Source organism: Pimephales promelas, chromosome 7 (genome assembly GCF_988280905.1).
Source record: "Pimephales promelas chromosome 7, fPimPro1.hap1.1, whole genome shotgun sequence".
Taxonomy (NCBI): Eukaryota; Metazoa; Chordata; class Actinopteri; order Cypriniformes; family Leuciscidae; genus Pimephales; species Pimephales promelas.
The window spans coordinates 6,545,249-6,977,643 of record NC_142775.1 but is presented as its reverse complement, the minus strand read 5'-3'; the positions used below and the strand labels follow the sequence as shown (position 1 = coordinate 6,977,643).

The window sequence follows — 432,395 nt, the reverse complement described above, 5'->3', positions numbered from 1 at the left end:
AGCAGGCAGAAGGAGAACGGAAGAGTGGTCCGAATTGCTGAAGAGTGGTCGGATTTGCCAATGGGTGGCCAGGGGGGAGTGATTTGTAGCCATCCCGGAAAGGGGAGTAGCAATGATCCAAAACCCAATCTCCTCGAGTGTTGAAGTTTGTGTTGGTGCTATTTTCTTGAAGTTAGCTTTGTTAAAGTCCCCAGACACAATGAACGCAGCCTCAGGGTGTGTGGCTTCCTGCACGCTTATTCCCTCATACAGCTCCTTTAGTGCCCGGTCTGTGTCGGCTTGTGGGGGAATATACACCGCTGTGAATTCCCTTGGTAGCCAGAATGGTCGACACAGAAGAATGAGAAATTCATCATAAAACTTACACCTTTGCCTCTGCTTTTACCTGAGAGGTATTTAACCTGGTCTGTTCGATACACAGAGAACCCCGCAGTTTCGATGGCTGAATCTGGAATCTCAGCAGACATCCAAGTTTCTGTAAGGCAGATAATGCAGCAGTTCCTCGTCTCCCGTTGGAAAGAGATCCGCGCTCTCAGCTCACAGAGTTTGTTGTCTAGAGAGTGAACTTTTGCAAGTAGAATACTGGGAAGCAGAGGTCGATTTACACTGCGTCTTACTCGAACGAGAACGCCGGCTCTTCTTCCCCTTCTCCGGCTGCGTTTCCACGGCCGGGCTGCCCAGACAAAGGGCTGTAAAATCCGGCACGAAATCGATCCAATGGCGGAGTTCGATTCGTGGTGAAGGTTTCAAGCGTGTTCCGTCTTTCCCATGGCAAAGTGATGTTTAAGTAAATGCAACAAATTTAATCTTATGTATTAACTGGTTTCATCTGACTCCATAAAATGAAAAGGTTTTATCAATGATATCTGTGCATCATTTAATAAGTTAATGCTTGTTAACTTATTCCTTTTAACTCTATTGAAAATAAAGTCAAAGTCTGTTAGAATAGCCAAATAGAACAATTTATTATGTCAGGTAAATGTATTATTACAATTCCACAAGATAATCAATGCAAACCATCAAATGTTTCAAAGAACTACCCAACATATTACATGAGCTGAGGCTAGAAGACACAACATCATGGGCTGATCTGAATACAGAAAGGCAGCCCCGAACTCTTGTTACATCTCCCTTTATAATCAGACCTCACCTGATATGTTAATCACCAGGTTACAATGGAAAGTTACCGAATCTCCCCCAACATGCTTATTGGGCGCAGACCATTTGCTTGGTTGTAAATTGCATTCAGACAAAAAGGGCCAGACATGTGAAGTCAAAGACACATGACCCAGGTATCAAAACTGTGAAGTTTGAAGAGCTATGAACTATAGTTCTGTAGCGGCGCGTCGATGCTTCGACGTCAAAATTGCGTCGACGTCAAATTTTTGCGTCGACGCTTCTTTATTTATTTATTTTTTGCATGTTGCCGGCGGTACAGCTTGCCACACACACGTGGGAGACCGAAACATTGCGGAATAGAGGATGAAGACAACTAGAAGTGAATGTGCTATCCATTAAATGAATCACACACAGTAAACAAACCCTTAAAAAAAAAAAAAAAACGTAGCAATTTAGACGCGCAAACTGGGTGCCGGTGTGGTGAGACATACAAGCTCGGGCAGATTCTGCTTGAAGTCGTTCATCCCGGACGCGGCACCGCACGCGCTGTTACAAAAAAGGCGTACACAGCCACAGTCTTCCTGGTCTTGCGCACCCAACGCGTCATTTTTGCCATTTTAATAACACGGTTTTGGCGATTGTAGAGTTATACTGATGGTGTTTAAATGCATAACATTAGACTAACGTTAGCCAGCTTATAGTATCTCAGTATGCTAGTATTTATTTGAGATACATTGTTTTTTTTTATTAATTGAGCAGCAGAAAAATATTCTTTATATTAGTCGTCCAATTAGTCATTAGATTAGTCGACTAATCGATAAAATAATCGCCCAACTAATCGTTTAGTTAATAATCGTTTACCCCAGCCCTAATGAACTATGAAGAGCACTTTTCTTGCTGCTTAAAAATATTTTCAGTAATACATTTCCATTTTTAATTAAATAAGTGTGTATATCATTAACTATATATATATATATATATATATATATATATAGTTAATAAGTCTGCGATATCCGACTCTGGCTCAAATGGCACCAAAATATCTTTCAGGCCCTTGCAGTAGCATGGAAAGTGAAACATTGTTTAGCTCCATATTACACATTCTGAATAAAAGCAGAAGCAGGCTTATTGATGAACATGCAGAGATGCTTCTGTTCCTTAAAAAGGACCTGCCACTTACTTTTGAAAAATAATCCTAATTGACTGACTGCCTTCTTCAAAAACAAAGTGTAAAAATGCTGTAATTAACATCCTTAGTTTATATTTCTTAACTCTAATGAACACTCTTCCTACAGTTATAGTGTTGCTCACCCAGATTTAACAGTACACTTTTTTTGTGTAGATTGGGAAAAATGCAGTGTAGAAGGTGACTGCTGTCTTTATGAGAAATGAAATGTATTTCCATCAGCATTTTCAGTGCTTGTTTTTCGACATACTATAAATTGACCAGAATTTCCCCATCTTACTCTTACAGTCATGAGATCCTGAGGTTATGATGAAACAAATCTTAACAAGTCTGTGTTTTCACTTTAGATTATTTCAGTGTATTTTCCTAGACTTCAGATGTATGTAGATTAACAGTCGCATGTGTACATACTTTGCCGGTAGTTTCAAGTATATAGTAAGACATTCTTAAAGGGTTAGTTCACCCAAAAATGAAAATTCTGTCAGTATTTACTCACCCTCATGTTGTTCCAACCCCGTAAGACCTTCGTTCATCTTCGGAACACAAATTAAAATATTTAAGATATTAAGATCGCTCCTGCATTACTAGTCCATAGGCTTCTTGAGGGAATGACCATTGCTGGCATCGAAAAGTCATCAAAGACATCGTTAAAATAGTCCAAGTGACTACAGTGGCTCAATTTTAACTTTATCAAACGACGAGAATACTTTTTGTGCGCAAAAACAAACAAAAATAACAAAAATAATTTATTTCAACTATTCACTTCCTTCTCCATGGGCCTGTAGTCAGTTAACGTAGTGTGATTGCGTAGAGCTACGTCACACGTAGGCTCACTATTGGCCGACGCTGGTCACGTGTGTGATGCATGCAACGTACAATAACAAAAGCTTACGCTATTAAACTAGTAACCTGACTCGAAGCAGAGGGAGAAATAAACGAATAGTTGAAATAAAGTCATTATTTTTGTTGTTTTTGCGCACAAAAAGTGTTCTCGTCGTTTGATAAACTTAAGATTTGAGCCCCTGTAGTCACTTAGACTATTTTAACGATGTCCTTTAATGACTTTTCGAGGCCAGCAAGTCAATCCCTCAAGAAGCCTATGGACTGTATGCAGGAGCGATCTTAATATCTTAAATATCTTAATTTGTTTTCCGAAGATGAACGAAGGTCTTACAGGGTTGGAACAACATGAGGGTGAGTAAATACTGACAGAATTTTCATTTTTGGGTGAACTAACCCTTTAAACAGACTGTCCTTCTGTAGCTGTCATCCATGCTGAGCATGAGTCAAAATTTTACTTCCTTGTCACATGAAAGATGAGAAAAAATGTCTCGGTTATGTATGTAACCCTCGTTCCCTGAGTAGGGAACGGAGACGTTACGTTGGATGACGGAGAATGGGGGTTTCGCCTAGAAAGCCAATCCTCTTCGAGTATTAAAAAACGAGCCAATGGCAAGGAAATGCCATAGGTCTGGGGAATTTGCATAGTGTATCCCCGCCTCACCTTGTGAGTATAAAAGGAGGAAGTGGACGCAACCTTCGCTGAGGAGCCGAGACTGAACTCAGGCGTCTACCCAGTGGTACAACGGAAGTGGCAGGGAGACGTAACGTCTCCATTCCCGACTCAGGGAACGAGGGTTACATATGTAACCGAGACGTTCCCTTTCGTAGTCACTCCACGATAATCACGCCACCTTCACAGCTGTCTTCCAGTGCCCTGTGAAAGTCTGATCCCCTGTCGTGAAACTATTACGGACGAGGAGTCCTACTTAACACAGGAATACCAAGGTACACTGTGGAGCATATCTCAGAGGAAATATGCCACAGTACGCCTACCCATAGGGACGACTTAAGAATACACATATGGCCCAAGGGGACTTCATATGGAGGAACACTGGAGCCACCAACCTGTAGGGTGGCTAGAATTTTAACTCCAGGGGTGGCAAGGTGGCTTGCTGAGAGAAGACACATGCTCAGAGAGGCTTACAGTGGAGAATACACATGTGGAGGTTACTAGCAGGAACCATGCACATGGAGGCACCTAGCCGACGCCCAGGCAACAGACACTGGCGCCAGCATCAACAGTGCTGGAGGACTCAGGGCTTCAACAGAAGGCTCAGCTGAGGAAAAAAAATTCGCACTTATCCAGTCCGAGGAGTGGAATGGCGAGCAAGCGAAGACACCTGAGCGGGTCCAGTACTGGCCGGATGAGCGAGTACAAGAGAGGACACAGGCTCCACTTGGAGATTATAGAATCTAGCGAATGTGTTAGGTGTCGCCCAGCCTGCAGCTCTGCAGATGTCTGCTAGCGAGGCGCCATGCGCTAGAGCCCAAGAGGAAGCCACACTCCAGGTGGAGTGGGCTGTCACACCAAGGGGGCACGGTCGACCTTGCTGCTGGTAAGCCAAAGCAATGGTGTCCACTATCCAGTGAGACAACCTCTGCTTTGAGAGAGCCCTTCCCTTCGGGCTCCCACCATAACAGACAAAGAGCTGGTCTGAGGTCCCGAAACACCGCGTTCTGTCTACGTAAGCCCAGAGGGCACGTACTGGACAGAGCAGTGCCAAGGATGGGTCTGCCTCCTCCAGGGGCAGTGCTTGCAGGTTCACCACCTGATCCCGGAAGGGAGTGGTAGGAACCTTGGGCATATATCCAGGCCGGGGCCTCAGAATCACGTGAGAGTAGGCCGGCCCGAACTCCAGGCACGCTTCGTCAACGGAGAATGCGTGCAGGTCCCCTACCCTCTTGATGGAGGCCAGTGCAACCAGGAGCACTGTCTTCATCGACAGAAACTTAATCTCGACTGATTGCAGAGGCTCGAAGGGAGGCCTCTGCAGGGCACTTAAAACCACTGAGAGGTCCCAAGAGGGTACAGTACGAGAGGAGGGCGAAGAGGATTCAGTCTCCTTGCTCCCCTCAGGAACCTGATGATCAGGTCGTGCTTCCCCAAGGACTGACCTTCATGATATGCGGCAATGGCAGCCACATAGACCTTTAGGGTGGAGGGCGACAGCCTTCGCTCCAACCCCTCTTGCAGGAAGGAAAGCACGACACTGATCGAGCATCTCCGGGGGTCTTCTCCGCGAGAAGAGCACCAGTTAACGAAGAGGTCCCACTTCAACGCATAGACGTGTCTATTGGACGACGCTCTAGCGGAAGTGATGTAGCCGCCACTGCAGGTGGCAAGGTACTCAAACCTGCCTCGTCCCGTCCAGGAGCCACACGTGTAGCCTCCACAGATCGGGACGAGGTTGCCACAGGGTCGGGGTTCGCTCGTCTCGTAGAGGTGAGTGTCACAGTAGTAAACTCAGATTGTGTGGCTTGTGGAGTGAAGAAGTTCTCTTGGCTCCGAAGTGAAAATATACTGCGGTTACATCCGCTTCCTCCTTTTATACTCACGAGGTGAGGCGGGGATATGCTATGCAAATTTCCTTGCCATTGGTTCGTTTTTTAATACTCGAAGAGGATTGGCTTTCTAGGCGAAACCCCTATCCTCCTTCATCTGATGTAACTCAGAGCGACTACGAAAGCAGGGGCGAAAATTTCATCAAAATGTTGGGGGGGGGACAATAAACATAACAATTCTCAAGAGCAAATTTTGAAGGGGACACCAATAATACAGGCAAAAAAATACAGAGGAAAGCCTATTATTAGTGTAGCATGGAGACCATTTCATTATACTTCTTAAAATTTATTTCTGGTTTAAGCCAGCGGCGAATCTGTTTACATACTCTCCTCACGCAGCCCAGCGATTTCATTTCATTCATTGACTCATTCTTTAACTATATTAAATGATATAAACCAACTAAATCACAGTGAAAGCGTTACAATCTAAATGCACAGCGCACCCGGACTTTCTCATCAGTGTATGGCCAGCAATATTGTAATGTTTAATGACATGAAGATAATGTCTGTTCTAAGTTATTATTGTACTGTACAATTAAATACAATCGTTCCTGAGTCTGCAGTCTGAAAACTTTACCTCAGAGCATCCGTTTACTGAATGAATTGAGAATCTCTCCTGAAAAATCCAATAACACCAGCAATTGTCATTCAAGCAGCTGATTTCTGTAAATGAATGCAAAACTAAATGCATATTGCAGCATAGGGCGAAGTCAGGATCCGTCAGCACCGATTTGAGACAAAAATAATTTAAATTGTATATAAAACTATGTAAATGGCGCTCTGCGGCGCAGCAGGGTTTTGAACACGGTCCTGAGCCGTTGCTGGGCGCCGCGGACAGACGCCGAACGGCGCCGCCGGTGTGTGTACACTCATAGAGAATAATGTGTTCGAATTTTAAAGACGTGTACCTGCGCGACGCAACGCTTCTCGTCCGGTGTGCGACCCCCTTTACTGGAGTTCCACAACTAACTTACTCAAAAACTATGTTTTTTTCTCCCGCCACCGGAATGTGTGTGTCTGAGGTAAAAGGGACCGAGGCGGTGGACCAACGCACTGTGAGGCAAGGCCTAAATGTTTAGAATGCTTTTTTCGTTATTGCCCCGTTTGCATTTGTGTTATTTTATTTCTTAATTATTTTAAGAATATATCATTACATTATTTACAATACACATATTTTAATGTTTTTTTTTTTTTGGGGGGGGGGGGCAACCCTCAGATAGGGGGGGTCCTGACCCCCCCCCCCAGCCCCCCCCCCGCGATTTCCAACCTATGTACGAAAGGGAACTCCTGCTTAACTCAATCTCTGAGTTTAACAACTATAGCTATTGGCCTTATGAAGGCAAATAGAATTAACTGATGCCATTTTTTGGTTTCCTTTGTAATTATAGATTTATTTTAAAGCTTCTGTCTTTATTTATTGGCAAGTAGTATGTTATTTTATTTGAGAAAGATACGATCATAAGCGCGATATATCGGGAGACACATGGAGTGGGCCAGACATGATTTTGACAACTTCATTAAGTTTTGTTTTGTAGAAAGCCTTCCTTTAAAGTAAATTTCATTTAGTATGACTTGTATCTTAATTTTAATCAATGCTTCGTTTTGAATTGTTTTGTTTAAAATTTCAAGCTTTCTACATATAGATATTTTTTTTCATATCTGTCAGGCAAGTAGCTTCAGTTATACGCTGAGTTTCGGTTCATTGTCAGGGTCAGCTGACACTGACACAGAAAAAGCTAGTTTATTAATAAACAATTAAAATGCCTTCTTGCTTTATTTGACATACTCATAATCATTACTTTTGCCGGTTCTTTGTGACAGCTTCAGTGTGACATGGCAGCGTCACCCTCTGGTTACGTGAACCACCACATCAGCACCGAAAACAGCGTTTTTTTTATTGTTTTTTTTTTAGTTTTTGTTTTTTAGAAAATAATCTAAAAGACAATAATCGCACCACCAATTCGATATTCTAATTAAATCAACTAGTCGAATATTTGAAAATTGAGACTTGTCCCTAATATTCTCAATATGGCGCCCCCTTGAGGAAACCCATGTGAAATAATGCTGCCTGCATGTGCTTCATTCCTAATTTCCACTTTTAAAATCGTTATTACAAGCTCATCACATTCAACTGATTTGTTGTTGGAAATAACAGGAATCATGGAGGACACCAGGTTTATTCTTGCTATTTTTGGAAAAATCCAAAATGATATTTAATGTCCCCTTCACTCCCTGCTGAAAACCAGCCTAGGCTGGTTGGTTAGTCTTAGCCGGTTTAAGTTGGAAGTAGCTGATTTAAACTTGTCTTCAGCCTAGACCAGCTTGGCTAGGAAAAAAATTAAAAAAAAAGCAAAACCCCTCTAAAACCAGCCAGGGAGACCTAAACTGGTTGTCTGGTTTTAGCTGTTTTTCCAGCAGGGCTGACAGTGACAACTGACAATATGAACATCCACTATGCTATCTAGATAGTCAAGATAGCTTGTCAAGGATTCTGGAATTTCAGTCAAATATGGGCTATTTTCGCTCTACAATACGCTTTAAATGATTATTCGTAAATATGCATTACTTTAATAACATAACAAGGCGATATACGTCGCCGTTACAAAAAAAACTAATAAAAAATAGCAGTCACAGTAGTAATCCGCCTCCGCCATATTTAAAGTTCATGGCCTGACCAACCAGGGAGCTCCCGGTGACAATACGACTTGAGACGTCGTTCGTGTCCAAAAGTAGTATTTACGATCATTTCGATAGCACGCGAAGGCAGCATAAAAAACGCTATACATAGCCTATGTGTCATGGGAATATACAGTATGTGGTTTTAATAATATTTTTTACAAAAACATTTTTAAACATAAAAATTCTAAAGAGATGAAAAACAACAAAGACCTGCTCGGTTGCCACATAATAAGATTGTCAATGAATGTAGCTATTAGGCTAAAGATGATTGCCACGATATAAATGTAGCATATCATAAAAGCAGTCCATCTAAATGTTTCAACAAGTAAATCCAAGGGAGATAATCCCATATCGTCAGTTAATTTTCGTTTTCCCCAAAGTAAGCTAATTGTCTCAATAACTGTGACTGGACAAATACTAAAAGCGAGTGTGGTAAAGGACTTCCTTTATTCTATCAGTGGTTTCGTTTCAGGGGAATAAGTGCACTGTGTAACAGGCTTTCGACACAAGTTTTTTGTGCTGCTTTACAGCTGAAGATCCAGACAGTTTTTGTGTCAGGTACATCGGAATAAAGGTGTAAAAATGAGACACGAATTAATTTTGTTTGCGGTTTTCATTGCTGCAACAGGTAAAGTACTATACTCTTTTACATTATAACTTGCTTTGAAAGGAAATGTTAAATTACACTGTGTGTCCACCATTAATTAAACACTGTGATTTAGCCTAATTAGTACCTTCAAAAATAACATACTGAACTGCAGGAACTTGAAAAAATACTAACCTACAGCCTAATTTAATTAAAATGTAACTTTTATGATTAGGTTATTTCTATTCATGAGAGTGATTTTTTTGTAAATAAAAATGATAGAGACGAAGAGATTTTTTATTTGACATACTTTCGGAAACTAGATTTGATTTCCATGCATGGCTTGAATACAACGCTATGAAGTATTAATGTTGTATAACGCATCAGAACATTATAAAGATTAGCAAGAAATATTACAATGTTTAGATTTTTTAATTTAGGATGATGGTTTTCTTCCCTTAATATTTAAAATGGACTGAATGTTACTGGGGTGATACCCTTTCAAAAATACACCTTTGTACTTACAAGAGTGCATAGTACCATAAAGGTGCATATTTGTACCAAAAGTGAACATGTTTTGTAAATTAGAACCTTTTTAAAGGGGAGGGGGTTTTAAGGTTGATTGGGACACATTTCCTCAGTCATCTCAATGGCAAAAAGTGTCCCAATCAACTTGAATTCCCCCCTATCGTCCCAGTGACCGCGTTTGTGCCATTTTTTTTCTGAGAGTGAACCCAAGTACACATTTTTGTCAACTATTAAACAAACTTTGCCTGAGGCAAAGAAAGTGTCAGTTATTTTGTCAGCACTTTCTGTTATGCGGCGAATCTAAGGTTCACACATCACATGAAATTGGCTGAAGTGAATTATCACATTTCCCTATTGGGAAATTTTAAAGTGTGTACTTGAGCGCGCACACTTGTTGGGAGGAAGTGAATGTATGTAAACACCATGTGCAAAACAGATGGAGGCTCTCTGTTGCGTATTTTTCTTCTGAAACCTCTTTCTTTCACCTCAGGTGAATATAGTTCAGCTTTTATGGTCAAACCGACCACAACAAACCACCACCCGAAGACAACAACCCACCACTCGAAGACCACAACCCACCACCCGAAGACAACAACCCACCAGCCGAAGACAACAACCCACCAGCCGAAGACAACAACCCACCACCCGAAGACAACAACCCAACACCCGAAGACAACAACCCAACACCCGAAGACCACAACCCATCACCCGAAGACAACAACCCAACACCCGAAGACAACAACCCAACACCCGAAGACCACAACCCAACACCCGAAGACCACAACCCAACACCCGAAGACCACAACCCATCACCCGAAGACAACAACCCACCACCCGAAGACCACAACCCGCCACCCGAAGACAACAACCCGCCAGCCGAAGACAACCCGCCACCCGAAGACAACAACCCGCCACCCGAAGACCACAACCCGCCACCCGAAGACAACAACCCACCAGCCGAAGACAACAACCCACCACCCGAAGACAACAACCCACCACCCGAAGACAACAACCCACCACCCGAAGACAACAACCCAACACCCGAAGACAACAACCCACCACCCGAAGACCACAACCCAACACCCGAAGACAACAACCCACCAGCCGAAGACAACAACCCACCAGCCGAAGACCACAACCCAACACCCGAAGACAACAACCCACCAGCCGAAGACAACAACCCACCAGCCGAAGACAACAACCCACCAGCCGAAGACAACAACCCACCAGCCGAAGACAACAACCCACCAGCCGAAGACAACAACCCACCAGCCGAAGACAACAACCCAACACCCGAAGACAACAACCCAACACCCAAAGACAACAACCCAACACCCGAAGACAACCGCCCCTCCAGCGCCAACACCACCCACCAACATGACAAAAGGGAATTATAATGTGACTGATAAAGATGGCAATATCTGTATTTTGGCTGACATGGGAATCGGGATCCGTGTGAACACCAGTGAGGTAAGATGCTTTCTGTTGAAATGATAGATCTACTGTACATCCAAATGCGATTCCAGCTTATTATATCTAAACCGCCTGTATCCTTCACACTGTCTACCTTGTCATTTCTCCATATTCCATGTAAATATTATCCATTGTTCTGAAACATTTCTGTCTTTCTAGGTTAATGGCACGTTCATTGTTCAGCCGAGGAAAACTTCTTCCGGTGGAGAATGTTTGGAGAAAACGGCTAAAATCATTCTCAGTTTTGATGAAGGCAAATTTATCCTAAATTTTAAAAATGTAAGTCTGTTTATGGATTTAAAAAAAAAACCCTATTCTAAACGATGTTGTCATGCATGATGAAATTTTATCAACAAAAGATTTCATATACCTTTAGAAGATTCTTTTACTACTGTAGTTAGTTTATATCAGGCTAGTGGACTTAAAATAACTGATGTATCTTTCAGTACAACCTGAGTTTGTGTGTTCTGAAAACAGACCTTTGAGGCACTTTAGGAGGAAGACTCTCACAAACAATGTGACCAATAAGCCACCAGGTGTTCTCAGCTGATTAATTATGATATGGTGACCAGTTATGTTAGTCAGGTGGTTTATTGATTGTTACAGGATTGTTGTTGTGATTTGAATACATTATGGTTCTTATTCTATTGTGTTTGTGTATTTTGGATAACATTCTAATTAACTTTTTCTTTGGACTTTCCAGGATGAAACAAAAAAAATGGTCTATGTCGAGTCAGTGGAGTTTGATTTGACCTATGCTTTCAAACGTGGAGGTAATTTTTTTTTTTCACTCATTGGCTCGTCAAAAATCTACTGAAAACAAAATTCTTGTTTGAAAATTATTTTAAAGTAATATAAAAAGCCTCAATAAAATACATAAACATAGTGAAGAAAACTTTCCCTGTGAAAAATTAATATGAATGCATTTCATTTTGAATTCAAAATCAATATGACTTTGCAAAAAAAAACCATGGACATTCGTTTTTATGTGTGAATACATTTTCCCAATTTCAAACATGAGTGGTAGTGGAAGAGTTTTCACTATAATTATGACTTTATCGTTACAATTTTGTTTGTATGTTTGAAATTGTTTTTTTTGTCAACAAAGCATTGGAAAAATACACAGGGATGAACAAGTCTCTTGAGCTGTTTTCTGCGGCTCCGGGTCACTCTTACTCCTGCAGTGCCGAGACCGTGTACATGGGGAAAGGTGTGAGTCTAGATCTGACCAATTACAGACTTCAGGCCTTCAACATCAAAAACAATGGATTTGGCACAAGTAAGTTTAGAGAAATGGCACTTCAATATCTTAAAGCACCCCATCCTTGTAGTCCTTAAAGAAACCTCTAATCAAGCTTTGTTGCTTTGGAATACTCTTGCCTTTCTTATGCACTGTATAACTTATGTCCTGGTCACAGTGATTTTACCAAGCAAGACATGTTCCTGAATCAACATATTCCTAACTCAAAATCACTATTCATAATCAGCATATTCCAGGTGAAGGTGAATAACACTGATGTAAAAGCACTGGTTGTAAGACTAAATGTGACATAAACTCAAATATGATTGGTTGATTGAAATATTGTTCCAGGATCAAAAAAGTTGTCCGTCTTAGTGAAATCACGTTCACCATTACGTCCTATACACTTCGTAAAGCTTGTTTACAAAGATTGGTGACCGGCCAGATGACTAAACAACCAGTGCTAAGAAAAAGTAGCCCACAAATTATAAAGTCCAAAGGCTACCTGACATATTATTAACTAATGTGGATTTTTTGTAAAGGGGTGGTTGATTAAGATTTCACTTTTCTAACTTTAGTTAGTGTGTAATGTTGCTGTTTGAGCATAAACAACAACTGCAAAGTTACAACGCTCAAAGTTCAAAGCAAATGAAAATAAAGGACAATGGTAGGGACATCACCAAGCCTAAAATTTACATAAACCCCGTCCCAGGAACATGCAGACCATGTTGAGAAGAATTGTGTAACGTTAGCACATTTGAGTTTGCTCAAGCTGTTGCATCCATCTTTTCCGTCTTTATCATGACTAAATATGCTAATCAATGAATTAATGACATAAATACGTCAACTAACCATTCAGAAACGTCCTGTGACTCCTGTTGCATTCGGCATGTTGTCACTTCTTCTTGAGTCTCTCCATCATTGTCTGACTCCATTTTAAACATAAAAGGCTGAACAGTTTCTGACAGTTTAGTGCTTGTTTGCGTGAGGTAATGTAGCTTCTAACACGCACGTTTTTTAAGCTCCGCCCTCTATGACGGGAGCAGCAGCTCATTTGCATTTAAAGGAAAACACACGAAAGTCACGTTTTTTCTGACCCTCAAAAGGGGACAACTTAAATGTGCTGTAAAAAATGATCTGTGGGGTTATTTAGCTAAAAACTTCACATACACTCTCTGGACACAACATAGACTTATTTTGCTGTTATACCCTTTAAATCATATGAGAATCTGCTACTTTTTTTAATAGCTTTTGGTTACACTTTATTTCGATAGTCACTTTAGACGTTCTAATTATAAGTAACTTTTCAACTACACATCAACTAACTCTCATTAGAGTATTAGTATATTATAGTCGACTGTTAGGTTATGGTTAGGTGCTAGGGTTCGGGTTAGGAGGATAAGTTTACTTGTAGTCGCCAAGTTATTTATAGTCAGTTGAATGTCTGTTGGGGGACCAACAAAATAAAGTGTTAGCAGATATTAAGCTGATAGTCTACTAATACTATAATGAGAGTTAGTTGACATGTAGTGGAAAAGTTACTTATAGTTAGTAAAATGTCTACAGTGGACTAGTGAAATAAAGTGTTACCTAGCTTTTATTATTTGACATGACAATTTTAAAAGTCATGCAAATTAAATGATTTGTAATACAACTGTAAATAAGCAATTGTGTCTGTAATTTTGGCCGCATTATGTATATTTGTATCTACTAAATTATTGCTGTTTTAAGACTGGAAAACATTACACAACTTTTGCCGAGATTTACAGTTTGGATGAGTCGACGCTAGTTGCCGAAATTCAGAGCCAATCTTCAGATTTGGATTGACAGATTTGGCAGAAAATTGCAACATGTAAAATGATCACAGACTTTTGTTTCTTTCAAGTTCACTGTGCCCTATTTGTGTTTGTCCAACAGCTGATCTATGCAAGGCTGATCAACCGGACTACCGTGTTCCCATCGCCGTGGGCATAATCCTCATCATTCTCATCGTCATTGTAGTCATTGCTTATCTTATCAGCAAAAAACGGAGAAGTAATGGGTACCAGTCACTATAGAGGCCTAAAAGTCCTGATTTATACCAGCGATTCTGGAGATTTAATCCTGTTATGTGCTTCTCAAGTGAATGTTACTCATATACCGATGATGAACGTGGATGGGGATCTGTCCAAACAATGTTTACTATTCAGAGATGGTATGTCACATCCTAACACAAGCTGCAATCATACAAACAAATGGCTAAACTAGTGCATGCCTTATTTAGCCTATTCTAATCCTGACATTACAGAAGGATGTGCAAAATGTACATTTGCTCCATCTTGTGTAAGTGTTCTGTTCTGTAGGTGCTCGTCTCATGCATTGCATTTTCTGTGATTGGCTGATCAGCCAACGTTAAATCTCATGAATATGTCCAAATTTGTTTTCAAACTGAAAGGCTGGATTAAAGGGAATTCAGTTGCTTGTGTTTATGTTGGGATATATAGGCTTTCACTGTGTTTTGTAATTAATAATAGAAAGGATTTTATTTCTGTTGTGCTTCTTTTTTGTTTTGACAAACTAAAGGGCTTTACTATTCTGTATTGTGATCAGAATGCACTGAATAATGCAAATAATGTGTAATTTGGATACATATAATACATAATTTGTCCTTAAAAATTATTATAAAATACAAATTATTAAAATTATTTGTCTTTCTCACTCTGCATTGCTTTAGGTGAGTTCTTGTAGTTTACTAGCTTTAAATTAATTTCATGTGGATTATCTTTTGTATATTAGTGCAAAAAAATGAAGATTTTTGTTCACTTGACTGCTAAGTCTGTGGTGTAGAAATGGAAGAGGAAGAGGGGGAAACACGAGCATTATTTTTGGCATGTGTGTTATGTGGCGGCGCAGATGCAAATTTGTGCAAAAGTATTTAGAACAGTTTTCTATTCATTTCACTGAAATGACTAAAAAGAATTAAAGCAACATCTAAAATCATCCTCTTTTGGATGATTGAATTTAAATTGATTAAAGGACAACTCCGGCGCAAAATGAACCTTTGGTCTAATTACACATTGTTACCTAGTCAGCCGTTATCTGAGATTTGTTTTCATGATTGCCGAATGTAAATTGTTTTATCTCTAAAAACAGTTTAGCCTATAACGCTAGTATAATGCTAGTATATAGGGCATAGAGTAATGACAAATAAAAATCGCTGGTTATTACCACTAAAAAGGCTCAAAATAGCCCCACAGTAACACGACAGCATAATAAGGGTCCCTACATTCAAAACGAAGCATTGAGAACTTTGTCAGTGTCCGTACAGTTTAATAAGAAGATGTTTTATACACACAGTCAACTTCGCGAATACAGGAAGAAGCCATCTTGGAAAAATAGTCTCTACCAGTCGATCTACGAACGCCTATCCAAGTGCGCTGGTGAGATGTGAATAAGGTGATAAGGTGAGCACGGACAGTAGGCTACGTGTACATATTGAAGAGAAGAAAACGGTTTGTGTTTGTGTTTCTTCCGGAAACAACGGACCATATGAGATTCTGCACAGTTCAGCGCACTTTGATCGGCGCTCGTAGATCGACTGGTAGAGACTATTTTTCAAAGATGGCTTCTTCCTGTATTCGCGAAGTTGACTGTGTGTATAAAATATCTTCTTATTAAACTGTACGGACACTGACAACGTTCTCAATGCTTCAGTTTGAATGTAGAGACCCTTATTATGCTGTCGTGTTTGTGTGGGGCTATTTTGAGCCTTGTTAGTGGTAATAGCAAGCGATTTTTATTTGTCATTACTCTATGCCCTATATACTAGCATTTTAATAGCGTTATAGGCTAAACTGTTTTTAGAGATAAAACTATTTACATTCGGCAATCATGAAAACAAATCTCAGATAACGGTTGACTAGGTAACAATGTGTAATTAGACTAAAGGTTCATTTTGCGCCGGAGTTGTCCTTTAATTCAGGTGTGTCTGATTATTGTTGCCATGACTGGTACACCTGAATTAATCAAATAGTTAATCAACTAACTAAATTAAGTAGCTTAATCCATTTGTATTATAGATTTTTTACAATTATCTAACAACAAAGTAGGTCATACCAGTGAGTTCAACTAGAAGCTTCAAAATCATGAGATAAATTAGAAAATGTCTGATAACTGAAAAGACACAGAGGATTTACTATGGGCCTTTTTTATTATTCAGGAATTGGAAGGAGAATGTCAAGTGATGTCATCAGTGTGATTTTTATTTTAAAATAAGAGATTTTTGTCAACACCGTGACACAATTTCCATAGATCACTACTTCTATTATAAATGTTATAAACCAATGCGCGCGACCGTCCACACCGCAATGACGTCATTTTTGAGACGCTCACTTCGCTCCATTCGCGCAAACGAGGCGTATTCGCGTATATGCCTCATTCGCGCCGCAGGAATTTTCTACGCGCGTAACGCATCTTTGCATTGACTTAACATTGAAATCATTAGCGCCTGATGCGCTATTCCTCACCCATGGGTTTTTAGAATATGTTTATTTCAAGTACAGGGCCTCGAATTAGACCTGTATTTTTGTCAATACTGTACCTCTCTGTTGGAAATGGGTAATTTGCGGCCTGCTGCCTTCCTTGCATGTGGGAGCTGTTTCTCAGGCTCACTCTCCGAAATCAAACCCTGATTTCCCCTTAGCCGTGGTCACCATGGTTGGCGCTAATAGTTGATAGCATAGATATCTATATAAAGGCTAGATATCTCGTCCACACTGCTGGCCAAAGAAGGTCGACGTCTGCACCTGGCGGCCATCTTGTCACAGGTAGCTCGCTCACTCGTAACATTGTGTTAATGGCACATGTACTATTTAAATAACCATAACTTGCTCAATTTTCTACCGATTTTCAAACGGTTTGGTTCGTTATGGTCAGGTCAGGTCGCATCGCGAAACCTGCTACTGGTACCATGTAACCCAGTACTACCTGTTTCATGGTCGAGTTTCCGGCGACTAATCCGGAACCCCCATGGCCCTGTATAGGGAATGAGGAGGGTCGGTGTACACCCTGGCAAGATTAAAAGTAAGACTTGCCTTCAAGGGCGGATGAACTCTTCGGAGTCAACGGCCATACACAAAATGGAGCTGGGATCCCATCAAGGCAATTGTACTGAGCATCGCTTTCTACTTTTGGCATTCCCCTGCACCCGGGCACTCTCGCAGACGTATTGGCTATGCCTTTCCTCTGATTATGTGAGCTCCGGGCGAGAGAAGCCCCTGACAAGTGATAGGACCACCCAGGGTAGCTTTAATGTCCTGGCGGCAAGTTCACAGTGACCAAACTTGAATCGTCGACACGCGCAGAGGAAACCTGCACCTGTAACTCACTCTTACAGAAAACAATACCCAGAACGAGGTAGTTACCGGTTATAAGTCTAAATGATGGTGAGAACATTCAGGCGCCAGGGACCTTGTTCTAGAGTGGGAGGGGTTCTCAAACCTCATGGAAGCTACCGCCCGCTGAAGCTGGGCAGCCCCCGGCCAATAAGGTGCTCCACTCACCAACAAACAATCAGATGAGGTGGTCTGATTAGTTTGAAACAATCACCTCAAACAACAAAACTACTATTTTCTACCTGGAACGTCCGAACGATGATGACCGGAATGCCCACTGACAACGACCTTGACCCTGAGACAACATGCGATAGGAAAACAGCTGTCATTGACACTGAACTTTCCAAGCGAAATGTACATATTGCTGCCCTGCAGGAAACCCGACTTGCGGGTGCATGTACCATCAAGGAGCGGAATTTTACTTTCTTCTGGTTTGGAAAGCCTGCTGATGAACCACGTCTCTATGGCACAGGTTTTGCTGTCAAAAATACCATAGTTAACAGCATACAGACACCAGTTGCTGTTAGTGACAGAATCTCAGTCATGAAGCTCAATACACGACAGGGCACCATCAAAATCATCTCTGCTTATGCTCCGACGCTGGCTGCTGAACCTACTGTCAAGGATCACTTCTATTACGACCTTGAGAGTGTTTTGGACCCCTCGTCCGACTCTGAACGTGTTGTGCTCTTAGGAGACTTAAATGCTCGAGTTGGAGATGACCATCAAGCCTGGCCTGACTGTATCGGGAAGTTTGGTGTCGGTCGAATGAACGAAAATGGTCAACGCTTATTAGAGCTCTGCTGTAGAAATAATCTGTGTATCACAAATACCATCTTTCCAGCGAAGAGACATCGTAAAATGACATGGTGTCACCCAAGATCAAATTCTTGGCATCAGCTGGACTTTATCATAGTAAAACAGAAGCAGAGAAAGGAGGTGCTCAACACACGCCCCTACCATAGTGCAGACTGTGACACAGACCATAGTCTAGTTGTGTCTACAATGCAGCTGCAGCCAAGGCCCTACTATCGCCAGGTTAAACATTCCAAGAAAATTAATGTAACAAAAACATGCATACCTGCTCTCAAAGAGGAGTACTGTAAGAAACTTGAGGATGGCCTGAAGTCCATAGATAAAGAATCTGACCCTGACTCATACTGGGACTCGCTGAGAAATACTGTGCATGACGCGGCGGTTAAGACTTTCGGAAGAAGAAAACGTCAAGATCCAGACTGGTACAAATCAGCAATTGCCACAATACAACCTGTGTTAGAGGAAAAGAGGAAAGCACTAGCTCGTTTGAAGTCAAGACCCACTCGTCAAGCTCAGGAAAACTATCGCGCAGCCAGATCAACTGCCCAGGCAACTGTCCGGAAGTGTGTTCAGGTATTCTGGAATTCCCTCTGCTCTAGAATAGAAGCTGCTAGAGACTCTGGAAATCTCAAGGAAATGTTTGCAGCCATCAAGACTGCAACAGGACCCACATCTCAAACCTGTAGTGTCTTAAAGAACAAAGACAGATCTACTATAGATGATCAGATGGAGAAGCTTAAAAGATGGATAGAGCACTACAACGAGCTATATGGAGCAGAGGGAAACGCTTGCCGTCAGACGCTCTTAAACCTCCCCCAATCTCAAATCCATAATCACCTTGATGATGAACCTGACATTGCTGAGGTGTTATCCACCATTGAAAGTATGAATAAAGGAAAGGCACCAGGTGCAGATGAGATACCAAGTGAGCTGCTACAAGCGGGTCTAATCCCATTAGCCAGTCATCTTCATCAACTCATTCTGAAATGATGGCATGCCAAACAAGTGCCACAAGATTTCAAAGATGCAACGATCACCACTCTTTATAAAAACAAAGGTGATCGTGGTGACTGTAACAATTATCGAGGTATTTCATTGCTGTCTGTCACTGGCAAAGTACTTGCTCGTATTCTACTGAAACGTTTGCAGGAAATCGCTGAAGATACATATCCAGAATCGCAGTGCGGGTTCCGACCACAGCGATCAACCACTGATATGATATTTGCTGTCCGACAACTACAAGAGAAGTCACGAGAGCAGTGGCAACCGCTTTACATGGCTTTTGTTGACCTAACAAAAGCTTTTGACTACGTGGACAGAAAATCTCTTTTCCAGGTCCTTGAGAAAGCTGGCTGTCCACCTACTCTACTCTTACTGATTCAGTCATTTCATGACGGTATGCTGGGTAGGGTGAAGTTTGACGGTGAGCTGTCTGGTACGTTTCCCATCAAACGAGGTGTAAAACAGGGCTGTGTATTAGCGCCTACACTGTTTGGTATTTACTTCTCATATGTAGTCAAAAGAGCATACGAAGACCTGGACAACAACACTGGTGTCTCTCTATTGTCACGAAACGATGGTGATTTCTTCCATCTGTCTCGTTTTAAAGCTAAAACAAAGACCCAGCAATTTGTTGTGCGTGAACTACTCTACGCTGATGATGCTGCTTTATGCGCGTCATCTCCAGATCAGCTTCAAATCCTGATAGATCGATTAGCCGAATCATGTGACAAATTCGGACTCACCATTAGCCTGAAAAAGACTGTTACAATGTCACATGCCCATGACTCTTATACATTTACAATCAATGAGACCCCACTTAAAGAAGTTGAAAATTTCATTTATTTGGGTTCTACAATAACTCGAAATGCAACACTTGATCTTGAATTGGGTACCAGAATTGGTAAAGCAGCTTCTACCTTCGGAAGACTCACTAAACGAGTTTGGCGGAATAAGTACCTGTCTGTCCGAACTAAAATCAGAATCTATAAAGCCTGTGTTCTGAGCATTCTCCTCTACGGAGCAGAAAGCTGGCCAACCTATCGCCCACAAGAAAGTAGACTCAGTGCTTTTCACACCAGAAACCTGCGGTTCATCATAGGAAAAACCTGGGAAGACAAGATGACAAACGAGGAACTCTTTAAGATAACTAATTCAGGACCTCTATCATCTAGGCTCAAATTTATTCGTCTTAGATGGGCAGGACATGTAAACAGAATGCCACCTTCCCGCATCCCTCATTCTATCCTCCATGGCGTTCTGGAAGAGGGAACTCGTCACATTGGAAGACCAAAGCTTCGCTTTAAAGATGTACTCAAGCGAGATCTTGTGGACTTTGGCATTCAACCTGAATCATGGACCGTAGCATCAAGGAATCGGGATCAGTGGAGGGCTCAACTTCACAAAGGAAGACAACTAGACCACGCCAACAACCTTCTAAAGTTGAGGGAAAGACGGATGAAGTTAACCAACATGGACTAATGTGAACTACCCAAGCATTGTCATTCTTGACAGACGCATGCCTACTACTACTACTGGTTTGTTATAAACGTTAGAGATGTAGTTATAACACAGCATACTTATGAATAATAAGTGTATAAATAAGTAATCATCCAGATAATTATAGCTACGTTAATAACGTTTGTAAGAAACCAAACCGTTTGTAAATACGTCAAGATTTCAACGAGATAAGAGTATTTGTGTTAGTGCTGACCACTCATCTTACATCAGCTTACCTGTGACAAGATGGCCGCCGGTGATGACGATAGAAACTCTGCCTTAAGACATCTAGCCTTTATATAGATATCTATGGTTGATAGGGCAGACATTCGAATGAGGGCACTTGATCTGCCTGAGGTTATATAGAGGCACCAAAGTGGCCGGAGCCACCCTGGATGGGTTTTGATAAATGCACTCATCCCTGACCTTGGGCGGTCGTGTCAGCTCTCGTTTGCCTGGATTAGCTCTGGAATTGGAGTTATCCAAGTACCGGTTGGAGCGATCAAAGGAACCATAGCTGATTTAATGAGCCATTCGTGTGCACTTAGACATGCATGGCTTAATCTTTGATACAATATGCTACTGGCAGGATCAAACAGGTAGCCCTGGGGACAGAGAACTTCCTACTCGCATATCTCGCTCCACTCGTGACATTTACTCATCTCACTTGCACAAAATCAGATATTCCTCAAAATAAATAAAAACAGTGAAAGCAAATATTCACAATGCATCTAAATGCAGAAACGTAATGCAAATAGCAGAAAGATCAACAAACTGCCCCTGATTAAAAAAAAAACACCAGCAAATTAAGAAAGCATCTCCATCTACAAGCAGTGTTGGGAGTAACGCATTACAAAAGTAATACATTACTGTAACATATTACTTTTTGCTGTAACACAGTAGTGTAAGGCATTACTAATCAATTTTCAGTAATATTTTACCCGTTACATGTTCAGTCAGGCTTGTATTACAGTTGTATTACAGTGTATTTTACTTCTTAAAGGCAACAGACTATGTGAAAGTTTTAAAGCAGTCTTTTTGTGCCAGTTCAGAGCGGTCGCGTCTGTAACATTGTTTTTTCCTCATAAATGCGAACACGAAAACTAAAATGCCAACCCCTCCTCATCCGATTTGCGCAGTGTAATTAACAGAATTACAAAAAATATATTTTGCCTCCTATTTTTTTTTGTCACGCATGAATGTGTGTCTTTTCCCTAATATTAAAAATAAAACATAGACTGATATTTGTCTAATGTCTGTCCTTTAAGGAAATAGCCTATATACGTTTCAATACATGAGAATTTTTATTTCAAGTTTTGACTGCAAATGTCATGTCCATAATGCTGGACTTCCCCAATTTTAAATAATTTATCCTCAACTACAGTAGTTTTGTGGTGTAGGTCTACGTATTTTATAATGTTAACTTCAAATAATACTAATAGCCTAATTTAAAGATAAGGCAGCATTGGATCTGGACGGTAAGGAGAATAACGCTGGAGTTGGAAGAGGTGTGTCGTGATTCTGTAGGTTCGTGGATCTGAGTCGTGTGGCGAATCGCGATTTCGGTTTCATTTTGCATATCGTTACAGCCCCAAAGTTAAGTACTACTTAGATATTTTGGTGAAAGTAACTCAAAAGTAATACATGAGAAATGTAACGCATTACAATTCTGAGACAGTAATATTGTAAGGTAATGAATTACTTTTAAATAACAGTAACAAGTAATACCTAATGTATTACAGTTTGGAAGTAACTTGCACAACACTGTCTACAAGTGTGTTGCATATCCAGATGGGTTTTTGAAAGTCTGAAACATAAAATCGTAGTTTTTCCAATCTGATTCAAACCATATTTGGAGGTGGTTTGAAACACGATTCCAAGCAGATTTTTACAGATGCGTTCCAAGCGTTTTGAGTTTTTGAATCAATAAACCAATTGTTTCGCAAAATGATTCACTATTTCAAAACGCCACACGTTGGAGACACCTGGTCAGAATGGTAAACTGCCAAAACATGCATTAAAAATAACTTTTGCAAAACCTATTGAATTGTTTTAATTTAAGGAGTAATCTATGACAAGAAGGCTAACATGTTCCCTTTAAGGCTAACATGTTAATTCTAAATAAAAAAATGAAATATTGATTTCATGGCGACTTTAATATACCGCAAGTGTAGCAGAAATGAATGTTGCTGATGTTTGGTAACTGACCGCATCATATTAATGAGAGTCTTGTCTTTTCTCACGAGGGTTAATTGTGGCGACTAGAGACTCTGGTTTATCTAGGCCGAGAGAGAACATAATGACCTTTTCTGTACCAATTAGTTACAGCGGATAATATGAGCTCTGTGACAATTTGTTTTCTAATGTATTTTTTGCAAAAGCTAAACAAATTTCTCGTATGTGACATTCAAAACAGCAGTCGATTCACTGCATTAGTTTCACACTTTGCTAAATGTCTACCATTCAGTTGTCTAATGGCTCAATCTTCAATGATGTCGTGCTGCGGGCGGCCCAGAAACCAAACCCCTGTAAACATGTTTGTGCTCTGAATGGAAAGTGGGTTGGCAACACAATAGCTGCCTGGATGACACACTGACCAATTCACCGCCTACATTTTGCATGACATCATGGTGTATTAGTTTGGCAAACTGGATTTGTTTGGACTGGCAATTTCTGTTTATGCAGATTTTTTCCAAAAATGCGTTCTGATGGATGCATAATATGTTGATGCCGCATCTGCAGTAGGTATCGGTATTATCTGAAGTAGGTTATTATTATTATTATTATTAGGACCATTGAGTTGTTTTTTGCATTTTGACCTTACTTTAATGACAAGTAAGATTCCAGCTTCACATTTAAAATGCTTTTTACAGTGTTTTTAATGTTATTTAAATCATCATACAGTTTTTTGTAAGTATAGAGTGTGTATTATATGGCACCGTGCTTGAGCTGTCAGGTGTGTGCTGGGATTGGTCATGTGTGCACTTCCTCTCTGAAACGCTCACACAGGAACTTATCAAATTCTAGTGAATTATTAACCTCAGGAGAGCTAGGAAGGTTTGAAAATCACATCGGATATGTCAGAAACCAGCCATGGCAGGTAGGTCTTCTCTGAATGATTGTTTTAGCAGGTCGAAAAATAATTTGAATGGAAAGACAAAGCCATTAGTGCAGTACAAGGCCACAAAGTGATAGAGACATGACTGTAAGTGATGTGCTGAGAGATTCAGTGAGCTGGGATGGGTTATTTGAGAGTCTACAGAACAGCATCTAGAAAACCTGAGCTAGTGTTCACTGAACATACGCCTTTGTTGAGTCTAATTATTCAACGTCCTTACAGGAAATGCCAATGGAAGAACCGATGCGGTCCAAAGCAGGTAAGAACACAAAAAAATGCATTAAGTGTCTTAAATGTGCATTAAATGAACTTAAATGTCTAGCATCTTAGAGGAAGAGTTTTTTATTGAATTCATATGGCCTAAGACAACTTCAAGGGCAACTTGCTTCATATTTGTTATATATATATATATATATATATATATTAGGGCTGTGCAAAAGTTAATTGCGATTAATCGCATCCAAAATAAAAGTCTGTTTTACATAATATATTTGAGTGTGCTGTATATAATTATTTTGTATATATAAATACCTATGCATGCATGTATATATTTAAGAATTATTTGCGCTTAAATTTTGTATATATATATATAAAAATACATAATCTATATTATATAAATATAAATATTTTTTATAGGAATAACACATTTTCTTAAACATATACATGCATGTGTGTGTATTTATATATACAAAATAATTATATACAGCACACACAAATATACTATGTAAACACAGACTTTTATTTTGGATGCGATTAATCGCAATTAACTTTTGCACAGCCCTAATATATATATATATATATATATATATATATTAGGGCTGGGAAACGATTAATTGCGATTAATCGCATCCAAAATAAAAGTTTGTGTTTACACAATATATGTGTGTGTAGTGTCTATAATTATTTTGTGTATGTAAATACACACATATGTATATATTTAAGACATATGTGTTGTTAATATATCAAATATTTATATTTATGTATAATACTAATTTTGTATAAATATGTATAATATACATGCAAATATTTATTAAATATATACATGCATGTGTATGTGTATTTATATATACAAAATAATTATACACACTACACACACATATATTATGTAAACACAAATTTTTATTTTGGATGCGATTAATCGCGATTTATCTAATTTACATATAAATATGTATTTTTATTGCATTAGATGTGTGATTAGTTCCCCTTGATGCCATTTAGACATTTTTACGTCTCCATACTATTACTATACTATTTTGGAGTGACTGTGTTTCTGTTTGAGTCTCATTTGGCATATTACTCTAACTTACCTAAAATGTTCTCTGGTTTAAAATATTTTTCCCTCATATATTGCCTGACTAAATTTATTGTGTTACTCTTGAATGGAGAGGTGCATTGACTTGATGCTTATAATTCAAATTACATGTCAAGGACTGCATTGATAATGTCTTTAGAAGTGAGATGTATGGTCTGATGAGTGCATCATGTTGCGTGTATGTGTGCGTGTGTGTTTACCCTGTGCTCAGCGGGCTGGATAACTCTGAGGAAACACAGAGGCCAGAGTTTTATCATCTCCATGGCAGAATATGGTGAGAGAGAGACTGGGGTTCTTCACTGTGCTGATGTTTAATATGCATCACACACAAAACTGAAGAACATACATCTCTGCACTGTACCTAAAACTTGCATGTCAGTGGTTGCTTCCAATTCTCTGGTTTACATTGGCATTGGTAATCAGATCTAGCTAGCATCACTTTTCCTCCCTCATCCCAAGGCGTCATATAACTGACGTCTTGGGACGTGTTTTGACCATACGTCAACATCCGCCTTTTTAGGGTACCCTTAAACGTCGGTTAGATGACGTTATCGGATCCTTAACCTACCCCGTCACCTAACCGACGTTAAAGGTAAAGCGTCAGTTGTATGACGGCCCGGGATCGTCATGTAACCGACGTTTAAGGGTACCCTAAAAAGGCGGATGTTGACGTATGGTCAAAAGACGTCCCAAGACGTCAGTTACATGACTTCTTGGGATGAGACTGTGTTATTTCCTCAACCAACTAAATCAAGAGATATTAAGCCTTGGGCTGAGTGCAATGCCTGATCAAAAATAAAATTAAATGAAATAAAACCACTTTTGTTACTAGTTGCTTGTCTACCTGTTTAGTGGAAGAATTCAACTGCAAACACACTAATTATTGTTATTATTATTTAATTTGACCATTTATTGTTTCAGCTATATCATGGGATATGCCCTATATAATTTAACATTTTACTTTAAAGCAAAGTATTGTAATTTACTATTTGTTAAAATAATGTGCATGCAAGGCTACATAAATGATCAAGCAGTGAAGTTTTTTTAGCCAGTGGGATCCCAGATAGCAAACTGACATTGAATCAACGTGGTAATATGACATCGAAACAACGTTGATCTGACATTGTTTTGCTCATCGAATTAACGTTGGACCAACGTCAGACACGTCATTCTTTCAAAACTAATGGAAAATCAACTTGAAATCAACGCGTTGTTTCAACGTTATGAAAGCAAACCAATTTTCGATTTTCATTTAGCTTTGAAGAATGCCGCGTCTGACGTTGGTTCAACGTTAATTCGATGAGCAAAATCAACGTTGTTTCAATGTCATGAGAGACGTCGTTTCCACGTTGATTCAATGTCAGTTTGCTGTCTGGGATCATAGCAAATTTAGTCATGAAAGCATACATGGATAGATACACACTTTAAAAATACACGTCAATAGAACGGTATGATACAGTATTATTTTACTATGTCATATAATTTGTGTGGATGTTCAATAGGCCAGGGTTATATATATCAATAGTTGTTCCCTTCTCTTAAATCAAATAGAGGGGGAAAAAAATAATGGCCATGATTTACTTTATTTTTTTTAAAAAAGGAATGAATTTTTCAAAAAACAAGGGAATAAATTATCATGTCCACGTTTTAGTAAAAAGAGGAAACAAATTATTATATTGTACGGCCAATTTACTTAAAGGTGACATTATTCCCCTTTTCACAATATAAATCTAATATTCAAAAAAATACAAATAAAATAAAATTAGGACCCTCTTGAAAATGAGATGTTACATCTCAAGGGGCTATCCTGTCAATAAATTCAAATATAAATATAAATCTATGGTGTCCCCAGAATACAGGATACAGGAAAGATGTGATGGTTCATATGCGCTCTCGGTCTCAGTACGGGTCGATCTGTCAGTGGTCAGCGTTTACTGGTAGACGGCACGGTCTATCACATCCCCATAACAGGATTACAGCGGACAGGAGTGTGACCTTCTGCCCTGAATGAAGTCAAGCCGCCTCAGTCAGTGTGTGTGAGGGGAGGTTAGAAAATAAGATTATCTTGTAAGACCTTCCTTCCCTCTGTCTATGCAGCCAACTCTAATTTCACTTACACACTCACCTGGCCAGTTCTGCCACGCTTCTCTAGAAACCAGCGCTGCAACTGCAAGTTATGCTGAGTATTCCTAGTGGATGTCTGGGTTTTGTGGTGGTGTTGTTGTGTGGGGGTGGCGTGTAATGTAAACCCATCAGACTCTGCGTGAGGTGTCTACGGCAGGTTTACCACACCGAGAGAGAGAGAGAGCGCCAGGCCGGTGTTATGTGGTTGCTAAGGTGTTGTTAGCGAGTGTTTTTAGTGCTCGGCAAGTGGTTGCTATGGCAGTGCTCAGTAATAAAGTTAAATAAAGAAATGCAATTCTGGCTTAAAGGGTTAGTTCACCCAAAAATGAAAATTAAGTCATTAATTACTCACCCCCATGCTGTTCCAACCCCGTAAGACCTTCGTTCATCTTCGGAACACAAATGAAGATATTTTTGATTTAATCTGAGGGCTGTATCACTCCTCCATTGGCTTCCTAAGGGACTGGCTCTTGACGGCCCATAAAGTCATTAAAGAAAAGGTTTAAATATTCCATGTGCCTACAGCGGCTCAATTATAAGTTTATCAAGCGACGAGACTACTTTTTGTGCGAAAAAAACATAAATAACGACTTTATTCCACTATTCCATTACTTCCTTATGGGCGCATGCGCGAGAACTGAGACGAGGACGTTCTCATTCGTCTACTTCTTGTTACCGGCTGCTCACCGCTTAGGAGTTTTACCGCCACCTACCGTATAAAATGAATGATGATCCATATATAAGGCGCTCCGGATTATAAGGAACACTGTCGTTTTTTGAGAAGATTTGCAAGATTGAGAAGGCTTTTAAGTGCACCTTATAGTGCGGAAAATACGCAAATTGAAAAGCGTATGTACAGCGCGCATCTTCCTCTGCTTGTAAACAGAAAGTTTTGCGCTTCCAGCTATATCAGCACATCATCTTATACGGTAGGGGGCGGTAAAACTCCTAAGCGGTGAGCAGCCGGTAACAAGAAGTAGACGAATGAGAACGTCCTCGTCTCAGTTCTCGCGCATGCGCCCATAAGGAAGTAGTGGAATAATGGAATAAAGTCGTTATTTATGTTTTTTTTCGCACAAAAAGTAGTCTCGTCGCTTGATAAACTTATAATTGAGCCGCTGTAGGCACATGGAATATTTAAACCTTTTCTTTAATGACTTTATGGGCCGTCAAGAGCCAGTCCCTTAAGCAGTCTATCTAGGACTGATCTAGCTCTCAGATTCAATCAAAAATATCTTTATTTGTGTTCCGAAGATTAACAAAGGTCTTACGGGGTTGGAACAGCATGGGGGTGAGTAATTAATGACTTAATTTTCATTTTTGGGTGAACTAACCCTTTAATCTTCATTTGAAATATATTTAAATAAAACTGAAAGTCCTAGCTCAAGTTATCCATGTAAAGCCTAAAATATGAAGTAATATTCAGATTTTTTTCTAAACAAAATTAATAGAAACTCTAAAAATAAGATTGCATTGTGTGTTTTGTTTTGTATTATATTATATTTGATGCATCAGGATTTTATCGCCCATATGATATAGGAGCTGATATATGGAACTGAACCAAAGCGTCCAATTTGGTGCAGATGCTGATATTTATATGGCCAAAAAATAAGATGAAATTCTGATAGCTTGTGATCTAAATCAATGAGATATTTCTAAATGTACCTAAAATGCATATAAAATATAAATGCAAATTGTAATGTAAAGGCAAAATGCAAATATAAATATTAGTTGTCTCTGTATCTCGTTGTGTCTTGATAAGATGATATTTAAATTAGGGATGCACGATATATCGGCCAGCATATCGGTATCGGCCGATATATGTTATCGTTATCGGCCTGGTAAGAAAATGTGGCCGATATATTAAAGCCGATAAATAATGTATTATTCCCTTCAGCTGAGACACTTGTTGAGCACTGTTTATGTTTTTGATTTTCTTGAAATATTATTGAAATCTCTTTCAAAAAAAATGAAAATATGGTTCGGTACAACATGTGCAGCGCAAATCTGTCATATCGGCTATACAACACTATAATGAGAACATCATTATAATTGTGCGCTTGGGACATGGATTTAATTGTAATACTTTTGTTTTTCTAATCAGGCTCTCAAAATTAGATATAAATTTGGATTCAAGTTTATCGGCCGATATATCGGTTTTCGGCTTTCAAATATAAAGAATTATCGGTTATCGTATCGGCCAAAATTTTCATATCGGTGCATCGCTAATTTAAATGCTTAGTTTTCAAATAAAAGTAACCGTTCCTCAGAAGCCTGATGTATCATATTGATACTCAGGTTAACACAATTAAAAAAATATGATCATATAATTTGTTACAGCCCTTAACATGGACTGAGTGTTCCCGGGGGCGGGGTTTATGTACATTTTGGGGTTGGTGACGTCACTAACCCGGGAGTTACGCCGTTTGTTGTATAGTCCTTTTCTTTAAAAGCAAATATCTTCCTTTGCTTTGAACTTTAAGCGTTGTAACTTTGATAATGTGGTTTATGCTCAAACAGCAACATTACACACTAACTAAAGTTAGAAAAGTGAAATCAAGTGTTACCACCCCTTTAATTTAGTCCTGTAGGTGCTTATGTTGAAATTTCTAACAAAATAAAAGTTATTTCAGTTACACTTTATTTCAAGGTGTTACAGTGTAATCATTCATTTCAGTAACACCGAGTAATAATAATGAACTACATGTACTTAGTATAAAATTAGGATTACGGTTTGGTTTAGGGTTGGTTGCATCATGTAATTATGCATAATTTAAAGTTATTACTATAGTAACTACATGTACACATGTTACCAGTTATTCTTCTATTCTGTATACCCCGTGTACTTGGGAGCTGGAGGGGACATTTTTACTAGGCCTTTTACTTTTACTCGATGACAGAAGGCATGAAGAAGATTGTGTTTACAACAGAAACGTTTTTTAATCCCGAGGTCTCAGAAATGTGTGTATCGATTATGATAGGCTTCAAAAGGGTTGATTGACTATTAGGGATGTGTATTGTGAATGTGATCTGTGTGTATGGGACTGGCACGTGCACTTGCAGAGAAGGAGAGACGGCTCTCTGTTAGCCTTCACTGTACTATTGTGCTTGCTTGTTGTTTTCACTCAGGTCCTGCTTCACTGGTCTCCTATCCCCATGAGAATATGAGCCATAGCAACACAGTCTCTGTTTATGACTGCAGAGACACTGTCATTACCTCGCGTCTTTCACTGGAACTAACACATTGTTCTATTTATAACTTTAAGCACGTTTTTGTTTGTTTTCTGTGTCCATTATGGTTTAAATGAATCTGTTTGGGGGAGCTTTATAAAAAATTAATAGGTTTTACCTTATAGTGTGTGACATTAAAATAATCACAAATCATCCCGTTACATGTGAACACATCATCCGTACATGTAAGTGCTCCTACATATCAAAACATTATGGGAGTTATTCGAGTCACGCGACTGACACACAATTCCCTCCCACCCATGTGCGCCTGTTTGTATTGTACAACTTACTGTCTTTCATATAAAGCTCTTTTATGAATAGATCCATCTGGCTAATGAATATTTAAAACAAGATCATATTACACATTACAACCTAATGAATAATTCATAGAGGCTGATTAGAATGATTTGGGCTTGTAGCAATGACAAACCCTCACATACATTTCAGCAACTTGTTAGGAAGGTCTATCAAATTGAGGTATGTTCTTTGTATGTTCATTTTTTAATGTATTTTTTAAGCTTTTTCATATTTATTACTCATAATTAAAAGATTTTAAGCTATAATCAATGTAATATCCTATATACTTTTGCAGAAGTTAAATTTGCTTGTTTTATGATCTTCATATCGGTGCTCTTTTGTACTGGATTAGAATGTTGTATCTGAGGGGACCGTTATATTTATGGTTATGTAACAAAGTTTTGCAAGACTAGACACCGTTAAGCCTGCAGTGTCATATTTGAGTGTATTTGAGTTTCTTCAGTCTTTGAAACTTGTTAAACTTGTGATGTTTAAATTTGAAATATAAGTATTGCTATAGTCTGTAATTTAATGATCTGTAGAATATATTAGTTGAACTGAGTTGTGGCTTTTCAATAAGAGTACTTGTCTCTCCATGTGTGGGGGGTGAGGTGTGTAGAGGCGAGAGACGGTGAAAGTTAATATGGAAAAGAGCAGATCAGATGATACCTATTGAACTCCACTACACTGACAGATGCTTCAGTGACTCAGAACACATTTGGGCAGCATTAATAAAGCATCCATGCTGTCTTACACACAGCAGAGACACGCCGCAAGTGACTTACACATTCTCAATACTGAAGGCTGCTGTCCGTTTGGTCAGACCTAAATCTTTTCTACACTGTTAAAAACAAAAATCTACGGAGCCCCTCTAGTCCCACTTTGGTAAAAAAAATTAATTATAACTATCTTGTGGCCTCAAGATAGTAACTCGTGGCCTCAAGATAGTAACTCGTGGCCTCAAGATAGTAACTCGTGGCCTCAAGATAGTAACTCGTGGCCACAAGATAGTAACTCGTGGCCTCAAGATAGTAACTCGTGGCCTCAAGATACTAACTCGTGGCCACAAGATAGTAACTCGTGGCCTCAAGATAGTAACTCGTGGCCTCAAGATACTAACTCGTGGCCACAAGATAGTAACTCGTGGCCTCAAGATAGTAACTCGTGGCCTCAAGATAGTAACTCGTGGCCTCAAGATAGTAACTCGTGGCCTCAAGATAGTAACTCGTGGCCACAAGATAGTAACTCGTGGCCTCAAGATAGTAACTCGTGGCCTCAAGATAGTAACTCGTGGCCTCAAGATAGTAACTCGTGGCCACAAGATAGTAACTTGTGGCCTCAAGATAGTAACTCGTGGCCTCAAGATAGTAACTTGTGGCCTCAAGATAGTAACTCGTGGCCTCAAGATAGTAACTCGTGGCCTCAAGATACTAACTCGTGGCCACAAGATAGTAACTCGTGGCCTCAAGATAGTAACTCGTGGCCTCAAGATAGTAACTCGTGGCCACAAGATAGTAACTCGTGGCCTCAAGATACTAACTCGTGGCCACAAGATAGTAACTTGTGGCCTCAAGATAGTAACTCGTGGCCTCAAGATAGTAACTCGTGGCCTCAAGATAGTAACTCGTGGCCACAAGATACTAACTCGTGGCCACAAGATACTAACTCGTGGCCACAAGATAGTAACTCGTGGCCTCAAGATAGTAACTCGTGGCCTCAAGATACTAACTCGTGGCCTCAAGATACTAACTCGTGGCCTCAAGATAGTAACTCGTGGCCTCAAGATACTAACTCGTGGCCTCAAGATAGTAACTCGTGGCCTCAAGATAGTAACTCGTGGCCACAAGATAGTAACTCGTGGCCTCAAGATAGTAACTCGTGGCCTCAAGATACTAACTCGTGGCCACAAGATAGTAACTCGTGGCCTCAAGATAGTAACTCGTGGCCTCAAGATAGTAACTCGTGGCCTCAAGATAGTAATTCGTGGCCACAAGATAGTAACTCGTGGCCTCAAGATAGTAACTCGTGGCCTCAAGATAGTAACTCGTGGCCACAAGATAGTAACTCGTGGCCACAAGATACTAACTCGTGGCCACAAGATAGTAACTCGTGGCCTCAAGATAGTAACTTGTGGCCTCAAGATAGTAACTCGTGGCCTCAAGATAGTAACTCGTGGCCACTAGATACTAACTCGTGGCCACAAGATACTAACTCGTGGCCACAAGATACTAACTCGTGGCCACAAGATAGTAACTCGTGGCCTCAAGATAGTAACTCGTGGCCTCAAGATAGTAACTCGTGGCCTCAAGATAGTAACTCGTGGCCTCAAGATAGTAACTCGTGGCCTCAAGATAGTAACTCGTGGCCTCAAGATAGTAACTCGTGGCCTCAAGATAGTAACTCGTGGCCACAAGATAGTAACTCGTGGCCACAAGATACTAACTCGTGGCCACAAGATAGTAACTCGTGGCCTCAAGATAGTAACTCGTGGCCTCAAGATAGAGTTAGTATCTCGTGGCCACGAGTTACTATCTTGAGGCCACAAGATAGTTATAATTAATTTTTTTTTTACCAAAGTGGGACTAGAGGGGCTCCGTAAAAATCTGTTAAATTTACGGTAAAAAAAAAAAACAGCAGCTGTGGTTGCCAGAAATTTACCGTAAAAAAAAAAAAAAATAATAATAATCCGTAAACACCATCATGGTAACAGACATGAATTTTTTAAAAATGCAATAAACATAAATTTTAACAACATTAAACGTAACATAAAAACCTAATGCACTGACACTGATTAGAAAAAACTCAGAAAAATATTAGTTTTATGACAAAAAAAAATCAAATGTGAAGTGTCATGCTGGGAATTGTGGGAATGTCAATTTATATATATATATATATATATATATATATTTTTTTTTTTTACTGTATATTGTACAATAATGTTCTTTTTCTCTTCCAAAAACTTTTGCTGATAATTGTTAAAATAGATAATTGTTTTAAAATTTTGTGCGCCTACGAGAAGTGCCATAACGCCCATTGTAGGCTACTGGCGATGTTGTGCTGGAAAGTGCGCGCTTCATTTCTTGCACGCGCACACGAACACATGTAACACGCGACGCGCGGTTATCTTTTCCGAGCTGCAGTTTATAAACAACACCGTTGGTCTAAATACCGGTATTTCACTTTCACTTTTTTGTCACAGAACACAGCCCTGGAAGTGGCCGGGATTAGCAAACAAGACACAGAAAGACCACTGATACACTGCTAGACAGACAGAGAGAGAGAACATCAACTTAACTTTACTGTTCTCTGCATCAAACTTGGAGAGAACACAAGTCTACCTGATTGCTGTTCCCACAATTCACTCTCTTTTCGTGAACAGAAGGATAGTTTAGAGTTTAATTTTCTCATCGATATTGTTGTAAACTTTGATTGACGTGCTTTGCCACGAGGGGGAGGCGGGGCCTTGTTGCGTATTGCGCGTGCACGTACACGTACGTGTACAGGCTGATCGGCTCTTTTTTTACAGTCTGTGCTCTGAGCGCAAGTATTTATCTGTCAGTCAGCAACAGTATCTGTCTGAGAATTAGAGCAAGCTGCTTTAAACTTGCTATATCTTACCAGTTATTTTGAAGCCATTAATAAAAGCATAATGTTTAGGGCATATATGTAGCCTATAGGCCTACTTTCACTGCAGGAGCTGGGTCTTCCGCTATTTTTATTTTTATTTTATTTTAAAATATATCAAAACAAACTCGATACTGCCCAGCACCAATCTTAATTAAACTATGTTTATCACTTAAAATAATATAAATGCATAAATCATATTTTTTTTTATAAAAAAAAAAACATATGCTATGTTGATAACGGGTTATTCACAATGAGAAATGTACTTCTTTCAGTTCAAAATTGAATTACAATTCTGCAGCCTGTTTACTACCTAAGTTCAGATGCATTTCAAATCAAGAAAATGTAATTTCTGATTTAAAAGGCATTTTCAATTTCACATGAATGGTGCACAACCACGGTATAATATTCATAGTATTATGTTCTGTTCTGTTTTCCTCGGGTGGTCTGGAAAATGTGTTTCCGTCAAAAAAATAAATAAATAAATAAATAAATAATAAATAAATAAAATAAAAGGACATCAGTCAAAATTCAGCTGCGCCCTCTACCTCTCCAGAAAATAGATGAGGGTGTGAAATATCCATCTCACACGGCACAGTCAAATCATCCATCGGTCTAATCTCTCGTGCTATTCATAATTCTGTGTGTGCAAGGCTCAGAGCCCCCACGGGCAGAACACCATTTACCTTCTCCACTTCAACGTGACCTCAAAATAAACGCTTCCCTCCCTCAGGAGTCTGTTCTGACTGGCAAAATTCATCACATTGATCTGATATATTAGACTCATAGAGCCATTATTTTATTTAAAAACTCTTATAGAGGTGAATATGAGATGCAAGCATGCAAAAGTAAAAGCATCTTCTGCGGTGTGTTTGTCACTGTAAAAAATAATCATGTAAAAAAAAAAAACGGTAAACTACTGGCAGCTGTGGTTTCCAGCATTATACCGTACCAATACAGTGTGTTACTTTTTTTGTTGTTTTATACTGTAGCTGACAATACGGTATTTAGTTGTTAAGTTTAAAAACAGTAACCGCGTATTTTTACGATATGATGCTGGCAACCACATCTGCCTGTAGTTTACCGTTTTTTTACAGGATTATTTTTTACAGTGCTCTTAGCCTTTTATTACAAATGAATGATGGTTGGGAGATTAGTGAGAATCATTATATCACTAGAAGACCATTTATTATTGACCATTACATTATTTTTGATGAAGTGTCATAATTAAACTTAACAGTAACCGTAATGTTGATATTGGCACATTAATTAAAAATAAGCATCTTAACACGAATTTGTCGTTGCTTTACCATTTAAAGTCAGTATTTCAGTACTCAAATCATCCCTCTGTTTTAAACTAAGCTGGAAATCAGTGTGTATTTGTGCCTCGTTTATCATCACCCTGTAGTGAGGACAGACAACGGTCCCAGGGGATTGCAGTCCCTGTCTGTGGTATCTCTCTCCGTACCTCTCTAGATTACGTTCAGGAAAGTAATCAGGAGGGAAAGTTTTGGACATCTTGACTCTAAATGATAAATGAGAGAGTGGTAGTCCCGAGCTACATGTCGGAGTTAATCTCTGTTAAATCCAATCACGGTGAGCTGATTGGGACTTCTTAGAGCGCAGAGATGGGAAAGTAGTATCTGAATCCATCAACTAGCAAAACACGCAGCTCTCTTGCATGGAAAATAATTGTAGACCTTTTTTTCTTTTACTTTTTTTTCTGGCTGGAGCGCTATGGTGACATTTTGTACTCTTGAGAATATTTGTGGGTTATTGAGTGTTTGTTGTTAAGAGGATGAGTCAAAGAGAGGTCATATTCTCCATGTAAGTACGTGCACTATTGTAATTGTGATGATCTTTTTAAACCGTCTTCCCTAATGGCAAACACAGGTTAAGAAGTGAACTAAAGCCTATTATGAACGTAGTTCTCATTCTTGATTTGTTTGTGGATGTGTGTGTTTTGATCCTGCCTGTCAGATCATTACCACTCTGTAACTGAGGACTCATGCCTAACAAAATTAGCTAACACTAATGGTGTACCACAAGGCTCGGGCTTAGGTCCGTTTCGTTTTCTGTAAACGCTATGTGAAATATTTTTAGGAAATAGAGCATTAACTTTCTTTCTAATGTAGAGGATATGTGATTGCAGCTCTAAATCTGGTATTTAATGCAATATATTGAGAGATATTCATTTTCTGGTATGGCTTTTATTTCTCAAACATCAAGTAAAAGATAAAAGCGTAGTTTTATGATTTTGTTGTTTTAAGAATCCTTTTGTGATTATCATAGCCATGTGTTGTCAAGGGTTCTCCAACCTGATGTGACCCCTTAGCTGGTTTAACTTAAGGAGACACATTTTAATTAGATTTACCAAGTGTTGACGTAGGACCATACTTCCAACATGTGTCTTCATGTACACTAACTGTGAAAAGTTTGGATGCATAAAACAATAGTAATGTTAACAAAAATGATCACATGAAGCATTTAAAAGGATAGTTTAGACAAATAATTCTGTTATCATGTATTCTTATACCCACATATTGTTCCGGAATCTGAATGATTTTCCCCCCACAAAATACAAGAGGAATGATGAGCAGGATGTTCTTGCTGTCAAGCTACAAAAATGACAAAAGAGCTTTGTGTGAGGAATGGAAAAATCAAATCTTCCCTTTGCTTTTCCTCAAATGCAATTTTCCTTTTGCACAATTATGAATATGTGTATATTCAAATTTGCCACGTTGGCACATGTTTTGCAAACTGATGTCAAACCTTGTGTGACACGTTTTGATGTGTGAGATTTTAGTATACTCTATGCGAGCGTTAATGAGAGCCCCTGAGTCCTGCAGCAGGGGAAGATTGTTGACTAGTGAATTTCAATCTTTCCATTTTATGGCTTCTGAAAAGTTGAAACATTACACACAATTTGTCATTTTTGTAGCCAATTCTCATTGTTTGAAAAATTCACCACCATCGGTACTGAAAAAAAACAAAACAATTTAAGTTACATGAAATGTTAGTTCAGGCAAGAATTAAAAAAAAAACTAAATAGTACTTTATTCAAGCGAGTAGAAATGAAAGTGTAAATATCAACTTAATAAAATTAAGTAAAAATTACTACACTTTTCTGATACTGGGGTTCCCATCATGCACTGGACCTTGAATAATTAATGAGGTTCATTTTTCACTGGTTTCCAGCTGTATTTACACTGTTCTATCATTGATTTTTGTCAGTATTTGTAACTTGCCATTTTGTGCCATTTCGAGTAATTTTTTGCTCAAAATGACACATTCGAACACAAAAACGACCCATCAAATGTTACCGCGAGTGTGTATTGTCTACCAAGTATTGAGGTCTTTGCATTCACATGATGCATAACGTCTGACATGATGTGATATAAATTACTTAGATGATCTAAATAAAGCACATACTATAAATGACTAATAAAATTCAATATTATTGTTTTAGTTAAATGTAATACAAAGGAAATTTCAACTTGGTCGATATTAATCAACCTTTTACTAGCCAAGTTAAAATTACTTATTTTCTGTAAAGTTTACTTTCAGAATTCCATATTCCAAGTAAATTTAACTTAAAGATTTCTAATTAAAGCTACTGATAAATATGTTTAGGTTTTTACTTGGCAAATCTTTGTAAATTTACTACATTTTCTGAGTGAAAAAAATTGCCTAGCTTTTTTCAAGTAAATCCTACTCCATTTTTTTTTCAGTGCATTTACCAAAAAGAACAGTGAACATTAAATGTGTAAACATGCTACATTTCTCCTTTTGTGTTCCATGGAGAAATAAAAATCGTACAGGGTTGGAATGACATGAGGGTGAATAAATGGTGACAGAATTGAAATATTGTGGTGCACTATTACATTTACATTCAGCATAAAGGTGCAGTAAAGTGAAATTTTGAAGGACAAAAAGTCCATTGTCTTTAATGAAGCAAGCTGTTGGTCAATGTGGCAAATTTGTGTGACCGACTTGAACTTGTTGTGAAATCTGCGTAAATTATAAGGCAAATTATATGAATTGCAATTAAAATGACTTGATTTTGACCATGAAAATTCACCAAGCAATGGTAAATGTAACTACATGGATAAAGAACTGTGTGAAGAAATGTAATTAAATCTATGGTTTGTATTACTGTTACTTGTAATGTTCAGGAGGTCTCTCTATGGACTGTATCCCTACAAGTCAAGCATGATCGGTTTAGAGTCACTGGCGGATCCATCTTCTGATTGGGACATCATGGAAACAATTGGGAAAGGAACCTATGGCAAGGTCTACAAAGTCATCAATAAGAAAGATGGAAGTCTAGCAGCAGTGAAAATTTTGGATCCCATTAATGTGAGTCACTTTGGGGCTTTCTGTGTCGTCTGTGTTCAGTATATTGCAATCATGTTCTCTTCATGATGTGAGCACATGGAAACTGTTACTTCCATCTGCTTTCCTCGGTCTTTTCTTCTGAGAGTCTTTAACCTTGACTAGACCCTATAGATTCAAAAGGGGGCAGTGTGGCATTACTATTCAGTAATGAATCTGAAAAAGTGTGCTGAAAATGTACTGTGAATATAAGTAACCTTTACCTGTGCTATCTACAGACAAATGAATTTATTTTAGGATCTAAGTCTCCATATTTACAATGATTTGAACATCAAACAAAAACAGAAGAAAAAAATCTTTAAAAAGGCATTTCTTCTCCTCTTGTCCTCTGGCTTGTCTCAGAATCCCAGTCACACTAACAGAGTAAGTAGATGTTCTTCCTAAATTTCCCCCACAGATGTATTTCTTATTATGATTTTTGGAAACCTAGCCAGGATGTTTTATTTGTATATGCCTAACCCTGATATTCCCCATGTTGTGTGATGTCATTAGTGCTGCTTGATCCCCCATAACCCCCTGGTGTACAGTGCATGCATGGCTGCCCTTACTGTGCCCATCGAACACCCTGCTGGTCATACAAGCACATGCACGAAAGCTCTTTTTTACACCTTTTTCATTGTTATTATCTATTCTGAAAAATTGTCTTTTGCATATGGTAGCTTTTTTGAATCAGCAGCAATTTCTAGCTTCAATTAAAGACAGATGTCCATGTCATAGAATCCCATAAGAACACCATGTCATTACACACAACAAATGCAAATTATATGGAACCCCCACAAACCAGGGCGTTGTCTTGCTTACTAACATATATGATTAATGTGGTTGTGCTAATGGTTGTGTCAGGATGTGGATGAGGAAATTGAAGCGGAGTACAACATCCTGCGCTCGCTGTCCAACCATCCCAATGTGGTGAAGTTCTTTGGCATGTTCTACAAAGCAGATGAGCTCTCTGGAGGGCAGCTTTGGCTTGTTTTGGAGGTACATTTCTTTTTCAGAGCTTGGTTTCCACAGGAAATAGTTTCTAGGGCCCTGTTTACACCTGGTATTAAGATGCGTTTTGGTCGATCGGATCACAAGTTGACGCAGGAGACACTTTCCCATTCACACCTGATGTTTTAATCTGTCTTTTGTCCACTTTCAACCACTTCTGTCGTGGTTTCATCGAGGGAAGGGTCTATTGGCGTTTTTTTTTTTTTAAATGTAGCTTTCGATCGAATGGACAAAATGGACTATGTGCACGTCAGCATATGCTAGTTCCGGCTGCGAAACCGATATGGGGTGTCTAGTTTCCGGTAGCCTGATGGACGACGTAGAGGATGTATGTTTCTCCAGATGTCTTGAACATTTGCCGAATATTACAGTGGATTATGTTCATCGACTGGCTAATGATTTTCCTCCAGCTGCCCAGAGCAAGAGAGAAGGGGTTTAAATATTACATTTCTCAGTATTTGCATCATTTTGAAGGGAACGTTAAGTCACAACAACATCCATGCTCAGACTGATCTCATGAAATTGCGTATGTATGACACGTATCACGTATTTTTGGCATGCTATCAACACGCATAATCTCTTTTCAGCGTGTTTATGAATACCGTCCCAGATAGCAAACTGACATTGAATCAACGTGGAAACGACGTCTCTCATGACATTGAAACAACGTTGATTTGCTCATCGAATTAACGTTGAACCAACGTCAGACGCGGCATTCTTCAAAGCTAAATGAAATCGAAAATTGGTTTGCTTTCATAACGTTAAAACAACGCGTTGATTTCAAGTTGATTTTCCGTTAGTTTTGAAAGAATGACGCATCTGACGTTGGTTCAACGTTAATTCGATGAGCAAAACAATGTCAGATCAACGTTGTTTCAATGTCATATTTCCACGTTGATTCAATGTCAGTTTGCTATCTGGGGTTGACCTAACGTTATTATTGTATAGGCTATATATATATATATATATATATATATATATAGCATATGACCTACCTCAACCCCAACCTACCCGTCACTCCTACCATCCTAGGAAAAAATAAATATCGCTCCCCAGATGTAGATCTACATTTTGTTTTGTTTGGCTCGGACATTTGACGGCGTGTACATACGCGGTACACGTGGAATCACTCGGACATTAATGTTGCCATGCTACGTGCTCAAGCTATGCGATTTGGTAACTGTTCTCTCTATACATTATAATATGCGAAATCATGCGTTAGAAAGTGCATTTTCCAGAACAGTTTGTGTTGGCCATTGTTTTGTTTATGATGTTCAGAGGCTATGTTGTTGACAACCACTATCGTCATATAGATCAGTGTTGACAACCACTATACATGTCATACAGGGAGTAAAGGTATCCGACGTTGGTTCGTTCGTTATCAAGTTAGGCTGTTTAACACATATTAGGCTGTTCACACATATTTCTAAACAGGTCTCCCTTTCAAAATAGGTTCTAAACCCAGGGGCTTCTCCTGGTTAAAGGGTATAATATAATAAATAATTAGTAGCCTAAAAACTTCCTTCTAGTTGTCATGGATACGCAACGCTCCACTCTGTGAAGCGACTGCTTGGGTGCGGTGACAAAATGTGAAATATCGTTTACTTTTCACAATGCATTAGCGCCTGGCTCCACCTAAATATGAGTGAAAACTGTGTTGGTTGACAATGAACAAACGAACATAGTTTTAGACAAATATATTTAGATAGCTAAGCTTTAGATAGCCGGTCCACTGATGTAGGATGTAAACAACGGCAACCGGAACCGAAGTACCCAACATCCGCCCTCAAGGCGGAAGTTAGCATTTTTCTCGTGCACATAGTCAATAGGGCTTGGGCGTTGTGACGTCATTACTGGCGTGGCGGCCATGTTGGCAGCAAGTCCAACGAGGAGAAGCAGCAGAGTTGGAATAAAGAAAAGAAAAAAGATGTTAAAATCCCTAAAAGGTTGTGGAATTTACCGGGATATGTTAAACAGGAAAGCCAGTGACCGGTATGTAGACTAAACCGGCACTTTTAACGGTTAAGAGTCGGCAAACAGTGGGAACACAGTAATCCGGACAGATAGTTAGTAACGTTAGCTGTCAACCAACCTCATTACCAACAGAACCAACAGAAATTAAAATTGTACACAAATTAAAGACATTTAATATAAAGTGGGATCAAATGTAGCCCATATTCTTTGTTCACTCATTTCCAAGTTATTGTTTTATTAGTGGGAATACAGTGGAAAGGTCTAAAATGGAATTTTTTTTTTTTTTACTTAAAATCATTTGTTAGCCTCCAAATCTCATTGTGCAGACAGACTGAATACAAAACCTATATAAAGCTATGGAGAAGGGTAAGATTTTGAACTGTTCCTGACAGATTAAAGCTCGCGACAGGATGGAAAAGCGCAGCACAGACATTACTTTAAATATTTTTTATTCTGTGTTCTACAAAAGAAAGTAATATGTTTGGAATGACATAAAACTGAACAAATTTAACTTTTGCATGCATGATATGTCACAGCCGGTTTTACAAATGCAATGCCAAGATGAATAAAAACACCGTGTGGTGTGTTTCGTTAGCCTATGAATCATAAAAAAAGTGCTGAAGTCTTATTAATTTAGCTTCTGTTGTTTGGTTGGCCTTTTCTCTATAACTGCATTAATCTATTTCGCTCTCTCTCTCTCTCCTTTTCCTCATTACTTCCCCTCTCTGTCTGGTGTTTCTCTCTGTTAGTTGTGTAATGGGGGTTCAGTAACGGAACTGATAAAGGGTTTGCTGATGAGGGGAAAACGTCTTGAGGAGCCCATCATCTCCTACATCCTGTGTGGAGCGCTTCTGGTGAGACACACACACAGACACACACACACTCTGAGGTACAGTAATCTTCTCACCCCAGCACAGGGAACGCTGCCTCAGCGCTCTGACCGTGCCAGAGTAGTTATTTTGGGTCGTGATAGTGAGGAGTCCAGCTGATCATTGGCAGTCTGGCCTTCAGGCTCAACTAACTGACTTCAACTGGCTAAAAGTTTCTCTGGCTTTTTTTCTTAGGGTCTCCAGCATCTTCACGACAACAGAATAATCCACCGTGACGTGAAGGGCAACAACATCCTCCTAACCACAGACGGCGGAGTCAAGCTGGTGGACTTTGGTAATGGCTACTTAAAGTTTTATATACATTTTGCTTTCCCTACTCCAACAATCTACACAGTGACCATGTTTGTCAATAACTGACTTTTACTGGTTGTTTAAACTGGTTGCTGAACCAGGTCAGCTGGTGATGAGTGCTGAAAAACATTTAAATGAGGCATTTAAACGATGCCCAATTGGCACTAAGGGGCCTAAAGTGTGCCAAGAAAACATCCTCCACACCATTACACCACCACCACCAGCCTGCACAGTGGTAACAAGGCATGATGGATCCATGTTCTCGTTCTGTTTACGCCAAATTCTGACTCTACCATCTGAATGTCTCAACAGAAATTGAGACTCATCAGACCAGGCAACATTTTTACAGTCTTCAACTGTCTAATTTTGGTTGTAGCCCATCCGCCTCAAGGTTGTGTGTGTCTTTGCTGCATACCTCGGTTGTAACGAGTGGTTATTTCAGTCAAAGTTGCTCTTCTATCAGCTTGAATCAGTCGGCCCATTCTCCTCTGACCTCTAGCATCAACAAGGCATTTTCGCCCACAGGACTGCCGCATACTGGATGTTTTTCCCTTTTCACACCATTCTTTGTAAACCCTAGAAATGGTTGTGTGTGAAAATCCCAGTAACTGAGCAGATTGTGAAATGCTCAGACCGGCAACCATGCCACGCTCAAAATTGCTTAAATCCCCTTTCTTTCCCATTCTGACATTCAGTTTGGAGTTCAGGAAATTGTCTTGACCAGGACACACACCCCTAAATGCATTGAAGCAACTGCCATGTGATTGGTTGATTAGATAATTGCATTAATGAGAAACTGAACAGGTTTTCCTAATAATCCTTTAGGTGAGTGTATTTTTCATATTTAATTTTTTGTATTGAAAGTATGGTAAATAAATACTGTTCAAATGTACCAGCGATCTCATTTAAAAATAAACACTTTTTGTTCAGATGTATTTCTAAGAATAAAATCATCTTATATTTGGAACAATACGGTATTGCTGACATAATCAAATGAACAGTATGCTAATGCTCTAGCATGAGTTGTCAGCAAATGAAATGCTGCTAAATGGAGGTGGAGCCGTTCTGCCGTCTCTGCGCTTATCAAACGCACCCTCACACATCATGTGAATAGGGTTAAATGGTATTTGACATAAGTGTGTGTGTGTTTTGGGGCCATTGATTCTCGTCCGCCTGAGGCGTGTTTGTCCCGTGTGGATGTGAGAAAGTAGTGGACCCCTGCCGGGAAGCAAAATGCCCTCATCACGTAATGCTGATGAATGCTAATGTCACGTCAGATTATTTGCCACCCCCTAAATGTCTGAATCCTTCGGAGAGTTATTTGGCACGACTTGATAAAATAATTGTACAGTTATTGCTTTGTATTATTATAGATGCTCACAAAAAAAAATACAAAAATAAGGGAAAATGAACCTCATGAAGGGAAAAAATAATTGTATGAAGGGAAACTTTAACCTTATAAAGTATGCTTCTGACACGTGTTGTCTCGGATCTCTTGCAGGTGTCTCCGCTCAGTTAACCAGTGCCCGTCTACGTCGAAACACATCAGTGGGAACTCCTTTCTGGATGGCTCCTGAGGTCTGTCCTGTTACGAAAAATACCACTTTAATTTCTGAATCTACAGTCAACATCCTTCTCTTTCTATGTTCCAGTACAAAACATTTGATTGTTAAAGGGATAGTTCACCCAGAAATAGAAACTTTATTTAAGTACATCAACCATAGTTTACAATCTGTATCTGGCTGTGACGAAACAAAGAAAATGTCATGTTATTCCAGCTTATTTTCATATTTTAAAGTGATCACACAAGGCTTCTGTATGTGTATGCACAATATAATTAAGTGAATACTGTACATTTGTATATAATGATGATATATTCAGCTTTACTCACATACATACCCACTTATACTCACTGTATGATGATATATAATGTATACAAAGTGAGAATGGGTCACAAAGTGTATTGTGAAAAGCGCTACACAAATAAATTTGCTGTTCTATATATATATATATATATATATATACTTTGTATATATATATATATATATATATATGAAGAGTTCAGATGCAAAAGCCTCTAAATGCCATTTGAAATTTTCTTCTTTAATGATGATTTTTATCAAACTTGTATATTTGAGTTCAGTAATTTCACTTAAATAACAATTAATAGGTAATTATCATTGCCATTTAAGTGAAATCACTGAACTTAAATATACAAGCTTGATAAAAATGATCATTCTAGAAGAAAATTTCAAATGGCACTTAGAGGCTTTTGCATCTGAACTCTTCATATATATATATATATATATATATATATATATTTCTTATACTTTTGTTTATAGTTTTATTTACTGTAACCATCTGGGTTTCTTTAACCTGTGACTAGATTCATGCAGCTTTGCTCAGAAATCTGCATTTTAATGCTGAGTGTGTTTTTGTGTATGTATTAGTGAGCTGTCACTGAGTTTGGTGTGTGTGTGTGGAGGGGTCGTGTGAAGGTTAATAGCTGAGCGCCGCTCTGTGAAAGTGAAAGAAAGAGAGGCGATGGGGCCAGTGGGGGAGGCCCCTCAGGGCCAATTAAAATACAGTCTAAATGAAACGCTCGGCAATATGCCGATTGGCTACAGTGTTTCTGACAAACTGATTTAATGCTGGAAAACAACATAAAGTGATTACTACAGTCCAATAATGATTAAACATCACAAATACTGGTTAACTGGAGCTGAAATAAAATTAGTATCATTTAGAAAATGGTTTGGCTAAATCCACATGGATATGCTGGGTAAATGCGCAGAAATGAAAGAGCTTATTTTACCATTTTGAACCGTATAATAACGGAACTGATTTGAGTCCCTCTAATAGACCATGGTCAGCGCACCATATTTAACATCTGACAGGAGTGAAAACAAGGCTGTGAGGGATAGAAGGACAGTGTGTTCAATGGATTGTACTCTTGTTACCAGTTCAGCAGTCTTTTCTGGTAAAAATAAATACCGTTTTGAGTTGTGGAAATACATGATTTTGGATTTTTCTAGTGTGCATACCATTGTAAAGAATGAAAGACTCTTCCTCTCTTACAGCCTCGTTTTCATCTGCATACAATTAAATTTGGCATCTGACTAAGGTCTATATGTAAAATAAATGTTAGAATTGGAGGCCTTTCATTTTTAAAATGTGCTGCTTAAAGGGTTAGTTCACTTTGAAATTAATTTTTGATATGTTTTAACTTACCTCAAGGGCATCCAAAATGTAGGTGTCTTTGTTTCCTCAGTATTTTCAATTTTGATATTTTTAGGTCAAACCGTTCTTGTCTGTTAGTCATATAATGGAGGTCTATGGTCACCACCTCAGGTCCAAGTCCAAATTAAACGTGATTTAATCACTCGTAAATGTATGCACACATTATTGGCCTAAGACACGAAACGAGCGGTTTGTGTGAGAAAACGAAACGTATTTAAATCGTTTTTACCTCTTGTAAGCACAGCCACGTCCAAGTGATCTGAGGGCAAGGGCGCTTCTGTCTGCTCATGTGCCGGAAACCCCGGAAGTGATCTCTCGCGCATGTACGTCACTCATTGTTTTCACAGATTGTGGGTAAGAAGGCTAATTAAAATGGTACTAATTTGCGCTTATCCAGGATGTTTAAACCGTCGTAAAAGAAAACAATTATGTATGCTCACGCAAACTCTTCTTCACTTCCGAAGAGATCACTTCCCGCTCTTTCCGCCGCTTCCACAGACCAAATCGCCCGCGCCCTCAGATCACTTGGACGTGTCTGTGGTTACAAGAGGTAAAAACAATGTAAATACTGTTCGTTTTCTCACACAAACCGCTCGATTCGTGTCTTAGACCATCAGTGTGTACTTACATTTACGAGTCATTAAATCATGTTTAATTTTTAAAAATTGAATTATTTTTAATAATGCTCTTTGAGGTGGTGACCATAGACCTCCATTATATGACTGACAGACAAGAACGGTTTGACCTAAAAATATCAAAATACTACTAAAAACTACTGCGGAAACAAAGACACCTACATCTTGGATGCCCTTGAGGTAAGCTAAAACATACCAACAATTAATTTTAAAGTAAACTACCTCTTTAATTATGTTTATTATAGGCATCAGATATTTCCAACCCGATATCACGGCAATTCGTACGAGGTGGCTAATGATTTTTGCTATACATTTTACGAGTTGTTCAATTCGTATGAATTTGTATGAATGACCTACCCCTGACCCTGCCCCTAAACCAACCCATCACTGGGGTTTAGTCAGGTCATACAAATTTCTTTGGGTATATAAAATATACACATATCCAACAATAGTTAACTTGACATGCATCAGAAGTAGAATATTAATGTTTTGAAAAGTAGGCTAGGTTTAGACAAATCGTACGAGTCAGGTTGTCCAAAATAGTAGGAATTAGCCATTTTGTACTCACTCGTACGAATTGGTCGTGAGATAACGTTGGATATTTCTGCTAATAATTCCTTTGGTTGGGTATGTAAAAATATACACAAATCAAACAATAGTTGACATGCAGCAGAAGTAGAATATAATGTATTGAAAAGTAGGCTATATGGATTTTGTGAGTTCATATTAAAGGGATACTCCACTTTTTTTTGGAAATAGGCTCATTTTACAACTCCCCCAGAGTTAAACAGTTGAGTTTTACCGTTTTCGAATCCATTCAGCTGGTTTTCTGATATTTAGAAGAATATCAGTAACCAGACAGTTTCTGGTCCCATTGACTTCCATAGCAGGAAAAAAATATACTATGGAAGTCAATGAGACCAGAAACTGTCTGGTTACTGATATTCTTCTAAATATCAGAAAATCGTCTGAATACATTCGAAAACGGTAAAACTCAACTGCTTAACTCTGGGGGAGTGGTAAAATGAGCCTATTTCCAAAAAAAGTAGAGTATCCCTTTAAGCTTGCCGACTTGTAATTAGTGTCCTGACAAATCTGAGCACAGTTGAGATGTCTTCTGAAACTCAAGAGGAGATCACTAGGGTCTGTGTCTCCATTTATTCTGAGAAATACAGTAACTGAGACATCAGTGCAGAGTGAACATAACGGTTTGTGTGTGTGATGGCTCTGTGTGCAGGTGATAGCGTGTGAACAGCAGTATGACTACTCGTATGATGCCCGCTGTGATGTGTGGTCTCTGGGCATCACTGCCATAGAGCTGGCAGACGGAGACCCGCCGCTGGCAGAGATGCACCCAGTCAAAGCCCTCTTCAAAATACCACGGTAAGAGACACCAGGGGGAGCTATACTCACACACAGCAGACGTGAGGGAGGAATAGATGGAAATGGAGATAGACAAAGTAGAAAATAGGAATAAGAGGGAATAGGAAGGCCAGCGTTTTTACGCACATTTACACTCTGACTGAGAGTGACGTCACTCATACCTCTTTCACAAGAGCGTTGATCCCAGAAAATGGCCATATAATTACTAGAGTGCCTTCTGTGTGAACACAAACACTCCCCGGGATTGATCCCCGATTAGTTCCGGAACGCTCCCTGTGTGAACAAAAGGCGAGATCAATGCTGTAAGGTGATGGCGCTCAAGATCGTTCGTTCAGCATAGTGAAACGGTACAAGATGCGCCAGTTCATGATTGAATCAGAACAAAATGCACGAACGTGGTTTCTAGAGAGAGAAATCGCAGATCATGAGAAAACTTACAACGATGTGGAGACATTACACGTCACATCCTGATGTTATACGTGTCTTTACGGGATGTGTGTAAACGTATGGACAGATTCCTGAAAATCACTGGCAGTATTTTCCTCCGTGAAAGCGGATTCGCTGTCAGCAGATTCCAGAAATTAAAACCAATTTAACACACTTAAATTAGGAGAGTAAACTCAAATTCAAAGAAACATGTTGGTTTTGTTTGAAACTGAAATATGAAATTTTGTATTTTTGCAAAAACGTCACATGTACGCAGTGTCTAGCTGAAATGAAGTAGTGGAAGTAAAACACCAGCAACTTGTCTTTTGCCCTCATGTCGTTTCTCTTAAATTATGATTATGTTATGTCCTCAAAACACTTACCATATAGTGTGTGATGTTTTGACATTTGCATTACATAATCAGCTTTATAAACGGCTTTTCTGACATAGTAAACTTTCGCGTTAGCTCACCTGGTACAGCATGGCATTTGTTATTCTCGATGAAACGGCTCACAGATTGGTGGAAGCAGCTGAAATGGTTTGGTTAGTAGATGTTTTTTTATTAAGCTGTCATGAAACAGAAGTTGCAATAGTCCTTATTGAGATGCATATTCAAGTGAAAGTAGGGCGGGACTTGATTTTGTCCATCACATTGCCGTGATCTCATGTGAGTGACAGGTTGACTTCAGTATATGTGTCGTCAGAGAAGAGATGTTGCAAGAGAGAGTAAGTTTAGACACTGCTATTTTCACATACTGTTTTTCGCCTACTATATAGTAGGGAACTACACAATTTTGGCTACAGCCTGGCTGTTTTTGGTACTGCCTCTTTAAGACTTTTATATGTAAATGTGACCTCTTGGCCAAGTTACTGAACACTGAATAGGTGTGGATGTGTGTGGTCATAGGTTCATGAGCTTGTGATGTTATTGACATGTGCTGTGAACATTTATTTCTGTGATTATTTTCCGTAAATGTCTTGACTGGACTGGAGCTTTGTATAGTGAATGTGTGAAAAATCCTGTTTTCCATGATATGAATTCTTAAAGGGGACATATCATGAAAATCTGACTTTTTTCGTGTTTAAGTGCTAGAATCTGGTCCCCGGTGTATCTAACACTCTAGAAAACACGAAAAGTGAAAACCCAGTAACTTTGTTTTGGTAAGTCTTTCTCTGCAAGCATGTCAAAAAAATGAACCAATCAGAAGTCTCTCTGATGTAGGAAGAGGTTCTTATTACAGTATAATATTTCCACCCCTTAATATGCACTTTTCCACCCTCAGCGCCGCCATTTGGTTTCTGTAAGTGTTAACAGCGTAACCAGTTCTAACGCAATGGCAAAAGTTCAAGCAAAGCATGTAAACTGTTCTGTCGTCGCTGAATAGAGGAGCACCGAATACAATTTGACCAAAAAACGTCACAGCTGTCTTATAAAGACCTCAGGGAACTGTGTCAACTTGTGTAAAAGTTAAACATGACGGTACAAGTCGATGAGATGAATCGATGCAACTCCACAACAACTAAATAAATGTACTCACCAACCATTCAGAAACATCCATGTCCAAGTCTAAAAGTTGCAAGTCTCTATAAGGCTGCACTCGTTATGGGATATTTCCAGACTGATCTCATGAAGTAGCGTGTGTATGACACGCCATTCGTATTTCCATTTTTGGCGTGCTATCAAGACGCATAATTGCTTTTCAGCGTGTTTATGAACGCCGTTGACTTAACGTTATATAAATATATGACTTACCTCAACCTCAACCCCGTCCCTAAACCTAACCGTCACTGGGGTTAAAGGGTTAGTTCACCCAAAAATGAAAATTAAGTCATTACTTACTCACCCCCATGCTGTACCAACCCTGTAAGACCTTCGTTCGTCTTCGGAACACAAATGAAGATATTTTTGATTAAATTTGAGAGCTGTCTCACTAATACATTGGCTGCCTAAGGGACTGCCTCTTGACGGCCCAGAAAGTCAATGAAGAAAATGTTTAAATATCCCAAGTGACTACCGTGGCTCAACTATATGTTTATCAAGCGACGCGAATACTTTTTGTGCGAAAAAACAAACAAAAATAACGAGTTTATTCGACTATTTCTTTTCTTCCTTGTAGGCCAGAAACGAGACTTCCTTAGATTTCCACGACGCATGCGCGAGAATTGCTATCTGAAGTAGTGTAAGCAGATCGCAATTAGAAAGAAAGAAAGAAAAGAAATAGTCCAATAAACTCGTTATTTTTGTTTGTTTTTTCGCACAAAAAGTATTCGCGTCGCTTGATAAACATATAGTTGAGCCACGGTAGTCACTTGGGATATTTAAACATTTTCTTCATTGACTTTCTGGGCCGTCAAGAGGCAGTCCCTTAGGCAGTCAATGTGGTAGTTATACAGCTCTCAAATTTAATCAAAAATATCTTCATTTGTGTTCCGAAGACGAACGAAGGTCTTACGGGGTTGGTACAGCATGGGGGTGAGTATTTAATGACTTAATTTTCATTTTTGGGTGAACTAACCCTTTAATGGCATTTATGACTGTTCCCTTACCATCCTAGGAAAGAAAAAGATATGACTTACCTCAACCCCATCCCTAAACCTAACCGTCACTGGGGTTAATGGCATTTATGACTGGAGATTTGACGGCGTGTACGGACACGCGGAATGACGCGGACGTTAATGGCGTAGACATACACGCAAACACGCGGATAGCTCAAAATGCGTAGAGATAACACGCCACTTGATCGAAAGTGGCGTGTATGTTTACGCAAAAGTCATGATGTCATGTTGGATATTTCAGAGATTTTGGATGAGTGAGATTCCCATATTTTGTTATTGTAGTGTATCATGTAAAGTATCAGCTGTCTTCTGAACGGGGGCGGAGCAGCAACTCATTTGCATTTAAAGAGACACTCACGAAAATGGCACGTTTTTGCTCTCACCCAAATCTGGGCAAATTCGACAAGCTATAATAAATGATCTGGGGGGTATTTTGAGCTAAAACTTCAGAAACATTCTAGGGACAGCAGAGATTTATATCACATCTTGTGAAAAGGGGCATAATATGTCACCTTTAAAGCGTGAACTGTCATTTTATTGCGTTGTTCCATTGAATAAACTGTGCTCTGTGGCTAAATCCCCGTTCACACTCATGTAGCTTGACTGTTATTGTCACAGAATTGGGACGTGTGTCAATATTCTGATTAATGATAAATGATGAGCTTTGATGACAATCTGACCTTCTGCCATCTCTGTGATCACACCATTATCACCCAGAATGCATTATGTCCTTTGATTGGATTTTTAATTTATGATTAGCCACCCCCCCCCTTCCCCATTGTCTTCTCGATGAGGCTGACACTCATGTTATCTGCCCTGCTCCAGGCCTGCAGGGGGTGGGCCGCTCTCTGTCGGGACACTGAGTGTCACGCATACCTTTATGACACTGACACACAGCTCAGTTTTACAGAGAAATAGAATACTAGCATATTGCTTACTGCTCATTATGGAGTATATCTTGTTTTTTAAAGGTCACACTTTATATTGGTGTACTATGTGCGAGCATCAAAATAAGTACAATGTGCTTATTGTTTTGATGTTGTATTGTAAAACTTTGTTGCTACTATTGAAGTAGTATACGGGTACGTTTAGGACAGGTTTGGTGGTATGGGTTGGTTTAAGGGTGGGTTTAAGGTGGTTTAAGAGTCAAAAGAGCCAAAACACACTGGCCAAAAAAAAATCTATTTTTTTGGGGGGGATTTTTATGTTTTGTTACCCATGCTATTTTTGTGACTACATGCTATACAAACAAGTTAAAATTCACACATTTAGTACAATCGAATAGCTGAAATAAATCAGGTTTCAGGTACAGAAATTGAATAATCAAGTTATTTTTGTTAGTCTTCTTTGTTAAAGGTACACTGTGTGATTTTTACCCCCATCTAGCGGTGAAAAGGTATATGACCATCCAGTGAATATTAGTTTCTGTTCCTCTCAATTCCGATTTCGTTTTAACTCCTACGGTGGCCAATGTAGTCCAAGATTAACATGGCTTCCAGTTCGACCTCGTCCATGAGTGTTGACTCAAACGTAAACGCGAAAGGCGAAGCTTGAATTAACGGGTATGTCCCTTTTTGGCTAATGTACTTTCAAGATGGAGGGGCAACATGGCGACCGGCATTAGAACCCCCTTCCCGTATGTATTTTCAATGGCATATTATACACTCACAAGAATACTTTATTACTTGAACGATGTAAATATACATTAATGAGCACATAACTAAGGGTATTTAGCTAAGGATAAACTAAAAGAGTTACACAGTGTAGCTTTAAATATAGATTGATCTTTATTGGATTTACTTTGAGACAATTTTCACTCATAAATTTCTAGTAAATTTCTCAAATAAATAGCAAGTAACACATTGAACTGAACATCAAATTTTGAATACAGAAATAGTATTTTCTTGTAAAACGTACTCCAATAGTTTTATTAACTTTGAAAAAAACATTTTTTTACACTGTACGAAGACATTCTTTTTAATTTTTCAATTCAGCATTTTTTTGTTATGCCTATAATATAATTTGTAATGGAAAAAGGTACTTTCAAGTGAAAGTGCACTGTTGAATCCCACTGAGAATTTAAAGATTTGTGTGTTTGTACCAGTTGTAGTGGCTGTGCCTTAATGCCGCTTGAGGTTTTCGATTATGAACGCTGGAAATGAGAAATGATAATGTTAGAATACTGTGCTTTTGCCTTTGCAGGCCCATTTGTCATATAGTTTATGCCTCGGTGCAATAATCATGTAGAGTATCTACACCTTCAGGACGTGCTTTAAAATGATGTGCTCCCTCTGCTTTTTCACCCAGCTGTCTCTCTCCCTCTATCTCTCGCCTCTACCTTTCTTTCTCTTTATTCTTTTCAAATGAAATTAGATATTTGGGCCTTGGTGCATAAATCAGATGCGTGGGACCTTTAGCGTGGCAGCGGGTGAATAAATCAGTGTTCGTGTGTGTACTGGGGCGTGAAATGATTCTGTTAACATGTCATCTGTCCGGGACGGCGTTCCCACTCTCAGACGGAGAGATTACGAGGGGGCGTGGAGCGATCAGAGCCTTTCAGTGCGAGATGTTTGACTCTTGATGAAGGCCATCAGATGGAATTGAATACTGTAGCTGCTCATACACAAGCCTGCACAATCTCCAACCTGAATATGATTTGAGCTCAAGCTGACGTGTTTTTCGCACTGACATACAAGGATTCCTGGGTTTTTAATTAAGGGTAATTCATTTATATTTACTGAAAATCTTCGAAGCCTGAGTTGGCTGTGGTGTAAAGTGGGATGCATTTAATCCACTGCACTTAAAGGATTAGTTCACTTTTGAAAAAACTTTTGCTGATAATTTACTCACCCCCATGTCATCCAAGATGTCCATATCCTTCTTTCCTCAGTCGAAAAGAAATTTAGGTTTTTGATGAAAACATTCCAGGATTTTTCTCCATATAATGGACTTCAATGGGAACCGGATGGTTCAGGTCCAAAAGATAGTGTTAATAACAGTTTCAGATGCAGCTTCAAATGTCTTTAAACGACACCAGATGATGAATAAGGGTCTTATCACGCGAAACGATCGGTTATTTCAAAGCTTATTCCAAAAATGTAACTTTTCTAAGGACAAATGCTAGCCTTTCTCCATTCTGTGAGGCGCGTTTGCAACGTCACGTAGTACGTAATTACGTTCAAAAGGTCACGGGCGACGTAGCCGAAAGTACAGAATCAGAGTGTTTACAAGTTGAACGCATAGGTTGAACGTGAAAACTAACTCAAACGCCGTTTACAAAAAAGGAATTAAAAGGTAAAACAACGATGTCGGACGATTTTGATTCTGTACTTCCGGCTACATCGCCCGTGACCTTTTGAACGTAATTACGTATTACGTGACGTTACAAACGCGCCTCACAGAATAGAGCAAGGCTAGCATTTGTCCTTAGAAAAGTTACATTTTTGGAATAAGCTTTGAAATAACCGATCGTTTCGCATGATAAGACCCTTATTCATCGTCTGGTGTCGTTTAAAGACATTTGAAGCTGCATCTGAAACTGTTATTAACACTGTCTTTTGGACCTTGAACCATCCGGTTCCCATTGAAGTCCATTATATGGAGAAAAATCCTGGAATGTTTTCATCAAAAACCTAAATTTCTTTTCGACTGAGGAAAGAAAGACATGGACATCTTGGATGACATGGGGGTGAGTAAATTATCAGCAAAAGTTTTTTCAAAAGTGAACTAATCCTTTAAAGGGTTAGTTCACCCAAAAATGAGAATGCTGTGAGTGATTACTCACCCTCATGTTGTTCCAACCTCGTAAGACTTTCGTTCATCTTCGGAACACAAATTAAGATATTTAAGATTAAATCTGAGAGCTGGATCACTCCTCCATAGGCTTATATGTAATTGAAACCTGCTGGCCCAGAAAGTTAGTAAAGACATTGTTAAAATAGTCCAAGTGACTACAGTGGCTCAACCTTATGCCTGGTTCAGATTACACGATTTTTTGTCTGTTACGATAGTCACTGTGTCAGATTACGCGAAACTAGGCGAAACTAGTAGCGAGTTACTTCCGGAAACGAACGTAAACAAACAATGGATGAAGCGGTAAGTGTTGTATTGGCTTTCCTGTGTTCAGAAAAAAGTAAAAAAAATAAAGAAAACCTGACAATGGACACGTTCCTGGATTGCTCGACGAGGACAGTATGGGCTGTCAATCCTCCAAAGAGAACTTGAGGTAAAATATTGTTTTCTTATAATATTTTTACTTTTAGTTTTAACGTTAGCACAATCGTCTCTCTTTTGTTTCGTCATTTTTGAAAGTTGTGTACGGAAAAGCTTCTGTGCTCCTATTGGTCAACCTCATACATGTGACGGAACCGTCATGGACGACCGTTAAAAAAAATTAAACATGCTAGTCTTTTTGTCGTGATATTCTGAAGCATCGCAGACGCGACGTAGGTTGTTGCCCACTATGACACACTATACGAGATGATACTATCGAATCTTGCGTCCCGACTCCTCTTGTCGTTTACGAATCCCCATGACACCCTACGTCAAACGCATTGTGCCAAAATCGGACTAAAATCGTGTAATCTGAACCAGGCATTACGTTTATCAAGCAGTGAGAATACTTTTTGTGTGCGCAAAAAAAAAAAAAAACGTAGGCTCACTATTGGCCAGCATCACACACAACCAGCTTCGGCCAATAGTTAGCCTATGTTCTGATGAAGAGATGCTGTACGACACCTAAAATTAACATTTTACACATATATTTTATGGCAGATACTTTCATCGAAAGTAAATTCCATTCCATTCAAGGTTTACATTTGATCAGTTCAAGCATTTCCTGCGAATCAAACCCATGACGTTAGCGTTGCTAACGCCATAATGTACTTTTTAATATACTGTACAGAAATGCTTCCTATTCAAAAGTAGACATTTATTCTGACAAGATACATTTTTGGGAAGCAACATTTTGTATATTCCCTGGCTGCTTTCTTTGACGTCACAGTTCAGGATAGTCACTAGTGAAGGGTTTGGTACTGTCAATCAGCCAATGAGTGTCGCCATGACAACATTTCCCTGCATTACCCATAGAAGTTTAGCATACTTGTAAAAAGAGTACTTGTTCCTGAAACTTATTTAGTTACTTAACATGCAGAACATACTTAAGTGTGAAATTACAACCCGGTCTCATCCCAAGACATCATATAACTGACGTTTTGGGACGTCTTTTGACCATACGTCAATATTCGCCTTTTTAGGGCCCCCTTAAACGTCGGTAGATGAGGTTATGGGATCCTAACTCTACCCCATAACTAAACCTAACCCTAAACCTAACCCGTCACCTAACTGACGTTAAAGGTAAAGCGTCAGTTGTATGACGGCCCGGGATCGCCATCTACCGACGTTTAAGGGGGCCCTAAAAAGGCGGATATTGACGTATGGTCAAAATACGCCCCAAGACGTCAGTTATATGACTTTTTGGGATGAGACTGTGTTAGAAATTAAGTGTTTTTGTCACTTGATTGCATGTTAACTGAAAATGTAATATAGTTTCAATTAATAAAAAATGCAATTACAGTAGATGAACAGTTTTGTGCTTCTTTGACCCAAGTAGGACTTGAGTACATCTTCAGATATAGTTTCATAATCACTATTGTCTTTGAAATATGAGTGAATGTTCTGACAAGCATTTTTTTCTACCGAAACTTCTGTCATACTGTATATCTGCAATTCGAAAATTGCAATTTGTAATGATGGAGTTGCAATCTAGTACATTTAAAAGATAGTAATTCTAAATGTAATTTTGAAAAACAAAGTTAAAATTTATAACATGTGCATTTAGTATGTTAGTCAGCAACACATTCAAAAAAGTGTACTTCTTTGATTATTAAAACAACGATTGAAACGATTTAATTCGACATTACAAAGTGCACTTTTTAAAGGTGTAGTTTTGAAAGCGGACTCTCTTTAAGTACATTTAAGTGACCTATTTCATTAACATATATTATCCGCAAGTACAGGGTATTTTTTTTTTTTTTGTTCATGATGTTACACCAGAACTTTCTAGGTGGGGTCTTTCTCACATGCTGACTATCACTATTATTGTCTTTTTCTTAAACTGTTCTTTCTCACTTTGTTCTCAGCGGTTTTGTTGTGTTTGTCTCTATATAGCTCCTTTATTCCTGATATGTCTTCAATCAAATGGTAGCATGAAACGTACAAAAGACAATATGCAGTACCACTCTTTAAGATTGTAAGTCTAGTTGTTTAGCTGGTGGCAGGACTTTGCCTTCATTTCCAATTGCCTACAAATAATTTTATCAGTATGACCAGGCCACTGGGAGGTTGAGAAATTGTGGAGTCTTTTGTATGTGGCAGATTAGTATTGACAAAATGTCTGCCATGCCATATATCATCAGAAACCGGTGCGGCCTCAGACCTTGTGTTGGAGTCATGTTTGTGTGTCAATTTGGTGCTTATTTTGCCTTCTGCAGTGACATTAGATAACTGTAAGTCAACAGTTATAGTACAAAAGGGTGTGTAGGCATGAGATATGTTTAACTTTATGCAAATGAAGAACGACTTTTGGGAGAAACAACCAATAGAATTGAATAGTTTTGGCGCCAAGATTGAGGATTTGCTATAAATTATGACATATTTCTGTGTTTTCACACGGTGGTATTCGTCACTCTGACTATGAGCCTGAATGATTTTGTGAACCTAGATTGGCGCTTGTGATTTCTCAGTGGATAAATAGCTGAGATGGCAATGCACACTCACTGTTTCTTGTCAATCTTTACTATTAAGCATTTTATGTGCTGATTCCATTTATTTTTAGTCTTTTCCCTTTAAAAATGTTAGCGACAAGAAAACTGAGATTTTTTTTGAGAACTAAAAGCTGAATACATATCACAAACTTGCAATTGCGAGTTTTAAAGTCCAATATTATATCTTGTTTTATCTTGCAATTTTGACTTTATAATTCGCCAAAAAAAGTGAGAATTGCGAGAAAGTCAGAATTGTATGGAAGCTTGTTTCCGCCACTGAATCAAAAAATAATAATAGTAATTGCGATTTTTTTTATCTCATAATTGCGAGATATGAAGTCACAATTGTGAGAAATAAAGTCGCAATTGCGAGAAAAAAAAGACGGAATTGCGACTTTTTATCCCACAATTCTGACATCTTTTCTCACAATTGTGAGATATAAACTCGCAATTGCAAGTTATCAGGCCAATTCTAAGGGTACTTCAGAGGCCAATTCAGAATACTTTATATCACGCAATTCTGACTTTATATCACGCAATTTTGACTTTATATCATGCATTTCTGACTTTATAACACACAATTGAGACTTTATATCAATCAATTCTGACTTTATATCTCGCAATTCTGACTTAATATCTCACAATTCTGACTTTATATCTCGCAATTCTGACTTAATATCTCTCAATTCTGACTTTATATCTCTCAATTCTGACTTAATATCTCTCAATTCTGACTTTATATCTCGCAATTCTGACTTTATATCTTACAATTTTGACTTAATATCTCGCAATTCTGACCTTATATCTCACAATTCTGAGTTAATATTTCGCAATTCTGACCTTATATCTCGCAATTCTGATTTTATATCTCATAATTCTGACTTAATATCTCGCAATTCTGACCTTATATCTCACAATTCTGACTTTATATCTCGCAATTCTGACTTTATATCTCACAATTCTGAGTTTATATCTCGCAATTCTGACTTTATATCTCGCAATTCTGACTTTATATCTCACAATTCTGACTTAATATCTCACAATTCTGACCTTATATCTCACAATTCTGACTTTATATCTCGCAATTCTGACTTAATATCTCACAATTCTGACTTTCTATCTTGCAATTCTGATTTTATATCTCACAATTCTGACTTAATATCTCACAATTCTGACCTTATATCTCACAGTTCTGAGTTTATATCTCGCAATTCTGACTTTATATCTCGCAATTCTGACTTTATATCTCACAATTCTGACTTAATATCTCACAATTCTGACCTTATATCTCACAATTCTGACTTTATATCTCGCAATTCTGACTTAATATCTCACAATTCTGACCTTATATCTCACAATTCTGACTTTCTATCTCACAATTCTGACCTTATATCTCACAATTCTGACTTAAAATCTCACAATTCTGACCTTATATCTCACAATTCTGAGTTTATATCTCGCAATTCTGACTTTATATCTCGCAATTCTGACTTAATATCTCACAATTCTGACTTAATATCTCACAATTCTGACTTTATATCTCGCAATTCTGACTTAATATCTCACAATTCTGACCTTATATCTCACAATTCTGACTTTCTATCTCGCAATTCTGATTTTATATCTCACAATTCTGACTTAATATCTCACAATTCTGACCTTATATCTCACAATTCTGACTTTATATCTCGCAATTCTGACTTTATATCTCACAATTCTGACTTTCTATCTCGCAATTCTGATTTTATATCTCACAATTCTGACTTAATATCTTACAATTCTGACCTTATATCTCACAATTCTGACTTTATATCTCGCAATTCTGACTTTATATCTCACAATTCTGAGTTTATATCTCACAATTCTGACTTAATATCTCACAATTCTGACCTTATATCTCACAATTCTGAGTTTATATCTCGCAATTCTGACTTAATATCTTGCAATTCTGACTTAATATCTCGCAATTCTGACCTTATATCTCGCAATTCTGACCTTATATCTCGCAATTCTTTTTTTATATCTCACAATTCTGACGTAATATCTCGCAATTCTGACTTTATATCTCGCAATTCTGAGAAATAAAGAATTTCGAGATGTAAACTCACAATTATGAAAAAAAGGTCATAATTGTGATCTAAAAAGTCGCAATTACCTTTTTTATTTTTTATTCAGTGGCAGAAACGAGCTTTCATACTTCTCTAATACACTCACCGGCCACTTTATTAGGTACACCTGCCCAACTGCTCGTTAACACTTAATTTCTAAGCAGCCAATCACATGGCGGCAACTCAGTGCATTTAGGCATGTAGACATGGTCAAGACTGCAGTTCAAACCGAGCATCAGTATGGGGAAGAAAGGTGATTTGAGTGACTTTGAACGTGGCATGATTGTTGGTGCCAGAAGGGCTGGTCTGAGTATTTCAGAAACTGCTAATCTACTGGGATTTTCACGCACAACCATCTCTAGGGTTTACAGAGAATGGTCCGAAAAAGAAAAAACATCCAGTGAGCGGCAGTTCTGTGGGCAGAAATGCCTTGTTGATGCCAGAGGTCAGAGGAGAATGGCCAGACTGGTTCGAGCTGATAGAAGGGCAACAGTGACTCAAATAACCACCCGTTACAACCAAGGTGGGCAGAAGAGCATCTCTGAACGCACAGTACGTCGAACTTTGAGGGAGATGGGCTACAGCAGCAGAAGACCACACCGGGTGCCACTCCTTTCAGCTAAGAACAGGAAACTGAGGCTACAATTTGCACAAGCTCATCGAAATTGGACAATAGAAGATTGGAAAAACGTTGCCTGGTCTGATGAGTCTCGATTTCTGCTGCGACATTCGGATGGTAGGGTCAGAATTTGGCGTCTACAACATGAAAGCATGGGTCCATCCTGCCTTGTATCAACGGTTCAGGCTGGTGGTGGTGGTGTCATGGTGTGGGGAATATTTTCTTGGCACTCTTTGGGCCCCTTGGTACCAATTGAGCATCGTTGCAACGCCACAGCCTACCTGAGTATTGTTGCTGACCATGTCCATCCCTTTATGACCACAATGTACCCAACTTCTGATGGCTACTTTCAGCAGGATAATGCGCCATGTCATAAAGCTGGAATCATCTCAGATTGGTTTCTTGAACATGACAATGAGTTCGCTGTAGTCAAATGGCCTCCACAGTCACCAGATCTCAATCCAATAGAGCATCTTTGGGATGTGGTGGAACGGGAGATTCGCATCATGGATGTGCAGCCGACAAATCTGCGGCAACTGTGTGATGCCATCATGTCGATATGGACCAAACTCCCTGAGGAATGCTTCCAGCACCTTGTTGAATCTATGCCACGAAGAATTGAGGCAGTTCTGAAGGCAAAAGGGGGTCCAACTCGTTACTAGCATTGGGTACCTAATAAAGTGGCCGGTGAGTGTAGGTTTACTCAGTTTTAGTTTTTTAGTTTTTTGGGGTTGAAATATGACCAAAACAGGATCCTGACAGGTTTTATGAGATTCACACTTATGTATATTAATATATCCCTCCCTCCCTCGGTTTTTGTCTAGCTTTTCATCTACAGCGTAACAAACTGATGTTGTGAGCAACATGGCTGACAGCGGGACTGTTTCCCAGTCAGTGTTTAGTGGCTCTGCGGCCAGATTAGAATAAACCGAGCGTGTTTACATCCTGTTTGCGTGTGCTCACAAACACCCAATGAGGGTGAACACCACGGCAGAATTTACCCAGCACAATAGGAGCGCCATCAGCGACGTTGCCTTGACTTTGTTATGTATAAGCAGCTCTCTACAGCACTGCAACATCAAGGCGAGCGTGTGGCTGCAGGCACGCATTATATTTTGCATTGAAGGAGTCGGTTATTTTCCTTTGATGATTTCTTCAGAGACGACGGCCTGTCTGAATATCTATCAAAGCACCCAGTGACTTAGAGCAGCCCAGAATGACAGATTACTGTGGAAAAAAGAAAAAGAAAAGAAAACTGCGTTTAACAGGGGTTGGTTTATATGCCTAATGCTTTGTTCTTGGTGATAGTTTCTGATGAAAGACAGAGAAGATGTGTTTTTAAGTATGGTGTGCCTGTCCTTCGACCTATACTGCTCGTTACGTCTGTTTGAGACTTCAGTCAAGCCACAATTAGATTAAGAGTCATTGAGATGGAAAAAAAAGAAGATCTTGAAGCATGTCACAGTTGTGTTTTAGTTTGTTTTCATTGGACTTGTCTGCTTGTCATCACATGTCATCTTCATTGTCACTATCAGTTCAGTTGATCATCGTAATCTCTGTTTGCATTTAAGTTCCGTCTGTTCAGTCAGTATTTGTCCGATCTACGTTGTGCATAGTGTGTGTTGCTGCCTGTCCTGCTATCATTTATATTATTACCATTAAACCTTCGTGTTGGAAATACATCCTCATCTTCGTCTGCCTTCCTGCAACCACAGGTGAGAAAGCTGAAGAAGAGGAAATATAAATGAAAAGATGAGAGCACCACATTCATATTTGCCTAAAAACAGGCCATCAAGCAATAAGACACTGCAGACAGGGATGAATTGTGAATTTAATCATATTTCTGTTCCTCTTCCTGTCCTTGTTGCAGAGCTTTTACTGGAAAATCAGTGTTGGCCCATTTATTTTGTTGTCATCTGTGTGGATTCTTACAAAATGGTATTACTTCAGATTCCTTAGAAGCTTCATTCATCAAGGTCAAAAGTAAAAGGAATTTCACCTGGTTCCTGGTCCGTAACCACCATAGATAGGGTTCTGTTGTGTCTTTAATGACTTTTCCATGATCTTTGGACAGGATTGTTTTGTCACATTAAATTCTGTCACATTAAATAAAAAAATAAAAAAAACTTACTTTTACTTATCAGCACTTATTACGGAAATAATACTGTAAGTACACACCTGGCTCGTTTGTTTCGAAACCTGGTGCATTTTCTCCCATAGTTTGGTTCATTTAGGCATATCGAGCTCGGATCTGCACCAAAACGTTCTCTCCAAGATTGCCTGAACAACGTGGTCTCGGCCCATGAAAACAAACTCTTTGGTTGAGGTGAGAACGCAATCCGACCCAACGGACCAAGCGGTATCAATTCATAATGGGAAATGCGTTTTTTCCCACAATGCAGCAGTATACAGTTCAGGCCAGAATTATTGGCACCCTTGGTAAATATGATCAAAGATGGCTGTAAAAATAAATCTGCATTGTTGATCCTTTTGATGTTTCGCATCATGAAATCAATAAATATGAGTAAAATATCTCTGAAGTAGGCTATATTCCCATTCATTTTTACATTTTTATCACATCAAGGGTGATGGACATAGAATATGAATGAAATATGAGGAAACACCGTTAATCATCCATCACAATGAGTAAAACCACAGAATATAGTTCTGCTGTGTGCATCAAAAGATTGTTGAGAAGATTCACACAATACCCCTTTTAAACTTGCGTCGGGCGCAAGAGTCGTTTATCCCGCCGGTAAAATAGCAACAGTGCCCAAGACCCGCCCACAAAGCTACTTGCGCTTCGCGATACTTGATACTTGCGTTTCAGATCGTTAAAATAGGGCCCTAAGTGTGCGCACTTCTGTTTCACAAGGGATTGAGTGAATGGATTTAGACGAATATACCATTTTAGTGTACAAATGTCTCCAATACGTTAAAGAACATCCTGAGGTTGAGACACATGCTGCCCTTAAAAATGACGTTTTCTTAGATGGCCTAAAACTGTCCCTGAGGCCTCAAAGCATCACAGCTACTCCGATCTGCTTGTGTGTTAATAAATGAGCCTGTGAGTGTGTGTGTGTGTGCTAATATATGGGCATGTGAAAGTGTGTGTATGAGTTAATAGATGGCTCTGTCTGAGTGTAGCTGACAGAGGGATTATTCGCTCTCATAACTCGGCCGCTCTGCGGACAGATGTTGCCTGCCAGACACTCGTTTGTCATCCCGCAGCAGGCCGACGCGTCCCTGGCCCACACTCTGTGTCTTAAAGACTTAAACACTTACAACTCCACCTCACTGATATACAGCAGCTCATCTGAGATACGACCCGCTCTACTGAAAAGCTGAAGACTCGCTTAACTGCTTCTCTGCAGCAAAAACTCAAAACTGAAGTGCTGATGGGTTGTGGGGTTCAATATACTTCAGTCATTATTGTCACTCAAACATATATGGAAAAAATGTCCAAATAAAAGGTTGGGTAGGGCTCATTATATACACAGGAAAGATCCCCAGAGTTGAATTAACTCTGCTCAAAGTACATGGTCCCACTCTAAAGAGTATTAAAGTAACTCTGAATCAGAGTTAAAGTTAATGAGATAATTAAGTGATTTATAAGATGATGATCAAGCATTAGTGATGAACACCTGCTGTTAACAAGAAGATTCCCTTAAAAAATAAAGAGAAACACAAGAACTAAAGTACAACTGACTTCCAGTCACAGCCTTAGATGAAATCAACTGAAGATAAAAGAAAATATTAAAGTCTGGTTTCACAGACAGGTCTTAGATTAAGCCTTAGTCAAATCAGGACATTTAAGTAACTTTTTTTAACCGTGGCTTAGAAAAAAACACATTACAGATCTACATCTCAAGGCAAAACAATGGCACTGACTTATTTTAAGACATGTCAGTGCAAGTTGCTTTCAGTTAAGACAGCTCAAACATACATTTTAGTCTGCACTGTAAAACAATATTTTCAAGATTTGTTATCACAACATATTTTCTTTTGTCAAATCAACTTTATAACAATTTATTTAGTTGAGGTAACTTATTATTTTGAGTTTCTGATGATTAAATTAATTTACTTCATTGTATTAACTCACTTTTTCCAGTTCAATCAACTTAAAATTTTAAGGCAACCCAGATTACTTACTTTTTTAAGTTAAACCAACAATATTTTTTTTTACAGTGTAGTAATCACAACATTTTTTCTTTTGTCATATCAACTTAAATAATTTATTTACTTCAGATAACATACAATTTTGACTTTCTGATGATTAAATCATTCTCCTTCATTGTATTAACTCACTTTTTCCAGTTCAATGAACTTAAACATTTTAAGGCAACCAGGTTACTTACTTTTTTTAAGTTAAACCAACAATATTTTTTTACAGTGTGGGACTAGACTTAAAGGGGAAATGAAGCGGTGAATCAAGTTTACATGATTAACAAGATGGATTTCCAATATAATCAACAATTATATAAGGAACATTACAAATGTAAACATTTAGAAGAAAAAAAGAAAAAACTTTGTATCTTTCGCCGCCAGGGCGCCGCCATTGTGCAGTTGACGTCACGGGGTTGGTTGGCTCAAGTTTAACAGGCTCTGGGCATTGAAAATCGCGACATCAAACTGTGTTTATACCAGTGTTTTGACCGCGAACGACTAATGTTAGGTACAGATATTAGACAAAAAGACGACGTCTCATGTTATATGTTGACAAACTGCACATAGAAACATTGTTCGCGATGTCTGCCGTCAGATATTCCCGTCTCGTCAATAACATGTAAGTTAGCACGTATTTGTTAAAGGGGAAATGAAACGTCCATATTTTCGCACTGGTAGTGCTAGTAACGTTAGCTACAGCCTACATATACTAGGAAAAAGTGTCTCCGCTCTGACATCCTTCAGGGAAAGCATCGCCGCTTCCACACGTCTACCTCCCGGCACAGCATGGTAAACGTACGCGCCGGTGATGCAGAATTGACCACGCAACACATGCTCAAGATCAACCTCTTGACAACAGATGGACTCTGACACGGAGGGCATCGCAGGACAACAGCCACACTGACACCTGGTAAGTTAGCGTTGCAAACCCGCTCTCCTCCCCAAACCACCACTGACTGTTCTACACAGCAATGTAACTTACGGGGATATCTGACGGTAGACATCGCGAACAATGTTTCTATGTGCAGTTTGTCAACATATAACATGAGACGTCGTCTTTTTGTCTAATATCTGTACCTAACATTAGTCGTTCGCGGTCAAAACACTGGTGTAAACACAGTTTGATGTCGTGATTTTCAATGCCCAGAGCCTGTTAAACTTGAGCCAACCAACCCTGTGACGTCAACTGCACAATGGCGGCGCCCTGGCAGCGAAAATACAAAGTTTTTTTCTTTTTTTCTTCTAAATGTTTACATTTGTAATGTTTCTTATATAATTGTTGATTATATTGGAAATCCGTCTTGTAAATCATGTAAACTTGATTCACCGCTTCATTTCCCCTTTAAGCCTTGTCTGTGATAGCAGCCTTAAATCTCTTAAGACATCAGCAGAGAATGATTAAACAACTCCACAAACAGCATTGCAGCTTCACTTATTACTAACCAGTTTTAAAATTAGAATTAACAAAAGTTTGATCACCATTATGGTGATCAGTGTTTCCTTTAGCGATCAGGTGACCTAGTTTTCAGCCTCATAAAATAGACTAGTTCACTAATCTTATCCATGACTAGAAGGTGTTATTTGTTATTAACAGACTATATCCACGTACAATACTAAAATACTAAAATAACTGAAACTAAATAAACTAAGACTAAAAACTAAAACTTGCATATTAAAACCTAATAAAAACAACATGATTATTAAAACGTGAAAGCTAAAAATTAAAAAAACTGAAAATATAAAATTAAAATCATAAACCTGATATTAAACATAAAAAAACTCTAATAGTCCATCAATGATACTAAGGCTGCCTCCTGAAGTTCTAAAGCAAACATTGTCAGAATAATAACACATAGCAACACTATGCTGCATTTATAACCTGAAATCTGCAATTAATCTATGAATTTCTGGGAGAATTTTGATTGTGACGGCATAAAGAAAAGCTGAAAGAACATATTGATTTTAGTGCAGGACTGTAGAGAGATAAAAGTATTTGATTTCTAGCCTTTTATAGAGAAGCAGTTCTGAATAGCTGTTCTTTGGCACAGATCTGTACCTGAATAACGTGTTTGTGTTTTCTGGTTTTCTTTGTGTAAAAAGATGAATGCGAACAGACATTTGTTCTGAACAAACACAGTTGTCCCTTTAGATTTGTAATTTATTTACCATCACTAAATGAGGTCAGACCAATACGTTTGCTTCTGTCTCATTCAAGCCTGTTGTGTCTTTGTGTGTTTTATCTGCAGAAACCCATCGCCTACCCTACGCCACCCTGAGCACTGGTGCAGGAGTTTTAGCCACTTCATTGCTCAGTGAGTACAACAGCTTTATCATTCTGTCCCTGTACTGAGGAAACTCTCACTCTGATGTGTTTTCTTACTAGCATTGGGTTTTATTTTTTCCTGCGTCAAGCCAACGCTATCTCACAAACAATTCGTATGTATTCGTACGAGTGATTAAAAGGTGGCTAATTCGTACGAATTCGTATGACCTCACTTGTACGAATTCGTACGATCTGTCTAAACCCATGTGATGGGTAGGTTTAGGGGCGGGGTCAGGGATTGGTCATACGTACGAATTCATACGTATGAATTCGTATGACCTCACTTGTACAAATTCCGATTTTTCTAAACCCATGGGTGGGTTTTTAGGTCATTCATACAAATTCATAGGAATTTGGTAACTCTGAGAAAACTCAGAGCGCTTACCTTGGCAAAAGAATAAAAGGGTGCCGTTAATTGTGGCCAATGTGTATTGGTGGAAAGCATTTGACAATGAGATTTTCCAGCATTTTCAATTGTTTACATTATTGAACGGTTACATTTTTGTGAATTGTTTGAATAAAAGTTCTCAATGCAGATTTAGTGCTGCTAGTGCTACCAGCAAATAGTACTATTCAACTGACAGAGCAAGAGACAAAAGACACGCATAACAAACCAGAACAAGATTAAAGGGTTAGTTCACCCAAAAATGAAAATTAAGTAATTAATTACTCACCCCCATGCTGTACCAACCCCGTAAGACCTTCGTTCGTCTTCGGAACACAAATGAAGATATTTTTGATTAAATTTGAGAGCTGTATAACTACCACATTGGCTCCTAAGGGACTGCCTCTTGACGGCCCAGAAAGTCAATGAAGAAAATGTTTAAATATCCCAAGTGACTACCGTGGCTCAACTATATGTTTATCAAGCGACGCGAATACTTTTTGTGCGAAAAAACAAACAAAAATAACGAGTTTATTCGACTATTTCTTTTCTTCCTTGTAGGCCAGAACAAGACTTCCTTAGATTTCCACGACGCATGCGCGAGATTTGCGATCTGCTCACACCAACTTACACCACTTCAGATCGCAATTCTCGCGCATGCGTGGTGGAAATCTATAAGGAAGTCTCGTTCTGGCCTACAAGGAAGAAAAGAAATAGTCGAATAAACTCGTTATTTTTGTTTGTTTTTTCGCACAAAAAGTATTCGCGTCGCTTGATAAACATATAGTTGAGCCACGGTAGTCACTTGGGATATTTAAACATTTTCTTGATTGACTTTTTGGGCCGTCAAGAGGCAGTCCCTTAGGAGCCAATGTGGTAGTTATACAGCTCTCAAATTTAATCAAAAATATCTTCATTTGTGTTCCGAAGACGAACGAAGGTCTTACGGGGTTGGTACAGCATGGGGGTGAGTAATTAATGACTTAATTTTCATTTTTGGGTGAACTAACCCTTTAACAAAGGGAATATAAAGGGAAGGAGGGGACAAATAATTAGCGAAACAAGAAGATGAATGAGCAAACAAGGAGGAGGAGCCAAGACATGCAAGACCAAAAGAACAACCAAACCAAGATCTGACACAAAACGAACAGAAAGACTAGACTAGTACTATCTTTATACACTCACCTAAAGGATTATTAGGAACACCATACTAATACTGTGTTTGACCCCCTTTCGCCTTCAGAACTGCCTTAATTCTACGTGGCATTGATTCAACAAGGTGCTGAAAGCATTCTTTAGAAATGTTGGCCCATATTGATAGGATAGCATCTTGCAGTTGATGGAGATTTGTGGGATGAACATCCAGGACACGAAGCTCCCGTTCCACCACATCCCAAAGATGCTTTATTGGGTTGAGATCTGGGGCCTCATTTATAAACGTTGCGTACGCACAAAAGAAGGCGTACGCCGCTCTCTACGCAATAGTTGGTATTTATAAAAAGCAAACTTGACGGTAAAATGTTCGGTCCTTCACGCCAGCTCTGACCCAGGCGTACGCACAAAAACGGGTGAAATGAGAAATGGCGACACCATCGGCAGGTGGAAAAACACGTGAAAGTGTGTGAAACTGTAGACGGTTGTGTAAAATAAATGGCAATACTGCCTCTCATAAATAAAACGAAGACTTCACAAAGAAAGTCTTACAATTAACAGCCTACACGAACACCCGTTTGATCGATCTGCAACAGAAATGCACATTAACACATATTTCCAAAAAAAAAAAAAAATGTTCTTCAATAATATTGGCATATATACAATTCATCCTCATAAATAAGATGGTAAACAGAACGAAATAATGTACAAAACTGATATTCTCGCCAATATGTCCGTCTAACGGAGCAGATTTAGCAATTAGATATCAGTCAGATAGATAATTATGGAGATATAGATAGATCGATAAATTGGTAGATGTAGGCCTATTATTTGTCCCCAGGGGAAAGTCGTTTTCATCGTAAAAATATCTTCTTCAGCTTTAGAATCATGGTATTCATGCATATGCCTTTAGTTTATTTTATTTTTGATAAAATAACGTATGACGTGACCATTCAGACCATTCCTCAACCATTCAGAAAGCTGCAAGAAATTATATTTGCGCTGAACTATTTCCAATTTAGATTAAAACCGATATCCGTAGCTTGTCAGATGCAGAATTAAATGGATTTAAATAAAATGCCCCATCACAATGCGTATAATGACGCACAGTGGCTGATCTCGCGCTGTTAGAAGATGTGGCGATTAAATGGAAGGATTCGGAATGAACGCATCATCTTCACAACAAAAGGTGTGGAAAAAATATTTTATTTATTCAAGAATTCCCTCATTGTGCAGTTTATTTCAGTTAGGACAGTCTTGATTTCGCTCAACTCCTTGGCCACCTCTCTGATTGAATTAATGACTAGACGGACTTTGATGTCCGACCATTTCTTTTTTATTTCGGCTACAGTCCGAGGTTGTGAGGACACAGTATTTACGGCGTCTGCAACCTTTTGCCACTCAAGTGCCTTTTTGGCATTAGTAATGCCCACACTGTGCCCTCCAAACAACATTTTTCTCCTCTTTTCCACCTTGCCAACGATAACTTCTACTTGACATTGAGTGAAGTTACGTTTTTTGTTAATTCCTCTCTGTGTTTAACATGATTTCGCAATTGATGAATATTAACTTGTGGGCGTTTCACGGACTATTTTTGGGCAACTATGGGCGTGACATGAAGCCGCAGAAGCTGCGCTACATTTAGAATTGATTGTGATTTATGAAGGGAAAAATGCGTAGGATGTGCGTGCGCACGGTTTTATACATCCGAATATTTCTGTGCGTACGCACGTCCTATGTTTCATCCGTACGCCACTTCTGACGCAAATCTTACGCAAAGTTTTATAAATGGGGCCCCTGGTGACTGTGGGGCCATTTTAGTACAGTGAACTCCTTGTCATGTTCAAGAAACCAATCTGAAATGATTCGAGCTTTGTGACCTGGTGCATTATCCTGCTGGAAGTAGCCATCAGAGGATGGGGACATGGTGGTCATAAAGGGATGGACATGGTCAAAAACAATGCTCAGGTAGGCAGTGGCATTTAAAGGATGCCCAATTGGCACTAAGGGGCCTAAAGTGTGCCAAGAAAACATCCCCCACACCATTACACCACCACCACCAGCCTGCACAGTGGTAACAAGGCATGATGGATCCATGTTCTCATTCTGTTTACGCCAAATTCTGACTCTACCATCGGAATGTCTCAACAGAAATCGAGACTCATCAGACCAGCCAACATTTTTCCAATCTTCAACTGTCCAATGTTGGTGAGCTCTTGCAAATTGTCTCCTCTTTTTCCTATTTGTAGTGGAGATGAGTGGTACCCGGTGGGGTCTTCTGCTGTTGTAGCCCATCCGCCTCAAGGTTGTGTGTGTTGTGGCTTCACAAATGCTTTGCTGCATACCTCGGTTGTAACGAGTGGTTATTTCAGTCAAAGTTGCTCTTCTATCAGCTTGAATCAGTCGGCCCATTCTCCTCTGACCTCTAGCATCAACAAGGCATTTTCGCACACAGGACTGCCACATACTGGATGCTTTTCCCTTTTCACACCATTCTTTGTAAACCCTAGAAATGGTTGTGGGTGAAAATCCCAGTAACTGAGCAGATTGTGAAACACTCAGACACCAACAACCATGCCACGCTCAAAATTGCTTAAATCACCTTTCTTTCCCATTCTGACATTCAGTTTGAAGTTCAGGAGATTGTCTTGACCAGGACCACACCCCTAAATGCATTGAAGCAACTGCCATGTGATTGTCTGATTAGATAATTGCATTCATGAGAAATTGATCAGGTTTTCCTAATAATCCTTTAGGTGAGTGTATGATCAAATTAGTGCTATCAAATGACTTGATATTTTTGAAATCGATTGCTTCATTCTGATATTCTAAATACATTTTTTTTTTTTGTGGTTCTTTACCTCTATTCTGTCTCTAGGCTCAGCTAATTTCACTCGACAAAGAAAATGCTGGGTATTTCTGCATGAGCAAAACATGCAGTGAGAAGTTCCCACAAGCGCTGCTCAGATATACGGCCTAATCCTGTCAAGAGAGACAGTAAATAAAAGAGGCCCCGCTCTGTGTGTATAAGAGCAATGATTATTATTTCATTATTGAGAATGAAAACATCAGAGAGAGGGATGTTGTTTGTACAGCAGGAGGGCTGTGAATGCTAATTGACTCATTTATTTGTGTTAGTTGTTCATTTGTCAGTGTGGCGGCTCTGCTGGCCGCTTCCTGATGAATTAAAAGCACAGACGGAGTCATATTCATAAAGTGTGTTTGTGCATGTATCTGTGTGCCGGTGGGATTTTATCCTGACTGCTCTTTAAGTGCTCATGAGTGTGTACAATTTGCCATACAAATGGATGGTTTGATGTGTGGTTAAAACTCAAGGTTGGATGTTCTTTCTGCACCGCAATGGTTGAGCCATTAACTATCACCATTGTGCCCTTGAGCAAGGCAAGGTTAGTGCAGGGAAACATCGCTTTAAAAGGTTTTGAAGGCTCAGTACTGTGGGCTAGTACACCTGTGGAAACTTAAAATGTTCTCCTGACATTCTCTCTTCATTTTCCTCTGCTTATTTTATATGCAAGGAGGGAAGGCATCAAGGATAACAACTTTGGGAATGGGAACTGCTGGTCTATATATAACTTAAAGGGTTAGTTCACCCAAAAATGAAAATTAAGTCATTAATTACTCACCCCCATGCTGTACCAACCCCGTAAGACCTTCGTTCATCTTCGGAACACAAATAAAGATATTTTTGATTGAATCTGAGGGCTGTATCACTCTTCCATAGACAGCCTGAGGGACTGCCTCTTGACGGCCCAGAAAGTCATTAAAAGAAAAGGTCTAAATATTCCATGTGCCTACAGTGGCTCAACTATAACTTTATCAAGCGACGAGACTACTTTTTGTGCGAAAAAAAAACCCGTAAATAACGACTTTATTCGACTTTCCATTACTTCCTTATGGGCGCATGCGCGAGAACTGAGACGAGACCGTTCTTCTTCGACTACTTTTTGTTACCGGCTGCTCACCGCTTAGGAGTTTTACCGCCCCCTACCGTATAAGATGACGTACTGATATAGCCGGAGGCGCAAAACGTTCTGTTTACAAGCAGTACGTCATCTTATACGGTAGGGGGCGGTAAAACTCCTAAGCGGTGAGCAGCCGGTAACAAAAAGTAGTCGAAGAAGAACGGTCTCGTCTCAGTTCTCGCGCATGCGCCCATGAAGAAGTAATGGAAAGTCGAATAAAGTCGTTATTTACGTTTTTTTTTCGCACAAAAAGTAGTCTCGTCGCTTGATAAAGTTATAGTTGAGCCACTGTAGGCACATGGAATATTTAAACCTTTTCTTTTAATGACTTTCTGGGCCGTCAAGAGGCAGTCCCTCAGGCTGTCTATGGAAGAGTGATACAGCCCTCAGATTCAATCAAAAATATCTTTATTTGTGTTCCGAAGATGAACGAAGGTCTTACGGGGTTGGTACAGCATGGGGGTGAGTAATTAATGACTTAATTTTCATTTTTGGGTGAACTAACCCTTTAAATCAGATTTTTACTTTTCACAATTCATTCAAAAACGGATGGGGGAAAAAAATAGGCCCATCCTGCTTTTTTTCCTTGTTTGATCAGCCATTTCTATGGGAAATGCATAAAAGTGAAGTCAACTGCAACTTTCATGCTGACTTTAAGATGAGAAAATAATAAATAAATAATGTTACTTTGAATATACTTCTATTATAATAGGTAATGAACTGGCTTTTAAAAAAATATATATTGTTGTCTGAGGTCAACTTATGACGTTTTCTTGGTTTTTACATTGGAAAAACATCAAAATAAAAAAGTAGGCTATTTTCTACCCTATAGTTTTGAGCCTAGTAAAATGCTCGGTTTTATGGGCGTCTCGCATTGAAGACTTGGAAGTAAACGCCCACTGTGAGTGGATAACAGTTTTGCATATTATAATGAGTTTATGCAGCGATACAATATTTATCGCTCTGTAGTTCGATCCGGTTTGTCATCACGAGGTAGGCATCTATGTTATTTAGATATGCGTGTAATGTGTGAATCGGTGGGCGGGGCTAAACCGGCCGTGTTGAAGTAGGCGTTGATCTTCTTCTGCGGGGGTGGTGTTTTATCCTCTTTGACATCATAGTTACCCACTTTGAAAAACGAGTCGTTTGCTGAGCCTGGTGTCAATAAAAGCTTTTATTGGACTAACAAGGACGTTTTCAGTTCTGAAACTTACAGGATATTTTTATAATATGATGACCTCTTAGACATCAAAAGATCAAGGATAATTTGATTTCTCAGTTCATCACCCCTTTAAAGTGAAACCAACTATTTAAATGTTGAGCAATTAAATAGAATCTAGGATCAGCAGAGGTTAATCAGCTTGTGCCATGTAGTAAATGATTGCCAACAGATTGCATGGAAAGGATACCAGAAGCTTGCATTGTGTTTTCTGAAATTTTATTGGAAACACCTCAGTAGACATTGTTCTTGTCTTGAGGAGTATTTAGTAAGCTGAATTGGCGTTAGTGTCCACAACATGCTCCAGAGTCATTATCAAAATTACTGATATTCACTTGTATGAATCTGTTTGTCTGATTATGATGTGATCATTAATTAAATACATGAAAAATACACATATACAGCACCCCCATTACTCAGCATTTGTGTTTGGCACAATAAATGTTCTTCAACCCAGATGAAGCTTTTTATAGACATCACACTAAAAACTGGTGTTATATATAAAAAACTGGTGTGAAATAATTATGCCGCATAAATCCTGTTAGTGTGTGTGTGTTTTGTGCTACAGTAAGTGTATGGGCACTTTGTGTTATCACAAGGTGCCGGCTGTTTGTTCTCCGCCTGTGTGTATAACCGCACACACACACTGTTGTTCTGTATGCGTGTGTGATTGTGCTGCTGAATGTCTTCTCCTCTGCTATCAGAGCCGCCTGCTGTTCAGACCCTCATGCCGTGTGTTAATGACAGACCCCCGGGCCCAATCTACAGCAGTTTCAGTCTAGAGTAAAGCAGGACACTGACATTTAGACCAACACTGAAAAATAAGGAAAACAAGGGAAAAAATCCAAACTGGACAGATTTGGAGAAAGGCATTATTTTATTTTATTTTATTTTATTTTATTTTATTTTATTTTATTTTATTTTATTTTATTTTATTTTATTTTATTTTATTTTATTTTATTTTATTTTATTTTATTTTATTTTATTTTATTTTATTTTATTTTATTTTATTTTATTTTATTTTATTTTATTGTAATACCGCAAACCCTTCTTTCTTTTTCGGACCTCAAAAGGAGATTTCTTTTTTTAAGTGCCCAGCTCGCGCTTGTATAACGGCAGTAAAAAGCAAGTTATTTTTTTTGGGGGGGGATTTCTTGTTGTTGTATTACATGTCACATTTTATCTTGATTTCTCACAACTTGTGTGTTTCTCTGGGAGTGAACTGCGGATCTAATAGAGTCTCATGAGCCAGCAGTCGCGGCAAGGTCAGGATTTTTGTTAAATTAAACATTACATTTATGTTTGTTTTTCACCAAACCCTATCATACACCCCAGAACACTTGATATAAAGTGGCACATGGGATCATTCTGTGATACTTTTGCATCTTTTTTTTTTTTTTTTTTTTTTTTTACAAAAAAGCTTGATGCTGGTCGCTATTCACTGCCGTTTTACTGTATGGACGAGCGGGGAAAAAAGCGGGAGATTTTTTTTAATTTACTTTTTTTGGTCCAAAAAAGAAAGAAGAGATATAGGTTGCATTAGAACAACACCAGAGTGAGTAAATAAATCATTTTAGGGTGAACTAAACCTTTAAAAAGTGCATACTACTTGTGTGCGAACTGAATGTATACTTGACTTTGTTAATTGCAATTAAATTAAAATGTATTATAGTTTAAATTTATATTAATTATACAATTAGCCAAACTTTAGAGTACTTCTGAGCAGGACTTAAGTAAATCTTTATATTGTCTTTGAAATATGGAGACTGTTTTGTAAAAAGTATTTAAAATAGATTAGCAAAAACTAAAATATACTTTAATATAATTTCCATTCAAACTTGTATGTATTTTTTAAATATGTTTGTAATGATAGAGGACATTTAAAATATACTAACTTTAACAAAAGTCATGTACACTTATGTAAGTGGCTTTTAATTTAATATCTTATTATTAAATTATCCTGTAAAAAACGGTAAACTACTGGCAGCTGTGGTTTCCAGCATCATACCGTAAAAATACGGTGTGCTACTGTTTTTGAAATTTACAGCTAAATACCGTATTGTCAGCTACAGTCTAAAACTTTAATTTAACAGCTATATGCCCTAACACAAAAACAGTAACACACCGTTTAGTTACGCTATGATGCTAGCAACCACAGCTTCCATACAGTTTACCGTTTTTTGCAGGATTATTTTTTTTTACAGTTTTTGAAAAATATCCTTTTACACACTATAAGTGCACATCCAATACAATTAAGAACACTTTTTTTCCACAAAGGTACAGCTACAAATGAAATAAATCCTGTTGAGAAGATCATAATGAAATAATAATGCCATAAGCCATGGTCGACGACAGGCCACTGTTCAGAACAACAGAGATGAGCCTGAAGACACATGATAAGAGTGTTTGCACTGAACGCTATGGTGACGCGAGAGCGAGACAGAGCGAGGCGGCCGGTCAGATGTTCAGTTCAGACCTCAGAGAGCTTTCTGTGAGGCGTATCAGAGACTGGAGCTCTATGAAGATGTACAGGTGACCTTGTGCCTTACCTTCCTGAAGGCCTTTACGGGATTTCACAGGATCTTTTACTGATTTTTATCGTTCATTTCTATGGAACGCTCCATGTTTGCTTGTTTCTCTGCTCTCTTTCACTCTGTTTGTCTTGACTCTGTTCACATATTATGTCTCGTCTGGTATCTGCAGGTGTTTGATCAAAGATTTCGAGACGCGTCCATCGGTGATGCATCTGCTGGAGCATCCGTTCATTAAACAGGCCCATGGGAAAGACACGTCTCTGAGGAATCAGCTGTCAGTCCTCATCCGCGAGCAACAAGACGTGGGCAGCAGGACCAGGACCACCAGGTACAGTGTTAGGGGACCTCTCAGCTCCTCTCTGAAACCAGATCGATGTGTTCATGAGCTGCAGAGAAACAGATTGCGGCACGTTTCAGAAAAAGGCAGAGCGTTAAACATCACCACTGGTTTTATAATAGCCTGCCAGTCATAGATTGTCATTTGGAAACGGTCTGAGGTGTTTTTCAGTCCTCTCAGGGTCAGAGCAAAGATCTGGCAGGCCTTGACCATTGTGAGGAGCTTGTCTTGCATTCATCACTGTCTTCTGTAGAAGCAGAGTGGATTTATCTCGTGTAAATATGAGACTTGCTGTTGTGACACTGTGGAAATGAATCAGAGTTTTTTATATCACTGTGTCATCTATCATCTGCGTCTCTTTCCAGCAGATGGCAGTGTTATCTGTGGAGGAACGAAACTCCTCAGGTTGATCCTGAGAGCAAGGAGTTCAGTCAAGTCAAACCGATATATCTCTGAAGCGTTTCCACTGGCTTCTTATACAAAATACTCATTTAGACGCCTCAAAACCTGCAGATGTTGTCGAGGGGAGTGTAGGCTTAAAAAATTTTGATTTTTTTTAAGCAGCCCTGCCAGTATTTGAGTTATATTAGCTCACATTCACCTTTAGATTTGTTTAAAAGTGTCCATTGCTGATTATCAAATGTAAGTATATAACAGTGTATACTGTATTCAAAAGCTTTCACAAGAAAAACAGCATGATTATAGATGAGGCCTATATATATTTGTTGTTTATTTGCTTTGGCAAAAAAAAAAAAAAAAAAAAAAATGACTGCATTGCAACCGTTCAAACGTTAATATTTTTAAGGGAAATCTCATGTTCACCATGGCAGCATTTATTTGATCAAAAATACAGTAAACACAGTAATTTTGTGATTTATGTAAGAAATAAGGTATCAGAGGCTGTGCTGTATCGTGAATAAGTAACGGCTGAAGGGCGTTGTTAGGCACGACCCGAAGCGGAGTAACCCCTTCAGCCGTTACTTATTCACGATACAGCACTTATTAGTGCAACTTTCAAGAAGTAAAATCACTAAAAGCCTTCCTTCCGGTAGAGAAAAATAGTCCCTGACCATGGACCACAGTTCCAATGTGTAATATGCATAAATGCTCAAATAAATACAACATAGGAACTGCAGTGTTGCGCAGTGATGCATAGAGCCGTTGGGTGAAGCGGTCATAGATAAAACACTAATATTGACCAATCAGTATCAAGGATTGGAACTAACCGTTCTATAATATAATTTAAATGAATTGTTTTCTATTTGAATCTGTAAAATATAATTTATTTGTCTGATGAAAGCTGAATTTTCAGTATCATTACTCTTATCATTACTTTTGATCAACTGAATTCATCCTTGCTAAATAAAAGTATTAATTACAGACAAAACGTTTGTACGCTCAGAAAAAAAAATCACTTGGACCAACTAATTTGTTACAGCCAATTTTTTTTTTCTCAAGTTATATTTATTTATTAGGTTTGGTTCAGACTTTAAATTTTGATTTAATAATAATCACAAATATTCCTTATCCCAAAAACAAAACCATTCACTCAAAGTAAAAATATTATAAAGATCATATATTATACTTAATCAATATATTTTCCCATAGACATATGCCAAAATTGTAATTAATGTTGCTCAATGATATAATATAATATAATATAATTAGGCTGTGCAAAAGTTAATTGCGATTAATCGCATCCAAAATAAAAGTCTGTTTTACATAATATATTTGAGTGTGCTGTATATAATTATTTTGTATATATAAATACCTATGCATGCATGCATATATTTAAGAATTATTTGCTCTTAAATTCTGTATATATATATAAATACATAATCTATATTATATAAATATAAATATTTTATATAGGAATAACACATTTTCTTAAACATATACATGTATGTGTGTGTATTTATATATACAAAATAATTATATACAGCACACACAAATATATATGTAAACACAGACTTTTATTTTGGATGCGATTAATCGCAATTAACTTTTGCACGGCCCTAAATATAATATAATATAATATACTTTTTTTTTTTTTGCTTTTTACAACTTAGTTTCACTTAGAATTTCCGCTTATAAAACAACAATTATTTTATAAATTTAGTTTATTAATTTTATTAAATTTTACTATTTCTTTGAAATAACTTAACATTTATCTTTGTGTCTTTTTAAAATATGCATCATCATTTCTCTTATGTCCATAAAAAACCTGCACATCAACTGTTTCTTTAAACACCATTTTTTTATGGTGATAGTTATTAACTTTTAATCTGTACAAAACAGATTTAAACCGGAAACCACAATTTTATATAAGGCCGGTATAAAAATGCACTTTAAATAAATGACACCATCATACATCTGTCTGAATCCCTACTAGAGTGTTATATTAGTACTCTTAACCCTCTAACTAGCCTATCTCTCTGATTCAGGGTTAAATGAGGACTCACTGACTCACCCTGATGAACTCAATGCGATAAAGAGGATTTTACAACATTCCTTCATTTCCACAGTAGTACTCTTGTTCTGGACGGTCTATAAAGACAGATTGAACTTGTTTTGAGAAAGTAGGGGTTAACTTGGTACGGTCTGTGATTGATAGTGAATAAACAGTCACTGGGTTGCCAGATTGCATCCCCTCGTTCCCCAGGCCGCGCATAATCTGCTAACCTGATAGTGACAGTGAGAGAGACGTAATGAGATTATGAGCTTGGCTGTGCTCTCTCTGTTTAGTCACTGATGGCAAATATCAGTGAAGTGATTACAGAGCGAGGGAACACTGATACACACACAGAAACAGCGCCACACACACTCAGTCTGCCTGTTTCTCGCACACATAATGCGCAGTGTATTGTGTCTGTACGCTGTCATGTCCCCGGGGCCCGATGGGTTTTAAGAGCTGTGAAAAGAGCAGCTGCTTCCACATGATCTAAAGGTCAGAAATACAATAGAGGGTCAAACCCTGATGAAGTGCGTTCATGACGCGCTGTAATAGCCTTTAAACCCCAGAGAATAGACATGCATAGATCCTGATACTGCAGACATTTTTAGTTTTTTTTTTTTTTTTTTTACTGTATTAAGAATTAGGGATTTGAACAAACCTCTAACACTAAGGGCCAGATTTAGTAAACAGGGCAAATTAGCATTTAATAAATAATAACACAAATACCAGTAAATTGACAAGAGCAAACCTTAGTAAATCACCTTGCATGATTCATTTAAACCCCATAAATTTAGCATCTGAAAGGGAAATTACTACAAACGCATATGCATATCTAATCAATAAAATCGTGGCAACAGATTACAGACAATATTATTAATTAAATTCAACAAATTAGAATTGAGTAATAATTAATTGAATTATTCCTTAAAAGTTAACCATTTCAAATGAGTAAAGTTTACACCAAACAATTGAACTAAAATATCTGAATAACAGACAGACGTCAAAGATTAATTAAGAACTCTTTATTTTATATTGCCAATATTGGAGACACCTGATGTTAACAAGCAGAATCAATAAAGGAGAAAACCATCATTATAAAACAAACCTAAAACAAACACCGATCACCATAATGGTGACTTAAATGTACATTTTTTTTTTTTTGGTATGTTTTACTCATTTTAAATGGTTAACCTTTACGGAACTAATTTGATTAATAATTACTCAATTCTATTATTAAATTGAATTAATAATATTGCTTGTAATTTGTTGCTACAATTTTTTAGATAAAGATAAACATTTATTTTATTTATTTTATATTAGGTTTAGATAAAATTAGATAAAGCGCATTCATTTTAGGATCCTGAATCCTGAAAAACAATGAATCACATTTTCAATATTGATAATAAGAAGAAAAAATTCTTGAGCAGCAAACATTAGAATGATTTCTGAAGGATTATGTTTTGCTAATGCTGAACATTCAGCTTGCATCACAGGAAAAAAAATACATTTTAAAATATATTAACAGATATTTTAGAGGGGGCCTATTATGCAAAAAATACTTTTATATTGTTTTTGAACATAAAAAATGCTCTTAAAATAAATGACACCACCATTTCAGTTCAGTTATGCATTTGGGGATTTATTAGACAAAGATACATCTGAATCCTACTACTAGAGTGTTATATTAGTACTCTTAACCCTCTAACTAGCCTATCTATTTGATTCAGGGTTAAATTACTCACTGTCCTGAATTAATCTAACCCTGATGAACTCAATGCGATAAAGAGGATTTAACAACATTCCTTCATTTGCACAGTACTCTTGTTCTAAATAATAACGTGTCCCCAGTGTGTATACACTAAAAAAATCTATCTACTCTGTATATTACTTTAGCCATTAATCTGACTCAGTGTCTCAAAATGAGCCATTCAGGCTCCGCCCACGACTGCCGACGGAATCTGCCTTATTAGCATAGCTCCTCCCCTTTAGTGAGCTCTATACACAGTCGGCCATATTTATCTCCTCGCCAGAGCATTAAACAGCAGCACTCAAGTAAGAAATGTATTCTTATTAAAGCTAGCTAAAGTTATTCAATGAAGAGCAGTGAGTGATTTTCAGTCTTTTTTGTTGTTTGGTTCATATTAAAGGCACATACAGCAGGTATTGGTATTGTAGGTATTGTACATTACCCTGCTTTCTTTTTAATACACAAATCTAATACACATGTGATGTCTTTCCCTGCTGTTTAAGTTCACGGAAATAACCGAATGTGTTTATGTGAACTTTGTGTTTTTGACATAATTGTGTGTGTATTTCACAGTTTATGCGCAATAATACATGAAAGGGAGCTACTCACAGGACAAGTCAACTGACAGGCAGCTTTATGTATGTGTGATTCGAATGTGTGCACTCAGAAAACCATTTATCAAAAGTTTAGACTGATATGGCTTTAAAACACATGCAAATATTATCTTTGAGGATGATGAAGAACTGTCGACTGCAATAGAGATGATAATCAAAACCATACAGTTGCTGTGTTAGTTAGCAGAGTATCTGAGGCACGAGCTGTAAAGGCTCCGCCTCTTCTGGGTGAGGGGGCGGGGTGCAGCAGCTCATTTGCATTTAAAGATACATGCATGAAAACTGCATGTTTTTTCTCGAAACTCAAAAATGTATAATAAATTATCTGTGGGATATTTTGAGCTGAAACTTAAGGCCTACATCTTGTAAAAACAGGCATAATAGGTCCCCTTTAAATTGTAAGAGTATTTCACAAAATTCCTGTTAAAGATAATGCAAATGTCAAACTTTTGAATGATAGTGTACATTGAAGGTTTCAAGTCCTGCAGGGTTTCGCTCCAGTTTGTCTCTACACCTGCCTAAATGTTCCTTATATTGCCTTGTAAGAGCTTGATTAGCTGGTTCAGGTGTGTTTAATTAATGTTGGAGCTAGAGATGCACCGATGTATCGGCCAACAATCGGTAACGGCCGATAAAAGCAATTATTTTCACATTGTTTGAAAACAGCCGAGGATCAGGGCCGATTATATCCCGTCAATCAAAAGGGTTCAGTAAAACATGACCGACTGCAACTCACACTGTGTGTATAGAAAATCTCTCGTGTTGAGTTAGTTAGGGCAAGTTAAGCCAGCCTCTCACCCAATTAATCACAAATAGCTCTGTGCTTTGATACTTCTTAAAAGTAACAAAGTGTCATATTTATCATGAAATTCAAACAATAAATGGCGTTTTGAAGCTGTTAAATGTGATGTGACAGCCTCAGTTCAAGCAGTGCAGAGTCTATTCTTCCACTTTTATACAAATTATATCTAGAAAAACATGCATGAATATCAGAAGGTAAGTTGAAAGTTACAGTACAACTTACCAAAATCTGTTTCAACCGTGGGAAGATGTAAATAAAACTTGCTTGTGAAGCTTGAAACTTGCTTGTGAACAATTTCACTTATTGTTGGAGCTTATTTTTGACCCGATCCCCTCATCCCTCTTCAAATCCTGTCAACAAATTCTCATTCCTCTTATCTCTATTATCATTAAAGGGATACTTCACTTTTTTTTGGAAATAGGCTTATTTTACAACTCCCCCAGAGTTAAACTGTTTTTACCGTTTTCGAATCCATTCAGCCGATTTTCTGATATTTAGAAGAATATGAGTAACCAGACAGTTTCTGGTCCCATTGACTTCCATAGTAGGAAATAATATATATACTATGGAAGTCAATGAGACCAGAAACCATCTGGTTACTGACATTCTTCTAAATATCTGAAAATTGGCTGAATACATTCGAAAATGGTAAAACCCAACTGTTTAACTCTGGGGGAGTGGTAAAATGAGCCTATTTCCAAAAAAAAGGGAGTATCCCTTTAACACTTCCCTCATGTCTGGATCCATTCCATCCCTGCTAAAACTTTCATCCATCACACCCCTCTTGAAAAAACCTGGCCTCAACCCTGCCAATTCAGACCCATCTCCAATCTCCTGTTACTCTCAAAAATTCTGGAACGCGCCGTCAACACACAACTCCACCAATATCTTCACTCTTCTCAACTGTATGAAACATTTCAATCCGGATTTCGTCCACAGCACAGCAAAGAAACAGCCCTGAAGTCTTGAAGTCACAAATGAACTCCTCATTGCTGCCGACTCTGGTTCCATATCCATCCTCTTTCTCCTCGACCTCTCCGCTGCATTTGACACAATAGATCACACTGTCCTCCTCCATCAACTTATATCTATTGGCATCTCTGGCACTGCACTTCTTTGACTTACCTCCTACTGTACCTCTCTGACGTCACCACTTTGTCTCTGTGAACAACTGCAACTCTAACACCTCCCCTGTCACACATGGTGTCCCCCAAGGTTCCGTGCTCGGCCCCCTCCTCTTCACCATCTACACGTTTCCCCTCGGTCAGATCATCCGCCACCATGGACTCCATTTTCATTGTTACGCCGACGATATCCACCAAATCCATCACCCCATCGCATAACGACACCCTGGCAACCTCCCAGAACAACTTAGAGTCCTGGCACTGAGTTTTGCATTTCCGTAGAATAAAATAAAAAAAATAACATTAATTGTTTATGATTGATTAGATCTTTGTTGTAACATTGCTGTATTGTCTTTTATAGGCATGAGCGGATCAACACGCGGAAAACCCTGATCATTGACATCTGTCCTGACGATGATCTGGTGAACCTGGAGGTTTTAGATGAGGTATTTAGAGGATCTAGCTGGAATTAAAGCAAAGGCTGTCGCTTTCTTAATCAGTCAACATGAAATCAAAATGTATCAACATCTTATTAGTTCCTGCCCTGCTGAAAAAAAACAATAGAAACCATTACAGAAATGGTAATGGTTTCCACTACAAAACCATTACAAACCATCAGCCATTATACCATTAAAACCATTACAAAATGGTGTCCATTACGTAGTGTGTGTTTGGGCCATATTCTATTAGGATGTATTGGTTTGTATAGGTTTCCATTACAAATTTGTATTGGTAACGATATATTTAATGGTTTCCATTACAGTTTGTATTGGTTCTGATTTGTAATGGTTTCCATTACAAACATGTATTGGTCATGATTTGAACATATTTAATGGTTTCCATTAAAAATTTGTATTGGTCATGATTTGAACATAATTAATGGTTTCCATTACAAATTTCTATTGGTCATGATTCGAACATATTTATTGGTTTCCATTACAAATCTGTATTGGTCATGATTTGAACATCATGAACATCGAATTTGTATTGGTCATGATTTGAACATATTTAATGGTTTCCATTACAAATTTGTATTGGTCATGATTTGAATATATTTAATGGTTAGGACAACCTATGTGTGTGGGTCAGGTTTTGACCTGATCACTCCCGACAAGAGCTGTTAAACCTGAAATCACATGGGACCAATGTTTTGACCAATGGCTATGACCAGTTTTTAAAATCTGTATCTAGCCTATTAATCATGTGTAGCCTACATTAAATCATTATTATCAAACCAAAGGAAACACTAAATTTATTGGAGTCCCAATGGTTCATAATGGTGTCCAGTAGATACCAACATGTAACCTATAATTTTCAAAGGTGTTCTATTGGTCATTAATGGTATCCAATAGAAAACATATACCACCAATAGAAGAAAGCAAATTACCAATAGAGACTTACTAGGACCATCACAGTTTCAATTAAAACCAATACAGAGAAAAAGACAAAACATGCCACCAATAGAAGAAAGCAAATTACCAATAGAGACCTACTAGGACCATTACAGTTTCCATTAAAACCAATAAATTTCCCTTTATAACCATTAAAACCATTAGGAATTCTGTAATGGTTTCTATTGTTTTTTTTTCAGCAGGGTGGACTTATTGAGCATGATCAGTGCATGCAATTTCAAAGAAGATTAAAAATGCCTGATATCATGAAAATAAAAATAGCTTCTTCCAAGTTCCAACATAAGTTCCTTCTGTTTCATATTTGATGTTAAAATGTAATGAAATACACACTAAAACTAAACTGTCTACTCAAATTATGTAGTATACCGGTACACAACAAAGAAACATTTCCAGCAGCATCTCTCTTTTATAGGAAACAATCATTACACATCTTCAGAAGCGGTATCAGGATCTGCAGATCTACACGTATGTTGGTGATATCCTCATAGCCCTTAACCCCTTCCAGAACCTGAGCATCTACTCTCCACAGGTGAGATGAGCAACATCAGGCTGTGTAATAGGGCACAATTAAAGGGACAGTTCACTTTAAAATAAATTTTTGGTATGTTTTGGCTCACCTCAAGGGCATCCAATAGTTTCAATTTTGATATTTTTAGGTCAAACCGTTCTTGCCTGTCAGTCATATAATGGAGGTCTATGGTCACCACCTCAAAGAGCATGCACAGAGAAGTCCAAATTAAACATGATTTAATGACTCATAAATGTAAGTACACATTGATGGCCTAAGACACGAAACGAGCGGTTTGTGTGAGAAAACGAACAGTATTTATATCGTTTTTACCCCTTGTTACCACAAAGCACCCGTGCCCTCATATCACTTGGACGTGGCTGTGATTACAAGAGGTAAAAACGATATAAATACTGTTCGTTTTCTCACACAAACCGCTCGTTTCGTGTCTTAGGCCATCGATGTGTACTTACATTTACGAGTCATTAAATCATGTTTAATTTGGACTTTTCTGTGCATGCTCTTTGAGGTGGTGACCATAGACCTCCATTATATGACTGACAGACAAGAACGGTTTGACCTAAACATATCAATTGTATACTGCAGAAACAAAGACACCTACATCTTGGATGCCCTTGAGGTAAGCTAAAACACACCAAAAATGAATTTCAAAGTGAACTATCCCTTTAATGTCTAATGCATACCATTTTTGATCAAAAACGTAATTCATGAGGCATCCACTTTAAGTTGGCTTTCTGAATCAAAGCTTCCTTGTAGAGAGAGTGAAGTAAGAGGTACAGTAGGTTCCTGTCTGAAAATGTATCTGTTCTCAGTTCTCAAAGCTCTATCATGGGATGAAACGCTCCACTAACCCCCCGCACATCTTTGCCACTGCTGACGCAGCCTATCAGAGCATGGTCACCCTCTCCAAAGACCAGGTGTGTCATTTAGATAGATCTTACATAGACATAGTTCACTATAGGAAGCTTGTTTCCGCCACTGAATAAAATATAACATTTTAAAATATAACTGCGACTTTACATCTGAGAAATAAAGAGTTTATATCTCACAATTTTGACTTTATAACATGCAATTGTGACTTTTTATCACACATTTGTGAGATAAAAAGTAATTTCTCACAAAGAATTATTAGAAAAAAGGTTGCAATTGTGACCTCAGAAAACCATTCATCAAACATTTAGACTGATATGGCTTTAAAACACATCCAAATATTATCTTTCATGATGATGAAGAACTGCAATGTCATTTAAATGTGTGACTGCAATAGAGATCTGAGGCACACGCTGTAAAGGCTCCACCTCTTCTGGGTGAGGGGGCGGGGCGCAGCAGCTCATTTGCATTTAAAGATACATGCATGGAAACGGCAAGTTTTTTCTTCCACTCAAAAATGTATAATAAATTATCTGTTGGATATTTCGAGCTGAAACTTCACATATGCATTCAGGGGACACCTGAGGCTGGTAGTAGGCCTATTTTGAGATAATAAAAAAAATAGTAAAAAATAGCTGGTAGTAGGCCTAATTTAGAGATAAGAAGTCAAAATTTAAATGTTTTATTCTGTGGCGGAATTCAAGCGTCTATTATATAGTTCACTGACACAATAGGCTGCTTTGTTTCATAATAGTCATGCGTAATTCACCTATGGTCTCTTTTATAACCGTTTTTTTACAGTAGTGTAATGTTGGCTAACAATGTAATTCAAAAAATGTGGGGTCAGTAAGATTTGATATGTTTAATACAATTTCAAGAACTGTTTTTTTTTTTTTTGAGAGAGATACTTTTATTCAGCAAGGATGTTTTTGAATATTTTTATTTCAAATAAATTTTGTTCTTTACAACTTTCTATTCATCATAGAATCCTAAAAAATCCATCACACATCAAACATATTTAGTGTTTTTTCATAAGATTACGTTTTCTTGAGTCGCAAATCATCATTAGAATGATTTCTGAAGGATAGTTTTACACTGAAGACTGAAGTAATGATGCTGAAAATCCAGCTATGATCACAGGAATAACTTACATTTTAAAATATATTAAATTTTAATATTATTTCAAGATATTACAGCATCCTTGGTGAGTACAAGAGACTTCTCTCAAAAACATTAACATTAAACCCCAAACTTTTGAATGGTAGCTAGTGTACAGTACATGCATCACAAAATTGGTTTTGTTTTTTTAACAAATACAAATATATATATATTAGGGCTGTGCAAAAATGAATTGCGATTAATCGCATCCAAAATAAAAGTCTGTGTTTACATAATATATTTGTGTGTGCTTTATGTAATTATTTTGTATATATAAATACACACACATGCATGTATATATTTAAGAAAATGTGTTATTCATATATAAAATATTTATATTTATATAATATAGATTATGTATTTATAAATATATACAGAATTTAAGCACAAATAATTCTTAAATATACATGCATGCATAGGTATTTATATATACAAAATAATTATATACAGCACACACAAATATATTATGTAAACAACACAGACTTTTATTTTGGATGCGATTAATCGCAATTAACTTTTGCACAGCCCTAATATATATATATATATATATATATATATATATATATATATATATATATATATATATATATATATATATATATATATTTACCACATCACAAGTGACTGTATTATAACATTATGTGCTGTAAATTAGATTTTGTTCAATTTTGGGGGAATAACAAACAAATCATCCTCTTATTGGTGTTGCTGGGTATGTTAATCTATGCATGTGTTAGCTCTGTACATTGTGTTTAAATGTTTTCATTGTTTTTGTCTGTGGAGTGTATAATCATTAGTGGAGAAAGTGGAGCTGGTAAAACGGAGAGCGCTCACCTCATCGTCCAACATCTCACATTTCTGGGCAAGGTACTCACAATATTGATACACTACCTAAATCAATTCATAAATACTCATATGCTTTAACAAACTTCAGTAACCAATCTTTCATGTCTGATTATGGGATTCTTGACGATTTTCCCTCTAGTGATGTAAACAATATGGCTGTAAAATTAGCATATGATAAATCTGCGTCAGGCTCTTCAAACATCATCTGTTGTTTTCTATTTCTAGGCTAATAATCGTACACTTCGCGAGAAGATTCTTCAGGTGAATCCCCTGGTGGAGGCGTTTGGTAATGCATGCACGGCCATTAATGATAACTCGAGCCGTTTCGGAAAGTACCTGGAGATGAAGTTTACACCCACAGGGGCGGTGATGGGTGCTAAGATCTCCGAATATCTTCTGGAAAAATCCAGGGTCATCAAACAGGCCACGTGAGAAACCACTTTACCTACAGATTTGGCCATCAGAACGTTAAAGTCAACATTGAACACTGTCACTGTTTGCAAACCTTTTTACTTCTGTAATGTGACATATTTCATAATATTAACAAGATAAACGTGTAGGGAAGGACCCATAGGGAATTGATGTGGTCTTTGATGGGTGACATCAACCAAAAAAATAAATAAATAAATAAAATAGAAAGACGTTTTTCTTTGGGATTTTAATGTGTGGGCCCGAATCATTCCCCATAAGAACGCTCATGTTGACTTTACACTTTTTTAACAATTCTTTCCCACATTTTTGCTTACATAAATTATTCTTCACGTCTTATATTTTCTTTTGCAGGGGCGAGAAAAACTTCCACATATTTTACTATATCTATGCTGGTCTTTACCACCAAGGCAACCTCAAGAAATATAGGCTACCCAGCAAAACTGCTCCCAGGTTCTAACAAACTCAGATGTGTAATTCTGAATCTAGTTAACACATCTACAATTAGGATCAGAGATTCATGTTACTTTTTTTTTGGTCTTTCAGATACATTGATTGTTTTAATGGTAAAGTAATGCAGGACATCATCTCTAGCAAACTGTACAAGGAGCAATTTGGTGACATTCAGGACTGTTTCCGTATCATTGGATTTACTGAGGAGGTACAGCTGAAATCCTGATTCATATTTCTTAATCATATGCAATAATTATTAGAGGGATTGTTCCCTAAAAACGAATGTCTGTCATGTCGTTCCAAACATGTATTCATTTCTTAATTCTGTGGAACATAAATTGAGTTTTTTTGTCCATAAAATGAAAGTCAATGGGGTCCAAATTTGTTTTAAATCCTAAGCTTCCTCAGAATATCTCCTTTTATGTTCCACAAAAGAAAGGTCATATGGGTTTGAAATGATATAAAGAAGGATTTTATTATTATTTTTTTATTAAACAATCCCTTTGAGAAACAATTTTGTCAGTCAGGATTTCTTCCATGTTTTTGGCAAATATTTTGGTAACACTTTACTTAAGATTGACATGACACCTTCATAATAATGACATGACACATGTTATGAATATGAATGAAGTTTTATGCATGTTTGTGACAACTGTCATTAAGTGTCATTCATTCAGTTGTGACATTTTTAATGCAAGTATGACATCTCTTTGTCTTGACAACTTGACATTACTAAGACAACACAGCCTGTCATAAACGTGACATAGCAGATTCATTATCAAACTTAAGAAACCACCTAGCTTTATTGGCTAACATTACATTAAACTGTCAGGTGGTTGGTTTTGACATTGGCTGTCATGAAGCCCTTATAACATTTTAATGACAAATTCAATTAGTACCGCTGTAGTTGAGGTCATGACACAGGTTGAATGGCCACTTATGTCATATAATAATTATGAAGGTGTCATGTCATTCTTATGCACACTCCTTCAAGTAAAGTGTTCCCAATATTTTCTATCTTGACATACAGGAAGTGAATTCTGTGTACAGAATTCTAGCAGCCATTTTAAATACAGGAAATATTGAGTTTACATCCGCCAGCTCCCAACATCAGAGCGACAAGAGTGAGGTGCCCAACTCCGAGGCCTTAGATGATGGTAAGTGCCTGATTATTTGCACGAATGTTAGTTTCTAGGTTTTCCACATTTGCCTCATGACATAAATCTCACAAATGTTGTCAGTAATAATTTGGCAGACAACAAGCAAGAGTTACAGTTGCATTCCTGACGTTCTTCTCTCTGTATGTGCTGTGGACAGCGGCCGCTCTGCTCAGTATCGGCTCTGAGGAGCTTCAGGAAGCTTTGACCTCCCACTGTGTGGTAACTCGAGGAGAAACCATCATTCGCACCAATACTGTGGACAAGGCCACTGATGTGAGAGACGCCATGTCTAAAGCCCTGTACGGACGTCTCTTCAGTTGGATTGTGAACCGCATTAATGCTCTGCTACAGCCTGACACTAACATCTGGTATGGCAAAATAGTATCACCATCATCATGGTTGCATCATTCAGTTCAATGTTAAAATATACCAAAGCCATTTTACAAAAGCCTTTAGTAATTTATTGACACAACTTAGACCAATTTGAAATTTCATGATGGTCTTAAAGGAACACTTTAGCCTATTCACCTTACCCCCCAGAGTTAGATAAGTCCATACATACCTTTTTCATCTCCGTGCGTGCTATAAGTCTGTTTGACGCACCCACCGCTAGCCTAGCTTAGCACAAAGACTGGATGTGAATGGTTGCAGCTTTCATACTAATCCAAATGAGTGAATATCCAAAATAACGCAAACGTTTTCCTATTTACATGTTGTGGTTTGTATAGTTACAGAGTGTGCAAATATCAAGGCCATAGGTTCCATGAGGCTGAAGCGGAGGGGCGGGACTTAAGCTCTCTATAGTTGTGATTTGCTATTGCTGTGATTTCATGTGAGTGACACATGAGTGGTCATTTAAGATGGCCACCAGCCAAACCAACATATATAACAACCTTTAACCTGCTGGTAGAAGAAAAGTCTTCCCACCCTGGTCAGCTGCTATTGAGCTCATTTTGTGGATTGGCGTTTATATCAAGTTAATTTAACGATAATTTAAAGGTCACTTCTAACCTTTCATCTCCTTGAATCTCTCCGTTACGGATGCGTTTACATGCGCAAGCATCGTCTCCAGCGATGACCTCCAGTCTAACCAGCTCAGAATATTAATATCCACAGCAAAAGAAGAAAAGAGCTATAAAAAATAGGGTTGTATAAATTTTTGATACAGAGTTACATTGGGAAAAAAAAATAATATGCAGATGATTAAAAAGACTTCAGAGAGAGTGGAAAAGCCGTTCATTGATCCGAGTGAATCCTGTCAGACTTGTCAGAGAAACTCACGTCTTCCACCTCGATACACACAATCCGAATCCTGCCATTTCCACTCCAATCAGCAGCGCGTTCAACATTATTGCCACTAATAACCTGTTAGCGGGAGCAGAAGGTGACCTCTGGTCGCTGTCTGAGGAGTTTGGAGGAGATCGCCATTGGCCGAATGTTCAGAGACTCTTTGTAAATTGAAATGACATGCTGAAGCAGACCTGTGTTTTTAAAGGTCTTTGTTTCTGTGTTTTCTTGGTTGACAGGTTGTGAAATATTTAGTTGTTTGGGTCATTAGCGTGGTTAAGGCCTTGATGTGTTGTGACGGTCAGCTAATGTTTGGCTCCGTGTGTCTCTGTTTGAAGTTCGGCTGAGAGTGGAATGAACGTGGGGATTTTGGACATCTTTGGTTTCGAAAACTTCAAGAAGAACTCATTCGAGCAGCTGTGCATCAACATCGCTAACGAACAGATCCAGTTCTACTTCAATCAACACATCTTTGCCCTGGAACAGGTAAGACTTTCTCTGTGCACAAACATATTTAAGGAGGTGAATGTTAGCTCAAGTTAATCCTAAACCCACCAATATTTATCCTGGAATACATCTTTATCAGTGTACATGGCAAAGAAAGAAAATGGTTTGAATATGTAATGATATTTTCTCCTCTGTGGAATCTCCGTGCCTCTAAAATCAATGTTTAGTCAAACAAGTAACCTGACAAATTTCTTATGACTTATGAATAAGACAAATCAGTCATGTCATATGTGGCCTCAAACGATTTTTATATTTTAATATATTTTAAAAAACTGTTAATTGGAAATAATATAAAGGGCTGTAAGTGCATTTGAATAGCTTTTTCTTAAAGTCCCCCTGTGGTAAAAAATCAAGCTTGTAATGTTGTTTATGCGTCTATGTGGTGTTTTTAATATGCTTTAAGACACACCATGTGTAAATTCACAAGTTGACACCATCGCTGAGTATTGTCTTCTTAAAACTGCAGTGAAACAAAGACAGTCTCAAAAACACAGTTTGAAATCGCTGGTGTTTCTGACGTCACAAACTACCTTGTAACCAATCAGATCAACGTGTGATCGGAGTGAGTGAGTTGAGGCGGGGCTCATTTACATGTTCATAGAACCGCGTATACTTAATGAGGCAAGGGTGTCGAGTTACATTCAAGCTATTTTAAGGCATGAAGACATTTTTTTCATTTTGGTGAACAAAGATGATTTTTATATGATCAAATTATTGACTACATGGGGACTTTAAAACACTTATGTCTGCTTTTAAAAAGTGCATTTTGCAATGTCGAATTTTGTCGAAACTTTCGAATGTTTTAATAAACATTTTTCATGACTTAATGAAGTACACTTGATGAGTTGACTAACAATTTTAAGTGTGTTAATTGGGTGTGTTATGCAATATAACGTTCATATTTAATCAATTTTCAATGTAATGCATCATTACAAATGTGAAATGAATGCATAAAACAAGTTTTAATAGAAATTGCATTAAAGTATATTTTAGTTTACCATAAATGCTTATCAGTTGCATTAAACATTACAGTTAGTTCACACTTATACTGTATATATATGCACAATTTAAGGGCACAAGTATTGTTTTGCTTTGTTTCACACACAATCTATGATAATGATGAATTCTGCATGTACAATCCTTTATGTTTTTAATTTCAGATTACATTTGTATATAAAAAAAATCCCCCAAAAATCAATTCCCTCCACTACATTGTTAATACGATGATCTTTTAACGTCTCTACACGTTCTTGTTGATGTTAAAGGGATACTCCACTTTTTTTGGAAATAGGCTCATTTTACAACTCCCTCAGAGTTAAACAGTTGGGTTTTACCGTTTTCGAATCCATTCAGCCGATTTTCTGATATCTAGAACAATATCTGTAACCAGACCGTTTCTGGTCTCATTGACTTCCATTGTAGGAAAAAAATATACTATGGAAGTCAATGAGACCAGAATATTCTTCTAAATATCAGAAAATCGTCTGAATACATTCGAAAACGGTAAAACCCAACTGTTCAACTCTGAGGGAGTGGTAAAATGAGCCTATTTCCAAAATAAGTGGAGTATCCCTTTAAGGTACGGAATACAGTACATTACATGTTTGTTATGAAATGTTTGTTCAGATCGAGTATCAGAGTGAGGGTGTTGATGCCAGTCTGGTGGAGTACGAGGACAACAGGCCCATTCTGGACATGTTTCTTCAGAAGCCCATGGGTTTACTGTCTCTGCTGGACGAGGAGAGCCGTTTCCCACAGGCCACTGACCAAACACTTGTTGGTAAGACTTTCTGATTAGTTTGTTCAAATATTTTTTTCATGTTTGAGATGATATGTCCGTGAGCTGACTATAAGTATTCCAGTTATTTTGATAACTGTTTTGTACCATGTTTTAATGACTGCTGAGTGTGTGTCAGTTTGATCAGATTCTCCACTCACCTTCAGTGTTTGTAATAAAGATAAGTTTCAGGATAACCTGAGAAACAAATACTTCTGGACACCCAAGCGTGTGGAGCTTTGCTTTGGGATCCAGCATTATGCAGGCAAGGTAAAGAGTTGGATTTCATAAAATCTCACTCACTTTTAGATGCTGTTTTACTAAAAGATGGAATAAAATGCATTAATAAGTTAAATCAAATTCATAGCTCTGTTAGGTTGATTTTAATAATTATCAATGCACCGCACAGCAGTTTTTAGATATATTATATATGTAAAACAATATAGATAATATAAGTGGGTTGCTGTAGCTTAAAGGGATACTCCACTTTTTTTGGAAATAGGCTCATTTTACAACTCCCCCAGAGTTAAACAGTTGAGTTTCACCGTTTTCGAATCCATTCAAACGATTTTCTGATATTTAGAAGAATATCAGTAACCAGACAGTTTCTGGTCTCATTGACTTCCATAGTAGTAAAAATATATATATACTATGGAAGTCAATGAGACCAGAAACTGTCTGGTTACAGATATTCTTCTACATGTCTGAAAATCGGCTGAATGGATTGGAAAACAGTAAAACTCAACTGTTTAACTCTGGGAGAGTTGTAAAATGAGCCTATTTCCAAAAATAAAGTGGAGTATCCCTTTAATCCGCAAGAAGAGATGCGTAACAGAACGAAAAATGAAACCATTAATAAACACAAAGAGCAAGAATTCAACACAATCCATACATTTTAACATAAGACACTGAACTAAGGAGGACGGAAGGCTTAAATACACAGAGGAAAGATCATCAACAGAACAGGGAACAGGTGTGGACAAACAATGAACACAGGCAAAACTGACTAGAAACTATACAAGACGTTTTTGAAGGAAGTCTGTTGTGTTCAACAATGCTGCATTTAGTCAAAAATACAGTAAAACTAGAAGAAAATATAATATGATTACAATTTATTACTAGTTTAATTTACTCTAGTGATGACAAAGCTGAATTTTCAGCATTATTACTCCAGTCTTCCATGTCACATGATCCTTCAAAAATCACTTCTAATACGCTGATTTCTTATTATCTATGTTGAAAACAGGTGTGCTGCTTCAAATTATTAGGGAAACATAATACATTTTTTGAGAATGCTTTTATAAATACAAAGTTCAAAAGAACAGCATTTTAAATGTAAATGTGTTGTAAAATTATACACTTCAATTTTAATTATACACATTAAAATATTAACTTCTTTAACAAATCTTTTCACGTGTAAAGATGTGCAGTGATTCTGTTTATTGAAATGATTGTGTTTCTCTGCCAGGTCTTGTATAATGTCAGTGGTTTCCTGGAGAAGAACCGTGACACTCTTCCCGCAGACATCGTGGTGGTTTTGAGAACGTCAGAGAACAAGCTTCTGCAGCAGCTGTTTTCCAGTCCTCTGACTAAAACAGGTACCAGAATCATTAGACATTCATCCGTGAGCTGTTCATGTCACGTCTGCCCTTCTCTCGCCTCTCTAACCAATCAGACTCGATTGTCAGGTCAAATACTACAGTATGGTGCCAAAAGAGCATCTTGGAGGTTTGAACAGGAAAAATTTAATTCCTTGTGATGCTTCACAGCCCATTTTCACCCTCCAGAGTTCATGGAGTCATGTCAGGGCCAATGGGTGATAGGCATTGGCCTACATTCAAATTCCTAATGGTGGATTGTAAAATGTTTCGATTTGTTGGTGTGGATGTTTGTTGTTAAACATAAAGCAGTCTTTTGAAAGTGATGATGTTCACACTCCAGCCCAGACACATGTTGTAAGAAGATTGATTCTCCTTGTCATTATGGCCCTGTTTACACCTGGTGTTAAGATGCGTTTTGGTCGATCGGATCACAAGTAGACGAGGGAGACGCATTCCCATTTACAACTGGTGTTGTAATTGTCCACTTTCAACCACTTCTGTCCTGATTTCTTCGTCTATTGGTGAGTAAATGTATGGGCTTTTTCAGATCTTTTAATCTAATGGACAAAAATAAGCTCACTCCGGAGATGACAGAAAAACACGCGGAGATCATCAGCTTTAGTTTCTGCTCTGACCAGCCGAACACTGTGAGTGTGTGTTCGAAATCAGGAATGGCGAGAGAACATTATGCTTGGTAAGTTTTTTATCTTCAAACCAAACTTTGGTCACCAACCGACAAAGCTTAAATCCCATCCGTCTAGAGTTCTTCCCATAACGTCACTCATTAGATCAGTAGACGGAGAGAAGACGATCTTTTGTGGCTGTTTAAACACATGAGCGTTTAGCAGTCCGGTCAAATGTATTTTCAACTCCCTCTGGAAGTGGTTGAAAGTGGACGAGCTCAAAGCGTTTTAGACCCCGTTTACACATGTATTTAGTGTCGTCCACTTGCAAACAAGTAAAGGCCTTACACAGGTCACATTATTGAGGATATGTACACACTAGTACATTTACGTTTTAACATGGTGTTATAAAATGAAAACGATCCACCACACTACCATCCACACTACCAGACTGAAAACGCATGTCACATGACCATTCATGAACACTGGGGATGTGCGTTCCATATAGAGCTTGTGCCGATTGAAATGAGATCGGTTGCTGATTGCTCTAATAGGCAGCTTCAGTATTATAAAATGCAGTTTAACTGGACAATAGCTGCTAATAGGGGTGTAACGGTACACAAAAATCACGGTTCGGTACGTACCTCGGTTTTAAAGTCACGGTTCGGTACGTTTTCGATACAGCAAAAAGAAAGAAATGCCAGAGAAATCTCCTATTTGTTTAAAGAAAAAATATTTTTAAATAAGTGTGAGTTTTCCTAGATCTTGAAACTTTCAGGTTTATAAATGGGGGTCATCTTTAAAGGATGAACAAATTAATGTTTTGGTCATCACACAAAAAAGGAACAAAAGTTTTCACTGGGGCTGTACCTTTTCAAAAGGTAAACTTTTGTCCATTTCATGAGCTTTTAGGTGTTAATATGTACATTTTGGGTGCTAATATGTACATTTTAAGTGTTAATATGTACATTTAAGTGTTAGTATGTACATTTTAGGTGCTAATATGTCCATTTCAGGAGGTAATATGTCAATTTCATGAGCTAATATGTCCATTTTAGGTGGTAACATGTACATTTGAGGTACTGATATGTACATTTTAAGTGTTAATATGTACATTTTAGGTGGTAATATGTCAATGTCATTAGCTAATATGTCCTTTTCAGGTGGTAATATGTCCATTTTAGGTGCTAATATGTACCACTAAGGTACCAATATGCAGCCTTTGGGTACAAAAGTGTACCTTTTGAAAAGGTACAGCCCCAGTGACAGCTTTTGTACCTTTTTTTTCTGAGAGTGCATTAAAAATAACATTTAAATATATATTTATTTATATAATATTTGAATTTTGAAGTGCTGGAAAAAGATGTGTGAAGTACTTGAAAGCATTTCACCATTCCAGCCAAACTGGTTCCAGTTAGTGTTACTATATTAAATCCGTGGTGAATGTTGCTGGTCTGTGGACGAAAGTATTACTAGTTCATTCACGGCACAATGTTTCTCCTGGTTTCCACGTCAGCGCTGTTTGATCTAACAGAGATCTACGGTTAATAACGGAGAAATGTGAACGCTTCTCACTAGATCTCGCAGCGATGTTATTACCTCAGTGGCGAATTCAAATGTTTTCTTTACCGGATCTCTTAGCGCGGTGTGGTAACAGTGTTGCTTGATTGAGATCGGCTCGCGAGATTGTTGCTGGTCCGAACTAATAAACGATCCATGAAGCACATAACGAGTAGCGCAGTTTCGTTCTGCTTTCATTACGCTTGCCATTTGATGTTGCGCAACGTTCTGTTGGCCGCGTCAGCACGAATTTTGCCGGCAGGAAAAATGGTCCAAGCAATCGTTCGGTTTGTAGCAGTTCCGCATCACAATCCGTACAGCGACGCTTCCGTAACATGAATCCGTACAGTGACCCTTTGAATCAAATGTACAATTAATCACTTCCAGGTCAACTAAAGTTATATATACCTTTGGAAAATGTGTGTTGTCATCTTTGATTTTCTTCACACATTGTCGAAGTCCACGCCCTTTGAAGACGACATTTTAGCGATAAGTACAATGACACCTGAGTGACATTTAAAAATGTAGGTGGGCAGGGATCTCGCATAGATACCGGTGAAGGAGGGAAGAGAGTCAGCAAATGAAATGAATGAAGTTTTGGTCATGTGGTAAATAGTATTGAAGTTAAACGTAATGGTTATTGGTGTTGAACATTTTTAACCTAAAATGTGTCTTATAAAGTTAATAAAATCCCATTTTAAACGGCAGTTTAAAAACTATGTTCACAAGGTCTTGGAAACGACCTGCGGTGACCGAACGCGCCATTTTCCGTAATGAACAATATTTTGCAGATCAGCGATAGCAGCTAAGGACTTTAAAGTCACCCAAAGAGTCAAATGTGAAGTAAATTGTGTCATAATGAAATCTAACTACTGCACGATGAGGCAGGGTGTCCATAAACGTTGTTTATCCCCGTTGTACGGTTTCATGTTACGCTCCCAACAATGACTGTACGGAATCTTGTGACGCGTAACATAGTTCCCCACCCAGCGCCGCCTCAGCAAATCGCCATTTATGAGCATTTCATAGGCCAAAAATAAACCAATCAAAGCTATAGAAACAAAGATAAGACCTTCCCCCAGTAAATGACGTATCAAAAGTTCATTGGTCTAATCCGTTAAGGGTTGCTCTGACGTTTTTACGTGCCCGGAAGCGAGTTTTCGTGTACGGATTGTGATGCGGAACTGCTATGCGTACTGAACCGGAAGCCTCGAACCGAAACGGTTCAATACGAATACATGTACCGTTACACCCCTAGCTGCTAAAAAGGACAACAAAGTCAGCAAACCTTGCAGTTCTGTCTCCATAATATTGTTTACGAGGCTGGTCTGTTATTGTCTTGGTCTGGTAACGTAATGGTCAAGAGGGTCTTGACGAATCAGAAAAGGATACGCAATGATCAAGAAGACCCAATCAGGGAGCAAAAGGGCCACACCTTCGTTTTCAAAAGTCTCTGTTTTGGTCCATCTACACTGAAACAGAGTTGCCAAAAGTCTCTGTTTTTGAGGGGATTCGAGCTTTGTGACATTTATCGTTGCATTATCCTGCTGAAAGTAGCCATCAGATATGGCGGCCATAAAGGGATGGACATGGTCAGAAACAATGCTCAGGTAGGCCGTGGCATTTGATCGATTCCCAATTGGCACTGAGGGACCTAAAGTGTGCCAAGAAAACATCCATCACACCATTACACCACCACCACCAGCCTGCACAGTGGTAACAAGGCATGATGGATCCATGTTCTCGTTCTGTTTACGCCAAATTCTGACTCCACCATCAGAATGTCTCAACAGAAATCGAGACTCATCCGACCAGGCAACATTTTTCCAGTCTTCAACTGTCCAATTTTGGTGAGCTCTTGCAAATTGTCGCCTCTTTTTCCTATTTGTAGTGGAGATGAGTGGTACCCGGTGGGGTCTTCTGCTGTTGTAGCCCATCCGCCTCAAGGTTGTGTGTGTTGTGGCTTCACAAATGCTTTGCTGCATACCTCGGTTGTAACGAGTGGTTATTTCAGTCAAAGTTGCTCTTCTATTTTCGGCCACAGGACTGCCGCATACTGGATGTTTTTTCCTTTTTGCTTTGTTAAAATATAATGTTGAACAGTACTTGATCTAATATAGATCAATTCTCTCTTTAAACATTGCTTTAAAATATAATATTTTACTATATTTAAAATACAACAGCACACCGATTTGTACCCTTTGGTGCCAATATTGAGTTTCAGCACCATTTTCAGAATGCCTGGTCTGATGTAGAGTATGATTGCGTAAATGTTCAAACTCAATTCATATACTCTCGCCACTTTGTGTGTGTGTGTGTCTCTCTCTCTCTTTATAAATACAAATCTCTCCCCCCATTATCTCTGGAGTGGCTGATCTCCAGGCAGAAGAATAGTGGGATAGACTGGAAGGATAGAGCTGTGGATGGATGTGTTTTCATTTCCTCTAAGCTGTCCGCTAGGCTCCCGCTGGTTCTCTGCTATCTACTGGAGTTTGGGATATTCCAGCGATAAGATTTTCAAATACCCAGAGGAAGAAAAGCAGCTATTTAGCCCTGTAAACTGCTTTTCCTCTGCTATCGTTCTTCCAGGCAGGTGCTTAATAAAGCCAAGAGTTGCTAGACGGTCACTAGACTTAGTGAGGTGTGAATAGGAGCATGCTGGGTAATTATAAGATGTGTATTTTCATACATCTCTGCAGTTAAGCCATTATGTAGCTGTCCGCTCCCTACGGCTACCTGTTAATGAGTGTGTATAGTGGAAAACTCAGGGATTTGAAAGACCGGAGTGTTTTTAAATTAATGTGTTGAGCTTAGGATAAAGAGTTGGTTAATTCGCTAAACGGATAGAATCATTTCATTTGTCAATTTTGAGGTGTGTGTGTGTGTAGAGAGAGAGATAAGTTAATGTTGCTTCCCATTTCACATCCCAGATCATCGATTTTTGAAAGAATATGAAAACATGTATGTGGTCGATTTACTATTTCCATGAATTTTTTAAGGTATGTTCATAGGGAGGCGTATTGCATTCACTTGAAGAAAAAAAATCTACTCTGTTTTTCTGAATTAACGAGTTATTTTTTCATGAGAAAAAAAATTGCTCTGTTTTTCTGAATTAATGAGTTAATTTTTCATGAGAAAAAAAATTGCTCTGTTTTTCTGAATTAATGAGTTAATTTTTCATGAGAAAAAAATTGCTCTGTTTTTCTGAATTAATGAGTTAATTTTTCATGAGAAAAAAAAAATATTTTGCTCTGTTTTCTGAATTAACGAGTTAATTGTTCATGGATTTTTTTTTTTTTTTTTGCTCTGTTTTTCTGAATTAACAAGTTCATTTTTCATGGAATTGTTTTTTTTGCTCTGTTTTTCTGAATGAACTCGTTAATTCAGAAAAACAGAGCAAAAATTTTTTTTCTCACGAAAAATTAACTCATTAATTCAGAAAAACAGAGCAATTTTTTTTTCATGAAAAATTAACTCATTAATTCAGAACTTGTTGAATTAACTTGTTAATTCAGAATAACAGAGTAGATTTTTTTTCTTCAAGTGAATGCAATACGCCTCTGTATGTTCATGATGTTTAAAGTTAAAAACATTTATTGAGCAATAATGAACATGATAATTACCATTGCCTAAATGTAAACCCACATGTTACTTCTATACAGCAAGAATGCATTAAATTGATCATTTAAATCTTGAATGGTAGTGTACACAACCCTTTAATATAAATTAGATGTATAAATATAAGAGCAATTCATTCACATGAGCGTAGATACACAGAAATACACTGATCTGAAGAACCTGTAAAAAAAAAAAAAGTTTGTTCCTATAAGAAATGGGTTTTTGATTAATCTAAAATGCTACAAAGAAAGACTGAACCTTTATTTTTAAAATATTATAGCCATAATCTTCCTTATACTTAAATAGCCTAATCATTTTAATCTGCTGGGTAAAATACCTGGTGGGTTTAATTTGCATATATTTTCATTGTTCTCTATATTTGCTGTTATCTCTAAACTCCTGGCAGACCCTCTGTTTGTCCTTGAAGTGCATGTGCTCATGAGTGCAGAGTGAGCTGGGGCCACTAGGGGTCAGGCTTGATGATTCAAACACGTCACTGTCTGTCACAGATCCCGTCTGTGCTGTTTTGATGTCAGTGGTGTTTTTATGTACAAGCTGTCAAATAAATTATATTTGTGAAAATGCTGTAGAGGCCCGTTTTATAATTATAATACTTTTACTTATAGTTTTCATTTCAATAATAGGCGATTTACAGATGGATAACCATATTCGTATTTTTTGGTTTACATTTTTATGATTGTAAACACTTTTTTGCATATGAATGGTTTTGATGCATCAATTTAGGTTAAACTTAAAGTCTGATTAAAAAAAAAAAAAACGACTTGCACATAATATAATATTACTGATTAAAAGTCAATTTAAAGGTGCAATACCTAAGATTTTTGCATTAAAATATACCAAAATCACAAGGCCAGTGTTATATATTTAGTTAAGATGATAACTTACAATATTCCAAACGTTTCAATCAATGTTTAAATCGAGAGAAAATTTAGATTTTAACCAAGGAAACGGGGCGTGTGAGCAGGGGTGAGCTGGGAGTCGCCAGTCAATCGCGTCATATCCGCTTACCTCGGTTTCTGCTCGTACTACGTGTAGTCCTGGACAAATGCGGTAGTTGTAGTTGTGCGTTAGCGTCTATCAAGCAACAAATGTAGGCTTGTTTCGCGCATTTGTTATGGAATGGAGCCCAATTATTCTTTTCATTTATTCTGGGAATGTGAACTGTTGGCTGTAAAGGGGGTCGCACACCGGACGAGAAGCGTCACGCCACGTTTAGGACAACTCCACAGTAACGTTATCGAACACCAGACGCACACTTTCTCATCAGTGTATGGCCAGCAATATTGTTATGTTTAATGACAGGAAATGAGGATAATGTCTGTTCTATGTTACTGTACAATTAAATACAATCGTTGCTGAGTTTGCATTCTGAAAACTTTACCTCAGAGCATCCGTTCACTGAATGAATTGAGAATCTCACCTGAAAAATCTAATAACACCAGCAATTGTCATTCAAGCAGCTGATTTCTGTAAATGGATGCAAAACTAAATGCATATTGAAGCATAGGGCGAAGTTAGGATCCATTAGCAACGTTTTGAGACAAAAATAAACCATGTAAATGGCGCTCTGTGGCGCAGCAGGTTTTTGAACACGGTCCTGAGGCGTTGCTGGGCGCCGCGGACAGATGCCGAATGGCGCCGCCGGTATGTGTACACTTATAGATAATAATGTGTTCGAATTTTAAATATGTGGCGCGACGCGGCGCTGAGCTTCTCGTCCGGTGTGCGACCCCCTTAACGTTAATTTTGTGAAACTGTAGCTGTGGTTGAATACTTACACGACATGAAAAGATGTGTCAAATGTACATGATTTTTTTATTTTTATAAAGTTACCATAAAGGAGGACCAGCCACGTCAACTCCTTGCAAGAGACCTGCCCCTTCAAACCCTCTCCACCATAGCTTCATCCAGTGACTCGGACAGTAACATCTGTGATAACTAATTTACTTTTAAACCTGACTTCTCTTACGGTTACTTCAGTTTACGGAAAAACAAGCATGTAAACGCAACATTTATAGAAATCGAACTTTACCTCATCCATGACAACTAATTTTCGATTCCCGTCTGACTGATTTATCCACGATGAAGTTGAAAACAACAGTTCCCATCATTCCGCGTTTCTCCACATCGTCATCAAGCAAAGCCGTTGTTGTCGTTTTGAATGTAGCGCCCTCTAGCGGCATCTAAATCTTGGGTATTGTAGCTTTAAGTGTGCTTAAACACTTTCATGACTATTCATGGCTACACTTCTTAAAGGAGTAGTTCACTTTAAAAAAAAAACTTTTGCTGATAATTTACTCACCCCCATGTCATCCAAGATGTCCACGTCTTTCTTTCTTCAGTCGAAAAGAAATTAAGGTTTTTGATGAAAACATTCCTCGATTTTCTCCATATAATGGAGTTCAATGGGAACCGAATGGTTCAAGGTCCAAAAGAGAGTTTCAGTGCAAACTACAAACTGTTCAAAGGGCTTTAAACGATTCCAGACGATGAATAAGTGTCTTATCAAGCGAAATGATCACTCATTTAATAAATAGATAACAAAGTTTAGTTTTATAAGCACAAATGCTCGCCTTGCTCTGTACTGTGACGTGCGTTCGTGACTCTCCTGTTCGAACTCGTTCATCAAAATGAACAAATCTTTTCCAGAGTCAACTCGTTCATTTTGTCCATTGAATGAACCAAATGACACGAAAAAAGATTCGTTCATTTTGATGAACGAGTTGAACATTTAAAATGTATGTACGGTATACTGTCCTTGTCCAGAAAGGTAATAAAGACATCATCAAAGTAGTCCATGTGACATCAGTGGGTTACTTAGAATGTTTTGAAGCATCGGAAATACATTTCGGTCCAAAAATAACAAAAAGTATGACTTTATTTAGCATTGTATTGTCTTCCGCTTCTGTTGTGGATCCGCGTTCAGTGACGTGTATCTGGTGCGTCCGTCTATTCGGGTTCAAATAAATATGGCTGGGCAAAAAAATGCAAATCTTCCTCAGTGTGGAAATCCTTAGACATGTTTGCAGAGATTGTTTTGTACAGCGTGCGTCTCCCTCAGACTGTAGCCGAAGCTCAACCGCACCAGATACACGTCAGCAGCGTCTTACATCACATGACGCTAGTAGGGGGCATTGGCTAAGTAAAAGTTTGTACCACTAACAAGGCTCAAAATAGCCCCACACTAACACAGTAACATAATGAAGCATATTAGTGGTATTAACTAGCGATTTCTTTTTGCTTATTAAATGCCCCCATTTACTAGCGTTATACGCTAAACAGTTTTTAGAGATAAAACTCTTTACATTCAAATATCATGAAAACAAATCTCAGAGAACGGTCGACTACTGTAGCAATACCAATGTTTTATTAGACCAAATGTTCATTTTGTGCCGGAGTTCTGATGCGGAGATCTGAACTCCTCTATTGACATTCGCCATTGAAATATGTTATACAAGGTTATGTATCTCTTCAAACCTCTGAAGCTGCAGAGTAAACCCTGGCATCCATCAGAAGGCCACGCTCTCGAGGTCTGGTTTGGGTCTGGGGTCAGCCTGCAGTCCACACATCTGCTGCTGTTTTCTTTGAGGAAATGGATTATATTTGCATGAACAAATCTCCCTAAAGCCAGAGCTCTTGTGTGGATTTGTAGGTTTGGGATGTTTGGCTTGGCCCTGTTCTGGAGAACTCCACGGGGCTTTTACTGCATGTGTGTGCTCCTCTGTGCGGTGGATTTGCATAGGACATCTGTGTGTTACAGGAGAGCCGTGTGGTGTTCTGGTTACTGTCAGCTTGAGGTGGCCGCTCTCGTGGTCTCCGGAGAGGAACTGCTGGTGTTTTTGCTGTATAGGAAATTGCAGAGTGCAGAATGTATTGTTGAGCAGTTTGTAGGCTACATATGGGGCGAATGAGTCGAGTCAGACTGGCGTATTGACATTTGCGAGCCTACAGTTCAACTCGGTGAGGTCTGAATGGGATTCGATTCGTGCAGTTGTATTTGAAAGGTCTTTTACATTTCTGTATGTTAGATTAGTTCCAGTGAAACGTATACAGGATGTTTTTTTCAGGTTCTTGTTGAGCTCTTTAAAGGGATAGTTCATTATAATTAAACTCACACAATCTTAACTTTATTAGCGTCATGTCATTCCAAACCCATATGACTTTGTTTCTTCCATGGAGAAGAAATCATAAGAGAATGTGATTGTCACGTATTATATGTTGTGTTTCCATCCAAAATACACTTATTTTGATAATCATGTACTCTGATTTTTCATTCACGTTTCCCTTTTTTGTTTGTTTCCTGTGGTTACCTTGGTGTCTATGTACACTCTTAGAAAAAATGGTTCTATTTAGAACCAGAAATAGTTCCATCCCCCGCTTCATATATGGAACTCCAAAATGGTTCTATATAGAACCCAGGGGAACCCTTTTTTTAAAGAGTGTATAGAACCTTTTAGGGGTTCCAAATACGTAGCGCTGATAGAACCTTTTAACCCCTTAACTGTCACCGTCCCGGGACACCTAAATTTACTTCACTATATTTCTATTAAATCCTAATCTAATTATGACAAATTATATATCGTTGGAAAGGTCTAAGACTTCTAAATAGATATTCTACCTCTGTTTTCTGTTATAAAAATTATGTAGGAAGAGTAATTGATGAATTTATGACAAGAGTGCACCTCAAAAAAATCTGCATCATAACAGGAGTTTTGACCTTTGTCACAAAAAGTCGATGCACCCAATTTTAATCATTGAAACTTCTGTTTTTATGCTAAAAGTTCATAATAAAACATATAATCTAGTATTTTTCAATAAAAAATACAAAATTATAGTATAATATTATCCTCTAAAAATGATAATATTTATATTTATAATCCTCTAAAATGTAATATTATTTTTTATCGCCTTTTTTATTATATCACATATTTTAGTAGTTATCATAAATTAGGTATCATTTGAAAGCTTATAAACTCAGAATTCATCATGTGAAAACTGTTTTATAATTGAACGTTGCGTTACCATAGAAACGGTACTTGTTTTATCAGGCTCCTCCCCTTTTGGGCGTCATTATATTTCATAATTTATGATCAAAACCTTTTCTAATCTTGACAAAATTGATATTGTCAGAAAGGTCAGAGTCTCAAGGTTCCAAATTTTGTTACAGAATTGATATTTGGACAGAAATGTATTAATTTGTTAAGGCAGAATGTATACAACTAAATTCAATGGAATTCAATGGCACCCGGTGGCTATTTTTGGTACTACGCCTAAACAAAATCTCATGGGAACTTCAATTTTTGTGATATCAACTTCAAATTTGGAACATAACTTGATTAGATTTATGGCTTTGATTTTATAGAAATTTTAGAGTAAAAAAATATTTTGTAAAATATATATTTTATATAAAGTAAAAAATATATAGTACAGTATATTTGATTTACTGTAAATTTAAACTTCCATAACTTTTTCATACTTTCGTTTTTTGAAGTGTTTTCACTTCAGCAATATTCTGCTGAGTGTTTTTTTTAAAACAAGACCAAACTTGGGTATATATTCCAAAGCATTCTTAAATTACAACCATTTAAGTTTGAATAGTGCATTTTAACCCCCATTCTCAAAAGGGGGGGGTGACAGCTAAGGGGTTAAGGTTCTATATAGAACCTTTTCTTCTAATTATGTTCTTATCTTGTTCCCTTTGTTCATCTGTGTCTTATTTACTTATTTATTAGGAACTACGGAAGTCAATGAGACCAGAAACTGTCTGGTTACTTATATTCTTCTAAATATCAGAAAATCGACTGAATACATACGAAAACGGTAAAACCCAACTGTTTAACTCTGGGGGAGTGGTAAAATGACCCTATTTCCAAAAAAAAAGTGCAGTATCCCTTTAAGAAGACAATACTCAGCAATGCTGTCGACTTATGAATTTACACATGGTTTGTCTTAAACCATATTAAAAACACCACATAGACATATAAACAGCATTAAAAGCTCAATTTTCACCACAGGGGGACTTTAAGGTCGATAAAGTTTTCGCCTAAGCGAGAAACGAAAAAAAAAAAAAAAAAAAATCAGTTAGTATATCAGGCACTTTATGTTCATTTCTTACTTTGTTGTATTCATATGATCCTCGATCAGAGATCCTTCTCGGTGTTGTACTCTCACAAATATTTCAATCTTTCAAATAGGTCTGCCACTCTTTCAACATTAGCTTGACCTCAGGGCAGCGCTGTGTTAGGCCGACAAAATCCCTTACTGCTTTTCCAACTGTGATATTGGGTCTTAGTCACACTAAACCGGCCCAGCAGACCATCTCCTGATTAAAGTGACCCGCGTAGAAGAACCCAAAGCCCTTTAAAGTGGACAGAACGAACGTGACTCTCAAAACGCCTCTGGTCAAGATGTGGGCAGGGCATCTCGGACCGGAACGATCACATTTTGCCTTTTACCCTGCTGAGCTTCAATAATATTTCATATTTATTTAAAAGAGAAGAGAGCGTCTGAATAAGAGATGAAGCACGAGGAAAAGCCAGGAGATACGAAGGCGCTTTCCTCAGCAGAAGGAGAGACTGCTGTCTGACAACTTTGATTGTCCCCTGTGCCGACAGCTTCACACACACGCGCTGGGATGAAAGGTGTCATACTGAAGCAGGGATTGCTTTATAATCCAGGGCACATTGACTATTCTGGTCAATAGAAAGGCAACACAAGTGGCAGCTTGGGCCGCTGTTTTCTGTGAGAATCTTGCTGGGCTTAATTTTCAAAGTGAATGCACAGGGCTTTCTTTCTCTTTTTTTCCCCTGTCTCTCATTCGGCAGCTTGTGTCAGAAGCACATGTGAGGAGAGATGCTGGGTGTCATCCTTTTTCACAAGCCGGTGAGTTAACAGACAGATTGACCTGATGGGAAGAGTGTACACACACACACATACGCACGCACACACACTATTTCCTTTCATTCATGTCCTTACCTCTCTTTTGGTTTCTGTGTTCTCTCTGTAGAAACGTACTCGTGTATTGAAAGCTTTTTTTTTCTCTTCATAAAGTAATAAATAAATTCCCCAAAGTTAATTTTGAATGTATTTTGTAAATCGACGTAAAACATTATTTTGCTAAATATATCTGGGAGACTCATTTATGAAATCCTATTGTTCAGTGTTGTAGTACTCGAGACTCGGACTCATCTCGGACTCGGTCTAGAGACCATATTTTAATGGTCTTGGTCTTGTCATGGACTCGTGTCCATTTGGACTCGGACATTTCGAACATTTTTTTTTTTAGGACTCGGAATTATTCCCGAGTCCACTCGAGTTCAATTAAAAATATTTTTAATGATTATTAATGTATGTTAATAAAATATTTCTTTAAATTGATTGACACGCCCAGTGATTGGTGATTTTCTAGTGCGCAACTGCGCATGACAAATTGTAATAAAATCACTTTTAACACCACCTACTATATGGCCTTTTTACCCTAAACTGATCATATTTTTTAAACTCATAAAATTCATTTAAAAAAAAAGGATTTCTCTATATAAGTAAATAAAAGTAAATTAGGTAGTCAACCCTCACTGGTCTCGGTCTCGACTCGGACTCGACCGTCTCTGGTCTCGGACTCGTCTCGGACTCGGACTCGACTCTCTATGGTCTCGGTGTCGACTCGGACTCGACTCTCTCTGGTCTCGGTGTCGACTCGGACTCGAGTCTCTCTGGTCTCGGTGTCGACTCGGACTCGACTCTCTCTGGTCTCGGTGTCGACTCGGACTCGACTCTCTCTGGTCTCGGTGTCGACTCGGACTCGACTCTCTCTGGTCTCGGTGTCGACTCGGACTCGACCGTCTCTGGTCTCGGACTCGTCTCGGACTCGGACTCGACCGTCTCTGGTCTCGGACTCGTCTCGGACTCGGACTCGACCGTCTCTGGTCTCGGACTCGACTCGGACTCGACTCTCTATGGACTCGGTCTTGACTCGGACTCGACTCTCTCTGGTCTCGGTGTCGACTCGGACTCGACTCTCTCTGGTCTCGGTGTCGACTCGGACTCGACTCTCTCTGGTCTCGGTGTCGACTCGGACTCGACTCTCTCTGGTCTCGGTGTCGACTCGGACTCGACCGGCTCTGGTCTCGGACTCGTCTCGGACTCAACCGTCTCTGGTCTCGGACTCGACTCGGACTCGACTCTCTATGGACTCGGTCTTGACTCGGACTCGACTCTCTCTGGTCTCGGTGTCGACTCGGACTCGACTCTCTCTGGTCTCGGTGTCGACTCGGACTCGACTCTCTCTGGTCTCGGTGTCGACTCGGACTCGACTCTCTCTGGTCTCGGTGTCGACTCGGACTCGACCGGCTCTGGTCTCGGACTCGTCTCGGACTCAACCGTCTCTGGTCTCGGACTCGACTCGGACTCGACTCTCTATGGACTCGGTCTTGACTCGGACTCGACTCTCTCTGGTCTCGGTGTCGACTCGGACTTGAGTGAGGTGGTCTCGACTACAACACTGCTATTGTTTGAGTGAATATTTACCACGACAATGGTATCGTTAAATGTAATTTTATCTGAATATCTGTGTCTGCATTCATCACTATTGCATTTTAATGGTTATATAGAATAAAAACAGCCTCACATTATATTAGGGTTGTTGTTTAATTAAAAAGTAACTAATCAATCACATAGTTTTATGTAAAAAAATGTACATACACACCAAACTTTAAAACGTTTAACCAAAAATATCTTTTCACATTAAATCTTCAAAATAATGTAGAAAAAGCATAAATACGTTTGTAAAAAATATGGACAAAGCGTCTGTGACGTCACCCATAGACTTTCTGAGGAATGGGTTTGAGGCTGTTTATTGGGGGTATGGGTGGCGCCATCTTGGAAAATCTTGGGAAATCCAAAATACAAATGTTCAGAAAGGATACAGTGTTGTGTCAGATCATGGCCGAGACGTCAAATTCACTCGGCGCAGCCCGTTATCAGCTGTCAATCAAAGTTAACCGCCCTTATTTGTCATACATTTTGTCATACATATTTGTCATACATTTGTCATACAGAAAAAAATTCACCCCCCTCACAGTTGTCAGGCTCTCGGAACTTATCCAAAAATACAATAAAAGTCCATGCGACCAAGCTGTAAACATATGAATTTATGCTGTGAAAACCAGCGCAGTCTCATCCCAAGACGTCATATAACTGATGGTCTTGTGACAATACGTCAACATCCGCCTTTTTAGGGTACCCTCAAACGTCAGTTAGATGACGTTATCGGATCCTAACCCTACCCCAGACCTAAACCTACCCCGTCACCTAACCGACGTTAAAAGTAAAGCGTTAGTTGTATCGTCATGTAACCGACGTTTAAGGGTACCCTAAAAAGGCGGATGTTGACGTATGGTCAAAAGACGTCCCAAGACGTCAGTTATATGACTTCTTGGGATGAGACTGTGTTATGAAAACGGACATTTTAACATGGGGTCTATGGACATTTGCTCCCTTTTGGGAGCTCCCTCTAGCGGATTTTAGATGTATTGCAGTTTTTCGCACTTCCGGGTAGGCTTCATTGTTTAGATTAGAATGTTGCCGCTTGGTTTAATGGCATCTTTATGCTAAAAGTAAAATGGATGAATGCTACTATTACTGAGAAGGACAACTCTACAATTTTATTTATTTTTATTTAATTGTGTAATTATAATTTATTAAATTTAAACACAATTAAATATTATTAAACTGTGTAATTATAGAGCGCAGTCTCATCCCAAGACGTCATTTAACTGACGTCTCGGGACGTCTTGTGACCATACGTCAACATCCGCCTTTTTAGGGTACCCTTAAACGTCGGTTAGATGACGTTAACGGATCCTAACCCTACCCCAGACCTAAACCTACCCCTAAACCTAACCGACGCCCGGGATCGTCAGGTAACCGACGTTTAAGGGTACCCTAAAAAGGCGGATGTTGACGTATGGTCAAAAGACGTCCCAAGACGTCAGTTATATGACTTCTTGGGATGAGACTGTGTTATACTTTACAGAAAAATCGAAAGCAAGGTCTAAAAACATGATTCACAAATCCATTGTAATATATGTCACATTTAGCTTTGTATTCCTTCGGATGAGACAATAAACTGAGGTCCTGATTCTCTGTGGTCATTAAAATCACAGGATGTCTTTCGAATAAACGAGTAGGGGTTTAAGCAGGCTTAAATCCTCTCCCAACGCCAATCACTGAAATCACAGAAAGGTGTTTATCATTTGAACTTGACCCGCTTAAGGCCAATTTATACTTCTGCGTAGGGTGCGCGCAGTAGGTACGGCGTAGCATACGCACAGACGCGTCCCATGCCGCGTACCCTTCGCCGTCGCCTGACGCGCACCTCTTCAAAAATGTAACTACACGTCGCGACAACGTGGACCGCAAGATCGGTGATTGGTTGGCTTGGTAGCATCGCATTTCCTCCTACGCATTTCCGCACGTAACTTCTCACGCATTTCCACCACTGTCTATAATTTCCACACGTACCATCTCCTCCGACGTCTTCTCTCATTTCTGCCTTTCAGTTTTAGTAATTTCACTAAAGTGAACTGTTTTTCCACCTCAATAAGCTCCAACTCCAACATGATCCACTCTCTTTCAGTCAATATTGCTTGTAGTAACCTAGCCGTGAGGAATCTAAACACAGTGGAACATTAAAACCCTCCGCCGCCAACTAGCGTTTCGGAGCAGTACTGCAGAGCAACCAAGACCTGAACGCAGAAGTATAAATGCTCACAACGGCGTCGCCTACGTGCGTTGCCAACGCCGTACACTACGGCGTACCCTCGACGCAGAAGTATAAATTGGCCTTTACTTCCCGCTCGACCACAATGCTATAAAAGCGGACTGAGCTTACATGTTCGGTGATGATGACCTTTAATCTCTTCGATAGCCTCTTTAGTCCCATTTTTGGGCATTTTGTTAGCAACTGCCTTTTTCAAGACACGTAACAGCTTAACAAAATCATGAGTGGGTAATACTGATGTATATATGTTACAGAATAAAATTGAGGTTGTGATCACCACAGACCTTATTTCAGCCATTTAACCAAAATCCCATTTAAAAAACCCATTGACTTCGGGGCGATGGAAACGGAAGTGCTAAAATGCAACTCGCTTCTGCGTTTTGGCCTACAAAGTGTCGTCACACTATTAGTGAGATGCTTGCGTTCACTTTTCTATTTTCTGTCCAGGTTTCTATTTCCATGTTCTTATTTCATGTTTTGTGGTGAGATTAGTAAGGTGTGCTGTTTGCATTTTTGCACAAAACATGAAAGGCTAGTCATGTTTTTCATTTCTAATGTGTGATTTGTTACAAGACACACAAATAGGAGTGATTCGACAAGAATTTACTCGGTTATCTATTCAAATTATAAGTATATGAATTGAAAGCTTGCTGTGACGGGGTTAAAATTATGTTGTGCTTCGGGGTTGAGTTGGGGGAAATAGTTTAGAAAACGACCGTTGAAAAGGGGGAGTTGGGAATTTACAATCAAATATTAGGTGGACGTGTCATGAACTGGTATGTGGGTGTCAAAAAAGTTAATTTGCATACACAGACACTGCTCCTTTCCACTGTGTGTGTGTGTGAGACACAGACACTATGTGTGTGTCAGTGTGCGTAGGTGCGTTTTAAGCTGACTTCAGGGTAGATCCCCTTCATCAGACCATGATGTGTGTGTGAAAAGCGTGAAAATGCACTTATGCATTGCATGCTTGTTCCACTTGCACTAATTCATTTTGACAAATGTCCTTTAATAATCTGCACTGAGAGATGAGAGAGAGGGAGGAGGAGAGCGTCTCAGACAGACAGACAGTACTAGGAAGAGAAAGAGAGAGTGGTTCGGAAAAATGACAGGCTGAGCGAAACAGACGTTCTTTCATTTGTGTTTAGCATGATGTCATGTGACCTGACAGACACTTTATCGCGGCAATTAGACCAGTGATACCTGAGACTCGCTCAATAATCCCAGTTATAGTGTCTCTTTTACCCCTCTTCCACCATCAAAAATAAATGATGCTGATGACTGTCTATTGTCACTTGACGGAATATAAGCATAGTTTTACCATTTAGATCATGTGTGATCAGGACCTATTAAGAATTCGGACTATTTTTTCGGGATGAGAAATTATATCACTTCAAAAATGTTATTGATCTTATTCATTCTAATTCATTCACATGTATGGTTTTTTTAAATAAAAAAGTTGTTCAGCAAGCTTGCATTCAGTATTGCGTCCATTCAGTTAAAATCTGATGGACAGAACCAAGTCCCCACACTCATTTTTTTTTCTTTTTTGATAATCTGTTTTACTTGGATGTTAGTCACAAGTCGCAAGAAAAGATCTGTCACTACTTCCGTTACGCTGTGACTTTAAAGGTTATTTTTGATCGTTGAGTTTGCCTGTATTTTGGTGCTACTTGTTGGGGTAGTTCACTTTGGAATTGATTTTTGGTGTGTTTTAGCTTACCTCAAGGGCATCCAAGATGTTGGTGTCTTTTCTTCCACAGTATTTTCAATTTTGATATTTTTAGGTCAAACCGTTCTTGTCCTTCAGTCATATAATGGAGGTCTATGGTCACCACCTCAAAGAGCATGCACAGAGAAGTCCAAATTAAACATGATTTAATGACTCGTAAATGTAAGTGCACATTGATGGCCTAAGACACGAAACGAGCGGTTATCAATGTGTATCAATGCAACGAGCACAGACAGAAGCGCCCTCGCCCTCAGATCACTTGGACGTGGCTGTGGTAACAAGGGGTAAAAACGATATAAATACTGTTCGTTTTCTCACACAAATCGCTTGTTTCGTGTCTTAGGCCATCAATGTGTACTTACATTTATGAGTCAATAAATCATGTTTAATCTGGACTTCTCTGTGCATGCTATTTGAGGTGGTGACCATAGACCTCAATTATATGACTGACAGACAACAACGGTTTGACCTAAAAATATCAAAATTGAAACTACTGCAGAAACAAAGACACCTACATCTTGGATGCCCTTGAGGTAAGCTAAAACATGTCAAAAATAAATTTCAAAGTGAAGTATTGCTTTAAATTATTTTATCATTGACTCATATGCTGTTCCAGATATACGCCTTTCTTTTTTCAGATGAACGCATATATACGTTTACGTTGAGCGAGAACTGCGTTTGATACTTGGCTAGGTTTTAAAAAGTTTAAAGTATTAGTATTTCTCTACACACAGCATTTTGCTTCATTGATCGATCAATTGGTGTGTATGGATTACCGTTGCGTTCATTTTGTGTGGTTTTTATAGCGTCCACTTTTGGGTTACTGTGCACTGGGATTATATGGACTCACAAAGATGGATTATTTTTCTGAAAATCATTTTTTTGTGTTCATCTGAAGAAAGAAATCAATACTGGTGAGATAATTCAGCGCAGTCTCATCCCAAGACGTCATATAACTGACGTATAATCATATAACCATACGTCAACATCTGCCTTTTTAGGGTACCCTTAAACGTCGGTTAGATGACGTTATCGGATTCTAACCCTACCCCAGACCTAAACCTAACCGACGTTAAAGGTAAAGCGTCAGTTGTATGACGGCCCGGGATCGTCATGTAACCGACGTTTAAGGGCGGATGTTGACGTATGGTCAAAAGACGTCCCAAGACGTCAGTTATATGACTACTTGGGATGAGACTGTGTTGGATAATTCTTATTTTTTGGGTGGAGTGTCTCTTTCACCATAAAAAGACAGTAAGCTGTTGCTTGTGTGAACAACTGGTGTACATTTAGCAGAAAGAGCGATCCGACTATTTAGCAGGTTTAATGTGTTTCATTTAGTTCTCATTCAACAGTGTCAGTACAGTCAGATCAATGATATTGCTGAATATTTAGCTGGAGTTTGTTTATTAAGCGTGCAGGGCAACCCCCCCTAGTAGATATTTACAATAATCCAGCCTTGAAGTCATAAACACTTGAACTAGCTTTTCTGCATTTGTCATTGAGAGCGTGTCATAATTTACATATATTTTAAAGAAACATGTGGCTTTACAGATGTTAGAAATGTGACATTCAAATGAAAGATTGGTCTGAAAGATTGAGCACACCCAGGCTTCTAATCCTAAAACGGCGACAAAGACTATTAGGGGCAGTTCTCACATTTCAACGCGTTTTGCCATTTCAATGCACTATTTTCTTTGTAAACCTGTGCTATACGGACATGTACGACCATTGCGTTTGCGTCTCGCCTCTTTTGCAGCATCTCACACATCTCAACCTTTAAAAATACACTGTAAAAAAAAATGTGTTCAATTTACAGTAAAATACCAGCAGCTGTGGTTGCCAGAAATTTACCGTATAAAATACTGTAGCAAGAATTTACAGGCTTAACTTAAAATTTATGGAAATAAACCGTATTTAATTTTCTGATACGACCATTTGAAGTGTTATTATCTGTTTTATACCATTGTAATATACTGACATCCATCAATCACAGCAGTAATAAGAGTTTCATATGAAACTCATCACATTTAGCTCTTTCACAAGAAACTTGATATTAATATATAGAAGCGGCACAGTCTCATTCACTCAAAAATTAAACACCATCATGGTAACACACATGAAATTTTAAAAAGGCAATAAACATTAATTTAACAACATTAAATTTCACATAAAACCCTAATGTACCTAACTGATTAGAAAAAGACTAAGAAACAAGTTATTTCAACAAAAATACATCAAGTGTGGAGTGTCACGCAGGGAATTGTGGGAATGTCAATTTACGTTTTTTTTCACTGTAAAATATACGATGAGTTGTTCATTTTCACTTTAAAAACTGTAAATTTAACAGTATTTTACAGTAAAATTACATGAAATTTACCATAAGATCTATCACAGTTATTTACCGTATATAGTAAGGAAAGGTTCCGTTAACCAATTAACAGTTTTTCACCGTAGCATTTTTACAGTCTTTTACTGTTAAAATCACAATCATTTTTTACAGTGTACATCTCTAGACCAAAACACCAAACAGCAAAACTGTGTTCTGTCTGCATCTAATTGCGTTTTTGGTCCAATGATTAGAATATCTGAAGAGTTCAGATGCAAAAGCCTCTAAATGCCATTTGAAATTTTCTTCTAAAATGACCATTTTTATCAAGCTTGTATATTTAAGTTCAGTAATTTCACTTAAATGACAATTAATAGGTAATCTTCATTGTCATTTAAGTGAAATTACTGAACTTAAATATACAAGCTTGATAAAAATGGTCATTTTAGAAGAAAATTTCAAATGGCACTTAGAGGCTTTTGCATCTGAACTCTTCATCTGTTTTTTTTTTTCAGAATGAAGTTATAGGATTACTAGTCATCCAATTCTTTATATCAACTAGGCTATGCATTCAGAATAAGTTGATTCAGCATCTTAATGCTATCACAAGTCGCTTTTGATATAATTGTCAATTATTTTAAGCAAATATCTAATGAATAAAACTGTATACCAATCAGTATTCATAAAATAAACTTATTTCAAATGAACAGGGAAAATAATGTTGGTGGAGATGTGCAGCATGAAACAATCGACTCTTGATTTGAGCCGGTTTTTCCTTTTGGAAATACCCGGGACGAGACCGAGCGCCGGATCCAGCGCCAGAACCCCGTCAGTGGAGAAGCGTTACGCCCGTTCCCAGTGCTGTGTCAGTGTTTTGACTACAGCAGAGACAACATTAACCAGCAGCCTACACTTGTAATCCCATTGGAGGGAGCGTGGGATTCCTGAGCTATGGTTAGATCTGAAACAACTCAATTAATCCTTGACAAATAGAGCAATTAAACATGATCTGCTCTGAACGCAGGGAACCATGCGTGCTTATTCACACGAGACGGTCATTACGAAACAAGTGTGGCGACGGGAAGAAAAACGATAATTGTTTTCTTGACTTATCGTTTGTTTGTTTCAGCCTGTGACCCTTTCTAATCTGTCATCTGCTGTATTACTGGGGCGCTTACTACAAGAACAACAGATGTTTCATTTCCCTAGATTCCTTCAGACTTCACACACACACACTAAAGCGCTGCAGCTAGAGTTGCGATCCGCTCGCTGTTTCTGCGGTGGGTATTTTTCTAAAGGTGTGTGGCACATCTGCGCTGCCATTGTTTATTCATGCGCCGGAGCCTTTGAAACGTGCTAAAATGCTTCCCACTCATTATAAAACTCCTGCCACCCATGGATTAGCACTTTGATGTCACCAATCCGGCTTCAAAGGCTCCTTCAGTACCATTAATCAGAGTCTCTGAAGACCCAGCCAGGGAAAACATTTGGACATCTTGTGCAGAAACTTTTGAAAAGCTCAGACGGTGCTGCATATGCAACAGTGGGGTTTCATATCCCAAAGACGTGTGTGTGTGTGCGTGTGTTTAAGAGGAAGCAGGAAGAGAGTGTATTAACCATAGCGAGAAAGAGGGATGATAGACAGTGATGCCTCACTCTGATCCTGAATACTTTCAGCACTTGGATATTAGACTGTGCGTAGGTCACAAGGTCAACACAGCTCCTTTGAGGCTGTCTGTTAAAAGTGCACTTAAAGGGAGTATGTTTTACGTTTATTTCTGTCATGACAACTCTCTGAGAGATTGGCATGGAAAATGTTATTTGTATCTGTTGATTATTGCTGCTGCAGAGCACGTAAGGACAGCTACTGTCAATTCTGCTGCTTCACTTATAACATACACTCACCTAAAGGATTATTAGGAGCACCTGTTCAATTTCTCATGAATGCAATTATCTAATCAACCAATCACATGGCAGTTGCTTCAATGCATTTAGGGGTGTGGTCCTGGTCAAGACAATCTCCTGAACTCCAAACTGAATGTCAGAATGGGAAAGAAAGGGGATTTAAGCAATTTTTAGCGTGGCATGGTTGCCGGTCTGAGTATTTTACAATCTGCTCAGTTACTGGGATTTTTATGCACAACCATTTCTAGGGTTTACAAAGAATGGTGTGAAAAGGGAAAAGCATCCAGTGTGCGGCAGTCCTGTGAGCGAAAATGCCTTGTTGATGCTAGAGGTCAGAGGAGAATGGGCCGACTGATTCAAGCTCATAGAAGAGCAACTTTGACTGAAATAACCACTCGTTACAACCGAGGTATGCAGCAAAGCATTTGTGAAGCCACAACACGCACAACCTTGAGGCTGATGGGCTACAACAGCAGAAGAACCCACCGGGTACCACTCATCTCCACCACAAATAGGAAAAAGAGGCTACAATTTGCAAGAGCTCACCAATATTGGACAGTTGAAGACTGGAAAAATGTTGCCTGGTCTGATGAGTATCAATTTCTGTTGAGACATTCAGATGGTAGAGTCAGAATTTGGCGTAAACAGAACGAGAACATGGATCCATCATGCCTTGTTACCACTGTGCAGGCTGGTGGTGGTGGTGTAATGGTGTGGGGGATGTTTTCTTGGCACACTTTAGGCCCCTTAGTGCCAATTGGGCATCATTTAAATGCTACGGCCTACCTGAGCATTGTTTCTGACCATGTCCATCCCTTTATGACCACCATGTCCCCATCCTCTGATGGCTACTTCCAGCAGGATAATGCACCATGTCACAAAGCCCGAATCATTTCAAAGTGGTTTCTTGAACATGACAATGAGTTCACTGTACTAAAATGGCCCCACAGTCACCAGATCTCAACCCAGTAGAGCATCTTTGGGATGTGGTGGAACGGGAGCTTCGTGCCCTGGATGTGCATCCCACAAATCTCCATCAACTGCAAGATGCTATCCTATCAATATGGGCCAACATTGCTAAAGAATGCTTTCAGCACCTTGTTGAATCAATGCCACCTAAAATTAAAGCAGTTCTGAAGGCGAAAGGAGGTCAAAAACAGTATTACTATGGTGTTCCTAATAATCCTTTAGGTGAGTGTACATTAAATAACCTTCATAGCAGATCTATACAGGTGGAGCTGGGGAAGGTGGGTTTCTGAAAGCGCCCTACAGGCTGCTAACAGCAAACAATGCCAAGTATTTGAATGCTGAGCAGAAAGCTCATTGGCTGCTGATCAATGTGATCACTAAGGGGTTGAGGAGTTATCAGGCTGCGCCATCTAGACTTTGTAACTTTGTATTTATTTCTTTTTTCACACTGACGCAGTTAAATTACTGGGTAAATGAAGGTTATTGTAGGTCTACAATGTGGTGGCACTTTGCCGGTCGAGAAAGGCAAAGACTCTTGTGTTGTTTTTTGAAGGCTGCAGCTTTATTAGAATGACCCATTATAATAATGGAAGTGTATGACTGTGTCATTTGTCATTTTATTAATATTATGTTATATTGTCAAGATGTTTTTATTACAAGAAGCTCAAATCCACATCGATATGATCAGTTTCTTTCTTATCTACTATTTTCTTGTTGCTGTTATTTTAGTAACACGACGTTAAACACGACGGCTTTCTTCTTCTATGAGGGGGTTTGGCGTCAGGGCATCTTTGTTTCCAGGCAAACCGTTAAAGAATGTCTGTTTAGTTTCATCATGTTTTGGTTTAGTTTTCCCTGCTCCCATTTTGCCTGTGATCATTGGTCATTAGTTTCTGATTAATCTCGCACCTGTTTCTGATCTGGTTAATTAACTCTCCCTGTACTTGTTTCCTTAGTTATTTTTCTGGTATTGTCTATGGTTTTAATGTGGTTGTATTAATGTGGTTGTGAGCACATTGTCGGGACCACAGCCATACAAGTTAAGGCCCCGATTTAGTTCAAGCGAAATCAAAGAACAAACTGGTGTGATGTCGTTTCAAACAAAATAAAGTTTGTTTTGTATTAGTTTCAGGAACTCGAAACAACTTGTCAAAGCGAACTTTCCGGAAAAGTTTGCTCTGGCTGCTAAACCGCTTCGAACTAGCATTGGTCAGTGGCGATTAATAGGTGTTCTCTGAAGCTCCGCCTTCTTTGATGACGAAAACAAAAAGCATGAACACACTAAGTGAGCTGCTTTATTGTAGAAAATGTTGTTGTAATTCCGAAAGATTATTCCATTGTAGTTCCATTTTTTGTTTTTGTTCTAAGGGATAGTTTTAGGGGTAGTAATTCCATTTTTTGTTTTGTTTTAAGGGATAGTTCACCCAAAAATGAAAATGATGTCAGTATTTACTCACCCTAATATTGTTCCAACTCCGTAAGACCTTTGTTCATCTTCGGAACACAAATTAAGATATTTTTGATCAAATCTGAGAGCTGGATCAGTCCTACATACTAGTCCATAGGCTTCTTGAGGGATTGAAACTTGCCGACCTCGAAAAGTTATTAAAGACATCGTTAAAATAGTCCAAGTGACTACAGCTCAACCTTAAGTTTATCAAGCGACGAGAACACTTTATGCACAAAAAAACAACAAAAGTAACGACTTTATTTCAACTATTCATTTCCTTCTCTCTGGGCCTCGAGTTTAATAGCGTATGATCTGTTGTTGTACGTCAACACGCATCACACACATGACCAGCGACGGTCAATAGTGAGCCTACGTTTGACGTAGCTCTACGCAATTACACTAGTTTAATTGACTAGAGGTCCGAGTTATTTTATTTTGTTATTGAGCGAAAGGCATTAGAAAGATGCCTTACTGGCATTACCAGTAAAAGGCATTACTGTTATTGAAAAATGTTGGTATTATTCACCAGTCATCAGGAGAAAAAAAATATGATTATGAAAGCAATAAATGCAGACACTTTGGTTGAGGGTAGAGCAATCTTGATCTAGATCGCAGTCTTTGTAGTCCGGTGTTCTGTCGCTTTTTGCTGCCTTGTCGAAAAATGCTACCGTAGCGCGAATTGATCACAGAATGCCGATTAAAGTCGTATGAAATACAATTATAATACAATTCCAAGTTATGAGTAGCTACTGTATACTGTAGACGACTATTTTTACTTTTAAAACGGTGTGAAAAGTAAAAATGATCATAAAATATTCATCTTTGACTTGTCAAAGTACACCTTTCCTCATAGTAACTGAAAATTTCAGTTATTCTTTTTCAGCTGGCTGGCCGTACAAATATTCATATGGTAGTAAGCATTTTTTAAAGGGAAATTATATATTATAACAGGAAAATGTACCTTTTGTAAAATGCGCATAACCGCTAAGTAGCAAATCTCGATGGGTAGCATGAATTGTCAGAACACCGGTCCTGATCTTCTCCAGGGTTTAAACATGCATTGGGTTGCGAGCCCAGAGCACAACACCACAATATTGTTTTATTCATTCATGCTTCAGATGGAAGATTGACGTGTCACTGATCTGTGTTTCCTCTTTGCTGAGCAGGAAACCTAGCCACATCCAGGGCAAGAGTGACAGCAGCGTCCAGATCTCTGCCTCCACAACTGAGCAGCGGGAGGAATAAGGTCTGAGATTACACTGTCTTCTGCACATTCAGATGTTCATCATAAAAGGATTCTGTTTTTTTTCTATACTTTTATTACACAACACATATTTTAGTTACTTTTCTAATTTTTGGCCAGTTTTATCTTTTCAATATTCTGCAGGTTTGTTGTTAAATCAAAGCTTAGTCATGATATTAGACTTTAATATATTGTTTTGTGTTAAAGATGTGTTAACATGTAAAATACCTTTGCATCAACTACACAATCTGAATGGATATATTACACCCAATGAGGCTTGTGATGTAATTATTTTGCTCCTGAACTTCTGAACTCTTGTTTTCATTGAAAAAGCCCCCTGTTCTTCACTGTTCTGAACTTTTGATCTATAACTATCCTTTCTCCTCTCAGTCTCCTAAATACCTGCTAAAGGTAAGAATTTCTTCATATCCATCTTCATATTTTCGGATGTAATTTCCACTACTTTATTTTCATTTTGTTTTGTTTTTCTTTGAGCCAATGTACGAAAATCTATCTAAACCTATAATTTTTTTTTTTTTTAATTTTAAATAATCCTGAGACTATGAATCAATGTTTTGAGAAGCAGCTCTAAAGCGTTCACATCCTATCCTTTTTAAGTCCACTTATAATGTTAATGAAGGTTTGAATAATCATAATATTTCTCTCTCTCTCTATCTCTTTTTAATTGTGAAGCTTTTAGTTCATTTCTCATGCTTTGAAAACATTTAAGGCTAACGTACACCTAAAATATTACAAAATTCACTTTTACATATATGCATTTTACATTTACACTTTTTGAATTACTCTTATGTTTCAGTATAGATTTTGGTCCAATCAAATGCTCTATGCAATCAGATTGTTTCTTCCCCAGATATATAGCAATAGAAACATATACTGTATGCTGCATTCATGCCTATATCATAACTACCATGATAACACGTGGATGTTCAACCCAATCTCACGACCAAGTCGTACGAATTCGACGAATGATTAAAAAGTGGCTAATTCGTAACAATTCATACGACCTCACTCGTACGAATTAATACGATTTTGCTAAATCGTACATATTTTACGAATTGGCCAATTCGTATGAATTCGTACGAATGACCTACCCCTTACCCCGCCCCTAAACCTAACCATCACGTGGGTTTAGACAAATCGTACGAATTAGTACGAGTGAGGTCGTACGAATTAGTACGAATTAGCCACTTTTTAATCATGCGTCGAATTCGTACGAATTGGTCGTGAGATAGTGTTGGGACGTTCTATCTGAAGCTGTTCACATCCTCGGTCTGGGAATTATGCGTTTCTATGACAAGAATAAACAGAGATGGTCTTATTAGTGGGAGATACAAGGGTCCGTGGGTCTACCATGTTAGGCCTGTCTCGATTAATTTATGAATTATCTGAGTGTGGATTTTTGATCTAATCCTAATTATTTTAGACCACAATAATTTTTATCACGTTTTATTCAAGTAAGGGAAATTTAGGCTGAAAGAGATGCCTTCAAATGTGCAATATATCCAGTTCTCCAGTCTCCAGTTTAAGGTTTTCCAGGTTATTATATTATATTATATTATATTATATTATATTATATTATATTATATTATATTATATTATATTATATTATATTATATTACTGCATTAAATAAAATAAATTATATATATTATAAATAATTATATATTGGGCCTGAAACAAAACAGGACTAAACAGAATTAAATTGGTAATCACAATACATTTTTTTTTACAATTAATCATCAGCACAAAATGAATGATTGTGACAGGCCTAGGTGAAGTTAGGTGGATTTTTGATCTAATCCTAATTATTTTCGACCACAATAATTTTTATCATGTTTTATTCAAGTAAGGGAAATTTAGGCTGAAAGAAATGCCGTCAAATACGTAATATCATGTCTCCAGTTTTAGGTTTTCCAGGTTATTATTATATTATATTATATTATATTATATTATATTATATTATATTATATTATATTATATTATATTATATTATATTATATTATATTATATTATATTATATTATATTATATTGTATTATATTATATTATATTATATTATATTATATTATATTATATTATATTATATTATATTACTGCATTAAAATGTATCATATGCACCATATTATTTATATTATTATATTCAAGTAATTCAATAATTATATATTGGGCCTGAAACAAAACAGGACTAAACCGAATTAAATTGGTAATCACAATTATTTTTTTTTTTACAATTAATCATCAGCACAAAATAAATGTTTGTGTCAGGCCTAGGTGAAGTTTGCATTTGTTTAGATCTTGGTCAGATGGAAGACTTCATAAAGCTGGATTTGGGCAGTCCAAACTTCAGTTCTGGGTTACTGTTCCCATGAAGGAACACCCTGGATAATTATATTTCCCTTTTTCTCTGTTCTGCGGGTAAGATTAAAACAGTCCTGCAGACTACCTGCTGTATCCGAGAAATATAATTAGACACCAGTGCACAGAACCCAATTATTTGGTTTCCGGGTAATATTGCAGATACTTTTAAACTGTTTCAGTCACAGATGAGAAAGCCCTGCATGTAGCAGAAGCGGGACAGATGTGTTATTAAAAAAAACTGGGTTAGTTCGATTGTCTCTCAGTCAGGGTTCATGTCCAACCCTTCAGTTTCTCAGACGTTTTTCATAAAGATCACACACACCTGCCTCCACGCACACTCAGATGAAATAGAATATTAAGACACACTTTGCTGGTATAGACCTGCTCTAAATTATGCATCACCTTGATAAATTCATGAGGTCTGTTGTAGAGACGGCTGTTATACACATCATATCTTGTCCTTGTTAGGAACAGTTGAAAGTGTGAAGTTCATTATCAAAGAACATCTTTGCAGTATTAAACCAATCGTGCTCAGGGATCGTTACTTGGATCAAGATGTTGGATTAACGTTGGAGTAACGTTATATGGCTGCTCCTCTTTTTAAGGAAACCTTATTTTAATTTGAAAGTGTTAACGAAAATTCATCCTAGTGCTGAAGTGGATGTTGTTCTATGTGACCAGTTCTGTGTACTTGTAAATTGGTGAGGCTAAGCTACAGTAAGTGTGTTTATGTGTGTTTAGGTGGACACAATGGAAATGATGCGTCACCCTGAGGAAACCACTAACATGCGGAGACAGACTGTGGCGTCTTATTTCAGGGTGAATCCTCTGCACATCACATTATGTTTTCTATGTTATCATTCTGTTTTAAAGGGATAGATCACCCAAAAGTTACAGTTCTGTCATCAATTACTCACCCTCATGTCGTTCCAAACCCGTAAGACTTTCATCCATGTTCGAGACACAAATGAAGATCTTTTTGATGAAGTCTAAGGCCGTGTGTCCACCAAAGCGTTTTTCCACGCGCCTGGCGTATGTTTTCAATTGTTTTCAATGGGAGCGCCGCGTTTTTTAAACGCCACGAGCGTACCGAGGCACTGAGCGTTTTTTTTTCACGCTGAAGCGCCGAGCGCCCAGCGTTTTTACTGGTCGCTGGGAGTTGAAAAATTTTCAACTTTGGATAAAACGCAGCGCTCATCACTGTCACTTTTTACCCAGCCGTCCAATCACAGTGGAGGAGGGGCGGGACTAATACCACACCGACCAACTGTCACAACATTCAACTGCTGCGGATATTCTGTATCATAGCAACGAAACGTCTCAACGGAAAAAAGGCTGCGCTACCAAAACGCTCTCAAACGCCCAAAGCACGGCATCTTCAGCAGAGCGTCTAGCGTTTTCAGCTGGCTAAAAACGCTTCGGTGGACACACGGCCTAAAGCCTTGTTCACACTACATGATTTTAAAACGTTGGGCTGAACTGTGTGGTTCACATTACTTGACTTGCTCTCTGTGAAATCAAAGTTGTTTAGCTGTTCACACAACACAACGTGATTGATCAACAACAGGAGGTAACGCACTACACGAGTTGACAACGCACTACATAGAGATACAACCACGATCGGATGATAAGAGCAAATCATTTGTCAGCTGTTTCAGTACTATGTTACGGTCTAAATCCTGAAAATAATCAAATAAATAACGAGTTTACAACAACTCTGTCACCCAACGATTCTATCTTGTCTACGAACCACGAAAAACCACGCAATAAAACGAACCAGAAATCAGTGTTGTTGTACTCGAGACTCGGACTCGTCTCAGACTCTATATTTTAATGGTCTTGGTCTTGTCATGGACTCGTGTGCATTTGGACTCGGAATTGACTCGTACTCGAACATTTTTTTTTTAGGACTCGGACTTATTCCCGAGTCCACTCGAGTTCAATTCAAAAATATTTTTAATGATTATTAATGTATGTTAATAAAATATTTCTTTAAATTGATTGACACGCCCAGCGATTGGTGATTTTCTAGTGCGCAACTGCGCATGACAAATTGCAATAAAATTACTTTCAACACCACCTACTATGTGGCCTTTTTACCCTAAACTGATCATATTTTTTCAACTCTGGTCTCGGCCTCGACTCGGACTCGACCGTCTCTGGTCTCGGACTCGACTCGGACTTGACTCTCTATGGAGTCGGTCTTGACTCGGACTCGACTCTCTCTGGTCTCGGTCTCGACTCGGACTCGAGTGAGGTGGTCTCGACTACAACACTGCCAGAAATGACGCAAAACAGCATGTGCGTCAATACCCAGCAAAAAAGAGAAGAACACAACACAAGAATATGGACATCAGACAGAAACTAGTGCTGAACACTGTGTTTGTGTAACCCCTACACCCGGGTCCTACTCGACCCGCTCCGAGCGGGCCTCGAACCCGCGTCTCCGGCGTGAGAGTTGGGCGCTCTAACAAGGAGGCTAAAGACTGCAGCAACTACTAGCTGGCCTCCGTTACATTTGCATGATGATTTGCTCTGAGAAAAAAATGCAAAAAAAGAAAAAATAAGATTTACCCGGTGACCTCAACCCATGCCTTGCTATGATTGGCTGTAGCTCATGACATCACTGAGGTTGAGTCGCGCGACGGCTCTGGATATCTAGCATGCTAGATATTTTTCTGGGCTCTGGGACGCGTCTGAGAGCATCTTCGATGCGTCGTTGGCTCTTTCATACTAACAGATTGGCAAGCGTTCATCGCCCCCTAATCCCCCGCGATTTGCACGCGATAACACCCTGACGTGTCAGCGAGCTCAACGATTTGCAAATCGGGCTTGAATCGGGCTTAAAATCCTGTAGTGTGAACTTGGCTTAAGAGATTTCTGTCCCTTGATTGACAGCTACGCAATTACAACTATAGGCTTTACTCACTTTACTTTGGCTCGGTTTGCTTTTCCACTGCTTCAAAGTGGGTGAGATTATAGACTGATCATCATAGTTGCGCCGTCTTTACTGCTGCTCATCGGCTACCAGCGAGAGAGATGTCTACACCTCGTCTACTGACCACGATACAGCCATTTCAACGCATTCTCGTCCTTTAACGTCATATAGAACGCCATATGCAAAAACGGCGCTATACTACGCACATGGCACCCGTTATTGTTAATATAACGCGCTGTGAGGGTTAAGTTTAGGTGTGGGGTAGGGTCTGCGTGTCATATTCACGCTAAAGGATTTATGACGTCTTGGGTTCGCGTGTTATATTAACGATAAAGGGTGCCATGTGCGTAGTATAGCGCCGTTTTTGCATATAGCGTTCTATGTGACGTTAAAGGATGAGAACGGGCTGGCCATTTCTTGCGTGCGATGTGTCGTTTAAAGCAAGTCGTTCAAAAAAGTTGCGAACAAATGATACTGCAGTGGCTTAAATTTAAATTTAAATCTAGCAATTTTAGTGTCTCGTGTCACAAATTTCAATGACACTGGTAGTGACGATTCTCTCTTACCAGTCAGTGGTCTGCAGTGTTTACACGTCACATTGTCGTGTCCGTACGACTCGCTTTGAACCTACAGTAGGTACTGTACTAGGGACTGTACACAGTGAGCCATAACTCAAAAGTATACTAAAACAAATCCATATGAATTGAGAGCTTTAGTCCACAATTTCTGAAGAGACACGATCACTTTATATGATAAACAGATTTAATTTAGGGTTAGGGTTAGGCTTTTATTCACATATAAACTCAACTTCATCAACTCACACATCAGTTGTGGTAAACTGAAGCTCAAGAACCAATGAGGTTCATTCTCATGTTACGCAGCTCGTTTGATCTTCAGCAAGAACCAATGAGATTTGTTCTCGCGCATCAAGTAGGTTCGCTTGAGCTTCTGTTAATGTTCGCTGATCAGTGTTAATATGTCAATAAGCCTAAATTCAATCTGTTTATCATTGCATAACTGTTCAATTCAGATGGGTTCGTTTTTATCTCTTTTATGAACTTTATGAAGTGGTAATTGCATTGCTGTCAACGGAGGAACAGAAATGAAAAAGTTTCAAAAAGGTCTTAAATTGTGTAACGAAGATAAACGAAAATATTACAGGTTTGGAACGACATGAGAATGAGTAATTAATGACATAATTTTTATTATTGGGTGGCAATACCAGAAATCTTAGTCCTTGTAGAGACATTTTTGGGCCCCATGAGGCTTCTAAATCATACTAAATCACAGAGTTTTCTGTGAGAGTTGTGTTTAGAGTCAGGGTTAGGGGATAGAATATACCATTTGTACTATATAAAAATCATTATGTCTAACACGAAAACCAAATGTGTGTATGTGTGTTTGTACACATCTTCTCTTTCAGTACTCTCTCATGGACCTGCTGTCTAAGATGGTGGTCGGCACACCTCATTTCGTCCGCTGTATCAAACCCAATGATGACCGCCAGGCTCTGCGATTCAATAAGGAGCGCGTGATGGTTCAGCTGCGTTACACCGGCATCCTAGAGACTGTCAACATCCGCCGGCAGGGTTATTCTCACCGGATACTCATCGAGGAGTTTGTTAACAGGTAGAAAACATTCACAGAGTAACATAACACTCACAGAATGAGTGTTGTGCTCGTCCCACGGGGCCTGAGAAACAAAGAAGATCACACAAAACAAGCTGCTAATGAGAGCGGGAGGAGAGAGATTAGGAATGACACAACACGGCTGACGATTCACAGGGAGAATACTGTTGAGTTTTGATGCACTTCATTAGCAGAGGTTACAAGATCTACTTAAAATGGGATTTTTGTTCATTTTGTGGTTCATTTAATTAGAGATGTTGCTTATATTTAGGGTTAGGGATCTGATTAAACTAACACAGTCTCATCCCAAAAAGTCATATAACTGACGTTTTGGGACGTATTTTGACCATACGTCAATATCCGCCTTTTTAGGACCCCCTTAAACGTCGGTAGATGGCGATCCCGGGCCGTCATACAACTGACGCTTTACCTTTAACGTCAGTTAGGTGACGGGTTAGGTTTAGGGTTAGGTTTAGGTCTGGGGTAGAGTTAGGATCCCATAACCTCATCTACCGACGTTTAAGGGGGCCCTAAAAAGGCAAATATTGACGTATGGTCAAAAGACGTCCCAAAACGTCAGTTATATGACGTCTTGGGATGAGACCGGGTTGATTAAACACCTAAAGGATAAGTTTCAAAACTTTAAAGTCCCCCTGTGGTAATAAATCCAGCTTTTAATGTTGTCTATGTGTCTATATGGGGTTTAATGTGTAAATTCATAAGTTAACACTATATTGCTGAGTATTTTCTTCTTAAAACTCCAGTGAACCAAAGACAGTCTCAAAAACATGGGTTAAAATCGCTGGTGTTTCTGACGTCACAAACTACCTTGTAACCAATCAGATCAACGTGCCGGATGGCTTTAGCATATCAATAACAACAAACTAGGTTATCCCGCTATAGTTTTATGTTGATATGAAAAATCGGGTAGATTTAGCAATATAGCGGGTGTATGATGTATATTACAATGTTATGATGAACTATATGCCTTTCTCCACTGACGTTCTTGAGTGGTTCAAAGCATTTCTGATGATCTGAGAACAGGAACATAGTTTGTATAACATTAGCAACACATAGCTGTTTAACACAGTCAAGCAAAAGGCTAATCATATTAATTATCGTTATGTGTCCGAGGTTGTGAAGAACGATACCATTGTGCAGAGTTTACCTCAGTAAGTTGAGAAAGCGAGTGGATCGCTGAGCTGCTGTGAGTGTGTGGAGGCGGAGCTAATTAGCATATTCATAGAACCACGTATACAGTGGGGCCAAAAAGTATTTAGTCAGCCAATGATTGTGCAAGTTCTCCTACTTAGAATGACGAGAGAGGTCTGTCATTTTCATCGTAGGTACACTTCAACTATGAGAGACAAAATGAGAAAAAAAAAATCCAGGAATTCACATTTTTAAAGAATTTATTTGTAAATCATGGTGGAAAATAAGTATTTGGTCAATAACAAAAGTTCAACTCAATACTTTGTAACATAACCTTTGTTGGCAATGACAGAGGTCAAACGTTTCCTGTTAAGTCTTCACCAGGTTTGCACACACTGTAGCTGGTATTTTGGCCCATTCCTCCATGCAGATCTCCTCTAGAGCAGTGATGTTTCGGGGCTGTCCCTCCACAAATTTTCTATGGGGTTGAGGTCTGGAGACTGGCTTGGCCTCTCCAGGACTTTGAAATGCTTTTTACGGAGCCACTCCTTCGATACCCGGGCGGTGTGTTTGGGATCATTGTCATGCTGGCAGATCCAGCCACGTTTCATCTTCAAGGCTCTCACTGATGGAAAGAGGTTTTGGCTTAAAATCTCACGATACATGGCCCCGTTCATTCTTCCCTTAACACTAGAAGTGCCAGAATTCCAAAACTACTAGAACGGCCACAAGCGGTCATTTTGACCGTTAGATTCAAAACAGTGTTGATGAATAATTTTCGTAATTATTTTTGTCAACCACATTTTTTCAAAGACGAAAACGAGACGATAACTAAATAAAAACAAGGTTTGAATGACAAAGACTATGACGAAAATGTTAGATAGTGACGATTTGCGACGCGGTCAAGGCTATAATAATAGGACTCGCAGAACTAGTGAACAGCCCATGCAGCAAAACAAACAGCGCAGGACAGGGCAGCGGAGCTCACCAGGATCATCCGACAAATAGAACATCTGGATCCGCCGTGTCTGATGATAGCAGCCGTCTCTTTTTGCTTGATGTGAACTCTGACTCTGAATCACTCTCTGATGAGGAGGAAATGTTAACTTGCACCCAGGAAACGTCGCTGTCACTCCACCTCCGATTGTTCCCCTGCATCCGAATTATAGATAACTGTAGTCCGGTTTTATTTGCTTATTTCTGATCAACAACTAATGTAGAAATTATTATATGGCAAACACTGCTACAGAGGTGACCGGACGGACCATTCTGTTGACAGTTGAGAGAGAACACGATCAACCGCGGGATATTTAACAAAAAAATACCGCAAAATTCAGTGCGGTCAATATGACCGTCTATGGCCGAAATAGGTAAATATGTTCATTTTTTTTGTTTTGCCTTACGTTTACGTAACTTAATTTATATGAAAAGCATTTTAAATGAAAATACAGACAATTTTAGGAAAAGTCAGGTACCAGCAGGATTTTATTTTTTTTTTCAACAAAGTTATTGTAGATATAAAATTCAAAACGGTCAAAATGACCGTTGTGGCCGTTCTAGTGTTAACACTGATCAGTTTTCCTGTCCCCTTTGCAGAAAAACAGCCCCAAAGTATGATGTTTCCACCCCCATGCTTCACAGTAGGTATGGTGTTCTTGGGATGCAACTCTGCATTCTTCTTCCTCCAAACATGACGAGTTGAGTTTTTACCAAAAAGTTCTATTTTGGTTTCATCTGACCACATGATATTCTCCCAATCCTCTTCTGGATCATCCATATGCTCTCTGGCAAACTTCAGACGGGCCTTGACATGTACTGGCTTAAGCAGCGGGACACATCTGGCACTGCAGGATTAGAGTCCCTCTCGGTGTAGTGTGTTACTTATGGTAGCCTTTGTTACTTTGGTCCCAGCTCACTGCAGGTCATTCATCAGGTCCCTCCGTGTAGTTCTGGGATTTTTGCTCACCATTCTCATGATCATTTTGACCCCACAGGATGAGATCTTGCGTGTAGCCCCAGATCGATGGAGATTATCAGTGGTCTTGTACTGTATGTCTTTTAAAATTTACAGACCTCTATCGTTATTCTAAGTAGGAGAAATTGCACAATCAGTGGCTGACTAAATACTTTTTGGCCCCACTTTACTAAATGAGGCAAGGGTGTACGTTACATGCAAGCTATTGTAAGGCATGAAGAAATTTTCGCACACACACACAAAAATGTTGAAATATGTAATTTTGGTGATCAAAGATGAGTTTTAAGGGATGAAATGATTTACTACAAAGAGAATCATCTTCAGAACACAAATTAAGATTTTTTTTTAATTGATTGAATTTTGATTGATTTTTTTAATTAACATTTTTTTAGAACACAAATTAAAGGGTTAGTTCACCCAAAAATGAAAATTCTGTCAGTATTTACTCACCCTCATGTTGTTTCAACCCCGTAAGACCTTCGTTCATCTTCGGAACACAAATTAAGATATTTAAGATATTAAGATCACTCCTGCATACAGTCCGTAGGCTTCTTGAGGGACTGGCTCTTGCTTTCCCCGAAAAGTCATTAAAGACATCGTTAAAATAGTCCAAGTGACTACAGGGGCTCAATCTTAAGTTTATCAAACGACGAGAACACTTTTGTGCGCAAAAAAACAACAAAAATAACGACTTTATTTCAACTATTCACTTCCTTCTCCATGAGCCTGTAAGTCAGTTAACGTAGTGTGATTGCGTAGAGCTACGTCACACGTAGGCTCACTATTGGCCGACGCTGGTCATGTGTGTGTGATGCGTGTGACGTACAATAACAGAAGCTTACGCTATTAAACTAGTAACCTGACTCGCGCAGAGGGAGAAATAAACGAATAGTTGAAATAAAGTCGTTATTTTTGTTGTTTTTTTGCGCACAAAAGTGTTCTCGTCGTTTGATAAACTTAAGATTGAGCCCCTGTAGTCACTTGGACTATTTTAATGATGTCTTTTATGACTTTTCGAGGACATCAAGAGCCAGTCCCTCAAGAAGCCTATGGACTGTACGCAGGAGCGATCTTAATATCTTAAATATCTTAATTTGTGTTCCGAAGATGAACGAAGGTCTTACGGGGTTGGAACAACATGAGGGTGAGTAAATACTGACAGAATTTTCATTTTTGGGTGAACTAACCCTTTAAGATGTTTCTAATTCTTTCATTTTGCATGTTTTACTATATATACTCCATGCTGATCAATAGATTAAATGTGAACAAAAGCCTTAAATTAAATCTGTTCATAAAGCAATAGTGTCTCCTCAGAAGTCTTGGAATAAACCACTAGGTTCATATGGATTATCATATCATCTTTATTAACTTTTTGAAGCTTGAAAATGTTGGTTGGATTTCCAAAGGATGGGCAAAAATGATGAAAGAATATTAAAAATGTCTTCATTCGTGTTCCAAAGATGAACGAAATTCTTATGGATTTGGCACGACATGAGGGTGAGTAAATGATGACAGAATTTCCATTTTTGATAAACTGTCCCTTTAGCCCTGAATAGTAAACTTTGGCATGAAACTTACTGTATGTGTGTGCTGTTACGTGACTGGACTTATGATTTTCACCTGAAGGATAATACAATCAATTAGAAATATTGAAGGAGAGACTCTAGAGTTCATAATATTATATACTCGGGATTCTTACTTAGGTCAAAAAGAAACCACTCAGAACCTTTCCTGCTAAATTTGACAGAGGTTATGTTAAAAACGGTGGTCTTAATTATTATGTTATCCTGCAAAAAAAAAACAAAAAAAAAAAACATTCTGACTCCGGGCTTCATCAGTTATGCAGTCAAAATGACATTATTCCGGGTGTTCCTGTTGGACTACAGGAATGTTATTAGATTTAATTAGCTGGAGATCTTGGGCTTCATAAAATGAAGGAAGAAAGACAGACAGACAGTTAAGAGAGATCAAAGCTCCATGAGCGCATATTGAATACACCACCTCCTCTAGTGCTCCCTAAAGCTCCTGGGAAACTCGCATCGCAGGTTTATTATCTATATATCTTCATAGTGCTGAAAGAAGACCGTAATCTTATCAATAATAGGTCGTTAAGCCTTTGAGAATACAAGTGATGCTAAATTAGACTCTGGTTGAGTAATTAGTGGTGAATTGGTACTTTGAAGGGGCGGAGTGAATCCGCTGAAAGTTTCTCAGCGCAGAGGAAATTCATGGTCCAAATGTACTTCTCCGAGGCTTAGGGAATCGCACTTCATTTTCCATAAACTTTTCGCTTTTTTGCGCTTTCTTTCAACCCATCCATCTCTTTCTCTCGTGGGCCTTGAGATGGTGGACATGTAGGTCATCTCTTTTACATAAACATCCCAGACAATTTCTCCACACTCAGAGGAGCCGCTCAAATGCAAGGCTTTTTTTTTTTTTTTTCCTGTCGTCCTTTTGATCACAGAAGTGTCCTGATTATCCGTATTTTCCCCAGACTTTCCCGGCCAAAAAGAAATACTCTTTGAACGGTCTGTTTGCATGTCCTTAGTCGTACAAAGTCTAGAGCTCTTCCTGTCTGATCCACGCTGACTTTGTAAAAATAACAGCTTCTATATGAAGAAATGGATTCAAATGGATCTCTTCTGGAAAACCTTCTCTGATGTCGTAAAGGAGAGCCTTTTTTTGTAATTTCTACAAGAGACATAACCGCTATCAGGAGCATGATTATGAAAGGGCACGGTTCAAGTGGAATCAAAGGCAGTTTTTTTTTTTCTTAAACACAAAGGCTGAAATCTTCCTCTTCAGAGTAAATAAATACCCAGGATCAACCGCAAGCTTCAGATGTTTCGATGAGACTCGTTTCTGAGATGCATGCCAGTGTATTTATAGGCAGGTGTATTTAGAAGTATAACTGAAGGCCCCCAGACAATAACAACAAAGCTACAAAAGCCCCATATTTATCATTTTATCAGAGAATCAGGTGACGCTTTACCTATCTTTTTTTATTTTTGTAGCAAAAAGATGATATCATAGTGAGATCTAGAAAGAGAGTCTCACCATGCGATTATCAGAGGTGTTATTTCTGTTCCACTTGTAGAACAGAATTGCAAAAAATATGAGTTGCTATGTTAAGTATGTGATACTTAATTTAGTGAATGGTGTCAAGTTAATTTTTAACAAAATAAACGATAAAATATTAAATAAATTGAGTTAAATGGGCAACGATTAATCACGATTAATCGCATTCAAAATAAAAGTTTGTAATTATTTTCTATATATAAATACTCACACATGCATGTATTTTCAAGAAATATTTGCCTGCTGTATATATTTATATATAATTTACATGTATGTGCGTATGTTTATTTACTCAAATTATTTATATACAATATACAAACATACAGTATGTAAACACAAACTTTTATTTTGCATGCGATTAATCGCGATTAATCTTTGCCCCAGCATTATTAAATATAGAATGTTGTTGGTTGGTATGATGCATGTTTAGGCAAAAGCGTGGAAACAAGTTAACATTTTTTTAGCTCTTCCTGTTACATCGTCCTGAAGTCAATCATTTTTTATTTATTTTTTTACTACAAAAACTACGTCATCACAGTCAGGTTAAACTCAACTATTTCAGGCATTTAACCAAAAAACGATTTAAAAAATGTTTTCACGTTATAATTTAAAAATACATACAATTTTATACAATACAATTTTATTTGTGTAGCACATTTAAAAACATCTGACGTTGACCAATTAAGTGCTTAAAGAGCCCCTATCAAAGCATTTGAAATGTTCCTATTTTTGTTTTGGGAGTTCCCAAAAACAGTTTAACGTGCCAGTGAAGCTAGATCAGAACCGGAGTAATATGTTCAAATTTACGTTTTCCTTTGAGGAGGCGTGCAGCTGCATTTTAGACTAATTGTAGACGAGGGATATGTTTCTGAGGACCTCCATAAAGAATTACAATAGTCCAATCTGGATGTTACAAAAGCATGCATAGCTATCTCAAAGTGTTTACCAGATAAAATTGGCTTCACCTTAGATAAGAAACGAAGATGAAAGAAGCAGGATTTTACCACAGCACTTCTGCTTTTCAAGGTTGATGTTGTTATCAATCCAGACCCCCAGATTACAGGTGGTACTGTAAGGTGATCACTGGGGCCAAACAGGATCATTTCCGTCTTGTTTTCATTCAGACTCAAAAAGTTACCAGTAAGCCATAGTTTCAGTTCATCTATACAGTCCAGTAGTAGTTTTAAGGCAGACTTGTCATCATGTTTTAGGGGCAAGTAAATTTGGGTATCATCGGCATACAGGTGAAAAGAAACCCCATGTTTAGTTAAAATAGAACCTAGAAGCAACATATACAGATTAAATAGATCTGGCCCAAGGATAGAACCCTGGGGAACGCCGGACCCAAGTTTCATTTTAGATGAGCACTGTTTCCCGATGCGAACAGAATAGCTTCTGTTTGACAAATATTAGCGAAACCATTCCAACACCATGCCCCTAAAACCTGTAGATGCTTCAAGACGAGAGATTCAAATATCATGGTCGATCAGGTCAAAAGCAGAGCTGAGGCCCAACGGGACCACAGCCACAGATTGCCCTGAGCAAAATGTCATTCATCACTCATAGAATTGTCGATTCTGTACTATGACGTGCTTTAAAACCAGACAATCTGACTATCAAAAGACTTGGGTTGGCTCAAAACCACTTTTTCTAAAAAAAAAAATTGAAATAAAGGGGAAATTTTAAAATTGGGCGATAGTTGCTTAGAATTGATGGGTTCAAACTAGGTTTTTTAAGTTTCTGCTTAAACTCATCTACTCACTCTGCTTTTACTCCCCTTATTTTTTTTATAAACGCAGTCTTGCAAATTATTGTAACCAAAGTTTACTTTCAGTGAAAATGTATGCTTTTTAAATAAAGAGTGAAAGAGTTGTTGGAAGCTACAGTACATGATGGTGACGTTGAAGTCGTGACCGTGGGTTGTTGTTGTTTTTTTATAGCCTACATTTAGCTGTTTACTTCTGGTGATTCTGTTTAGGCTTCTAAATGTTTATAAGCTGTGATCATTTATGAAGACTATCATGATGAACAAGAGATGTTAGAAACATGAACTTTTGGTCAAGGTTCTTATTAATAATCCAAAAGCCAATGGTAAAATCTTAGAGGGATTCATTCAGGGTGATGATAACTTTCAGGTTGGCTTACAAAATTGGCATCACTGCAGCACTCTATTCAATTGTATATAAGTAAAATATTAGATTAAAATGAAAAAAAGCAAGCAATTTTTAAATGACACATATAAACTCCCTGACCACATAAGTGCATGCATGTAGCCACAATGAGCAAAGTTTACTTAATAGTGTTCATACTTAATACTGCAACAGTTGACTGATTCTCCTAGTATTACCCACAGTAGACCTCCTTGGGTGCAGTGTGCTCTGGTTGTATGCTGCACATTTTGACAAATGTAGTATTAAAAGTTGGTGGAAATGTTTTATTTGGTGCGGACAGTGGACAGCACACATACTTCAGAAATAGTAATAGTATGGTATGATATTCTGAACATAGCCATTGTTTCCAAACTACCGCTTTCTGAAAGCAAACAGAGCAACATTCAAACCTTAAAACTTACTTACACATTAAATGTGTATAGAAGAAAGTATCAAAACAATTAACAGTACATACACCAGTTGCACTTACAATATGACGATCAGTCAATGTGAATAAAAGTTAGAGCTTGGGTTTGAGGTTTGTTTTTGTGCTTTTTTTGACTGGTGTAATCTGAGTCTGATCGTCTTGTTTTCTTGTAGGTATTACTATCTGGCCTTTCGTGCCCATCAGATGCCAGAAGGCAGTAAAGAGAACGCCATCATTATTCTGCACAAAGCCAAACTGGAACACTGGGTCCTGGGCAAGACTAAGGTAGAGTTTGTTATTTAAAAGTTACTACATTAATGACAAAGAATCAGCATGTATCACATTGAATTAAAAATAATTAATACTTATTTTACAGTGTATGACTGTAATTTCCCCTTTTATTATGCGCCTGACAGCTGTTTGAATGTCTGAGAATATATACCTAGAGCTGTGGGTCAGGCAGGAAAAGCTCTAGACATTGTCCAACTAACTAAACAAGCAGTATGTCTGACTTTGTGTCTCAGAGAAGGTTAAGTGACATGTCTACTATAGATATAAACTCACCTAAAGGATTATTAGGAACTCCTGTTCAATTTCTCATTAATGCAATTATCTAATCAACCAATCACTTGGCAGTTGTTTCAGTGCAGTTAGGGGTGTGGTCCTGGTCAAAACAATCTCCTGAACTCCAAACTTCCTATCGAGTTTAGGGTATGGGTACTCCAGGCTTTTTTGTGCGTCTTGATACACGTCCCCACCAAATTTCGTGCATGTAGGTTGAACGTGGACGAGGGGCTAATTTTTTCCAATTTTCTAGGTGGCGCTAGCGAGCCATTTTGCCACGCCCATACGCGAAACCCACAAAATATGACATTTTTCACCAGTCCTGACATGCGTGCCAAATTTGGTGAGTTTTTGAGCATGTTGCGGCCGCAAAAATGGCACTTACTTTGCAGAAAACAAAAAATCCTAACCGTTTCAATAGGGGCCTCGCACCATTAGTGCTCGGGCCCTAAAAAGAGGCTACAATTTGCAAGAACTGGAAGAGCTTTTTGAAGGCTGGAAAAATGTTGCCTGGTCTGATGAGTCTCGATTTCTGTTGAGACATTCAGATGGTGGAGTCAGAATTTGGCGTAAACAGAATGAGAACATGGATCCATCATGCCTTGTTACCACTGTGCAGGCTGGTGGTGGTGGTGTAATGGTGTGGGGGATGTTTTCTTGGCACACTTTAGGCCCCTTACTGCTAATTGGACATTGTTTAAATGTCACTGAAATGATGCTTGAATCATTTCAAATTGGTTTCTTGAACATGACAATGAGTTCACATGGATCTCAACCCAATAGAGCATCTTTGGGATGTGGTGGAACGGGAGCTTCGTGCCCTGGATGTTCATCCCACAAATCTCCATCAACTGCAAGATGCTATCCTATCAATATGGGCCAACATTGCTAAAGAATGCTTTCAGCACCTTGTTGAATCAATGCCACCTAGAATTAAAGCAGTTCTGAAGGCGAAAGGTGGTCAAAAACAGTATTAGTATGGTGTTCCTAATAATCCTTTAGGTGAGTGTATAATATATACTGTATATACTTTACTAGCACAGAAAACAAATCTAGCTTTCCGTTTTAGTGCATTGCTTGTCAGACCAATACTTCCAGGTCATGGTTTCTTTCCTCACATTTTTGTGTCTCTTTCATCCCGAACCCATTGATTGCGATTATATTCGGACAGACACATGAAGGTAGAGTGTTCATTGTGAGGTATAAGTATGCTTCCCTGCATCTGAATAGATGTGTGTATGTGTCTTTGCAGGTGTTTCTGAAGTACTATCACGTGGAGCAGCTCAATCTGATGTTGCGGGAAGTGATCGCTCGTGTTGTGTTGATTCAGGCCTACACCAAGGGCTGGCTGGGGGCTCGGCGGTACCGCAGAGAGAGAGAGAGACGAAACAACGGGGCAGTTATCATTCAGTCAGGTTCTTGTAACTCAAACTCATTACAAAATAACACTTCTGATGACAGATGTACGTATGTGCAGGGCTCAGCAGTAAGAAAACATTTGTTGCATTTTCAAGGACAATATAATTGCAATAAAAGTTGCATTTATAATGTAATAACTTGCTTTGAATTACATACACTACCTTTCAAAAGTTTGGGGTCGGTACAATATTTGTATGTTTTTCAAAGAAGTCACTTATGATTGTAACACAGAAGACTTGGGATGCATGTGCAGAGGATTTATTGGGCAAATACAAGGACAGGGTCGTTAGATATGTAAGGGTTCAATCCAGCGAGACAGTCCAACCAGGTATACAAAGTCCAAACAAAAGGCAAATAAAGAGGTAAACACAGGAGGGTAACACTTTATTTTGATAATCCACTTTAGACATTCAACTAACTCTAAGTAACTTTGCCGCTACATGTCAACTAACTATCATTAGAGTATTAGTAGACTGTCAGCTTAATATCTGCTAACACTTTATTTTGTTGGTCCCCGAACAGACATTCAACTGACTGTAAGTAACTTAGCAACTACAAGTCAACTTGTTCTCCTAACCTGAACCCTAACACCTAACCCTAACCTAACAGTCTACTGATAGTCTACTACAGCCTACTAATACTCTAATGACACTTAGTTGACATGTAGTTGAAAAGTTACTTATAGTTAGAAGAATGTCTAAAGTGACTATCGAAATAAAGTGTAACCCACCAGAGACTTATATTACATCATGTCAAAGGGGCATAATATGTCCCCTTTAATGCTGATTAAAAGTATTAATTTCTTTAAAAATCTTCGAACTTTTGAACAGTCGTGTTTATCATATTATGATAAATGAATGTTCAACGGTTCAAAATCATTACTATAAATATACTAAAATGTTACTAAAAATTACTTTTATGTAAACAGGCCCTTACGCGGCTTATGCACATTGCAAGTCGTGGAGAGACACTGGGAAGTTTTGATTTTAAGTCGGTAGCTGCACAATTCAGCACTCTAAAACAGTGTAAAAAGTAGGCTAAAATGACGCGAGACAATGTTATGGTTCATGGTAGTGGAAATAGCATGGAGACGAAGGAAGATATTGTAATGGTCTTTAATGACAAACACTCTACATGAACGCACCATACACAAACGATAACCGACCAGGAGTGAGGGAGAACACAGGGTTTAAATACACAAAGAACAGACTTGGGGAACACAAGGCACAGCTGGGGCAAATTAACTAAACACAGGTGAATGAACTGAACACAAACGAGCAGCGGGAAAACTGGAACACAGGACTAAACCAAAAAACACTATGCAGGGGGAAATACAGGACATACATGTAACATAACGCCCCCTCCAAAAAAAGCACGTCCTTGCGCCTATTTACATCAATAGGGGTGGGGCATCCTGGAGGCTGATGAGGGTGTGGCTTTCCCAGAACAGGAAGCCTCCAGGGCGGAGCAGGCTGTGCTGGTAGCCAGGGCGAATCAGGTAGCGCAGGGGGCCAGGGCGGAGCAGGTAACTCAGGGGGCCATGGTGGAGACGACCCCTCGAAAATTTTCTTGGGGAGAGTGACAAGCTCAGGAATTTGCTCTGGGACAGGCTCGGAGCTGGACGGGACCAGCGGAGAAGGCTCGGGACTGGACGGGACAAGCGGAGAAGGCTCTAGACTGGACGGGACAAGCGGAGAAGGCTCGGGACTGGACAGGACCAGCGGAGAAGGCTCGGGACTGGACGGGACCAGTGGAGAAGGCTTGGCAGGCGTGACGTGAAGCTCTGGCTCGACAGGCATGACGTGAAGCTCTGGCTCGACAGGCATGGCGTGACGCTCTGGCTCGGCAGGTGTGATGTGAAGCTCTGGCTCTGCAGGTGTGACGTGAAGCTCTGGCTCGGCAGGCGTGACGTGAAGCTCTGGCCCGGCAGGTGTGATGTGAAGCTCTGGATCAGCAGGCTTGACGTGAAGCTCTGGCTCGGCAGGCGTGACGTGAAGCTCTGGCCCGGCAGGTGAGATGTGAAGCTCTGGTCCGGCAGGTGTGATGTGAAGCTCTGGATCAGCAGGCTTGACGTGAAGCTCTGGCTCGGCAGGGCTGGACGAAACCAGCAGCGAAGGCTTGGCAGGGCTGGACGGGATCAGCGGCGAAGGTTCAGGACTGGACAGAACCAGCAGTGAGGATTCGAGTTTGACTGTCTCGGTGGGGCGAGACTCCGGCTGGACGGTCTCGGCGGGGCGAGACTCTGGGACGATGGCCCATTTGGCAGCACGTGGTGACATCAGCAGTGGATCGGCCACGAAGGAAATTAGTCCTGGACAGCCATAAACTGATCTGGTAGTTGGCTTGATGGTTGGCGTGACATGAACTGACTCTGGAATGGTGGCTTCCTCTTCGTGGGTGTCACAGAGCTAATAATAATAATAATAATTCGTTACATTTATATAGCGCTTTTCTGGACACTCAAAGCGCTTCACATAGAAGGGGGGGATCTCCTCAACCACCACCAATGTGCAGCATCCACCTGGATGATGCGACGGCAGCCATATTGCGCCAGAACGCTCACCACACACCAGCTTTCTGGTGGAGAGGAGACAGTGATGAAGCCAATTGGTGTATATGGGGATGATTAGGAGGCCATGATGGACAGAGGCTACTGGGCAAATTTGGCCAGGATGCCGGGGTTACACCCCTACTCTTACGAAAGACATCCTGGGATTTTTTATGACCACAGAGAGTCAGGACCTCGGTTTAACGTCTCATCCGAAGGACGGTGCTCTTTTTGACAGCATAGTGTCCCCATCACTTTGCTGGGGCGTTAGGACCCACACAGACCACAGGGTGAGCACCCCCTGCTGGCCACACTAACACCTCTACCAGCAGCAACCTGGCTTTCTCAGAAGGTCTCCCATCCAGGTACTAACCAGGCTCAGCCCTGCTTAGCTTTAATGGGCAACCAGTCTTGGGCTACAGGGTGATATGGCTGCTGGTTTCAATGGTGAATGGCGACCCATTATGCAAAAGCACCCACTCAATGAAAGCATCAAAGTTCTCTCGAGGTCCCACACCGGCCAGGTGTGCCTTCATCGCTGCATTGAGGCCAGAATGGAAGAAAACACTCAATGGCAGATCAGGCAAGGAGGTAAGGCACGCCAGGTCGAGATAAGCCACGGTGTGGGCCTGGAGAGAGAGCTGGCCTTGTTCCAACAGGATCAGCTGAACAGCAGGGTCTATCTTATATTCCTTTGGTCGGTTATTCTGTTACGGTTCGTAGTAGTGGAAATAGCATGGAGACGAAGGAAGATATAGTAATGGTCTTTAATGACAAACACTCAACATGAACGCACCATACACAAACGATAACCGATTAGGAGTGAGGGAGAACACAGGGTTTAAATAAACAAAGAACACATTAGGGGAACAAGGCACAGCTGGGGCACATTTACCAAACACAGGTGAAGGAACTGAACACAAACAAGGAGCGGGAAAACTAGAACACAGGACTAAACCAAATAACACCATGCAGGGGGAAATACAGGGCATACATGTAACAGTTAGAAGTCTAGTCATTTGTTTGTTCCAGTTCATCTGACAAGGAGTCATTTCATGGTGGCCAATTTAAATGTTACCAGCTAAATGAGACATACTGAGAGCGTATAATTATGTTCGCTTGAGTAAAAACAATAGGCTAATATTCAGATATTTTATGTGGGGTAGGGGGATTGGTTTGTTAAACTATGAATGTGAAACCATAGTAAAAACAATTGCCGTTGATTGACGCCAATCGGACGGTTTTTTTTTCGTCAATTTGAAAGTCAGGCTAATAAACATGTTGCATTCAATACGGCCTGATTATGACATTTTTTTAAGTTACATAGCCTGCCTCCAGGTTTCCTCAACTTGACTAATTAAGAGGCGATATTTGACCGGCATATCATCAAAATGTCCGTAAAACGAAATCTCTGCCGGTCACTTTGACCGGCACCATTTTTTTAGCGGAAACTCTGACGTCATCTCTTTCCTTCTGTCTCTGTTCAGCCTGGAGGGGTCACATGGCCCGCCAGAATCTGAAGCTGATAAAGAAAGAACGCGAGCAGGCTGCTGTGCAGATCCAGTCAGGTACATACCTCTTAGTGCTCTGTTCAAATATTGAATTGTCTGTTCAATACAATTCAATATTTCCTGGAGAATTTCTACTCTATACTTTTCTTTCTCTCAATTTCAGGGTAGTCTGATTTATTGGAATGAAAAGAAACACTCATTTGCATAGTGTTCCCCCATTTGCATAGTATTTCATAGAAATAATGAAAATCAAACTAGAAAAAACCTACAAAATAGATAAATGAAATTACACTGAACAAAATTATAAACAACACTTTTGTGTTTGCCCCTGTTTTTCATGTACATTTTCCATATACACAAAAGGCCTATTTCTCTCAAATATTGTTCACAAATCTGTCTAAATCTGTGTTAGTGAGCACTTCTCCTTTGCCGAGATAATCCATCCACCTCACGGGTGTGGCATATCAAGATGGCGATTAGACAGCATGATTATTGCACAGGTGTGCCTTAGGCTGCCTACAATAAAAGGCCACTCTAAAATGTGCAGTTTTACTGTATTGACTGTGCGAAGTTGCTGTATATTGGCAGGACCTGAAACGCGCTGTTGAATACGACGTTCCAGGGCCTCCCAAACACATTCATTCATGCTGACTCCAAATGTCCACCAGAGCTGTTGCCCGTGAATTGATTGTTCACTTCTCCACCATAACGTCGCCTTCACACTGGCAGTTGGAATCAGCTCCGTAATACGCAATACGCCCCCAACGGACGTCGTATTATACAGTGAAAAGCGTCAGAAGCGGGTAGAACAAAAATGGCGGAGAGATTAGAAAGGTTGTTTCTGTCAGTTCTATATGATCTCTCTGATGAGGGTTATAGAGATGTTAATATGAAGGCTGCTGCGTGAGGAAAGTTGCTCAGGAATTTGACATGTCAGATCGGCTAAAAAAATGTGTTATAGTGGTATAATGTCAATAGTTCAATGTCTGCCTACAATTTAATTGTATTAACTGCCCTAATAACATTAGAAAGTCATGAAAATAAAAAAAAATGACATGACAACTTATCGTCATAAAATCATTATTTATTTTATTAAACATTAAAGAATTCAAGTTTGTTTATCAGTACCATAGCAACGCTCAACTTCCGCTGGAATTGTCGGATAAGAACCGTCTGTAGCTTTTCGCAAGAGTTAAATTTTTTGAACTTATCCGGATTACCAACGGACACGATTTTCTTCGCACCCCACTCGGTCGGACCCGTTTCAGACCCATTCGCACGCGGTCTGCGAATATCCTTAGGAAATTAATGACTTCCGGTCGTTTCGCAGCTATTTCAACTGCCAGTGTGAAGGCGGCGTAAGCCGTTTCCAAAGGCGTTTCAGAGAATTTGGCAGTACATACAACCAGCCTCACAACCGCAGACCACGTGTAACCACACCATCCCAGGACATCCACATCCAGCTTCTTCACCTCCAATATGGTCTGAGACCAGCCACCCGGAAAGCTGCTGCAACAATCGTGTGCATAACCAAAGATTTTCTTCACAAACTGTCAGAAACCGTCTCAGGGAAGCTCATCTGCATGCTCGGGGTCTCGACCTGACTGCAGTTCGTCGTCATAACCGACTTGAGTGGGCAAATGCTCACATTCGATGGCGTCTGGCACTTTGAAGAGGTGTTTTCTCCACAGATGAATCCTGGTTTTCACTGTACAGGGCAGATTGTGTGGGTGAGCAGTTGGCTGATGTCAACATTGTGGATCGAGTGGCCCATGGTGTTGGTGGGGTTATGGTATGGGCAGGCGTATGTTATGGACAACGAACACAGGTGCATTTTATTGCGTTTTTATGGCATTTTGAATGCAGATACCGTGACGAGATCCTGAGGCCCATTGTGGTGCCATTCGGCCACAACCATCACCTCATGTTGCAGCATGATAATGCACAGCCCCATGTTCCAAGGATCTGTACACAATTCCTTGAAGCTGAAAACATTTCAGTTCTTGCATGGCCAGCATACTCACCGGACATGTCACCCATTGAGCATGTTTAGGATGCTCTGGATTGACGTATACGACAGCATAATCCAGATACTTCCAATACCCAGCAACTTCACATAGCCATTGAAGACCAACATTCCACAGGCCACAATCAACAACCTTTTATTTATTTTTTCTTTGTGGATTCCCACAATACAGTAAAACTGCACATTTAGAGTGGCTTTTTATTGTGGCCAGCCTAAGGCACACCTGAGCAATAATCATGCTGTCTAATCACCATCTTGATATGCCACACCAGTGAGGTGGATGGATTATCTCGGCAAAAGAGAAGTGCTCACTAACACAGATTTAGACAGATTTGTGAGCAATATTTGATAGAAATAGGCCTTTTGTGTACATAGAAATTTTTTTTAGATCTTTGAGTTCAGATGATGAAAAATGGGGGCAAAAACAAAGGTGTTTTTAGTGTACATTTTTTAGTCATTAAAATAGTCTTATTTTGAGACCCTTATATATCTATACTCATCATCTACACATTAAAACCACCTTTAACCATTAAACCATTAAAACTTGTGAAGTGGATAACATTGATTATATGATTACAGTTGCTCCTGTCAAGAGTGGGATATATTAGGCAGCGAAACAGTCAGTGTTGGAAGCAGTAAGAAAGGGCAAGAGAAAGATCTGAGGGCCTTTGACAAGGTTCATGGGTAGTTGACTGGGTCAGAGCATCTCCAAAACAGCAGGACTTGTTCTATACCTACCAAAAGTGGTGCAAGGAAGGAGAACCAGTGAACCATTGTCAGGGTCATGGGCGCCCAAGGCTCATTGGTCGTCAATGGGATGTGCTGCGGCTAATGTCTTGGCAAGATACCACAGGACACGTTCAGAAGTCTTGTTGTTTTAGCAGCACGAGGGAAGCCTATATGATTTTAGGCAGGTGGTTTTAATATTGTGGCTGATCACAGTATATATATATATGTCTGTATATTTGTCTATATTTGTAATCCAAGGTGATCTTTCAACACAAGACACAGGTGAATCATTTCTGAATCTGTCAAGTTAATAGAGATTTACAAAGAGGCTATTATTAATGGATGAGACAGTTTAAAAATTATTACTGTGAACACAGTGGATCTCTCTTTGTAAGTTCATAATAGATGCAACAAATGCAACAAAGATGCACAGCAACAAAAGCATGACCAGTTTAACAGTTTAATATAAGAGGGTGTAAAATGGTCATATCAAACTAAGCAGTGATTGATGTTGACTTAAAGCTACACTGTGTAACTCATTTAGTTTATGCTAAAAACACTTAGTTCTTTCATGCTCATTATGTATATTTACTTCGTTCAAGTAATAAAGTATTCTCGTGAGTGTATGCCATTGAAAATACATACGGGTAAGGGGTTCTAATGCCGGTCGCCATGTTGCCCCTCCATTTTGAAAGTACATTAGCCAAAAAAGGGACATACCCGTTAATTCAAGCTTCGCCTTTCGCGTTTACGTTTGAGTTAACACTCATGGACGAGGTCGAACTGGATGCCATGTTAATCGTGGACTACATTGGCCACAGTAGGAGTTAAAACGAAATCGGAATTGAGAGGAACAGAAACTAATATTCACTGGATGGTCATATATACCTTTTCACTGCTAGATGGGGGTAAAAATCACACAGTGTAGCTTTAAACTAAACTATTATTTAAAATGATTAAACATATATTTAAAATTATACAAAAAGAATGAAATGACCCCTTTGGGGCCAGTTATTTTATATATATATATACTTTTTTATACTGTTTTCAGCAAGGATTCTTTAAATTGATACAAAGCGACAGTAAAAACATTTATAATGTGGCAACAGATTTCTGTTTCAAATTAATACTGTTCCTTTAAACTGTCTATTTATCAAATAACTTAGTCAGTAAATGTGTTTTGAGCAACAAATCAACATTAGAATGATTTAATGTGACACTAAATACAGGCTAATAAAAATTCTAATCAATTATATTTCAACATATAGACAAATATTTTAAATTGTAGCGTTTCCCACAATATTTCTAGTCTTTCAAAAACATTTTAAAAATCAAAAAAATTAACTTTGGTGTTTGGAAAGAATAAGAGAGAAAAATAAATAGCAGCAGTAGTAATGTAAATACGTTCAGTGAATGAGACAAGAACTAAGACAGCTCCCTCTGTCTCAACTTGCTTTTTTTCCCCTCCAATCCCAATTTTCAGCATTTTCACAAAGTACCTTTTTTGATCTCAACAAACAATCCCATGAAACAGAGCTGCTAAATTAATAATGTGTGGAGCCAGCGTCTCTTTTGAAAGTTTGGGTCACAGCATTTGGTCCCCATGTTTCAGTAGAAAGCTGCATTTTGAGCTCTCTTTGCTTTCATCTGTTTCCCAGTGCAGGCGACAGAGAGAGAGAGAGAGAGAGAGATGGGGGGGGTGTTGGGGCTTCCCTGCCACTTCCTCCATCACATTCCCGGCCCATTACAGACTCTCACATACCAGAAACAAGATGGCTTTTTATACTGTCACCCTTTTCATCTGAAATGTAAATGAATTCTTCCTCGGTGTGGCCTGGCGGAGATCAAAGCGGGCGTATTAACCTTCTCGGGTGCGTTTCCATCGCCTCTCTCTCTCGTCTTCTGAGGCAGGGGTCCAGGGGGAGGAAGGAGAGGGAGGAGTGATGCTATTGTTCTCCTCTCCTCTTCTGGAGTACTTCAGTTCCCCCTTTTTGGCAGACGTCTCTCTCTCGCTCTGTGCTCACAGTATGTCCACTGGTGCAGGTGGCCCGGTGTACGGCACATGTTCAGAGCTGTGTAGAGGTGTGTGTATCCTCTTTGAGGTGGGCCGCATTAGCATTTCTAAAATAAACACTCGTCTTTCAAACGTTGGGGATCCATATGCAGAGAATATGCTGAGCACAGTAAGCTGAATAGGAAAAAAGGCTTTCAGTGGGGGAACGTTTTCTATATTCATAGGACATTCATCACTAAGGAGAAAACCTTAAACCTGTTAAATTAAAGAGCTGTTTTTTTTTTACATTTTTGACTAGCAAATGAACTACACACCTAAAATTGAGGTTTTAGGTCAAATTTAGAAATTTTGATGCTACCCTTTTTCAGTGTAGGGACGTTTTGTGACCATTCTGTTCTGAGATTCTTCTTGTACAACCCAAGCTGTATTTATTAAATTGCAAGATTAAAAATTGTATGGGTAACACTACTTAAAGCATTTGTATAATTCAGTATTCATAATGCACAAAATGCATTCTCTAAATAATTGTAACCTGTTAAAATAGCCTTGTTAAAGCCAAAATTAGTTGTTGGTCGTGTTTTTTTTATTGCATCATACTTTCTAAGGGTGTGCTAAATGAATATTTAAGTATTATAATGTATTACAACTGTGGTTATAATTATTGATGAGACCATACATTATAAGACATAATTAATGCATTAAAATACTAATGTATTATATAAAGGCTTTATAAAGTATTGGCATATGAAACCTGTTTATAATGCATTATAAGTGTATTTTAAGTCATTATAATACATTATAAGGGTATTTTAAGTCATTATAATGTATGAATAATAAGTAAAGCTTGTTTCTGCCATTGAATAAAAAATAAAAAAAGGTAATTGAGAGTTTTAAATTCAGAATTGTGATATAAACTTGCAATTCTGAGAACAATTCTTAGAATTGAATTTTATAACTCACAATTGCATGTTCATATCTAACAATTCGGTGAAAAAAAATGTCTCCTCTAGACTATATTCTATCTATCTCACAAATTATCGTAACAGCAGTTTTAATACATTAATACTTATCTATTTGTGGTAATAACTTGAACGATGAACACCATGTTATATCCACTTACGTTATAATGGAGTATAGCGGAAGTGGTTAGGAGAGGTTGTTCATACATGAGTGTTTCCAGTGAGGCCAATGTTAATTTCAGTTCAGTGTGATCTATTTTTAAGTTAACTGGTAACCCGTTTACATCTGAAACAATGCAATTTGCTTTTGTTGATATACAATAAAAGATTCAAAGCAATGATATCTTATGGCTGTTTAAAACAACACTTAAAGGGATAGTTTACACAAAAATAAAATCATTCACTCACCCTCAAGTTGCTCAAAATTTATTCCGTCTGTTGAACACAAAAGAAGATATTTTGAAGAATGTTGGTAACCAGACAGTTGATGGACCCTATTGACTTCCATAGTATGAAAAAAAACAAAATACTATGGAGGTCAATGTTGTCCCATCAGCACATGACTGACTGTACAGTATGAGATCACACGGTTGTGTTCACACCCTCTGCTCTGATTAAAACATACGTTTTGTGATTTTTTTTTAATTGGGCGTCTCGTTGAAAGTGGAATAAATGACTACTTTAGCATTTTAGAGCAGCTGCTTTCATCTGTTCTGAGATTTACACATTTGTGTGTGTTATAAAGTACTAATTACTCACTCGGAGCAGCTCATTGTGTTTTTTTATCCTAAACATGCACTTAGTGTATGATCAAAGGAATCAATTAATCTGAATGTACTGTATGTAACACAATCAAAATCAAAGCTGCTTGAATGCAAGTAATATACTGTCTCATTACATTTGATACAACCAAGCAGTTAGTCATACTAATTTAGAACTTTTTTTTTAATGAATGGGGTTTTCCAACATTATTGCTCAAACTTAGTAGTGATTTGAGCAAACCCACTACAGATTCCTTAAATATGTATGCTGTTATTTTTCTGAGTGATCGGACTTATGATTTTCCCCTACTGTATAAATAATAATACTAGAAAATTGGTTTCTGATATGATGTTGTTGTACTCATTGTTTGGCAATTATATGTGTTGCAGCATACAGAGGCTACAGAGTCAGGAAAGACTACAAACAGAGTCGACAAACAGGGTAAGTGAAGGCGTGTTCATTGTATTTGTTTCCTTTGTATGTTATCATAGTGTATTTTGGCATGTTTTTGTGTTTCGGTATCTGTTTGTTCTATAGAGTAGGTTCCCATAGATGCAAGCATTGTATTCATTGTATTCAGGTGGAAAGTGTAATAAAATATTCTACTCGAGTAAAAGTATGCATAAAAAACATGGATTTAATTTTTTGCTTAATTTGTTTTTGTTGTTGTTGGGGTTTGTGACACATACAAATCGGAATGGAAGCATTGTTTTCCACCACAGAATAAAAAATTAAAAAGGTAATTGTGACTTTTTATCTCACAATTCTGACTTTTGCGAGTTTACATCTCGCAATTCGGATAAAGTTGCAATTATGAGTTACAAAGTCAGAATTGGGTGATATAAAGTTGTATATGCGTGTTATGAAGTCAGATTTGCAAGATATGGACTCACAATTGTGAGAAAAGTTTATTTCTCACAATTCTGACTCACAAAGTCCAACTTTACATCAAGCAATTCTGACTTTATATTACGCAATTCTGACAATTCTGTGTGTGTGTTGTGGTTTGTGCAGTTTCGTTTTTTTCAGACATGACACAAAACATTGTATTGCCCACATGAGCACAACAGCTCAAGGTTGAGCACAAAGCATGTGCGCTAAACACTATGCCATAGCTTTTTTAACTTTAGCTTTTTTTATAGCTTTTTTAACTTTATTATCTCAGTTAAAATTAGATCTTTACGAAGCCCCCCTAGTCCCACTTTGAAAAAAAAAAATATTATAACTATCTTGTGGCCTCAAGATAGTAACTCATGGCCTCAAGATAGAGTTAATATATTGAGGCCACGAGTTAGTATCTTGAGGCCACGAGTTACTATCTTGAGGCCACGAGTTACTATCTTGAGGCCACGAGTTACTATCTTGAGGCCACGAGTTAGTATCTTGAGGCCACAAGTTAGTATCTTGAGACCACGAGTTACTATCTTGAGGCCACGAGTTAGTATCTTGAGGCCACAAGTTAGTATCTTGAGGACACAAGTTAGTATCTTGAGACCACGAGTTAGTATCTTGAGACCACGAGTTACTATCTTGAGGCCACGAGTTACTTTCTTGAGGCCACGAGTTACTATCTTGAGGCCATGAGTTAGTATCTTGAGGCCACGAGTTACTATCTTGAGGCCACGGGTTAATATCTTGAGGCCACAAGTTACTATCTTGAGGCCACGAGTCACTATCTTGAGGCCACGAGTAACTATCTTGAGGCCACGGGTTAATATCTTGAGGCCACAAGTTACTATCTTGAGGCCACGAGTCACTATCTTGAGGCCACGAGTCACTATCTTGAGGCCACGAGTTACTATCTTGAGGCCACGGGTTAATATCTTGAGGCCACGAGTTACTATCTTGAGGCCACGAGTCACTATCTTGAGGCCACGAGTTACTATCTTGAGGTCACGAGTTACTATCTTGAGGCCACGAGTTACTATCTTGAGGCCACGGGTTAATATTTTGAGGCCACAAGTTACTATCTTGAGGACACGAGTTAGTATCTTGAGGCCACGGGTTAATATCTTGAGACCACGAGTTACTATCTTGAGGCCACGAGTTAGTATCTTGAGGCCACAAGTTACTATCTTGAGGCCACGAGTCACTATCTTGAGGCCACGAGTTACTATCTTGAGGTCACGAGTTACTATCTTGAGGCCACGGGTTAATATTTTGAGGCCACAAGTTACTATCTTGAGGCCATGAGTTAGTATCTTGAGGCCACGAGTTACTATCTTGAGGCCACGGGTTAATATCTTGAGGCCACAAGTTACTATCTTGAGGCCACGAGTCACTATCTTGAGGCCACGAGTTACTATCTTGAGGTCACGAGTTACTATCTTGAGGCCACGAGTTACTATCTTGAGGCCACGGGTTAATATTTTGAGGCCACAAGTTACTATCTTGAGGCCATGAGTTAGTATCTTGAGGCCACGAGTTACTATCTTGAGGCCACGGGTTAATATCTTGAGGCCACAAGTTACTATCTTGAGGCCACGAGTCACTATCTTGAGGCCACGAGTTACTATCTTGAGGTCACGAGTTACTATCTTGAGGCCACGAGTTACTATCTTGAGGCCACGGGTTAATATTTTGAGGCCACAAGTTACTATCTTGAGGACACGAGTTAGTATCTTGAGGCCACGGGTTAATATCTTGAGGCCACGAGTTACTATCTTGAGGCCACAAGTCTTGAGGCCACGGGTTAATATCTTGAGGCCACGAGATAGTATCTTGGGGCCACGAGTTAGTATCTTGAGGCCACAGGTTACTATCTTGAGGCCACGAGATAGTATCTTGAGGCCACGAGTTACTATCTTGAGGCCACAGGTTACTATCTTGAGGCCACGAGACAGTATCTTGAGGCCACGAGTTACTATCTTGAGGCCACGAGTTACTATCTTGAGGCCACGAGTTACTATCTTGAGGCCACGAGTTACTATCTTGAGGCCACAGGTTACTATCTTGAGGCCATGAGTTAGTATCTTGAGGCCACGAGTTACTATCTTATCTTGAGGCCACGAGTTACTATCTTGAGGCCACGAGTTACTATCTTGAGGCCACGAGTTACTATCTTGAGGCCACAAGTCTTGAGGCCACGGGTTAATATCTTGAGGCCACGAGATAGTATCTTGGGGCCACGAGTTAGTATCTTGAGGCCACAGGTTACTATCTTGAGGCCACGAGACAGTATCTTGAGGCCACGAGTTACTATCTTGAGGCCACGAGTTACTATCTTGAGGCCACGAGTTACTATCTTGAGGCCACGAGTTACTATCTTGAGGCCACGAGTTACTATCTTGAGGCCACAGGTTACTATCTTGAGGCCATGAGTTAGTATCTTGAGGCCACGAGTTACTATCTTATCTTGAGGCCACGAGTCACTATCTTGAGGCCACGAGTTACTATCTTGAGGCCACAAGTCTTGAGGCCACGGGTTAATATCTTGAGGCCACGAGATAGTATCTTGAGGCCACGAGTTACTATCTTGAGGCCACGAGTTACTATCTTGAGGCCACAGGTTACTATCTTGAGGCCATGAGTTACTATCTTGAGGCCACGAGTTACTATCTTGAGGCCACGAGTTACTATCTTGAGGCCACGAGTTACTATCTTGAGGCCACGAGTTACTATCTTGAGGCCACGAGTTACTATCTTGAGGCCACAGGTTACTATCTTGAGGCCATGAGTTACTATCTTGAGGCCACGAGTTACTATCTTGAGGCCACGAGTTACTATCTTGAGGCCATGAGTTACTATCTTGAGGCCACGAGTTACTATCTTGAGGCCACGAGTTACTATCTTGAGGCCACGAGATGTTTATAATTATTTATTTTTTTTGCCAAAGTCGGACTAGGGGGGGGCTCCATAGATCTTTGAGTTGTGCACTATGTACAGCGCACAGATTTGTATACTTTTTAAGACCTGTGCAGCACAAAGATTTCTGACAATCATATCGTAATAATTAATTTAAAAAAAAATCCAAAGTTTTCATCCACCCTCCCAGTGTTTTGGGTGGGTGTGTATATGTTTGTGTGTGTGTGTATCCTCCAGCCAGTTGGCCTATCAGAGGGGATTCTCAATGCTTGTTTATATCAGAAGTCTCAGTGGTGAAACTTCAAACCTCACACTTTGCTATTCTGTTTCATCAGAGCTGGAGAGGAACGTTATAGATTTATTTTGACATCAACTGGGCCAATTTTCCCTTGTAAAGTTCATAAACCTACCTACATGCTCATTAGCTGGCAGCAATGTTATCACGCCGTTTGAGTACCAGCTGACGTCAGTGTGTGTCTGTGCATCATACATGTTCCAATGCGCATCAGAGTTATTGCAATAAATAGTTATGTCACAGATGGTGCCACGAAGAAACATGATGATGATGTCATTGATGTTGTGGCAGTCACATGTCTGAAACAACCGCACTGAACGCTGTTGGGCATGAGAGTTATCTGTACGTTTCATTCGAGCATCAACTTTATATCAGATGTTATGTCCTAAAAGTCCTCAGAGAGAACAAATATACACAAATAATTAATCTTAGAAGAATTAAAAAAATGTTTCAGGTAATGTTGAGATGTCTTACTTTTGATTGCAGGCTTTTTTATTTTATTTTGGCAAATTTCAGCACTTTATTAAGATCTCTTTTGAAACCCTAGAGGAGACATGTGAAATTTACATCTGGGTCTTTTCTCAAAAGAATTATCTCAGAAGTAGAAGAAAAGTCTTAATTTACTTCTTATGTCATTTCAAACCTGAATTTTATCTGCGGAAAACAAAAGATATGTTGAAGAAAGTTGGGATCCAAACAACATTGGACTTAATAAAATCATTAGACATCACCAGCAGTAAAAACTGTAATCTTTTGTATTTGTCTAGATAGTTTTTTTCATTTTGATGACATATTTGCATGTAGACCGATGCCGATCAAACACCGCGTCTGGCCGCGTCAAAGTTACCGTTGCAAATCCATTTGTCCTTCCGATGAGAAAAGTATTGCAAGTGCTTGTAATACATCATAAGTACATCACAATGAATGTACAATGTACAATAATAAGTACAATGAATGAGGAATTCTGATTGTTTTATGATTATTTTTGTCCTCAGACAATCCACACCTGAAAGAAGATCTTCCACCAATCTCATCTCAGACGAAAAGGTCAGATATGATCATTCCAGAATTTAAAGGAACAGCATTTTCTCACTCTCATGTATAATTTTCTTTCTTCCGTGGAACATAAAAAGAGACGTTTTGCCATTTTGCTACTTAAATAAGCACCATAAAGGTTTCCCCTGCTTCTATGGTGCTTCTTTTCCTTTTGCCCTTGGTCACTGGTTTACTCTTTTATTGTACGTAATAGTGCAGCATGACCGTCCTCAAAATATACAGGTTTGAAATCACATTTTTGAGCGAACCATTCCTGTAATTGCACGTCTGATACGGCTCATGTTAATATGAACTCTACCGTCACCTCACTGCACTGAATATTACACAGAGCAACCCTCAGATCAAACAGCGCGGTCCTTGAGACAAAAGAGACAGTTCCCTCATAGAGAATTCACTTCTCCACTGAGAGAGAGAGAGAGGAACCCAGGGAGGTAGAGAGAGAAGGAGTGAATCAAAAGGCTGGAAAAGCGTGGTAGAGAGTAAACGCTGACTTCTCCCTGAGGTGATTTGTCTTTTCGCTGCTCTCTCTACAGATGTTGGAGCCCCTTTTTTTTCCAGTAAAGACCTGAGGTTCTTTGCTAGGACTTTGATATCCTACTCGAATTCAATATGTGAAATAGTAGAGCCACTCTGTGACTTGGAGCACATCGCTGAGCTTTGAAGTCTGATCCAATTTTTGCTGCTCGCCATTTGATGTTGAAAGGATGAGATGAAGAAAACGTACAGTTTTTGCCAGTAACTCTGCTGAGCATATGTAAGATTAAAACAGCCCGCTCCTTTGGAGGGTGTACTTAGAAATGTTAAGCAGATTAATTCTTTCCTATAGCTCTTTTATTCAAAGATAAAATTAAATGTGTGTGGAAGTCTGCGAGGACGGCCTCCGTTATTTCCTGCATTACAATGAGCGTGACGAGAGAGAGAGAGAGAGAGCGAGCACTTGGGTACCAGTGCATTAGCACTTACTGTTGCAAAAACATTGTGTGTTAATGGATGCTCAAAACCAGCCTGCTCTTATTAAATCACTTCAATTCATTCACACAAAAGACGGCTGCTGTTTTATTCATTACGATGCGCTTGTTTGCATTTGTGCGCTTTGTTTCTTGATGTGTTTTGTGTTGACGTGGGTTTGTGTGTGTGCGTTTTCTTGTCAGGTTGTGTCTGACAGCTCCAGTGACGCGTCTGTGCTGAAGACAGACAAACTGAATGACAGCAGAGAGAGAGACCAGGGGAGATCGGCACTGAGCAAGCAAGGTGTGTCCGCACAAACACACAGACACACACACATTTGTGTGCCTGCAACATTCTTATAGTCCCAAATGCACACACGCACAAGCGCAGATTTACACTGACCAAAAAATATACAAATTATTCCACATTTATTACTCATTTTGTTCTAAACTGACTTTATTCCTTCCAAAAAAAATAAAATAAAATTTTTTTACACACTTTGAATACACAAAATAATCCCTTGTGAAAAAAAGTACAATAGTATTCTTTTAAAAAGAGTACTGAAGTATTATACTTATATATTTTCTGACTTGGTTGCAATTAAATGAAAATGTTTTATAGCTGAACACAATTAGAGTGCTTTTTGGAACTACTAGAGTAGGACTTAAAGGATTAGTTCACTTTTGAAAAAAACTTTTGCTGATAATTTACTCACCCCCATGTCATCCAAGATGTCCATGTCTTTCTTTCCTCAGTCGAAAAGAAATTAAGGTTTTTGATGAAAACATTCCAGGATTTTTCTCCATATAATGGACTTCAATGGGAACCAGGTCCAACCGAGGTCCAAACGACAGTTATAACAGTTACAGATGCAGCTTCAAATGTCTTTAAACGACACCAGACGATGAATAAGGGTCTTATCATGCGAAACGATCGGTTATTTCAAAGCTTATTCCAAAAATGTAACTTTTCTAAGGACAAATGCTAGCCTTTCTCCATTCTGTGAGGCACGTTTGCAACGTCACGTAATACGTAATTACGTTCAAAAGGTCACGGGCGACGTAGCCGGAAGTACAGAGTCAGAGTGTTTACAAGTTGAACGCATAGGTTGAACGTGAAAACTAACTCAAATAACACAGTCTCATCCCAAATCGTCATATAACTGACGTTTTGGGACGTATTTTGACCATACGTCAATATCCGCCTTTTTAGGGCCCCCTTAAACGTCGGTAGATGGCGATCCCGGGCCGTCATACAACTGACGCTTTACCTTTAACGTCAGTTAGGTGACGGGTTAGGTTTAGGGTTAAGTTTAGGTATGGGGTAGAGTTAGGATCCCATAACCTCATCTACCGACGTTTAAGGGGGCCCTAAAAAGGCGAATATTGACGTATGGTCAAAAGACGTCCCAAAACGTCAGTTATATGACGATTTGGGATGAGACCGGGTTGACTCAAACGCCGTTTACAAAAAAGGAATTAAAAGGTAAAACAACGATGTTGGACGATTTTGATTCTGTCGCCCGTGACCTTTTGAACGTAATTACGTATTACGTGACGTTGCAAACGCGCCTCACAATATATTACAAGGCTAGCATTTGTCCTTAGAAAAGTTACATTTTTGGAATAAGCTTTGAAATAACCGATCGTTTCGCATGATAAGACCCTTATTCATCGTTTGGTGTTGTTTAAAGACATTTGAAGCTGCATCTGAAACTGTTATTAACTGTCTTTTGGACCTCGGTTGGACCTGGTTCCCATTGAAGTCCATTATAAGGAGAAAAATCCTGGAATGTTTTCATCAAAAACCTTAATTTCTTTTCGACTGAGGAAAGAAAGACATGGACATCTTGGATGACATGGGGGTGAGTAAATTATCAGCAAAAGTTTTTTTCAAAAGTGAACTAATCCTTTAAGAAGTACAAGTGCACATTTAATACAATTGAACATACTTATTTTTCTGTATGGATAAAAGAGATTTGAGAGCAACAACAAAGAAGGCTTAAATTTCATGTTCATCACGCAAATCAATTGTATAGTGCACGAGTGAAATGGACTACTTTATGGTGCTTTCTGAAGCTTGACCTGAACAACCCGGTCTCATCCCAAGACGTCATATAACTGACGTTTTGGGACGTCTTTTGACCATATTCGCCTTTTTAGGGCCCCCTTAAACGTCGGTAGATGAGGTTATGGGATCCTAACTCTACCCCAGACCTAAACCTAACCCGTCACCTAACTGACGTTAAAGGTAACGCGTCAGTTGTATGACGGCCCGGGATCGCCATCTACCGACGTTTAAGGGGGCCCTAAAAAGGGGGATATTGACGTACGGTCAAAAAACGTCCCAAGACGTCAGTTATATGACTTTTTGGGATGAGACTGTGTTAAAGGGTTAGTTCACCCAAAAATGAAAATTAAGTCATTAATTACTCACCCCCATGCTGTACCAACCCCGTAAGACCTTCGTTCGTCTTCGGAACACAAATGAAGATATTTTTGATTGAATCTGAGAGCTGCTATGACTACCACATTGGCTCCTAAGGGACTGCCTCTTGACGGCCCAAAAAGTCAATGAAGAAAATGTTTAAATATCCCAAGTGACTACCGTGGCTCAACTATATGTTTATCAAGCGACGCGAATACTTTTTGTGCGAAAAAACAAACAAAAATAACGAGTTTATTCGACTATTTTTTTCTTCCTTGTAGGCCAGAACGAGACTTCCTTATAGATTTCCACGACGCATGCGCGAGATTTGCGATCTGCGTACACAGCTTACACTACTTCAGATCGCAATTCTCGCGCATGCGTCGTGGAAATCTATAAGGAAGTCTCGTTCTGGCCTACAAGGAAGAAAAAAATAGTCGAATAAACTCGTTATTTTTGTTTGTTTTTTCGCACAAAAAGTATTCGCGTCGCTTGATAAACATATAGTTGAGCCACGGTAGTCACTTGGGATATTTAAACATTTTCTTCATTGACTTTTTGGGCCGTCAAGAGGCAGTCCCTTAGGAGCCAATGTGGTAGTTATACAGCTCTCAAATTTAATCAAAAATATCTTCATTTGTGTTCCGAAGACGAACGAAGGTCTTACGGGGTTGGTACAGCATGGGGGTGAGTAATTAATGACTTAATTTTCATTTTTGGGTGAACTAACCCTTTAACCTGAACGAGCAGCACAAATGTTCTGCCAAGTATCTTCTTTTTTTGTTCCATGGTAGAAAGAAAGCCATAAATGTTTAGAGCCACATGAGAGTGCCTCTAGTACCCCTCTCTCTCTCTCTCTCTCTCTCTCTCTCTCTCTCTCTCTCTCTCTCTCTCTCTCTCTCTCTCTCTCTCTCTCTCTCTCTCTCTCTCTCTCTCTCTCTCTCTCATATTCATGTCCTGTCATATCAGCTTATGGTTTGGCTGAGCTTTCGGTTTCAGGCCAGGCAGTGGATGAGAGGTGTGTGTCTTTGTAAAGAGGTTTTTTTTTTTGGTAACAAAACACACCAATCACATCAAAAGACTCGCACACACCAGTGACTCTATTAAACACTCCCAGTTACAGTGACACAGAGACCAAAAACACACATATTTGCTGAACATATGTTTGCTTTGTGTTTTGCCCTGGGCTGTGAATTTCATTAATGAGAGCTGCCTGGGAGGTGTGTGTGCACGCGTGTGTGTGTATACACAGAGAGGGAAGGTGTGTCAATCAGGGGCGGCGCCGCTGGGATCAGTTGCCGGGGTCCATCATTAGAGTGATTACTGAGGAAGGTGTGTGCGGGGGTGGGATTGAGATTAGCTGTGTGTCCGCGGATTAGCGGATTAAGACAGATAATGTAACACACACTCCGCACTGCAGTGGCTTCGGATTACTGTCAGATCACCACAGCATGCCTGGGTTAGACAGCCGCGCTAACTCTGTGAGACTGAGAACAGGTGACCCCACTCATCCTGTCTGTCTGATCACACACACACACTAGAGATGACATACTCGTCATATTCACACACAGACTCGCAAACACTTCTGATTGTATGTGACTCAATCAGTCATTCTAATGAGTATTAATACAGTTTTGTATCTGGCAGCAAAACGAAAAGGGTTTCAAACAAGGAAATACAATTATAGTCAACTTGAAATGTCTTGAAACGTAATGGAATCAAAAACCACGATAAAGAGCAGTATTTAAGGATTTATTTGACTGAAAACAGAATGACTTCTGAGCAGTCAGTAATAAGTTTCATTGAATAATTGAAATTAACCATTTTACAAACCAATGCTAAAATGAATCCAAAAGCTACAATTAACAATCTAGTAACTACTATTAACTAAAAGAAATTCTTATTAACGAATTAGTAAGTAATAGCTCACAGATGAAAGTGTTACTAGATACTTCTGTGGGAATTACTAATTATTTGGACATTTTCTAAAAGTATACTAAAGTTCACCAAAAATCTCAAAAGTTTGCAAAAATCATGACTAGATCATGTAGTAACACTTGAGTAATTACTAGTTAGTTCCAATGATCTTCACTTTATAATACGAATCCAAATAATTAGTAAGTAATAGCTCACAGATGAAAGTGTTACTAGATACTTCTGTGGGAATTACTAATTATTTGGATCCGTATTATAAAGTGAAGATCATTGGAACTAACTAGTAATTACTCAAGTGTTACTACATGATCTAGTCATGATTTGTGCAAACGTTTGAGATTTTTGGTGAACTTTAGTATACTTTTAGAAAATGTTTTTTGTAACACTTGAGTAATTACTAGTTAGTTCCAATGATCTTCACTTTATAATACGAATCCAAATAATTAGTAACTCCCACAGAAGTATGTAGTAACACTTTCATCTGTGAGCTATTACTTAATAATTCGTTAATACGAATTTATTTTAGTTAATAGTAGTTAGATTGTTAATAAACTTTTTCAGTAGTTCTCTGGGAAGTATTAAAAAAATAGTAGTTATTGATTAGTTAATAGTGAACTACCACTTTCATCTGTGCGCTATTACTTACTAGTTCGTTAATCAGAGTTTCTTGTTAGTTAATAATAGTTACTAGATTGTTAATATTGTGTTACTCATTAGTTCTTGTGTAGTTATTCATTAACGAAGGAACCGTATTCTAAAGTGTTACCGATTATTGTCTCGGCCAAAAAATGGAGCGACAAATGAAGATTCAAAGGGAGCCTGTTAACTTGATCAATTAAGCAAACTCTGGTTTCAATCAAGTTTTTGTTTTCAATTTATAACAGCTTTTAGTGACAAGAGGATAGTGAATCGATCTCTCTCAAATGTAGCTTTGGAAAGTCTGATTCATTCTGCTTCAGTTGAGTTCTATAAATTAGGGAGTATTGTAGTTCCCTTTCGAGGGAACTCCACGCTGTGTCTGATGTCGACTCTTTGGGGAACGCTCATCGTGACAGTGTCTGAAGCATAGGCGGAAATCGCGGGGGGGTCGGTGGGGTCAGGACCCCCCCTATCTGAGTGTTGTCCCCCTCAAAAAAAACATTAAAATATGTGTATTGTAAATAATGTAATGATATATTCTTAAAATAATTAAGAAATAAAATAACACAAATGCAAACGGGGCAATATCAAAAAAAGCGTTCTAAACATTTTGAGACCCCCCTCCCTTGCCTCACAGTGCGTTGGTCCACCGCCTCAGTCCCTTTTACCTCAGACACACACATTCCGGTGGCGGGAGAGAAAAAGATAGTTTTTGAGTAAGTTAGTTGTGGAACTCCAGTAAAGGGGGGGTCGCACACCGGACGAGAAGCGTTACGTCGCGCAGCGCCACGTCTTTAAAATTCGAACACATTATTCTCTATGAGTGTACACACACCGGCGGCGCCGTTCGGCGTCTGTCCGCGGCGCCCAGCAACGGCTCAGGACCGTGTTCAAAACCCTGCTGCGCCACAGAGCGCCATTTACATAGTTTTATATACAATTGAAATTATTTTTGTCTCAAATCGGTGCTGACGGATCCTGACTTCGCCCTATGCTTCAATATGCATTTAGTTTTGCATTCATTTACAGAAATCAGCTGCTTGAATGACAATTGCTGGTGTTATTGGATTTTTCAGGTGAGATTCTCAATTCATTCAGTAAACGGATGCTCTGAGGTAAAGTTTTCAGACTGCAGACTCAGGAACGATTGTATTTAATTGTACAGTACAATAATAACTTAGAACAGACATTATCTTCATGTCATTAAACATTACAATATTGCTGGCCATACACTGCTGAGAAAGTCCGGGTGCGCTGTGCATTTAGATTTCAACGCTTTCACTGTGATTTAGTTGGTTTATATCATTTAATATAGTTAAATAATGAGTCAATGAATGAAATGAAATCGCTGCGTGAGGAGAGTATGTAAACAGATTCGCCGCTGGCTTAAACCAGAAAGAATTTTTAAGAAGTATAATGAAATGATCTCCATGCTACACTAATAATAGTAGTAAGGCTTTCCTCTGTATTTTTTTGCCTGTATTATTGATGTCCCCTTCAAAATTTGCTCTTGAGAATTGTTATGTTTATTGTCCCCCCCCCCCCAACATTTTGATGAAATGTTCGCCCCTGGTCTGAAGCACATGTGCAACTATTCCCATCCTGATGGCGAATGGCGGTGAGGCTCTGGTGCTGGAATGAGAAGTTCAGTCTCTCTTGTTGAAGGAGGCCATAGAGCGTATTCCTCCTCCTGAGAGGGAGTCCGGGTTCTAGAAGGTTGGAGGGAAGAGTCCCATCATAAATCAGTCAGTTAAACCTTATTCTGAAGAAATACAGGTTCAAAATATTTACGCGGCCACGTAGGGGTAGGGAGTCCCGATTCTTGTTGAGATCGAGGGGTAGGGCGAAGGGGTAGGCCTACATAGCCCTCGAAACAGAGATTTTTCAGAGGCAGACTCCAAATGGAGGGCTAAGAGAAAGTTCACAGAATGCATCGCAAAACACGGCGAAATGGCTTTGCAAACGGTTAAACATTTGAATTTAGCGCCAAATGACACCACCATGCACTTTATTGACTCTTATAATAACACTATAGTCTTTATAGTATTATAGTCACTATAGTATTTAAATTGAGAAATTGTATAATAAATTACCTTTCCGAATCAGAAAAGACATACATGTCGAGGAAGGAATGTTATAATCATCATGTTTCCTCAAAGTTAAAGGAGTAGTTCACTGTAAAAAAACTTTTGCTGATAATTTACTCACCCCCATGTCATCCAAGATGTCCATGTCTTTCTTTCTTCAGTCGAAAAGAAATTAAGGTTTTTGATGAAAACATTCCAGCATCTTTATCATATAATGCACTTCAGTGGGAACCAAACGGTTCAAGGTCCAAATGAGAGTGCAAACTGCAAACTGGCTTTAAACGATTCCAGATGATGAATAAGGGTCTTATCAAGCGAAACGATCGATCATTAAAAAAATATATATATTAAAGTTTACGTTTTATAAGCTCAAATGCTCGCCTTGTTCGAACTCGTTCATCAAAATGAACGAATCTTTTTCCGAGTCATTTGGTTCATTCAACGAACGAAACAAATGAATTGACTCAGAAAAAGATTTGTTCATTTTGATGAACGAGTTCGAACAGAAGAGTCACGAACGCGCATCACAGAACAGAGCAAGGCGAGCATTTGAGCTTATAAAACTAAAACTTTTTTATTTATTTTTTAAATCGTTTCACTTGATAAGACCCTTATTCATCATCTGGAACCGTTTAAAGTCCTTTGAACAGTTTGCAGTTTGCACTGAAACTCTCATTTAAACCTTGAACCGTTTGGTTCCCATTGAAGTCCATTATATGGAGAAAATCCTGGAATGTTTTCATCAAAAACCTTCATTTCTTTTCGACTGAAGAAAGAATGACATGGACATCTTGGATGACATGGGGGTGAGTAAATTATCAGCAAAAGTTTTTTTTTTTTAAAGTGAACTACGCCCTTAAGATCAGCTACGCTGATTAGTCGTTGTCATGGAGGAATCCTGTTAAAACTCCGTAACGGCAGAGCCATCGCCGACAACTGATGACGTATCGGGTTCATTAAGGGTTGCTCCATTTCGTAGGGGAAAACAAGGGGGAGGGCCAAGTGGTGAATTGGGATTGAGCCTAAATTCAAGTGCGATGATGTCACCCTAACTGAAAGTGTTAATTCGTTCAAAAGCCCACAATGACATAATTCTAAATAATATTATTGGATAGAGGGATAGAATAAGGGTTCACCCTAATTCACAAGTATCCACACACTTGGAGATTTCCAGCCTCGCCACTGCTAGTGCTACGGTAGTGTTCAAAGTGTTGATCAAATTTAGTTGATGACCAACGCTTTCCAGCTTCACACAGTCTGTCACCCGCTGTATTTACATTCATGTGGTGCAGGAGGATAAAGATCTCTCAGCATGACACTTTCTCGCTGTTTAAAGCAGTTTAAGTCAAATTACCTCACCTTGAATATGCAAAAAACAGAACTGCTGACTGGACTGCCCTGAGACACACACACACACGCACACACAGACTGTGGTTTTAGATCACAGTTTGATGCCTTCATCAGAGGAGCTGTTGGCTAAGCTAAAGACTTGATTCTCTCTGTGAGGAGAACACATGTAAGTGTGTGTGGATGCTGTGTGGATGTGTGTGTTGTGGAAGAGTGAGCAGGGCAGACTTTGATCGGAGGAGATCAGAGTGTGTGTGTGTGTGTGTGTGTGTGTGTCAGGGGAGACGGCAGTGCCAGATGTCTGGAGTTCTGCTCACTTCCTGCCTCTCATCCTACTGCTGTCGCCCTAGAGACACACACACACACACACACATTATCCCTGTCTAACCCCTCCTTATCAAATGTTCGGGAGGTCATGGCCAGTGTGTTTCTCTGAGACCCGAACACTCTTCTGCTGTCTTTATTGGACGTTAAGTGCTGCTGAGTCTCTGATCTGATCCCAGCTGTGTCACAATGTGGTGTGTGCTTCTGACTGGACAGAAAATCACCACCATTTCACAAGCTCTGTGATATGAACCCTACACTAATGATGTAGATTCGGTACACTTAACACAGTCTCATCCCAAAAAGTCATTTAACTGACGTCTTGGGACGTCTTTTGACCATACGTCAATATCCGCCTTTTTATCCCCCTTAAACGTCGGTAGATGGCGATCCCGGGCCGTCATACAACTGACGCTTTACCTTTAACGTCAGTTAGGTGACGGGTTAGGTTTAGGGGTAGGTTTAGTTATGGGGTAGAGTTAGGATCCCATAACCTCATCTACCGACGTTTAAGGGGGCCCTAAAAAGGCGAATATTGACGTATGGTCAAAAGACGTCCCAAAACGTCAGTTATATGACGTCTTGGGATGAGACCGGGTTGGTACACTACACACACTGGAGCCTATGCTGGATTATTCACATCTTAAATGGTTGACATTGCTGTCATTTATTCGCCCTCACGTCATTCCAAACCCGAAAGACTTGGTAACACTTTACAATAAGGTTCCATTAGTTAACATTAGTTAATGTATTAACTAACGTTAACTAATAATGAGCAATACATTTTTTATAGTGTTTATATTTGTTAAATTTGTTTATAAAAAACTGAATTCTTCATTGTTAGTTTATGTTAGTTAATGTCAATAAAACAATATTAACTTTTGATTTTAAGTTAAAATGAACAATAACTATGATAACTATGTAGTATTTCGACGAAATGTCATATGGCGTCACCTATATGACGCCAAAGGATGAGAATGTGTTTGTCGAACAGTTTTCAGTAGCTATTTCATGTGCTCTCTGCACTGTAAAATCTAACATTGTTCTTACTAAGATTTTTTTGTTAACTTTACTTAAAGTGCAATAATTTGTTGAACTTACTTAAAATTTCTTAGTAATCTGTACTGTTTGCATGTGTGCTTTTGTTACTCAGAAAAACCTTGTAAACATTACTTGACTGGTTTGAGTACCATTTTCAATTTGCTTTCGCTCATTTTCCAGTCATCTTGAGTGTTATTGTCAATACACCTAAATATTTTTGGGAGAACATCAAAATTCTTTAGTTGACTTGTTGATTTCCCTTTATCACCATTATTGTGATTGATGTTCTCTTTGGTTGGGCACTTGGAACTTAATTTATATTATTGTTATATAATTATTTATTATATAATAATTAATCATAATTATTTGATTTCAAAGGAAGTGAAGTAATTTATATATATATATATATACAAACACACATACTTAAATTAATTAATAAATTAAATATAACATAAATATATTTCATGTATAATAATGATCTTTTAACATTTTATTGCTAACGCTTATGGCATAAATCTTTAATTGGGTTGATATAATCCCTCTATATTTGTGACAATATTTTGGTTGAGTCGCACACAGACTTCAACATTCAGCATGCAAACCACAACAGTGGTAACATTTTAAAAAAATCATTTAATTAATTAGACATTACACTTTTATTTGCTGTCTCTTTTCAGTATAACCCCAATAACGATAGCAAATAAAATTGTAATAAAGCCAAAAATAGTAAAATAAAGCAATTAATTTATTCATGCCGCAATGCACTCTGGGAGTACACTTCCTCGGTTCACAGATACTGGAAAGTAAAAGATCAAGTATAGTATAGAAATTATTTTAGGTTACTGGAACTCACTTGTAAGTGTACACTACTAGGCATGCACTTGTTAGTACTACATATTATTCCTATTTCACTTTACTCAGTTTTTTTGAGTGCGATCGGTTTGCATGCTTTTTTCAAGTAAGGTGTACTAATTGGATTTTACAGTGTGTATGCGTGTTGATCAACGTTTGACGTGAATAAGAGCATAAATTAAATCTGTTCATCATAAAGTGACCAAAAGACTTCATTAAACCGCTCGATTCATATGGTTTTACTTTTTCAGTGTATTTTTGAACTTTTGAAGTCTCGTTGTTTTGGTGGAATGGACTTCCAATGGAGGAATGAAGTCTCTCAGGTTTCATTAAAATATCTTGATTTGTGTTTCAAAGCTGAACAAATGTCAAATGGATTTGGAAGAACATAAAGGTGAGTGAATGATGACAGAATTTTTAGAAGAAAAAACCCTTTATGGATAACGTTTATGGACAGCATTGTTTCCACTGCCACAGACAATCATTTTGATTCATCCCATAGTTTATAAAAAAGGACTGTAGATTTTTTTAAACACTAAAATGCATTACATTAGCCAAATATCACAAATCACAACCTTTATTTTTCAAGAGATAGACTGACATATTTGGAAAGAACTCGCTACATTATTGGATTCTGTAATATGTACTCAGTTATATACTGCATCTCGTCCTTTCCTGGTATCCTCAAGCAGAAAGCAAGGGATATTATCTGGGTTTACTTTTTTTGGTGGATAACAAGGTTGCTAAACGATTGTGCACCAGTGTCACACTAGTTTTAAGTGCCATAGTTTTGCATTTTAAACTTTTGTTGCTGCAAAAAAAGTGTGATTGTACTGAATGCACTTTTGTAGTGTACTTTAAATCCCTTTTTAAAGAAAAACTGTCCATAAGTGACCCTGGATCACAAAACCAGTCACACGGGTATATTTGTGGCAATAGCCAACAATACATTGTATGGGTCAAAATGATCAATTTTTCTTTTATGCCAAAAACCAAGATATTTTGTACATTTTGGGTCGAAATTTTGAGTTTCTCTGATCTTCTTGAAACTCTGGATTCTGATAGAGGGCCATGAGACTTAGACCTGAGTGCAAAAATGGAGGCTCTAGATATATATTAACCCGGTCACACCAAATGCGTCTCGCACGCAATGCGTTTATAGTGCAATTTATACGCGAAAATTAGTTTTTACGTGCATAGGAAATGCACCGTGTGTAATATACGTTTGGTTAGGATTATGGCAAGTCAAGAGGTTCAGAATTACACCATAAATTAATCGCGTTTACTGCCATAGTTATTAACATATAGTAAGGATAAGCATGATGTGTATTTTGCCTAATTGCAAGCTTGTTTCAGAAATGGTGACATTTTTTTTTTTCCATCATTATTGAACATCATTATAGGACAACGTGATCTCATGAGAATACGTATGTATGTGTACGTAAAGTGTCGTTCTATCATACGTATATATAATTACGTTTTATATGCGCAGAAACGTATAATACTGACGTATTTACAGTACTAAAACGTAAAATATTTACGTATTGACAGCACAAAAACGTAATTTATTTACGTATGAACAAATCCACCGACGTACACATTGTACGTATCACAATTTATGCATATTAATATCGTAGCATTATGTTTTGACTCTATTGCATCCCACTGTCGTATTAATGAAGTTTTCAGTCGCATTATTGATATAATACTCATAAATATTAACATTTTGCTCGTTTCGCCTGCATGGTGTTAAACAATACACTATAAAACCTTAAAAAAATACATTCTTTAACGTTACTCGTTCAACCATTTTGTAATAGTTTATTTACCTTGAGACACATAAAGCGTTTTCTCCTATAAAACACAACAAAAAATCACAAAAGACATCAATTTTAATAGTTTGATGTAATCCAAATCTTTAGAATCCATAGTTGTTTGCAAGAAACAACTCCTAATTCAGCGATTTCAGCCTCTTATCCAGTCGTGAATCGTGATCTCCATTCTCAGCAGCGACCGTAACGTTACAAGTCAAACCCCGCGCTGGTGATGAATTCAAATTCAAATATTGCGCCCATACGTCATCTTTTACGGCAGCGATATCAAACGTTCATTGGCTCTTCCCTGCTTCGTCACAGTTTGCGACATGAAGGACTGTAGACGGTTGGTTAGTTTAGTTCATTTGAATTTTGAAATGGAGAAGCGCGAACCAACCGAAGCCGGATTAACATTTTCATTAGTAATTTAATTTCTGCTCTGTACTTCATACAAAACTATTACAATACTGCCAGAGAGAAGACTGCGACTGCAACGCTTCATCATGTGAACGGCTTTTGGTATCGGTTTTGACATTTTCGCAATAAATAAATTATTGTGATTATACTTGTCTGTTAGTTATGTTTTTCTTCATAATTGTAGTTTTTTACGTAGTTTTAAGGAATTGTTATGGTAGGTTTAGGGGTAGGAGTAGGTGGCTCAAAATATATTTTAATGCTATATTGTTAATAAAACTGCCCTTTCCCAACACCTGTCTGTTACGTTTTATCCTTTTTTATATTAAGTATAAAATGGGTATGTTTAGGTTTGGGATTAGGGTTACGGGATTTTACATTTATCTATAAAATAGTAAAAAGGGAAATTATCCAGATATCTTTATGATATAGAATATACGTAAATAGTTTACGTTTTGTAGCTGTAAAAACGTAATAATGTTACGTTTAAATGTTGCAGATACGTCTATATTATACGTTTCAGCATCTATCCACACGTACTAAAAAGTACGTTTTCTATCTTTGCAAAAACGTAAAATAGCTACGTATTAACAATGAGACCAGGCTGTATAGGAGTATTAGGTTGAATGAGTTAGAATTAAATGTTGTATTAATCATTAGAAAATAGACATTAAGAAAATAAATTTAAGTACTTTTACTTTTAATACTTAAAGTACATTTAAAATCAGGTACTTTTTACTTTTTACTTAAGTATGGTTGTCATTGTGTTACTTCTACTTTTACTAAAGTAAATATTTATCTGGTTATTTGTACTTTTACTTAAGTACTGAGATTCAGTACTTCCTCCATCACTGACTATTAGGTTAGGTTTCGGGTTAGTATAATAAGTTGTCAGTAGAATGTCTGTTGGGCACCATCACTATATAAAGTGTTAGCATATATTAATCAGACAGTCTTGTAATACTCTACTAATACTCCAATTACTGCTAGCTGACATGCAGTTGCAAAGTTACACACAAAAGCCAACCTGCTCATTAGAAAATGTGCATCTACCTGCATTTTTGCCAACAAATTATTAATAAAAGAGCAGATTATCAATTAATAAAGACTTATTTTTGTGACACAAAACAATATGTTATGACCTCATAACACTTCTACTATAGTGCATGGTTTGTAAACTAATACATTTTGATGTTTGAATCACCAGCTTTATCAACGCATTCTCACCCCAAGGCGTCACCTTTGACCATGCTTCAATATTTGACGTTTTAGGCGCCCTTTAGCGTCACTTACATGACGCGATCCTATGGCGTCATCTAACTGACGCTAAAGGAAAGCGTCTGTTAGAGGACGCGGTTAGGTTTAGGTGTGGGGTGGGGGTAGGGTACACGCGATCCTAGGGCGTCATCTAACTGACGCTAAAGGGCGCCTAAAGCGTCAGATATTGAAGCATGTCCAAATGCTTCCCAAGGCGTCAGTTAGGTGACGCCTTGGGGGTGAGAATGGGCTGGCTTTATATGTATGGCTTCTCTGACATAGTAAAGTTGCTTGGTAGCTCACCTGAAACATGGGTCATGATAAAAGAGCTCAAAGACTTGAGAAAATGGCATGGTTGCTTCAGCAAATGCAGTTTTATTTCATGTTTGATTTTGTTAACACTATTGGTCAGATTTAGGGTAGGGTTTGTTCTATGTGGTACGCTATTTTCAAACGTAATAATACATTAACCTTAGAGCCACTCATCGACCATTTAATTTCTGAACCGCCCCGATACGTACAACAACCAACATAATCAAACATTGCTAGATTCAGATTCACACTCTTATGTTTCGGATAAAACTAAACTCGTCATACAAGTTTCAATAGAAATGTTATTAAAGGGATGCTCCAATTTTTTTGGGGAAATAGACTCAATTTACCACTCCCCCAGAGTTAAACAGTTGAGTTTTACCGTTTTCAAATCCATTCAGCTGATTTTCTGATGTTTAGAAGAATATCAGTAACCAGACAGTTTCTGGTCTCATTGACTTACATAGTATTGTATTTTTTCCTACTATGGAAGTCAATGAGACCAGAAACTGTCTGGTTACTGATATTCTACTAAATATAAAAAAATCGTCTGAATACATTCGAAAACGGTAAAACCCAACTTTTTAACTCTGATGGAGTGGTAAAATGAGCCTATTTGGGTTAAAAATGTAATGTAAAAATTTAACCCAACGGCTGGGTTAGTCCATATTTGACCCAAAGTTGGGTTAAAACAACCCAGCATTTTTTAGAGTGTATATATTCATTTACCACACTCTAAAAAATGCTGGGTTGTTTCAACGCAAATTGGGTCAAATTTGAACAAACCCAAATGCTCGGTTAAAAATGTAATAAAAAAAAAAAATAACAGTTAAAATTAAAAAGTTGAAGTTGGATTACAATTTGAAATGACATTTTTGACCCAACATTTGGGTTTGTCCATATTTGACCCACATTTGGGTTAAAACAACCCAGCATTGTTTAGAGTGCATGAATGCTTGTCAGTACATTCAGATGTAAATTTTAAACATATTTCAAAGACAGTTGAAGTTATTTTGAAATTACTATTGTACAAGCTAACTGAATTCAATATAAATAAAATGGAAACTATACAAAATTTGCATTTTTCTCTGTCTGATTTCAGTGTGTGAAATCATTACATTCAGATTAATTATTTTAAAGTACATATTAGTTCCATAATAAGTATTTTTTTAAAGGTATGCCAAATTAGACTTCTCATACTTGTTTTATGTTTGTTTCTTTTAAAGAACTAGTTGAAATAGTTTTCTGTCCTAATCGACAGCAAGTGAAGATTAGACAATGAGTTTGCATATTCCTTCAAAGTAGAGATCAAAAGTTAAGGCCACTCTCTTTTTCCAGCCCCTCAGCATCATACTTTACCTTTCTTGTTTTCTCACTACTGACATGTATGTTTACCAAAAGCATAATCTTTATAAAGCGGGTTAACATAAGGAGCTCAGCTTTCATAAACCATGAAGTCTGATCCTTTTTAGAAGAGGGAGCAACAGAAGAGAACTAACTTGCACTCATGGACATGTAAAGACAATGACGTGTTATTCCACATATATAAGTGTCCTTGAAAGGCATAAAGAAAAATCTAGAAAGAAACACTTTATGCTGCCGTCTCCAATTTATTTGCGTGTGGATGGCAGGCCTGCACATTGGCCTGAAGGGTTCTGGGGAGTGGGAGTGTTAGAATAGTCTGATCTGAGCTTTACTCAGTGTGTTGGCTGTAAAACACACCTCTGAACATGTCATTTGAATGCATCATCGAGTACAAGATCAAAAGTTTTTCAGGATTAGCACAAATGAGTAACAAAACAAATTACTGTGTGCACACTAACAGATAGTGTCATCCCTAGTTAGTGTGGCTTCACTCACTTTGGTGGATTAAGTTCAGGAAGTGCACATTTCCTTTAGGTAGTTTATCTCCAAATAAATGTAATCTTGGTTTGGGCTGAAGTCAAAATCTTCTCTTTGATTTGTTCTGAAACTGTTACATAAATAACTCTGATCTAGACGAAACCATGCCATCATATCAAAATAATGAGATTTTATAGTAGCTCTTGCAAATGTTTATATTATTTGCATATATATTACATGGTGTATTAGAAACTTTCACAATGAGGAATATTCCAGTAAACAGACTTCACAAACACTAAGGAACCAGGAGAAACGCTGTAGAAAACCAAAAACACATTAACAAGAACAAACTGAGGGTTTAAGTATATAGATCAGACAATTAGTTAATTAGTAAATTAACAGTGTACAGGTGAATGACATAACTAATTGAATAGATTGGGGAAAACTAGGTACTAGACCAGTAACACCTCATTGCAGTACATGAGATCCACGGGGAGGAGTCGGATCAAGATCCAAGGGGTGGAGATGCGTAGGATTAGGGTTGGGTTTAGGGATCGGGGCGGAGTTGGGTAGGTTTAGGTTTATGTAAGGTGGGAGGAGTTGGATCGTGGATTTCATGTTCTGCAGTGAGAACCATCTCCACAAGGCTAAACCAAAAACACAATGAAAACATAGAAGACAGGCCATACATGTTACAGTACGTCCCCTCCCAAAAAAGTGCCGTAAATATTCCAAATGAGGAGTGAGGGAAGGGGCTCTGGAGGAGGGCATGGAGCTGAGGAAAAACAAAACAAAAGTCCAGGGCAAAAACAAAAACAGTCTATGGAGAAGTGGATGGTGGGAGGAGTCAGTGAGGAGCCAGATGTTCAGCCAGAGACCAGCCAGGACGAGGCCTCAGGGCGGAGTCGAAGGCGGGAGGAGCCGTGGTGCCGACTTGATGGAAGGTACCCTGGGGATGACCGACAGACATGCAGCTGTCAAAGAGGGAGACACAGGTGGAGAGGACAGGTCAATAAGCCCACACAAAACTAGTGGCCCTGGAGACTGAGGTGTAGCCACAGCGACAAGTGTCCAAGGTAGAACTGGTGAATCAGAAGACAGAGGTTAAACCGGTGGGATCGAGGGCGGAGGCGGAGCCGGGGGCAAGACGGTACCGAAGGCGCAGGCTGGTCGACGACTGAACAAGACTGAGCCTGAGGGACCAGGAAACCCAGAGAAGCCACATGGCCGAGGGTTTACTTGTGGAGCCAAGGAAGGGTGGATCAAGGGCGGAGCCGATAACAGGCTGAAGATGAGCGATGGACACAGAGGCTGGAGGTAGAGACAGGGGATCTGCTGTGCTGGATGGAGCTGGTGGCCTGAAGACACTGGGCAGGTCTTCACAGCATGTGGGAGCTGCAGAGGGACTGAATGGCATCAGTGGAGGCTTATGGTTATGGGCAGGGCTCCACTCTATCCCACTGAACTCCACTAAATCTTCCTCCACGACGACTGATGTTGCGACTGACCAAGACAAGACCAAGACAGACCAAGTCGAAACCAAGTAGAGACCAAGACGAAACCAAGTCCAGACCAAGACCGAGACCAAGTCCAGACCAAGACTGAGACCAAGTCGAGACCAAGACCGAGACCAATTCGAGACCAAGAACGAGACCAAGTCCAGACCAAGACTGAGACCAAGTCGAGACCAAGATGAAACCAAGACCTGAGGGGAACAAAACAGACTAGTGATGTTGAAGCTAAGCAAAAACTTGTACGATTTTTTTTTTGCATTGCCTATCTCTGCCGATTTCAAAGTCTCCATATTAATCCATTCTGCAACTTTTAAATACATGATTATATGCCTTAAGTGCAGGATTATTTAAGTGCAGAAATTATAAGCTTAAGTGCAGTATCCGAAAGTTCCGAGAACCGAGACCAAGTCGAGACCAAGACGAGACCAAGTCGAAAGCAAGACCGAGAGCAAGACGAGACCAAGTCGAGACCAAGACCGAGACCAAGTCGAGACCAAGACAGAGATTAAGACGAGACCAAGACCGAGACCAAGTCGAAACTAAGACCGAGACCATGTCGAGACCAAGACCGAGACCAAGTTGAGACCAAGGCCGAGACCAAGTCGAGACCAAGTCAAGGCCAAGACAGAGACCAAGACGAGACCAAGACAGACACCAAGTTGAGATCAAGACCAAGACTGAGACCAAGTCGAGACCAAGACCAAGTCGAGACCAAGTCGAGGCCAAGACGAGACCAAGTCGAGACCAAGACCGAGACAAAGTGGAGACCGAGACCAAGTCGAGACCAAGACGAGACCAAGACCGAGACCAAGTCGAGACCTGAGGGGAACAAAACAGACTAATGTTGTTGAAGCTAAGAAAAAACTTGTAAGATTTTGTTTTGCATTGCCTGCCTATCTCTGCCGATTTCAAAGTCTCCATAATAATCCATTCTTCAACTTTTAAATACATAATTATATGCCTTAAGTGCAGGATTATTTAAGTGCAGAAATTACAAGCTTAAGTGCAGGATCCGAAAGTTGGTCGTTTTGTCGCTATGGTTACGCACACACACACACACACACACACACACACCGTTGGTGGTGTTTTTAAAGTCATCTGTTGGTTGTGCACTTACCCAAAATCTCCTGAATGAAGTTAAAACCCAGCATGTCACTGATATGTGTTTTGCAACATATTAGTACATCAAAAACTGTACATGATATGTGTTTTTTAAATCAAGTGATCAAAGTGCCCATTGCCACTGCGATCAGTGACGCGAATACAGTGTTTTCTCGTGTGGCTCGCGTACACCGCACTGTCTTCACTCGGACGCGCGCTTCAATCCGTTGCGCTTCAATCCGTCACTCGGACGCGCGCTTCAATCCAAGACCAAAGACTGTCAAGGTTGTGACAAGCCCGAGACCACGTACCTCACACATGCACGGAAAATTTCAGAAACTTTTCTGACTTTTGTGTTCAAACCAGAGTCGGACAAAGATGGAGAGACTCAGACTCAAGTGACAACATGTAGAATGCAACAGGACGTTTCTGAATGGTTTGTTGATGAATTCATGTAGCTGATGTGGAATTAACTATCTTCTAGTCATTGATTAGCATATTCTGTCAGGATAATCTTAATCGTGTTCCCGGAGCTGGGCTTTATGTAAATATTAGGGTTAGTGTGAAGAAGAAGCTCATTGTAGTCCCTTCAATCTGTTTGTTGTAGTCCTTAAAAAAGTGATTTCTGTAAAAGAAAATATCTGCATTTGCTTTGAACTTTGAGCATTGTAACTTTGCAGACGTTGTTTATCCTCAAAAACAGCAACATTACACATTAACTAAAGTTAGAAAAGTGAAATCATAATAAACCACCCCTTTAAATCTTTGAACATCTTCTAACATTGTTCCTGTAGATCATATCACTTGAACACGTCATGTCATGCCATTGTTGTCATCATCATTATTGGAGACCAGCCAGACAGTCTCTCTCTCTCTCTCTCTCTCTCTCTCTCTCTCTCTCTCTCTCTCTCTCTCTCTCTCTCTCTCTCTCTCTCTCTCTCTCTCTCTCATGTAACATCACTCCCCTCCTTCCTTCTAACTTGGCAAAACTACAAAATGTTCATAATCAGCCGGTTGGTGAATTGTCTGAATGTTTTTTCAGTCTTAAGATAGCTGTATAATGACTCATGTCCACCGCTCTTGATCAGGCCATCCTTAAAAATATTTTGGTTTGCAGTAACAGCAATTTTTTTTTAAAAAAGGGTCGGTAGGTAGGTCTATATTTTTTTTTCCAAGATTCAGTGTAAAAAAAAAAGGTACAATTTTGGAGATGGTGATCGTGAATTTAAAAAAAAAAAATGCATATTGTGACGTCACTGACTGGGTCTTCAAACTGTGCATCCACCGCTATGCAAAATACGACCAGTTACATTTTAGGCTCAAAATGTCACAAAATGTATAAAATATCTATTTGTTATGCATATATACATGAGATCAGCAAAAACAAGCACAAACACATGGTCAAACAAAGAATACAATTAAACAAAGATACAAATTAGCCTATATACACAGTGCTTTAATTTCAGGAAGGTCTAAAATTAGCTTTTCAGTCAAGTCTGTCGCTCTCTCTGAAAAGAAATTTAATTTAGCTAGTAATCAAATGTAAAATGACACTACATAGTTTATCATAGTTAGATTAATGCTTATTAAAGTTTAAGTTATTCATTCAAGAGCTGTGAGTGATTTTTATCTGCCTTTTGTTGTTTGATTCGCATTGGCTCAATCGTCACGTTTATTAGACTACTGCCCCTTTAAGACCGAATGCAGAACTCTACTGTAATAGATGACTGATGCACCATAATTTTCTACCAATTTACATCCAATTAAGACATAAACTGTGTTTAAATGAATCTCAGAGCAGGTCATTTTATATTTTATGTATATTTGATGGTTTAGATGCGCACATGAAGCCCAAAATGAGGCGATAGCCTACTTTTCTTGTCTCGTTTTAGTGCATTTCGGAGCGCGTGTCGCGCGTCGTGAACAACTTCTCTTGCGCAGACTTGTGTGCTTTTAGTAGCTCTTTTAATGATTGCACGCGTCCGCAGTTTAGCAACAGTAGCCTACAGACTGCATTTTACAACAATCACCGATCATGCTGATTCTGACGGTACGTTTGGGTTTTAGGAAGAAATGACAGCGCAGCGCTGTGAAGGGAAGGAAGTTGCGCTAGACACAATGCTTCTGTAATGGTTTCATCTCAAATATCTTCTTTTTATAATCTTTGAAAGCGGAAATCTAAAATACAATTAGAATAATATCCCAGATCTAAAGTGTAACCACGTTTTGTCCTCATTGTCACTCATTAAGCAGGGCTGTCGTGCTGTGCTCGCTGTGGCTCCGGGTGAGAGATCGCTCTCTCTTCTGGACTGCGAATAGCAAAATTGCATCACAGACAAATTGTTTAATATTTTTATTATAGAAATGGTTGATATTCAGCACCGTTGCCCACCGTTGATATTCAGCACCCGTTGCCGGGTACCAAGCGGGAACACTGAAACGAGCGAACGTACAAGCCATATAGTGACACGCTTAACGTTAAACCAATGGTGTAAACATAATCGGATGACTATGACGCCACGGGTTTTTATTTAAGAAAGAACGTAGCCTACGTTTGTTGGCTATGTAGACACAAGCAACTTTTACAATACTAACTAAAATATAATTAATATTATTTTATTGATTTTGAATTAGTCGTTTGAAGAGTAAAAAAAAAAAAATCGGTCGGTCTGAACGCAGGTTACAACCGGCAAGTCGGTCGGACTAAAAGGAAAAAAAAAAAAAAATTGGGTCGGCCCTAAATTGACAGGGTCGGTCGGGTTACGGCAAACAAGAATATTTTTAAGGGTGGCCTCAGGTATATAAATATTCAGTGCAGCCCGCCAATAGGGTAACAAGCAGCTATTCAACAAATAAACAGATATATTCAATTCTCATACACTGTTAAAGTCTTTATAAGAAATGCTCCAAATCTTGGCAGTGCAAAACACTTCGTTGCAGAACGATGCACTCCCATCCATGTAATTTGAGCACTTGAACTCACTGAGCCACAAAAAGTTTTTACTGTTTGGTTTGAAATATTGTGGCTCGTTTGTGAGATCCAACAGTTTGTTGAGTTTTTTTCTACAGCAGCTATTTATTAACGTGTCCATCTGTTCTGACAGATACGCAGGAGTGAGTAGCACAGCGTAATGAATAAGCAACAGACTTTAGAAAAAACACTGCTTTAATCTTACAAATAAACCTGTGGATTCTGCATATTAATGGGAACATTGCTCACAGCAGGGGATTCGTCCAAAGTGATTGTCTTGAAATTCATTGTTGAAGTGAATTTGCACATGAACTTGAATCAATAAAGATGTATTAAATGTTAAAGAAAAACATCTCAGAGAAGGTTAAAGCACAGTACGCTTTTAGCACTAGGGTATAACGGTTCTCAGTAAAAATCAAAGCATATCGTTCTCCAGTCACTCTTACTTTGTTCAATGCGAGTGCCGTATATGAGCAGTCGTTTATGTTGATAGCGCACGAGCACAGGTGGGACCTGAACAGCACACATTGCTATCTGTGTTTAAAATAATCTCATTTAAGCCTTGCCAATTTAAACATTCAGTCGGAAGAAGACGCGAAAGAGAACTTGCGTGCTGTGAAAAAATGTGTGTGAAGCACGCACACAGAAAGCCACGTCTCAGACAGCGTTCAAATGTTGAGATATCTTGTAAGTCTTGCGCTTGAATGGACAAATTCACACAAAAATTGTCAACATGCCCATTTTGGGGAGTATCAAAGCAAACATAGTATGTCTTAAGTGAACGTAAACAGACGAGAAAGAACATGTGTATCAGTGTCTTGGATCAGTCCATTATTCTTAAAGTGACAGCAGACTAATATTCCTGCTGTCCATGTTTTTAATGTTAATCAAGCAACAAAGGACAAGAAAAGCACTCACTGCTCTTGACTGAATAGTTTTTGGAACTTAAAGGGTTAGTTCACCCAAAAATGAAAATTCTGTCAGTATTTACTCACCCTCTATGTGTTTATTTGTTCTGCTGAACACAAAGATATATATGTGAAAGGATGTTTTAATCAAACAGATCTCATTCCCCATTGACTATCATAGTATTTCCTACTATGGTAGTCAATGGGGAATGAGATCTGTTTGATTAAAACATTCTTCCAAATATCTTCCTTTGTGTATAGCAGAACAAATAAACACATAAAGGTTTGGAATAACATGAGGATGAGTAAATACTGACAGAATTTTTGGGTGAACTAACCCTTTAACTAGGTGCCACGGTCGAGATGCGAGATGCAAGACTAGATGCAGCACTGAATAAAGCGGCCAATTTTTTCCAAATTGGGTGTCAAATTTCGTTTGAAATTTGAAATTTCGTTTCTCTCCCCCCACCCCACCCCACCCCCCTCCCCACTAGAAGGCAGACAAGTCATACTTCCTCCCTGACTCAAAAAAAGTCATGTTTCTATACAAAATCTTCGAGTTAGAGCGCATTGAATCGGTGCGATCAAAAGCGGAGCTAGTGCGAGTGAGCCATTTTATCAGAGCCTCTCCGCGATCGCGATCGAAGACTTTGTCTAATGCCACTTGTTATGTTAGACGAGGTCGAAGCATTCATATGACAGTTAGGGAGCAACGTGGAGGCAGGGTGAGGAGTCGCAATGACATTGATAGTAGTCCGAGCTGTGTACAGATCTGGCCACGCTGCTCGTATCATCTCACTCATGATCTGTGTCCTGCCGTGGCGAGTGATCTTTTGAACTAAACAGGTCTTGTCTACTTGTGTTTGTGTGTCATATGAATAATATATATGTGCCCCATACATGGAATCGGAGTGCCTACTGTATGTAGTAAATGGAAAATATTCATACCATTGTTTCTACCGTTTATTGGTAATGATTTACAGTTTGTTTACTACTTACTATAAACCTGAACATTGAGTATTGTGCAATATAGAAGGTGATGGACATTTTTGGGGGAAAGATGTGCTGCATTTTATCATTTAATTGTGACTTTTCATGAAAATTCTTTAATCCAAGATTGTGCCACCATTTGACGTCATAATATGCTAATTAGATGGTGAAATTTAATCCCTACATAAACTTTGGGTCATCCTTATTATTTCGCTAATTTACAGAAAGTCTCTATCATTTATCACTTTTAAACGTACAGTGTGCGATTTTTGGCCACCAGGGGTCACTCGTTTAAAATAATAACAAAAGACGTACTTTGATGACGTCGGGAAAGACAGCGTGTTGTCGCTGTCAATGACAACCAGCTCAGCTCATGACATCATCGTTTCACAAAATATACGGATATACGGCATCTCTCTGTAGATTTAACTTGTCAAGAAGCTTGAAATGCAACCCCAATGTTTACCTGTGTCACGCTTCTCCTGTCCCAAACCCTTCTCGGGTCATATTTTTCGGGTACGTTTGAGCTTTAGCTAATGAGCTGGCTGTAGCAGCAGAACGTGCAGGCAAAGCGTAATCGTGGTCCATAACTATAATACAAACGAATATAAATATTAATATTACGCTACTTCAATGAATGACCTATTTTAGAACATTTTTCATATATAGGGCGCACCGGATTATAAAGCACATAAGATACTGCAGTCTAACGTTTGACTGGGTTTGCGTTATTCATCCACTATGTGCTAAAGGCTAAAGGGAATGTCGAGTGTCCAGTGTTCCCCTTTGTGTTTGGCGGTTTCGCCGGGTTCCGCAAGGAAGTTAGAGAAAATAGAGGAGTCAAAGGTTATATGACGCCATAGACGGGCGACGAAACGGAAATAAAGAAACGTCCCGTGTCTCCGAATTAAACTATAAATTTCTCCGTATTTGAAATTTGGTGGAAACTGTCGGGATAATGTAAGTACACATCAACCCGGTCTCATCCCAAGACGTCATATAACTGACGTTTTGGGACGTCTTTTGACCATACGTCAATATTCGCCTTTTTAGGGCCCCCTTAAACGTCGGTAGATGAGGTTATGGGATCCTAACTCTACCCCATACCTAAACTTAACCCTAAACCTAACCTGTCACCTAACTGACGTTAAAGGTAAAGCGTCAGTTGTATGACGGCCCGGGATCGCCATCTACCGACGTTTAAGGGGGCCCTAAAAAGGCGGATATTGACGTATGGTCAAAAAACGTCCCAAAACGTCAGTTATATGACTTTTTGGGATGAGACTGTGTTATACACATCTAATAGAAATATATAACATAGATACAGTTATTTGTGCTATTTTTAATGCAGAAAAAATACATATTGTGGCTTTAAGATATAGCCTTTTGAAATTAAGATGTCAAAATCGAACATTTTAGGAAAAAAACTCTGACGCCTAAACTGTTAATAATAATGAATCTTTATACATTGCATATTACGCAGTGTTATTTACTACATATTTACATACTATTATTACTACAGTTAGATACACCTAAATAACAAATAAAAATATTTATTTGTGCTTGCTTGTAGTTTGATTTGTGGACAGTAGTCTTTTGGTTGCACATACCAAACGGTACCTAAACTGTGACAAAAAACAACGCGTTACACCCCTGACTAGCACACTGAGAATCATTTGAGAATCTCTTTTTAAACAGGGGCCTATTCTTATGTGTTATTGGAGAACTAGTCAACACCCCTAATACTAACGTAAGATTGTTCTGCTGATTTCATACGAGTGTAGCTTTTCTACTATAAACAAATAGTACTAGCAATATAGCATAACAAAACTGTAAATCGCTGTTTTGTTGCATTTTTTGCGCAAGCATTGGGAAGTCTGATTCATTATTCCATTGATACGTTTCTATTTCAGTAGTATAAATGATGATGTTGTTGAATCATAATCTGATAATTCTATCATTTAAAACATATTTCTCTTAGTAGTTAGCTTTGATTAGATGCTATCCAACTCTCGCTAAACACTGCTCTTCATTTCTCCACCTGTTTTCAGGAGGTGAGATTAGCCAGAGCACTGTGTCGTGGGAAAGTTTAGTTAACTTGGTGCCAACTTTTGAAATCCTCTTAATGTCAGTGAGAAACAGAGTAACTTTAACTGAGTTTAACAGGATGTACTTTCACACGGGACAGTAGCAGACTGAGACTTTAAAATGATACTTATACTGTCCCATCTATTAGCATATTAGCATCCATGGTATTATGGTTTAAGTCTTGGTGATGAGTTGCGTGGATTTCCCTTCATCCTCCTGAGGTGTGACTGTTTTGAGTTAAAGTCTCTTCTTCTTATCAAAGTCAGTTTTCCTGTTACCACAGACACTATAGGGATAGATTTGACTTGGATATAGATATATACAGTATATTGACACACACACAGTTTTTGCTGCTTAATATGATACTAACTAATATAGCATATTAAGCAGCAAAAACTGTTTTTCAACATTAATAATAATCATAAATGTTTCTTGAGTCACAAATCATCATATTAGAATGATTTCTGAAGGATCATGTGACACTGAAGACTGGAGTAATGATGCTGAAATCACAGGAATAAATTATATTTTAAAATAAATAAAAATAGAAAACAATTACTTTAAATTGTAACACTATTTCACAATATTTTTTTTGTCTAAATAAATGCAGGCTTGGAGAGCATAATAGTTAATATATATATATATATATATATATATATATATATATATATATATATATATATATATATATATATATATATATATAGGGCTGTACAAAAGTTAATTGCGATTAATCGCATCCAAAATAAAAGTCTGTGTTTACATAATATATTTGTGTGTGCTGTATATAATTATTTTGTATAAATACCTATGCATGCATTTATATATTTAAGAATTATTTGCGGTTAAATTCTGTATATATTTATAAATACATAATCTATATTATATAAATATAAATATTTTATATATGAATAACACATTTTCTTAAACATATACATGCATGTGTGTGTATTTATATATACAAAATAATTATATACAGCACACACAAATATATTATGTAAACAGAGACTTTTATTTTGGATGCGATTAATCGTAATTAACTTTTGCACAGCCCTAATATATATATATATATATATATATATATATATATATATAATCTTACCTCAAACTTTTGAATAGTGTGGGTTTGTAAAGTACAAATCTGAGAATATATACTTTTTGGGTTTATGTTTTTTTTTAATTTTAATAAAAATATAATTAAGTGTGTGATTTTCACTACATAATTACAAGACTGAGATTCATTTTAAGAGTTGTGTTTAAGATTATGGAATATACGGTTTGTACATTATAAAAATCATTGTGTATGGAAAGTCCCCATGAAACATGAAGCCCAATGTGTGTGTGTGTGCACGTGTGTGTTCTTTGTGAATTTAAGCACATGTGATTAGATTTTAACAAGCCTGTTTCAGTTCCAATCAACAGACGTTACTGATGTCAGAACAGTTCCAGATTGGCCTGGAAATTCTCCCGAGTGTCTCACTTTAGTTTTGTTCAGTAGCTTTGTTTGGGAGGGTTCAAGAATGCAGTCTGCATGCAATCTTAGAGGACAGACATGTATTAGTGCGTGTGTGTGTGTTGTTTCTCAGCATCTCTGTTCAGCTGTGTGTGTGTGTGTGTATGGTCTGGTCTGCACATGCTTCATTTAGACATCAAAGAGCACTGCTGATGATTTTGCCTTACAATCCAGCCCTTCTCCTCCATCTGTACAAACAAACCCCGACGGCTCGGCCCGGCCCGAGACGTGTCAGGTGATCACGCACGTGAGCGACGGGAATCAATACGCCTCCCGCGTTTATACGACTAAAAACCCTTTTAGCATCTCTTTTATGTAGTTTCTGAAGCTCGTTCTGATTTTCAAGGGATTTAGAGGTGCTTTTTAACAGACGGCCTGAGTCTTGTCAAATTAAAACCTCTCTCCGAGAAGAATTCTCAGCCTTTTTATCTATCAAATACAAACATTTACCAAATGCAAGGCAAAGGGTAATAAAACTCAACCCCTTAGTGGTTTATTTTATTGGAGGTTTTTTTTTTTTTTTTTTTTTTTCCACCCAACAGTCTATGAGACAAATCAATAAGTCCTGAATAAAGGATTATATTTGTGAAAATCTTCAGAAATTGATGTCCCTCCCAGCACAAACATGCACAATAAGAAACATAGAACGGCTTGTAATGGCGTTAATGGATGTGCGTGTGTGATCTAGTCATTGTTTCTTGCCATCCAGTGACGTTAAATATAATATATATATATATATATATATATATATATATATATATATAATATACTCGGCCCGGCCCGACAAGGTCTTTTCTTAATATTTAAAATAATTAAGTAAAGATAGATAGATAGATAGATAGATAGATAGATAGATAGATAGATAGATAGATAGATAGATAGATAGATAGATAGATAGATAGATAAACACCAATTAAACATATTTTCCAAGTTGCCAGCCATCGCTGTCCATTTAAATTTTTCAGGATATTATATATTCTAAAAATTCTAGACACTGTTTTACTGCTGTGGTGAATACACTTATCATAGAAATGTTTAAAAAAAATGAAAAGGGCTTTAGAATAAATGCTTCAGATAAATAAGGTTTTGGGCTGCAAATAATATCTTCACATTCATTTGAAATTGTACTGTGCTTTCCTGATATTCCTCTCAATTGAAATGTTGAATATGAGTCTACATATAGGCCTAAACCATAAAAAATATGATCAAATTTCCTACGAAAGTAACATTTTTGTACATCCTTTAACTTTTTTACTTCTAACACAGCCCATTCTCACCCCCAAGGCGTCACTTAACTGACGCCTTGGGAAGCATTTGGACATGCTTCAATATCTGACGCTTTAGGCGCCCTTTAGCGTCAGTTAGATGACGCCCTAGGATCGCGTGTACCCTACCCCCACCCCACACCTAAACCTAACCGCGTCCTCTAACTGACGCTTTCCTTTAGCGTCAGTTAGATGACGCCGTAAGATCGCGTCATGTAAGTGACGCTAAAGGGCGCCTAAAACGTCAAATATTGAAGCATGGTCAAAGGTGACGCCTTGGGGTGAGAATGCGTTGTCTAACAGTGAGAGTGGTTTCTTTAGATTCCACTTGTGACACCTGTTTGTTACTGTTGCCTCTTTCATTAAACTTTAACTTTAAGTCAAGATTCAAAATGGACTTTTCTAACTTCAATCAAACCAAATCATAAGATACATTTCAATTGGATCGCTAGTCATTCACATGGGCCATTGGTGCTGCTTGCAGCTGTTTTTTGGTTTTAATGATAGTATAGATGTAGATGATATAGAATAGATGATTGAATGTTTGCTTGCTTTGGTGTTGCCACCCCTCACATCCCTCGTGCCACCCCATTGCCCCCCTATAAATTATTTTCGAGATCCACCCCTGTTGGAAGACTCTTTTATCCAAATTTACTTACATTGCATTCAGTTCATCAGAGAATCAGACCAATGAACTTGGCATACCGCCTTTGTTGCTGTACAGGAATGATTTTTGGTGGCCATGAATGATTGATTGACAGTACCACGATCCGAATCGTGTGTGATGGTGGAGTACGAATTGACATTCAGTGCTTGTGTGCCTGACTATTCCCAATAATGTTATATTTATTGAGAAGAGGAGAGGTCCAAGCACCGAAACCTGAGGTACACCCGTGTCTGACTAGTTGGGTACAGTAAGTTTTGTTGAAGACTGTGCTGCAGATCTTGCTTTTAATATTTAAGTATTGTTCGGAAGATGACCTGAATCACACAGGAAGTAAAAATTATTCTCATCCAATATATTTTCTAATCTTTTCTTGACAAAACTATGACAAAATAACTGCTCACAAGTCTTACGTTTTTGTTTGCTTTTTCATGCGCCATGGGATTTCACTCTTTTTTTTTTTTTTTTTTGTCCTGGGTGTGATAGATGGATGATCAAATAGCTAATATATTGCACCATGGGTTTTTGTTGGTACAGACATATCAATATATCACAATTATCTGTCTCCTGATATTGCATGGATGGCCTTTCTCAGTGCAGTTAGAATCACTTCTAGATGCAAACCGTGCAAGAAATGGTCTCTTCCTTACATGAGTCAGCGTTAGCACAGTTACGTTAGCACAGACATCTGTTTCTAAGCTTGAATAACGTGACTCCCTGATTATTAGGACGTTTAGATAAACCCCATGCTTCATATCATTTTATATAAGATCTGGCCAGTTCAATAAACATTTCCGTGTAACGTTTTTCTGAGAAAAAAGGTTACATTTGATCCTGATTTTATGGAGTGTTGTCCCGTCTTTGTCTGGGGTGTGATTCTGTGCTCCAGAAGTGTGGTACACAGGCCCTAGGCGGGATGAAGAGCGTTTAGATGGCTTTTGACTGCTTGTGTGATGCTGGCCTATCAGAGGAAGAGCAGCAGCCCTGAGGGAGAGCTCTGGATCAAATGGTGCTGATTTCCCAGACAAAGGGGGAGGATCAGGCAGTAACCCACATGTGTGTGGTAGTGGGGCTTACATATCACTAATAGCTCAAGGTCAAACTACTTAAAGGCTGTGTTAGGAGAGTATCCAACTGAAAGGCATTGCTCTCTCTCTCTCTCTCTCTTTCAGTGGTTTAACTGCATTCACTTGACTTGCAAGTTCAACTGCATGTTATCACATTTCAGCTTATTACATAAAACTTCATTCAAAACCCTTTTTGCTTCTCTAGCACAAATGATTAAAGGGTTAGTTCAACCAGAAATGTTTATTCTGTCATGATTTACTCACCGTTCATTTTCGGACCACCAATGAAATCTGAGCGATTTCTGTCCCTCCATTGACAGCTACGCAACTACCGCTTTGAATAATCAAGTTCATAAAGAGATTGGAAAAATAGATCCATATGAATTCTGAAACACTTGATCGATATATATGCTGAACAGATTTAATTTAGTTCAAGCATGTTCGGTTGACGTGCAAGAACGTTTGTGTTACGAAGCAGCAGGAAAGGAGGAAGCCGGATCCAAAATCAAGTACAATTTAATTCAACAAAACAGGTAATCCAAAACAAATAGGTAATTCTCAGACACTCAGGACAGGGACAAGGCTACAAGCAACATAACATGTACAAGAACTCACAAAGACTGGACTGAAACACAGGGCTCAAATACAGGGACAAACGATCTAGATGGGATATCAAGGGGGTGTGGTCTAGATGGGATATCAAGGGGGTGTGGTCTAGATGGGATATCAAGGGGGTGTGGTCTAGATGGGATATCAAGGGGGCGTGGTTAATGGGAAACACCTGTGACAGACAGGGAACCACTAAACATGACAAGACAAACCCACACCGTGACAGTTTGAGCTTCAGAGAGAGGTTTGTTCTTCTGTTTATCTTCCCTGATCAATGTCATCATATAAGGTGATCATGTCTCTTCAGATAATTTGGAAAAAAACCGCTCAGTTTATAGGGATTCGTTTTACGATCTCTTTATGAACATTTTGATTATTCAAAGTTGTAGTTGCGTAGCTGTCAATGGAGGGACAAAAACCGCTCCGATTTCATTCAAAAGATCAAAGTCTTGCAGGTTTGGAACGATATAAAGTTTTATGACAGGATCTTCATTTTAAGGATGATAGAGGATATTCAACAACAAAAAGTGTGAATGACTTTATGAAGGATTTTATTTATTATGAATTGATTGGATTGTGAAAAGTGGACAGCTTGATAACAAAAATCATTTTTACTTCATCTTTTACTTATGCACTTTGATCAATTCATGCATTCCCTGGGAATCAAACCATAATCGTTCCCATTCCTTTACTGTTTGAGCGACAGTTCTGAGCGCGCAAATGCATTGTTCACAGTAAATAGGGTCAATTTTGATTTCATTTAAATTCTGATTTAGCTTACCTGTAATTATAGCTTATATTTGAATTATTAATGAATTATTTCAATATTAATAGATATTTGTATTAAAGGTGTTATATGTATTTTTTAGCGGCCTCCATCAGTGATGTTTCAGATTGCAACCAATTTTTACAAGAGCGCTCGTGCTCGAACACAAGAGCGAGCACTCCTGGTACACGGACACACTGAGGCCCCGTTTACACGATTTACACGAAAACGCCGTTTTTATCACAGAAAACGATTATTTCTAAAAACTCCGGCCAAAGTCGAGATTTCTGAAAACGCCGGTTATGTGTTGTCGTGTGAACTGGGAGAAACGGCGTTTTAGGTTCTCTCTTGTCGTTTCTGAGGATTCTGATTGGCTTGCATGGCTTTATCCTTAACCCCTACACTGCCGCCAATAGGTTTGGCATAGTTATGATGGTGTTCGACGGCGTATTTATGCGGGTGTGTAAACGATGTTATTTTTGAAAACGGAGAGGGGGAAAATATTCGTTTTGCTAAATACCCGGCTTTGTGTAAACGTGGCCTGAGACTTTCAACACACCGGAGAAAACTTCACACAACATGCTGGAAACTCATGTAAACTCCCACTGCAACGCTACAATAATAGGCTACTTTTATCAGCTTGACGTTGAACTAATGCTCCATGCTTGTACCATGATAACGTTACATTTGTGGTGTTATCTAGCATAAGGCATTTCACTAACTATTCGTGTATCTTTCACATTCAGCAATGTCAACATAGGTGAATGTATAATATCATAACGAAAACGGTTAGTGAACTAGACTGAACAATTTCAGTGTAACAGTAAGATTGTAGGAAGTAACATTACTGTACTGAACATGTCTGGAAATGTGTGTTATAAACATTATGATAGTAGTGGGATGAGTGACGTTAGACAGTCGATCTTGTACATAAAATAACAGTTACATCCTAAAGCACCTACTTTTTGTTATCCTGGAACAGTCTTTTGTGTTCATTTCAGGTCTCATAAATGTTGTAGTTTACCTCGCTATTTCATTACAGTTTACCATTACTTCAGCATATCTGAAAACGTGTAATTTATCAGAATAAAAATAGCGGAAGTCTCTCCATAATTCAAACGCTCTGCCGATGTTGATCCGTGTTTTCGTCCAAATTCGATCCAATTCGCGTTTGGCCTGACGAGTTTCAGCAGATACATTTTTGTTTTGTTTTTATATTTATTGTGGAGTTTGTGTTGGAGTGTGTGTTGTGCTGGAGGCAGGAGTGTTTTGGTGTTATCAGACTCATGTCGTCAGCTGCAGTGCCGTCGCATAAGCTGTATATAAAAGGAAAGAGACTTGGGAGTGTGTTGTGTTGGAGAGTCTCGGGAGCGCGCATGCACGTCACATCCGATGGATTACGCAGAAAATCCGACCCGGAGACTTCACATAGAAATAGGAATACTGGCCTTCAGAGGTAATAGCAAAACCCAACAAGTGGGTCATTTTAATGTGTGATTACAACCCCTCCACACACAGGCAATAAAAAAAGGATTCATTTTAGAAGAAAAGTTCCATATAGCACCTTTAATCAATTTTCCCAGTATTTTATTCCATATGGTTTTTGGGTGTGAATATTCTTCGGTGCGTTTAGCATATGGATGAAATTACTGAATTGCTGTCAGAACAAATTTGTTCATAAATTTTTTCTTAATTTTTTCATCCCTTATTTTTATTCTAAACAGTTATGCTCTCTCTGTTTGATCTCCGCTCATTGGGCAAAAATCGAGTTTCTGTCCAAACTGAATTTTGATTTACAATCATGAAATGACTTGCAGAGCAGTTCTGTTATAAGGGAAGGTTGCAGGTACTTGATGGGAAAAGTCAACTTTTGCAAAAAGAAAAATTGAATTTAAAGTTTAAAGCAGTAACATCATGTGACACTGAGTGCTCTTGACCCATTTGGAGAACTTGTGGACCAGAACTGTGCAGTCATTATAAGTGCATCAATGTACAGAAGCACACCACCCGCTCTTTAAACATTTCTGAAGCGGCAGAAAGTCAAATCTATGCAAAGCTGAATTACACCCAGCGAGAGAAAGGCTGAACTTCAGTGCTTTGAAGTGTTAGAAGGATAGAGATGTTCTTCGGTCTGTTCAAAGCCATCACGCCAGTCTGTTCCGGAGCGTTCTGCTGAACGAGTACATCACTGAACTCTGTTTTAGAGACGATTTACAGTGGATCTGGAAAGATGATGAGTAGAGAAGCTCTGCGTCGTCGAGATGAAACAGGCCCTGGTATTAAATATACATGCTGGCGTAGAAAGGTGTCCTGGATTTCTGCTCATTTTGTCATGTTTGTAGATCTGAAAGGTTACGAGTGAACATGAGGAAGCAAGACGCTCTCTCTTTCTCCTCTTCCTGACATGCTGTTTGATCTACGATAATTGTAATCCGATAGAGTTTTGGTTGGCACTCATGTTTGATTGTGAAAAGTACACACTGCATTTTTAAAACTACTTGAACTTTTATGTGATCACAGGATTTAACAGAAAAGCGGTTTACAAGTTTATACAAATATATTTGAACTGTTTCCACACTCTAAAAAATGCTGGGTTGTTTTAACCCAACTTTGGGTCAAATATGGACTAACCCAGCCGTTGGGTTAAATTTTTACATTACATTTTTAACCCAACATTTCGGGTTTGTCCATATTTGACCCAAAATTGGGTTAAAACAACCCAGCATTTTTTTGAGTGCATCATTGGTAATAATAAAAAATGTTTCTTGAGCAGCAAGTCAGGATACACGTTTAAAAATTGCTGGGTTGTTTTAACCCAACTTTGGGTCAAATATGGACAAACCCACCCATTGGGTTAAATTTTGTAACTACATTTTTAACCCAATGTTTGGGTTAGTCCATATTTGACCCAAAGTTGGGTTAAAACAACCCAGCATTTTTAGAGTGCAGTAGAATAATGTATCTGAAGAATCATGTGACTCTGCACTCTAAACAATGCTGGATTGTTTGAACCCAAATTTGGGTAAAATATGGACAAATTCAAATGTTGGGTTAAAAGTTCAATTTAAACTTCAATTTTCACTTTCAACTGTAATTTTTTAAATTGCATTTTAACTCAGCATTTTGGTTTGTCCATATTTTACCCAAATTTGGGTTCAAACAACCCAGCATTTTTTTAAATGTGTGAAAACGTCTCGGTTACGTATGTAACCCTCGTTCCCTGAGTAGGGAACGGAGACGTTACGTCAGAAGTGACGGAGATTGGGGGATTTCGCATAGAAAGCCAATCCTCTTCGAGTATTAAAACACGAGCCAATGGCATGCAATGCCTTGGGGCTGCGGAAATTTGCATAGCGTACTCCGCCCTACTCCGTGAGTATAAAAGGAGGAAGTGAACGCAACCGCAGTATGTCTTCGCTGAGGAGCCAAGACTGAACTCGGCCTCTACCCAGCGATACAGCAGAAGTGGCAGGGAGACGTAACGTCTCCGTTCCCTACTCAGGGAACGAGGGTTACATACGTAACCGAGACGTTCCCTTTCGTAGTCACTTCGAGTTACGTCAGAAGTGACGGAGATTGGGGGTCTGTGCCATCACGCCATCTTCAAGCTGTCTTCCAGTGCCCCGAGCTTTATCTCCTTTTTTTTTTTTTTTTTTTGGGGATCCGACTTTGACACAGGATTACCAAGGTACACTGGGAAACATGCTACCAGTTGCCTACCGAAGGGAGGACTTATGAACACATATGGCCACATAGGAACGCATATGGAACACTGGAGTACCAACCGCAGGTGGCTAATAATTTAAACTCCAGGGGTGGCAGATGGCTTGCCAAGGGAAGACACATGCTCAGAGAGGCTTACAGTGGATAATACACATGAGACGGTTACCATGGGGAACCGTGCGCATGGAGGCACCTAGCTAGTATCCAGAGCAACAGCAGTGGTGCCCGCATCGTCGGTGCTGGAGGACTCAAGACTACAATGGAAGAACTGAGGAAATATCGCACTTATCCAGTCCGGGGAGTGGAGTGGCGAGCAAGCGAAGACACCTGAGCGGATCCAGTACCGGCCGGAACGAGTACGAGAGAGGACACTGGCTCAATTCGCAGATTATAGAATCTGGCGAAGGTGTTGGGTGTCGCCCAGCCTGCAGCTCTGCAGATGTCTGTTAGCGAGGCGCCGTGCGCTAAAGCCCAAGAGGAGGCTACACTCCGAGTGGAATGGGCCGTCACACCAAGGGGGCACGGAAGGCCTTGCTGCTGGTAAGACAAAGCAATGGCATCCACTATCCAGTGGGACAGCCGTTGCTTTGAGAGAGCCCTTCCCTTCTGGCTCCCTCCATAACAGACAAAGAGCTGGTCTGAGGTCCTGAAACACTGCGTCCTGTCGACATAGGTGCGGAGAGCACGTACCGGACAGAGCAGTGCCAAGGCTGGGTCTGCCTCCTCCGGGGGCAGCGCTTGCAGGTTCACCACCTGGTCCCGGAAGGGAGTGGTGGGAACCTTGGGCACATATCCAGGCCGGGGTCTCAGGATCACGTGAGAGTAAGCCGGCCCGAACTCCAGGCACGCTTCGTCAACGGAGAATGCGTGCAGGTCCCCCACCCTCTTGATGGAGGCCAATGCAACCAGGAGTGCTGTCTTCATGGACAGAAACTTTAACTCTACTGATTGCAAAGGCTCAAAGGGATGCCTCTGCAGAGCACTTAAAACTACTGAGAGGTCCCAAGAGGGTACGAGGGGAGGACGAGGCGGATGCAGCCTCCTCGCTCCCCTCAGGAACCTGATGACCAGGTCGTGCTTCCCTAAGGACTTACCTTCCACTGCTTCATGAGAAGCGGCAATGGCCGCGACATAGACCTTAAGGGTGGAGGGCGACAGCCTGCGCTCCAACCCCTCTTGCAGGAAGGAAAGCACGACACTGATCGGACATCTCCGGGGGTCTTCTCCGCGAGAAGAGCACCAATTGACGAAGAGGTTCCACTTCAACGCATAAAGGTGTCTCGTGGACGACGCTCTTGCGGAAGTGATGGTTGCCGCCACCGCAGGTGGCAGCGAACTCAAACCTGCCTCGAGGGTGCCACAGAGTGCCCCGTCTCTGAGAGAGTAGGTCTTGTCTCAGAGGAATAGGCCAAGGAGGTGCTGTCGCGAGGAGCACGAGATCGGAGAACCACGTCTTGGTGGGCCAATAGGGGGCTACCAGCAAGACCTGCTCCTCGTCCTCCTTGATCTTGCACAACACCCGTGCAAGGAGGCTCACTGGGGGAAACGCATACTTGCGTGGGCCCCGTGGCCAGCTGTGCGCCAGCGCATCCGAACCGAGAGTGCCCCAGGTCAGAGAATAAAACTGGGCGCAGTGGGCTGAGTCCCGGGAGGCGAACAGATCTATCTGTGCCTCCCCGAACTCTTTCCAGATCAGCTGGACCGACTGGGGATGGAGTCGCCACTCGCCGGAGATAGGACGGACCCGAGACAGCTCGTCGGCTGCCCAGTTCCGGTCTCCAGGAATGTGAACTGCACGAAGGGACCTCAGGTGCTTCTGACTCCATATCAAGAGGTGGCGGGCGAGCTGCGACAACTGGCGCGAGCGTAGACCCCCCTGGTGGTTGATGTACGCTACAGCCGTAGTGTTGTCTGAGCGGACAAGCACATGCTGGCCCTTGAGCAACGCTCTGAAGCGGTGCAGGGCGAGCCGTACTGCCAGCAGCTCGAGGCAATTGATGTGCATGAGGCGCTGGGCCCCCGTCCAGGAGCCGGCGGCTGCATGCCCATTGCACATGGCACCCCAACCCGTGGTAGATGCATCCGTGGAGACGATGAGATGCCTGGAAACTCGCTGAATAGGGACGCCCGTCCGTAAAAAGCTGAGGTTCGACCACGGGAAGAAGGTTCGCCGGCATGCCGGAGTCACTGGGACTCGGAGCGAGCCGCGATGCCATGCCCACCTCGGGACTCGATCGCGAAGCCACAGCTGAAGCGGTCTCATATGAAGCAAACCGAGCGGCGTTGCCGCGGCCGCGGATGCCATATGCCCCAGGAGCCTCTGAAAAAGTTTCAGTGGAACCGCACTCTTGCCCTCGAACTGACGAAGACAAGTCAGCAGTGAGTGCGCGCGCTCGCTCGTGAGCTGCGCGGACATGGCGACCGAGTCTATCTCCACGCCGAGAAAAGAGATCCTCTGCACGGGGCTAAGTTTGCTCTTTTCTCGGTTGACCCGAAGGCCCAGACGGGCTAGGTGCCGGAGCACCAAGTCTCTGTGTTCGCAAAGCTGAGCTCGAGAGTGTGCTAGTATGAGCCAGTCGTCGAGATAATTCAGGATGCGAACCCCGTGTTCGCGAAGGGGAACAAGGGCTGCCTCGACGATCTTCGTGAAGACGCGAGGGGACAGAGCTAACCCGAATGGGAGAACGGCGTACTGATATGCCTGGCCCTCGAAGGCAAACCGAAGAAACGGTCTGTGTCGAGGTAAGATGGACACATGGAAGTACACGTCCTTCAGGTCGATCGCTGCAAACCAATCCTGATACCGAACACATTCGAAAATGCGTTTGGCCGTGAGCATTTTGAACGGTAGTCGATGGAGAGAACGGTTCAAAATGCGCAGGTCCAGGATCGGTCGTAACCCACCGGTCTTCTTGGGGACAATGAAGTAGGGGCTGTAAAACCCGGACCTCACCTCGGCTGGAGGGACCGTCTCGATTGCACCCTTCGCCAGCAGGGTCGCAATCTCCGCTCTCAGGACTGGGGCATTGCCACCGACTATCGTGGAGCGAACTCCCCTGAAGCGGGGAGGAGACCGTGCGAACTGAATCGCGTAGCCGAAAAGGCCAACCTGGGATAGCGGAGCGTCGAGCAGACGAGTCCGCTCAGCGGTCCGCGTATCCGCCAGGTTGAGCCACAGATGACGCTCCTGAACCACGCTAGTGGCCATCACCTGACCAACGGCGCGAGCAGCCACTTTCGTTGCCCGGAGAGCAAGGTCAGTGGCGGACCGCAGTTCTTTAAATGCCGTCGGATCAGTCCCGCCCTCGTGCATGCCTCTGAGCAACTTCGCTTGGAAGACCTGCAAAGTGGTCATAGCATGCAGAGCGGAGGCCGCCTGTCCCGCCGCTCTGTAGGATCGCGCCGCCATAGCAGACGAGAACCCACAGGCTTTGGATGGGTGCTTAGGAGGACCACGGGTGGAAGCGCTCTGTGGACACAGCTGCATCGCAAAAGAGCGCTCCACCGGGGGCATCCCAGTGTACCCACGGGCGGCCCCGCCGTCGAGGGGGGGAAAGGCGGGGGAGAGATCGCGTTCTCGAGTGGACAAAGGAGCCCCCCAAGAGCGCGATAACTCCGCATGCAGCTCGGGGAAAAAAGGTATTGGAGTCGGCCGTGGCTTTGCAGCGGCAGCCTTGTCCAAAAACCAATTATCCATCAGTGAGAGGTCGGGGCAGGATGGAGGTTTCCATTCTAGCCCGATACTCCCAGCGGCTCGAGACAGCATGGCCGTCATCTCGGGATCTGACGCGGACAACGCTGGAACTCCCGAAGGAGGCAACGCAGCCGGATCTTCCTCTCCCGAGGAATCAAGCCCGCCTAGTGATGCTGTGATATACATCGCATCATCATCTGGGGCGCTGCTCGAAGCAGCCGGTGCCGCCGAAGAGACAACCGACCGAGTCGAACTAGCGCCCGCTGGCTCACGCACTGAGGCGGGAGGTGTGGCCCAAGGAATCGTCGGGGCTTTATCCCACACCGTCACCGTTAGATCGCCCGGTCCCCGGGTCGACGGGCCCCCTTTCGTGAAGGAAGCCGATCGAGTAGGGGGGACCGGGGCTCTCACTCTAGTGAGATCATTGAGCCGCGACCTCAGTGTGGAGATGGTCATGCTCCCACAGAAGGAACATGAGTCATCCACGAACGCTGCTGCTGCATGCTGAATGCCCAAGCAAACAAAGCAGCGTTCGTGACCATCAGATGACGATAGAAATCTACCACATCCAGAAGGGCACGGGCGAACCATCTTTAAAAAGACGTGCCGCGTGCAGCTCTTTTACAGAGAGGAGAGAAATTCACTCTTTCAGCGCTGAGGCTACCAGGGAGAAGCGCAAAGTCTGGCAAACCACTGCACAGATCGCAGGCAATGCAGAATCTCGCTGGGTACCGCCGTCACACCAACACTGAAGAGGACGCTCGTCTCGAAGAGTCTTGAACAGTGCTTTCAGGAGTGAAGAGGTTCTCTTGGCTCCGAAGCGAAAACATACTGCGGTTGCGTTCACTTCCTCCTTTTATACTCACGGAGTAGGGCGGAGTACGCTATGCAAATTTCCGCAGCCCCAAGGCATTGCATGCCATTGGCTCGTGTTTTAATACACGAAGAGGATTGGCTTTCTATGCGAAATCCCCCAATCTCCGTCACTTCTGACGTAACTCGAAGTGACTACGAAAGGGAACTGATTTTTATGATTTTTAAAATATATTCAAAATTTTAAAACTGGTATTTTAAATTATAATAATATTTCACAACATTACTGTTTTACTGTATTTGATCAAATAAATGCAGTAGTACACATGCAGTACACTTAAGTACAGTCTTGATACAAGCGTTTGGTAACGCTTCCTTTTACAGTACAGTACTTACAATGTACTAACCTAGAAAGTATTGGCTAATATAAGGTACATGGAACAGGGGTAGGTTTAGGGGTAGGTTCAGGGTTAGTACTAGTTATTACCCAGTAATTGTAGTTACTAAAATAAGTACATAGTATTTACATGGATAACTGGACTGTAAAAGGAAGCGTTACCCTATATTTTACATAGCTTATCCCTGTGTTATATTATGTAAATGCAATGTAATTAGGAAGCTACCGCATGTATTTAAGCTGTGAACTAGTGAGTTATTTCAAACTAAAGTACAAATGGATAAGGTTTGTAGATACACATGCAGTACACTTAAGTACAATCTTGAGACACGTTATTTTACGTACACTGTTAGACCTTACCAGTTTTTTTACAGTAAAATACTGGCAACACTGTTGCCAGTAATTTACTGTAAAAATGCACTAAAACTCAAGTTAACTAAAAAATACAACTTATTAGTTTTAGTGCATTTTTACCACACTGTTGCCAGTAATTTACTGTAAAAATGCACTAAAACTCAAGTTAACTAAAAAATACAACTTATTAGTTTTAGTGCAATTTTACTGTAAAAAACCTGGTAAGGTGTAGCAGTGTAGCTCATACCTGTGCAATATTCTGTAAATGTAATGTAATTAAGAAGCTACCGCATGTATTTAAGCTGTCAACTAGTGAGTTATTTCAGATGGAAGGTGTAAATAAAAAAATGAAGTGCACTTAAGTACAACCTTGATACACTTTATTTTATGTTACATGTGTAACAGCCCACAGAATGTACAAAATGACCATGTGTAACTGCAGGCTTTTTTCATAGTAGCATATTTAAGTATTTGTTACATTGAGAAAGTACAAAGTACTTTCTTATATATTTATATTGTACCAAGTCGGTAACACATATGTAACCAACACATGTGTAAAAGTAGCTGCCTATTACATGAGTAATTACAATCTGTACAGGCTGTACAGGCTGCAACTTAGTTACATGTTAATTACATTTTGTTACAACATCTACTACTAAGTAATTCATTAAATGTCACCCTTTAAATGTTACCCTTTATTTTAAGGTTACATAGTTCCATTGTACTGATTTAAATAAGTACATCTTAATTGACTACATGTGCTTACTAGAGTTACAGTTGTAATTTTGCTTCATTTACTGTTATTACTAAGTACATGTAGTAATGTGTAACTACGTCACCTTAAAGTAAAGTGTTACCAAAAATCATATACACTTATATTTGATTGACTTGGATTAAAGGCCCCGATATACTTCTTTTTCGTTCTTCATTTCGGTGTAAAACGAAGTTTGAAATACGTAAGCAGCGATATACTTTTATACTTTCATCAGTTCATTTTTCAATTTCGTTTGAAGTATATCGGGACCTTAAGGCCCTGTTTACAGCTGGTAGATAATAAATACAGGCATAAACGGGGTCTAAAACAACTTTAGACCACTTCCAGAGGTAGTCGAAAACACCGGATTGCTTTCGTAGTGTAAACGCTCATGTGATCGAGTGTGTTCCAGCCCCTTTCTCATCCTTTAGCGTCACATAGAACACTATATGACAAAACGGCACTATACTACGCACATGGCACCCTTTATCAATAATATAACACGCGAACCCAAGTCGTCATAAATCCTTTAGCGTAATATGAGACTACCCTACCCTACCCCACACCTAAACCTACCCATCACAGCGCGTGTTATATTAACGATAATGGGTGCCATGTGCGTAGTATAGCGCCGTTTTATCATTTAGTGTTCTATATGACGCTAAAGGATGAGAATGCGTTGGTGTTTTCAAACAGCCACAAAACACGTCTACTCTCTCAGTCTACTGATCTAATGATGAACTAATGAGTGACATTAGCCGCTTTCCGACCAAATAGTTACAGGAACTTAGTTATAGGAACTGTCCACTTCTAAACAGTTCTAAGAACTACTCTCCCCCAAACTCGCTTTTTCTGCTTGCGTTCGCACTGGCCAAGTGGCCATAGGAACTGGTAGGAGGGGTGGCACGGCGACGTTCTTTATAGCGTCATCACTAGACGTAGCGCGGCCACATACATCAACAACAAACCAGCATGGAGGAGGCTATTGCAATGTTCCTGTTCTGCCTTGCCCGGGACCTTAATAACGTAGAACGAACGGCGGCGTTTAAAGATTATGCTTGAGTTCTGTACAGAGAAACACAGAAGACGAAGGCTCCAGCGTAATATGATACAGTTTTTTTTATTCGCTTTGGTACTATTTTCACAAGTAAGGTGTACATTTTCAAAACTCTTAGTGCTAATATCACAACAGATCATCAAAAGTGCACTTTTTTCAAACATTTCATCATGTTTTCAACTGTGTTAGTACAATTCACACAATCACAAAGTATCCTTTTCACAACACAAAATAAGTGTTTCATCTACATTATTGTTTCATTCACAGTAACTTCCTTTCATAAAGCTCTTACTATCAAACTTTTGATTTGCATCTCTTTTTGTTCAGTTTAATACTTTTGTCTATTATTTAATCCAACAGATCTTAATGGTTAATCAATTAATCATTTGGTAAACCTATAGATTTTCATTTCAGCAATATACAGTATATGGATTTTGAGAACTACAGAAATAAAATGTGTGTTTGTATGAATATTTAAATTACATGTAACCAGTAACCACACATGATGAATACTCGTTATAGCTATTTTTTTTCACAATTTTTTTCACAGTCTGACCACAATTGGCCACTATGTACTGTAATGTGTGCACTAAATGTTATGTTTTGTTCTTCTTTAGTTACATTTCATTATAGAAAGTATACCTATATTACAATTATATCTGAAAAATAAAAACTATAATTTGCCTAAATGATTGTAAAGGATGTCTTCATTGATCCTTCATTTGATTAGGCCTACATATATGATGGATATTTGGAAATTATAGATTATGTAAATATTGGGTACTGTAAGTGTATTGCCTAATGTTACAGTAAAACTGTGTAATCTGTCTTTTATAGTACTGTAGCATATTCATTTCAGCACTTCTAAGGCCGATTTGAAACATGTATCTTGCATTGTTTGCTGTTGGATAAACTGATTGTTAAAAGTACTAAACTGAAAGAAGATCATATTGTTGTGTTTCAGTGATTAAACCAAATGTTCTCATTACATATTGTCACAAACTAGAAGGACGCAGATGGATGAGAGTAACCAGGTTTATTGAACAGGTGGTAGGGTAAACAACAGGTGAGTATGTAATGGAGAAAGTTCGGGGATGCAGCGGGAAACAGTCTGATGAAGTATATCTTATCTTGTGCAGGACGGAGAGACGGAGAGTGGAACCAGCGGACGGATGAACAGGAGGAGACCGGGAACCAGGAGCAGATGAGAGGCAGACGGGGCTGATGCAAGCGGGTAAGTAATCCTGAACGAAGCAGTGAGAGTAGCGGGAGTCTGTAGCCGTAGTATCGACGAGACCAGACGGTGAGTTACTGTGAGGAGTGAGTTTATAAAGGGAGGATGATTGGGACGGTGATTGATGCGGGCAGGTGACGGTGATTAGAAGGCTGGGGAGCTGGAACGAGTGGGCGGAGTGAAGGTGTCTGGTGCTGACGCAGATGGATCCGTGACAGTACCCCCCCCCCACGGCCAGCTCCAGCTGGCGGACGGGACCGACGACGGGGACGACCACGGCCCCGGGGCGCTGGACGATCTGGGTGGGTGGTGTGAAAGTCCTGGAGTAATGAGGGGTCCAGAATGTCCTCCCGGTTGACCCAACATCTCTCCTCAGCACCGAATCCCTCCCAGTCCACGAGATATTCCAAGCGGCCGCCCCGTCGTCGGGAGTCGAGGATCTCATGGACTCGATAGATGTTATCGTCTTCGGGATCTGCAGGAGGAGGGGGCACCTCCGCAGCACCAGACCCTGGGGAAGAAGGAGAGAGAGGGTTAGTGTAGGGCTTCAGCAGGGAGACGTGGAAGGTGGGTGCGATGCGGTAGTGAGCGGGGAGGACCAGCCGGTAGGTAACGGGGTTGATCTGCCTCTGTATCGCGAAAGGTCCGATGTATCTGGGACTCAGCTTCCGACAGGGCTGTCGGAGACGGATGTCCCGGGTGGAGAGCCAGACCAGTTGTCCGGGAAGGTAGTGAGGGGTGTCGGCGCGGCGAAGGTTGGCCTGGTTCTGGTGTCTCCGAACAGCCCGCTGGAGGTGAGTATGAGCTGAGTCCCAGACTCTCTCGCTCGTCTGGAACCAATGGTGGACTGCTGGGACGTCTGATGGTTCTCCTGACCAGGGGAAGAGTGGAGGTTGGTAGCCGAGTATGCACTGGAATGGGGTGAGTCCGGTGGTGGTTTGTCGGAGAGAGTTCTGTGCATACTCGGCCCAGGGCAGGTAACGACTCCAACAGTCCTGATGATCGTGGCAGTATGACCGCAGGTATCTCCCTATCTCCTGGATCTTCCGCTCAGTCTGGCCGTTTGACTGGGGATGATAACCCGAAGTGAGGCTGACGGTCACTCCCAGAAGGTTGAAGAAGGCCCTCCAGACACGGGAGATGAATTGGGGTCCTCGATCGGAGACAACGTCCTCTGGGATACCGAAGTTCCGGAAAATGTGCTGGAACAGCGCCTCCGCTGTTTCAAGGGCTGTTGGTAGGCCAGGAAGGGGAATTAGCTTGCACGCTTTAGAGAAGCGGTCTACTACTACTAGGATGCAGGTGTGATTGTCAGACACGGGCAGGTCGGTGACGAAGTCCACTCCGAGGTGGGACCAGGGTCGAGTGGGTATGGGAAGAGGGACCAGTTTGCCTTCTGGGAGATGACGGGGAACTTTGGCCATGGCACAGACTGAGCATCCTTTGACGAACCGGGAGACATCCTGGGCCATACCCGGCCACCAGTAGCGCTGTTGGACGAGCGAGAGAGTGGACTGGCTGCCTGGGTGTCCAGAGCCCGGAGAGGAGTGAACTGAGTCCATGAGGGACAGGCGTAAACGAGTTGGGACATAGACCCGTCCCTCAGGACCTCCCGGCGGAGCAGGTTCAAGCTGTGTGGCTTCGGCGATGTGATCATCCATGCTCCACTGAATGGGGCTGACCACCACGGCTGGAGGGAGAATGGTTTCGGACTCAAAAGGAGGGACCTCGGGTTGGAACTGACGCGAGAGAGCGTCTGCTTTCACATTCTTATCTCCGGGGCGGTAGGTGACTGAGAAATTGAAGCGGGTGAAGAACAGGGCCCAACGGGCTTGACGGGGATTGAGTCTCTTGGCCTCTCGCAGGTACTCGAGGTTACGGTGGTCCGTGATCACTGTAAAAGGGTGTTGGGCTCCCTCCAGCCAGTGCCTCCATTCCTCCAGCGCGAGTTTGATGGCCAGTAACTCCCGGTTGCCGATGTCATAATTCTGCTCCGCCGGGGACAGTTTCTTGGAGTAGAAGGCGCATGGGTGGAGTTGAGGTGGGGTCCCCTGCCGCTGAGAGAGGACCGCTCCTACCCCCGAGATGGAGGCATCCACTTCGACGAGGAACGGTAGGGCCGGGTCCGGAAGGGCCAGGGTAGGAGCGGAGCTGAAGGCGGATTTAAGGTCTTGAAAGGCGCGGGTGGCTTGGTCGTTCCAGGATAGAGACTTGGCCCCACTCTTGAGAAGGTCGGTGAGGGGAGAGCTGATGGGACTGAAGTTCTGGATGAACCGGCGGTAGAAATTGGCAAACCCCAGGAAGCGTTGAAGCTCCTTACGGGTGGTGGGTTGTGGCCAGTGGAGTACCGCTTCCACCTTCCTCTGGTCCATGGTGATTCCGTGGGGAGTGATGATGTAACCGAGGAATTGGATGGTGCTTTGGTGGAATTCGCATTTCTCCAGTTTGAGATAGAGGTGATAATCTCGGAGCCGGGTGAGTACTGTTTGAACGTGATGGATATGAGAGGTCAGGTCGGGGGAGTAGATGAGGATATCGTCGATGTAAATGATGACAAACTGGTTGAGGAGATCGCGGAATATCTCATTCATGAAACCTTGGAAGATGGCGGGTGAGTTGGACAATCCGAAGGGCATCACGAGATATTCGTAGTGCCCCGCGGGGGTGATGAAGGCGGTCTTCCACTCATCTCCTTCCCGGACTCGGATGAGGTTGTAGGCACTACGAAGATCTAGCTTGGTGTAAATGGATGCCCCTCGGAGTTGTTCCAGGGCGGCTGGGACCAGAGGAAGAGGATAGCGGAATTTGACAGTAGCTTGATTGAGGGTACGGTAGTCGATGCAGGGGCGCAAGCCTCCATCCTTTTTCCCCACGAAGAAGAAGCTCGAAGCGGCAGGGGACACTGATGGTCGGATGAATCCGTGGTCGAGAGCCTCCTGGATATACTCCCCCATGGCCTTCTGTTCCGGGATGGACAGAGGGTAGATCTTACCTCGCGGTAGGACCGCCCCGGGCAGCAGATCGATCGCGCAGTCCCATGGCCGATGTGGAGGTAGGGTGGTCGCTTGGTGTTTATCGAAGACATCCTGGAACGCCCGGTAGGGAGAGGGGATCTCGGGAGGATGTCCCTCAGGTGGGCTCTCCACGGAGGTGGTGGAGAGGGGAACGGACGGAGTGGTGGCAGGAACGGAGGTTCTCGTCACAGATGGCAGGCAGTGATGGAAGCAGTCCTTACCCCACCGTAGAATCTCGCCGGTGGACCATTGGACATGCGGGGAGTGGGTCTCCAACCAGGGGCGTCCCAGGATGATCTCGGCCGTGGAGCCCTCCAGCACCAGGAAAGATATCTCCTCCTTATGGAGCCAGCCGATCTCCAGTCCCAGGTCGGGACTACGATGTCCTACCCGGCCACGCCCCAGAGGTTGACCGAGGATGGTCTGTACTTGCAATTTGTGAGGGATGGATCGTTGCCTGGTTTGCAGCCGGTCTAAGGTGGACAGAGCGATGAAATTGGCCGCTGATCCGGAGTCGATCAGCGCCTGAACTGAAATGGAACGGTTCAGATAAGTGATAGTGGCCGCAGTATATTTCAAGGGGGAAATGGGTAGTGGTAGGTGGACTGTACTCACAGCGGGTCGGGGTGGACGAATGGGGCAGGATGCGAGTAGGTGGCCGGAGGCTCCACAGTACAGGCACAGACCGCTGGTGATGCGCCGATTTCTCTCGGACACTGGCAGTCGCGAGGCTCCAATGTCCATCGGCTCTGGTGCTGGAGGACTGTGATGACGGGGCGCTGGACGAGGAGGTGGGAGTGCAGGGCTGTCGAGCTGGCAGGCAGTGCGTCGCTGGTCGATGCGAATGGATCGCTGGATGATGCTCTCTATTCCAACGGTGTCATCATAAATCGCGAGCTGGAGGCGGATGTCAGAATTCAGGCCATGACGGTATGCGGTGATGAGCGCGCTCTCGTTCCAACCGAGAGTGGCGGCGAGGGTGCGGAACTGCAGGGCATAGGAGGCGACTGACGATCTCCCTTGCCGCAACCGGTACAGCTGGTCTTGAACCGAGATGGAATGTGCAGACTGCGAGAATACTTCGATGAAATGACCGGAGAAAGCAGCAAACGTCCGAGTAACGGGACCTCGATCTTTCCACAGGGCATGAGCCCAATTGAGCGCTCGACCTCGCAAGAGTGAGATGAAGAAGGCGACCTTAGATCGTTCGGTGGGGAAGGCGGATGGATTCATCTCCATGTAGAGCTCGCACTGCAGGAGGAAGCCGCTGCACTCCTCCTCCTCGCCAGAGAAGGGCGCTGGTTGGGCCATGGGACTGACAGAGGCAGATGGGGAAGAAGTGGTGACGGTGGCCGTGGAGGGTGCTGGAGCGCTAGTCCGGGGAATGGTTGGAGAGGGTGGGGTCGGTGTAGCGCTGGTGCTCGGGGTAGGTTGCAGCATGTTGTTGGTCTGGTCTTCTGTCACAAACTAGAAGGACGCAGATGGATGAGAGTAACCAGGTTTATTGAACAGGTGGTAGGGTAAACAACAGGTGAGTATGTAATGGAGAAAGTTCGGGGATGCAGCGGGAAACAGTCTGATGAAGTATATCTTATCTTGTGCAGGACGGAGAGACGGAGAGTGGAACTAGCGGACGGATGAACAGGAGGAGACCGGGAACCAGGAGCAGATGAGAGGCAGACGGGGCTGATGCAAGCGGGTAAGTAATCCTGAACGTAGCAGTGAGAGTAGCGGGAGTCTGTAGCCGTAGTATCGACGAGACCAGACGGTGAGTGACTGTGAGGAGTGAGTTTATAAAGGGAGGATGATTGGGACGGTGATTGATGCGGGCAGGTGACGGTGATTAGAAGGCTGGGGAGCTGGAACGAGTGGGCGGAGTGAAGGTGTCTGGTGCTGACGCAGATGGATCCGTGACACATATTACAATAATCTTGTGTTTGAAATAATTATTATGTGGACTGAAAACATGTGCAACTGACTGAAAGCATTACATCAGGTTTTGAAAGAACGACTAGCTGCGTTACAAGTGTGATCAGTTTGGATTTTTGTACTAAGAGTTTTGAAAATGTACACCTTACTTGTGAAAATAGTACCAAAGCGAATAAAAAAAACTGTATTAAGTAATATGATGGAAGAAGATAAAAGAGCAGAGCGCAGGAGGCAAACAAAACGACGGGTAAGTTTAGCTAGCATTAGCAATTAGCTGGTTGAATGCGTTATGTTTGTCTTAATCCTCGTTGTAATGTTTTGCAAAAACACACAGCGTCTGGCAGACAGCGCGCTACAAGTTCCGTGTTGACAGTGGGCGTTACTTATAAGTTGAACCAATCAACGTAGACCTAGGGAAAGGGAACTAAAAAAGTCCTCGCTCTAGACTAGGTACTGAAAGAGTTATAGGAACTACCTACGGTCTGTGGAACTAAAAAATCCCCAATTTAGTCTGGTCAGAACACGAGAAAAAAGGGTTATAGGAACGTTAGGTTCTGCAAAAGTCCCTTCGGTCGGAAAGCGGCTATTATGGGAAGAGCTCTAGCCAGACGAGGTTTAAACTTTGCCGGCTAGAGACCAAAGTTTGGTTTGAAGGTGAAAAATGTACCAAACACAATGTTCTCTCACCATTCCTGATTTCTAACACACACACACAGTGTTCGGCTGGTCTTGTGCAGAAACGAAAGCTGATGCTCTCCGTATATATGTTTTCATCGCCTCTGTGTGCATTCATATGTAAATTGCACAAGCTTATTAAAAATATCTTTAAAAAAAGCCCATACATTTACCCGCCCCAGACTCTCCCCTTGAAGAAATCCAGCGCATATAACTGACGTCTTGGGACGTCTTTTGACCATACGTCAACATCCGCCTTTTTAGGGTACCCTTAAAGGAGAAGTTCACTTTTAAAAAAAACTTTTGCTGATAATTTACTCAGCCCCATGTCATCCAAGATGTCCATGTCTTTCTTTCTTCATTCGAAAAGAAATTAAGGTTTTTGATGAAAACATTCCAGGATTTTCTCCATATAATGGACTTCATTGGGAACCAAACGGTTCAAGGTCCAAATGAGAGTTTCAGTGCAGCTTCAAAGGGCTTTAAACGACACCAGACGATAAATAAGGGTCTTATCTAGGACCCTTCGAGTCATGACTCGAAAAAAGATTCGTTCATTTTGATGAACGAGTTCGAACAGGAGAGTCATGAACGCTCATCACAGAACAGAGCAAGGTGACCATTTGAACTTATAAAACTTAAACTTTAGTATTTATTTATTAAATAACCGATTGTTTCACTTGATAAGACCCTTATTCATCGTCTGGAATCGTTTAAAGCCCTTTGAACAGTTTGCAGTTTGCCCTGAAACTGTATTTTGGACCTTGACCATTTGGTTCCCTTTGAAGTCCATTATATGAAGAGTTCAGATGCAAAAGCCTCTAAGTGCCATTTGAAATGTTCTTCTAAAATGATCATTTTTATCAAGTTTGTATATTTAAGTTCAGTAATTTCACTTAAATGGCAATGAAGTTTACCTATCAATTGCCATTTAAGTGAAATTACTGAACTTAAATATACAAGTTTGATAAAAATGACCATTCTAGAAGAAAATTTCAAATGACATTTAGAGGCTTTTGCATCTGAACTCTTCTTATAGAGAAAAATCCTGGAATGTTTTCATCAAAAACCTTAATTTCTTTTCGACTAAAGAAAGAAAGACATGGACATCTTGGATGACATGGGGGTGAGTAAATTATCAGCAAAAGTTTTCTTAAAAAGTGAACTACTCCTTTAACCCTCTGAGACCTAAGGGTATTTTTACAATAAATTTTCCGTCTGGTGTCATTTACCAAAAAAGCTTGTAAAATATCAACCCTTTGGTGCACAGACAATTGACACACCTCTTTTTTTTCAGGACAAATTGAACTTTCAGCATATTTGTGTTACATTGATGTCACCTGAATGTAAAATAAGTTATGGGACCATAAAGACAAATGAAAAAATATCACGTGATATCCAGAATGGCCGCTAGCGTCGAGCTAGCGGCAAAAATGACCAAATATTTATGAATTATGGACTTCAAGATTAACAAAGTTTGACATAAAGCGTTTGGATTTATTGCTGAAAACCTCTGAAAGGAAGCACAAGTTCCAGGCTGGATAGAAAACCTTCTGTAAAGGCTAAAAAGACCCGAAAGACATCCCCGTGATGGCTAGCTCGTTAGCTTTCTGCTGGAAAAAAACGGTAAGAAAATCGATAAATCTGTCATCGAGTTATGTAAACATTTATCGGAGGTGACGTGTGGCGTCGTCGACGATGCCGTCGGGCTCAGGGGGTTAAAAGTCGGTTAGATGACATTATCGGATCCTAACCCTACCCCAGACCTAAACCTACCCCGTCACCTAACCGACGTTAAAGGTAAAGCGTCAGTTGTATGACGGCCCGGGATCGTCATGTAAACGACGTTTAAGGGTACCCTAAAAAGGCGGATGTTGACGTATGGTCAAAAGACGTCCCAAGACGTCAGTTATATGACTTCTTGGGATGAGACTGTGTTAAGAAATCAGGACAGAAGTGGTTGAAAGTGGACGAAAGAGACGGATTACAACACCAGGTGTAAACGGGAATGTGTCTACTCGTGATCCAATCGACCAAAACAAACTAGGCCTAAGAAATCAGTCAGATCATTTTTGCAACCGTGGGCGTCAGTATTGCAATGACAACTTTAGCATGGACACCACTCACATTTTCTTCCAAAATGTAAAAATCTCTATTGTAAGCGTGTGCATGTGATGCATTTTAGTTGCAGCTGTCAGCTTTATTCGTGCTGCTCTGCTTCTACAATTGCTTCAGGGCGACACAATGGGAGACGTGTCACTGATCCGTCCCGTGTCTCTCTGTGTGTGTGTGTCCCGCAGGTCCAACGGTGAAGCTGCATCACCGATCCCCTCGGCGTAGAGGACAGCAGCCCAAGCTCCTGAACAGCCCGGAAGACAGTCTTTATTACAACCATCTCAACGTGAGTTCAAAGCCTTTCATGGAAGCCTTTGTCTAACTTTGTTTCCAGATGATAATACAATTAAAGCTACCTGTGCCAGACCCCCGAGCCCCCACCCCCACGCCGCTCCGCCGTTCTGTTGTCTCCACCATGTGCTTTGGCGCTTTATCTGTTGCTTTCATGTGAGGATGTCTCCCTTCACGGTGAATAATTGATGTGGTTTATCAAAGCCGAGCAAGATGCCTGCCTCATCAGCCTCAGCCCCACGCGCTTTGATCAAGAAAAATTATGCTGTGACTTCTGATATTATCAGCATCTGCACACATTCAACACAAAATCACTTTGAATTAAAAATTAATGATTCTCTCGCGCATGTTCCTTGCTTTCGCGCTTGTCTTTTCTGAAGCTTTTCTGACTTGGAGCGTGTGTGTGTGTGTGTGTTTGTCTGCGTGTGTTTGCGTGCGCTGGTTCTGTGTCCTCTCTGCAGAGAAGTCTGGATTATCAGGGGAGCAAGAGGAAACCCAGAAAACTGGGGTAAATAACAGCTTTCCTTCTTCGTATCTAAACACCCTCCGCCGAGAAGACCACAGCTCTGTTTGTTTCTCATGCAAATTTGCAGCAAGCTATTTAAGACGCCTTTTTATGTGTATTATTTTTGGGAGGAGAGAAGACGTGGTATAAGAATGCGTGTATTAATTGTGAGATATGTGACCTCACAGTCTGTGAAGTTAAGCCTGGTTCCTCTAATACCTCGAGCAGGCTGTATATCAGCGCTCTTTATTAAAGGATTAACCGTTTCTCGCCTTTTCTTTTATTTATTTCATATTTTTAACCCCTGCCAAAAACCTTTCTTGTTCTTAGTTTGTTACTTTAGTTTAGTTTTTTTTTTTTTTTTTTTCACAGTTCAAGTGGAGCTAATGGAATAATAATGTTAATTTTACCGCCTGTAATTTTTAGGTGTTTCAAATCCAGCTAAATCAATAAAATTGTGGCAACAGATTACAAACAATATTATTATTAATTAAATTCAACAAATTAGAATTGAGTGAGAGAATTGAACCATTTAAAATGAGTAAAGTTTACACCGAAAAATTAAACTAAAGTATCTGAATAACAAACAGACGTCAAAGATTAATTAAGAACTCTGATGGAAAAAAAAACATCCTTTTAACCCTCTTATTATCTTTGGGGTCTTTTTGACCCGCAAATGACTTTTGGTCATTTTTTTTTTAAAATGTTCTCTTTTTCCAATTGGTATGAAACTTTCTACGACTCTTAACACTGTCTAGATCTCTCCCCCCCCCCCCCCCCCCCCAAAAAAAAAAAAATATATATATATATATATATATATATATGTATATATATATTGGAATGATATCTGTTTTTATGTTAGCATGAAAAAATGACAACACTTGTTATCTTCGGGGTCCCTGAGACCCCACATAGTGAATATACAAAATTCATCATTAAAATCAGAAAAAAACGAAGAAACAACGCAGATCACATAGACAGAAATAAAGTGGCACACTTCCAACAATGCAAAAAACATCCACAATGCACAATGTTGATTTAAAATTATAGAATTATATTAAAAACAGATCATTTAAATAAATGATCAAATCTAAAGACTCCAAATTTTTTCTTTGTAACATCTAATCATAATGTAACATTATTGAAAACCTTTGTCAGTACAAAAAATACTTAACTTTGACAAAAAGTTTGTTTTTGTTTTTTTGTTACAATTGTGATTTTATAATATTTTGATATGAATCCAACTGGAAAAACTTGTGAAATAGTTTGGTTAGTCAAATATCAAATAGCTTATAGTGGAGGTCTATGGCCATCTAGTGGTTAAAGTGATATTTTTTTTTATTTTAAAACTGCTTTTTTTTTCGAAAAATTGTCAAAAATCTTACATTAAACCATGTAAAATTATCTCTTTTATCTCCATGAATGAAAATTAGAAATCTGTGTCTTTTATAAAGTGAATTTTACATACAATGCCGTTTTTTGTAAAAAGCCTATTTAAATAAATATTTATTTATTAATTTATAGAAATTTAAAAGATATCAAAAATCCTCCAAAAACTGCACAAATGTTGAGTAAAAACATTAATACATAGAGTAAAATTACATTTATAAAAAAAAATATGTATATATTATACTGCTACAAAATTAAATGTTAATGTCTGAGGTGTAGACACAAATGAAGATAATAGAAGGGTTAAAACAAACCTAAAACAAACACTGATCACCATAATGGTGACTTAAATGTACTTTTTTTGTTGGTACGTCTTACTCTTTTTAAATGGTTAACCTTTAAGGAATTAATTTGATTAATTATTATTCAATTCTATTGTTAAATTGAATTAATAATATTGCTTGTAATCTGTTGCCACAACATTTTTGATTGGATAAAGCGCATTCATTTTTACAGTGAGGTCATGAAAGTATCGTGTAATGGAAACGAGAAATGCAGCCAATGTAGTTTAGAATGCAATTAGGGAATTTGACGTGTCTTGCTAATTTTAGAACTAATTTTAACAATATTTTGCGAATTCTTATATAATTATTATTCATGCAGTTTTTCTGATCTCATATTGGTTGAGAGATTATGCTCAAGTGTTGCACTTAATTTAATTTTTTAATTTACCTCACCATAGAATCATTTCTTTGAACTACTGAAGACACAATAAAAATAAATATTAAAAAAAAATACTGAATTACTATTCAAATATGTAATGATACAGCCAGAAATTAATTCGTAAACTCATTTAATTTACAATGTGGAGCTCTGCATCAGTGTATCAACTTCACAGTATGATTCCCAGACCATTCCTAACAATATATTCTAAAATAGCTTCATAAAACAAAAACACAATTTTCTTATCCACCCCATAAAAAGTGCAATCCCAGATGTGTTTTTAAAGGAAATAATTACATATAGCACAGTATAATAATATAACAGTATAATAATTACAGTATAGCACCAAATGTACCCACTTTCTTATTATGTGATACAAGGCAGGGCTGAAAATTGTCCCGAACTAGACTAGATTTCCCTCGGTGAGCCAATATATAATTAATACATTTTACTGTAAAAACTTGAAAATGATTTTTAAAAAATGTCCATGTTAGAGTCATAACTTAGCTCCAGAAACGTTCTTATCTCACTCTTAAAGATGACTTTTGTTCTTGTAACCTTACAGTTAAGTTAATAATTTTGACTAGTTAATTTAGATATTACATAAAATCACTCTGTTTGACTTCATGTGTCTGTGGCTCTTATCAATATTTCTCAGGCAAATCAAGCTCCTGGATGGAGAGGATGAATATTATCAACTACTGTCCACAATAGAGTCGGTTCCTGAGGAGGAAGCTTTATCTGGCCCCTCCCCAAACTCTACTGCCCCTCCCACTATCTCATCCAGATGAGCTGAGCTCCGCCCACCCTTTAGACTGACAGCGCTGACAGCTGGTAAGAGCTCCACAGACACCCGACCACAGCGTCTGTACACCATTAAACACACACTACCAACTTATTGGCTTAGAAACTTGTTACATCATGATTCTAAGTATTTAAAGGGATAGTTCGCCAAAAAATATTATTTGGCTATACAATGGAAGTCAATGGTCAGCTGTTTGATTGCATCACTCAAAATATAGAATACATCATCATACAGGTTTTGGAATGACATGAAGGTGAGTAAATGATGACAGAATTTTCATTTTTGAATGAACTATTCCTTTAAAAGTATTGACAATAAGCCATTGCAGGTTGTTCTTTACAATGCTTTTACCATGATTAAAGATGACATGAAAGCATCGCTTTAAGTTCATATCTGTTAGCTTTGAAGTACACATTCTGTACACTGTAACACTTTGTACTCTCTTTAAGTGCACTTAAGTGGCATTTTATTTGATTAAAATTATCTGCAGGTACTTTTTTTGATGGTTTTAAGATTTGAAGTACATTTATCAAAATTATGCACACTTCTTTTCCACTTCCTCAACCCGTATTGGTGTCCCAACCCAATTAAATGAATAATAAATCCTTATTTTAGGACAAGGCCTTTGATTTGTCCATCCTTCTCAGTAGAAAAGAATGCTATCCCAGTAAATTAAAATGTTTTCGGACTGACTTTATGGGGTCTTTAAAGGGTGTTGATAAGCGTGCAGTGTGGTTCAATCATCCTCGGCATCTTATTAACAGAAATAATATAATAGACACCAGTGTTTATTAAAACTAGTCATTTTTATTTATTTATTTAATAATATTCTTGTAGCAGTATTTGGTTAGTGTACTGTATTGTAGATAATTAATATAGAATTAATTGATATACTGTAGTTTATATGTGGTCAGCTCTTGTTAAAATGGACACTTCCTTTCCGGGATGCTGATTGGTCAATCCAGCAGTCCAGTCTGGCTAAACTGTATAACAATGCGCATCACCCACAGACACCAACTAACTTTCGTTTACACGTCAGGAACTATATTTTCTAGCGGAAAAAGAGTCGTCATTTGTTAATATTGAGAAAATAGTTCGTTGAGACTACGATTGCTTTCAGACCCTTTTAGCCTTGAATATGATCACAATATAGCACAACTTCCCATATTTTATTGCATAATTAATTTGGCTTCAGACATGGCTCATCCAGTCAGACTTTAGACGTGAACTATCTGTTTTATAAAGATGAATTATACCTGGCCACAGAAGAAAGGTGGTACTTTTTGATAATGGTAGCAGACCTTGGCACAGGACTAGTGTCAGTGTCTCTCTCTGTACTCAAACACAGATAAATGAGTACTACTAAAAAATAAAGCACAACTGCTCTTCAGAGAAACAACAAATCACTCACATACTGCTATGTACCTTTATTTCTGTGCTCTTTTTTCCACCACTTTGTGATTGTGGTCTTGTTTGCTGTGGCAGACTGTCAGATTAGACACGTTTTGCCCTAATACACATGACAGACAGTGCGGATGTCACATGGCATGAATGAATGAAGAATTTAATGACATAGCTCGCTGATTTTGGAGGCTTTGGCATCCTGTGGTGTCATAATAGTGACTCGGGACACAACAGCAGTTATTTTCAGAAACCCTGACTTTCTATTGACTTTCTACCATATATATAAAGTAGCCCCCAAAAATACTTGGACACAAAGGCACACCTAAAAAAATAGATGAATTTCATTAATTTATCAAAGCAAGAGAAATTTTAAGTCTAGTCAAGTCACCTTCATTTAAATAGCTCTTTTTACAATACAGATTGTTTCAAAGCGGCTTAACAGTGACAATAGGAAATGATGGATGCAACAAATTTTGTTTTGGCTGTACAGCAGTTCTAGAACAAAGTCATTGTCCACCTTAAGTAAGTTTTTGATTGATTAATTTCAGCTGTAAAAATCATTATTTATTTACTTATGGGCCGCTTAAACTTTTAATGCGTTTATTAACACGACAACAGTGCTTTGGTGGCTAGAGAACACAAACATTAAAAAGATACCGATCTCCATGTTCTCTTCAAAAACGTGAATCAGTGAAAATGGGGATGGTGAAAGGTGATCATTTTAATAACATTTTGATACAGAGGAGAAAACTTTTTGTCGTTAAAAAAAAGCTTTTGTCACAACCCGATCTCACGGGAATTCGTACGAATTTCACGAGGTGGCTAATTCGTTACAATTCGTACGACCTTACTCGTACGAATTAGTACGATTTTGCTAAATTGTACATATTTTACGAATTAGCCAATTCGTATGAATTCGTGCGAATGACCTACCCCTGACCCCGCCCCTAAACATAACCGTCACATGGGTTTAGACAAATCGGAAAAATTTGTACGAGTGAGGTCGTATGAATTAGTACGAATTAGCCACGTTTGAATCACTCATACGAATTCGTACGAATTGGTCGTGAGATAGCGTAGAGTTGATCTATTGTACTATTGCTGCTGACACTACAGGGCTGCGTTGTGAGCGTGTCTAGGCACAGATATTTGGTATATCTGATCTGGATTTGGCCTGAGTCCGGCTGACTACGGTAAACCTCAGGATAAACAGAGAAACTAATATTAGCATAGATGCCATTCTTCTTATGATGTAATGAGTACATCAGATATTATGGACCAGCTGGCGTTTGTTTATTAAGCATGCGGGGCAACCACGCATTAGAGCATTACAATAATCTAGCCGAATCTAGTTAAGTTCAAGAACACATGAACTGTTCTGCATTTGTCATTGAGAGCATATGATGTAGTTTAGATATATTTTTAAGGTTTTACAGATGCTAGAAATGTGGCTTTCAAATGAAAGATTGGTATCAAAGAGCACACCCAGGTTCCTAACCGTCGACGAAGACTTTGGAGAGAGTAGCCATCAAGTGTTAGACAGTATTCTAGGTTACTACGTGTGGGGGTTTTTGGTCCAATAATCAGAATCTCTATTTTCACTGGAGAAAGCATCCCACAACATACTGGAAACTCATGTAAACTCCCACTGCAACGTTACCATAATAGGCTACTTTTGTCAGTTTGACATTGAACTAATGCTCAGCAATGTCAACATAGGTGAATGCATAATATGATAACGAAACCGGTTAGTGAACTAGACTGAACAATTTCAGTGTCACAGTAAAGGCCTGTTCACACTGGGACGAATTTTGTGCGAGATATTCGCCAATGTTTAGCGCCTCGTGACTAAACAATGGGCGCCAATGTGAGTGTGCACACCGACGTGAAAAACACCACGCGTAATTTTTGTTTTGTTTGACGCAACGCGTCAAAAACTATCTGACCAATGAGATTGGCGCTTTTGCTCACGTGTCTGGTGCTTCTGAAATTACAATAAAACACAACTTGGGGGCGCTCAAACACAAAACGGTCTTGCCGAGCACACATACGGCGAAGAAGATATAGGCTACGTCACACCGTCTAAAATCAGAGAATGTCTAATTGAAGAGAATTGGCACTGGCTGGTTACTTCCGGGTTCTGGACTGGCTGCAGTAACACGTCTCTGTCCATGCGGGGGCGCTCGCGGTCGAGTGCAGAATGAATGGGAGTCAATGGGGTTTCACCCCCAGAAATCCACTTTTCTCAGGATGTCATTTGAAAGTTGCATTCAAAAGGGAGGGCTAAGAAAATACACTCAGCTGAAAATTGCATTTTTAAGTTCACTTATCTGTTCTAAAAATCCGTTCAAAACTGTGATGACGTCACACAATAGCAGAATGCTAGCGTGTTCCGGCCAACAACAGCCTAACCTGTAAGAAATCAAAAGGACATAAGTACTCGTTCATTCGACTTTTGGCCTATAATCTATATTGAACTTGCGGAATCAACAATAAAATCTATGTTGATTTCACGACAAGCAGATGAAAGAGACACATTTAGCCGTTTAGCCCCATAGACTCCCATTCATTCTGCACTCGCCCGCGATCACCTCCAGTGGAATTCTAATGGAACTGCAACCAAGATGATACACAACGGGGCTAATAGGAAGTGCCAAGGCTCTCCGTTAGACAGGCTCTGCTACAATGCAAGGCAAGATGCCTATGGGCAAGATGAATGTTGAGCTGCTGGTCTCGGAGCATAAAGAGCTATATGATAATATTTATATTAGTATTTCTTTAATAATAGTATAGTATAGGGTGACCAACAATTCTGTTTTCCCAGGACATGTGTAACGGTCACTTTGTGCTTTATAGAAATATAGAGTTAAGATGGGAACTGCGCCTGTCAGTTAGATTTTGACAAGTGAGGAGAGGAGATAACCGCTCTGCCGACTCTCTTTGTATTCTTTCTTTTATTTCCTTTTTCTATTGTGACCAGAGTTGGATGTTTGTTTGTGTATTTTTTTCTCACTCGATCCCCATGTTTGAGGACGAGTGAAACGTTTGAGTGGTTTTATTAAACGCGGGGAAATACGACAACACTCTTCTCTCGTGCATCTGTTCATCTGTCAACTAGTGCTATGTTTTTATCTCTGGGCAACATCTCAACTTTGCGTTACACATGTCCTGTTTCCACATCCTGTCCTGTTTTTAAGTGATGAAAATGTCCTGGTTTTCAAAAAAAACTGCTGGGAAAGATCAGCTCTACAGCAAAATATAGATGGGCAAACAAGGTGGATGAGAAAGAAAAACAGGATAAAGAGGATGAAAACTAAAGGTATAAATAGATTTTGTTAGTTCGTTTTTGTAAGTTTGTGAGAGCTATTTTTTGTTAAATTTGGAGGCATTTCTTTTAGTTATTTATTTTTTTTATTTTTCTAATACAGAAGACATTAAACATGTTGAGTAACCTCTGAGAAGCCTATCTGAATTTGTGTCTTGTATAACAATTTTCTATCCATACGGAGGAGGCATTTAAATGTATTGAAATTAATAAGGCATCTTTGAGTAAACTTTGAGTATCATTCGAGTATCTGTTCGCTAGTCCGAGTGTCCTGGTTTTTGATAATTAAAATATGATCACCCCACCCCTAGTATACTATTATTTCTGTTTTACAATAAGCGCTAATGTCAGGGAATGAACTGGGTCTTGGGTGTTCGCCCCGGTGTGTACGGGCCTTATGATCATAGGAAGTAACATTACTGTACTGAATGTGTCTGGAAATGTGTGTAAACAATATGATAGTAGTGGGATGAGTGACGTTAGACAGTAGATCTAGAACATAAAATTACAGTTACATCCTAAAGCACCTTTTGTTATTCTGGAACAGTCTTTTGTATTCATTCAGTGCAGTCTCATCCCAAGACGTCATATAACTGACGTCTTGGGACGTCTTTTGACCATACGTCAACATCCGCCGTTTTAGGGTACCCTTAAACGTCGGTTAGATGACGTTATCAGATCCTAACCCTACCCCAGACCTAAACCTACCCCGTCACATAACCGACATTAAAGGTAAAGCGCCAGTTGTATGACGGCCCGGGATCGTCATGTAACCGACGTTAAAGGGTACGCTAAAACGGCGGATGTTGATGTATGGTCAAAAGATGTCCCAAGACATCAGTTATATGACGTCTTGGGATGAGACTATGTTAATTAATTTCATGTCTCATATATGTTGTAGTTTACCTTGCTATTTCATTACAGTTTACCATTATTTATTTCAGCATATCTGAAAACTTGTAATTTATCACAATAAAAATAGCCTAAGTCTCATTACGGAAGTTATGGTATAACTTTATGGTATAACTCTCTATAAAGTATAATTCAAACGCTCTGCCGATGTTGATCCATTTTTCGTCCTAATTCGATCCGATTCACTTTTGGCCTGATGAGCTTCAGCAGATACATTTTTGTTTCTTTGTTTTTTTTTATATTTATGTGGAGTTTCGCTGCTGTGCCGTCGCATAGACCGTATATAAAATGAGAGAGGCTCGGGAGCGCGCATGCACGTCACAGCCAATGGATTTTGCAGAAAATCCGACCTTGAGACTTCACTTAGAAATAAGAAAACTGGCAATAAGCAATAAAAAAAGCATTCATTTTAGAAGAAAAGTTACATATAGCACCTTTAAAAGCCCATCAGAGTCCTCGCTACTTTCATCACACCCTGACAGAATCTTATGAGTATTATATATAAAGATTAATTATATGTAAAGTTATAAAAAATAATTCACTAAAAAAAAAAAAAAATCTTTTGAATTATAAACAATGGAAGATCAGAGAATACATTTATGAAGTGTGTTTTTTTAATGGTCCTTATTGTCTAAACCTACGTTTTTAAGGCCATATGAAGCAAATATTGAAGTGGCCTTTTGAATATTGTGTGATGTTTAGGGCAGCCCTGCACATTTAGAGATAGATCTGACCTTATCTCATGGCGTCAGGCAATATCTGCATTTCAAAGCCTCTCATGGTTATGGAAAGTTTGAGGAATACTCTACAATGTCTTTCTTATTTTTGATTCACATCCTTGATATAGCTCTTTCATTAAACACAGTTTATCAAACCAATAATGATACAATCATTAATTTGAATTCTCCTCAAGGAGGCAGATAACATTAGCACATGAAAAGTGATTCTTTGCTTTTGATCCCCCCTCTCACAGAAACAGAGACAAAAAGACATGAAGAGAGCAAGATAAGACTGTTATGAATGCCTTGCATTTCAAATTGTTTTCCACTTTGTTCTTTAAACATGTTTTTTTTTAAACTTTTTTCTCCAAATCTTTTTTTTTTTTCAACACAACATTCGCGGACCTGCCGTGATGTCGGTGTAGACGAGATTCTAGATGAGAAATTCTGGACAAATCTCTCTCTCAGATGAGAAGGGCGGCACACAAGCCAATTTGTGGCGCTGTTTAATGAAATTTGCATATCATTTGGTTCATCTGAAGTTGTTGACCCCTCAGGGCCCAGAAGGAAATCTGATCTTTAGTGAAGATGTAGACAGATCTTATTCTCTCAAACTCTCTCTATATCTTTCTAGCTCTCTCTTTCAATTGCTTTCAGGTTAAAAACAGCCTTGTTAGCATGCTTGCTTTATTGGAATTGGCAAGGTTACATATCCAATATTTTCAAAGAATGAAATTTAATGAATAAATATTGCACACATATTCAAACAGCAAGAATTCACATATCTAATAGCCACACTTGCACTCTCTTAGAAGAAAAAGTTCTATATAGAAACTTAAAAGGTTCTTTCAGCGCTACATATTTGGAACCACTAAAAGGATCTATATAGAACCCTTTTTTAATGGTTCAATAATAAGAACCCTTTAGGGTAAAAGGTTCTAAATGGAACCATTTGGGTTCATTCATCATCATTTGTTTTGTCCTTTTCAGATTAAATGTTTCATATTATTGACAAACTTCAAGACCCTAAAATGTATTTATGAATGCAAGTGAATGATCACAAAATTCAAATGTATATATTTATATCATTTTATGTAGTTAATCAATATCACATGAAGAGTGCCATTTCAGTTTTTCTCCTCCAAAACTCAGCATGATTAAAATGTGATATTAAGTAGAACTAAACAATAATTTAGTTACAACTACAAAATGTTGCAGAATAATGTAATTTATGAATGAACAATAGCATATAAAGAGCCTTTTGTTATTATAGTAACCGTTTTAGCATAAAAGGTTCTTTGGAGTTGAGTAAAGAACCCTATACGCTTCATATATACAACCCCAATGAACTGAAAATCAATGATCATATCAAAATGATTCTGGTGGTTTGATATTTCAGTTCAGTAATCCCAAATCGTCATATAACTGACGTTTTGGGACGTCTTTTGACCATACGTCAATATTCGCCTTTTTAGGGCCCCCTTAAACGTCGGTAGATGAGGTTATGGGATCCTAACTCTACCCCATACCTAAACTTAACCCTAAACCTAACCCGTCACCTAACTGACGTTAAAGGTAAAGCGTCAGTTGTATGACGGCCCGGGATCGCCATCTACCGACGTTTAAGGGGGCCCTAAAAAGGCGGATATTGACGTATGGTCAAAATACGTCCCAAAACGTCAGTTATATGACGATTTGGGATGAGACTGTGTTATTTGAGTCGGTTCTGGATCGTGTTCTCATCAGTTCATTGAAATTGCAGGAGATCTGAGTGTTTGTAGCCAATTGTAACAGTAGTTTATTGATTTGATGAGGTTTTTCCTTCAGAACTGCTGTCAGTCATTTTGATTTGGAGACTCTCGTGCCAAACACTATATGAAGGTTTGGAGGAAGGTTTTGTTAATCAATTACAATCCACTGAGTGGATGCATCATCTGATGTGTGACCATTTGGTAAGAAGCCAATTTGGCATTTGTTCAGTAAATTTCTGTCACTGTAAAAAAAAAAAAAAAATGGATGAATTTGTTCTTGTATTTTACACAGGTTTACATATTACACATGTTTTACACAGGTTTACCCCATATTAATAATTAATGTCCCAGATGCTGGTAAATGTCCTTGTCCTGAAGAGATGAATTTGAGAACAGCTGATATATTTCCTGGTCATTGTATATTCAAAGTGGTTTTCGTTATAGAAGTGTGGAAATTGATTTTCCAGTTGTCTAAATTTTCATGATCTTTAAATGTTGTCCAGTTTCCTCTGTTCATTTTACACAATTACTGTCCTCATTTGTATCTAGCTGATACCCGTTTCCTTCCTTATTTTACAGTATATTCACTTGCAATGTAATTACAGTGTTCTTACCAAGTAACTACTGGTTAATATAAGGTAACCTCATGGGTTAAGGTTGGGTTTAGTGGTAGGTTCAGGACTACTACCTAGTTATTATTGTAATTGTAACAATAAGTATATAGTATATCCATACAAAACAGGCTGTAAATAAAGTGCTACCGCTCTATCTCTTTAATCACGTACATCATGCATCATAAAGCGGTTTCCCACTGAACTAGTAAGTCTTTACTGTGATTTTGAGTTAGATGTTAGATGGGTGAACTCTTTTGGTACCAATATAAGGTCACTCTTTAGGTTTTGGGTAGCGTTCCAGTGACAGCTTTTGTACTTTTTTTCTGAGAGTGTACACTCTTAGAAGAAATGGTTCTATTAAGAACCAGAAATGGTTCCATATATGGAATGCTTCATATATGGAACTCCAATGGTTCTATATAGAACCATTTTTTTTTTGGTAAAAGGTTCTATTGACCAAGTATGGAACCCCAGGGTTCTATATAGAACCCAGAGGAACCCTTTTTTGTAATAGTGTATAGAACCTTTTAGGGGTTCCAAATACGTAGCGCTGATAGAACCTTTTAAGGTTCTATATAGAACCTTTTCTTCTAAGAGTGTATAGAGGCTTTCAGAAATTTTGATCTTTATAGGAGTAGTTCAGTAGACTTCATTGGGTACCAAACGGTTCAAGGTCCAAAAGACAGTTTCAGTGCAGCTTCAAAGGGCTTTAAACGACACCAGACGATGAATAAGGGTCTTATCTAGCGAAACGATCAGTCATTTCAAAAATAAATAAAAAAGTTTAAGTTTTATAAGCACAAATGCTCGCCTTGCTCTGTTTTGTGATGCACGTTCAAAACTCTCTTGTTCATCGAAATGAACAAATCTTTTTTCGAGTCATTTCGTTCATTTCGTTGAACAGCAGAGTCACAAACGTGCATCACAGAACAGAGCAAGGCGAGCATTTGTGCTTATAAACTTAAACTTTGTTATTTATTTATTAAATGAGCGATCGTTTCGCTTGATAAGACCCTTATTCATCGTCTGGTGTCGTTTAAAGCCCTTTGAACAGTTTGCAGTTTGCACTGAAACTCTGAAGGACCTTAGACCAATTGGTTCCCATTGAAGTCCATTATATAGAGAAAAATCCTGGAATGTTTTCATCAAAAACCTTAATTTCTTTTCGACTGAAGAAAGAAAGACATGGACATCTTGAATGACATGCGGGGTAAGTAAATTATCAGCAAAAGTTTTTTTTAAAAGAACTACTCCTTTAAATTTATGCCAAGTTTGTGACGTATTTGTAAAACATTTTAAAGACAAATATTACTGAGTGATTTTCAAGCAGGCACATTATGCACACTTCTGTGAAGGCGTTGTGGACACGAGTGCTTTCCCATGTATTACAGTGAATAAAGAATCTCCTCATCCATAAACGGCCTCGCCGATTCCATGACTCATTACAAAGTATAGTCAGATTTTGGTTTTAGAATGAATTTTTAATGTTTAACCTAAAGTGTCGATTTAATACTCAACTTTCCATGCAACTTCCTTCTAAAACTGACCTAAAATTTTCGATTACCAAAATTACTCAAAGCCTATTTTCGAATGACATGTAATTCTTAATCCAGCAGACAGAGACCCCATACGGTAACACTTTACTTAAAGGATTAGTTCACTTTTGAAAAAACTTTTGCTGATAATTTACTCACCCCCATGTCATCCAAGATGTCCATGTCTTTCTTTCCTCAGTCGAAAAGAAATTTAGGTTTTTGATGAAAACATTCCAGGATTTTTCTCCATATAATGGACTTCAATGGGAACCGGATGGTTCAAGTATCAAAAGACAGTTAAAGGGTTAGTTCACCCAAAAATGAAAATTCTGTCAGTATTTACTCACCCTCATGTTGTTCCAACCCCGTAAGACCTTCGCTCATCTTCGGAACACAAATTAAGATATTTAAGATATTAAGATCGCTCCTGCATACAGTCCATAGGCTTCTTGAGGGACTGGCTCTTGCTGTCCTCGAAAAGTCATTAAAGACATCGTTAAAATAGTCCAAGTGACTACAGGGGCTCAATCTTAAGTTTATCAAACGACGAGAACACTTTTGTGCGCAAAAAAACCAACAAAAATAACGACTTTATTTCAACTATTCACTTCCTTCTCTATGCGCCTCTAGTCAGTTAACGTAGTGTGATAGCGTAGAGCTACGTCACACGTAGGCTCACTATTGGCCGACGCTGGTCATGTGTGTGATGCGTGTGACGTACAATAACAGAAGCTTACGCTATTAAACTAGTAATCTGACTCACGCAGAGGGAGAAATAAACGAATAGTTGAAATAAAGTCGTTATTTTTGTTGTTTTTTTGCACACAAAAGTGTTCTCGTCGTTTGATAAACTTAAGATTGAGCCCCTGTAGTCACTTGGACTATTTTAACGATGTCTTTAATGACTTTTCGTGGACAGCAAGAGCCAGTCCCTCAAGAAGCCTATGGACTGTATGCAGGAGCGATCTTAATATCTTAAATGTCTTAATTTGTGTTCCGAAGATGAACGAAGGTCTTACGGGGTTGGAACAACATGGGGGTGAGTAAATACTGACAGAATTTTCATTTTTGGGTGAACTAACCCTTTAATAACTGTTTCAGATGCAGCTTCAAATGTCTTTAAACGATATCAGACGATGAATAAGGGTCTTATCATGCGAAACGATCGGTTATTTCAAAACTTATTCCAAAAATGTAACTTTTCTAAGGACAAATGCTAGCCTTGCTATATTCTCTGAGGCGCGTTTGTAACGTCACGTAATACGTAATTACGTTCAAAAGGTCACGGGCGACGTAGCCGGAAGTACAGAATCAAAATCGTCCGACATCGTTGTTTTTCCTTTTAATTCCTTTTTTTGTAAACGGTGTTTGAGTTAGCTTGCACGTTCAACCTATGCGTTCAACTTGTAAACACTGACTCTGTACTTCTGGCTACGTCGCCCGTGACCTTTTGAACGTAATTACGTAATACGTGATGTTGCAAACGCGCCTCACAGAATAGAGCAAGGCTAGCATTTGTCCTTAGAAAAGTTACATTTTTGGAATAAGTTTTGAAATAACCGATCGTTTCGCATGATAAGACCCTTATTCATCGTCTGGTGTCGTTTAAAGACATTTGAAGCTGCATCTGAAACTGTTATTAACCGTCTTTTGATACTTGAACCATCCGGTTTCCATTGAAGTCCATTATATGGAGAAAAATCCTGGAATGTTTTCATCAAAAACCTTAATTTCTTTTCAACTGAGGAAAGAAAGACATGGACATCTTGGATGACATGGGGGTGAGTAAATTATCAGCAAAAGTTTTTTCAAAAGTGAACTAATCCTTTAAGACTGAATAAGACTGACATGAAACCTTAATAATCAGGACATGACATGAGGTTTCATGTATGTTTATGACAACTGTCATTAAGTGTCATTCGCTCAGTTATGACATTTTTAATGCAAATATGACATTGTTTGAGATGTCTTGACATAAACCGATACATCATAACCTGTCGGTGTCTTTGTCATTACAACTTGACATTACTAAGACAACACAACCTGTCATAAACATGACATAGCAGATTCATTATCAAACTTAAGAAACCACCTAGCTTTATTGGTTAAAATTGCATTAAACTGTCAGGTGGTTGGTTTTGACATTGGCTGTCATGAAGCCCTTATAACATTTTAATGACAAATACAATTAGCACCGCTGTAGTTGAGGTCACGAAATATATTCAAGACACAATGTCAAAACCAACCACATGACAGTTTAACTTCATTTAATGTCAAGATGTCATGACAAAGACATCTTAAACAATGTCATATTTGCATTCAACTGTCATAAACCTTACTTCATATTCAAGACATATGTCATGTCATGGTTATGAAGATGTCATGTCACCCCTTCAAGTAAAGTGTTACCCAAACATGAACGTGTGTTTGTCAGTGTGTGCATACCGAGCTCTAGTTCTAATCATAGCCGGCCGTGTCCAGTTTTCTCGCGCTCGGATGAGGCGGTAATGAGAATATTCTGCGAGCATTATTCCCCGTCTGAGAATATTTAGTTCCTCTGAAAAGCGCCGGCTGAAATAGGTCACTCTAACACCCGCGAGTGCCTCTTTAAAGAACATCGAATCCATTAAGAGAGATCTTGTTCCCTAGATTATTTTGGCCCTGTTTTGCCATGGAAATCAATTTTGAACAAGCTCTCTAGTTTTTGTGCTTGCGAGAAGCCTCTGAAGTTTGCCTTCTCGGCGGGAAAGACATTTTCCAATATTATCAAACAAAGCGTGTGGAACGGTGATTGTCCAGCACAAATCTTGTGTCAGAAGCTCAGTGTTGGCCCTGCACCTGTGCACTTTAATATCTCAGGAACTCTCCATAAAACCAGGACGTGCTCATTAAAGCGCCCTCCGCATCTGGAGCGCCCGACGATCTCTTTTAATGCGGTCCGAAGAGTTTCGACTGTTTGTTCTAGGCCGAGTGTTTTCTTTCCCAAGCATGCAGAGCAATGTGGCACCTTTCAGATATTCTGCAGCCGTAATCTTTAGATAGAGGAGTATTTATTGTCAGACAGCGCACTCTCTCATACTAATAGACAGGGTGGACTTCAAAGGGGGAGCACAAATAGACTAGCATTGTCCTGTCTCTATATCCTCTAGAGTTCAAAGGAAGAGTTTTGAATAGCAGTGTTTCCAAAGCCTCTCTTTCAAACCTGCTGGGATGTAAAGCAGGTAACCTGCCATTGATACACAGGAACACACACTCCCGTATATGTTCGTTTGCTAGTAAACGCTTCCCGCGAGCCGCGTCTCCTAATCGCGCGGGCCGGGATAATAAAGCCGGGAATGAAAGTAAACACTTTATTTTGTGCCGCCTCTCCGAACGAACAGGTACTTTAGGATATTTGCAGATTAGCGGCGCGACACTTTTACGCTGACTGATGTGTGACAGGCAGACGGGCGTAAGAGCCAAACAGATGTCGGGTGCAGGGGTGGGCGCCCTCCCTGAAGACTGATTTAATGAAGAACCGCGGAAAGAGAGAGGGTTACGAGGAGAAAGACAGAAGCTGTAGCGTAAGATGTGGAAAGAGAAGGGCTGAGAGGGGGAGAAGGAGATAAAAGAGTGAGTGGAGTACGCACATCAAAGACTTGCTAATGATGCTGGATGCCATTAGGGCTTGTAGTGGCCTTTGTTTCGGCTTCCTAACACCTGCAATTTGTTGAGGGCTTTCTATGCCCCGCTGAATTACCCACATTTGCATGAGCGCTGCTGAGTGAATACCGAAGGGATAAAAGTGGGAGATTTTACCCCGCTGCATTTGGACTTGAATGTGCCCAAATCTTGCCAATGTTCGTCATCTGTCTCTCAGTGTAGTAACTGAGCTATTAGCTCAACCGTGTCGGAAAGATTTAAGGTTTACCAAACCGCTCCATAGTCCGGTTCCTCAACTACAGGCTCTTTAATGTCTTGGGATGAGTTCAGATTAACAACTTTCTTCTAAGAGCTTTTTACTGTGCACTGTAAAACTGTTATTGTTGGTTTAACTTAAAAAATGAAGTAACCAGGTTGCCTTAAAATTTTAAGTTCATTGAAATGAAAAAATTTAGTTAATACAATGAAGGAGATTGAGTTAATCATCAGGAACTCAAAATATTATGTTATCTGAACCACATAAATTATTAAAGTTGATTTGACAAAAGAAAAAATGTTGTGATTACAAATCATGCAAATATTTTTTTTTTTTTGCTGCATTAAAAATGGTCTAATTCTTAGTACTGTACCCTGATTTTCGCTCCTAAAATATGAAAATCATAAAAAAAAAGTTTTATAGTTAAAACTATGATAATCTAAACAGGAAAACAATAAAGATAAACCATTTAAATATTTGTTATGCTACTGTTTAAAAGTCTTTTATGCTCTCCAAGGCTGCATTTATTTGATAAAAAATACAGTTATATTGTAAAATATTAATTCAATATAAAAAACTGTTTTTTTATGTGAATATATGTTAAAATATAATTTATTCCTGTGATCAAAGATGAATTTTTAGCATCATTACTCCAGTCTTCAGTGTCACTGATATGATGATCAAGAAACATTTCTGATTATTATAAAGGTTGAAAAGGTGTTCTGCTTCATATTTTGGTGAAAACAGTGATTTTTTTGAATGAATATTTATTTGAAATATAATTTTTTTTGTAACATTATAAAAGTCTTTACTGTCCCATTTGATCAATTAAAGGTGTAGTATATGTGAAAATTACTTGTATCAGATTTTACACTAATTGGCAGTCAGACATATATATTCTTTAATAAACAAGCTGTGGTTTTCTTGTCCTCAACTAGACTGAAAGTTGAATGAACAAGTAAAATTGTTATTTTAACTCAAAAATGTATGTTTAAACAACTGCAGATTTTCTATTGAATAAACAAGTATACTTGTAATTTTAACTTATAAATATAAGTTGAAACAACTGCACTACATTTTCTGCAGGTTTTACTTCAATTATACTCTAATGCTTTGAAAATAAATTAAACTTAATTTATCTATTTATCTTGCTGTCTGGTAGACTGCATATTCTTAAAACCTAAACGTCAAGCTTTTAAAACTGCTTCAAACATACATTTTCAACATCAACACTGTTTTTTACAATAATGGAGATAATTTCGAAAACTTAACTTTAGTTGGCCGAACTTAGATTCAAAGTTTACTCAACTAAATTAAATCAGTTCATTGTACGTTATAACTTGTTAGGTACACGTGTCGACACAAGTTAGTTAAACTAAAAAAAGATGCAAAAAGATAACACAATATAATGAGTTATGCCAACAAACATTTTTTTTACAGTGTAGTTCTCCATTTTATTTCTATTTAAAAAAGATTGCTATTAAACGCAATATGTAATTTGACATGTGACGAGAGACACTTACATGTACTTTGAGACACTTAAAAATGAATAGAGACAAGTGAAAAGTGTCTGAGAAACGTGAAAATGCTGAATTCTGTAATCATGGGGTATCAGCTGAACGCTGTCCCGCACACGGCCATATGGAAGCGCGTGTAGCCCATATCTCCTGAAAATGAGCTAAACTTTCTTTTCCTGCGGGGCTTGGATTGAGGTCTGGGGAAAATCAGAGCATGAAATTGCGATTAGCCCCTGTTGTTTCTGCAGAACAGGAATAGGCTACAGCACTTGGCATGGCCGAAGGTGTAACCTGTTTTGTTTGGCCTTGCTGAAGCCCTCCCAGATGGTGCTCGCAGCTGCCACTGAGCAAACACAAGGTGGGCGAGCGCTGGGACCTGTGTACGTTCAGCAGGAAAAACAACAAATCAGACTCGTGTAGACTGATTCTTTATACCTGTGGAAAGTGATTGACCTATTTCAGCTTGAATCCTTAGATTCTCCATGCTAAGCTTTTCCTGTTCATCAGAATATGTATTCTGGCATCATATAACTAAATAAAAAGATCTGAGACCGTTCAAAAGTTTGATTTCTGAAGGATCATGTGACACTGAAGACGGGAGTTATGGATTTCGAATACAGGAATACATTACATTTTCAAATATTGTACAACAGAAACCAATTCATTTCAATTGTAATAATATTTCATAGTATATCTGTTTTTACTCTAAATTCAGCATTAAGAGACTTCTTTCAAAAACATTACTAAACCTTATTGTTTCCAAACTTGAGCAGTACTGTAAAGAAAAAGTTGTTGGATCGATTATTTTTAGTATGATAGATATTATTATATCTTTTAAGGATACTATTGTAGTTTTTGTTAAAATTTTGAATTGGTTTTCATTTTAATTTTACTAAAAGTTTAAAAGTAATTTTAGTTAGTTTTAGTTATGTAAGTCCATGAAGTTAAACTAAATGCAATTAAGAAATGTTTTCTTGGCAAATTAAATGAAATAAAAGTTTAAGTTTTGAAACGCCCTCAAGCGCCCAAAGCTAGCCGTTTTCAGCTGGCTAAAATCGCTTTGTTGGACACACGATATAAATGCTCTAAACAGCTAAACTAAACTCGATCTCTTTAGTATCTGAATCGTTACTCAAACGAATGAAATGGAAATGAAAATCTCCTGATTCACCAATCAAAATATTTGTAAAATATCAAATTCTTTCAAGAACTACAATGATCTGAGCTGACCTCTACATTTACTTCATAGTTCTGTAATTGTATGTATTATTGACTATTGACACATTTGACACATTATTGACTATTGACACATCTATATGCATTTCCGTACACACATTTTAGGGGAAAAATTTTGAGATAAAGTTCTGAAGCACAGCTAAAAGCTCAATTAAAGGTAGGGTAGGCAATATTTTTTATAAACACTTTTTGCTATTCTGGTTGAAATTCTCTTCACATGCTGATAGCAATCAATAATAGAAGTGTCTAAATACAAAGTCTAAATACTATTATAAAACGGTTAGTTCCAATCCTTGATTCTGATTGGTCAATAGTGCTTTATTCATGATAAAACACATCTATGACCGCTTCACCCAACGGCTCTATGTATCACTGCGCAACACTGCAGTTCCTATGTTGTGTTTATTTGAGCTTTCATGCGTATCACACACTGGAGCGTTGTTGCTGTTCACGGTCAGGGACTATTTTTTCTAGCGGAAGGAAGGCTTTTAGTGATTTTACTTCATGAAAGTTGCACTAATACATATTTTTTTACTTTAATATTTGTATTGTGTGGTAACCGTTTTATTAACGCAATAAGGTACGAGATGCAAGAGCTGTATCGTGAATAAGTAACGGCTGAAAGGGTTAGTCCGCTTCGCGTCGGGCCTAACACCGCCCTTCAGCCATTACTTATTCACGATACAGCACAGCCTCTCGTACCTTATTGCTTATAAACATGTATCTTCTGCGGAAGTCACATGACCAAAAAATGTTCGTCCAATATGATACGATGTCCACCCTGCCTGTTAACATATGTATTTCCAACGCATTCTCATCCAAAGGCATCATATAGTGACGCTTTTGACAATCCATACACATCCGACGCACATGGCACCCTTTAGTGGTCAATATAACGCTTCGGTTATGGGTAGGTTTTGGTCTGGGTAGCCTGACTTCGTCATACTCATATTCTATTGAGAAAATGAGTCTGATACCGCTCCGTAGGGCTTTGATTATGAGGCGTGTCTTAAACGAACCAGGAAAAAATAAAACCTCTGCACTCAATTGGATAGTCGGTAAACTTACAACCAATCAGAGCAACGCAGTAACTCAACAACTTTGCATAGCGCAGTTTTCAACTACAGAACTTACTTATTTTAGAAGTAAAATAACGAGTGTTAACGCCATGAGTGCGAACAAAGGAGAAACCACAACGACCACAGGCTTTTCATTGCGTCCCATCTTCTTAGCGACCATCAGAGCCAGCTGATAAGTTACACTTTTGCTGAATCAAGTAGGAAGGACGGCAAATATATCTTTCCGATCGACAAATGCCTTGATTGCAGTTTTCTGTTTGTCTATTAAAATTAATGCACTGTCGATTTATTTCACAACAGACGCGACAGCGGAATCTATACATCTCAATTCTCCAGCTGCAGTCATCTCTGAGGGAAACCAGTAAAGCGATCTTTGATAACGTGATGATTACGTCCCTGCAGATCATCTGTCCATCATCGTATAAAGCCCGCCCTGGCAATTTGATTGGCCCGAACGTTTCCTGTCTGATCATAATTACTCCTCAATGGATCGAGTCCAGACCGAACTTCCCGACCAAAAAATGTTGTGGGCGGAGTTCGGGCTGGCATCCAGGCTAGGTCTGGGGTGGTGTTAGGGTTAGACCACTAGGAGGCGCCTTCTGACCCATATATATCTGCGTCTCATATTGACGCTAAAGGGTGCCATGTGCGCTGGATGTAGACGCATTGTCAAAAGCGTCAATATATGACGCCTTGGGATGAGAACGGGCTGGTATTTCCACACCAGAGTTAGACAGATGAGAGCCACAAACAAAACCGCAGCCGCCTCTTACAGTTCCTCCTGAACCAAAACAAAACAGCTTACGTAACCGTAATTACGACATGGCTACCCGTAATGTTCTATCTGGAGCTGTTCACGTCCTCAGACTCAGATTTATTTATTTCTGTGTGAACACAATCAATGGTGAAATAAATCTGCAGCAGCCAGGTCATAGCACTAGAGCACTGCAAGTTGTTTACATTCGTTTTTATTGTAATATTATGTGCTTTGAGACACAAGGTAATTTAACACCGTCTCTAGTCTTGTGTGGCTTAGCAGATGCTGATGTGTGTGTTCATGTAGGTGGAGGCGTGGCTTTGAAGATGCTCTGAAGGGAGGGTGGGATCGTATGCTTTCAAAGCTAGCTTGCTATTGCTAACTTCTCTAAAATTGCCTACCCTACCTTTAAGTCTCTTGAGCTTTGAGCAAAAAAAAAAAAAGTGGATTTTGCAGCTCTATTTTCCATAATTCAATGGTTTAAAGGGGTGATGAACTGAAAAATCTAATTTGCCTTGAGCTTTTGACATCTAAGAGGTCATCATATTATAAGAATATCCTGTAAGCTTCAGAACTGAAAACGTCCTTGTTAGTCCAATAAAAGCTTTTATTGACAGCCTCAGCAAACGACTCGTTTTTCAAAGTGGGAACTATGACGTCAAAGAGGATCATAGACTGTAAAAAAAGATGGACGACGCCCCTCCGCTCTTTTCCATCGGAGAGAACTGTAGCCGCCAGTGTCTCGATATGACGCTGACATCTTGGGACCTGAGTCTGCGCACTTGCGTGTTTCGGGACCAGTCATGCGCAGTCGTGAGCAGGAAGTTAAGCCGCGAAATCAAGGCCACGCCCTTCTTCGCGCTGAATCAAACTCAAGCACACGCCCCGCACTTTCATTAATGTCCTCTGTCTGCTTCGTTCTTCTCCAATGGTGTCCGCTGATTGCAGAACCTCGTTAAAATAAGGTAAATACAACTACTGACCACATAATCAACATTATGGAAAAAGTCCGCTGGTGCTTCAGTGACTACCTCGCACAGAGAACCTGTCAATCACAGCTGTCAATCATGATGTCACAGCACCGTTTTTATCATCACATAACTAACTAAAAACAAACTTATTTTAAAAACGAACACTTGAAATTACATCAACGTGATAGAAACTACAGTAAATGACAGAAACTATCTTTGGAAAAAGGATATGTGAAGTGTAATTTAATTGTTTAGTTGGTCTCGCGTCCCATTGAATAACATGGGGAGGCGGGATTTATGAGCTATACTAGGACCGGTCACAGGGGGGCGATCGAGACGTTTTGGCTTCACTTTTGAGGGCTTGTGCGGCACGCTTGAAGAGGATAAAACACCACCCCCGCAGAAGAAGATCAACGCCTACTTCAACACGTCCGGTTTAGCCCCGCCCACTGATTCATCATTACACACATAGCTAAATAACATAGATTCCTACCTCGTGATGACAAACCAGAGTGAAACTCATTATAATATGCAAAACTGTTATCCACTCACAGCCGTGGGCGTTGACTTCCAAGTCTGCAGTACGAGACGCCCATAAAAACCGAGCGTTTTTGAACTAGACTCAAAACTAGGGTAGAAAATAGCCTATTACTTATTCATTTTGATGGGTTTTTTTTAATGTAAAAACCAAGCAAACGTCATAAGTTGACCTCAGACAACAATGTACTGTACCTCTAATTCCATTTGGGCTACCATTGTTGAATATTAATTTGCCTACAAAATGATTTGTTGATATGAGTTTAGTGAAATCTGAGACCTATTTATCTCGCTCTCTGCACTCAAACTGAAGCGTTTGATTAATTCGGCAAACAAAAAGAGCCGCAATTGTCCCAAGGACAAACATCTGCACGGAACTTCAAACCCCGTCGGACTGAATCTAAAATTAGTAAATATCCATGAACTATATGTTCAGCCCCTCCGTATAATCCGAAACCTCTGATGCCGCTCGAGGAAGCCAGACGTGACCCCGACAATTACCGCGGGAACCGAGCGGGTCAGAGTTGCGTTGCCACACACAGCGGCGAGCGGCTGGTTAAGGGACGACCTCTCCCTCATCTCCTGACCCGAGGCCCGTTCAGCGCAGCGCTCCTTTTAAACGCGCAGCCCGAGCGCAGGCAACAGTATCAGGTTTCAGGGGAAAATGTTGGAAATTAGCAAGAGCAGAGTCAGGCTACACCGCGTCGTGGGCAGAACACAATGGCAGCTTTCTGTCAGGGAGAAACTTCAAAGGGCCGCTGAGTGACTACTCTGAGTTGGACTTTGTTGTAGATCACTGAGGAAATTCACAGATGTTTTCTCATACGAGACACCATTACAGAGGCTCTCGTACCCGGTAGCCCCGAGCGTTTCTCTGCCTTTCCATCTCTCCTGCTCTTGTGTGCGAGACAGATGTGGAGACCCTTTTTTCTTTTTTTTTTTTTCTTTTTTTTTTAGACTTTTCCCCTTATTTTCTTCTGCTGTCTGTCCAAAGAACATGAAAAGCTAGACCTGTCCGAGGAAGACCTACACGTGAACTGTTGACAGTTTTATCAGAGAGCGCCGTGATCTTGACCGAAAGACATCACTTAAAGTTGTGTGTCACCAGAGAACTCCTGATATTGGACAATATTTGCATGTGATTTGATTAAGATCTCCCATTAACCCTTTAAAGCCTACTGTTTCTTTGGTCACTAAGTTATTAACATGATAAAAACGTGGCTGAAAAAACCTGCTGCACACAATTTTCTACATATTTTTATCAAGTAAAAGACCGTAAAGCATAATTCTATATGTCTCCCCTTTCACATTTTTATCACAGAATCAAAGAATAACTGGTAACACTTACGATAAGGTTTCATTTGTTAACTAAAATTAAAGGGTTAGTTCACCCAAAAATGAAAATTCTGTCAGTATTTACTCACCCTCATGTTGTTCCAACCCCGTAAGAGCTTTGTTCATCTTCGGAACACAAATTAAGATATTTAAGATATTAAGATCGCTCCTGCATACAGTCCGTGGGCTTCTTGAGGGACTGGCTCTTGCTGTCCCCGAAAAGTCATTAAAGACATCGTTAAAATAGTCCAAGTGACTACAGGGGCTCAATCTTAAGTTTATCAAACGACGAGAACACTTTTGTGCGCAAAAAAACAACAAAAATAACGACTTTAACTGTGAGCAATATGTATATATATACAATGTAAAAAAATATTGTTGGTTTAACTTTAAAAATGAAGTAACCTGGTTGCCTTAACATTTTAAGTTCATTGAAATGGAAAAATTGAGTTATTACAATGAAGGAGATTAATTTAATCACTAGAAACTAAAAATATTATGTTATCTGAACTACATAAGTTATCTAAGTTGATTTGACAAAAGAAAAAATGTGATTACAAATCATTATATATATATATATATAATATTATATATTACTGTATATGTTATCTGAACTTCATATTTGGTTTTGGCCATATAACTTCACCAAATTGCATATTTTTAATCTGTTTGGAAATATAATGCTCCACAACAAATACATGTGCAAACATTATATATATTGTATAAAGGTTCAATAAGCTATTCAATTTGATAAAATTAGATTTATTGCACTATTATTTAATATCAAGCTTTACAGGATTAAATGCGTGCATTTATGTTTTATGTAACTGCTAAAACAACCCTCTTTCTTTCTTCTTTTACAGATTGCCTTTTCCAGTGTTTTGCTACGAAATGTGCTGTACATATAAAATAATGAGGAGCGATTATTTATGTATGCATTATTTTCTCAGTATTTGGATTTGCGTATTTATTATGAAAGGCAAACGTGCTATTTATCAGTTTTCTTAGAATAAAAAAACATACACATTATGGTTAATTAAATAAGGACTCTCAAAGGCAGCCTGCCGGACTGTTAATATTTACAATAATTTGTTGCCAAACAACATGATTAGACGAGCGATGGCTGACTCACTGTGCTGCTTTTATTTATTTATTTTTTTAAGACGGTTTGGTCTGAGGTGTTTATGAGCGCCTGACCATAAAGCACCATCCTTGTTCTCTGCATCACTCATTCTTGTGTTGATATAAAACTCCCTTTTTTGGTAATAGATTCATTCCAGCTATACAGTACAGTTCACACTTGGGTTGAACATTCACATTCAATCTCACCAGCTGTTTTGTATCCTAATTTGTCTGAGAAATAAAGTCAACAAAATCAAGTTTGCACTTTTGTCATATATCGTGTTCTGCTACTTTTAAAACTCCTTGTATAACCTGAATTAAAGGGACAGTTCACTTTGAAATTAATTTTTGATATGTTTTAGCTTACCTCAAGGGCATCCAATATGTAGATGTCTTTGTTTCCACAGTAGTTTCAATTTTGATATTTTGAGGTCAAACCGTTCTTGTCTGTCAGTCATATAATGGAGGTCTATGGTCACCACCTCAAAGAGCATGCACAGAGAAGTCCAAATTAAACATGATTTAATGACTCATAAATGTAAGTACACATTGATGGCCTAAGACACGAAACGAGCGGTTTGTGTGAGAAAATGAACAGTATTTATATCGTTTTCACCCCTTGTTGCCCACACCCTCAGATAACTTGGACGTGGCTGTGGTTACAAGAGGTAAAAACGATATAAATACTGCTCGTTTTCTCACACAAACCGCTCGTTTCGTGTCTTAGGCCATCAATGTGTCCTTACATTTACGAGTCATTAAATCGTGTTTAATTTGGACTTCTCTGTGCATGCTCTTTGAGGTGGTGACCATAGACCTCCATTATATGACTGACAGACAAGAACGGTTTGACCTAAAATTATCAAAATTGAAACTACTGTGGAAACAAAGACACCCCCTTGAGGTAAGCTAAAACATATCAAAAATTCATTTAAAAAGTGAACCATCTCTTTAAGTTTGACAAAATGGGGTCGTTATTAACCTGTGTGGACGAAAAGAGAGATATTTAGTGACTGTTTAGAAGAATAAACAGAATTGTGTCCCCTTGCGATTCTCTGAGGACTTCAGGAAAACTGAGACCTCCCCTCTGTGGGATTCCCCCTCCTTCCCCCCGTCACGATGTGAGAAACCTTAATCCCATCAAAAGAGCTGATCAACATCAAGCACTCCAAACTGCTGGAAAGGGACAGTTTAAAAAGTCATAGATTAGAGGCATCTCTCTGTGGGAGTTTGCTTGTCTTGTTTTTTATTTAGTCTACTGCTCGCATTCGAAGCTGCACTCGCTAATATGACAGTTTACTCGCCTGCAAAACTTATACCAAACTTTGAAGCAATTTTTAATGTGAGCGCTCATTCACGATGCTGGATTCCTGTAATATTTGTGGAGGCGTCACGTGTCGGAGTCGGAGACTGGGTTGCAGTGAAAGCTTGACTGGTTCGGGGCGGAGAGGAGGGAGGAGAACTGGAAAATGTTCAGACTTTCTCAAAGACTGGATCTCCTCCTCTCGCCAGCCTGCAAATCACACAACTAAGACATCATCATCATCATCACCGTGTCATCTCCACACCTTGATGGGTCGACGTTGAATTGCACACGGTGTTGTGGGACTCTTCTTTACTAAATCATTTGTCTTTTCAACTATGAGAACAATAAACAAGCGCTTGTTCTTTTTGTTCCGTCGTCACAATCAATCAGCGCATGTGATTCGAGAGCCGTTCTGTTGACAAACCTAGTCTTATTTTTTATTATGTGTTAAAAAACCTCTGTGGGAAAATATTTGACATATTCGACATAGACATATTTGGTAACACTTTGCAATAAGGTTTCATTTGTTAACATTAGTGAGTGTATTAACTAACATAACCATCAGCAACATTTGTTACTGTATTTGTTCTTATTTATTAACAATTACAAATCCAGCGTTTATTGTTTGTTCGTGTAACTTCACAGTGCATTATCTAATGTTATATACAACTTTTGATACTAATAATGTATCAGTAAATTTTGAAATGAACATTGACAAATATTAATAAATGCTAGAAGTACAGTTCATTATTATGCACTAACGTTAACTAATGAAACCTTATTGTAAAGTGTTACCACATATTTCATGTTGGTGTTATTTGTAATTCAATTAAAATGTTAGGTAACAGTTAAGTTTAATGCTATTGCTAACATCATATTACTAGAATTTATTAGTACGTACACTGTGCTGAGTTGGTTTAACCCAATTTTGGGTCAAATATGGACAAACCCGAACGTGTGGTTAAAAATGTCATTTAAAAATGTAAACCAACGGCTGGGTTTTTCCATATTTGACCCAAATTTGGGTTAAAACAACCCAGCATTTTTTTAGAGTGTATAAAGCACATATTAATGCCTTATTCTGCATAACCGTATTTCACATCTCTTAATCCAAACTATTTAAACAGTACTTAACTATTAACTACAACTTTCCTTAACTATACACTATAAATAAATGCTGGGTTGTTTTAACCCAACTTTGGGTCAAATATGGTCAAACCCAGCTGTTGGGTTAAATCTATAAATAGCATTTTTAATCCAACAATTGGGTTTGTTCATATTTTACCCAAAATTGAGTTAAAACAACCCAGCATTTTTTAAGCAGCAATTATGAGTTTAGTGAGGCAAAGTCGCAGTTGATAGAATTGGAAGTGTGAGCAAATTGTATATTCACAGTCACATGCAACTTGCAATTTCTAATTGCTAAATCACTAGAGTTTATTTGAAACACGCTATTGCTACATTGTGTGTATAATCACTGACTGATATGGCATGTTCACTGTGATGTGTGGAGTCCGACTGGCATGTTCACTGTGATGTGTGGAGTCCGACTGGCATGTTCACTGTGATGTGTGGAGTCCGACTCGTTGTAAGTGTAACTAATTTAGCCATTAATCGTAAATTAAATGTTAAACTATGTGTGAACTTTCTAGTGAGTCAAATGGTTCCTTCCTTCCTCTTGAAGTTATCTCATAAGCCCGCGCGAGATCTCTGGAGATAACACACAGTCGCATTGTCGCACAACAAATCCTTAATTACAGAGAGGGGGATCGGGTGACTCCGGCATCCAATAGCGGGGGTCTCCAGGCGGCGAGGGGGTCTTTGATCAAGGAAATCCAATTATTTGTGTATATACATTTCCCACATAGTGATTACTTCATTAATTGTCCCGCCTTTATCCCCACCCGTCCCATCCCCCACTAATAATCAGCCCTTTTATCCAGACCAACAAACACACCATAGGAGCTTTGTGTGGATTCAGAGGATTTGCTTCCCCCTCTCAAAGAGCCGCTCTTCTTTGATGATTGGGCAGCGGCGAACTTCAAAGTCATAAATCTCACTCCTGACTGGCTGGCGGCCCACCAAAGTCCTTATCAAATCCAAAGAAGTGATCCTTCACTCCCTCAGATAGTCCAGGGATAGCTGGAGGAGAGGACGCGACGCCACCGCGCACGACACGCACTACACACGCTCGAGTCTTTTTTATTTTGGAGATTTGAAATTGGCTGCTTTAAATCGAGAAGCTTGAGGAACTCGAGGAAGTGTTGCCATGGCAGCTGTGGCCGTGCTGAGGAACGACACACTACAGGCATTTCTGCAGGTTCGTCAAAACTTTCAGATATCGTTGAAAATGTCGCTCGTAAAGCGCGACGCGCGTCGCTCGTGTAACGCGGAGAAACGAGGCTTATTTGACTTATTTGAGTGTCTCTGAACTACGCAAAGTAGCCTACTGCGGATAACGAGACGTTATTACTTTATTATTCAAACGAGTGCACATAAGAATTATAGGAATGCCCTTTTCCATCCATTTAATTAGTTAGCATCCGTATAAATTAATTAAATAGAGTTTTGAGTTCGATTTAACAGTTCTTACTGTACTTTACAGAAGTTATAGCTCGATTTTAATCATCTCTAATTAAATTCAGTCGTACAAAAAGTGCAATAAACTTGCTACTGTTGTTTAACTCTTTCATTTTTAATGATATTAAACTTCAATTTAGTGGGTTGTGTGTTTATTTTTTTAATTGTTTACAGTGTATGGCGATGTCAAATTTCGCAGATAATTTATTCATCTATTTTTTTTAATCGTATAATAACTGACTGTCATTGCATGTTTACGTTAATGTCAATTTGACGTCAAATATAAGACAAGATTTGATTAAGATGCTTCAAAGCATATTTTAAAGTCAGATTATACATCAAGTTCTTTCAGTGGTTAAAATCTGAAAATATGAGGTTTAAACCCATGCTGAAATAGATGATATAAGCATATGGCAATTGACGTCAAACATAGTCATCAAAGAATTGGTCAAAAATGCAAATCAAATAAACGCCAAAACGTCAATTAAATGTCAAGTTTTGACATCTGATTTGCATTTTTGACCAATTCTTTGATGACTACGTTTGACGTCAATTTGATGTCTATTTGACATCAATTGCCCGCTGGGTAGTTTTGCAGCAAGCCAACAAGTCAAACTCATTGTAAGTGTAACTACTTTAGCCATTAATAAATGTATTGCCAAACCATGTGTGAACTTTATACTGAGTCAAATGGTGACTTGAAATCGATTCGAAACATTCACCAATGCAGCTAAAGTTATGCAAATTGAAATGAAATGTCTGTCCATAATAGTTTTGTTGGCTCTTTTTGAAATTGTATCTGTAAGTCAATTCCTTGATAAATCCTGTGAAATAAAGTAGCATTTGGCATGAGAATTTTGTTGGAATCATTGAGCAAAGCGTGTGTGCAAAAAAAAAAAGTGTGTAAATATTTAAACATGACTCTTTCTCACTATCCAGGATCGCACGCCAAACTCCTCGCCGGAAAACAACAAACATTCTCCTCTGGCACTTTTAGCGGCGACGTGCAACCGTATCGGTCACCATCACGGATCCGCCCACACCACGGACTTTATTCAAGTTCCCTACGACACGACCCTCGGGTCGCCGTCACGGATTTTCCACCCGTGGAGTAACGAGGCGAATCCCCAGTCCACGCTTTCCGGCAACACCTCTTTCGGACTATCCTCCAAATCTCACCTGCAGGGCTCCTACGCCTCCCACCACGAGCTCCCGTTAACCCCCCCGGCCGATCCCGCGTATCCGTATGATTTCTCTCCGGTCAAGATGCTGCCGTGCTCGATGCAGTCGTTGCAGTCGAGCTGTCCGCCGACTTACGTTCCCGCCGTCACCTACGCGGCGCCGGCCCCCATCCCACCCTCCATTCCCGGTTTCGTCCCGGGACACTCGGGCCTGGTCCATCAGCAGCCGAGACAGCTCTCTCCGAACCCGGGCGAGGATATACCGTGGTGGAGCCTTCAGCAGGGAAACCACGTCAGCCACCCGTCGCCCCTCGGTCCCCACCGCTTCCCGATCCAGAGGGGTTTGGTGTTGGGACACACGGACTTTGCCCAGTACCAGACCCAGATCGCAGCTCTCCTCCACACCAAATCCCCCCTGGCCACGGCCCGCCGCTGCCGGAGATGCCGGTGTCCCAACTGTCAGTCGTCCAGCTCCAGCGACGAGCCCGGGAAAAAGAAGCAGCACATCTGTCACATCCCCGGATGCGGGAAAGTGTACGGGAAAACGTCCCACCTGAAGGCGCACCTGCGCTGGCACTCGGGAGAGAGACCCTTCGTGTGTAACTGGCTCTTCTGCGGGAAGAGTTTCACCAGATCGGACGAGTTGCAGAGGCACCTGAGGACTCACACGGGGGAGAAGCGCTTCGTGTGTCCGGACTGCTGCAAGAGGTTTATGAGGAGCGACCATTTGGCCAAGCACGTGAAGACGCACCAGAACAAGAAGAGCAAAAGTCACGAAAAGACTGATTACGTGAAACGAGAAGACCTGAGACCCGTGTAGTTGACTCGGATGAACGTAGACTAGTGCAATATAATCTTCAGGATCCTGAAAAAGAAGCTTTTATTTTTTCATTAAAAAAGGTTGCTTAGACTGGGAGTCGTCTTTTCTTTTTCTTTCTCGGACTTGTAAATATAATTTTCAAGTCGTTCCTAAAGGATAACGTGTCCTGAGCTACTCAAAACATTAACAAGTTTTAACTTGTGTTAAGATCTCTGTCTTCGGTGGAAGATTTCTTTATCCTGTAAATATATCGATAGCTTTTGTTGAATGAAAGTGTCAGTTTTTCGCTCCTTGTGGGGTGTCTTAGCATGCTATTAAAAACCATCTGTTAAACTTCCAAAAATGTGTGAAAATAAAGAAAATGTCTTGTACATGCCATCGAAACAAGACGGTGAGGTGGAGTTGTTATTAAGCATAGATTTATTTTTTGAAGAGGAAAAATGCTAATTAAATGGATGTCTAAGTTTTATATGTGTGAGTGTGTGTGAAACGCCTAACAGAGAAACGGTGAAACTCGTCTGTGATCGAGAATCAAGCACTGTGAGATTCATCATTCATTAGGGTACGTAGAGTTCAAAGGACGCCATTTTGATTTTAAGTTAGCGAAAATGACAATAAAGCAAACACTAACTGACGTCCGCTGTATTTTTCTGTTTTCCGTGTCACTCGTGAGCATTTTGCAGATGCTGTCAGTGTTTGATATGTAAAATATATAAGCACAAGCCCTCGGGCTATCACAGAAATGCTCTTGAAGTGCATCGAAATCTCAGAATCGCATCAATGGAAAGATTACGTGACGAACTGTATGGCAAGTTCACTTAATAGCATCTATGGTATTAATTATAAAACAGAACACAAATCTGCTCCATGTAGATACAACATATTCAGATGCACTGCCATAGCAAATCAAATTTCAGTGCAGATGTTTTCACTGCTGTTTTAATGTCAAATCAACTCCATTTTAACCTCAATACATTTTGATTTTTACTAGATGGTTTATGTCTGTCTAACTCTAAATAGAAGGAGAATGATGGTAATAATTCATTATTTGTCTGAATTGTACTGACAATTTTGCATGGAGAAAGACATAGAAAGCCCACAAACATTTGCAAAAGAAAAAGGAAACATTTGGTTATTAAAGGGATAGTTCACTTTGAAATTAATTTTTGGTATGTTTTAGCTTACCTCAAGGACATCCAAGATGTAGGTGATATTTTTAGGTCAAACCGTTCTTGTCTGTCAGTCATATAATGGAGGTCTATGGTCACCACCTCAAAGAGCATGCACAGAGAAGTCCAAATTAAACATGATTTAATGACTCGTAAATGTAAGTACACATTGATAGCCTAAGACACGAAACGAGCGGTTTGTGTGAGAAAACGAACAGTATTTATATTGTTTTTACCCTTTGTTACCACAAAGCGCCCTCGCCCTCAGATCACTTGGACGTGGCTGTGGTAACAAGAGGTAAAAACGATATAAACACTGTTGGTTTTCTCACACAAACCGCTCGTTTCATGTCTTAGGCCATCAATGTGTACTTACATTTACGAGTCATTAAATCATGTTTAATTTGGACTTCTCTGTGCATGCTCTTTGAGGTGGTGACCATAGACCTCCATTATATGACTGACAGACAAGAACGGTTTGACCTAAAAACATCAAAATTGAAACTACTGCAGAAACAAAGACACCTACATCTTGGATGCCCTAAGCTAAAACATACCAAAAAATAATTTCAAAGTGAACTGTCCCTTTAAGTTAGGTTTTTCGTACAATTTAATTTATGTTTCATGCCTCTGCAAAACGGCGACGTCTAAAACCAGCATTGCTAAGTCAGATTGGAATGAAGGAAGCGTTTATTAATGATATTTGGCAACTAGAAAGAGCATGTGTTTGCTTACAGCACCTCTGTTGGTAAAAGCCTGGCACAAACCACTAAACGCTTCTTTAATGTTTGCCCACTTGTGGTTAGAGGATCTAGCTATAACTCAGATGTGTTCGACAGTTGTCTCTTCAGCTTTAGAAGTGAAAATATGAGCGCCATGCTGCTTTAATGATTTGATTTGTAAATGTAATTGTTACAGTTCTGCATAAATTGTTAAAGGTTTTAATATCCCACCTATTTTTGTTTATTAAACACACAATTTATAAAGCCACTTTCTTATTGAGGACATACACTGATTATTGGTGAAGATTGTGTTTGAGTTTTGTGACGTGTTCCTCACATGTATTTCTTTATTCTGAGGGGGGGGGGAAATTATTAGTATTTTTATTATTATGTTTTCATAATAATTTCCATGAAAGACATAGTTTCCAAACTCACAGTACTACTTATAAAAAGCGTTTTAATACATTTTGTCTCTATGTTATCAGAAAAATCTTGTGTCTGAGAAAAATTATTTTCTGGATCTTCGTACATAAACACGATTGAGCTAAATATTTTTACAACCGCATTCTAAATTATGTAAAGAAGAAAAAAAAAAAAAATTAAATCTAGAAAAATAAGCTATTTTCAACTTGTGTTTTATAAGATTCAACTCTTTGTTTTCTTTAAGTCAGTTTTTTATGTATTTTAAGTTGAAATGACTCCAAGTTGATTGTAGGCTACTTAAAATTTTCATTTTTTTTGTTCTTCTATTATAACGAATACTTATATTTGTCAACACGAAAATGCTAATTGTTGTTGTTACATGCAAAACAAGAGGACAAATGATTCAGACATTCATGCTTGTAGCACTTTCTTTCCAGAGTGACACAGAAATTGTTAGTTAGTTAAATAAGTTAGGCCTTCCCCCAAAAATGAAAATTCGGTTCAATCATGTTTACTTTAGAGTATTAAATGTAGGAAATGAACAGAACAGAATGGAAAAATATGGGTAACTAAACAGTTGATGGACCCATTTCCCACTCTAAAAAACGATTCGTTGGCCGAACAACCATATTACTTATAAAAGTAATTGGATCAAACATAAAAAATTAAGTATTCATAACTTTTCAACGTTTACTTAACATATATAGTGTGTATAACACAAAAACACAAGTTACTAGGTGCACTTAAATGTATGTATAAATAAAATGAAAAATACATAAGGCATGTCAACTTGCGTCAAAATTAAGTAAATCTAGCATATCATTTTAAGTACTATATGAGCCACGTGATATGCAATTTCCCGTGATGCCTATCCAGACAAAAATGAAGCCATTTTATTTCACAGCACATGTGAAGACGTTGAGAAGAGGTAAGCTTATTTTTTGTACTTAGGCCTACACATGATCATTTATTGCATTTTTGGTCAAGAAATTTACTTTTAACTGAATTTCAGAATTGCTACAAATTTTGCATCAACAATTAGAAACGTGTTACTTACGAATGTAAACGTTTGTAGTCTACATGTTAATGAATGAAATAAGTGTTTTGCACGCGAGTATTTGAAGAGTATATTGTGTTTTTTCAAAATATATGACCATGATGTTGGCTTATGCATTAATGGTGTGTTCACACAGAACGTGAATTTATTTATTTGCGATAGCAGATTACATTCATAGTCAATGCAAAGACGCGAAGACGCATCATTCGCGCCGGGCGTCGCGAATTGGGTGACTCGTTTGCCGCGAACGTCTTCCTCGGTAGAAAAATTTGAACTTGAGCGGGCTGCGGAAGATTCAAGCATCTAACTAGACGCGACGTGTTTGACGCGTTCGGTGACCAATTCCGACGGCGCTTTCTCCCCCACGGATAGCCTAGATTATAGGCCTATTTATTAGCGAGTTGTTTTTAGATAAAACAAATGTACCTTGCATATTTACAAATTCCCATATTATCTATCTATAGGTTAGCCTACTTTTGGTAACGTTAACATAAATATTACATTCAAAAACACATTGCCTACAGCTCCGTGTGCACAATTTATCATTAAATAATGGCAATCTTGATTCTAGCACAATATTATTCCTAAATGACAGCGACAATTCAGTAAATTAAACCTTCAAAATTATTATCAAAATAAGTAATACCCTTTAAACAAAAGTTTAGCTTCAAATAAAGATTGTAGATCTTTACTGTTTTCCAGTAGTTACTGTTAAAATGTTTTTGAAGAGATTCGTTCAAAACCTCTGGACAAAAGTCATTAATTAACTTCTGTTTTGTTTAAATTAATAGATATTAATAGACTAATTTTTATATTTATAGGCATTTAATAATGGACTAATTTGTTACATTTAATTGTTTTTTATTGATTTTTGAAAAAAAATAAATATATAGGCCTATATATCTTCTGCCCACCAAGCCTTCATTTCTTTGATCCAAGAAAAAACTGTAATATTGTGACTATTATTATTATTATTTTAACAACTATTTTCTATTTTAATATATTTTAAGATGCAATTTAAAAGTTTTGGGTAAAAAAATAAATAATAAAGTGAAATGCTTTATTGTGTGTGATTTGCATGTTTAATTTATTTTAAGACATGTAAGCTGAAGATCTAAAACAAGTTAAAATGGTTGGTTCAACTGATTTAATTGTCTTATTTTTATATATAAATGAGCTTAAATGTTAAGTAAACAGAACTAAGATTTGTTTTGATCTCACATGGCCTGCACTGTGTTGGATTTACTTAAAAGATATATGCACCATTTTTGCGTCATACTTTTTAAGTAATCCGTAATCATTTAATTAAGTAAATTTTTAACTTGGAATAATTTTACATAAAATAAACTTAAATATTTTAGTTCACGTGACATTCTTTACTTAAAAATATATGTAATGTGATGCATACATTTTTAAGTAAAGAATGTTGCGTGAACTCAAATAATTAAGTACATATAACAAAGATTTTCTTGTTAATTTTAAGTAAAATTATTCCAAGTTGGGATTACTTAAAAAGTATGATGCAAAAATGGTGCATATATATTTTAAGTAAATCCAACACATCATTTTTAAGATTAGTGTATTGTATGGAAGTCAATGGGGTCCAACTGTACACATTTTCTTCAAATCAGCAGAAGAAAGATATTCATACGGGTTTGAAACAACTTGTGGTTGAGTGAAAGATGGCAGACTTTTCACTTCTGGGTGAACCATCCCTTGAAAACGCATAGAAATGACTGTATTTGGTTATAATGGTCATTAATCATGTTGTAACTAAATTCACACAAAGATGAAACTTAAAAAAATATAAGACAAAAGAAAGCAGAGTATTTATAATGGACCCTTTCCGGTGATGATGCATTTTTTACACAGTAATCAACATTGCAAATCTAGTAAAGTAATAAACTTTTTCTTTAATACACTATATATTGTGTTGTACACTGTAAAAATGAATATGCTTTGTCTAATCAATAAAATTGTGGCAACAGATTACAAACAATATTATTAATTAAATTATTCCTTAAAAGTTGACCATTTAAAATGAGTAAAGTTTACACCAAACAATTAATCTAAAATATCTGAATAACAGACAAACGTCAAAGATTAATTAAGAACTTTTTTTCTTAATTAATTAAGAATTTTAAATTGCATTGAAGACACCTGGTGTTAACAAGCAGAATCACTGAAGGAGTCTCATCCCAAGAAGTCATATAACTGACGTCTTGGGACGTCTTGTGACCATACGTCAACATCCGCCTTTTTAGGGTACCCTTAAACGTCGGTTAGATCCTAACCCTACCCCAGACCTAAACCTAACCCTAAACCTAACCGACGTTAAAGGTAAAGCGTCAGTTGTATGACGGCCCGGGATCGTCAGGTAACCGACGTTTGAGGGTACCCTAAAAAGGCGGATGTTGACGTATGGTCAAAAGACGTCCCAAGACGTCAGTTATATGACTTCTTGGGATGAGACTGTGTTATTTAAAACAAACCTAAAACAAACACTGATCACCATAATGGTGACATAATGGTGTGACCAAACGGTGACAAAACATTTTTTTTTTTTTTGGTACGTTTTACTCTTTTTAAATGGTTAACTTTTTAGGAATTAATTTGATTAATTATTACTCAATTCTAATTTGTTAAATTGAATTAATAATATTGCTTGTAATCTGTTGCCACAATTTTTTTGATTAGATAAAGCGCATTTATTTTTTACAGTGTATTACCTTGAGTAAACGACAGAAAAATGAATAAAACACTGCTGTGATGTTTCTAATACACCGACTGAGGGAGTGATGAGAAATTTGACATCTTTCTCTCTTCTGACCAACACAATCAATCTGTCTTTCGGAAAGTCATGGAAATATAGCAAACAGAATTTTTTTTTTTTTAATTGCTGTCATCTCTTTTTCATTGCTTTAGAAGTTTACAAAGCTTTGACGACTTCCGCTTCTGAGAAATGTGAAAAGGGTCCATGTGTTTCAATTGGGCTTAATTCACAAAATAACATGTAAAGTGCTTTAGTGGATGTGTCGGTTCTGTTTTGACGTGTCATGCTACAGAACGAATAATGACTCAAAAGATGGAAAATGTCCCATTATGAAGGGAAAACCTGAAGGATCTGCACCGGGTGCCGTTCCCACGGGGCAGAAGAGAGGGAGATATGGTCAGGCTATCACAACAGCACATGTGTGTTTGCTGCAGGGAGTGTGTGTTTAAGCCTCAGCGTGACCTGATCTGAATGCCACACTCTGATCTTCCTTTGATGTGAGTCTGTTGAGAGTCTGGCAGAATCAGCCATTTAGACACACATACTTAAGCATGCATACTTCACATCTAACATGTGCTTGTTTATTTTAGAGTATTAAATGTGGGGGGGAAATAAATAAATAAAGAATACACCCAGGTCTAGCTGAGCATCAAAGGTTGTCTGGGGTGTGTAAGAGCATCACTTACGTCTTGAGAACGGACTGGAGTGACACTTTGCGTCACGAGATTAATGCATTTCTACATCTAACTCAATGTCCCATGCTTTTTTCTTTTACTTTCTTTTTCTTTTCTTCAAAGCAACGCATTCTGTAAAGCACTGAGATATGAGATCTTGGGCTTTATTGTGACTTGACGGCCTTATTGCATTTCTAAAATGGTTACTACATATGAAATATTAAATTAACAAATCTTAAAAAAAAAAAAACATTTTAGCTAAGCAGCACCCATTCACGATAGTGTAGTTGTGCTTTAAAACAGTAACAATATGTTAGGCAGTGTGCAGTGCTGTGAGAAAAATGAGTCATCTGTTCATTGAAAAAAATGTATATATTTTTTTTCAATGAACAGATGTTTGTCTGAAAAAAAGTTTGTCTGATAAATTTCGTCTGATAAATTAATAAACTTAATAAACTGATATTAGACAGATAAAAAAATATATACACACATATATCTTTATATATATATATATATATATATATATATATATAAAGATAATACATAAACAGATAAAACTGCAATACATAAACAGGTAAAACTCAATTTTACTAAAACTCAATTGCTAATTCAACTTAACTGTGAAACAAATATATTATATAGACTCATTGCATGCAAAGTGAGATATTTCAAACATTTATTTGTTATCATTTTGGTGATTATGGCTTACAGCTATGACAACCTTTTCACAATATTCTAGTTTTCAATTTGGGGTTTCATAAGTTGTAAGCCATAATCATCAAAATGATAACAAATAAAGGCTTGAAATGTCTATTTAGTAGGCTATATCAGTTTCACCTTTCAAGTTGAAAATGAACTTTTGCATAATATTCAAATTTTTCACCTCTTTATATATATGTTTTTAATTTTTCAGTGAACATAACTGAACATGCTATGAAATCTGTACACTGCCATTACTGCTGGGGTTATCATTATCATTACTTCCCATTTGAGCACATTGAGGAAAAATGTCTTAAACTTTTAAAACATAACTTAAAATAGCATATTTGTTTTTTATTTGTTTGATGGATGGATGGTTTTAGCTTGATACATACTTAGTGTGTCTCAGGGTTTTTTTTTTTTTTTAAATATAAATGCTGACATAAGAATCCGGTGCCAATGATGACTGAGCTTTGCGGACAGCTATTAATATACCAGCGCCATCTTGCGGCGACTTGTGGCGTCTTTAGGCAGCGCTAAGTATGATCTCTCTCTCTCTCTCTCTCTCTCTCTCTCTCTCTCTCTCTCTCTCTCTCTCTCTCTCTCTCTCTCTCTCTCTCTCTCTCCCTCTCTCTCTCTCTCTCTCTCTCTCTCTCTCTCTCTCGAAATATCGTTTAATCACATAGACCTGCAAAATCAAAACAAACAATATTAAAATGTTGTAATGACGCCATTTTGTAATGACGCCAGTGTTTACATTCTACGGAAAAATGTTTGATAGCAAACACAGCTGCGCTGTTAAAAGATAAGGTTTTAAAATGACCAATAAGTGTTTGTCTTATCAGGAAAGGATGTTTAAATAGGCTATATTTCTTTGGTCCTGTTGAACCCGAAACACTGTGTGGTTTTCGGAGGAGTAAGCAAGCCAAAGTTCGACGGAAACTGATTCTTCATTGAAGAGGGTCCCTTGAGTTGAGGAACCACTGAAGACATGGATGTTTATAAATATGTGTGTTTGTTGGAGTCCTGTGCAGATGTGAGTGACGTAAAGAAGGAGCTGTCCAGCTTCTGAAACCTGCACAAACACTCGCATGCAACATGATCGGGTTTCGATGCATTGCTAGTTAGATTTCATTAAGCATCATATGTGATACGCGCAAATCACATATGATGCTTAATGAAATCTAATCAGGTTCCTTGGTGGAAATAAAAAACTGTGAAATGCATGTGAGTGTGAGTGAACCGCGGGAGTTGAACTCCATTAATTGAACGCTTGCTGCCACCATGTGGAATCCCTCATCAACATCAGTCTGTAAAGCATTTCATTTCGTTGCCAACATTCAGAACTAAAACTTCGACATGCGCTTGTCTTTTCAAGGTTAAGAGGACGGCTTGTCCCATAAACATATAAACCTCCAAGCTCAATGCTAAAGTAGGCTATCTATGGATATTCATTAACAACCAGTCCAAAAACAGGTGCTGAAAGAAACATCTGCAAACACTGTCGTCCTTGATCGTTCAAGGTCAGAACGACACGGAGTCCTCTGAACAGGCTTGTGTTGTGTTGGGTTGTGTGTGGCTGTTGTGTTCGACATGAAAAAGTGTTTGTTCGTGACTTGCGTTCGCATTTAAGCGCAAAGTCCTGCGGGAACGCGCGGCAGAGCTGTCGTAACGCGTGTTTCAGAGGCAGGTTCGAGGATCACCAGCCGTGAGTCTGCGCACACACAGCACAGCAGCAGCAGCAGCAGCCTCGGAAAGGTCATCGCGATCCGTCAGTGAGGGTTTCGGCTGACTCTGAGGAGTGTGTGAGGCGCGAGCACTGAGATTTTGGACACTGTTGCGATTCTCCTTCACCAGGTAAGCGGCTCCTTTACTTTCAGATGTTTCTGTTGGTCATGTCAAAGTAAAACCGTGAATTGCACATCTAACAGGTGCTTCACATAAATCTCAGTGCCTTCAATCGGTAAAACTGTACATTATGTCTGGGGAGTTCTCTGGAAAATATATATTGCCTATTTGAACCCCATAATGGGAATCTATATTGGAGAAGGACATAAAATCAGGTTTCTATTAATCTTGCAACAGTCATCAATTTCAATCATCCATACGTCATCTGAATTGAGAAATCAATGTGCACCATTTCTTAATCAATGCTTACGTGTTTGTGCTATTAATCATGACAATGTGTGATTCCTATTATTGGCATGATGATGAGCCAAATCCATTTCTGAGAAAGAAACTTTCAGTTCACAGGGTTTATTTCAATGCAGATGTCTTAAAATGATTTGGCATACCGTTCCACAGTTTGCAGTGATTATAAAGAATAACCATTTTGGTTTGGAAATCGAACCATGACTTTGGTGTTGCAAGCGCGAATGCTCTTAAGGTTATTTAAGGCAGACTAAAGAACCTTTTATGGAATGGAAAGGTTTCATGGATGTTGAAGGTTCTTTGTGGAACCACATTATTCCAATATAGAACTTTTATTTGAGAAGCATTCTTTGCACTGTAAACAAATATTTTTTCATGATTTGTAATCACAACATTTTTTTCTTTTGTCAAATCAACTTAAATAATTGATGTAGTTCAGATAACATAATATTTTTAGTTTCTGGTGATTAAGTCAATCTCCTTCATTGTAATAACTTAATTTTTTAATTTCAATAAAGTTAAAATTTTAAGGCAACCTGGTTACTTCATTTTTTTAAGTTAAACCAAAATATTTTTTACAGTGTGTAAAACAAACAAAACATTATTATCACAGGTTTGTTTGTTCTTGGCTTATAAGTTAGAGCTTAAAAAAATAATTTAGTGCTCGCTGCTCGGTAACCTGTGTGTGTAGACTGTACAAAAAAAAAAAAGGATTCATTCAGGGTTCAACGATTTTAATAGTTTCATTTTAAAGAATCCCTCATGCTGAAATGTGTCTTTGTTAGGGTTCTATCGCTATCATTATCGCTCTTATATATTTCCAGGAGAACTTCTGCTATTGTTAAAACCCAAAGAAGAGTGTTTGAAATGTTCAAGAAAAAATAAAGTGCCACAGACAGGCTACATGAAACCACCATAACGACGCTTTCTTTCAGGCTATGAGATGAAGAATCTGCTTGAATGTAATAATGATGTAAAGAAGCATCGCTTCTGCAGGTGTTGCTGAATTCCTGCCGAATCTCCCTATAGAGTCTTGACTTGTGTTGTCTGCTGAAACAGGAGCAGTTTCTCTGAAAGTGATTGAGGACTTGAACACTTGGGGTGATGGCTACGTCGGCACCCTCCTCTTCCTCCTCTGGCGGCGATCCGGATCCTAACTCGACAGATTTACGGCCACCATCCTCAAGTAGGTCCATCACCTTAAACCGCTATTTCACTCCGGCTATTTGCTTTGTGGCCAACGTCATTAATCTTGTCGGTGAGGTGGGTAAACGGCGCTATTCACTACGCGTCAGGACCAACAAATCAGTGCAGCATTGAGCGTCGGACCTCCCGCGCCAGCAGACAGACAGACATACAGACTGGCAGACAGACAGACAGACAGGCAGGCAGACAGACCGACAGGCAATCAGACCGACAGACACACAGGCAGACAGTCAGACAGGAAGACATACAGACAGTCAGACCGACACACAGACAGTCAGACAGACAGACAGACAGGCAGACAGGTAGACATACGGTCAGTCAGGCAGACAGTCAGACAGACAGACAGACAGTCAGACAGAAAGGCGGACAGACAGAAAGGTAGACAGACAGGCAGTCAGACAGACAGACAGTCGGACAGGCAAGACAGACATACACACAGTCAGACAGACAGACGGACATAAAGTCAGACCGACAGACAGACAGAAAGACAGACATACAGTCAGACCGACAGGCAGACAGACAGACATACAGGCAGACAAACATACAGTCAGACCGACAGACAGACAGTCAGACAGACAGAAAGGTAGACAGACAAACAGACAGAAAGGTAGACAGACAGACAGACAGACAGGAAGGTAGACAGACAGACAGACAGACAGACAGGAAGGTATACAGACAGACAGACAGACTGGAAGGTAGACAGACAGGTAGACAGACAGACAGGCAGAAAGACATACAGTCAGACTGACAAACAGACAGTCAGACAGGCAGTCGGACAGACAGACAGTCAGACCGACAGACAGACAGTCAGACAGAAAGGTAGACAGACAAACAGACAGACAGAAAGGTAGACAGACAGACAGACAGGAAGGTAGACAGACAGACAGGAAGGTAGACAGACACACTCTAGGGTTGTTTTAACCCAATTTTGGGTAAAATATGGACAAACCCAGCCATTGGGTTTCATTTTTAAATTATATTTTTAACCCAATTGGCTGGGTTTGTCCATATTTTACCCAAAATTGGGTTAAAACAACCCAGCATTTTTTAGAGTGCAGACAGAAAGGTCGACAGACAGACAGACAGACTGGAAGGTAGACAGACAGACAGACAGACAGACAGGTAGACAGACAGACAGGCAGAAAGACATACAGTCAGACTGACAAACAGACAGTCAGACATACAGTCAGACAGGCAGTCGGGCAGACAGACAGGCTGATGCTGCTGTCAGCACTGCTGATGGCCTTTAAACAGTAAACACACCTGCTCACAGCAATTAGAGAACACAACTCTTGTCTATCATTATCCGTTTTAAATACATTTTTGCCTTTCTAGAACAGGTAGCCTATTGCTGTCATGCAATATTATTATTATTATTATTATTATTATTATTATATTAGGCTATTTAAATGTATTATTTAAAATGATTTATAATTAAAATTACTTATTATTAGGCTATGATTATCATCAGGACAATACTATAGCGTCAGTGTTGAATTATATTATTGTCATCTCGGTCTAAAAGGAAAAAAAGGAGCGAGTCTGTCGTCAGTAGTGTGTAGGCTAATTCTATGAAGTGCATCTGTAATTGTGGGCAGAGTACATCAGCACGAATGTGTCGCTGCTCGCTTCAGTGTGATGGCGGAGGCGCACTCTGTTCATTACTTTCCTCATGACACGAACAGAAGCTCTTCACAATCAAAAATCACGGCATATTGTGACTTCGTGTAGGCTAGGCTATGGTAAATGAGCCTCTAAGTCCTATGCTATAGGTTCGGAAATTTAATAACCATGAAATGGTTATTCCTAGTCAGTTATTGAAATGCCTTAAAACATAAAAATGGCCACTTAAAAAGAAAAATGTCAGACGGACTTTTCAAAGCTATTTTAATAATAAAGTATATTTGATCTCACATATTTATTTATTTATTTATTTATTTATTTATATTTTTTTTATCATTTTCAAAACCGAATAATTATCTCTACAATAGAATTATACTCTTGAACTTGAAATGTTTAAGTCTGTCAGACTTTTCAAAATAAAATGTTTATAAAATGTTTAAAATATATCGGCCATTTTTGTTTTAATTGTAGGCATTTCATCAAGAATTTCATCAGATTTAAAATAATATTTTTTATTCTAGCCTACATGCCAGCCACTTTTATACCAGTGGCAATTATTACATCAAAATTGCAGTTGAAAACGTTGTAATGCTTCTGAGGTGAATTTGGCCATTGTGAGGAGGCTGATGTGACGGGAGAGGGAGACCGCTGTCTGGTCCGACAGAGATAATGAGCCGGTAAATGGGGCTGAACTCAGGGTTTGGGCCGCAGGGGCGGGGCGGGTCCAGATGAAGGCTCTTGTCCTGATCTGGCCTGATAAATTCTGTGTAGCTGCCCACATTAATTTCATATTAGTAGGATAAAGGATGGCGCATTTACCGCTTGGGTAAATTTACGAAGATGGCTTTAATTTCTGTTGATATATTAGCTATCGCTTTATTTTGCGAGATTAGCCTACTTACCCGCCGTTTTCTCCCCGCAGACTATGACTGGAGTGGAGTCGCTCATGGATGTACAAGGAAACTTGGAATGAAGATATGCGGTAAGTTGAAAACATTTTTTTTTTCTTTTACAAATCAGTGACTAGCATGGACGTGTTTGGGTTTCGTATAGGCTTGAAATACTGTGCCAGTTACCACCTAAACTATTGCATTAGGCTATATGGATTATGTCTTTATAGCTATTGATTGCTTAATGAGCAGACGTGTCATAGTGCCCCCCTTTGGTGGTTTCGGCTCTGTCACCCATGTGACAGTCAACAGCATGCACCTTTTATTACCTCAATTATAGCATGAATGGAGCAGAAGCCTGTAAACGCGTTTTCTTTTAAAGCCAAATTTAAAGGGGTGAGTGTGTGACTCATGCTGGTCATCCGAGATTTGTTTTCATGATAATGATGAGACCGAAGATGCTCTGCAGACTAAATAAAAAACATCACGAATTAGAGAATTTGCTTAAACATAACCACATGATTAAAAGAGAAAATCCATTCGAAAAGGTTAAAGAAAAGCTTTTCTCTCTCTTTTTTTTTTGCGATTGTTTTAAGAGGTGAGTTAAGAGGTGAGCCTAAATCAGTGTCCCAAGAGAATTTATTCTCAATGGAAATCTATTAAACGGCAATTCGTCAAGCCTCTGTTTTGCCGAGATAACGTAGCCTATGCTTTCAAAAGAAATGGTCGTCCATGAATTAGTCGTGCTAAATCGGTTTATGGTTGTGTTTCATTACAGACGAATGGAAAATGTAGGCCTACATATAAATAACACTTCCTATAAAATTACAATAACATGGGATTCAATTTCATCCTATCTGAAAAACGATTTAAATGAAATATTACGCTATTTACCATATGTTGATTTGGCATAGCCTGCTTTCACGTCGCTCTCACCGCCGTGTGTTCATAAGCACTGCTTGAATGATCCCATATTGAGATGAAGAAGATGATGAAGATGAGGAGGACAACGAGGAAACTGCAGCAGAAGACAGAATGAAACAATCTGCGGTGTCGTCAACCCGGTCTCACGTGTCGTTCATGCGGATGGAAAGCGCTACGTTGTTCAAGACATAATCTGATGTTATGATAAATCGAATTCCTCTAGGCTAGGCTATAATTAATGCAATGTGATGAGATCTTAAATTTTATTTTGTTTGTATTTTAGCTAAAGTAGCATGTTAAAGCCTAAACAATACATAGGTAAAATCATTTTTATTTGTTTTCGCATTTATAAGCTGCGGTGGTCCCTGACATCATCAGTTAGTCTGCGCTCATTTCTGCTTCTCTGTAATGATGATGATGAATTGATGAAGGTTCATTGGGCATCTAAATCACTGTTACACTGATGTCATCACTGTGGTGACCTCCCCCTTGATAACCCGTGCCATAAATACTCATGATTCGGACATACACCCCAACTGCTCCGATCTCGAAGAGACGTTCAAACATTCATTTGTGTTCAATTATTTGCTGAAATGTTTGGGAACGGAGGTCGCTCATGTCAGTCTTCCTCTGTGTGTAATAATGTAGGATTTTTGCAGAAGAACAATAATGTTGAGGACAAGAGCCGAATTGTCGGGTTTTTTAACGATCAGCAGCCCAGGAGTATTTTAACACGGGACAACGCGCGCGAGTCTGGCTTCAGGCGCACAGAGACTGACTTCTCCAATCTGTACGCAAGAGGTGAGAGACTAAACTTTATATCCACACCATCGGAGAGAAGAAACAGTAACGGGCAGTAGGCTACAATGCAGTAATATAAAAAAAAGAGTTCAAAAATGCCAATATTTTCTCATATGTGACGATCGCACAATCATTTTGCCTATGGTTTGACAAATATTGTCAATTATCAAGCCGACAAATAAATGTATATATTTTTTTTTTCTGCAGAATCCTCATACATTTAATAGGCAACCTGAAGCTTACAAACCCTCGCTTTTTAAAACTGAACCCACTGAGATAGCGTGGGCTATATTCACCACAATGAACTCAAAAATTCTGTTTCTTATTTGCTTTTTAATATAACTATTTTCTGGTTATTCCAGAACTGTTCATAGTATAAAAATAAAGGAAATAGAATTTGCATTTGGATACTTTATATTTAGAAGAGCATTTTTATATTAAATCATTTTTATATTAAATAAAGTGGGTTATTTAATATAATATATCGTAATAGGATATAATATTATAATAAGTAATATTTGTTTTAGAATAAATGAAAAAAGGTTAATAAATGAAATTCCATTGTTTAAAAGCAGAAAGTGTTACTTTAAGTAAATTCACAAGTTGTTGTTCTCATAGTTGTAGATTGAGTAGATTTTTCCTTCTTAAACTTGATCTGTTTAGAGAGTTTGTTGACAGTGTATTTATTCCTTTCTGCCACAAGATTTGACAAAAATGTCACCATGATTTACATTTATGTAAATGCTTTGCATGAATTACCTTTATGACATCTATGTAACATTATTTTCATTTAAAATATTCTGCTTTGCACTCATAATACAACAAATATATATATATAAATGACATATTACACATAACAAACAATAACATATAATTACATATGATGATAAAACAAAAACATTTGGGTTACACTTTATTTTATTGTCTTGTTTCATATAGTTACAACAGTAATAGATTATGGATAATTACATGCAACTAACCCTAAACTAAACCCTAACCCTATTGTAGTTTGTTATTATTAAACCATAAATACACTGTAAACCAACATTTGTGTATATAACAGCATTTTGACTGATAAAACTGTGTAACAAAATTGCTCACAGATCTGCTTCCTGCTAAAAATGGAGAGGAGTACACCATGCAGTTCCTGTTGGAGGTGGTGGAGATCCTCACTAACTATGTGCGGAAGACCTTCGACAGATCCACAAAAGTGCTGGACTTCCATCATCCACACCAGCTGCTGGAGGGCATGGAGGGCTTCAACTTAGAGCTGTGTGATCAGCCCGAGAGCCTGGAGCAGATCTTGGTGGACTGCAGGGACACGCTCAAATACGGAGTCCGGACAGGTGACACGCTCTTTCAATCCTGTTGACTAGTAAAAACAAGCATCAGTATCATATAGTCTCTCTTTCCCTGCAGGTCACCCAAGGTTTTTTAACCAGTTGTCTTCAGGTCTAGACATCATTGGCTTAGCTGGAGAGTGGCTAACCTCCACTGCCAACACTAACATGTGAGTTCCAGCTTCTTTATGTCGAGATTATGTCGAGGCAAGGCGAGATGACGGATCTTTAGCAGCATAAACGTTTATTATACTGCGGGACTGTGGAATGCTTGACTCTTATTGGTTGATAAATGTTCTCTAAGATGTGCAGGTCTTGACCAGTTTCGCCAAATTATTTTATAATTATTTTAGAGCCAAAACACAGCGACACTGATCCAGCTAATAAATATAGTAAACAGCAGGATAAAAACGACAAATTATTTCCATGTTTTTTGCCACAAAATCACATTTCATTATGTACGGACATCACATACTCTCTTTCTCCCGCCCTCTCTCCCACTCAAAACGCACATACAAACTAATATTTGATCAGTAAAACAGTTTAGCAACTTAAAGCTACATGAAATTTGTCACTAGCGAGGTAATAATGGCGCTGTTCTTGGAGCAGATAAACTTGCACATTCGCTATTAGTAGAGTCTGCTATCAATGGCTCAAGTCTCCATTACTAGCTCTAAAATGGCGTTTTGGACTTAGCAACAGAAGCATGGGATTAGATGTGTAAGAAATTAGTCTAACAGGACAAAAACCCGACAAATGCCTTGAAAAAGATCATCTGAACAATGTCTTAAGGTGTGGTGACTTGAGGTATACACTGAATAATTGACCGGTCCATTGAATTATTGAAGAAAAAAAATCTTCAATTTTTTGAAGAGGTGAAAAGGCCACTAGGCAAAAAACTGGGGGCAATAAATACATACAAGATAATGAACTGAAAAGAAACAGGTGACAGATAATCAATGAACTAATGAAAAACCATGACAGGCGATGAAAATGCGATTCAAACTAAAAATCCATGAAAGGATTTCATTTGAGGGAGTAAATTAATTTGACCAAATTAGACCCTTCAGCAATGTGACCATGGATGACTGTATTTACACTGGCTATGAAGTTTTACAGTGCTTGCAAGACAGAACCGCACATATATATTCCCCAAACTTTCTTAATAGGGTTTGTTATGGAGCCTTAAAGGGATACTCCACTTTTTTTGGGAAATAGGCTCATTTCAACTCAGTTCGAGTTAAACAGTTGAGTTTTACCATTTTTGAATCCATTCAGCCGATTTTCTGATATTTAGAAGAATAACAGTAACCAGACAGTTTTCTGGTCTCATTGACTTCCATAGTAGGAAAAAAATACTATGGAAGTCAATGAGACCAGAAACTGTCTGGTTACTGACATTCTTCTAAATATCAGAAAATTGGCTGAATACATTGGAAAACGGTAAAACTCAACTGTTTAACTCTGGGGGAGTTATAAAATGAGTGTATTTTCAGAAAAAGTGAAGTATCCCTTTAACCCTGTATTAAAAATTCTACCATTAAATGTACTGCTTTAATTCAAAATTGTATGTTAATTTTAGCTTTAGATCTGCAATACTTTTTTAAAGAACAGTTTAAAAACAGATTGCAGTTTGAAAATAATCCATTGGCTTTCTCAAACGTTCAAACTGACATCATTGACAGTGCATATTCAGAGTTTAAACATTAAGTCATCTTTACATCATGCACAGCTGACAAAAAAACATGCGTGATGCAGCATTTAATTTACAGAGAATCAAAACCATGCATTAAAACTAAGCCTTAAACTTAGGAAAGCATATCAAGAGTAATGTTGCTTACTGGAGACTGGAATAAAATGTCCTGTGATTGGCACTCACCTAAGTGTGCTGAAAACATAATAGTTTTCAGCAGAAAAGCTCCAGTGATATGTGACAGAGTGTTGTGAGACAGCGTGCAGATGGACATGTCCAGATTGTAGAGTAACACCTCATTGGTCAAGGCTAATTTACAGCTACACGCTGAGAAACAGTGCCAGCTGAGACCCCAACACAATACACACCCCCATCATCCCTTCCACTCATCTATCTAACCATCCATCCATTCCTCTACTCATCCTAATGCAGACTGGTATCTGTGAGAAATGTTTGACAGTCATATGACACAGATGGCTGGGATTGCCATGGAAACCAGAACTATTTTGACAACGTTTTATCGGTACAGAGGTAAAGGGGAGGGGCCTTCACTGGAGAGAGACTAGCTGACACTTGAATTTTGAGATCGCAATAGACATGAAGGACTATAATGCGTTAAGAGCTCGCTGAAGTACTGGGGAGCTAAACCATTTAGTGCTTTGTAATTAATTAGCAATATTAAAAAAATGTATACCATGTTTAATAGGGAGCCAATGCAGTGTTGACAGAACCGTTCTAATATGGTCCTGGTGCTGGTAAGAACTCGAGCTGCTGCGTTTTTGGACCATCTGGAGTTTGTTTATTAAGCGTGCAGGGCAACCACCCTGTAGAGCATTACAATAATCTAACCTTGATGTCATGAATTCATTAACTAACTGTTCTGCATGTGTCATTGAGAGCATATGGCGTAATTTAGATATATATTTTAAGATGAAAAAATCAGTTTTTACAGATACTAACCGACGAAGAAGGTTTGACAGTGCAGCCATTAAGTGTTAAACAGTATTCTAGTTTATTACATGATGAAGAAGTTTTTTGTCCAATAATTACAATATCTGTCTTTTCAGAATTTAGTAGTAGGAAATTACTAGTAATCCAGTTTTTTATATCAGATGAATTGGTAAGTTTCGTCAGGGCGTGACGAAATATACAGCTGAGTATCATCAGCATAACAGCGGAAGCCAATTCCATGTTTCCCAATGATATCTCCTAATAGCAGCATGTACAGAGTGAATAGCAGCGGTCCTAGTACTGAGCCTTGTGGTACGCCATACTGAACTTGTGATCGATAATCTTTTCATTTACTTCTACAAACTGATAACGGTCAGATAACCATGCTAATGCAATTCCACAAATGCCAACATAAGTTTCAAGTCTATGTAAAAGAATGTTGTGGTCAATAGTATCAAATGCAGCACTAAGATCGAGTAACACCATATACAACCATGATCAGATGATAAGAGCAAATCATTTGTGACGCTAAAGAGAGCTGTCTCTGTACTATGGTACAGTCTAAATCCTGGCTGGAAATCCTTACAAATATCATTTCTTTCTAAAAAAGGAACATAGTTGTGAGGATACTGCGTTTTCTAGTGTCTTTGACAGATAAGGTAGATATGAGATCGGCCTGTAATTGACTAATTCTGTATGATCAAGTTGCGTTTTTTTAACCAGCTTAAAAGTTTTTGGTACATATGCTAATGACAAAGATGAAATAATGATATTAAGAAGAGGATCTTTGACCTCTGGAATAGCTTAGTCGGTATAGCATACATGTTGTCGATTTAGATGATTTAACAAGTAGAAAATTCTTCCTCTCCTATAGCAATGAATGACTGGAATTTTTCCTCAGGGAGACTACAACGCACTGCCTGATGCGATGTTATATAGACGGTTGCATAGTTATAATTTTCTCACTGATATTATCAATGTTGTAAGTAAAGAAGGTCATAAAGTCATTACTGTTGTGTTGCTTAGAAACTTCTATTTTTTGTTAGTTTAGCCCCTGATTCAAATAAATATGTAGGTGTTTTTTGTTGTTGTTGTTTTTTGTATTTCCTAATTTGGGGAACAGTCTTTATATGATGATATCTAGGTGAAAGAGCACTATGTGGTGGGATTTATCTGACCTCAGTGACGTGAGACAGCAAGCAGACGGTCAGTTTAGCCAGTCTGTCTGCTTTCTGACCTGAGCCCCAATTAATGTTTGAGCTGTAAGACTATATAAAAGATTTACTCCTCATCCTCAGATTTATTTCCTTCTTCCCCAAATGTGTCACAGTTGTCTTCTGCACCAAACCAATCTGTCTTCTTCTTCACTACACTTCCCAGAATCCCTCATGTCTTCACACGTGAACTCACACCCTCATTACACACCTGTTCATCGTCATCATCATCTGTGTCACCTGTCCTCACCTCATTATTGTTCAGTTGTGTCTGTATTTAGTTCCTTTTAGTTCAGCCTGTCCTTGTCCATTCTTATTGTGTATGTATCCAACCTGTCTATACCAACCTATTGTAAGTAAAAGTATTCATCTTGGAACCATTTGCCTCATCCTCTTCCTTTGCCAACACCACACTGTGACAAAAATGTCTGATCCTGTGGATTTTAAGGGGCGGTATTTTGTGACACTGCTGCTATAATGGACAACAGTCAGTGACTTTAAGACACTCATGACGTAGATCTGACACATACTTTTTATGCTCCTTTAACACTTTTTAGCTCATTTAAGACTGTGCTTATGAGGATACTTGACAAAATATGAATTTTGACATTTTATTTTTGTCTGTTTAAGCACGAAAGTCTGTTCAAGCGGCGTTAACCTATGTTGACATATGTAAACAGCTTTTAAAAAACAAAATTTAATATGGAGTTTATACTAAAAGGATGGCACAAAAAATGCCAAATACAAGAAGAAAAAAATCTCCTAGAGAATTGCACTTTTGACACTAAACCTCACTGTTACTAATGCTGCCTTCGCGTGCTATCGAAAATGTCCTACTTCCTGCTTCTGAAGTCGTGACTTTTGACTTGAGAAGTCGTCCTATTCTCTAACTAGGAAACTAGTATTTACGATAATTCCATAAAACACTTAAAGGCAGCATGAGATATACATCCTTGTGTCAATTTCCCCATGTGACAACTAGCCCCTGTCTCCTGTAGTATATGACTTCACTTTTCATGTTTGCACATGTTCCTGCTGTCAGTAAATTATGTCAGAATTGTTTTATATTGATTAGACAGAACTGCATGAGCACTTCTGACATTTGCATGTATAATGAGCTGCTCGTCATTACTAATCACCGCGGAGGATTATTGACTGGTGCTAAAAGGCTGAAGATGCTTCAGAATGATTCTGTGATGGATTGAACAGACTTACATAAATACAGTATAGTTAGTGAATTACCTCCTGCTGTCAAGACACTCATTAATGTGGGATGAGTAGAAATGAGGTGTGTGTGTGTGTGTGTGTGTGTGTGTGTGTGTGTGTGTGTGTTTACAGGTTCACATATGAGATTGCACCAGTGTTTGTACTGATGGAACAGCTCACCCTGAAGAAAATGCGAGAGATTATTGGCTGGCCAAATGGAGAGGGCGATGGAATTTTCTCACCAGGTATGGCCTTTTAATCCACAGAAGAATTAATAATTTGAGATTAAAAGTCACTGTGTATTTTTTTCGTTCCGTGTATATAAAATGGGTCATTTATGTAGAAGAAATGTGAAATTATTTTTGAATTTGGAGCTTTCTAGACTGAGAAAAGCTAGACTGCAGACAATTATAAACGCATACATGCAACAATTTTAATAAAATTCGGTCACAGAATAATTCGAATTGTATCGACTAAATAATATTATTCAATTTGTTTGAGTTTGTTTGTTTGTTTGTAATCAAGACACATGTAAATGTTCTGTTCTTGAGGTTATCAGTACACACAATGTTAATTCAATCAGTTAAATGAAACAAATTGTTTGTTCTTGCAGGGGGAGCGATCTCAAACATGTACAGCGTGATGGTGGCGCGCTATAAACACTATCCTGAGGTTAAAATCAAAGGCATGGCAGCAGTTCCCAGACTGGTGCTGTTCACCTCAGAACATGTAGGTGTCTCTCTCTCTCTTTCTCTCTCTATCTCTGTGAGTACTTAAAGGGAGTAGTTCACTTTTAAAAAAAACTTATGCTGAAAATTTACTCACCCCCATGTCCATCCAAGATGTCCATGTCTTTCTTTCTTCAGTCGAAAAGAAATTAAGGTTTTTGATGAAAACATTCCAGGATTTTCTCCATATAATGGACTTCATTGGGAACCAAACGGTTCAAGGTCCAAAAGACAGTTTCAGTGCAGTTTCAAAGGGCTTTAAATGACACCAGATGATGAGCAAGGGTCTTATCTAGCGAAACGATCACTCATTTAAAAAATAAATAAAAAAGTTTAATTTTTATGGGCACAAATGCTCGCCTTGCTTTGTTGTGATGCTCGTTTGTGACTCTCTTGTTCAAACTCGTTCATCAAAATGAACAAATCTTTTTTCAAGTCATGACCTTATTCATCGTCTGGAGTCGTTTAAAGCCCTTTGAAGCTGCACTGAAACGGTCTTTTGGACCTTGAACCGTTTGGTTCCCAATGAAGTCCATTGTATGGAGAAAATCCTGGAATGTTTTTATCAAAAACCTTAATTTCTTTTCGACTGAAGAAAGAAAAACGTGAAAAAAGGGGGATGATTGTGTCATTTATGCACTTTTTTATTGGTCTAATCAAAAATTGTGATTACCGGTCTTTAGCGGTTTGATTATCTTCAAAGTCAAAGTTAAAAGAAACACTTTTGTTTTGATAGAATTTTCACTTATCGCCACAGTGTTGATGTGAAGAACACATACTGGCTTCACTGACTGATGAAATTATTGTGGGTTTGAGAGCCTAAAAGTTTTGCAGAATATCCTGGTTCCTCTTTTCCATAATGAAGCAGCGAGCTCCAAAACTGATCAAACAAGCACAAAGAACTATAAAAGTAGCGCATACAACTTGTGCCATTTATTGAAAGCAGTGGTCGTGTTAACCAAATATTTTCTGTCAGTGATTACATTTTCTTTAGCATTGACGGACAAATCTGAAGGCCGCAATTCATTTTGACAGATTACACTGAGGGTGATCTATTGTAACTTGTAAAGGTAATTCCCACCCCTGTCCAGTTGGTGGCGAGTCCGCATATTAATGTTCTATAATTTTGTCGTCTTTGATCTTAGTTCAAACGGCCAAAGTGTTGTGATGTTTTTGATGAAAGAGGTGAAAAATGAGCGAGTAATGCGGATCTGGTGGAGGACGAAGGACAAACGTGTGCATCCAAAATCGCCCCCTATACCCTTAAATAGGGCACTATTTGAGAGGGCAGCCATTTGTAGTGCTGTCTGAAACAATAGTGGACGTTATCGAGTGCACTCATTCAATCCCACAATGCACCGCAATAACAAGTGTACAAATGATGTACGCTCCACCATATAGATACATAGAGGCCTCATTAGCGGCTGTTTCAATGGGCTGTTACGCTTAAACTGTTCGCCATATTGGAACAGTCCATATACCAGTCCCTCCAGAAAAACGCGATTATGCGATCGCTGAATTCAATGCAAAATCAGCCAAGGTCCACATATTTATGTGGGGGCGGCATTTTTTCAAATACGCCGCACTTTTGCCGCATAAATTGTCGATTTCCGTGCAAAATATGCGGGGTTTGCATAATTTCATAATCCTCGCATTTTCGTTGCAAAAAAAGTCACATGTATCTTAGAAGAAAGTTGAAAAATGTTGCGTTTGCTTCACACAAGAGCAGCCATTTCCCCCTGTTTCCATGGGAACGTTAGGAAGTGACGCAATTACGCGACGCCAGACACACTCACGGAGGCGATTGACGTCTCACAAATCGAACTCGTATAACTGTCTGTCACACGTTCTACCGTCACATCGTTACTTAATAAACAACATAAGATAAAAGAAGTAGCATCAAACAGAAATTACCCGCACACATTGGGTGTTCGAGGCGCACATATAACACTGCAGAGAGTTCAACAGGAGCGCGCAGCTCTTAAAGGGGCCACACCTTATTTACACTCGTTACAGTCTGAAATAAAACAAGATGAGAAATTAAATATTTCCAGCACTTTCTAGGATGTAGTATGCTTGTTTATCAAAGGAAGTAATAAGAAATGACTCTTACATTAGCCTAGTGAGAACAGGATGTTGGGGGAATCACTTTTTTTCTCTTTTTAATCAAACCGCAATTTTTGCAAGTTCCCTCAATTTTTGCAAATTCCTGCAATTTCATCGCATAAAATTGCATAAATATCCCGCATATTCCATCGCATTTTTAAAGAAAACGGGCCGCGTAATCAATCAATTTTTGCCAGCAACAATCACAAAAAAAACTCTGCGTTTTTCTGGAAGGACTGAATACTATTATGGTAAATGTTATATATAAATCGCAAATTTTTTCACAAATTTTGGGAAATTACCACCACAAAATCAGTCATTTTGATCGCAAAAATCACAAAAAAAAAATCGTGAAATCCTGGTGGGACTGATATACACTCGAGATCAAGTTGACTAAGCATCTGCAACCGTAGTCAGACACATGAATGAATATCTACTGTATATATTCAATAGATTTAGCAGATGATTTGTTAAACAAACACAATACAAGATGCTCATTTAAACGATGTCCAATTGGCACTAAGGGGCCTAAAGTGTGCCAAGAAAACATCCCCCACACCATTACACCACCACCACCAGCCTGCACAGTGGTAACAAGGCATGATGGATCCATGTTCTCATTCTGTTTACGCCAAATTCTGACTCTACCATCTGAATGTCTCAACAGAAATCGAGACTTATTAATTATGTTTCCAGTCTTCAACTGTCCAATTTTGGTGAGCTCTTGCAAATTGTCGCCTCTTTTTCCTATTTGTAGTGGAGATGAGTGGTACCCGGTGGGGTCTTCTGCTGTTGTAGCCCATCCGCCTCAAGGTTGTGTGTGTTGTGGCTTCACAAATGCTTTGCTGCATACCTCGGTTGTAACGAGTGGTTATTTCAGTCAAAGTTGCTCTTCTATCAGCTTGAATCAGTCGGCCCATTCTCCTCTGACCTCTAGCATCAACAAGGCATTTTCGCCCACAGGACTGCTGCATACTGGATGTTTTTCCCTTTTCACACCATTCTTTGTAAACCCTAGAAATGGTTGTGCGTGAAAATCCCAGTAACTGAGCAGATTGTGAAATACTCAGACCGGCAACCATGCCACGCTCAAAATTGCTTAAATCACCTTTCTTTCCCATTCTGACATTCAGTTTGGAGTTCAGGAGATTGTCTTAACCAGGACCACACCCCTAAATGCATTGAAGCAACTGCCATGTGATTGGTTGATTAGATAACTGCATTAATGAGAAAGTGATCAGGTGTTCCTAATAATCCTTTAGGTGAGTGTATTTTGCAATATTGTGTTGTTCATATTTGCCTGTTCAGGCACAAAGGTCATGTTTTTGTGGCTGTCACTTCGGAAAAAACAAACAAACATTAATCAGCTTTGCTTGGTGTTGAACATGAAAAATTGATTGGTAATCTGTTCTCTTCATAAATAACTAAATGCATAATCTTTTTTATATGCCCATCCATTTTCATTGAAAATGTGAATCAAAACATTGCAAAAACTATTAAATTATAATTAAAATATATGAATTAAAATGACAGATTTAATAGATTATGACGGAATTTGTACGACCCTCTCCTTAAAAACCATAAGCTAGCATTTTGTGAGATCAAAAGACCAAAACTGTAGCAGTTTCTCTCTATGAAGCTCATTTGCCGCGGCTCTCGCATCTCATGTCCACACATTAAGATATCAATGACATCAAACGTTCTCGGCTCCTTTACTGATCACCATTGATGTCAAACCTGGTGTGATGTGTCTTGCGCCATATTTAAATGTGAGAGCTATGCTGGATGTTGCTTTTCATGGGTCGTGTTTGTCAGTTTTGAAGCTCGACAGACCTCATTTCTATTCACTTTTATGGAATAGAGGCGCCAGGATATTCTGCAAAAAGTCCAACAGAAGAATGAAAGTCACACAACATTAAAGTTAAAGTATACATTAGATGTACGAAATATCACTTACTTACAAGTCTGTTACTATATTGTTCCCAGAGTCACTACTCTATAAAGAAGGCCAGTGCAGTGCTGGGTTTTGGCACAGAGAATCTGATCTTGCTGAGAACAGACGAAAGGTAAGTGTGTCTGTGTTGTGTGTTTGTGGATCCACTCATCAGCGAGAATCTGTGTTACAGATTTGTGTCTCTTTGTTAGAGGTAGAGTCATTCCAGCTGATCTGGAGGCCAAAGTCATTGACGCCAAACAGAAGGTGAGTGTCCTGTTCAAATGAATAAACTCTTCCATACACCTCTCTGTCAGCCTCACGGAACAGACAATGAGCTCTTTGCGCTTCTTGTCGTGTTAAAGGGATACTCCACAGTTTTTTTTTCATATTAAACTACAGTATGTTATTTCCTTAAAGGATTAGTTCACTTTTGAAAAAACTTTTGCTGATAATTTACTCACCCCCATGTCATCCAAGATGTCCATGTCTTTCTTTCCTCAGTCGAAAAGAAATTAAGGTTTTTGATGAAAACATTCCAGGATTTTTCTCCTTATAATGGACTTCAATGGGAACCAGGTCCAACCGAGGTCCAAACGACAGTTATAACAGTTTCAGATGCAGCTTCAAATGTCTTTAAACGACACCAGACGATGAATAAGGGTCTTATCATGCGAAACGATCGGTTATTTCAAAACTTATTCCAAAAATGTAACTTTTCTAAGGACAAATGCTAGCCTTTCTCCATTCTGTGAGGCACGTTTGCAACGTCACGTAATACGTAATTACGTTCAAAAGGTCACGGGCGACGTAGCCAGAAGTACAGAGTCAGAGTGTTTACAAGTTGAATGCATAGGTTGAACGTGAAAACTAACTCAAACGCCGTTTACAAAAAAGAATTAAAAGGTAAAACAACGATGTCGGACGATTTTGATTCTGTACTTCCGGCTACGTCGCCCGTGACCTTTTGAACGTAATTACGTATTACGTGACGTTGCAAACGCGCCTCACAATATATTACAAGGCTAGCATTTGTCCTTAGAAAAGTTACATTTTTGGAATAAGTTTTGAAATAACCGATCGTTTCGCATGATAAGACCCTTATTCATCGTCTGGTGTCGTTTAAAGACATTTGAAGCTGCATCTGAAACTGTTATAACTGTCGTTTGGACCTCGGTTGGACCTGGTTCCCATTGAAGTCCATTATAAGGAGAAAAATCCTGGAATGTTTTCATCAAAAACCTTAATTTCTTTTCGACTGAGGAAAGAAAGACATGGACATCTTGGATGACATGGGGGTGAGTAAATTATCAGCAAAAGTTTTTTCAAAAGTGAACTAATCCTTTAAAGGGATACTCCACCGGGTTTTCATATTAAACCATGTTATTCCCTTAATTAAGACGAGCTGATGCATACCTATCTCGTCTCAGCACTATATCGCTCTGTATTGCTGCAAAACTATGTTAGCACTTAGCTTAGCCCAGTGCTTTAAATACGGGCCAAAAAGAGAAGCGACAAAACACTTCCTCGTTTTCCCTATTTAAACACAGTTACTCGATTAGTGTAACTCGACCTAGGCTGGTGACACAAAATAAAACGTTGTGTTTTTCGAAGCGTTTAAAATTGATGACTATATTGTATGGCGGAATACCATGTATGGAGCACTTCAACTTGGCGCATTAATACCTTCACTCGTGAAAAGTCCTCTAACTGGCTCCCGCTTTGTCGCATGTCATGTTGGCTGCATTGACGGAAATAAGAGGGAGGGGGAGAGCAAGGAAGTGGGAGCCGGTAAGAGGACTTTTCACGAGTGAAGGTATTATTGCGCCAAGTTGAAGTGCTCTAAAGCACTTTTTTTATGGTATTCCGCCATACGTTGAACCAACGTCAGACGCGGCATTCTTCAAAGCTAAATGAAAATCGAAAATTGGTTTGCTTTCATAACGTTGAAACAAAGTTGATTTTCCGTTAGTTTTGAAAGAATGACGCGTCTGACGTTGGTTCAACGTTAATTCGATGAGCAAAACAATGTCAGATCAACGTTGTTTCGATGTCATGTTTCCACGTTGATTCAATGTCAGTTTGCTATCTGGGTACATACCTCTGTCATCTCAGTGTGTGCACTCAATCGCTCTGGCGCGGCGACATTTATTAGCACTTAGCTTAGCCCAGTTCATTCAATAGGGGTTCATTCAATACCTCCATGTTTTCCCTATTTAAATACAGTTACACGAGTAGTGTAACTCGACCAAGAATGGTGACACAAAATTAAACGTTGACATTATCACAATATTACTGCGGCGAGTCAAAGCGCTCCGAAACACTTGCTGTGGTATTCCGCCATACATTATAGTTACCCACTTTACACGCTTGGAAAAGCGCAATGTTTTATTTTGTGTCACCGTCCTAGGGCGTAGTTACACTGCTCGAGTAACTGCATTTAAATAGAGAAAACGTGGAGGTGTTTGGTCGCTTCTCTGCTTGGATCCTAATGAATGAATTGGGCTAAGTGCTAACAAAGTGTCGTCGCGCGCCAGAGCGATTGAGCGCACGCACTGAGACGAGAGAGGTATGTATCAACTCGTCTTTGTTCAGGGAATAACATAGTTTAATATGAAAAAAATGGGGTAGTATCCCTTTAAGAGGTGATAATCATACTGACTGTAATACTTATTGCTGATTGGTGGAATGTTTATTAGATATTTAAGTCTGTGATGTTCTCTCATTTAATTTACCACATCATTCTCATTATCATGTTTCCAGCAACACATCCTCTGGAAGCCAATACTTGTGAAAAAGAAGTGTGCTTAATTGTAATGAATGTGCTCTTAAATTTTTCTTTTAAAATCTTAAAAACTGTGCTTGCAGAGAATATTAATGAAATAAAAGGAGGACGTAAAAAAGGAGTACACTTTCATGACTATGCTTCTTAAAAAGTGCACTTATTTTTTACTTTAAAGAACATTTTAAATGATTGATTTAGTAACCTTTTGTCATGCTTTAATTAGAAGTGCCCTTATTTTGATGTGTTTACTTGCATATTAAAGCACATGTTGCAGTGTGTAATACTTAAGTCTTACTGAAGATTGGTCGAATTTAATCTATAACAAATTTTCATTTAATTGCAATTAACATTGATTCGGATTGTGTATGTGAAGCTTTTTGTGTGTGTGTGCTGTCAGGGGTTTGTGCCGATGTTTGTGAACGCCACAGCTGGATCTACAGTGTATGGAGCCTTTGATCCAATCAATGAGATCGCGGACATCTGTGAAAAATACAACCTGTGGCTTCATGTGGATGTACGTTTGTGATTATTTCTTTACTCTCTTAAACAGGCGTATTGAATGCTGTGAATACTTTTTAAAAAAAAAACTGGTTGTGTGAATATGTTTTTAAGGGAGCGTGGGGTGGAGGTTTGCTGATGTCCAGAAAACACAGACACAAGCTTAACGGCATTGAGAGGTATCATACATAAGCTATAAACCTTATATAGCATATTTAATTCACTAATATTGTGTAGTACATTTTATGTTTTGATAATCTTTTGTGATGCTTTAAAGAAGTACCCTTATTTTGATCTGTCGACTAACATACTAAAGTATATGTAAAGTACTTGATTTTAATTTTAACTGTAGTTTGGTATTCAATATTACATTTAAATGTACTAGATTGCAACTTCATCATTACAAATGTGTAGTTAAATATTTAAATACATTACATAAAATTACTTTAAAGCAGTGTTGTAGTACTCGAGACTCGTACTCGTCTCGGACTCGGTCTCGAGACCATATTTTAATGGTCTTGGTCTTGTCATGGACTCGTGTGCATTTGGACTCGGAATTGACTCGTACGCGAAAAAAAAAAAATTTTAGGACTCATTCCCGAGTCCACTCGAGTTCAATTCAAAATATTTTTCATGACTATTAATGTATGTTAATAAAATATTTCTTTAAATTGATTGACACGCCCAGTGATTGGTGATTTTCTAGTGCACAACTGCGCATGACAAAATCGGACTCGACTCTCTCTGGTCTCGGTCTCGACTCGGACTCGAGTGAGGTGGTCTCGACTACAACACTGCTTTAAAGTATATTTTTGTTTACCATGAAATCTATTTAATATTCTTTTATACTTCATTTTCATTTAATTACAATTAACATGCAATTAAAGGAGTAGTTCATTTTTGAAGAAAAAAAAACGTTTGCTGATAATTTACTCACCCCCATGTCATCCAAGATGTCCATGTCTTTCTTTCTTCAGTCGAAAAGAAATTAAGGTTTTTGATGAAAACATTCCAGGATTTTTCTCCATATAATGGACTTCAATGGGAACCAAACGGTTCAAGGTCCAAAAGACAGTTTCAGTGCAAACTGCAAACTGTTCAAAGGGCTTTAAACGATTCCAGATGACGAATAAGGGTCTTATCAAGCGAAACGATCGCTCATTTAATAAATAAATAACAAAGTTTAAGTTTTATAAGCTCAAATGCTTGCCTTGCTCTGTACAGCGATTCACGTTTGTGACTCCTGTTCGAACTCGTTCATCAAAATGAACGAATCTTTTTCCAAGTCATTTGGTTCATTCAACGAACGAAACGAGTGGAGAGTTCGAACAGGAGAGTCACAAACGCGCTTTGCAGTACAGAGCAAGGCGAGCATTGGAGCTTATAAAACTTAAACTTTGTCATTTTTTTTTAAATGAGCGATCGTTTCGCTTGATAAGACCCAATGTGTAATTAGACCAAAGCTGGAGTTCTCCTTTAAGCATGTATTCTTGCCTCTACAACCAACTAAACTGTGTGCCAGCGCAGTGTTCTGATCAGAGTTGTTTCTGCAGAGCTAACTCTGTCACATGGAACCCACACAAGATGATGGGTGTCCCACTACAGTGCTCCGCCATTCTGGTCCGAGAGAAGGTAAGAGAGAAAGACAGAAATGGGGGCGGCAGAATGAATGAGTCCAAATGATAATAGAACGGAGTAAAAATCAGTGATGGGATAGAAAGAAAACTGACTAGAAACAAAATAGACAGGACATTTTTACATGTGATTATGTTCATCTCTGCTAAGTGCTCATGCTATCTCACTGTATTCGTGTGTTTAACAGGGTCTGCTACAGGGCTGCAACTCCATGTGTGCTGGATATCTCTTTCAGCCAGATAAACAGTATGATGTCACCTATGACACGGGGGACAAGGCCATACAGTGTGGCCGTCATGTAGACATCTTCAAATTCTGGCTCATGTGGAAGTCAAAGGTGCGTGTGCACATTCATGAGATCAGAACCTCAGTGTCTGATAATGTGTTACTCACGAGTCAAATAAATGGATTGATGGAGTTTACAGTCAAAGACCCAAGAACCAGATATGATTAATTAAGACCCAGAGTCAGAAGAGCAGTCAATTTATGACAAGAGACACATGTAATGAATGAAAGAAAAGTTTTACTGAAGATAGTTTGCAGTTTCATCAGCAGAAGTCATCTTCAAGACTCACACGGAGTTTGTATAGGCCGTTCCTCTTAGAGTTACAACGATCACAGCAGTTATACCCTTTGCCAAGGTCTAAGCTATCCTTGCTTCAGGTTGAATGATTCTGATTGTCTAAGAAATAGATAAATATAGTAATTTTCCACAAATGGACTGATAGGCAGTAGCACATCTCCTTGAACGGTAGTCGTGCAGCTTCCACCAGGACCCTGAGTTAGGCACAAGTATTCCTCCGCCTAACCCTAGGTGCCAACATGTCGAAGAAAATAAGTTTTTAACAAAGAGATGATCCTTTAAACTATAGACCTCAATGACCCCTTTGACCATAGTTGTCAGGGTACCCTAGAAAAGCAGATGTATGTATCGACATGTGGAAGACCTTTCTCAAACACAAAACGAGTCCATATTTCATTTCTGGAAGCCAGTCACCTCCCAGATATTTACTGTAATTCAGACATTAGAGAATACATGAAAAGAAAATTTCAGTGAGCACACTGGTAACTTCTATAACAAAGTAAAATCTCATAAGCCTAGAGAAGATATTCAACTCATTTGATATTTAGAAGGAACATTTTTTTATTAAAACCTTGATTATAATCACTCATTACATATACATTGAAGCAGCAGTGGATTTCAGAGTCCACCCCTTCCATGGATTGATGAACAAATGAATGGATGAATGAATGAATGAATGAATGAATGAATGAATGAATGAATGAATGAATGAATGAATGAATGAATGAATGAATGAATGAATGAATGAATGAATGAATGGTTCAACGGATGATTAATGAATGTGTAGATAGATGTATGATGTATGGAAGGTTGGATGGATGAGCGGTGGGATGAATGGTTGGATGGAGGGAGGGAGTGGATGGTCGAGCGGATGAGTGGCCAGAACACGCTAAAGGTTTTTTGCTTTCAGTGTAAATGGTGTTGTGTAACGGGCCCCTAAGTTAATAACTAATGTTCTTTGACTCAATCAAAAACGAACTTTAGCTGGACAATAACTTTATTCTAGAGCTGCTGTAAAGCCAAAACAATCTCTGTTACTTAAATTTCCTATTATCACTGCAAATCTGCTTTGAAACTATCTTTATTTTTAAAAGCGCTATATAAATGAAGGTGACTTGACTTGATGGATAGGTGAATGGCTGGATGAATGATGGATGAATGGGTGGAGGGATGGTTGAATGAATGAACGGTTGAATGGATGATGGAAGAATTGGTGGGTGGATCGATATATAGATTGGATGGATGGATGGATGGATGGTTAGGTGAACGGTTGGATGGATGAATGGGTGGAGGGATGGTTGAATGAATGAACTGTTGAATCATGGATGATGGAAGAATTGGTGGGTGGATTGATATATAGATTGGATGGATGGATGGATGGATAGGTGAACATTTGGATGGATGAATGGGTGGAGGGATGGTTGAATGAATGAACTGTTGAATCATGGATGATGGAAGAATTAGTGGGTGGATCGATATATAGATTGGATGGATGGATGGATGGATGGATAGGTGAACATTTGGATGGATGAATGGGTGGAGGGATGGTTGAATCAATGAACTGTTGAATCATGGATGATGGAAGAATTGGTGGGTGGATCGATATATAGATTGGATGGATAGATGGATGGATGGATGGATGGATGGATGGATGGATGTATGGATAGATAGGTGAATGGTTGGATGGATGAATGGGTGGAGGGATGGTTGAATGAATGAACTGTTGAATCATGGATGATGGAAGAATTAGTGGGTGGATCGATAGATAGATTGGATGGATGGATGTATGGATGGTTAGGTGAACGGTTGGATGGATGAATGGGTGGAGGGATGGTTGAATGAATGAACTGTTGAATCATGGATGATGGAAGAATTGGTGGGTGGATCGATATATAGATTGGATGGATGGATGGATGGATGGATGGATGGATGGATAGGTGAATGGTTGGATGGATGAATGGGTGGATGGATGAATATCAGCTGTCTCGTTATGGATCTTTGGTCTTTAACAGGGCACTATTGGCTTTGAGAGACACATTGACAGATGTTTGGAGCTGTCTGAGTATCTCTACCACAAGATCAAGAACCGAGAAGGATATGAGATGGTGTTTCAAGGGGAGGTGAGTGAAAACACAGCAGAGTTTACCACTGTCCATAATTCAGTTCAGTTCAGTTCCTCTTTATTCATTTCCCGAAGGCAATTTGGTTGAAGCAAAACAGGCATACACATAAAAAAAAAACACTGTCATACGCATTCACAAATAAATACATTTACATAGAATTTAAAAGCTGAAACTTAATGACATACTATAGTACTATTCAAAGTCAAGGTGTCTGTTACTCGTCTGAGCATTATCATTGCTTTCTTAAGCTGCCCTGTGTCTTTTAGACTAGCAGAGAGTTGCTCTACGTTCTACAATCTGGTAAGGGCCTGTAACACACTTGTTCAGCAAGATTCTCCTCAAACGTTTGCTCTGACAGCAGTTGACCTGGTTTGAAGAGAAGAGACAACTGACCACAGAAGAAGACCGTTGAAGTTTACATCACTACACTGCCCCTCGTGGCAATGCTGAAAATGCAGCACATACTTGCATTCTGACACATTTCAGAATGCAACAGTACTTAATATGGCATTTGTTATGCTCAAAGTGTTGACGTCCATGTGCTTGTGTAGACAAGAACATTTCAGACCTTAGAGATGTTGAAAATGAACACCCCCATTGCACTGAAGCAAAGAATGTAGCAAAGAAAATTGGGTGTTTATTATGATTCACAAAGGTATAATTTGTTCAAGGAATACCCATTTAAAATTTCCACCAGCCCCCCTAAATATTTGTGATTAACTCCGTAATATGTTCACTAATTCATGATCACTTCAGTCCCCTTTAAAACCGTTGAAAGGCTTCAGCTCACTCCCATATTTTAGTCTGACTCTGTTATTCGGCGCATTACTTCATAGGCTACTTCAGTGCCATAAAATTGCTAAAATTTGTTATAATATTAATTTTATTATAAATCCAAAAGCAAAACATGCATAAAAAACTATAAAAGAGAGTGGAAATGGCACATGAGCTCATGAGTGGTTATCTATTGCCATCTACTGGTTTTAGTAATAATTTCTATATGTTAAAAGTGTTTGTTTTCCACCAGGTGACATAAATCGTCCACTAAAGCTTGGCACATTTTCCATGTTATCTCCATAAATGAAAATGATAGATGTAGATCTTATTTAAAGCAACACTAAGTACGAATTTTTACCTTAAAATAATGTTTTCAAAATCGTTTCAGTGGTTCATCAAGTCGTGACATGGTGAAATGCACTTTTGCCACCGCATTGCGGTCCTTTATCTGATATATCCACGCTGTGTAAGATTGCCAGATCGGGTCGCGTTTCTGTAGTGCGAATGAGACCTGAGAAAACTACAAATTTGACTTGTTTTACAATTGCCGATAGGTGGAGGGTACTCGACAGTAGACTACAACTACACTTTCATAAAATTATGAAACGTACTCTACCTTGTCTGTGCCCATTGTTGATTCTAAAGCCGGTGCTGGATAAACATGTAGGATTACGGTATAGGCGTGCGACAGTAGGATGCGGTAGGCTAAATTATTAGACAATTCCGCTTCCAACCTGTAGGGTGACCGCAGAAAAGTTGCTTGGTGTTGCTTTGAAGTCAATTTTACTGCACAAATGTAGAGTTAAAAAAAAAATGATAGTGTTTAAAACAATATGGACCGGTTTCACAGACAGGTCTTAGATTTACCCAGGATTAGACCTTCAATCAGGACATTTAAGTAGCTTTTATAAACGTGCCTTGGAAAGAAAAAAAACATTGCTGTTGTTCATCTTGAGACAAAATAATGGATATATTTTAAGATCTGTCAGTGGAAGTTGCTTTCAGTTAAAACAGCTCAAGCATGCATTTTAGTCTGGGACTAGGCTTAAGCCTTGTCTGTGAAACTGGGCGTAAATGTGTTAAAAAATGTAATTACAGTAATATAAAGTTTGTCTATATTCTCAATGAACATTACTAAATATTAGCTGGTTATTTAAAATTATTAGAAATGAATTCAATATTTAGGTTTTGATTTGATAGGTAGTGCAGAACCTACTGTTTGTATCATGCCTACCCTAGTATTCAAACAATATTAAAACAAATTCTATACCCTCATTTAGGGCCACCTAATATTGAAATCCTAGAACTGTCCTGGTCCAGTTTTCCTTAAATGATATGTGCTTGTCTTTCTGACTGTTTCTTAGCCCCAGCACACCAACGTGTGTTTCTGGTACATTCCTCCAAGCCTGCGACTCCTGCCAGACGGAGAGGAGAAAAGAAAACGGCTTCATATGGTGAAATGATAAAGACTCGCTCCTGCTCTTATATACACTAACTGATCCGACACAAATGTGTACACTACTGGCCAAAAGTTTGGAATAATTTTTCAATTATTATTATTATTTTTTTTTTTTAAATGAAGTATTTTCTGTTCACCAGGGATGCCTTTGTTTCATGAAATTACAATAAAAAAATCCTTACTGTGAAATATTATTATAATTTTCTATTTCAATACATTTAAATGTAATTTTTTCCTTGCATCAACCATTACACCAGTATTCAGTGTCACATGAGCCTTCTCTTATTTGAAATTGTAATAATATTTCACAATATTGTTATTTTTACTGTAATTTGGATCAAATAAATGCAGCCTTGGTGAGCATAAGACTTCTTTCAAAAACATAAAAAGCAATTATTCCTAATTATTAACTTTTGGCCGGTACACTACATATTTCACCACAAAAAACAAACAAACAAAAAAAAAACCTCTTTATTTAGCATGGTTACCATAATACTGTGCAACAAAATGCTAAAAAATTACAAGTACTCCAAAACACAAGTCTTCATTAATTCATAATACTGTAGAAGTATTAAACTTTCTGTCCATCTAGGTTGCCCCCAAGATCAAGGCAATGATGATGGAGTGTGGGACAACAATGGTGGGCTACCAGCCTCAGGGGGAGAAGGTCAACTTCTTCAGGATGGTCGTCTCCAATGCGGCTGTGACCAGGTCTGACATTGACTTCCTGATAGACGAGATAGAAAGACTGGCACTGGATTTATAGAGCGCGCAGGGTTGAAATCCAGTACATTCGGCGGTAGTAATATAGGAAATGGAGAAGATCGCATTCCAGAGTATTAGACCCATGAAGTGCTCTAAAATAATGAAACTCACAGATGTTCTGGAATGTTCCACTGGGAAATTGAGCATTCCAGAATGTTAAGGTTATAATTTCATAATGAAGGACCAGAATGACATTATATGTCTTCTCCTCTTCACTTCTCCCAGTTGTCCGTCTGTTGTGTTCTTTTCTTTCTTTTAACTGGAACTATTATACTCACGAATAACTGCACAAAAGGAATGTTCAAGGTTGATTACCACAGAATCCAGAAATAATTTGCCCATAAATTTGTTCAAAGAAACAAAAAAAAATGTGCTTACACTAGATTAAAGGGATAGTTCACTTTGAAATTAATTTTTGATACGTTTTAACTTACCTCAAGGGCATCCAAGATGTAGGTGTCTTTGTTTCCACAGTATTTTAAATTTTGACATTTTTAGGACAAACCGTTCTTGTCTGTCAGTCATATAATGGAGGTCTATGGTCACCACCTCAAAGAGCATGCACAGAGAAGTCCAGATTAAACATGATTTAATGACTCCTAAATGTAAGTACACATTGATGGCCTAAGACACGAAACGAGCGGTTTGTGTGAGAAAACGAACAGTATTTATATCGCAACAGATCACTTCCGGTGCTTGCCGGCGACCGAAGTGCCCGTACCCTCAGATCACTTGGATGTGGTAAAAAGAGGTAAAAACTATATAATTACTGTTGGTTTTCTCACACAAACCGCTCGTTTTCGCGTCTTAGGCCATCAATGTGTACTTACATTAACAAGTCATTAACTCGTTAATTTGGACTACTCTGTGCATGCTCTTTGAGGTGGTGACCATAGACCTCCATTATATGAATGACAAGACAACGGTTTGACCTAAAAATGTCAAAATTGAAAATACTGTGGAAACAAAGACACCTACATCTTGGATGCCCTTGAAGTAAGCTAAAACATACCAAAAAATAATTTCAAAGTGAACTATCCCTTTATGGAGCAAGGCATGACATCAGGATCATAATACCACACTGCATTAAAAATATACTCACAAATACGATTTAGAAAACTTGCAGCTCAAATTTATGCGGAATAATTAAGGTTAGCGCATTAAGAAAAATAATAATAATAGGTTCAAATGTGTGCTTTAAAACCTGTATGTCTTGCCCTATTGAATTTGTGAGTGCATTCATTTAAACACAACACAAGTTTTTGTGGAAATAGTGCATTACTTTTTAACCAAAAACATTTATTTCAAATCCAGAACTGCTTTAAATTCTCACTGAAAATGAGTTTTAGATTAGAATACACTGTACTATATCACCGTCTAATAGCCACCTGGACCACCACAGTCAAATGCATACTGTAATTTCTTAGCTGTTATGTAATGACGATTAATGTACTAAGCACTGTATTAACACGCTGTGTTTTTAGAATTTATGACTCTTTGTGCAAATAGTGATTGTTTGTGACAAACATATAAAACATGGTTTAACAGTAAGAAATGTTTGAATAGTGGTAATTAAATAGGGATATTTGATGAGATATTATTTATATCACAAGAATAATTGTGTGATAGAAATTTCCTCTATTTATACACTCTATTTATACCATTTGTATTTTGAAAGACAATATGTTTTAAGACAGTGCATTAGAGATTTAATTAATTTATTAACCAAAGACATGGAACAAAAATGACATTTCATTGTAAGTCTACATATATGTAACACTACACTATATGGCCAAAAGTATGTGGATTCTAATTAACCCTTAAAGGCACACCTCGAGTCTTTAGCGACCCGGGACGTTATTCGCTACTAAGAAGGTTGAAGTTAGACATCAACCTTCTTAGTATCTATTCATTATAAACAATATAACAAGGAAAAATTTAAATCTGTTTTATAATTGTTTGTATAAAAAAATAGGTATAGTGACCCAAAGTCTGTAATAGTGTAAGTATTTTTATTTCTGTTGAATCTCTGATGAATCAATAAGTGCAATTCACCTTTATTCTAAAATAAATACTTATTTCTGAAATGGTTCAGCGATTAACTGAATACGCAATCAGATATTAGTGTCACGGTCACTTGATGGTGGACCTTGTGAAGAAGCGGTCAGCGATCAAATGTTTGATTTTGAAGATACTGAAAATTATAGTTTTGAGAATATTTTTAAGATGAATCGGATGCTGAATGTACTGGGAAATGACCTCTGGCGAGGATATGGATGATGGTATAAAACATCCGCTCAAATTGAACACTTCCAAGTTCCAAAAGTTAACAAGATATGCTTTAATTTATTCTTCTGTAATTATTAAAACATTAAGAAAGTTTATATTATTGCGGCAGTTAGTGATTGTGATATATAGATCCGGGTCACTAAAGACCCGAATATGTAATAATGATTGGCGAAACATTCATGCATTTAAAGGTTAAAGGATTAGTTCACTTTTGAAAAAACTTTTGCTCACCCCATGTCATCCAAGATGTCCATGTCTTTCTTTCCTCAGTCGAAAAGAAATTAAGGTTTTTGATGAAAACATTCCAGCATTTTCTCCATATAATGGACTTCAATGGGAACCAGACGGTCCAAGGTCCAAAAGACAGTTAATAACAGTTTCAGATGCAGCTTCAAATGTCTTTAAACGACACCAGACGATGAATAAGGGTCTTATCATGCGAAACGATCGGTTATTTCAAAACTTATTCCAAAAATGTAACTTTTCTAAGGACAAATGCTAGCCTTGCTGTATTCTCTGAGGCGCATTTGTAAAATCGTCCGACATCGTTGTTTTACCTTTTAATTCCTTTTTTTGTAAACAGCATTTGAGTTAGTTTGCACGTTCAACCTATGCGTTCAACTTGTAAACACTGACTCTGTACTTCTGGCTACGTCGCCCGTGACCTTTTGAACGTAATTACGTAATACGTGACGTTACAAACGCGCCTCAGAGAATACAGCAAGGCTAGCATTTGTCCTTAGAAAAGTTACGTTTTTGAAATAAGTTTTGAAATAACCGATCGTTTCGCATGATAAGACCCTTATTCATCGTCTGGTGTCGTTTAAAGACATTTGAAGCTGCATCTGAAACTGTTATGAACAGTCTTTTGGACCTTGAGCCGTTTGGTTCCCATTGAAGTCCATTATATGGAGAAAAATCCTGGAATGTTTTAATCAAAAACCTCAATTTCTTTTCGACTGAGGAAAGAAAGACACGGACATCTTGGATGACATGGGGGTGAGTAAATTATCAGCAAAAGTTTTTTCAAAAGTGAACTAATCCTTTAATGGGTTTGGTTATTCCGGTAACTCCAGTGGAGACGTTTTAATGCTGTACATCACAATGACATTCTTGAGAAATGTTGGTGCCAAAAACAGGGTCTACAAGACTTTGATGGGTCTACAAAAAAAATCCCGGACGTAAACCCGATAAACCACTTTGCCATACCCAACATCTTTGGCTATATAGTGTATCTAGCTTAGTCTAAAAAATGTAAGTGTTATGATATATTCATTTAACAGAGCATTTTATAACCATAGTGAATGGTTTACAACCAATGAATACACTTAAAAAAGAAAGAATGCTAAGTATTTATTTGGTTAAGAGAGAAGCACAGCAACATAACATTCCAGAGAGGGGAAATGTATTTTATTAGCTGCTATTTGTAGTATTAATAATTAGGTTTCATTTCTTCTGTATCGGCACATTCCTGAATCAACGAACTACGCTAATATTTTGTGTACGCTATATGCTTACTTCAGTCCGCACTGTAGATGTAAAGCTAAAGATCTCTACATTAAAGGTCCTGAGTGTTTACTAGCCAAAAGATGTGCATTTGAAATGGCCTGCAGTATATGTGCAATATTGCTGTTCACTGTCACCGATGCAAATAAACACTCAGCTTTAAAATTGTGGATTTGTTTTGTGTTTATTAAGACATTGAACGCAATGTTCTGTGTTATTATGGTTTCCTCTGAAGAAAATTCATTGGATCGGTCCCTTCAAAGAAATGGTCCAGTGGCGAGGGCATCATTCGTTGTAACAAATAAAAAGCCATCCACTCATTAGACTGCATAAGCTTCTGAATTTCCATGTTCCAGCTCATTTCTCTGGGATTATCTGCGAATTTCACAACCATTGGATGTAATGTTGAGACAGCTGCAGCTTTTAATGCAACTCACTAATCGAAATGCAATCATTACAAAACGCACCATTACCTTATTCAAAAAGCTTTTTGTGGCAGATTTCAGCCAGCTTTTCAAGAAAGCTCTCTGTCGTAAGTGAAAGTGTTTCGCCTAAGGATAGAGAAAAGAAACTCAGTATCCAATCTTATATCAAGCCTCTCTTTCCTCGATCAGCCCACTGTGGGAGCAGCTTTGCTCATTATTTACCTCTTTAAAGATGTTTATCATAAAAGCCATCAGGCCTTGCTCCCTTTCATAAGCAAACGAGGCCTGTGGGGAGCCTTTTGCTGGCTGGACGCCTTTTATCTGGGTTGGGGTAATGCAGGAGAAAGGTATATTTCTGTTTATCTTCTCAAGCTTGGGTTCATCCTGCTGACTAAACGGTGTGATTTTCTGGCCAATGAAGAGACATGAAAAATGAAAAAACAGCAATGATTGCACTCAAGCGTTTTTCCACACTGATGCCATATGAGAACTATTCAGTTTTCCATTTTATCTTAGTGTAAAGAACATTTGAATAATCTGATGCGTGATGCGAAACACGAGAATGAAACTCATTGGTTCTCGCACGTCAAGCAAACATGCCTGAGCTTCCGTTTACCACAACTGATGTGTGAGTTGATGAATGTTTAAAAATGAATAAAAATGAATAATTCAATTGGATTAGTTTGATGATCTGTTTATGAACTTTTTAATAAGTAGAAGTGGTAGTTGCTGTCAATGGAGGAACAGAAATTTTATGAAAAATATCATTTGTGTTCCGAAGATGAACGAAAGTCTTACGGGTTTGGAACAAAAAGGCAGAAATGACAGAATTTTTTTTTTTTGAGTGATATGCCTTTAATTAAACAAAACGAAACTGAATTTTGTTCTCTTTCTGTTTGAAATACAGCTGGTACATCTGTAAATGTTATTTCCCCATAATGTCAAATGGATAAGTGATGTGGAACCTTGTGGAAAGCAGCCAAAGAAGCTCTTACATTACCTTCACAGTCTTAGCAGAGCTCTTCTTCACCCATCAATTCCAATTACAAGCATTATTAAACTTAGAGCCGCATTGGAAAGAATAAGCTTGGCTCTGTTCCTTATACTTAAAATAAAATGTAAACTTGAAGTTATATCCCATGTACATTGCCAGTGGATTTATGCCAATGATGTGTCGATTAAATACAGAGATTGCACTTTTACTTGACAGTACGTGAAAATCTGTAATAACTGAAAGGAATTACAGGAGCTATAGTGAGGTCACGTGACAGGGAATTCTATACTATTTACAACGTTTATATTGGAATAATGGCACTTACTATTAAAACTACAGCAGGCATCATTGTGTACTGCGCAGTATGCAGCAAACCATAAACTCGTTTTGCATTTCAGAAAAAGACAATCTCTTGAAGTTATCGCTCCAGCGCCCTCAAGTGGTCCGATCTGCAGCTGCTGGTCCTTTCGGTTTCTGTCACTGCATTCAGACACTTTATGCTGAAACCAGGCGCGTCGTTAGACATGGGCATTATTAAATTTGAATTATTTTGTATTTATTTAAAAAAAATACCCGGTATTTTAATCTATCCTTCGGAATAATGTATTAAAGACGATTAAAATGTTCAAGCAGATCAAATTTACTATGGTTACTATACACAGCACGCTTGAGTTTAGATTGCGCACCAGAGGAGAGAGAGAGAGAGAGAGAGAGTGCCTGAAAGAGCAATCGGTTAATTTACAGCTTTAGGGCTTGACTAATTGTTTGTGGCTTCATTAGACACTTTTTAAAAAGGAAAATAAGGAGTCATGAACGATACGAGGCCGATGAGAGGCAAGAAGGGTTATCTAATTTACTGGCGCCGTTCCCTCATCAAAGCTCAGGTCGGTGAAGGCTCTTCAGCAAAGCCTGGTCGTCTAATTTAACGTTACTTAAGTTAGCACTGTAAGTTACTCATTGTGGTTTTAATGCAGAACATGTAAAGTACGTGGGACCTTATTTCGCCTAAACAAGCTAATCCATTTTGTGAGTCATCATCATAATCCGTTTCTCGTGAAGAATGTAGATGAAGTAGCCTAACTTATTCATCTGATTTGGCTAAGATAAGATTGGATAAGATAGGATTTTTCCCAATTGGTATTATCGAAGAAAATACTAATTATCTTTAGGAATCCTATCTTGCTTCCTATCCAGAGCCGGCCCGAGCCTTTTGGGGGCCCTAAGCAGAATTTGATTTGGGGGCCCCTCCCACGACGCGGAGTCACCTGTTTGACGATTATTGACACAAATGTCACGCAATAATGATACATTATAAATGAATACACTTAGGTTATGTATTAGGCTACAACAAAATTAATAGGCTACTTAATAAAAAGAAAATAGATGCCTACTTAGGCCTAAATAAAAAAAAAATTTAACAGTCTTAAAACTGTCTCAAAACATATAAAAGAAATTATTTGCTAAAATTATGACAAAACTGAGAAACATAACAACAAGCCTATTGTTGAAAACTACAAATATTTGGCCTACTATTTCTCAACTGTCTCAATACAGTGTAACTGTCCTCAAAAGCTTTATTATTATTATTATTATTATTATTATCGTAAGAGACTTTGTTAGATATTACATGACATAATCCAACAAAGTCTGTTACTATAATACCGGTAATGATGTTCTGGCGCTCGTTGTATGTGTGTATGCAATGTGTTTTTTTTCCCTCGGGTCTTGCCGTAGATGGGTCGTGCGCAGGCTGCGCACTTGGTAGGCTACTGGAGTGTTGTGGGTTTTTGGAGGTCTGATGTGTGGTATAATAAAGTGGAGAAGAGTTCAAACTGCTATGTGTATTATTTAGGCTATTCAAACTGCTACCCTTACACCTTGAAGGTTAAGTTCCCCTGCGGGCTGTTTTCTCCAATACCGATACCGTGACTAAGCGCAGTTGCGCACAAATGGGATTTTAAGCAACAGCTGCTGATAGAACGGCGACGGCAGCCGGAAATAAACAGTTAACTGCCGTAGCTAAAGAGCGCAAAAATCACTAAGCAACAGTAAAGAGGACGGCATAGGGAATAATTTAATCATCAGACAAAATACAAAAAGAAAGTGATTTTAAAAAGAAAGAGAAGGGTTGATTTTATGATATATACAGAAACGATTTCAATGCCACATAACCTAAAACATAACATTAACTGTCTTAATCTGTCACGTAGTAACGACTACGGCAAATCAGCTGTTCTCCCGTAGTAGACGATTACAGTAGAACGTCAAGAAGTAGCAGTTAATGTCGCGCATGCGCAATAGAACGCCAGAATGCCGTTGCCGTTCCACCAGAGGCTGTTGCTTAAAGTCCCTATTTTTGGCCAGGGACACGACGTCGCCGTCGGACCAATGTTTGCTGGCTATTGCTTATATACTGAGGTTTTAATTACGTTATTTTAATATAGTCAGTCGGGAACTAAAGTGGGCCCGTCTAAGGCATGAAACTCCAGGGCTGAAAATGAGTCCCAATCCGGCCCTGTTTAGACGTTTTTTTCGCCGTGGATCGAGGCAAATGAATCCTTTTTCACCTTGAAAATAATAAATGTTTTTTGCATTTTAAATAATAGACCATTTCTCCGTGATCGTCAATAAAACAAAATTCAATTTTTCTCGGTTTAATGAAAACCAATAGGTCGTGATGGTAAGTTTCAGTTTAAGTGTAAGTTTCACGTTTGAGGGGGTTTAAACCGTGACATCTACGTTTTCAAAAGTGGACCAACGTGATTATTTCACGTCTTGTCGTGATACCGGGTTGTTTTGGCCACTTTGTTTGATATAATCACAACAATTTAATGTAAGCAAGAATGGGATTTGAACTCAGATCTTCTTTCTTAAAGCCCAACGCTTTATCAATTGAGCCACTGAATCTGTTGAATTCAAAGGTGTATTGAATGAATTTTTATTGACGGTTTGGTTTTATTTGTTGGAAAAATAAATATAGAAATATAATTTGACACAAGAGCATAGCCCTATTTATGGTTTTGAGTTTAAACTAAACCGTGACATCTACACGTTTTCCAAAGTGGACCAACGTGATTATTTCACGTCTTGTCGTGATACGGGTTGGGCACTGAAGTTACAGTTTCTTCCCTTTGCTAACGGAACTAGGTCGAGTATTTAAAAGGTTATGGTTAACATGGTTAACGTGGTTTAACGTCTATGTAATACGTTGTTTTAGCATAGCCTACCTTTTGCTTAAACGAGGAGCTGGGGGACGCCCAAGAAAATAGACATTTTACTCATTAGGCTGCTTCATTAAAAATGTGACATTTAGACGTTTTCTTCGGCGTGGATCCAGGCAAAAGAATCCTTTTCACCTTGAAAATAATAATTTATTTATTTATTATTATTATTTTTTTGCATTTTAATTAATATAACATTTCTCAGTGATCCTAAATGAAACAAAATTCCATTTTTCTCGGTTTAATGAAAACCTGACATCTACACATTTTCCAAAGCTGAATATTTAGGCTGCTTCATTAAAAATGTGACATTTAGACGTTTTCTTCGGCGTGGATCCAGGCAAATGAATCCTTTTCACCTTGAAAATAATAAATGTTTTTTTTTTTTTTTTTTTTTTTTTTTGCATTTTAAATAATAGAACATTTCTCAGTGATCGTAAATAAAACAAAATTCAATTTTTCTCGGTTTAATGAAAACCGATAGGTCGTTATGGCAGAGGCGAATAACATCTGGATATCTCTCCACTGGAGCGTGTTAACGCAAACGTGTAAGTTTCATGTTTGAGGGGGTTAAACCGTGACGTCTACACATTTTCCAAAGTGGACTATTTAGGCTGCTTCATTAAAAATGTGACATTTAGACGTTTTTTTTCGCCGTGGATCGAGGCAAATGAATCCTTTTCACCTTGAAAATAATAAATGTTTTTTGCATTTTAAATAATGGACCATTTCTCCGTGATCGTCAATAAAACAAAATTCCATTTTTCTCGGTTTAATGAAAAACAATAGGTCGTGATGGTAATTAAGTTTAAGTTTAAGTGTAAGTTTCACGTTTGAGGGGGTTTAGACCGTGACATCTACGTTTTCAAAAGTGGACCAACGTGATTATTTCACGTCTTGTCGTGATACCCGGTTGAAGAAATGTTGTTTTGGCCACTTTGTTTGATATAATCACAACAATTTAACGTAAGCAAGAATGGGATTTGAACTCAGATCTACTTGCTTTAAGCCCAACGCTTTATCAATTGAGCCACTGAATATGTTGAATTCAAAGGTGTATTGAATGGATTTTTATTGACGGTTTGGTTTTATTTGTTGGAAAAATAAATATAGAAATATAATTTGACACAAGAGGGCAGCATAGCCCTATTTATGGTTTTGAGTTTAAACTAAACCGTGACATCTACACGTTTTCCAAAGTGGACCAACATGATTATTTCACGTCTTGTCGTGATACGGGTTGGGCACTGAAGTTACAGGAGTTTCTTCCCGTTGCTAACGGAACTAGGTCGAGTATTTAAAAGGTTATGGTTAACACCGATCAGAATCCAGAGTTTTGAGAAGATTAGGGATACTTAATTTTTCGCCCCCCCCAAAAAAAACGTAAGGGGTAACATGCACTGTCGTTTTATTTACGGGTCGAAATTTTGATTTTCGATATCTCAGCTCTGGAAGGGTCTAGAGCCTCCATTGTTGCACTCAGGTCTAAGTCTCATGGCCCTCTATCAGGCTCCAGAGTTTTGACAAGATTGGGGATACTTAATTTTTCGCCCAAAAAAAAAAAGCGTAAGGGGTAACACTGTCGTTTTTTTTTCTGGTCGAAATTTTGATTTTCGATATCTCAGCTCTGGAAAGGTCTAGAGCCTCCATTTTTGCACTCAGGTCTAAGTCTCATGGCCCTCTATCAGAATCCAGAGTTTTGAGAAGATTGGAGAAACTTCATTTTGCACCCGAAAAAAAAAAACGAAAGGGGTACCACTGTCGTTTTTTTTTTTTTTTCGGGTCGAAATTTTGAGTTTCGATATCTCAGCTCTGGAAGGGTCTAGAGCCTCCATTGTTGCACTCAGGTCTATGTCTCATGGCCCTCTATCAGAATCCAGAGTTTTGAGAAGATTGGGGATACTTAATTTTTCGCCCCAAAAAAAAAAAAAAAAAAACGTAAGGGGTAACACTGTCGTTTTTTTTTTCGGGTCGAAATTTTGAGTTTCGATATCTCAGCACTGGAAAGGTCTAGAGCCTCCATTGTTGCACTCAGGTCTATGTCTCATGGCCCTCTATTAGAATCCAGAGTTTTGAGAAGATTGGGGATACTTAATTTTTCGCCCAAAAAAAAAAAACGTAAGAGGTAACACTGTCGTTTTTTTTTTCGGGTCGAAATTTTGAGTTTCGATATCTCAGCACTGGAAGGGTCTAGAGCCTCCATTGTTGCACTCAGGTCTATGTCTCATGGCCCTCTATCAGAATCCAGAGTTTTGAGAAGATTGGGGATACTTAATTTTTCGCCCCAAAAAAAAAACGTAAGGGGTAACACTGTCGTTTTTTTTTTCTGGTCGAAATTTTGAGTTTCGATATCTCAGCTCTGGAAGGGTCTAGAGCCTCCATTGTTGCACTCAGGTCTAAGTCTCATGGCCTTCTATCAGAATCCAGAGTTTTGAAAAGATTGGGGATACTTAATGTTTCGCCCAAAAAAAAAACGTAAGGGGTAACACTGTCGTTTTTTTTCTGGTCGAAATTTTTATTTTCGATATCTCAGCTCTGGAAGGGTCTAGAGCCTCCATTTTTGCACTCAGGTTTAAGTCTCATGGCCCTCTATCAGAATCCAGAGTTTTGAGAAGATTGGAGAAATTTCATTTTGCGCCCGAAAAAAAAAAAAACGAAAGGGGTACCACTGTCGTTTTTTTTTTTTTTTTCGGGTCGAAATTTTGAGTTTCGATATCTCAGCTCTGGAAGGGTCTAGAACCTCAATTTTTGCACTCAGGTCTAAGGCTCATGGCCCTTTATCAGAATCCAGAGTTTTGAGAAGATTGGGGATACTTAATTTTTCGCCCAAAAAAAAAAAACGTAAGGGGTAACACTGTCGTTTTTTTTTTCGGGTTGAAATTTTGAGTTTCGATATCTCAGCACTGGAAGGGTCTAGAGCCTCCATTGTTGCACTCAAGTCTATGTCTCATGGCCCTCTATCAGAATCCAGAGTTTTGAGAAGATTGGGGATACTTAATTTTTCGCCCAAAAAAAAAAAACGTAAGGGGTAACACTGTCGTTTTTTTTTCTGGTCGAAATTTTGATTTTCGATATCTCAGCTCTGAAAGGGTCTAGAGCCTCCATTTTGCACTCAGGTGTAAGTCTCATGGCCCTCTATCAGAATCCAGAGTTTTGAGAAGATTGGAGAAACTTCATTTTTCGCCCGAAAAAAAAAAAAACGAAAGGGGTAACACTGTCGTTTTTTTTTTCGGGTCGAAATTTTGAGTTTCGATATCTCAGCTCTGGAAGGGTCTAGAACCTCCATTGTTGCACTCAGGTCTATGTCTCATGGCCCTCTATCAGAATCCAGAGTTTTGAGAAGATTGGGGATACTTAATTTTTCGCCCCCCCCAAAAAAACGTAAGGGGTAACACTGTCGTTTTTTTTTTCTGGTCGAAATTTTGAGTTTCGATATCTCAGCACTGGAAGGGTCTAGAGCCTCCATTGTTGCACTCAGGTCTATGTCTCATGGCCCTCTATCAGAATCCAGAGTTTTGAGAAGATTGGGGATACTTAATTTTTCGCCCCCCCCCCCAAAAAAAACGTAAGGGGTAACACTGTCGTTTTTTTTTTCTGGGGGAAATTTTGAGTTTCGATATCTCAGCCCTGCAAGGGTCTAGAGCCTCCATTGTTGCACTCAGGTCTAAGTCTCATGGCCCTCTATCAGAATCCAGAGTTTTGAGAAGATTGGGGATACTTAATTTTTCGTCCAAAAAAAAAAACGTAAGGGGTAACACTGTCGTTTTATTTACGGGTCGAAATTTTGATTTTCGATATCTCAGCTCTGGAAGGGTCTAGAGCCTCCATTGTTGCACTCAGGTGTAAGTCTCATGGCTCTCTATCAGAATCCAGAGTTTTGAGAAGATTGGAGAAACTTCATTTTTTGCCCGAAAAAAAAAACGAAAGGGGTAACACTGTCGTTTTTTTTTTTCGGGTCGAAATTTTGAGTTTCGATATCTCAGCACTGGAAGGGTCTAGAGCCTCCATTGTTGCACTCAGGTCTATGTCTCATGGCCCTCTATCAGAATCCAGAGTTTTGAGAAGATTGGGGATACTTAATTTTTCGCCCCCCCAAAAAAAATGTAAGGGGTAACACTGTCGTTTTTTTTTTGGGTCGAAATTTTGAGTTTCGATATCTCAGCACTGGAAGGGTCTAGAGCCTCCATTGTTGCACTCAGGTCTATGTCTCATGGCCCTCTATCAGAATCCAGAGTTTTGAGAAGATTGGGGATACTTAATTTTTCGCCCCCCAAAAAAAACGTAAGGGGTAACACTGTCGTTTTTTTTTTCTGGTCGAAATTTTGAGTTTCGATATCTCAGCACTGGAAGGGTCTAGAGCCTCAATTGTTGCACTCAGGTCTATGTCGCATGGCCCTCTATCAGAATCCAGAGTTTTGAGAAGATTGGGGATACTTAATTTTTCGCCCCCCCCCCCCAAAAAAACGTAAGGGGTAACACTGTCGTTTTTTTGTTTCTGGTCGAAATTTTGAGTTTCGATATCTCAGCACTGGAAGGGTCTAGAGCCTCCATTGTTGCACTCAGGTCTAAGTCTCATGGCCCTCTATCAGAATCCAGAGTTTTGAGAAGATTGGGGATACTTAATTTTTCGTCCAAAAAAAAAACGTAAGGGGTAACACTGTCGTTTTATTTACGGGTCGAAATTTTGATTTTCGATATCTCAGCTCTGGAAGGGTCTAGAGCCTCCATTGTTGCACTCAGGTCTAAGTCTCATGGCCCTCTATCAGAATCCAGAGTTTTGAGAAGATTGGGGATACTTAATTTTTCGCCCAAAAAAAAAAATGTAAGGGGTAACACTGTCGTTTTTTTTTTCTGGTCGAAATTTTGATTTTCGATATCTCAGCTCTGGAAGGGTCTAGAGCCTCCATTGTTGCACTCAGGTCTAAGTCTCATGGCCCTCTATCAGAATCCAGAGTTTTGAGAAGATTGGGGATACTTAATTTTTCGCCCAAAAAAAAAAAACGTAAGGGGTAACACTGTCGTTTTTTTTTTCTGGTCGAAATTTTGAGTTTCGATATCTCAGCTCTGGAAGGGTCTAGAGCCTCCATTGTTGCACTCAGGTCTAAGTCTCATGGCCCTCTATCAGAATCCAGAGTTTTGAGAAGATTGGGGATACTTAATTTTTCGCCCCCCCCCCCCCCCCCCCCCAAAAAAAAACGTAAGGGGTAAAACTGTCGTTTTTTTTCTGGTCGAAATTTTGATTTTCGATATCTCAGCTCTGGTAGGGTCTAGAACCTCCATTTTTGCACTCAGGTCTATGTCTCATGGCCCTCTATCAGAATCCAGAGTTTTGAGAAGATTGGGGATACTTAATTTTTCGCCCCCCCAAAAAAAACGTAAGGGGTAACACTGTCGTTTTTTTTTTCTGGTCGAAATTTTGAGTTTCGATATCTCAGCACTGGAAGGGTCTAGAGCCTCCATTGTTGCACTCAGGTCTATGTCTCATGGCCCCCTATCAGAATCCAGAGTTTTGAGAAGATTGGGGATACTTAATTTTTCGCCCCCCCAAAAAAAACGTAAGGGGTAACACTGTCGTTTTTTTTTTCTGGTCGAAATTTTGAGTTTCGATATCTCAGCTCTGGAAGGGTCTAGAGCCTCCATTGTTGCACTCAGGTCTAAGTCTCATGGCCCTCTATCAGAATCCAGAGTTTTGAGAAGATTGGGGATACTTAATTTTTCGTCCAAAAAAAAACGTAAGGGGTAACACTGTCGTTTTATTTACGGGTCGAAATTTTGATTTTCGATATCTCAGCTCTGGAAGGGTCTAGAGCCTCCATTTTTGCACTCAGGTGTAAGTCTCATGGCCCTCTATCAGAATCCAGAGTTTTGAGAAGATTGGAGAAACTTCATTTTTCGCCCGAAAAAAAAAAAAAACGAAAGGGGTAACACTGTCGTTTTTTTTTCGGGTCGAAATTTTGAGTTTCGATATCTCAGCACTGGAAGGGTCTAGAGCCTCCATTGTTGCACTCAGGTCTATGTCTCATGGCCCTCTATCAGAATCCAGAGTTTTGAGAAGATTGGGGATACTTAATTTTTCGCCCCCCCAAAAAAAAACGTAAGGGGTAACACTGTCGTTTTTTTTTTTTGGGTCGAAATTTTGAGTTTCGATATCTCAGCACTGGAAGGGTCTAGAGCCTCCATTGTTTCACTCAGGTCTATGTCTCATGGCCCTCTATCAGAATCCAGAGTTTTGAGAAGATTGGGGATACTTAATTTTTCGCCCCCCAAAAAAAACGTAAGGGGTAACACTGTCGTTTTTTTTTTTCTGGTCGAAATTTTGAGTTTCGATATCTCAGCACTGGAAGGGTCTAGAGCCTCCATTGGTGCACTCAGGTCTATGTCTCATGGCCCTCTATCAGAATCCAGAGTTTTGAGAAGATTGGAGAAACTTCATTTTGCGCCCGAAAAAAAAAAACGAAAGGGGTACCACTGTCGTTTTTTTTTTTTCGGGTCGAAATTTTGAGTTTCGATATCTCAGCTCTGGAAGGGTCTAGAGCCTCCATTGTTGCACTCAGGTCTAAGTCTCATGGCCCTCTATCAGAATCCAGAGTTTTGAGAAGATTGGGGATACTTAATTTTTCGCCCCCCCCCCCCCCCCCAAAAAAAAAAAACGTGAGGGGTAAAACTGTCGTTTTTTTTTCCCGTCGAAATTTTGATTTTCTATATCTCAGCTCTGGAAGGGTCTAGAACCTCCATTTTTGCACTCAGGTCTAAGGCTCATGGCCCTCTATCAGAATCCAGAGTTTTGAGAAGATTGGGGATACTTAATTTTTCGCCCAAAAAAAAAATGTAAGGGGTAACACTGTCGGTTTTTTTTTTCGGGTCGAAATTTTGAGTTTAGATATCTCAGCACTGGAAGGGTCTAGAGCCTCCATTGTTGCACTCAGGTCTATGTCTCATGGCCCTCTATCAGAATCCAACGTTTTGAGAAGATTGGGGATACTTAATTTTTCGCCCAAAAAAAAAAAAACGTAAGGGGTAACACTGTCGTTTTTTTTTTCGGGTCGAAATTTTGAGTTTCGATATCTCAGCACTGGAAGGGTCTAGAGCCTCCATTTTTGCACTCAGGTCTATGTCTCATGGCCCTCTATCAGAATCCAGAGTTTTGAGAAGATTGGGGATACTTAATTTTTCGCCCCCAGAAAAAAACGTAAGGGGTAACACTGTCGTTTTTTTTTTCTGGTCGAAATTTTGAGTTTCGATATCTCAGCTCTGGAAGGGTCTAGAGCCTCCATTGTTGCACTCAGGTCTATGTTTAATGGCCCTCTGTCAGAATCCAGAGTTTTGAGAAGATCGGGATACTTAATTTTTCGCCCCCCAAAAAAAATGTAAGGGGTAACACTGTCGTTTTTTTTCTGGTCGAAATTTTGAATTTCGATATCTTAGCTCTGGAAGGGTCTAGAGCCTCCATTGTTGCACTCAGGTCTAAGTCTCATGGCCCTCTATTAGAATCCAGAGTTTTGAGAAGATTAGGGATACTTAATTTTTCGCCCCAAAAAAAAAACGTAAGGGGTAACACTGTCGTTTTATTTACGGGTTGAAATTTTGATTTTCGATATCTCAGCTCTGGAAGGGTCTAGAGCCTCCATTGTTGCACTCAGGTCTAAGTCTCATGGCCCTCTATCAGAATCCAGAGTTTTGAGAAGATTGGGGATACTTAATTTTTTGCCCCCCCCCCCCAAAAAAAAACGTAAGGGGTAAAACTGTCGTTTTTTTTTTTCGGGTCGAAATTTTGATTTTCGATATCTCAGCTCTGGAAGGGTCTAGAGCCTCCATTTTTGCACTCAGGTTTAAGTCTCATGGCCCTCTATCAGAATCCAGAGTTTTGAGAAGATTGGGGATACTTAATTTTTCGCCCCCCCAAAAAAAACGTAAGGGGTAACACTGTCGTTTTTTTTTCTGGTCGAAATTTTGAGTTTCGATATCTCAGCACTGGAAGGGTCTAGAGCCTCCATTGTTGCACTCAGGTCTATGTCTCATGGCCCTCTATCAGAATCCAGAGTTTTGATAAGATTGGGGATACTTCATTTTTCGCCCCCCCAAAAAAACGTAAGGGGTAACACTGTCGTTTATTTTTTTTCTGGTCGAAATTTTGAGTTTCGATATCTCAGCTCTGGAAGGGTCTAGAGCCTCCATTTTTGCACTCAGGTTTAAGTCTCATGGCCCTCTATCAGAATCCAGAGTTTTGAGAAGATTGGAGAAACTTCATTTTTCGCCCCAAAAAAAAAAAAAACGTAAGGGGTAACACTGTCTTTTTTTTTCTGGTAGAAATTTTGAGTTTCGATATCTCAGCACTGGAAGGGTCTAGAGCCTCCATTGTTGCACTCAGGTCTATGTCTCATGGCCCTCTATCAGAATCCAGAGTTTTGAGAAGATTGGGGATACTTAATTTTTCGCCCCCCAAAAAAAAACGTAAGGGGTAACACTGTCGTTTTTTTTTTCTGGTCGAAATTTTGAGTTTCGATATCTCAGCTCTGGAAGGGTCTAGAGCCTCCATTGTTGCACTCAGGTCTAAGTCTCATGGCCCTCTATCAGAATTCAGAGTTTTGAGAAGATTGGGGATACTTAATTTTTCGTCCAAAAAAAAAAAAAACCGTAAGGGGTAACACTGTCTTTTTTTTTTTCGGGTCGAAATTTTGATTTTCGATATCTCAGCTCTGGAAGGGTCTAGAGCCTCCATTTTTGCACTCAGGTTTAAGTCTCATGGCCCTCTATCAGAATCCAGAGTTTTGAGAAGATTGGGGATACTTAATTTTTCGCCCCCCCCAAAAAAAACGTAAGGGGTAACACTGTCGTTTTTTTTTTTCTGGTCGAAATTTTGAGTTTCGATATCTCAGCTCTGGAACGGTCTAGAGCCTCCATTGTTGCACTCAGGTCTAAGTCTCATGGCCCTCTATCAGAATTCAGAGTTTTGAGAAGATTGGGGATACTTAATTTTTCTTCCAAAAAAAAAAACGTAAGGGGTAACACTGTCTTTTTTTTTTTCGGGTCGAAATTTTGATTTTCGATATCTCAGCTCTGGAAGGGTCTAGAGCCTCCATTTTTGCACTCAGGTTTAAGTCTCATGGCCCTCTATCAGAATCCAGAGTTTTGAGAAGATTGGGGATACTTAATTTTTCGCCCCCCCAAAAAAAACGTAAGGGGTAACACTGTCTTTTTTTTTTTGGGTCGAAATTTTGATTTTCGATATCTCAGCTCTTGAAGGGTCTAGAGCCTCCATTTTTGCACTCGGGTTTAAGTCTCATGTCCCTCTATCAGAATCCAGAGTTTTGAGAAGATTGGGGATACTTAATTTTTCGCCCCCCCAAAAAAAACGTAAGGGGTAACACTGTCGTTTTTTTTTTTTCTGGTCGAAATTTTGAGTTTCGATATCTTATCACTGGAAGGGTCTAGAGCCTCCATTGTTGCACTCAGGTCTATGTCTCATGGCCCTCTATCAGAATCCAGAGTTTTGAGAAGATTGGGGATACTTAATTTTTCGCCCCCCAAAAAAAACGTAAGGGGTAACACTGTCGTTTTTTTTTTCTGGTCGAAATTTTGAGTTTCGATATCTCAGCTCTGGAAGGGTCTAGAGCCTCCATTTTTGCACTCAGGTTTAAGTCTCATGGCCCTCTATCAGAATCCAGAGTTTTGAGAAGATTGGAGAAATTTCATTTTGCGCCCGAAAAAAAAAAAACGAAAGGGGTACCACTATCGTTTTTTTTTTTTTCGGGTCGAAATTTTGAGTTTCGATATCTCAGCTCTGGAAGGGTCTAGAACCTCCATTTTTGCACTCAGGTTTAAGTCTCATGGCCCTCTATCAGAATCCAGAGTTTTGAGAAGATTGGGGATACTTAATTTTTCGCCCCCCCAAAAAAAACGTAAGGGGTAACACTGTCTTTTTTTTTTTGGGTCGAAATTTTGATTTTCGATATCTCAGCTCTTGAAGGGTCTAGAGCCTCCATTTTTGCACTCGGGTTTAAGTCTCATGTCCCTCTATCAGAATCCAGAGTTTTGAGAAGATTGGGGATACTTAATTTTTCGCCCCCCCAAAAAAAACGTAAGGGGTAACACTGTCGTTTTTTTTTTTTCTGGTCGAAATTTTGAGTTTCGATATCTTATCACTGGAAGGGTCTAGAGCCTCCATTGTTGCACTCAGGTCTATGTCTCATGGCCCTCTATCAGAATCCAGAGTTTTGAGAAGATTGGGGATACTTAATTTTTCGCCCCCCAAAAAAAACGTAAGGGGTAACACTGTCGTTTTTTTTTTCTGGTCGAAATTTTGAGTTTCGATATCTCAGCTCTGGAAGGGTCTAGAGCCTCCATTTTTGCACTCAGGTTTAAGTCTCATGGCCCTCTATCAGAATCCAGAGTTTTGAGAAGATTGGAGAAATTTCATTTTGCGCCCGAAAAAAAAAAAACGAAAGGGGTACCACTATCGTTTTTTTTTTTTCGGGTCGAAATTTTGAGTTTCGATATCTCAGCTCTGGAAGGGTCTAGAACCTCCATTTTTGCACTCAGGTCTAAGGCTCATGGCCCTCTATCAGAATCCAGAGTTTTGAGAAGATTGGGGATACTTAATTTTTCACCCCCCCAAAAAAAACGTAAGGGGTAACACTGTCGTTTTTTTTTTTCTGGTCGAAATTTTGAGTTTCGATATCTCAGCTCTGGAACGGTCTAGAGCCTCCATTGTTGCACTCAGGTCTAAGTCTCATGGCCCTCTATCAGAATTCAGAGTTTTGAGAAGATTGGGGATACTTAATTTTTCTTCCAAAAAAAAAAACGTAAGGGGTAACACTGTCTTTTTTTTTTTCGGGTCGAAATTTTGATTTTCGATATCTCAGCTCTGGAAGGGTCTAGAGCCTCCATTTTTGCACTCAGGTTTAAGTCTCATGGCCCTCTATCAGAATCCAGAGTTTTGAGAAGATTGGGGATACTTAATTTTTCGCCCCCCCAAAAAAACCGTAAGGGGTAACACTGTCTTTTTTTTTTCGGGTCGAAATTTTGATTTTCGATATCTCAGCTCTTGAAGGGTCTAGAGCCTCCATTTTTGCACTCGGGTTTAAGTCTCATGGCCCTCTATCAGAATCCAGAGTTTTGAGAAGATTGGGGATACTTAATTTTTCGCCCCCCCAAAAAAAACGTAAGGGGTAACACTGTCGTTTTTTTTTTTCTGGTCGAAATTTTGAGTTTCGATATCTCATCACTGGAAGGGTCTAGAGCCTCCATTGTTGCACTCAGGTCTATGTCTCATGGCCCTCTATCAGAATCCAGAGTTTTGAGAAGATTGGGGATACTTAATTTTTCGCCCCCCAAAAAAAACGTAAGGGGTAACACTGTCGTTTTTTTTTTTCTGGTCGAAATTTTGAGTTTCGATATCTCAGCTCTGGAAGGGTCTAGAGCCTCCATTTTTGCACTCAGGTTTAAGTCTCATGGCCCTCTATCAGAATCCAGAGTTTTGAGAAGATTGGAGAAATTTCATTTTGCGCCCGAAAAAAAAAAAACGAAAGGGGTACCACTATCGTTTTTTTTTTTCGGGTCGAAATTTTGAGTTTCGATATCTCAGCTCTGGAAGGGTCTAGAACCTCCATTTTTGCACTCAGGTCTAAGGCTCATGGCCCTTTATCAGAATCCAGAGTTTTGAGAAGATTGGGGATACTTAATTTTTCGCCAAAAAAAAAACAAACCGTAAGGGGTAACACTGTCGTTTTTTTTTCGGGTCGAAATTTTGAGTTTCGATATCTCAGCACTGGAAGGGTCTAGAGCCTCCATTGTTGCACTCAGGTCTATGTCTCATGGCCCTCTATCAGAATCCAGAGTTTTGAGAAGATTGGGGATACTTAATTTTTCGCCCCAAAAAAAAAAAACGTAAGGGGTAACACTGTCGTTTTTTTTTCTGGTCGAAATTTTGATTTTCGATATCTCAGCTCTGGAAGGGTCTAGAGCCTCCATTTTTGCACTCAGGTGTAAGTCTCATGGTCCTCTATCAGAATCCAGAGTTTTGAGAAGATTGGAGAAACTTCATTTTTCGCCCAAAAAAAAAAAAACGTAAGGGGTAACACTGTCGTTTTTTTTTCTGGTCGAAATTTTGAGTTTCGATATCTCAGCACTGGAAGGGTCTAGAGCCTCCATTGTTGCACTCAGGTCTATGTCTCATGGCCCTCTATCAGAATCCAGAGTTTTGAGAAGATTGGGGATACTTAATTTTTCGCCCCCCCAAAAAAACGTAAGGGGTAACACTGTCGTTTTTTTTTTCTGGTCGAAATTTTTATTTTCGATATCTCAGCTCTGGAAGGGTCTAGAGCCTCCATTTTTGCACTCAGGTTTAAGTCTCATGGCCCTCTATCAGAATCCAGAGTTTTGAGAAGATTGGAGAAATTTCATTTTGCACCCGAAAAAAAACAAAAAACGAAGGTGGTACCACTGTCGTTTTTTTTTTTTTTTCGGGTCGAAATTTTGAGTTTCTCAGCTCTGGAAGTGTCTTGAGCCTCCATTGTTGCACTCAGGTCTAAGTCTCATGGCCCTCTATCAGAATCCAGAGTTTTGAGAAGATTGGGGATACTTAATGTTTTGCCCAAAAAAAAAAAACGTAAGGGGTAACACTGTCGGTTTTTTTTTCGGGTAGAAATTTTGAGTTTCGATATCTCAGCTCTGGAAGGGTCTAGAACCTCCATTTTTGCACTCAGGTCTAAGGCTCATGGCCCTTTATCAGAATCCAGAGTTTTGAGAAGATTGGGGATACTTAATTTTTCGCCCAAAAAAAAAAAAACGTAAGGGGTAACACTGTCGTTTTTTTTTCTGGTCGAAATTTTGATTTTCGATATCTCAGCTCTGAAAGGGTCTAGAGCCTCCATTTTGCACTCAGGTGTAAGTCTCATGGCCCTCTATCAGAATCCAGAGTTTTGAGAAGATTGGAGAAACTTCATTTTTCGCCCGAAAAAAAAAAAACGAAAGGGGTAACACTGTCGTTTTTTTTTCGGGTCGAAATTTTGAGTTTCGATATCTCAGCACTGGAAGGGTCTAGAGCCTCCATTGTTGCACTCAGGTCTATGTCTCATGGCCCTCTATCAGAATCCAGAGTTTTGAGAAGATTGGGGATACTTAATTTTTCGCCTCCCCCCAAAAAAACGTAAGGGGTAACACTGTCGTGTTTTTTTTCGGTTCGAAATTTTGAGTTTCGATATCTCAGCACTGGAAGGGTCTAGAGCCTCCATTGTTGCACTCAGGTCTATGTCTCATGGCCCTCTATCAGAATCCAGAGTTTTGAGAAGATTGGGGATACTTAATTTTTCGCCCCCCAAAAAAAACGTAAGGGGTAACACTGTCGTTTTTTTTTCTGGTCGAAATTTTTATTTTTGATATCTCAGCTCTGGAAGGGTCTAGAGCCTCCATTTTTGCACTCAGGTGTAAGTCTCATGGCCCTCTATCAGAATCCAGAGTTTTGAGAAGATTGGAGAAACTTCATTTTGCGCCCGAAAAAAAAAACGAAAGGGGTACCACTGTCGTTTTTTTTTTTTCGGGTCGAAATTTTGATTTTCGATATCTCAGCTCTGGAAGGGTCTAGAGCCTCCATTTTTGCACTCAGGTTTAAGTCTCATGGCCCTCTATCAGAATCCAGAGTTTTGAGAAGATTGGGGATACTTAATTTTTCTCCCCCCCCAAAAAAAACGTAAGGGGTAACACTGTCTTTTTTTTTTCGGGTCGAAATTTTGATTTTCGATATCTCAGCTCTTGAAGGGTCTAGAGCCTCCATTGTTGCACTCAGGTCTATGTCTCATGGCCCTCTATCAGAATCCAGAGTTTTGAGAAGATTGGGGATACTTAATTTTTCGCCCCAAAAAAAAAACGTAAGGGGTAACACTGTCGTTTTTTTTTTTCTGGTCGAAATTTTGAGTTTCGATATCTCAGCTCTGGAAGGGTCTAGAGCCTCCATTGTTGCACTCAGGTCTAAGTCTCATGGCCTTCTATCAGAATCCAGAGTTTTGAAAAGATTGGGGATACTTAATGTTTCGCCCAAAAAAAAAACGTAAGGGGTAACACTGTCGTTTTTTTTCTGGTCGAAATTTTTATTTTCGATATCTCAGCTCTGGAAGGGTCTAGAGCCTCCATTTTTGCACTCAGGTTTAAGTCTCATGGCCCTCTATCAGAATCCAGAGTTTTGAGAAGATTGGAGAAATTTCATTTTGCGCCCGAAAAAAAAAAAAACGAAAGGGGTACCACTGTCGTTTTTTTTTTTTTCGGGTCGAAATTTTGAGTTTCGATATCTCAGCTCTGGAAGGGTCTAGAACCTCAATTTTTGCACTCAGGTCTAAGGCTCATGGCCCTTTATCAGAATCCAGAGTTTTGAGAAGATTGGGGATACTTAATTTTTCGCCCAAAAAAAAAAAACGTAAGGGGTAACACTGTCGTTTTTTTTTTCGGGTTGAAATTTTGAGTTTCGATATCTCAGCACTGGAAGGGTCTAGAGCCTCCATTGTTGCACTCAGGTCTATGTCTCATGGCCCTCTATCAGAATCCAGAGTTTTGAGAAGATTGGGGATACTTAATTTTTCGCCCAAAAAAAAAAAACGTAAGGGGTAACACTGTCGTTTTTTTTTCTGGTCGAAATTTTGATTTTCGATATCTCAGCTCTGAAAGGGTCTAGAGCCTCCATTTTGCACTCAGGTGTAAGTCTCATGGCCCTCTATCAGAATCCAGAGTTTTGAGAAGATTGGAGAAACTTCATTTTTCGCCCGAAAAAAAAAAAAACGAAAGGGGTAACACTGTCGTTTTTTTTTTCGGGTCGAAATTTTGAGTTTCGATATCTCAGCACTGGAAGGGTCTAGAGCCTCCATTGTTGCACTCAGGTCTATGTCTCATGGCCCTCTATCAGAATCCAGAGTTTTGAGAAGATTGGGGATACTTAATTTTTCGCCCCCCCCAAAAAAACGTAAGGGGTAACACTGTCGTTTTTTTTTTCTGGTCGAAATTTTGAGTTTCGATATCTCAGCACTGGAAGGGTCTAGAGCCTCCATTGTTGCACTCAGGTCTATGTCTCATGGCCCTCTATCAGAATCCAGAGTTTTGAGAAGATTGGGGATACTTAATTTTTCGCCCCCCCCCCAAAAAAACGTAAGGGGTAACACTGTCGTTTTTTTTTTCTGGTCGAAATTTTGAGTTTCGATATCTCAGCCCTGGAAGGGTCTAGAGCCTCCATTGTTGCACTCAGGTCTAAGTCTCATGGCCCTCTATCAGAATCCAGAGTTTTGAGAAGATTGGGGATACTTAATTTTTCGTCCAAAAAAAAAAACGTAAGGGGTAACACTGTCGTTTTATTTACGGGTCGAAATTTTGATTGTCGATATCTCAGCTCTGGAAGGGTCTAGAGCCTCCATTGTTGCACTCAGGTGTAAGTCTCATGGCTCTCTATCAGAATCCAGAGTTTTGAGAAGATTGGAGAAACTTCATTTTTCGCCCAAAAAAAAAAACGAAAGGGGTAACACTGTCGTTTTTTTTTCGGGTCGAAATTTTGAGTTTCGATATCTCAGCACTGGAAGGGTCTAGAGCCTCCATTGTTGCACTCAGGTCTATGTCTCATGGCCCTCTATCAGAATCCAGAGTTTTGAGAAGATTGGGGATACTTAATTTTTCGCCCCCCCAAAAAAAATGTAAGGGGTAACACTGTCGTTTTTTTTTGGGTCGAAATTTTGAGTTTCGATATCTCAGCACTGGAAGGGTCTAGAGCCTCCATTGTTGCACTCAGGTCTATGTCTCATGGCCCTCTATCAGAATCCAGAGTTTTGAGAAGATTGGGGATACTTAATTTTTCGCCCCCCAAAAAAAACGTAAGGGGTAACACTGTCGTTTTTTTTTTTCTGGTCGAAATTTTGAGTTTCGATATCTCAGCACTGGAAGGGTCTAGAGCCTCAATTGTTGCACTCAGGTCTATGTCGCATGGCCCTCTATCAGAATCCAGAGTTTTGAGAAGATTGGGGATACTTAATTTTTCGCCCCCCCCCCAAAAAAAACGTAAGGGGTAACACTGTCGTTTTTTTGTTTCTGGTCGAAATTTTGAGTTTCGATATCTCAGCACTGGAAGGGTCTAGAGCCTCCATTGTTGCACTCAGGTCTATGTCTCATGGCCCTCTATCAGAATCCAGAGTTTTGAGAAGATTGGGGATACTTAATTTTTCGTCCAAAAAAAAAAACGTAAGGGGTAACACTGTCGTTTTATTTACGGGTCGAAATTTTGAGTTTCGATATCTCAGCACTGGAAGGGTCTAGAGCCTCCATTGTTGCACTCAGGTCTATGTCTCATGGCCCTCTATCAGAATCCAGAGTTTTGAGAAGATTGGGGATACTTAATTTTTCGCCCCCCCCCAAAAAATGTAAGGGGTAACACTGTCGTTTTTTTTTTTTGGGTCGAAATTTTGAGTTTCGATATCTCAGCACTGGAAGGGTCTAGAGCCTCCATTGTTGCACTCAGGTCTATGTCTCATGGCCCTCTATCAGAATCCAGAGTTTTGAGAAGATTGGGGATACTTAATTTTTCGCCCCCCAAAAAAAACGTAAGGGGTAACACTGTCGTTTTTTTTTTCTGGTCGAAATTTTGAGTTTCGATATCTCAGCACTGGAAGGGTCTAGAGCCTCAATTGTTGCACTCAGGTCTATGTCGCATGGCCCTCTATCAGAATCCAGAGTTTTGAGAAGATTGGGGATACTTAATTTTTCGCCCCCCCAAAAAAAAACGTAAGGGGTAACACTGTCGTTTTTTTGTTTCTGGTCGAAATTTTGAGTTTCGATATCTCAGCACTGGAAGGGTCTAGAGCCTCCATTGTTGCACTCAGGTCTAAGTCTCATGGCCCTCTATCAGAATCCAGAGTTTTGAGAAGATTGGGGATACTTAATTTTTCGTCCAAAAAAAAAAACGTAAGGGGTAACACTGTCGTTTTATTTACGGGTCGAAATTTTGATTTTCGATATCTCAGCTCTGGAAGGGTCTAGAGCCTCCATTGTTGCACTCAGGTCTAAGTCTCATGGCCCTCTATCAGAATCCAGAGTTTTGAGAAGATTGGGGATACTTAATTTTTCGCCCAAAAAAAAAATGTAAGGGGTAACACTGTCGTTTTTTTTTTCTGGTCGAAATTTTGATTTTCGATATCTCAGCTCTGGAAGGGTCTAGAGCCTCCATTGTTGCACTCAGGTCTAAGTCTCATGGCCCTCTATCAGAATCCAGAGTTTTGAGAAGATTGGGGATACTTAATTTTTCGCCCAAAAAAAAAAAACGTAAGGGGTAACACTGTCGTTTTTTTTTCTGGTCGAAATTTTGAGTTTCGATATCTCAGCTCTGGAAGGGTCTAGAGCCTCCATTGTTGCACTCAGGTCTAAGTCTCATGGCCCTCTATCAGAATCCAGAGTTTTGAGAAGATTGGGGATACTTAATTTTTCGCCCCCCCCCCCCCCCCAAAAAAACGTAAGGGGTAAAACTGTCGTTTTTTTTCTGGTCGAAATTTTGATTTTCGATATCTCAGTTCTGGTAGGGTCTAGAACCTCCATTTTTGCACTCAGGTCTATGTCTCATGGCCCTCTATCAGAATCCAGAGTTTTGAGAAGATTGGGGATACTTAATTTTTCGCCCCCCCAAAAAAAACGTAAGGGGTAACACTGTCGTTTTTTTTTTCTGGTCGAAATTTTGAGTTTCGATATCTCAGCACTGGAAGGGTCTAGAGCCTCCATTGTTGCACTCAGGTCTATGTCTCATGGCCCCCTATCAGAATCCAGAGTTTTGAGAAGATTGGGGATACTTAATTTTTCGCCCCCCCAAAAAAAACGTAAGGGGTAACACTGTCGTTTTTTTTTTTCTGGTCGAAACTTTGAGTTTCGATATCTCAGCTCTGGATGGGTCTAGAGCCTCCATTGTTGCACTCAGGTCTAAGTCTCATGGCCCTCTATCAGAATCCAGAGTTTTGAGAAGATTGGGGATACTTAATTTTTCGTCCAAAAAAAACGTAAGGGGTAACACTGTCGTTTTATTTACGGGTCGAAATTTTGATTTTCGATATCTCAGCTCTGGAAGGGTCTAGAGCCTCCATTTTTGCACTCAGGTGTAAGTCTCATGGCCCTCTATCAGAATCCAGAGTTTTGAGAAGATTGGAGAAACTTCATTTTTCGCCCGAAAAAAAAAAAAACGAAAGGGGTAACACTGTCGTTTTTTTTTCGGGTCGAAAATTTGAGTTTCGATATCTCAGCAATGGAAGGGTCTAGAGCCTCCATTGTTGCACTCAGGTCTAAGTCTCATGGCCCTCTATCAGAATCCAGAGTTTTGAGAAGATTGGGGATACTTAATTTTTCGCCCCCCCCCCCCCCCCCAAAAAAAAAAAAAACGTGAGGGGTAAAACTGTCGTTTTTTTTTCCGGTCGAAATTTTGATTTTCTATATCTCAGCTCTGGAAGGGTCTAGAACCTCCATTTTTGCACTCAGGTCTAAGGCTCATGGCCCTCTATCAGAATCTAGAGTTTTGAGAAGATTGGGGATACTTAATTTTTCGCCCAAAAAAAAAATGTAAGGGGTAACACTGTCGGTTTTTTTTTTCGGGTCGAAATTTTGAGTTTAGATATCTCAGCACTGGAAGGGTCTAGAGCCTCCATTGTTGCACTCAGGTCTATGTCTCATGGCCCTCTATCAGAATCCAACGTTTTGAGAAGATTGGGGATACTTAATTTTTCGCCCAAAAAAAAAAACGTAAGGGGTAACACTGTCGTTTTTTTTTTCGGGTCGAAATTTTGAGTTTCGATATCTCAGCACTGGAAGGGTCTAGAGCCTCCATTTTTGCACTCAGGTCTATGTCTCATGGCCCTCTATCAGAATCCAGAGTTTTGAGAAGATTGGGGATACTTAATTTTTCGCCCCCAGAAAAAAACGTAAGGGGTAACACTGTCGTTTTTTTTTTCTGGTCGAAATTTTGAGTTTCGATATCTCAGCTCTGGAAGGGTCTAGAGCCTCCATTGTTGCACTCAGGTCTATGTTTAATGGCCCTCTGTCAGAATCCAGAGTTTTGAGAAGATCGGGATACTTAATTTTTCGCCCCCCAAAAAAAATGTAAGGGGTAACACTGTCGTTTTTTTTCTGGTCGAAATTTTGAATTTCGATATCTTAGCTCTGGAAGGGTCTAGAGCCTCCATTGTTGCACTCAGGTCTAAGTCTCATGGCCCTCTATTAGAATCCAGAGTTTTGAGAAGATTAGGGATACTTAATTTTTCGCCCCAAAAAAAAAAACGTAAGGGGTAACACTGTCGTTTTATTTACGGGTTGAAATTTTGATTTTCGATATCTCAGCTCTGGAAGGGTCTAGAGCCTCCATTGTTGCACTCAGGTCTAAGTCTCATGGCCCTCTATCAGAATCCAGAGTTTTGAGAAGATTGGGGATACTTAATTTTTTGCCCCCCCCCCCCCCAAAAAAAAACGTAAGGGGTAAAACTGTCGTTTTTTTTTTTCGGGTCGAAATTTTGATTTTCGATATCTCAGCTCTGGAAGGGTCTAGAGCCTCCATTTTTGCACTCAGGTTTAAGTCTCATGGCCCTCTATCAGAATCCAGAGTTTTGAGAAGATTGGGGATACTTAATTTTTCGCCCCCCCAAAAAAAACGTAAGGGGTAACACTGTCGTTTTTTTTTTCTGGTCGAAATTTTGAGTTTCGATATCTCAGCACTGGAAGGGTCTAGAGCCTCCATTGTTGCACTCAGGTCTATGTCTCATGGCCCTCTATCAGAATCCAGAGTTTTGATAAGATTGGGGATACTTCATTTTTCGCCCCCCCAAAAAAACGTAAGGGGTAACACTGTCGTTTATTTTTTTTCTGGTCGAAATTTTGAGTTTCGATATCTCAGCTCTGGAAGGGTCTAGAGCCTCCATTTTTGCACTCAGGTTTAAGTCTCATGGCCCTCTATCAGAATCCAGAGTTTTGAGAAGATTGGAGAAACTTCATTTTTCGCCCCAAAAAAAAAAAAAACGTAAGGGGTAACACTGTCTTTTTTTTTCTGGTAGAAATTTTGAGTTTCGATATCTCAGCACTGGAAGGGTCTAGAGCCTCCATTGTTGCACTCAGGTCTATGTCTCATGGCCCTCTATCAGAATCCAGAGTTTTGAGAAGATTGGGGATACTTAATTTTTCGCCCCCCAAAAAAAACGTAAGGGGTAACACTGTCGTTTTTTTTTTCTGGTCGAAATTTTGAGTTTCGATATCTCAGCTCTGGAAGGGTCTAGAGCCTCCATTGTTGCACTCAGGTCTAAGTCTCATGGCCCTCTATCAGAATTCAGAGTTTTGAGAAGATTGGGGATACTTAATTTTTCGTCCAAAAAAAAAAAAAACGTAAGGGGTAACACTGTCTTTTTTTTTTTCGGGTCGAAATTTTGATTTTCGATATCTCAGCTCTGGAAGGGTCTAGAGCCTCCATTTTTGCACTCAGGTTTAAGTCTCATGGCCCTCTATCAGAATCCAGAGTTTTGAGAAGATTGGGGATACTTAATTTTTCGCCCCCCCAAAAAAAACGTAAGGGGTAACACTGTCGTTTTTTTTTTTCTGGTCGAAATTTTGAGTTTCGATATCTCAGCTCTGGAACGGTCTAGAGCCTCCATTGTTGCACTCAGGTCTAAGTCTCATGGCCCTCTATCAGAATTCAGAGTTTTGAGAAGATTGGGGATACTTAATTTTTCTTCCAAAAAAAAAAAAACGTAAGGGGTAACACTGTCTTTTTTTTTTTCGGGTCGAAATTTTGATTTTCGATATCTCAGCTCTGGAAGGGTCTAGAGCCTCCATTTTTGCACTCAGGTTTAAGTCTCATGGCCCTCTATCAGAATCCAGAGTTTTGAGAAGATTGGGGATACTTAATTTTTCGCCCCCCCAAAAAAAACGTAAGGGGTAACACTGTCGTTTTTTTTTTTCTGGTCGAAATTTTGAGTTTCGATATCTCATCACTGGAAGGGTCTAGAGCCTCCATTGTTGCACTCAGGTCTATGTCTCATGGCCCTCTATCAGAATCCAGAGTTTTGAGAAGATTGGGGATACTTAATTTTTCGCCCCCCCAAAAAAAATGTAAGGGGTAACACTGTCGTTTTTTTTTGGGTCGAAATTTTGAGTTTCGATATCTCAGCACTGGAAGGGTCTAGAGCCTCCATTGTTGCACTCAGGTCTATGTCTCATGGCCCTCTATCAGAATCCAGAGTTTTGAGAAGATTGGGGATACTTAATTTTTCGCCCCCCAAAAAAAACGTAAGGGGTAACACTGTCGTTTTTTTTTTTCTGGTCGAAATTTTGAGTTTCGATATCTCAGCACTGGAAGGGTCTAGAGCCTCAATTGTTGCACTCAGGTCTATGTCGCATGGCCCTCTATCAGAATCCAGAGTTTTGAGAAGATTGGGGATACTTAATTTTTCGCCCCCCCCCCAAAAAAAACGTAAGGGGTAACACTGTCGTTTTTTTGTTTCTGGTCGAAATTTTGAGTTTCGATATCTCAGCACTGGAAGGGTCTAGAGCCTCCATTGTTGCCCTCAGGTCTATGTCTCATGGCCCTCTATCAGAATCCAGAGTTTTGAGAAGATTGGGGATACTTAATTTTTCGTCCAAAAAAAAAAACGTAAGGGGTAACACTGTCGTTTTATTTACGGGTCGAAATTTTGAGTTTCGATATCTCAGCACTGGAAGGGTCTAGAGCCTCCATTGTTGCACTCAGGTCTATGTCTCATGGCCCTCTATCAGAATCCAGAGTTTTGAGAAGATTGGGGATACTTAATTTTTCGCCCCCCCCCAAAAAATGTAAGGGGTAACACTGTCGTTTTTTTTTTTGGGTCGAAATTTTGAGTTTCGATATCTCAGCACTGGAAGGGTCTAGAGCCTCCATTGTTGCACTCAGGTCTATGTCTCATGGCCCTCTATCAGAATCCAGAGTTTTGAGAAGATTGGGGATACTTAATTTTTCGCCCCCCAAAAAAAACGTAAGGGGTAACACTGTCGTTTTTTTTTTCTGGTCGAAATTTTGAGTTTCGATATCTCAGCACTGGAAGGGTCTAGAGCCTCAATTGTTGCACTCAGGTCTATGTCGCATGGCCCTCTATCAGAATCCAGAGTTTTGAGAAGATTGGGGATACTTAATTTTTCGCCCCCCCAAAAAAAAACGTAAGGGGTAACACTGTCGTTTTTTTGTTTCTGGTCGAAATTTTGAGTTTCGATATCTCAGCACTGGAAGGGTCTAGAGCCTCCATTGTTGCACTCAGGTCTAAGTCTCATGGCCCTCTATCAGAATCCAGAGTTTTGAGAAGATTGGGGATACTTAATTTTTCGTCCAAAAAAAAAAACGTAAGGGGTAACACTGTCGTTTTATTTACGGGTCGAAATTTTGATTTTCGATATCTCAGCTCTGGAAGGGTCTAGAGCCTCCATTGTTGCACTCAGGTCTAAGTCTCATGGCCCTCTATCAGAATCCAGAGTTTTGAGAAGATTGGGGATACTTAATTTTTCGCCCAAAAAAAAAATGTAAGGGGTAACACTGTCGTTTTTTTTTTCTGGTCGAAATTTTGATTTTCGATATCTCAGCTCTGGAAGGGTCTAGAGCCTCCATTGTTGCACTCAGGTCTAAGTCTCATGGCCCTCTATCAGAATCCAGAGTTTTGAGAAGATTGGGGATACTTAATTTTTCGCCCAAAAAAAAAAAAACGTAAGGGGTAACACTGTCGTTTTTTTTTCTGGTCGAAATTTTGAGTTTCGATATCTCAGCTCTGGAAGGGTCTAGAGCCTCCATTGTTGCACTCAGGTCTAAGTCTCATGGCCCTCTATCAGAATCCAGAGTTTTGAGAAGATTGGGGATACTTAATTTTTCGCCCCCCCCCCCCCCCAAAAAAACGTAAGGGGTAAAACTGTCGTTTTTTTTCTGGTCGAAATTTTGATTTTCGATATCTCAGTTCTGGTAGGGTCTAGAACCTCCATTTTTGCACTCAGGTCTATGTCTCATGGCCCTCTATCAGAATCCAGAGTTTTGAGAAGATTGGGGATACTTAATTTTTCGCCCCCCCAAAAAAAACGTAAGGGGTAACACTGTCGTTTTTTTTTTCTGGTCGAAATTTTGAGTTTCGATATCTCAGCACTGGAAGGGTCTAGAGCCTCCATTGTTGCACTCAGGTCTATGTCTCATGGCCCCCTATCAGAATCCAGAGTTTTGAGAAGATTGGGGATACTTAATTTTTCGCCCCCCCAAAAAAAACGTAAGGGGTAACACTGTCGTTTTTTTTTTCTGGTCGAAACTTTGAGTTTCGATATCTCAGCTCTGGATGGGTCTAGAGCCTCCATTGTTGCACTCAGGTCTAAGTCTCATGGCCCTCTATCAGAATCCAGAGTTTTGAGAAGATTGGGGATACTTAATTTTTCGTCCAAAAAAAACGTAAGGGGTAACACTGTCGTTTTATTTACGGGTCGAAATTTTGATTTTCGATATCTCAGCTCTGGAAGGGTCTAGAGCCTCCATTTTTGCACTCAGGTGTAAGTCTCATGGCCCTCTATCAGAATCCAGAGTTTTGAGAAGATTGGAGAAACTTCATTTTTCGCCCGAAAAAAAAAAAAACGAAAGGGGTAACACTGTCGTTTTTTTTTCGGGTCGAAATTTTGAGTTTCGATATCTCAGCAATGGAAGGGTCTAGAGCCTCCATTGTTGCACTCAGGTCTAAGTCTCATGGCCCTCTATCAGAATCCAGAGTTTTGAGAAGATTGGGGATACTTAATTTTTCGCCCCCCCAAAAAAAACGTAAGGGGTAACACTGTCTTTTTTTTTCTGGTAGAAATTTTGAGTTTCGATATCTCAGCACTGGAAGGGTCTAGAGCCTCCATTGTTGCACTCAGGTCTATGTCTCATGGCCCTCTATCAGAATCCAGAGTTTTGAGAAGATTGGGGATACTTAATTTTTCGCCCCCCAAAAAAAACGTAAGGGGTAACACTGTCGTTTTTTTTTTCTGGTCGAAATTTTGAGTTTCGATATCTCAGCTCTGGAAGGGTCTAGAGCCTCCATTGTTGCACTCAGGTCTAAGTCTCATGGCCCTCTATCAGAATTCAGAGTTTTGAGAAGATTGGGGATACTTAATTTTTCGTCCAAAAAAAAAAAAACGTAAGGGGTAACACTGTCTTTTTTTTTTTCGGGTCGAAATTTTGATTTTCGATATCTCAGCTCTGGAAGGGTCTAGAGCCTCCATTTTTGCACTCAGGTTTAAGTCTCATGGCCCTCTATCAGAATCCAGAGTTTTGAGAAGATTGGGGATACTTAATTTTTCGCCCCCCCAAAAAAAACGTAAGGGGTAACACTGTCGTTTTTTTTTTCTGGTCGAAATTTTGAGTTTCGATATCTCAGCTCTGGAACGGTCTAGAGCCTCCATTGTTGCACTCAGGTCTAAGTCTCATGGCCCTCTATCAGAATTCAGAGTTTTGAGAAGATTGGGGATACTTAATTTTTCTTCCAAAAAAAAAAAAACGTAAGGGGTAACACTGTCTTTTTTTTTTTCGGGTCGAAATTTTGATTTTCGATATCTCAGCTCTGGAAGGGTCTAGAGCCTCCATTTTTGCACTCAGGTTTAAGTCTCATGGCCCTCTATCAGAATCCAGAGTTTTGAGAAGATTGGGGATACTTAATTTTTCGCCCCCCCAAAAAAAACGTAAGGGGTAACACTGTCGTTTTTTTTTTTTCTGGTCGAAATTTTGAGTTTCGATATCTCATCACTGGAAGGGTCTAGAGCCTCCATTGTTGCACTCAGGTCTATGTCTCATGGCCCTCTATCAGAATCCAGAGTTTTGAGAAGATTGGGGATACTTAATTTTTCGCCCCCCCAAAAAAAATGTAAGGGGTAACACTGTCGTTTTTTTTTGGGTCGAAATTTTGAGTTTCGATATCTCAGCACTGGAAGGGTCTAGAGCCTCCATTGTTGCACTCAGGTCTATGTCTCATGGCCCTCTATCAGAATCCAGAGTTTTGAGAAGATTGGGGATACTTAATTTTTCGCCCCCCAAAAAAAACGTAAGGGGTAACACTGTCGTTTTTTTTTTTCTGGTCGAAATTTTGAGTTTCGATATCTCAGCACTGGAAGGGTCTAGAGCCTCAATTGTTGCACTCAGGTCTATGTCGCATGGCCCTCTATCAGAATCCAGAGTTTTGAGAAGATTGGGGATACTTAATTTTTCGCCCCCCCCCCAAAAAAAACGTAAGGGGTAACACTGTCGTTTTTTTGTTTCTGGTCGAAATTTTGAGTTTCGATATCTCAGCACTGGAAGGGTCTAGAGCCTCCATTGTTGCACTCAGGTCTATGTCTCATGGCCCTCTATCAGAATCCAGAGTTTTGAGAAGATTGGGGATACTTAATTTTTCGTCCAAAAAAAAAAACGTAAGGGGTAACACTGTCGTTTTATTTACGGGTCGAAATTTTGAGTTTCGATATCTCAGCACTGGAAGGGTCTAGAGCCTCCATTGTTGCACTCAGGTCTATGTCTCATGGCCCTCTATCAGAATCCAGAGTTTTGAGAAGATTGGGGATACTTAATTTTTCGCCCCCCCCCAAAAAATGTAAGGGGTAACACTGTCGTTTTTTTTTTTGGGTCGAAATTTTGAGTTTCGATATCTCAGCACTGGAAGGGTCTAGAGCCTCCATTGTTGCACTCAGGTCTATGTCTCATGGCCCTCTATCAGAATCCAGAGTTTTGAGAAGATTGGGGATACTTAATTTTTCGCCCCCCAAAAAAAACGTAAGGGGTAACACTGTCGTTTTTTTTTTCTGGTCGAAATTTTGAGTTTCGATATCTCAGCACTGGAAGGGTCTAGAGCCTCAATTGTTGCACTCAGGTCTATGTCGCATGGCCCTCTATCAGAATCCAGAGTTTTGAGAAGATTGGGGATACTTAATTTTTCGCCCCCCCAAAAAAAAACGTAAGGGGTAACACTGTCGTTTTTTTGTTTCTGGTCGAAATTTTGAGTTTCGATATCTCAGCACTGGAAGGGTCTAGAGCCTCCATTGTTGCACTCAGGTCTAAGTCTCATGGCCCTCTATCAGAATCCAGAGTTTTGAGAAGATTGGGGATACTTAATTTTTCGTCCAAAAAAAAAAACGTAAGGGGTAACACTGTCGTTTTATTTACGGGTCGAAATTTTGATTTTCGATATCTCAGCTCTGGAAGGGTCTAGAGCCTCCATTGTTGCACTCAGGTCTAAGTCTCATGGCCCTCTATCAGAATCCAGAGTTTTGAGAAGATTGGGGATACTTAATTTTTCGCCCAAAAAAAAAATGTAAGGGGTAACACTGTCGTTTTTTTTTTCTGGTCGAAATTTTGATTTTCGATATCTCAGCTCTGGAAGGGTCTAGAGCCTCCATTGTTGCACTCAGGTCTAAGTCTCATGGCCCTCTATCAGAATCCAGAGTTTTGAGAAGATTGGGGATACTTAATTTTTCGCCCAAAAAAAAAAAACGTAAGGGGTAACACTGTCGTTTTTTTTTCTGGTCGAAATTTTGAGTTTCGATATCTCAGCTCTGGAAGGGTCTAGAGCCTCCATTGTTGCACTCAGGTCTAAGTCTCATGGCCCTCTATCAGAATCCAGAGTTTTGAGAAGATTGGGGATACTTAATTTTTCGCCCCCCCCCCCCCCCAAAAAAACGTAAGGGGTAAAACTGTCGTTTTTTTTCTGGTCGAAATTTTGATTTTCGATATCTCAGTTCTGGTAGGGTCTAGAACCTCCATTTTTGCACTCAGGTCTATGTCTCATGGCCCTCTATCAGAATCCAGAGTTTTGAGAAGATTGGGGATACTTAATTTTTCGCCCCCCCAAAAAAAACGTAAGGGGTAACACTGTCGTTTTTTTTTTCTGGTCGAAATTTTGAGTTTCGATATCTCAGCACTGGAAGGGTCTAGAGCCTCCATTGTTGCACTCAGGTCTATGTCTCATGGCCCCCTATCAGAATCCAGAGTTTTGAGAAGATTGGGGATACTTAATTTTTCGCCCCCCCAAAAAAAACGTAAGGGGTAACACTGTCGTTTTTTTTTTCTGGTCGAAACTTTGAGTTTCGATATCTCAGCTCTGGATGGGTCTAGAGCCTCCATTGTTGCACTCAGGTCTAAGTCTCATGGCCCTCTATCAGAATCCAGAGTTTTGAGAAGATTGGGGATACTTAATTTTTCGTCCAAAAAAAACGTAAGGGGTAACACTGTCGTTTTATTTACGGGTCGAAATTTTGATTTTCGATATCTCAGCTCTGGAAGGGTCTAGAGCCTCCATTTTTGCACTCAGGTGTAAGTCTCATGGCCCTCTATCAGAATCCAGAGTTTTGAGAAGATTGGAGAAACTTCATTTTTCGCCCGAAAAAAAAAAAAACGAAAGGGGTAACACTGTCGTTTTTTTTTCGGGTCGAAATTTTGAGTTTCGATATCTCAGCAATGGAAGGGTCTAGAGCCTCCATTGTTGCACTCAGGTCTAAGTCTCATGGCCCTCTATCAGAATCCAGAGTTTTGAGAAGATTGGGGATACTTAATTTTTCGCCCCCCCCCCCCCCCCCAAAAAAAAAAAAAACGTGAGGGGTAAAACTGTCGTTTTTTTTTCCGGTCGAAATTTTGATTTTCTATATCTCAGCTCTGGAAGGGTCTAGAACCTCCATTTTTGCACTCAGGTCTAAGGCTCATGGCCCTCTATCAGAATCTAGAGTTTTGAGAAGATTGGGGATACTTAATTTTTCGCCCAAAAAAAAAATGTAAGGGGTAACACTGTCGGTTTTTTTTTTCGGGTCGAAATTTTGAGTTTAGATATCTCAGCACTGGAAGGGTCTAGAGCCTCCATTGTTGCACTCAGGTCTATGTCTCATGGCCCTCTATCAGAATCCAACGTTTTGAGAAGATTGGGGATACTTAATTTTTCGCCCAAAAAAAAAAACGTAAGGGGTAACACTGTCGTTTTTTTTTTCGGGTCGAAATTTTGAGTTTCGATATCTCAGCACTGGAAGGGTCTAGAGCCTCCATTTTTGCACTCAGGTCTATGTCTCATGGCCCTCTATCAGAATCCAGAGTTTTGAGAAGATTGGGGATACTTAATTTTTCGCCCCCAGAAAAAAACGTAAGGGGTAACACTGTCGTTTTTTTTTTCTGGTCGAAATTTTGAGTTTCGATATCTCAGCTCTGGAAGGGTCTAGAGCCTCCATTGTTGCACTCAGGTCTATGTTTAATGGCCCTCTGTCAGAATCCAGAGTTTTGAGAAGATCGGGATACTTAATTTTTCGCCCCCCAAAAAAAATGTAAGGGGTAACACTGTCGTTTTTTTTCTGGTCGAAATTTTGAATTTCGATATCTTAGCTCTGGAAGGGTCTAGAGCCTCCATTGTTGCACTCAGGTCTAAGTCTCATGGCCCTCTATTAGAATCCAGAGTTTTGAGAAGATTAGGGATACTTAATTTTTCGCCCCAAAAAAAAAAACGTAAGGGGTAACACTGTCGTTTTATTTACGGGTTGAAATTTTGATTTTCGATATCTCAGCTCTGGAAGGGTCTAGAGCCTCCATTGTTGCACTCAGGTCTAAGTCTCATGGCCCTCTATCAGAATCCAGAGTTTTGAGAAGATTGGGGATACTTAATTTTTTGCCCCCCCCCCCCCCAAAAAAAAACGTAAGGGGTAAAACTGTCGTTTTTTTTTTTCGGGTCGAAATTTTGATTTTCGATATCTCAGCTCTGGAAGGGTCTAGAGCCTCCATTTTTGCACTCAGGTTTAAGTCTCATGGCCCTCTATCAGAATCCAGAGTTTTGAGAAGATTGGGGATACTTAATTTTTCGCCCCCCCAAAAAAAACGTAAGGGGTAACACTGTCGTTTTTTTTTTCTGGTCGAAATTTTGAGTTTCGATATCTCAGCACTGGAAGGGTCTAGAGCCTCCATTGTTGCACTCAGGTCTATGTCTCATGGCCCTCTATCAGAATCCAGAGTTTTGATAAGATTGGGGATACTTCATTTTTCGCCCCCCCAAAAAAACGTAAGGGGTAACACTGTCGTTTATTTTTTTTCTGGTCGAAATTTTGAGTTTCGATATCTCAGCTCTGGAAGGGTCTAGAGCCTCCATTTTTGCACTCAGGTTTAAGTCTCATGGCCCTCTATCAGAATCCAGAGTTTTGAGAAGATTGGAGAAACTTCATTTTTCGCCCCAAAAAAAAAAAAAACGTAAGGGGTAACACTGTCTTTTTTTTTCTGGTAGAAATTTTGAGTTTCGATATCTCAGCACTGGAAGGGTCTAGAGCCTCCATTGTTGCACTCAGGTCTATGTCTCATGGCCCTCTATCAGAATCCAGAGTTTTGAGAAGATTGGGGATACTTAATTTTTCGCCCCCCAAAAAAAACGTAAGGGGTAACACTGTCGTTTTTTTTTTCTGGTCGAAATTTTGAGTTTCGATATCTCAGCTCTGGAAGGGTCTAGAGCCTCCATTGTTGCACTCAGGTCTAAGTCTCATGGCCCTCTATCAGAATTCAGAGTTTTGAGAAGATTGGGGATACTTAATTTTTCGTCCAAAAAAAAAAAAACGTAAGGGGTAACACTGTCTTTTTTTTTTTTCGGGTCGAAATTTTGATTTTCGATATCTCAGCTCTGGAAGGGTCTAGAGCCTCCATTTTTGCACTCAGGTTTAAGTCTCATGGCCCTCTATCAGAATCCAGAGTTTTGAGAAGATTGGGGATACTTAATTTTTCGCCCCCCCAAAAAAAACGTAAGGGGTAACACTGTCGTTTTTTTTTTTCTGGTCGAAATTTTGAGTTTCGATATCTCAGCTCTGGAACGGTCTAGAGCCTCCATTGTTGCACTCAGGTCTAAGTCTCATGGCCCTCTATCAGAATTCAGAGTTTTGAGAAGATTGGGGATACTTAATTTTTCTTCCAAAAAAAAAAAAACGTAAGGGGTAACACTGTCTTTTTTTTTTTCGGGTCGAAATTTTGATTTTCGATATCTCAGCTCTGGAAGGGTCTAGAGCCTCCATTTTTGCACTCAGGTTTAAGTCTCATGGCCCTCTATCAGAATCCAGAGTTTTGAGAAGATTGGGGATACTTAATTTTTCGCCCCCCCAAAAAAAACGTAAGGGGTAACACTGTCGTTTTTTTTTTTCTGGTCGAAATTTTGAGTTTCGATATCTCATCACTGGAAGGGTCTAGAGCCTCCATTGTTGCACTCAGGTCTATGTCTCATGGCCCTCTATCAGAATCCAGAGTTTTGAGAAGATTGGGGATACTTAATTTTTCGCCCCCCAAAAAAAACGTAAGGGGTAACACTGTCGTTTTTTTTTTTCTGGATCGAAATTTTGAGTTTCGATATCTCAGCTCTGGAAGGGTCTAGAGCCTCCATTTTTGCACTCAGGTTTAAGTCTCATGGCCCTCTATCAGAATCCAGAGTTTTGAGAAGATTGGAGAAATTTCATTTTGCGCCCGAAAAAAAAAAAACGAAAGGGGTACCACTATCGTTTTTTTTTTTCGGGTCGAAATTTTGAGTTTCGATATCTCAGCTCTGGAAGGGTCTAGAACCTCCATTTTTGCACTCAGGTCTAAGGCTCATGGCCCTTTATCAGAATCCAGAGTTTTGAGAAGATTGGGGATACTTAATTTTTCGCCAAAAAAAAAACAAACCGTAAGGGGTAACACTGTCGTTTTTTTTTTCGGGTCGAAATTTTGAGTTTCGATATCTCAGCACTGGAAGGGTCTAGAGCCTCCATTGTTGCACTCAGGTCTATGTCTCATGGCCCTCTATCAGAATCCAGAGTTTTGAGAAGATTGGGGATACTTAATTTTTCGCCCCCCAAAAAAAAAAACGTAAGGGGTAACACTGTCGTTTTTTTTTCTGGTCGAAATTTTGATTTTCGATATCTCAGCTCTGGAAGGGTCTAGAGCCTCCATTGTTGCACTCAGGTGTAAGTCTCATGGTCCTCTATCAGAATCCAGAGTTTTGAGAAGATTGGGGATACTTAATTTTTCGCCTCCCCCCAAAAAAACGTAAGGGGTAACACTGTCGTGTTTTTTTTCGGTTCGAAATTTTGAGTTTCGATATCTCAGCACTGGAAGGGTCTAGAGCCTCCATTGTTGCACTCAGGTCTATGTCTCATGGCCCTCTATCAGAATCCAGAGTTTTGAGAAGATTGGGGATACTTAATTTTTCGCCCCCCAAAAAAAACGTAAGGGGTAACACTGTCGTTTTTTTTTCTGGTCGAAATTTTTATTTTCGATATCTCAGCTCTGGAAGGGTCTAGAGCCTCCATTTTTGCACTCAGGTGTAAGTCTCATGGCCCTCTATCAGAATCCAGAGTTTTGAGAAGATTGGAGAAACTTCATTTTGCGCCCGAAAAAAAAACCGAAAGGGGTACCACTGTCGTTTTTTTTTTTTCGGGTCGAAATTTTGATTTTCGATATCTCAGCTCTGGAAGGGTCTAGAGCCTCCATTTTTGCACTCAGGTTTAAGTCTCATGGCCCTCTATCAGAATCCAGAGTTTTGAGAAGATTGGGGATACTTAATTTTTCGCCCCCCCAAAAAAAACGTAAGGGGTAACACTGTCTTTTTTTTTTCGGGTCGAAATTTTGATTTTCGATATCTCAGCTCTTGAAGGGTCTAGAGCCTCCATTTTTGCACTCAGGTTTAAGTCTCATGGCCCTCTATCAGAATCCAGAGTTTTGAGAAGATTGGGGATACTTAATTTTTCGCCCCCCCAAAAAAAACGTAAGGGGTAACACTGTCGTTTTTTTTTTTTCTGGTCGAAATTTTGAGTTTCGATATCTCATCACTGGAAGGGTCTAGAGCCTCCATTGTTGCACTCAGGTCTATGTCTCATGGCCCTCTATCAGAATCCAGAGTTTTGAGAAGATTGGGGATACTTAATTTTTCGCCCCCCAAAAAAACGTAAGGGGTAACACTGTCATTTTTTTTTTCTGGTCGAAATTTTGAGTTTCGATATCTCAGCTCTGGAAGGGTCTAGAGCCTCCATTTTTGCACTCAGGTTTAAGTCTCATGGCCCTCTATCAGAATCCAGAGTTTTGAGAAGATTGGAGAAATTTCATTTTGCGCCCGAAAAAAAAAAACGAAAGGGGTACCACTATCGTTTTTTTTTTTCGGGTCGAAATTTTGAGTTTCGATATCTCAGCTCTGGAAGGGTCTAGAACCTCCATTTTTGCACTCAGGTCTAAGGCTCATGGCCCTTTATCAGAATCCAGAGTTTTGAGAAGATTGGGGATACTTAATTTTTCGCCAAAAAAAAAACAAACCGTAAGGGGTAACACTGTCGTTTTTTTTTCGGGTCGAAATTTTGAGTTTCGATATCTCAGCACTGGAAGGGTCTAGAGCCTCCATTGTTGCACTCAGGTCTATGTCTCATGGCCCTCTATCAGAATCCAGAGTTTTGAGAAGATTGGGGATACTTAATTTTTCGCCCCAAAAAAAAAAAACGTAAGGGGTAACACTGTCGTTTTTTTTTTGGTCGAAATTTTGATTTTCGATATCTCAGCTCTGGAAGGGTCTAGAGCCTCCATTTTTGCACTCAGGTGTAAGTCTCATGGTCCTCTATCAGAATCCAGAGTTTTGAGAAGATTGGAGAAACTTCATTTTTCGCCCAAAAAAAAAAAAACGTAAGGGGTAACACTGTCGTTTTTTTTTCTGGTCGAAATTTTGAGTTTCGATATCTCAGCACTGGAAGGGTCTAGAGCCTCCATTGTTGCACTCAGGTCTATGTCTCATGGCCCTCTATCAGAATCCAGAGTTTTGAGAAGATTGGGGATACTTAATTTTTCGCCCCCCCAAAAAAAACGTAAGGGGTAACACTGTCGTTTTTTTTTTTCTGGTCGAAATTTTGAGTTTCGATATCTCATCACTGGAAGGGTCTAGAGCCTCCATTGTTGCACTCAGGTCTATGTCTCATGGCCCTCTATCAGAATCCAGAGTTTTGAGAAGATTGGGGATACTTAATTTTTCGCCCCCCAAAAAAACGTAAGGGGTAACACTGTCATTTTTTTTTTCTGGTCGAAATTTTGAGTTTCGATATCTCAGCTCTGGAAGGGTCTAGAGCCTCCATTTTTGCACTCAGGTTTAAGTCTCATGGCCCTCTATCAGAATCCAGAGTTTTGAGAAGATTGGAGAAATTTCATTTTGCGCCCGAAAAAAAAAACGAAAGGGGTACCACTATCGTTTTTTTTTTTCGGGTCGAAATTTTGAGTTTCGATATCTCAGCTCTGGAAGGGTCTAGAACCTCCATTTTTGCACTCAGGTCTAAGGCTCATGGCCCTTTATCAGAATCCAGAGTTTTGAGAAGATTGGGGATACTTAATTTTTCGCCAAAAAACAAACAAACCGTAAGGGGTAACACTGTCGTTTTTTTTTCGGGTCGAAATTTTGAGTTTCGATATCTCAGCACTGGAAGGGTCTAGAGCCTCCATTGTTGCACTCAGGTCTATGTCTCATGGCCCTCTATCAGAATCCAGAGTTTTGAGAAGATTGGGGATACTTAATTTTTCGCCCCAAAAAAAAAAAACGTAAGGGGTAACACTGTCGTTTTTTTTTTGGTCGAAATTTTGATTTTCGATATCTCAGCTCTGGAAGGGTCTAGAGCCTCCATTTTTGCACTCAGGTGTAAGTCTCATGGTCCTCTATCAGAATCCAGAGTTTTGAGAAGATTGGAGAAACTTCATTTTTCGCCCAAAAAAAAAAAACGTAAGGGGTAACACTGTCGTTTTTTTTTCTGGTCGAAATTTTGAGTTTCGATATCTCAGCACTGGAAGGGTCTAGAGCCTCCATTGTTGCACTCAGGTCTATGTCTCATGGCCCTCTATCAGAATCCAGAGTTTTGAGAAGATTGGGGATACTTAATTTTTCGCCCCCCCAAAAAAACGTAAGGGGTAACACTGTCGTTTTTTTTTTCTGGTCGAAATTTTTATTTTCGATATCTCAGCTCTGGAAGGGTCTAGAGCCTCCATTTTTGCACTCAGGTTTAAGTCTCATGGCCCTCTATCAGAATCCAGAGTTTTGAGAAGATTGGAGAAATTTCATTTTGCACCCGAAAAAAAAAAAAAAACGAAAGGGGTACCACTGTCGTTTTTTTTTTTTTTTCGGGTCGAAATTTTGAGTTTCGATATCTCAGCTCTGGAAGTGTCTAGAGCCTCCATTGTTGCACTCAGGTCTAAGTCTCATGGCCCTCTATCAGAATCCAGAGTTTTGAGAAGATTGGGGATACTTAATTTTTCGCCAAAAAAAAAAACAAACCGTAAGGGGTAACACTGTCGTTTTTTTTTCGGGTCGAAATTTTGAGTTTCGATATCTCAGCACTGGAAGGGTCTAGAGCCTCCATTGTTGCACTCAGGTCTATGTCTCATGGCCCTCTATCAGAATCCAGAGTTTTGAGAAGATTGGGGATACTTAATTTTTCGCCCCAAAAAAAAAAAACGTAAGGGGTAACACTGTCGTTTTTTTTTTGGTCGAAATTTTGAGTTTCGATATCTCAGCTCTGGAAGGGTCTAGAGCCTCCATTTTTGCACTCAGGTGTAAGTCTCATGGTCCTCTATCAGAATCCAGAGTTTTGAGAAGATTGGAGAAACTTCATTTTTCGCCCAAAAAAAAAAAACGTAAGGGGTAACACTGTCGTTTTTTTTTCTGGTCGAAATTTTGAGTTTCGATATCTCAGCACTGGAAGGGTCTAGAGCCTCCATTGTTGCACTCAGGTCTATGTCTCATGGCCCTCTATCAGAATCCAGAGTTTTGAGAAGATTGGGGATACTTAATTTTTCGCCCCCCCAAAAAAACGTAAGGGGTAACACTGTCGTTTTTTTTTTCTGGTCGAAATTTTTATTTTCGATATCTCAGCTCTGGAAGGGTCTAGAGCCTCCATTTTTGCACTCAGGTTTAAGTCTCATGGCCCTCTATCAGAATCCAGAGTTTTGAGAAGATTGGAGAAATTTCATTTTGCACCCGAAAAAAAAAAAAAAACGAAAGGGGTACCACTGTCGTTTTTTTTTTTTTTTCGGGTCGAAATTTTGAGTTTCGATATCTCAGCTCTGGAAGTGTCTAGAGCCTCCATTGTTGCACTCAGGTCTAAGTCTCATGGCCCTCTATCAGAATCCAGAGTTTTGAGAAGATTGGGGATACTTAATTTTTCGCCAAAAAAAAAAACAAACCGTAAGGGGTAACACTGTCGTTTTTTTTTCGGGTCGAAATTTTGAGTTTCGATATCTCAGCACTGGAAGGGTCTAGAGCCTCCATTGTTGCACTCAGGTCTATGTCTCATGGCCCTCTATCAGAATCCAGAGTTTTGAGAAGATTGGGGATACTTAATTTTTCGCCCCAAAAAAAAAAAAACGTAAGGGGTAACACTGTCGTTTTTTTTTTGGTCGAAATTTTGATTTTCGATATCTCAGCTCTGGAAGGGTCTAGAGCCTCCATTTTTGCACTCAGGTGTAAGTCTCATGGTCCTCTATCAGAATCCAGAGTTTTGAGAAGATTGGAGAAACTTCATTTTTCGCCCAAAAAAAAAAAACGTAAGGGGTAACACTGTCGTTTTTTTTTTCTGGTCGAAATTTTTATTTTCGATATCTCAGCTCTGGAAGGGTCTAGAGCCTCCATTTTTGCACTCAGGTTTAAGTCTCATGGCCCTCTATCAGAATCCAGAGTTTTGAGAAGATTGGAGAAATTTCATTTTGCACCCGAAAAAAAAAAAACGAAAGGGGTACCACTGTCGTTTTTTTTTTTTTTTCGGGTCGAAATTTTGAGTTTCGATATCTCAGCTCTGGAAGTGTCTAGAGCCTCCATTGTTGCACTCAGGTCTAAGTCTCATGGCCCTCTATCAGAATCCAGAGTTTTGAGAAGATTGGGGATACTTAATGTTTCGCCCAAAAAAAAAAACCGTAAGGGGTAACACTGTCGTTTTTTTTTCGGGTAGAAATTTTGAGTTTCGATATCTCAGCTCTGGAAGGGTCTAGAACCTCCATTTTTGCACTCAGGTCTAAGGCTCATGGCCCTTTATCAGAATCCAGAGTTTTGAGAAGATTGGGGATACTTAATTTTTCGCCCAAAAAAAAAAAAACCGTAAGGGGTAACACTGTCGTTTTTTTTTCTGGTCGAAATTTTGATTTTCGATATCTCAGCTCTGAAAGGGTCTAGAACCTCCATTTTTGCACTCAGGTCTAAGGCTCATGGCCCTCTATCAGAATCCAGAGTTTTGAGAAGATTGGGGATACTTAATTTTTCGCCCAAAAAAAAAATGTAAGGGGTAACACTGTCGGTTTTTTTTTTCGGGTCGAAATTTTGAGTTTAGATATCTCAGCACTGGAAGGGTCTAGAGCCTCCATTGTTGCACTCAGGTCTATGTCTCATGGCCCTCTATCAGAATCCAACGTTTTGAGAAGATTGGGGATACTTAATTTTTCGCCCAAAAAAAAAAAAACGTAAGGGGTAACACTGTCGTTTTTTTTTTCGGGTCGAAATTTTGAGTTTCGATATCTCAGCACTGGAAGGGTCTAGAGCCTCCATTTTTGCACTCAGGTCTATGTCTCATGGCCCTCTATCAGAATCCAGAGTTTTGAGAAGATTGGGGATACTTAATTTTTCGCCCCCAGAAAAAAACGTAAGGGGTAACACTGTCGTTTTTTTTTTCTGGTCGAAATTTTGAGTTTCGATATCTCAGCTCTGGAAGGGTCTAGAGCCTCCATTGTTGCACTCAGGTCTATGTTTAATGGCCCTCTGTCAGAATCCAGAGTTTTGAGAAGATCGGGATACTTAATTTTTCGCCCCCCCAAAAAAATGTAAGGGGTAACACTGTCGTTTTTTTTCTGGTCGAAATTTTGAATTTCGATATCTTAGCTCTGGAAGGGTCTAGAGCCTCCATTGTTGCACTCAGGTCTAAGTCTCATGGCCCTCTATTAGAATCCAGAGTTTTGAGAAGATTAGGGATACTTAATTTTTCGCCCCAAAAAAAAAACGTAAGGGGTAACACTGTCGTTTTATTTACGGGTTGAAATTTTGATTTTCGATATCTCAGCTCTGGAAGGGTCTAGAGCCTCCATTGTTGCACTCAGGTCTAAGTCTCATGGCCCTCTATCAGAATCCAGAGTTTTGAGAAGATTGGGGATACTTAATTTTTTGCCCCCCCCCCCCAAAAAAAAAACGTAAGGGGTAAAACTGTCGTTTTTTTTTTTCGGGTCGAAATTTTGATTTTCGATATCTCAGCTCTGGAAGGGTCTAGAGCCTCCATTTTTGCACTCAGGTTTAAGTCTCATGGCCCTCTATCAGAATCCAGAGTTTTGAGAAGATTGGGGATACTTAATTTTTCGCCCCCCCAAAAAAAACGTAAGGGGTAACACTGTCGTTTTTTTTTCTGGTCGAAATTTTGAGTTTCGATATCTCAGCACTGGAAGGGTCTAGAGCCTCCATTGTTGCACTCAGGTCTATGTCTCATGGCCCTCTATCAGAATCCAGAGTTTTGATAAGATTGGGGATACTTCATTTTTCGCCCCCCCAAAAAAACGTAAGGGGTAACACTGTCGTTTATTTTTTTTCTGGTCGAAATTTTGAGTTTCGATATCTCAGCTCTGGAAGGGTCTAGAGCCTCCATTTTTGCACTCAGGTTTAAGTCTCATGGCCCTCTATCAGAATCCAGAGTTTTGAGAAGATTGGAGAAACTTCATTTTTCGCCCCAAAAAAAAAAAAAAACGTAAGGGGTAACACTGTCTTTTTTTTTCTGGTAGAAATTTTGAGTTTCGATATCTCAGCACTGGAAGGGTCTAGAGCCTCCATTGTTGCACTCAGGTCTATGTCTCATGGCCCTCTATCAGAATCCAGAGTTTTGAGAAGATTGGGGATACTTAATTTTTCGCCCCCCAAAAAAAACGTAAGGGGTAACACTGTCGTTTTTTTTTTCTGGTCGAAATTTTGAGTTTCGATATCTCAGCTCTGGAAGGGTCTAGAGCCTCCATTGTTGCACTCAGGTCTAAGTCTCATGGCCCTCTATCAGAATTCAGAGTTTTGAGAAGATTGGGGATACTTAATTTTTCGTCCAAAAAAAAAAAAACGTAAGGGGTAACACTGTCTTTTTTTTTTTCGGGTCGAAATTTTGATTTTCGATATCTCAGCTCTGGAAGGGTCTAGAGCCTCCATTTTTGCACTCAGGTTTAAGTCTCATGGCCCTCTATCAGAATCCAGAGTTTTGAGAAGATTGGGGATACTTAATTTTTCGCCCCCCCCAAAAAAAACGTAAGGGGTAACACTGTCGTTTTTTTTTTTCTGGTCGAAATTTTGAGTTTCGATATCTCAGCTCTGGAACGGTCTAGAGCCTCCATTGTTGCACTCAGGTCTAAGTCTCATGGCCCTCTATCAGAATTCAGAGTTTTGAGAAGATTGGGGATACTTAATTTTTCTTCCAAAAAAAAAAACGTAAGGGGTAACACTGTCTTTTTTTTTTTCGGGTCGAAATTTTGATTTTCGATATCTCAGCTCTGGAAGGGTCTAGAGCCTCCATTTTTGCACTCAGGTTTAAGTCTCATGGCCCTCTATCAGAATCCAGAGTTTTGAGAAGATTGGGGATACTTAATTTTTCGCCCCCCCAAAAAAAACGTAAGGGGTAACACTGTCTTTTTTTTTTTGGGTCGAAATTTTGATTTTCGATATCTCAGCTCTTGAAGGGTCTAGAGCCTCCATTTTTGCACTCGGGTTTAAGTCTCATGTCCCTCTATCAGAATCCAGAGTTTTGAGAAGATTGGGGATACTTAATTTTTCGCCCCCCCAAAAAAAACGTAAGGGGTAACACTGTCGTTTTTTTTTTTTCTGGTCGAAATTTTGAGTTTCGATATCTTATCACTGGAAGGGTCTAGAGCCTCCATTGTTGCACTCAGGTCTATGTCTCATGGCCCTCTATCAGAATCCAGAGTTTTGAGAAGATTGGGGATACTTAATTTTTCGCCCCCCAAAAAAAACGTAAGGGGTAACACTGTCGTTTTTTTTTTCTGGTCGAAATTTTGAGTTTCGATATCTCAGCTCTGGAAGGGTCTAGAGCCTCCATTTTTGCACTCAGGTTTAAGTCTCATGGCCCTCTATCAGAATCCAGAGTTTTGAGAAGATTGGAGAAATTTCATTTTGCGCCCGAAAAAAAAAAAAACGAAAGGGGTACCACTATCGTTTTTTTTTTTTCGGGTCGAAATTTTGAGTTTCGATATCTCAGCTCTGGAAGGGTCTAGAACCTCCATTTTTGCACTCAGGTCTAAGGCTCATGGCCCTCTATCAGAATCCAGAGTTTTGAGAAGATTGGGGATACTTAATTTTTCACCCCCCCAAAAAAAACGTAAGGGGTAACACTGTCGTTTTTTTTTTTCTGGTCGAAATTTTGAGTTTCGATATCTCAGCTCTGGAACGGTCTAGAGCCTCCATTGTTGCACTCAGGTCTAAGTCTCATGGCCCTCTATCAGAATTCAGAGTTTTGAGAAGATTGGGGATACTTAATTTTTCTTCCAAAAAAAAAAACGTAAGGGGTAACACTGTCTTTTTTTTTTTCGGGTCGAAATTTTGATTTTCGATATCTCAGCTCTGGAAGGGTCTAGAGCCTCCATTTTTGCACTCAGGTTTAAGTCTCATGGCCCTCTATCAGAATCCAGAGTTTTGAGAAGATTGGGGATACTTAATTTTTCGCCCCCCCAAAAAAACCGTAAGGGGTAACACTGTCTTTTTTTTTTCGGGTCGAAATTTTGATTTTCGATATCTCAGCTCTTGAAGGGTCTAGAGCCTCCATTTTTGCACTCGGGTTTAAGTCTCATGGCCCTCTATCAGAATCCAGAGTTTTGAGAAGATTGGGGATACTTAATTTTTCGCCCCCCCAAAAAAAACGTAAGGGGTAACACTGTCGTTTTTTTTTTTTCTGGTCGAAATTTTGAGTTTCGATATCTCATCACTGGAAGGGTCTAGAGCCTCCATTGTTGCACTCAGGTCTATGTCTCATGGCCCTCTATCAGAATCCAGAGTTTTGAGAAGATTGGGGATACTTAATTTTTCGCCCCCCAAAAAAAACGTAAGGGGTAACACTGTCGTTTTTTTTTTTCTGGTCGAAATTTTGAGTTTCGATATCTCAGCTCTGGAAGGGTCTAGAGCCTCCATTTTTGCACTCAGGTTTAAGTCTCATGGCCCTCTATCAGAATCCAGAGTTTTGAGAAGATTGGAGAAATTTCATTTTGCGCCCGAAAAAAAAAAAAACGAAAGGGGTACCACTATCGTTTTTTTTTTTCGGGTCGAAATTTTGAGTTTCGATATCTCAGCTCTGGAAGGGTCTAGAACCTCCATTTTTGCACTCAGGTCTAAGGCTCATGGCCCTTTATCAGAATCCAGAGTTTTGAGAAGATTGGGGATACTTAATTTTTCGCCAAAAAAAAAACAAACCGTAAGGGGTAACACTGTTGTTTTTTTTTCGGGTCGAAATTTTGAGTTTCGATATCTCAGCACTGGAAGGGTCTAGAGCCTCCATTGTTGCACTCAGGTCTATGTCTCATGACCCTCTATCAGAATCCAGAGTTTTGAGAAGATTGGGGATACTTAATTTTTCGCCCCCCAAAAAAAACGTAAGGGGTAACACTGTCGTTTTTTTTTTTCTGGTCGAAATTTTGAGTTTCGATATCTCAGCTCTGGAAGGGTCTAGAGCCTCCATTTTTGCACTCAGGTTTAAGTCTCATGGCCCTCTATCAGAATCCAGAGTTTTGAGAAGATTGGAGAAATTTCATTTTGCGCCCGAAAAAAAAAAAACGAAAGGGGTACCACTATCGTTTTTTTTTTTCGGGTCGAAATTTTGAGTTTCGATATCTCAGCTCTGGAAGGGTCTAGAACCTCCATTTTTGCACTCAGGTCTAAGGCTCATGGCCCTTTATCAGAATCCAGAGTTTTGAGAAGATTGGGGATACTTAATTTTTCGCCAAAAAAAAAACAAACCGTAAGGGGTAACACTGTTGTTTTTTTTTCGGGTCGAAATTTTGAGTTTCGATATCTCAGCACTGGAAGGGTCTAGAGCCTCCATTGTTGCACTCAGGTCTATGTCTCATGGCCCTCTATCAGAATCCAGAGTTTTGAGAAGATTGGGGATACTTAATTTTTCGCCCCAAAAAAAAAAAAACGTAAGGGGTAACACTGTCGTTTTTTTTTCTGGTCGAAATTTTGATTTTCGATATCTCAGCTCTGGAAGGGTCTAGAGCCTCCATTTTTGCACTCAGGTGTAAGTCTCATGGTCCTCTATCAGAATCCAGAGTTTTGAGAAGATTGGAGAAACTTCATTTTTCGCCCAAAAAAAAAAAAACGTAAGGGGTAACACTGTCGTTTTTTTTTCTGGTCGAAATTTTGAGTTTCGATATCTCAGCACTGGAAGGGTCTAGAGCCTCCATTGTTGCACTCAGGTCTATGTCTCATGGCCCTCTATCAGAATCCAGAGTTTTGAGAAGATTGGGGATACTTAATTTTTCGCCCCCCCAAAAAAACGTAAGGGGTAACACTGTCGTTTTTTTTTTCTGGTCGAAATTTTTATTTTCGATATCTCAGCTCTGGAAGGGTCTAGAGCCTCCATTTTTGCACTCAGGTTTAAGTCTCATGGCCCTCTATCAGAATCCAGAGTTTTGAGAAGATTGGAGAAATTTCATTTTGCACCCGAAAAAAAACAAAAAACGAAAGGGGTACCACTGTCGTTTTTTTTTTTTTTTCGGGTCGAAATTTTGAGTTTCGATATCTCAGCTCTGGAAGTGTCTAGAGCCTCCATTGTTGCACTCAGGTCTAAGTCTCATGGCCCTCTATCAGAATCCAGAGTTTTGAGAAGATTGGGGATACTTAATGTTTTGCCCAAAAAAAAAAAAACGTAAGGGGTAACACTGTCGGTTTTTTTTTCGGGTAGAAATTTTGAGTTTCGATATCTCAGCTCTGGAAGGGTCTAGAACCTCCATTTTTGCACTCAGGTCTAAGGCTCATGGCCCTTTATCAGAATCCAGAGTTTTGAGAAGATTGGGGATACTTAATTTTTCGCCCAAAAAAAAAAAAACGTAAGGGGTAACACTGTCGTTTTTTTTTCTGGTCGAAATTTTGATTTTCGATATCTCAGCTCTGAAAGGGTCTAGAGCCTCCATTTTGCACTCAGGTGTAAGTCTCATGGCCCTCTATCAGAATCCAGAGTTTTGAGAAGATTGGAGAAACTTCATTTTTCGCCCGAAAAAAAAAAAAAACGAAAGGGGTAACACTGTCGTTTTTTTTTCGGGTCGAAATTTTGAGTTTCGATATCTCAGCACTGGAAGGGTCTAGAGCCTCCATTGTTGCACTCAGGTCTATGTCTCATGGCCCTCTATCAGAATCCAGAGTTTTGAGAAGATTGGGGATACTTAATTTTTCGCCTCCCCCCAAAAAAACGTAAGGGGTAACACTGTCGTGTTTTTTTTCGGTTCGAAATTTTGAGTTTCGATATCTCAGCACTGGAAGGGTCTAGAGCCTCCATTGTTGCACTCAGGTCTATGTCTCATGGCCCTCTATCAGAATCCAGAGTTTTGAGAAGATTGGGGATACTTAATTTTTCGCCCCCCAAAAAAAACGTAAGGGGTAACACTGTCGTTTTTTTTTCTGGTCGAAATTTTTATTTTCGATATCTCAGCTCTGGAAGGGTCTAGAGCCTCCATTTTTGCACTCAGGTTTAAGTCTCATGGCCCTCTATCAGAATCCAGAGTTTTGAGAAGATTGGGGATACTTAATTTTTCGCCCCCCCAAAAAAAACGTAAGGGGTAACACTGTCTTTTTTTTTTCGGGTCGAAATTTTGATTTTCGATATCTCAGCTCTTGAAGGGTCTAGAGCCTCCATTGTTGCACTCAGGTCTATGTCTCATGGCCCTCTATCAGAATCCAGAGTTTTGAGAAGATTGGGGATACTTAATTTTTCGCCCCAAAAAAAAAACGTAAGGGGTAACACTGTCGTTTTTTTTTTTCTGGTCGAAATTTTGAGTTTCGATATCTCAGCTCTGGAAGGGTCTAGAGCCTCCATTGTTGCACTCAGGTCTAAGTCTCATGGCCTTCTATCAGAATCCAGAGTTTTGAAAAGATTGGGGATACTTAATGTTTCGCCCAAAAAAAAAACGTAAGGGGTAACACTGTCGTTTTTTTTCTGGTCGAAATTTTTATTTTCGATATCTCAGCTCTGGAAGGGTCTAGAGCCTCCATTTTTGCACTCAGGTTTAAGTCTCATGGCCCTCTATCAGAATCCAGAGTTTTGAGAAGATTGGAGAAATTTCATTTTGCGCCCGAAAAAAAAAAAACGAAAGGGGTACCACTGTCGTTTTTTTTTTTTTTTCGGGTCGAAATTTTGAGTTTCGATATCTCAGCTCTGGAAGGGTCTAGAACCTCAATTTTTGCACTCAGGTCTAAGGCTCATGGCCCTTTATCAGAATCCAGAGTTTTGAGAAGATTGGGGATACTTAATTTTTCGCCCAAAAAAAAAAAACGTAAGGGGTAACACTGTCGTTTTTTTTTTCGGGTTGAAATTTTGAGTTTCGATATCTCAGCACTGGAAGGGTCTAGAGCCTCCATTGTTGCACTCAGGTCTATGTCTCATGGCCCTCTATCAGAATCCAGAGTTTTGAGAAGATTGGGGATACTTAATTTTTCGCCCAAAAAAAAAAAACGTAAGGGGTAACACTGTCGTTTTTTTTTCTGGTCGAAATTTTGATTTTCGATATCTCAGCTCTGAAAGGGTCTAGAGCCTCCATTTTGCACTCAGGTGTAAGTCTCATGGCCCTCTATCAGAATCCAGAGTTTTGAGAAGATTGGAGAAACTTCATTTTTCGCCCGAAAAAAAAAAAAACGAAAGGGGTAACACTGTCGTTTTTTTTTTCGGGTCGAAATTTTGAGTTTCGATATCTCAGCACTGGAAGGGTCTAGAGCCTCCATTGTTGCACTCAGGTCTATGTCTCATGGCCCTCTATCAGAATCCAGAGTTTTGAGAAGATTGGGGATACTTAATTTTTCGCCCCCCCCAAAAAAACGTAAGGGGTAACACTGTCGTTTTTTTTTTCTGGTCGAAATTTTGAGTTTCGATATCTCAGCACTGGAAGGGTCTAGAGCCTCCATTGTTGCACTCAGGTCTATGTCTCATGGCCCTCTATCAGAATCCAGAGTTTTGAGAAGATTGGGGATACTTAATATTTCGCCCCCCCCCAAAAAAAAACGTAAGGGGTAACACTGTCGTTTTTTTTTTCTGGTCGAAATTTTGAGTTTCGATATCTCAGCCCTGGAAGGGTCTAGAGCCTCCATTGTTGCACTCAGGTCTAAGTCTCATGGCCCTCTATCAGAATCCAGAGTTTTGAGAAGATTGGGGATACTTAATTTTTCGTCCAAAAAAAAAAACGTAAGGGGTAACACTGTCGTTTTATTTACGGGTCGAAATTTTGATTGTCGATATCTCAGCTCTGGAAGGGTCTAGAGCCTCCATTGTTGCACTCAGGTGTAAGTCTCATGGCTCTCTATCAGAATCCAGAGTTTTGAGAAGATTGGAGAAACTTCATTTTTCGCCCAAAAAAAAAAACGAAAGGGGTAACACTGTCGTTTTTTTTTCGGGTCGAAATTTTGAGTTTCGATATCTCAGCACTGGAAGGGTCTAGAGCCTCCATTGTTGCACTCAGGTCTATGTCTCATGGCCCTCTATCAGAATCCAGAGTTTTGAGAAGATTGGGGATACTTAATTTTTCGCCCCCCCCAAAAAAATGTAAGGGGTAACACTGTCGTTTTTTTTTGGGTCGAAATTTTGAGTTTCGATATCTCAGCACTGGAAGGGTCTAGAGCCTCCATTGTTGCACTCAGGTCTATGTCTCATGGCCCTCTATCAGAATCCAGAGTTTTGAGAAGATTGGGGATACTTAATTTTTCGCCCCCCAAAAAAAACGTAAGGGGTAACACTGTCGTTTTTTTTTTTTCTGGTCGAAATTTTGAGTTTCGATATCTCAGCACTGGAAGGGTCTAGAGCCTCAATTGTTGCACTCAGGTCTATGTCGCATGGCCCTCTATCAGAATCCAGAGTTTTGAGAAGATTGGGGATACTTAATTTTTCGCCCCCCCCCCCCCCCCAAAAAACGTAAGGGGTAACACTGTCGTTTTTTTGTTTCTGGTCGAAATTTTGAGTTTCGATATCTCAGCACTGGAAGGGTCTAGAGCCTCCATTGTTGCACTCAGGTCTAAGTCTCATGGCCCTCTATCAGAATCCAGAGTTTTGAGAAGATTGGGGATACTTAATTTTTCGTCCAAAAAAAAAAACGTAAGGGGTAACACTGTCGTTTTATTTACGGGTCGAAATTTTGATTTTCGATATCTCAGCTCTGGAAGGGTCTAGAGCCTCCATTGTTGCACTCAGGTGTAAGTCTCATGGCTCTCTATCAGAATCCAGAGTTTTGAGAAGATTGGAGAAACTTCATTTTTCGCCCGAAAAAAAAAAACGAAAGGGGTAACACTGTCGTTTTTTTTTCGGGTCGAAATTTTGAGTTTCGATATCTCAGCACTGGAAGGGTCTAGAGCCTCCATTGTTGCACTCAGGTCTATGTCTCATGGCCCTCTATCAGAATCCAGAGTTTTGAGAAGATTGGGGATACTTAATTTTTCGCCCCCCCCCAAAAAATGTAAGGGGTAACACTGTCGTTTTTTTTTTTGGGTCGAAATTTTGAGTTTCGATATCTCAGCACTGGAAGGGTCTAGAGCCTCCATTGTTGCACTCAGGTCTATGTCTCATGGCCCTCTATCAGAATCCAGAGTTTTGAGAAGATTGGGGATACTTAATTTTTCGCCCCCCAAAAAAAACGTAAGGGGTAACACTGTCGTTTTTTTTTTCTGGTCGAAATTTTGAGTTTCGATATCTCAGCACTGGAAGGGTCTAGAGCCTCAATTGTTGCACTCAGGTCTATGTCGCATGGCCCTCTATCAGAATCCAGAGTTTTGAGAAGATTGGGGATACTTAATTTTTCGCCCCCCCCAAAAAAAACGTAAGGGGTAACACTGTCGTTTTTTTGTTTCTGGTCGAAATTTTGAGTTTCGATATCTCAGCACTGGAAGGGTCTAGAGCCTCCATTGTTGCACTCAGGTCTAAGTCTCATGGCCCTCTATCAGAATCCAGAGTTTTGAGAAGATTGGGGATACTTAATTTTTCGTCCAAAAAAAAAAACGTAAGGGGTAACACTGTCGTTTTATTTACGGGTCGAAATTTTGATTTTCGATATCTCAGCTCTGGAAGGGTCTAGAGCCTCCATTGTTGCACTCAGGTCTAAGTCTCATGGCCCTCTATCAGAATCCAGAGTTTTGAGAAGATTGGGGATACTTAATTTTTCGCCCAAAAAAAAAATGTAAGGGGTAACACTGTCGTTTTTTTTTTCTGGTCGAAATTTTGATTTTCGATATCTCAGCTCTGGAAGGGTCTAGAGCCTCCATTGTTGCACTCAGGTCTAAGTCTCATGGCCCTCTATCAGAATCCAGAGTTTTGAGAAGATTGGGGATACTTAATTTTTCGCCCAAAAAAAAAAAAACGTAAGGGGTAACACTGTCGTTTTTTTTTCTGGTCGAAATTTTGAGTTTCGATATCTCAGCTCTGGAAGGGTCTAGAGCCTCCATTGTTGCACTCAGGTCTAAGTCTCATGGCCCTCTATCAGAATCCAGAGTTTTGAGAAGATTGGGGATACTTAATTTTTCGCCCCCCCCCCCAAAAAAAAACGTAAGGGGTAAAACTGTCGTTTTTTTTCTGGTCGAAATTTTGATTTTCGATATCTCAGCTCTGGTAGGGTCTAGAACCTCCATTTTTGCACTCAGGTCTATGTCTCATGGCCCTCTATCAGAATCCAGAGTTTTGAGAAGATTGGGGATACTTAATTTTTCGCCCCCCCAAAAAAAACGTAAGGGGTAACACTGTCGTTTTTTTTTTCTGGTCGAAATTTTGAGTTTCGATATCTCAGCACTGGAAGGGTCTAGAGCCTCCATTGTTGCACTCAGGTCTATGTCTCATGGCCCCCTATCAGAATCCAGAGTTTTGAGAAGATTGGGGATACTTAATTTTTCGCCCCCCCAAAAAAAAACGTAAGGGGTAACACTGTCGTTTTTTTTTTCTGGTCGAAACTTTGAGTTTCGATATCTCAGCTCTGGATGGGTCTAGAGCCTCCATTGTTGCACTCAGGTCTAAGTCTCATGGCCCTCTATCAGAATCCAGAGTTTTGAGAAGATTGGGGATACTTAATTTTTCGTCCAAAAAAAAACGTAAGGGGTAACACTGTCGTTTTATTTACGGGTCGAAATTTTGATTTTCGATATCTCAGCTCTGGAAGGGTCTAGAGCCTCCATTTTTGCACTCAGGTGTAAGTCTCATGGCCCTCTATCAGAATCCAGAGTTTTGAGAAGATTGGAGAAACTTCATTTTTCGCCCGAAAAAAAAAAAAACGAAAGGGGTAACACTGTCGTTTTTTTTTCGGGTCGAAATTTTGAGTTTCGATATCTCAGCAATGGAAGGGTCTAGAGCCTCCATTGTTGCACTCAGGTCTAAGTCTCATGGCCCTCTATCAGAATCCAGAGTTTTGAGAAGATTGGGGATACTTAATTTTTCGCCCCCCCCCCCCCCCCCAAAAAAAAAAAAAACGTGAGGGGTAAAACTGTCGTTTTTTTTTCCGGTCGAAATTTTGATTTTCTATATCTCAGCTCTGGAAGGGTCTAGAACCTCCATTTTTGCACTCAGGTCTAAGGCTCATGGCCCTCTATCAGAATCTAGAGTTTTGAGAAGATTGGGGATACTTAATTTTTCGCCCAAAAAAAAAATGTAAGGGGTAACACTGTCGGTTTTTTTTTTCGGGTCGAAATTTTGAGTTTAGATATCTCAGCACTGGAAGGGTCTAGAGCCTCCATTGTTGCACTCAGGTCTATGTCTCATGGCCCTCTATCAGAATCCAACGTTTTGAGAAGATTGGGGATACTTAATTTTTCGCCCAAAAAAAAAAAACGTAAGGGGTAACACTGTCGTTTTTTTTTTCGGGTCGAAATTTTGAGTTTCGATATCTCAGCACTGGAAGGGTCTAGAGCCTCCATTTTTGCACTCAGGTCTATGTCTCATGGCCCTCTATCAGAATCCAGAGTTTTGAGAAGATTGGGGATACTTAATTTTTCGCCCCCAGAAAAAAACGTAAGGGGTAACACTGTCGTTTTTTTTTTCTGGTCGAAATTTTGAGTTTCGATATCTCAGCTCTGGAAGGGTCTAGAGCCTCCATTGTTGCACTCAGGTCTATGTTTAATGGCCCTCTGTCAGAATCCAGAGTTTTGAGAAGATCGGGATACTTAATTTTTCGCCCCCCAAAAAAAATGTAAGGGGTAACACTGTCGTTTTTTTTCTGGTCGAAATTTTGAATTTCGATATCTTAGCTCTGGAAGGGTCTAGAGCCTCCATTGTTGCACTCAGGTCTAAGTCTCATGGCCCTCTATTAGAATCCAGAGTTTTGAGAAGATTAGGGATACTTAATTTTTCGCCCCAAAAAAAAAACGTAAGGGGTAACACTGTCGTTTTATTTACGGGTTGAAATTTTGATTTTCGATATCTCAGCTCTGGAAGGGTCTAGAGCCTCCATTGTTGCACTCAGGTCTAAGTCTCATGGCCCTCTATCAGAATCCAGAGTTTTGAGAAGATTGGGGATACTTAATTTTTTGCCCCCCCCCCCCCAAAAAAAAAACGTAAGGGGTAAAACTGTCGTTTTTTTTTTCGGGTCGAAATTTTGATTTTCGATATCTCAGCTCTGGAAGGGTCTAGAGCCTCCATTTTTGCACTCAGGTTTAAGTCTCATGGCCCTCTATCAGAATCCAGAGTTTTGAGAAGATTGGGGATACTTAATTTTTCGCCCCCCCAAAAAAAACGTAAGGGGTAACACTGTCGTTTTTTTTTTCTGGTCGAAATTTTGAGTTTCGATATCTCAGCACTGGAAGGGTCTAGAGCCTCCATTGTTGCACTCAGGTCTATGTCTCATGGCCCTCTATCAGAATCCAGAGTTTTGATAAGATTGGGGATACTTCATTTTTCGCCCCCCCAAAAAAACGTAAGGGGTAACACTGTCGTTTATTTTTTTTCTGGTCGAAATTTTGAGTTTCGATATCTCAGCTCTGGAAGGGTCTAGAGCCTCCATTTTTGCACTCAGGTTTAAGTCTCATGGCCCTCTATCAGAATCCAGAGTTTTGAGAAGATTGGAGAAACTTCATTTTTCGCCCCAAAAAAAAAAAAAACGTAAGGGGTAACACTGTCTTTTTTTTTCTGGTAGAAATTTTGAGTTTCGATATCTCAGCACTGGAAGGGTCTAGAGCCTCCATTGTTGCACTCAGGTCTATGTCTCATGGCCCTCTATCAGAATCCAGAGTTTTGAGAAGATTGGGGATACTTAATTTTTCGCCCCCCAAAAAAAACGTAAGGGGTAACACTGTCGTTTTTTTTTTCTGGTCGAAATTTGAGTTTCGATATCTCAGCTCTGGAAGGGTCTAGAGCCTCCATTGTTGCACTCAGGTCTAAGTCTCATGGCCCTCTATCAGAATTCAGAGTTTTGAGAAGATTGGGGATACTTAATTTTTCGTCCAAAAAAAAAAAAACGTAAGGGGTAACACTGTCTTTTTTTTTTTCGGGTCGAAATTTTGATTTTCGATATCTCAGCTCTGGAAGGGTCTAGAGCCTCCATTTTTGCACTCAGGTTTAAGTCTCATGGCCCTCTATCAGAATCCAGAGTTTTGAGAAGATTGGGGATACTTAATTTTTCGCCCCCCCAAAAAAAACGTAAGGGGTAACACTGTCGTTTTTTTTTTTCTGGTCGAAATTTTGAGTTTCGATATCTCAGCTCTGGAACGGTCTAGAGCCTCCATTGTTGCACTCAGGTCTAAGTCTCATGGCCCTCTATCAGAATTCAGAGTTTTGAGAAGATTGGGGATACTTAATTTTTCTTCCAAAAAAAAAAACGTAAGGGGTAACACTGTCTTTTTTTTTTTCGGGTCGAAATTTTGATTTTCGATATCTCAGCTCTGGAAGGGTCTAGAGCCTCCATTTTTGCACTCAGGTTTAAGTCTCATGGCCCTCTATCAGAATCCAGAGTTTTGAGAAGATTGGGGATACTTAATTTTTCGCCCCCCCAAAAAAAACGTAAGGGGTAACACTGTCTTTTTTTTTTCGGGTCGAAATTTTGATTTTCGATATCTCAGCTCTTGAAGGGTCTAGAGCCTCCATTTTTGCACTCGGGTTTAAGTCTCATGGCCCTCTATCAGAATCCAGAGTTTTGAGAAGATTGGGGATACTTAATTTTTCGCCCCCCCAAAAAAAACGTAAGGGGTAACACTGTCGTTTTTTTTTTTCTGGTCGAAATTTTGAGTTTCGATATCTCATCACTGGAAGGGTCTAGAGCCTCCATTGTTGCACTCAGGTCTATGTCTCATGGCCCTCTATCAGAATCCAGAGTTTTGAGAAGATTGGGGATACTTAATTTTTCGCCCCCCAAAAAAAACGTAAGGGGTAACACTGTCGTTTTTTTTTTTCTGGTCGAAATTTTGAGTTTCGATATCTCAGCTCTGGAAGGGTCTAGAGCCTCCATTTTTGCACTCAGGTTTAAGTCTCATGGCCCTCTATCAGAATCCAGAGTTTTGAGAAGATTGGAGAAATTTCATTTTGCGCCCGAAAAAAAAAAAAACGAAAGGGGTACCACTATCGTTTTTTTTTTTCGGGTCGAAATTTTGAGTTTCGATATCTCAGCTCTGGAAGGGTCTAGAACCTCCATTTTTGCACTCAGGTCTAAGGCTCATGGCCCTCTATCAGAATCCAGAGTTTTGAGAAGATTGGGGATACTTAATTTTTCACCCCCCCAAAAAAAACGTAAGGGGTAACACTGTCGTTTTTTTTTTCTGGTCGAAATTTTGAGTTTCGATATCTCAGCTCTGGAACGGTCTAGAGCCTCCATTGTTGCACTCAGGTCTAAGTCTCATGGCCCTCTATCAGAATTCAGAGTTTTGAGAAGATTGGGGATACTTAATTTTTCTTCCAAAAAAAAAAACGTAAGGGGTAACACTGTCTTTTTTTTTTTCGGGTCGAAATTTTGATTTTCGATATCTCAGCTCTGGAAGGGTCTAGAGCCTCCATTTTTGCACTCAGGTTTAAGTCTCATGGCCCTCTATCAGAATCCAGAGTTTTGAGAAGATTGGGGATACTTAATTTTTCGCCCCCCCAAAAAAAACGTAAGGGGTAACACTGTCGTTTTTTTTTTTCTGGTCGAAATTTTGAGTTTCGATATCTCATCACTGGAAGGGTCTAGAGCCTCCATTGTTGCACTCAGGTCTATGTCTCATGGCCCTCTATCAGAATCCAGAGTTTTGAGAAGATTGGGGATACTTAATTTTTCGCCCCCCAAAAAAAACGTAAGGAGTAACACTGTCGTTTTTTTTTTTCTGGTCGAAATTTTGAGTTTCGATATCTCAGCTCTGGAAGGGTCTAGAGCCTCCATTTTTGCACTCAGGTTTAAGTCTCATGGCCCTCTATCAGAATCCAGAGTTTTGAGAAGATTGGAGAAATTTCATTTTGCGCCCGAAAAAAAAAAAACGAAAGGGGTACCACTATCGTTTTTTTTTTTCGGGTCGAAATTTTGAGTTTCGATATCTCAGCTCTGGAAGGGTCTAGAACCTCCATTTTTGCACTCAGGTCTAAGGCTCATGGCCCTTTATCAGAATCCAGAGTTTTGAGAAGATTGGGGATACTTAATTTTTCGCCAAAAAAAAAACAAACCGTAAGGGGTAACACTGTCGTTTTTTTTTCGGGTCGAAATTTTGAGTTTCGATATCTCAGCACTGGAAGGGTCTAGAGCCTCCATTGTTGCACTCAGGTCTATGTCTCATGGCCCTCTATCAGAATCCAGAGTTTTGAGAAGATTGGGGATACTTAATTTTTCGCCCCCCAAAAAAAAAAACGTAAGGGGTAACACTGTCGTTTTTTTTTCTGGTCGAAATTTTGATTTTCGATATCTCAGCTCTGGAAGGGTCTAGAGCCTCCATTTTTGCACTCAGGTGTAAGTCTCATGGTCCTCTATCAGAATCCAGAGTTTTGAGAAGATTGGAGAAACTTCATTTTTCGCCCAAAAAAAAAAAAACGTAAGGGGTAACACTGTCGTTTTTTTTTCTGGTCGAAATTTTGAGTTTCGATATCTCAGCACTGGAAGGGTCTAGAGCCTCCATTGTTGCACTCAGGTCTATGTCTCATGGCCCTCTATCAGAATCCAGAGTTTTGAGAAGATTGGGGATACTTAATTTTTCGCCCCCCCAAAAAAACGTAAGGGGTAACACTGTCGTTTTTTTTTTCTGGTCGAAATTTTTATTTTCGATATGTCAGCTCTGGAAGGGTCTAGAGCCTCCATTTTTGCACTCAGGTTTAAGTCTCATGGCCCTCTATCAGAATCCAGAGTTTTGAGAAGATTGGAGAAATTTCATTTTGCACCCGAAAAAAAACAAAAAACGAAAGGGGTACCACTGTCGTTTTTTTTTTTTTTCGGGTCGAAATTTTGAGTTTCGATATCTCAGCTCTGGAAGTGTCTAGAGCCTCCATTGTTGCACTCAGGTCTAAGTCTCATGGCCCTCTATCAGAATCCAGAGTTTTGAGAAGATTGGGGATACTTAATGTTTCGCCCAAAAAAAAAAAACGTAAGGGGTAACACTGTCGGTTTTTTTTTCGGGTAGAAATTTTGAGTTTCGATATCTCAGCTCTGGAAGGGTCTAGAACCTCCATTTTTGCACTCAGGTCTAAGGCTCATGGCCCTTTATCAGAATCCAGAGTTTTGAGAAGATTGGGGATACTTAATTTTTCGCCCAAAAAAAAAAAACCGTAAGGGGTAACACTGTCGTTTTTTTTTCTGGTCGAAATTTTGATTTTCGATATCTCAGCTCTGAAAGGGTCTAGAGCCTCCATTTTGCACTCAGGTGTAAGTCTCATGGCCCTCTATCAGAATCCAGAGTTTTGAGAAGATTGGAGAAACTTCATTTTTCGCCCGAAAAAAAAAAAACGAAAGGGGTAACACTGTCGTTTTTTTTTCGGGTCGAAATTTTGAGTTTCGATATCTCAGCACTGGAAGGGTCTAGAGCCTCCATTGTTGCACTCAGGTCTATGTCTCATGGCCCTCTATCAGAATCCAGAGTTTTGAGAAGATTGGGGATACTTAATTTTTCGCCTCCCCCCAAAAAAACGTAAGGGGTAACACTGTCGTGTTTTTTTTCGGTTCGAAATTTTGAGTTTCGATATCTCAGCACTGGAAGGGTCTAGAGCCTCCATTGTTGCACTCAGGTCTATGTCTCATGGCCCTCTATCAGAATCCAGAGTTTTGAGAAGATTGGGGATACTTAATTTTTCGCCCCCCAAAAAAAACGTAAGGGGTAACACTGTCGTTTTTTTTTCTGGTCGAAATTTTTATTTTCGATATCTCAGCTCTGGAAGGGTCTAGAGCCTCCATTTTTGCACTCAGGTGTAAGTCTCATGGCCCTCTATCAGAATCCAGAGTTTTGAGAAGATTGGAGAAACTTCATTTTGCGCCCGAAAAAAAAAACGAAAGGGGTACCACTGTCGTTTTTTTTTTTTCGGGTCGAAATTTTGATTTTCGATATCTCAGCTCTGGAAGGGTCTAGAGCCTCCATTTTTGCACTCAGGTTTAAGTCTCATGGCCCTCTATCAGAATCCAGAGTTTTGAGAAGATTGGGGATACTTAATTTTTCGCCCCCCCAAAAAAAACGTAAGGGGTAACACTGTCTTTTTTTTTCGGGTCGAAATTTTGATTTTCGATATCTCAGCTCTTGAAGGGTCTAGAGCCTCCATTTTTGCACTCAGGTTTAAGTCTCATGGCCCTCTACCAGAATCCAGAGTTTTGAGAAGATTGGGGATACTTAATTTTTCGCCCCCCCAAAAAAAACGTAAGGGGTAACACTGTCGTTTTTTTTTTTTCTGGTCGAAATTTTGAGTTTCGATATCTCATCACTGGAAGGGTCTAGAGCCTCCATTGTTGCACTCAGGTCTATGTCTCATGGCCCTCTATCAGAATCCAGAGTTTTGAGAAGATTGGGGATACTTAATTTTTCGCCCCCCAAAAAAACGTAAGGGGTAACACTGTCATTTTTTTTTTCTGGTCGAAATTTTGAGTTTCGATATCTCAGCTCTGGAAGGGTCTAGAGCCTCCATTTTTGCACTCAGGTTTAAGTCTCATGGCCCTCTATCAGAATCCAGAGTTTTGAGAAGATTGGAGAAATTTCATTTTGCGCCCGAAAAAAAAAAACGAAAGGGGTACCACTATCGTTTTTTTTTTCGGGTCGAAATTTTGAGTTTCGATATCTCAGCTCTGGAAGGGTCTAGAACCTCCATTTTTGCACTCAGGTCTAAGGCTCATGGCCCTTTATCAGAATCCAGAGTTTTGAGAAGATTGGGGATACTTAATTTTTCGCCAAAAAAAAAACAAACCGTAAGGGGTAACACTGTCGTTTTTTTTTCGGGTCGAAATTTTGAGTTTCGATATCTCAGCACTGGAAGGGTCTAGAGCCTCCATTGTTGCACTCAGGTCTATGTCTCATGGCCCTCTATCAGAATCCAGAGTTTTGAGAAGATTGGGGATACTTAATTTTTCGCCCCAAAAAAAAAAAACGTAAGGGGTAACACTGTCGTTTTTTTTTTGGTCGAAATTTTGATTTTCGATATCTCAGCTCTGGAAGGGTCTAGAGCCTCCATTTTTGCACTCAGGTGTAAGTCTCATGGTCCTCTATCAGAATCCAGAGTTTTGAGAAGATTGGAGAAACTTCATTTTTCGCCCAAAAAAAAAAAAACGTAAGGGGTAACACTGTCGTTTTTTTTTCTGGTCGAAATTTTGAGTTTCGATATCTCAGCACTGGAAGGGTCTAGAGCCTCCATTGTTGCACTCAGGTCTATGTCTCATGGCCCTCTATCAGAATCCAGAGTTTTGAGAAGATTGGGGATACTTAATTTTTCGCCCCCCCAAAAAAACGTAAGGGGTAACACTGTCGTTTTTTTTTTCTGGTCGAAATTTTTATTTTCGATATCTCAGCTCTGGAAGGGTCTAGAGCCTCCATTTTTGCACTCAGGTTTAAGTCTCATGGCCCTCTATCAGAATCCAGAGTTTTGAGAAGATTGGAGAAATTTCATTTTGCACCCGAAAAAAAAAAAAAACGAAAGGGGTACCACTGTCGTTTTTTTTTTTTTTTCGGGTCGAAATTTTGAGTTTCGATATCTCAGCTCTGGAAGTGTCTAGAGCCTCCATTGTTGCACTCAGGTCTAAGTCTCATGGCCCTCTATCAGAATCCAGAGTTTTGAGAAGATTGGGGATACTTAATTTTTCGCCAAAAAAAAAAACAAACCGTAAGGGGTAACACTGTCGTTTTTTTTTCGGGTCGAAATTTTGAGTTTCGATATCTCAGCACTGGAAGGGTCTAGAGCCTCCATTGTTGCACTCAGGTCTATGTCTCATGGCCCTCTATCAGAATCCAGAGTTTTGAGAAGATTGGGGATACTTAATTTTTCGCCCCAAAAAAAAAAAACGTAAGGGGTAACACTGTCGTTTTTTTTTTGGTCGAAATTTTGAGTTTCGATATCTCAGCTCTGGAAGGGTCTAGAGCCTCCATTTTTGCACTCAGGTGTAAGTCTCATGGTCCTCTATCAGAATCCAGAGTTTTGAGAAGATTGGAGAAACTTCATTTTTCGCCCAAAAAAAAAAAACGTAAGGGGTAACACTGTCGTTTTTTTTTCTGGTCGAAATTTTGAGTTTCGATATCTCAGCACTGGAAGGGTCTAGAGCCTCCATTGTTGCACTCAGGTCTATGTCTCATGGCCCTCTATCAGAATCCAGAGTTTTGAGAAGATTGGGGATACTTAATTTTTCGCCCCCCCAAAAAAACGTAAGGGGTAACACTGTCGTTTTTTTTTTTCTGGTCGAAATTTTTATTTTCGATATCTCAGCTCTGGAAGGGTCTAGAGCCTCCATTTTTGCACTCAGGTTTAAGTCTCATGGCCCTCTATCAGAATCCAGAGTTTTGAGAAGATTGGAGAAATTTCATTTTGCACCCGAAAAAAAAAAAAAACGAAAGGGGTACCACTGTCGTTTTTTTTTTTTTTCGGGTCGAAATTTTGAGTTTCGATATCTCAGCTCTGGAAGTGTCTAGAGCCTCCATTGTTGCACTCAGGTCTAAGTCTCATGGCCCTCTATCAGAATCCAGAGTTTTGAGAAGATTGGGGATACTTAATTTTTCGCCAAAAAAAAAAACAAACCGTAAGGGGTAACACTGTCGTTTTTTTTTCGGGTCGAAATTTTGAGTTTCGATATCTCAGCACTGGAAGGGTCTAGAGCCTCCATTGTTGCACTCAGGTCTATGTCTCATGGCCCTCTATCAGAATCCAGAGTTTTGAGAAGATTGGGGATACTTAATTTTTCGCCCCAAAAAAAAAAAACGTAAGGGGTAACACTGTCGTTTTTTTTTTGGTCGAAATTTTGATTTTCGATATCTCAGCTCTGGAAGGGTCTAGAGCCTCCATTTTTGCACTCAGGTGTAAGTCTCATGGTCCTCTATCAGAATCCAGAGTTTTGAGAAGATTGGAGAAACTTCATTTTTCGCCCAAAAAAAAAAAACGTAAGGGGTAACACTGTCGTTTTTTTTTTCTGGTCGAAATTTTTATTTTCGATATCTCAGCTCTGGAAGGGTCTAGAGCCTCCATTTTTGCACTCAGGTTTAAGTCTCATGGCCCTCTATCAGAATCCAGAGTTTTGAGAAGATTGGAGAAATTTCATTTTGCACCCGAAAAAAAAAAAACGAAAGGGGTACCACTGTCGTTTTTTTTTTTTTTTTCGGGTCGAAATTTTGAGTTTCGATATCTCAGCTCTGGAAGTGTCTAGAGCCTCCATTGTTGCACTCAGGTCTAAGTCTCATGGCCCTCTATCAGAATCCAGAGTTTTGAGAAGATTGGGGATACTTAATGTTTCGCCCAAAAAAAAAAACCGTAAGGGGTAACACTGTCGTTTTTTTTTTCGGGTAGAAATTTTGAGTTTCGATATCTCAGCTCTGGAAGGGTCTAGAACCTCCATTTTTGCACTCAGGTCTAAGGCTCATGGCCCTTTATCAGAATCCAGAGTTTTGAGAAGATTGGGGATACTTAATTTTTCGCCCAAAAAAAAAAAACCGTAAGGGGTAACACTGTCGTTTTTTTTTCTGGTCGAAATTTTGATTTTCGATATCTCAGCTCTGAAAGGGTCTAGAGCCTCCATTTTGCACTCAGGTGTAAGTCTCATGGCCCTCTATCAGAATCCAGAGTTTTGAGAAGATTGGAGAAACTTCATTTTTCGCCCGAAAAAAAAAAAACGAAAGGGGTAACACTGTCGTTTTTTTTTCGGGTCGAAATTTTGAGTTTCGATATCTCAGCACTGGAAGGGTCTAGAGCCTCCATTGTTGCACTCAGGTCTATGTCTCATGGCCCTCTATCAGAATCCAGAGTTTTGAGAATATTGGGGATACTTAATTTTTCGCCTCCCCCCAAAAAAACGTAAGGGGTAACACTGTCGTGTTTTTTTTCGGTTCGAAATTTTGAGTTTCGATATCTCAGCACTGGAAGGGTCTAGAGCCTCCATTGTTGCACTCAGGTCTATGTCTCATGGCCCTCTATCAGAATCCAGAGTTTTGAGAAGATTGGGGATACTTAATTTTTCGCCCAAAAAAAAAAAACGTAAGTGGTAACACTGTCGTTTTTTTTTCTGGTCGAAATTTTGATTTTCGATATCTCAGCTCTGGAAGGGTCTAGAGCCTCCATTTTTGCACTCAGGTGTAAGTCTCATGGCCCTCTATCAGAATCCAGAGTTTTGAGAAGATTGGAGAAACTTCATTTTTCGCCCAAAAAAAAAAAACGTAAGGGGTAACACTGTCGTTTTTTTTTCTGGTCGAAATTTTGAGTTTCGATATCTCAGCACTGGAAGGGTCTAGAGCCTCCATTGTTGCACTCAGGTCTATGTCTCATGGCCCTCTATCAGAATCCAGAGTTTTGAGAAGATTGGGGATACTTAATTTTTCGCCCCCCCCAAAAAAACGTAAGGGGTAACACTGTCGTTTTTTTTTCTGGTCTAAATTTTTATTTTCGATATCTCAGCTCTGGAAGGGTCTAGAGCCTCCATTTTTGCACTCAGGTTTAAGTCTCATGGCCCTCTATCAGAATCCAGAGTTTTGACAAGATTGGAGAAATTTCATTTTGCACCCGAAAAAAAAAAAACGAAAGGGGTACCACTGTCGTTTTTTTTTTTTTTTCGGGTCGAAATTTTGAGTTTCGATATCTCAGCTCTGGAAGTGTCTAGAGCCTCCATTGTTGCACTCAGGTCTAAGTCTCGTGGCCCTCTATCAGAATCCAGAGTTTTGAGAAGATTGGGGATACTTAATGTTTCGCCCAAAAAAAAAATCGTAAGGGGTAACACTGTCGTTTTTTTTTCGGGTAGAAATTTTGAGTTTCGATATCTCAGCTCTGGAAGGGTCTAGAGCCTCCATTTTTGCACTCAGGTGTAAGTCTCATGGCCCTCTATCAGAATCCAGAGTTTTGAGAAGATTGGAGAAACTTCATTTTTCGCCCAAAAAAAAAAAACGTAAGGGGTAACACTGTCGTTTTTTTTTCTGGTCGAAATTTTGAGTTTCGATATCTCAGCACTGGAAGGGTCTAGAGCCTCCATTGTTGCACTCAGGTCTATGTCTCATGGCCCTCTATCAGAATCCAGAGTTTTGAGAAGATTGGGGATACTTAATTTTTCGCCCCCCCAAAAAAAACGTAAGGGGTAACACTGTCGTTTTTTTTTCTGGTCTAAATTTTTATTTTCGATATCTCAGCTCTGGAAGGGTCTAGAGCCTCCATTTTTGCACTCAGGTTTAAGTCTCATGGCCCTCTATCAGAATCCAGAGTTTTGAGAAGATTGGAGAAATTTCATTTTGCACCCGAAAAAAAAAAAAACGAAAGGGGTACCACTGTCGTTTTTTTTTTTTTTTTCGGGTCGAAATTTTGAGTTTCGATATCTCAGCTCTGGAAGTGTCTAGAGCCTCCATTGTTGCACTCAGGTCTAAGTATCATGGCCCTCTATCAGAATCCAGAGTTTTGAGAAGATTGGGGATACTTAATGTTTCGCCCAAAAAAAAAATCGTAAGGGGTAACACTCTCGTGTTTTTTTTCGGTTCGAAATTTTGAGTTTCGATATCTCAGCACTGGAAGGGTCTAGAGCCTCCATTGTTGCACTCAGGTCTAAGGCTCATGGCCCTTTATCAGAATCCAGAGTTTTGAGAAGATTGGGGATACTTAATTTTTCGCCCAAAAAAAAAAAAACGTAAGGGGTAACACTGTCGTTTTTTTTTTCTGGTCGAAATTTTGATTTTCGATATCTCAGCTCTGAAAGGGTCTAGAGCCTCCATTTTGCACTCAGGTGTAAGTCTAATGGCCCTCTATCAGAATCCAGAGTTTTGAGAAGATTGGAGAAACTTCATTTTTCGCCCAAAAAAAAAAAAACGAAAGGGGTAACACTGTCGTTTTTTTTTCGGGTCGAAATTTTGAGTTTCGATATCTCACCACTGGAAGGGTCTAGAGCATCCATTGTTGCACTCAGGTCTATGTCTCATGGCCCTCTATCAGAATCCAGAGTTTTGAGAAGATTGGGGATACTTAATTTTTCGCCTCCCCCCAAAAAAACGTAAGGGGTAACACTGTCGTGTTTTTTTTCGGTTCGAAATTTTGAGTTTCGATATCTCAGCACTGGAAGGGTCTAGAGCCTCCATTGTTGCACTCAGGTCTATGTCTCATGGCCCTCTATCAGAATCCAGAGTTTTGAGAAGATTGGGGATACTTAATTTTTCGCCCCCCCAAAAAAAACGTAAGGGGTAACACTGTCGTTTTTTTTTTCTGGTCGAAATTTTTATTTTCGATATCTCAGCTCTGGAAGGGTCTAGAGCCTCCATTTTTGCACTCAGGTTTAAGTCTCATGGCCCTCTATCAGAATCCAGAGTTTTGAGAAGATTGGGGATACTTAATTTTTCGCCCAAAAAAAAAAAAACGTAAGTGGTAACACTGTCGTTTTTTTTTCTGGTCGAAATTTTGATTTTCGATATCTCAGCTCTGGAAGGGTCTAGAGCCTCCATTTTTGCACTCAGGTGTAAGTCTCATGGCCCTCTATCAGAATCCAGAGTTTTGAGAAGATTGGAGAAACTTCATTTTGCGCCCGAAAAAAAAAAAACGAAAGGAGTACCACTGTCGTTTTTTTTTTCGGGTCGAAATTTTGAGTTTCGATATCTCAGCTCTGGAAGGGTCTAGAGCCTCCATTGTGTCACTCAGGTCTAAGTCTCATGGCCCTCTATCAGAATCCAGAGTTTTGAGAAGATTGGGGATACTTAATTTTTCGCCCAAAAAAAAAAAACGTAAGTGGTAACACTGTCGTTTTTTTTTCTGGTCGAAATTTTGATTTTCGATATCTCAGCTCTGGAAGGGTCTAGAGCCTCCATTTTTGCACTCAGGTGTAAGTCTCATGGCCCTCTATCAGAATCCAGAGTTTTGAGAAGATTGGAGAAACTTCATTTTGCGCCCGAAAAAAAAAAACGAAAGGGGTACCACTGTCGTTTTTTTTTTCGGGTCGAAATTTTGAGTTTCGATATCTCAGCTCTGGAAGGGTCTAGAACCTCCATTTTTGCACTCAAGTCTAAGGCTCATGGCCCTCTATCAGAATCCAGAGTTTTGAGAAGATTGGGGATACTTAATTTTTCGCCCAAAAAAAAAAAACGTAAGGGGTAACACTGTTGGTTTTTTTCGGGTCAAAATTTTGAGTTTCGATATCTCAGCACTGGAAGGGTCTAGAGCCTCCATTGTTGCACTCAGGTCTATGTATCATGGCCCTCTGTCAGAATCCAGAGTTTTGAGAAGATTGGGGATACTTAATTTTTCACCCCCCCCCCCCCCCCCCAAAAAAAAAACGTAAGGGGTAACACTGTCGTTTTTTTTTCTGGTTGAAATTTTGATTTTCGATATCTCAGCTCTGGAAGGGTCTAGAGCCTCCATTGTTGCACTCAGGTCTAAGTCTCATGGCCCTCTATTAGAATCCAGAGTTTTGAGAAGATTAGGGATACTTAATTTTTCGCCCATAAAAAAAAACGTAAGGGGTAACACTGTCGGGTTTTTTTCCGGGTCGAAATTTTGAGTTTCGATATCTCAGCACTGGAAGGGTCTAGAGCCTCCATTGTTGCACTCAGGTCTATGTCTCATGGCCCTCTTTCAGAATCCAGAGTTTTGAGAAGATTGGGGATACTTAATTTTTCGCCCCAAAAAAAAAACGTAAGGGGTAACACGGTCGTTTTTTTTTTTCTGGTTGAAATTTTGAGTTTCGATATCTCAGCTCTGGAAGGGTCTAGAGCCTCCATTGTTGCACTCAGGTCTAAGTCTCATGGCCCTCTATCAGAATCCAGAGTTTTGAGAAGATTGGGGATACTTAATTTTTCGCCCAAAAAAAAAAAACGTAAGGGGTAACACTGTCGTTTTTTTTTCGGGTCGAAATTTTGAGTTTCGATATCTCAGCACTGGAAGGGTCTAGAGCCTCTATTGTTGCACTCAGGTCTATGTCTCATGGCCCTCTCACAGAATCCAGAGTTTTGAGAAGATTGGGGATACTTAATTTTTCGCCCAAAAAAAAAACGTAAGGGGTAACACTGTCGGTTTTTTTTCGGTTCGAAATTTTGAGTTTCGATATCTCAGCACTGGAAGGGTCTAGAGCCTCCATTGTTGCACTCAGGTCTATGTCTCATGGCCCTCTATCAGAATCCAGAGTTTTGAGAAGATTGAGGATACTTAATTTTTCACCCCCCCCCCAAAAAAATAAGGGGTAACACTGTCGTTTTTTTTTCTGGTCGAAATTTTGAATTTCGATATCTTAGCTCTGGAAGGGTCTAGAGCCTCCATTGTTGCACTCAGGTCTAAGTCACATGGCCCTCTATTAGAATCCAGAGTTTTGAGAAGATTAGGGATACTTAATTTTTCGCCCAAAAAAAAAAAAACGTAAGGGGTAACACTGTCGTTTTATTTACGGGTCGAAATTTTGATTTTCGATATCTCAGCTCTGGAAGGGTCTAGAGCCTCCATTTTTGCACTCAGGTGTAAGTCTCATGGCCCTCTATCAGAATCCAGAGTTTTGAGAAGATTGGAGAAACTTCATTTTGCGCCCGAAAAAAAAAAAAAAAACGAAAGGGGTACCACTGTCGTTTTTTTTTTTTCGGGTCGAAATTTTGAGTTTCGATATCTCAACTCTGGAAGGGTCTAGAACCTCCATTTTTGCACTCAGGTCTAAGTCTCATATCCCTCTATCAGAATCCAGAGTTTTGAGAAGATTGGGGATACTTAATTTTTCGCCCCCAAAAAAAAAACGTAAGGGGTAACACTGTCGTTTTTTTTTTTTCGGGTCGAAATTTTGAGTTTCGATATCTCAGCACTGGAAGGGTCTAGAGCCTCCATTGTTGCACTCAGGTCTATGTCTCATGGCCCTCTATCAGAATCCAGAGTTTTGAGAAGATTGCGGATACTTAATTTTTCGCCCCCCCCCCCCCCCCCCCCCAAAAAAAACGTAAGGGGTAACACTGTCGTTTTTTTTTTCTGGTCGAAATTTTGATTTTCGATATCTCAGCTCTGGAAGGGTCTAGAGCCTCAATTGTTGCACTCAGGTCTAAGTCTCATGGCCCTCTATCAGAATCCAGAGTTTTGAGAAGATTGGGGATACTTAATTTTTCGCCCAAAAAAAAAAAACGTAAGGGGTAACACTGTCGTTTTTTTTCTGGTCGAAATTTTGATTTTCGATATCTCAGCTCTGGAAGGGTCTAGAGCCTCCATTTTTGCACTCAGGTGTAAGTCTCATGGCCCTCTATCAGAATCCAGAGTTTCGAGAAGATTGTGGATACTTAATTTTTCGCCCCAAAAAAAAGTAAGGGGTAACACTGTCGTTTTTTTTTTCTGGTCAAATTTTGAGTTTCGATATCTCAGCTCTGGAAGGGTCTAGAGCCTCCATTGTTGCACTCAGGTCTAAGTCTCATGGCCCTCTATCAGAATCCAGAGTTTTGAGAAGATTGGGGATACTTAATTTTTCGCCCAAAAAAAAAAACGTAAGGGGTAACACTGTCGTTTTTTTTTCGGGTCGAAATTTTGAGTTTCGATATTTCAGCTCTGGAAGGGTCTAGAGCCTCCATTTTTGCACTCAGGTTTAAGTCTCTTGGTCCTCTATCAGAATCCAGAGTTTTGAGAAGATTGGAGAAATTTCATTTTTCGCTCGAAAAAAAAACGAAAGGGGTACCACTGTCGTTTTTTTTTTTCGGGTCGAAATTTTGAGTTTCGATATCTCAGCTCTGGAAGTGTCTAGAGCCTCCATTGTTGCACTCAGGTCTATGTCTCACGGCCCTCTATCAGAATCCAGAGTTTTGAGAAGATTGGGGATACTTGATTTTTCACCCATAAAAAAAACCGTAAGGGGTAACACAGTCGTTTTTTTTTTCTGGTCGAAATTTTGAGTTTCGATATCTCAGCTCTGGAAGGGTCTAGAGCCTCCATTGTTGCACTCAGGTCTAAGTCTCATGGCCCTCTATCAGAATCCAGAGTTTTGAGAAGAATGGGGATACTTAATTTTTCGCCCCAAAAAAAAGTAAGGGGTAACACTGTCGTTTTTTTTTTTCTGGTCGAAATTTTGATTTTCGATATCTCAGCTCTGGAAGGGTCTAGAGCCTCAATTGTTGCACTCAGGTCTAAGTCTCATGGCCCTCTATTAGAATCCAGAGTTTTGAGAAGATTAGGGATACTTAATTTTTCGCCCAAAAAAAAAACGTAAGGGGTAACACTGTCGTTTTATTTACGGGTCGAAATTTTGATTTTCATTATCTCAGCTCTGGAAGGGCCTAGAGCCTCCATTTTTGCACTCAGGTGTAAGTCTCATGGCCCTCTATCAGAATCCAGAGTTTTGAGAAGATTGGAGAAAATTTCATTTTGCGCCCGAAAAAAAAAAAACGAAAGGGGTACCACTATCGTTTTTTTTTTTTCGGGTCGAAATTTTGAGTTTCGATATCTCAGCTCTGGAAGGGTCTAGAATCTCCATTTTTGCACTCAGGTCTATGTCTCATGGCCCTCTATCAGAATCCAGAGTTTTGAGAAGATTGGGGATACTTAATTTTTCGCCCCGAAAAACAAAAACAAAAGGGGTACCACTGTCGTTTTTTTTTTCGGGTCGAAATTTTGAGTTTCGATATCTCAGCTCTGGAAGGGTCTAGAACCTCCATTTTTGCACTCAGGTCTATGTCTCATGGCCCTCTATCAGAATCCAGAGTTTTGAGAAGATTGGGGATACTTAATTTTTCGCCCAAAAAAAAAAAACGTAAGGGGTAACACTGTCGTTTTTTTTTCTTGTTGAAATTTTGATTTTCGATATCTCAGCTCTGGAAGGGTCTAGAGCCTCCATTTTTGCACTCAGGTTTAAGTCTCATGGCCCTCTATCAGAATCCAGAGTTTTGAGAAGATTGGAGAAACTTCATTTTTCGCCCGAAAAAAAAACCGTAAGGGGTAACACTGTCGTTTTTTTTTTTCGGGTCGAAATTTTGAGTTTCGATATCTCAGCACTGGAAGGGTCTAGAGCCTCCATTGTTGCACTCAGGTCTAAGTCTCATGGCCCTCTATTAGAATCCAGAGTTTTGAGAACATTAGGGATACTTAATTTTTCGCCCGAAAAAAAAAACCGAAAGGGGTACCACTGTCGTTTTTTTTTTTTCGGGTCGAAATTTTGAGTTTCGATATCTCAGCTCTGGAAGGGTCTAGAACCTCCATTTTTGCACTCAGGTCTAAGGCTCATGGCCCTCTATCAGAATCCAGAGTTTTGAGAAGATTGGGGATACTTAATTTTTCGCCCAAAAAAAAAAAAAACGTAAGGGGTAACACTGTCGTTTTTTTTTTCGGGTCGAAATTTTGAGTTTCGATATCTCAGCACTGGAAGGGTCTAGAGCCTCCATTGTTGCACTCAGGTCTATGTCTCATGGCCCTCTATCAGAATCCAGAGTTTTGAGAAGATTGGGGATACTTAATTTTTCGCCCAAAAAAAAAAACGTAAGGGGTAACACTGTCGTTTTTTTTCGGGTCGAAATTTTGAGTTTCGATATCTCAGCACTGGAAGGGTCTAGAGCCTCCATTGTTGCACTCAGGTCTATGTCTCATGGCCCTCTATCAGAATCCAGAGTTTTGAGAAGATTGGGGATACTTAATTTTTCGCCCCAAAAAAAAAAACGTAAAGGGTAACATTGTCGTTTTTTTTTCTGGTTGAAATTTTGAGTTTCGATATCTCAGCTCTGGAAGGGTCTAGAGCCTCCATTGTTGCACTCAGGTCTAAGTCTCATGGCCCTCTATCAGAATCCAGAGTTTTGAGAAGATTAGGGATACTTAATTTTTCGCCCCAAAAAAAAAAAACGTAAGGGGTAACACTGTCGTTTTTTTTTCGGGTTGAAATTTTGATTTTTCGATATCTCAGCACTGGAAGGGTCTAGAGCCTCCATTGTTGCACTCAGGTCTATGTCTCATGGCCCTCTATCAGAATCCAGAGTTTTGAGAAGATTGGGGATACTTAATTTTTCGCCCCAAAAAAAAACCGTAAGGGGTAACATTGTCGTTTTTTTTTCTGGTTGAAATTTTGAGTTTCGATATCTCAGCTCTGGAAGGGTCTAGAGCCTCCATTGTTGCACTCAGGTCTATGTCTCATGGCCCTCTATCAGAATCCAGAGTTTTGAGAAGTTTGGGGATACTTAATTTTTCGCCCCAAAAAAAAAAACGTAAGGGGTAACACTGTCGTTTTATTTACGGGTCGAAATTTTGATTTTCGATATCTCAGCTCTGGAAGTGTCTAGAGCCTCCATTGTTGCACTCAGGTCTATGTCTCACAGCCCTCTATCAGAATCCAGAGTTTTGAGAAGATTGGGGATACTTAATTTTTCGCCCAAAAAAAAAACGTAAGGGGTAACACTGTCGTTTTTTTTTTTCTGGTCGAAATTTTGAGTTTCGATATCTCAGCTCTGGAAGGGTCTAGAGCCTCCATTGTTGCACTCAGGTCTAAGTCTCATGGCCCTCTATCAGAATACAGAGTTTTGAGAAGATTGGGGATACTTAATTTTTCGCCCAAAAAAAAAAACGTAAGGGGTAACACTGTCGTTTTTTTTTTCGGGTCGAAATTTTGAGTTTCGATATCTCAGCTCTGGAGGGATCTAGAGCCTCCATTGTTGCACTCAGGTCTAAGTCTCATGGCCCTCTATCAGAATCCAGAGTTTTGAGAAGATTGGGGATACTTAATTTTTCGCCCAAAAAAAAAAACGTAAGGGGTAACACTGTCGATTTTTTTTCTGGTCGAAATTTTGAGTTTCGATATCTCAGCTCTGGAAGGGTCTAGAGCCTCCATTTTTGCACTCAGGTGTAAGTCTCATGGCCCTCTATCAGAATCCAGAGTTTTGAGAAGATTGGAGAAACTTCATTTTGCGCCCGAAAAAAAAAAACGAAAGGGGTACCACTGTCGTTTTTTTTTTTCGGGTCGAAATTTTGAGTTTCGATATCTCAGCTCTGGAAGGGTCTAGAACCTACATTTTTGCACTCAGGTCTAAGGCTCATGGCCCTCTATCAGAATCCAGAGTTTTGAGAAGATTGGGGATACTTAATTTTTCGCCCAAAAAAAAAAAAACGTAAGGGGTAACACTGTCGTTTTTTTTTCGGGTCAAAATTTTGAGTTTCGATATCTCAGCACTGGAAGGGTCTAGAGCCTCCATTGTTGCACTCAGGTCTAAGTCTCATGGCCCTCTATCAGAATCCAGAGTTTTGAGAAGATTGGGGATACTTAATTTTTCGCCCCAAAAAAAACGTAAGGGGTAACACTGTCGTTTTTTTTTTTCTGGTCGAAATTTTGATTTTCGATATCTCAGCTCTGGAAGGGTCTAGAGCCTCCATTTTTTCACTCAGGTGTAAGTCTCATGGCCCTCTATCAGAATCCAGAGTTTTGAGAAGATTGGAGAAACTTCATTTTGCGCCCGAAAAAAAAAACGAAAGGGGTAACACTGTCGTTTTTTTTTTTCGGGTCGAAAATTTGAGTTTCGATATCTCAGCTCTGGAAGGGTCTAGAGCCTCCATTGTTGCACTCAGGTCTATGTCTCATGGCCCTCTATCAGAATCCAGAGTTTTGAGAAGATTGGGGATACTTAATTTTTCGCCCAAAAAAAAAAAAACGTAAGGGGTAACACTGTCGTTTTTTTTTCGGGTCGAAATTTTGAGTTTCGATATCTCAGCACTGGAAGGGTCTAGAGCCTCCATTGTTGCACTCAGGTCTATGTCTCATGGCCCTCTATCAGAATCCAGAGTTTTGAGAAGATTGGGGATACTTAATTTTTCGCCCCCCCCAAAAAAAACGTAAGGGGTAACACTGTCGTTTTTTTTTTTCTGGTTGAAATTTTGATTTTCGATATCTCAGCTCTGGAAGGGTCTAGAGCCTCCATTGTTGCACTCAGGTCTAAGTCTCATGGCCCTCTATTAGAATCCAGAGTTTTGAGAAGATTAGGGATACTTAATTTTTCGCCCAAAAAAAAAAACGTAAGGGGTAACACTGTCGTTTTATTTACGGGTCGAAATTTTGATTTTCGATATCTCAGCTCTGGAAGGCTCTAGAGCCTCCATTTTTGCACTCAGGTGTAAGTCTCATGGCCCTCTATCAGAATCCAGAGTTTTGAGAAGATTGGAGAAACTTCATTTTGCGCCCGAAAAAAAAACCGAAAGTGGTACCACTGTCGTTTTTTTTTTTTTTCGGGTTGAAATTTTGAGTTTCGATATCTCAGCTCTGGAAGTGTCTAGAGCCTCCATTGTTGCACTCAGGTCTATGTCTCACAGCCCTCTATCAGAATCCAGAGTTTTGAGAAGATTGGGGATACTTAATTTTTCGCCCAAAAAAAAAACGTAAGGGGTAACACTGTCGTTTTTTTTTCCGTGTCGAAATTTTGAGTTTCGATATCTCAGCACTGGAAGGGTCTAGAGCCTCCATTGTTGCACTCAAGTCTATGTCTCATGGCCCTCTATCAGAATCCAGAGTTTCGAGAAGATTGGGGATACTAAATTTTTCGCCCCCAAAAAAGTAAGGGGTAACACTGTCGTTTTTTTTTTTCTGGTCGAAATTTTGAGTTTCGATATCTCAGCTCTGGAAGGGTCTAGAGCCTCCATTGTTGCACTCAGGTCTAAGTCTCATGGCCCTCTATCAGAATACAGAGTTTTGAGAAGATTGGGGATACTTAATTTTTCGCCCAAAAAAAAAAACGTAAGGGGTAACACTGTTGTTGTTTTTTTCGGGTCGAAATTTTGAGTTTCGATATCTCAGCTCTGGAAGGATCTAGAGCCTCCATTGTTGCACTCAGGTCTAAGTCTCATGGCCCTCTATCAGAATCCAGAGTTTTGAGAAGATTGGGGATACTTAATTTTTCGCCCAAAAAAAAAAACGTAAGGGGTAACACTGTCGATTTTTTTTCTGGTCGAAATTTTGAGTTTCGATATCTCAGCTCTGGAAGGGTCTAGAGCCTCCATTTTTGCACTCAGGTGTAAGTCTCATGGCCCTCTATCAGAATCCAGAGTTTTGAGAAGATTGGAGAAACTTCATTTTGCGCCCGAAAAAAAAAAACGAAAGGGGTAACACTGTCGTTTTTTTTTTTTCGGGTCGAAATTTTGAGTTTCGATATCTCAGCTCTGGAAGGGTCTAGAACCTCCATTTTTGCACTCAGGTCTAAGGCTCATGGCCCTCTATCAGAATCCAGAGTTTTGAGAAGATTGGGGATACTTAATTTTTCGCCCAAAAAAAAAAAACGTAAGGGGTAACACTGTCGTTTTTTTTTCGGGTCAAAATTTTGAGTTTCGATATCTCAGCACTGGAAGGGTCTAGAGCCTCCATTGTTGCACTCAGGTCTAAGTCTCATGGCCCTCTATCAGAATCCAGAGTTTTGAGAAGATTGGGGATACTTAATTTTTCGCCCCAAAAAAAACGTAAGGGGTAACACTGTCGTTTTTTTTTTTTCTGGTCGAAATTTTGATTTTCGATATCTCAGCTCTGGAAGGGTCTAGAGCCTCCATTTTTTCACTCAGGTGTAAGTCTCATGGCCCTCTATCAGAATCCAGAGTTTTGAGAAGATTGGAGAAACTTCATTTTGCGCCCGAAAAAAAAAACGAAAGGGGTAACACTGTCGTTTTTTTTTTTCTGGTCGAAATTTTGAGTTTCGATATCTCAGCTCTGGAAGTGTCTAGAGCCTCCATTGTTGCACTCAGGTCTATGTCTCATGGCCCTCTATCAGAATCCAGAGTTTTGAGAAGATTGGGGATACTTAATTTTTCGCCCAAAAAAAAAAAACGTAAGGGGTAACACTGTCGTTTTTTTTTCGGGTCGAAATTTTGAGTTTCGATATCTCAGCACTGGAAGGGTCTAGAGCCTCCATTGTTGCACTCAGGTCTATGTCTCATGGCCCTCTATCAGAATCCAGAGTTTTGAGAAGATTGGGGATACTTAATTTTTCGCCCCCCCCAAAAAAAACGTAAGGGGTAACACTGTCGTTTTTTTTTTTTCTGGTTGAAATTTTGATTTTCGATATCTCAGCTCTGGAAGGGTCTAGAGCCTCCATTGTTGCACTCAGGTCTAAGTCTCATGGCCCTCTATTAGAATCCAGAGTTTTGAGAAGATTAGGGATACTTAATTTTTCGCCCAAAAAAAAAACGTAAGGGGTAACACTGTCGTTTTATTTACGGGTCGAAATTTTGATTTTCGATATCTCAGCTCTGGAAGGCTCTAGAGCCTCCATTTTTGCACTCAGGTGTAAGTCTCATGGCCCTCTATCAGAATCCAGAGTTTTGAGAAGATTGGAGAAACTTCATTTTGCGCCCGAAAAAAAAACCGAAAGTGGTACCACTGTCGTTTTTTTTTTTTTCGGGTTGAAATTTTGAGTTTCGATATCTCAGCTCTGGAAGTGTCTAGAGCCTCCATTGTTGCACTCAGGTCTATGTCTCACAGCCCTCTATCAGAATCCAGAGTTTTGAGAAGATTGGGGATACTTAATTTTTCGCCCCAAAAAAAACGTAAGGGGTAACACTGTCGTTTTTTTTTTTCTGGTCGAAATTTTGATTTTCGATATCTCAGCTCTGGAAGGGTCTAGAGCCTCCATTTTTTCACTCAGGTGTAAGTCTCATGGCCCTCTATCAGAATCCAGAGTTTTGAGAAGATTGGAGAAACTTCATTTTGCGCCCGAAAAAAAAAACGAAAGGGGTAACACTGTCGTTTTTTTTTTTCGGGTCGAAAATTTGAGTTTCGATATCTCAGCTCTGGAAGGGTCTAGAGCCTCCATTGTTGCACTCAGGTCTATGTCTCATGGCCCTCTATCAGAATCCAGAGTTTTGAGAAGATTGGGGATACTTAATTTTTCGCCCAAAAAAAAAAAACGTAAGGGGTAACACTGTCGTTTTTTTTTCGGGTCGAAATTTTGAGTTTCGATATCTCAGCACTGGAAGGGTCTAGAGCCTCCATTGTTGCACTCAGGTCTATGTCTCATGGCCCTCTATCAGAATCCAGAGTTTTGAGAAGATTGGGGATACTTAATTTTTCGCCCCCCCCAAAAAAAACGTAAGGGGTAACACTGTCGTTTTTTTTTTTCTGGTTGAAATTTTGATTTTCGATATCTCAGCTCTGGAAGGGTCTAGAGCCTCCATTGTTGCACTCAGGTCTAAGTCTCATGGCCCTCTATTAGAATCCAGAGTTTTGAGAAGATTAGGGATACTTAATTTTTCGCCCAAAAAAAAAAACGTAAGGGGTAACACTGTCGTTTTATTTACGGGTCGAAATTTTGATTTTCGATATCTCAGCTCTGGAAGGCTCTAGAGCCTCCATTTTTGCACTCAGGTGTAAGTCTCATGGCCCTCTATCAGAATCCAGAGTTTTGAGAAGATTGGAGAAACTTCATTTTGCGCCCGAAAAAAAAACCGAAAGTGGTACCACTGTCGTTTTTTTTTTTTTCGGGTTGAAATTTTGAGTTTCGATATCTCAGCTCTGGAAGTGTCTAGAGCCTCCATTGTTGCACTCAGGTCTATGTCTCACAGCCCTCTATCAGAATCCAGAGTTTTGAGAAGATTGGGGATACTTAATTTTTCGCCCAAAAAAAAAACGTAAGGGGTAACACTGTCGTTTTTTTTTCCGTGTCGAAATTTTGAGTTTCGATATCTCAGCACTGGAAGGGTCTAGAGCCTCCATTGTTGCACTCAAGTCTATGTCTCATGGCCCTCTATCAGAATCCAGAGTTTCGAGAAGATTGGGGATACTAAATTTTTCGCCCCCAAAAAAGTAAGGGGTAACACTGTCGTTTTTTTTTTTCTGGTCGAAATTTTGAGTTTCGATATCTCAGCTCTGGAAGGGTCTAGAGCCTCCATTGTTGCACTCAGGTCTAAGTCTCATGGCCCTCTATCAGAATACAGAGTTTTGAGAAGATTGGGGATACTTAATTTTTCGCCCAAAAAAAAAAACGTAAGGGGTAACACTGTTGTTGTTTTTTTCGGGTCGAAATTTTGAGTTTCGATATCTCAGCTCTGGAAGGATCTAGAGCCTCCATTGTTGCACTCAGGTCTAAGTCTCATGGCCCTCTATCAGAATCCAGAGTTTTGAGAAGATTGGGGATACTTAATTTTTCGCCCAAAAAAAAAAACGTAAGGGGTAACACTGTCGATTTTTTTTCTGGTCGAAATTTTGAGTTTCGATATCTCAGCTCTGGAAGGGTCTAGAGCCTCCATTTTTGCACTCAGGTGTAAGTCTCATGGCCCTCTATCAGAATCCAGAGTTTTGAGAAGATTGGAGAAACTTCATTTTGCGCCCGAAAAAAAAAAACGAAAGGGGTAACACTGTCGTTTTTTTTTTTTCGGGTCGAAATTTTGAGTTTCGATATCTCAGCTCTGGAAGGGTCTAGAACCTCCATTTTTGCACTCAGGTCTAAGGCTCATGGCCCTCTATCAGAATCCAGAGTTTTGAGAAGATTGGGGATACTTAATTTTTCGCCCAAAAAAAAAAAACGTAAGGGGTAACACTGTCGTTTTTTTTTCGGGTCAAAATTTTGAGTTTCGATATCTCAGCACTGGAAGGGTCTAGAGCCTCCATTGTTGCACTCAGGTCTAAGTCTCATGGCCCTCTATCAGAATCCAGAGTTTTGAGAAGATTGGGGATACTTAATTTTTCGCCCCAAAAAAAACGTAAGGGGTAACACTGTCGTTTTTTTTTTTTCTGGTCGAAATTTTGATTTTCGATATCTCAGCTCTGGAAGGGTCTAGAGCCTCCATTTTTTCACTCAGGTGTAAGTCTCATGGCCCTCTATCAGAATCCAGAGTTTTGAGAAGATTGGAGAAACTTCATTTTGCGCCCGAAAAAAAAAACGAAAGGGGTAACACTGTCGTTTTTTTTTTCTGGTCGAAATTTTGAGTTTCGATATCTCAGCTCTGGAAGGGTCTAGAGCCTCCATTGTTGCACTCAGGTCTATGTCTCATGGCCCTCTATCAGAATCCAGAGTTTTGAGAAGATTGGGGATACTTAATTTTTCGCCCAAAAAAAAAAAACGTAAGGGGTAACACTGTCGTTTTTTTTTCGGGTCGAAATTTTGAGTTTCGATATCTCAGCACTGGAAGGGTCTAGAGCCTCCATTGTTGCACTCAGGTCTATGTCTCATGGCCCTCTATCAGAATCCAGAGTTTTGAGAAGATTGGGGATACTTAATTTTTCGCCCCCCCCAAAAAAAACGTAAGGGGTAACACTGTCGTTTTTTTTTTTCTGGTTGAAATTTTGATTTTCGATATCTCAGCTCTGGAAGGGTCTAGAGCCTCCATTGTTGCACTCAGGTCTAAGTCTCATGGCCCTCTATTAGAATCCAGAGTTTTGAGAAGATTAGGGATACTTAATTTTTCGCCCAAAAAAAAAACGTAAGGGGTAACACTGTCGTTTTATTTACGGGTCGAAATTTTGATTTTCGATATCTCAGCTCTGGAAGGCTCTAGAGCCTCCATTTTTGCACTCAGGTGTAAGTCTCATGGCCCTCTATCAGAATCCAGAGTTTTGAGAAGATTGGAGAAACTTCATTTTGCGCCCGAAAAAAAAACCGAAAGTGGTACCACTGTCGTTTTTTTTTTTTTCGGGTTGAAATTTTGAGTTTCGATATCTCAGCTCTGGAAGTGTCTAGAGCCTCCATTGTTGCACTCAGGTCTATGTCTCACAGCCCTCTATCAGAATCCAGAGTTTTGAGAAGATTGGGGATACTTAATTTTTCGCCCAAAAAAAAAAAACGTAAGGGGTAACACTGTCGTTTTTTTTTCGGGTCGAAATTTTGAGTTTCGATATCTCAGCACTGGAAGGGTCTAGAGCCTCCATTGTTGCACTCAGGTCTATGTCTCATGGCCCTCTATCAGAATCCAGAGTTTTGAGAAGATTGGGGATACTTAATTTTTCGCCCAAAAAAAAAAAACGTAAGGGGTAACACTGTCGTTTTTTTTTCGGGTCAAAATTTTGAGTTTCGATATCTCAGCACTGGAAGGGTCTAGAGCCTCCATTGTTGCACTCAGGTCTAAGTCTCATGGCCCTCTATCAGAATCCAGAGTTTTGAGAAGATTGGGGATACTTAATTTTTCGCCCCAAAAAAAACGTAAGGGGTAACACTGTCGTTTTTTTTTTTTCTGGTCGAAATTTTGATTTTCGATATCTCAGCTCTGGAAGGGTCTAGAGCCTCCATTTTTTCACTCAGGTGTAAGTCTCATGGCCCTCTATCAGAATCCAGAGTTTTGAGAAGATTGGAGAAACTTCATTTTGCGCCCGAAAAAAAAAACGAAAGGGGTAACACTGTCGTTTTTTTTTTTCGGGTCGAAAATTTGAGTTTCGATATCTCAGCTCTGGAAGGGTCTAGAGCCTCCATTGTTGCACTCAGGTCTATGTCTCATGGCCCTCTATCAGAATCCAGAGTTTTGAGAAGATTGGGGATACTTAATTTTTCGCCCAAAAAAAAAAAAACGTAAGGGGTAACACTGTCGTTTTTTTTTCGGGTCGAAATTTTGAGTTTCGATATCTCAGCACTGGAAGGGTCTAGAGCCTCCATTGTTGCACTCAGGTCTATGTCTCATGGCCCTCTATCAGAATCCAGAGTTTTGAGAAGATTGGGGATACTTAATTTTTCGCCCCCCCCAAAAAAAACGTAAGGGGTAACACTGTCGTTTTTTTTTTTTCTGGTTGAAATTTTGATTTTCGATATCTCAGCTCTGGAAGGGTCTAGAGCCTCCATTGTTGCACTCAGGTCTAAGTCTCATGGCCCTCTATTAGAATCCAGAGTTTTGAGAAGATTAGGGATACTTAATTTTTCGCCCAAAAAAAAAACGTAAGGGGTAACACTGTCGTTTTATTTACGGGTCGAAATTTTGATTTTCGATATCTCAGCTCTGGAAGGCTCTAGAGCCTCCATTTTTGCACTCAGGTGTAAGTCTCATGGCCCTCTATCAGAATCCAGAGTTTTGAGAAGATTGGAGAAACTTCATTTTGCGCCCGAAAAAAAACCCGAAAGTGGTACCACTGTCGTTTTTTTTTTTTTTCGGGTTGAAATTTTGAGTTTCGATATCTCAGCTCTGGAAGGGTCTAGGGCCTCCATTTTTGCACTCAGGTCTAAGGCTCATGGCCCTCTATCAGAATCCAGAGTTTTGAGAAGATTGGGGATACTTAATTTTTCGCCCAAAAAAAAAACGTAAGGGGTAACACTGTCGTTTTTTTTTTTCGGGTCGAAATTTTGAGTTTCGATATCTCAGCACTGGAAGGGTCTAGAGCCTCCATTGTTGCACTCAGGTCTATGTCTCATGGCCCTCTATCAGAATCCAGAGTTTTGAGAAGATTGGGGATACTTAATTTTTCGCCCCCAAAAAAACCGTAAGGGGTAACACTGTCGTTTTTTTTTTTTCTGGTCGAAATTTTGAGTTTCGATATCTCAGCTCTGGAAGGGTCTAGAGCCTCCATTGTTGCACTCAGGTCTAAGTCTCGTGGCCCTCTATCAGAATCCAGAGTTTTGAGAAGATTGGGGATACTTAATTTTTCGCCCAAAAAAAAAAACGTAAGGGGTAACACTGTCGTTTTTTTTTTCTGGTCGAAATTTTGATTTTCGATATCTCAGCTCTGGAAGGGTCTAGAGCCTAAATTTTTGCACTCAGGTTTAAGTCTCATGGCCCTCTATCAGAATCCAGAGTTTTGAGAAGATTGGAGAAACTTCATTTTTCGCCCGAAAAAAAAACCGAAAGGGGTACCACTGTCGTTTTTTTTTTTCGGGTCGAAATTTTGAGTTTCGATATCTCAGCTCTGGAAGTGTCTAGAGCCTCCATTGTTGCACTCAGGTCTATGTCTCACGGCCCTCTATCAGAATCCAGAGTTTTGAGAAGATTGGGCATACTTAATTTTTCGCCCCAAAAAAAAAAACGTAAGGGGTAACACTGTCGTTTTTTTTTTCGGGTCGAAATTTTGAGTTTCGATATCTCAGTACTGGAAGGGTCTAGAGCCTCCATTGTTGCACTCAAGTCTATGTCTCATGGCCCTCTATCAGAATCCAGAGTTTTGAGAAGATTGGGGATACTTAATTTTTCGCCCCCAAAAAAAGTAAGGGGTAACACTGTCGTTTTTTTTTCTGGTCGAAATTTTGAGTTTCGATATCTCAGCTCTGGAAGGGTCTAGAGCCTCCATTGTTGCACTCAGGTCTAAGTCTCATGGCCCTCTATCAGAATACAGAGTTTTGAGAAGATTGGGGATACTTAATTTTTCGCCCAAAAAAAAAACGTAAGGGGTAACACTGTCGTTTTTTTTTTCGGGTCGAAATTTTGAGTTTCGATATCTCAGCTCTGGAAGGATCTAGAGCCTCCATTGTTGCACTCAGGTCTAAGTCTCATGGCCCTCTATCAGAATCCAGAGTTTTGAGAAGATTGGGGATACTTAATTTTTCGCCCAAAAAAAAAACGTAAGGGGTAACACTGTCGATTTTTTTTCTGGTCGAAATTTTGAGTTTCGATATCTCAGCTCTGGAAGGGTCTAGAGCCTCCATTTTTGCACTCAGGTGTAAGTCTCATGGCCCTCTATCAGAATCCAGAGTTTTGAGAAGATTGGAGAAACTTCATTTTGCGCCCGAAAAAAAAACGAAAGGGGTACCACTGTCGTTTTTTTTTTTCGGGTCGAAATTTTGAGTTTCGATATCTCAGCTCTGGAAGGGTCTAGAACCTCCATTTTTGCACTCAGGTCTAAGGCTCATGGCCCTCTATCAGAATCCAGAGTTTTGAGAAGATTGGGGATACTTAATTTTTCGCCCAAAAAAAAAAAAAAAAACGTAAGGGGTAACACTGTCGTTTTTTTTTCGGGTCAAAATTTTGAGTTTCGATATCTCAGCACTGGAAGGGTCTAGAGCCTCCATTGTTGCACTCAGGTCTATGTCTCATGGCCCTCTATCAGAATCCAGAGTTTTGAGAAGATTGGGGATACTTAATTTTTCGCCCCAAAAAAAAAAAACGTAAGGGGTAACACTGTCGTTTTTTTTTTCTGGTCGAAATTTTGAGTTTCGATATCTCAGCTCTGGAAGGGTCTAGAGCCTCCATTGTTGCACTCAGGTCTAAGTCTCATGGCCCTCTATCAGAATCCAGAGTTTTGAGAAGATTGGGGATACTTAATTTTTCGCCCCAAAAAAAAAACGTAAGGGGTAACACTGTCGTTTTTTTTTTTCTGGTCGAAATTTTGATTTTCGATATCTCAGCTCTGGAAGGGTCTAGAGCCTCCATTTTTTCACTCAGGTGTAAGTCTCATGGCCCTCTATCAGAATCCAGAGTTTTGAGAAGATTGGGGATACTTAATTTTTCGCCCCAAAAAAAACCGTAAGGGGTAACACTGTCGTTTTTTTTTTTTCTGGTCGAAATTTTGAGTTTCGATATCTCAGCTCTGGAAGGGTCTAGAGCCTCCATTGTTGCACTCAGGTCTAAGTCTCGTGGCCCTCTATCAGAATCCAGAGTTTTGAGAAGATTGGGGATACTTAATTTTTCGCCCAAAAAAAAAAAACGTAAGGGGTAACACTGTCGTTTTTTTTTTTCGGGTCGAAAATTTGAGTTTCGATATCTCAGCTCTGGAAGGGTCTAGAGCCTCCATTGTTGCACTCAGGTCTATGTCTCATGGCCCTCTATCAGAATCCAGAGTTTTTAGAAGATTGGGGATACTTAATTTTTCGCCCCAAAAAAAACCGTAAGGGGTAACACTGTCGTTTTTTTTTTTTCTGGTCGAAATTTTGAGTTTCGATATCTCAGCTCTGGAAGGGTCTAGAGCCTCCATTGTTGCACTCAGGTCTAAGTCTCGTGGCCCTCTATCAGAATCCAGAGTTTTGAGAAGATTGGGGATACTTAATTTTTCGCCCAAAAAAAAAAAACGTAAGGGGTAACACTGTCGTTTTTTTTTTCTGGTCGAAATTTTGATTTTCGATATCTCAGCTCTGGAAGGGTCTAGAGCCTAAATTTTTGCACTCAGGTTTAAGTCTCATGGCCCTCTATCAGAATCCAGAGTTTTGAGAAGATTGGAGAAACTTCATTTTTCGCCCGAAAAAAAAACCGAAAGGGGTACCACTGTCGTTTTTTTTTTTTCGGGTCGAAATTTTGAGTTTCGATATCTCAGCTCTGGAAGTGTCTAGAGCCTCCATTGTTGCACTCAGGTCTATGTCTCACGGCCCTCTATCAGAATCCAGAGTTTTGAGAAGATTGGGCATACTTAATTTTTCGCCCCAAAAAAAAAACGTAAGGGGTAACACTGTCGTTTTTTTTTCGGGTCGAAATTTTGAGTTTCGATATCTCAGTACTGGAAGGGTCTAGAGCCTCCATTGTTGCACTCAAGTCTATGTCTCATGGCCCTCTATCAGAATCCAGAGTTTTGAGAAGATTGGGGATACTTAATTTTTCGCCCCCAAAAAAAGTAAGGGGTAACACTGTCGTTTTTTTTTCTGGTCGAAATTTTGAGTTTCGATATCTCAGCTCTAGAAGGGTCTAGAGCCTCCATTGTTGCACTCAGGTCTAAGTCTCATGGCCCTCTATCAGAATACAGAGTTTTGAGAAGATTGGGGATACTTAATTTTTCGCCCAAAAAAAAAAACGTAAGGGGTAACACTGTCGTTTTTTTTTTCGGGTCAAAATTTTGAGTTTCGATATCTCAGCTCTGGAAGGATCTAGAGCCTCCATTGTTGCACTCAGGTCTAAGTCTCATGGCCCTCTATCAGAATCCAGAGTTTTGAGAAGATTGGGGATACTTAATTTTTCGCCCAAAAAAAAAAACGTAAGGGGTAACACTGTCGATTTTTTTTCTGGTCGAAATTTTGAGTTTCGATATCTCAGCTCTGGAAGGGTCTAGAGCCTCCATTTTTGCACTCAGGTGTAAGTCTCATGGCCCTCTATCAGAATCCAGAGTTTTGAGAAGATTGGAGAAACTTCATTTTGCGCCCGAAAAAAAAAACGAAAGGGGTACCACTGTCGTTTTTTTTTTTTCGGGTCGAAATTTTGAGTTTCGATATCTCAGCTCTGGAAGGGTCTAGAACCTCCATTTTTGCACTCAGGTCTAAGGCTCATGGCCCTCTATCAGAATCCAGAGTTTTGAGAAGATTGGGGATACTTAATTTTTCGCCCAAAAAAAAAAAAAACGTAAGGGGTAACACTGTCGTTTTTTTTTCGGGTCAAAATTTTGAGTTTCGATATCTCAGCACTGGAAGGGTCTAGAGCCTCCATTGTTGCAGTCAGGTCTATGTCTCATGGCCCTCTATCAGAATCCAGAGTTTTGAGAAGATTGGGGAGACTTAATTTTTCGCCCCAAAAAAAAAACGTAAGGGGTAACACTGTCGTTTTTTTTTTCTGGTCGAAATTTTGAGTTTCGATATCTCAGCTCTGGAAGGGTCTAGAGCCTCCATTGTTGCACTCAGGTCTAAGTCTCATGGCCCTCTATCAGAATCCAGAGTTTTGAGAAGATTGGGGATACTTAATTTTTCGCCCCAAAAAAAAAACGTAAGGGGTAACACTGTCGTTTTTTTTTTTCTGGTCGAAATTTTGATTTTCGATATCTCAGCTCTGGAAGGGTCTAGAGCCTCCATTTTTTCACTCAGGTGTAAGTCTCATGGCCCTCTATCAGAATCCAGAGTTTTGAGAAGATTGGAGAAACTTCATTTTGCGCCCGAAAAAAAAACGAAAGGGGTAACACTGTCGTTTTTTTTTTTCGGGTCGAAAATTTGAGTTTCGATATCTCAGCTCTGGAAGGGTCTAGAGCCTCCATTGTTGCACTCAGGTCTATGTCTCATGGCCCTCTATCAGAATCCAGAGTTTTGAGAAGATTGGGGATACTTAATTTTTCGCCCAAAAAAAAAAAACGTAAGGGGTAACACTGTCGTTTTTTTTTCGGGTCGAAATTTTGAGTTTCGATATCTCAGCACTGGAAGGGTCTAGAGCCTCCATTGTTGCACTCAGGTCTATGTCTCATGGCCCTCTATCAGAATCCAGAGTTTTGAGAAGATTGGGGATACTTAATTTTTCGCCCCCCCCCCAAAAAAACGTAAGGGGTAACACTGTCGTTTTTTTTTCTGGTTGAAATTTTGATTTTCGATATCTCAGCTCTGGAAGGGTCTAGAGCATCCATTGTTGCACTCAGGTCTAAGTCTCATGGCCCTCTATTAGAATCCAGAGTTTTGAGAAGATTAGGGATACTTAATTTTTCGCCCAAAAAAAAAAAACGTAAGGGGTAACACTGTCGTTTTATTTACGGGTCGAAATTTTGATTTTCGATATCTCAGCTCTGGAAGGGTCTAGAGCCTCCATTTTTGCACTCAGGTGTAAGTCGCATGGCCCTCTATCAGAATCCAGAGTTTTGAGAAGATTGGAGAAACTTCATTTTGCGCCCGAAAAAAAAAACGAAAATTGTACCACTGTCGTTTTTTTTTTTTTCGGGTCGAAATTTTGAGTTTCGATATCTCAGCTCTGGAAGGGTCTAGGGCCTCCATTTTTGCACTCAGGTCTAAGGCTTATGGCCCTCTATCAGAATCCAGAGTTTTGAGAAGATTGGGGATACTTAATTTTTCACCCCCCCCCAAAAAAAAACGTAAGGGGTAACACTGTCGTTTTTTTTTCTGGTTGAAATTTTGATTTTCGATATCTCAGCTCTGGAAGGGTCTAGAGCCTCCATTGTTGCACTCAGGTCTAAGTCTCATGGCCCTCTATTAGAATCCAGAGTTTTGAGAAGATTAGGGATACTTAATTTTTCGCCCCAAAAAAAAAAACGTAAGGGGTAACACTGTCGGGTTTTTTTTTCGGGTCGAAATTTTGAGTTTCGATATCTCAGCACTGGAAGGGTCTAGAGCCTCCATTAGTGCACTCAGGTCTATGTCTCATGGCCCTCTATCAGAATCCAGAGTTTTGAGAAGATTGGGGATACTTAATTTTTCGCCCGAAAAAAAAAACGTAAGGGGTAACACGGTCGTTTTTTTTTTCTGGTTGAAATTTTGAGTTTCGATATCTCAGCTCTGGAAGGGTCTAGAGCCTCCATTGTTGCACTCAGGTCTAAGTCTCATGGCCCTCTATCAGAATCCAGAGTTTTGAGAAGATTGGGGATACTTAATTTTTCGCCCAAAAAAAAAAAAACGTAAGGGGTAACACTGTCGTTTTTTTTTTCGGGTAGAAATTTTGAGTTTCGATATCTCAGCACTGGAAGGGTCTAGAGCCTCTATTGTTGCACTCAGGTCTATGTCTCATGGCCCTCTCACAGAATCCAGAGTTTTGAGAAGATTGTGGATACTTAATTTTTCGCCCCAAAAAAAAAACGTAAGGGGTAACACTGTCGGTTTTTTTTCGGGTCGAAATTTTGAGTTTCGATATCTCAGCACTGGAAGGGTCTAGAGCCTCCATTGTTGCACTCAGGTCTATGTCTCATGGCCCTCTATCAGAATCCAGAGTTTTGAGAAGATTGAGGATACTTAATTTTTCACCCCCCCCAAAAAAAAAATAAGGGGTAACACTGTCGTTTTTTTTCTGGTCGAAATTTTGAATTTCGATATCTTAGCTCTGGAAGGGTCTAGAGCCTCCATTGTTGCACTCAGGTCTAAGTCTCATGGCCCTCTATTAGAATCCAGAGTTTTGAGAAGATTAGGGATACTTAATTTTTCGCCCAAAAAAAAAAACGTAAGGGGTAACACTGTCGTTTTATTTACGGGTCGAAATTTTGATTTTCGATATCTCAGCTCTGGAAGGGTCTAGAGCCTCCATTTTTGCACTCAGGTGTAAGTCTCATGGCCCTCTATCAGAATCCAGAGTTTTGAGAAGATTGGAGAAACTTCATTTTGTGCCCGAAAAAAAAAAAACGAAAGGGGTACCACTGTCGTTTTTTTTTTTCGGGTCGAAATTTTGAGTTTCGATATCTCAACTCTGGAAGGGTCTAGAACCTCCATTTTTGCACTCAGGTCTAAGGCTCATGGCCCTCTATCAGAATCCAGAGTTTTGAGAAGATTGGGGATACTTAATTTTTCGCCCCCCCAAAAAAAACGTAAGGGGTAACACTGTCGTTTTTTTTTTCTGGTCGAAATTTTGATTTTCGATATCTCAGCTCTGGAAGGGTCTAGAGCCTCCATTGTTGCACTCAGGTCTATGTCTCATGGCCCTCTATCAGAATCCAGAGTTTTGAGAAGATTGCGGATACTTAATTTTTCGCCCCCCCCCCCAAAAAAAACGTAAGGGGTAACACTGTCGTTTTTTTTTTCTGGTCGAAATTTTGATTTTCGATATCTCAGCTCTGGAAGGGTCTAGAGCCTCCATTGTTGCACTCAGGTCTAAGTCTCATGGCCCTCTATCAGAATCCAGAGTTTCGAGAAGATTGGGGATACTTAATTTTTCGCCCCCCCAAAAAAAATAAGGGGTAACACTGTCGTTTTTTTTCTGGTCGAAATTTTGAATTTCGATATCTTAGCTCTGGAAGGGTCTAGAGCCTCCATTGTTGCACTCAGGTCTAAGTCTCATGGCCCTCTATTAGAATCCAGAGTTTTGAGAAGATTAGGGATACTTAATTTTTCGCCCAAAAAAAAAAAACGTAAGGGGTAACACTGTCGTTTTATTTACGGGTCGAAATTTTGATTTTTGATATCTCAGCTCTGGAAGGGTCTAGAGCCTCCATTTTTGCACTCAGGTGTAAGTCTCATGGCCCTCTATCAGAATCCAGAGTTTTGAGAAGATTGGAGAAACTTCATTTTGCGCCCGAAAAAAAAAAAACGAAAGGGGTACCACTGTCGTTTTTTTTTTTTCGGGTCGAAATTTTGAGTTTCGATATCTCAACTCTGGAAGGGTCTTGAACCTCCATTTTTGCACTCAGGTCTAAGGCTCATGGCCCTCTATCAGAATCCAGAGTTTTGAGAAGATTGGGGATACTTAATTTTTCGCCCCCCAAAAAAAAACGTAAGGGGTAACACTGTCGTTTTTTTTTTTCGGGTCGAAATTTTGAGTTTCGATATCTCAGCACTGAAAGGGTCTAGAGCCTCCATTGTTGCACTCAGGTCTATGTCTCATGGCCCTCTATCAGAATCCAGAGTTTTGAGAAGATTGCGGATACTTAATTTTTCGCCCCCCCCAAAAAAAAACGTAAGGGGTAACACTGTCGTTTTTTTTTTCTGGTCGAAATTTTGATTTTCGATATCTCAGCTCTGGAAGGGTCTGGAGCCTCCATTGTTGCACTCAGGTCTATGTCTCATGGCCCTCTATCAGAATCCAGAGTTTCGAGAAGATTGGGGATACTTAATTTTTCGCCCCCCCAAAAAAAATAAGGGGTAACACTGTCGTTTTTTTTCTGGTCGAAATTTTGAATTTCGATATCTTAGCTCTGGAAGGGTCTAGAGCCTCCATTGTTGCACTCAGGTCTAAGTCTCATGGCCCTCTATTAGAATCCAGAGTTTTGAGAAGATTAGGGATACTTAATTTTTCGCCCAAAAAAAAAAAAACGTAAGGGGTAACACTGTCGTTTTATTTACGGGTCGAAATTTTGATTTTTGATATCTCAGCTCTGGAAGGGTCTAGAGCCTCCATTTTTGCACTCAGGTGTAAGTCTCATGGCCCTCTATCAGAATCCAGAGTTTTGAGAAGATTGGAGAAACTTCATTTTGCGCCCGAAAAAAAAAAAAAACGAAAGGGGTACCACTGTCGTTTTTTTTTTTTCGGGTCGAAATTTTGAGTTTCGATATCTCAACTCTGGAAGGGTCTTGAACCTCCATTTTTGCACTCAGGTCTAAGGCTCATGGCCCTCTATCAGAATCCAGAGTTTTGAGAAGATTGGGGATACTTAATTTTTCGCCCCCCAAAAAAAAACGTAAGGGGTAACACTGTCGTTTTTTTTTTTCGGGTCGAAATTTTGAGTTTCGATATCTCAGCACTGAAAGGGTCTAGAGCCTCCATTGTTGCACTCAGGTCTATGTCTCATGGCCCTCTATCAGAATCCAGAGTTTTGAGAAGATTGCGGATACTTAATTTTTCGCCCCCCCAAAAAAAAAACGTAAGGGGTAACACTGTCGTTTTTTTTTTCTGGTCGAAATTTTGATTTTCGATATCTCAGCTCTGGAAGGGTCTAGAGCCTCCATTGTTGCACTCAGGTCTATGTCTCATGGCCCTCTATCAGAATCCAGAGTTTTGAGAAGATTGCGGATACTTAATTTTTCGCCCCCCCCCCCCCCCCAAAAAAAACGTAAGGGGTAACACTGTCGTTTTTTTTTTTCTGGTCGAAATTTTGATTTTCGATATCTCAGCTCTGGAAGGGTCTAGAGCCTCCATTGTTGCACTCAGGTCTAAGTCTCATGGCCCTCTATCAGAATCCAGAGTTTTGAGAAGATTGGGGATACTTAATTTTTCGCCCAAAAAAAAAAAACGTAAGGGGTAACACTGTCGTTTTTTTTCTGGTCGAAATTTTGATTTTCGATATCTCAGCTCTGGAAGGGTCTAGAGCCTCCATTTTTGCACTCAGGTGTGAGTCTCATGGCCCTCTATCAGAATCCAGAGTTTTGAGAAGATTGTGGATACTTAATTTTTCGCCCCCAAAAAAAGTAAGGGGTAACACTGTCGTTTTTTTTTTCTGGTCAAATTTTGAGTTTCGATATCTCAGCTCTGGAAGGGTCTAGAGCCTCCATTGTTGCACTCAGGTCTAAGTCTCATGGCCCTCTATCAGAATCCAGAGTTTTGAGAAGATTGGGGATACTTAATTTTTCGCCCAAAAAAAAAAACGTAAGGGGTAACACTGTCGTTTTTTTTCGGGTCGAAATTTTGATTTTTCGATATCTCAGCACTGGAAGGGTCTAGAGCCTCCATTGTTGCACTCAGGTCTATGTCTCATGGCCCTCTATCAGAATCCAGAGTTTTGAGAAGATTGGGGATACTTAATTTTTCGCCCCCAAAAAAAACGTAAGGGGTAACACTGTCGTTTTATTTACGGGTCGAAATTTTGATTTTCGATATCTCAGCTCTGGAAGTGTCTAGAGCCTCCATTGTTGCACTCAGGTCTATGTCTCACAGCCCTCTATCAGAATCCAGAGTTTTGAGAAGATTGGGGATACTTAATTTTTCGCCCAAAAAAAAACGTAAGGGGTAACACTGTCGTTTTTTTTTCCGTGTCGAAATTTTGAGTTTCGATATCTCAGCACTGGAAGGGTCTAGAGCCTCCATTGTTGCACTCAAGTCTATGTCTCATGGCCCTCTATCAGAATCCAGAGTTTCGAGAAGATTGGGGATACTTAATTTTTCGCCCCCAAAAAAAGTAAGGGGTAACACTGTCGTTTTTTTTTTTCTGGTCGAAATTTTGAGTTTCGATATCTCAGCTCTGGAAGGGTCTAGAGCCTCCATTGTTGCACTCAGGTCTATGTCTCATGGCCCTCTATCAGAATCCAGAATTTTGAGAAGATTGGGGATACTTAATTTTTCGCCCCAAAAAAAAACGTAAGGGGTAACACGGTCGTTTTTTTTTTCTGGTTGAAATTTTGAGTTTCGATATCTCAGCTCTGGAAGGGTCTAGAGCCTCCATTGTTGCACTCAGGTCTAAGTCTCATGGCCCTCTATCAGAATCCAGAGTTTTGAGAAGATTGGGGATACTTAATTTTTCGCCCAAAAAAAAAAAACGTAAGGGGTAACACGGTCGTTTTTTTTTTCTGGTTGAAATTTTGAGTTTCGATATCTCAGCTCTGGAAGGGTCTAGAGCCTCCATTGTTGCACTCAGGTCTATGTCTCATGGCCCTCTCACAGAATCCAGAGTTTTGAGAAGATTGGGGATACTTAATTTTTCGCCCAAAAAAAAAAACGTAAGGGGTAACACTGTCGGTTTTTTTTCGGGTCGAAATTTTGAGTTTCGATATCTCAGCTCTGGAAGGGTCTAGAGCCTCCATTTTTGCACTCAGGTTTAAGTCTCTTGGCCCTCTATCAGAATCCAGAGTTTTGAGAAGATTGGAGAAATTTCATTTTTCGCCCGAAAAAAAAAACGAAAGGGGTACCACTGTCGTTTTTTTTTTTCGGGTCGAAATTTTGATTTTCGATATCTCAGCTCTGGAAGTGTCTAGAGCCTCCATTGTTGCACTCAGGTCTATGTCTCACAGCCCTCTATCAGAATCCAGAGTTTTGAGAAGATTGGGGATACTTGATTTTTCACCCATAAAAAAAAAACCGTAAGGGGTAACACAGTCGTTTTTTTTTCGGGTCGAAATTTTGAGTTTCGATATCTCAGCACTGGAAGGGTCTAGAGCCTCCATTGTTGCACTCAGGTCTATGTCTCATGGCCCTCTATCAGAATCCAGAGTTTTGAGAAGATTGGGGATACTTAATTTTTTTCCCCAAAAAAAAGTAAGGGGTAACACTGTCGTTTTTTTTTTCTGGTCGAAATTTTGAGTTTCGATATCTCAGCTCTGGAAGGGTCTAGAGCCTCCATTGTTGCACTCAGGTCTAAGTCTCATGGCCCTCTATCAGAATCCTGAGTTTTGAGAAGAATGGGGATACTTAATTTTTCGCCCCAAAAAAAAAGTAAGGGGTAACACTGTCGTTTTTTTTTCGGGTCGAAATTTTGATTTTCGATATCTCAGCTCTGGAAGGGTCTAGAACCTCAATTTTTGCACTCAGGTCTAAGTCTCATGGCCCTCTATCAGAATCCAGAGTTTTGAGAAGATTGGGGATACTTAATTTTTCGCCCAAAAAAAAAAACGTAAGGGGTAGGCCTAACACTGTCGTTTTTTTTTCGGGTCGAAATTTTGAGTTTCGATATCTCAGCACTGGAAGGGTCTAGAGCCTCTATTGTTGCACTCAGGTCTATGTCTCATGGCCCTCTCACAGAATCCAGAGTTTTGAGAAGATTGGGGATACTTAATTTTTCGCCCAAAAAAAAAACGTAAGGGGTAACACTGTCGGTTTTTTTTCGGGTCGAAATTTTGAGTTTCGATATCTCAGCACTGGAAGGGTCTAGAGCCTCCATTGTTGCACTCAGGTCTATGTCTCATGGCCCTCTATCAGAATCCAGAGTTTTGAGAAGATTGAGGATACTTAATTTTTTACCCCCCCCCCAAAAAAAATAAGGGGTAACACTGTCGTTTTTTTTTCTGGTCGAAATTTTGAATTTCGATATCTTAGCTCTGGAAGGGTCTAGAGCCTCCATTGTTGCACTCAGGTCTAAGTCTCATGGCCCTCTATTAGAATCCAGAGTTTTGAGAAGATTAGGGATACTTAATTTTTCGCCCAAAAAAAAAAACGTAAGGGGTAACACTGTCGTTTTATTTACGGGTCGAAATTTTGATTTTCGATATCTCAGCTCTGGAAGGGTCTAGAGCCTCCATTTTTGCACTCAAGTCTATGTCTCATGGCCCTCTATCAGAATCCAGAGTTTTGAGAAGATTGGGGATACTTAATTTTTCGCCCCCAAAAAAAGTAAGGGGTAACACTGTCGTTTTTTTTTCTGGTCGAAATTTTGAGTTTCGATATCTCAGCTCTGGAAGGGTCTAGAGCCTCCATTGTTGCACTCAGGTCTAAGTCTCATGGCCCTCTATCAGAATACAGAGTTTTGAGAAGATTGGGGATACTTAATTTTTCGCCCAAAAAAAAAACGTAAGGGGTAACACTGTCGTTTTTTTTTTCGGGTCGAAATTTTGAGTTTCGATATCTCAGCTCTGGAAGGATCTAGAGCCTCCATTGTTGCACTCAGGTCTAAGTCTCATGGCCCTCTATCAGAATCCAGAGTTTTGAGAAGATTGGGGATACTTAATTTTTCGCCCAAAAAAAAAACGTAAGGGGTAACACTGTCGATTTTTTTTCTGGTCGAAATTTTGAGTTTCGATATCTCAGCTCTGGAAGGGTCTAGAGCCTCCATTTTTGCACTCAGGTGTAAGTCTCATGGCCCTCTATCAGAATCCAGAGTTTTGAGAAGATTGGAGAAACTTCATTTTGCGCCCGAAAAAAAAAACGAAAGGGGTACCACTGTCGTTTTTTTTTTTTCGGGTCGAAATTTTGAGTTTCGATATCTCAGCTCTGGAAGGGTCTAGAACCTCCATTTTTGCACTCAGGTCTAAGGCTCATGGCCCTCTATCAGAATCCAGAGTTTTGAGAAGATTGGGGATACTTAATTTTTCGCCCAAAAAAAAAAAACGTAAGGGGTAACACTGTCGTTTTTTTTTCGGGTCAAAATTTTGAGTTTCGATATCTCAGCACTGGAAGGGTCTAGAGCCTCCATTGTTGCACTCAGGTCTATGTCTCATGGCCCTCTATCAGAATCCAGAGTTTTGAGAAGATTGGGGATACTTAATTTTTCGCCCCAAAAAAAAAACGTAAGGGGTAACACGGTCGTTTTTTTTTTCTGGTTGAAATTTTGAGTTTCGATATCTCAGCTCTGGAAGGGTCTAGAGCCTCCATTGTTGCACTCAGGTCTAAGTCTCATGGCCCTCTATCAGAATCCAGAGTTTTGAGAAGATTGGGGATACTTAATTTTTCGCCCAAAAAAAAAAAACGTAAGGGGTAACACGGTCGTTTTTTTTTTCTGGTTGAAATTTTGAGTTTCGATATCTCAGCTCTGGAAGGGTCTAGAGCCTCCATTGTTGCACTCAGGTCTATGTCTCATGGCCCTCTCACAGAATCCAGAGTTTTGAGAAGATTGGGGATACTTAATTTTTCGCCCAAAAAAAAAAACGTAAGGGGTAACACTGTCGGTTTTTTTTCGGGTCGAAATTTTGAGTTTCGATATCTCAGCTCTGGAAGGGTCTAGAGCCTCCATTTTTGCACTCAGGTTTAAGTCTCTTGGCCCTCTATCAGAATCCAGAGTTTTGAGAAGATTGGAGAAATTTCATTTTTCGCCCGAAAAAAAAAACGAAAGGGGTACCACTGTCGTTTTTTTTTTTCGGGTCGAAATTTTGATTTTCGATATCTCAGCTCTGGAAGTGTCTAGAGCCTCCATTGTTGCACTCAGGTCTATGTCTCACAGCCCTCTATCAGAATCCAGAGTTTTGAGAAGATTGGGGATACTTGATTTTTCACCCATAAAAAAAAAAACCGTAAGGGGTAACACAGTCGTTTTTTTTTCGGGTCGAAATTTTGAGTTTCGATATCTCAGCACTGGAAGGGTCTAGAGCCTCCATTGTTGCACTCAGGTCTATGTCTCATGGCCCTCTATCAGAATCCAGAGTTTTGAGAAGATTGGGGATACTTAATTTTTTTCCCCAAAAAAAAGTAAGGGGTAACACTGTCGTTTTTTTTTTCTGGTCGAAATTTTGAGTTTCGATATCTCAGCTCTGGAAGGGTCTAGAGCCTCCATTGTTGCACTCAGGTCTAAGTCTCATGGCCCTCTATCAGAATCCAGAGTTTTGAGAAGAATGGGGATACTTAATTTTTCGCCCCAAAAAAAAAGTAAGGGGTAACACTGTCGTTTTTTTTTCGGGTCGAAATTTTGATTTTCGATATCTCAGCTCTGGAAGGGTCTAGAACCTCAATTTTTGCACTCAGGTCTAAGTCTCATGGCCCTCTATCAGAATCCAGAGTTTTGAGAAGATTGGGGATACTTAATTTTTCGCCCAAAAAAAAAAAACGTAAGGGGTAACACTGTCGTTTTTTTTTTCTTGTTGAAATTTTGATTTTCGATATCTCAGCTCTGGAAGGGTCTAGAGCCTCCATTTTTGCACTCAGGTTTAAGTCTCATGGCCCTCTATCAGAATCCAGAGTTTTGGGAAGATTGGGGATACTTAATTTTTCGCCCGAAAAAAAAAAAACGTAAGGGGTACCACTGTCGGGTTTTTTTTTTTTCGGGTCGAAATTTTGAGTTTCGATATCTCAGCTCTGGAAGGGTCTAGAACCTCCATTTTTGCACTCAGGTCTAAGGCTCATGGCCCTCTATCAGAATCCAGAGTTTTGAGAAGATTGGGGATACTTAATTTTTCGCCCAAAAAAAAAAACGTAAGGGGTAACACTGTCGTTTTTTTTTCGGGTCGAAATTTTGAGTTTCGATATCTCAGCTCTGGAAGGGTCTAGAACCTCCATTTTTGCACTCAAGTCTAAGGCTCATGGCCCTCTATCAGAATCCAGAGTTTTGAGAAGATTAGGGATACTTAATTTTTAGCCCAAAAAAAAAAAACGTAAGGGGTAACACTGTCGTTTTTTTTTTCGGGTCAAAATTTTGAGTTTCGATATCTCAGCACTGGAAGGGTCTAGAGCCTCCATTGTTGCACTCAGGTCTATGTCTCATGGCCCTCTATCAGAATCCAGAGTTTTGAGAAGATTGGGGATACTTAATTTTTCACCCCCCCCAAAAAAACGTAAGGGGTAACACTGTCGTTTTTTTTTCTGGTTGAAATTTTGATTTTCGATATCTCAGCTCTGGAAGGGTCTAGAGCCTCCATTGTTGCACTCAGGTCTAAGTCTCATGGCCCTCTATTAGAATCCAGAGTTTTGAGAAGATTAGGGATACTTAATTTTTCGACCAAAAAAAAACGTAAGGGGTAACACTGTCGTTTTTTTCCGTGTCGAAATTTTGAGTTTCGATATCTCAGCACTGGAAGGGTCTAGAGCCTCCATTGTTGCACTCAAGTCTATGTCTCATGGCCCTCTATCAGAATTCAGAGTTTCGAGAAGATTGGGGATACTTAATTTTTCGCCCCCAAAAAAAGTAAGGGGTAACACTGTCGTTTTTTTTTTCTGGTCGAAATTTTGAGTTTCGATATCTCAGCTCTGGAAGGGTCTAGAACCTCCATTTTTGCACTCAAGTCTAAGGCTCATGGCCCTCTATCAGAATCCAGAGTTTTGAGAAGATTAGGGATACTTAATTTTTAGCCCAAAAAAAAAAACGTAAGGGGTAACACTGTCGTTTTTTTTCGGGTCAAAATTTTGAGTTTCGATATCTCAGCACTGGAAGGGTCTAGAGCCTCCATTGTTGCACTCAGGTCTATGTCTCATGGCCCTCTATCAGAATCCAGAGTTTTGAGAAGATTGGGGATACTTAATTTTTCACCCCCCCCAAAAAAACGTAAGGGGTAACACTGTCGTTTTTTTTTCTGGTTGAAATTTTGATTTTCGATATCTCAGCTCTGGAAGGGTCTAGAGCCTCCATTGTTGCACTCAGGTCTAAGTCTCATGGCCCTCTATTAGAATTCAGAGTTTTGAGAAGATTAGGGATACTTAATTTTTCGCCCAAAAAAAAAAAACGTAAGGGGTAACACTGTCGTTTTTTTTTATTCGGGTCGAAATTTTGAGTTTCGATATCTCAGCTCTGGAAGAGTCTAGAACCTCCATTTTTGCACTCAGGTCTAAGGCTCATGGCCCTCTATCAGAATCCAGAGTTTTGAGAAGATTGGGGATACTTAATTTTTCGCCCCAAAAAAAAAAACGTAAGGGGTAACACTGTCGTTTTTTTTTTCGGGTCAAAATTTTGAGTTTCGATATCTCAGCACTGGAAGGGTCTAGAGCCTCCATTGTTGCACTCAGGTCTATGTCTCATGGCCCTCTATCAGAATCCAGAGTTTTGAGAAGATTGGGGATACTTAATTTTTCGCCCCAAAAAAAAAAAACGTAAGGGGTAACACGGTCGTTTTTTTTTCTGGTTGAAATTTTGAGTTTCGATATCTCAGCTCTGGAAGGGTCTAGAGCCTCCATTGTTGCACTCAGGTCTAAGTCTCATGGCCCTCTATCAGAATCCAGAGTTTTGAGAAGATTGGGGATACTTAATTTTTCGCCCCCCCCCCAAAAAAACGTAAGGGGTAACACTGTCGTTTTTTTTTCTGGTTGAAATTTTGATTTTCGATATCTCAGCTCTGGAAGGGTCTAGAGCATCCATTGTTGCACTCAGGTCTAAGTCTCATGGCCCTCTATTAGAATCCAGAGTTTTGAGAAGATTAGGGATACTTAATTTTTCGCCCAAAAAAAAAAAACGTAAGGGGTAACACTGTCGTTTTATTTACGGGTCGAAATTTTGATTTTCGATATCTCAGCTCTGGAAGGGTCTAGAGCCTCCATTTTTGCACTCAGGTGTAAGTCGCATGGCCCTCTATCAGAATCCAGAGTTTTGAGAAGATTGGAGAAACTTCATTTTGCGCCCGAAAAAAAAACCGAAAATTGTACCACTGTCGTTTTTTTTTTTTTTTCGGGTCGAAATTTTGAGTTTCGATATCTCAGCTCTGGAAGGGTCTAGGGCCTCCATTTTTGCACTCAGGTCTAAGGCTTATGGCCCTCTATCAGAATCCAGAGTTTTGAGAAGATTGGGGATACTTAATTTTTCACCCCCCCCCAAAAAAAAACGTAAGGGGTAACACTGTCGTTTTTTTTTCTGGTTGAAATTTTGATTTTCGATATCTCAGCTCTGGAAGGGTCTAGAGCCTCCATTGTTGCACTCAGGTCTAAGTCTCATGGCCCTCTATTAGAATCCAGAGTTTTGAGAAGATTAGGGATACTTAATTTTTCGCCCCAAAAAAAAAAACGTAAGGGGTAACACTGTCGGGTTTTTTTTTCGGGTCGAAATTTTGAGTTTCGATATCTCAGCACTGGAAGGGTCTAGAGCCTCCATTAGTGCACTCAGGTCTATGTCTCATGGCCCTCTATCAGAATCCAGAGTTTTGAGAAGATTGGGGATACTTAATTTTTCGCCCGAAAAAAAAAACGTAAGGGGTAACACGGTCGTTTTTTTTTTCTGGTTGAAATTTTGAGTTTCGATATCTCAGCTCTGGAAGGGTCTAGAGCCTCCATTGTTGCACTCAGGTCTAAGTCTCATGGCCCTCTATCAGAATCCAGAGTTTTGAGAAGATTGGGGATACTTAATTTTTCGCCCAAAAAAAAAAAAACGTAAGGGGTAACACTGTCGTTTTTTTTTTCGGGTAGAAATTTTGAGTTTCGATATCTCAGCACTGGAAGGGTCTAGAGCCTCCATTTTTGCACTCAGGTTTAAGTCTCTTGGCCCTCTATCAGAATCCAGAGTTTTGAGAAGATTGGAGAAATTTCATTTTTCGCCCGAAAAAAAAAACGAAAGGGGTACCACTGTCGTTTTTTTTTTTCGGGTCGAAATTTTGATTTTCGATATCTCAGCTCTGGAAGTGTCTAGAGCCTCCATTGTTGCACTCAGGTCTATGTCTCACAGCCCTCTATCAGAATCCAGAGTTTTGAGAAGATTGGGGATACTTGATTTTTCACCCATAAAAAAAAAAACCGTAAGGGGTAACACAGTCGTTTTTTTTTCGGGTCGAAATTTTGAGTTTCGATATCTCAGCACTGGAAGGGTCTAGAGCCTCCATTGTTGCACTCAGGTCTATGTCTCATGGCCCTCTATCAGAATCCAGAGTTTTGAGAAGATTGGGGATACTTAATTTTTTTCCCCAAAAAAAAGTAAGGGGTAACACTGTCGTTTTTTTTTTCTGGTCGAAATTTTGAGTTTCGATATCTCAGCTCTGGAAGGGTCTAGAGCCTCCATTGTTGCACTCAGGTCTAAGTCTCATGGCCCTCTATCAGAATCCAGAGTTTTGAGAAGAATGGGGATACTTAATTTTTCGCCCCAAAAAAAAAGTAAGGGGTAACACTGTCGTTTTTTTTTCGGGTCGAAATTTTGATTTTCGATATCTCAGCTCTGGAAGGGTCTAGAACCTCAATTTTTGCACTCAGGTCTAAGTCTCATGGCCCTCTATCAGAATCCAGAGTTTTGAGAAGATTGGGGATACTTAATTTTTCGCCCAAAAAAAAAAAACGTAAGGGGTAACACTGTCGTTTTTTTTTTCTTGTTGAAATTTTGATTTTCGATATCTCAGCTCTGGAAGGGTCTAGAGCCTCCATTTTTGCACTCAGGTTTAAGTCTCATGGCCCTCTATCAGAATCCAGAGTTTTGGGAAGATTGGGGATACTTAATTTTTCGCCCGAAAAAAAAAAAACGTAAGGGGTACCACTGTCGGGTTTTTTTTTTTTCGGGTCGAAATTTTGAGTTTCGATATCTCAGCTCTGGAAGGGTCTAGAACCTCCATTTTTGCACTCAGGTCTAAGGCTCATGGCCCTCTATCAGAATCCAGAGTTTTGAGAAGATTGGGGATACTTAATTTTTCGCCCAAAAAAAAAAACGTAAGGGGTAACACTGTCGTTTTTTTTTCGGGTCGAAATTTTGAGTTTCGATATCTCAGCTCTGGAAGGGTCTAGAACCTCCATTTTTGCACTCAAGTCTAAGGCTCATGGCCCTCTATCAGAATCCAGAGTTTTGAGAAGATTAGGGATACTTAATTTTTAGCCCAAAAAAAAAAAACGTAAGGGGTAACACTGTCGTTTTTTTTTTCGGGTCAAAATTTTGAGTTTCGATATCTCAGCACTGGAAGGGTCTAGAGCCTCCATTGTTGCACTCAGGTCTATGTCTCATGGCCCTCTATCAGAATCCAGAGTTTTGAGAAGATTGGGGATACTTAATTTTTCACCCCCCCCAAAAAAACGTAAGGGGTAACACTGTCGTTTTTTTTTCTGGTTGAAATTTTGATTTTCGATATCTCAGCTCTGGAAGGGTCTAGAGCCTCCATTGTTGCACTCAGGTCTAAGTCTCATGGCCCTCTATTAGAATCCAGAGTTTTGAGAAGATTAGGGATACTTAATTTTTCGACCAAAAAAAAACGTAAGGGGTAACACTGTCGTTTTTTTCCGTGTCGAAATTTTGAGTTTCGATATCTCAGCACTGGAAGGGTCTAGAGCCTCCATTGTTGCACTCAAGTCTATGTCTCATGGCCCTCTATCAGAATTCAGAGTTTCGAGAAGATTGGGGATACTTAATTTTTCGCCCCCAAAAAAAGTAAGGGGTAACACTGTCGTTTTTTTTTTCTGGTCGAAATTTTGAGTTTCGATATCTCAGCTCTGGAAGGGTCTAGAACCTCCATTTTTGCACTCAAGTCTAAGGCTCATGGCCCTCTATCAGAATCCAGAGTTTTGAGAAGATTAGGGATACTTAATTTTTAGCCCAAAAAAAAAAACGTAAGGGGTAACACTGTCGTTTTTTTTCGGGTCAAAATTTTGAGTTTCGATATCTCAGCACTGGAAGGGTCTAGAGCCTCCATTGTTGCACTCAGGTCTATGTCTCATGGCCCTCTATCAGAATCCAGAGTTTTGAGAAGATTGGGGATACTTAATTTTTCACCCCCCCCAAAAAAACGTAAGGGGTAACACTGTCGTTTTTTTTTCTGGTTGAAATTTTGATTTTCGATATCTCAGCTCTGGAAGGGTCTAGAGCCTCCATTGTTGCACTCAGGTCTAAGTCTCATGGCCCTCTATTAGAATTCAGAGTTTTGAGAAGATTAGGGATACTTAATTTTTCGCCCAAAAAAAAAAAACGTAAGGGGTAACACTGTCGTTTTTTTTTATTCGGGTCGAAATTTTGAGTTTCGATATCTCAGCTCTGGAAGAGTCTAGAACCTCCATTTTTGCACTCAGGTCTAAGGCTCATGGCCCTCTATCAGAATCCAGAGTTTTGAGAAGATTGGGGATACTTAATTTTTCGCCCCAAAAAAAAAAACGTAAGGGGTAACACTGTCGTTTTTTTTTTCGGGTCAAAATTTTGAGTTTCGATATCTCAGCACTGGAAGGGTCTAGAGCCTCCATTGTTGCACTCAGGTCTATGTCTCATGGCCCTCTATCAGAATCCAGAGTTTTGAGAAGATTGGGGATACTTAATTTTTCGCCCCAAAAAAAAAAAACGTAAGGGGTAACACGGTCGTTTTTTTTTCTGGTTGAAATTTTGAGTTTCGATATCTCAGCTCTGGAAGGGTCTAGAGCCTCCATTGTTGCACTCAGGTCTAAGTCTCATGGCCCTCTATCAGAATCCAGAGTTTTGAGAAGATTGGGGATACTTAATTTTTCGCCCCCCCCCCAAAAAAACGTAAGGGGTAACACTGTCGTTTTTTTTTCTGGTTGAAATTTTGATTTTCGATATCTCAGCTCTGGAAGGGTCTAGAGCATCCATTGTTGCACTCAGGTCTAAGTCTCATGGCCCTCTATTAGAATCCAGAGTTTTGAGAAGATTAGGGATACTTAATTTTTCGCCCAAAAAAAAAAAACGTAAGGGGTAACACTGTCGTTTTATTTACGGGTCGAAATTTTGATTTTCGATATCTCAGCTCTGGAAGGGTCTAGAGCCTCCATTTTTGCACTCAGGTGTAAGTCGCATGGCCCTCTATCAGAATCCAGAGTTTTGAGAAGATTGGAGAAACTTCATTTTGCGCCCGAAAAAAAAACCGAAAATTGTACCACTGTCGTTTTTTTTTTTTTCGGGTCGAAATTTTGAGTTTCGATATCTCAGCTCTGGAAGGGTCTAGGGCCTCCATTTTTGCACTCAGGTCTAAGGCTTATGGCCCTCTATCAGAATCCAGAGTTTTGAGAAGATTGGGGATACTTAATTTTTCACCCCCCCCCCAAAAAAAACGTAAGGGGTAACACTGTCGTTTTTTTTTCTGGTTGAAATTTTGATTTTCGATATCTCAGCTCTGGAAGGGTCTAGAGCCTCCATTGTTGCACTCAGGTCTAAGTCTCATGGCCCTCTATTAGAATCCAGAGTTTTGAGAAGATTAGGGATACTTAATTTTTCGCCCCCAAAAAAAAAACGTAAGGGGTAACACTGTCGGGTTTTTTTTTCGGGTCGAAATTTTGAGTTTCGATATCTCAGCACTGGAAGGGTCTAGAGCCTCCATTAGTGCACTCAGGTCTATGTCTCATGGCCCTCTATCAGAATCCAGAGTTTTGAGAAGATTGGGGATACTTAATTTTTCGCCCGAAAAAAAAAACGTAAGGGGTAACACGGTCGTTTTTTTTTTCTGGTTGAAATTTTGAGTTTCGATATCTCAGCTCTGGAAGGGTCTAGAGCCTCCATTGTTGCACTCAGGTCTAAGTCTCATGGCCCTCTATCAGAATCCAGAGTTTTGAGAAGATTGGGGATACTTAATTTTTCGCCCAAAAAAAAAAAACGTAAGGGGTAACACTGTCGTTTTTTTTTTCGGGTAGAAATTTTGAGTTTCGATATCTCAGCACTGGAAGGGTCTAGAGCCTCTATTGTTGCACTCAGGTCTATGTCTCATGGCCCTCTCACAGAATCCAGAGTTTTGAGAAGATTGTGGATACTTAATTTTTCGCCCCAAAAAAAAAACGTAAGGGGTAACACTGTCGGTTTTTTTTCGGGTCGAAATTTTGAGTTTCGATATCTCAGCACTGGAAGGGTCTAGAGCCTCCATTGTTGCACTCAGGTCTATGTCTCATGGCCCTCTATCAGAATCCAGAGTTTTGAGAAGATTGAGGATACTTAATTTTTCACCCCCCCCAAAAAAAAAATAAGGGGTAACACTGTCGTTTTTTTTCTGGTCGAAATTTTGAATTTCGATATCTTAGCTCTGGAAGGGTCTAGAGCCTCCATTGTTGCACTCAGGTCTAAGTCTCATGGCCCTCTATTAGAATCCAGAGTTTTGAGAAGATTAGGGATACTTAATTTTTCGCCCAAAAAAAAAAACGTAAGGGGTAACACTGTCGTTTTATTTACGGGTCGAAATTTTGATTTTCGATATCTCAGCTCTGGAAGGGTCTAGAGCCTCCATTTTTGCACTCAGGTGTAAGTCTCATGGCCCTCTATCAGAATCCAGAGTTTTGAGAAGATTGGAGAAACTTCATTTTGTGCCCGAAAAAAAAAAAACGAAAGGGGTACCACTGTCGTTTTTTTTTTTCGGGTCGAAATTTTGAGTTTCGATATCTCAACTCTGGAAGGGTCTAGAACCTCCATTTTTGCACTCAGGTCTAAGGCTCATGGCCCTCTATCAGAATCCAGAGTTTTGAGAAGATTGGGGATACTTAATTTTTCGCCCCCCAAAAAAAAACGTAAGGGGTAACACTGTCGTTTTTTTTTTCTGGTCGAAATTTTGATTTTCGATATCTCAGCTCTGGAAGGGTCTAGAGCCTCCATTGTTGCACTCAGGTCTATGTCTCATGGCCCTCTATCAGAATCCAGAGTTTTGAGAAGATTGCGGATACTTAATTTTTCGCCCCCCCCCCCAAAAAAAACGTAAGGGGTAACACTGTCGTTTTTTTTTTCTGGTCGAAATTTTGATTTTCGATATCTCAGCTCTGGAAGGGTCTAGAGCCTCCATTGTTGCACTCAGGTCTAAGTCTCATGGCCCTCTATCAGAATCCAGAGTTTCGAGAAGATTGGGGATACTTAATTTTTCGCCCCCCCAAAAAAAATAAGGGGTAACACTGTCGTTTTTTTTCTGGTCGAAATTTTGAATTTCGATATCTTAGCTCTGGAAGGGTCTAGAGCCTCCATTGTTGCACTCAGGTCTAAGTCTCATGGCCCTCTATTAGAATCCAGAGTTTTGAGAAGATTAGGGATACTTAATTTTTCGCCCAAAAAAAAAAAACGTAAGGGGTAACACTGTCGTTTTATTTACGGGTCGAAATTTTGATTTTTGATATCTCAGCTCTGGAAGGGTCTAGAGCCTCCATTTTTGCACTCAGGTGTAAGTCTCATGGCCCTCTATCAGAATCCAGAGTTTTGAGAAGATTGGAGAAACTTCATTTTGCGCCCGAAAAAAAAAAAACGAAAGGGGTACCACTGTCGTTTTTTTTTTTTCGGGTCGAAATTTTGAGTTTCGATATCTCAACTCTGGAAGGGTCTTGAACCTCCATTTTTGCACTCAGGTCTAAGGCTCATGGCCCTCTATCAGAATCCAGAGTTTTGAGAAGATTGGGGATACTTAATTTTTCGCCCCCCAAAAAAAAACGTAAGGGGTAACACTGTCGTTTTTTTTTTTCGGGTCGAAATTTTGAGTTTCGATATCTCAGCACTGAAAGGGTCTAGAGCCTCCATTGTTGCACTCAGGTCTATGTCTCATGGCCCTCTATCAGAATCCAGAGTTTTGAGAAGATTGCGGATACTTAATTTTTCGCCCCCCCCCAAAAAAAACGTAAGGGGTAACACTGTCGTTTTTTTTTTCTGGTCGAAATTTTGATTTTCGATATCTCAGCTCTGGAAGGGTCTAGAGCCTCCATTGTTGCACTCAGGTCTATGTCTCATGGCCCTCTATCAGAATCCAGAGTTTCGAGAAGATTGGGGATACTTAATTTTTCGCCCCCCCAAAAAAAATAAGGGGTAACACTGTCGTTTTTTTTCTGGTCGAAATTTTGAATTTCGATATCTTAGCTCTGGAAGGGTCTAGAGCCTCCATTGTTGCACTCAGGTCTAAGTCTCATGGCCCTCTATTAGAATCCAGAGTTTTGAGAAGATTAGGGATACTTAATTTTTCGCCCAAAAAAAAAAAAACGTAAGGGGTAACACTGTCGTTTTATTTACGGGTCGAAATTTTGATTTTTGATATCTCAGCTCTGGAAGGGTCTAGAGCCTCCATTTTTGCACTCAGGTGTAAGTCTCATGGCCCTCTATCAGAATCCAGAGTTTTGAGAAGATTGGAGAAACTTCATTTTGCGCCCGAAAAAAAAAAAACGAAAGGGGTACCACTGTCGTTTTTTTTTTTTCGGGTCGAAATTTTGAGTTTCGATATCTCAACTCTGGAAGGGTCTTGAACCTCCATTTTTGCACTCAGGTCTAAGGCTCATGGCCCTCTATCAGAATCCAGAGTTTTGAGAAGATTGGGGATACTTAATTTTTCGCCCCCCAAAAAAAAACGTAAGGGGTAACACTGTCGTTTTTTTTTTTCGGGTCGAAATTTTGAGTTTCGATATCTCAGCACTGAAAGGGTCTAGAGCCTCCATTGTTGCACTCAGGTCTATGTCTCATGGCCCTCTATCAGAATCCAGAGTTTTGAGAAGATTGCGGATACTTAATTTTTCGCCCCCCCCCAAAAAAAACGTAAGGGGTAACACTGTCGTTTTTTTTTTCTGGTCGAAATTTTGATTTTCGATATCTCAGCTCTGGAAGGGTCTAGAGCCTCCATTGTTGCACTCAGGTCTATGTCTCATGGCCCTCTATCAGAATCCAGAGTTTTGAGAAGATTGCGGATACTTAATTTTTCGCCCCCCCCCCCCCAAAAAAAACGTAAGGGGTAACACTGTCGTTTTTTTTTTTCTGGTCGAAATTTTGATTTTCGATATCTCAGCTCTGGAAGGGTCTAGAGCCTCCATTGTTGCACTCAGGTCTAAGTCTCATGGCCCTCTATCAGAATCCAGAGTTTTGAGAAGATTGGGGATACTTAATTTTTCGCCCAAAAAAAAAAAACGTAAGGGGTAACACTGTCGTTTTTTTTCTGGTCGAAATTTTGATTTTCGATATCTCAGCTCTGGAAGGGTCTAGAGCCTCCATTTTTGCACTCAGGTGTGAGTCTCATGGCCCTCTATCAGAATCCAGAGTTTTGAGAAGATTGTGGATACTTAATTTTTCGCCCCAAAAAAAAGTAAGGGGTAACACTGTCGTTTTTTTTTTCTGGTCAAATTTTGAGTTTCGATATCTCAGCTCTGGAAGGGTCTAGAGCCTCCATTGTTGCACTCAGGTCTAAGTCTCATGGCCCTCTATCAGAATCCAGAGTTTTGAGAAGATTGGGGATACTTAATTTTTCGCCCAAAAAAAAAAACGTAAGGGGTAACACTGTCGTTTTTTTTCGGGTCGAAATTTTGATTTTTCGATATCTCAGCACTGGAAGGGTCTAGAGCCTCCATTGTTGCACTCAGGTCTATGTCTCATGGCCCTCTATCAGAATCCAGAGTTTTGAGAAGATTGGGGATACTTAATTTTTCGCCCCAAAAAAAAAACGTAAGGGGTAACACTGTCGTTTTATTTACGGGTCGAAATTTTGATTTTCGATATCTCAGCTCTGGAAGTGTCTAGAGCCTCCATTGTTGCACTCAGGTCTATGTCTCACAGCCCTCTATCAGAATCCAGAGTTTTGAGAAGATTGGGGATACTTAATTTTTCGCCCAAAAAAAAACGTAAGGGGTAACACTGTCGTTTTTTTTTCCGTGTCGAAATTTTGAGTTTCGATATCTCAGCACTGGAAGGGTCTAGAGCCTCCATTGTTGCACTCAAGTCTATGTCTCATGGCCCTCTATCAGAATCCAGAGTTTCGAGAAGATTGGGGATACTTAATTTTTCGCCCCCAAAAAAAGTAAGGGGTAACACTGTCGTTTTTTTTTTTCTGGTCGAAATTTTGAGTTTCGATATCTCAGCTCTGGAAGGGTCTAGAGCCTCCATTGTTGCACTCAGGTCTATGTCTCATGGCCCTCTATCAGAATCCAGAATTTTGAGAAGATTGGGGATACTTAATTTTTCGCCCCAAAAAAAAACGTAAGGGGTAACACGGTCGTTTTTTTTTTCTGGTTGAAATTTTGAGTTTCGATATCTCAGCTCTGGAAGGGTCTAGAGCCTCCATTGTTGCACTCAGGTCTAAGTCTCATGGCCCTCTATCAGAATCCAGAGTTTTGAGAAGATTGGGGATACTTAATTTTTCGCCCAAAAAAAAAAAACGTAAGGGGTAACACGGTCGTTTTTTTTTTCTGGTTGAAATTTTGAGTTTCGATATCTCAGCTCTGGAAGGGTCTAGAGCCTCCATTGTTGCACTCAGGTCTATGTCTCATGGCCCTCTCACAGAATCCAGAGTTTTGAGAAGATTGGGGATACTTAATTTTTCGCCCAAAAAAAAAAACGTAAGGGGTAACACTGTCGGTTTTTTTTCGGGTCGAAATTTTGAGTTTCGATATCTCAGCTCTGGAAGGGTCTAGAGCCTCCATTTTTGCACTCAGGTTTAAGTCTCTTGGCCCTCTATCAGAATCCAGAGTTTTGAGAAGATTGGAGAAATTTCATTTTTCGCCCGAAAAAAAAAACGAAAGGGGTACCACTGTCGTTTTTTTTTTTCGGGTCGAAATTTTGATTTTCGATATCTCAGCTCTGGAAGTGTCTAGAGCCTCCATTGTTGCACTCAGGTCTATGTCTCACAGCCCTCTATCAGAATCCAGAGTTTTGAGAAGATTGGGGATACTTGATTTTTCACCCATAAAAAAAAAACCGTAAGGGGTAACACAGTCGTTTTTTTTTCGGGTCGAAATTTTGAGTTTCGATATCTCAGCACTGGAAGGGTCTAGAGCCTCCATTGTTGCACTCAGGTCTATGTCTCATGGCCCTCTATCAGAATCCAGAGTTTTGAGAAGATTGGGGATACTTAATTTTTTTCCCCAAAAAAAAGTAAGGGGTAACACTGTCGTTTTTTTTTTCTGGTCGAAATTTTGAGTTTCGATATCTCAGCTCTGGAAGGGTCTAGAGCCTCCATTGTTGCACTCAGGTCTAAGTCTCATGGCCCTCTATCAGAATCCAGAGTTTTGAGAAGAATGGGGATACTTAATTTTTCGCCCCAAAAAAAAAGTAAGGGGTAACACTGTCGTTTTTTTTTCGGGTCGAAATTTTGATTTTCGATATCTCAGCTCTGGAAGGGTCTAGAACCTCAATTTTTGCACTCAGGTCTAAGTCTCATGGCCCTCTATCAGAATCCAGAGTTTTGAGAAGATTGGGGATACTTAATTTTTCGCCCAAAAAAAAAAAACGTAAGGGGTAACACTGTCGTTTTTTTTTTCTTGTTGAAATTTTGATTTTCGATATCTCAGCTCTGGAAGGGTCTAGAGCCTCCATTTTTGCACTCATGTTTAAGTCTCATGGCCCTCTATCAGAATCCAGAGTTTTGAGAAGATTGGGGATACTTAATTTTTCGCCCAAAAAAAAAAACGTAAGGGGTAACACTGTCGTTTTTTTTTCGGGTCGAAATTTTGAGTTTCGATATCTCAGCTCTGGAAGGGTCTAGAACCTCCATTTTTGCACTCAAGTCTAAGGCTCATGGCCCTCTATCAGAATCCAGAGTTTTGAGAAGATTAGGGATACTTAATTTTTAGCCCAAAAAAAAAAAACGTAAGGGGTAACACTGTCGTTTTTTTTTCGGGTCAAAATTTTGAGTTTCGATATCTCAGCACTGGAAGGGTCTAGAGCCTCCATTGTTGCACTCAGGTCTATGTCTCATGGCCCTCTATCAGAATCCAGAGTTTTGAGAAGATTGGGGATACTTAATTTTTCACCCCCCCCAAAAAAACGTAAGGGGTAACACTGTCGTTTTTTTTTCTGGTTGAAATTTTGATTTTCGATATCTCAGCTCTGGAAGGGTCTAGAGCCTCCATTGTTGCACTCAGGTCTAAGTCTCATGGCCCTCTATTAGAATCCAGAGTTTTGAGAAGATTAGGGATACTTAATTTTTCGACCAAAAAAAAACGTAAGGGGTAACACTGTCGTTTTTTTCCGTGTCGAAATTTTGAGTTTCGATATCTCAGCACTGGAAGGGTCTAGAGCCTCCATTGTTGCACTCAAGTCTATGTCTCATGGCCCTCTATCAGAATTCAGAGTTTCGAGAAGATTGGGGATACTTAATTTTTCGCCCCCAAAAAAAGTAAGGGGTAACACTGTCGTTTTTTTTTTTCTGGTCGAAATTTTGAGTTTCGATATCTCAGCTCTGGAAGGGTCTAGAACCTCCATTTTTGCACTCAAGTCTAAGGCTCATGGCCCTCTATCAGAATCCAGAGTTTTGAGAAGATTAGGGATACTTAATTTTTAGCCCAAAAAAAAAAAACGTAAGGGGTAACACTGTCGTTTTTTTTTCGGGTCAAAATTTTGAGTTTCGATATCTCAGCACTGGAAGGGTCTAGAGCCTCCATTGTTGCACTCAGGTCTATGTCTCATGGCCCTCTATCAGAATCCAGAGTTTTGAGAAGATTGGGGATACTTAATTTTTCACCCCCCCCAAAAAAACGTAAGGGGTAACACTGTCGTTTTTTTTTCTGGTTGAAATTTTGATTTTCGATATCTCAGCTCTGGAAGGGTCTAGAGCCTCCATTGTTGCACTCAGGTCTAAGTCTCATGGCCCTCTATTAGAATTCAGAGTTTTGAGAAGATTAGGGATACTTAATTTTTCGCCCAAAAAAAAAAAACGTAAGGGGTAACACTGTCGTTTTTTTTTATTCGGGTCGAAATTTTGAGTTTCGATATCTCAGCTCTGGAAGGGTCTAGAACCTCCATTTTTGCACTCAGGTCTAAGGCTCATGGCCCTCTATCAGAATCCAGAGTTTTGAGAAGATTGGGGATACTTAATTTTTCGCCCCAAAAAAAAAAACGTAAGGGGTAACACTGTCGTTTTTTTTTTCGGGTCAAAATTTTGAGTTTCGATATCTCAGCACTGGAAGGGTCTAGAGCCTCCATTGTTGCACTCAGGTCTATGTCTCATGGCCCTCTATCAGAATCCAGAGTTTTGAGAAGATTGGGGATACTTAATTTTTCGCCCCAAAAAAAAAAAACGTAAGGGGTAACACGGTCGTTTTTTTTTCTGGTTGAAATTTTGAGTTTCGATATCTCAGCTCTGGAAGGGTCTAGAGCCTCCATTGTTGCACTCAGGTCTAAGTCTCATGGCCCTCTATCAGAATCCAGAGTTTTGAGAAGATTGGGGATACTTAATTTTTCGCCCAAAAAAAAAAACGTAAGGGGTAGGCCTAACACTGTCGTTTTTTTTTCGGGTCGAAATTTTGAGTTTCGATATCTCAGCACTGGAAGGGTCTAGAGCCTCTATTGTTGCACTCAGGTCTATGTCTCATGGCCCTCTCACAGAATCCAGAGTTTTGAGAAGATTGGGGATACTTAATTTTTCGCCCAAAAAAAAAACGTAAGGGGTAACACTGTCGGTTTTTTTTCGGGTCGAAATTTTGAGTTTCGATATCTCAGCACTGGAAGGGTCTAGAGCCTCCATTGTTGCACTCAGGTCTATGTCTCATGGCCCTCTATCAGAATCCAGAGTTTTGAGAAGATTGAGGATACTTAATTTTTTACCCCCCCCCCAAAAAAAATAAGGGGTAACACTGTCGTTTTTTTTTCTGGTCGAAATTTTGAATTTCGATATCTTAGCTCTGGAAGGGTCTAGAGCCTCCATTGTTGCACTCAGGTCTAAGTCTCATGGCCCTCTATTAGAATCCAGAGTTTTGAGAAGATTAGGGATACTTAATTTTTCGCCCAAAAAAAAAAACGTAAGGGGTAACACTGTCGTTTTATTTACGGGTCGAAATTTTGATTTTCGATATCTCAGCTCTGGAAGGGTCTAGAGCCTCCATTTTTGCACTCAAGTCTATGTCTCATGGCCCTCTATCAGAATCCAGAGTTTTGAGAAGATTGGGGATACTTAATTTTTCGCCCCCAAAAAAAGTAAGGGGTAACACTGTCGTTTTTTTTTCTGGTCGAAATTTTGAGTTTCGATATCTCAGCTCTGGAAGGGTCTAGAGCCTCCATTGTTGCACTCAGGTCTAAGTCTCATGGCCCTCTATCAGAATACAGAGTTTTGAGAAGATTGGGGATACTTAATTTTTCGCCCAAAAAAAAAACGTAAGGGGTAACACTGTCGTTTTTTTTTTCGGGTCGAAATTTTGAGTTTCGATATCTCAGCTCTGGAAGGATCTAGAGCCTCCATTGTTGCACTCAGGTCTAAGTCTCATGGCCCTCTATCAGAATCCAGAGTTTTGAGAAGATTGGGGATACTTAATTTTTCGCCCAAAAAAAAAACGTAAGGGGTAACACTGTCGATTTTTTTTCTGGTCGAAATTTTGAGTTTCGATATCTCAGCTCTGGAAGGGTCTAGAGCCTCCATTTTTGCACTCAGGTGTAAGTCTCATGGCCCTCTATCAGAATCCAGAGTTTTGAGAAGATTGGAGAAACTTCATTTTGCGCCCGAAAAAAAAAACGAAAGGGGTACCACTGTCGTTTTTTTTTTTTCGGGTCGAAATTTTGAGTTTCGATATCTCAGCTCTGGAAGGGTCTAGAACCTCCATTTTTGCACTCAGGTCTAAGGCTCATGGCCCTCTATCAGAATCCAGAGTTTTGAGAAGATTGGGGATACTTAATTTTTCGCCCAAAAAAAAAAAAACGTAAGGGGTAACACTGTCGTTTTTTTTTCGGGTAAAAATTTTGAGTTTCGATATCTCAGCACTGGAAGGGTCTAGAGCCTCCATTGTTGCACTCAGGTCTATGTCTCATGGCCCTCTATCAGAATCCAGAGTTTTGAGAAGATTGGGGATACTTAATTTTTCGCCCCAAAAAAAAAACGTAAGGGGTAACACGGTCGTTTTTTTTTTCTGGTTGAAATTTTGAGTTTCGATATCTCAGCTCTGGAAGGGTCTAGAGCCTCCATTGTTGCACTCAGGTCTAAGTCTCATGGCCCTCTATCAGAATCCAGAGTTTTGAGAAGATTGGGGATACTTAATTTTTCGCCCAAAAAAAAAAAACGTAAGGGGTAACACGGTCGTTTTTTTTTTCTGGTTGAAATTTTGAGTTTCGATATCTCAGCTCTGGAAGGGTCTAGAGCCTCCATTGTTGCACTCAGGTCTATGTCTCATGGCCCTCTCACAGAATCCAGAGTTTTGAGAAGATTGGGGATACTTAATTTTTCGCCCAAAAAAAAAAACGTAAGGGGTAACACTGTCGGTTTTTTTTCGGGTCGAAATTTTGAGTTTCGATATCTCAGCTCTGGAAGGGTCTAGAGCCTCCATTTTTGCACTCAGGTTTAAGTCTCTTGGCCCTCTATCAGAATCCAGAGTTTTGAGAAGATTGGAGAAATTTCATTTTTCGCCCGAAAAAAAAAACGAAAGGGGTACCACTGTCGTTTTTTTTTTTCGGGTCGAAATTTTGATTTTCGATATCTCAGCTCTGGAAGTGTCTAGAGCCTCCATTGTTGCACTCAGGTCTATGTCTCACAGCCCTCTATCAGAATCCAGAGTTTTGAGAAGATTGGGGATACTTGATTTTTCACCCATAAAAAAAAAACCGTAAGGGGTAACACAGTCGTTTTTTTTTCGGGTCGAAATTTTGAGTTTCGATATCTCAGCACTGGAAGGGTCTAGAGCCTCCATTGTTGCACTCAGGTCTATGTCTCATGGCCCTCTATCAGAATCCAGAGTTTTGAGAAGATTGGGGATACTTAATTTTTTTCCCCCAAAAAAAGTAAGGGGTAACACTGTCGTTTTTTTTTTCTGGTCGAAATTTTGAGTTTCGATATCTCAGCTCTGGAAGGGTCTAGAGCCTCCATTGTTGCACTCAGGTCTAAGTCTCATGGCCCTCTATCAGAATCCAGAGTTTTGAGAAGAATGGGGATACTTAATTTTTCGCCCCAAAAAAAAAGTAAGGGGTAACACTGTCGTTTTTTTTTCGGGTCGAAATTTTGATTTTCGATATCTCAGCTCTGGAAGGGTCTAGAACCTCAATTTTTGCACTCAGGTCTAAGTCTCATGGCCCTCTATCAGAATCCAGAGTTTTGAGAAGATTGGGGATACTTAATTTTTCGCCCAAAAAAAAAAAACGTAAGGGGTAACACTGTCGTTTTTTTTTTCTTGTTGAAATTTTGATTTTCGATATCTCAGCTCTGGAAGGGTCTAGAGCCTCCATTTTTGCACTCAGGTTTAAGTCTCATGGCCCTCTATCAGAATCCAGAGTTTTGGGAAGATTGGGGATACTTAATTTTTCGCCCGAAAAAAAAAAAACGTAAGGGGTACCACTGTCGGGTTTTTTTTTTTTCGGGTCGAAATTTTGAGTTTCGATATCTCAGCTCTGGAAGGGTCTAGAACCTCCATTTTTGCACTCAGGTCTAAGGCTCATGGCCCTCTATCAGAATCCAGAGTTTTGAGAAGATTGGGGATACTTAATTTTTCGCCCAAAAAAAAAAACGTAAGGGGTAACACTGTCGTTTTTTTTTCGGGTCGAAATTTTGAGTTTCGATATCTCAGCTCTGGAAGGGTCTAGAACCTCCATTTTTGCACTCAAGTCTAAGGCTCATGGCCCTCTATCAGAATCCAGAGTTTTGAGAAGATTAGGGATACTTAATTTTTAGCCCAAAAAAAAAAAACGTAAGGGGTAACACTGTCGTTTTTTTTTTCGGGTCAAAATTTTGAGTTTCGATATCTCAGCACTGGAAGGGTCTAGAGCCTCCATTGTTGCACTCAGGTCTATGTCTCATGGCCCTCTATCAGAATCCAGAGTTTTGAGAAGATTGGGGATACTTAATTTTTCACCCCCCCCAAAAAAACGTAAGGGGTAACACTGTCGTTTTTTTTTTCTGGTTGAAATTTTGATTTTCGATATCTCAGCTCTGGAAGGGTCTAGAGCCTCCATTGTTGCACTCAGGTCTAAGTCTCATGGCCCTCTATTAGAATCCAGAGTTTTGAGAAGATTAGGGATACTTAATTTTTCGACCAAAAAAAAACGTAAGGGGTAACACTGTCGTTTTTTTCCGTGTCGAAATTTTGAGTTTCGATATCTCAGCACTGGAAGGGTCTAGAGCCTCCATTGTTGCACTCAAGTCTATGTCTCATGGCCCTCTATCAGAATTCAGAGTTTCGAGAAGATTGGGGATACTTAATTTTTCGCCCCCAAAAAAAGTAAGGGGTAACACTGTCGTTTTTTTTTTCTGGTCGAAATTTTGAGTTTCGATATCTCAGCTCTGGAAGGGTCTAGAACCTCCATTTTTGCACTCAAGTCTAAGGCTCATGGCCCTCTATCAGAATCCAGAGTTTTGAGAAGATTAGGGATACTTAATTTTTAGCCCAAAAAAAAAAACGTAAGGGGTAACACTGTCGTTTTTTTTCGGGTCAAAATTTTGAGTTTCGATATCTCAGCACTGGAAGGGTCTAGAGCCTCCATTGTTGCACTCAGGTCTATGTCTCATGGCCCTCTATCAGAATCCAGAGTTTTGAGAAGATTGGGGATACTTAATTTTTCACCCCCCCCAAAAAAACGTAAGGGGTAACACTGTCGTTTTTTTTTTCTGGTTGAAATTTTGATTTTCGATATCTCAGCTCTGGAAGGGTCTAGAGCCTCCATTGTTGCACTCAGGTCTAAGTCTCATGGCCCTCTATTAGAATTCAGAGTTTTGAGAAGATTAGGGATACTTAATTTTTCGCCCAAAAAAAAAAAACGTAAGGGGTAACACTGTCGTTTTTTTTTATTCGGGTCGAAATTTTGAGTTTCGATATCTCAGCTCTGGAAGAGTCTAGAACCTCCATTTTTGCACTCAGGTCTAAGGCTCATGGCCCTCTATCAGAATCCAGAGTTTTGAGAAGATTGGGGATACTTAATTTTTCGCCCCAAAAAAAAAAACGTAAGGGGTAACACTGTCGTTTTTTTTTTCGGGTCAAAATTTTGAGTTTCGATATCTCAGCACTGGAAGAGTCTAGAGCCTCCATTGTTGCACTCAGGTCTATGTCTCATGGCCCTCTATCAGAATCCAGAGTTTTGAGAAGATTGGGGATACTTAATTTTTCGCCCCAAAAAAAAAAACGTAAGGGGTAACACGGTCGTTTTTTTTTCTGGTTGAAATTTTGAGTTTCGATATCTCAGCTCTGGAAGGGTCTAGAGCCTCCATTGTTGCACTCAGGTCTAAGTCTCATGGCCCTCTATCAGAATCCAGAGTTTTGAGAAGATTGGGGATACTTAATTTTTCGCCCAAAAAAAAAAACGTAAGGGGTAACACTGTCGTTTTTTTTTCGGGTCGAAATTTTGAGTTTCGATATCTCAGCACTGGAAGGGTCTAGAGCCTCTATTGTTGCACTCAGGTCTATGTCTCATGGCCCTCTCACAGAATCCAGAGTTTTGAGAAGATTGGGGATACTTAATTTTTCGCCCAAAAAAAAAACGTAAGGGGTAACACTGTCGGTTTTTTTTCGGGTCGAAATTTTGAGTTTCGATATCTCAGCACTGGAAGGGTCTAGAGCCTCCATTGTTGCACTCAGGTCTATGTCTCATGGCCCTCTATCAGAATCCAGAGTTTTGAGAAGATTGAGGATACTTAATTTTTTACCCCCCCCCCCAAAAAAATAAGGGGTAACACTGTCGTTTTTTTTTCTGGTCGAAATTTTGAATTTCGATATCTTAGCTCTGGAAGGGTCTAGAGCCTCCATTGTTGCACTCAGGTCTAAGTCTCATGGCCCTCTATTAGAATCCAGAGTTTTGAGAAGATTAGGGATACTTAATTTTTCGCCCAAAAAAAAAAACGTAAGGGGTAACACTGTCGTTTTATTTACGGGTCGAAATTTTGATTTTCGATATCTCAGCTCTGGAAGGGTCTAGAGCCTCCATTTTTGCACTCAAGTCTATGTCTCATGGCCCTCTATCAGAATCCAGAGTTTTGAGAAGATTGGGGATACTTAATTTTTCGCCCCCAAAAAAAGTAAGGGGTAACACTGTCGTTTTTTTTTCTGGTCGAAATTTTGAGTTTCGATATCTCAGCTCTGGAAGGGTCTAGAGCCTCCATTGTTGCACTCAGGTCTAAGTCTCATGGCCTTCTATCAGAATACAGAGTTTTGAGAAGATTGGGGATACTTAATTTTTCGCCCAAAAAAAAAACGTAAGGGGTAACACTGTCGTTTTTTTTTTCGGGTCGAAATTTTGAGTTTCGATATCTCAGCTCTGGAAGGATCTAGAGCCTCCATTGTTGCACTCAGGTCTAAGTCTCATGGCCCTCTATCAGAATCCAGAGTTTTGAGAAGATTGGGGATACTTAATTTTTCGCCCAAAAAAAAAACGTAAGGGGTAACACTGTCGATTTTTTTTCTGGTCGAAATTTTGAGTTTCGATATCTCAGCTCTGGAAGGGTCTAGAGCCTCCATTTTTGCACTCAGGTGTAAGTCTCATGGCCCTCTATCAGAATCCAGAGTTTTGAGAAGATTGGAGAAACTTCATTTTGCGCCCGAAAAAAAAAACGAAAGGGGTACCACTGTCGTTTTTTTTTTTTCGGGTCGAAATTTTGAGTTTCGATATCTCAGCTCTGGAAGGGTCTAGAACCTCCATTTTTGCACTCAGGTCTAAGGCTCATGGCCCTCTATCAGAATCCAGAGTTTTGAGAAGATTGGGGATACTTAATTTTTCGCCCAAAAAAAAAAAACGTAAGGGGTAACACTGTCGTTTTTTTTTTCGGGTCAAAATTTTGAGTTTCGATATCTCAGCACTGGAAGGGTCTAGAGCCTCCATTGTTGCACTCAGGTCTATGTCTCATGGCCCTCTATCAGAATCCAGAGTTTTGAGAAGATTGGGGATACTTAATTTTTCGCCCCAAAAAAAAAAACGTAAGGGGTAACACTGTCGTTTTTTTTTTCTGGTCGAAATTTTGAGTTTCGATATCTCAGCTCTGGAAGGGTCTAGAGCCTCCATTGTTGCACTCAGGTCTAAGTCTCATGGCCCTCTATCAGAATCCAGAGTTTTGAGAAGATTGGGGATACTTAATTTTTCGCCCCAAAAAAAAAACGTAAGGGGTAACACTGTCGTTTTTTTTTTTCTGGTCGAAATTTTGATTTTCGATATCTCAGCTCTGGAAGGGTCTAGAGCCTCCATTTTTTCACTCAGGTGTAAGTCTCATGGCCCTCTATCAGAATCCAGAGTTTTGAGAAGATTGGGGATACTTAATTTTTCGCCCCAAAAAAAACCGTAAGGGGTAACACTGTCGTTTTTTTTTTTCTGGTCGAAATTTTGAGTTTCGATATCTCAGCTCTGGAAGGGTCTAGAGCCTCCATTGTTGCACTCAGGTCTAAGTCTCGTGGCCCTCTATCAGAATCCAGAGTTTTGAGAAGATTGGGGATACTTAATTTTTCGCCCAAAAAAAAAAACGTAAGGGGTAACACTGTCGTTTTTTTTTTTCGGGTCGAAAATTTGAGTTTCGATATCTCAGCTCTGGAAGGGTCTAGAGCCTCCATTGTTGCACTCAGGTCTATGTCTCATGGCCCTCTATCAGAATCCAGAGTTTTTAGAAGATTGGGGATACTTAATTTTTCGCCCCAAAAAAAACCGTAAGGGGTAACACTGTCGTTTTTTTTTTTTCTGGTCGAAATTTTGAGTTTCGATATCTCAGCTCTGGAAGGGTCTAGAGCCTCCATTGTTGCACTCAGGTCTAAGTCTCGTGGCCCTCTATCAGAATCCAGAGTTTTGAGAAGATTGGGGATACTTAATTTTTCGCCCAAAAAAAAAAAACGTAAGGGGTAACACTGTCGTTTTTTTTTTCTGGTCGAAATTTTGATTTTCGATATCTCAGCTCTGGAAGGGTCTAGAGCCTAAATTTTTGCACTCAGATTTAAGTCTCATGGCCCTCTATCAGAATCCAGAGTTTTGAGAAGATTGGAGAAACTTCATTTTTCGCCCGAAAAAAAAACCGAAAGGGGTACCACTGTCGTTTTTTTTTTTTCGGGTCGAAATTTTGAGTTTCGATATCTCAGCTCTGGAAGTGTCTAGAGCCTCCATTGTTGCACTCAGGTCTATGTCTCACGGCCCTCTATCAGAATCCAGAGTTTTGAGAAGATTGGGCATACTTAATTTTTCGCCCCAAAAAAAAAAACGTAAGGGGTAACACTGTCGTTTTTTTTTTCGGGTCGAAATTTTGAGTTTCGATATCTCAGTACTGGAAGGGTCTAGAGCCTCCATTGTTGCACTCAAGTCTATGTCTCATGGCCCTCTATCAGAATCCAGAGTTTTGAGAAGATTGGGGATACTTAATTTTTCGCCCCCAAAAAAAGTAAGGGGTAACACTGTCGTTTTTTTTTCTGGTCGAAATTTTGAGTTTCGATATCTCAGCTCTAGAAGGGTCTAGAGCCTCCATTGTTGCACTCAGGTCTAAGTCTCATGGCCCTCTATCAGAATACAGAGTTTTGAGAAGATTGGGGATACTTAATTTTTCGCCCAAAAAAAAAAACGTAAGGGGTAACACTGTCGTTTTTTTTTTCGGGTCAAAATTTTGAGTTTCGATATCTCAGCTCTGGAAGGATCTAGAGCCTCCATTGTTGCACTCAGGTCTAAGTCTCATGGCCCTCTATCAGAATCCAGAGTTTTGAGAAGATTGGGGATACTTAATTTTTCGCCCAAAAAAAAAAACGTAAGGGGTAACACTGTCGATTTTTTTTCTGGTCGAAATTTTGAGTTTCGATATCTCAGCTCTGGAAGGGTCTAGAGCCTCCATTTTTGCACTCAGGTGTAAGTCTCATGGCCCTCTATCAGAATCCAGAGTTTTGAGAAGATTGGAGAAACTTCATTTTGCGCCCGAAAAAAAAAACGAAAGGGGTACCACTGTCGTTTTTTTTTTTTCGGGTCGAAATTTTGAGTTTCGATATCTCAGCTCTGGAAGGGTCTAGAACCTCCATTTTTGCACTCAGGTCTAAGGCTCATGGCCCTCTATCAGAATCCAGAGTTTTGAGAAGATTGGGGATACTTAATTTTTCGCCCCAAAAAAAAAACGTAAGGGGTAACACTGTCGTTTTTTTTTTCTGGTCGAAATTTTGAGTTTCGATATCTCAGCTCTGGAAGGGTCTAGAGCCTCCATTGTTGCACTCAGGTCTAAGTCTCATGGCCCTCTATCAGAATCCAGAGTTTTGAGAAGATTGGGGATACTTAATTTTTCGCCCCAAAAAAAAAACGTAAGGGGTAACACTGTCGTTTTTTTTTTTCTGGTCGAAATTTTGATTTTCGATATCTCAGCTCTGGAAGGGTCTAGAGCCTCCATTTTTTCACTCAGGTGTAAGTCTCATGGCCCTCTATCAGAATCCAGAGTTTTGAGAAGATTGGAGAAACTTCATTTTGCGCCCGAAAAAAAAAACGAAAGGGGTAACACTGTCGTTTTTTTTTTTCGGGTCGAAAATTTGAGTTTCGATATCTCAGCTCTGGAAGGGTCTAGAGCCTCCATTGTTGCACTCAGGTCTATGTCTCATGGCCCTCTATCAGAATCCAGAGTTTTGAGAAGATTGGGGATACTTAATTTTTCGCCCAAAAAAAAAAACGTAAGGGGTAACACTGTCGTTTTTTTCGGGTCGAAATTTTGAGTTTCGATATCTCAGCACTGGAAGGGTCTAGAGCCTCCATTGTTGCACTCAGGTCTATGTCTCATGGCCCTCTATCAGAATCCAGAGTTTTGAGAAGATTGGGGATACTTAATTTTTCGCCCCCCCAAAAAAAAACGTAAGGGGTAACACTGTCGTTTTTTTTTTCTGGTTGAAATTTTGATTTTCGATATCTCAGCTCTGGAAGGGTCTAGAGCATTCCATTGTTGCACTCAGGTCTAAGTCTCATGGCCCTCTATTAGAATCCAGAGTTTTGAGAAGATTAGGGATACTTAATTTTTCGCCCAAAAAAAAAAAACGTAAGGGGTAACACTGTCGTTTTATTTACGGGTCGAAATTTTGATTTTCGATATCTCAGCTCTGGAAGGGTCTAGAGCCTCCATTTTTGCACTCAGGTGTAAGTCGAATGGCCCTCTATCAGAATCCAGAGTTTTGAGAAGATTGGAGAAACTTCATTTTGCGCCCGAAAAAAAACCCGAAAGTTGTACCACTGTCGTTTTTTTTTTTTTCGGGTCGAAATTTTGAGTTTCGATATCTCAGCTCTGGAAGGGTCTAGGGCCTCCATTTTTGCACTCAGGTCTAAGGCTCATGGCCCTCTATCAGAATCCAGAGTTTTGAGAAGATTGGGGATACTTAATTTTTCACCCCCCCCCCCAAAAAAAACGTAAGGGGTAACACTGTCGTTTTTTTTTCTGGTTGAAATTTTGATTTTCGATATCTCAGCTCTGGAAGGGTCTAGAGCCTCCATTGTTGCACTCAGGTCTAAGTCTCATGGCCCTCTATTAGAATCCAGAGTTTTGAGAAGATTAGGGATACTTAATTTTTCGCCCCAAAAAAAAAAAACGTAAGGGGTAACACTGTCGGTTTTTTTTTTCGGGTCGAAATTTTGAGTTTCGATATCTCAGCACTGGAAGGGTCTAGAGCCTCCATTAGTGCACTCAGGTCTATGTCTCATGGCCCTCTATCAGAATCCAGAGTTTTGAGAAGATTGGGGATACTTAATTTTTCGCCCGAAAAAAAAAACGTAAGGGGTAACACGGTCGTTTTTTTTTTCTGGTTGAAATTTTGAGTTTCGATATCTCAGCTCTGGAAGGGTCTAGAGCCTCCATTGTTGCACTCAGGTCTAAGTCTCATGGCCCTCTATCAGAATCCAGAGTTTTGAGAAGATTGGGGATACTTAATTTTTCGCAAAAAAAAAAAAAAACGTAAGGGGTAACACTGTCGTTTTTTTTTTCGGGTAGAAATTTTAAATTTCGATATCTCAGCACTGGAAGGGTCTAGAGCCTCTATTGTTGCACTCAGGTCTATGTCTCATGGCCCTCTCACAGAATCCAGAGTTTTGAGAAGATTGGGGATACTTAATTTTTCGCCCCAAAAAAAAAACGTAAGGGGTAACACTGTCGGTTTTTTTTCGGGTCGAAATTTTGAGTTTCGATATCTCAGCACTGGAAGGGTCTAGAGCCTCCATTGTTGCACTCAGGTCTATGTCTCATGGCCCTCTATCAGAATCCAGAGTTTTGAGAAGATTGAGGATACTTAATTTTTCACCCCCCCCCCCAAAAAAAAAAAGGGGTAACACTGTCGTTTTTTTTCTGGTCGAAATTTTGAATTTCGATATCTTAGCTCTGGAAGGGTCTAGAGCCTCCATTGTTGCACTCAGGTCTAAGTCTCATGGCCCTCTATTAGAATCCAGAGTTTTGAGAAGATTAGGGATACTTAATTTTTCGCCCAAAAAAAAAAACGTAAGGGGTAACACTGTCGTTTTATTTACGGGTCGAAATTTTGATTTTCGATATCTCAGCTCTGGAAGGGTCTAGAGCCTCCATTTTTGCACTCAGGTGTAAGTCTCATGGCCCTCTATCAGAATCCAGAGTTTTGAGAAGATTGGAGAAACTTCATTTTGTGCCCGAAAAAAAAAAACGAAAGGGGTACCACTGTCGTTTTTTTTTTCGGGTCGAAATTTTGAGTTTCGATATCTCAACTCTGGAAGGGTCTAGAACCTCCATTTTTGCACTCAGGTCTAAGGCTCATGGCCCTCTATCAGAATCCAGAGTTTTGAGAAGATTGGGGATACTTAATTTTTCGCCCCCCCAAAAAAAACGTAAGGGGTAACACTGTCGTTTTTTTTTTCTGGTCGAAATTTTGATTTTCGATATCTCAGCTCTGGAAGGGTCTAGAGCCTCCATTGTTGCACTCAGGTCTATGTCTCATGGCCCTCTATCAGAATCCAGAGTTTTGAGAAGATTGCGGATACTTAATTTTTCGCCCCCCCCCCCCCAAAAAAAAACGTAAGGGGTAACACTGTCGTTTTTTTTTTCTGGTCGAAATTTTGATTTTCGATATCTCAGCTCTGGAAGGGTCTAGAGCCTCCATTGTTGCACTCAGGTCTAAGTCTCATGGCCCTCTATCAGAATCCAGAGTTTCGAGAAGATTGGGGATACTTAATTTTTCGCCCCCCCAAAAAAAATAAGGGGTAACACTGTCGTTTTTTTTCTGGTCGAAATTTTGAATTTCGATATCTTAGCTCTGGAAGGGTCTAGAGCCTCCATTGTTGCACTCAGGTCTAAGTCTCATGGCCCTCTATTAGAATCCAGAGTTTTGAGAAGATTAGGGATACTTAATTTTTCGCCCAAAAAAAAAAAACGTAAGGGGTAACACTGTCGTTTTATTTACGGGTCGAAATTTTGATTTTTGATATCTCAGCTCTGGAAGGGTCTAGAGCCTCCATTTTTGCACTCAGGTGTAAGTCTCATGGCCCTCTATCAGAATCCAGAGTTTTGAGAAGATTAGAGAAACTTCATTTTGCGCCCGAAAAAAAAAAAACGAAAGGGGTACCACTGTCGTTTTTTTTTTTTCGGGTCGAAATTTTGAGTTTCGATATCTCAACTCTGGAAGGGTCTTGAACCTCCATTTTTGCACTCAGGTCTAAGGCTCATGGCCCTCTATCAGAATCCAGAGTTTTGAGAAGATTGGGGATACTTAATTTTTCGCCCCCCAAAAAAAAACGTAAGGGGTAACACTGTCGTTTTTTTTTTTTCGGGTCGAAATTTTGAGTTTCGATATCTCAGCACTGAAAGGGTCTAGAGCCTCCATTGTTGCACTCAGGTCTATGTCTCATGGCCCTCTATCAGAATCCAGAGTTTTGAGAAGATTGCGGATACTTAATTTTTCGCCCCCCCCCCAAAAAAAACGTAAGGGGTAACACTGTCGTTTTTTTTTTCTGGTCGAAATTTTGATTTTCGATATCTCAGCTCTGGAAGGGTCTAGAGCCTCCATTGTTGCACTCAGGTCTATGTCTCATGGCCCTCTATCAGAATCCAGAGTTTTGAGAAGATTGCGGATACTTAATTTTTCGCCCCCCCCCCCCCCCAAAAAAACGTAAGGGGTAACACTGTCGTTTTTTTTTTTCTGGTCGAAATTTTGATTTTCGATATCTCAGCTCTGGAAGGGTCTAGAGCCTCCATTGTTGCACTCAGGTCTAAGTCTCATGGCCCTCTATCAGAATCCAGAGTTTTGAGAAGATTGGGGATACTTAATTTTTCGCCCAAAAAAAAAAAACGTAAGGGGTAACACTGTCGTTTTTTTTTTTTCTGGTCGAAATTTTGATTTTCGATATCTCAGCTCTGGAAGGGTCTAGAGCCTCCATTTTTTCACTCAGGTGTAAGTCTCATGGCCCTCTATCAGAATCCAGAGTTTTGAGAAGATTGGAGAAACTTCATTTTGCGCCCGAAAAAAAAAACGAAAGGGGTAACACTGTCGTTTTTTTTTTTTCGGGTCGAAAATTTGAGTTTCGATATCTCAGCTCTGGAAGGGTCTAGAGCCTCCATTGTTGCACTCAGGTCTATGTCTCATGGCCCTCTATCAGAATCCAGAGTTTTGAGAAGATTGGGGATACTTAATTTTTCGCCCAAAAAAAAAAACGTAAGGGGTAACACTGTCGTTTTTTTTTCGGGTCGAAATTTTGAGTTTCGATATCTCAGCACTGGAAGGGTCTAGAGCCTCCATTGTTGCACTCAGGTCTATGTCTCATGGCCCTCTATCAGAATCCAGAGTTTTGAGAAGATTGGGGATACTTAATTTTTCGCCCCCCCAAAAAAAAAACGTAAGGGGTAACACTGTCGTTTTTTTTTTCTGGTTGAAATTTTGATTTTCGATATCTCAGCTCTGGAAGGGTCTAGAGCATCCATTGTTGCACTCAGGTCTAAGTCTCATGGCCCTCTATTAGAATCCAGAGTTTTGAGAAGATTAGGGATACTTAATTTTTCGCCCAAAAAAAAAAAACGTAAGGGGTAACACTGTCGTTTTATTTACGGGTCGAAATTTTGATTTTCGATATCTCAGCTCTGGAAGGGTCTAGAGCCTCCATTTTTGCACTCAGGTGTAAGTCGAATGGCCCTCTATCAGAATCCAGAGTTTTGAGAAGATTGGAGAAACTTCATTTTGCGCCCGAAAAAAAAACCGAAAGTTGTACCACTGTCGTTTTTTTTTTTTTCGGGTCGAAATTTTGAGTTTCGATATCTCAGCTCTGGAAGGGTCTAGGGCCTCCATTTTTGCACTCAGGTCTAAGGCTCATGGCCCTCTATCAGAATCCAGAGTTTTGAGAAGATTGGGGATACTTAATTTTTCACCCCCCCCCCCAAAAAAAACGTAAGGGGTAACACTGTCGTTTTTTTTTCTGGTTGAAATTTTGATTTTCGATATCTCAGCTCTGGAAGGGTCTAGAGCCTCCATTGTTGCACTCAGGTCTAAGTCTCATGGCCCTCTATTAGAATCCAGAGTTTTGAGAAGATTAGGGATACTTAATTTTTCGCCCCAAAAAAAAAAAACGTAAGGGGTAACACTGTCGGTTTTTTTTTTCGGGTCGAAATTTTGAGTTTCGATATCTCAGCACTGGAAGGGTCTAGAGCCTCCATTAGTGCACTCAGGTCTATGTCTCATGGCCCTCTATCAGAATCCAGAGTTTTGAGAAGATTGGGGATACTTAATTTTTCGCCCGAAAAAAAAAACGTAAGGGGTAACACGGTCGTTTTTTTTTCTGGTTGAAATTTTGAGTTTCGATATCTCAGCTCTGGAAGGGTCTAGAGCCTCCATTGTTGCACTCAGGTCTAAGTCTCATGGCCCTCTATCAGAATCCAGAGTTTTGAGAAGATTGGGGATACTTAATTTTTCGCAAAAAAAAAAAAAAAACGTAAGGGGTAACACTGTCGTTTTTTTTTTCGGGTAGAAATTTTGAGTTTCGATATCTCAGCACTGGAAGGGTCTAGAGCCTCTATTGTTGCACTCAGGTCTATGTCTCATGGCCCTCTCACAGAATCCAGAGTTTTGAGAAGATTGGGGATACTTAATTTTTCGCCCCCAAAAAAAACCGTAAGGGGTAACACTGTCGGTTTTTTTTCGGGTCGAAATTTTGAGTTTCGATATCTCAGCACTGGAAGGGTCTAGACCCTCCATTGTTGCACTCAGGTCTATGTCTCATGGCCCTCTATCAGAATCCAGAGTTTTGAGAAGATTGAGGATACTTAATTTTTCACCCCCCCCCAAAAAAAAATAAGGGGTAACACTGTCGTTTTTTTTCTGGTCGAAATTTTGAATTTCGATATCTTAGCTCTGGAAGGGTCTAGAGCCTCCATTGTTGCACTCAGGTCTAAGTCTCATGGCCCTCTATTAGAATCCAGAGTTTTGAGAAGATTAGGGATACTTAATTTTTCGCCCAAAAAAAAAAACGTAAGGGGTAACACTGTCGTTTTATTTACGGGTCGAAATTTTGATTTTCGATATCTCAGCTCTGGAAGGGTCTAGAGCCTCCATTTTTGCACTCAGGTGTAAGTCTCATGGCCCTCTATCAGAATCCAGAGTTTTGAGAAGATTGGAGAAACTTCATTTTGTGCCCGAAAAAAAAAAAACGAAAGGGGTACCACTGTCGTTTTTTTTTTCGGGTCGAAATTTTGAGTTTCGATATCTCAACTCTGGAAGGGTCTAGAACCTCCATTTTTGCACTCAGGTCTAAGGCTCATGGCCCTCTATCAGAATCCAGAGTTTTGAGAAGATTGGGGATACTTAATTTTTCGCCCCCCAAAAAAAAACGTAAGGGGTAACACTGTCGTTTTTTTTTTCTGGTCGAAATTTTGATTTTCGATATCTCAGCTCTGGAAGGGTCTAGAGCCTCCATTGTTGCACTCAGGTCTATGTCTCATGGCCCTCTATCAGAATCCAGAGTTTTGAGAAGATTGCGGATACTTAATTTTTCGCCCCCCCCCCAAAAAAAAAACGTAAGGGGTAACACTGTCGTTTTTTTTTTCTGGTCGAAATTTTGATTTTCGATATCTCAGCTCTGGAAGGGTCTAGAGCCTCCATTGTTGCACTCAGGTCTAAGTCTCATGGCCCTCTATCAGAATCCAGAGTTTCGAGAAGATTGGGGATACTTAATTTTTCGCCCCCCCAAAAAAAATAAGGGGTAACACTGTCGTTTTTTTTCTGGTCGAAATTTTGAATTTCGATATCTTAGCTCTGGAAGGGTCTAGAGCCTCCATTGTTGCACTCAGGTCTAAGTCTCATGGCCCTCTATTAGAATCCAGAGTTTTGAGAAGATTAGGGATACTTAATTTTTCGCCCAAAAAAAAAAACGTAAGGGGTAACACTGTCGTTTTATTTACGGGTCGAAATTTTGATTTTTGATATCTCAGCTCTGGAAGGGTCTAGAGCCTCCATTTTTGCACTCAGGTGTAAGTCTCATGGCCCTCTATCAGAATCCAGAGTTTTGAGAAGATTAGAGAAACTTCATTTTGCGCCCGAAAAAAAAAAAACGAAAGGGGTACCACTGTCGTTTTTTTTTTTTCGGGTCGAAATTTTGAGTTTCGATATCTCAACTCTGGAAGGGTCTTGAACCTCCATTTTTGCACTCAGGTCTAAGGCTCATGGCCCTCTATCAGAATCCAGAGTTTTGAGAAGATTGGGGATACTTAATTTTTCGCCCCCCAAAAAAAAACGTAAGGGGTAACACTGTCGTTTTTTTTTTTTCGGGTCGAAATTTTGAGTTTCGATATCTCAGCACTGAAAGGGTCTAGAGCCTCCATTGTTGCACTCAGGTCTATGTCTCATGGCCCTCTATCAGAATCCAGAGTTTTGAGAAGATTGCGGATACTTAATTTTTCGCCCCCCCCCCCAAAAAAAAACGTAAGGGGTAACACTGTCGTTTTTTTTTTTCTGGTCGAAATTTTGATTTTCGATATCTCAGCTCTGGAAGGGTCTAGAGCCTCCATTGTTGCACTCAGGTCTAAGTCTCATGGCCCTCTATCAGAATCCAGAGTTTTGAGAAGATTGGGGATACTTAATTTTTCGCCCAAAAAAAAAAAACGTAAGGGGTAACACTGTCGTTTTTTTTCTGGTCGAAATTTTGATTTTCGATATCTCAGCTCTGGAAGGGTCTAGAGCCTCCATTTTTGCACTCAGGTGTGAGTCTCATGGCCCTCTATCAGAATCCAGAGTTTTGAGAAGATTGTGGATACTTAATTTTTCGCCCCAAAAAAAAGTAAGGGGTAACACTGTCGTTTTTTTTTTCTGGTCAAATTTTGAGTTTCGATATCTCAGCTCTGGAAGGGTCTAGAGCCTCCATTGTTGCACTCAGGTCTAAGTCTCATGGCCCTCTATCAGAATCCAGAGTTTTGAGAAGATTGGGGATACTTAATTTTTCGCCCAAAAAAAAAAACGTAAGGGGTAACACTGTCGTTTTTTTTCGGGTCGAAATTTTGATTTTTCGATATCTCAGCACTGGAAGGGTCTAGAGCCTCCATTGTTGCACTCAGGTCTATGTCTCATGGCCCTCTATCAGAATCCAGAGTTTTGAGAAGATTGGGGATACTTAATTTTTCGCCCCAAAAAAAAAACGTAAGGGGTAACACTGTCGTTTTATTTACGGGTCGAAATTTTGATTTTCGATATCTCAGCTCTGGAAGTGTCTAGAGCCTCCATTGTTGCACTCAGGTCTATGTCTCACAGCCCTCTATCAGAATCCAGAGTTTTGAGAAGATTGGGGATACTTAATTTTTCGCCCAAAAAAAAAACGTAAGGGGTAACACTGTCGTTTTTTTTTCCGTGTCGAAATTTTGAGTTTCGATATCTCAGCACTGGAAGGGTCTAGAGCCTCCATTGTTGCACTCAAGTCTATGTCTCATGGCCCTCTATCAGAATCCAGAGTTTCGAGAAGATTGGGGATACTTAATTTTTCGCCCCCAAAAAAAGTAAGGGGTAACACTGTCGTTTTTTTTTTCTGGTCGAAATTTTGAGTTTCGATATCTCAGCTCTGGAAGGGTCTAGAGCCTCCATTGTTGCACTCAGGTCTATGTCTCATGGCCATCTATCAGAATCCAGAATTTTGAGAAGATTGGGGATACTTAATTTTTCGCCCCAAAAAAAAAACGTAAGGGGTAACACGGTCGTTTTTTTTTTCTGGTTGAAATTTTGAGTTTCGATATCTCAGCTCTGGAAGGGTCTAGAGCCTCCATTGTTGCACTCAGGTCTAAGTCTCATGGCCCTCTATCAGAATCCAGAGTTTTGAGAAGATTGGGGATACTTAATTTTTCGCCCAAAAAAAAAAACGTAAGGGGTAACACGGTCGTTTTTTTTTTCTGGTTGAAATTTTGAGTTTCGATATCTCAGCTCTGGAAGGGTCTAGAGCCTCCATTGTTGCACTCAGGTCTATGTCTCATGGCCCTCTCACAGAATCCAGAGTTTTGAGAAGATTGGGGATACTTAATTTTTCGCCCAAAAAAAAAAACGTAAGGGGTAACACTGTCGGTTTTTTTTCGGGTCGAAATTTTGAGTTTCGATATCTCAGCTCTGGAAGGGTCTAGAGCCTCCATTTTTGCACTCAGGTTTAAGTCTCTTGGCCCTCTATCAGAATCCAGAGTTTTGAGAAGATTGGAGAAATTTCATTTTTCGCCCGAAAAAAAAAAACGAAAGGGGTACCACTGTCGTTTTTTTTTTTCGGGTCGAAATTTTGATTTTCGATATCTCAGCTCTGGAAGTGTCTAGAGCCTCCATTGTTGCACTCAGGTCTATGTCTCACAGCCCTCTATCAGAATCCAGAGTTTTGAGAAGATTGGGGATACTTGATTTTTCACCCATAAAAAAAAAACCGTAAGGGGTAACACAGTTGTTTTTTTTTCGGGTCGAAATTTTGAGTTTCGATATCTCAGCACTGGAAGGGTCTAGAGCCTCCATTGTTGCACTCAGGTCTATGTCTCATGGCCCTCTATCAGAATCCAGAGTTTTGAGAAGATTGGGGATACTTAATTTTTTTCCCCAAAAAAAAGTAAGGGGTAACACTGTCGTTTTTTTTTTCTGGTCGAAATTTTGAGTTTCGATATCTCAGCTCTGGAAGGGTCTAGAGCCTCCATTGTTGCACTCAGGTCTAAGTCTCATGGCCCTCTATCAGAATCCAGAGTTTTGAGAAGAATGGGGATACTTAATTTTTCGCCCCAAAAAAAAAGTAAGGGGTAACACTGTCGTTTTTTTTTCGGGTCGAAATTTTGATTTTCGATATCTCAGCTCTGGAAGGGTCTAGAACCTCAATTTTTGCACTCAGGTCTAAGTCTCATGGCCCTCTATCAGAATCCAGAGTTTTGAGAAGATTGGGGATACTTAATTTTTCGCCCAAAAAAAAAAACCGTAAGGGGTAACACTGTCGTTTTTTTTTTCTTGTTGAAATTTTGATTTTCGATATCTCAGCTCTGGAAGGGTCTAGAGCCTCCATTTTTGCACTCAGGTTTAAGTCTCATGGCCCTCTATCAGAATCCAGAGTTTTGAGAAGATTAGAGAAACTTCATTTTTCGCCCGAAAAAAAAACCGTAAGGGGTAACACTGTCGTTTTTTTTTTTCGGGTCGAAATTTTGAGTTTCGATATCTCAGCACTGGAAGGGTCTAGAGCGTCCATTGTTGCACTCAGGTCTATGTCTCATGGCCCTCTATCAGAATCCAGAGTTTTGGGAAGATTGGGGATACTTAATTTTTCGCCCGAAAAAAAAAAAAACGTAAGGGGTACCACTGTCGGTTTTTTTTTTTTTCGGGTCAAAATTTTGAGTTTCGATATCTCAGCTCTGGAAGGGTCTAGAACCTCCATTTTTGCACTCAGGTCTAAGGCTCATGGCCCTCTATCAGAATCCAGAGTTTTGAGAAGATTGGGGATACTTAATTTTTCGCCCAAAAAAAAAAACGTAAGGGGTAACACTGTCGTTTTTTTTTCGGGTCGAAATTTTGAGTTTCGATATCTCAGCTCTGGAAGGGTCTAGAACCTCCATTTTTGCACTCAAGTCTAAGGCTCATGGCCCTCTATCAGAATCCAGAGTTTTGAGAAGATTAGGGATACTTAATTTTTAGCCCAAAAAAAAAAAAACGTAAGGGGTAACACTGTCGTTTTTTTTTCGGGTCAAAATTTTGAGTTTCGATATCTCAGCACTGGAAGGGTCTAGAGCCTCCATTGTTGCACTCAGGTCTATGTCTCATGGCCCTCTATCAGAATCCAGAGTTTTGAGAAGATTGGGGATACTTAATTTTTCACCCCCCCCAAAAAAACGTAAGGGGTAACACTGTCGTTTTTTTTTCTGGTTGAAATTTTGATTTTCGATATCTCAGCTCTGGAAGGGTCTAGAGCCTCCATTGTTGCACTCAGGTCTAAGTCTCATGGCCCTCTATTAGAATCCAGAGTTTTGAGAAGATTAGGGATACTTAATTTTTCGCCCAAAAAAAAACGTAAGGGGTAACACTGTCGTTTTTTTCCGTGTCGAAATTTTGAGTTTCGATATCTCAGCACTGGAAGGGTCTAGAGCCTCCATTGTTGCACTCAAGTCTATGTCTCATGGCCCTCTATCAGAATTCAGAGTTTCGAGAAGATTGGGGATACTTAATTTTTCGCCCCCAAAAAAAGTAAGGGGTAACACTGTCGTTTTTTTTTTTCTGGTCGAAATTTTGAGTTTCGATATCTCAGCTCTGGAAGGGTCTAGAACCTCCATTTTTGCACTCAAGTCTAAGGCTCATGGCCCTCTATCAGAATCCAGAGTTTTGAGAAGATTAGGGATACTTAATTTTTAGCCCAAAAAAAAAAAACGTAAGGGGTAACACTGTCGTTTTTTTTCGGGTCAAAATTTTGAGTTTCGATATCTCAGCACTGGAAGGGTCTAGAGCCTCCATTGTTGCACTCAGGTCTATGTCTCATGGCCCTCTATCAGAATCCAGAGTTTTGAGAAGATTGGGGATACTTAATTTTTCACCCCCCCCCAAAAAAACGTAAGGGGTAACACTGTCGTTTTTTTTTCTGGTTGAAATTTTGATTTTCGATATCTCAGCTCTGGAAGGGTCTAGAGCCTCCATTGTTGCACTCAGGTCTAAGTCGCATGGCCCTCTATTAGAATTCAGAGTTTTGAGAAGATTAGGGATACTTAATTTTTCGCCCAAAAAAAAAAAACGTAAGGGGTAACACTGTCGTTTTTTTTTATTCGGGTCGAAAATTTGAGTTTCGATATCTCAGCTCTGGAAGGGTCTAGAACCTCCATTTTTGCACTCAGGTCTAAGGCTCATGGCCTTCTATCAGAATCCAGAGTTTTGAGAAGATTGGGGATACTTAATTTTTCGCCCCAAAAAAAAAAACGTAAGGGGTAACACTGTCGTTTTTTTTTTCGGGTCAAAATTTTGAGTTTCGATATCTCAGCACTGGAAGGGTCTAGAGCCTCCATTGTTGCACTCAGGTCTATGTCTCATGGCCCTCTATCAGAATCCAGAGTTTTGAGAAGATTGGGGATACTTAATTTTTCGCCCCAAAAAAAAAAACGTAAGGGGTAACACGGTCGTTTTTTTTTCTGGTTGAAATTTTGAGTTTCGATATCTCAGCTCTGGAAGGGTCTAGAGCCTCCATTGTTGCACTCAGGTCTAAGTCTCATGGCCCTCTATCAGAATCCAGAGTTTTGAGAAGATTGGGGATACTTAATTTTTCGCCCAAAAAAAAAAACGTAAGGGGTAACACTGTCGTTTTTTTTTCGGGTCGAAATTTTGAGTTTCGATATCTCAGCACTGGAAGGGTCTAGAGCCTCTATTGTTGCACTCAGGTCTATGTCTCATGGCCCTCTCACAGAATCCAGAGTTTTGAGAAGATTGGGGATACTTAATTTTTCGCCCAAAAAAAAAACGTAAGGGGTAACACTGTCGGTTTTTTTTCGGGTCGAAATTTTGAGTTTCGATATCTCAGCACTGGAAGGGTCTAGAGCCTCCATTGTTGCACTCAGGTCTATGTCTCATGGCCCTCTATCAGAATCCAGAGTTTTGAGAAGATTGAGGATACTTAATTTTTTACCCCCCCCCAAAAAAAATAAGGGGTAACACTGTCGTTTTTTTTTCTGGTCGAAATTTTGAATTTCGATATCTTAGCTCTGGAAGGGTCTAGAGCCTCCATTGTTGCACTCAGGTCTAAGTCTAATGGCCCTCTATTAGAATCCAGAGTTTTGAGAAGATTAGGGATACTTAATTTTTCGCCCAAAAAAAAAAACGTAAGGGGTAACACTGTCGTTTTATTTACGGGTCGAAATTTTGATTTTCGATATCTCAGCTCTGGAAGGGTCTAGAGCCTCCATTTTTGCACTCAGGTGTAAGTCTCATGGCCCTCTATCAGAATCCAGAGTTTTGAGAAGATTGGAGAAACTTCATTTTGCGCCCGAAAAAAAAAAAACGAAAGGGGTACCACTGTCGTTTTTTTTTTCGGGTCGAAATTTTGAGTTTCGATATCTCAACTCTGGAAGGGTCTAGAACCTCCATTTTTGCACTCAGGTCTAAGGCTCATGGCCCTCTATCAGAATCCAGAGTTTTGAGAAGATTGGGGATACTTAATTTTTCGCCCCAAAAAAAAAACGTAAGGGGTAACACTGTCGTTTTTTTTTTCGGGTCGAAATTTTGAGTTTCGATATCTCAGCACTGGAAGGGTCTAGAGCCTCCATTGTTGCACTCAGGTCTATGTCTCATGGCCCTCTATCAGAATCCAGAGTTTTGAGAAGATTGCGGATACTTAATTTTTCGCCCCCCCCAAAAAAAACGTAAAGGGTAACACTGTCGTTTTTTTTTTTCTGGTCGAAATTTTGATTTTCGATATCTCAGCTCTGGAAGGGTCTAGAGCCTCCATTGTTGCACTCAGGTCTAAGTCTCATGGCCCTCTATCAGAATCCAGAGTTTTGAGAAGATTGGGGATACTTAATTTTTCGCCCAAAAAAAAAAAAATGTAAGGGGTAACACTGTCGTTTTTTTTTTCTGGTTGAAATTTTGATTTTCGATATCTCAGCTCTGGAAGGGTCTAGAGCCTCAATTTTTGCACTCAGGTTTAAGTCTCATTGCCCTCTATCAGAATCCAGAGTTTTGAGAAGATTGGAGAAACTTCATTTTTCGCCCAAAAAAAAACAACGTAAGGGGTAACACTGTCGTTTTATTTTTTCGGGTCGAAATTTTGAGTTTCGATATCTCAGCACTGGAAGGGTCTAGAGCCTCCATTGTTGCACTCAGGTCTATGTCTCATGGCCCTCTATCAGAATCCAGAGTTTTGAGAAGATTGGGGATACTTAATTTTTCGCCCAAAAAAAAAAAACGTAAGGGGTAACACTGTCGTTTTTTTTCGGGTCGAAATTTTGAGTTTCGATATCTCAGCACTGGAAGGGTCTAGAGCCTCCATTGTTGCACTCAGGTCTATGTCTCATGGCCCTCTATCAGAATCCAGAGTTTTGAGAAGATTGGGGATACTTAATTTTTCGCCCCAAAAAAAAAAACGTAAGGGGTAACATTGTCGTTTTTTTTTCTGGTTGAAATTTTGAGTTTCGATATCTCAGCTCTGGAAGGGTCTAGAGCCTCCATTGTTGCACTCAGGTCTAAGTCTCATGGCCCTCTATCAGAATCCAGAGTTTTGAGAAGATTGGGGATACTTAATTTTTCGCCCAAAAAAAAAAACGTAAGGGGTAACACTGTCGTTTTTTTTCGAGTCGAAATTTTGAGTTTCGATTTCTCAGCACTGGAAGGGTCTAGAGCCTCCATTGTTGCACTCAGGTCTATGTCTCATGGCCCTCTATCAGAATCCAGAGTTTTGAGAAGATTGGGGATACTTAATTTTTCGCCCCAAAAAAAAAAACGTAAGGGGTAACACTGTCGTTTTTTTTTCTGGTTGAAATTTTGAGTTTCGATATCTCAGCTCTGGAAGGGTCTAGAGCCTCCATTGTTGCACTCAGGTCTAAGTCTCATGGCCCTCTATCAGAATCCAATGTTTTGAGAAGATTAGGGATACTTAATTTTTCGCCCAAAAAAAAAAACGTAAGGGGTAACACTGTCGTTTTTTTTTCGGGTTGAAATTTTGATTTTTCGATATCTCAGCACTGGAAGGGTCTAGAGCCTCCATTGTTGCACTCAGGTCTATGTCTCATGGCCCTCTATCAGAATCCAGAGTTTTGAGAAGATTGGGGATACTTAATTTTTCGCCCAAAAAAAAAACGTAAGGGGTAACACTGTCGTTTTTTTTTTTCTGGTCGAAATTTTGAGTTTCGATATCTCAGCACTGGAAGGGTCTAGAGCCTCCATTGTTGCACTCAGGTCTATGTCTCATGGCCCTCTATCAGAATCCAGAGTTTTGAGAAGATTGGGGATACTTAATTTTTCGCCCAAAAAAAAAAAACGTAAGGGGTAACACTGTCGTTTTTTTTCGGGTCGAAATTTTGAGTTTCGATATCTCAGCACTGGAAGGGTCTAGAGCCTCCATTGTTGCACTCAGGTCTATGTCTCATGGCCCTCTATCAGAATCCAGAGTTTTGAGAAGATTGGGGATACTTAATTTTTCGCCCCAAAAAAAAAAAGGTAAGGGGTAACATTGTCGTTTTTTTTTCTGGTTGAAATTTTGAGTTTCGATATCTCAGCTCTGGAAGGGTCTAGAGCCTCCATTGTTGCACTCAGGTCTAAGTCTCATGGCCCTCTATCAGAATCCAGAGTTTTGAGAAGATTGGGGATACTTAATTTTTCGCCCAAAAAAAAAAACGTAAGGGGTAACACTGTCGTTTTTTTTCGAGTCGAAATTTTGAGTTTCGATTTCTCAGCACTGGAAGGGTCTAGAGCCTCCATTGTTGCACTCAGGTCTATGTCTCATGGCCCTCTATCAGAATCCAGAGTTTTGAGAAGATTGGGGATACTTAATTTTTCGCCCCAAAAAAAAAAAACGTAAGGGGTAACACTGTCGTTTTTTTTTCTGGTTGAAATTTTGAGTTTCGATATCTCAGCTCTGGAAGGGTCTAGAGCCTCCATTGTTGCACTCAGGTCTAAGTCTCATGGCCCTCTATCAGAATCCAATGTTTTGAGAAGATTAGGGATACTTAATTTTTCGCCCAAAAAAAAAAACGTAAGGGGTAACACTGTCGTTTTTTTTTCGGGTTGAAATTTTGATTTTTCGATATCTCAGCACTGGAAGGGTCTAGAGCCTCCATTGTTGCACTCAGGTCTATGTCTCATGGCCCTCTATCAGAATCCAGAGTTTTGAGAAGATTGGGGATACTTAATTTTTCGCCCCCCAAAAAAAAAACGTAAGGGGTAACACTGTCGTTTTATTTACGGGTCGAAATTTTGATTTTCGATATCTCAGCTCTGGAAGGGTCTAGAGCCTCCATTGTTGCACTCAGGTCTAAGTCTCATGGCCCTCTATGAGAATCCAGAGTTTTGAGAAGATTGGGGATACTTAATTTTTCGCCCAAAAAAAAAACGTAAGGGGTAACACTGTCGTTTTTTTTTTCTGGTCGAAATTTTGAATTTCGATATCTTAGCTCTGGAAGGGTCTAGAGCCTCCATTGTTGCACTCAGGTCTAAGTCTCATGGCCCTCTATTAGAATCCAGAGTTTTGAGAAGATTAGGGATACTTAATTTTTCGCCCAAAAAAAAAACGTAAGGGGTAACACTGTCGTTTTATTTACGGGTCGAAATTTTGATTTTCGATATCTCAGCACTGGGAGGGTCTAGAGCCTCCATTTTTGCACTCAGGTGTAAGTCTCATGGCCCTCTATCAGAATCCAGAGTTTTGAGAAGATTGGAGAAAATTCATTTTGCGCCCGAAAAAAAAAAACGAAAGGGGTAACACTGTCGTTTTTTTTTTCTGGTTTAAATTTTGAATTTCGATATCTTAGCTCTGGAAGGGTCTAGAGCCTCCATTGTTGCACTCAGGTCTAAGTCTCATGGCCCTCTATTAGAATCCAGAGTTTTGAGAAGATTGGAGAAACTTCATTTTTTCGGGCCGAATTTTTGAGTTTCGATATCTCAGCTCTGGAAGGGGATAGAGCCTCCATTTTTGCACTCAGGTCTAAGTCTCATGGCCCTCTATCAGAATTTGGGAAGATTGGAGAAACTTAATTTTTCGCCCAAAAAAAAACCGTAAGGGGTACCACTGTCGTTTTTTTTTCGGGCCGAATTTTTGAGTTTCGATATCTCAGCTCTGGAAGGGTCTAAAGCCTCCATTGTTGCACTCAGGTCTAAGTCTCATGGCCCTCTATCAGAATCCAATGTTTTGAGAAGATTAGGGATACTTAATTTTTCGCCCAAAAAAAAAAACGTAAGGGGTAACACTGTCGTTTTTTTTTTCGGGTTGAAATTTTGATTTTTCGATATCTCAGCACTGGAAGGGTCTAGAGCCTCCATTGTTGCACTCAGGTCTAAGTCTCATGGCCCTCTATCAGAATCCATAGTTTTGAGAAGATTGGGGATACTTAATTTTTCGCCCCAAAAAAAAAAACGTAAGGGGTAACACTGTCGTTTTATTTACGGGTCGAAATTTTGATTTTCGATATCTCAGCTCTGGAAGGGTCTAGAGCCTCCATTTTTGCACTCAGGTCTAAGTCTCATGGCCCTCTATGAGAATCCAGAGTTTTGAGAAGATTGGGGATACTTAATTTTTCGCCCAAAAAAAAAACGTAAGGGGTAACACTGTCGTTTTTTTTTTCTGGTCGAAATTTTGAATTTCGATATCTTAGCTCTGGAAGGGTCTAGAGCTTCCATTGTTGCACTCAGGTCTAAGTCTCATGGCCCTCTATTAGAATCCAGAGTTTTGAGAAGATTAGGGATACTTAATTTTTCGCCCAAAAAAAAACGTAAGGGGTAACACTGTCGTTTTATTTACGGGTCGAAATTTTGATTTTCGATATCTCAGCACTGGGAGGGTCTAGAGCCTCCATTTTTGCACTCAGGTGTAAGTCTCATGGCCCTCTATCAGAATCCAGAGTTTTGAGAAGATTGGAGAAAATTCATTTTGCGCCCGAAAAAAAAAACGAAAGGGGTAACACTGTCGTTTTTTTTTCTGGTTTAAATTTTGAATTTTGATATCTTAGCTCTGGAAGGGTCTAGAGCCTCCATTGTTGCACTCAGGTCTAAGTCTCGTGGCCCTCTATTAGAATCCAGAGTTTTGAGAAGATTGGAGAAACTTCATTTTTCGCCCGAAAAAAAAAAAACGTAAGGGGTAACACTGTCGGGTTTTTTTTTCGGGCCGAATTTTTGAGTTTCGATATTTCAGCTCTGGAAGGGGCTAGAGCCTCCATTTTTGCACTCAGGTCTAAGTCTCATTGCCCTCTATCAGAATTTGGGAAGATTGGAGAAACTTAATTTTTCGCCCAAAAAAAAAACGTAAGGGGTACCACTGTCGTTTTTTTTTTCGGGCCGAATTTTTGAGTTTCGATATCTCAGCTCTGGAAGGGGCTAGAGCCTCCATTTTTGCACTCAGGTCTAAGTCTCATGGCCCTCTATCAGAATCCAGAGTTTTGGGAATATTGGAGAAACTTAATTTTTCGCCCAAAAAAAAAACGTAAGGGGTACCACTGTCGTTTTTTTTTTTCGGGCCGAATTTTTGAGTTTCGATATCTCAGCTCTGGAAGGGGCTAGAGCCTCCATTTTTGCACTCAGGTCTAAATCTCATGGCCCTCTATCAGAATTTGGGAAGATTGGAGAAACTTAATTTTTCGCCCCCCAAAAAAAAACGTAAGGGGTACCACTGTCATTTTTTTTTCGGGCCGAATTTTTGAGTTTCGATATCTCAGCTCTGGAAGGGGCTAGAGCCTCCATTTTTTCACTCAGGTCTAAGTCTCATGGCCCTCTATCAGAATTTGGGAAGATTGGAGAAACTTAATTTTTCGCCCCAAAAAAAAACGTAAGGAGTACCACTTTCGTTTTTTTTTCGGGCCGAATTTTTGAGTTTCGATATCTCAGCTCTGGAAGGGGCTAGAGCCTCCATTTTTGCACTCAGGTCTAAGTCTCATGGCCCTCTATCAGAATTTGGGAAGATTGGAGAAACTTATTTTTTCGCCCCAAAAAAAAACGTAAGGGGTACCACTGTCGTTTTTTTTTCGGGTCGAATTTTTGAGTTTCGATATCTCAGCTCTGGAAGGGGCTAGAGCCTCCATTTTTGCACTCAGGTCTAAGTCTCATGGCCCTCTATCAGAATTTGGGAAGATTGGAGAAACTTAATTGTTCGCCCCAAAAAAAAACGTAAGGGGTACCACTGTCATTTTTTTTTCGGGCCGAATTTTTGAGTTTCGATATCTCAGCTCTGGAAGGGGCTAGAGCCTCCATTTTTTCACTCAGGTCTAAGTCTCATGGCCCTCTATCAGAATTTGGGAAGATTGGAGAAACTTAATTTTTCGCCCCAAAAAAAAACGTAAGGAGTACCACTGTCGTTTTTTTTTCGGGCCGAATTTTTGAGTTTCGATATCTCAGCTCTGGAAGGGGCTAGAGCCTCCATTTTTGCACTCAGGTCTAAGTCTCATGGCCCTCTATCAGAATTTGGGAAGATTGGAGAAACTTAATTTTTCGCCCCAAAAAAAAAACGTAAGGGGTACCACTGTCGTTTTTTTTTTCGGGCCGAATTTTTGAGTTTCGATATCTCAGCTCTGGAAGGGACTAGAGCCTCAATTTTTGCACTCAGGTCTAAGTCTCATGGCCCTCTATCAGAATTTGGGAAGATTGGAGAAACTTATTTTTTCGCCCCAAAAAAAAACGTAAGGGGTACCACTGTCGTTTTTTTTTCGGGTCGAATTTTTGAGTTTCGATATCTCAGCTCTGGAAGGGGCTAGAGCCTCCATTTTTGCACTCAGGTCTAAGTCTCATGGCCCTCTATCAGAATTTGGGAAGATTGGAGAAACTTAATTTTTCGCCCCAAAAAAAAACGTAAGGGGTACCACTGTCGTTTTTTTTTTCGGGCCGAATTTTTGAGTTTCGATATCTCAGCTCTGGAAGGGGCTAGAGCCTCCATTTTTGCACTCAGGTCTAAGTCTCATGGCCCTCTATCAGAATTTGGGAAGATTGGACAAACTTAATTTTTCACCCCAAAAAAAAAAAACGTAAGGGGTACCACTGTCGTTTTTTTTCGGGCCGAATTTTTGAGTTTCGATATCTCAGCTCTGGAAGGGTCTAGAGCCTCCATTGTTGCACTCAGGTCTAAGTCTCATGGCCCTCTATCAGAATCCAGAGTTTTGAGAAGATTGGGGATACTTAATTTTTCGCCCAAAAAAAAAAAAACGTAAGGGGTAACACTGTCGTTTTTTTTTCTTGTTGAAATTTTGATTTTCGATATCTCAGCTCTGGAAGGGTCTAGAGCCTCCATTTTTGCACTCAGGTTTAAGTCTCATGGCCCTCTATCAGAATCCAGAGTTTTGAGAAGATTGGAGAAACTTCATTTTTCGCCCGAAAAAAAAAAACATAAGGGGTAACACTGTCGTTTTTTTTTTTCGGGTCGAAATTTTGAGTTTCGATATCTCAGCACTGGAAGGGTCTAGAGCGTCCATTGTTGCACTCAGGTCTATGTCTCATGGCCCTCTATCAGAATCCAGAGTTTTGAGAAGATTGGGGATACTTAATTTTTCGCCCCAAAAAAAAAACGTAAGGGGTAACACTGTCGTTTTTTTTTCTGGTTGAAATTTTGAATTTCGATATCTTAGCTCTGGAAGGGTCTAGAGCCTCCATCGTTGCACTCAGGTCTAAGTCTCATGGCCCTCTATTAGAATCCAGAGTTTTGAGAAGATTGGAGAAACTTCATTTTTCGCCCGAAAAAAAAAAAACGTAAGGGGTAACACTGTCGTTTTTTTTCGGGTCGAAATTTTGAGTTTCGATATCTCAGCACTGGAAGGGTCTAGAGCCTCCATTGTTGCACTCAGGTCTATGTCTCATGGCCCTCTATCAGAATCCAGAGTTTTGAGAAGATTAGGGATACTTAATTTTTTGCCCAAAAAAAAAAAAACGTAAGGGGTAACACTGTCGTTTTTTTTTTCAGGTTGAAATTTTTATTTTTCGATATCTCAGCACTGGAAGGGTCTAGAGCCTCCATTGTTGCACTCAGGTCTATGTCTCATGGCCCCTATCAGAATCCAGAGTTTTGAGAAGATTGGGGATACTTAATTTTTCGCCCCAAAAAAAAAAAAAAACGTAAGGGGTAACACTGTCGTTTTATTTACAGGTCGAAATTTTGATTTTCGATATCTCAGCTCTGGAAGGGTCTAGAGCCTCCATTTTTGCACTCAGGTCTAAGTCTCATGGCCCTCTATGAGAATCCAGAGTTTTGAGAAGATTGGGGATACTTAATTTTTCGCCCAAAAAAAAAAACGTAAGGTCGTTTTTTTTTTCTGGTCGAAATTTTGAATTTCGATATCTTAGCTCTGGAAGGGTCTAGAGCCTCCATTGTTGCACTCAGGTCTAAGTCTCATGGCCCTCTATTAGAATCCAGAGTTTTGAGAAGATTAGGGATACTTAATTTTTCGCCCAAAAAAAAAACGTAAGGGGTAACACTGTCGTTTTATTTACGGGTCGAAATTTTGATTTTCGATATCTCAGCACTGGGAGGGTCTAGAGCCTCCATTTTTGCACTCAGGTGTAAGTCTCATGGCCCTCTATCAGAATCCAGAGTTTTGAGAAGATTGGAGAAAATTCATTTTGCGCCCGAAAAAAAAAACGAAAGGGGTAACACTGTCGTTTTTTTTTCTGGTTTAAATTTTGAATTTCGATATCTTAGCTCTGGAAGGGTCTAGAGCCTCCATTGTTGCACTCAGGTCTAAGTCTCGTGGCCCTCTATTAGAATCCAGAGTTTTGAGAAGATTGGAGAAACTTCATTTTTCGCCCGAAAAAAAAATAAACGTAAGGGGTAACACTGTCGGGTTTTTTTTTCGGGCCGAATTTTTGAGTTTCGATATCTCAGCTCTGGAAGGGGCTAGAGCCTCCATTTTTGCACTCAGGTCTAAGTCTCATGGCCCTCTATCAGAATTTGGGAAGATTGGAGAAACTTAATTTTTCGCCCAAAAAAAAAAACGTAAGGGGTACCACTGTCGTTTTTTTTTTCGGGCCGAATTTTTGAGTTTCGATATCTCAGCTCTGGAAGGGGCTAGAGCCTCCATTTTTGCACTCAGGTCTAAGTCTCATGGCCCTCTATCAGAATTTGGGAAGATTGGAGAAACTTAATTTTTCGCCCCAAAAAAAAAACGTAAGGGGTACCACTGTCGTTTTTTTTTTCGGGCCGAATTTTTGAGTTTCGATATCTCAGCTCTGGAAGGGGCTAGAGCCTCCATTTTTGCACTCAGGTCTAAGTCTCATGGCCCTCTATCAGAGTTTGGGAAGATTGGAGAAACTTAATTTTTCGCCCCCAAAAAAAACGTAAGGGGTACCACTGTCGTTTTTTTTCGGGCCGAATTTTTGAGTTTCGATATCTCAGCTCTGGGAGGGGCTAGAGCCTCCATTTTTGCACTCAGGTCTAAGTCTCATGGCCCTCTATCAGAATTTGGGAAGATTGGAGAAACTTAATTTTTCGCCCCCCAAAAAAAAACGTAAGGAGTACCACTGTCGGTTTTTTTTCGGGTCGAATTTTTGAGTTTCGATATCTCAGCTCTGGAAGGGACTAGAGACTCAATTTTTGCACTCAGGTCTAAGTCTCATGGCCCTCTATCAGAATTTGGGAAGATTGGAGAAACTTAATTTTTCGCCCAAAAAAAAAACGTAAGGGGTACCACTGTCGTTTTTTTTTCGGGTCGAATTTTTGAGTTTCGATATCTCAGCTCTGGAAGGGGCTAGAGCCTCAATTTTTGCACTCAGGTCTAAGTCTCATGGCCCTCTATCAGAATTTGGGAAGATTGGAGAAACTTAATTTTTCGCCCAAAAAAAAAACGTAAGGGGTACCACTGTCGTTTTTTTTTTCGGGTCGAATTTTTGAGTTTCGATATCTCAGCTCTGGAAGGGGCTAGAGCCTCCATTTTTGCACTCAGGTCTAAGTCTCATGGCCCTCTATCAGAATTTGGGAAGATTGGAGAAACTTAATTTTTCGCCCCAAAAAAAACGTAAGGGGTACCACTGTCGTTTTTTTTCGGGCCGAATTTTTGAGTTTCGACATCTCAGCTCTGGAAGGGGCTAGAGCCTCCATTTTTGCACTCAGGTCTAAGTCTCATGGCCCTCTATCAGAATTTGGGAAGATTGGAGAAACTTAATTTTTCGCCCCCCAAAAAAAAACGTAAGGAGTACCACTGTCGTTTTTTTTTCGGGTCGAATTTTTGAGTTTCGATATCTCAGCTCTGGAAGGGACTAGAGCCTCAATTTTTGCACTCAGGTCTAAGTCTCATGGCCCTCTATCAGAATTTGGGAAGATTGGAGAAACTTAATTTTTCGCCCAAAAAAAAAAACGTAAGGGGTACCACTGTCGTTTTTTTTTCGGGTCGAATTTTTGAGTTTCGATATCTCAGCTCTGGAAGGGGCTAGAGCCTCAATTTTTGCACTCAGGTCTAAGTCTCATGGCCCTCTATCAGAATTTGGGAAGATTGGAGAAACTTAATTTTTCGCCCAAAAAAAAAACGTAAGGGGTACCACTGTCGTTTTTTTTTCGGGTCGAATTTTTGAGTTTCGATATCTCAGCTCTGGAAGGGGCTAGAGCCTCCATTTTTGCACTCAGGTCTAAGTCTCATGGCCCTCTATCAGAATTTGGGAAGATTGGAGAAACTTAATTTTTCGCCCCAAAAAAAACGTAAGGGGTACCACTGTCGTTTTTTTTCGGGCCGAATTTTTGAGTTTCGATATCTCAGCTCTGGAAGGGGCTAGAGCCTCCATTTTTGCACTCAGGTCTAAGTCTCATGGCCCTCTATCAGAATTTGGGAAGATTGGAGAAACTTAATTTTTCGACCCAAAAAAAAACGTAAGGGGTACCACTGTCGTTTTTTTTCGGGCCGAATTTTTGAGTTTCGATATCTCAGCTCTGGAAGGGGCTAGAGCCTCCATTTTTGCACTCAGGTCTAAGTCTCATGGCCCTCTATCAGAATTTGGGAAGATTGGAGAAACTTAATTTTTCGCCCCAAAAAAAAAAAACGTAAGGAGTACCACTGTCGTTTTTTTTTCGGGTCGAATTTTTGAGTTTCGATATCTCAGCTCTGGAAGGGACTAGAGCCTCAATTTTTGTACTCAGGTCTAAGTCTCATGGCCCTCTATCAGAATTTGGGAAGATTGGAGAAACTTAATTTTTCGCCCAAAAAAAAAACGTAAGGGGTACCACTGTCGTTTTTTTTTCGGGTCGAATTTTTGAGTTTCGATATCTCAGCTCTGGAAGGGGCTAGAGCCTCCATTTTTGCACTCAGGTCTAAGTCTCATGGCCCTCTATCAGAATTTGGGAAGATTGGAGAAACTTAATTTTTCGCCCCAAAAAAAAACGTAAGGGGTACCACTGTCGTTTTTTTTCGGGCCGAATTTTTGAGTTTCGATATCTCAGCTCTGGAAGGGGCTAGAGCCTCCATTTTTGCACTCAAGTCTAAGTCTCATGGCCCTCTATCAGAATTTGGGAAGATTGGAGAAACTTAATTTTTCGCCCCAAAAAAAAAAACCGTAAGGGGTACCACTGTCGTTTTTTTTTCGGGCCGAATTTTTGAGTTTCGATATCTCAGCTCTGGAAGGGGTTAGAGCCTCCATTTTTGCACTCAGGTCTAAGTCTCATGGCCCTCTATCAGAATTTGGGAAGATTGGACAAACTTAATTTTTCGCCCCAAAAAAAAAACGTAAGGGGTACCACTGTCGTTTTTTTTTTCGGGCCAAATTTTTGAGTTTCGATATCTCAGCTCTGGAAGGGGCTAGAGCCTCCATTTTTGCACTCAGGTCTAAGTCTCATGGCCCTCTATCAGAATTTGGGAAGATTGGAGAAACTTAATTTTTCGCCCCAAAAAAAAAACGTAAGGGGTACCACTGTCGTTTTTTTTTTCGGGCCGAATTTTTGAGTTTCGATATCTCAGCTCTGGAAGGGGCTAGAGCCTCCATTTTTGCACTCAGGTCTAAGTCTCATGGCCCTCTATCAGAATTTGGGAAGATTGGAGAAACTTAATTTTTCGCCAAAAAAAAAAAAACGTAAGGGGTACCACTGTCGTTTTTTTTTTCGGGCCGAATTTTTGAGTTTCGATTTCTCAGCTCTGGAAGGGGCTAGAGCCTATATTTTTGCACTCAGGTCTAAGTCTCATGGCCCTCTATCAGAATCCAGAGTTTTGGGAAGATTGGAGAAACTTAATTTTTCGCCCAAAAAAAAAAAACCGTAAGGGGTACCACTGTCGTTTTTTTTTCGGGCCAAATTTTTGAGTTTCGATATCTCAGCTCTGGAAGGGGCTAGAGCCTCCATTTTTGCACTCAGGTCTAAGTCTCATGGCCCTCTATCAGAATCCAGAGTTTTGGGAATATTGGAGAAACTTAATTTTTCGCCCAAAAAAAAAAAACGTAAGGGGTACCACTGTCGTTTTTTTTCGGGCCGAATTTTTGAGTTTCGATATCTCAGCTCTGGAAGGGGCTAGAGCCTCCATTTTTGCACTCAGGTCTAAGTCTCATGGCCCTCTATCAGAATTTGGGAAGATTGGAGAAACTTAATTTTTCGCCCCAAAAAAAAAAAACGTAAGGAGTACCACTGTCGTTTTTTTTTCGGGCCGAATTTTTGAGTTTCGATATCTCAGCTCTGGAAGGGTCTAGAGCCTCCATTGTTGCACTCAGGTCTAAGTCTCATGGCCCTCTATTAGAATCCAGAGTTTTGAGAAGATTGGAGAAACTTAATTTTTCGCCCAAAAAAAAAAACGTAAGGGGTACCACTGTCGGTTTTTTTTCGGGCCGAATTTTTGAGTTTCGATATCTCAGCTCTGGAAGGGGCTAGAGCCTCCATTTTTGCACTCATGTCTAAGTCTCATGGCCCTCTATCAGAATTTGGGAAGATTGGAGAAACTTAATTTTTCGCCCAAAAAAAAAACGTAAGGGGTACCACTGTCGTTTTTTTTTTCGGGCCGAATTTTTGAGTTTCGATATCTCAGCTCTGGAAGGGGCTAGAGCCTCCATTTTTGCACTCAGGTCTAAGTCTCATGGCCCTCTATCAGAATTTGGGAATATTGGAGAAACTTAATTTTTCGCCCAAAAAAAAAAAACGTAAGGGGTACCACTGTCGTTTTTTTTCGGGCCGAATTTTTGAGTTTCGATATCTCAGCTCTGGAAGGGGCTAGAGCCTCCATTTTTGCACTCAGGTCTAAGTCTCATGGCCCTCTATCAGAATTTGGGAAGATTGGAGAAACTTAATTTTTCGCCCCAAAAAAAAAAAACGTAAGGAGTACCACTGTCGTTTTTTTTTCGGGCCGAATTTTTGAGTTTCGATATCTCAGCTCTGGAAGGGTCTAGAGCCTCCATTGTTGCACTCAGGTCTAAGTCTCATGGCCCTCTATTAGAATCCAGAGTTTTGAGAAGATTGGAGAAACTTAATTTTTCGCCCAAAAAAAAAAACGTAAGGGGTACCACTGTCGGTTTTTTTTCGCGCCGAATTTTTGAGTTTCGATATCTCAGCTCTGGAAGGGGCTAGAGCCTCCATTTTTGCACTCATGTCTAAGTCTCATGGCCCTCTATCAGAATTTGGGAAGATTGGAGAAACTTAATTTTTCGCCCAAAAAAAAAACGTAAGGGGTACCACTGTCGTTTTTTTTTTCGGGCCGAATTTTTGAGTTTCGATATCTCAGCTCTGGAAGGGGCTAGAGCCTCCATTTTTGCACTCGTCTAAGTCTCATGGCCCTCTATCAGAATTTGGGAAGATTGGAGAAATTTAATTTTTCGCCAAAAAAAAAAAACGTAAGGGGTACCACTGTCGTTTTTTTTTTCGGGCCGAATTTTTGAATTTCGATATCTCAGCTCTGGAAGGGGCTAGAGCCTATATTTTTGCACTCAGGTCTAAGTCTCATGGCCCTCTATCAGAATCCAGAGTTTTGGGAAGATTGGAGAAACTTAATTTTTCGCCCAAAAAAAAAAAACGTAAGGGGTACCACTGTCGTTTTTTTTTCGGGCCAAATTTTTGAGTTTCGATATCTCAGCTCTGGAAGGGGCTAGAGCCTCCATTTTTGCACTCAGGTCTAAGTCTCATGGCCCTCTATCAGAATTTGGGAAGATTTGAGAAACTTAATTTTTCGCCCCAAAAAAAAAACGTAAGGGGTACCACTGTCGGTTTTTTTTCGGGCCGAATTTTTGAGTTTCGATATCTCAGCTCTGGAAGGGGCTAGAGCCTCCATTTTCTCACTCAGGTCTAAGTCTCATGGCCCTCTATCAGAATTTGGGAAGATTGGAGAAACTTAATTTTTCGCCCAAAAAAAAAACGTAAGGAGTACCACTGTCGTTTTTTTTTCGGGCCGAATTTTTGAGTTTCGATATCTCAGCTCTGGAAGGGGCTAGAGCCTCCATTTTTGCACTCAGGTCTAAGTCTCATGGCCCTCTATCAGAATTTGGGAAGATTGGAGAAACTTAATTTTTCGCCAAAAAAAAACGTAAGGGGTACCACTGTCGTTTTTTTTTCGGGCCGAATTTTTGAGTTTCGATATCTCAGCTCTGGAAGGGGCTAGAGCCTCCATTTTTGCACTCAGGTCTAAGTCTCATGGCCCTCTATCAGAATCCAGAGTTTTGGGAATATTGGAGAAACTTAATTTTTCGCCCAAAAAAAAAAACGTAAGGGGTACCACTGTCGTTTTTTTTTTCGGGCCGAATTTTTGAGTTTCGATATCTCAGCTCTGGAAGGGGCTAGAGCCTCCATTTTTGCACTCAGGTCTAAGTCTCATGGCCCTCTATCAGAATTTGGGAAGATTGGAGAAACTTAATTTTTCGCCCCAAAAAAAAAACGTAAGGGGTACCACTGTCGTTTTTTTTTCGGGCCGAATTTTTGAGTTTCGATATCTCAGCTCTGGAAGGGGCTAGAGCCTCCATTTTTGCACTCAGGTCTAAGTCTCATGGCCCTCTATCAGAATTTGGGAAGATTGGAGAAACTTAATTTTTCGCCAAAAAAAAAAAAACGTAAGGGGTACCACTGTCGTTTTTTTTTTCGGGCCGAATTTTTGAGTTTCGATATCTCAGCTCTGGAAGGGGCTAGAGCCTATATTTTTGCACTCAGGTCTAAGTCTCATGGCCCTCTATCAGAATCCAGAGTTTTGGGAAGATTGGAGAAACTTAATTTTTCGCCCAAAAAAAAAAACGTAAGGGGTACCACTGTGGTTTTTTTTTCGGGCCAAATTTTTGAGTTTCGATATCTCAGCTCTGGAAGGGGCTAGAGCCTCAATTTTTGCACTCAGGTCTAAGTCTCATGGCCCTCTATCAGAATCCAGAGTTTTGGGAATATTGGAGAAACTTAATTTTTCGCCCAAAAAAAAAAAACGTAAGGGGTACCACTGTCGTTTTTTTTTCGGGCCGAATTTTTGAGTTTCGATATCTCAGCTCTGGAAGGGGCTAGAGCCTCCATTTTTGCACTCAGGTCTAAGTCTCATGGCCCTCTATCAGAATTTGGGAAGATTGGAGAAACTTAATTTTTCGCCCAAAAAAAAAAAAAACGTAAGGAGTACCACTGTCGTTTTTTTTTCGGGCCGAATTTTTGAGTTTCGATATCTCAGCTCTGGAAGGGTCTAGAGCCTCCATTGTTGCACTCAGGTCTAAGTCTCATGGCCCTCTATTAGAATCCAGAGTTTTGAGAAGATTGGAGAAACTTAATTTTTCGCCCAAAAAAAAAAACGTAAGGGGTACCACTGTCGTTTTTTTTTTTCGGGCCGAATTTTTGAGTTTCGATATCTCAGCTCTGGAAGGGGCTAGAGCCTCCATTTTTGCACTCAGGTCTAAGTCTCATGGCCCTCTATCAGAATTTGGGAAGATTGGAGAAATTTAATTTTTCGCCAAAAAAAAAAAAACGTAAGGGGTACCACTGTCGTTTTTTTTTTCGGGCCGAATTTTTGAATTTCGATATCTCAGCTCTGGAAGGGGCTAGAGCCTATATTTTTGCACTCAGGTCTAAGTCTCATGGCCCTCTATCAGAATCCAGAGTTTTGGGAAGATTGGAGAAACTTAATTTTTCGCCCAAAAAAAAAAAACGTAAGGGGTACCACTGTCGTTTTTTTTTCGGGCCAAATTTTTGAGTTTCGATATCTCAGCTCTGGAAGGGGCTAGAGCCTCCATTTTTGCACTCAGGTCTAAGTCTCATGGCCCTCTATCAGAATCCAGAGTTTTGGGAATATTGGAGAAACTTAATTTTTCGCCCAAAAAAAAAAAACGTAAGGGGTACCACTGTCGTTTTTTTTTTTCGGGCCGAATTTTTGAGTTTCGATATCTCAGCTCTGGAAGGGGCTAGAGCCTCCATTTTTGCACTCAGGTCTAAGTCTCATGGCCCTCTATCAGAATCCAGAGTTTTGGGAATATTGGAGAAACTTAATTTTTCGCCCAAAAAAAAAACGTAAGGGGTACCACTGTCGTTTTTTTTTTCGGGCCGAATTTTTGAGTTTCGATATCTCAGCTCTGGAAGGGGCTAGAGCCTCCATTTTTGCACTCAGGTCTAAGTCTCATGGCCCTCTATCAGAATTTGGGAAGATTGGAGAAACTTAATTTTTCGCCCCCCCAAAAAAAACGTAAGGGGTACCACTGTCGTTTTTTTTTTCGGGCCGAATTTTTGAGTTTCGATATCTCAGCTCTGGAAGGGGCTAGAGCCTCCATTTTTGCACTCAGGTCTAAGTCTCATGGCCCTCTATCAGAATTTGGGAAGATTGGAGAAACTTAATTTTTCGCCAAAAAAAAAAAAACGTAAGGGGTACCACTGTCGTTTTTTTTTTCGGGCCGAATTTTTGAGTTTCGATATCTCAGCTCTGGAAGGGGCTAGAGCCTATATTTTTGCACTCAGATCTAAGTCTCATGGCCCTCTATCAGAATCCAGAGTTTTGGGAAGATTGGAGAAACTTAATTTTTCGCCCAAAAAAAAAAACGTAAGGGGTACCACTGTGGTTTTTTTTTCGGGCCAAATTTTTGAGTTTCGATATCTCAGCTCTGGAAGGGGCTAGAGCCTCCATTTTTGCACTCAGGTCTAAGTCTCATGGCCCTCTATCAGAATCCAGAGTTTTGGGAAGATTGGAGAAACTTAATTTTTCGCCCAAAAAAAAAACCGTAAGGGGTACCACTGTCGTTTTTTTTCGGGCCGAATTTTTGAGTTTCGATATCTCAGCTCTGGAAGGGGCTAGAGCCTCCATTTTTGCACTCAGGTCTAAGTCTCATGGCCCTCTATCAGAATTTGGGAAGATTGGAGAAACTTAATTTTTCGCCCAAAAAAAAAAAAACGTAAGGAGTACCACTGTCGTTTTTTTTTCGGGCCGAATTTTTGAGTTTCGATATCTCAGCTCTGGAAGGGTCTAGAGCCTCCATTGTTGCACTCAGGTCTAAGTCTCATGGCCCTCTATTAGAATCCAGAGTTTTGAGAAGATTGGAGAAACTTAATTTTTCGCCCAAAAAAAAAAAACGTAAGGGGTACCACTGTCGGTTTTTTTTCGGGCCGAATTTTTGAGTTTCGATATCTCAGCTCTGGAAGGGGCTAGAGCCTCCATTTTTGCACTCATGTCTAAGTCTCATGGCCCTCTATCAGAATTTGGGAAGATTGGAGAAACTTAATTTTTCGCCCAAAAAAAAAACGTAAGGGGTACCACTGTCGTTTTTTTTTTCGGGCCGAATTTTTGAGTTTCGATATCTCAGCTCTGGAAGGGGCTAGAGCCTCCATTTTTGCACTCAGGTCTAAGTCTCATGGCCCTCTATCAGAATTTGGGAAGATTGGAGAAATTTAATTTTTCGCCAAAAAAAAAAAACGTAAGGGGTACCACTGTCGTTTTTTTTTTCGGGCCGAATTTTTGAATTTCGATATCTCAGCTCTGGAAGGGGCTAGAGCCTATATTTTTGCACTCAGGTCTAAGTCTCATGGCCCTCTATCAGAATCCAGAGTTTTGGGAAGATTGGAGAAACTTAATTTTTCGCCCAAAAAAAAAAACGTAAGGGGTACCACTGTCGTTTTTTTTTCGGGCCGAATTTTTGAGTTTCGATATCTCAGCTCTGGAAGGGGCTAGAGCCTCCATTTTTGCACTCAGGTCTAAGTCTCATGGCCCTCTATCAGAATTTGGGAAGATTGGAGAAACTTAATTTTTCGCCCCAAAAAAAAAAACGTAAGGGGTACCACTGTCGGTTTTTTTTCGGGCCGAATTTTTGAGTTTCGATATCTCAGCTCTGGAAGGGGCTAGAGCCTCCATTTTCTCACTCAGGTCTAAGTCTCATGTCCCTCTATCAGAATTTGGGAAGATTGGAGAAACTTAATTTTTCGCCCAAAAAAAAAACGTAAGGAGTACCACTGTCGTTTTTTTTTCGGGCCGAATTTTTGAGTTTCGATATCTCAGCTCTGGAAGGGGCTAGAGCCTCCATTTTTGCACTCAGGTCTAAGTCTCATGGCCCTCTATCAGAATTTGGGAAGATTGGAGAAACTTAATTTTTCGCCCAAAAAAAAAACGTAAGGAGTACCACTGTCGTTTTTTTTTCGGGCCGAATTTTTGAGTTTCGATATCTCAGCTCTGGAAGGGGCTAGAGCCTCCATTTTTGCACTCATGTCTAAGTCTCATGGCCCTCTATCAGAATTTGGGAAGATTGGAGAAACTTAATTTTTCGCCCCAAAAAAAAACGTAAGGAGTACCACTGTCGTTTTTTTTTCGGGCCGAATTTTTGAGTTTCGATATCTCAGCTCTGGAAGGGGCTAGAGCCTCCATTTTTGCACTCAGGTCTAAGTCTCATGGCCCTCTATCAGAATTTGGGAAGATTGGAGAAACTTAATTTTTCGCCAAAAAAAAACGTAAGGGGTACCACTGTCGTTTTTTTTTTCGGGCCGAATTTTTGAGTTTCGATATCTCAGCTCTGGAAGGGGCTAGAGCCTCCATTTTTGCACTCAGGTCTAAGTCTCATGGCCCTCTATCAGAATTTGGGAAGATTGGAGAAACTTAATTTTTCGCCCAAAAAAAAAACGTAAGGGGTACCACTGTCGTTTTTTTTTCGGGTCGAATTTTTGAGTTTCGATATCTCAGCTCTGGAAGGGGCTAGAGCCTCCATTTTTGCACTCAGGTCTAAGTCTCATGGCCCTCTATCAGAATTTGGGAAGATTGGAGAAACTTAATTTTTCGCCCCAAAAAAAAACGTAAGGGGTACCACTGTCGTTTTTTTTCGGGCCGAATTTTTGAGTTTCGATATCTCAGCTCTGGAAGGGGCTAGAGCCTCCATTTTTGCACTCAAGTCTAAGTCTCATGGCCCTCTATCAGAATTTGGGAAGATTGGAGAAACTTAATTTTTCGCCCCAAAAAAAAAAACCGTAAGGGGTACCACTGTCGTTTTTTTTTCGGGCCGAATTTTTGAGTTTCGATATCTCAGCTCTGGAAGGGGTTAGAGCCTCCATTTTTGCACTCAGGTCTAAGTCTCATGGCCCTCTATCAGAATTTGGGAAGATTGGACAAACTTAATTTTTCGCCCCAAAAAAAAAACGTAAGGGGTACCACTGTCGTTTTTTTTTTTCGGGCCAAATTTTTGAGTTTCGATATCTCAGCTCTGGAAGGGGCTAGAGCCTCCATTTTTGCACTCAGGTCTAAGTCTCATGGCCCTCTATCAGAATTTGGGAAGATTGGAGAAACTTAATTTTTCGCCCCAAAAAAAAAACGTAAGGGGTACCACTGTCGTTTTTTTTTTCGGGCCGAATTTTTGAGTTTCGATATCTCAGCTCTGGAAGGGGCTAGAGCCTCCATTTTTGCACTCAGGTCTAAGTCTCATGGCCCTCTATCAGAATTTGGGAAGATTGGAGAAACTTAATTTTTCGCCAAAAAAAAAAAAAACGTAAGGGGTACCACTGTCGTTTTTTTTTTCGGGCCGAATTTTTGAGTTTCGATTTCTCAGCTCTGGAAGGGGCTAGAGCCTATATTTTTGCACTCAGGTCTAAGTCTCATGGCCCTCTATCAGAATCCAGAGTTTTGGGAAGATTGGAGAAACTTAATTTTTCGCCCAAAAAAAAAAACCGTAAGGGGTACCACTGTCGTTTTTTTTTTCGGGCCAAATTTTTGAGTTTCGATATCTCAGCTCTGGAAGGGGCTAGAGCCTCCATTTTTGCACTCAGGTCTAAGTCTCATGGCCCTCTATCAGAATCCAGAGTTTTGGGAATATTGGAGAAACTTAATTTTTCGCCCAAAAAAAAAAACCGTAAGGGGTACCACTGTCGTTTTTTTTCGGGCCGAATTTTTGAGTTTCGATATCTCAGCTCTGGAAGGGGCTAGAGCCTCCATTTTTGCACTCAGGTCTAAGTCTCATGGCCCTCTATCAGAATTTGGGAAGATTGGAGAAACTTAATTTTTCGCCCCAAAAAAAAAAAACGTAAGGAGTACCACTGTCGTTTTTTTTTCGGGCCGAATTTTTGAGTTTCTATATCTCAGCTCTGGAAGGGTCTAGAGCCTCCATTGTTGCACTCAGGTCTAAGTCTCATGGCCCTCTATTAGAATCCAGAGTTTTGAGAAGATTGGAGAAACTTAATTTTTCGCCCCAAAAAAAAAACGTAAGGGGTACCACTGTCGGTTTTTTTTCGGGCCGAATTTTTGAGTTTCGATATCTCAGCTCTGGAAGGGGCTAGAGCCTCCATTTTTGCACTCATGTCTAAGTCTCATGATCCTCTATCAGAATTTGGGAAGATTGGAGAAACTTAATTTTTCGCCCAAAAAAAAAACGTAAGGGGTACCACTGTCGTTTTTTTTTTCGGGCCGAATTTTTGAGTTTCGATATCTCAGCTCTGGAAGGGGCTAGAGCCTCCATTTTTGCACTCGTCTAAGTCTCATGGCCCTCTATCAGAATTTGGGAAGATTGGAGAAATTTAATTTTTCGCCAAAAAAAAAAAACGTAAGGGGTACCACTGTCGTTTTTTTTTTCGGGCCGAATTTTTGAATTTCGATATCTCAGCTCTGGAAGGGGCTAGAGCCTATATTTTTGCACTCAGGTCTAAGTCTCATGGCCCTCTATCAGAATCCAGAGTTTTGGGAAGATTGGAGAAACTTAATTTTTCGCCCAAAAAAAAAAAACGTAAGGGGTACCACT

At 39.6% G+C, this 432,395-nt stretch overlaps 4 protein-coding genes across 5 annotated transcripts; all 4 read left to right on the top strand.

Annotated features, from left to right (window-relative positions):
* Window positions 1-8,875: 8,875 nt before the first annotated feature.
* On the top strand, window positions 8,876-14,918 carry LOC120459849 (uncharacterized). The gene is made up of 6 exons (XM_039647327.2): window positions 8,876-9,017; window positions 9,994-10,973; window positions 11,136-11,255; window positions 11,680-11,749; window positions 12,085-12,255; window positions 14,134-14,918. Exons 1-6 carry the CDS (start codon window positions 8,972-8,974, stop codon window positions 14,271-14,273), a joined length of 1,527 nt encoding a protein of 508 aa, XP_039503261.2. The 5' UTR covers window positions 8,876-8,971; the 3' UTR covers window positions 14,274-14,918.
* Window positions 14,919-22,300: 7,382 nt separating this feature from the next.
* Window positions 22,301-234,467, top strand: myo3b (myosin IIIB). The gene is made up of 38 exons (XM_089132995.1): window positions 22,301-24,003; window positions 24,244-24,280; window positions 38,785-38,968; window positions 39,347-39,367; window positions 39,848-39,982; window positions 42,718-42,822; window positions 43,033-43,132; window positions 44,651-44,727; window positions 48,262-48,407; window positions 67,295-67,360; window positions 76,814-76,972; window positions 84,085-84,169; window positions 85,548-85,664; window positions 86,477-86,581; window positions 88,476-88,559; window positions 88,764-88,966; window positions 89,322-89,420; window positions 89,514-89,628; window positions 90,451-90,577; window positions 90,738-90,948; window positions 92,206-92,353; window positions 94,001-94,154; window positions 94,333-94,421; window positions 95,620-95,749; window positions 121,906-121,985; window positions 122,373-122,393; window positions 125,100-125,177; window positions 128,720-128,925; window positions 137,881-137,992; window positions 139,524-139,686; window positions 143,726-143,806; window positions 150,629-150,680; window positions 155,334-155,385; window positions 156,546-156,645; window positions 208,034-208,134; window positions 208,601-208,647; window positions 211,415-211,590; window positions 234,015-234,467. The coding sequence occupies exons 1-37, from the start codon at window positions 23,997-23,999 to the stop codon at window positions 211,545-211,547; spliced, it is 3,930 nt and encodes a 1,309-aa protein (XP_088989121.1). The 5' UTR covers window positions 22,301-23,996; the 3' UTR covers window positions 211,548-211,590; window positions 234,015-234,467.
* Window positions 234,468-237,515: 3,048 nt separating this feature from the next.
* On the top strand, window positions 237,516-241,376 carry sp5a (Sp5 transcription factor a). The gene is made up of 2 exons (XM_039647292.2): window positions 237,516-237,899; window positions 239,099-241,376. The coding sequence occupies exons 1-2, from the start codon at window positions 237,849-237,851 to the stop codon at window positions 240,158-240,160; spliced, it is 1,113 nt and encodes a 370-aa protein (XP_039503226.1). The 5' UTR covers window positions 237,516-237,848; the 3' UTR covers window positions 240,161-241,376.
* Window positions 241,377-248,903: 7,527 nt separating this feature from the next.
* On the top strand, window positions 248,904-277,517 carry gad1a (glutamate decarboxylase 1a). Of its 2 annotated transcripts, XM_089132994.1 has the most exons (16): window positions 250,922-251,014; window positions 253,580-253,639; window positions 255,120-255,272; window positions 256,376-256,618; window positions 256,692-256,782; window positions 261,809-261,921; window positions 262,290-262,405; window positions 266,497-266,576; window positions 266,656-266,710; window positions 269,626-269,742; window positions 269,841-269,905; window positions 271,280-271,358; window positions 271,549-271,698; window positions 273,957-274,064; window positions 276,209-276,298; window positions 276,896-277,517. In XM_089132994.1, the coding sequence occupies exons 1-16, from the start codon at window positions 250,933-250,935 to the stop codon at window positions 277,067-277,069; spliced, it is 1,776 nt and encodes a 591-aa protein (XP_088989120.1). In that variant the 5' UTR covers window positions 250,922-250,932; the 3' UTR covers window positions 277,070-277,517. The 2 variants fall into 2 exon arrangements, with proteins under 2 accessions (XP_039503136.2, XP_088989120.1); XM_039647202.2 differs by lacking the exons at window positions 273,957-274,064; window positions 276,209-276,298; window positions 276,896-277,517 and adding an exon at window positions 248,904-249,534 and having other exon boundaries at window positions 250,888-251,014; window positions 271,549-271,830.
* Window positions 277,518-432,395: the final 154,878 nt, after the last annotated feature.

What these genes read in the sequence shown, in the direction of transcription:
- LOC120459849 (XM_039647327.2), top strand. Translation starts at nt 8,972, where the DNA reads ATGAGACACGAATTAATTTTGTTTGCGGTTTTCATTGCTGCAACAG. An exon ending in TCCGTGTGAACACCAGTGAG is followed by an intron (nt 10,974 to 11,135) that starts GTAAGATGCTTT and finishes CTGTCTTTCTAG; the next exon opens with GTTAATGGCACGTTCATTGT. An exon ending in TTATCCTAAATTTTAAAAAT is followed by an intron (nt 11,256 to 11,679) that starts GTAAGTCTGTTT and finishes TGGACTTTCCAG; the next exon opens with GATGAAACAAAAAAAATGGT.
- myo3b (XM_089132995.1), top strand. An exon ending in CTTTCTGGATGGCTCCTGAG is followed by an intron (nt 44,728 to 48,261) that starts GTCTGTCCTGTT and finishes CTCTGTGTGCAG; the next exon opens with GTGATAGCGTGTGAACAGCA. An exon ending in GCCCTCTTCAAAATACCACG is followed by an intron (nt 48,408 to 67,294) that starts GTAAGAGACACC and finishes TTTTATCTGCAG; the next exon opens with AAACCCATCGCCTACCCTAC.
- sp5a (XM_039647292.2), top strand. Translation starts at nt 237,849, where the DNA reads ATGGCAGCTGTGGCCGTGCTGAGGAACGACACACTACAGGCATTTCTG. An exon ending in CACTACAGGCATTTCTGCAG is followed by an intron (nt 237,900 to 239,098) that starts GTTCGTCAAAAC and finishes CTCACTATCCAG; the next exon opens with GATCGCACGCCAAACTCCTC.
- gad1a (XM_089132994.1), top strand. Translation starts at nt 250,933, where the DNA reads ATGGCTACGTCGGCACCCTCCTCTTCCTCCTCTGGCGGCGATCCGGAT. An exon ending in CAAATACGGAGTCCGGACAG is followed by an intron (nt 256,619 to 256,691) that starts GTGACACGCTCT and finishes CTTTCCCTGCAG; the next exon opens with GTCACCCAAGGTTTTTTAAC. An exon ending in AGATGGTGTTTCAAGGGGAG is followed by an intron (nt 274,065 to 276,208) that starts GTGAGTGAAAAC and finishes ACTGTTTCTTAG; the next exon opens with CCCCAGCACACCAACGTGTG.